At 48.4% G+C, this 571592-nt stretch overlaps 9 protein-coding genes, 1 long non-coding RNA gene, 5 other non-coding genes and 1 pseudogene across 41 annotated transcripts; 11 read left to right on the forward strand and 5 right to left on the reverse strand.

Moving 5' to 3' along the window:
* The first annotated feature begins 248 nt into the window (after positions 1-248).
* KNG1 (kininogen 1) lies at positions 249-20919 on the forward strand. Its single transcript, XM_077348265.1, has 10 exons — positions 249-620; positions 3489-3605; positions 5661-5745; positions 8617-8789; positions 9700-9807; positions 12952-13033; positions 14697-14866; positions 16152-16259; positions 17438-17536; positions 19294-20919. The coding sequence occupies exons 1-10, from the start codon at positions 264-266 to the stop codon at positions 19855-19857; spliced, it is 1863 nt and encodes a 620-aa protein (XP_077204380.1). The 5' UTR covers positions 249-263; the 3' UTR covers positions 19858-20919.
* Positions 20920-33330: 12411 nt separating this feature from the next.
* On the forward strand, positions 33331-43001 carry EIF4A2 (eukaryotic translation initiation factor 4A2). 5 transcript variants are annotated; one of them, XR_013233393.1, is made up of 12 exons: positions 33331-33475; positions 35840-35882; positions 35973-36105; positions 36352-36491; positions 37877-38045; positions 38653-38762; positions 39399-39542; positions 39943-40080; positions 40419-40508; positions 40742-40821; positions 41413-41515; positions 42185-43001. XR_013233393.1 is itself a non-coding variant. In XM_077348282.1 (11 exons), the coding sequence occupies exons 1-11, from the start codon at positions 33447-33449 to the stop codon at positions 41420-41422; spliced, it is 1086 nt and encodes a 361-aa protein (XP_077204397.1). In that variant the 5' UTR covers positions 33331-33446; the 3' UTR covers positions 41423-43001. The 5 variants fall into 5 exon arrangements, 2 of the variants coding, with proteins under 2 accessions (XP_077204397.1, XP_077204396.1); XR_013233394.1 differs by having other exon boundaries at positions 41413-41511; XR_013233395.1 differs by having other exon boundaries at positions 41413-41494.
* LOC143844125 (small nucleolar RNA SNORD2) lies at positions 36206-36276 on the forward strand. Its single transcript, XR_013233826.1, has one exon. It is a non-coding gene; the product is annotated as a small nucleolar RNA SNORD2 (small nucleolar RNA).
* On the forward strand, positions 38810-38940 carry LOC143844112 (small nucleolar RNA SNORA63). Its single transcript, XR_013233813.1, has one exon. It is a non-coding gene; the product is annotated as a small nucleolar RNA SNORA63 (small nucleolar RNA).
* Positions 39579-39757, forward strand: LOC143844123 (small nucleolar RNA SNORA81). Its single transcript, XR_013233824.1, has one exon. It is a non-coding gene; the product is annotated as a small nucleolar RNA SNORA81 (small nucleolar RNA).
* Positions 43002-45236: 2235 nt separating the features above from the next.
* Positions 45237-76601, reverse strand: RFC4 (replication factor C subunit 4). 3 transcript variants are annotated; one of them, XM_077348279.1, is made up of 11 exons: positions 76485-76601; positions 67900-68047; positions 65570-65648; positions 60489-60568; positions 55659-55778; positions 53034-53177; positions 52666-52786; positions 51508-51633; positions 49219-49299; positions 47302-47418; positions 45237-45576 (listed from the first exon to the last, which is right to left on the reverse strand). In XM_077348279.1, the coding sequence occupies exons 1-11, from the start codon at positions 76528-76530 to the stop codon at positions 45481-45483; spliced, it is 1158 nt and encodes a 385-aa protein (XP_077204394.1). In that variant the 5' UTR covers positions 76531-76601; the 3' UTR covers positions 45237-45480. The 3 variants fall into 3 exon arrangements, with proteins under 3 accessions (XP_077204394.1, XP_077204393.1, XP_077204395.1); XM_077348278.1 differs by lacking the exon at positions 76485-76601 and adding an exon at positions 70064-70221; XM_077348280.1 differs by lacking the exon at positions 76485-76601 and adding an exon at positions 69857-70037.
* Positions 70873-276542, forward strand: MCF2L2 (MCF.2 cell line derived transforming sequence-like 2). 11 transcript variants are annotated; one of them, XM_077348267.1, is made up of 35 exons: positions 70873-71052; positions 79411-79495; positions 130181-130264; positions 134918-135032; positions 139387-139477; positions 143319-143438; positions 146619-146735; positions 150849-150998; positions 152147-152271; positions 153538-153652; positions 154305-154424; positions 155759-155950; positions 157136-157327; positions 161974-162151; positions 170333-170436; positions 172100-172188; positions 223582-223648; positions 224342-224457; positions 225073-225142; positions 227160-227252; positions 228839-228931; positions 237276-237401; positions 240307-240528; positions 240628-240720; positions 241471-241549; positions 246538-246610; positions 254349-254461; positions 258404-258499; positions 260176-260265; positions 262122-262193; positions 265453-265539; positions 268410-268528; positions 270524-270636; positions 272816-272919; positions 273986-276542. In XM_077348267.1, the coding sequence occupies exons 2-35, from the start codon at positions 79417-79419 to the stop codon at positions 274084-274086; spliced, it is 3798 nt and encodes a 1265-aa protein (XP_077204382.1). In that variant the 5' UTR covers positions 70873-71052; positions 79411-79416; the 3' UTR covers positions 274087-276542. The 11 variants fall into 11 exon arrangements, with proteins under 11 accessions (XP_077204382.1, XP_077204381.1, XP_077204383.1 ...); XM_077348266.1 differs by lacking the exon at positions 70873-71052 and having other exon boundaries at positions 79124-79495; XM_077348268.1 differs by lacking the exon at positions 70873-71052 and having other exon boundaries at positions 79124-79495; positions 143319-143432.
* TRNAA-AGC (transfer RNA alanine (anticodon AGC)) lies at positions 147962-148033 on the forward strand. Its single transcript has one exon. It is a non-coding gene; the product is annotated as a tRNA-Ala (tRNA).
* B3GNT5 (UDP-GlcNAc:betaGal beta-1,3-N-acetylglucosaminyltransferase 5) lies at positions 174679-200240 on the reverse strand. 4 transcript variants are annotated; one of them, XM_077348283.1, is made up of 2 exons: positions 200065-200240; positions 174679-178515 (listed from the first exon to the last, which is right to left on the reverse strand). In XM_077348283.1, the coding sequence occupies exon 2, from the start codon at positions 178199-178201 to the stop codon at positions 177062-177064; it is 1140 nt and encodes a 379-aa protein (XP_077204398.1). In that variant the 5' UTR covers positions 178202-178515; positions 200065-200240; the 3' UTR covers positions 174679-177061. The 4 variants fall into 4 exon arrangements, with proteins under 4 accessions (XP_077204398.1, XP_077204400.1, XP_077204401.1 ...); XM_077348285.1 differs by lacking the exon at positions 200065-200240 and adding an exon at positions 181890-182049; XM_077348286.1 differs by lacking the exon at positions 200065-200240 and adding an exon at positions 181961-182040.
* Positions 276543-281943: 5401 nt separating the features above from the next.
* Positions 281944-293262, forward strand: LAMP3 (lysosomal associated membrane protein 3). Of its 2 annotated transcripts, none has more exons than XM_077348288.1 (6): positions 281944-282180; positions 283838-284184; positions 284459-284581; positions 290610-290667; positions 291572-291739; positions 292406-293262. In XM_077348288.1, the coding sequence occupies exons 1-6, from the start codon at positions 282102-282104 to the stop codon at positions 292543-292545; spliced, it is 915 nt and encodes a 304-aa protein (XP_077204403.1). In that variant the 5' UTR covers positions 281944-282101; the 3' UTR covers positions 292546-293262. The 2 variants fall into 2 exon arrangements, with proteins under 2 accessions (XP_077204403.1, XP_077204404.1); XM_077348289.1 differs by having other exon boundaries at positions 281946-282180; positions 284462-284581.
* Positions 293263-295021: 1759 nt separating this feature from the next.
* Positions 295022-327857, forward strand: MCCC1 (methylcrotonyl-CoA carboxylase subunit 1). The gene is made up of 19 exons (XM_077348290.1): positions 295022-295132; positions 297353-297399; positions 298728-298867; positions 300524-300619; positions 302219-302340; positions 304270-304417; positions 305197-305318; positions 307410-307521; positions 309100-309181; positions 310501-310628; positions 311749-311932; positions 312429-312538; positions 314537-314753; positions 316481-316567; positions 319722-319771; positions 321711-321848; positions 323383-323490; positions 324319-324390; positions 327601-327857. The coding sequence occupies exons 1-19, from the start codon at positions 295065-295067 to the stop codon at positions 327718-327720; spliced, it is 2151 nt and encodes a 716-aa protein (XP_077204405.1). The 5' UTR covers positions 295022-295064; the 3' UTR covers positions 327721-327857.
* Positions 325142-336336, reverse strand: LOC143842936 (uncharacterized). Its single transcript, XR_013233396.1, has 3 exons — positions 334290-336336; positions 332666-332754; positions 325142-325747 (listed from the first exon to the last, which is right to left on the reverse strand). It is a non-coding gene; the product is annotated as an uncharacterized LOC143842936 (long non-coding RNA).
* A 2280-nt stretch (positions 336337-338616) lies between these two features.
* DCUN1D1 (defective in cullin neddylation 1 domain containing 1) lies at positions 338617-357161 on the forward strand. Its single transcript, XM_077348291.1, has 7 exons — positions 338617-338959; positions 349211-349427; positions 350182-350350; positions 352781-352911; positions 354314-354396; positions 355767-355863; positions 356770-357161. Exons 1-7 carry the CDS (start codon positions 338957-338959, stop codon positions 356847-356849), a joined length of 780 nt encoding a protein of 259 aa, XP_077204406.1. The 5' UTR covers positions 338617-338956; the 3' UTR covers positions 356850-357161.
* A 13248-nt stretch (positions 357162-370409) lies between these two features.
* On the reverse strand, positions 370410-477562 carry ATP11B (ATPase phospholipid transporting 11B (putative)). Of its 7 annotated transcripts, none has more exons than XM_077348295.1 (31): positions 477229-477562; positions 455471-455587; positions 452176-452265; positions 446705-446785; positions 443159-443270; positions 442803-442927; positions 442119-442222; positions 440678-440725; positions 437092-437156; positions 435624-435705; positions 433272-433422; positions 431281-431478; positions 429215-429373; positions 423630-423805; positions 422470-422538; positions 420733-420806; positions 420505-420608; positions 415647-415828; positions 413846-414049; positions 412659-412812; positions 411438-411540; positions 410646-410791; positions 409840-409899; positions 408039-408166; positions 406533-406671; positions 402565-402630; positions 401651-401754; positions 400323-400488; positions 393732-393817; positions 380237-380370; positions 370410-371138 (listed from the first exon to the last, which is right to left on the reverse strand). In XM_077348295.1, exons 1-30 carry the CDS (start codon positions 477253-477255, stop codon positions 380268-380270), a joined length of 3423 nt encoding a protein of 1140 aa, XP_077204410.1. In that variant the 5' UTR covers positions 477256-477562; the 3' UTR covers positions 370410-371138; positions 380237-380267. The 7 variants fall into 7 exon arrangements, with proteins under 7 accessions (XP_077204410.1, XP_077204409.1, XP_077204411.1 ...); XM_077348294.1 differs by having other exon boundaries at positions 370410-375459; XM_077348298.1 differs by lacking the exon at positions 370410-371138 and adding an exon at positions 386738-386863.
* LOC143844117 (small Cajal body-specific RNA 16) lies at positions 414976-415157 on the reverse strand. Its single transcript, XR_013233818.1, has one exon.
* A 22742-nt stretch (positions 477563-500304) lies between the features above and the next one.
* LOC143844106 (U6 spliceosomal RNA) lies at positions 500305-500372 on the forward strand (annotated as a pseudogene).
* Positions 500373-571592: the final 71220 nt, after the last annotated feature.

A 571592-nucleotide genomic window follows, 5' to 3' on the forward strand; every position in this document is an offset into this window, starting at 1 on the left:
GTTTGACTACCCTGTAGAGCCTAACAAACATTTACTTTGGTGGGAGCTTTTAATAAAAAGCGGCAGGCTGTTACAATCTCTCCTTTCATCAAGAGGGGGTTTTGAAATCCTTATCTGAGCTGCCAGATCTATCCCCAACCTCCCAAGTTTATCATCCTTGCAGGTGGACCTTGGGCAACCTTGGTGGCCTGATTTTGTAGGTTTTTTTTTTTAAAAATCTGATGTTTGGATGAACCCAAAAGGTTGTTTACAGAGTCAACAGAATGCGGAACGAGTGTCCACTTTGCTTTAGTGCCCCTTATCTCCCCTTAGAACGGCAGCAGGGTGTTCTATCTCTGCCAGCAAAAAGAAAAAAAAATCTCCGGATTTTGAAGAGTCCCTTCTCCTCCTTTGCCCGCTTCAGATTTCACAAGGAGCCTCTCTGCCCGGCGATGGAGTTTGTCTTCCTGCTGGCGCTCAGCTTCTGCTTCTGCCAAGCCACTCCGCCGCTGACCCAAGAGGTGGACTGCGACGACCCCTCCGTCTTCAACGCTGTGGATCTAGCGCTGCAGAAGTTTAATGGGGAGAGGTCCTTCGGCCACCAGTTTGCTCTGGCCGTGATCACCCATGCCAAGAAGACAGTAAGTAAACTGCACCCACAGCAGCGACCGGCTAATCCCGGGATGCAAACCGCACTAAGGACTAGCAACTTGCTGGCCAAAAGAGAAAAAAGAAAAGCCCTAGAAGTTAACTGGATTGATTTTATATTTATTTATTTTTATGTATTCATTCGTGTAATTTATGTTCCACCCTTCGCTGTGACATCTCAAGGCGGTGCACATATAACCAGTGGAGGATGGAACATTGAACAGTATGAACAAGAAAGATATAAATGGTTAACAGCATGACATATAGGTAATCTTGAATGATTTTAGGGGTAAAAGCAGGCAGGGACAAATGGATGCTAGGTTGCCTGGTAGAGGGACTTGGTTGTGGCAGAGTTCCCGTCATTGGCCTCATCTGAAAGCCTGGTCCGTTTTTCATAAAAGAAGAAGAGTTGGTTCTTCTATGCCACTTTTCTGTACCTGAAGGAGTCTCAAAGCAGCTTACATTGTCTTTCCCTTTCCTCTCCCCACAACAGACACCTTGTGAGGGAGGGGAGGCTGAGAGAGCCCTGATATTACAGAAGAAGAAGAAGAAGAAGAGTTGGTTCTTATATGCCACTTTTCTCTTCCAGGAGTCTCAGAGCGGCTTACAGTCTCCTTCCCTTTCCTCTCCCCACAACAGACACCCTGCGAGGGAGGTGGTGCTGAAAAAGCCCTGATATTCCTGCTCGGTCAGAACAGCTTTATCAGTGATGTGGCAAGCCCAAGGTCACCCAGCTGGCTGCATGTGGGGGGCTGAGGAATCAAACCCGGCTGTCCAAATTAAAAGCCGCCTCTCTTAACCACTACATAAAGCCGAATAGTGTAGCATACAGCAGCACCTACAGGGAGTGAGATCAGTTAATTGTGATACGCAATCAGCACAATAAAAACTACCCCCATATCCTGATAAGACCAATTTATGGATAAAGGCTTCTATGTGCCTTTATAATCTGACATATCGCAATTCTCATACCCATTTCAACACAGACGGGGGCAATCGCTGACAGGTCCAATTGTCTGTTTTTGTATTTCGCGTGATATCCTTTTGTTACCTTACAAAAAAAAATTCTTTAGAGGAGTCTGAAAATAGCAAGGACGTTTAGGAATGTACATAGATGCCCCAGAGCTCAAGTTGATAGCCTTAATGGTGGGTTGCACCTTTCCCTGGCGCATAGGGGATTTTCTCTCCACTGCCACCCACAGATTGTTATGGGTATTGCAGTCGGACAACCCACCGACGGACTTTTGCGTTCCATATCCAAACCCCTCTCCACATATTCTACAATGGGCTTCAGAATTGGGAATGTCAGAAATTTCACACCTGAAATATGACCAAAACTAAGTAGCATCTTCTTGAGTTGTGTCAAGCCAAGATTAGGTCTGGTATGTAGATACAATAAGTTTGCAAAATCTGCAAAGGGAAACACTGGAAGATTTGGGGAATGGAGCTCCAGGATTGTGGGGGTCAGGGAGGGGAGAGGAGGGACAATGCCTTAGAGTCCACCCTCCAAAGCAGCCATCTTCTTCAGGGGAACTGATCTGGGTTGTTATGAGTTTACAAAAGAGTAGAATTTACAACATAGAATCAGAATCCTAGAGTTGGAAGGGACCTCCTGGGTCATCTAGTCTAACCCCCTGCAGAATGCAGGAAATTCACAACCCTATCGCTCATTGACTGTAACCTGCCACCACCTTGAACCTTCACAGAATCAGCTTTACACGCACACAAACACATACAAAAAAAACCCTATAGTTTTCAAGGAGGTTGGGTCCCCTGCTCTAATCAATTCAAGCCAAATGGTTATCTAGAATCCCTGGAAAAAGGAACAGGCAAAGCCCGACTGGGGCCAGGGTGGGGAGGGGTGCTACCAGTCAGCCTGGGTTGTGCATTTTCCTGTTCCAGCAGCTTTGTTGAAAAGCCTCAAGAGGGCAGCGTTCTATAATTAGAAAAGAGCTTCCAGCACAGAAAGACTTCAGAACCCTGCTTATTTTTCACAGTGTTGTAGATCTTCTCTGAAGTACTTTTGAAGCCCCAAGGGTTGCCAACAGTCTGGAGGACACATGTCCTGTCCTTTAGCTGAGAATCAGGTGATGTTGCAGCCCTTCACGCCATGAAAAGATTCAGCTGCCCATTTCAAAACTTTAAGGCTATATTAAAGGTACAGGATTTTTTCCCCCTGCAGGCTGTGAGCAATCCTAATTATACTACTTAGAAAAAAATCCTTTGAGATCCTTCTCCCTTGGGGCAATCTGTTGCTGCAGCAACAGGGCTGACAGTATTTGGGTAGCCAGCTGCTTAAAAGGTAAAGATATCCCCTGTGCAAAGCACCAGGTCATTTCTGACCCTTGGTTGACGCCCTCTAGCGTTTTCATGGCAGACTCAATACGGGGTGGTTTGCCAGTGCCTTCCCCAGTCATTACCGTTTACCCCCCAGCAAGCTGGGTACTCATTTTACCAACCTCGGAAGGATGGAAGGCTGAGTCAACCTTGAGCCGGCTGCTGGGATTGAACTCCCAGCCTCATGGGCAGAGCTTCAGACTGCATGTCTGCTGCCTTACCACTCTGCGCCACAAGAGGTTCTAGCCAGTTGCTTAGGGAGTTAAAAAAAAAGGTCCTGTCCCTTTAAGAGAGTGTGTGGAGATGGGCAGGAAGCTAAGTGACATCACCAGGTAAATACCGTCCCACTAAATCTCTCTTAAAGGGACAGTTTTTCCTCAAGGCAGCTGGTGATCCTGGTACTTCTTTGCCCCCCGGCAAGATGCATCTATCAGCAACTGATCCACACTCCTCTGGGGTCTGCAAACAGCTGGGGAATTGGCCCTGTTAAGAAAGGAGGGTCACTAACAGAATCTTTTCTCCAGGCAGGTCCCGGCACTGGTGTGTTTTTTGATGTGAAGTACCATCTACGAGAGACTGTTTGTTCCATTGGAGAAGGCATTCCCTGGCAAAAGTGCGATTTCAGAGAACCCTTAGAGGCAGTAAGTATCTAATCCTCCTCTTCAAAAGTAATGTACAGAGTTGACAGAGAGCTGTACTGATGACTCCCAGCCCTGTGCTGGAAACAAATATTGGGGGGTTTAAAGGGCTGTGCCTGTGAATTGTCGCATTTCAAGAGGATAAGATGTCACTTCCGAGCTCTGTTTTGCCCACCAAAACCCTCGGCAGCTCTGCACAGGTGCACAACTGGTCCCTATGTGTAAAGCAGGGATTCCCGTGGGTCCACGGCCTTTCCCTTCTTATCTTAATGGACTCAGCCACAAGCTAGGGGAACCAGTCCCTTCCATAGCTCCTCCTCCCAAACATGAGTGAGTTCTCTCATGGTTCCTCCCCCTGGGAGAGGGCGGAGCCTGAACCCCTACTCCCGCCTTAAAACCTCTCCTGACTCTTCCCCCCTCCAGTCCTCCTTGAGCCCGCCTGTTAATGCGAGTGGTGATGCCGCTACTGATGATGTCACTTCTGGGAGATGCGGCAGGGAGGCGTGGCCAGCCAACATCACTTCCAGGGCTCCTTGAAGCCTGAAAAATGATTTCCTCCAGGGTCCAGTGGTTTTAAAAGGTGTAAAGCTTTACATACCTGGCTGCTGTGCTGGAGTGCAAGAATATTTACCGTCGGCCAGTCCAGAGATTTCCAGTTCCATGGGGATCCCTTCTTTCCATCAATCAGGACGATCGTTGCTTGCACCTTAGCAAATCTGTCCGTGCTGTTTCCAACAGCTAAAGCAAGCCGCCAGTATTGCATTACATTGTACTGTTATGCATTTTATGCCCGTTTTAAAAAACGTTATGGTAAACCGCCCCGAATTGGCAGGGTCCAGGAGTGGTGGTTAATAAATATCAATATAAATAAATAAATAAATAAATAAATAAATAAATAAGAATGAATGAATGAATGAATGAATGAATGAATGAATGAATGAATGAGATCAGCGCTCCAGAAAAGCAACTGAGACCTACCATTTTCTGAATTACAATTTAAAGTCATAACCCATTTAACCTGAATACTTTTTTTAAAAAAAAACAAAGTCTCCGAAAATGGATTATTAGCAGCAACCGGTTATACATTCTCTTTGCTTTCAGTTTGACTGTTTTTCAGTGCTAGATTAATCCCTGGCTTCTACAGAGGGCCTTGTGTTTCCATAAGGGAGACCCAGCCGGAGCCCTTATAGATAAAAACAAGCAATAAAATGACAGCTTCAAAAGAAATCCTTGGCTTGCTCCACACTAGAGTAGATCAAATTCCAGTGGCTATTTACTGTATTTATTATGCATTCACTTAGCACTATTTATAAACTGAGCTCTCAGCTTGAGAGCTTACATCTTTGAGAGCCCAAAACACAGCCTGAAGCAATTATAGAATAAAGACCTCACTGAAGATTGCAGGACTCAGTTAAAAACCAATGACAACCACAGGCGTCTTTGATAAGATTCTCATGATCTGGGACTATCATACCTGAGGGACTATCTCTCCTACCTGATTACCCCTACTCTTCATCACACAATCTATCTAGCCTCTCCTCTACCAGGGCAAGGGTCTTCTCTGTGTTGGCCCCGTCCTGGTGGAATGCTTTATCTGAGGACAAGCATTTTTCCACATGCAGGTGGAATAAGGTCAGGGAAGTAGCCAGGTGGGTCTCACTTGGGAAGTAGTCAGGTGAGTCTCCCTGTGTTACGAAAAGGGCTCCTGTACTCACTTTTGAATAGAAGGCCCAGTCAAATTATTGTTGTTGTTGTTGTTGTTGTTCATACGGTCACAGACCTGGATATTAAAATTACACATGGTAAACACGGTCAAACACTAGAATGGCAAGCCAAGTATTTCTCATAGTGTTCATGGAGTGGGAAGGACATAAAAGGATAATGTTGACTCTTAAGCCCAGGTCAAGACAGCCTTAATGGCCAACACTGGGGCTAGATACATTGAGAATGCCTTTTGTAAACACTTATGACACTCGAGCATATCTGGACTCCTTATGCAGAACAGGCAATTGTGAAGTGCTGACTACATTTTATATTTTATTTTATTTTTCCTTGCAGGAGTCCGGCAAGTGCAAGGCTCAAATATATGTCGATGACCTATTACACTTTTCAAATGTTTCCCAGAAATGCCACCTTGTCCCAGGTATGTAAGCTAGCCTCCTGGTCATATATCAAACTCTCCCAAGATTGAAGCCCTGTGGAAGGGTGGAGTGATGCTTAGGATCAAACTGAAATACAAATCAAGTATAGAGGCACTGGGATACCAAGGTGGCAAACACAGTATCCAAAATAGCCTTCTGTAGAGTCTAGTCTTCTATTATTTCTTTATTCTTTAGTGTATAAAGCAGTCCCAATGCGTTTTGCCCAGTGGCTTTGTCAAGGGACGTTAAATTTATTGTTTTTCGACAAACTTCAGATTAGTAAATATATGTCTCTTAATCAGAGTATAAGGTCGTTATAACAACAGCTACTCATAGCTTATGGCAAGGGCAAGATGGGGACTGACATCAAGGCAATGGGGAGGTTCCATGCACAGGTTGCACCCACAAGGAAACACCATTTCAGCCTTGCTTAAGTGCAACCTCCCTTAATGAGCTGAATGGCCCCACCTGGGGCCTCAGGCATCGTCTGTTGAAGTGCCCTCACCTGGGCCCCATTGACTTTGACAGCACACCATGAGCTGGGTGCTCCTGCAGCGCTCCGTGAAATCTGCTCGCCATCACCGCCTACAGCGCTCTAGAGAGCTGTCTGGGCTGGAGTGGGGCACTGGTGCAGTTGAGGCCAAAACTAGTAAGGAGGACAGAGTGTCAAGTGGGCTGGGACCCAGTTGCTCCTCTGGTTTGGGACTCGGAACTTGCCGATCATGCTCCTGCGCCTAACCGCTCCGCCCTCCTCCCTTTTGCTTGCAGCTACATCAGCAGCTACATGGAAACTGCAGGCAGGAGGGCAGGCTCTGATAGCGGTGGAGGCGGCTTCTGCTCCAAGAGTGGCAGCAGTGGCTCTTGCTCCAAGAGTGGTGGTGATGCAGCAGCAGCGGGAAATGACACACATGTAGGTTTGCCAGTGGGAGAATTCCTGGCAAACCTCACCTATTTACCGTAGAGTTTATAATCCAGGGCCTGGGGACTAAGCCCTCTGGGGAAAGGCTGAGGGACTTGGGAATGTTCAGAAGAAGAGGTTGAGAGGGGACATGATTGCTGTCATTAAGTATTTGAAAGGTTGTCACTTAGAGGAGGGCAGAGAAAGGAGGCACGCAGTAGAGTAGCAATCCCCAACCTGTGGGCCGCGGACCACATGTGGTCCTTCGACTAATTGGAGGTGGGCCCCAAAGGACGCCTCCCCCCCCCCTCCGGCCCTTTACTTCATCCCCCCCAGCCCTTTACAACACACTTCATTGTTGTGGCGTGTCTGTATCTTATTTTGAAGGGATGTTTAAACATTACCATAGCGATCAGAGCGTTAGGTCAGTGGTTGAGAGTAGAGGAGTAAACTACCCCCCCCACCGGGCCTCAGTAAACGGCGTTGAGTGGTCCCCGGTGAGTGGTCCCCGACGTTGAGTGGTCCCCGATGATAAAAAGGTTGGGGACCACTGCAGTAGAGGACCCGCAGCAATGGCTTTAAATTATGTATAGAACGGCACCGGCTAGATATCAGGAAAAACATTTTCACAGTCAGAGTAGTTCAGCAGTAGAATCAGTTGCCTAAGAAGGTGGGGAGCTCCCCCTCACTGGCAGTCTTCAAACAGCAGCCGGACAGATACTTATCCAAGATGCTTTAGGCTGATCTTGCATTGGGCAGGGGGTGAGACTAGATGGCCTGTAGGATTCTAAGATGGAATCTAAAATTGCACATACCTGGCAGATTGACCACACATCACTGGAGAATGCAGTTCAGATTCTAGCAGTGGGGGAGGGGAGACTTCTGACTGTATTTGTGGGCAGTTATAACAAGAAGCAAGCTTTCTATACTCCTATCGCATTTGGCTGAGTACAGCGACTGGGCAAATTCCAATGGCCATTGTTTGCCAGCCATATTATTGAGCGGATCTCAAAAGGCACCAAATGATTCTTAGGAATGTCACAGCTGATGGCCAAGGAGTCCAAGTCCAGAGCTGCTGCATTTAAGAGGAGAGCGACAAGGATGATCTGGGGCCAAGGGACCAAACCCTATGAAGATAGGTTGAGGGACTTGGGAATGTTCAGCCTGGAGAAAAGGAGGTTGAGAGGGGACATGATAGCCCTCTTTAAGTATTTGAAAGGTTGTCACTTGGAGGAGGGCAGGATGCTGTTCCCATTGGCTGCAGAGGAAAGGACACGCAGTAATAGGTTTAAACTACAACGATATAGGCTTGATATCAGGAAAAAAAATTTCACAGTCAGAGTAGTTCAGCAGTGGAATAGGCTGCCTAAGGAGGTGGTGAGCTCCTCCTCACTGGCAGTCTTCAAGCAAAGGTTGGATACACACTTTTCTTGGATGCTTTAGAATGCTTTGGGCTGATCCTGCACTGAGCAGGGGGTTGGACTAGATGGCCTGTATGGCCCCTTCCAACTCAATGATTCTATGATTCTAAACGCTTTCGTTACACTTTGGTTTCACTTTCCACCTTGAGTAGTGTTGCCACACTCCAGGTGGCACCTGGAGATCATGCACTATTATAATTGATCTCCAGGCAACCAAGAGCCATTCAAGTAGATCCAGTTGACATTCAGTTTGCAATTGAAAGGAGTGAAGGAAGCCTCATCCAAAGAGTGCTTTCTCTATCACGGATGTATCTCCATGGAAGGCCATGTGAAAAAAGAGAGAGGAAGGACAAAGGGACAAAGGGAACGAACAGATCAGAGGGCAGCTCCCAGTTAAGACAAAGAGAGGTATCCCATTCAAGGAGATAACACCTATATATGCTTAGAGTGATGTAGCGCCCCCCGGTGTCCAGGCATGCCACGTTGCTCGCACCAGCACTAACCCTAATCGAATCAGCTAATGAAACCACCACTGTCATTTGGTTGTTTTCCAGCGGAAGGTCAGGTAACCGCATCGCGTGCTCCGTGTACCGGTTGCTGGGCCCCAATATCCACCAACAGCCTGCAACTCCTGCCCCTTGTGAGACACACCATACGGCGCTATAACAACGAAAATAACCACCCCTCCTTATTCGAAGTTTTGGAAATCAAAAGGGCCCAAAGTCAGGTTGGTATGGTGCAACGGAGCACAACCATCAGCCCAAATCGGGTTCTTTCGCTAGGTTGAACATCAAATCTGCCCGAGGGAGGGAGAAGAAAGAGCGGAAGGAAGCATCCTTTCCAACATAGGCTCCTTCCGCACCTGTTGGATAATGCAGTTTCGATGCACTTTAGAAGTAGTGCAGAAGCAGATTGAAAGGATGGTATTATTCAGTGTGTGTGGATTGAACCATAGTCATGGGGGGGGAGGAGAGAGAGAGAATCCCAGCTATTTGGGGGCAGTTGTTCGAGACCCACTGTGTTCCCATCCAATCACCTTGGCTTTAGAGCAGGGGTAGTCCACCTGTGGTCCTCCAGATGTTCATGGACTACAATTCCCATGAGCCCCTGGCAGGGGCTCATGGGAGTTGTAGTCCATGAACATCTGGAGGACCACAGGTTGACTATCCCAGCTTTAGAGCGTCCCAATGTATGCATGTTGCCAGTAGGTCACTGCTGACTAAGGCAAGCCTAGGAATTAATATCCTCTAAAAATGTTGTCCTATCACTGACAGCCCTGCTCAGGTCTTGCAAACTCTCTCCAAAAATTAGAACTGGAGGGCATCCAATGAAACTGATGGGCAGTAGGTTCAGGAAAGACTACTTTACACAGGGAGTAAAGACAACTGACCCGTGCAGCTGCATTTTGTACCAGCTGCAGTTTCCAGGTCCAGCCAAGGGCAGACCCCCGTAGAGGGAGCTACAGTGAACACCATGGGCCAAACTTCCGGGTGGTGACCTCTCCCAGCCGCCTCACATAGATATTAAATAAGATGGGGGGAGAAGATTGAATCCTGAGAGAATCTCCCCGGTCAACAGCCCTCAACCGTTGTCGTCCCCAGCTCCTTTATTCGATTTTATCTCAACTCTTCTTCCAGGTAGTAGCAGGATGGAATTATGCGTTTGAGTATTTGATAAAAGAGACAAACTGCTCGAGGGCCGGATTTCCAGAACTGACTCCGGCTTGCAAACGAATGCCTGGAGGTGTAAGTGACCCTCTTTGTACACCGTCCCTCAGACGTTTCTCCGCTTGTGCATGAATATTAGAACCATTCCTACGAATGGTGAACTTAAAGCGTTTCCTTCCATGCTGGTTAAGTCAGGCCTTCTGATTCTAGACTGGGGAATTCTTGGAGACTGGGAGAACTGAGTCGGGAAAGGGCAGGGTTTGGAGAATGGAGTGCTCTCAGCCATAGAAGGTACCCTCCAAAGCAGCCCTTTTCTCCCAGGAATTTGGCAACCCAACTGTAGTCTGGGGATGAGCTGTAATGCCAGGAGAGCTTCAGGAAGTTGACGAGCCTAGACAATAAGGTAGCCATATTGTTCTGTGCAGAACAGAAGAAGAAGAGTTGGTTCTTAGATGCCGCTTTTCTCTACCAGGGGTCTCAAAGTGGCTTACAATGCCCTTCTCTTTCCTCTCCCCCAACAGACAGGCTGTGAAGGAGGGGAGGCTGAGAGAGCCCTGATATTACTGCTCAGTCAGAACAGCTTGATAAGTGTTGTGGCGAGCCCAACTGGCTGCATGTGGGGGAGCGGGGAATCAAACCCAGCTCGCCAGATTAGAAGTCCGCACTCCTAACCACTACACCAAACTGGGTCTCTAACTTTGGCTCCAGTAGCACCTTAAAAGTCCAACATGATGATGGGGGGGGGGGCTAGGCTTCTGAGTCAAAATTCCTCCCATCAATGTTATGTATGCAGACAGAATAGTGCTAATGTAAACCATCATGCAAATGAGGGTGTAAAGGAACCAATCACAGACCCGGAATTCTGGACTCCGTGAACCAATCGAAGGGCTACGTTAAGGGCCAATCAGAGCTCTCGGTGGGCCCACTGAATTGTATAGAAGTTTGTGTTTTCTTCCTTGTTGTTTTGTATTTTGATTGGTATTTGGTGTTTTCAAAGAACGTGTAGTCTGTGCCTACAGAACCCACAGACTTATTCAGCAGATATCACATATCTGGCAAAGCAAACTCTGAATTTTGACAGCTTATACCCTGAAATTCTTGTTGTTCTGGAGGGGCTACTGGGCTGGAATCTAGCTTTCCTAGACGGACCCCCAAACCCCAGGTATACTACTGTGCACTATTCGCCTTGAAAGTCCAGTAGAAATAAAATCTTAATCACATTTGACAACTGGGCATGAGGCGAGTCGCTATTATTCCCATTTTACAGACCAGAATCAACGAAGACGGAGGAAGCTCCTTAGCCATAGCTACAGGCCAGTGTCAGGGTCGAGATTAGGCCAGACCTCGCAAATGACTGGACTCCCAGTTATCCCTCCAGGGAGCTTTTCGTGTGCAGCCCAAAACCATTTCAGGGAACGAGCACTCTAAGATGATCTGATTTTGCTTGCTCACCCCCACCCCCCCTGTCTTGGCAACACGAGCTAAACTGGCACAGCTGCCAGAAGAAATAAAAAGATTAAAACAGCAAACAATTTCAACTCCAGGCAGAGCGGTCCATAAAAAAAGGACGTTGTTAAGCTACCGTTATCTGCATTGCAGTCTGGAAGGAGGGAAGTTTCAAGCAATATCTGCAAAAGACAGACATGCTCTCCTGCCAGGCTGGGCTGGAAATGTAACAGCTCCTGCCTTGTTAGAAAATCCTCCGTGGAAAGAGACAGGCTGGCAGGCTCGCTTTTGCTTTCTCCGCCTTGGCTTCCGCCTTGTTGCCTCTGTCGTAGTGGTCACAGCCTGTGGGTCAGGGCCAAGGTAGAGGGTTGCCAACCTCCATGAGGGGTCTGGAGTTCTCCTGGAATTATAACTGATCTCCAGGCAACAGAGATCAGTTCCTGCAGGGATGGCCAAACTGTGGCTCTCAAGATGTCCATGGACTGCAATTCCCATGAGTCCCTGATAGCATGTTGCCAGGGGCTCATGGGAATTGTAGTCCATGGACATATGGAGAACCACAGTTTGGGCACCCCTGCAATGGCTTCATATATGGTCATATCACCCAAGGAAGGTTTAGCACATTTTAAAAATCTATTTAAAAAAATGAATTAACTCCCACTCATTCAGGAAACTTTTTCAGGGCCCTCAAGAAACCCCTGGCTGAGAAAGCCTGCCTTAAAGAATGACAAAATGGGTGGGTGGGGAGGAGCCTGCATGAGTCCCTGCTCTCTTCGGAAGAGATGGACATGCATTATGAAGCAAGCAGGGACTCACGATAGCTCTCCTCCTGCCACAAATCTTCTTAGTCTTCAGGTTGCATGGAATTGGGGTCTCTGTTGGTGGGCAGGTCACTGTGAGTTCCTTGCATTCAGCAAAGGCTTGGACTAGACGAGCCTGGAGGTCCCTTCCAACTCTATGATTTCATGATTCTGTGCTCCTGGACGCTTGCTCTTTCTGATCAATCAATTACACTTCTTTTCAGTCTTTTCCTGGGAACCCAAAGCTCTCTTGGAATCTTATTCATTTATTTATTTTATTATATTTGTATATTTATCTGCCACACGACTAACGGGCAAGAAGGAAAGTCACAGAGAAAATTGTGACTGAAATTGCAGGGGTAAGGTTTGGGTTATTTAAAAAGAGTCTGCTAGGTGCTGGACAAATTGGTGTGTCATCTCATTTTCCTCCACTGTAAAGAGATGTTTTCTTCGTATACCAGTCCAGGTTCTTGTGAAGGTAGCCAGGCACACGAGCCACTATATTAAGTATTTATTTATTTATTAAATTTGTATACCACCCTCCCCGAACGCTCAGGGCGGTTTACATAAAACAGAACAGAAACAATACCAATAACTTAGATTAATATTAATGAATGAAGGGAAACAACAAGCAACATGGAACAGTCGAAAAATGAAACATTGAAGTAACTCCTACTGAGGTGGGTGGAATTATGGTGGGTGCCGTAGGAGGGAGGCTCAGGGGGAGGGCCTTTGGGAAGCGGTGGTTCAGGTTTACCTCAACCAAATGCCTGGTGGAGGAGCTCCCTTTTGCAGGCCCTGCAGAACTGTTCAAGTTATTGGGAGTTTTATCTTACTGGGAGTTTTAAAAAAATTATTTACACGGTGGTCCCATCATTCTATCGGTTTGAAGTCTGAAGTGCATGAAACCAGTGGACACTATTCGCTTTGATACAGCTCCTTCCAACATCCCTTTTTCTTGCTTCCTTCCCTCCAGCGTGAAGGCAAATGTATCGCCTTCGCCCACATCAACATCACCAATGGCCTTTCCTTCGCGGTGCAAGAGTGCACCCTGCTTGGTGAGTGACAGCTCCTCGCCAATTTTTAAGTTCAGGACATTCGACAGTGGTGGATATTGTGGGCACCTCTGCTTGGGATGAGCTTTGTTTATTCCTGGGTGGAGCTAGAAGTAGAAGAGGAGCTGGTTGGACTAGGTGTGGGTTGGACTAGATGACCCAGGGGGTCCCTTCCAACTCTTATGATTCTATGATTCTTATATGCTGCTTCCTGATTCCTGGTTGCAAAACTTTCCTTCCAAGATTTCTTTTTGCCCTCCTTTTGGAATCTGTTTTAAAGTGACTGCGCTCCAGATTCCCACACTTCTCTCAGCAGAGATTTGCCTCATTCTCTGAGAGGCTGCCGCTGGCTCCACTCAGCTCCCTTCCTCCCTCCTCCCCTGCTTGTTAAGGAAAGAAAGAGATGAGCAGCCTCGTGCTGCACTTGACTTCTCCACCGGCAGTCAAAAGAGAATGCCAGCTGGATTTCACACACACCCTCCCCCCCTCTGAGCTTCCCCAATCAAGTGCAGAACACTTTCTGTTTCAAGTCAGGGAAAAGCAATGAGGAAGACCCGGGTTCAAATCGATCTGAATTCAGCAGGATCAACAATCGAAAAAACAAAGTCAGTGCAGAATCAGCCCTGGTTGCCACAGCCCAGAGAAAAGATAAACAGTGCTGAAAAGTACCCCTCAGCTCAATTTGGTCCTGGACACGAGTGACCCAGCAGGCAATTTCCCAGTGAGGTTTTTCTGGCCAACCATAACACTGGTCTGATCTCACAGGGTATTTTTATATTATGTCTCACTGTAATCTATATTAGGCATTTTGAGCTCCAGACATGGAGTATATGCCCATAAACATTGGCCTTGGGTTCAAATTTGATCCTAAATCAGCCATGCTTGGTCTCAAGGTTTATGGCAGCCAGCTCCAGATTGAGCAATACCTAGAGTTTTGGGGGGTGGAGCCTGAGGAGGGTGGGATTGAGAAGGGGAGGGACTTCAATTATACCCATAATGCTATAGAGTCCACCTTCCCAAGCGGGCAATTTCTGCAGGTGGACTGATCTCTCCTGAAGTTCAGCTGCAATCCCCAGGAGAGCTCCAGCCACCACCTGGAGGTTGTCAACTGCCCTCAGTCTGACCCATGAGGTCTCTCTTCCTGGGCAGGTTCTGTGATGTGCTGGCTCTTTTCCGTTCTTGGTGCAGAGCAGAAAATCTGCCTACAGTGGACTCCGATCCCTCACTACCACAAGGACTCAAAGGGACAGATCGATCGTATGGCTTCCTTCCACCAATCAAAGAGCTTTCCTCTAGCAAAAGTGACATCCACAACTCCAAAGTTGTGCTGTTACTGACACAGGGTCTGTAGGATTCAGACCTGTAGGATTCAGACCTTCAAACCACTGAAGGTTTCCCCTCTATTCCAGATAACTGTTCTCCAGTCTCTCTCTTTTCCTGCAGCTGTATCCTGTAAGAATGTCCCCAGGTGACACTAATTGTTCTCTAACTTTATGGTTTATGTAGCTTAATGTATATTAACCGCTGATGTCCACTGTCCCTAAACCCACCACAGTCACCACCCAAAGATGAACGCAGTCCTTGGTTCTTTTTTCAGCCACCGGATGCAACACTTTTGACCTCGTGGATCTTTTCATTCCTCAACCATCTTTTGTTTTCCTTGCAGCTAGAGAAGCGGCTTCCCGCGCTCATCGATGTCCAGGATGTCCCAGGCCTCTTCCGACTAACAGTACCCAACTGGAGGGGCCCCTGAGGGCAGCCCTGGAGAAGTATAACTTGGAGAGCAACAGCGATGCCTATTACAAAATCGACACAATATTAGACGCTTCGAGCCAGGTCAAAACCTTGCTTCTTGCTGTCCTCATATTACAATTTAGCATGCATTGGGTTCAGATTTAATATTATATGGGTTCAGATTTCATTCATTCATGCATCCATCCATCCATCCATCCATAAGACTGCTCCTCTAGGCCCAGCCATCTTGCGTTGGTGTACCACTGTTACATCAGTCCATGTGTGACATAACAGCCTGCAGTTTAAATCTTCAGGGAGATATGATGTTAGCCATTCAGTCAACTCAGACTCTTGGCAATCCTATGGCTCAGCTGCCTCCCCATCTTCCAGTCGGGCACTGCTTCTTTTAGTTGTTTAATGTTCTGGCCGGCGTCCATTTTGATCATATCTAATTACCTTATTCTTTATCGGCCTGGTTGCCTTTCCCCACTGACCAGTCCTTGCAGAATTGCCCTCTCCCTTGAGTTGGATGGCATGAGATGGCCAAAGTAAGTAAGCTGGAGTTTCGTGATTTTGCCTTCCAGGGATAGACCAGGCTTTATGTACTGTAATATTTCCTTGGTTGGGGTTTTTGCTGTCCAGGGAATCTGCAGAAGCCTTCTCCAGCACCAGAGTTCAAACAAATCAACTCTCCTCATGTCTGATTTGTTCATCATCGAGCTTTCAGAGCCATAAGTGGCTTTTTGGAACTAATCTACGTTATTGAACCAATCAGGCTTCAGGGAAGTCTGCTGGAAATCAACCCTTGTGATATTGAATTGACCACTAGGTGGAGCAAACCCCCATAGAAACAGGAATTTCCCAGTGAGTGAAAGGAGAATGCAGGGAAAGCCATATGCTGAAAACACAGGCTAGTTGCTTTTCTGACCAGTAGAGAGTCATGTGGTGTAGCAAGTAGAGTGTCAGTCCTGAAATATGCAGGTTTGAATCACCGCTTGGGCAAGGAAGCTCACTGGGTGTTTTTTGACCCCTCATACTCTCTCAGCCTAACCTACCTCATAGGGCTGTTTGTGACACTCAAGGAAGATTTCAAGATTTAAAAAAAAACTATATAAAAACTAGGCAGACAGTTTAAGATTGTTTATTATAAACTATATCCCCAGCATTTATAGAGCATCTCTGAATTTTCTGTAGGTGACCAAACTGTGGCTCTCCAGATATCCATGGACTACAATTCCCAACTGCTATGCACATGACAGCAAGGGCTCATGGGAACTGTAGTCCACGGACATCTGCAGAGCCACAGTTTGGCCAACCCTACGAGTAAAGCATTGTACAAAACCTGTCAGGACAAAACCTGCTTGTCCTCTTCCTGCTGCCATTTCAGGTTGTGGCAGGAACAAAATACCAAGTTGAATTCATCGTTGTGAAGACAAACTGTTCTAAGGCCGAGCACCAGGAGCTGAATGAAGACTGCAGTCCTAAAGAAAAAGGAGTAAGTTAGCGGGAGCAGTCCTGAAGGGGTGGTTATTTTTTCGTAAACATGCCAGGACGCCGAAAAGATTCTAAGCGAGCAATAAGTTCTGTATACCTGTATTTTTAGAGGCTTAATCTTTGATCTCCACTACCAATTCAAGCTCCTCATAGGAGTGTGCCTTCTCCTGAATCTGGCCCTTGCCCTTCAGAGGAAGTATCATCCTCTCACACCAGCTGCAGTTCTCCAGGGTCCCGGGCTGTCTTTCCCATCACCTGCTGCCTGGTCCTTATAACTGGAGATGCTGGGGATTGAACCTGGAACCTTCTGCATGCCAAGCGGATGCTCTTCCACTGAGCCATAGCCCTTCTCCTTGGCTCTCTAGGGTTTAAGGCAAGGGTCTTTCCCATCACCTGCTGCCTGGTCCTTATAACTGGAGATGCTGGGGATTGAACCTGGAACCTTCTGCATGCCAAGTGGATGCTCTTCCACTGAGCCATAGCCCTTCTCCTTGGCTCTCTAGGGTTTAAGGCATGGGTCTTTCCCATCACCTCCTGCCTGGTCCTTATAACTGGAGATGCTGGGGATTGAACCTGGGACCTTCTGCATGCCAAGCGGATGCTCTTCCACTGAGCCATAGCCCTTCTCCTTGGCTCTCTAGGGTTTAAGGCAAGGGTCTTTCCCATCACCTCCTGCCTGGTCCATATAACTGGAGATGCTGGGAATTGAACTAGGCATGTAGAAGGTCCCAAGTTCAATCTCTGGCATCTCCAGTTCAAAGGACCAGGCAGAAGGTGATGGGAAAGACTTCTGCCTGAGACCCTGGAGAGCCATGGAGAAGGGCTGTGGCTCAGTGGAGGAACATCCGCGTGATGAGCAGAAGGTCTCAGGTTCAATCCCCGGCATCTCCAGTTATAAGTGATGGGAAAGACCCCAGCCTGCGATCCTGGGGAGACTCTTATCAGCCTGAGGACATACTGACCTCGATGGATCAATGGCCTGAATATCTGTCAGGTTCCTGTGTGTGCATAAACAACAAATGGAGAAAACAAGGTGAGGGTTTGTCCGGGGTGTACACCCCTTGCGCCTACAGTGCAAGTATGAATTACATCCATGCTCAAGACAGAACTGTGGACACAACTTCTGCATGTATCCCTGACTCAGTACACACCCGTGTTCTGTTTTGTTTCTGATCACAGGAAAGACAGCACTGCATTGCTTCGATTTACGTGATTCCCTGGCAGTCGAAAATCTTCCCTAATGTGACCTGTGAGGCGTACGTCCGCAGAGCGCTCGGGGTATGACTTCTGTCTTCCTCTCCCCACTCCTATGACTGGCAACATGAAAGGGGGAGAAACATCAGGCTGCTTTCTGAGGAGCCGGTAGTCATTTAGTCAGGTGGTGGAATGGGGATGCCATCCTCCAGGTGGGGCCTGGGGATCCTCCGGAATCACAGCTCATCTCCAGGCTACAGGGATCAGTTTCCCTGGAGAAAAGGGCTGCTTGGGAGGGGGGACTCCAGAGCATTAGACTCCAACGAAGTCCCTCCCTTCCCTAAGCCCCGCCCTCTGCAGGCTCCACCCCCAAAGTCGCCAGGTTTTTCCCAACCCGGAACTGGCGACCCAAAGATGGAAAGTGGTATCAAGTCACTGCTGACTTGTGGCCACCCCATGGGGGCAGGGGTGGCCAAACTGTAGCTCTCCAGATGTCCACGGACCCCAATTCCCACCAGCTCCGAATCCACTGCTGAACTACCCTGTTAAAGAAAAAAAAAATCCTAATATCTAGCTGGTAACTTTCCACCCATATTGTCAGTCCTCTCCTCTGCTCCCTGTCTTCCTCTAGGCAAAAGCTTTTCAAGTCCTACAAGAGAGCAATCATATCCCTTCTCAGCCTTCTCTTCCTCAGATGAATCATAGAATCATAGAATCATAGAGTTGGAAGGGGCCACACAGGACATCTAGTCCAACCCCTTGCTCTACACAGGATCAGCCCTAAGCATCCTAAATCCTCCTCAGCTTTGGTGTCTTTGGTGTCGTGGCCTTTAATCTGGAGAGCCCAGTTTAATTCCCTGCTCCTCCACATACAGCTGGGTGACCTTGGGCTAGTCACAGTTCTCAGAGAGCAGTTCTCTCAGAGCTCTCTCCGTCCCTCCTACTTCGCCGGGTGTCTGTTGTGGGGAGAGGAAACGGAAGGCGATTGTAAGCCGCTTTGGGACTTCTTTGGGTAGTGAAAAGCGGAGTATAAAAACCAACTTCTCCCTCCTCATGGCCCTCAACATCTTCTCTTATTGCGTGTTCCCCACGTTCCGGGTCACCTCTGTTGCTCTCTCCTGCATCTCGGCCCCTCTGTCTCCATCCCGTTTGAAATTAGGCTCCCTGAAAGGGCGTGGGCGGAATGGAGCAGGAACTTCAAAGCCCTACGCATGTCTAGAAGTATAATTCAAGGGGCCAAGCCCTATGAAGATAGGTTGAGGGACTTGGGAATGTTCAGCCTGGAGAAAAGGAGGTTGAGAGGGGACATGATAGCCCTCTTTAAGTATTTGAAAGGTTGTCACTTGGAGGAGGGCAGGATGCTGTTCCCACTGGCTGCAGAGGAGAGGACATGCAGTAATGGGTTTAAACTTCAAGTACAACGATATAGGCTAAATATCAGGAAAAAGTTTTTCACAGTCAGAGTAGTTCAGCAGTGGAATAGGCTGCCTAAGGAGGTGGTGAGCTCCCCCTCACTGGCAGTCTTCAAGCAAAGGTTGGATACACACTTTTCTTGGATGCTTTAGGATGCTTAGGGCTGATCCTGGATTGAGCAGGGGGTTGGACTAGATGGCCTTTGTGGCCCCTTCCAACTCTATGATTCGATGATTCTAATATTTTGAGGAGATGTTTCCGGTGCCCAGACTAAGTTGGAGGGAGGAGGTCACGTCTCCATCGCTTTCTATTCCCCACAATCTTGATGAAGGTCAATCTTGATCTTTTGAATATTACGACCGAGGCTGCACTTCTCCAGGGGGCTGGGTGAGGGAGTCTACTAACCCAGTCTGACGCTGGTCTTTCAGTTCGTCGCCTGGCCTCCAGGAATGACTCCTTTCCGAAGCCTTCAGTTAGCCAAAATCTCATCCGCTGAGGAAAGCGAGGACACAGCCCAGAAGCAAGAGGGTCATCTCCACGGCTCAAGAATGGGTCTAGGATCGGCCCGGCCCCCGGGTTCGAGTCCCAAACCTGAAGAAGCACAAACCAAAGAGAAGTCTTCTGCGGAATCTCATGAAGGCGTGGGAAAGCCGGAAGGAAAGCCGGTTGCCAGGATCCTGAAAGTCCGACGCTTCCTCGAAAAGCCGTGTCAGGATGAGGCCAACACGGACGGCGCCGGGTGCCCCGCAATGGCCTCTCAACAAGACAACCCCGGTGGAACTTCAGAATTTTCTGTGTTTGATTTACTCCCAGGGCCCAATGTTCCCAATTGTCCAGGAAAGCCCTGGAAACCAATTACAGGTGACGCAGAATTAGGGCTTGGATTTGACAAGGAAGACAATCGAGCCACCTTACCTCCTGACACGCTAGATTTTGATTTGGCCCACGGCCTCCCCGAACATTCATCCTTTGGGGCCGAGGGTCAGCAGTAGCATCTCCATGGCAAGTGAGAGGTCCTAGGTTCATTCCCCCAGCATCTCCAGTGAGAAGATGGGGTTGGAGGGGAACGTAGAAGACCTCAGCCTGGGACCCTGGAGAGCCGTTGCCGGTCTGAGTAAACAGCACCGACCTTGTTAGATCAAGGGTTTGATTCATTGTAAGACGTCACTTTATGATTCCTTCAGAAACGTACCCCAAATCGAGCAGCAGGGGCCACCTTGCAACGATTGGGCTGCATGTGAACATAACCGGGAAACAGAAACGCTTATCCTTCCACTGTTAGGCCCGGCTTCCTCACGATTATTATCGTGTTTCTTCCCCCTTCCCAGTGCTACAAGGGAGTTGTAGTAAATATGCTCAAATTCAAAAGGGTCGCCGTGTTGGTCTGGGGTAGCACAACAAAATCAGAGTCCAGTGGCACCTTTAAGACTAACGAAGATTTATTCAAGGCGTGAGCTTTCGAGTGCAAGCACTCTTCCTCAGACTATGAACCAACTTGCACAGGATTAACTTTTGCTTTATATGCCCACTGTCATGATGGTAGTTCATAGTCTGAGGAAGGGTGCTTGCACTCAAAAGCTCCCGCCTTGAATAAATCTTCGTTGGTCTTAAAGGTGCCCCTGGACTCTGATTTTGTTGTAGTGAGTATACTTGTTAGACGTGTATTTACCATATTCTTCCTTTCAGAAAATAAAGAAAACCCAAACATTTTACAAATGAGTTTTATAAATCAGCTCCAGAGATGGGGCGGGGGTCATGACGGTACAGGCGCTGACCAATAGGCATTTGCTGCAAACCTGGCTCTCCTGGGGCTCAGCCTTAGACAGCAAATGGGCTGACCAGAAGACAGAAAAAGTGTGCTTCCAAGAATCCTAAATGTTATGCTGGTATGCAGCCTTGGTTTAGCCTGTCATTTTATGAGTGAACGTCAAGCATGTTTAGGCTTCCTCAACTAGATTTTTGTTTTCAGGAGACATTGGAGGTAATTTCAGTGAATAGTATTATACTGGCCTTGAAACAGTGAAAAAAGATTATATAATAATCCTTTCTTTAAAGTTGATCGTTCTTGTTGCTTTCTCCCCTTCCCAAAGCTTTCATAAATAGAAGCCACAACTCCAGGCATAACACTAGCGAGGACTCTTAAATAGAAATGCCAGCACGGCCCTTGAAAATTTCACCAAGACCATCATATAACTTGGGCTGCAATAGGGAAGGGCCATGGATCAATAGTAGAACATCTGTTTCACAAGCAAAAGGTCCCAGGCTATATCTCAAGAATCTTCTACTGACATGCAAAAGGTCCCTGGTTCTATCCCCAGCATCTCCAGTTCACACATAGAAGGTCCCTGGTTCTCTTCCTGGTGATATGAAGAATTTCCCAGGTTCTATCCCTGGCATCTCCACATGCTGAAGGCCTCAGGTTCTATCCCCGGCATCTCCAGTTGACAGGCAGAAGGTCCCAGGTTTAATCACCAGCATCTCCAGTTGACAGGCAGAAGGTCCCAGGTTCTATACCCGGCATCTCCAGTTCACAGGCAGAAGGTTCCTGGTTCTCTTCCTGGTGAAATGAAGAATTTCCCAGGTTCTATCCCCGGCATCTCCAGTCCACAGGCAGAAGGTTCCTGGTTCTCTTCCTGGTGATATGAAGAATTTCCCAGGTTCTATCCCTGGCATCTCCAGTCCACAGGCAGAAGGTTCCTGGTTCTCTTCCTGGTGATATGAAGAATTTCCCAGGTTCTATCCCCGGCATCTCCAGTTCACAGGCAGAAGGTTCCTGGTTCTCTTCCTGGTGAAATGAAGAATTTCCCAGGTTCTATCCCCGGCATCTCCAGTTCACAGGCAGAAGGTTCCTGGTTCTCTTCCTGGTGAAATGAAGAATTTCCCAGGTTCTATCCCCGGCATCTCCAGTTCACAGGCAGAAGGTTCCTGGTTCTCTTCCTGGTGAAATGAAGAATTTCCCAGGTTCTATCCCCGGCATCTCCAGTCCACAGGCAGAAGGTTCCTGGTTCTCTTCCTGGTGATATGAAGAATTTCCCAGGTTCTATCCCTGGCATCTCCAGTTCACATGCTGAAGGCCTCAGGTTCTATCCCCGGCATCTCCAGTTCACAGGCAAAAGGTCCCTGGTTCTATCCCCAGCATCTCCAGTTCACAGGCAGAAGGTTCCTGGTTCTCTTCCTGGTGATATGAAGAATGTCCCAGGTTTAATCACCAGCATCTCCATGGTATAGGTGACTGGGTAACAGGTGATGTGAAAGACCTCAGCCTCAACCCAGGATGCTGGAAACTGCTGCTTGTCTGAGGAGACTGTAGGGAACTTCAAGGGCCAATTGTCTGATCTGGTGTAAGGCAGCTTCACGTGTAATGTGTGAACTGGTGGGACGTGCTGACAAGTCACAGCTCACTTATGGTGACCTCATAGGTGCACACAATGACCCCTTGTTTCCCTTGGTCTCCTCCCATCCATTCATGTCCGGGCCCTTGGAAGAAAGATCAGATAGAAATGAAATGAACCACTCCACATGGAGCTTCCACTACTAGAGAGAAAACATTTCTAAAAGCCTCACATCCAAATAAAAGCTCTCTTCTGTAAGAAGGTGCTGCGGAAAGCCTGCATTGCAGAATCCACAGGGCGCACTGTTTTCCTGAAGCAGCTCTCTGGACAAGCACCATCGGAAGCAATTCCAGTGTGGGGGGAAATGAAAAAAAACATACAAAACCGATTGGCAATGCAGAAAACTGACGTGGCCAGCAGACAAGGCCATTCAAGGTTGAGAAGCAGACAGCAGGTTTTTGGCTCTCTCAACCCATAGGGGACACGAGGCGCATGCACCTCAGGTGACTAGACAAGAATTCCCAGAGCCACGGAAGGGCCTGTCTCACTGGCAGTCTTCAAGCAAAGGCTGGATACACACCTTTCTTGGATGCTTTAGGATGCTGAGGGCTGATCCCGCGTTGAGCAGGGGGTTGGACTAGATGGCCTGTATGGCCCAACTCTATGATTCTATGATTCTAAGCACCCAGCCCTTAGGGGTTTATGGAAAAAGACCTCTGCTTGAAAGAAAAATGGTGAAGACAAAGAGTAAAGCAGGCTTTCTCAACCAGAGTTTCATGACAGCCCTGAAAAGGTATCCCGAATGGTGGGAGTTAATTAAGTTTTATATCTTTTTACATTAGATAAACGTTTATCAGGTGGTATGACCATATGTGGTCATGTCAAGCCTCCCCCTCCCCTTCCTCCCAAAATGACCAATGGTGGGCCTGCAGGGAGTGGGAAGGGGAGGGGCCCCCGGTGGGCGTGTACCCTGCTCTGCTTCCCAACCATATTCTGCAAGATCATGTCACTTCAGCAGTTTCTCAAAGCCCAAAGAAGGATGTTTCAGTAAAACAGTTTAAAAAGTTGAGAAAGACTGGCGTAAAGGCTTAGCTATATAACGTGTGAGACAACTCAAGGGAAAGAGCTAGGTTGGATCCAGGAGCAACTTAGAAAGCAACAAGATTCTCAGGGTGTAAATCAAAACTCACTTAATCAGATACAAGTAGGAATTAAGAGCCCTTATACCACGGCTGTTCTGGTTGGGGCAGCTGCTCCATGGCAAGCAGCAGAAATTCCGTGTGAACCGCAAGTTCTGTGCGGCCACCCGGCTCAGCATGTCCTCAGCCAACACTGCTACCAAGTATGGCAGAGTCCTTTCGGTAGTAAAACACCCCACCTCCTCTTCTTCTTCTTCCAATTTATGGCAACCCTATGAAATAGTGATCTCCGAAACAGCCTCTCCTTAACAGCCTTGCTCAGGTCTAGCAAATAGAGGGCCACGCCTTCCTTGACAGAGTCGACATATCTCATGTCGGGTCTTCCTCTTTTCCTGCTGCTTTCGACTTTTCCCAGCATTATTGTCTTTTCCACTGAGTCTTCTCATCATTTGACCAAAGGACAATAACTTCAGTTTAGTCCTTTTCACTTCTAGAGAGAGTTCAAGTTTCATTTGATCTAGAACCCACTGATTTGTCTTTTTAGCAGACTGTCCCTCAACACTGGTCCCTTTTGCTGGAGATGCTGAGGATTGAACCTGGGACATTCCTGGTGCCAATGAGCCACAGCCCTTTCCCATGGCTTTCCAGGGCCCCAGACAGAGGTCTTTCACTTTCTACCTGGTGATGCTGGGGATTGAACCTGGGACCTTCTGTATGCCAGGCAGAAGCTCTTCCACTGAGCCATAGCCTCTCTCCTTGGCTGCCCTGGCCCTCAGGCATAGGTCTTTCCCATTACCTCCTGCCTGGTTCTTCTAAGTGGAGATGCCCGGGATGGAACCTGGGACCTGCCAAGAAGATGCTCTACCACTGGGCCACGCCCCCTTTCCCTCTCCTGGTAAGAGCCTGGGCCTCATTCTGCTGCAAAGAGCCTGCAATCTGTCTCTTAGACTGTCAAACTCTGCAGTGATGATTCTTACAAATTTGGGGGGGACGGGGGACGTCGCATGGACCGGCGTTGTGGCCCAGAACTAAAGCATCTCCTTGCTTTTTTGGAGACTCATACCAGTTGACATAAAAGGACATGTATTGGTGGACCTTAACAAGTTCCTCCTAAGATACGCACCAGCGCTAGGACTTGCCGGCTGGAGTCCGCCTCGGTCTATTTAGCCCTGTCTCCCGTCCCCGTTGCTGCCAGCCGGCTGCCCCGCACCACCCCGTGCAGAACGGCTTCCGAATTTCAGTGGCTTTGAAACAGCAGGGCTTCTGTGGCGACGGTGCCAACCAGACAGGGACCAGCGTCTGGGAAGCACGAAGTTCCTCGCCCCTGCTTCGCGGCGTTTCTCTTGGCAAAACAGAGTGGGGCAAACCTTGCAAGTCTCACGGTTGGCGCGTCTCATGCACAGATGCAGTTTTGGATCTTCCAGATAGCGGCTAGGAAGCCCGTTTCCTTTCTCCCTGCCTGCCGAGTTCTCACCGTGTCCTTTTAGAGCTTCCCGCAGCAGAGGGAAATCCAGGCGGTGTGTTTTGTGTCTCTTCCTTGGGCAGCGGCTCTATGGCAACAGTCGTTCGGAGACAGCATTTCCCTCGATTCCTTCACGTTCGTGCTCTCGCCTTTGGCGGGGTGAGAGACAGCCTGCTTGCCCTCTGCAATATTAAACAGGAACCGCTCCTGCCAGCTTTTTGGGTGCAAATCTTTCTTGCAGGATTGCAAAGGCGCCTTCTTCCGAGAATGCGCGCCCCAGTCTCCCAGAGAGGGGGGGAAAGAGGATTCTGCAAAAACAACATTCACAATTTATTTGGGAAACAGATTCCGTTCCTTAAGCATCATTTGCAATACAAAGCGATTTATAACCCAGGTGGGAAGGATCTGAGACGTGTGGGCATAACAGGCTTGCGTGTGGGCGTGACACACGCAAGGACGTGTTTAAAACCGAAAATGGCATTTCTGCTTTTTTTCAGGCCTGTCTTTATGCAGCTGCGTTGGCTTCCGGTTGAGTTCTGGATCAGGTTTAAGGTTCTGGTTTTAATCTTTAAGGCTGTAACATGGCCTGGGCCCCACCTGACCAACTATAACCTCCAAAGGGCTTTGCGCTCAGCCAATTTGAACAGGCTAGTGATCCCTGGCCCTTGAGAGGTACGTTTGACCTCAACCAGAACCAGGAGCTTTTCCGTCGTGGCCCCCACCTGGTGGAAGGAGCTCCCAGAAGAACCGCGGGCCCTCCAAGAGCTAACTCAATTCCGATGGGCCTGCAAGACGGAGCTCTTCCGCCAGGCATTTGGTTGGGGCCAAGAACTGACAAGCTCTCTAGTTGTCCCCCTCCTGTGACAGGCTCCTCCCCAGAAATGAAGAGATAATTGGTAAAAGCTTGATACTGCTGTGCGACAGAATTTAAAGGATGTTTTCACGGGTTGTAACTGATTTTAATTAATATTAACTGTATTACTGTTTGATTTTATGTAACCATTATTTTGTTGTTGTCCACCCCGAGCCAGCTTGCCAAGAAACAGGGAATCAAGTTGGAAGGGACCTCCTGGGCCATCTAGTCCAACCCCCTGCACTATGCAGGACATTCACATCCCTCTCGCTCATCCCCTGTCACCTGCCACCCCCTTGAGCCTTCACAGAATCAGGCTCTCCGTCAGATGGCTCTCCAGCCTCTGCTTAAAAATCTCCAAAGATGGGGAACCCACCACCTTCCGAGGAAGCCTGTTCCACTGAGAAACTGCTGAGAAGGGCAGCATATAGATAAATCGATAAATCGATAAATCGATAAATTTCCCCGTGGCCACTCAGGATCAGAGAAAGAAAAAGGTCATTGGGGTATTTCCTTCTACTCCAAATGTCTACTCAAGTTCCAAACAACATCAAACATTCATTTGGAACCCATGGGGGGGGGGGGAGAGAGAGAGAGAGAGAGAGAGAGGGGGGGGGGGTTGTAAAGCTGCTGGGTTGCCAACCTCCTGGGGGTGGCTGGAGATATCTTGGGACTACAGCTGACCTCCAGGAGACAGAGATCAGTCCCCCTGAAGCTAATGGGCTCTTTGGGAGGTGAACTGGATGGCCTGCCACCCCACTGAATTCCCTTTCCTCTCCAAACCCTGCCCTCCTCAGGCTCCACCCCTCCAAAAAAAAATCTCCTAGAATTTTCCCAACCAAGAGCTGGCAACACTGCAGGGGAGTGATGCGGAGAAGGGAACAGCAGGTGGAGAAAGGGATGTCAACGCTGTGGAATTTATTGGGTTAGCAGAGTGCTCACGGCACCTAACGCAGCAGCGCCCATCTGGTTTATGTGTGCTGACAAGAAACGAAATAGCAAACTGAGCCTCTTGATCTTTGCAAACGAATAAGAGTCCTTCTAGCAGCACAGAATAAAAGAGTTGGAAGGGACCTCCAGGGTCATCTAGTCCAACCCCCTGCAGAATGCAGGAAATACACAACTACCTTATTGTTGGGAACTCCATTCTAGACCTCACAGGGCGCCTGTTGTGGGGAGGGGAAGGGAAGGCAATCGGAAGCTGCTTTGAGACTCCTTCGGGCAGTGAAAAGTAGGGTATAAAACCCAACTCTTCTTCTTGTCCTTCCTTGCAAGAGAATAAAATCAGAGACGGGAGCGAGTTTGCTCTACGCACCAAGTCCTCTCATGACTTGATGGAATTACAATTTAGTGTTGCCAAGAACCTGCTTCCCCGAGATGTCCTATCTGCCCCGACTCCATCTTTACCAAACATGCACCATGGCAGCTGTTTTAGAAGGCAGCAGTGCCACGCTTGGAAGAAAGCGACCTCATGGTCTTTCTTAGTCAGGCTACGTGAACAACTGGCCAAAACCTTGAGCGGGAGACTAATCCAGAGAAGGGGCATCCACATGTCCACCTGTCATCACAGCAGCTCACAAAGCCGGGCCCTCATCTCAGTTTATCAACGTAATTCCATCAACAAATTCAAGTCCTCCTGATTGCAAAACTGAATCACTATCAAGCTGCCAGGCTGGCTTCATAATATTGACCTTTTTAATAAAGGAAGGAGCAGAGGAGAGCAGTAGCTCTCTGTAGTTTATCTCCAAAGGTGGTTGAAGCGTTCAGTGCACTTCCGCGGCAAGCGCATGGGAAGAGAAAAACACATTGGCCAGGGAATTAGTGCAATGAAAGGAAAGCAGACGTAAATGCTGCATTAATGGTAAGACCGAACGTGGGGGGGGGGGGCATGGACTTTTGGAGGCAGAAGGGGTCCGTTATTGCCAAGACCCCCAGATTTGTATTCCTGTTCCAGGAAATCACTGTTATGACCCAAACCAGAATAATCTTTGGCTTAGGGATTTCGTTATGCAAGCCCCTAGTGGTGGGTAGGGAAACTAGCCAACCGCAAGCTCTCTTTGGCTCTTCACACATGCATTCATCCATCACAAGTTCTGTTGTTGACCAAAATAAATAGAAAAACCCACAACATGTCTATGGAATCCAATTCAGTGAGGCCTTGTGGGCACCACCTCGGCCTCCTCCTCCACCAATTGCCTCCCTGCCTCTTTTGGAGCACTTCCTGAGGCGGGACTATGAACATCATGGAGTACCCATTTCCATCCCAGGGGTTGCGACAGAAGATGTGTTCCACATCAAAAGGCTGATCTAAAGGGTATCTCCAATAGAAAAAGAATAGGAATTGTCCAGGCTATTCCAAATCAATAATGGATCTTTTTATAATGATTCAAAACCTTGTTTCATTGATTCAAGACTCATTTTTCTGGGTCAGAAAAATAAAAAGCATACCTACTGGATGGGGGATACGCTTCTAGGTAACACTGTGTGTGAACGAGACCTTGGGGTACTTGTGGATTGTAACTAAACATGAGCAGGCAGTGTGATACAGCGGTAAAAAAGGCAAATGCCATTTTGGGCTGTATCAACAGGGGCATCACATCAAAATCACAAGATGTCATAGTCCCATTGTATACAGCACTGGTCAGACCACACCTGGAGTACTATGTGCAGTTCTGGAGGCCTCACTTCAAGAAGGACGTAGATAAAATTGAAAGGGTACAGAGGAGAGCGACAAAGATGATCTGGGGCCAAGGGACACCCAGTAATAGGTTTAAACTACAAGTACAACGATATAGACTAGATATCAGGAAAAAAATTTCACAGTAGTTCAGCAGTGGAATAGGCTGCCTAAGGAGGTGGTGAGCTCCCCCTCACTGGCAGTCTTCAAGCAAAGGTTGGATACACACTTTTCTTGGATGCTTTAGGATGCTTAGGGCTGATCCTGCGTTGAGCAGGGGGTTGGACTAGATGGCCTGTATGGCCCCTTCCAACTCTATGATTCTATGATTCTTGTAAATCATTCAAAATCGTAACATGAATCAATCACAACCAAGACGGGTTCCTAGCTAAATTATATTTGCCAAATTAGGACCCAAAAAGTATGATGACCAGAGAGTCAACAAGGTTAATTCTGGCTATAAACTTTTGTGTGCTGGCATGCTTCTTCAGATTCCAACCAACCAAGGAAAAGACAATGCAAAGAGTGTAGAGACGAGCATACTCCAATTCTTTTTTCTTGGAGTGAAGAAATTCCCTTGACACTTTGCCAACCATTGACTGTGAAGAAAAATACAGTGTGCAGGGGGTAGGGTGGGGGGTTGGCTTCCTCAGTGTAATTTTAATGCAACACTATTTCAGTCGTTTATCAGGAACTACCACCTGCTTAAGCTCCCCCAGTCCATCTCCGTGTCGCCTGAAGGGCAAACTCTGCCCTCAAACACGCGCCTACCTTATCAGCCTGAACACACTTCATCCATTAGAGCATTTTCCTATACAGGCTGAACAAGGTAACTCCCAGCCAATTTTTGTGTTTTTGTCAATGTTGGGAAAGGGTCTCCTCATCAGTAAAGAAAAGCACCGCCTTCTTCTGCCCTCCCAAGGGCTTGAGGACAAAGTGACCCACGGCTTCGTTTGCATAATCAGTCTTTATGAATTAACGTTTTGTTCCTCCTGCCTTGAGACGGCAGCTTCAAGCGGACTTTTGACAGTAGTTTGGCCTGGTCCCTCGAGAGGGGTAAGACTAGATTGATTCTGAGGCACAAATGGCGGGAAGGAAACAAACAACTGAATGCTCGACAACCAAAGATTTCACAATTTGGGGTATTGGTGGTGGTTGTGGTTTACAGAGATCTGCCTGCCTTTGCCAGTTTTCTTTAAGATGGCACGTGTTGGCAAACCCTACTTATCCTGCGGCTGGGCTAGGTGGCCCCTTAAAATCCATGGGACTAACTGGTTGAGGTAATTTTGCTTCATCTCCTCATGCAATTTGTGGCTTGGCTCAGTGTCCTGTTGTTCCTTGCTCTACTGACACTATTAGGGTTATGCTTACACTTATGCTTTGTCCTGAAGTACACGCTATCGGATTTTCACCCAAGGCTGGAATACAGATTTGGGACAGGTCCTGGGTGTAGGGATGCCAGCTCCAGATGGGACATGGGGATTTCCTGGAATTACAGTTCATCTCCCCCTGGAGATGATGGATGTTTTAAAAATTGGACTTTGTGGTATTGTGCTCCATTAGGTTCGTGTCGTCCCCAAGCTCCGTCCCCCAAATTTCCAGTTTACCAGACTGGATCCGGCACGCTTACCACCCCATTCCCTGCCAGTGGTCAAGGAGAGCCCGGCTACTTTATCTATGTAAGAACTCCCAGGGATTACGGAGAGAAGGAAGCAAGAGGGAGAGAACCGTGGCAGTACAGGTTGTGGGTTAACATGCAGTCCTTTGCCATCCCTATCTACTCAGGAATAAATCCCAGTGAATTCAAGTCAGTACAGCACAAAGGATTTCAGCCCCCACACCTAATATTTTATGCCCTATTGTTGGCCATCCATAGGAACTGGTTGGCCACTGCAGTCATGCTACGGTATTCTGGACATGGGGTCATTTATGGGTTGCCTTCAAGGGCTAGCTCCATATAGAGCATGTCACAGTAATCCAACCATGAGATCATAGAAGCACAGATCAGCAAGGCCAGACCAGCTGAGTCTAGGTACTGAGAAAACTGGCAAATCAGAGGCAGATGGTCAAAGGCACCGCTGGCCACCATGTCAACCTGCTTTACAAATAGGAAGGCAGGCTGTGGGTTTCTCAACTCCCCCCCACCCAACAGCCAATTCCACTGCTGAACTATTCTGTGAAAACCTTTTCCCAATATCTAGCTGGTACCATTCTACACATAGTTTAAACCCAATACTGCAGGTCCTATCCTCTGCTGCCAACAGGAACTGCTCCCCACCCTCCTCCAAGTGACAACTTTTCAAATACTTAAAGAGAGCAATCCTGTCTCTATCCACCTCCTCTTCTCCAGGCTGAATGTTCTCAAGTTCCTCAGCCTTTTCTCATAGGTCCCCAAGGCCCTGGATCATCCTGGTCTTTCTCCTCCGTACCCACTCAATTTTATCCACATCCTCTTTGAAGTGAAGCCTCCAGAACTGCACACAGGTGTCCAGGTGGGGTCTGACCAGTTCTAATAGTGAATCCTCATTTGTAAGAAACGCTAGACTATTTCTGCATGACAACGTTCCTCGTTCCAAAAGGCTACAGTTGTCTTCAAAGGCACATGTGTATTTACCATTGGATCGTCTTAGTTTTTCCTTGAATTGCTTGATTTGAACTGAGGTTTTTCTCCCCAAAATGTTTTCAATATATTCTACAAGCAATTTCAACTTGAAAAATAAATACTTCATTGACAGAGAAAAATACTCAGTCAACAATTACTTGCCTTACTTTTTACTGTACTCAACCCAATGGGAAACAACTGGGGCTGTCTTCATAATGTCTGGCAGGGAACCAATGTCATACCTCATTGCCTTTCCTGCTTAAGCCAGTGCCCTATGGGTGTGCTTCCAATTCAATCACCCTTACTAAGGGAATCCCCTACAGAGGAAAGTGAAACAGGCTCAAGGCATTGTGCAGGATCTTGTGAGAGCCGGTTAACAATCAAATTCATTCAAGTGCAAGAATAGAACAAAAAACAGAACTTCAGAGAAAATTATGACTTCCTCTTCCTAGAACTCGTTTTGAATGCCAGAAAAATCATTCATAAAAAGAAGAAACTGAAACATCATATAAGAAAATTAGGAGAGCTGTGATGGATCTCACTAATGGTCCACAATCCTGTCTTACTCAATGGCCAGCCAGTTCCTCTGGAGAGCCAGCAACAGGGCAGAGGCAGAGGACTTCATCAGAACATCAGAGGAGCCCTGCTGGATCAGACCACTGGTCCATCCAGTCCAGCATCCTGTCTCACACAGTGGCCAACCAGTTCCTCTGGAAGCCCAACAGTAGGTCACAGAGGCCAAGGACTTCATAAGAATAACAGAAGAGCCCTGCTGGAGTTCCTACTTTACTTTTCACCCTGCCTTTCTCCCCAATGGAGATCCTAAGCAGCTTATATTTGTCTCCTATCCATTTTATCCTCACAACAACCCTGTGAAGTTGATTAGGCTGAGAGTATGTGACTGGCCCAAGGTCATCCAGCAAGCATATATGACAATGGGGGGATTTGAAACTGACTCTTCCAGATTCTAATTACACCGAGCGCACTACACCACTCAGGCCCTTTTCTGAGCTGTCTTTTGAAATATTCAGGCTCTGTTTCAGTCCAGTAAAATCTTACAGAGACTGGATTCCTCAGCAGGGCACCCAGAGCTATCTGTAAATGGAAGGTTTGCTAAACCCAACCAAGGTGTTTACAAAGACTTGGCAGTTGAAATTCATTCAGCAAATGCTGGCAGGGGCTCATGGGAATTGTAGTCCATGGACATCTGGAGGACCACAGGTTGACTACCCCTCAAGGTTCCACGTGGATCTGATAAAAGGACTACTGACTCTCAAAAGCTTATAACAGAAACCCTTCTTGGGCTCCAAGCAGTGTGTTTATCTTAGGGTCCTGCGGTTCCAGGGCCCCTGTGGTGCTGTACAGTTAGGGTGCTTTCACATTGGGATTGTTAGGGGGTCTTCATCATTATACAGCTGGTGGGCTGCAAAACAAAAAATAAAGCCATCAGCTGCTTCCAAAGTTCTAACTAGCACTGAGAATGGTGGCCTGGTGTTACTAAACAAGCAGCAACATTAGTTGTGCTCTGTTAAGACCCCCCCCCACAAAAAAAATCCTTAAATTGGCCCTGGTGCTCCCCCCACCCACCCACCCAAAAACTTAACAGCCTCCAATTCTGAGGTGGGAAATTCCTGGAGATCTGAGTTTGCAACCTGGGGAGAGCAGGGCTCAGGAAGGAGGGACCTTGGCAGAATACCCCACCCTCCCAAGCAGCCATTTTTCTCCAGGGAAACTGATCCCTGCAGTCCAGAAATCCGTTGATATGGCAGATCTCCAGGCCCCACCTGTAAGTTGGTAACTGAGGCAACAGAGCTGCCCTCTTGCAGTTTGCACCAACTGAATAATAACATTTGTCTTTAGTATTATAATGTTCAGTATTATATAATTATTGTCATAATAATCAGGGAAGGTCCTCCCTGAATGGCCACCAGCCCCTTCCCCTCACGGCCCCCCATCTTTACACCCCCTTTATTTCCCCTGGCTTCTCCATCCCGCCCTCCAGGAATTCCCCTCAGGCCCCTGGCGCCATTTCCTCCCCTCATCCCCGCTCAAGCCCCGCCCCGTCCCCTGTCGCCCCGCCCCCGGCCAGTCCGCACCGAGGCAGGGGCAGCCCAGGAAACCCCGTTGACGAGCCAGGGGATGGGGAGGGAGGGGGGGAAGAAAGCGGGACGCAGCCCGGCGCCTCTCAACTGCTGCAATATCCCTCCGCCTCTCGCGGTGTGAAGTAGTTCCCCGCAAGACCGCGCGCCGTCCCCGGCGCGAGATAACCTCCGGTTATTCCCTCCCCCTCTTTTTGTCCCCCCCAGAGCTCTTTCATCTGAGCGGTGAAGGAGCCGCGCCGAGGCCCGAGGGTTGCATTTGTGGACGTCTCACAGGACTGTCGGGTTGAGAGTATCCCTCCGCAACGCAAGGAGGGGGGGGGAGTAAAAGTAGAGCCGGCCAACGGAGGGCATATATAAGGGCGGCGCCGCGGCGGCGCTGCCTTTTCAGTTGAGGAGAGCGGCGGCTATCGGAACATGTCAGGCGGGTCCGCGGATTACAGCCGGTAATCGGGATGGCGGGAAGGGGGGGTGCTTGAGGGAGGGCACAGGCAGAATGGCAGGGCGGGCGGCGCACTCCCTGCCCCCCTCGCCAGTCCGTTGGAATGCCCCACATTCAAAACCCAACGGCCCTGCCCGCTGTCAGATTGGGGCGGCTTTCTCCCCTTGCCTCCAATGGTACGATCCGATGGGGGGGGAAAGAAATAATCCGAGTCCGCCCTGTGGCTGATCTAATATCCCCCCCCTTGATTCCGTTTTAATTCTCAATCCGGGTCTCGAAACGCGCCTCGCTTTGGTTTCTCCCCCCTCCCCGCAGGGCTGCATGGTTTCGCCCAAGGGTTGGCCGGGAAAGACCCCCCTGCCCTGCGCGCCTCGGAAGAGTCCATTTTCGCCCGAAGGGGGGAGGGACGAGGGAGCGGCTGGCTCACTGGCCGTTCGTTCGTTCGCCGGCAGCCGCGTCCGTGTCCTCCGCCTTGCGCAATCGGGCCGGGGGGGGGGGGGTGGAGCTCTCGCGAGAGTTCGGCGGCCCCTCTCGAAGAGGCCGAGAATGCCCGTCGTCGAGCGCGCCCATCCACGCCCCGTGCGGCGCATCTGCAATGGCGGCTGTCATTGGGCTCCCTGCAGCAGGAGTGGTCAACCTGTGGTCCTCCAGATGTCCATGGACTACAATTCCCATGAGCCCCTGCCAGCGTTTGCTGTCAGGGGCTCATGGAATTGTAGTCCATGGACATCTGGAGGACCACAGGTTGACTACCTCTGCCCTGCAGCATCTCGCTCCCGTGGCTTTTGCCCCACGTGCATAGAGGTCTTCTGTCCCCGCCCCCGAAAGCAACAAAAAAAATGCTTTTTCTTCCACCCTTTTGAGTGAAAGTCTCGGAGAACATCTTGGGAGGGGGGTACTGAAATCCAGGGAATTAACCAGCCAGTATTTTATTTATTTGGATTTTTATACCGCCCATTCTTTACAGCTCTGGGCGGTTTACGTGGAACATTGCCTAACTTTACATAGAACATTATAATAATCTATAACGTTACACAAGTTTCGATAGAACATCACAACAATCCATCAAGTGACTCGGGTAGTCAAACTGCGACCCTCCAGATGTCCATGGACATCTGGAGGGCCACCGTTTGACTACCCCTGAAGTCACTATTCACAAAACAACATGGATAACAGCAACACTGGGGAGATCAAATTGCTCAGTCATGGAAGGGCGTTTGAGGGGGGCCCAGCAGATGTTCTGGTTGGCCAGGTGGAGGAGCTCCCTTTTGCAGGCCCTGCGGAACTGTGGAAGTTCTTTTTAATTTAATCTTGCTGCGAGTACCTCCACCCCTGCCCTTCCGTGGGAAGTGAGCCATGCTCGGAAATGTGGTTAGGTGGATGAGAGGAACAGGAAAAAGTGGGGAAGGGAACGTACTTTAATCAACATTGTCGTTTTCCTGCTGCTGTGTTGGAATGTGGACCTTGAAAGCTCTGCAGCCTTCAATAATAAACTGGATTTTAGTTTTTAAATTTAAAAACTCCAGCTCTGACATAATTTCCCTTTGTGAACTAACACTACCCCCTGGTAATCCAGCATGAGGGGTGGATACATGAAAATGCAGTGTGTGCTGGCATTGTTCCTGCCCTGAGTGCAGTCATCGTGCCATTCTAGCAGTTTCTTGCTCTGTTAAATGCTGTTGAGACTGGGACAGGAAGAGTAATGTGCAAAGGAGTGGCAGTATATGTAATGTATTGTTATTTTGCCTCTTAAAGTATAAATTGTTGGCATGCAATCTCAAATGCCACTAGGCATTTGCTTCGACTCAAACCATCTACCGGTCCCTTCATTGCCCCCCCCCCCCCCCCCCGAAAAATCGAACCTACCCAGGGATTGTCAATATTATTCTGTTAAAATACTGTTCTGATTGGCATGTCATGATTGTTAGCTGTTATATTGCTATATGTTTTATGTAAACCACCCAGAGCCGTATGGAAGGGCGGTATAAAAATCTAAATCAATGTTAGGGGGTCCAAAGAGTGGTGATTTGCCCAAGGCCATATATATTAAATATATATATTTATACAATTGCTTTCCTGAGCATCTTGGGACCCCAGGCACATTCTAGTTAAACTTGAGAACTAAATGGGGCTCTTCCATCCCGTTTCCACATGTTGTCCCCTGTGCCATATTGGCACATGCATTTCTTCAATAAAGCATGGATATGGCTGCTGATCCTGTGCTCTAAAAGAAGGACAAGTCGTGTGTTTTCACTGTTATTTATCATGCTTTCAATATGCTTACAAGCTTGCATACAATTCTGGCATGATTGTAATAGTTCAGGTTTTAAACAGTATTAAGCAAACAATTTTGCTTTATTATTCCCAGAGATCATGGCCCAGAGGGAATGGACCCCGATGGCGTCATTGAGGTTAGTATTTCAGTGAGAGATGCTTCAAAATTGTTGTGGAGGCAAGTTTAGGTGAGTGGAGTAACATCTGCTTTAATTTTCCTCCTGCAGAGCAATTGGAATGAAATTGTGGACAATTTTGATGATATGAACTTAAAAGAATCCCTCCTCAGGGGAATTTATGCTTATGGTTTTGAGAAGCCTTCAGCTATTCAGCAGCGGGCTATTATCCCATGCATCAAAGGTAGGCAAGAGCTTAATATCAACAGGCCTTAAATACTGGAAACGTATATTGTTCTCAGTCCCGAGTGTTGGGGGAAGGAAAAAACACATCTTTCCTTGAAAAGTGAGATGATGGTATACCATCTTTCGGGACTGACCTGAAATGGAGATAATTCTTAACTGCTGATCACTTGAAAAGGAATCTACAGTTAAACTGAATCCTTGATGTGTTGTGTGTGGGAGCAGTAAATATCTATCCTTTTTTTAGGGTATGATGTGATTGCTCAAGCTCAGTCAGGTACTGGCAAGACAGCCACATTTGCTATTTCCATCCTGCAACAGTTGGAGATTGATCTCAAGGAGACCCAAGCACTAGTATTGGCCCCTACCAGAGAACTGGCTCAACAGGTATTGATAGTGTAGTCAAAAAGCTGCTTACATGTTGCATAGGTTTCAGGTTTCACAACTGTAGGACAGTTAACAGATTTCTTGCAAGTCTGTCATGACGACTGGTTGTCTTTGGGCTGCAAACATGGAGCCTGGCCTCTGTTCCACTAGCTTTTCTCCTTCAAATACGTGGAGAGGGCAGATGGGACAATAGGCCAGGGATTGTGGGATGAAGCTTGTGTAGGATTGATGAGGGGGCATGTCCAGAACACTTAGTGATACTAACAGTATAATATGAGCTGAAATGTTAATGTCCTTTGAGAAAAGGCGCTCTTAAAATGCATGCAGTTGTGCAACATGGAAACTGCAGTGCACATGTGATCAGTTAATTTTTTTTCTCTGTATATGTGTAATTGTACTGTGTGTGCTTCAGTCTCTTAATTTTTGGTTTTGAACAGCATTTTGCAGCACTACACGTTTCCATTAAGTTTGATGCTCTTGATCATTATTGAATACTCTGATAAGCGCAGATCAGTCTGTGAGGAAAGATTTATACAGCTGGATTTATTATATGCTCATTTGGATCCCCTAATTAAACAATTTGGTTTTTGGAGAAAAGTGTCTACCTAACATTGGGGGAAGTGGGAAGATGTTTTCTTTACAATACTTCAAGTGTCTGGAAAAAACAGGTTTTCCCAGTTGATTTTTGAACATAGTTTCTATGTAGGTTTTTTTCATGCCTGCAATTTTCTCTGAAAAGCCCAAAAGTATCTGCTCAAGTACCTGAAGAAGTAAGCGGTGATTCATGAAAAGCGCCTTCCCTGCCACAGATTGTGTTACTCTACAGACTAACACGGTTACTCATCCTGATCAAGTTGCAATAGTTGTGTAAAATCTTATACTCTTAATAGCTTAATGGGCAAGGCATGTTTGCCAGAGTGATTTCCACCAGCACTGCCAAAGAAGCAAACAAAGGGTCACTTAGATCGGTCATTGTCAGTGACACATCTATGAAGAAGCTGTCAGGTTCCCGCAATTAACCCCAAAGGTTCAATTATACATTTGCTTGTCACCTGGCATGCAGTTCTTTTCTGCTTTCAGCTGTAGTGAAGACCAGTCTGTAGATACTGGTAGGGAAATACTTCAGTGTGTTCCTTAATAAGGCCAAGGGCATCTTAATGGGAAGGAAAAGACATTTAGTAAAAGGGCTCCTGATACAGGAAACAGGTGAGCTGCTGATGAGGTGGCCCTTCTAGGTAGCGAATGGGTTTGCATACTGCATGCAGGCTGTCAGATGAAAGCTGGATTTCTTTTTTGTGTTCATCTGATATGCACTCAATGGGATGCTGTAGCTCTGAGCATGGGGGTTCATTAATATGTATTCTAACAGAGGCTTCCTGTTTCAGATCCAAAAAGTTATTCTGGCTCTTGGCGATTATATGGGTGCAACTTGCCATGCCTGCATTGGTGGCACGAATGTCCGGAATGAGATGCAGAAGCTGCAGGCAGAGGCTCCCCATATTGTGGTGGGGACACCTGGACGTGTATTTGACATGTTAAACAGGCGCTATCTGTGTAAGTGAAGTACTGGCTTAACTGCCCTCAAAAGACCTCTATGGCAGCAGTCCGCAACCTTTCGGCTGCCGCGGACCGCTGCTCTGGAGAGGGCGGCCCGGGGGCTCGTGCATGCGTGGACTGGTGCGTTTGCACCCCTGCCGGGCGCAAACTAACGTGCACGGCAGTCTGCGCATGTGCGTTTGCGCCGCCGTCATGCTGGCGGCCACGGCTCCCCCTCCCAGCCCCTCCGGGACGCCAGCAAATCAGCCGCCAAGGCAGCTGATTAGCTTGTGGCTCGGCAAGCTTCTCTTCCCTCCCGAAACAAGAAGCTTGCCGGGTCGCGAGCTAATCGGCCGCTTCAGTGGCCGATTTGCTCGCGGCCTGGCGAGCTTCTCGCTTCAGGGGGGGGGAGGGAAGAAGGAGCCGCGGACCACTGCTCTATGGGATTGATGGTGCGGGGTATATACATGCATGTTTTAAAATGAATGTGCAAAACCTCTGGGAGAGGGGACAACTTAAAATAGGCAGGGTCCCAATGCAGAGGTAAATAGGTTAAAAGATTCTCTAATTCACTCTAGAAGCCCAGTTGATAAATCAAGCTTCTGTATGTTTTGTTTTCTTTAAGCGCCCAAATGGATCAAAATGTTTGTCTTGGATGAAGCTGATGAAATGCTGAGCCGGGGTTTCAAGGATCAAATCTACGAAATTTTTCAGAAGCTGAGCACAAACATTCAGGTACAGTACAACTTGCTACAACGGTAATGAGATTGGCCATTCTGGCGATGCAGGTAAAGTTACAGTGTAGCTGCTCAAGTGCTGCATTGTCGTTCCCCCTGCACAAAGCAAAAATGTTTCTTTTCTATCCATGTCTGCTTCGACTCCACAGCAGGCAAGGACGCTTGGTTTCATACATTACCTGGGAGAACCAGCTTGGTGTAGTGGTTAGGAGTGTGGACTTCTAGTCAGGCGAGCTGGGTTTGATTCCCCACTCCCTCACATGCAGCCAGCTGGGTGACCCTGGGTTCGCCCCTGCACTGATAAAGCTGTTCTGACTGAGCAGGAATATCCGGGCTCTCTCAGCCTCTCCTCCCTCACAGGGTGTCTGTTGTGGGAAGAGGAAAGGGAAGGCGACTGTAAGCCGCTTTGAGCCTCCTTCGGTAGGGAAAAGCGGCATATAAGAACCAACTCTTCTTCAGTAATATCAGGGCTCTCTCAGCCTCCCCCACCTCACAGGGTGTCTGTTGTGGGGAGAGGAAGGGAAGGCAATGTAAGCCGCTTTGAGATTCCTTCGGGTAGAGAAAAGCAGCATATAAGTACCAACTCTTGTCCAGTATGCCAGATGGGTCCAATTTAAAAAATTTCCTGTTCCAGGTTGTGTTGCTTTCTGCCACTATGCCAATGGATGTGTTGGAAGTGACCAAAAAGTTCATGAGAGATCCTATTCGTATCCTGGTGAAGAAAGAAGAATTGACCCTCGAGGGTATCAAACAATTCTACATTAATGTGGAGCGAGAGGTACGGGCAGAGTTTAAGAAATCCATCTCCATCCTGGCCTTCTTGTTCAAGCACCGTGCTAAAACTACAGGAGTTGGGTTGTGACTTGGCTCCTGGAGTAATGCTAGCAGGGTACACACAAGAAGAAGAACAAAACGCACTAGCTCAGCGAAAGACTTGGGTGGACCTCTTTCTTAATGTCCAGTGTCCTGGTCTGAAGACCTGGTGCAACAATTGTTTCGAAGACTTGCTTTAGGGAGCTACTGATCAGCAGACCGGTCCCAAGCGGAGCTACACCCTTCTAAGCTCCACTGAACTTGGTGTGCTCAGGGTTGCTGGGTGGCAGGCCTTTGCAGCATGGCACAAGAAGATCTTGTGCGCAACGTCATGCAACTCACGGTTGCTTCCTTTAATTTTGCAGGAATGGAAGCTGGATACCCTCTGTGATTTGTATGAGACTTTGACAATTACGCAGGCTGTTATTTTCCTTAATACACGAAGGAAAGTAGACTGGCTTACGGAGAAGATGCACGCAAGGGACTTCACTGTCTCTGCTCTGGTGAGATTTTAACATCCATGGTATTTGATTGACTTTGAGGCATCATGTTGCAAGCATAGCTGGAAGTGACCGTCTTCTGGCTCTTGCATGCTTTGCCATACGGTTGCCCTAACCAAGTGGAGAGATGGGCGGCCCACCGCATTAATGCAGTGTTGCTGGTGTTCTTGTTCTTGGCATTTTCTCTGTAGCAGAGTAGACCACTTGCACGAATCAAGAAACTTGGATAAAACGCAGATGGCTTAACAAAGCGGCCCCATGTCGTACCTTTCAGTGGAGGAAAAATGCTTGAGATGTTTGGTTAAGGTGTCTGCTAACAAGAGTTATTTTTATCTACGCAGCATGGTGACATGGACCAGAAGGAGCGAGACGTTATCATGAGAGAGTTTAGGTCAGGATCAAGCCGTGTCTTGATCACCACTGACTTGTTGGTAAGTAAAGTATCCACACTTGTTGCCTTGATAGATACTGGGTCCAAAGCTGTTTTGTTTGGGGCAGGTTCTTGTAACTTGCCCTGCTTAAGCTATTGGAAGAGTAAAGACCACGCTCCACTACGGGCTTGCAGAATTGTAGTTCGTCACTATAACGTGGTCAACAAAACCAGCACCTTGGGGTCCCCAAGCACAGGGGGGTGGCTTAGTGATTGTTTTGCCTTGACTTGCAGGCTCGCGGCATTGATGTGCAGCAAGTGTCGTTGGTTATAAATTACGACCTGCCGACCAATCGTGAAAACTACATTCACAGGTGAGTTGGCGCACGTTTCCACCGAGCACCCACTCTCGGCGTTCCGGTGGCTTCATTTCCTTCGGGCTCTTTACACCCCTCAAACTGGCCGTGCTTTTCCTTGCATCCTCTGCGTGGTGTGTAGATTTACAACGTGAAGACGGGGAGGGGCAGAGCTTCTTCGTTAGCAAATGAAACTAAACAGTGGGAAAACTTAACCAGACGCTGATGGCTGATCATTAATTGAGGTTCTAGTACAGCTTCTAACGGCCGCAGGAGTAACGCTCTGCGGCACGCGTTGTCTAGTCCGCAAAACTTCTCACGACTCGGTAGTTGATTAGGCTCGTCGGCGGTTCAGGCCGTGTTAAAAGTTGCTACGAGTTTTCTTAGCCCTCTCAACGTTTGCCTCTTTCAGCTTTAATGTTGCTTTATCGGAAGTTTCTTTGCCAACATCGTCACTATTGCTTCGGTTCCTCTCACGGTGGGATTTCTCTCTCTGGTGTATTCTAGTAGTACTTGCAGTTTATCTCCCTAGGCTTAGCTAACTTTCCTGGTAGCTTTGCACCTCAATGAAGTAAATTGTACCTTGTCACTTGATGTAAAAAAATACAGGAGTCGCTAGCCCAGTTGATGACGGCATGGTGCTCAGAAAGGACCGGCGTAATTTAGGACGTGGATTCGTAAGCGGCACACTGTATGAATAAAGAGCGAGTTGGTATTTATATACTTTCTTCTTGTCATGATTGTTGTGAGCTATGTCTGTCTTATGAGCTCTTAATAGCGTGGCCGGACGGAGGCAGGAGTTGTGGGTTTGTTATCCCGTACATAATGTGTGCCCTGTAAAACCTTGTTTTTCACAGAATCTCGTTGTTGTCCTGCCGAAAAAAATAAGTTTTCCCACTGAATAATCTTTTTGCCGTTGAAAAACGACGCTAGTTTTAACGTTTGGCTTTGAGGAATTTGACTGGGGGAAATCGCAGTGGGTGTTTTGTTTACAGAATTTTAAGGTTTGCAAGCTGACATCAAGCTCTGCCCACATTCAGAAAGAGACGGTGTGAAGGATGACTGATGGGAGCATTTCTCCCAAGAGTCTGGGGAGTAATGCCCCCCCCCTTGGAAGTCATGCTGTGAGTGCAAATGTGACCTACGTCGGCCACAAAATCAGATGGCATCTGATCTGCAGTTTACCAGTAAAGAGCTGGGAAGAGATTCCTTTGGCACCAGTCAGTATTAAACCTGTAAACCTGGATTTGTGGCAACCCAGAATCAACCGATTTGATTTTGACATAATTATATATGAATTATAATTCCGACCCTCTCCCCCCCACCCCCAGTAACTTTCAAAAGTTGTGTTTTTTTCACACCCTTTTCCCGTTTTGTGCAGGATTGGCCGAGGTGGTCGTTTTGGCAGGAAAGGCGTGGCTATAAACTTTGTTACAGAGGAGGACAAGCGGATCCTTCGGGATATTGAGACTTTCTACAATACCACAGTGGAGGAAATGCCCATGAATGTGGCAGACCTCATTTGATCCCTGGGAGGAGAGAGGTTTTTGGGATGCAGTGCTCTCTGTTGCTGACTTAGGCGACCCACAACGTGCATTGCGCTTCTTTCTTGGGGGATACATTGAATCTCGTCTCAATGCTCATAACGGATCAGAAATACAGATTTTTGATAAGCAAAGCGACGCTTTGTCGTGAGCTTTTGTGGGGAGAGCCCTCGGCTTTCTCCTCTTTAGGGTTTAGACTGTTTGGGTTGGGCGGAAAGTCATGGGGTCTGTACATTTTTTCTTTATTAGACATTTGTTTCCTAGTTCTGTAGAAGTGGTTGTGCTAGATGTTCTTTATCATTTAATAATTTACTTATGGACTAAAAGGTATAAGTGCTGTATAAAATCAGCCAATTATGTTAAGCTGGCATACCTTCCTTTATTGTATGTTAGAGTTCTATATTAGACCGAATTGGAAAGGCCTTTCAAAATGACTAAACTTTTATAAGAGCATTAAAATGCAATTTTTTTTTGTGTTTGGTATGTATTTATTGAATAAAGTATTTAATTAGTGTTATGTGTGATCTGGACCCTGTTGCTAAAACCCCAGCAAGCAATCATTACTATTGTCTTAGTTAGGGTTAAACCCATTAAAATTGCCATATTGCACATGTCTTAATGAAGTTTGAATGTTCAATAAAATACTTATATATATTCATTGGGTGGACTGGGTGCTTCTTGGGCAGCCACTGACTGCAGGTTGGTTTTGTGATCACGGTTGACAGATCTGCTTCCCCTCCCATGATCACACAGGGCCACAAGATGTTTACGTTGCCTCCTTAGCCCCTGAGAGCAGGAAAGCTTGCTTCCAAGACTTGGTTTGTGGCCAGCGCTGTAAAAACGGGGTCCCCCTGCACCCAGAGCTAAAGGATGCGGTGGCAGAAGTGTGCTCTCTGCTCTTGAACTCCCACTTTCGCAACAGAGCCGCTAGCATGATTTAGGTTTGGCATGGCCAGCATCATTAATCAAGGTTTCATGAACCTCTGGCATTTCTTGATGACCCTGGAAAGATTATCCTGGGTGATAGGGCCATCTATATGGCCACGCACACAGCCATGCTTCCTACCCGTATTCTGTATGATCACACCAGCTCGAGTTTCTCAGAAGCCTGACCTATGTTTTAAGTCAAGTTTCTTAACTGTAAAAGTTGAAAAAGTCTATATTAGATTAGCGATCCCCAACCTGTGGGTTGCGGACCACATGTGGTCCTTCGACTAATTGGAGGTGGGCCCCAAAGGATGCCTTCTCCCCCCCCCCCAGCCCTTTACAACACACTTAATTGTTGTGCCGTGTCTGTATCTTATTTTGAAGGGATGTTTAAACATTACCATAGCGATCAGGGAGCATTAGGGCAGTGGTTGAGAGTAGAGGAGTAAACTGCCCCCCCCACCGGGCCTCAGTAAAAGGCATTGAGTGGTCCCTGGTGATAAAAAAGGTTGGGGACCACTGTATTAGATGATGGAGGCAATACCCTTTGGTTTTAGAGCAGTTCGGAGCTTGGCGAGTTGTCCAAAAGCACAAGCTTGGAACAGCCTCAAATGTTTATATAGATGGCATCTGAAAATGAGCCCAAGGTCACCCCAGCTGGCTGCATATGGGGAGTGTAGAGTCAAACCTGGCATGCCACATTAGAAATCCGCACTCCTAACCACACTAAACTGACAGAATACACTTTAGGGGTGGGGGTGGCTGTGTTTGTAGTAGAAAGCTAGTCCTGGACTAGCACCTTAGAAACCAACTTTTAACTAGAAATTCTCAAGCAGCAAAGCTCCCTCCATCATCAAATCAAATAGTAGAAATGGAGATCGTAAAGCAACGAGGTGATGTGAGGGGCAATGCACAATTTGAGCTAATGTTCAGGGGCAAGAAATTAATGTCTAGTGAAACAAGAACTCTTTCTGTCCCTGTTCAGCAGTTTCATGTAATTTGAATATACAAGTTTCAAAATGTAAGGGAGAGGGAAACTAGATAATACTGGTCTTGTTCAGAAGTTTGGCAGCAGGAATTGCAGCCTTCCGGAATTGTCCTGAAGATTTCACGTTCACTTCAAACAATATTCCCACCCCAGGGCCGGGGTTGCAGGCCAAGCATGGCTCTAAGGACGCTGTGAAAAACACGACATTCATTTGGAATGTGGCAGAGCTAAAGCCAGAACATACCCTGCAGTGCCAGCATGCTGCAAGCTGTCCTGGCTGCCGGATAGAGGCAGCTTTCTTAGCTAATAAAATGCTGCTTTCTGCTTCTCCCCTGCCGCCCAAATTAAGGCCGTCAAAAGTGATGCGACAGCATTTACTCAAGTTGATCTCACCGTAGACCTACACAAATTCATGTTGAATGTAAATATAACGATGCAAGTGTAAGGAGGCCAGTTGGGTGGAATGGTAAAGGTAAAGGCATCCCCTGTGCAAGCACCAGGTCATGTCTGACCCTTGGGGTGACGCCCTCTAGCGTTTTCATGGCAGACTCAATACGGGGTGGTTTGCCAGTGCCTTCCCCAGTCATGACCGTTTACCCCCCAGCAAGCTGGGTACTCATTTTACCGACCTCAGAAGGATGGAAGGCTGAGTCGACCTTGAGCCGGCTGCTAGGATCGAACTCCCAGCCTCATGGGCAGAGCTTTCAGACTACATGTCTGCTGCCTTACAACTCTGCGCCACAAGAGGGTGGAATGGTACACCTGGCAAAAGGCTAGTCTTGCGTTTGAGTGAACACTGCAATTACCCCCCCCCCCCGAAGAGGAATTCAGGCAGGGAGCTGTGTTGGTCTGCAAAAGCATGGCTGCTTACAATATAAAATAATAAAAATCGCAATAAAACAAAGTTTCTTGAAAGCCATGGAAACGTAAACGTTTGTGGCCCAGTGCGTATCCTTTCTACAACCACGCCCATGACAAATGGAAGGAATGTTTAATGAAAGTACTACAGACCCCACTGCATTTCCAAATACGGTGATTTTCTTCTAGCCTAGAGGTGAAAGAGTAAGACGGAAAAACGTGGCAGGAGAAAGACCAGTTCCCTCCTTCCTTGACTCCAAGAATTGTAGCTGCAGCATCAGGACAGTTTGCATCCACTGCAAGCCGTGAAGGCACCGGGGTCCGATTCGGAGCCATCCGGGGATCTCTTTTGTGCTGTGGCTAGCTGTTTTGAGTGAGCTCCTGCATCACGACCGCACACAGGCTGATCAACTGCAAGAACTCGTCCGAGCCGTCTGCCAAGCATTTGTCCACCTCCTGCAGAAGGAAGAGACAGAGTTACGAGACCGATCAAAGGTCTCTTCCTGGCCCAGCAACAGTCGTGTTGAATGTCAGGAGGCCAGAAGGCTCTGCATAGATCTTGGGAGTCTTCACTCTGCCTTAGGGAGGAAACCTTCCAGAAATGCATTCTGAGAGATCATGACTGAAGCAATTTCAAATAGGGTGGTGCGCTCCGGCATGGTTCGGCCGGTTCGGCAATTGCCGAACCGGCCGAACCACGCTGGAGTGCACCACCCTAATTTCAAATAGCACATCCTTAGGATATTTAGGCTTCTTGGGAGCTGTGTTGGGCTGATGACAACTGTCTTGCGCACAAGCAGTCCTGCCCATGTTTGAATTGGTACCTCCAGTTTTCAAGCAGGAGAATTCCTGACTGTACAGAACAAGAATGAATGGCTTGTGGCAATCCCCCAACACACACCCCTCTCCTTCCAGTGCAGAAATATTAGTCTAGAAGCCAGTAGCCTCCTTTCTCTAACTGCAGATGTGGCCTTTATTTTTTTAAACCAAAGGTTCAAGGGGATGGCAGGTGACAGGGGATGAGCGATACAGTTGTGAGCGTCCTCCAGAGTGCGGGGGGTTGGACTAGATGACCCAGGAGGCCCCTTCCAAGTCTATGATTCTATGAAGCTCCCTATTAATTTAAATTGGGTCTCAGGCACTTGTCCTCAGAAGGATGAGACACTTATCAAGAAAGTCTAGGATTGCTATGGCTCTCCAGATGCCCATGGGCTACAATTATCATGAGCCCCTGCAGAGTTGCCAAACCATCGCTTGGCAGAAAGGGGGGCGGGATTAAGCAACCTAGCGTATCTCTTCTTGGGGAAGGGAAGAAGACAGAAAGAAAAGATGACCAAAGACTGGCTCTTCTTTCCTTTCTGCTCAGGCCTCTCCCAACTGCTGGGTGTTTGCAGTATCTAAGGCAGGGGTAGTCAAACTGCGGCCCTCCAGATGTCCATGGACTACAATTCCCAGAAGCCCCTGCCAGCATTTGCTGGCAGGGGCTCCTGGGAATTGTAGTCCATGGACATCTGGAGGGCCGCAGTTTGACTACCCCTGATCTAAGGGTTAGCAGGCTTCCTCTGCAGCCAATTTCAAATCCAGTTGCACCTTGGAGACTTGACAAGATTTGGGGGGAATAAGCCCCCTTTGTCAGACAAGACCCTCAGAAGCTCACATCTCAGACATTTTGTTGGTCTCGAATCTGGCGGAAAGACGGCCTGGCCTGCCTCATACGGGAGAGGACAGAAACTATTCTCTGTATTCACTTGGTCCTGGATTCACCACCATACTCCAGCGCAGGGGTCCTCAATCCCCGGTCCGCAGCCCGGTACCGGGCCGCCAGCGGCCGCGCCTTCCTCCCCCCCCCGCAGCGAGAGGGGGGGAAGAAGCAGGCACGGCCGCCGGCACGCCAGCGATGCAAACGCGCACGAGCGGAGCTGCCATGCATGCGTGTTTGCGCCCCCTGCTGGCGAAAACGCACACGCGCGGCAGCTCTACGCATGCGCGTTAGCACCACCTAGTGGCGAAAACGCGCATGCGCAACAACTGAGGCGGTCCCCAACTACTAGAAGGTTGGGGACCGCTGCTCCAGCGCACTAGCCGGCCCTCGACCCCTAAAAGCCAACTTGTAGGCAAAGCATGTGACACACACACACACACATTGTTGATACAGCCTAATTTTCGATGTCGAAGACTTACAGCAAGCTTCTCTGTGATGACGGACTTCTGCTTGTCACTGAGTTCCTCCTTCTCAACAATGATATCATGCAGCTGATTTATAAGCTGTGTAGCGGCATAACCCTCGTTGATCAGGTTCTGGGCACAAGGGAGGAAAAAGAGAGATGGACAGCTGATTCGTGGAGAGGTTCAATAAAAATGCTTCTTGCCTTAAAAGAGCAGAGAGCCAAGGAGATGCGGGTCTGCCCACTAAGCCCTATGAGGTCTGTTGTGGCATAAGGCAGGGGTGGTCAACCTGTGGTCCTCCGGATGTCCATGGACTACAATTCCCATGGGCTACCCCTGGCAGTAGGGATTATGCTGCAAGATACAAAGGACCATGCATCGCCAACTAACTCAACAAGTAACTTTGAATGGGATTTGTCTGCTACCTGGGGGGGTTCCTGATGGTTCCAATGAGAAGGGGCTATCTCATTTTCTTGTATATAAGCAGGATTGGCATTGGCATGCCCCAGGGTGGAGCAGCTGCCCACGGCCAGCAGGGCCACTGTACCCCTTGCCCATGAAGGTGCCATGCAGCCCCAAACCCCCACCCCCACCTGCACATACTACTCAACATGACTGGGGAAAGGACATGCAGGAGATGCACACGGCTGGGAGCACAGACGGAAGGAAGACTCATAGAGTCATAGAGTTGGAAGGGGCCATACAGGCCATAGAATCATAGAATCATAGAGTTGGAAGGGGCCATACAGGCCATAGAATCATAGAGTTGGAAGGGGCCATACAGGCCATAGAATCATAGAATCATAGAATCATAGAGTTGGAAGGGGCCATACAGGCCATCTAGTCCAAAACCCTGCTCAACGCAGGATCAGCCCTAAGCATACTAAAGCAGGGAGAGAGATACACAGTTGGGACAGTAGAGGAGAGCCACAACGGTGAGTGACAGGGACCATGAGCGCTCTCTGTCCAAGGCCCCGAAAATCTGGACCCAGCCCTGTATGCTAGTCCTAGGTCAGAGTTTAAGACAGCTGTTGAAACTCTAGGCTTAGTGAAGTCTAGAAATGAACCAGATGCCAAGGGTGCCACCGAATGTGTGGGAAGAGATGGACATGTGCACGATCCTTGTTGAGAATTCTGCACAGCCAAAGAACTAAGAAGGTCCAACCTTCCTTGGAGCAATAGTCCCCGATCTTTATGAGCCCATGTGCATCTTTGGAATTCTGATACAGCATGACGAGCGCGGCCACGAAATGGCTGCCACAGGAGGCAAAGCCGGGCACAAAACAGCTCTAGAAATGTCTCCTCAGGTGAAGATCCCTGTGCTCTGGTGACCGCTGCAGCCATAGCTGTGCCTTTATACTTCTGTGCAGCCGTTAGAATCTCCAACAGCTAATCAGAAGACTCGCTGGACCACAGGCCGGCCTGCCCCCTCCCCTTCCTGGTGCTTGCAGGAAGTATGCTTTAGAGCAGGGGTAGTCAAACTGTGGCCCTCCAGATGCCCATGGACTACAATTCCCATGAGACCCTGCCAGCATTTGCTGGCAGGGGCTCATGGAGATTGTAGTCCATGGACATATGGAGGGCCACAGTTTGCCTACCCCTGCCTTAGAGGGCACTGAGACTCAAAAGTTGTAGAGCTAAAAAGAACCCTGGAAAAAAACCGGGCCGAGGAAATCCTGACTGCACGGGGAATGCAGCCCTAGCAAGCAAACCCCTACCCTAAGGTCACACGCTTCATAAATGTCACGGAGTTCGTGTTACATTTATCACGACTGGCTTAAAGATGAGCAGTGTTTCGTTTCAATGTGCTTACATAACCACTATCATCTCCTCTCCCAGCATGGGAGACGCCGGAGCAAAGAGGAGACTTTCAGCCCAGAAGAAAAGAAAAAAACTCAATGGTCATTTGAGAATCCTAGATGTGCTACCTACCTGTGTAACAACTTCCAGTTTTTCAAACGAGCCGCTCTGGCAGGCAGCTAGTAATCCGTCCAGCATTTCCTTTGGCACGACCTAGAACAGATTTGCACTCAGAAAGCAAGAGTGTGTCACGTGTCCTCTGATAACATCAAAGTGTGCATTTAACATAATGCTGTAATGCAGTGGTCCCCAACCTTTTTCAAGGCTGGGGACCGGCAGCAGCAGAGAGGGCGATTGCCTGGCCGCGCACGCCGTGTGTGCCCATGCGCAGCCGAAAATGCACATGCGCTGCACTTTCGTGCATGCTCAAAAGTGCCACGCATGCGCGTTTTCAGCCGCGCATGGCGCATTGCGCATGCGCGGCCCTGCTCCCCCCCCACAGTAAGAAGCTTGCCAGGCCGCAGAGCCAGTTTGGTGTAGTGGTTAGGAGTGCAGACTTCTAATCTGGCATGCCGGGTTCGATTCTGTGCTCCTCCACATGCAACCAGCTGGGTGACCTTGGGCTCGCCACAGCACTGATAAAACTGTTCTGACCGAGCAGTGATATCAGGGCTCTCTCAGCCTCACCCACCCCACAGGGTGTCTGTTGTGGGGAGAGGAATGGGAAGGCGACTGTAAGCCGCTTTGAGCCTCCTTCGGGTAGGGAAAAGCGGCATATAAGAACCGACTCTTCTTCTTCTTACTGTGGGGGGGGGGGGCGGGGAGAGGGAGCCGTGGCCCAGTGCCAGGGCTGCTGCGGCCCGGCACCGAGCCACGGCCCGGTGGTTGGGGGCCACCGCTGTAATGTATTATTTTTTTGAGTGTATCTGTGAGCAAAATTCAGAGGATGACTCCTGAGGATTTATCTGACTCAAAAGCCAGCATTCTACACACATCCTCTTAAGCGAGAAAACCATCCCTAGCATTCTCCACTGCTGACACGACCTACCTCTATCTCAGACAAACAATCCCCTGTGCAAAAATGGAGTGGGGTACTGCCCCCTTTTTAAGAACTTTGTCTCAATAGCTGTACAGGAAAACAAATAGTACAAATCGTAACCCAATAACGCCAGGTAACAAAACTTTTACTGTGCCTTCCTCAGCCTTAGATGCTTCCAGCAGAAGTAAAACTAAGTTTCTAGGTCCTGCTTTGCCAGGGGTTTGTCTCGGATTTCAACAAACAGGGAACTATTTATAAATCAGCTGGCCTAACAGAATACAGTGTTTTTGTTAGATCTGCCTTTCTGTGGCTAAATTGGGACTTCGGTAAAGAGAGGAGGCAAAATGAAATTAGTTATGTCGGCCATAAATCTGTCCTTCGGTCAAGACCTCTCAGGACATATACGAGTTGAACATGTTCCTGTAAGCAGCAATCTGTAATGGACCAGTCCAGCACATAACCTCTGCTATGATCCAAAATTAGGGAGTTCACAGACCACTTGCAATTTCAGTGTACCCCATGGGTGCATACCTGCTTTCAATTAATTGAAGAGTTTCTGCCACATCAGATACAGTCTGCAAATTTATCAGGATTGTGCAGTGGTATCTATTCTAGTAAGCACCTTTTTTTGGGAGGGGGGGACCCGAGTAAATAAGGTCAGAGAAACTGGGAAATGTAGCCCTGCGGAAAGGAAGTGAGACAACAGTTCACCGATTTAATTCCACTTTCCCTCTTTGAACGGGAGTTGTTCATTAATTTACACCCCCCAAAGAGCCTTACGCTCTAGCAATTCCAACTTTCTGGTGATCCCTGGCCCCAGGGAAGCTCGCTTGGCCTCAACCAGGACCAGAGCTTTCTCCATCTTGGCCCCCACCTGGTGGAGAAAGCTCCCAGAGGAGATCAGGGCCCTGACGGAACTTGAACAGTTCTGCAGGTCCTGCAAAAGGGAAGTCCTCCACCAGGCATTTGGTCAAGGTCGACCTGTACCATCACTTCCCAAGGGCCCTCCTCCTGAGCCCCCTCCTATGGCACCCACTGCAGTTCCGCCCAACCCACTGGGCTATCAGCATGTTACTTTCATGTTTAATTTTTCTACGGTTCCATGTGGCTTGTTGTTTCACTTCATTCATCCTTGTTAATCTAAGTTATCTGTATTGGTTCTGTTCCATTTCAGGTGAACCGCCCTGAGCCTTCGGGGAGGGCGGTATACAAATATAATAAATAAATAAATACTAAATATAGTGGCTCGTGTGCCTGGCTAGCTTCACAAGAACCTGGACGGGTATATGAAGAAAACATCTCTTTACAGTGGAGGAAAATGAGATGATGCACCAATATGTCCAGCACCTAGCAGACTCTTTTTTAAATAACCCAAACCTTACCCCTGCAATTTCAGTCACAATGTTCTCTGTGACTTCCTTCTTGCCCGTTAGTCGTGTGGCGCTCTGGAGAAGGGTGATTGCTTTCCTCAAGTCTCCTTCGGACACGTGAACAAGGCAAGAGATTGCCTGCAAAGCGATGAGGGGGGAGAGAGAGAGAATAAAGATTTGAAAGCAAAAGGGATGCTAACCAGTAGCGGGTGGACACTGGGAGCACCCATCTCCTCTGAGACCTCCCCTAATCACTGCAGCCACGTCCCTGGCTCCTTCTGCAGGTAACTCCACAGGATCCAGCCCAGGGGTAGTCAAACTGCGGCCCTCCAGATGTCTATGGACTACAATTCCCATGAGCCCCTGCCAGCATTCGCTGGCAGGGGCTCATGGGAATTGTAGTCCATAGACATCTGGAGGGCCGCAGTTTGCCTACCCGATCCAGCCCCTAATGCTGGACCACTCACAGAGCCCCCAGAGTGACATCCAAAGGCCACACCCTCTGCTACAAAGCTTAGCAATAATCTGCAAGATGAAAAAGAGGCTGATCTGGGAAATTTGCTTATTGGGGGGGGGACTTCTGGCACGGGTACCTGTTGACACGCGATCCGTCAGGCGCGGAGATCTTTTTCGCCAGGCAGACATTACTTAGGAAAGGGCGTGAAAGCCTCGGCTACCCTGGACGCCTGCTCAGGAGAAATCTAAATGTGCAGCAGTTTCCAAGCAAGTGTTAAAAGAGTCTGCCCCCCCCCCCCCCCGTTCCCCTTCTTGTTGCAGCCCGATCGGTTCTCTGGCAAGAAGGCTGCAGTGTTCCTCCAAGTGGGGATGCAGAACAATGCGGACGAGAAGCCGCCAAGGCTGACATGAATGAGCAGTCGGGGGGGGGGGGGGCAGCTGTACTTGCTGCCTGGCTGCTTGCTCCAAGCACAGAGCTGCAGTCTGACCCTGTGGCACTCCAGCACGTGAGCAGGAAGGCCTGGAGACATTGTGCTTAAACACCATTGTTTTGTCTGGTTTCCTAGACGTTTTTTGACCTCCTGCGAAGTGGTTATATTTGGTTCAGCAGTAACTCAGAAAACTTTGGGTGAGCGTGATTTGCTAAGCCGTGCAAACTCTTGTCTTTTTTCACAGCGTTAAAACAATGGCCCTCTGATTTAGCAGAAAAGCTACCTCGCTGCTGACGGTCACATTCTCCTTTTCGGCAATGTCTAGAAGTCTCTGCTGCTGGATTTTGTCCGAGAGGGGCTTGAAACGGAATTTGGAGCATCGAGATGTTATGGGTTCAATTATCCTGTCGCAGAGAGAAAGGGAAACAGTCATGCTACTCTGTACAACTGTGCCCTTAAGATTCCATTCCCACTCTACACAGCTGGAAACAGTAGGGCTAAATAAATCTGGTGCACTCCAGTTTAACAAGAGGTCTCATTTTCCATGTGTGCAGTTCAAGCAGTTCCAAAAATACAATATTGGGATCTTGAAAGGGGGAGCCGGCAGGTAAGGAAGTTTGAGACTCAGGTGATCATAAAAGCCACACCTACCTGCTGATGTAATTACAGATCAGGCAAAAACGGGTCGTTTTGGATTCCCTCTCCATGGTGCGCCTCAAGGCTGCCTGGGCGGCTGAGGTCATAGAGTCTGCTTCATCCAAGATCACAATCTTAAAAGGAGGACACGGCTTGCCACTAGACACACACATACATACGTTAGAAACATCCAGCATCAGCACGTTATGCACAGGAATCATTCTGCAGAAGTGCGTACTTGTTGAAAAACAAGTGGTGGTACAACATTATTATTACTAGCAAGAAAGTCCATTGCAACCAGGAATGCAATGGGCACTAGGACCCAGAGGACACCTGGAGGAGCATTGCTGGCTGTACCCTGATTGGCCCGATTCCAACTTGGACAGCCAGACAACATCCAACCCCCAGGCTGTTTCACAAATATACAGAGAAACCATTTATTATTATTATTTATTATATTTCTTACCTGCCACTCTCTGGGTACCAGCTCGTGGCGGGTTACAATATAAAAAAGTCCAACAATAATAACCCCACTAACCCCCCGTTAAAACCACACAGAATAATACACACAAGAAAAACCCCCAACATGGTGGAAAAAGAACTCTACTCCCAAACAGAATGGACTGAATCCAACTGCTCTCTTGTGCTCAGTCTTCCGTTGGCAACAAAAGACATTTTGTCTGGAGAAGGAGATTTTTTTCCTCTGATGGAGGAGGAATTGGCAAACGCACGTTGCTGGGTTGGATGCTAGCCATGATTTTAGGTGGCAGAAGACACTTTCGACAGCAGAAAAGGAGCAATTTTCATCAGCCACCCCCTCTTCTGCTGGAAACCCCCACTTTGCCCCCCTCCCTGCTGTTCCCACCAGTCCATAAAGTTTGTCTGAAATGCGAGAGACAAAAGTTGGTTTCTGGAAATGCCCCATTTATGTTGAATAGGTCTGTATGATGCAGGGGTAGTCAAACTGCGGCCCTCCAGATGTCCATGGACTACAATTCCCAGAAGCCCCTGCCAGCATTCGCTGGCAGGGGCTTCTGGGAATTGTAGTCCATGGACATCTGGAGGGCCGCAGTTTGACTACCCCTGGCATAATGGATAGCCTCATGATATCTTTATGGCCCTGGGTTACGGAGCGCACAACCGTACTCTCCAGTGGCATAGACATCTTCTAGCTAACTAAATAATAAATATGAATAATCAGCCCCCTTGGATTCAACCTTATGTGTAGTGGTTAGGAGCGGCGGCTTCTAATCTGGCGAGCCAGGTTTGATTCTCTGCTCCTCTTCCACATGCAGCCAGCTGGGTGACCTTGGGCTCATCACAGCCCTGATAGTGCTCCTCTCACAGAGCAGTAACAGGGCTCTCTCAGCCCCACGTACCTCACAGACTGTCTGTTGTGGGGAGAGGAAGGGAAGGTGATTGTGAGCTCATAAATGGCACAAGTCCCATTCAGATGTAACAAACCAATCTGGTTTCATGACAGGCCCAAACACTCTCCCCTTCACATGGAAATAAAAGAAGGAAGCCCAAACTGCTTCCACTCAGTTGTACTATTCAAACATTTGGATTAACACAAGAGCCAGCATGGTGCTGTAGTTGAGAGCAGAAGCTGATAATCTGGAGAACTGGGTTCGATTCCCCACACGCAGACAGCTGGGTGACCTTGGGCCAGTCACAGTTCCCTCAGAGCACGCTCAGCCTCACCTACCTCAGAGGGAGTCTGTTGTAGGGAGAGGAAAGGTATGCAATTGTAATTCACTTTGAGACTCCTTCAGGTAGCAAATAGCTGGGTACAAAAAAACAGCTTTTCTCAATTGGAGCTAATTTCCTTTCTGGTCACTGGGATTTTTAAAAAATATACTTGACTCCTGTTAAGAGTTGGGAGCAATTCGTAAGACCTTTTACCCGGTTTTAACAGTGGGACATGAAGAAATATTAGCTAGCTCCTTTCCTATGGATTTTTAGTAGCAGAAACTAGAGCTCTTACTGGGTATAAATTAACGGTTTTATTGTGTTTTTATGGTTTTAAATTGTCAACCACCGGAAGCCGATCTAGGCCAAGAGCAGCGGGTAATAAATCGAATCAAAATAAATGAAATTGTGATCCTCCAGAACCAAGAACAAAAGAACTTAATAACTTTTCCTGTGTGTCAAAGGTTTTTTTTGAAAAGTAATGGAGAACTCCAGCTTTGAAAAATGTAACTGTCCCCCCATTTTGCCAAAGAATGTCTAACGAATTCTCACTTTCATTCCAGAAGCTTTCAGCTAATGCCAGCCAATAGACAGACAGGTTTCTAGGCTATAAGAATTCCCTACACAGATTGTGAAGTGGTAGCTCATTGGTCAGTGGCATAAAACAAGCGCATTCAGCGATACAAACAGCACCTCCTTCTCCTGACCCCATCTCTCTCTCTCTCACCGGGGACACTAATGCAACGATGGGAGCCGCTGGTGAAAAATAAATCCCCTTAGAACGCAGTTGTGCTGAGGTGACTCATTGTGGCCTGCATTTCGGACTGCAAAAGCCATCAGGCAGTGCTGACTCATGGCTTATTTTAGCATTACAAAGCCAGCCCGTGAAAAAACCGACAGAGGGAGGAAATACAATCCCACAAACAGAGCGCTAATCGTTGTACGTACTCGGAGCGGCTTCCCGAAACCGTCAGCTGAGCAAAAGTCTTCACTTTCTCTCGAATGACTTGGATTCCACGTTCGTCGGATGCATTGAGCTCCAGGACCCTCTGCCGGAACAGTTCGGGCCTACGCACCGAAAAAGACATTTGGCTTGTCAGTAAATTTGTGAAATGAATTGCTACACAGCAATGCTGGTTGGCAGTGTATCCTACGCTTAACAGATTGGGTTTTTTTTTTCTTTTCTTAAATTGAAGGGCCCTTGGAGCCTGAAATTCTTTAACTAGTGCCTTACCCAGTCATAGAATCATAGAATCATAGAGTTGGAAGGGGCCACACAGGCCATCTAGTCCAACCCCCTACTCAACGCAGGATCAGCCCAAAGCATCCTAAAGCATCCAAGAAAAGTGCGTATCCAACCTTTGCTTGAAGACTGCCAGTGAGGGGGAGCTCACCACCTCCTTAGGCAGCCTATTCCACTGCTGAACTACTCTGATTGTGAAATTTTTTCCCCTGATATCTAGCCTGTATCATTGTACTTGTAGTTTAAACCCATGACTGCGTGTCCTCTCCTCTGCGGCCAACGGGAACAGCATCCTGCCCTCCTCCAAGTGACAAACTTTCAAATACTTAAAGAGGGCTATCATGTCCCCTCTCAACCTCCTACATTCCTAAAGTGAGCCCATCTCAAAAATACTGGAATGATTTGGCTTCTGCAACCCATAAATAGATCTCAGCCTCTAATTCAGCCTTCTTCAACCATTGGACCATGGAGAAACCCCTGGAATATTTTTCAGGCTTCAAGGAACTCTGCAAGTGGTGACAAGCCCCTTCAGAGAAGCAGGCATGGAAGTAAGATGCGGGATGGGGAGAAAGAGACTAGGCCTGTAGCACAACCAAGGCAGTGGGCTCCAGTGACGTATAGTGATGCCAGCGGCCATCTGAACCTCTGGGAACGGTCGCATAACCCCTGGAGAGCTTTCGTGAAACTCCAGGGTTTCCTGGAACCCCAGTTGGGGACCCCTGCTCTAATTTACATACTTAAAACCATGGCCAGGTTTACAAAGTTATTTAGGACCCTGCCTTTTTAGCCGTTTGCACCCAAAGCAGTTTACAAGCTATACGCAGATAAAAAAACCAACCAACAGGGATCCGGAAACACACATACAAATGAGGGTGGTGATGAAACCAATGTTGCCAGCACAGCTGAAGGGCTGGGGAGGGACTGGACTGAAAGATGCCCCCCCCTCTCCAGCTCTCAGATTTTCTGCTGCTGCTGCTGCCCCTGTAGGGCAGGGGTAGTCAAACTGCAGCCCTCCAGATGTCCGTGGACTACAATTCCCAGGAGCCCCTGCCAGCATTCGCTGGCAGGGGCTCCTGGGAATTGTAGTCCGCGGACATCTGGAGGGCTGCAGTTTGACTACCCCTGCTGTAGGGATTTCAGCAGGGCGAACACAGCCCCTCCCCCTCCAAATGCTACCCAGCAGCCAAACAGTCACGTTAAAGTGGCCCCGACTGCACCACTTCCTTCTGCAATGTCACGGGAAGCAAAAAGCTGCCATGTTCACAGGCAGGCCCTCTGTCCTTTGGTGTTCTCTCCTCAGCTTGCAAGCAGCTGTCCAGGACCGTTTCCACACTGGGAACTTCGTTGCCTCGGCTCCTGTGCAGGAGCACAAATCCGGGGTGGACGAGGTTCACCACGCCAAATGCTCCTTCATGCGGGAGCAGGAAGAGGCTGCCCCGACTCAAACTCCAGCCTCCAGCCCGGTGTGAATTCTCCAGTATGGAAACGGTCCAGGTCTCAAGGTGGAGGCCTTTCACGTCTGCTATTGCCCAGTCCTCTCAGCTAGAGGTGCTGGGGTCTGGATTGGGGTCTTTCTGCATGCAAAGCGGAGGCTCTTCCACTGAGCCACAACCGCGATTGTGGAAACTGAGACAAAGAGCCCCGTTCCAGCCCTCCTCTGGTTTTCCTGGGGCCTACAAGTAACAGACCACTTTCCAAATACACGGGAGATGGGATCCAACCCTTGGCTTTCCACGATTCGGGAGAGACCTCCTACAATATGTCATCCACCAAACACCCACACACATAGGTCCCTCTTCATCTGTCACCGGATGCCAAAATGGTCCTCATGTGCCAGCTGCTATACGCCAGTGGTCCCCAACCTGCGGTCCGCGGCCCGGTGCCGGGCCACGGCTCCCTCTCCCCGCCCCCCCCGCAGTAAAAAACTTCCCAGGCCGCAAGCTTGCGGCCCGGGAAGCTTCTTACTGCGGGAGGGCGGGGAGAGGGAATCAGGGCTGGCCGCGCCCGTGCGGGCGCGGCCCGATGCGTGGGTGTGGCCCGCGGGCGCAGCCGATGCGTGGGCGTGGCCCGCGCGGGCTGCGGGCCGCGCCCCGATGCCCTGCCGGTCCCCAACCTCAGAAAGGTTGGGGACCACTGCTATAAGCAATACCAAGGTTTTCTACCTTTGCATTTAAGGGAAGTTCTGAAATTATGGAGGAGTGTTTCTTTTGCCTTTTTTGGATGCCTGCATGCAGCTTCCACCCAAAGAAAATCCCGATGAGAACAAGATTCCCATTTTCGCCACCTCCTTGGGGTTGCAAAAATGGGGAAAGCTGCCAAGAGCCACCCAGTCCCCAGTCTGAGGCTGATCAATAGCGTCTGGCTTGCTTAGTCATGAGCTGTCATGAGCCCAGCCTTGACCCCGTTTCTCACAAACTTAAGACCACCCTCTCAGTCGTGGACATGCAAGTTTGGTTTCCTTTCCGTTTGAACTTATTTCAGCCACCGGCAGCCACAAAGCTAAGCTGCTGTTTCCCACGATTCTCTGCAAACAACCGGTCCAGTGTACCAACTTCACATCCCTCCAAGATCTTCTCCCGAAAGCGTGGGATTAGCATATTTAGAGGGCTTATCGCAAAGCAGAACAGATTTACTGGCCGCTCCGGGGCCCTCTGACAAAGATATTCGTTTCTCTGCCTTCTCTACAACTGTGTCTTAGGCAAAACATTCACTTAGTCCAGAAGTATTTTGCCTTTGTTGAGGAAAGAAGGATCGGGAGACAGCTGTGGCTTAGTCATTAGAAACCAAGAGATGCATTCACAGATAAATGGCTTCCTGTATTGTTTTTTTTTTTAAAACTAGCACCTTTATTTGTGTTCCAGGAGTCCATCTCCAATTAAACCTTATGAAGCTGCCTTAGACTGAAGCTGACCCTTGGTCCATCAAGGTCAGTATTGCCTACTCAGGCTGGCAGCAGCTCTCCTGAGTCTCAGGGAAGGGTCTTTCCCATCACCTCCTGCCTGGTCCTTTTCACTGGAGATGCTGTCAGGGATTGAACCTGGGACCTTCTGCATGCCAAGCAGATGGTCTTCCACTGAGCCACAGCCTCTCTCCTTGGCTCTCCAGGGTCTCAGGCAGAGGTCTTTCCCATCACCTGCTGCCTGGTCCTTTGAACTGGAGATGCCAGGGATTGAACCTGGGACCTTCTGCATGCAAAGCAGGGGTTCTTCCACTGAGCCACAGCCCCACCCCCTTCTTGAGTTGTTGAACTCAAAGGTACTTAAGTTCCCTACTATTTACAGGCTTCCCGGTGTAAATATACAGCTTTCTGTTGTCTAGAAAACATTTCCCACAGAAGTTTAAGTCATCGCTGCCAGGGTGGTGGGGGGGGGGGGGAATTCTGCGGTCAACAATGAACAAAACAGGCTGAGTGGACCTTTTGAGGCAGAAAGCAATTTTCAGGACATACCGATCCAGTTATTGGTCCCACCTAAAATTCCCTGTGCTCTTTTAAAAATTAATTGTTATAATGAACGGCTTTTACTGTTATTTTCGCTTCTCCCCATCCACATTGTGAATAGAAAGTGTGTTATTTTGCACCCACACAAACACACAAAAAAAAGTCACAGTAGTAATGCAATAATAAGGTAAAAGGTAAAGGTATCCCCTGTGCAAGCACCGAGTCATGTCTGACCCTTAGTGTGATGCCCTCTAGCATTTTCATGGCAGACTCAATATGGGGTGGTTTGCCAGTGCCTTCCCCAGTCATGACCGTTTACCCCCCAGCAGCAAGCTGGGTCCTCATTTTACCGACCTCGGAAGGATGGAAGGCTGAGTCAACCTTGAGCCGGCTGCTGAGATCGAACTCCCAGCCTCATGGGCAGACAGCTTCAGACAGCATGTCGCTGCCTTACCACTCTGCGCCACAAGAGGCTCTTGTAATAATAATAATGACGTCTATAAAATGGAACGTGCCAAATGTAGAATACAGACTGTTGGGTGGAATAATGAAACGACACAATTTACATCTTTGGAGGAATGCAGGTAGGAAGTGACGGAAGGAAAAAATATTAGGTCAGATGTGGAGCAGGAGGGCAAATCGTTTTTCTTCCGCAAGGACTGAATTGCTGAAAGGCCTCAGCTGAAGATGTTTTTGCCTGCTGGGGGCCTTTCTTTTATGGAAATGGCTTCTTGAGGAGGAATTCACCCAATCTTTGAACTGAATCTTATTTCTTTTCCTAGAAGGAGGCCCTGAGAATTTCCCTTCCCACTGGAAGCCTGCTTTTAAGCGACTGTGGCTGGGCCAGCTTCAGTTTGGGGGACTGGGGAAAACTGGATTTTTCTTGCTGTCCAAAATAGAGGCTTTGCTTAAGCCAAGGTGAGTGCAGTGTATGTATGGGGGGGGGGCTTTAAGAAAGGAGGCCATAAGCCTTGAACTTGCCTTTACTTCCAATGCCCGGGTGACACGTTTATTTAGAGTCATGTAATCACATCACGAGAAGTATAAATAGACTGAAAACTGTTTTGTACTTCTAACGGTTTGACTTCAGATTTACCCGTAGAGTTCTCGAGCTGCTGCCAAAATAGTCGACGTCTTCCCAGTCCCAGGAGGGCCATAGAACAAGAGATTAGGAAGCTGCAAGGAGAAAAATGGTTGGGTAGCCAGTTTTCAGTATGTAAAAAATTTTCTTGGCATTTCTGCACTTTTACAGCAATAAATACAGATGACAAACAAAGAGGGGAAACTACAGGAATTCCGGAGTGTGTGCGTGATACCTTTGCTGTGTCCACACACATTAAATTCCATTTATTTGTCTTTTTCTACTATTCACACGAGCTTCTGTTCACCTGTCCAGATGACAACTTCTAAGAAGTACTGTAGTCTCTGGACTCCTCTTGCTGACAGCCCTATCAGACTCTGAGTCAGCTATTTTTTCTTTTAAATGGTCTTCTGAAATAGTTGTTCATAACCATCTTAACAATGAGGGGAAAAGTCATATTGTAGAACCAGGATTCTCCAAACCTACTTGCAGTACCAACTGCTTGTGTGCCAACATCTCCTTCAAAGGTCTCATAAAATTTGAGGGGGAAGGGTTGTAAAAGGGGGGGGGGAGATCTTTCATTATGCCAGAAAAGAGCCCCCCCCCCTAAATCTTCCGGTATAACCTTAGGATTTGGGTGGAAAACTCATTTTACTTTACATGGGGCTTCAGGAAAGGTAGTAGTTAAGTGGCTCCCCCTTACTGTTTCTGCTTTTCTGTGGCTCACGAAACAAGAGACTCTGTACACCCAAAAAAACCTGGAGAACAAGAAATGGGTCGCAACCACAAGTAGCCTACCACACCTTGCCAATTTTTGTTGTCGTCAAGTTGCAGCTGATGTACAGTGACCCTGTAGAGCAGGGGTAGTCAACTTGTGGTCCTCCAGATGTTCATGGACTACAAATTCCCATGAGCCCCTGCCAGCAAATGCAGAATTGTAGTCCATGAACATCTGGAGGACCACAGGTTGACTAGCCCTACTGTAGAGCAACCTTTCTCACTTTTTTTGCTTTGAGAAACCCCTGAAACATTCTTCAGGCTTTGAGAAAACCCAAAAGTGGCTTGGTTGTGCAGAATATGGTAGGGAAGCAAAGCTATGGACACGCCCACCCGGGGCCCCTCCCCTTCCCAACCCCTCCAGGCCCACCATTGGCCACTTTGGTAGGGAATGGGTGGGTCAACATAACCATATATGGCCACATCACCTGAGACAGGTATAACACATTTTAAAATATTAAAAATGTATTAACTCCCACCCATTTGGGAAACCCTTCCAGGGCCTTCATGAAACCTTGGTTGAGAAAACCTGTCCTAGCCTCTACAGAAGCATTAATTTTACTTAAAAACAGCATAAAACATGTAAAGAAAAATGGCCTCTACAATGCAAACTTGGTCTCCCCTCCACCAGGTCCAACCCTGCTTAGCTTCTGAGATCAGGCTGGTCTGGGCCATTCGTATCAAGCTAAAATTCGTAAGCCACTGGAACACCTCCAAAGCTACAGGAGGTATTGTTGAAATACAATACAACAAGGACTGTCAGTCCTTCGGGTAAAGAAAAGCAGCATATAAGAACCAACTCCTCCTCCTCCTCCTCCTCCTCCTCCTCCTCCTCCTCCTCCTCCTCTTCTTCTTCTTAACCTTTCAGGAGGTAACTCAGCAAAACGACTCTCCTTCTGCAGATCTAGCTTTATTGTGCTTCAATCATCTACTCTATTTCTCTTTCTCCAACCTTAAAAGGTCCTTAAATAGGATTCAAATATGTCTTTGACTTGAGATGTAAACACAAATAAGCAAAAATAAATAACCACAGTCTGAGGAATATATTTGTCAGCAGACTGCCATTATTTTATGCCTGAATAGCTTTCCTTTCTGTACAAAATCAGTTTACTGTGGACAATTCTGGCTTAATCTATAAAACTGTTGTGACCTCTGCTGTTACGGGAGGTAGATTATTTATTAGTCAGCAGATGGCCATGGTCAGGATCAGTTGCTCTTTTGCAACAGATAAATACTGCTTCGTTCTGAAACAATATCTTTAACTTGCTCTTCCCTTCAGAACTATTCAAAGTTAACACAGGTTTATTTTTTCATCCCATGGCTGATATGAATCCTGGCAATCCATGCCTGTATAGATATATGCCCACCAGCCTAAAACCAAAGAAAAGGCTGGCTGTGAATTTCTCTTTTAGTTCACTGGAATCAAAAATAACGACTAGAATCTTTCATCATTTTGCACATAAGCACAGTTTCAGCAGAAAGCTATACTTCCTTATGAGGAAGGAAGTCTTATTTCTCAAAGCCCATCATAATTTCCTAGGCTCAGAATTATGGTCAGGGCTAATTATATGCTGGGGTCTCATGGGAAAGTTACTTAGGAAGCTACAAACCGTCCGCGGTCCAGCTGGTGTGCAGCCAGAGTATTAAAAATAGGGTGTAATGCATGTCAGACCCAGAGGGTGTTGGATATGGTTACTCTGCATGCAAGAGGATCTGGGAGGGAAAGGGTTAAGAGAATTCTCAGTCCCAGCTTCTCATTGGCTAAACGTGGAGTCTCTTCAGCCACTGATTGCCTTCTGTGGCTCATCTTATAACCAGCTGGGCTAGTCAGCGTCCTGTTCTCACAGAGCAGTTCTGCCAGAGCTCTCATAGCCCCACCTACTTCACAGGGGGTATATTGTGGGGAGAGGAGAAGAAGTCAATTGTAAGCTGTCCTGAGACTCCTTCGGGAAGCAAAAAGTGGGATATTTATTTCTTTAATGTTTGGATTTATATAACCACCGCTCTCAAGAGAACCAACTCTTCTTCAAGACACAATGAGAGATCTTGATACAGATTACTCTCTTCTGACTAAATTTACTCTTCCTGAAATTATGAAACTTCTCACAACAGTGGTTGGGATCCAAGCAACTTGGACATGGCCAGGGGCATTACTGGCTCTTTCTCTGAAGAAGAAGAAGAGCTGGTTCTTATATGCCGCTTTTCCCTAACCGAAGGAGGCTCAAAGCGGCTTACAGTCGCCTTCCCATTCCTCTCCCCACAACAGACACCCTGTGAGGGAAGTGAGGCTGAGAGAGCCCTGATATCACTGCCCGGTCAGAACAGTTTTATCAGCGCCGTGGCGAGCCCAAGGTCACCCAGCTGGCTGCATGTGGGGGAGCGCAGAATCGAACCTGGCATGCAATATTAGAAGTCCGCACTCCTAAACACTACACCAAACTGGCACTACACCACTCTGAACACACACCCATAATGTAACACGTGTTGCTTTTGACATTCTCCTCGTTTTCCAAACCCCGCTCCTGTCTGGCGTTCTTCCAAATGAGGAAGGGACACCCAAGGCCCCCTGAGCATACAGAGCTCCTTTGGACTTCTGCCAATGATGTGTACTCTTCTCACCCGAGCCGTGAATGACATCAGGAACAATATTGCTTAACTGGGTCATGTTAACGACAGCAAAACATAAGCCTCAGGGCAACCTGAGTGCTCAATTTAATCCTTTCTATTTGAGAAGGAGCACGAAGAAAAGTTTAGCTTGGTGCATTGTCATATCCATAAACTGTTCCTGATGTGGCTCTGTAAGGTCTAAAATAAGTCGACTCAAAATAGAACAGCCCAGCCGGCTCTGGAAGTCATACATGGCACCAAATATCAGGCTTCTGGAGAAAAATAACAGGATTTCAGCTACGCGGGGAGTTACTGCTGCAGCTAGCTTCAGAAAAAGCAGGTAGGAAGCCTTGCCCAGCCTTATCTTGCTGGAAACTAAACAGCGTCAGTGATAGTATCCGTTTTGGAAACCACCAAAGAGGACCAGGGCTGCTATAAAGAGGAAAGAAATGGGAAAGTACCTCTTCTCACCTCATGCCTTGAAAACTCCATGTGGGGTAGCAGTAAGAAGCAAGCTGACAGCTCTTAAGCATTATTATTATTAAAGAATGAGCTCTCCCACAGAAAAGATTTCCCTTTCTGCCTGCAATCCCCTGGCGCCCTACAGCAGGGGTAGCCAAACTGTGGCTCTCCAGATGTCCATGAACTACAATTCCCATGAGGCCCAGCCAGCATAGTGCTCACAACATCCCGGACCTACTCCCAGGAGCAGCTTTTGAAAAGTTGCAGTAAAAACTGAATCAGCAACCATCTCTTCTGCAAATTCCTTCCATCAGCGTATTTCTTTTTTACTACGTACCAACCAAATGTCTTCTTTGATATCCCAGCATAAGTTTAAAAGGAGTTTTGTTGTGCATCTTGCAGTGCCAACACTTTGACAATTATATAAACTCTGCAGCTACTGAAATATGAGGTTGCCTTTGCTTACACAGTAAAATTCGTGGTTATTCCAGGGAAACAGATTATGTAACACAAAAAGATGAATTTCTAGTGGTATCTCGAGTGGGTGAACCTAGTTATCAACATGCAGGTCCAAACCGCCCCCCCCTCCAAAAAAAACCATCCTGTACAATGGAGCCAGGTACTGCCAAGGGAATTTTAAAACAAAACAAACTTTGTAGTGTGCAGAAAAATTGGAGGGGTGTGTGTGGAATTAATAAAGTCAAGGGAATTTAAAATCTCATGAAGTTAAACAGTGTAACAGTGGCACATTGCAAGATCTCAGCTACCATCTTGGGGGAGGCGTAGCAAATAATTGACATAACCATTGACATCTCCTCTCTTCCTTTTTATTCTGAAAACAAGCCAGTGACGTAGGGAAGGCTGCGGCTGGGGGGGGAGTGGGGGGAGAGAGACTGGCCTCAGATCACCCAGCAAGCATCTGTAGGAGAGAGGACTATTCTGACCACTAAGCCGCACTGATCTCAGACGGCACGCTCTGAACCCTGGCTGACACATTCATCGCTGTAAGTACCATTCAACGGCTAAGGAGTTTTAAGCCGACACCACCCAGCCCAGTTTCTACCACTGAGGGAGAAATGGCAGATGCTACAATTGTCCATGGGGAAGGCACTGGCAAACCACCCCGTATTGAGTCTGCCATGAAAACGCTAGAGGGCGTCACCCCAAGGGTCAGAGATGACCCGGTGCTTGCACAGGGGATACCTTTACCTTCACCTTTTACAATTGTCCAAAGACACCGGAATACTCACATCTGCTCCTTCTAAGGACTTCTTCAAGACAGCAACTACTTCCTCTTGAAACGCAACTTCGTCCACACACTTCGGACGGCTAGATTTTAAAAGAAAGAAAAATGGGGGGAAAAGTTCAAGCACACACACACAAACTGTCTCCACTGTGTTAATCATCCAGTTACGGCTTCCTGTTTTTTCTGTATGACAGGGCAGACAAGGGCTTTCTTAAACGTAGCACCCATCCTACTCAACTTCCATGTCTATCCCCTTTTGCCAGCTGGTTTTGTTGTTTTTTAACGACGAGCATGTTTTCATTCTATCACACTTTTATCAGCCCTTTCCATATATTCAAGGTGGCTAAACCAGGCTATTTAAAAATACTTAAATGAAAAACACGATGACTTAAAAGTGGATCTTTTTAAACAAAGGATGTCCTGATCTAGATAGTCCAGGCTAGCCTGATCTCAGAAGCTAAGGTTACTCCTGCCTAGCACCTGGATGGGACACCTCCAAGGCATGCCAAGGTCACAATCCAGTCGGGTATTAGCAAACCACCTCTGAATGTCTCCTGCCTTGGAAAACATACAGAGTTGCCATAAGACAGCTGTAATTGGTCACAAAAGCCTTACAAACAGTTTATCCACGAAAATGTGACGTCTGCCCAAGTATTTTCAGTCAAATCAGAAAAACTGGAGCAGACTTCAGTGATTTAGCAGCTGTACCATTTTGTATCGACAATTAGGGCGTGCCAGTTGATTTTATTTATTTATATTTTAATTTATATACCGCCACTCATGGCAACAGCCGTCACGTGGCTGCTTACAATATAAAATAATAAAATTCGCAATAAAACCCCATACTCCCCCAAGAAAATGATGCCAAACAGGTAACATAAAAACATCTATTGTGGCACATTATTAGAGTTACCCGTCATCCCCTTATTAAACAGTATGCTGTGATCTTACACTGTAGGCATAATAATGCTGCCATGTATTTAAAGATTCCGCACCCTCCAAACAGCATAAATACATCCAGACGTGACAAATGGAGCCTAAGAAAAGCAATTTTTAGAGTGCCTTCTCTCCTCCCCCACAATGGCCTCTTGTGCTCTCCCAAATGTCACTGTTGAAGTTCTGGGAATCCTGCCCACCACAATGCCACATAGTACAAGAGACTACAGTAAGAAGGGCAGGATCACTAGGTGTCATCCTTCCTTACTCTTCCACAAATGTAACCTGTTTGTGCAGCACGACAACATTCACACAAGAGGTGTGGCTATGTATTCATGGGGTCTTTGTACAGCACGTGCCCACGATAGCCAGTTGATTCTCAGATAGTCTGACTGCCAGGCAAGAGATGTTTGGAGGTGACTTGCCATTGCCCCTGCATCATGGCATTGGCATTCCTTACAGGTCGCTTTCCTTCCTGCTTAGCTTCTAAGATTTGATGGGATCAGGCTTGTCTGGGCTATCCAGGCCAGGTTTAGAGGCAGGGTGATTCATGTCAAAGCCTGCTGTACCCCACTGATGCTGGCAGGGGCTCATGGGAATTGAGGTCCATGAACATCTGGAGGACCACAGGTTGACTACCCCTGCCATAGAGTATTGTTCTAGAGAGTCCCTCAATAATATGGGTGTCCATTAAAATAAAAATGCCCCTGTGGAGTTGCTGTTGTCTCAGCTTTCGATATAATTCTGATCCATATGACAGCATCCTCGATTGCTACAACACTGAGTGAAACAACACATGTATGCAGATTTAATTTTTGTTGCAGCTGATAGTTATGTCACCATGGCTCAGAAAGATCAAGCAGGAGAGAGGAATAAGGCATTTTTTAAAGCACTGGCTAAGAGAGACAGAACTTTACTTGGGTATGTTACTGCTCATGCCAGCAGTTTTCTCCAGGGAAAGGGGCTATGGTGAGTGGTAGAACATCTGACAGGCATGCAAAATGTCCCAGGCAATATTGACTTTCCTGGACCAAAGGTCTGATAAGGCAGCTTCAATACTAATACTGATGGACCCAGAGTCTCATTCGGTATGAACAGCCTCATGTGTATTCATATGTGTAATTGCCAGAGCAGTATGTCAAAGGAATTGCTGCTACAACCTTCCCTGAGCAGCTACTCCAGGGTCATTCTGCTCACCCTTGTAGACATACAGATGACTTGCCCATTAAATGTAGGAACACTGACAGGAGGCAAGAATAAGTAGAGACATCTAGTGGTTATAATCATCACCTTCATTATTTTAAAAATGCTCTACTACAATTAACCTTCATCTAGCCTCTTTACCCCTTGCATTCATTAAAACCATCTGATTCCCCAAGCTACAGTTCAAACCCTTACTATTTTTCTACCCATGGAACCGGTCTGATTCTCTTGCTCTCCCCACTGCTTCCTGCAGTGACAGCCGCTCCCCGTTCCTTGGTAGGTGGAGGCTTTGTGCTGACTGACGAAGGACCTTTCAGAAAGGCCAGCATGGCGTCTCGCCAACCTGCAGAAGAAGAGGAAGGGTTAAATATGTATATATTAACATGCAGCATGATCATTATACTTAAATACATGTTTACAACCTGCAAGGGTGGGGAGAACATTTTATTTGCAATGATGTATTTTGACATATTTCATTGTTTTAATTCTCACCCTAGGATCTGGCCAGATTCTGGATGACCTGGGTTCAAATTCCCACTCAGCCACATGAGAACACTTTGTGCCAGGGCTGTTGTATGAAATGGAAGGAAGAAAACTAACCTCAGCTCTCTACTTGCCATGAAATCCACTGAGTGACCTTGGGTTAGTCACTTTTCCAGCCTCTAGGGATACAAGTGGGACCTGGGGAACCCCTGGAATTATACCTCATCTCCAGACCAAAGATATCATTTCCCCTGGAGAACATTACACTCCATTGAGGTCCCTCCCCAAATCTCACCTACTCCCAGCTCCACTCCCAAAGCATCCAGGTGTTTCCCAAGCCAGACTTGGCAAAGTTGGTATCACCTTTAAGGCCATACACGATCTAGGCCCTGTATACCTGAGGGATCGCCTCTCCGCCTACACCCCTCAAAGAGCCTTGTGCCCTACCTCCTCCAACCTCCTGGTGGTCCCTGGCCCAAGGAAGCCTGTTCGACCTCAACCTGGGCCAGAGCTTTCTCCATTCTGGCCCCCACCTAGTGGAACCAGCTCCCAGAGGAGATCAGGGCCCTGACAGAACTAAAGCAGTTCCACAGGGCCTGCAAAAGGGAGCTCCTCCACCAGGCATTTGGTTGAGGTAGACCTAATTCATCGCTCCCACTCAGCCCCCCCAAACCTCCCCCCCTCCTATCATGACTGTTACAAATCTGCCCAATCCCTGGGTCTCAGTACGAGCTGAGCTAAGGCTCGTTGCAGTCCCACCTTCCTTTAATGTTATTGTTAATACGTTAATGTTATTGTTGTTACCACCTTACTGTTCCCAGAATGATGTTACCTGTACCATTTTGTTGTTTCATGTAAACCGTCCTGAGCCTTCGCGGAGGGTGGTGTATAAATACAATCAATCAAGCTACCTACCTCGCAAGGCTATTGCATGAAATGGAAGGGGGGAGACCTTAGCTCAGGTCTGTGCTTCCTGTAAAATGTACTCAGCAGCCTTGGGGCAGTCACTTACCTACCCCTAGGGTTGCCAGCCTCCTGGTGGGACTTGGGGATCCCTTGGAATTAACAGGCGATTTCCTAACTAAAAAGATCTGTTCCCCTGGAGAAAATGGCTGCTTTGGAGGGTGGACTCCAGAGTACTATGCTCCAGCTTGGTGTCATGGTAAAGAGCAGCAGCCTCTAATCTGGAGAGCTGGGCTTGAGTCCCCTCCTCCACATGCAGCCAGCTGGTTGACCTTAGGGCTGTGCGAGACCAGTTCTGTCAGAGCTCTCTCAGTCCCACCTACCTCAACGAGTGTCTGTTGCGAGAAGAGGAAACGAATGTGATTGCAAGGTGCTTTGAGACTCCAGGCAGTGAAAAGCAGGGTATATTTTAATTAATTTATTTGATTTGTATACTACCCTTCCTTATAGCTCAAGGCAGTTTACATATAACATACCTACTAATAAAAACCAACTCTTCTTCACTGAGGTCCCTCCCCACCCCTAATCCCACCCACTCCTGGCTCTACTCTCAATGCCTCTGGGTATTTCTCAACCCACAACTGGTAACCCTACCCACCTTACAGGGGGTTGTACGAAGCGGGTAAAGAACTAAGCTCATTTCGCTGCTTGCCGTGGCATCCACTGAGTGGCCTCACGACAGCCACTTTCCTTCAACCTTGCCTACCTCGCAGGGCTGTTGTGCATACGAAATGGATGGAGAACACTGCTCAGAGAGGCCGGCGTGCCCTGAACCCCGTCTGGCAGCCGCTGCGCTTTAGCCTCCTCTACCTCTCTTGAGTCCGGTGGAGGAAAAGCGGCGTACAAATGTACAAAGGAGGAGGGAGGGATTTCAGACACCCGGGACCGACCACGAGCCGACCTGCAGCCTCACCTGAGAAGTGTCCCCGCACCTCTTCTAAGTCTTCTTCCAAACCGGGAGGCCGCGACTTCCACTTCCCGCCAAAACCACGCTTCCTGTTTTCTTTCCCACCCACTTCCTGTTCCGCGTTGGGCCGCTCTAGGAACGCCGATGGCCACTGAATTTCTACAGCTTCCGCACGAGCCGCGTGGAAAGAAAAGCAAGCAAAGGGGCGGAGCCTATCCATATTAGGAGACGGGGCGGATTGAGGGTTCTTCCCTCTGCTTGAAGCGGGGAATGAGAGCCCAGAGATTTCTACGCATGCGCCGAGCTGCTCGATCTCTTGTTTGGGGAGGTACTGTATTTAAAGGGCAAAAGTGCGCATGTGCACGGCCTCCACTAAATGGTAAAAGAAGCGGCGGCTGCGCAGGCGCCCTCAGGCAGACCATTAGCACGCGCTTTAGAGCAACGGGCCTTTTGTGTGCGCTCAGCGTTTCGTGGTTCTTTACCCCTCAAAGTGGGGGACTAAGATAAACATAATTATTAATAGACAGCAATGCAGAGGCCTGGGGCTTCATCGGGACCTCTGCCCAGTCCAACTTTAAGTCTTTGTGCGTGGAAAATGTGGCTTTTTAAATTTTTTAAAGTGAAACCTGCCTTGAAAAAGCCATAGAAGGATGCAATTAATTCCCTGATATTATTATTAGTAGTAGTAGTAGTATGCCTTTCTTGTATTGCATGTGGAGAAGGAGTTGGAGAAATGTACCCAATTGTGGAAAGGCTTGTAACTTTATGGGGGGGGGGGTAAAGGGACGGAATGTGCTGACAAGATGCACCTGATTTGCAGCCACGCTGGTTAAGGGCTTTCCAGGCAAGCCAGGGACAGAGGTGGTTTGCCCTTTTCGACCTCAGCATAGCGACCCTGGGCTCTGACCCTTAAGCTTGCCAATTCAAGGAGGCTGGAGAGGGGTTCCAAAGCTGCTTACAACCACCTTTCCTCTGCACAACAGACGCCTTTTGAGGTAGGTGTGGCTGCGAGAGCTCTGAGAGAACTGCTCTGTGAGGGCAGCTCTGCGAGAACTGGGACTGCCTCAAGGTCACCCTGCTGGCTGCATGTGGAGGAGCAGGGAATGCAACCCGGTTTCCCAGATTAGAGGCTGCCGCTCCTAGCCCCGAAACCACTCAAGCTTTCAAAGTGACAATTGGTATAAGCAGGGCAGGGTTCAAGGAGGGGAGGGACCTCAGCAGGGTACAATGCCATGGAGTCTGCTATTTTTCTCCAGAGGGAACGATCTCTGTCAACTGGAGACTTATTAAGATGTGTTAGCTTATTTCAGGGGTAGTCAAACTGCGGCCCTCCAGATGTCCATGGACTACAATTCCCAGGAGCCCCTGCCAGCAAACGCTGGCAGGGGCTCCTGGGAATTGTAGTCCATGGACATCTGGAGGGCCGCAGTTTGACTACCCCTGGCTTATTTGGTAGACAAATGCAAAATCCTGTTCCTGTGTAAAAGACACAACTGAATGGTTGATTTGCTGATGGTGTGTTGGGAAATACGTGGGCATTTCAGGGTATAGCCTGGAAAAGAAGGGATTTGGGTTGAAGAAGGACCTCAGCAGGGCATGCAGCCATAGAGTCTGCCTCCCAGGGGAGCAGAGCTCTCTTGTCCAGCGAGATGTACTTGGGCTTCTTAAGTAAAGGGTAAAATATAAAATATATAACGGGGTGATATGGCCACCTAGCCTCTGAGATATGAAGGACTTCTAAGAGAACACTCACTAGTCAGCTTAGGGTTGCCAGCTGCAAGTTGGGAAATACTTGGAAACTTTGGAGAAGGAGGGCAGGGATCTCAGCCAATCATAATGCTGTAAGAGCCGTCCTCCAAAGGGGCCATGTTCTCCAGGAGAACTGATCTTGGCCACCTGGAGGAGGTTCTCCAGAGACTAGGGTTGCCAGCTCTGGGTCAGGAAATACCTGGACATTTTGAGGGTGGGGCCTGAGGAGGACAAGATTTGGACTTCAATGCCAGAGAGTCCACCTTCCACAGTGGCCATTTTCTCCAGGTGGAGATCAAGTGTAATCCCCAGGAGAGCTCCAGCCACCACCTGCAGGTTGTCAACACTATTAAAGACATCTGTAGATGAATCCTTACACTCTTGATTTGGACTGAGCCTTCATTTTCAGTAACATTTTACAGTTTTGTAACTGTGTCTTGTAAATTCACCTTTGGCCTATTTCTCAGGTTAAAGCCATTCACTGTGTATATGTGTATGAATGTGTGTATATATATATATATACACACACACACACACACACACACACACACACACATACACATACACATACTAGGGGCCAAACCCATTGCATTCAGGAATACAATGGGTGCTAGCTTGGGGAGGGGGTGGAAGAACTCTATGGACGGCCTCCCCCTCCCCCCAGGACCTGGAAAGGCTGCAAGCAGCTGTTAGGGAACTCACAGCAGGGGCAGCTCTCCCGTAGCAGGGATTTGCAGCCTCTGAGCCTCAGAGGGAAGTGGAAGGAGGAGGGGGTGGTCAGGGGTGAGGGACGGAAGGCAATTGGCTGGCCACTGGACAGACAGGCAAGCCGGTTAGAGGAGGAGGCACTCAGGGGCGGGGCAGCTGCCCTAAGTGGGTGTTAAGCGCTGAGTGGCACTTAAGCCATGAGACATACTCCTCCTCCAAGGCCTTACCAGAAATACGTGGAACAGAAGATTCGAAAGAGAGAAGCCTCCCCAAAACAGATTCTGTTACTAATATTGATATTATAAATCTTTTTAAACATTTTAATTAGAAATTTTATACAAGGAGATAAAAGTTTACCGATAAAAAGTAAAAGAGAAAAAAACACCAGCTTAACGAATGAGTTTCTAAGAGACCAAAACAAGCATGGTTACAAATTAAGTTACCAACCAAGGTTATGGCAGATATACCCAATTACTCTAAATGTATTACTAAATTAATAACATTTTCTTCTATTCTCTCCTTCATCCTCATAACCACAAATCAGCCATTCCTTTCCCCCCTTTATTGACATGCAGAAAGTTAATAACGGGGTTTCCAGTTAATAATTGGAGATTGTAAATCTGACACTCCGCTCTGTATAGAAGTGACGGTTTTAGTGCCAACCTGAGCAAAACAAAGATGCAATTAAAACCTAGACAAAGGTAGGAATAATAGCTTGGGGAGGGAGCCAGGCCCTGGTGGAAAGCTGACCTGGGGACGGTCTCTATAGCAACCACGGTTTATTGAAAAGCGAAGTTGGAAGGAAGACATCCAAGTTGCAATGACATCACCCTACTGGGAAAGGAAAGTTGTAATTTGGTTTGGGGGAATGCGAAATAAATACCTTCCTGCTATCAGGCAGAACGGCAGCGTCTTCCAGCGCATCCGACCAAGTCTCAAGCAAAGGTCAGGGAAGGGTCCAGAAATATTTATAAAACCTGAAGATATATCCGAGTTATTTTCCATACAGCGTGAGAGAGAAAACATTATTTGCATCCAGATTTATCCATTCGGATAAACTTAAGATTCAGTTTCTTTTGACATCCCAGAACCCTGATATAACTGAACCAGTTGCAAATTTTTTATATCTTGCCATGAGAGATCGTGAATATAATTTGTCCTACTCTAAAGTATGATCTCTGCCTTTGTTTACTCTGTATAGCAGTGGATCCTTTTGAACTTCCCCTCCTTATCTTGTTACTTTCATATGCTATTAAAGGCTCGTTGTTGTTGTTGTTTGAAAGAAACTAGTTATGTATGTGGACTGAATCTTGCTACGGCAAACCACTATGCAAACCGAGCTCTCTCTCACTGGGTGCAAGGATCCTGGTCTAACACACATTAATAGATCCTCTGATGGTAACATCGAGACCCTGCCCTGGCCTCAACCATATGCCTGACGGAAGAGCTCCATTTTACAGGCCCTGCGGAAAGCTGAGAACTCCGACAGGGCCCTTAGCTCTTCCGAGAGCTCATTCAACCAGGTTGGGGCCAGGGCCGAAAAAGCCTTTGTCTTTTCCCACAGAGATTTGGAAAATTCCTCGAGAGCAGTGTGACGCTGATTTCTGCAGTCCCCATCTCCCTGATTTTCCTGGGGGGCATGCTTACCTTTAAAATATGTTAGGCTGAGGAAGAGCGATTGCCCCAAGATTATCCAGTGAGCTTCCATGGTAGAGTAAGGCAGATCCCAGAATCTCTGCACCAGCCTTTTCTAACTTTTTGACCGTGGAGGTAGTGCTGAAATATTTTTCAGGCTTTCAGGTACCAGGAAGCGATTCCATCTGGCCACATTTCCCGGCCACGGTCCCTCCCCTTCCCACCCCCTCCAGGCCCATCATTGGCCACTTGGAGAGGGCCAACCTGCCCAAATAAGGACAGAATTATTTTTTAATTAAAAAATTCCCCCACCTTTGCTCAGAGCAATAAATGGCAGGCCCTGGGTAGGAGGGCTCTCTCCAGCTGCCATTTTGAGCCCCCCCCCCACAAACACACACCATGGTATCATTGAAGGGCCTTTGTGGTACCATAGTTGAGAACCCCTTCTCTATACTACATTTGTGCCGATGAGGAGCATTTAGAATCATAGAATCCTAGAACCATAGAGTTGGAAGGGACCTCATGGGTCATCTAGTCCAACCCCCTGCATTGTGCAGGACACTCACATCCCAATCACTCATCCACTGTCACCTGCCACCCCCTTGAGCCTTCACAGAATCAGCCTCTCCGTCAGATGGCCATCCAGCCTCTGTTTAAAAATCTCCAGAGATGGAGAACCCACCACCTCCCGAGGAAGCCTGTGATGCTTGTCCTGGATGTAATAATCTAGGATGGATTTCTGTGACCTCTCTAGCTAGCTCTATCCTGCCCTTCCTCGATGGAGTTCAGGGCCTCCAACATCTATTCCCCCCCCACCTGACAAAACATCCTTCATGGAGACACCCAGCCTGGGAAGACCTACCAGCAGTGATTAACTTTGGTGTGGTAAGACAATAACCAGTGTTGGTAATTGAGGCTGCTAATCTGTTAATGGGTTTTTGAATTGCTGTAATGTTGCTGTTTGATGTTTTATCGCCATTTGAATCATTGTTGCTGATCTCCAGAAAACAAAGGTCAATTTCCTCGACAAAAATGGCTGCTTGGGAGGGTGAACTGTGTGGCGTTTTACCCGGCTGAGGTCCTGTCCCCTCCTCAAGCCCCGCCTTCCTCAGGCTTCACCCCAAAGTCTCCCATACTTGGCAGCCCTAGAGGTAAGTTGCATTGAGAGAAATGGTTCCAGGCCATCGAGAAGAAGAGTTGGTTCTTATATGCCGCTTTTTTCTACCTGAAGGAGTCTCCAAGCTGCTTCCATTCACCTTCCCTTCTTCTCCCCACAACAGATACTCTGTGAGGGAGGTGGGGCTGAGAGAGCCCTGAGATTACTGAAGAAGAAGAAAAGTTGGTTCTTATATGCTGCTTTTCTCTACCAGAGGAAGTCTCAAAGCGGCTTACAGTCGCCTTCCCTTCCTCTCCCCACAATAATCACCCTGGGAGGAGACCTTATTGGGGGCAATATGTTCCAAATCCTGCCCTCCTGAGCTTCCCTCTACAAAATCTCCAGGAATTCCCCGATACGGAGCTGGCAACCCCAACTACACTGCCTTTTCTGCTTTACAAAGTCACACGACCATTCAGCAGTTATCCAGCATGGCTTTCCAGGTGCTTCACTTTCTTTCAGCGGAAGTTGCCAAAATAGGTTTATTGAGCAGTTCTTAGACTAAAATGGAAGCACGATACCGATTTGCCTGTTTCTTGGAAGACTGTTTATTCACGGTATTGATAGGCGGCCGCAATCCGGACGCAGCGATGGATCTCTTGCAGTGACCTAGTGAGCTAATCGCCGGACTAATTTCTTCCCTTTCCTCTTCCCCTGCTCCATATCCAAATGCATCCCGTTAATGCATTTCTCCTTGCATTTGGTAGGACTCCAAACTGGCACCAGGCCCTCTGTCCATTATATCTCTCCTAAAAGACATCTGGTGCACGAAAGAACTCCCAGGAGATCCATCAGCATCCACCCGAAAGGCAGCTGCTCTGCTACAATATCCAGCACGCTGCTCATCTCCCCTTTCCCTTCTGATTTAATTTATTTGACACCGGGGGAGGGGGGGCTATGGTTTTACCCTGCACACAATCATTTTTTATCCTTCCTTTTCTAAAAACGGCACCATCCAGTCTCCTGAGGCTGTGCCTCATCTGCGGCTAAAGAAATCCTACGATCAACATTTTGACTCTTCCACAGTGGAAGAAGCATGCATTTTGCTGCTTGATGGGAAGGCATATTTACGGGGCACATCTGCCAGTGTTTGTCCCCTAAAAATAGACATTCATTTGGTGTCCAAAAAAATGGACTTTGAAAAGCAGACATGGACCGTTTCCGCATTAGGAGACATACCTTGTTGTAGCCTCGCTTGGGATTTCCTTTGAAGGGTGCGAGTCATTTGGGTTTCCCTCCCCTTATTTCCCAGGTTGAAATTCGTGACATGTTTTTTGCTCTGAGTCTGACGGAGGCAGCCTCCCATCATGCTTTGCTGCCTTCCCCTCCCCTCCCCCCAATTTTTTTTTTTGCAAAATGGTGCCTGCTTGTACCTTTGTTTTTTGTTATGCCCTTTAATCCCACCGTTCTGGGGTCCTCTCCGCCTCGCGTCCCAAATGTAATTAAAAAAACAAACAAACCCTGGGTTATAATGGTATAATATTTTAACACTGTTCTGCAAGACTGCTTTAAAAAAAAAACTTAGAAACAGGAACCTGATCACCCCCTTTTAAAAACAAAAAGGGGATGGAGGGAGGGAGAGGGGAGAGAGGATGGTGATGAGGAAAGGTGTGTGTCCAAACAACTCAAAATTGCAGCCATGGGAGGGGTGGGGAATCAATTGCACGCATTTCTGTATTCAGCAGCCCTAAATTAAACCCCGTTAGACCCCACCTGGGAAGATGAAATCTGGTTTTCTGGGGATCCCTTAGCTGGGCAAGCAAGGGGCCAATTCGAGACTACGCCCGAAGAAGCAAATTTTAATGCAGAAACGGATGAAAAAGTTAACCCTTTAAAAATACAAATCCGTGTGATTTTGCTAATGGGGAAATAGTCATGGTGGATGGTTGTTCGAATAACCAGTTGTAGGATTCTAGTCCTTATGGGTCTTTCTCTGTAGCTCACGGAGTATCATGGTAAGGACACATCACTTTCTGCTAAGGCAGGGGTAGTCAAACTGCGGCCCTCCAGATGTCCATGGACTACAATTCCCAGGAGCCCCCTGCCAGCATTCGTCAGCGAATGCTGGCAAGGGCTCCTGGGAATTGTAGTCCATGGACATCTGGAGGGCCGCAGTTTGACTACCCCTGTGCTAAGGGATAGCTGTCTGCCAACACCCACAATCTGGCCTGAGGCCGTGGTGGACTGGCTCAAGCGGAGCCAGCTGAAGTTGAATCCAGCCAAGACGGGAGGTCCTCTAGCAGGGTTGGCATGCAGAGTGGCAGCGGGTACACCTCCCAGCTCTTGATGGGGCCCAGCTTACCCCAGTGCCTCCCGTCCAGAGCTGGGGCGTGATTTGGATGCCTCCCTCTCAACGGAGGCCCGGATTGCAAACCTGGCTCACCTGGCATATCCCCACCTGCACCAGGCACCACAGATCGCGTGCTACCTCTCGGCACAGGACCTGGCCAGGTTGACCTATGCAACGGTCACCTCGAGAGTCGGCTTCTGCAACTCACTCTTGGAGCTCCCTCAGCCCCACCAACCTCACAGGGTGTCCCTTGTGGTGCAAGGAAGGGAAGGAGACTGTTAGCCCCTTCGGGTAGCGAAAAGCAAGGGATAAAAACTCTTTTTCCTATATGAATGTTTTAAGCTTTGAGTAAAAAAAATAATATTTTTAATGGCGTTTGCCTGCATCCTTTATAAAGTTTGTGTCTCCAGGACCTGATGTTACATGTTAGGGCACCCATGGTTCAGCCTGACAAAGTGACGTTTATGTCCGAGCCGGCCTTGTAACCGAAGGGTCTGACAGCTCTACTCTATGGCATGTTGCCCCAAGGTGGTCCCTCCCCTATTTAAACCCCTCCCTCCCCAGGCTCCACCCTCCCCAAGCACCAGGAATTCCCCAGCCCAGAATTGGCAACCCTAGGAGCCCAAGGCTTTGCCACAAGGGCTGAGCTTCAACCTGGCTGGGGAGACACCAGGTGTGTCATTCGCTTAAGGATGGAGATTCCTGGCTTTGTCCGTGGGCTGCCCTTCATTTCTTGCCACAGATGAATCTCAGATTCAAATGGGTCGCCGTGTTGGTCTGAAGTAGCACAGTAAAATCAGAGTCCAGTAGCACCTTTAAGACCAACAATAAATCTTTGTTGGTCTTCAAGGTGCTACTGGACTCTGATTTTATAGATGAATCTCAGTAACACACGAAGCAGCCCCTGTGAAGCAGCATACGAAGGGGTGGAGGCAGATGGAGAGCAAGGTTTATTCAGTGTCTCTCGGTGGAAAAAGCTCTCAGGTTTTCTTACATTCATTCCCGCCCTAATCCCGTTTCCATGCATCCAGTTGCATCTCCGCAGTGGTGTGTGCCTTCGGGTGTAGATTTTATGCATCGGAAGGAACGGATGTCGAAACGTGTTCCTTTTCTTCCTCGGCCAATAAGGGATTTCTAATTCGCCTCCCCAGGCAGTGTGTTTCCACGGACATACTTGTGGGTTCTGCAGTCTTTGGCCAGCCTAACCTACATAGTTTTCCTAATAGGAAAGGTGGAGCGCTTGGGGAGAAAAAGCAGCTTAATTGCCTGAAAGCGGGGGGGGGGGGGGAGAAGAGGGGGAGGGATGGAAGAGCTTTCAAAAAGACCCTCCGGCTAAAATAGTTGGATGTCCCCCCCCCTCCATACCGGTGCCACATATCTGGGGTTTGCTTTCCCTCCCTCCAAGCATTAGCATCTCAGAGAGGCTCCCTGGGAATTTGGTAGCTGGCTGCAGAACCGCCTCAACTGAACCATTGCCTCATTTAAAAAAAAAAAAAAAAAGACAGAAATGAGGTAGAGCCGAAGAGGCAGGATGAATGGCAGAAGAGATCTGTCTCCTGGCGGAAGAGATCTGTCTCCTTCTTCTCTTGGGCAGCAGCATCTTGCGTGGAGCACAGATAGCGTGCTGTAGATGCTACTGCTAGAACTGCCCAATGCAAAGGAAGGTGTCATAAGGCAGGCGGTTTGGAAGCAGCCCAGGACTGTGGGAGTGGCACATGCATTGTGTGTGTAGCGGAGCTGCCTCCCACTCCCAGCTATATCTTAGCCTTCTCTCTCGCTCTCTCCCTCTTTTATGGTGCTCTACGCTTGCTCCAGTGTGAAATGCTGTTTTGGCTGAAAGAAGAAGAGATGTCACATCGGGAGCTCAGCCAACGCCTGGCTACGGTCATCACCCATGTGGGTAAGTCAGGAAGGCCTCTTTTGGGGTTCGAGGGGGGGTCCCGATGTCGGGATCGGCTCCCCGTGGGCGGTGAGGGTGCCGAGAGCTGTTCTCCACAAGCTTTTGTGTGTCAGTGTTACACCTGGGGGAGGGAGGGGGTGAGCGGCATCCTGGCGCATCCGTGAATTGCAAAAGAGGGAAGGGGGAGACACGTCTCCTGGGTGTCAAATATGGAGCATCTGCAAAAAAAAAAAATTTTTTTTTTTGTAATGCTGTGTTGGATTAAATGTTCAGCTCGGTGCAGCTAAGCGAGCTGATGTGGTGCATTTTTTAAAAGGCATTCGGATTCTCTGCTTTGTCTGTCCTTCTCCTCCATTAGGACGATGTTGTCTTTTCATGCATAATTATTGCAGATGAACTCGGCACATTCCGGCATGTTGTTTTATGGAACCGAAAGCGTATCGCACTGAAATGTGGAAGCCAATGCAGGTGTTCCCTTCCCACCCGTGGCACAGCTTTCAGCGGATCTGGGATAAAGGGGCAATAGAGCGTCCTGAGTTCGGATTTCTGGTTGATCATTCCCATCCCTCCATTAACTGTATGAGACTCCCGATCATGGACCATCCTGTAGAGATTAGAATTTGCATCGTTCTATTAATACCACTGGCTTAATAAACATGAGACTGTGCCTCAATGGGCTGAATTTTCAGAGAATCATAGCAGTGTTAGGCGATGCTCTTTTACTACCAAGTAGAAGAGTCAACACAAGGTAGGAGATACCTTTGCGAGGGGTGGCGGAGTTGGCTGTAGGATCAGATCTCTGTCCACTGGTGATTTTTCTAGTGACACCCTGTCTTGATCATTTCTTTCGGGGAACAAAAACGTTTCAAGCAGATAGGCAGGAGTTCCGTGTGTGTCTGGTGCTCGTAAAGGAAATAGCAAGTCCATTAAAGAAATGTTAAACTGAAAGGCCTGTTTAGGAGGTCCACCGTGTGGTGCTGTGCTTTGGACCGCTTCCACCAAAGAGCACTCGTGTTCTTCCAGATCCGGGCTATGATGCAATAGAAATGGAGTGATTTTTTTTCATGTGTGAGATATCATGCACGGCACCAGACGGGGCTCATGGGAATTGTAGTCCATGGACCTCTGGAGAGCCACAGTTTTAAAAAACACCAATGCAAGAATATCATTTGAAAGGAGAGGAGGGAGGGGCCATTGAAGTCCGAACGTCGAGAGATCGAGATAAAAATAAAAGATTAATTCCACTGTGAAGTTACAAAACGCGCTCAAGAATAGGGCTTCTCTGAAGGCTAATTTCCCTCTAACGGCCTTCATAGGAAGGCCAAATGAACCTCTCTGGGTAGCAAGATCCAAAGATTGGTGCTACAGCAGAAAAGGCCATATCTCATGAGATCATCAAGTGTCCCTCAAATGGTTCAGGCCCAGATAACAGATATCCTAAAACTCAGGGTAGGCTCTCATGGGAGACCACAGTAGTAAGAACATAAGCAGAGCCCTGCTGGATCAGACCAATGGTCCATCTAGTCCTGTCTTGCACAGCGGCCAGCCAGTTCTTCTGAAGGGCCAACAACAGGGTGTAAAGAATGAGGCTTTCTTCTGATATTGCCTTCTGGTCCTGGGATTCAGAGGTTGACTGCCTTGGAAATTGGAGGTTCCTCTTACATTCCATGGCTAGTAGCCAAGCCTTTGATAGAACTATTCTCCGTGAATCCGACTAATCCTCTTTTAAAAGCCTGTGGCCGTCACTACATCCTCTAGCAGCAAATTGCACATTTTGATTACTCATTGTCTTAAGAGAGAACTGGAGAGCCAGTTTGGTGTAGTGGTTAGGAGTGCAGACTTCTAATCTGGCATGCCAGGTTCGATTCTGCACTCCCCCACATGCAGCCAGCTGGGTGACCTTGGGCTCGCCACGGCACTGATAGAGCTGTTCTGACCAAGCAGTAATATCAGGGCTCTCTCAGCCTCACCCACCCCACAGGGTGTTTGTTGTGGGTAGAGGAAAGGGAAGGTGATTGTAAGCCACTTTGAGACTCCTTTGGGTAGAGAAAAGCGGCATATAAGAACCAACTCTTCTTCTTCTTCTTCTTAAGAAGTATTATCTTTTGTCCATCCTGCTACTACTGCCCAACGACTTCATTGGACGGCCTCAAGTCCGAGGGGGACGGGAAAAACATTTTCTCTGTTCTCTCTCAGCTTACAGCAAGATGTATTTGGAGGTAGCTTGCCATTGCCTGCCTCTGTGTAGAGACCCTGAGTGTACTTGGCAGTCACCTGGAGGTTGGCATCCCAGAGCCTCAGTGGGCCACAATGCCGTAGAGTCCAGCCTCCAAGGCACCCATTTTCTCCAGAGGAAGTGATCTCTGTTCTCCGGAGATGGGTTGTAATTCCAGGGGATCCCCAGGTCCCACCTGGAGGCTGGCATCCCTATGCAGCACACTTGGATGACACTCTTATTGAATGATCCACTACGTCAAACTGCGGCCCTCCAGATGTCCATGGACTACAATGCCCAGGAGCCCCCTGCCAGCGAATGCTGGCAGGGGGCTCCTGGGAATTGTAGTCCATGGACATCTGGAGGGCCGCAGTTTGACTACCCCTGCACTACGACGATTCCAAGATCTGTTTCCCCAGACCAAGGCAGCACTTTAAAGGTGAGAAGCTGCACTTTGAAGCCCAGCCCAGAAACCAGCTAGAAGCCGGTGGGTAGATGTAAATCCACGTGGTGGCTACCTCCAGCGAATAATCTGGCAGCAGAATTTTGAAACAAGGAGAAACAACTCACCTAATCCCACCTTATATGGCGAACTGGGTTTGATTCCCTGTTCCTCTTCCACATGCAGCCAACTGGGATACCTTGGGCTAGTCACAGTCTTAATAGTACTGTTCTCACAGAGCAGTCCTGTCAGGGCTCTCTCAGCCTCACCTCCCTCACAGGGTGCCTCTTGTGGGGAGAGGAAAGGGAAAGCAATTGTAAGCCACTTTGAGACTCCTTCGGGTAGAGAAAACAGCATATAAGAACCAGCTTTTTTCCCAATGGCATCATGGGACTGGATGCTTTATATGTGTCTATGAACACCAATGTGCACAGGGGGGTGTCAAAGAATAAGGTGCTAGGAAGCTAGTCCGGTGCTCTCAACGTGAATGCCAGTTGGCTGGATCTTCCTTCCATGGGCTCGGGTTGCCAGCTTCAGGGGAGTCCCAAGAATAAATTGGCCACATGGTGCTGTTAGCTAAACACAAAGACCATGAGAGGCAATTTTATAACAAAAGTTCCAAGTTTATTTTTGTTGTAGTAAGAACTTCGGTAAATGCGCCCCTTTTTTTTTTTGTGTGATATATATTTTTATTTTCATAAAGATAAAAATAGAACAGGACAAATAGTATAAATTGTTATTACAAAGAAAGATAGATTATGCTCTTCATTTGTTACACTTAATTCCCCATTTCGTGTCCCCTTTTAGTTTATTTTCTTAAATAATTCAGATAAGGGCCCCTTAAATAATTCAGATAAGGGCCCCTATGCGTCCCTTTTTTTTGACTTGCCTATCTAGAATTCCCTTTTTTACAAGCTTATCTAGAATCCGACAGCTTCCGGTAACACTGCTTTCAGATTATAAATCTTCCTCAGAATTCCAATTATGTCTCGTCTCAGAGCTGTTAACAGGCAGATGCTCCCTTCAAACTCTCTCAAATGTTAAAAGCAAGTAAAAAAAGGACACCTTTACTTGAAGCTCTTACTACGACAAAATAAACTTGGCACTTTTGTTATACATTTGTCTCTCATAGTCTTCAGCTTAGCTAGCTTTTAAGTAGTGCCTGAACCTCTCTCTGTATTCCAATATATCTCCAGATGACAGACATCCGTTCCCCCAGAGGAAGTGGCAGCTTTAGCAGGTGGCCTCTATGGTAGTCTAGTTACTGAGTTCTCTCACCAAGCTTCACCCTCTCCAGGCTCCCTCTCCTCCCCATAGTTGGCAACCCTATTTCATGGAAGGACTCTTCTGTGAGCAAAGGGCTCCTTCCAAGAATGGAAGATCCCATTGTGAGTTGAAGGACACCTTTGGATGTAACCCACAATGCCTGGAGGGAAGACATGGGTCTGTAAACACATGGGGTATACCTGTCTGAGTGGTTTGACCCAACCATGGATGCAGTGGTGTTCACCACTGAGGTTACCTAACAGCTGACTTCAAGGGTGAGTTTGTGTATTTACCATGAGTTGACCAGAGCTGCAAAAGTTGATTTGACTACAGGAAGGCACTGTCATAGGTCATAGGTGGAGTTGCTGCTGACCCTCAGATTTACCTCAGATACCATTAGGGTCACCGATCTTCAAGTGACTGATTTATTATCTGTAATCTGGAGCAGATTTGTTCTCTCTTGTCCTGGAGGGACGGACCAGGACCAATGGGATGAAATTAATTCAAAAGAAATTCCGTCTAAACATCCGGAAGAAGTACCTGACAGTGAGAGTGGTTTCTCAGTGGAACAGGCTTCCTCGGGAGGTGGCGGGTTCTCCATCTTTGGAGATTTTTAAACAGAGGCTGGATAGAGAGGCTGATTCTGTGAAGATTCAAGGGGGTGGCAGGTGACAGTGGATGAGCGAGAGGGTTGTGAGTGTCCTGCATAGTGCAGGGGGTTGGACTAGATGACCTATGAGGTCCCTTCCAACTCTATGATTCTAATAGCAAAGAGCTCCTTGACTTAGTCACCAGATGTTGTTTCTTGATTATTTGCTTAAAATACAATGACCGTTCTTCACAAAATGCTTGGGGAAGTAACTTAACCTTAAAGATGGCACTTTTTTTTCCTTAAGAAAATAACAAAGTAACATTTTACCTTGCTGAAGTGCTTCCTCTCCTCTTTGGCCTCCCCCCCCCCCCCCAATCTCCAGATATTTCCCTTGATGGGAAGGGACAGTATAAAAATCTAATACTAAATAAATAAAAAAAAATTTAAGAACCCAACCTGGCAACCCTATGTGGGACACTTCTCTCAGGAGGTAGTTGGCATGTTTGCCCGAGTCCTGGAAACACATGAATTCATGAACTGGCCTTCACACTTCTTGTCACAGGGTCACATCAAATTGACTTCTGTGTCGGAAAATGGGTCTATCAACCTTGAGCTGGCAGAGGTCTTTCTTATCCCCTACTACCCGATCCTTTTAATATCAGATGTCTGCTATTGAACCTAGGATGTATACAAACAAGATGCTCAACCATTGAGTCATCATGAGTGCATTTACGTTACAGATGTGAATGGAGGAATGAAAATTTTTATTTATTTCGTTTCTATCCCACCCTCCCAGCAAGCCAGCTCAGAGCAGTAACAAGTCTCTCTCAGCCTCACCTCCCTCACAGGGTGTCTGTTGTGGGGAGAGGAAAGGGAAGGTGATTGTAAGCCACTTTGTGACTCCTTTGGGTAGAGAAAAGCAGCATATAAGAACCAACTCTTCTTCTTCAGAAATATCAGGGCTCTCTCAGCCTCACCTCCCTCACAGGGTGTCTGTTGTGGGGAGAGGAAGGGAAGACGAATGAAGGCAGATTTGAGACTCCTTCTGGTAGAGAAAAGCGGCATATAAGAACCAACTCTTCTTCTTCAGAAATATCAGGGCTCTCTCAGCCTCACCTCCCTCACAGGGTGTCTGTTGTGGGGAGAGGAAAGGGAAGGCGACTGTAAGCCGCTTTGAGACTCCTTCTGGTAGAGAAAAGCGGCATATAAGAACCAACTCTTCTTCTTCTTCAGTAATCTCAGGGCTTTCTCAGCCCCACCTCCCTCACAGGGTGTCTGTTGTGGGGAGAGGAAGGGAAGGTGAATGTAAGCCACTCTGAGACTCTTTTGGGTAGAGAAAAGTGGCATATAAGAACCAGCTCTTCTTCTTCTAGAGGTGTTTGAGAAATTACTTCCCTGTTGCCTTCCGACTGCAGGAAATGGGAGTCGAAGTCTAGTGTTGCTGTTAGGCAGGTCTATTAAATGCATCCCCTGCTGTTAAAACCTAGCCCAGTTCTGATAAATTAGGTTGTGAGGCCTTCATATCACCAGGGAAGACTTTTAAATAGGCTGCAGGTTCTTTAAGGGACTGCATGTTGCAGAGACAAAGGAACCGCGCATGCTTCTGAAGCATGCTAGGTTGGTCACGGCTGTGCACTATGCGCTGACGTTTTAAGGTGTTTGCTCCATATGGCTTACAAAGGGCGACTTATATACTGGCACACTTGAACAGCATTTTGCATCTCTTTGTACAGCATTCAAGCGCATGAAAGGAGCCTAAGAGCTGGAAGATTTTGTGTGCTGTGGCTTGTATGATAACATAAAAAAAAAAAACCCAAAATCCCAAGAGTGCCAATTGATTAAGGAATCTTCATCCGTTCATCCTTTGCTTTGAAACTAATTAATCGCTTAATGAACAAGTGCTTTTCAAACCTGTCATCTTCAAGGAAGCCTCTCCTTATTAACTTTTCTGCTGGTTCATGCCTGCATGTATCTATGGATCCTTCCTTCCTTCCTTCCTTCCTTCCTTCCTTCCTTCCTTCCTTCCTTCCTTCCTACCCCCTCCCTCCCTCCCTCCTTCCTTCCTTCCTTCCTTCCTTCCTTCCTTCCTTCCTTCCTTCCTTCCTTCCTTCCTTCCTTCCTTCCTACCAACCTACCAACCTACCAACCTACCAACCTACCAACCTACCAGCTTAAATAAGGAAGTTAAAAGAAATAAAATTTAAGCTTTAAGATGAATCGCTAAAAAGCCATTGGCACAAACTGGTTAAAAACAGCCGTGGCATCTCTTCCTGCAAAGCACTCAAGAGCCTGGCAGTGATTTGTAGCTTCTTCTACTCACAGTTGGTAGCTCTTGGGTGCCTGGGTGGTGTCATGAAATAGGTAGATCTTGCTTAGCTTTGTCCTCAACCAGAAGCCTGGCAGAAGAGCTCCATTTTACAAGCCCTGGGAAGGTGTGCCAGTGTTCCGGAGATGTTTTCCGGAAGCTCATTCCACCAGGTAGGGGTAAGAATGGGAAACATCCTGGCATTGCTTGAGGCCAAGCATACCTCTTTGGGGCCACAGACCACCATCTGGTGGGCATTCATCGAACAAAGCATATAGATAGAGAGGCGGTCTCTCAGATAGTGTTGCCAACCTCCAGGTGGCACCTGGATACCTTCCAGAATTACAACTGATCACCGAGGTCAGTTCCCCTGGAGAAAATGGCTACTTCGGAGGGTGGCTTGTAAGGAATTATACTCCACCAAGGGTCATCCCCCTTCTCAGACCCTGCCGTTCCCAGTCTCCACACACCCCTTCCCAAATCTCCAGGAATTACCCAACTGGAGCTGGCAACCCTAGCCACTGAGCCTATGTGTTTTGTGGAAGCTTATTGGGTGTATTTGAGGATGGTTAGCAGGGCCATCCTGGTAACCAGCAGGGAGGGATTTACTGTTTCCGGGGCCTTTCCCAGCATGGTACCTACGTTACCAGCAACACATTAATTTCAGAATTAAAGCCATCACTCATGGCTAGTGGAGCATCCACCGTTCAGGCTGCCTTTTGAAGGATGCTGACTCGCAGCCATCCTGATTGACACGAACGCCCCACCCCCAATTAAAATCCGTCTCTTTCTCCAACATTAATCAGCCAACGCCTCAGGTAAGCTATGCATTAACCTGATTAAACCCTGCAGCCCCTGGGCAAAATCACATGCGCATGGTCCAGAGCAGGAAGATGGAGATGCAGTTATAAATCAGACTCCCTGGCAGGGTCTGTCAATCGATTGAGAAGCCCAGTGCAAGCACACTGAAAATTGCCTTTCTGGTTTCCACATATGCACATCGGGCACGGGAGAAGGGAGAAGGCATGCGGTCCAATTTCAGCGAAAATATCCTGATTCTTGCATTTAGATTTCTGAGATTTATTTCATACACACACACACACACACACACACACACACACATTTTCTGTTAAAGCCAAAAATAGATTGCTGTTGTTAGGTTCTGTCAAGTTATGGACAAAGGCCCACCATACAACACTGTCCACTGTCATTTCTTTAGGTTTTTGTAAGGTTGATCCACTTCGGTGTAGTGGTTAGGAGTGCGGATTTCTAATCTGGCATGCCAGATTCGATTCTGCGCTCCCCCACATGCAGCCAGCTGGGTGACCTTGGGCTCGCCACGGCACTGATAAAACTGTTCTGACCGGGCAGGGATATCAGGGCTCTCTCAGCCTCACCCACCCCACAGGGTGTCTGTTGTGGGGAGAGGAATGGGAAGGCGACTGTAAGCCGCTTTGAGCCTCCTTCGGGTAGGGAAAAGTGGCATATAAGAACCAACTCTTCTTCTTCTTCTACATCTTTGATTCTCTCCATCCATCTTCTTCTTTGTCTACCTCATGTTCTGCTTCCTTCAGTCCTTATCCCCCATTTGCACACATTATATGACCCAAGTATGAGAATTTTTGTTTCCAGATCCTCCAAAGAGCAGTTTCCAGATCATTGCCTCAACACAGCAGTTGGGTTAGTGGTTAGTGGTTAGGACTGCAGACTTCTAATCTGGCGGGCCGGTTTCAATTCTGCAAGGCTGTGATGAGCCCAAGGTCACTCATCTGGCTGCGTGTGGAGGAACGGGGACTCAAACCCGGCTTGCCAGATTCGAAGCCGCCCCTATCAACCACGGCACTTTCGGAATTGCTTTTGTTTTGAATGGGAAAGAATCACAGCTCTGCCTTTGAAGCATAATAGCTGAAAGAAGCACTCCAGGAATTACTCCGGACCCTTTGAAATAACACATTAGTCTTTGGCCTCTTAGGATGACGGGCTCCAAGTGTTTATCAAACATTAATGCATCTTTATGGCAGGCCAGGCTGGATGGGAAACGCGTTCGTTATTTTGATGCAGCCGGGAGGTTGTTTCAAGGTCACGGAGTTCTTCGGTGTTAATGGCAGGGTAAAACCGAGGGAGGAAAGCTGGGGGTTGCCAGGGTTGCCAACTCTAGCATAAGGAACTCCTGGAGATTCCACGATGGTCGCTGAAGAAAATGAGGTTTTGCGTGGGAAGTGATGTCATTCTCGGAGTTCTGTTTCTCGTAGTCTCGAAGGCAGGGGTAGTCAAACTGCGGCCCTCCGGATGTCCATGGACTACAATTCCCATGAGCCCCTGCCAGCTGGCAGGGGCTCATGGCAATTGTAGTCCATGGACATCCGGAGGGCCGCAGTTTGACTATCCCTGCTCTAAGGTGTAGTATAGCTTTGAAGATTTGTTGCTATAGAGTCCATCCTGCAAACCTGCCCTTGCCCCAGGGAAACAAATCACTGTAGTATAACAAATCAGGAGAAACCCAGGCCCCATTTTGAGAATAGTGCCCAGCACATAGTGAAGCTAAAGGCATTCCCAGTGGTGGGAGGTTTATTAAAGACCTTCTTCCACCTAAGACGCTGGATAACGGCCGGGCAGAGTGGATAAAGCTTACTTCTAGGCAGAGCTATTCCCCCCCTGTTCTCCCCCCACCCCCACCCCCCATTTTGATTTTGGCTTTTATATGACATTGTGTGCTTTTACTGTTCTCCCTCGCCATTTCCCCCAATTCTGCCGTGACATTTTCAAAACATGTTTCTGTACAGTCTTTCCTGAAATGTCTACCCAAAACAGGTTTGGAGAAATGTGGAAGGTGTGTGTGGATTTCCCCACCTCCACTGGGTACCACACCTGGCGCCATTCCCTCTCTTGCCCAGCAGCCAGCCTGGGGTAGTGGTTAGGAGCGCGGACTTCTAATCTGGTGACCCGGGTTTCATTCCCTGCTCCCCCACATGCAGTCAGCTGGGTGACCTTGGGCTCGCCACAGCACTGAGAAAACTGCTCTGACCGAGCAGGAATCTCAGGGCTCTTTCGGCATCACCCACCTCACAGGGTGTCTGTTGTGGGGAGAGGAAAGAGAAGGTGATTGTAAGCCACTTTGAGACTTCGTCAGGTAAAGTGGCATATAAGAACCAACTCTTCTCCTCCTCCTTCTCCTTCTCCTCATCCTCCCTCTCTTTTCCCTCCGTCTTTTCCAGTGATTTCCTGCTCTGTTGTTGTTGTTATTTAATTTGTTACCCGCCACTCCCAAGCCGGCTCGTGGCAGGTTTCAGAGGTCCAATTGAAGGACTCATTAAAACACCATTAAAATGGACACAAAAATATAAGGTACAATAAACCAACAACATGGCGGAAACACCCCCTCCCTCCTATCCCCACCCCACCCTTATCTCTAGAGGGAAGAGGACGGAAAGCTGAGATAACCAGTGTTGCAGCTTGACACCAGGGGAGACCCCATCAATTTTCCCCACTGCCCCGGCCTCAACCGTAGACCTGGTGGAAGAGCTCCATTTTACAGGCCCTGCAGAAGGCTGAAAGGTCCTGCAGGGCCCGCAGCTCACCTGGGAGCTCATTCCACCAGGTCGGGGCCAGGACCGAAAAGGTCCTGTTACATCATGTGAATAAACCAGGCCTCTCCAGGTAGATGTTGGCATCCACCAACCTCTGTTCTCATACCTGTCAGTTGTTTTTAACAACTGGGTGGTACCAGAGGTGGACCTTTGGCCAGGAATTTTTCTGATGGACCATTGATTGGTTGGGTAGATATTTAAATGCACAGCTCCCACCCTGGCACAGGGATCTCCATTGTGTGGTAAAGAGGTTTTGGGGACTACTCTAACGCTTGCAATTTCCTCGCAGTCCTGGCTTTTCGGCACAATGGCGGTGCGTTCTCTTTATCTGAAGGACATGGTTTCCAGGAACAATATCACCTCGTCCAGAATACAGCGTGGAAAGTGACATATAGATTTTATGCAACATCAGCAGGGAATTCATCTTGCAAAGGCTTTTTCTCTCCCCCCCCCTCCCCCCAGTCGCTGGCATCGTAAATTCTCCTTTGGTGCGGTGTAAATTATTCCCCATCCCCGCATGGCATCCGCGGCCGCCGTGAATCACATTCTAGCTGACTCGGCACATGCTTATTAGAGGTCAGGGAGGGGAAAGGACCTTTTATGGCAGCCAGTGTGATAAATTTGGAAAGGCTATTTCATCGGAAAGCCCTGCTTTACACAGGCTCTTTTCAGAATGGGGATTACGCTCCCCGCTCCCAGGGGAGCAAAGAAAAGCCATGAGCTTCAAATGCGCATGGCGGGTTCCAACGAGCCATGAGCTTCAAATGCGCTCTGAGGGTCATTCTTGTTGGTTATTCCCAGCCCCAGAGAGGTACGCCTGGTCTCGACCAAGGCCCGGGCCTTTTCGGTCCTGGCCCCTACCTGGTGGAATGAGCTCCCACAGGAGCTGTGGGCCCTGGGAGAGCTTTCGGCTTTCCATAGGGCCTGCAAAACGGAGCTCTTCCACCAGGTCTATGGTTGAGAACAGTGCTACTGCTAGTAGAAGATCAGATGGGGCTGATATGCTCCATGCTGGTTCATTGGCGGCACTTTATCCACTCTGCCCGGTTGGTTGTCACAGCCCTCTCCTAGTCAGGAGTGGGGAGGGACCTCAATGGAGCCTAAGAAAGAAAGAATCCAACTATAAATAAGCAAGCAAACAAACAAACAAACAAATAAATAAACAAATCCTGTTTCATTGGGCTGGGGGGGCGATATAGGAAGAGCCAAGTTCAAATCAATCTGAATTCAGCAGGATCCACAGCAGAATAAACAAAGTAAGTGCAGAATCAGCCCTGGTTACCTGCGGAAATACACATGCACACAAAGGCTTCTACCCAGAATAAAACTTTGATGGCCTTCAAGGTGCCACCGGATTTAAACTTTGTTCCTCTGCTTCAGATCAACACAACTGCCCACTTGAACCGGTCCTTAAAATGTGATTTCCTGTTGGCAGTGTGTGCCTCCAGCCATGAGATTTCAGGCCGAGTTCACAGCCAGGCTCGTGGCCTATGTGCCCTCCCAGCTTTTGTGATATGCGGCTGTACTTTGCATAATGAACGTGGGCTTGATTATTGACTTAATCTTGCCGCATTTGCAAAGAGCAGGATGTTACATGTCTCGTTCTGTACCTCTGCAGTTTCCTCTCAGCCCCTTAGCCGAGACCCTGGTCAGCCACTTAAAAGCTGGTAACAAAGAGTAAACAATGATCTCAAATGAATTGGTCATCCCGGGTCAGTGACTCATCAGAGACTTGAATGCTGAGTCATCATCCAGCTGATCTGTGCTCCTGTCACTAGACAAGCAATGGCTTATGTTCAGCTGCTCGGCAAAAATGCTTGTGGGGCATCACTTTCTTTTGCAGGTCTGGTTAGCTGCTGGGCAGAATAATAGAGTGGGAAGGGGCCATGCAGGCTGTCTAGTCAAACCTCTACGCCAGGGGTAGTCAAACTGCAGCCCTCCAGATGTCCATGGACTACAATTCCCAGGAGCCCCCTGCCAGCGTTCGCTGGCAGGGGGCTCCTGGGAATTGTAGTCCATGGACATCTGGAAAGCTGCAGTTTGACTACCCCTGCTCTACGCAATGAGGGATCAGGGATGGCCAAACTGTGTTTCTCCTGACATCAGTAGACTCCAGCTACCATGAGCCCTTGCCAAATGGCCATGCTCGTAGGGGCTCATGGGTATTGTAGTCTATGGGCATCTGGAGAACCGCGGTTTGGCCACCCCAGGGCGAAAGCATCCGTGAAAATATCTCTCCAGCCACTGCTTAAAGATCAATTATGAGCGGGAGCTCATCACCTCCTTATTAAGTTTTATTAAGAAGAGAAGCAAACTTTGTGTTGACAGAAGAGAGGGAGAGGCCTAACTGTCTAACTGTTCTGTTCTCTTCATTCTGTCTGTTCTTGAGACAAGTAGGGAGGAGCTGTGCTCAAAGGAACGGGAAGTCTTCTGAGCCAGTCAGGGCATTGTAGATGATTTGAAAAAAAAAAATCAGGAAGTTCCTAATCTAACTATGCTAAATCCACATGTCCTCTGATGCCCCCTACAGGATATTCTTCTTATGCCTTTGAATCATGCACATTACAGACCTTGCATATTCTAACAATTTTGTCATGGCTAAAGATTGTCGCCCTCTTGAATAGCTGCAACAGGTGAATAGCACCCCACAGAGTGAACTGCACCCCCAAGGGTGGACTGGGCCTCTTTTGTACTGGACGTGTTAATATCTGTATGTGACTTCTACCCAGTGGTCCTGAATCTCATGGGACTGATCATAGGTCCTGCATCTAGGCCACAAGGACTATTCCTATGATTTATATACCCCATGGCCAAACTAATACACTTCAGGAAGAGATTTGGAGTAGGGAAGGGAATAGGGCTGGTATGTCCACCCTGACCACCAGTGCGGGATGGGAGGGTAGGGTTGTCAGATCTCTTCCTGGAGATTTGGGGACGGCGTCTGGGGAGGGCAGGAACCTCAGTGGGGTTCAATACCAGGGAGCCCAGCCCACCCTCCAAAGCAAGAGAGGCCCAACAGGAGCTCTCCAGATATCCATGGACTACAATTAACATGAGCCTCTCCAGATATCCATGGACTACAATTACCATGAGCGTCTCCAGATATCCATGGACTACAATTACCATGAGCGTCTCCAGATATCCATGGACTACAATTACTATGAGCCTCTCCAGATACACATGGACTACAATTACCATGAGCCTCTCCAGATACCCATGGACTACAATTACCATGAGCCTCTCCAGATATCCATGGACTACAATTACCATGAGCCTCTCCAGATATCCATGGACTACAATTAACATGAGCCTCTCCAGATATCCATGGACTACAATTATCACAAGCCTCGGTAATTGTCACTGTTGGAATACACAAGATCTGCAGTGTGCATGCCGGCAGGGGCTCATGGCAACTGTAGTCCAGGGACATCTGCAGAGCCACCGTCTCCCCACCACCCCTCCATTTCCTCCAGGGAAACAGATCTCTGTAGCCTGAAATGAGCTGCAATTCCAGGGGGTCCCCAGGCCCCACCTGGAGGCTGGCATCCCTAGGAAGGGAAGAGAGGATACTTGACCCTTAGTTTGTCTGCAGAACGTCTTTCAAAACTCAACCTCTGACCCCCATCTCCTCCCCCCCCCCCAACACCTCTCTTGAGGAGCCTCCAAGGTAAACGTGGGCTGAACAAGCTTTTAGAAAATCCTTTGGTTTTCCGGATTTGAGTACCACGCAGGCTTTTTGTTTGGGATTTGGAGCTGCTTGGGTCTCGGTCCCAGTTTCCTGCCGAACACCCTCCTCGCAATGCTGCAGCGTCTGAGGACTTCACAGTGGGTAGCGGAGGGCTATGCGGGTGTGGAGCACCATCTGCAGAAGCCCTCCTTGGCATGGGGGTAAAGTATGTAGCGCCAGCAGTTGCCAAGGGCGACGCAATGCCAGAAGCTGCTGTTACCTGCTCCACAGGGCTGCGTGATTTTTCTGTTTCCTGGGGGGGGGGGGGGGGACAACGACAATGAATCCTGCACAACTGGCCCCGTGTGCTGCCACTGCAACTGTTTTCCTGGCTGAGAGAGAGGACACACAAGACCTCTGGAGCTAACGTGCTGGAAGCCATAGAGACTCCTTCCAGCTGGGGTAAGATTTTGTTCCTGTTATTGCAGCTTTGGGCTTGGGGGAGCTAGGGCGATGCAGGGAAAATGAGAAGCAATAGGAAGAGATCTCGGGCCGAGAGAAGCATGGCTGTGTTGCGTCCTGCAGTTGTCCTGGGAAAATGCAAACAGAAAAAGCTGTTTTACTACTGGGTATGGTGCAGAGTGGTAAGGCAGCAGACATGCAGTCTGAAAGCTCTGCCCATGAGGCTGGGAGTTCAATCCCAGCAGCCGGCTCAAGGTTGACTCAGCCTTCCATCCTTCCGAGGTTGGTAAAAAGCTTGCTGGGGGGGTAAGCGGTAATGACTGGGGAAGGCACTGGCAAACCACCCCGTATTGAGTCTGCCATGAAAACACTAGAGGGCATCACCCCAAGGGTCAGACATGACCCGGTGCTTGCACAGGGGATACCTTTACCTTTATGGAACTGAACGTCATGAAAACCTAAAGTTTATTTTTTTCAAAGCGTTTTGGGATTTCCAGCCCTCAAGATTCCAGTGTGTGTGTAGATGGCAGAGTGTGGCAAAGGGGGCTTCCGTGTCAAGGGGGTAGAGCTCCAGTTTGGGATACGATTTTCTGCCTTCTCCCATGACTGACACAAAACGAACTATGTGAAATAAAGGTAAAGGTATCCCCTGTGCAAGCACCGAGTCATGTCTGACGCTTGGGGTGACGCTCTCTAGCGTTTTCACAGCAGACTCAATACGGGGTGGTTTGCCAGTGCCTTCCCCAGTCATTACCGTTTACCCCCCAGCAAGCTGGCTACTCATTTTACCGACCTCGGAAGGATGGAAGGCTGAGTCAACCTTGAGCCAGCTGCTGGGATCGAACTCCCAGCCTCATGGGCAGAGCTTCAGACAGCCTGTCTGCTGCCTTGCCACTCTGCGCCACAAGAGGCTCATATGTGAAATAAGTAGATTAAAATGTCCTTATAAAATGCATTATAAACATGCTCTATAAGCCTTTTTCCCCTTGGTACGAGATTTTACGCTTGAGGAGGTAAGACATTTGATGGACAGATGGAAGAGATGTGCTTGATTTTTAAACCTTTGCCAAAGAAGGTTGCCAGGTCAGTAGTTTTTGAAAGGGGGAGTCAAAAAGAGGAAGGGATCTTAACTGTTCCCTCCTATAGCAAAGGGTCAAGGGGCTGTGGGTTTAAAATGGAAATTTTAGAAGACTTGGTTCTTATACACTGCTTTTCTCTACCAGGAGGCGTCTCAAAGCAGCTTACAGTCACTGTCCCTTTCCTCTCCCCACAACAGGCACCCTGTGAGGGAGGAGAGGCTGAGAGAGCCCTGAGATTACTGAAGAAGATGAAGAGTTGGTACTTATATGCCGCTTTTCTCTACCCGAAGGAGTCTCAAAGCAGCTTACAATTGCCTTCCCTTCTTCTCCCGACAACGAGACACCTTGTGAAGTAGGTGGGGCTGGGAGAACTCTGACAGAACTGCTCTGTGAGAACAGCTCTAACAGGATTGTGATCAGCCCAAGATTGTCCAGCTGGCTGTATGTGGAGGAATGGGGAATCAAACCCAGATTAGAAGCCACTATTCTTAACCACTATACCAAGATGGCTAATTAAGCCATTCAGCAAAGTGGGGAGAGGAAACTACTGGGGGGGGATAAGCTTTTGAGAGTCAAAACTCCCTTTGTAAGATACTTTCTTTGCATCCTTTCTGCTGTTGTCAGAGAGATTTGACTTTTGAAAGCTTAACGCTCCAAAAATCTAATTGGCCTCATCTAATTGGCACTATGCAGGACACTCACAACCCTACCGCTCATCCACTGTCACCTGCCACCCCCTTGAACCTTCACAGAATCAGCCTCTCCGTCAGATGGCTCTCCAGCCTCTGCTTAAAAATCTCCAAAGATGGAGAATCCACCACTTCCCGAGGAAGCCTGTTCCACTGAGAAACAGGTATGACTGTCAGGAACTTCTTCTGGATGTTTAGACAGAATTTCTTTCGAATTGAATTGTTGCCGACCAACACAGCTGCCCTCTGAAATGCTAATCTATGCCAGGGATCGTGGGGGGAAAACTGTGAAATATTAATTCTGCGTGGTTCCTCCCATGACCCAGTAGATGTTGTCGACTTCATTCAGCACCATCATTGGCCACTGGGGGGGGGGTCCTGCATTGAGCAAGGGGTTGGACTAGATGGCCTGTATGGCCCCTTCCAACTCTATGATTCTGTGATTCTGTCCCACATGACCATATATGGTCATATCACCCGATAAACGAATTCTAAAAATATATAAAAAGTTAACTCCCACCCATTCGGGAAACCCTTCCAAGGCTACCAAGAAACCCCAGGGTTTCACAAATTCCTGGTTGAGAAGTCCTGGCCCAAAGTGTTCAGCATTTGCAATGTCTGACCAGGGAGAAATTTGAAGGGAAAAAACCCCACACCAGATATTTAAATGCCCGGTATTTTTTCAGTTTTTCCAAACGCTCAGTGAAAACTCTGGACCGCCCAGTTCAACTGGCAAACTTACCAAGCTCAAACAGCACCAAGCCCAAATACAGACCGTTGTGTCTGTAGTTCTGCTGAGGACCAAGTCCGAGGTCTGAGGCAGGATCAAGCCTGCAGTGTAACTGATACATTCGTGGCTAGATCCTGTCTGCTGGATCCAGTCAGTTCAAAGTGAGACTGACCAATAGCGTGCGCCAGTTGGGAGATCTCTTGCTGGAAGATCTCCTGCTTCACTCTGGAAGATCTCTCTTAGGTTCAGGGTTGACTCTTGTACCATCATGCAAAAATGAACTCCCAGCATCCTGGTCTTTGAACCCACCGCCCTAGTGATGTCGGTTTTCCTAGGAATCCATGATTCACTCAAATCTTGGTGCAGCATGACGGCCAGCTACCCTGCCTGCTCCCTGCCCTCCTGGTCTTCTGCTGGTTGCAACCATGTGGACTCGGTGGGCTTACAGCCATCAGGGGGACATGAGACAACATTGGCATCTCTCCTCCTGGGGCCATGATGTTGCTGATTGAATCCATCATGGTAGTAAGGGACCAAGAGGTCTGGGGATCAAAGTACCAGGAAGAAGAGCCATGCAAACAGACCCTGGTGGCACCTCTGTGCTTCTTTTGGGATCTAGTTGCGATCCAGTTCTACGTCGGTTTTAAAATCTGCTTTTTGGTAGTCTGATTGGAGGCCTCAGTGTAGCTTTGCAGAGAAACTGGCTGGCTCTGAAGTCAGTCCCTTAATGGGACTGTTACGTCTACACTGGCTACTGCCGGAGGCGTTCCGTCGCCGATGAAAACCCGCCCGCCCACGACAAGAACGCACAAGGAAAGGACAGTAAACATTGTCTCCCACGGAGGCTGCTGTTGAGACCTGCTTACTCTTGAGGCCTGTGAAGCATCGCGTTTCTGAAAAGGATCAATACTGGAGTCTGCTATGTAGGAGCCGATGACAAAACGCAGGGATCGTGGAGGACAGCTGTTGTATTGATTTCAGAAGGCGGGGAGAAAAGGGTGCATGGGTCCCAGAAAGAAAAGTGGTTTTAGTCACCGCCTGTTGTTCATTTCAAGAAGCTTAGGGCCCCAGCCATGCCTGGGTTCATCCCCCATCTTAAAATTTCTCCGTTGCTCCGAACTGTTTTATATTAAACTAGTAAAAAAGCCCATTGTATCCGAAATACAATGGGCGCTAGCAGGCTGGGGCAGAGTAAAAGGTGACTTACCGGTGAGCGGGCGGGCTCCCGGGCGGCGTCTTCTGCTGGCGGCCATTTTCTTGATGTAGGCGGTGTGAACTCCAATGCCGGGGGCTCCCTTGTGCTCGCCGCGTGAAACCTGGGCGGCTCGCACCCTACTCACAAGGAAGCAACTGCCTCTCGCCACATTAGGCCGCCAGCAAGGAAGCAACTGCAAGCCGTGCTTTGCGCGGCTCACAGTTGCTTCCTTGTGAGTAGGGTGGGAATCGGCCAAACCAATCGGCAGGCGAGCCAATCGGCAGGCTCATCCCGGACCGAGCCTGCCCTAACTCCTCCCACACAGCCCTTACAGCTTTATTTAGTCCGCGGCGCCCGCGGCGCCGTGGGCTGTGTTAAGATGTTATCAAGTGTTTACTTAGGACAGTAGAAAAGAGCAAGAATCCAGTAGCACAGTGTTCGTCACTGTGGGGTGGTAGGTGAATTTCCTCCAGGCCAGGTTGGATTCTGGAGATTTTTGGTGGAGGGGGTCACTTGGGCATGAAATTGAGGTCACCGTGGGTGGGCGGGTAGTTGTGAGTGTCCTGCATAGTGTAGCGGGTTGAACTAGATAACTCTGGAGGTCCCTTTCAACTCTACGATTCTGTGATTCTAGCACCTTAAAGCAGGGGTAGCCAAACTGTGGCTCTCCAGATGCCCATGGACTACAATTCCCATGAGCCCCTGCCAGCACTGGCAGGGCTCATGGGAACTGTAGTCCATGGACATCTGGAGAGCCACAGTTTGGCCATGCCTGATTAGCTAGGTTTTTTGCACCTTAATGAATAACGAAATTTGTGGAAGGGTGGTGGGCTTTTGTGAACCAATGCTCGCTTTTTCGAGTACAGATAGAATGTGAGTCCATCCGTCCCGTATTTTGGAAAGTGGAGCGCTGATGTCATTCGGCTTCTGTAATCGCTTTTCAAGCCCTTAAAAACGGGATATCCTCTCCTGCTGTGATGAGGTCAGGATAGAATGGCTAGGTAGAAGAGGCTGGCAGTGTGGGAGGACTTGAGGGGCGTAGTTGGGAGCTCCCCAATGTGCTGACGTCACACAGAAATGAGGTCAGCACTTCAGAAGTGGCGCTCTGGCTTTGGGGCAAAACTCTATGGTGGAACCCGCTCCCTCCCTCCTGAAACTTGCAGAGCCAGTGTTTGTGGCTCCACGCTTCACCTTTATGCATGCCGGCTCCCCCACCTACCCAAAACTGCCAGTTGCACATGTTTCGGGGCTGGGGGGGGGGAGTGGATGTGCCTGATGTCAACAAGCAGAGCCAGAAATGCTCTGCATGTTTCAGGTGTGGGGAGGGGCAGGAGTGCACAACGGAGATGCTTTGTGGTTCTGTGAATTTCCAGTGGAGGGGGGGGAGCTGACCTGCAACGGCAGTGGGTGGAGCTGCAAAGGCTGGCTCCACAAGTTTTGGGGGGGTGGATTAAGGGGGATCCCCCACTTTTTAAAATCACTATAGCACGGAGGAGGTGCCAAAGTAGGGGATCCCCAGCCCAAGCAGGGGCCTGGCATCCCTAAATCAGGATAACTGCAGAAACTGGCTCTGAAAAGGGGTTGGCATGATGATTGTTTTTAAAAGCCTGGACATTTGGGGCAAGTGTGATCCGATAATGGCACCTAGAATCCTCCACTGTATAAAAGGCAAGCCGTATTGGTGATGACTCGCCTCTTAAAGCAGTGGCTGTCAGGAGAGGGTGCCGGGAGGCATTAAGACACCAGGTACATGAGTGGACACTGGACCTTGTGCCCACTCCCTCTCCTGTACGGTCCCCAGCCAAGTGGTTCTCAGCCGTCCTCTCCAGCCACTCCAAACAAAGCTGAAGCAGCACACAAAGATGAAACGGTGGCGGCAGAAGGGGAGAAATGGCTGTGGTGGCTGATCAGCGTCTGTCTGTCTGTCTGTCTGTCTCTGTCTTTCTCTGTCTCTATCTCCCTCTGCCTCTGTCTATCTGTCTATCTGTGTCTCTCTTTCTGTGTCTCCCACTGTCTCTGTCTCCCACTGTCTCTCTCTCTCTCTCTGTCTCTCTCTGTGTGTCTCTCTGTCTCTATCTTTCTCTCTCTCTCTCTCTCTCTCTCCCCCTGTCTGTGTGTGTGTGTGTTTCTCTGTCTGACTTTCTATCTCTGTCTCTGTCTCTGTCTCTGTCTCTGTCTCTGTCTCTGTCTCCGTCCCCTCGGTCAGTCATAGAGGCCTCTCAGGGTTTGCAGAGGGAAAGGGAGGCAGGGAAGCCAGAGAATTCCTGGAGGTGGCTGAGGAAAGGATGCAGGGCAAGAGAGGTGGGACCCCCTCCACATGTCGGCCCATCATCTGCTCCCCCCACTCACTTTTCTATTGCTCGTTGTATTTCCCCCCTCAGTGGTTTTTATTACTAGCTGAATGATGATGAATGACCTATAACCAAGCATGGCCTGCTACCAACTCCCCCAAACTGACCCCATCTACTCAATTCAGGGTCACCGAATTTCCCCTGGCCACCGGCAGTCAATGGGGAAGGGGGGTAGGGTAATCAAATCCCAGGAATTTGGGGTACGAGGTCTTCGGAGTACAGGGACTCCAGTGGGGTACAACGCCGCAGGGCCCCACCCTCCAAAGCACCGTTTTCTTCAGGGAAACGGATTTCTGTAGTCTGGAGATGAGCCCAGGATTTATTTTGGAAGCTAAGCAGGGCAACCTGCAGTGCAACCTCCAAAGAATACCATGCTGCAGGCAATGGCAAGCCACCCTCAAACATCCCTTGCCCGTCAGCCAGACAATCTTAGGATCTCCTGGTTATATCACACACATGCCGTACGGCAAATAAATAAATAAACAAACAAATAAATAAATAATATGGTGATAAGCTGCAATTCCTGCAGGGTGTCATCCCTGTATTAGGTTCTTCTGGCACTAGACATGGGATACAGAGAAAAGGTCTTCCCCCAAGGAAGAGTTCTAAAACACCAGCACACATTTTATGTTATTCTGGTGGATCCAGATATAAAGGGCCAAACCCACGGGAATGTAGAGGTAGCTTTTGCGTACAAAGCTCGAGATACCAGCGGCAACTGTTAGGCACGGCTACGGCCTGTGAGCAAATCCCATTAGGAAAATCAGACCAATGCTATTTTGGAGTCTGACATAATGGGGTTAAATCAGAAGGTGTGTCCAGCAATGTCAACAGCAGCAGGACAAAGTTTGAGTCCAGGGCTGCCTTGAAGACCAACCAAGCTGGATTCTGGGTGCAAGCTTTCATGTGCATGGCACACTTTGTCAGATGTCCCCGTTCCATGCGGCTTAGTGGGGTCCTTTCCATGAAGACACATTCAGGTCGGTAGCTGCACAGGTCTGAAGCAACAGAACAAGGCCTGACTCCAGTGACACCCTGAAGTCTAACCAAGTTGAATTCAGGGTATTATTTTTATTATTTGAATTTATTTCCCACCCCTCTCAGCAGAGCCGTCTCGTGGCGGGTTACAAGATAAAAATAAAATACTAAGTCCCCTAAAAACCGCACTAAAATTACAACAATTACAGAAATACAGAGTCCAATAACAAGCATGGTGGCAAACCAACCCCCCCCCCCCTCTGCACCTGCTGGGACTAGGGGAGAACTGCAGGCCACCACTGTTAAAACATGGTGGAATACCTTCCTTTGGGGGGGCCCACAGATCTTCTCTCCGCACTGGCCTCAACCATAGACCTGGTGGAAGAGCTCTGTCTTACAGGCCCTGAGAAAAGCCAAAAGCTCCCACAGGGCCTGTAGCTCCTCCAGGAACTCATTCCACCAGGTAGGGGCCAGGACTGAAAAGGCCATGGCTCTAGTTGAGGCCAGGTGAGCCTCTTTGGGGCCGGGAATGACCAATGACCATGACTGAATAATTTGACCTACCTAAGTGTTCTGCTATAGTTACCGCTCCTGTTGACATATTGTTCTGGTTGATATGATTGTTATATTTATTACGATGTTCTATCTAATTACCCTACAACATTTTATGTAAACCGCCCAGAGTCGTATGGAAGGGAGGTATAATAATCTAAATCAAGCCATCAGTCATTTCCCCCTCATCTGTTTTATCCTCATCAACACAACAACCCTGTGTGGAAGGCTAGGCTGTGAGGATGTGTCTGGCCCAAGGTCCCTCATGATGACCTTTCGGGGCAGAGTGAGTATTTGAACCTGGCTCTCCCAGATCCTTGTCTGACGCTCTCCCCACTATCCTACACCAGCTCCCTCACCCGCCAGGTGACATCTGCACAGAGAGTATCTCCAAGGTATGCACGTCACTTGATACTTAATCTGAAAAGAGTTTGCCAAACACCCTCTCTGTGATATTTTTGGCTCAGTTCTGTACCTAAGGCCAGCATCAGGGATCAATATGAGAACAGGTGAATTCTTGGTTTTTCTTGTGTTGAAAGAAGGGCAGGATACATATAAATGGAACGCATGGCTGAATGTTTGGGCCACTGACTGCCCAAAGCCAAGGATGTCATTGTGTCCTCCTCTGAGTCAGTATCCAGGCCGTGATGACGGGCCCCCATTCCACGTTGATATCAATGACCTCATCATGCAGCCAATTTGGATGGATGGTGCCACACTCCCTGGGGCAACGAGGATGGCGGATGCCAGGGGGAGAGAAGGCACGCCAACATGGTCCATTTGCTCTACTTTCTCTACGCTTTTGGTTGTAGGGGGTGGGAGTGGGTTGTTGTTCGCCATGTTATGCGTTTTAGAGCAGTGGTCCCCAACCTTTTTTCAGCTGGGGACCGGCAGGGCAACTGCCCCGCCCGCGCAGCGCTCATGCGTGCTCACGCCCGCGCACCGTGCATGCGTGGCCAGGCCGCGCATGCGCACTGCGCGGCCGAAATCGAGCATGTGCGGCACTTTCGCGCATGCACACAAATGCCGCGCATGCGCGATTTCGGCCGTGCAGCGCGCATATGCGGCCCAGCCACGCATGCGCGATGCGCGGCACAGCCCTGATTCCCTCTCCCCACCCTCCCGCAGTAAGAAGCTTCCCGGGCCGCAAGCTTGCGGCCTGGGAAGTTTTTTTACTGCGGAGGGGCGGGGAGAGGGAACCGCGGCCCGGCGCCCTGGCCTTCGTGGCCCGCCACCGGGCCGCGGACCGCAGGTTGGGGACCACTGTTTTAGAGTCTTTTAATGGAGAGTTTTAATGGGATTTTTAAGACTACTGTGACCCGCCACGAGCCTGCTGGGAAGTGGCAGGATATAGATCAAAACAATGAATGAATGAATGAATGAATGAATGAATGAATGAATGAATGAATGGTGGAATGTTTAGAGCTAAATTTCTATCCCACCGAAATGGAAAATGGGTGATGCTTCAGCACAGCTTCCAGAACATGGCCAGGACTGAACTCCAGTGCACTAAGCAAGAGAGGGAAACCTCCCTTGGCTACATGTCCTTCTGGGTGTCTTGCCCTTCTGTAGCACAAACCAGACGGTGTGACTTAGCCATAGTGAAGATGGCTTAGCCTTAGCGCTTTAAGCCCCTGTTCTTTGATACTGAGATTTATCTGCATTTGCAAAGTTCAGCGGGTCATCCTTCTAAAGGCACAGCTTCAGAGTTATTACCCTGGCCAGCTCACATTGCTTAAACAAGCACATGGTTAATTTTTATCTGAAATTTTAAAATGTGTGTGTGTGTGTTGTGTGCAATCAAGTTGCTTCCGAATTACGTTGACCTTAATAATGAATGTCCTCCAAAACATCCTCTCATTAACAGCCTTGGTTAGATCTTCCAGGGGTGGCCAAACTGTGGTTCTCCAGGTGTTCATGGACTACAATTCCCATGAGTCCATGTCAGTCTGCCATGTTTGGCCTCCTCTGCTCCAGACCAAAGGCTTCTTTTATTGTCCACCAATCTCATGTTAGGTCTTCCTCTTTCTTGCTTTTTGAATGCCACCCCTAAGGAATCACGAGTCTTCAGATACTTTTAAACATTAATCTTGTTCCTGATTTTTTTTCGGGGGGGGGGACTTTAAAGGGACATGCTTTATGTCACAACTTTGGAAAAACATACTTTATTTCTGGAATTGCTTGTGCGCCTATTCGTTGCTCCAGGCTGTTCTCCATTTTAAAAAAGCATTTCCCATCCCCCAGAAGAAGGGAGAGGGAGGGAGGTGCAACATGGGACATTGGAGGCAGAGATAGCGCTTCTTCGCCTCCATACATTTATTTGCCATGTAGTCTGCTGGGGGATAGCGCTTTTTAGGTTGGTGAATCCACTTTTGGGATTAACCAACTTGCGCTTTAAAATGGCGGATGTAGCTAGCAATTTACTGGCCAGACACGGGAAGTTGACAACATCATGCGGAGCGCCCGGAATATAGTGGCTTCAGAGGGTAAGTATAACGCTACAATTATGGAGTGCAGAAAAGCCCAGAATTTTATTATTCCTCCATGGAGGAAGAAGCTTGTTTCATGCAGGAATTCTGCAATATTCAAGATCAGACCATCCCAACTGAGTTGCCCAGCCGTATTTACATAATGTTTATTCCCGAACAAAGATTGTTACTACGTGGAACCAACTCCCCCATGGCTTGCTCATTGCTGATGGGAATTCAGAGGCCTTTTACATCATTAAAAGAACATGTGCACGGCAGCTCCCCCCACTTGCTTTGCTTGTCTTAACCTCCCTCATGTCGGCTATTTATCCTGCACCACCAAAGGGCTTTTAAAGAAAATAGCTACTGAGAGTTGGCTGTGGCATTTACCTCCAGTCTATTACCAATTTCAAGTGAGAGCAATATGCCCATTACATTTGGTTACTGAACAACACTCAAATGGGACCTGGGGATCCCCCGGTTTTAAAGCTCATCTCCAGACTAAAGAGCTCAATTTCCCTGGAGAAAACAGCTGCTTTGGAGGGGGGACTCCAGTGCATCAGACTCCCCTGAGGTCCCTCCTCGCCCCAAATCCCATCCACTCCTGGGTCCACCCCCAAGGTCTCCAGGTATTTCCCAACCCACAGCTGGCCAACCTAGGTAGCCCCGTGAAGACCAATAAATTTTCCAGGGTATAAGCTTTTGTGAGCTAAAGTTGATTCCATCAGTTTCCCAAAGGGACTCACAAAATATCCTGGGAAAGAACCCACTCCAATCTGAATGCCAAAGGACAGCAGAAACTCCCCGTGGACGCACACTTTGTTTCCCATCCCGGTGTTTTTCCCGTAGCAATCCCTGAACGTTCAGCAGGATCCGTCCCGGTGGGACCTGCCCTCGGCTGAGCATCTCAAGAAAACAAAATGAAACCGATATTTAAAGGCGAACGAGAAGCAACCGGTGCAGCCAATAAGCCTCTGAAGGCCTCAGCCAATGGCCACGGGGAGCTTGCCGTACGTTACAGTGACCTTGAATGAACTTAAGCTGGATAAATCATCGGCAGGGATAGAAATCTAGCGGGAGTCAAAGAAGCGCAGTAAAGGGGTTAAGCCCGACGGCCGGATTTGTCTCGGCTCACCCAATGGCTTCTTGGTGCAAGAGATGCAGGAAGCAGGCGTGTGAGAGCCCCCCGTTCTCCATCGTCCGCATCACGGAAGGAGAGATGAAGTCCTACTACACTTTCCTAAAGGAGTGTGCCAGGTTGGAGAAGATGGCTAGGGCAGGTATGTGGAAGCCTCTTTCCAGCGAGGGCCCCAAACTGAGAAGTCCCCTTTCTTGGAGCGGGGTTTTCGGAGGAGTGCTTAGAACGGCTGCGGTTGTGTGACCCAGGCTGTAGCAATTCATGGCCAGGCTTTGTGTCAAGGTGGGGTCAGTGGATGCCCCACCCTACCCGGAAGACTGCTTTCTTCCATATAACTAGTTTTTTTTCAAGGCTTGGAATGTGCGGATTGGTTTCCATGTTGCACAAAATAATAATAAAGGAACTGGTCTTCTGATTATTTCCCCCCATGCCTTTCCCCTTTCTCTGCTGTAACTGCAAATGCAGCGGGGCTGCTGAAAAGGGAGGTGAGTGGGTGGGTGGGTGGGTGTTACGCAGGGCACACCCCACTTCCCTGAGTCATGAGGAGGAGTGGGGCAGTGCTTCATGGAGTTGGAAGAAAAGAACACCAGAGACTTCAGGCTTTGGGTGATGCTTGTTGTGTTTGCAGCAGGGTAACTAGAGGCCAAGATGCACTCTTATGGGGCATCAGATCTGGGGGTGGGTGGGGAGATTCTACGCCCCCAAAGAGCTTCAGCCCAATCAGCAGGCGTGATTCTGTGTGCTGCTCTCTCTGACCTTCCCCAAACAGCAGCACTTTCTGCAGAAGTCCTGTTCCCTCCCCCAGTTCTTGTGACCATCCGCTGTAAACAGGGATGCCAGCCTCCAGGTGGAACCTTGGAATCCCCTGGAGTGACAACTCATTTCCGGACGAAAGAGATCAGTTATCTCGGAGAAAAGAGATCAGTTATCTTGGACTCCACAGCATTAAATTCCACTGAGGCCCTTCCCCAATGCTGCCCCCTAATCTCACCCACTCCTGGCTCCACCCCTAAAGTCTCCAGATATTTCCCAATCAACCCAGAGCTGGCAACCCTGATTGCAAAACCTCGATATCCTATCATATGGATCTATCAATAACCAATTCTTAAAAAAAAAAAAAGATTCTGGCAGATAGCCTCAGCTGGTCTGACCTCATCAGACCTTGAAAGCTAAGCAGGGTCCACCCAGGTTAGTATTTGAGATGGGGTACCTAATTGGCCCTAATCAGAACCCCCCCAATTGGACAAACAGAACAACCAATAGCAGGCTGGACCCTGTGTGCCAGCCAGTGGCCATTACACGTCCCCGATGCTAGCGCTGAGATCCCCACCCCCAGTCTCCACTAAACCACATATTCTTATTCTTAATATTAATATTATTATTTGGTTCTTATATTCCGCTTTTCTCTTCCCCAAGGGAGTCTCAAAGCAGTGTGCAATCCCCTTTCCTTTCCTTTCCTCTCAGCAGACACCCTGTGAGGTGGGTGGGGCTGAGAGAGCCCTGAGATTACTGCTCTGGGAAAACAGCACTATCAGGGCTGTGACTAGCTAAAGGTCACCCAGCTGGCTGCAGCTGGCTGCATGTGGAGGAGCGGGGAATCAAACCCGGCTCGCCAGATTACAAGTTGTCACTCCTAAACACTCCGCCAAGCTGGCTACTAGTAGTATTAATTTATATACGTCCCTTCCCAGCCAGCAACAACAGTCCCTCTAGTCCAGCATCATGTCTCACACAGTTCCTCTGGACAGCCAACAATGGCACAGAAGCCGCGGCCTTCCCCTGATGTTGCCTCCTGGCTCTGGGATCCAGAAGCTTTAGTTGCCTCTGAATGGCCAATTATGCACGGCCGCTGAAACGGCGGCATGGAGAACGCAGAGGAGAAAGAAGCGAAGCAAACCGCTTATGCACGGGACGTAACACAACGGTGACAAAACCCATAGTATCCGAATATGCACGCGGCTACTCTGGAGCTCCACTTTCTTCCACATCTCGCTAACACGGCTTTTTCGGCAGCATACGTTGACTTGGCGCCCGGTTGCTGCCTGCAGTGTGCATAATTGGTGATTTTAGCCGCCACCATTCCACCCCCGAATGCGGACCTTCCATTCCGTGCATAATGGGCCAATGTGGAGTTTCCGCTCAGTCACCCTGACGAGTAGCTATTGATAGACTTCTCCTCCGTGGATCCAGCTAATCCCAGCAGGGTCACTGTAAGTCCAACAGCACTCTCCACCACCACCACCACCACTGAGCTATTCATGGGACGAAGGGGAGGCACTTATCATGCCTAATCGGGGTTTAAGTGAGCTCTGCATTTCCTTGGCGGGATTCTGAACGGCAGCCTTGAAAAGCAGAATTTGTTGTTGGAGAGAGTTTTGGCCAGCATCATCTCTTTCAGCAAATCAGACCACGAGGCCTATTTTGGGGGCGAGTTAAGGTCAACGAAAGCCCATTAGCGGACATTATCGGGTCCTTTAATATCTGGCAGCGCATCGAAAAGTTCTCTCCGTGTTTTTTACACAAAGGGAGAATGGAATGAAAGTGGATGTGAGGTTTTAGAAGGAGGGGGACAACTGCCTTGAAAGGGCCTTCATGGCATTTAATCGAAGTGCCCCTCGGCTACAGAGATAGATTCAAATGGGTCGCCGTGTTGGTCTGAAGTAGCACAATGATATCAGAGTCCAGTAGCACCTTTAAGACCAACAAAGATTTATTCAGGGCGTGAGTTTTCGAGTGCTTGCACTCGAAAGCTCACGCCTTGAATAAATCTTTGTTGGTCTTAAAGGAGCTACTGGACTCTGATTTTATTGACAACAGAGGGCAGCAAACCACCTCTGTTTGTCTATTGCCTCGAGAACCCTACAGAGTGGCCATAAATTGACCATGACCTGGCCACACTTTATACAGGCGTACTTTTACAGTCTGGAATCCATCTTCTGCAAATAACAGCTTCTTGGCTGCCGTTATTTTTCCACACAAGGGATAGAGAAGATGCTAGCTGCCATATTAGCTGGAGGACCGGACAGGAAGAGGGCATCGAATCCTAGAATCATCGAGTGGGAAGGGACCTCCAGGGTCATCTAGTCCAACCCCCTGGAGAATGCAGGGAATTCAGAACTACCTGCCCACCCACAGTGACCCCAATTCCATGCCCAGATGATGCCCCCCAGATGATGTATGAGGGGAGGGTTGATGGGGTTAGCTCTTACCAGGAATGGCACTGAAGGGTTGATAGGGTTAGAACAAAACAGAAAAGCCTTTAGAGAAATTAAGAGAAGGCCAGGCGGAACTTATGCCCAGCTAGGTTGTTGTTTAGACAGAGCAACGCACTCCAATCATTTCAACAGGCTGGTGATCCCTGGCCCCAAAGCACTTCTCCTGGCCTCAACCAGAGGCAGGGCCTTTTCGACCGTGGCCCCCAAATGGCAGAACAAGCTCCCCAACGAAATCAAGGCTCTGTCAGGGTTAGGATTGTAGAGCCAATAAGAAATCTGAAAACAGAACGCAAGCAAAGCATAACACTACACATTAAACCAGCCATTCTCAAGGGGGGGCATATGGTCGTCTGGGGTGCCCTAGCACAGTGGTCCCTAACCCGCGGGCCGTGGCCCGGTGCCGGTCCGCAAAGGCCATGGCGCCGGGCCGCAGCTCCCTCTCCCCGCCCCCCCCCACAGTAAAAAACTTCCCGGGCCGCAAGCTTGCGGCCCAGGAAGCTTCTTACTGCGGGAGGGGGGGAGAGGGAATCAGGGCCGTGCCCGCGCATTGTGCATGTGCTGCCAGGCCACGCATGCGCGCATGCGCCATGCACCATGTGCCATGCGTGACCGAAATCGCGCATGTGCGGCACCCTGCCGGTCCCCAGCCTCAAAAAGATTGGGGACCACTGCCCTAGCACACTTGAAGGGGACTACAGATTGAACAATATGAATAGGGGAGACCAAAGGTTTTATGGGGGCCCTGATAACTGAACCAATGAAATATTCTTTTTGTCACCTATCATGTCATGCATTGCTCGAAAGTTTGTCCTTTGTCAAGGGAAAGAAAAAGAAATCATGTAATCTGTTCCTTTTGTGTGATTGAATTAACGCATGCTTTTCATGGTTGAATGTTCTAGAAATCTGTCTTGTGTATATATAAGGCAAGGTACGTTGAGTAGTTAACTCACCCTGAGCTTAGGCCTTTTTTAGCCTTGCTCGTACGTAAGTGGTCTCCCTACCGCAGGGGGCCCTGGGACCTGAGAAGAGGTCCTAAAGGGGTTATAGTCCCCAAAAATAGGTTGAGAGTGGCTGCATTAAATGATACAAAATGACATAGTAGTTGTGAGTTGACATCCTAGTTGTCAGTAAGCTAAACCCTTGGTGCCAGTTTAGCTGTGCAAACTGGCTCTGAATTTTGTTTACGCTCAAGGAGTTTTGTTGGTAACCGGTTTGGTTGTGTGAACTGGCTCTGAGTTCTGGTTATGCTCAAGGAGTTGTGGTACCGAGGAGATAAAAAATAGTGCCAAGGCCGATGGTGGAAGATCAGGTAAAACTATATTTTGTTACTCTGATAAATTTCCAAAAATTCCTGATGTGTTTCACCAACAGGCTTCATCAGGGGGATCTCTTTATCTGGCAGCCATTCTTCAAAAAGAGGAAAACATCAGTAATACAGTCTGCCTCTGAAATGGTGTGCTTTTCACATGAAAGCTTATAGCTTGAGTAAAATTTTGGACTTATATGTTGGAGTGGAGTCAAAGCTCAGTGGAAGAGCATCTGCTTGGCATGCAGAAGGTCCCGGGTTCAATCCCTGGCCTCTTCAGTTAAAAGGATGAGGTGGTCGGTGATGTTGAATAGGGTTGCCAACTCTGGGTGGGGAAATGGAGACTTTGGGGGTGGGACTGGGCAGGATTTGGGGCAGGAGGTACCTCAGTGGAGGATGTGCTATGGAGTCCCCCCTCCAAAGCAGCCATTTCCTCCAGGGGAATGGAGCTTTTTAGCCTGGAGATGAGCTGCAATTCCAGGAGATCTCCAGGTCCTGCTTGTGAACTGGCATCCGTAGATGTGAAAGACCTCTGCCTAAGTCCCTGGAGAGCCACAGGCCGCCCAAGTAGCCAATGGCTGACCTTGATAAACCAGGCAACATAGTGGGTGTTTGTTGACTGTATATTATCTGCACGCAACATCCTTTTGAGCTTATCCTCTGAGACATATGAATCTTAATTTAAACGTTGACCCTAATTTTTTTTAATTAATCCTTCCAGAGTTTTCCATTATTTGATGGAACAATTTGCAAGCCGTCACGCCTCTGCACACTACTGTGTTTTAGTGTAGAAAATGCTGTTTAAAAGCCACTATCTGTAGTAGATCGTTTAATCTCCATTTAACAAATGGGAGTCTGAGAACAGATTAGTGAGAGGCCTTGAATAAATCACTAGAGCAGGGGTAGTCAAACTGCGGCCCTCCAGATGGCAGGGGCTCATGGGAATTGTAGTCCATGGACATCTGGAGGGATGCAGTTTGACTACCCCTGCACTAGAGCAGGGTAGTCAACCTGTGGTCGTCCAGATGTCCATGGACTACAATTCCCATGAGCCCCTGCCAGCATTTGCTGGCAGGGGCTCATGGGAAATGTAGTCCATGTACATCTGGAGGACCACAGGTTGACTACCCCTGCACTAGAGGATCTCCTCATGGCCTTTAATAAGCCTCAGTTTCAAAGGGAGCAAACAGAATCTGATTTTCTATTGCAGGATGGGGGTGGCTTGTGGTTAAACGCAGGACCGAGGCAGCAAAATCTCAAACTTGCACAGATTCGGTACTCTTTAACACATTTTAATTCTAAGTAGGACTCAGCCATGCAGTTAACTTGGTTACCTCCTGTGTGGCAAAAGAAAACAGGGATCCAGGAGCACAATAAGGATTCTCAAAATTTATTCCAGCATCAGCTTTTGTGAATCAGAGGGCACGCCATCAGATGCATCAAAGTTGACATCCATTAGATCAGGGGTAGTCAAACTGCGGCCCTCCAGTTGTCCATGGACTACAATTCCCAGGAGCCCCTGCCAGCGAATGCGAATGCTGGCAGGGGCTCGTGGGAATTGTAGTCCACGGACATCTGGAGGGCCGCAGGTTGACTACCCCTGCATTAGATCAAGCTTTCTCGACCAGCGTTTCGCGAAACCCTAGTTTGTTGACAGCCCTGGAAAGGTTTCCTGAATGGGTGGGAGTTAATTAGTTTAAAACGTATTTAAAATTTGTTAAACATTTATCATGATATGACCAGATACGGTCATGTCGAAACATGCACACCCAAGAAATGGCCGGTGGCGGGCCCGGAGGGGGTGGGAAGGGGAGAGGCCCCAGGTGGGCATGTACCAGTTTGGTGTAGTGGTTAGGAGTGCGGACTTCTAATCTGGCATAGTAAGGATGTTTCTGTCTGAGTACCACCAGAATTCAATCAAATCAGAGTCCAGTGGCACGTTCTAGATCAACAAAGATTTATTCAAGGCGTGAGCTTTCGAGTGCAAGCACTCTTCCTCAGACTATGAACTTCCATCATGACAATATGGGAATATAAAGCAAAAGTGAATTCTGTTTACAGAATTCCCACTGCCATGACAAAAGTTCATAGTCTGACAAAGAGCGCTTGCACTCGAAAGCTCACACCCTTGTTGGTCTTAAAGGTGCTACTGGACTCTGATTTTATTGTGCTACTTCAGACCAACACGGCGACCTATTTGAACCCACCGAAATTCAGTTTCCCTATTATTTAAAGCCAGAACAGAATTAGCTGCCAGAAGACTGGGCAACACTAGCTTCAGCGATACAGCAAATAAATAGAATAGCCAACTGGCCAGGGAAATAGTGCTCTGTCTCTTTAATGGGGATTTAATATGGAGAAGTGGGCGGCTGAAGCTTTCCAGGTCATGGAGCTAAAATAAAACCCTCCGGTAATTAAAGGTAAAGGTATCCCCTGTGCAAGCACCGAGTCATGTCTGACCCTTGGGGTGACGCCCTCTAGCGTTTTCATGGCAGACTCAATACGGGGTGGTTTGCCAGTGCCTTCCCCAGTCATTACCGTTTACCCCCCAGCAAGCTGGGTACTCATTTTACCGACCTCGGAAGGATGGAAGGCTGAGTCAACCTTGAGCCGGCTGTTGGGATCGAACTCCCAACCTCATGGGCAGACAGCTCCAGACAGCATATCGCTGCCTTACCACTCTGCGCCACAAGAGGCTCATTGCCACAAGAGGCTCCGGTAATTACTGCAGATCAAAGGGGTATTGAAGACCTAGCTGGAAAGGAACACCGGGGAAGCTGCCTTATATGCAGTCAATCCAGTGGCCTGTCTAGCCCAGTGTTGTCTGCTCTGACTGGCAGCCACTCCCTGGGGACACATGGTCTTTTTTCCAACAAGGGTTGCCAACCTCCAGGTGGGCCCTGGAGATCTCCCAGTGATACAGCTGCTATCTGCACTACACAGATGCGTCCCCCTGGTGAAAACGGCTAGTTTGGTGGGTGGACTTTATGACATGAATCCCTGCTGAGGTCCAGCCCCATCCCAGGCTTCACCCCCCAAATATTCATGAATTTCCCAACCCAGAGCTGGCAACCTTATCCTAACAATGCAGAGGAGGTTTAAGAACTTTTTAAGTCGGGACCGGGCAAAGGTTTAACCAGGGTTGCAAGCTCTGGGTTGGGAAATCCCTGGAGATTTGGGGGGGGAGGGGGTGTAAGAGTGGGCTTAAGGGGGTGGCAGGTGGCAGTGGATGAGCGAGAGGGTTGTGAGTGTCCTGCATAGTGCAGGGGGTTAGACTAGATGACCCAGGAGGTCCCTTCCAACTCTACGATTCTAAGATTCTAGGGATTTCAAGGGGTATAATGCCATACAGACCATCTTACAAAGCCACCATATCCACAAGGGGAACTGATCTCTGCTGCCTGCAGATGCCAGTCCCGGGTGCGACCTGGGGAATCCCCTGGAATTGCAGCTCATCTCCACTCCGTGTAGCATCATACTCCACCATGGTCCCTCCCCGCCCCGAATCCCGCCCACCCCCGGCTCCACCCCCAAAGCCTCCTGGGATTTCCCAACCCAGAGCTGGCAACCCGCTGGGCTGCCAGATCTCCCCTTCCACCGGGCAGCAGGTGCACCCGGCTGGATACTCCGCGATAGTTCCGCTACAGCGCCGATCGGCGTGTCCGCACGGGGGAAGCCCCCGGCCGCACGCACAGCCTCCTCCGGCTCTCCCTTCTCTGCTGCTCGGCCCCTGCGAAAGACCCGCTGGCGGCCCCTCGCCTCCGCCTCCTCCGTCTCCGCCTCGCTGGCCGCGCTGCAGCCTGAGACACCAAGCAAGCCCTCACTAGGGGGGCTCTCTTGGGGGCGGAGTGGAGATGGTGGCCGCCTGGAGGAGACCCCTCGCTGGGCAGCTGGACCTCTTCAGGTGTACAGGTGGGCTTCTTCGGAGCTGGGGCGGGAAGGGAAGGGACAGGAGCCGCTTGGAGGAGGGAAAGGGGCCGCCGGCTGTCGGGTCGCTGTCTCTTGGCCGCGTTCCCTGCAGCCGAGCCAGCGTCTGGGAACCGGCTCCTCTGCTGCTGCTGCTGATGCAAACGGGCTGTGCTGGTGTTTGTCGGGCTTGGCTGCTAAAGGACGCTTTGGGGAGAGACACCCACCACATTGGCCTAATCGTGTATCAGGCCCAGGGATGCCAGCCTCCTGGAGGGACCAGAGTTCCCCCGGAAGAGGGATGCCAGCCTCCAAGGGGCCAGGGGACCAAGCCCTATGAAGATAGGTTGAGGGACTTGGGAATGTTCAGCCTGGAGAAAAGGAGGTTGAGAGGGGACGTGATAGCCCTCTTTAAGTATTTGAAAGGTTGTCATTTGGAGGAGGGCAGGATGCTGTTTCTGCTGGCTGCAGAGGAGAGGACACGCAGTAATGGGTTTAAACTTCAAGTACAACGATATAGGCTAGATATCAGGAAAAAAATTTTCCCAGTCAGAGTAGTTCAGCAGTGGAATAGGCTGCCTAAGGAGGTGGTGAGCTCCCCCTCACTGGCAGTCTTCAAGCAAAGGTTGGATACACACTTTTCTTGGATGCTTTAGGATGCTTTGGGCTGATCCTGCATTGAGCAGGGGGTTGGACTAGATGGCCTGTGTGGCCCCTTCCAACTCTATGATTCTATGATTCTATGATTCTATGATTCAGATGGGACTTGGGGGTCCCCTGGAACAGAGATGCCAGCCTCCAGGTGGGTGCCAAGAATGAATGGACCCACCAGGTGTGTGAAGCCAATCCTATAAGGGAACTGGAGTAGGCTAAAGTCTTTTTCTTCTTTTATTCAGATTCAGCACAAGCCGTTTTCATCAGTGGCTCGCAAATCAATGGTATTTTCTTAGCCTGACTGGTCAATTTCCAAATATCGAAGCCTCTGGCAAACACCGTTTACCCCCATTGAGTGACTGTAAGAGACGGCAGTGATATTTGGAAATCGACCAATAAAGCTCAGAAAATACTGTTAGAGAATCTTTGAGAAAATAAGAACATGGGTTAAGAATTGATTTGTGAGCTACTGATGGAAATCTTGGTTTGAAAATGGCTGGGTTATCTGGATTCCCTTCTGACTCCGTTTGAATCAAAGAAGAAAAAGACTTTAACCTACACCAGTTTCTTTATAGGGATCTTTATAGGGACTGTAATAACTGAATCCTCCAATAATGTTTTTTGATCGTTGAACATAACTTAGTCTCTATAATGTCTTGGGTGTGTAATTCAATCCCAAACTGGTCTCATAAATTCAAATTTGTAGGGGGTCTACTGATATTAACTTCACTACACGTAATTCCTCCTGAGAAAACAGCTGCTTTAGAGGGGCCACTCTGTGACATTGTGCCCCACGGAGGTCCCTGCCCTCCCTCCAAGAATTTTCCAGCCTGGATCCAGCACACCTACCCTCCGATCCCCTGCCAGTGGCCAGAGAGGATTTGGCAATCCTAATCCGGCCTCTTGCCCATCCAGGTCGGTCTTGCCCGTTCACACTGGCTCAGCTCAGCAGGGTCTCGAAAAGTGGTCTTCTGTATCGCCTACAGCATGGTCCTTTTCAACTGAGATGCCGGGGATTGAACCTGCGGCTGGCTTGGCAAGCAGAATGCCGATGAAGTCACTGACTAAATAATGGGGAACTGGGCCAACCGAAGGCCCTGGTTCTCTTTATCATCATTTTATCCTCGTCACCATATTCCCACCATGGAAGTTGGGCTGAGAGTACAGAGCTGGCTCAAGGTTACCCACCAAGCTGCCGCTGGAGAGTGAATGTGGATCTGCTAGAATCTAGATCCTAGTTTGACACTGGAATAAGTTTGCCGCTGGATTCAGCTGTTCCCCTCCTGCAGCTTTTAAGAACCGAGTGACAGCACATTAAGATTTCATGTAAAAGCCACAGTGGTTTTTAGCTATAATTAAGAAACGCTGACTGTTGATAATACCATTCTACAATAAATAAAAATACCTGAAATGGAATTAGAAAAGGGCAATAGTCCAGAAGCATGTTAAAGACCAACGAAATTTGTGACATGTTAGGAGCACCGCTCTGTGGTGTGGTTAAGAGTGTTGTCTTCTAATCTGGCAAGGTGGCTTTGATTCTCCGCTCTTCCACATGCATCCATCTGGGTGACCTTGGACTAGTCACAGTCCTGATAGTGCTCTTCTCACAGAGCAGTCCTGTCGGGGCTCTCTCAGCCTCACCTACCTCCCAGGGTGTCTGTTGTGGGGAGGGGAAGGCAAATGTAAGCCACTTTGAGACTCCTTTGGGCAGTGAAAGTGGGGGATCAAAATCAACTCTTCTTCTTCTTCTTCTTCTGTTACAGTCAGATTAACCCATCAAGATAAAAATAGGTAGCATTATGAAGTCAGGGTCTCTTCTTAGTTGTTTGTAAGATATTGTCCATTTTAGTTCTCCAGGCAGGAAAGAGAAACTTGTTGAAGCAGTGGGTGCTGTTTGTTAATCCAAAAATCCCGTATACAGGTGGTGATCTTAAACATGTTTGCTAGAGATTAAATCCCATTAAACACATCGAATTTAGGCCTGAACAAGTGCAGTAGAATGGTCTGTTAGAGTTAGACTACTTGGATGGATGACATAAACAGTATTTTAAGAGCCAAAACCTCACAGTTGAGTCAGTAACAAAGATGAGTGATTTGGGGCCGGGGGGGGGGGGGGGGGATGAATCTTTTTGTAAAAGAGAAATGAATCTTTTTGTAAAACATCTATACAGATTCTGAGTTTTTGAGGTGGAGATCCTAATATCCCTTTTTACAATTACAAATGTTGGTTCTAAAGACTTTGAAGTTTCAAGGGATGAACGCATATAAAATGTACGCGGTGAGGTTACACATGAATGCTTTAGCAGAAGAGACCAAAAACCTGGCAACAAAATAGTATAATGCCCCATATTTGAGCAAGGGAGTTCTTAGAGGGCTGCTGGATTTGCGCGGCTATGTTTTCTCTGCAAGATGGTAAAATGATTTATTTTGTCTCTTCCCCCTCCCCATGTTAAAGAATTCAGCAAGGGATATTTCTGGCTTTCATGTCAGGGGGGCTGTGCTGTAATGCAGCTGTGGACACCAGTGTATTTTCTGTTTGGCTACTGTACATTCCTCACTTGTACAGCTCAACGAATTGTCCAAGGCAAAACTTAAAGCGTCCCTTCATCTCTTTTGCCAGGCTGACAGTATTTGGCTTTTGAAACAAGGTCTTGTTTTAATGCCAAGATGGACGGGGCAGGGAGTCACATGCCAGACCAATAGAAATATTCATCATGCTCACAATGCGCGTATTGCGTACGCATGGCTTAGTAATGCATGAATGGCTTGTTATAATGGAAGGCTTCTGAATTCTTCTTTAGATGACCAGGGGTGGGGAGTCGACAAGATAGAAGTTTATAAAATTATGCATGGGCTGGAGAGAATTGCCCAAGATAAATTTTCTTCTCTCTCCCCAAAGACTAGAATTTTAATGGGGTTAGTTGTTGTGACCCGCCTCGAGCCTGTCGGGAGAGGCGGGAAATAAATCTAAAAATAATAATAATAATAACTCGAGGGCACTCAATGAAGCCGATGGGAAGTAGGTTCAGAACGGGCAAAAGGAAATATTTTTTTTATTTATGTATGTGTTTATTTAATTTCTATGCTGCTCTCCCATAAGGCTCCGGGAGAGTGATTAAAATGTGGAATGTGCTGCCAGAGGATATCATGATGGCCACAGGAATAAATAGCTTTCAAAGGAGATTAAATAGATTCACATGGAGGATAAAAGTCTGTCATGGGCTACTTGGACCCGGCGTAACTCTGTCAACCCAAATCAAGCCTATTTGCCATGGTACTTCGCAGGCAAGTTCCATGCAGGCGGGCTACAAAATCCAAAAGTTTATCAGGTCCTTGGAGGGCTATTCATCCTGCTCCCATTTTGAATGTGAACACTCCTCCTCTTCCTAGATACTCCCTAGATTAGGGGCCCCTAACCTTTTGGAGCCCGTGGACGCCTTTAGAATTCTGACACCATGTGGTGGGTGCAATCACAAAATGGCTGCCTCGGGGGATGAGGCCAGTCACAAAATGGCTGCCTCAGGAGGCATAGCCAATCACTAAACAGCTGTACGGTCGCCAACTCTGGATTGGGAAATACCTGGAGACTTTGAGGATGGAGCTGGCAGGGGGCAGGGTGTTGGGTGGGGAGAGTTGTCTAACGCTACGGAGTCTACCCTTCCAAGCAGCCCTTTCTTCCTGGGGAACTGATCTCTTTAGTCAGGAGTTGACCTGTAACTCTGACAGGGCCTGTAGCTCCTCAATCCCTAGCATCTCCATTTCAAAGGACCAGGCAGGAGTGAGAGAATAAAATCAATATTGGGGTGCCAATCACTGAAACCTTTTAAAAGAATCTGCAGCGGCAATGAAATCTCCAGTGACCAGTCAGAAGCCCTGCTGGGCAGGACTCCTCATGGCCTCACCCACTTCCTAAAAACATCTGATGGGCGCCAGGGAAAGTGTTGGAAAGCGGCCATAGAGAAGACCCCTGCCTTATGAGAAGACCCCTGCCTTATGAGAAGACCCCTGCCTTCAGTCATGTCTGAATGACCCATGGTGAACGGGTTGGCAATTACACTTGACATATTGATCCTAGCAACGGACAGGGGATGGGGGTCTTCCCTAGAAGAAGAGAACGTCCAGGCCTTGTAGCTGGGATTGCTTGGACATGATGTCATCACACCGGGAACATCCAGGTGACACTCTGTTATTCTACCATAAAGTTTGTGCCCAAATGCCAGAGCGTCACCTGCACCGTGCTGGTGTGATGACATCACTTCCTGCATGACGCAGGTGACAAAGCCTGGACCTTTTTCTTTCTTCAGGTAAATCCCTTCACTGGCCAGGTGATCGGTGGCTGGGGGCCAAGGCCTGGGAGTGCCCCCCCCCCATTTGGGGCCTGGCAAACCTCCTTTCAGCGGTTGTGGTTTACCTATTACTTTGGGATTTTAGACTGGATTTGAATTGATTTTCTGAGTTTCTTTGGTTTTCTGAATGTTTAAACCGTTTCTGCTGAATTATACTCTGTCATTGCAGATTAGGATAGACTGTGCATAACAAAATAAAATAACTTAAAGAGAAAAAAAATTATAGGTGGTTCTTAAGAACTTTGCAAAGCTTTGAAGGAAAGTGTTGCTGTTAGTTTTTGTTTCTCTCCGGGTCTAATAGGAGAATGAATTTTCTAACTTGCAAATGCACACCCACCAAGTCGGCCCAGACGCCGGAAGTCTTTCGCTCTAAAGCGGTTAGATTCGGAAAAATTGACCCAAGCAGTTTCCTTCCCTCAAAAGCAGGAGCGAAGCCAAAACTGATTCAGCTACTGGCATGGAGAGGAAAGGCAAATCCCAAAGAGAGCGGAGGTACATTCAGCTGCAGAAGCCATTTAGGATCATGACTTCAAGACCTGGCAAGGGTGAAGATTTGCCGGGGAGCAGAGACAGGCAGCATGGATAGTGGTTAAGAGGGGCAGCTTCTAATCCGACAATCCGGGTTCGATTCCCTGCTCCTCCACGGGCAACCAGCTTATTGCGTGTAAAAGCCACAGTGGTTTTTAACTGTAATTAAGAAACACTGAGTGTCGATAATACCATTCTGTAATAAATAAAAATACCTGAAATGGAATTAGAGAAGAGCAAGAGTCCCGGAGCATTTTAAAGACCAACAAAATTTGTGGCTTGTTAGGAACGCCACTCTGTGCTGGGGTTAAGAGCAGCGGCTTCTAATCTGGCAAGCTGGGTTTGATCCCGTGTTCTTCCACATGCAGCCATCTGGGTGACCTTGGGCTAGTCACAGTCCTGATAGTGCTGTTCTCACAGAGCAGTCCCGTCAGAGCTCTCTCAGCCCCACCTGCCTCATGGGGTGTCTGAAACTGGGAGAGGAAGGGAAGGCGATTGTAAGTTTGATAAATGCAGAGAGTTGCGCGAAGGTTGGAATGGAGGATCGACTCCATCCCCTTGATTGATTAATTAATTAATTTTTGCAGATGTTAGCCTTATTGTGGGGGGGGGGCAGGCTCAGTGAGAAACGTAGCAGGAACGCTTCCCCTTGTCTTCTTATTCCGGAATAGCGAGGTGCAAAATAAACTGGAGGTGCGAAGAATTCCTTTGCTGGCTCTTCCCTTTCCCACCCCCACCCCTTCCCCACACAGATAGGAGAGGAGAGCTGACCCTCTTTGCTAAGAAGATGATCTGTGGGGACACTGATCCATATTCGGCATTACAGGCGGGGGATTTGCCTTGCGATGAAAAAAAATTAATAACAAATCCCGTCATTAGATCAGCGTTGGCCCTGCCCTTCTAATCCGGGTCATGGTTTCTCCCTGCACCAGCTGCGGAAAAGCCCTGCCACCAGCTCCCTGACTTCTTTGCTGGACCGGCTGTCCATGTGCTCCTGCAGGCAGCGCACGGATCTCTTTCCTTCTGCAGGTGAGCTAAGCAAAGTAGCCCTGTGGCCGGACTCTGCCTCCCTTTGCTTAACTCCTTCGCAATGCATCCTTGACCGCGACTCAGCTGTTGGAGCAGGAAGGAGGGATGGAGCTTTGTGAAGAGACAAAAGGCCCCTCTGGCTCCATGCTGTGATTTAGAGCTTGTGGCAGGAGAAGGAGAGGTGCCCTGGTAGCTTGTTGGCGATTGAGTTGGCCTTGGATCTGGGAGCGCCAGTTGAATCGCTGCCATGGGAACGCAAGGCAAGTTTCTACTTTGCTGGAATCACGTGGGAGCTGCTTCCGTGGCTGGACCCTGCACCAAAAGGGAGGAGCGATCAGGCACCCAGAGCCAATCCTCTAAGGCTGAAGAATAGGGTTGCCACGTTGGGTTGCCATCTCTGGGGTGAGAAATACCTGGAGGCTTTGAGGGTGGAGCTAGGAGTGGGTGGGATTTGAGGAGGGGAGTGACCTCAGGGGAGTCCCCCCTCCAAAGCAGCCATTTCCTCCCGGGGAACAGATCTCTTTAGTTTGGAGTTTAGCTTATAATTCCAGGGGATCCCATCCCTACCAGGGTCCATTCTGCACACATAGGATAATGCACTTTCAATGTGCTTTGGCAGCTGGATTTTCCTGTGCAGAACAGGAAAATTTACTTTTAAAGTGCATTGAAAGTGCATTATCCTATGCGTGCAGAATTGGTGCTGGTCACCAGTGCTGGGTGGAGGGTTAGGGTTGCTAGATCCATTTTGGGAAACTCCTGGAGATTTGGGGATGGGGTCTGGGGGGGATAGGTATCTAATTGATGTACTAGAGTCACCCCTCCAAAGCATCTGTTTTCTGAGAGGGGTATTCATTCGTGGAGAGGGTCCCCAGAATATATATATGGAAATTCCCAATGTTCTGCATCCAATTCCTGAAGCTAGAAATATCACCAATCAGAAGTTCTGGGGGAGACCCCCTCCTTCCTTTATACCTGCTGAAAAATTGATGGGATACCAGCTGTTGCTTTGGAACTTTTGCAGAACTCCAGTCCATTCAAGTGGTCCTCGTCTTGAGTCACCTGCCGATGAAGAAAAGAAAGAATGAGTGGAAAGGAAAGAGCGGTTTCTCAATGGAAGAGGCTTCCTCGGGAGGTGGTGGGTGCTCCATCTTTGGAAATGTTTAAACAGAGGCTGGTTGGCCATCTGACGGAGAGGCTGATTCTGTGAAGGCTCAAGGGGGTGGCAGGTGACAGTGGATGAGCGAGAGGGTTGTGAGTGACCTGCACAGTGCAGGGGGGTTGGACTAGATGACCCATGAGGTCCCTTCCAACTCTATTATTCTATGATTCTATGACCCCAGCCTGGAGCCCGGGAGAAATGTAGGAGGAAAACGAGGCATGAATTGGGATTCATGACACTATGGTGGGGGGGGGGGGAGATTCTCTGTCCTTGCCTTTTCCCACGATACGAAACAATGGATTTTGGATGGGGTTATTCCCTTTGAGTGCCCATAGAATTAGACCCAATTCTGTGAAGGCTCAAGGGGGTGGCAGGTGACAGTGGGTGAGCGGTAGGGATGTGAGTGTCCTGCATAGTGCAGGGGGGTGGACTAGATGACCCAGGAGGTCCCTTCCAACTCTATGCTTCTATGATTGGAATTTCAAGGGGCTTTACGCACCGGGATCTTTGTTGCAAATTGGTCACTGAATGAAAAATCGCCATTTAAAGTAGTGGAATTCGTCGTTATGCATACCTGCCTTTGTAGTGGAATCCAGTTGCGTTTTGTAGCGTTTCCCACAAGCTTCCGGTCTCGGCAGAAATCGCTAGAAAGGAAGCACTATTGCCAAGCTCGTCCCACCCCTGGCCGTCAAGCAGCCAATGGGCAGCCGTTAGCATGCTCCCAAACAGCCCCTTTCCCTTTAAGAAAGGTTTTTTTTTTTATAAAAAACACACCCATAGCAACGAATCTGGGTAGATTCGTTGCAACAGAGAGACCCATCCAGCTGCCTGGTGTGTTTGAGCTGTCGTTTGATCGTTTGATCGTTGCCACGCTTCCTCCAAGTGAAACCCCCCCCCCCTCTCGCGGGCCCGATTTTCGGCTGAATTAATGTGTAAAAAATAAAGGGACTTTATTTCAGCAAACGGGCTTTTCTGTGGTTTGTGCTTAGTGACTAAAGGGGAAGGACTGAAGCCAGGGAAGCCTCTAAACAGAAGAGGCTCGCTGGTGCGTTTATCCCCGCTCGCTCGGAGAAAAAAAAATGGCGATCGCTTCGCCGGAAGATCAGAGAAGACAGCCAGGGGGAGGGACTTTGTAGAAACCGCAACAATGTTAACGCACAGGTCTTTTTCGCTACTGTTGCAGATTGGTTGCAGGAGTGTATCGCTTTCCGGAGGGTGAATCCACTTTTGGGGATTTCCCTGAAAGCGCTACAAGGAAGCGCTTTTTGCAGATTGGTTTCAGGTGTGTGGCAGATTGTCGGCGACGTCGTGCGTTATGGCAAATCAATAGCGTTTTCAATTAGTAACCATTGTGCGATTTTGAAGGCGTGCAAAAAGCCCCCAGGTAATGGGCTGAAAGTGTGTGCATGTGTGAATGCTTACTGTGGCTGTAGAGTCTTATGCTTCTTGTCTGAAGAACTAGATCCAAAGAAGCTTGCATGCACACAGAAGGTTACACCTTGTCAGTCTTAAAGATGCCACTGGACTCAAATTTTGTTCTGCTTCTAAGCCCTGAGAGGGCTCAGCATTTGACTGCACATCAAGAGGGTCCTGGTTCTAGTCGAGGTGCCCCCTTATTAAGGGGAGAAGCTGTCGCTCAGTGGAAGAGCCTCAGCTTGGCTAGCAGAAAGTCCCAGGTTCTATCCCCGGAATCGCCAGTTAAAATGATCGGGTAGTGGGTAGTCTGAAAGACTTATCTCTGCCTGTGACCCTGGACAGCAGCTGCCAGCCTGAGTAGACAATACTGACCTTGATGGACCGTGGTCTGATTCAGTATCAGGCAGTTTCATGGGTGTTCCTAAGTACTTGATCCCTGCTTGCTTGTTCTCCGTGGCCAAGGTTAAAGCAGTTAACCTTGAGGATGTGCCTTCTCTGACGCTCCCCCCCCCCTCCGCTTGCATCTGCCAGAGAGCCCACCTGTCTAATTCCCTCCCAGCCCCTGCGTCAGCAGCCCTGAATTTTTGTGCAAAGCTGGAATTTTAATCAGAGCAGCGGCTCTGAAAGAGGTCATCCATTTCTCTATGCCAACGGCTGGACAAAGCCAAGTGGGAATTAGAAGCAGACATATTTTGTGTGCTCAACAAAGGATTTTCCTCCACCCACCCCCTGCCTCTATCCCTGGGCTCTCTCTGTCACCAGAAGTATAGACTCTCAGAATCCTAGAGTTGGAAGGGGCCATCCAGGCCATCTGGCAAATTTGCTCCGTGAGAACAGCTGTAACAGGACTGTGACTATCCCAGCGGGCTGCGTGTGGAGCAGTGGAGAATCAAACTCTATTAAAAGCTGCTGCTCTTAACCACTCCGCCAAGAAGTCGGCGAAAGACATAAATCAAATGATAACACGTTTGCGTTCATTCTGATTAGGGAATTGGGAAGCTCATTGGTACAGTTCTGTCCCCAAGGGAGTTGATCCTATCGCTAATGCTTTGGGGCTGAGGGAATCAGAGAGGGATATCAAATAGAGAGACGTGGTAATTGCCTTTTTGCTGCAGCAGTGGTGTTGCTAAATGAGCACAGATTAGTCATTTGCTTTGGACATTATGATGCAGAAAAAGTGGCTCCAGTCCTAAGAGTATTTCCCCGGAAGCAAGACCCACTGAATATAATGAGTGTCTGTTGTGGGGAGAGGAAAGGGAAGGCGACTGTAAGCCGCTTTGAGCCTCCTTTGGGTAGAGAAAAGCGGCATCTAAGAACCAACTCTTCTTCTTCAGTCATCTCAGGGCTCTCTCAGCCTCCCCTCCCTCACAGGGTGTCTGTTGTAGGGAGAGGAAAGGGAAGGCGACTGTAAGCCGCTTTGAGACTCCTTCGGGTAGAGAAAAGCAGCATATAAGACCCAACTCCTAGCTGTTCTATTTCAGACTAACGCGGATCCCCTCTAAAACTACTGATGTTGCCTCCTGGCTCTGTGGTTCAGAGGCTCACTGCCTCTGACTGTGGAGGTTCCCCTCAGTCTTCCTAGCCCTTGGTACACTTATCCTCCACAAATCTAACTTTTGAACCTGCTTATTCCTATGGCTATCACTACGTCCTCCGGCAGCGAATTCCACATTGTAATCACTCTCTGTGCATGTGCTTTAGGATGCTTAGGGCTGATCCTGCGTTGAGCAGGGGGTTGGACTAGGTGGCCTGTATGGCCCCTTCCAACTCTATGATTCTATGATTCTATGTCTCTTTGATCAATCACCTTTGGGTGGAAATAAACGTTCTCAAGCACAACAAACAAACAAACAAACAAATGCATAAATTTCCCCCTCTTGCAATTCAGGCCAAATTGGCAGTGTGCTTCCTCAGCAGCTTTGTCGGTTCCTTCGTTCTGCTGAGAAAAGTGCTGCGTTTAAGTAAAATACGCCGTCCTTGATGCAGGCTGTGATTACTTTGGGCCTTAGAGCATTATTCTTGATTGGCTGTAACACCTGGCCTCCCAAAATGCAACCCTCCCTGGGCTTTCCATGCATGCAGACATTATGATAATCTTGAGTATGCGGGATGGTTGCCCATCTTAATTAACCCAGATTTTCCGCTGCGGTCATGTGGAGAGTGGGATACTGGGACAAATCCAGACAGGAGTCTGTACAAGTTGATTGCACGCCCCAAGGAAGAGTGTGATGCCCCAAACTGGTCGGTCGCTTCTTCAAACCATTGGCTGGAACATCAGCAAGGAAATCCAGGTTTGCTAGGTAGAGGCAGAGCCTCTTGTGGCGCAGGGTGGTAAGGCAGCAGACATGCAGTCTGAAAGCTCTGCCCATGAGGCTGGGAGTTCGATCCCAGCAGCCGGCTCAAGGTTGACTCAGCCTTCCATCCTTCCGAGGTCGGTAAAATGAGTACCCAGCTTACTGGGGGTAAACGGTAATGACTGGGGAAGGCACTGGCAAACCACCCCATATTGAGTCTGCCATGAAAATGCTAGAGGAAAATGCTGACCCCAAGGGTCAGACATGTAGTGGAATCCAGTAGCGTTTCAATCGTTCCCCACAGGATTCTGGTCTTGCCAAAAATCGCTAGAAAGGAAGCGATTTTTTCTGTGCTTTGTCCTGCCCTTGGCCGTCAATCAAACAAACAGCCAATGGGCAGTCGTTATCATGCTCCCGAAAAGCCCCTTTCCCTTTAAGAACAGGGTTTTTAAAAAAAAGAAAAACACGTTGCCACGAATATGCCTTGATTCCTCCTAACGTAGAGACCCATCTAGCTGGCAGCTGGCGTGTGAGCTGGCGATTCATCGTTACCACGCTCCCCTGAGTGAAAAGAACACCCCCCCTTCACGATTTTCAGCTGAAAATAAAGGGAACTTACAAACGGGGCTGTGTTGTGCTTGGGGACTTAGGTGAGCTTTAAAGCAGTTCTGTGGAGGGACTGTAGCCGGAGAAGCCTCGCTGGGTGAATGAAGGCTCGCCGGTTCGTTGCTTTCTGCTCGTCCGAGAAAAAAAAATGGCGATCGCTTCACCGGACGTTCGGAGGAGAGAGCCAGGGGGAGGGACTTTGCTGGAACCGCAACAATGGGAACGCACAGGTCTTTTTCGCTACTGTTGCACATTGCTTGCAAGAGTGTAGCACTTTTCGGAGGGTGAATCCACTTTTCCGGATTTCCCTTTAAGCGCTACAACGAATCGCTTTTTGCGGGACTGTTTCAGGAGTGTGGCAGATTGTGTGCGACGTCGTGCATAACTGCAAATTAGTAGCGTTTACAATTTGGAAGCCTTTTGCAACATTGAAGTCGTGCGGAATGGCCCTGAGAGTTTGTCTAGGCCGGTCGATATCGATGGCATAGTCGGGTTTTTCCATTCCTTCGCCAAAGTAAGTCTAGCCGCCGTTGCGTGGAAAATTTAAAATTTTTAACAACTTAACAAACTTTCCCACCATTCCGGTAGTGAGGTTGGACACAAGTGATTATAATTTATTGCAAAACGACAGCAATAAACTGGCCCCTCATCGATAGGGTTGTCAGCCTCCAGGTAGAACCAAACATGAAAAAAGCCTTCCATAAGGATAGATTCAAATGGGTAGCCGTGTTGGTCTGAAGCAGCACAATAAAACCAGAGTCCAGGAGCACCTTTAAGTCCAACAAAGATTTATTCAAGGCGTGAGCTTTCGAGTGCAAGCACTCTTCCTCAGACTATGAACTATGCTTCCACTGGAGCCCAAATCGGATCCCTCAAAGGGAATTGTGGGGTATCATGAAGATAGCAAGTGGCTGAGTAATGCAAGACCTTTTCTACCAATTTTTACAGCGTCCGTTCCCTGCAAGAAACCCTTCTTAAATGAAGAAGACAATGAAGCTTACACTCAAGGGGATTTATTTGGTTTGGGGGCACCGTGGAGTTCTGTGCCCAAGCTAAAACACTGCCTCTGACATCGCTCCTGCCCCCCCAGTGTCCCTCCCTCCCATCCCAGGAGAAGCAGAGAACCAACCTGCTTCCCCCAGATGCGGGGCAGATAATCCCTGCAGAAATGGCCGTTACAGATGTTTGAAGGCCTCTCTTCTTTAAAAAGAGCAGACAAAGAATGCAGGCCCATCTTCTAAGTGGAAGAGGGGGGTGGGCAACCCGCTTTGAGCAGTCCCCTTAGCAAAATGCTACTTTGCAACCTCTTTATTAAATGGGTCGGGGGCGGGTGGGAGCTATAAAAGGCAAAAATCATTTGAATTATACATGTCGAAGGCTGAAAATACTTGCCTTACAGGAACTGAAACCAAGTCAATGATCTAGTGCCCATTACTGGAAGTTATTGTTATTTTTTTAAAGCTTGGTACCCAAAACTCTTCTCAGAAGCTCAGATTAATATGGGAGTGGCAGGCCGCGGGGATTACAGGGTTCCTGACCCTCCAGGTGTGGGAAAGTTGGAGTTCTCCTCGACTCTGTAGTCTGTAGTCTTCAGACTACAGAAATAAGTTCCCCTAGAGTAGGGGTAGTCCACCTGTGGTCCTCCAGATGTTCATGGACTACAATTCCAGCAAACGCTGGCAGGGGCTCATGGGAATTGTAGTCCATGGACATCTGGAGGACCACAGGTTGACTACCCCTGCCCTAGAGGAAATGGGCTTCCTCCCAAAACTCCAACCTCCCTCCAGAAATTTCCTGAGTTGGAACAAGAGAACTACAAGAGGGTGGGTGACCAAAGGTGAAACCAGCTCTGGATATGGCAAAGATGGTCTCAGCTGGTGCTGAGGCAGCTGCACTGGTTACCAGTTGCTGTCCATATCCGGTTTAAGGTTTTGGTGTTAACCTTTAAGGCCCTTTGTGGTCTGGTACCCACATACTTGAGGGACCGCCTATCGCCCTATGCCCCCCGCAGGCCCCTATGCTCTGCAGGTGACAACTTACTGATTGTTCCCGGCCCTAGGGAAGCACACCTAGCCTCAACCAGGATCAGGGCCTTCTCGGTCCTGGCCCTGACCTGGAGAATGAGCTCCTAGAAGAGCTGAGGGACTTTGCGGGAGCTTTCAGCATTCCACAGGGCCTGCAAAACAAAGCTCTTCCGCCAGGTCTACAGGTGAGACCGGGGTAACGAGGAAGATGGGTGTCCCCTGGTGTTAGGTAGCAGTTTGTGTCATCTTGACCCCACTTTCCATCCCTCCAGAGATAAGGATGGGGGGTTGGGGAATTTGGAGGTATTACTGCCATGTTGCTCTGTATTTATTGTGATTATGTTGTCCATTTTAATGAGGTTTTATTGGGGGCTTATTGGACATCTGTAACCTGCCACGAGCTGATCTCGGGAGTGGTGGGAAATAAATTGAAATAAATAAATGTAAGATCTACACTGCTCTGTGCCAGTGAAACTAACGCATTCTCCTGTAGCTTTCCGGTCACTAGAGGTTAACCTGTAGCTGGGTACCTTGAGCATGTAGAGCAGTGGTCCCCAACCTGCGGGCCGCGGCCCGGCGCCGGGCCGTGAAGACCATGGCGCCGGGCCGCAGCTCCCTCTCCCCGCCCCCCCCACAGTAAAAAACTTCCCAGGCCGCAAGCTTGCGGCCCGGGAAGCTACTTACTGCGGGAGGGCGGGGAGAGGGAATCAGGGCCGGGCTGCGCACGTGCAGGCCGCGCCCGCGCGGCCCGCAGGCGCGGCTCGCGGGCGCGGCCCGATCCGCGGGCGTGGCTTCCGGGCGCGGCCCGATCAGCGGGCGCGGCTCGCGGGCGCGGCCGGGTGCGGCTCGATGCGCGGGCGCGGCCTGCGGGCGCGGCCAGAAGCGTGGGCGTGGCTTCTGGGCGCGGTCCCCGCGGGCGCGGCCCGATGCCCTGCCGGTCCCCAGCCTAATAAAGGTTGGAGACCACTGATGTAGAGCGTACAGACCCCATCATTCTAACTTTGACATGAATCTGGGATGGAGTTCATTTCTCCGCAAATTCCAACAGGCTGGTGGTCCCTGGCCCCAAGGCAATAAATCTGGTTTCCACGAGGACCAGGTCGTTCTCAGTCCTGGATCCCACTTGGTGGAATGAGCCCCTGGGCCCTGTCGGAACTCACTCAGTTCCGCAGGGTCTGCTAGACGGAGCTTTTTCTACAAGCTTTTGGTTTAGGCCAGTGATGTTGTAACATCCATTTGGGGCCTGCCCCGGATAACCCCCCCCCCCCGGGGGGAATGGCTTTCTGACAGCTTTATATCCTAAAGAAATTGCATGTTTGTCGTTTCCATTTTATTATGCGTTTTTCTTAATGTTTATGTTTTATTGTGGTTAATAATGATCGACTGCTTTGGGTAACCACCCTGAGCCGCTACGGAGGGCGGAATATAAATTAAATAAACAAATAGTATGCTTTGACCCTTCTCACGATGGTGTGTGAAGGCAGATCCCATGCTGGAGATGGCAATTCTTGTAAAGGGAAAGAGCCTTCTCTGTTTGAGACGCCAGAGAGCTCCTCTCCTTCTGAGCACGCAATACAGAACAAGCCAGCTTGGTTGAGTGGTTAGGAGTGCGGCCTTCTAATCTGGTGAGCCTGGTTTGATTCCCCACTCCCCCACATGCAACCAGCTTGGTGACCTTAGGCTTGCCACTGCACTGATAAAGCTGTTCTGACCCAGCAGTGATATCAGGGCTCTCTCAGCCTCACCCACCTCACAGGGTGCCTGTTGTGAGGAAAGCGAACATAAGCTGCTTTGAGACTCCTTCGGGTAGAGAAAAGCGGCGTCTAAGAACCATCTCTTCTTCTTCTTCTTCTTCAGTAATCTCAGGGCTCTCTCAGCCTCACCCACCCCACAGGGTGTCTGTTGTGGGGAGAGGAATGGGAAGGCGACTGTAAGCCACTTTGAGACTCCTTCGGGTAGGGAAAAGCGGCATATAAGAACCAACTTCTTCTTCTTCCCTGCATGCATCACTTTCCTCAGCTGAAGGAGAAAAGGGAATATAACCCAGTTCTAGATTTGGGGAAGAATGGCCCATTTGCTAAGTGGACGGGAACAAGCCTACGGGCTTTTCACCCCACCCCTTACCATAGACAGCTAGCTTTCTTTCTCAGGGCTGAAAAGGCGCTTTATGCAGGCGCCCGGAGCCAGGGGCTTCCTCGAAGAACGTGGCTATTTGAAGCTGTGCTGTCCTCTTGATAAAGGATGGGTTTATGAAAAGCCCATTTCTGCAGAGCACAAAACAATGCATACAGCCAGCAGAGCGGAGAGGGGCTTTCCTTGTAAACAAGGCCCGTGTGCCCGTCTCTGCCCTGCAGAGAGTCATATGACGAAAACCAGAGCTGGCAGCCAAGTCGGAAGGACTCCACAAAATTCTGCATCACATCCCGCTTGGACCCAGGGGGGCTTTCTCTCATCCCTCTCCCCTTCTCTCTCCGTTTCTTGTGCAGATGAAATCATGCAACAGGAGATCAGACCCCTCGTTGCCGTGGATATCATAGAACAGCTCCACCGGCAGTTTGCAATCTTGTCAGGTAAGGAATGGGATTCTTCTGCCCTCGGTTGTTGTCGGTGTGGGTTCCTCCTGGCCACTGGCAGGGGGTGAGGGGGGGCAGGGTTGGGCTCCCAAATCCAGGTTGGGAAACTCTGGGAGATTTGGGCATACAGCCTGGCGGGGACAGGGACCTCACTGGGGCACAATATAGAGTTCACCCACCAAAGTATCCGTTCTCTCCAGAGAAGCTGATCTCTGCAGTCTGGAGGTGAGCTGTAATTCCCGGGGATCCCCAGGCCCCACCTGGAGGCTGGCATCCCTACCGCTTCCCCAGGGAGTGGGAGGTTCCAGAGTTCATGGGAGAGCATGCTGGAGACATGACACTTTGATTTATTTTAATTAATCATAGAATCACAGAATTATAGAGTTGGAAGGGGCCATACAGGCCATCTAGTCCAACCCCCTGCTCAACGCAGGATCAGCCCTAAGCATCCTAAAGCAGGATTTTATGTATTTATACTCTGCCCCCACCCCGGGACTCAAAACAGCTAACGTCCTTCTCCTTTCCTCCGTTTTATCCTCACAACAACCCTGTGAGGTAGGTTAGGTTTTAATAGTGTGACTGTCCCAAGGCCACCCAGCAATCTTTCGAAGTACGAATGCGGAATCACGCCTGGGTCTCGTTTGACAATCTTAACCTCTATGCTGCATCTTTCAAAATGGCTTTTAAAACTGAAATGCAGGTAGAATATTGGAAAGGGGACACACAGGTACTCCTAAGGCTCCCCGACCATGTCTGGCAACCAGGGGGAGAGTTGGGGACATGGTGTGGGAGGGTATTACCCTGCTACATCGCATAAGAGAAGTCATGCTGGATCAGGCCAGTGGTCCATCCAATCTAATACCCTGTGTCTCCCAAGGGCCAAAAAGCAGGGGCCATCAGGAGGTCTACCAGTGGGGCCAGAATTCAAAAAGCTTATCCCACTATGACCCCCCAAGCGCCAAGAATACAGAGCATAGCCGCCCCATACAGGTGTTCCATCTAAATCTTGTGACCATTGATGAACCTCTGTTCCATATATTCTTCCTGGAAACAATGTACGGTAGCTCTAGGAATAACTGGAAACTAGACTGTAGAGTTTCCGGCGATTCCTAGAGTTGCCCTATGTCACTTCCACATTCCCCCTGGAAACGACATAGCGGTACAGATGTCGCCATTTTGGAAACGAACATTCTTCTGCCTCCGGCTCCTGCTGTTGGGAGCCTGACATCACAGTTCAGAATGCATCAGATCTGCTACCCTACATCACATCCCTCTAGAGCCAGGGGGGGGGGGAAACTGTGGCTCTCCAGATGTTCATTGACTACAAGTCCCATGAGCCCCCAGCAAAAGAGCTTGAGACATTTCCCACAGCATAAACCGTCATGTTCTTCAAGATTGAATTGGGCCCGCATGTCCTTTTTAAAGAGCCTGGCTGTCAGTCTTCGAGCAAAACAGACCGTGCTCCCTGCATCTCCCTTAGGCTTGTGCGGGGTCCGCATTGAACAAAAGACCCCTTCCTGGAAGATATGGCTGAGTGCAGCTGGCTGTTCTGAAATCTGCAGCCATTTGCATAATCTGAACACAATAAACACTGCAGCAAATATTTTAACACGTTCTCCGCCCCCCTTTTAAAAAGGCATGGAAAAACAACCATGTTGCCAACTCCAGGCTGGGAAAATCCTGGAGACTTTGGGGGTGAAGCCTGCAGAGAACGGAGCTGGGGAAAGGAAGGGACCAATGGGCTATAATGTCATGCAGCTTACCTTCTAAGCAGCCCTTTTCTCCAGGGGAACTGATCTCTGTTGCTTGGAGATGAGCTGTAATCCCCAGGTCCCCCTGCAGGCTGGCATCCCTATGTGTACTCCCCACATGCGAGATCATTAATGGGAATCCCTTTCTAATCACATATAGATCTATGAAGTCCATTTCAACAGGGGTTCTTTGCCCTGGCGTTGATGAAATTTTCAGGCAGGTCGTTTTTTTGTGCTTCCACCGTGCAGGGTGTTTACACAGGCTGAATAATGCCATTCCAATCCACTTCAGTGATTGTTTGGATTTTGCCATTTTGCACCGTGAGCTCCTGTTGCAAAGTGCATCAGAAGCGGATTGAAAGCGCCTTGTTCGGCGTGCGCAAAAGGAAGCGCAGCGTCATGGGACATTTGCATACCTCCATGACTTTTCTCTGTTCTTTCTCAAATCTGCTTTGCTGTTGAGTTTTGGGGGAAATCGCAGCGAAGGTTGGATGGATGCTGTGTACGGTTGCCGTCTTTGGGTTGGGAAACTCCTGGAGATTTGGAAGAGGATCCTGAGGAGGGCAGGATTTGTGGAGAAGAGGGACCCCTCAGTGGGGTATAATTGGGAATGCTCCAGTTGGGGCCTGGGGAGCCTCCAGAATTACAACTCAACTCCAGACTGCAGAGATCAGTTCCCCTGGAGAAAAGGGCTGCTTGGGAGGGGGGACTCAGGGATGCCAACCTCCAGGCGGGGCCTGGGGATCCCCCAGAATCAAAGCTCATCTCCAGACTGCAGAGATCAGTTCCCCTGCAGAAAAGAGCTGCTTGGGAGGGGGGACTCTGTGGCCTTGTGCCCCACTGAGGTTCAGGGATGCCAACCTCCAGGCGGGGGCTGGGGATCCCCCAGAATCAAAGCTCCTCTCCAGGCTGCAGAGATCAGTTCCCCTGCAGAAAAGGGCTGCTTGGGAGGGGGACTCTGTGGCCTTGTGCCCCACTGAGGTTCAGGGATGCCAGCCTCCAGGTGGGGTCTGGGGATCCCCTGGAATTGCAGCTCCTCTCCAGACTGCAGAGATCGATTTCCCTGGAGATAAAGGCTGCTTTGGAGGGAGGACTGTATGCTGAATTAAGTCAGGGATCCTCCTCCGGACATTTCCCCTTGTACTACCAGTCTTGTCCACAGGGTGCCGCCAACTCCCTTCCATGCAAAGCATCAAAGGAATACCCTGCCCTATAAACTTTTATGGTGGCTCCCAAGGGTAAATTTGAGTCCAAGGGCACTAAATAAATAAACAAACAAACAAACAAACAAACAAACATATAAATAAATAAAATCCTTGTTGCGACATTACCAGCAACAGGACCCAGGGGCCAGGGGTGCCCTGCTTCCCCTTTGCTAAGGGTCTAATTTTTGTTTTTGCAATCCTGGTTCCGCGCCCATCCGTTCAGCGAAAGCTTCAGCTCGAAACTCATGCTGTATTACAAGATACATGCAACTGATGGGCACCCGAGGCTCAGTTCCCTTTCCGTAAAGTTGTGTTTGGAGTTGTGTTTAAAAGTTGCCTTATTGTTTTGCTGGTTTTATGGTGTCCCTGTCTTTTCTGGCCTCTCCGAGGGCTCCTTTTCTTTTTTTTCAGGCTGCTGCTCCGTGCTAGTTTTAGTCTACGCTTGGGTTGTTTTTATTGCGGCTTGGTATTGTGGCCTGCCTTGGGAACAATGGCAATCTCTTCATCGTTTAATTTACAAAGCAAACAGCCCTCTTCCCCTGTGGCAGGGAAACCTACGTTCACGCAGCTGTCCTTCTATCCAGTTAGGCCCTGCCTGTCTTCCACAGTGGAGTGCTGTGGAGGGTTCTTCCTTCCTCACAACAACCTCCCTGGCTTGAGAGAGTCACCAGCCCAAAGTTTTCCTGGGAGGGAGCTGTAGCTCAGCGGTAGAGCATCTGTTTTGCATGCAGAAGGTCCCAGGTTCGGTCCCCATTTCCCAGCATCTCCAGTAAGGATCAAGGTCAACGTTGATGTGAAAAACCTCTGCGTGAGACCCTGGAGAGCTGCAGCCAGTCTGAGTGGATGGTATCGACTTTGAGGGACCAGAGGTTTGAGCCAGCAGAAGGCAGATTCGTGCGTTCATGTGGCGAACTTTGTAGCAAAATAGGGTCTTGAACACGGACCTCTCTATTCCCAGTCTGCCAGCTTGGTACAGTGGCTTAGAGCGGCGGCTTCTAATCTGGCGAGCCGGGTTTGAGTCCCCGCTCCTCCACGCGCAGCCATCTGGGTGACCTTGGGCTAGTCACAGTCCTGTCAGAGCTGTTCTCACAGAGCCGTCCTGTCAGGGCTCTCTCAGCCCCGCTTACCTCACCAAGTGTCTGTTGTGGGGAAGGCTTTGAGTCTCCTTCGAGGAAGTGAAAAGTGGGATATAAAAACCAACTCTTCTTCCGCCATTCTAACCACTGCAGTGGTGGAAATGGCAGTCAGCTTATGGCACCCTCATAAGGCTCTCAAGTGAAGAGAGGGGTTTCAGAAGGGGTTCACCATGGCTGGCCCTACCTTTCCTTGGTGGTCTCCCATCCAAATTCTAACCAGAACCAATTCTGCTTAGCAGCCAAGATCTGACGAGGTCTGGCTAGACTGAGCCATCCAGGGCTTTAATGGTTGCACAGATCAGCCTTTAACTCTTACAGCCCCTGTCTTCTTGGGGTCAGGGAGAAACTGGATGGGGAATATGCTATTCTAACCACAGATTCCTAAATAACCCAGAGAGCCCTCCGTCACTTAAAGACACGGCTCTGCGTTGCCTCTGTTTTGGGTCCGGACACTGCGCAAAGAGGCTTCCCCCGAGGAAACGCATTTCTTCGGAGGCAGCCGGCATCTCTGCTCTGCCAGGTATTCTGAGCCTGCTGAAAGGCAGTTTTCTCTTGCAGGAGGGAGAGGCAAAGACGGCGCGCCCATCATCACCTTCCCCGAGTACGCCGGTTTCAGCGAGATCCCCGATGAGGATTTCTTGAACGTTGTGACGTATCTAACCAGCATCCCCAGGTAAGCAAGGGTTGTTTTTGAAGGACTCAATAAGTCAAAATGTAGAGTTGCCACCATGAGGCTGACAAACAGCACAAAATTCGTCCTGGGGGGCAAGGAGGAGTCTTGCTGGTGACATAACTTTGCTGTGCGGCCGGCACCACTGGAAGGGTCATTGAGGAATCATTGGGGATGCTGTCGCTTGCGGCCAAAAACTCGCTGGTTCAACCATAGAGTCCGGGCCGTATGCCAGAGCATTGCTGGCGACATCTGACATCACTTCCCGTCTTGCTAGAAGGAATGGGAATGCCTTTCTTGGGACCCTGTAGCAGGGCCCTTTTACAGGGGTTGCGGCAGGGCGAATAGCTTGGCCAGAGGGAGCGCCATCAACACAACAGCCTTGCGGGGTAGATTGAGAGAGCGTTTGTCTGTCTGGAGCGGCAGAAAAGAGCGAGATCGGCATGGTGGGACAAGAGGCAGAACTGAACTGAGAAACCCAGGAAAAAAACAATTTATGTACAATCCTGAACAATGGATCTTCACGCCACGGGTCAGTTTCGGTTTAATTTCTGTGAAAGGACACTTGCATAATGTTGTGGTTGGGGGGTCACCACAACATGAGGAAATGAATTAAAAGGTCGAGGCATTAGGAAGGTTGAGAACCACTGTCTTACTGCTCTAGCATCTGGTCCAAAGTCCCCATACGGTGGGCCTCCTGAAGGATAATGTTCTTTCCCAGAAGGGCTGAAAGGGACTACAAACTCAACTGTATTGAATTTCCTTTAAATGTTGATCTATATGCTACAGTCTTGTAGTGATTCAGATTTTATTCTTGATTAATGAGGGCTAGGAGCTGTATTGTTAGATTGTTTTATTTGTTTTACGATGTATTTGTTTTCATTTGTTATATTTACAAACTGCCACGAGCCAGCATTGCTGGGAGTGGCAGTATATAAATATATAAATATAAATAGATGGATGGAAGGATGGATGGATGGATGGATGGATAGATGATAGATGATAGACAGACAGACAGACAGACAGACAGACAGACAGACAGACAGACAGACAGACAGACAGATAGATAGATAACTTCCTGACAGTGAGAGTGGTTTTTCAGTGGAACAGGCTTCCTGGGGAGGTGGTGGGTTCTCCATCTTTGGAGATTTTTAAACAGAGGCTGGAGAGGCATCTGACGGAGAGGCTGATTCTGTGAAGGCTCAAGGGGGTGGCAGGTTACAGTGGCTGAGCGATTGGGATGTGAGTGTCCTGCATAGTGCAGGGGGTTGGACTAGATGACCCAGGAGGCCTCTTCTATGATTCTATGATTCAGTGAAATACATGGGATCCCTTTGCCTATGTTATAAAATCATTACATTTCCCACTCTTGCACCCTTCTTGAGGAATAATCAAGATAAGGCAGATGATCCCCCGCTTCAGCGTGGAGGAGAGGACGCGGGGATGCCATTTTTGGCGGCAGCTCCTTGTTGGGAGTAGTGTATTCTCTGTAGGTCAGTATCGATGTTGGCTGTTGTATGGACCCTTCGCTGCCTCTTGGGTCTCATCGACCAATGTTCATGCACTAGAAGTACATGTTTTATCTTTTTTGTGGCTTTTAGCAACAGGAAACTTGGTGGATACGATTGCTGAGTTGGCTTTCCTCCTCTTAGGGCACTGTTAGCAGGTGTGGAATGGGGAATGTTGGTTTTACTTTCTTGCTCACTCGTTGCCACCGGAAATATACCACTATTCTGACAACTATACTTAGTGGACTTCCCTGGGCCGTAATGCCTGCTAGAAAAATATTGCCTCTTCCTCTTCAGGATTTGCGGGATTTGCTGCAAATTTCTGAGCAGCACTGCTGGAGCATTTTCCCTGTGAAAGAAAGCTGAAGAGTCTAGGCCCTTTTAATTGAGAAGTGAAACAACTAAGAGGAGGACATGGTAGGAGGCTTGTCAAATTGTTCACGAGGTGGAGAGAGTTGACAAAGAGAACTTTTCTCCCCTCTCCCAAAATACTAGAACTTGAGGGCACCAAGTGATGGGCAGTAGGTTCAGGTCGAACAACAGGAAATACTACTTTACGCCAAGAGTGATTAAAATGTGTAATTTGCCGCCAGGGGCTGTAGCGATGGTCCCAGCATAGCCAACTTTAAAAGGGGGTTAGATAGTTGCACGGTGGATGGATCTATCAGTGACTATTAGCCACGGTGACAAAAGGCAATTAGCCTCTGAATCCCTGTGCCAGAAGACAACATAAATGGAAGGCTTTGCTCTCTTATATTTATTTTATTTATTAATTATATCTATGCTCTGCAGCAGGGCTCTTCTGATGTTTTCATGAAGGCCTCGGCCTCTCTGCACTGTTGTTGGCCCTCCAGAGGAACTGGTTGGCCCCTGTGTGAGTCAGAATGCTGTACTAGATGGACCAATGGTCTGATCCAGCAGGGCTCTCATGGTGTTCTTAGGAAGGCCTCGGACTCTTTGCCTTCTTGTTGGCCCTCCAGAGGAACTGGTTGCTTTAGGATGCTTTGGGCTGATCCTGCGTTGAGCAGGGGGTTGGACTAGATGGTCTGTATGGCCCCTTCCAACTCTATGATTCTGTGATTCTGAGATTCTGTGGTTGGCCCCTGTGTGAGACAGGATGCTGGACTAGAGGCACAATGGGTCTGATCCAGCAGGGCTCTTCTTATGTTCTGAGATTTTTTCTGAAGTTGTGAATTCCGGTTATTCGGCTGGAATACTGAATGTCAGTTCATGAGCTTCCATTTCAAAGGAAGGCATGTTAAACCTGGTAAACTTGCAACTGGTTTAGAGGTGTCAGAGACCTGATTTCTAAGAGTCACCTTGTCTTGGGTGCGTGAGATGCTAATAGGGATAAGAAATTCTAATACTGCTGGAAGCTAGAGTGATGGAGTTGTATACACGGCATCTACAAACATTGTATCTGAGAGCTCTGGAAATCCCTTTAGAACGCAGCGTAATCTAGGCACCCGCAGAAGTGGGTGTCCAAAACTCTGGGTGGCCTTCCCTTTTGAAGTTTTGATAAAACAAACAAAACTGGGGAATGTTCCTGTATTGGTTTGCAAAAGGAAAATGTCAAGAAAATGTCCTTTGTCTTCCTCCATCCATAGAAAACTGAGTCAAATGGAATCAACATGAGCTTGTTAGGTTTCAGTTGTGATTCTAAATATATTTTGAATGCGCTCTTCCTACAGATATGCAGCAGAGCCTTCTGGCTTTTGATTTTAAGTGTATAGCTGGAAGGAAGCAGGTGATTTTAATGCTATTGTGAGTTCCTGCATTGTGCAGGCAGGGGGTTGGACTAGATGACCCTGGAGACCCATCTCTAACTCTTTGATTCTACTAGGGGCCAAGCCCGTTGAATTTGGGAATATAACGGGCACTAGATTGGGGGTGGGGGGTGGAAGTACTCTTTGGATGGCCTCCCCCTCCACCCAGGACCTGAAAAGGCTGCAGGCAGCTGTTGGGTAACTCACCGGCAGTGGCAGCTCTCACGTGGCAGGGATCTGCAGCCTCCGAGCCTCGGAGGGAAGTGGAAAGAGGAGGGGGTTATCTCTGAAGCCTTGTAAAGCTGCTACCAGTCTGAGTAGACAATACTAACCTCGGTGGACCAAGTTCAGTCTAAGGCAGCTTCCTGCGTTCCTACTCTACCTGTCCCCGTGGGTATCCGTAGCAGGCAGAACGCTGGAAGAGGTGAATACATGGCACATCCTGTGCATCCAGGCCTGAACGATGCAGTCGGTATCTGGAAACCGACTGTGTCATTTGAGCTGACCTGTGTTGGGTTTTTTGCACGTACATCCTCCATTCAAGCATTTATACCTGGCCGTGGACCTCCAGCGGCCTCAGAGGTAGGACAGGCAGCCTCAAACGGGACAGGAAAACGCATTCCTAATTCCATGCCGGAGCGAGGGGCCAAGGTGGGGCGGAGGTCTTGCCGGGAAGGAGACGGTCTGCCAAGCAAACAGGCTCTTCCTGCCTCCGCACGAAAAGCACGTCCCTGATCCCAAAGCATCCCCGTTGCCAAGATTTTGGAGGGCAGCTGCAGCGAAAACAGCCACAGAGACGTAGCCGACCTGATGCTGGGGGGGGGGGGGGAAGGGAGGGGGAGGGAAGAGAGAGGAAGGAGGCAGGGGGGGGGAAGCAAAGGGGGAAAGCATTTGGCTTGGCTTTTCCCACACGCACCACTCCGGGCCTCCGGGTCTCTCGTATGCAGAGCATCAACCCCGGATGCCAGATGCCGGCCGTGAGCTCAGGGATTGATATGGAGGATGTGGCTTTACTGCAGCACGGGCTCTTGGAATGGGTCTGTTTCCTTGTGACCCCAAATACCTGCTTTGGATTTCTTGCAGTCTGGAGGCTGCCAGCATCGGATTCGTCATCATTATAGACAGACGGCGGGACAAATGGAGCGCGGTCAAGGCATCCCTTACGAGAATAGCAGTAAGTAGCTTCATCTCCCTCTCTCTGTCTCTCTCTCTCAGAATTGCTCTTAGCCTTCCCCAATGGCTCCTCCTGGGGTTTTGCTTTCTTATTTTGCTTCCGTCGCTCTCCGGGAACGCTCCCTTCCCTCCCCCATCAATTTCTGCCAGCGTTGCATGCTCAGGACCTGCTCAAGGAGATGTCAGGACAAGCAGGGTTTCGCTCCCGGAGGGAGGAGCAGGCCCTGTTTACACAGCGCGGGGACATCGGTGTGTGCAAATGGGTGGGCAGTTCTCTTTTGATAAGCAGCCCCAGGCCTGAGCCATCTGCTCTCACGGCCGTCCACGCGGTGGGCACCAAGAGTGGTGTCATCAGGCACTGTGTGGCCACCAGGACCGCGTTGGGGACCCCTGCTCTAACCGCTGCATCGAGGCCTCCGGTGTGGGTGACACACGGACGGTCTCCGGATTGACGTATTTTGTTTTCAGCTGGCCCTGCAAGCCTGGTATAGGCAAATGGATTGGTGGATTTTGCAAAACACTTTCACTGCCTTTTGGCCTTCCTTCCAGGTCTTATTACAGCCCACGGCTCAGGAGGGGGAAATGGTGACCTGTTCAGCTTGCCCATTTCTGTCGCTTTAAGCGGCTAAGGGTGCTGTGAGTTCTCCCTCCCCCCATTGAACCCTCACTGCAACCCTGCGAAGTAGGTGCGGCTGAGAGTGGGTCACTGCCCCCAGGTTACCTAGCATGCTTCAGAGCCAAGTGGAGGCTGGAACTCAGGTTTCCACAGTCTGATGCTCAGAGGAAGGGGGCCACGGTATCGCCCAGTGTTGTCAGATCTCGGAAACTTAGCAGGGTCAGTACTTGGATGGGAGACCACCAAGGAAGGCTCTGCAGAGGAAGGCCATGGCCAACCACCTCTGCCTCTCCCTTGCCTTGAAAGCCCCTTGCTGGGAGAAGCTGAGCAGGGTCTGTACTTGGAAGGGAGACCACCAAGGAAGGCTCTGCAGAGGAAGGCCATGGCCAACCACCTCTGCCTCTCCCTTGCCTTGAAAGCCCCTTGCTGGGGGAAGCTGAGCAGGGTCTGTACTTGGAATGGAGACCACCAAGGAAGCCTCTGCAGAGGAAGGCCATGGCCAACCACCTCTGCTTCTCACCTGACTTGAAAGCCCCTTGCTGGGGGAAGCTGAGCAGGGTCTGTACTTGGAAGGGAGACCACCAAGGAAGGCTCTGCAGAGAAAGGCCATGGCCAACCACCTCTGCCTCTCCCTTGCCTTGAAAGCCCCTTGCTGGGGGAAGCTGAGCAGGGTCTGTACTTGGAAGGGAGACCACCAAGGAAGGCTCTGCAGAGGAAGGCCGTGGCCAACCACCTCTGCCTCTAACTTGAAATCCCCTTGCTGGAGTCACCATAAACCAGCCATAACTTCACGGTGGTTTATACACACCAGCTTGTGACACTCCGGCCCAGGGGTCCTGGCGTTTTTGAGCCAGTGGTTACTTTGGAATTCTGACAAAGGGTGGGGGGCAGAATCACAAACATGGCTGCTGTAGGAGGTGAAACCACACACACACACACACACATATAAACTCTTCAACACTCCAGGCAGAAACTCTGTTTAACGGGATTCCTTTTCGTCTGCAGAAGTCCTGCCAGAGTGGCCACATTGGGCCCCCTGCTCTAACCACTGAATTGAAGTCCCTGGTGTGGATGACAAATGAACAGGCTCCAGATTGGCATACTTTGTTTTCAGTTGGCCCTGCTGCCGTGCCTTTAACTGCAAGCCTGACCTAGGAAAATCGATGGACTGAGTTTGCAAAACGTAGATCCTGCTTTTTGGCCTTCGGCAGCTAACAAACTAGAGCACACATCCGAAAACCACCTCAAAAACAGCTTTGGCCTAGCATGGCTTGCGATTGGCCATCTGTGATTTGATTGGCAGTGTAGATTTTTTTAAAATGTGGCTCAGGCACTCGGTAAGTGAATGTTAACTGTGGTGTCCCTTGTGCAGCTGTGCCATCATTCCCAAGGGGCTCGCAGGCTCAAAAAAGTTTCGGGGCCTCGGGTTTTGGCATAGGAGCACAGGCAGCAATGCAACTGAGGGTCTTTATGCCCACTCCTTGGGAAGGAGATTGAAAGGAATCCGAGGAAGCTGTCGGAAGAACTTCGGGTCATCTTCTAAAGCGACGAGGGCAAGGGAGGCTTACTGTAAACCTGCTGGGCAGATCACAGGATAAAAGGGAACGCCGGACGAAGGGATTTCCCCTTCCACGCTGACACAAACAGAAATAGCCACAAACAGAAATAGCCGTGCTGTTCCCAAGGGAGGCGTTGTGACTCCTTGCTCCTCATTGGGCTGCTTTCCGCACGGTGAGAAACGCATGCCTTTGCACCCTCGTGGCCTGCAAACGTGCATCCCCTGCAGCCTTTCCAGATCAGCCCCTGTGAAACCCAGTTTGGGAAATAGCGCAGCCAAGCAGAGGAAAACTCAGGAATAAGGGTGATGATGATGCGAGTTTTGATACCCTGGTGTTCACTACCAGAAGCAATACAATCATAGAGTCGGAAGGGATCTCCGGGGTCATCTAGTCCAACCCCCTGCAGAATGCAGGAAATTCACAAATACCTGCCCACCGAGAATGAACCCAATTCCATGCCCAAATGATGCACTCCCCCCAAAAAAACCCAGAATCCCTGGCCAGTCTGGGATTCTCAAAGCACTCTGTGAAGTAGGCGAGGCTGAGAGAACTCTAACAGAACTGCCCTGCGAGAACAGTACTATCAGGGCTGTGACAAGCCCAAGGTCACTCAGCTGGCTGCATGTGGAGGAGCAGGGAATCAAGCCTGGCTCGCCAGATTAGAAATCGCTGGCTATTGAGTAGATGATTACAGGATTTTAATTATTTCATTTGTATCCTGCTTTTCTACCTAGTGGGGTATGCCAAGCAGCCTACATCATTCTCCCACTATAACAGCTATACAACCCCGAGTAAAGAAGGCAAATGCAGTCTTGGGATGTATCAAGAGAGGCATCACATCAGAATCGCAAGACATCATCATCCCCCTGTACATTGCATTGGTCGGACCCCACCCGGAGTCCTGTGGGCAGTTCTGAAGGCCTCATTTCAAAAAGGACAAAGTTGAAAGGGTGCAGAGGAGAATGATGAGGATGATCCGGGGCCTGGAGACCAAGCCCTGGGTGGAAAGGTGGAGGGACTTGGGGATGCTCAGCCTGGAGAAGAGGAGGCTGTGAGGGGACAGGATGGCTCTCATCAAGTATCTGAAAAGTCACTTAGAGGAGTGCAGGGAAAGGTTTCTGTTGGCAGTGGAGGAGAGGACCCGTAGTAATGAGTTTAAACTATGTGTCGAACAATACCGCCTAGATATCAGGAAAACAATTTTCACAGTCAGAGTAGTTCAGCAGTGGAATGGGCTACCCTAGAAGGTGGTGAGCTCCCCCTCACTGGCGGTCTTCAAGCAGCGGCTGGATGCTGTAGGCTGATCCTGCATTGAGCAGAAGGTTAGACTAGATGGCTGGAATACCCCCTTCCAACTCTTTGACTCTAACCCTCATTCCTGTTTCATTGTTCGTTTATTGAATGTCCCATCTGACCATTGTTCTGCCTCCCTCTGCATGATACCCCTCAAGTTTAAGTGAGAAAGATGGACAATGAATAACTCGAATGAATGAATGCATGAATGAACGAATGAACAAATGAATGAATGAATGAATGAACAAATGAATGCATGAATGAACGAATGAATGAAAGAATGAATGAAAGAATGAATGAACGAATGAATGAATGAATGAATGAATGAATGCATGAATGAATAAAAATGAATGATATGTCTATGACTCTTCTAGGGAGCGTTTCCAGGGAACCTACAATTGGTCTTCGTCCTGCGGCCGTCCCGTTTCATCCAAAGGGCAATCGCTGACATCGGCATCAAACTGTATCGCGATGACTTTAAAATGAAGGTACCGGTAAGCACTTTTCTCTTTTCGGCCATCCCTCGGGGCTCTTATGTAGCTTCTGCCTCTTCTCTTTCGATCTGTCAGCAAGACTCTTCTTCTGTCCTTCTCTTTCCCTTTGGCTTAGCAGAGGCATTCAGCAAAGAAAGGCCTTTGAGGCTGTTATGAACCCGTGACGGAACCAACTTTATTTGTTTTCTACATTTTATTCCTCTGGATCAAGTACAAATAACAACATAACAACGAAACCAAAAACAACGTAAACACACACACACAGATAACACAAACATCACATCACAGCCTAAAATTCGACTTCCCCCCCCCCTAACTCACCTTCCTGGATAAATAAACCCACTTCCTGTGCCAAAAACTAATTAGAATTATCTGCTATGTGTTTTATAAAACTTTGCAGAGTCCTGAAAGTTTTTCTTCATGTAGTTCTAGAGAGGTGACCACTGTTCATAATATTTCAATCAGTTTTTGTCCTTTGTGCCCTGAGTCTGGCTGAATCTGCAAAACTCTCCTATAGCAAATCTTCTCTTGTGGTTTCTGAGCTTCTCCATTTGGCTGCATATACTAGCTTTGTGGCTGATACTGATTTCTCTTCAGATTGCATAAATCTTTCACCGTTTACGGAACCAAGGTTTTTCTCCCTTTCCTAGCCATGTGGGCTGAGGGTCCTCCAGCACTGAGAAGCATAATGGGATGACTGACCTCTGGATCATCCTGGACCCGAGATGTGTATCCGTGTCCTATTTCTGAATGCTCCCTGGATCTTGAAAAGTAGCACATGGGGGAAAGAGCTGCACTCAACTGCTGCCTGATATAATACATGCAAGGAGTGTTGAAAAATATCAGAGAAAAAAGTTTTGCTTAACTCTCCCTCTTGAGCTGCATTTCTACATGCAAGGAGTGTTCTTTAAGAAAAAAAAAATCCCTGTCCAGGGAGGGCCTCTAGGGCCATCTAGTCCAACCTCCTGCAAAATGCAGGACATTCAGAATTACCTTCCCACCCACAATGACCCCCATTCCATGCCCAGATTATGTTCCAGAATTCCTGGCCATTCTGGCCTGGAAGAAATTCACCTTCTGATCCCAAAGTGACGATTGCCCACAAACTCACAATCTGCCTAAGTTCACAGAACCGCAAGAAGAAAGTGGACAATCCCAAAACCACCATAAAGGAAAAAAGAATCTGTCCAATGGCTTAATCAAAGTTTAAGAGTCTCTGTTATCTCTTTATTTCCACTAGAGGCTCATGGGAATTGTAGTCTATGGACACCTGGAGAGTCACAGATTGGCCACCCCTGGTCTATTTCATAGGCCTATGGATCTGCTTAGAGGGGGTAATCTAATATTAATATCACAATATGTAATTACTCTTCAGCAGTGACCCCTACATATTTGCATATTATATGACCATTTTGTGGATTGAGCCACAGAAACCAATATATTACCAGTTATTTTCCATAATTTCATCACCCATAATTATACAAGTAGAGAAGACTGAGTTATTAACAATACTGAGAGTATCACTGATGATGATATCGAAAGCAGGTTATACCGAGGAATCCATTTCGAAATTGTTTTGAACGTTGGAATAAATCATTTCGCCGTCGCCAGCCCAGAAACCACAGCACAAATGATCTTACTTCTGGCAAAATGAGCAACGGTGGAATCTAAAAACCCAATTGTGCGAGCAGCACTGAGTCATAGCAACATCCTGGGAGGGGTTTGTCTTCCCGATTGACACCGTTGTTTTGATCCTTCATCTAGTCCTTTTATGGTGCAATTTGCGGGTTGACGTCTCTTAGCTTCATTTCACTCCCACACGTCGAAGCAATGCACATCGTGTAGCGTTACTCCACACGGTGTGAGAAATATGGGAAGCTGTCCCTCCTCTCTGCAGAAATCTAGTGTGGGTTTCAGGATCCCAGCCTCCAGTGGGACTTGGGAATCCCCCAGAATTACAGCTCCTCTCCAGACTACAAAGATCTGTTCCCCTGAAGAAAACAGATGGGACTGTATGGTCCCCTGCTGGTCCCTTCCCTCCTCGGTACAGATGCCAGTCCTCAGATGGGGCCTGGGCATCCCCTGGAATTATAGCTCATCTCCAGGTCACAGAAAATGGCTGCTTGGGAGGGTGGACCCCACTGAGGTCCTGCCTCACCCCAAATCCTACCAACTCCCAGCTCTACCCCTTTAGTCTCCAGGTATTTCCCAACCCAGAGCTGCCCCCCTTTTACCTCCTTGGTCCCTCCCCCTTCCTCAGACACACACCCAGACTCCTCCCTCCCACCTCCCCCTACCCAGACTCCCTCCTCCCTCCCCCCTCCCCCCTCCCCCCTCCTCACCTTCATGGCAGTGCTGGCTCAGATGGCCTCCATACGGCCCCATGACTGTCCAGGCCTCCTCAGGCAGTGTGGTGGTAGTCCAGCCTCCTCCCATGACGGCCCGTGCTCTCTCAGTTGGCTGCCTGCTACACCACCCTGCAGCTGCCGCGGCCTCTTCTGGCGTGCTCTCTAGGGCGGGACTTCAGACATCACGTCCGTAGTCATATCCGTTTCAGGGGGCACACCAGAATATGTGTTCCACATCAAAAAGCACTGGGGAGCCAGAGAACTGTGCCTCAGACCTGATCAGGACTGTGCCCTAATGGCATTTTAGAATTGTGACAGCCGTCCCGTGTAGTTTGACCCTAAACTAATCTTGCCAGGTTCCCCTTGGCTACTAGGGAGGATTGGGGGACAGGGTTGCCAGATCCAGTTTGGGAAACTCCTGGAGATTTGGGGATGGAGCCCAGGGAGGACAGGGATCTCAGTGGGGTATAATGATATATCTCCCCCCCCCAAGCATCTGTTTTCTCCAGGGGAACTGATCTCCGTAGACTGGAGAAGAGCTGTAATTCTGGGGGATCCCCAGGGCTCACCCAAGGGCTGGCATCCCTGCCTTAAATGGTAGAAAGCTGCAAAAACGGGAGCTTCCCATTTCATTATCGAAACAGCCTCATGAGGCAGAGAGAAGGAATGACTCTCCCAAGGTCCCAGCATGAGCTCTGTGGCTGAGCATGGGTTTGAACAGAGGCCTTCCCTGTAGTTTAGGCTCCCTTGCTCCCTTCTCTTGAGTCATTCATTGGAACGTTTGCTGAATTTGGCCCGTTGACTTACTTGCTTACGTATTTATTTGGTGCAGATCATCATGTTAAATTCTGTTTCTGATCTCCATGGGTACATCGACAAAAGCCAGCTGACTCGGGAGCTAGGAGGAACCTTGGAATACGGGCACAGCCAGTGGATACATCACCGAACCGTAAGTTCTTGGGACTTGCTTCTGGGTCAACATGCCTAAGATGGAACTGTTGCCTTGATGGGATTCGAGTTCATTGAAAAGCCCCAAAGACAGCCACAGTACCGCTCGTATATTTACACCGGGTCTTAAAGGGCCACACCACCAGATTTTCCCTGACACTTGAGTAGGGTTCGTCCTGTTTTTCAGATGTAGTTGTGTGTACAGTCCTTTTCAATTAGAATTGCCAACTCAAGGTTGGGAAATTCATTGAGATTTGAGAGGGAGGGGCAGGGTTTGGAGGACAGCTGGGGCACAACCAGGGGTGGCCAAAGTGTGGCTCTCCAGATGTCCATGGACTACAGTTCCCATGAGCCCCTCTCATGAACGGATGACTTCCATTCCATGACACTGTATTTGCAGAAGTGTCCATACACACAAAAGCTCATACCTTGGATGAAACTTTGCTGACCTTAAAGGTGCCCCCAGGACTCAAAACCTAGTTTACATGGATCATTGTAATTCTAGAAAGTATCCAGGCCCCACCTGGAGGTTGGCAACTGTATAATAAGGTGGGAATTATGGGCTGGGAGGACTCACATAATGGGCTGATTTTGCACTTACTTTTTTTTTCCCTTGTGGATCCTGCTGAGTTCAGATGGATTTGAACTCGGGGCTTCCTCGAATCCTCCCCCATTGAAACAGAAAGTGTTCAGCACATGGTTAGGGAAGCTTAGAATGGGGAAGGGTGCCAAGCGCAGCAGAAATCTCTTTCTTTCTTTACTTGAACTGGGTGGGGGAAGGATTGGAGACAGCGGAGGAAAGAGAAATAACAAGAGGTAAATCTGTGCTGAGAGAAATTAGGGCTTCTGTCACTTTAAGACAAGCCTTGCAACCGGGAACCAGGAAGACTTTGAATTGATGTCCTGACCAATCAGGCATTTCTACCAGGCATGGAGAAAGGAGTTAATTCGCAAAACCCAGGAAGCTTCAAATATCGAGGCTTATACCCACTTCTGGATATCGCGGGGAAAAGCTAGGGTCACTCCGGATCAATCATGCATGTTGCAGAGGGAAAATGTAAAGCGCCCGAAATCAAACTGGAAATCGAATTCAGTGTAGATAGCAGGGAATCATTTGGACTGGGAGTGGGTAAAAAGACTACACCCTGGTCCACTGGAGCTTTTCAACCAGTATTCAAGATGCCATGTGAAAAACATGGTGTAGAATTGGAGGGAGGCATTTGGAGAGGGGGCGTGGCTCAGTGGCAGAGCGTCCACTTAGCATGCGGAAGGTCCCAAGTTCAATTCCTGGCATCTCCAGTTAAAAGGCCCAGGCAACAGGCATTGTGCCAGACCTCTGCTTGAGCCCCAAGAGAGCCACTGCCAGCCTGAGTATGTATAGCCCAGGTTTGGAAGCTAAGCAGGGTCAACCCGTGGTCAGTGTTTGGGTGGGAGGCCACCAAGGACACTCAGGGTACCTCTTGATCAGGGGTAGTCAAACTGCGGCCCTCCAGATGTCCATGGACTACAATTCCCATGAGCCCCTGCCAGAGAATGCTGGCAGGGGCTCATGGGAATTGTAGTCCATGGACATCTGGAGGGCCGCAGTTTGACTACCCCTGCTCTTGATAGACAGGCAAGGACAGGACAGCTTCTCTTCCTTGAAAAACTCCACAGGTTGTCCCAAGTTCATTGCAAGTTCACAGCCTTTCCACCACTGCCAAGTTCCGGTGGGCCGTGCAATTTCTCCTTTTGTTTTTAAGCAAACTGGGACAACGCAAGGAGGTTAGAAAAGAAAGCCATCCGCCACCTCCTCGCCTGCATCTTTTCCAAAAGCGAAACCCTTTGTTGTGACGGCTGCGTTCGATCAAAGCTGTCTGTCCTCTGCAAATAGCATTGGAGCATCGTACTGAATGAAGCCTGGGGCTTATTTTTAACCCAAAGCATTCTTATTTCATTTTCAATGCCTTGATCCATCCTGCGCTGGGCGTGAGATGCTTCTCACGTGGGGGTTTTGGGAGACGCAGTTTTGGGGTTTGGGGTTACTGGTTTTTTGGGAAGCCAGTAAGACACAGGGTTGGTGCGGTACTGAGTTTTAAGGGTGCGACATCTAAATTCTCTGCTTTATGGAAATCCAGGTAAGAGATTCCGGGATGGGTGTCGTTTTCGCTTGCAATGATGAAGATGGGAAACAGGGTATTCAAAACCAGAGGCTAAGAGGTCATTTTTTGTTTTTTTGCGTGGGGGTTTCCGACTCCTGGATAGGAAATTCCTGGAAATTTTGGAGGCAGAACTTGGAGAAGAGGGGATTTGGGGAAGTACTTCAGCTAGGTAGAAAGCTATATAGTTCACTGTACAAAGCAACCCTTTTCTCTAGGGTAGTTTTTCTAAACCAGGGTTTTGCGAAACCCTGGGGTTTCTTGATGGCCCTAGAAGGGTTTCCTGGATGGGTGGGAGTTTGTTAATTTTTATATATTTTTAAAAATTTGTTAAACATTTATCAGGGGATATGATCATATATGGTCCTTCCAAAATGGCTGTTGATGGGCCTGGAGGGGGTGGGAAGGGGGTGGGCATGTATGCAGCGATGCTTCCCAACCATATTCTGCACAATCACGCCACTTCTGGGGGTTTCTCAGAGCTTGAGGACTGTTTCAGGGGTTTCTCAACAATAAAATGTTTTGGGGAAACCGATCCCTGTTGTCTGGAGAGCCATAGTCCTTCTGGGCGATATCTAGGCCCCTCCTTGTGGTTGGCCGCCCTGGTATACGCATGCATATGCTTTGGTACGTCATGCGTTTTATCTGGCTTTGGATGACTTTCCCTGTGCCCCTCTTCTCCTGTTCCTGCACCTCTAAAAACCTCCAGGATGCCAATGTTTGTCAGTAAGATTCAGGTGGGTAGCCATGTGGGTCTGAAGCAGCAGAACCAATCTAAAGTCCAGGGGCACCTTTAAGACTAACCAAATTTTATTCAAGGGATGCGCTTCCGTGTGCTGATGCCTTTAAAAATTTTTTAAAGCGTTTGCTGGCAGGGGCTCATGGGAATTGTAGTCCATGAATATCTGGAGGACCACAGGTTGACTACCCCTGGTGTAGACTGTGTCAGCCCCATTAATATTCTGCCCCCTTTTTTCACATTGGCAGTATCGGCTGCGTGTCTGTGTAGCCGGCTCAGTGATTTGTTATGGGGTAACGTTTTATGCTGCTACCTTTTAGCCATTTGAATTTTATTATTGATCAATTAGGGCTTGCTTGATTTGTTTTACGTCATATGAGATTTTTTAAATTCGATATATGTAAACTACCATGAGCCAGCATTGCTGGGAGTGGCGGTAAAAAAGGTAAAGGTATCCCCTGTGCAAGCACCGGGTCATGTCTGACCCTTGGGGTGACGCCCCCTAGCGTTTTCATGACAGACTCAATACGGGGTGGTTTGCCAGTGCCTTCTCCAGTCATTACCATTTACCCCCCCCAGCAAGCTGGGTACTCATTTTACCGACCTTGGAAGGATGGCTGAGTCAACCTTGAGCCGGCCGCTAGGATCGAATTCCCAGCCTCATGGGCAGAGCTTTCAGACTGCATGTCTGCTGCCTTACCACTCTGCGCCACAAGAGGCTCTTCGGGAGTGGCAGTAGATAAAGATAAATATAAATAAAATAGACCAGCTGAGTCTAATTCTGGGTACAAGCTTTCGTGTGCACGCAGAAGGTTGGGCACTGCCGATCCAGGGAAATATTCCTAAGCAGATCTACTCAAGCCATAAGCTCCGTGTTACTCATTTGGGCTCACTTCCAGAAAAAAAAAGACCCAGGTAGCTCCCAGGCAAGGCCGGTCCCCTCAGATCTCAGAAGGTAATCAGGGTCGACCCTGGATAGTGCTTGGATGGGAGACCTTCAAGGAACACCAGGGTCATGACATGAGGACAGGCACATCTCTTGCTCGGCAGCCAGACAATCGTAGGATCTCCTGGCTGCATCATGCACATGTCCTGTGATAAATAATTAAATCCAGGGGGGCTGGGAATCCTTACGACTATAGCTGGCTTCCAGTGAAATGACCCCCTGTTAGTAACTGAGGGAAACTGCCTTTGCCAAGGGCGGTTTCAGAGAGCTTGGCACTCCCGGTTCTTGCAGGCTATCGAGAATTTCGCCATGACCGTGAAAAGCACTGCTCAGATGCTGCAGACCTTCGGGACCGACTTGGCGGAGACCGAACTCCCCAACAATGTGCAGAGCACGGAGGAACTCCTTTCGTCCCACATGGAGCAACATAACAAGCTGAAGGTGGGTCTCGGCCCCTCCGTAGCTCTGATGGAGATGGGGAACCTCTAGGATTGGGGGCCTGGCAGGTACCCCCCAGTGCCCCCTCCCAATCTCCATTCCAATTCCTCTCTAGAAACCAGGTGCGAAATCTGAGAGTACACTCTGCAGTCTCTTGGGAGCCAGCTTGGTTTTGTGATTAAGAGCGGTGGCCTCTGATCTGGAGAACTGGGTTTGATTTCCCCGCTCTTCCACATGCAGCCAGCTGGGTGATGTTAGGCCAGTCACAGTTCTCTCAGAGCTCTCTTAGCCCCACTTACCATACAAGGTGTCTGTTGTGGGGAGAGAAAGGGAAGGTGATTATAAGATCTTTTGAGATTTCTTCTGGTAGTAAAAAGCAGGGTACAAAAGCCCATCTCTTCTTCCTCCTCTTCCTCCTCCTCTTTTTTATTATTTATTATTCCACCTTTTCTTCTTTTTCCTCCTCTTCTTCCTCCTCTTCTTCCTCCTCCTTCTCCTCTTCCTCTTCCTCTGTATTTTATTATTCTTCTCTTATTATAATTCTGACTTTTCTTCTTCCTCCTCCTCCTCCCTCCTTTTCTTTCTCCTTCCTCCTCTTCTTCCTCTTCCTCTGCTGGCTAGAGGTTCCATTCCAGGTTCTGGTGAGGGAGGTAGGTGGGACCCAATAAGGTTTCAAGGAGACGAACAATACTTGTAGGACCGATCTTGGGTCTATTCAAGATCCAGCGCCCTGAAGCAGTGGGTTTTAAGAACATTACTTGCAGCGATTTATTGTGGGTTTTTTTTTTAAAAATGCCTGCCAGTTACAATAGCACTGCAAGCCAAATAGCTGCTCTTCCTAAAGCAAAGAGGGAGGTTTTTTGCACGTGTGTCGTATATCATGGTGAAGGAACTGGAAACATTCAAAATTTTCTATTGCACCACCCACCGAAAGGGAGACTGCAACCAAGAAATCAGAAAGAGATTGAGGCTGAGAAGGGTAGCCATGAAGGAGCTAGAGGCGTGAGGATGTGTTGCTGGTCAAAAAAAATCAATTCACACCATCAACCTCCCAGCCTTCCATAAATTAGTCCATACGAGACAGTCTTGGAGGCAGCCCCAGACAGCTCCCCCCTTTGCCCTGATCTCTTTCTTCTTTCCTCCTTCCTCAGGACGAGCTGAAGCTGGCCGTTAAGCAGGGGGCCACGCTGCTGACTTGCATCCGAGAACCCGTGACCAGAAGTGCCACCAGCAAACTGAGTCCAGATGAGCTTGAAAACGTGGCGACCGTGGAGAGGTGGGGGCGGAGCTTGGGGCGGGGCCATGCAGCCGCATTCCCTAAGCCCTGAGAAGGGCAAACCTGCCTGCAATGTTTTGGTTTTTTTTTGTTGCTACCTGCACAGACGTGCTCTTTTGTTTGTTTGGAGGAATTAATGAATGAGTGAAAGAAAAGGTCATTGTTTCATAGTTAGCACATGTCTGAAAGGCAGCACCCAGCCGAACAGGTTCTTGAGCCCTGGGATGGATCGGTCAACAAGTAGGTCTGTTAACTCCTGGAAGGTCCCGTCTTTGTCACCTAGGCAACCTGAAGGTGTTAGTGTTCCCTGAGGTATCTTACCTGACCAGTTACAATAAGTGATGTTTCTGTGGACTCTTGTACGGAGGAAGTTAAAACTGCCAATTTAAGTTTTCCATTCAATGAAAGCTGACTAGTTAACTAAGGACATAAGAGGACTTTATAAGAACATCTGAAGAGTCCTGCTGGATCAGACCAAGGGTCCATCTAGTCCAGCATCTTGTCTCATGCACACAATGGCCAACCAGTTCCTCTGGATGACCAACAACAGGCCATAGAGACTGAAGCCTTCATAAGTATATGAGAAGAGCCCTGCTGGATCAGATCAGTGGTCCATCTAGTCTAACGTCCTGTCTCATATAGAGGCCAACCAGTTCCTCTGGAAGGTCAACAGAGAGGCTGAGACCTTCCCCTGATGTTGCCTCCTGGCTTTGAGAACGAGCACTTCTGAATGAAGAGGTTCCCCTCAATTACCAAGACTAATAGCCATTGATAGACTTATCTTCCTTGAATCTACCAAATCTCCTTTTCAAGTTGTCCTCTGACAGCAAGGTGTATATCTTTTTGTCCATCCTGAACCTACTGCCCATCAGCTTCACTGGATGCCCTCAAGGTCTTGTATTTTGGGAAAGGGAGAAAATTTCTCTTTGGGAACTCTTTCCACCCCTTGTGTGATTTTATAAACTTATATTTTCTAAACTGGGAAGACCCAGACGTCCCAGCCTTTCAACGAAGGGAAGGTGCTCCAACCTCCTCCTCATCTCAGTTGCCCTCCTCTGTACTTTTTCCAGCTCTGCAATGTCCTTTTTGATATACGGTGACCAGAACTGAACGTGCATCCGAATTTTGAGGCTGCACCATATATCTGTGCAGGGATATTACAGTATTTCAAGGCCACTGCAACGTGCTTTTGTATTGTCCTTTTCTCAGCTCCAATTCATAGAGAGGTACATCTATCTGTGTCAACTCTCTGATTGCCCCCAACAGGTTGCTGGCTCAGCTGGATGAGACAGAGAGAGCGTTTGACCAGTTCTGGTCCAAACACCACCTTAAGCTAGAACAGTGCCTACAACTCCGACATTTTGAGCAAGATTTCAGAGAGGTACTATCTTGCTTATTCCTTACTGGTCAGAATGTGTTTTGTTTTTTTTCCCCCCATCCCAAATGCTGACGGAATACCTGTTGACCGACTTGTCTGCACACCTGGTGTAAGCAGCACATACTGGTCTTTCTCTCTGGGTTTTTTGGGGAGTGTTATATTATGCGTCTGATCTGAATACCTGTGCTGGCTACTGCCAGTAGATACCTGGCCGAATGTCAGGAAGGACTGAATCTCCTGCTTATAAACAACCTGGTCCCTCAGATTCCGAGAAGTAGTACAGTGTAGTGGTTAGAGCAGCCTTTTTCAACCTTTTGACCGTGGAGGTGCCACTGAAATATTTTTCAGGCTCTGAAATACCAGGAAGTGATGTCAGCTGGCCACGCCTGTCACCCCCCCCCCACCGGCCCCTCCCTTTGCTGCTTTGGGGAAACATACAAAGCCAATTCTGCTTGTGATTGAAGGATATTCCTATTTATTGAACCAACTCCGCCTTATTGAACTAACTGTTCTTCTTCTTATCATTATTGAAAGGAGATTTGTTCTGCTTCCACGACTGTGTCCAAACGGACTCAGTTATAACCCAATAACAGGCAGGAAACGGCAGGCCCTTTTGCTGATTTCTCCCATTGTTTTCTGCACACGTTCCATGTAGGTTAAACTAGCGCTGGACAACTTGACGGAAACGCAAGCCGGGTTCACGGATATCGGAGACAGCGTCTCCCGCGTGGAGTGCCTTCTGAAGGAACGGAAGCAGTTTGAGGAGAAAGGACAGGTTTGCCTTGTTCTAGACTTCATAGGCAAGTCAGAGTAGTGACCGGTGGTAGAAAAGGGTATTATTACTAAGAACAATATTGTGCTAATCGCTGCATAGAGGGTCTTACCGGCTCCTGGAGGTTCTGATTCATATTCTGACAGAAGGGAAGAAAACTGGGGCACAGAAAGACACTGACTGGGATTAGGGCTGCCAGCCCCCTTCCCCATGATGGGAAGCTCCAAGTGACAGCAGAAGGGTCTTCTTTTCTTTTTCCTTTTTAAACCAGCATCCTGCACCTGTTATGTCACCTCTAGGAATCCCGGAAGTGACAGAGAGTAGCTCTAGGAATCGCCAGAAACTTTATGATAACCATAGAGTTTCTAGCAATTCCTAGAGCTACGCCTGTGGCATTTCTTCCCCCCCCCCCCAAGGTGACACAGGATGTCCCAGCGTGCCCCTTGTCCCCATCCCTGAATATGTCTGTTATTAGGCCTGGCCTGCAACCGTAGTAGTAAAGGGGAAAATGTGATCTCACACCATTAAATGGCTGTGGGCTTCATTAGCCCTGGCTGTGGATAGCCCAGGGTAGGCCAGTCTCGTCAGATCTTGGAAGCTAAGCCGGGACAGCCTTGGTTAATATTTGGATGGGAGACCTCCAAAGAACACCAGCTGGGTTGCTGCACAGAGGCAGGGAATAGCAAACCACCTCTAAACATCTCTTGCCTTGAATGCCCTAAGGCAGGGGTAGTCAACCTGTGGTCCTCCAGATGTCAATGGACTACAAATCCCATGAGCCCCTGCCAGCAAACGCTGGCAGGGGCTCATGGGAATTGTAGTCCATGGACATCTGGATGACCACAGGTTGACTACCCCTGTCCTAAGAAGTTGCCGGAAGTTGTCTATGACTCAACGGCAAAAGTTAAAAAAGGCTTTATTATGGTCGGAGGTGAGCATCATGCGCCAGGCATTGTGAGTCGGGTGGGGGAAAGATCCAACCAGGAATATGTCTAGGCCGGGTTGTGGCCTAGGGAGAGTGGAATGAGCTATTTGGGAGAGCAAGGTAATGTTAACTCTAGGGCTGCATCTACACATAGCTGGACGTGAAGGCAGCATTAATCGACACTATTGTGGAGGCAGCATTAATCAGTTGTGATGACGTCTTCCGGTGCAGGCCAGCTGGTTAAGTTGCAAACGGTCACGGTCATGCCGCAGCCCCCACAGTGCAATTCCCAGGGACGCATGGATGCAGACCAGGTTCGCATAGGGATTACGGTGATTGTGTTTTGTTCCTGTCCACTGGAAGGTTGGTCTTTTTTTCTTACCTGTATACACTTTTTTTTTTTTTGGGACAGGAACCTTTGGAAAAAGCCCAGTCCCTGGCTCTCCACGGAGACCAGCTGATCCAAAACAACCATTATGCAATTGATTCCATTAGACCAAAGTGTGTTGAACTCAGGCGCATCTGTGACGACTTTGCCAACGAGACCAAGAAGCAGTACGACATTTTAGGGAAGTCCCTAGAATTGCACAAGCAATTAGATAAGGTAAGTGGGGGTGGCCGCACCCTGATTGGCCCTGCACCTACAGCTCCCACCCTCCCTTCCTGGATGCTAGCTACTTTGCTCTCAGATGCTGCAGGAGCCAGCATGTGAGAGAGACACACAGAGAGCCCTGCCAAACCGCTAATGAGCCCTGATTACCTGCTATGGCTCCGGCTGTGAGGGGGGGGGGGAGAGAGAGAGAGAGAGAGAGAGAGAGAGAGAGAGAGAGAGAGAGATCAGTGCCTGCCGGTGTCTCCTGGGTCCTAGCACCCATTGTATTCCTGGTTGCAATGGGCTTTCTTGCTAGTACAGAAATAAGAGGCAATTAAAAAAAAATTGGTAACATCCTGTTTACAGTTAAAGAATCCAGAGAAGAATAGGATAAGGAAAACGATTTCCCCGTGGGTTATCTGGAAGAGATAGAATTCTGAAGCAACCTGTGGCACTCTGAATCACTCCGCACTGACCCACAGTTTTTGCCACCAAGAAACCCAATTCCTGCCACTGGGGTGAATATATTTTAAATCCTAACTATTATTAATTAGATTTATAAGTCGCCTTTAAGGTGCTGCTGGACTCTGGCTCTTTCCTGCTACAACAGAATCATAGAATCACAGAATCATAGAGTTGGAAGGGGCCATACAGGCCATCTAGTCCAACCCCCTGCTCAACGCAGGATCAGCCCAAAGCATCCTAGAGCAGCCAAGAAAAGTGTGCATCCAACCTCTGCTTGAAGACTGCCAGTGACAAACACGGCTACGCATCTTGATCTCTATCTAGAGCCATGTTTGAAGCCCATGACACCTTTAAGGACAATGAAGTTTTAGTCCTAATACAAGCTTTTGTTTACATGAACGTTTCTTTTGAAGAAATATGCACACACATGAAAGCTTATACCGAGAATGAAACATTTGTTGGTCTTTAAAAATGTCATGGGACTCAAACTTAGTTCTATTGCTTCTGAACATCATAGCTACTCACCGGAGTGTAACATATAGTTAGGTCTGCTGGGTACACTGCCAGAAAGGTACTCCACCAAACAATCATAAGTGCGGAGAGGAGCTGCTCCTGACTGCCCTCCCCAAACCGCTCCCATGACGGGAACAGGACCAGCCCTAACGTCGCACGTCTGCGGATTTATGTCATTCAAAGTTCTACCGACCCGGCTTTCTTCTCTCCCCTTTCAAGGCCAGCCAGTGGTGCGAAGCTGGAATCTACCTCTTGGCTTCCCAAGCTGTCGACAAATGCCAGACGCAGGAGGGAGCCGAAACGGCGCTCTGTGACATCGAGCGGTTCCTGGGGGCTGCCAAGGACCACCAGCTCTTGAACGCCAAGGAGTTCTACAATCAGTTTGAGATGATGCTCACCCCAGAGATACAGGTAGGCGGGTGCAGGATTTCGCCATCCTTAGAGACAGGCCACCTCTCTCCAACGTACCCATCTATGCAGTCTTCCTACCCAAGCCCACCAGGGTTTCATGAAACCCCGGGGTTTCTCAATGGTCCCGGAAGGGTTTCCCAAATGGGTGGGAGAATTATTTTTTAATATATTTTTTGGGTTTGTTAAACATTTATCAGAGCCTTTTGTAGCACAGAGCGGTAAGGCAGCAGACATGCAGTCTGAAGCTCTGCCCATGAGGCTGGGAGTTCGATCCCAGCAGCTGGCTCAAGATTGACTCAGCCTTCCATCCTTCCAAGGTCGGTAATGAGGACCCAGCTTGCTGGGGAGTAAACGGTAATGACTGGGGAAGGGAATGGCAAACCACTCTGTATTGAGTCTGCCATGAAAATGCTAGAGGGCGTCAACCCAAGGGTTAGACATGACCCGGTGCTTGCACAGGGGATACCTTTACCTTTACCTTTACCTTAAACATTTATCAAGTGATACAACCATAGATGGTCTTATTGATCCACCCATCCCTCCCAAAATAGCCAATGAGGTGCCTGGAGTCGGTGAGAAGGGGAGGGGCCACAGGTAGACATCTACACAGCTCTGCTTCCCGACCATATTCTGCATGATGGTGCCACTTCTAGGGTTTCTCAAAGGCTGAGGAATGTTTCAGGGTTTTCTCAATGGTAAAACAAAGTTGAGAAAGGCTGCCTTGGGGATATGTCGCCTCTCTCCAATGCACCCTCCCGCAGAAACACCTGGCCCAAGCGTCTGAGGATTCAGCCCCCCTATGAGCTCGTAGTTCGACAAAGGCAGTCAGAGGTCTGTGATGACAAAGGCATGGCCCATGCAGACCAGAGAATTAAGACATCCTTATGGCTTAGCTATGTATTTGTTGTTGTTGTTATGTGCGAAGTCGTGTCCGACCCATCGCGACCCCATGGACAATGATCCTCCAGGCCTTCCTGTCCTCTACCATTCCCCGGAGTCCATTTAAGTTTGCACCGACTGCTTCAGTGACTCCATCCAGCCACCTCATTCTCTGTCGTCCCCTTCTTCTTTTGCCCTCGATCTCTCCCAGCATTAGGCTCTTCTCCAGGGAGTCCTTCCTTCTCATGAGGTGGCCAAAGTATTTGAGCTTCATCTTCAGGATCTGGCCTTCTAAGGAGCAGTCCGGGCTGATCTCCTCTAGGACTGACTGGTTTGTTCGCCTTGCAGTCCAAGGGACTCGCAAGAGTCTTCTCCAGCACCAGAGTTCAAAAGCCTCAATTCTTTGACGCTCGGCCTTCCTTATGGTCCAACTTTCGCAGCCATACATTGCGACTGGGAAGACCATAGCCTTGACTAAACGCACTTTTGTTGGCAGGGCGATGTCTCTGCTTTTTAGGATGCTGTCTAGATTTGCCATAGCTTTCCTCCCCAGGAGCAAGCGTCTTTTAATTTCTTTGCTGCAGTCCCCATCTGCAGTGATCTTGGAGCCCAGGAAAATAAAATCTGTCACTATCTCCATTTCTTCCCCTTCTATTTGCCAGGAATTTAGAGGGCCGGATGCCATGATCTTTGTTTTCTTGATGTTTAAGCTATGTATTACGTTATCTTAACTTCCTCCAGGGGTCATTATCGGCCATGTGAGTCAACGTTTGGCAGATAGTTTGCCGTGGCTCCTGCATTCTGCTTATGCCAGCCTTTCCGTGAGGTCAACCTCCGTATGGAACGAGTGCGATCATAACGATGCCTCTTATCAATTAATAATTTACCGCTACTGATTGCTAATCGCATTAATGGCTATAAAGACATTCATTGTAGCCCACACGTCCCAGAATTCCTGCCTTCTTCCCCTCCCTGTTGATAAAAGGCATCTGGGCAATGACTGATAAAAAAATTTCATCTTGAACTGGTATGATTGATTGGTAGACAGTGAATTCCCGACTCAAGGCCAACGCCGCACCATTCCCACCCCTCATTTAATGACTTCCTTTAGTCTTTCTGCATCAGGTTTCCTCCATGTGTCCCAACTGCTGACACTGGATCTAAGCTGTTTTGAATTTGCCATATCTATCAGGCTTAAGGTCCTGTTCCTTAGCGCATCGACTCTGCTTAGTTAAGGGCAGCAGGTTCAGTTTGAGCACGCCATGTCCCAGAATTATAACAAGCCAGCATGACGTAGTGGTAGAGTTCCCAGCTTCCAGGAGGTGGCCAGAAAACTCCTGCAATTATACCTGATGTCCAGGGTGCAGAGATCAGTGCTCCTGGAGAAGACAGGTGCATTGAAAGATGGACTCTGCAGGCTTATAACATGCGGAGGCCCCTCCCCTCCCCAAATTAGGCTCCGCCCCTGAAACCTCCAGGAATTTTTCAGCCCAGAGCTGGCAATCTGTAATGTTTTTTTTACATTTTATTTTTATAAATGGTAAATGAAAATAGAAATACAGAAATACAGATTGATCGATTGATCTCCCCAACAGGGCCAGAGATCATAGATCACCCTTCTTGCTCTGTTTCCCAAGAAAATCTAAATAACAAAGCCATTGTTCTTTGGAATTCTTGTCTCTAGTAACCTGATTAGACAGTTTGGCCATTTTCGCAAGATCTGCCAGTTTATCTAACCAGGGCAGAGTCTGCACTTACTTTCTTTATTCCATTGTCAATTCTGTTGAATTTAGATTGCTTTGAACTCGGGTCTTCCTCTCCCCCCTCCTCCCTATTAAAACAGGAAAGTCTTCTGCACGTGGTTAGGGAGGCTCAGAAGGTGGAGGGGGGGGCTTAAAGCTCTTTTCTTGAAGCTTCTTTCTTTTCTTGAAGGGGGGGGGGAGAAGCCAAGCAGGGAGCCTCTTTCTTTTCTTGGAGGGGAGGGGGAGAGGATCGAAAAAGGCAGAGGAGGGAGGAAAAATCCAGGACCGACAGAAGTTGAGAGAAGTTAGGGGCTTCTCCTTTAAGACTAGCGTGTCACATGACCAGGTGTAGCCTATCAGAGGTTCTCTACCACGGAGCTTTCTTTATTCAGGATTAACAGCAGTCTCAGATATGGCACGATAAAGGTAGGGTCACTCCGGATCAATCCTTCTTGCTGCAGAAGGAAAATTAAAATCACCCCAAATCCAAACTGAAATCGAATTCTGTGTAGAGGGCAGGGACTGAATCGATCTGGGGTTGGAATAAAAGCTCCGTGCAGTTTACACCCAGGTTGATATCGATGGTGTAGTCGGCTTTTTCCATTCCTTTGCCAAGGTTAATCTAGCTGAAGTCGTGGCGTAGAAAAAGGGAGTCTGTGCTTAACGTGGCAGCTGTTCCAGACAAAAGCTCAACAACATATTTTCCAGTTTTAAAGGAAACTTAAAACTTAGCATTGACTGTAAAACCATATGCAATTTCACCCAAAATTTGGCTGTTTTGGTACAGCTCCACGGCATATGAAGAAAGGAACCAGTTTTATCATTACATTTCCAGCAAGTATCTTTATAACATTTTACGATTTTGCTTATAACCTTGGGGATAATGTACCAACGATAAAACATTCTGTACCAGCTCTCTTTTAGTGATTGACGTTTTGTCAATTTACACAGGTTACTCCACGATCTTTCCCATTGGTCCAGTGGAACATTTAGATGCAAATCCTGCATCCAAACCCTATGTAATGGATAGAGCAGCCTTTTTGAAACTTTAGACCAGGGGTAGTCAAACTGCGGCCCTCCAGATGTCCATGGACTACAATTCCCAGAAGCCCCTGCCAGCGAATGCAATTTGACTACCCCTGCTTTAGACCATGGAGGAGCCCCTGAATTTTTTTTCCAGACTTCGAAGTTTTATGGGCTGGTCACCCCCTGCCCCGCCTTTATGACTACTTTGGGGGCACCACTTAATGTAAGCTGGAAAGAACAGGAGTTGAGAAGAGCTGAGAAGACCAACCCCCATACCACTCCATAACTTTCGCAGATCCCCTCCAGAGCTCCCGTGGACCCCCACGGACCCCTGGTTGGGAATCCCTGGGTCACAGTGTCAGACTAGGATCTGGAAGATCCAGATTCATGTCCCCCACTCTGCTATGAAATTGTGTTGGGCGATATTGAGCCAGACCCATAGATCATAGAATCATAGAGTTGGAAGGGACCTCATGGTTCATCTAGTCCAACCCCCTGCACTGTGCAGGACACTCAGAACCCTATTGCTCATCCACTGTAACCTGCCACCCCCTTGAACCTTCACAGAATCAGCCTCTCCATCAGATGGCTATCCAGCCTCTGCTTAAAAACTTCCCAGAAAGGAGAACCCACCACCTCCTGAGGAAGCCTGTTCCACTGAGGAACCGCTTTGACTGTCAGGAACTTCTTCCGGATGGTTAGACAGAATTTCTTTAGATGGAATTTCTCCTCCTAACCTGCCCGACAGGGTTGTTGAGAAGATAAACTAGAGGAGAAGCGCGTAAGCTGCAAAGGCTGATGGAACACGTCTGCCCTCCACGGGAAGAACCGCTAAGGTTCAACTCCTCTGCAGAGCCCAAGGATTTTGAGCGAACGTATCCATGCAGGTACGCTCTACCCAGGAACAGCTGGGAGCATATCTCAGCAGAAGGCTCCTGTCCCCGGCTTCCTTGGCCCATCCCTGCTGCTCACACTCTGCATCCCTGTATCTCCTCGCAGAGCAACGCCCAAAGAGTTCTCCAAAAGCTAGAAGACGTGCAAGAAATGTTCGACAAGCGGCAAGTGAGCCTGAAGAAGCTGGCCGCCAAGCAAACCCGACCCGTGCAGCCCGTCGCCCCGCATCCCGAATCCTCACCCAAGCGTGTGTCGCCGAAGAACACCCGGCCTGCAACGTTAGGTAAGGTGCAGGGAGATATTACGCCCAGGGGGATTCGGCCCATACTTCTGAATCCGTGGGTTACGAAGGAGGTCTACTCTTGGGGGAGCCCCTCTGGACTTCCCCTTCTCCTTTTCCGCCAGCCCCCTCCAGCGCTGGTCACATGACGAGACACAGCAGAGGTACAGCTGGAGAGAGCCTCTGCTTGGCCTGCAGAAGGTCCCAGGTTCAGTCCTTGGCATCTCCAGTTAAAGGGCCAGGCAGGAGGGGATGGGAAAGACCTCCGCCTGAGTCCCTGAAGAGCCAAGGACAGAGGCTATGGCTCAGTGGAAGAGCCTCTGCTTGGCATGCAGAAGGTCCCTGGTTCAGTCCTATTTATGCTGAAGTTCCCAAGTTTCTGTCCCTAGCATCTTCAGTTAAAAACAGTGGTTCTCAACCTGGGGGTCAGGACCCCTTTGGGGGTTGAACGACCCTTTCACGGGGGTCGTGGCAGGGCAAGCAGCTTGAACAATGGATCTTCATGCCATTGGTCAGTTTCAGTTTAATCAGATGGACACAGCCAGGAACAGAAGGATTCGGAGGAACAGGGGTTATCTGACCGCCATCTTTTGGATGACTGTTTGTTTTACCTGGTTTTAGCTGTATTTATGAGGTTATGTTTTTAACATTGTAAGCCGCCACAAGCCAGCCTGTCTGGGAACGGCGGGATTGAAAAAATTAATAAATAAATCAATACAAATAAATTTTAAAAATATCTCAGCTACTGACCAATCAGAGCTGTGCGTGACAGGCTTCTGACGTCTAACCCATTCTCCCTACCCCAACCCCCCAAAGGCCTGCCAACAAATTCAGAACTTGCAATAAAATATATATTTATCTTGCAATAAAATATGCAAAGTGCTTCCAAAGTACACCGGTCTTTATTTTTAGATGGCTCCACATGTGCCTGGCATCGTCTCAAGGTTCTGCTTCAGGATAGCATCTCTGTTTAGACAAATTTAATTCCACTAAAGATACTGTTGCCGTTACAGGGTGTACATCGCGTAATTGCCTTATGGGCTGTTTTAAAAACCGCTTAATAAGATCAGACTTTGCCACCTCCGAGTCACGGAACAGAGCAGGATCTGTAAGAGTACAAACTGTCATTGTATCGACAGATATAGTTGGGAAAAGGGGTGGACTGTGACCCACCGGGGCGGTTCTGCCGGATGAAACAAGAAACTCTTCCCTTGCAGCCGGAGCGCGCCGAAGTGCTCAGCCCTAATAGCGACAGCTTGAGTTGAACCCCAAAACGACTCTAGGTGGGGCGAGATTAGAATGATACGGTACGTTTGAGCCACCTCAAGCAAACACCCCGGCTGCAAGATTCTATACCAAACTGTAGCTTCCAGATAGTCTTCAAGGATAGCCCCAAGTAAAGCATATTGCAGTAGTCTAATCTAGAGGTTGGAGGGTGTGTATCCCAGGGAAGTCCTTGTCTGTCCAGGGAAGGCCACAGCTGACTCACCAATCAGAGCTGCTGCTAAGCAATGTGCTGCAATGTGTTGTACGTGGGGCTGCCCTTGAAGATGGCCTGAAAACTGCAGGGGGTGCAGAATGCAGCAGCTGGACAGCTGGTGGGAGTCTCGAACTGGATGCACACACACTGAAAGATCTGCACGACTCAACCCAATTTAAGGTGTGAGTCCTAACGTATAAAGCCGTGAATAAGAGCAACAGGAGGGGGCCAGGCAGCGGTGAAGTAGGGTCACCTTGTCCTAGGGAAGTCACAACCAAGCCTCTGTGTTCAGCCCCATTTATGAGCAACCGTAAATTCAAGGTTGCTGAAATGCCGTTTGGGGCAACGGGGAAATGTACACCATTCAGGGACACCTCCAAAACAGCTGAATAAAGAGATTGTACTCTCCCCCTCCCCACGTCCCAGCTGGCAAGGCCTGAAAAAAGCGGCCCACTCTGCTGGCCAGTGAGACATTTGTTGCTCCTGGGCCCGCATTCGTTAAGCGAGGGGGACCACCACACCTGAATACCGTCTTTGTAAGAAGCAGACAGTGCATGGGGTGTTTTCTTCTGAGCTGCTCTCTGGACAGGCCGAGGCGAGTGTGGATTTTGGGCACAGGGTGGGAGGGGCACAGCAGATCCCCAATACTGACAGGGAATTGGAGGGGGGGTCAGGGCAGTCTCGGATTACTTAGCAGGAGGTCGTGAGTGTTGGGACAGAAAGCCCAGCTGTCTGGAAACCCGCAAACATCAGTGGCTCAGTGTATGGGGATGTCCTGGGATGTCAGCCACCGGGGAAGGGGGGGGAACAGGCTTGGGTAGGGTTGCCAGCCTCCAGGAGATCTGCTGCAGTTACAACTGACCTGCCGGTGAGGAAGATCCATTCTTGTTTTTTAAGGCTAGGCTCTATGGCAGTGGTAGTCAAACTGCGGCCCTCCAGATGTCCATGGACCACAATTCCCAGAAGCCCCTGCCAGCAAATGCTAGCAGGGGCTTCTGGGAATTGTGGTCCATGGACATCTGGAGGGCCACAGTTTGACTACCCCTGCTCTATGGCAATAGACGCAATTGAAGTCCTTCCCCTCTACAAACCCTGCCCTCCTCATGCTCCACTCCGAAAATCTCCAGGCGGAACTAGCAACCCTAAACCAGGGGATCTCCTGGAATGAAAGCTCATCTCCGGACCACAGACATAAACCCCCCTGGAAAAAAATTGATTTTTGGAGGGTGGACTCTGCAGCATTGTAACCCACTGAGGTCCCTGTCTTCCCCAGTCTCCGCCCTGGCGATCTCCCACTATGACAGTTGACCTCCAAATGACCAAGGTCATGGAGAAGATGGCTGCTTTGGAAGATGGAATCTACAGCATTCTAGCCTACTTAGGTCCTTCCCTTCCCCAACTCCCCCAAATCTTCACGTATTCTGCAACCCAGAGCCCCATCCACCATAGCCCTCCCGAAATATCCAGGAGTTTCCCAACTCGGAGCATGCAATCCTACGTCCTCCCTGCCCCAAAGGGGGAGGGGGTTGATTTCAGGGGCTTTAGAGCAAATGTTTGCCCTGACCTGGATGGCCCAAGCTAGTCTGAGCTCATCAAATCCTGGCTGCTAAGAACACGTGAAACTTCCTTTCACTGAATCTGACCCTTTGTCCACTCAGACTAGCAGTGGCTCTCCATGGCCTCTGGCAGAGGACTTTCACGTGACCTGCTGTCAGGGATGGAATCTGGGACTGAATCCGGGACCTTCTGCATTTTAAGCAGATGCTCTGCCACTGATCTCCAGGAATTTCTTAACCCAAGGTTGGCAACCCTTCCGCAAAGTCTCCATTCTTGGGCGGCTGGAAAAGCCTTCTCTTCTTGCTCCTTGGCCATGGCGTTTGCCGTTGCTTGCTTCTCTCTTTCTTTCCCCATCTATCTTTCCCCCCCAACGAGGACCCAAAATAGCTTTTACAAATGACTTTTACAAAGAACTTATATATTTTTTCCTGACTAAAATATGACCATTGCATAGTAACCAAAAAAAGAATAGTGTGTGTTTTGAATTTTGCAGTAGACCTAACAACAGGACCTAGTCTGCAATAGATAATGCACTTTCAATGCACTTTCGAAGTAGATTTTCCTGTTCCGCACAGGAAAATCCAGCTGGCAAAGCACATTGAAAGTGCATTATCCTGTGTGTACAGACTAGGCCTAGGAAAGATGTGTGGGTTCATGGGGGAAGAGGCACTAGGGATGTGGCCTGGAAGCCAAGGGAGCAGCAGCCGAAAAAAACGTTTGGGAACCACTGAGTTACAGAATGGTCAGAGTCCGGAAAGGGAGAGCCTTTCCTGGTGGAACCAGCTGTCAGATTGTATGCGAGCCCTATGAGATTCATCTAAGTTCTACAGAACCTGCAAAGCAGAGCTCTTCCATTAGCTGTCCATTCGTTGGGCTTGTTAATGTGAGCTGCCTTTTACTTTTCTTTGTATTAAAAGAAGAAGAGTTGTTTTTTATACCCCGCTTTTCACCGCCCGAAGAATTCTCTAAGAAGCTTGCAATCACCTTCCCTTCCTCTCCCCACAACAGACAACCTGTGAAGAAGGTGAGGCCGAAAGAACTCAGAGACAAAGTGCTCTGTGAGAACAGCACGAATGAATGAATGAATGAATGAATGAATGAATGAATGAATGAATGAATGAATGAATGAATGAATGAATGAATGAATGAATGAATGAATGAATGAATGGGTCCTGTGGCGTCCACTGACATTTATCCTGGTGCTCACCAGCTGTTTCTAAAAAGTTGATGGCTTTTTTCTCCTGCAATGCTGCTGACTCTGCACATTTTTAGAGAATGTCGCTTCTCTGCAGGACTAACGGTAGCCAATTACCCCTGCCATGACATGCATTTTGTGGATGCAGCCAACACACTGCATCAGAATCTCAAAGTTGCCTGCAGGCTCAAAAAGGTTGTGGGCTGTAGGTTGTAGACCACATGTGTCTCTAGGAAATTGCCACATCAATGTTATTTTGAAGGGAACAGCCTAGAAACTGTTCCAGCTCTTTAGGTAATAGACGGGTACAATCTCCGCTGGAATCTCTCACAGCACTCGGTGATGTATGTTTTTTTTTTTAAATCACTTCACGAATAACATCTGGTGTGAAGGCCGAAGCCAGAAAAGCCAGGGAGCAATTGGCTGACTCAGGAAAGGCTGCCGATTTGAATTCCTTCCACAGCTCTTGTGGCCTCGAATGTTTATAAAAATAGACTGAAGACAGACGTTCCAGCCGAGTTCAGGCAAGCTGAAACCTAAGTCCCGCCTAGGGTGAGAGATTGAATCCGGGATCATCAGGTCCTCCTGACCAATGGTTTGGGTTTTTGAGCATGATAGATTTAATTGGAGACTGATGACAAAACACAGGAGACAAACTTGTTGCTAGAAAAATCAGAAGGCTCCAGTTGTGTGTTTCTGAATGGGCCTACTCAGTACTTGGATAGGAAGCTGGTTTAGGAAATCCATGGATGCTACGCAGAGGCAGGCCGATCGCAAAATTAGCTCTGAACATCTCTTGCCTTGAAAATGCCCTGAATCTTAGCTGCTACGCGGGGTCAGCCCCGATTAAGAAGAAGAGTTGGTACTTATATCCCGCTTTTTCTCTACCCGAAGGAGTCTCAAAGCGGCTTACAATCCCCTTCCCTGTGAGGCGGGTGAAGCTGAGAGAGCCCTGAGATTGCTGAAGAAGAAGAATTGGTTCTTATATGCCACTTTTCTCTACCCGAAGGAGTCTCAAAGCAGCTTACAATCGCCTTCCCTTTCCTCTCCCCACAACAGACACCCTGTGAGGTGGGTGAGGCTGAGAGAGCCCTGATATCACTGCTTGGTCAGAACAGTTTTATCAGTGCCGTGGTGAACCCAAGGTCACCCAGCTGGCTTCATGTAGGGGAGTGCAGAAACAAATCCGGCTCACCAGATAAGTCCGCACTCCTAACCACTACACCAACCCCACACAAACACACACACACACATGCATTGTATCTGAGGAAGCATGCATGCATACGAAAGCTCATACCTTGAAGAAAACTTTGTTGGTCTTTAAGGTGCCCCTGGACTCTAAATTTGTTCTGCTGCTTCAGACCAACACGTCTACCCACTTGAATTCATAGAATCATAGAATCACAGAGTTGGAAGGGGCCATACAGGCCATCTAGTCCAACCCCCTGCTCAACGCAGGATCAGCCCAAAGCATCCTACCCGAAGAAGTCACGGCTTACAATCAGCCCAAAGAATCCTAACACTCACACAGTTTTCTCTTTGAAAAACAACTGGGGACAAAAATTCCGTTTGGTCTTTGTTGTTGTTAGGTGCGAAGTCATGTCTGACCCATCGCGACCCCATGGACAATGATCCTCCAGGCCTTCCTGTCCTCTACCATTCCCCGGAGTCCATTTAAGCTTGCACCGACTGTTTCAGTGACTCCATCCAGCCGCCTCATTCTCTGTCGTCCCCTTCTTCTTTTGCCCTCAATCGCTCCCAGCATTAGGCTCTTCTCCAGGGAGTCCTTCCTTCTCATGAGGTGGCCAAAGTATTAGAGTTTCATCTTCAGGATCTGTTTGGTCTACTTTGTCCGAAATAGTAGAGGTGGGCAAGAGAGTCCAATTTCTCAAATAAGCACTGGAGAAGGAAGACAGACAGGAAATCATACTTCTGTTTTTACCTTGATCCCCATTCCAACTCTTTCCATCCAATACTGACGTTAAAAAAGCTAAACTGGAGGCTAGCATGACTTGTATGGAGAGACCCCCTTCAAAATGATGAATAGACCAAGGTTTTGCCTTTCCACTCTCAAATGTCTGGCTGGCTCAGATTATGACCTTGGAGTGTTCCTCGGAGTCTTGAGAATTCAGGAAATGGGAGAGACTTGGAAAGGTGAGCTGAACAGCACACTGATGCATTGATCCTTACCTCCATGATTTTAACCAAGCAAACCTCTTTTTCAGTAGAAGTGAAAACTGAGAACACGAGGATTACCCAGACAGCAAAGGGCAAGGGTTATCACCTTCAGCTTCTGGTGTCCATGAACTGTAGTTAATGTTTACACCCACCGTTCTATCAGTCACAAAGCAATTTAACGAAAACACCAAAACAAACCCATTAAAATAACACAGAAGCATCAAAACCACAAGAGCAGAAAAGGACATTAAACATAGGAGAAGAAGAGCTGGGTTTTATATCCCGCTTTTCACCACCCAAAAGAGTCTCAAAGTGCCTTACAATCACCTTCCCTTTCTCTCCCCACAACAGACACCCTGTGAGGGAGGTGAGGCTGAGAGAGCTCTGAGAGAGATTTCTCTGTGAGAATAGCACTATCAGAGTTGTGATGAGCCCAAGGTCACCCAGCTGGCTGCATGTGGAGGAGCGGGGAATCAAACCCGGTTCTCCAGATTAAAGGCCACTGCCCTTAACCACTGCACCAAGGCATTTGAATTCTGGCAGCAGAGTAGGATTTCTCCACCTTCCCCATCCCAGATTAGAAGCCGCCACTCTTAACCTCTGGATTATGCTGGCATAACCAACAAGCCCTTGTCCACTTGTCCCTACGCCCTCTGAAATAAATTTCAGGTCAAATGCTTCTGGAATACCACCGACCATTCCTGTTCTCCCCAGCGGTTTATACTCTGAGATATTCTGTCCCTGCACATGGATGTTCCATGTTGCTGCCATGACCAAATCCCCTTTATGAATTTGTGGCAGGTGACAGTGGATGAGCAATAAAGTTGTGGGCGTCCTGCATGGTACAGGGGATTGGACTAGATGACCCAGGAGGTCCCTTACAATTCTATGATTCTGTGATTCTATGATCTTACCCTCTTACAAAAAGTAGGATCCCGTAGGGTAACGATCCCCAACCTGTGGGCCGCGGACCACATGTCTTCCGTCGACTAACTGGAGGTGGGCCGCGAAGGACGCCTTCTCCCCCCCTCCCCCGGCCCTTTACAACACACTTCGGGTGTCCTTGTCTCCCATCACTCCCAGATGGGACTATCTCGTTGCAGAGAAACAAGCTCAGGGTTCTCGTTGATTTGTCATTGTCATGAGTTAAAATTTCCATGAAAATAAAATGTTCCTTATGTTCATTGTTGTGGCGTGCCTGTATCTTTTTTCTTTTCTTTATTAGTAACTTTATTAATAATACATTTCCATAATAACATAAATCTTGTAGTTTTCCAATATAACATGATTAAACTGTCTGTATCTTATTTTGAAGGGATGTTTAGACATTACCATAGCGACCAGAGTCAGAGAGCATTAGAGCAGTGGGCCTCAGTAAAATTGCCAAGTGTTGAGTGGTCCCCGGTGATAAGAAGGTTGGGGACCACTGCTGTAGGGTTTCCGGGGCAAGAGATGTTCAGAGGCGGTTTGCCCTTGCCCACCTCCATGTCATGACCCTGGCATTCTTTGGTGGAATTCCTTCCAAATACTAACCAGGGCTGACCCTGCTTAGCTTCCTAGATTCAATGAGACCGAGCAAGCCAAATCAGGGTAAAGTCTCATTAAGTGTCAGCGAATCCGAATGGAGCCCCGTTTCTGTAATGGCTTGGCATTCGGCATAAATCTCTATCGCCCTTAAAAGTGACTCCATTCTCAGCTAGTTTGTACTTGGACTTTACTTCGAGGTCCAGCATTGGCTGATGTTTACGTGGGGCACCCTTTGTGTCTGTTTCAGCTACCAACAGGAGATCGCTAGAAATGTCCAGTCCCCCCAAATCTGTCTCCGACGCAGAGTTATCAAAGAAGAAGAACATCAAGAAGAGCAAGAGTGGGATTAAGGTAAGGAATCTCCATCGTTACTCCTCCTCTGGGCGACAGCCTTGGGAGGAGAAAGCCCCAAGCGGTCATGGTCGTCTGTCCCGCCATGCAGAGTTTTCTAGGGTTCTTAAAATTGCCTGCGAAGATTTCCTAATCCGGCCCCAAATCTGAGCCTCATGACATATTTTAAAGAGAGACTTCATAAAGTCACTGGAGAAATTATTTATTTATCCCATCTAATGTTGCCAGTCCGGTGAACAACGTGGAAGGTAGTAAGGGAGAGCGGGAGGGTAGGGGAAGGAGGAAATTTAATTTAACTGTGTTTTGTTTTAATCATGTTTTAAATTACTGTAAACTGGCCTGAGCCCACTCATAGGGAGGGTTAGTTTAAAAATCAAATTATAAATAAACCAGGGGTCAAGCCTTGTTGCTTTCAGGAATACAACAGGCACTAGATTGGGGGGGGGGAGGGTAGAAGGACTCTGCAGATGGCCTCTCCCTAAACCCCAGGACCTGGAATGGCTGCAGGCCGGAGGCCCCCAGGAAGGGAACTCACCAGGGGGGGCAGCTCTCACACAGCAGGGATCTGCAGCCTCAGAGGGAAATAGGAGGAGGGGTAGCCGTTTTCTTCGGGGGAACTGGTCTCTGTCGGCTGATGTCTAGTTGTAATTCCAAGAGCTCTCCAGTCACTACCTGGAGGTTGGCAACCCTATCAAAATCTCTCCCCCAATCCACTTTTGCTTGAGAGTCACAATGGAGGCCGTTGTTTTCTTCTTCTACTCCTCAATTTCTTGAAGGATGGAGATTAAAGCTAGGCACGGGGAACTCCCCACTGGGCCCAGGCAATGGGGGTGAGGACCTTTTTTTTGCTACCAGAACCCCAGTTGTGCCGATTTAGTTCCCACCCTTCGACCAGTAGAAAAGGAGGATGCCATCTGTTTAGCCAAGACTCCGTAGAGGAAGAGTTCGCCGAAAAACAAACCACCAGTGTGTAGAATCGCAGAGTTGGAAGAGGCTTCCAGGTTAATCTGGCCCAACCCGCTGCAGAACGAGTAATTGCATATTGTGATCTGTTTCACATTAATTCACACGTCAGAGCTATGAAAGTGGCTTCAAGAGATGGGCAAGTTGGAGACAGGAGGAAACGTTGGGGGAGCTTGGTCTGCTTAGCCTGGAGAGGAGATGATTGAAAGGAGATTTGATAACCATCTTCAAGTATTTAAAAGGCTGCCATATGGAGGATGGAGCAGAGTTGTTCTCTCTTGCCCTGGAGGGACAGACCAGAACCAAGGATGAGATTAATGCAAATGAAATTCTATTTAAACATCCGGAAGAAGCTCCTGACAGTTAGAGCAGTTCCTCAGTGGAACAGGCTTCCTCGGGAGGTTGTGGGTTCTCCATCTTTGGAGATTTTTAAGCAGAGGCTGGATAGCCATCTGATGGAGAGGCTGATTCTGTGAAAGCTCAAGGTGGTGGCAGGTTACAGTGGATGAGCGATAGGGTTGTGAGTGTCCTACATAGTGCAGGGGGTTGGACTAGATGACCCAGGAGGACCCTTCCAACTCTATCATTCTATGATTCTATGTGACACGATTGGGCTAGTCTGGGCTATCCCGGTCCATAGCCTTGCTTGACAGAAAATCTCATTTACGGCAGAACTCTCGTGTGCGTTTTCTTTCCCTAGATCGAAGTGATGCACGAAGCGAGTCAAGGAGGCTCCAGCAGGGTTTTGGTGTTGGGCGAGAGCGAAGAGAACCTTTCCACCAGGAGGAGGTAAGGAAGACGCCTCTGGCATTAAACCCTGGGTTGTTGAAGCAGAAACGACGACAATCCGGTGTTGCTCCAGGCAGAAGATTAATGCTGATCGTTTACAGACACCAGAAGACTTAGAGCTGGGATGCACAACGCTTTCCTAGGCGTTTTGTGAAATGTATTAGTACCTTCTACAACAGGGGTCTCGATTTCTAAACCCCGGTGTATCACTGGCTGTTCTTGAGCCATTAGGAGTCAAACGCCAAGTAAATTACTGCCTTCTTGTAAAAGGAGCTGCTGTAATGTCCTGGTCTATCGTGTTACGCGATAAATTTCAAAACAGTTTAGAATTGTAGTTGTTTCAGTGTCAAAGGGGAAAGTGTTTTACTTTATTACAGGTTTATCTGTACTAAAATAGTTCTCGTCAGTCTGTCTCCTGGAAAACCACTGGTCGCTATCCTCTAAAAACGGCGACGACCAAAGGACAGATATGCATTAGAGAATTTTCATCATGCTATCATTCCCAGGACTAGCCGATGAAAGACCTGGGAGTCGCACTGATAGGAAACAGCTGTAAAATCGTAATAGATCCTGAAAGTGTAAGCTTTAGGGAGAACATCCCCAGAGGGACGGACCAGAACCAATGGGATGAAATTAATTCAAAAGACATTCCGTCTGAACATCCGGAAGAAGTTCCTGACAGTGAGAGCAGTTTCTCAGTGGAACAGGCTTCCTCGGGAGGTGGTGGGTTCTCCAACTTTGGAGGTTTTTAAACAGAGGCTGGAGAGCCATCTGACGGAGAGGCTGATACTGTGAAGGTTCAAGGGGGTGGCAGGTGACAGTGGATGAGCGAGAGGGTTGTGAGTGTCCTGCATAGTGCAGGGGGTTGGACTAGATGACCCAGGAGGTCCCTTCCAACTCTATGATTCTATCTCCTACTGCTTGTCACTTTTGCTGGAGATTCTGGGGATTGAACCTGGGACATTCTGCCTGCCAAGGAGATGCTCTACCACTGAGCTGCTGTGGGTCACCAAACCTAGGCCTAAAGACGTCTCGGAACCAGGGATGGAAAAAGGTTGCATGTCACCACACTTGACCACACCCCTACATTTCGTTCATGGTCTTGGCGGGATGCACCGCCCTTGTTTCATCCCTTACTGGAAGTTGCTGGTCGCCCAGGCCAACGTGGCCAGTGGCCAACCCTGGAAACACTTCTGCTATGAACAACAGTGAACCCATTCTCCCAATCCTCAGTTCTTGGCTGCCTGCCCAGATGCTCTTTCACAAAAGGAAAGGAAAGCCTTCTTGGAAACCCGACACCTCACAATTTTGTATACTGGCAAGGCAGTAGAAAGAGTTTCCACATTGTGTTGACAATCAGAGCCACAGTGCAGGAATCCACACGGCGGTTAATCTGTAGGTTGCATCTCTTTGACCTGGCACCCTTGACGTGAGAACTTATAACACTGACTGGGCAGAAACAGCTTTTTTCTTCGAGTAAGAATTCTGCAGTTTAGCGGCTAAATGAATTAAACACAGTCCTTTCCCGGGAATGTAGACCTTACACAGTATTTTTCTCCCAGGAGTGAACCGTGAAATCTGGAGAAGTGTGCATGCACATGAAAACTTATATCTAGAATTTTTAAAATGGTTTTCAAGGTGTCCACTAGAGTCAACCTATGCTGGCAGGGGCTCATGGGAATTGTAGTCCATGGACATCTGGAGGACCACAGGTTGACTACCCCTGCAATAGATCCAAACTTTGTTCTGCTGCTTCAGACCAACAAAGCTACCCACCTGAATTTATCTTCGTGGGACCCCAAGAAACCTTTCCTGGGAGTAGTCCTCACTCTCACACCTTTGTTTCCTTACAGCTCAGCTCAAAAAAGTTTTCCGTTTACCACCATGTCCGAATATTCTGTGACCTTAAAGGGATTTCTATGTACAGTGGCTTGCAAAAGTATTGATCCCTTTTCAGTGTTTGTCCTGTTTTGTTGGGTTATGCTGGGTCATGCCGTCTGTTTTTTTCTTATCTTGAGTACTGTTTGTGTAACAGTAAACAATCTTTTGCACCTTCCAAGTGGTAGGCTTGTGGTGAGAATTAAAGGGCACTAGCTCCCACCCCAACTCCGCTTACTTCCAGGTTGTGATGCAACAAAACAGGACAAACACTGAGGTGTGTTCACACATTTGCAAGCCACTGTAGGAGTGAGATTCCCTCAAGTCACATAGCGATTATTGCAATTGTATAAAACTAGGCTGAAAGCCCATTGCATCCAGGAATGCAACGGGTGCTAATGGCTAATTAACTTGCCAGCAAATTTCAAATCTTTTAAGGTTTGCTAGCCCTTGAGGTCAAAACGTGGCATCTTTAATAAAGGTTGGCTTCCGGCTGACGCCTGGAAAACTCAGTAATTCCCGACTGTTAGAAGTAATTTCCCTAAAGTTACATAGGCAGTGTGCAAGAGTTCTAATTCTAAAAGCCCCCCCCAAAGTCAAATCCAGACATAATTACAAAATACACAAAACTGTTTATTGAAAATGGATCTTTTACAAAAAAAAAAAAAACCCTTGTGATTCAGAGCAAAGTGTCAATAAATAAATCCTCCTTTCTGTGTAAAAACAAAACAAAACAAAAGTCAAATAGCTGCAATCCAAACAGGTAAAACCTAGTTTCAGTAATACACACCTCTGTGCAACAAGGGTCAAAGCTGGAGTGGCCATTCAGGCTGACACAATTTTAGTTTCCAAAGAGACAAAACAAAATTGTCTGACAGCCTTGCTTTTGGAGCCCTGGCAAACCAGGGAATTTCCCATTTTAAAATACGCTTATTTGAGGAGCAGACAACATTCCAAGCCCCCAGAGTGTAAGAAATGGTCTGGCTACCCTTGCAAAAGACAAGGAGCCTTCATTATTTCTCTGCATCAAGATAACGTTTTCCTTAACTGAAAGCATTGCAGACAATTTCGCCATGTCCCTTTAAAGCGAATAAATATTTAAACGCAACAGACCGGCTGTAAAATAGAAAAGAAAGCACACACAGATACGAACAATCATATGGTCAGGTCGAATAATCAACACTGGTCAGAGGCACTAGCTCAGGGTGCCTTTTAACAATCTGGAACTGGGGGACATTGTAGATACTTCTCAGATCAGGGGTGGCCACACTGTGGCTGTCCAGATGTCCATGGACTCCAATTCCTATGAGTCTCTGATGCTGGCTGGGACTCCTGGGAATTGTAGTCCGTGGACATCTGGAGAGCCACAGTGTGGCCAACCCCTCCGTAGATATTCAAGAGCCAGCTTTGCAAGATCAGAAAAATCCCCAACACATTCTTCTGAAAACCTTTCCTAATTGTCATCAGTTGGAGTTTTTTTGGGTTATTTTAGTCTCAGATGTGTCATGGTGTTGATTTTAAATTGTCCAGAAGGCTACAGAAAGCATATAAAACCTACATTCAGTTTATCGTTTGCACTTCAGGGTTTTGAAAACTAGCATCTGCTAAACAGGGGGGAGGGTGGGGGAAGCAACCAAAGCCACCCCCCCACCCCAAATTATGATCGGGGGAGGGGGGAAGGGTTAGCACGAGGTGTACACTTGGACATTTTATGACCAAGGCCTAACCATGCTTCCATTCCCTTCTGGAAACTGAAAGTGTAGCTGTTTTGTTCATAGTGCGTAAAGAGGAGAGAGACAAGTTGGGAGAGGGGAAAATAAACTTATTTTTGATTCCACCCCCTCCCCATACACACCTTACACTTGAAGGGACATTACATTTCTATATAAAGTTGGCACCGATTTCAAAAGTTAAGAGAGATCTAAAGTGAACACTCCTCGTTCTATGTCCTCTTGTGCTTCCCAAAGTCATAGCTTCTTTTGACTTCTTCCTTCTAGAACCATTCTGTTATCTGTGTGAGGGGTATAAGCTACTTCTTCTCCTCTGACGTCTCGCTCAGCTCTTAAGTTGTATACTTCCTCCTCCTCCTGTCTCTTAATTTTTACAGCAACACACTGGGCAGGGAAGCTACCACACTGTGGAGGAAACCAACGGAGAGGGTGACGCCGGCTCTCTGCAGCCCAAAAATGTATTAGAATGCTCAGACAGACTCCTGCAAACACTCAAGATTTGAGGGTTCACCTTCTCACTTTACCAAACTCAAAGGCAGTGTGATCTTCGTGTGAGCTTATTTCTATTGCAAACAGCTTACCACAGGAGGCTACAGTAAATGGATCTCCGGGCTGGATTCACGGAGTATCCGAACCACGGCCTCCTTTTGGTCTGCCTTACAGCTGGATTAATTTGAACCGGTGCCTGAAACCCACATTAGCCACTCTTACATAGCATTTACTTCTCCCAATACCTAAGTGATCGGTATTCATTAGTATTAAAGCGCGTAGCCAACCAAGTCACCGTGGAGAGTCTGTCTAACTACTTGCAGTGAAAGGCCTTTGCAGCCAGGTATGTTGCTCGTCTCCTCTGAGTCATTTCCAAGTATTACTGCAACGGAAGAACACGATGCGTGGGCTTCATATAAGAAGTTATACGTTTTCCCGAGTTTTTGGTTCATTTCTCCCTCCAGATAAGCAGGTCAGCATTTAGAAATGTAAACTTTTTCCATGTTTGTTAATAGTTTTCCAAGCCCAATCTTAACCCGCTTGAAAAAAGACACACAAACCATCCCCTGTCGGGGAAGTAGCGGTTCAAATAGCTACAGGGACACTTTGGTGAAGTTGTAAAAGGAGTGAATTAGGTATAGAGGCAGGTATTCACATTTTACATACATTTCTTTCCTTTTCCTGTGTATATCCTAACCCCCCCCCAAAAAAAATCCAATTCAGTGACACCTCATTCCATTTTTGGCTCAGTTAAGTCCGTGTCAGTATTCAAGTATTTAGAACAGCGCAGCCGTGCATGGATAAGTGTCCTGGTAATATATTTTGCATAGCAGCACGATGTTAACTATTTTGCAATACATTCTACCCCAAAACCCCGAAGAAATGGTCTTCACTTTTGGGTCAGTAGCCTTCTTCCAAAGGTAGCGGAGGTCTTCCACGTGGCCGTGAGACGTCATCATTTTGTCATAAATACAAGGGTGATACGGAGCCTTCCCTTCCCCAGAAAAAAAATGGTGATATTGCGGGACAACCCCCATCTTGTTGGCACAGAGACCCATGAAGACATCGTCGATGTAAAGGCTTGTATTAAGCGTCTGTGAGGCCACAAATACTTTAGCTGCCACGTCGCTGGATATTACATAAGCAGCCCCGGCTGTGTAGTCCGGATAAGCAGGCCACGGGTACATTTCGTAAGGGACGTAGTATTTGCTGGTCTTGTCTCTTACGGGGGGTGAGCCACGGTGGACACGCCCGATCCAGAGGTCCTGAACGCCTATCTGTGCAAGATTTTGGAGGTACTCTATGAGATTTGGCATGTGAATGAAAATGTCGTCGTCCGCCGACATGATGAACTTGGCATGAGGGCAGTATTTATTTACCCAGCTGAACTGCAAGAGCAGCTTGATGGTCAGGTTGTGAAATGTATCCATGAAGTCCTGCTGAATCAGGTCGCCGTACTTCTCGTCTTCCGCCCGCAGCCCCTTTTGCATTTGCTCTCTGCGCGCAGAGTCTTTCAGCTGCCCCAAAGCAAACAGGGTCTTTATGTTGGCGTTGAAGTGGGAGTGGGCATACTCGTCGCTCCCCCACGTCTGCCGGATTGCGTCTCTGCGGTAGCGGTTTTCCGGCGAGCTCTTCACAAACAGCAGGAGGAGGATGTCTTTCTGCCGGCATTTCTCCGGGTGGTTGATCAAGTATCGGTAGCCCGCTGTCCTGTCCCCATCGTCCTTGCTGACAGATAGGCTTTCGTTCACAAAAGCATAGCTGTTGACGAGGTACCTATACGAGTAAGACTTCACATGGCTGACAATGTTACTGTCATCAAGCGGTCCCCAAAATATCATGAGACTCAATATGAAACAAGTGGCAAATATCTGCATAAATTGGCATTTCCTAACTCTTCGGGGATTGACGTACATCGTGGAGCCGGGTCTGATTCCTTGTTCTGCTTAAGGATTTGTGTTTTTGAACAGAGTTCTTGCCAGAGAGCTTACAGTCTCTCCTTCAGGAGAAGCGTTCATTGTAGAAGCATCTTTCTCTCGGATGGTTGCATCAACGGAAGCCAGTGCATTAAAAGCCCTCCTGCTCTAAACGCTGCTTTGCGGTGTGGGAGAGTCTACAGGAGAACACCGACCAAATATATTCCTTCCTCTGCTGCATCTTCAGCTGGCGGAAACATCATCTCAGGACTGATGCTCCCTTACATCTTCAGAAAAGGGATGGATGCAAAAGTCTGTTTTTAAAAAGGAGATAAAGGAAAGCAAAATGTTATTGCCATTCTCTAAACCCTCCTACAAAAGATCAGACCCAGAACTAGGGAATGATAATTAACCGAAGGCTTTCCCAGGCAGAATCAACTGGCTTTTGTGGTTTTTTCATGTCATGGGGCCATCTTCTGGTAGCTTTTGCTCCTGACGTTTTGCCTGCAAAGCGTCAGGAGCAAATACTACAAGAACATTAAAAATAATATTTATTATTTAATTTATATCCTGCCCTGCCTGACGAAGGTGGCATACAAAAGATAAAAGGTAAAATACAAGAATCCCCATAAAACATGGCCCCATAACCTGAGAAAAATACAAAGATAATTACTTCAAAACTTTTTCAAAAGCCCAATTTTAAGAGCTAATCAGCATGATAGCATCGTAACCCACCCTGAGCCTTTGAGGACGGGCAGGCTTAAAGATAATAAATAACAATAATGGTGATAAAAAGAGCAGCAATGTCTGCAGCTTCTTCACAGCTGCCTCCCCTGCCACTTGGAAACATGAGTCAGTTTCCTGAAACCCTGGGGTTTCTTGACAACTCCGGAAGGGCTTCCTCAATTGGTGGAAATTAATTATTTTTTTAAAAAAATTAAATTTGCTAAGCATTTATCGGGTAATATGACCATAGATGGTCGTATCAACCCACCCACCCATCTCAATGGTGGGCCTGGAGGGGGTAGGAAAGTTGGGAAGAAGAGTTGGTTCTTATCTGCCGCTTTTCTCTACCAGAGGAAGTCTCAAAGCGGCTTACAGTTGCCTTCCCTTTCCTCTCCCCACAACAGACAGGCTGCATGTGGGGGAGCGCAGAATCGAACCCGGCATGCCAGATTAGAAGTCCGCACTCCTAACCACTACCCCAAACTGGAACTGGAGGGGCCATGTGTGGGCCTGTGCACAGCTACACTTCCCACCCAATATCCTGCACGATCGTGCCACTTCTGGGGTTTCTCACAGTCTGAAGAATATTTCAGGGGTTTCTCAATGGTAAAAAAGTTGAGAAAGGTTGATCTAAGTGGAAACGGCATTGTTTGGGGGAGGTGCCCAATTCCATGCTAGCGTCACCAGCAGAAAAGGAAAGCTCGTGAACCCCATCAATCCACTACACCAGGGGTAGTCAGCCTGTGGTCCTCCAGATGTCCATGGACTACAATTCCCATGAGCCCCTGCCAGCGTTTGCTGGCAGGGGCTCATGGGAATTGTAGTCCATGGACATCTGGAGGACCACAGGTTGACGACCCCTGCACTACACAACACGTTCCTGGTTATCTCATTCCAGTAGGGAGCGACATTGGTCTGAATAAAATTTTCAGCCCAGCAGTACCTTTAAGTTCAATTCAGTTTTTATTCAAAGGATAAGCTTTCATGGGCACGCACGCTTCTGTACTTCTTACGCTGCTCAAATCAGACTTCTCATGAAGCGTGCATACACAGGAAAGCTCACACCTCAAATAAAACTTTGCTGATCTTAAAGGTGCCACTAGAGTTTGTTCTTCAGCTTCTGAGCTAGGAGATAAATGCTGCCCACAGCAAAAAAAAAACAGTTTGATTACTCAAAGAATTTTATTGTCTCGGGGGAAATTATTGCAGCCCTGTAAGATAAGTTAATATCCTTCCACTTTTGCCAGATAGGGGAAACAATAGGAACTGAACTGTGAACAAGGTTCATTGTTCAAGCCCCAGGATCCTGGCGTTCAGAAATTTCCTGCCTCTGAATGGGGAGGTTCCCCTCAGCCACCCCCGGCTGGTAGCCATTAATAAATTTATGAATTATCTAATCCCCTTTTCAAGCTGTTTATTCCTCAGACCATCACTGCATCCTCTGGCAGCAAATTCCACAATTTTAATCATTTTCTGTCAAGTGGCATTTCCTTTCGTCCACCCTGAACCTACTGCCCGTCAGTCTCATGCCCTGCCCAGTATTTTTGGAGACGGAAAAGTTCTTTGTCAAATCATCCCAGGCATAACTTTATAAACCTCTACCGTATCCCCCACTCCATAGTTTAGTCTTAGCCACTATGCTACCCGAGCTGTAAAAGTGCCAGTGAGAACTTTAGGTAATATTGTGGTGTAGCGTGTCAGATTAGGAGTTGGGAGACCCAGGTTTGAATCTCCTTTGCCGTTGGAACCTTGCTGGGCCTACTCCACAGGGTTGTTGTGTTAATAAACGGGAAGAGAGCTATAAGCTGCTTTGAGTCCCCCCGAGGAGAGAAAGCTGGGGTATAAATGGGGAGGAAGAGCCTGAATTAAAAGGGATCCCCGTACAAAACCACACCCAATCCCTGTGCCTTAGAGGTCCCCGTCCCAAAGCAGAGGGGACAAAAGATGAGAAGGACGGTTACACATTGAATTGCCATTTCTGAGGGAATATGGCCATGTGCCTTCACCCACACCTCCTCTCTGAGGAGAAAATGATACAGTTAAAAAAAAAAACACCTCAGAAAAACTTCAATTTCACCCCCTCGCTTCTTCCCCTTCACCCTCCACCTCAAGGGAAAGACTCATTTGTTGCGGAAACAGGAAATGCCGGACCCGTTTCCTGTTAGGGGAATGTCCAGGCCAACAAAGCAGCAATCCTCCATGGCACACCTATGGAGACCATATTCTTGACATCTTTCCTGGGCTACCAGGAGGGCCGTAAAAACCACGGCCAGGCAGCTTACGTTTTGGACGGAGCGCCAACCCCTGTTCCCCAACCCCCTTAAAAGTTGCAGAAATCACCTGTCTCCTGCGGGAGAACGGATTTCCCCATCTTTATGGGTTCTGGATCACGCTGCATTCTTTAAAAAAAAAAAAAACGCCCTTGTTACGTCCAAGATAATACTCGGCCTCGCTCGTATCAAACCGTCTGGACCGGAGCGGCCAACTAACTATACAAGAACGCAACCCCAATTAAAGAAATAGGAAAGCGGGGGGGGGGGATGGAGACCCTCTATGCGCCACTCATTAAACCCAAAATTTACCACCAGAACACACGGCCCCGGTCCAAAGCAGAGAGCCGGCACCAATCAAAAGCATGACTGAGATCAAACCAACTGTACAATCAGACTATACAATCAAAGCCAACCATACAAGAACGCAACCCCAAATAAAGCAATAGATAAGCCAGGGGTGGGTGGGGGAGAGACCCTCTATGTGCCACTCATTAAACCCAAAATTTGCTGCCGGAATGCACGGCCCCGGTCCAAAGCCGAGAACCGGCACCAATCAAAAGCACGCCTGAAATCAGACCGTTCTGAGTTCGTGCCTGCAAAACCACGTGTTACGGTGGCAGAATAAGGGGAAAGGCGCAGCCAAATTCTACAATTTCGGGTTTAAAAGGAAGAATTAGGAGAAACCGCACCCTTGCTGCTCACGCCAGCCACTGCTGCTATGGGAATCCACGCCGTTTACCCATCATGGTTTTCCTCGTACCTGATGCCGCACCTGTGGGCCGGGGAAGCAGCAACGCTCAGCTCAGTTCTTCCAAACACCTATTGCTCTCCCTCCCCCTCTCCCAGGCTACGGGTGTACCCTGCACCTTGGGACTTTGGACTGCACCCTTCGTTGTTCGCAGAACAAGGAAGTTCATTTTCCACGCCCTATGGCTGCCAGGGAAAGGGAGACCAGGGCCTTTCCCCAGCCGTGTGGCTACCTGCAATCCCTATAGGATTGAGACGTGCTGGTGGCACACAAAACTGCATTCAGTTTTTCGACTGAGAAGTAGGATATGTTTAAGTGCGTCTCCACAGTGCAGGCAAAACGTTCCCCAGGCCGAAGGAGATCAGGCAGGCCTCAATCAGAACCGGGGCCTTGCCGGTCCTGGCCTGAGGTCAGAAGTCCTGCGGGGCCTAGGATACTTCCGCAAGGCTTGTAAACCGGAGCTGCTCAAGCAGGCCTGGGGTTGAGGCCTAGAACATGGCTGAGTAGAGCTGGCCTCCCTATCAAAGTCCTGACTGCACAGCATTTGGGGCTGAAGACTTCTCAAGCCGCCCCCGCCCCCCCCCCCAGTGTTCCTTGCCATTGAAATCTAGAACAGGCTATTATGGATGGAATTGCTTCCTTAGCGGTTTTAGATTTTTCATTATTGGCTGCGTACGTATCGTATTATGAGGATTGTGGTTATGATGTACCTTGCCTCGAGCCCAAAGAGAAACGGCAGGTAATTTGTAACAAGAACAACAATAACAGTGGTAAAAGTGGCTGGCTGGCTGGCTGCAAACACAGGAAAGCAGTCCTTTTAAAATGCAAATTATACAGCGTAATTAAGGCAAGGAGCCAACGTATCACCCCATAATGTATCATCCAGACAGTTAGAGCGGTTTCTTAGTGGAACAGGTTTCCTCGGGAGGTGGCGGGTTCTCCAGCTTTGGAGATTTTTAAACAGAGGCTGGAGAGCCATCTGATGGAGAGGCTGATTCTGTGAAGGCTCAAGGGGGTGGCAGGTTACAGTGGATGAGCGATGTTGTGAATATCCTGCATAGTGCAGGGGGTTGGACTAGATGACCCATGAGGTCCCTTCCAACTCTATGATTCTGCAACTTTTACTGCATTTTTCCAATTTTTTTGCTAGGAAGAAACTAAGTCCTAGCTATCAGGGAGGGAGGAAATGGATTCATCCTTACATGAAAAAATGGTAGAGGCGATATTGGTAAGTCAGGGCCATAACCAAGAAGGATGAAAGGTACTGCCAGGACTTCTGCAGAAAGAGGTAATCAGAACCTTCATAGTAATTATGTCAGAGTCACATTGTTTGCTCTGGATTACTAAAGTGATTACGGATTTCACCATCATCTTGTCTTCCTGTACCTACTCACCGGTGATGCTAGATTGCATAGTCCCAAGCATATTGTGCTTTAATGCAATTTTTGAAAATGTATACTTTGCTGTAAATAAAACAGCTAGGCTAGGGTTACCAACCTCCAGGTGAGGCCTGGAGAACTCCCAGTATTGCAACTGTTTTGCATCCTAGAATTTATTCTCCTCAGAGAATATGGCTGCTTTGGTGAATGGACTCTATGGTATTATACCATATCGAAATCTAGTTCCTCCTCAAACCTCCACCTTCCTCTGGTAGCATACTCAGAACTCCAGGAATTTCCCAACTAGAGGTGGCAACCCTAAAAGCAGCATAAAATAATAGAAGCACACTACACTTACTACTTAAGTTTTCTGGCCCTGCTGGTGGACCTCCTGAGGACACCTGGGTTTTGGCGACTGTGTGACACAGTGTCCTTCCCTTTCCCCTCCCCACAACAGACACCCTGTGGGGTGGGTGAGGCTGAGAGAGCCCTGATATTCCTGCTCGGTCAGAACAGCTTTATCAGGGCTGTGACTTGACCAAGGTCACCCAGCTAGCTGCATGTGGGGGAGTGGGGAATCGAACCCAGCATGCCAGATTAGAAGTCCGCACTCCTAACCACTACACCAAATTGGTCATATCACCCAATAAATGTTAGCAATTAAAATATATATATTAAAGATTAACTCCCACCCATTTAAGTAACCCTCCCAGGGATGTCACAAAACCCTGGTTGAGAAAGGCTGACCTAGAAAGTTGATCAAGATAAGTAGCCATGTTTGTCTCTAGCAGGAGAAAAGAGCTCTAGCGCTTGCTCTTTTCTACACCTGGAGGTTGGCAACCCTAGTTGGAAGGCATTTCATTTATACCATGCCTTTCTCCCCAATGTGGGGCCCCAAAGCATCTTACACAGTTCTCGTCTCCTCCATTTTACCCTCACAACAGCCCTGTGAGGTAGATTAGCCTACCCAGCAAGCTTCAGCAGTAGACCCAAGTATGAGAATTCCAGCCTGACACTCTAACCACAACAGAAGGCAGGCTGTGATTTAAAGCAGGGGTAGTCAACCTGTGGTCCTCCAGATGTTCATAGACTACAATTCCCATGAGCCAGCATTTGCTGGCAGGGGATCATGGGAACTGTAGTCCATGAACATCTGGAGGACCACAGGTTGACTACCCCTGATTTAAATCACATCCCTTGAAAGGGTCTTGTCCCTGTGGAATTTGACCTCAATCTCATTTATTGATGCCCTGGATTTCTAAACTCCCTGGAAGATTGTTTGATCGTTTCCTGGAAGATCATTTGAATGTTTCCTGGAAAATCATTTGATCATTTGCGTGTTGTCAAGACGAGAAGATTAGACATAATCGCTGGTAAGATCCTATCTTTCAACATGAGAGCATGATTTTTAAAAGTGACAACTCTTTGTAAGATATATTTGCTCACATTCCAAACCATGTTTAATCTGTGGACTCTGTGTTGGAATGGAAAAAAAATGGAACAGGAAATGTTGACGCAGGGGCCGGGCCAATTTAACTGGAGACAGGATCTCACCAGCTAAGGCACCGTTCCAAGGAAGGCCTACCAATACAGATCTTAACCAACAAGCTGGTTTGCAGAAGAGCCAGCAAATCCTCACAACACCCCTACCCCAAGGAGATTAGACCACTAGCCAAGGGATTCAGACAGTAGCTGAAACAGATCAAAACTACAGCATTTATGCTTAAAGGTTACTAGCGTGAATAAGAGATTCAGGGTGGCCAGTATATTGATCTGAAGCAACTGAACAAAGTTGGGAATCCAGTGGCACCTTTAAGACCAGGGGTAGTCAAACTGCAGCCCTCCAGATGTCCATGGACCACAATTCCCAGAAGCCCCTGCCAGCGAATGCTGGCAGGGGGCTCCTGGGAATTGTAGTCCATGGACATCTGGAGGGCCGCAGTTTGACTACCCCTGTTTAAGACCAACAAAATTTAATTCCAGTTATGAGCTTGAGCACTTTTCTTTGGATGCACTTTAGTTTTCTGAAGACATGCGCGTGCCCACGAAATCCTGTACCCAGAATTAAACTTCGTTGATCTTAAAGGTGCCACAGGATTCAAACTTTGCTCTACAGCATGAGGAACACTGCCATAAACCTGCACCCGAATGCTCAACAAATCCAGGCTCCTGTTAAAGCCCAGCAAACACACTTCAGTTAAAAACCTAAGAACAGGCAGTCTATGGGATGCGGGTGGAGCGAACCAGAGGTCCAAAACCAACGGAAAAGAGTCAGGCTGGATTTGTAATCAAGTGAGCCCGTCCCTAATCGCAGCGCACTTCAGCACGATGGGCGGAGGGGAAAGCTGTGCAAGCACTTTGATAAGCACAAGATGAAATCAGCACTTCTCACACCACGAGTTTAAGCTCTTCTTTATTTGGGGCGATACAAACAATGCGGCGTGCGCACACGCCATCGTCCCCAGCGAATTAAGCCAGTCAGCAGCTGCCGAGGACAGAATGCCATGACAAGCTTAGCATCAGCTGGCCGTATTAAAATGAAAGCAGGAACAAGGAGTAGCACTGCATCACCACACCCATTTGCCGTTCTTATTGCAACCAGGAAAGTGAGACGTCGTTCTGTCCTGACATGTTTTGCCACCTTGGTTGCCAATGTAGAACGATAGCCTAGCCCAGGGACTTCCCAAAAGCTGCTACTTCCAGGGAACCCTTCTAGCCCTCCCCAAAACTCAGTGTTACAGCAGATGAAAGTGTCCTGCATTCTGCAGGGGGTTGGACTAGATGACCCAGGAGGTCTCTTCCAACTCTATGATTCAGGTCATGTTTTAGGCAGCACAGCTGGTATTAACCACGTCTCCTGGGCCTCACTGTTCGCCTGCAGGAGTGTACTTCTTGCAACATAGCTGTTTTATAGGACTTGTGTTCTAGCATGTAAAGATGTCGCATCTGTTTAGGAATGGCTCTTCTCAGGGGCACACGACAGTGATGATTCTACACTAGTGCACTTCAGAAGTGGAGTGCAATCGCATGAGCATGCGGAGCTGCCCAATACTAAATCAGAGCCTTGGTCCATCTAAGTATTGCCTACTCAAGGTCTCAGGCACAGGTCTTTCGTAGTACCTACTGCCAGATCTTTTAACTGGAGATATTGGGAACTGAACCTGTGCACTTCTGAATGTTAAGGAAATGTTGTCCCATTCAGCTACACCTCCCCCCCGCTAAGTGTAGTGGTTATCTGGCATGCCAGGCATGCCAGGTTTTCATCTGGCATGCCAGGTTCGATTCTGCACTCCCCCACATGCAGCCAGCTGGGTGACCTTGGGCTCGCCACAGCACTGATAAAGCTGTTCTGACTGAGCAGGAATATCAGGGCTCTCTCAGCCTCACCCACCTCACAGGGTGTCTGTTGTGGGGAGAGGAAATGGTAAGCTGCTTTGAGACTCCTTCAGGTAGAGAAAAGCGGCATATAAGAACCAACTCTTCTTCAGTAATCTCAGGACTCTCTCAGCCTCATCTTCCTCACAGGGTGTCTGTTGTGGGGAAAGGGAAGGGAAGGCAATTATAAGCCGCTTTGAAATTCCTTCGGGTAGAGAAAAGCAGTGTATAAAAACCTGCTCTTTTTCTTCAGTAATATCAGGGCTCTTTCAGCCCCACCTTCCTCTGTTGTGGGGAGAGGAAAGAAAATACGATTGTAAGCCACTTTGAGACTCCTCCGGGTAGAGAAAAGTAGCATATAAGAACCAAATCTTCTTCTTCTTCAGCAATACCAGGGCTCTCTGAGCCTCCCCTCCCTCACAGGGTGTCTGTTGTGGGGAGAGGAAAGGGAAGGCGAATGGAAGCCGCTTTGAGCCTCCTTCGGGTAGAAAAAAGCGGCATACAAGAACCAACTCTTCTTCCAAGTGGTACCTTAATCTGTAGGCCTCCTGTTGCGCATGTCCCGTATTACGAGAAGATCAAGTTATTCAGTAGGGAAAGAGCAATTGCAGGGTCAGGGATAACAAACCTTCTAAGGAGTTCCTGGTACATATATCTTTTCGATGATAAGCTTTGCATGGATGATCACAGATTGCAACACCAAGCACAATGGTATGGCTAACCCTGTGACTTATTTTGTAATCCCTGCCTTCAGGGACTCTTACCTCCTCGTGACCAACGTATCATAGTCCCGGTTTAGTCATTCAGCATTTCTAGAGAGAGTTCAGGCTGGATTTGATCTAGAACTCCCTGAGTAGTTGTCTTTTTGCATCCCTAGGCACCAGGATTTGTTTAAAGAGTCCCCTGTATAGGATTACAACTACTTCTACAGTTCCACCCTCAGCATTAGTACACGACATTTCAGAAACATGAGGGTATGCTGCAAAGACAAGGAATCATAGAATTACAGAGTTGGAAGGGACCTCCTGGGTCATCTAGTCCAACCCCCTACAGTGTGCAGGACACTCACATCCCAATCGCTCATCCACTGTCACCTGCCACCCCCTTGAACCTCCACAGAATCAGCCTCTCTGTCAGATGGCTATCCAGCCTCTGTTTAAAAATTTCCAAAGATGGAGAACCCACCACCTCCCGAGGAAGCCTGTTCCACTGAGGAACCTCTCTGTCACATTTTATTCAAGGCATGAACTTTGGTGTGCACACCCACTTCCTCAGATAGAATGTCACAACCTCTATTGGGTCACCCATGTCCACATATTTCTTCAGCTCTCCTCAAAGGATTCAACAAGATGTGTAAGACCAGATCTTCCCTTTCAGAATCCATGCTGGTTCTTCCCCAATAAGCTTTTGTTCATCAGCGTGCCTCCTAATTCTATCTTTAACAACAGGTTCTACCAACTTACTCAAAACTGACAGACCAACTGGCCTGTAATTTCCTAGATCCTTCTACATGGGGGGTGGGCGGGTAATATTAGCAAACCTCCAGAATGGAGGCAGATTTTATTGATAGCATATTTTTGTCAGGAGATCCTCAAAGTTCACATCGGAGGCCTTTCAGAACATGAGAGTTCTTTCCACGCGGGGCGCATTTTGTTGACAAAAGGATGCCTTGTCCAGAATAAGCCAAGCACAACACTTGGGACCGGCCTAGAAGGTGGCCATTGCCACCTTACGGAAAGATTTTTCTGTGGTAGATAGCTGATGGTCAGCCCGTATATGGTTTTCAAGGCAGGAGATGTTCTGGAAGTTTATTATTGTTTGCCGGACTCCGCATGGCAACCGTAAACGTCTTTGGTGGTCTCCCCAGGGCCCGATCTGCTTAGCTTCCAATCTGACTAGGCTGGGCCATCCAGGCCAGAATCAGCCACTCAGACTGACAGCTTGGTTTCAGGCAGAGATCCTACAAAACCACCCACTACCTGGTCTTTTCAAGGAGAAGATGCCAGGGATCGAACCTGGGACTTTCTAAATTCCAAGCTAATTCTTTCCCACTGAGCCTTAAATAGTTTGTCTGTGTGTGTGTTTTGGAGGGGGGGGAAAGAGGACCGTTAAAAAGACAAATTATGACAACGGCCTTTTAAGCATAAAATCATGCCGTGCTTCATGGCAACCGGTCCCTTAGTAGCAAACAGGAATCTTGTTATTCCAAAGTGCCATAAATTGTTGCTTAAGTCCTCGGCCGTGGGCTAGAGTTAGAGTCAACAGCAGTTAGTCTTTTGAAAGTCGCCATAAAGTATTTGCTAGTTCCTAGCTTATGAAGAGTCGGTGCACAGCCCCAAACACCTTCCCCTGTGTTCGGTTGCGTCACACAACTGGCTCAAATGTGTCGTTCTGTTTTGTCCAGTTTTGGTGGTTTGTTTGCATACCTCCCTTCAAAGGGAAGAACACGGCCTGTTACAAAATCTGGGGCCAGGGGGAGAGAGAAGATTTGATTGATAGAAAGGTCTCAGCTAATCTATTCTTGGCTAACAAGATAGAGTTCTGTTGTGGGACTCTGCATGCACGGGTGAGGCATGCTTTGCGTCAAGGGTCTCCAGCCTTTTTGAACTTGTGGTTACCTCTGGGATTCTGACAATAGCGTGGCAGGCACAGCCCCAAAATGGCTGCCGAAGAAGGCAGGACCAGCCACAAAATGGCTTACACCTCTTAACTTCAGCTTGGTTGATTATTTAATTTTATTACATTTATACACTTATATCCTTTGTGGCTCAGGGCCAGCTTGATGTGGTGGTTAGGAGTGTAGACTTCTAATCTGGTGAGCCGGGTTTGATTCCCTGCTCCTCCACATGCAGCCAGCTGGGTGACCTTGGGCTCTCCACAGCACTGAGAAAGCTGTTCTGACCAAGCAGGAATATCAGGGCTTTCTTAGCCTCACCCCCCTCACAGGGGGTCTGTTGTGGGGAGAGGAAAAGCTGCTTTGAGACTCATTCGGGTAGAGAAAAGCGGCATATAAGAACCAACTCTTCTTCACAGTGAAAGCTTTGTAGTACAATACAAAGGAAGTGTCATGAACCTTATATCAAGTGTCATCAAGTGTCATGAACCTTATATGATCCTGCGTTGAGCAGGGGGTTGGACTAGATGGCCTGTATGGCCCCTTCCAACTCTATGATTCTATGATTCTATTCTATGATTCCAAACAGTGGAACATATCACATTTTCATTATAACATTACACTATACCCTTTAAACTTTACAATTCTCCAACTACGGTAATTTTTTTAGCCTGCATATCCATAGATTCAAAGTTTAGCAGTTAAAGAGTGGCAGCCTCTTATCTGGAGAGCCGGGTTTAATACACTGTTCTTCCACATGCAGCCAGCTGGGTGACCTTGGGCTAGTCTCAGTCCTGTTATAGCTGTTCTCACAGAGCAGTCTGTTGTGGGGAGAGGGAAGGAAAGGTGTCTGTAAGCTGCGCTGAGACTCCTTTGGGTGGTGAAAAGTGGGGCAGAAACCAGCTCTTCTTCTACAATGAAGATTCTTGTGTTGTGGGGCCAGCTTCTGCCATAGCACTGTTTTTAAAAGTCTGCACAGCTGATCAGATCTCCAATGGCCAATCAAAAACCCACCTGAGCAAAACCCCCAAATAGGCCGCACCCACCTTCTAAAAAACAGTTTGTGGCTGCCAGGAAAGGTGTTGGTCGGTGCTGACCTCTGTATTGCATGATTATTCAGCAAGACCATAAATGACTGAGCTTGACAACACATTCATTTCTCCCAGGAAGAAACACAAACTCCCCACTACCTTTTATGCACTTCAAAATGCCTGCAATGCTCTGTTTGCGGGCATCTCTCAGCATGAAAACAAACAGCTCTGCCTGCTTCTGGCGGGCATTCACCTTACCTACCTATGCAGCTCAAGCTGAGAAATACCCATTTCTCTCTGGGCTTTCCCGCCACACCCGTTTCTGTTTCGTCTTGCGTAACACTCACTAATATATGCCTGGAATGACTTTAAATTTAAATGCAAACTGGGAAAGGGATTTATGCAACCACCAACAGCGGTTAACGAAGCAGGTTTCGATAACTTCGTCTTTTCTTGTGCAACGTATTAATTTAGCTAGAGTCTTTAAAAGAGTATGCGTGCAAACTAGATTCTAGTCCAGGGGTAGTCAAACTGCGGCCCTCCAGATGTCCATGGACTACAATTCCCAGAAGCCCCTGCCAGCATTTGCTGGCAGGGGCTTCTGGGAATTGTAGTCCATGGACATCTGGAGGGCCACAGTTTGACTACCCCTGTTCTAGTCTATTAAAAAGCCTTTCATCTCAAAACATTTTTAAGGCACAATTTCACATGTATGCATGTTTCCTTAGACATCCTTAGCAGTGTGCATGCACATGAACGCATGCACATGAACGCTTATACCCAGAATAAAATTTAGTTGGTCTTAAAAGCACCAATGGATTCAAAACCTCCTTCTCCTAGGACAGGGGTGGCCAAATTACGGCTCCCCAGATTTCAATGGACTACAATTCCCATGTTAGCAGAATCTCCAGAACACGACCCAGGAGGTCCCTTCCAACTATGTTATTCTACGGTTCTATGAGCACTTGGGCAATTCTCAAAACACAATCCTCAGGGACGGGCGGCATATAAACTGGGTCAATGAATAAATGGATAAATATACCCATTTCTACTTTCTTTTGAGGCACAGAAACTGGGCCATGAGAATCAAGCCAACACCAAGCCGCCATTTTGCCGAGCGTCACTCAACACCTCAGATAATAGCAAACAGGACATCATTATCGGAGCAGGAGACCAACATGTAAACATAGCTAGAAGCTTCAGTGCTGCTGCCATTTCCATCAATGGGATAGATTATTTACGTTTTGTGGACACCTACAGTTTTGGGTCCTAGATGCCATCTAGTCCAACCCCCTGCTCAAAGCAGGATCAGCCCAAAGCATCCTTAAGCATCCAAGAAAAGTGTGTATCCAACCTTTGCTTGAAGACTGCCAGTGAGGGGGAGCATCTAGGATCAAAAACGTTAGGTGTCCACAAAACATAAATAATCAAATTATATTAACATTTAATGAGCACAACTCATCCAGTTAAAAAATTAAAAACACAAAGTCCATCGGCTAATAGCCATTGAAATAACATAATGCACACCATGCACATGGGTCTTCCCCAAAGGTCTAAATCCCCAGCATCTGCCACTAAAAGGATCAAGTGGCTGGCAATACGAAAGACCTAAGCCTGAGATTTTGGAGAGCTGCTGACAAGACAGAATTTGGGTCTGATTCAGAAGCAGGTAACTTCAGGTGTATACATGACCCTTCGTAGCACAAAACGACCACATGCTCCTTCCGCTTTCTGCAAAGATCCAGACCGTGCACAGAACCGACCGCCAATCCCTACCCACCGCGGAAGACAGAAAGTCTGACAGAAGGGCTTTTTCCCAGTCCCACTTCCTGTTCATCTGGAAAGAACCAAACGTTGCAAGTTAACCCGCAGCTGTCAGGAGCAGGAAAAACGGTATTTACAACATTCTAGGCAAGAAGGTTTCTCTCTGTGAACTTCTCCATCAACCTTCTGGGTAATAATTAACCCTCCCGGCTTTCTCCGTTCATCTGGCCAGATCAGCAAAAGTGGTAGCAAGAAGCACAGTCAGGCATGAAATTGGGGTCACCATGGGTGTGCAGGTAGTTTTGAGTTCCTGCGTTGTGCAGGGGGTTGGACTAGATGACCCTGGAGTCAACTCCCAACTCTAGGATTCTATGAGGGAGCAAGAGAACACCCTTTAAGTAGGTTACCTACTACAGGAAGTACAGTGATTCCACGTAGTAGTAACAATTGCGTGCTGTCAAGTCGCAGCCGGGCTCCTGGCAACACTACGGATTTCAAGGCAACAAACAAAAAATGGCTCACCATTTCCTTCCGTAGGAGGATCCCTTTCAAGGGCTAACCGTGACCAACTCTGCTTAGCTTTCAAGCTCTGATGAGGTCAAGCCATTTAGGCTGCTGACTCGGCATATTCAACTCAATTCTTAGAGGGCCAAAGGCTACGCAACGCACACTGTTTCCGCGATGACTTCACTGCGCTGCTTGATAAACACAGCTACTTGGATGCATCAATGCATGTTTCTTCTCCTAATCTTTCGTCACACGGATGTTAACTGTAGACTGGAAGAATCAACCTCAATGTAGCCTGGTTTGCCTGTCTGTAGCAGTAGAAAAGAGCTGGAATCCAGGAGCGCCTTAAAGAAAAGCAAAATTTGTGGCAGGGGAAGAGCTCACAAAGGGTCCTACCCTGCTATAAATTTTGCTGGTCTTTAAGACACCCATGGACTGTTGCTCTTTTCTTCTAATTAGTTCAGACACTGGTCTACAAAAATGAATTATGGGAAGAGTTGGTTCTTACATGCCGCTTTTCTCTACCCAAAAGAGTCTCAACGTGGCTTCCATTCGCCTTCCCTTTCCTCTCCCCACAACAGACACCCTGTGAGGGAGGTGAGGCTGAGAGAGCCCTGATATTACTGAAGAACAGTTGGTTCTTATATGCCTCTTTTCTCTACCCGAAGGAGTCTCAAAGTGGCTTCCACTCGCCTTCCCTTTCCTCTCCCCACAACAGACACCCTGTGAGGGAGGTGAGGCTGAGAAAGAGCCCTGAGATTCCTGCTTGGTCAGAACAGTTTTATCAGTGCTACGGCGAACCCACAGTCACCCAGCTGGCTGCATGTGATAAAGAGTGTGGAATCAAACCCAGCTCACCAGATTAGAAGTCCGCACTCCTAACCACTACACCAAGCTGCCAGGAGGGGTTTTTGACAGAGACAATAGGGCTATACTCTTAACAAAATGCTTCAGAAAGGTGCTTTGGATAGGGACTGTACAACTGCGTACAGCGCATACTGTCTGCCATGGAAAGCTTGAACCTTCTGCTTGCGTTCTCCAGTGTTTAACATGCCAGGATAATACTTCTACTTCAATTCAACTATATTCAGATTTCCCCAGTTCAAATCCTACCTTAAGGTTCCTTGGAAATCTCATCCCATTGAATATATTCACTTACACAGCGTAATCAACCTGCCTCAAATTGCAGAGAAGGTGGCCCATAAATGCAATAATTGGCCATCTTCAAAACCAACCGCAGCCGAAAGAAAAGCAGATCAGTGAAACAATTGTTCCCGCTGACTCATTAGTCCTTTATTTAATAACTAGGGGCCAAGCCCGTTGCATTCAGGAATACAACAGGTCCTATATTGGGTGGGGTGGAAGAACTCTATGGACGGCCTCTCCCTCCCTGCAGGGCCTGGAAAGGCAGCAGGCAGCTTACGGAACTCACCGGCAGTGGCAGCTCTCACGCAGCAGGGATCTGCAGCCTCCGAGCCTCAGAGGGAAGTGGAAGGAGGAGGGGGTGATCCGGGACAAAAGGCGATTGGCTGGCCACTGGACAGAAAGGCATGCCGGTTGGAGGAGGAAGCACTCGGAGGCAGAACAGCCACCCTGAGTGGGTGTTAAGCACTGAGTGGCACTTAAGCCGTGAGACCAGCTCCTCCTCTGAGAAATATATTATGCACTTTCAAGGCACTTTAGATGTTCCTGTCTCGCCCAGGAAACCCCAGCTGCACTAGCACATCAAAAGCGCATTAACCAACATGTTCGGAATCAGAAAGATATTCACTTTACACCTGAAGCCCAGGATGGGAATGACAGTGATGAGGAACAAGCTCTATGACAAGAAGAGGATTCAATTCTTATTCAACTCAAAAGTTTTGCTTTCTGCCGAGTAGAATATGGGCCCTAGGCCAACCCTGGGGCCCCACATACCCACAAACCCTGTTCGCACCGGATTTCGTGCCTGCTCTGGCTGAACACCTTTAAAACATTAGCAGCCTTTAAATCCTTCCGCAACTCAAGGTGTCTTGAAAGGTAAATAGGCCATAAATCATCATAAAAATGATTTGAAACATAAACAGGCCATAAATCATCATAAAAACAAAATGCCATAAATTAAAAAGCAGTTTAAACCTGGCAGAAAACTTAACTGAAACTCATCCAGAACAAAACCACTGTCAGCTACCTCCTATAGCAGGGGTAGTCAAACTGCGGCCCTCCAGATGTCCATGGACTACAATTCCCAGGAGCCCCCTGCCAGCAAATGCTGGCAGGGGGCTCCTGGGAATTGTAGTCCATGGACATCTGGAGGGCCGCAGTTTGACTACCCCTGTCCTATAGCTTGAAGGAGGTATACCCGGGGGAGACTGTTCCATAGCTCTGGGGTCACCACCAAAAAGGCCGCCTCTCGTCTATCCACCAGATGAGCTTTCTCGGTTGCCAGGACAGTCAAGTGGGCTCTCCCTGTAGTGCGGTTCTCTGGGCGTCCGGCTACACAGCTGTATTTACATGCGCATCCCATGAGTTCCTGGAAGCATTTGCATGCAGGAGCACCTGCTGTATCCAAATTCCACGTCTACAATTCCCATGAGCCCCTGCCAGCAAATGCTCCTGGGAATTGTAGTCCACGGACACCTGGAGGGCCGCAGTTTGACTACCCCTGCTGTAGACAATCGTCAGAGGTTCAGCTTTTCTGCCATCTCCCCAGAAACACTGTCAGAAAGGAATGCAGAGACTCAGCTTAATTCCAAGAAATTGTAAACACCCATCTCGTACGTTAGGCAGAAGATCAGTGGAGAAACTTTAGTGGTTCTGCAAGATTTGGCCTGACCGCTTGTTATGTTGGGGCAACGGAAGGTATCTCCAGAAGGCTTTTCTCCCACCTCCAGTGAAGCGTAGCCCCTTGGAGGGTACAGCAAGGGGCAGACTGTAGTCTTATGCGCACTTCATCTGCTCACGCCCAAACTGCCTGGGTCCACGAGGGTGGCCAAACTGTGGCTCGCCAGGTGTCCGTAGACTACAATTCCCATGAGATAGCAGGGGTTCGAGGGAAATGCAGTCCGTGGATATCTGGAGAGCCACTGTTTTTGCATTTGCCTCGCTTTCACAACTTTGACAATGCCAAATGGATTTCACAGTCCTTAAGAGCGGCTCTACGTCCTTGAGGATACATTATCCCCATTTTAACTGGGGTCCGGGGGATCTCCGAAAAGTACGATTGATCTCCGGAGACCCATTCTCTCAGGGAGAACAGCAACTTCAGGGGGGGGGTCCCTACAGCATGACTTTTGAGTAAAGCCCTGCCTTCCCCTATGTCAGGGGTAGTCAACTTGTGGTCCTCCAGATGTCCATGGACTACAATTCCCATGAGCCCCTGCCAGCGTTTGCTGGCAGGGGCTCATGGGAAATGTAGTCCATGGACATCTGGAGGACCACAGGTTGACGACCCCTGCCCTATATCACCGGGAATTGCTCACGCTGAAGCAAAATCCCCTACCCTCCTGACCAGACACGCCTGATCCTGTCAGGGCTGGCCCTGGTTTGTAGTTGGATGGGAGACCTCTAAGGGACACTAGGGTCATGACACAGGGACCGGCAAAGGCAAACCGCCTCCGAGCGTCTTTTGCCCGGCTGCCAGACAATCCGAGGGTCTCCTGGCTACACAGGCGCCGTACGGTAAAATATACCCCTACCCCGTTTCCAGGACAGGCAGCTCTCTCACCAACTCAAAGAGAGCCGTCTCAAAAAACAACACTCTGCAAGCATCTGATTGGCAGCGAGGGCAAAAAGAGATGTTGGGCTAAATGGACAATTTGGGGGACACTCCCCCAAGGCCCTGCATTCCAGCTGCTCCCTCTTAGACTGCCGGAAAGGGAAATGCGAGGAAGAAAACTCAGCGACAAACCACCCCTCATTTTGGCACTATTAGTATTGATCGATCGCAACGTTTTCACCCCACCTTTTCCTCTCAATCCAAGGCGGCTTATGAGAATAGTTCTCTCATTCCCGGCTGAACCCAAAGACAGAACAGCAAGCTCCAAGCCCCTCCCTCCTGAAAGCACAGAATCAGAGAGGTGGAAGGGGATCTCCAAGGTCATCTAGTCCAACCTCCTGCAGAATGTGGGCATTCACAACTGCCTGCCCACCCACAATGACCCCAATTCCATGCCTGCCTGAGTCCCTCCAGGTTCTGCAGCATGTCCTGAAAGTCAGGAGCCCCCCCCCCTCCGTCTTCTGGGAGTCCTTTCCAAAAAGCTGGAGCCACCCTGCAAAAGACTTGGGTGCTGAACAATGCCCTAAGAGGCATAAAAGTCAACACTGCCCAGAGCCCATCATTGGCATGGGGAAGGAGACGGCCCTTCAGAACTGCACACCCGTATTACAGGAAGTGCATGTCCCTTCCTAGCTAAATCCTGTGTGTTTCCTGCAATTGTGAAATGCAGACTCCATGCGGCAGTTAGCAGGGAAACTAGAACAGCCGGAGAAGGCTGTTCCCAAGCTTCATATATGATCGGGAGTTCCGCTTTTGAGCAGGGTTGGAGCACCGTCCCTCTGAGAAAAGGCAGAAGAGTCGGGGGCGTGCAGTTCAGAACCTGGGGAAAGGGAGAAGGACAGGCTTATCAAATGACTCATGGAGTGAAAGGAGTTGAGAAAGAGAACTTTCTCTCCCTCTCCTCCAACACTGCAACACGAGGACAGCCAATGAAGCCGATGGGCAGTAGTTTCAGGACGGAGAAAAGGAAATACTACTTTACACGGTGAACGCGATTAAAACGCGGGATTCATTGCCAGAGGATGCAGTGACGGCCACGTGAATCAACAGCTCTAAAAGGTTCCTGGAGGATAAATCTATTCCCGGCAATGAGGGAAGCCTCCACATTCAGAGGCAGTCAACCTCCGAATCCTAGAGAAAGCGGAAAGCCTTAGCTCCTCTGCCCTGTTGTTGCCTGTCTAGAGGAACTAGCTGGCCGCTGTGTGAATAAGATGTATGCTGGTCTAGAGGGACCACAGGGCTACATCCAGCAGGGCTCTTGCTCTGTTCTTATGAGGGCCTCAGCCCCTATGCCCTGCTGTTGGCCCTGCAGAGGAACTGGCTGGCCACTGTGTGGGACAGGATGCTGGACTAGAGGGACCCCCGGTCTGATCCAGTAGGGCTCTTCTGAGGTTCTTATGAAGGCCTCAGCCTCTCTGCCCTGTTGTTGGCCCTCCAGAGGAACGGGTTGGCCACTGTGTAAGACAGGATGCTGGACTAGACGGACCACTGGTCTGATCCAACAGGGCTCTTCTTATGTTTCCAGGAGCCCTGTGTAACTCCAGAATTTGGCTGCCTAGGGAGTTTTGTTTTTTTTTAAACCATGCCACCTTGTTGGGATCCCACCTGCAGGGGGCAGCATAGCCTGGCAGAGCAGCTGGCAAACCTGCAAAACGCCCCAAGCACCCACGCTAGAACAGGGTGGCCAATTATGGTTATTATATCATTTATTAAATTTCTATACAGCCCTCCGAGGACGGCACAGGGCCCTGTACATAATGTGGTTAAGAATTAAACAAATTAAAACCGACATAATAAACAACAACCACAATATAAAACATGATCAAAAACAAAATTAATTAACAGTTAATGCAGTTAATGACAGCATCCAGATTATTGCTCAGGGTCCACCAACAAATTTTTATTCTAGGCATGAGTTTTGTTTAAGGCGCGAGCTTCCTTTCTGCCTGCACTTGAATAAATCTTTGTTGGTCTTATCAGTGTTATTGGGCTCGATTTTTGTTGTGTGACTTCAGACCGAGCGTCAAAGAATTGAGGCTTTTGAACTCTTGTGCTGGAGAAGACTCTTGCGAGTCCCTTGGACTGCAAGGCGAACAAACCGGTCAGTCCTAGAGGAGATCAGCCCGGACTGCTCCTTAGAAGGCCAGATCCTGAAGATGAAACTCAAATACTTTGGCCACCTCATGGGAAGGAAGGACTCCCTGGAGAAGAGCCTAATGCTGGGAGCAATCGAGGGCAAAAGAAGAAGGGGACGACAAAGAACGAGGTGGATGGATGGAGTCACTGAAGCACTCGGTGCAAACATAAATGGAAGGCCTGGAGGATCATTGTCCATGGGGTCACAATGGGTCAGACAACAACTTCAGACCAACAAGGCACCCTCTTGAATCTCATGATCTTCTCCTGCCATTGTGGCCCCAGGAAGAGAATTTCCCGTTTTTGCGGCTGTCCAAAGGTGGCCTACTTCCTTGTAGCTAAGCAATCTGCTGCAAATCAAGAAGCCAAGCGACAGCCGAACACATTAATCCAGGGGTAGTCAACCTGCGGCCCTCCAGATGCCCATGGACTGCAATTCCCAGGAGCCCCTGCCAGCCAACCGAGTGGGGGGCCGGAGAGAGAAGAGGCATCAATTTGGTTGACCTGAAACCAACCAGTTCCTCTGGCGGGGAACAGGGTGACCTCTCCCCCTACCCCCCCTCTCCCATTGCAATGTCGAGGGGAGGGGTCGAGGAACAAGGCAGGCAAAGTGCAGAGGCCGGAGACTGTTCAAAAGTTTGGGGAAATAACAGAAACGACCCGGCCACGGAAAGGGGGGGGGGGGAGACACCGCCTCTGCAATGGCTGGATGCCAAGCCGGGGGGGGGGCTGGGGGGGCTGGTGCAATACCCCCCAAGTAGCGAGCGGCCGAGCAAAACAAGAGCTGGGTCGGCTCGTTTTTCCGGATGGGAAAGGCGCAAGGAAGCCCGCAGGAGCAGCCGGGCGAACTGGGGGTGGGTGGGGGGGCGGCCATCCTGCCTCTCCCCCATTCTCAAACCTGTTGTTCCGGCGCCTTTGGCGACGAAGGGGCTCGCCTGGGCGAGAAGGAGCGGAGTAGAGGAAGAGAGGGGGGGGTCATTCATTTAGAGAAGATGCTGAAAGCAGCAAGGAGGAGCCGGCCGCCCCATTGCAAAAGACCGGCCCGGTTCTAGTCGGAGTTTCAGAGGAGCCCCAACGACGCTTTTCTTTAGATCAAGGGGGGAGGGGGTGTAAAAAAAAAAAAAAAGTTGGAAAGCCTTCTTTTGGGGGGGGGGCGGGAAACAGACACCCCCGTGCCGCTTTTGGCGCTTGAGAAGTTCAGCAAACTCATCAACTTGAAAAAAAAAGTTTTAAGAACTTAAGAGCAGCACGCTCAAGCGGGGTTTTCGGGGCCCGGAGGGAGCCCCGCCAGCTTGGCGCTCAAAGCCTCCCCGAGCCCACCGCCCTTCCTCCCTTCTTCCTTCCCTCCTTCCATTTTCCTTTAGTCTTCCTTGCTTTGTCCCCTTTCCTTCCTTCCTCCCTTGGAGCGCAAAGGACGACCGCTGCCCGCCCGGCAGGCGAGCGCCACACTTTCCCTTTCTTCCAGCCCCACGTGGGGAAGGGGCTTGGCGGAAAGTTCAGCCGCGCAGGGAAAGTGGCCACCCAGCTCCCGTCTCCTTCCCGGCGCGACTTACCCAGGCAGGAAAGGCGGCCGGGTGCGGGAGACGCCGCCTCGGCTGCCATGGCGCGGACGGAGAGGGACTCAACCGGTCGCTCTCCCGGGCTCCGACTGCGGCCGCGCCTCGCCAAATGCGCCCCCGCCAGCCCTTGGGGCGGATAAGAGCCTCGCCGAGCGCGCCGCCCAATCGGCTGGCTGCGGAGGGGGGGAAGGCTGGAAACTCCAGCCCAGCGCCTCTCTCCGGCCACGCAGCCGCCTCCCCTTCCCCCGCCAAAGGGCCGCCAAGTTCGGACCCGGACTCCAACTGGGTCGGCCTTCAAGGGGACGCCGGACTTGGGCGATTCAGACCTACAGGGCGACCCACCAGAATAGGTCTTCAGGGAAGGCCCTTGAAGCCACATGGCATGGGGCAGGGGTAGTCAAACTGCGACCCTCCAGATGTCCATGGACTACAATTGCCATGAGCCCCTGCCAGCAAATGCGGTTTCTCAGTGGAACAGGCTTCCTCGGGAGGTGGTGGGTTCTCCATCTTGGGACATTTTTAAACAGAGGCTAGATTAAGGTGACTGGATTTTAACATTTGGTAAAGCGGGTCTTGATTAAAAATTTGGTCTATATGGAGCAACAAAAATTTCATAGAACGCATAGAACGCAAAAAACAGTATTGTAATATATATTTTTAATTTCAACATACGAACAATTTGCCAGGTACCCCCAGATGTCCCTCCAAAAGTGGGACAATCTGGTCACCTTAGGCTTAGATAGCCATCTGACGGAGAGGCTGAAGGTGACAGTGGATGAGCTAGGGGTAGTCAAACTGCAGCCCTCCAGATGTCCATGGACTACAATTCCCATGAGCCCCTGCCATCTGGAGGGCTGCAGTTTGACTACCCCTGAGGGTTGTGAGTGTCCTGCATAGTGCAGGGGGCTGGACTAGATGACCCAGGAGGTCCCTTCTAACTCTATGATTCTATGAATTGTTGAGAACCCCTGATCTAGATAGACAAAAGAATCTCCCTTGAGCTCTTGATCGGTTTAAAGGCATTGGCTCCCCCAGCAGGGAACCCTGCAGTGCATTGGCTGGTTTTGCCTCTTGTTTGGATCCTGCCTCTGGACATCGGCATACGCAACACTGTGTTAGTCGGTTTATAGCAGAAAAAAAGAGCAAGAATCCAGAAGCACCTTAATGACTAACAAAATTGATGGCAGGGAGGAGCTTTTGGGAGTCACCGCTCCCTTCTTCAGATTGAGGAAGGGAGCAGTGACTCCCAAAAACTCCTCTCCTGCCACAAATGCTGTTAGTCATTAAGGTGCTGCTGTATTCTTGCTCTTTTCTACAGGTTGGCCACTGTGTGGAGCAGGGGTAGTCAAACTGCGGCCCTCCAGATGTCCATGGACTACAATTCCCAGGAGCCCCCTGCCAGCGTTCGCTGGCAGGGGGCTCCTGGGAATTGTAGTCCATGGACATCTGGAGGGCCGCAGTTTGACTACTCCTGGGTAGAGGCTGGACTAGATGGATCTTCCCTCATCTGATCCAGCAGGGCTCTTTTGATGATCTTATGAAGGCCTCTCTGCCCTGTCGCTGGCCCTCCAGAGGAACTGATTGGCCCCTGGGTGAGACAGGATGCTGGACTAGATGGACCTTCACTGGTCTGATCCAGGAGGGCTCTTCTGATGTTCTTATTAAGACCTTGGCCTCTCTGCCCTGTTGTTGGCCCTCCAGAGGAACTGGTTGGCCACTATAAGGCAGGATGCTGGACTAGAGGGACCCGTGGCAGGCATCCAGCAGGGCTCTTCTGATGTTTTTATCTTGTTTTGGCCGGCTTCAGTAGCACCTTAAAGACAGGCAACATTTGTTCCAGGGTATGAGCTTTCATGAAGAGCAACTCCAGTAGAGAACCAGCTTGATGTGTGATTAAGAGCAGCTGCTTCTAATCTGGAGAACTGCATTTGATTCCCCACTCCTCCTCCACATGCAGCCAGCCGGGTGGTATTGGGCTCGTCACAGTCCCGATAGTGCTGTTCTCACAAAGCAGTTCTGTCAGAGCTCTCTCAGCCCCATCTACCTCAATGGGTGTCTGTCGTGGGGAGAGAAAGAGAAGTGAATTGTAAGGGATTCCTGCTTTGAGACTCCTTCGGGCAATGAAAAGCTGGGTATAAAAACTAAGTCTTCTTTACCTTGAAGACTACAAAAACCATGTGCCAATTTGTGACGAGCAAGAGTCCAACAGCACCTTAGACTAACAAAATTTGGGGCAGGGTAGGATCTTTTGTGAGACACTGCTAGGGACTTCAAGACTCTGGCTCTCTTCTCTGTTGAATTAAGTTCTCCTTTGTTCTGTGGGGTTCACAGAATCACAGAATCATAGAGTTGGAAGGGGCCATACAGGCCATCTAGTCCAACCCCCTGCTCAACGCAGGATCAGCCCTAAGCATCCTAAAGCATCCAAGAAAAGTGTGTATCCAACCTTTGCTTGAAGATTGCCAGTGAGGGTTTGCTCCCAAACAGTTTGTGCAATCTGGCGGAGTTATTTTTGCACAAGAAATTCCCATAGGGTCCCATGGTGTGCAGAGGATGGCTGAATGCCACACACAGCCATGTCCCAAAGACCACCCCCTTGTCCCTCTCGAGGATTTTGGAATGTTCCTCTTGCAGATTTTTAGGCAAAGCAGGTTGCCCATTTGCATCCCAGGCGCAAAAGGGGGAACAAAACGAAAAAACGCAGGTCTGCATGTCTCTTAGATGTGATGTTTCGTCGTCTTGGTGTTCTCCTGGGGCCTAAATGCCATCCGAAACTTGAGCAGTGGGAGTTACCCGTTATGCTGAGCCTCTAAAGAAATCCCTTATTTGTTCTCGGCATTGAAAACCAGGCTTCTGAAGACAGAACCTTTTAGAAAAAGCACACACCCCTCAGAAGGCAAATACCTTGCCTGTCCCAGACACACCTCAATCCCACAATCCAGGGACACGCCCTGCCCAAGAGAATTCTTGTCTCAATCCTGGATGAGTACAGAATTTTACATCCTGGTAGATGTGCCTGCTCTACTTATTTTACGTATAGAAGATACCAGGGCCCCCAGTCACTTGTGTAAATACATCTCAGCTAGGTTGTCAGTGAGCAATGGAGAAAAGAGCAGCCTAGGCTGGCCTTCTCCCTTTATGAGCTGCAGCAGTCCACAGCTGCTGGAGTGTTTGGGAGTTCAATTTAAAGGTAAAGGTAAAGGTATCACCTGTGCAAGCACTGAGTCATGGCTGACCCTTGGGGTGATGCCCTCTAGCGTTTTCATGGCAGACTCAATACAGGGTGGTTTGCCAGTGCCTTCCCCAGTCATTACCGTTTACCCCCCAGCAAGCTGGGTACTCATTTTACCGACCTCGGAAGGATGGAAGGCTGAGTCAACCTTGAGCCGGCTGCTGGGATTGAACTCCCAGCCTCATGGGCAAAGCTGTCAGATGGCTGCCTTACCACTCTGCACCACAAGAGGCTCTAGTTCAGTTTACCGCCTGCTTATATCTGTGCTTCGTGACTTAAAGGCACAGGGGCTTCAAAGCAAACGTTGGGGGCCTGTGTCCTCCAAAAACCTTCCCTCTTTTCACCACTTGCTGTAAATTACTTGTCCAGTGGTTGCTGGTGGTGGTGCGGCAGCTGACACAGCAATCCCTCATGGGGGTTAGGGATGCCAACCTCCAGGTGGCATCTGGGGGTTTCCCCCCAGAATTACGCCTTATTGATCCGTTCCCCTGCAGAAAATGGGAGTGCTTTGGAGGTGTGTTGTTTATAAACCTGCCGAGGAGGTTTGAGGCAGGATCATAAGTCTGCGGTGCAAAGAGCCAATTCATGGGTAGATCCCGTCTGCAGGATCCAGTCAGTTTAAGTGAAACTGACCAATGGGGCACACTGGTGGAAAGATCCCGTTGTCTGTGCATGTATATAAGTTGGGGGTTTTCAGAGGGGTGGGTCAGTTCAGTTCTTCTTGTACTGTGCTGGGGTCCTAATAAAGAGCTCCAGTGACTTTCAGTGTTCATGTCACAGATTTAACAGGGTGGATTCTATGGCAGAGGTAGTCAACCTGTGGTCCTCCAGATGTTCATGAACTACAATTCCCATGAGCCCCTGCCAGCAAACGCTGGCAGGGGCTCGTGGGAATTGTAGTTCATGAACATCTGGAGGACCACAGGTTGACTACCCCTGTTCTATGGCACTGAACCCCACTGAGGTCCCTTCCTCACCATTCCCACTTCTCCAGGAGTTTTCCCAAACTGAATCTGACAACCCTACCTCCGTTTCTCACCATTTCTCACCAGTAGCTAAAGGGGACCTGGCACCCTACAGGAGTTTTCAAGGCCAGGGAAGTTCAAAGGTGGTATGCCGTTGTCTTGGTGTAGTGGTTGGGAGAGCAGACTTCTAATCTGGCGAGCCAGGTTCTGTTCCCCGGTCCCCCACATGCAGCCAGCTGGGTGACCTTGGGCTTGCAGTCATATCAGGGCTGTCTCAGCCTCACAGGGTGCCTGTTGTGGGGAGAGGAAAGGGAAGGCGATTGGAAGCCGCTTTGAGGCTCCTTCGGGTAGAGAAAAGGGGCATATAAGAACCAACTCTTCTTCTTCTTCAGTAATAGCAGGGCTCTCTCAGCCTCGCCCACCTCACAGGGTGTCTGTTGTGGGGAGAGGAAGGGAAGGAGATTGGAAGCCGCTTAGAGACTCCTTCAGGTAGAGAAAAGTGGCCTATAAGAACCAACTCTTCTTCTTCTTCAGTAATATCAGGGCTCTTTCAGCCTCACCCACCCCACAGGGTGTCTGTTGTGGGGAGAGGAAGGGAAGGAGATTGGAAGCCGCTTAGAGACTCCTTCAGGTAGAGAAAAGTGGCCTATAAGAACCAACCTTCTTCTTCAGTAATATCAGGGCTCTCTCGGCCTCACCCACCTCACAGGGTGTCTGTTGTGGGGAGAGGAAAGGGAAGGCGATTGGAAGCCACTTTGAGACTCCTTTGGGTAGAGAAAAGAGGCATATAAGAACCAACTCTTCTTCTTCTTCCTCTGCACAATTACCCTGGACTCCCATCCACCTTCTCACTAGGAGAGGCCCTGCTTAGCTTCTGATAATGAATGAATTCAGGTGATTCCAGTTGTGGAGGAGGTTAAAGAAGCAACCTGGAAGGGAATTGCTTAGGCTACACTTTGTGGTCCTAACCTCCCCCCCCCCCAAAAAAGAAAGAAATTATGGGGAGAAAAAGAGTACCTTTTATTATCAGGATGTGGGTGGAAGCAATGTATATTTATTGATCTAGAGAATCCTTGTAATACAATGGCAGAGAAGTAGCTGTGTCAGTCTGTTGGTTGAGAAAGCAACAAAATATTTGTAGCATCTTAAATTCCGATAGAGGCTTCCTTCAGGTTAAGGTGTTGCCAACTGGAGGCCATTTCTTCACATGAAAACACACTAGGCAGGCCTTTTATGCAGGTAGTCTGAACAAAACAAACATATCTTTGAAATGCAGGCTTGGTAGTCAATAACTCGAAGCAAATAGTATCCTGCCCCTTTAACAGAGTTTTAATGGGTTACTATTGGCCAGGTGATGTCATTTAACTCCATGCCATAAAATGCTTTAGCCACCCACTTGCAGATATTTAGCTCCTGTTAAGGGTTTAAGATGTTTGATTTTCCAGGTTGCTGGTAAGTCTCATCATGCAAACAGTTTAGGGTGAAGCAAAGTTTGAGTCCAGAGGCAAACAAAGTTTTATTCTGAGCATAAGCTTTTGTGTGCACGCACAGGAAAGTTTATACCCACAATAAAACTTTCTTGGTCTTAAAGGTGCCAATGGATTTCAGCTTTGCTCTGCTGCTTCTGACCCACATAGCTACTCAACTGCATTTAGTGCAAGGTGAAATGTAATTATGTAAAATGCAAATCTAATCAAGAAATGTACAAGAGGCTAAAGGAAGATGAGAAGTACAGAGTGGGAGGACTAATCTCAGTTTGGGTACTGGAGGAATGGTGGGCTGTCCTCCCAGGGACAGGGGCAGGAAGTGGCTGGAACAAAAACTCTGATAGAAACTTTGTTATTTATATATATATATTAATTTCTATCCCGCCACTCCTGATGGCCAGCTCGTGGCGGCTAACAAATTACAAAGTAAAACCCACATTAATTAAAACCCATCATAAAACCCTTTTTGAATTAACTTTGTCTTGAGGGGGTGAAGAAAGGAGGGAAATTGCTACAAAAGCACTCTTATAAACCCCGGAGAAACTGAACAGAATGCAGTCTAAACACTGAAGGATGGAAAATCAGTGCAGAAGGGGGGAAAAACTCTGATGTAGTCCTCTTGGAAAGAGGGGTGAAATGCAGAAGGGGGAAAAAACCTGACTGAAATGTACTGTGAATACAAAGGAAAACACCGCTGCAGAAAGGCCCTAGTTAACCCTTGCAATGGGTGGGGAGTCTCTGGTTTTGCTGAAGGAGCTAAGAACTGTGGTCTTTGCATGTTTCTTGATTAGATCTGAGGAGGAAAAACAATTGTATTCCAGTTCAGACTTAAAGCCCTTTTAATGGTTGAGGCCAGCAGGAGCATGTAACAACATCCCATCGGGCCTCCCTGCTCTCCTCTCTTCCTCCCCCCACCATCGGATTCCGGGCCCTTGGATCCATACTCAAGGTAGCAATTATATTTAGATGGAGAAGCGGAGCATTTATATTTGAAATAACAATGAAATTAGTTTTATTGCTTGTTGTTTTTGCCTTTTTAAATCCACATACTGTCTTAAAGAGAGAGTTGCCAGCTTTGGGTTGGGAAATACCTGGAGATTTTGGGGGTGGAGCTTAGAGAGGGGTGGGACCTGAGTAAGATATAATGCCGTAGAGCAGGGGTAGTCAACCTGTGGTCCTCCAAATTTCCATGGACTACAATTCCCATGAGCCCCTGCCAGCATTTGCTGGCAGGGGCTCATGGGAATTGTAGTCCATGAACATCTGGAGGACCACAGGTTGACTACCCCTGCCGTAGAGTTCTCCCTACAAAGTAGTTTTCTCCAGGAAATCTGATCTTGATCATCTGGATTAGATCATCTGCATTTGCTGGCTCATGGGAATTGTAGTCCATGGAGATCTGGAGGGCCTCAGTTTGACTACCCCTGAGTAGTGAGAGATCTCCAGGTACCACCTGGAGGTTGGCAATCCTACTTATGCTAGTGAAAAATTACAAAGAAGAAAGGGGAGAGGGTCTTCTTTGGATGCGATGGGCCGTTTGTTGTGTAAATGTATTCTTTCTCACATAGTGAATTCCAAGAAATGGAATCAGTTAATTTTGGGGTATAAAATTGAGCTGCATTAATTCCATGTCTGTCTGTCTGTGTTTGCATTTGAGGTGTTCCCTCTCTTTTTCTCTTTCGATTTTTTTTCCCAGCTTGTGTACTTCCTGAGACCAAAAATTACTTGCTTTCTGATTCTCCATTTGTGGGTTTTAGGGACAATGGGTTTCTGTGTGCCAGGTTTAAATGCTTGGCAAGGGTGATGTTTAGAGTCTTTTAAGTATGTGTCATGTTGCCAAGGTTTGTTAGAGGAAGAGGCTCCGTACAATAATCTGAAATGTGAGAGAGGCAGCCAGGTACCTTGTCTCTGAAAGCCCTCGGCATTTTCCTAGGGCTGCGATGGAAGACTGCCAGCTCCGAGTTGGCATATACTTGGAAGAGTTCAGGGTAGAACATGAGAAGGGTGTGGTTTAGGGAGGTTCTTCAATGGGATATGAGGACACAGAGGACACCCTGCAAGGCCACCTCTTTCTCTAGGCCCCAAGGAAGTACGTCTAGCCTCAACCGGAGCCAGGATGTTCTCTGCCCTGGCCTCCAGTTGGTGGAATGAGCTCCCAGAGGAGATCCAGGCTCTGTCGGAGCTAGAGAGAAAACAGAGCTCTTCCACCGAGCTTTTGACCAACAGGAACAGCTAAAATGGGCTGGAATTTAAGCACCGGCCAAATGTCAGTTATGGTTGACTGATTAATTACCATGGCAAATGCTGACAATTTTTAAGCATTGAATTTTAATAGAACGCTTATCTTGTATTGTATATGTATTACCTTTTGTATGTGGTTTTATAGCGTTCACCGCCCTGATCTGCTTGGGAAAGCAGAATATAATCATAGAATCATAGAGTTGGAAGGGGCCATACAGGCCATCTAGTCCAACCCACTGCTCTGCACAGGATCAGCCAAAAGCATCCTAAAACATCCAAGAAAAGTGTGTATCCAACCTTTGCTTGAAGACTGCCAATTAATAACAGTAACAATGACAATAATACAAAAAGGGAACCCTGATCTCTGCCCCCTGGATATCCGTTGCAATCTCATAAGGTCTCTTGCTACTACCTGGAGCAGGGATAGTCAAACTGCGGCCCTCCAGGTGTCCATGGACTACAATTCCCATGAGCCCCTGCCAGCATTCGCTGGCAGGGGCTCATGGGAATTGTAGTCCATGGACATCTGGAGGGCCGCAGTTTGACTTACCCCTGTTATAGACGAACAACGTTTGTGGCAGGGAAAGAGCTGGTTCCCAAGTGAGCAATGATTCACAAACGCTCCTCCCCTGTTAATCTTTAAGATGCTCTTTTCTCATGCTACATACGGTATACGAGTACCCATCTCCTTCTGTCAAGGAGTCAGATTTTACAAGACACTGGGCAGAGGCTGCATGCCGGAACAGGACTAGTTAGCAAACCATTAAAGAACAAACACATTCCTCCAGAGTCCTGGGAGAATTATGCCGACAAAAAGATTCATGCCAGCTGAAAATGTCTGTTAGTTTTTTTTTTTTTTTTAAAGATCAGCAGTGTGGGATAGTGGTTAGAGTGTCAGATGTGGGAAAGGGTGCCTGCACATGAAAGCTTATACCCAGAATGAAACTTTTGCCGGTCTTAAAGGCGCCACCGGACTCAAACTTTGTTCTGCTGTTTACAGTGAAGCGGATACTTCATTTCCTTATTGCATCCTGTTTCTTTAAAACAAGCCGGTATATGCACGCAGAAGCACAAAGGGAAGAGGAACAAAGGGTCCCCAGGAATAAATTAAGGTCAATATTTTCATCCAATTTGGAAAAGCAGAATTAGTGGGGGGATATAGTTTTGCTAGGGAAGTGCCAGCTGAGTTTACAGGTATGGAAGGTACATGAGGAAGAAGAGTTGGTTCTTATATGCCGCTTTTCTCTACCCGAAGGAGTCTCAAAGCGGCTTCCAATCACCTTCCCTTTCCTCTCCCCATACCAGACACCCTGTGAGGGAGGGGTCTCCTTTTTCTCTCCGTCTGGGAGCATTTTTCTAAGCGCAACTTTAGCTTCAGCAAATTGTTTGTTGGGTGGATCCTTTACAGGACTGCGGCCCGATTTTGGAGAGAAAGGTTTTTGTCTGCCAGCCCAACCAAGCTGTTTGTTTTTTGAGAATCGCACAAAGAGAGATTAGAGTCTCAACAAAAGAGCCGCGTCTGTTTGCCGTACACCAGCGGAACACTGTTTGCACACAAAACAGAAGGATCTAGACTCCGGGGTAATTGAGACTGTAATTAGCCCCAGAGATCTGCTTTGGGATGAACAGATCAATAGCATACTAATCAGGTTTCAGACCACTGCATCACGAGCGCAAATGGTTTCGCGTGATCCCCATAAACTCAAGATTCAAATGGATAGCCGTGTTGGTCTGAAGTAGCCCAATAAAATCAGAGTCCAGTCGCACCGTTAAGACCAACCAAGATTTATTCAGGGTGTGAGCTTTCGAGTGCTTTGTTGGTCTAAAGCAGGGGTAGTCAAACTGCGGCCCTCCAGATGTCCATGGACTACAATTCCCAGGAGCCCCTGCCAGCATCTGGAGGGCCACAGTTTGACTACCCCTGGTCTAAAGGCAGATTGTGAATAGGTGGGCAGGAGGGACTTTCTTGTGTTGGAATAGGCAATGCCTGGTGTACAAAGATAAGAAGAGTAGAAGGCCCTGAAGGGGGCAGCAAGAAGACTGTAAGATAGGTCAGAGAGTTCAGGACCTTTCTACCTATTAAGTGTGCTTTCTTGTCTGTCCTTAGATGGCTTCTCTTAGGGCAATTTCTTCCTTCTTCTTGGAAGCTTCTCCTCTCTCTCCTTAGATAGAAGAAGAAGAGTTGGTTCTTATATGCCGCTTTTCTCTCCCTGAAGGAGTCTCAAAGCGGTTTACAGTCGCCTTCCCTTTCCTCTCCCCACAACAGAAACCCTGTGGGGTGGGTGAGGCTGAGAGAGCCCTGATATCACTGCTCGGTCAGAACAGTTTTATCAGTGCTGTGGCGAGCCCAAGGTCACCCAGCTGGCCGCATGTGGGGGAGTGCAGAATGGAACCCGGCATGCCAGATTAGAAGTCCGCACTCCTAACCACTACACCAAACTAGCTCCTATGTAGCCAGTTTGGTGTAGTGGTTAGGGAGCCATGCAGAGCAGACGCGTGTCTCTATCTCTCCCTGCACTCACAGTATGTCGTTCCATAAATAAATCCTTTGATCTCCTTTATCCTAAAATATAGTGTGTGCATATCTACGACTTATTTACCCTGCTAACAACTTGCATGCCCAGGGAAATGCATGTCGCCACTTGGAATCAGAAGGTGAATTTCTTCCAGGCCAGGCTGGACTCTGGAGATTTTTGGTGGGGCCACCGTGGGTGGGCAGGTAGTTGTGCGTTCCTGCATTCTGCAAGGGGTTGGACTAGATGACCCCAGAGGTCCCTTCCAACTCTATGATTCTGTGATTTCTACTTATTCATTCCATTTGATTGACACCTGCTGTCTTTATGGTCCTTTGCTATTATCCATCAGCATCCTGTGCCTCTTGCTTTTCAATCAACACAACGTTCACTAGGCAGTGTGATGCAGCGGTAAAAAAGGCGAATGCCATTTTGAGCTGTATCAACAAACCAAAAAAATATATTAAAAATTAATTAAGTCCCACCCATTCGGGAAACCCTTCCCGGACCTGAACACGAGATCTGAACACAATGGAAAAATGGGCAAATGAGAACAAGATGCAATTTAATAAAGATAAGTGTAAAGTTCTACATCTGGGTCAGAAAAATGAAAAGCATGCCTACTGGATGGGGGATACGCTTCTAGGTAGCACTGTGTGTGAACGAGACCTTGGGGTACTTGTGGATTGTAAGCTAAACATGAGCATGCAGTGTGATGCAGCGGTAAAAAAGGCGAATGCCATTTTGGGCTGTATCAACAAGGGCATCACATCAAAATCCCAAGATGTCATAGTCCCATTGTATACGGCACTGGTCAGACCACACCTAGAGTACTGTGTGCAGTTCTGGAGGCCTCACTTCAAGAAGGACGTAGATAAAATTGAAAGGGTATAGAGGAGAGCGACGAAGATGATCTGGGGCCAAGGGACCAAGCCCTATGAAGATAGGTTGAGGGACTTGGGAATGTTCAGCCTGGAGAAAAGGAGGTTGAGAGGGGACATGATAGCCCTCTTTAAGTATTTGAAAGGTTGTCACTTGGAGGAGTGCAAAATCCAACGACTGTGGCCTCAGATAGCCTCTTGGCAAGAGGCCGGAGTTCTCTTGTTCTCTTGTCAACAGTGGTGCCAAAGCTTAGGGTTGCTACTTAGGTTACCTTGGCCTATACAAACAGCAACCAATGATACAGTCGACTGGCTCTGAGCTCTCCTGCGCATGCCTCTGGAGAGCTCTGCATTTGCAGCCTCGCATCGTACGGTCTCAGAGTCAACAGGCTTTCCAGAGTAAGGGCCAAATTGAGGAGGGAAGAGGCACTATGGTTCACATTTATTTAATTAATTTGTATACCACCCTCTCCGAAGGCTCAGTTACGTTCATGTCCCCCTGGCTCTTGCTTTGGGGATTAATATCTACACCATTCGCACATAAAACGGAGTAGGAAGCCGGTCCGATGGGAGGCCAGTATAGAAACTAAATTAATGATAATCAAATGAATTAAATAAACAACCTTACTGTTGGCAGAGTATACATGCGCAATGAGGTTGACAGCACCAGGCATCTTCTTAAAAGAATAAAACGGTTTTATTAAGAAGAGAAACAACCATGTACAGAAAGAGGAGAGAAGAGAGACCTAAATAGCTATCTGTCTGACCTCTTCATTCTGTTATGCAGATGGCCCCTGTGCTAAAGGGCCCCGTTCCAACTGGAGTATCTAAACTCCACTTATCAAACTGGAAATAAAGGGTCGCACACCAAGTCCCTGTATCATATTAAAGGCGTTTAATATGGGAGCAGGTCAGCAAAGACAGCTCAGAGTTAAAACAGGGATTTCCCTTTTCATACCTTCCCCTCCGCATTTTCTCGCCTTTCCTGCCATTGCTTGAGAGGCAAAGGTTTACCTTCTACAGGTGTCTCCCCTAGGGGTTAATGCCTTTAAAAAACAACAACAGAAGTCACAGGATAATAGTTTGACAAAAGCAAGAAGATACATTTCCGCACCTGTTTCTGGTGAGCGTTGAGCTTCCTGTCTACTTTTAGCTTGTCAAGTGTGAGATCAACTGTTTCTGCAAAACTGTTGATTTTCCTACCGAAAACACACCTAAACCTTTGACCTTCAGCTTCTAAAAAAAAAAAAAAAGAAGTCTGTATCCCCTGCCTGCAGTTTTGTCTTTGCTTGGTGGAGAGCGGGGAATGGAAATGATCAAGCCTTTAATATTTCCTTAATCGACAGACCTATGCTTGACAGCTGTTGCATGATGGGTACAGAAAGAGAAGGCTTCTCTTGTCTATTTGTAACAAAGACCCAGGAAAATAATCTCTTATTATCACAAGCCAAGTGGATTCTTTATCCTTATCAGTTCTGTCTGTTGTGGAAAGACGTTTCCCATTGAGCCAATCGGGACACTGGAGGAGATAATTTTAAAAACATCGGGAAGTTCTGATACAACCATTCATTCATTCATTCATTCATTCATTCATTCATTCATTCATTCATTCATTCATTCATTCATTCATTCATTCTTGTATTTATCAACCGCCACTCCCGGACTCAGCCGGCTCGTGGCGATTTACAATGAAATCCATAAAGCCACATAAAAACAACAACAAATACACAATCATCAACAATATGGGCGGCAAAACCTAATCTGTTCACCTCCCTCCCCTCATCCATCCACAGCCGATGAAACTGGACCGCAATAATTCACTGCTCTCGGGAGAGGTGCCCATGCACAGAAGACCAATATGTCTAGCTACGATGTGCTAACCATTTGCTGTTTAATATATTACCTTTTTATCTTTTGAGAGAAAGATTGTCCTCACCGCTTGGACATCTCAAGCCATCTGGGGCACCTTCACGTGACGCTCTGTTCCAGTGACCTGCTCTTTTAGCGTTCCATTTGCACTGTTATGAAATCCGCTGTTTGCAACGCAGAGAGGTTTTGTCACATTCTTTTCTGTTATCGCTCCTCGCTGGGAAGGCCCCTGAAGACGGCTTGTGACTCAAGAGCTATTTGTGTTGTAGGGGAGACCTGCGAAATCCGATTCTTTAAACATGAGTCAGCTGCTAACAGCAGCGGATCCACGCTGACTGAGATAGGGCTTAGGAATTTCAGTTCTGTGAAGCTCTGTGTGTTTTCTGATTTGCTCCTTCCCTCCCTAGAGTATTGCTTTTAAATAAGAGAATTACTCAAATACTTCTGCCTTCTCACTTTCTCCTCTTCAAGAGGAAACAGGCTCGCTTTACCTGTTAATGCACCAGAAGAAGAAGAAGAAGAAGAGTTGGTTCTTAGATGCCACTTTTATCTACCCAAAGGAGTCTCAAAGCGGCTTACAGTCACCTTCCCTTTCCTCTCCCCACAACAGACACCCTGTGAGGTGGGTGGGGCTGAGAGAGCCCTAATATTACAGAAGAAGAAGAGCTGTTTCTTATATGCCGCTTTTCTCTACCCAAAAGAGTCTCAAAGCAGCTCACAATTGCCTTAGGCTGCCATTCCTAATGGAATTATGACACAGTATGGTGGGCCCAGTCACAAAATGGCCACCTCAAAATGACTCCCGCAAGAGGCGGAGCCAATCACAAAATGGTCGCTGCGGCTTGTCTTCAGTCACGCAGAAAAAATCCTGATGTTGTAGCAGCCGCCGTTGCCAAAGCAACATTTTAAAATATCCGGGCAGCCAAACGAAACCCTCGTTAAGCAAAAGCGTCAGGTGGCCCACCCACTTTCTAAAAGCGCTCAGAGGGCAGCAGGAAAGGTGTTTGTGGTAGGGACAGCCACAAACTCATCTGCAACCAAAATTCGGCCTGAACTTGAGCTGGGCTCGTGGCTGGTTGGATTCGGCTCTTCAGAGCCAGCCATTGAAATTCGACAGCTGAGTGGCAGGTCCACCTGCCTTTAAGCCCCTCCCTTTCAGACGTTTGACCCACAGAACAGCCTGTGGGCAGCCACAACACAGAAGGCCATGCGCCTGGCCTTACTTCTTCTAACCGAGCTAAGGCCTATTTATCTGTCATAATTTCCTCACTCTCTCTCCCTTGAGGGCAACGTTCACACTCCTTTCATCTTCCATTTTGGCTGGCGGCGTGTCTGCGGAAGCTCTGCATGTTCCCAGTTTTCAAGTCAGGCTGTAGTGTTGCACCACGAGCTTTTTAGGAAAGGGGGAGGGCTAAGGGGGGGGAAGCATTATAAATAATGAATAAACGAGGCTGTCACCCTTTGTCATTGCCGGGCGCAGGGACAATGGCTATCAGTAGGTAAGTATTACACACCCGGGAGCAGCTGCCCGATCTCTATTTCCCTGTCAGGCCTTGATCGAGACAAAGGAAATCCCAGCCCCGGCTGAACGCCGCGGCTGGCAGGTTGGCTGCTTTCTGGACAGTCTATAGTTTTCTCTTTGTTTTGTGCTAAAACCTTTTGAGGTCCCAACCTGAATGGCTCAGGCTTGCCAAATGTCATCAGATCTTGAAAGCTAAGCTGAATCAGTTGGCCATGGTTGGGGTCATTGGGTCCCGTCCCCCCATATACCAGCAGGTGATTGGGGGGGGGGTAGAGTTACCAGATCGAGGTTTGGAAAGCCCTGGAGGTTGAGAGAGAGGATCCCTGGAGAGGACAGGGGGCTCAGACGCGTATGATGCCACAGGGTCCACCCTCCAAAACATCCAGGGGGACTGATCTCTGTTCTCTGGGGATGAGCGGTAATTCCGGGGGAATCCCCAGGTCTACCTGGAGGCTGGCTGTCCTAGCTGTGGTTAGTGCTTAGACAGGAGACCACCCCCCCCCCAGGAAGTCCTATTTATTTTTCCTTATTCACGATTGTTGTACACAATATGCAACGTTCTTGCAACACTCCTGCAAAAATCACTTCGTTGTAGCGCTTTTCGGGGAATCCACAAAAAAATCGCTAGACCAGGGGTAGTCAAACTGCGGCCCTCCAGATGTCCGTGGACTACAATTCCCAGGGAACTGTAGTCCACGGACATCTGGAGGGCTGCAGTTTGACTACCCCTGCGCTAGACTCTTGAGACCAACCTGCAACACATCTGAAAATGACATGTGCATTCTCAGTATAGCGGTGGCAAAATGTCCCTCCCTAATCTCTCGTACCCGAGCTTCCGGTGTCGCGATCGCCATTTCCCTCCCCCCTTAAACCGGCAAAAGCAACGAATAAGTGGTGCTTCTTTGGCTGAAATCCCTCCACAAACAATTGTCTGTAAAGTTTCCAAGCACAATACAGCCCCCTGGTCGACACTGCCCATAATTTCAGCCAGAAATTGCACTGGGGGGGGGGGGGATTTTTTTTTTTTTACTTTCAGAACGTGTAAACGATTAAGCGCCAGCTCCTAAGCCAGCGAAAAATGTCTTTCTGATACATAGAATGAACGAATATGCGTGCTAGTGATGTTTTCAGGTTTTAAAAAAACAGTTTTTAAAGGGGAGCACGAACACAACAGTTAATTGGCTATTCTGTTTGATTGACGGCCAGGGGTGGGAGGAAGCACAGAAAAATATCACCTCCGATTTCGGTGCGTTACAAGAACAGCGCTAGTGGGAGAGCCTTTCCTTCCGTAGAAACGGCTGTGTGCATTACCCAAACCTGCCGCTTTTGATTGCAGCGCTTTTCAATAGCGCTCAGAATTAGCCACATTGCCCGTTGTGCGGAATGTCCCCCAGAGTTGCTGTAAGCCAGCCACCTGAAACTTTCCTCCAACTTCTCCTTCAATTTCATTGGCTCTCAGAAGTCCATTACATGGAAGAGGGCGAAGGCAAGTCTGTCTTTGCTGCTGCAGGGGTTTCTTCACAAAGAGATATCCCTTTGCATGTGCAGTTTTGCTCAGGCATACAAGGGAAGAAGGAAGAGGAGTATGGGCTGAAGGGGAGAGTGGCTGCAGTGGAGAGCACAGGTGCAGGCACAGGGCTTCTTATATGCCGTTCCAATCCACTTTCACCCCTTTCCCGGCCGCTGCCATGACCTGCATTGCAGTGACCTCCAGCTGCATCGGGCCGTGCTTGTTCTGTTAGATCTGTCAGCTGCCTTTGATGTGGTCGACCATGAGCTGCTGGCCTACCGCTTCGCCGGGACGGGGATATGAGACACAGCTCTTAGCTGGTTACACTCCTTTCTCCATAACTGGACTCAGAGGGTGGCTGTGGGGGATGAGTTGATGTGCTCTTACTGAGTCCTTTGTGGAGTGCCTCAGGGCGTGGTGCTCTCCCCCACGCTTTTTAACATCTTAATGCACCCTCTGCCCTGGCTGGTGCGGAGTTTTAGGCTGGACTGTCATCAATATTCCGATGACACCCAGCTCTATCTCTTCATGGACAGCCGCCTGGACTCCCCACCCCTGGAACCATTTGCCAGATGTTTGGAAGCCGTGGCTGAATGGCTTGAGCAGGGTCATCTGAAACTTAACCCCTCCAAGACGCAGGTTCTGTGGCTGGGAACTAGGAGGGCAGGACAGGAAGTGTGCTTACCTGTCCTGGCTGGGATGCAACTTATGACCATGCCCCAGGCCAGGAATCTGGGCGTGACCATAGATGCCTCATTAATTTTGGAGGCACACATCAAGAGGGTAGCCTGACAGGAATTTTTCACCTTTGCTAGGCTTGGCTACTAGTGCCCTACCTGTCTTCTGAACACGTGGCCGTGGTGATCCATGTGACGGTCACCTCCAGAGTAGACCTTGACCCAGAAATTGCAGCTGGTGCAAAATGTGGCTTTGAGGGTCCGCATCCAGCCTGTGCTGAGGCAGCTGCATTGGCTACCTGGATCCAGTTCAAGGTTTGGGTTTTGACCATTCGCAGTCTGGGACTCACATACTGAAGGACCATCTTTCACCCTACACCCCCCGCAGGGCGTTGTGCTCTGCGGGGTACTATTTTGTTGGTTGTTCCCAGCCCCAGAAAAGCTGCTTGACCTCAACCATGTCTAAGGGCTTTTCAGTCCTGGCCTCCACTTGGTGGAATTAGTTCCTGGAAGAGCTAAGGGCCCTGCAGGAGCTTTCTGCATTCTGCAGGGCCTATAAGACGGAGCTCTTCCTCCAAGTTTATGGTTGAGTCTGAGTGGAAGATCTGATTGCCCCCCCCCCACTAGGTGCTAATGCAACAGTACGCCAGGGCCATCTTTTGGCACCGGGTTATGGCACCCTCTCACCACTTCCTCTATTGGCTGTTATTGGGGGGGGGGAGTAGTTGATTTAAACCGCCATGTACCTTATTCCTAATTAGCAATTCTTACGTGCTGCTTTTTGATATTCTTAATGGGGTTTAATTGGGGGGTTTTGGATGGACTGTTTGTGACCCGCCACGAGCCGGCTTTGGGAGTGGCGGGAAGTAAGAATCTGAATAATAATAAACTATGATTTATGTGGAGTCTCCCCATCTCCCAGAGTTGACATGCTGGTATATTTGTAGAACCACACCTGTTCTGTGCCTTCTGGCAACGCCCTTTCCTTTAATTGCCAACGCTTCCCTCTGCTTCTCCTGGAAAAGGTCCAATGGGAGGGCAGCTGCACCTCTTTCAGTCACATGACTAGGGTGCTCTCACGTGCAACCCGGATGGCCAGTCTGACTGAAGTCGAGCACGGCAGGGGGAGAGGGGTCCTAGTCTCTGCCGTGTTGTTGTGATACCCGAGTGGTTTAAGGATTTATTTTTATTTATTTTAGATTTATATACCGCCCTTCCATACGGCTCTGGGCCAGTTTACATATAACATCGTATACTTGTAACATGATTACATAGAACATTGCAGCAATATAACAAATATTTATACAGCGATATATAACAAATATATCAAATAACAAATATAACAATCATAACATGTCAAACAGAACAATATTTAACTGGAACACTGTCACAGCTTTGGGCAGGTTCAGTCATGGGAGGGGGTGTCTGGGGGGGGCAGTGGATGTTTTTGGAGCTGGTCGGCCTCAAGCAAATGCCTGGTGGAGGAGCTCCCTTTTGCAGGCCCTGAGAAATTGTGAAGGTTCAGACAGGGCTCTGATCTCCTCTGGGAGCTTGTTTTACCAGGTGGGGGTCAGGACCACAGCCAGTTGGAGGTGGCAGAACGTAAGGCTCTTTTGGGTGTATAGGTGGGAGGTGGTCTCTCAGGTACACTGGGCCCAGTCTACATGCTTCTGATGCTGTAGCACCAGAGCCAGTGTAAAGGTGGGAGCAGCCAGACTGGGGAGCAAGGAACCCCCCCTCCCACACACACAGTGAAAAAGAGTGTCATTCCATGTGTCCCTGAGATGGCTCTCTAAACTCTGCTTAAAATCTTCCAAAGAAGGAGAACCCACCACCTCCTGGGGAAGCCTGTTCCACCGAGGAACTGCTCTAACTTTCAGGAACTTCTTCCGGACGAATATCTGAAAATTATTTTGAATGAATTTCAACCCATGGGTGCCTGGCCCTCTGGAGCCACAGAAAACAACTCTGCTCCATCTTCTATATGACAACCCTTCAAGTATTTGAAGATGGTTATCATATCACCTCTTAGTCGTCTTCTCTCCAGGCTAAACAGACCAAGCTCATCAACCTTGGTGTAGTGGTTAGGAGCGTGGATTTTGAATCTGGTGAGCTGGATTTGATTCCCCGCTCCCCCACATGCAGCTAGCTGGGTGACCTTGGGCTCGCCACAGCACTGATAAAGCTGTTCTGACTGAGCAGGAATATCAGGGCTCTCTCAGCCTCACCCACCTCAATGGGTGTCTGTTGTGGGGAAAGGGAAGGTAAAGGTAAGCCGCTTTGAGACTCCTTTGGGCAGCACATAAGAACCAACTCTTCTTTGTCTTCGTTGTCTTCTTCTTTCCTCGTATGACTTGGTCCAACCCCCTCACCATCTATGTAGCCCATCCCTGAACATGCTCCAGTTGTGGTGCACAAAACTGAACACAGTAATCCAAATGAGGTCCAACCAGAATAAAGTGACATCACCCCCTAAAAAAGCCAATTTCTCCAGGGGAACGGATCTCTGTTGCCTGGAGATGTGCTATACAACCAGGGAACCCCAGGTTCTACCCAGGGACTTCCGTCCCTACCTGGAAATCAGAAGAAGAGTTTGTTTTTATACCCCACTTTTCACAACCTGGAGGCATGTCAAAGCTGCTTACAATCACCTTCTCTTCTGCTCTCCACAACAGACACCCTGTGAGGTAGGTGGGTCTAAGAGAGCTCTGACAGGTCTACTCTGTCAGAATTGCACTATCAGGACTGTGACTAGCCCAAGGTTATCCAGCTGGCTGCATATGGAGGAGCGGGGAATCATCCCTGGCTCATCAGATTAGAAGCCACCTCTCTAAACTATTATATGAAGCTGGCTCTTGGTGTGAGTCCAGGCCCCACCTGGGGGTTAGCAACCCTATATACCACCAAATGTGGCAGGCCCATCCGCTTAAAAAAAAAAATTCTCTTGACAGCCTGGCAAGCTTGGCTCAGTGAACAGATAATGCAAAATGTATATATTTCTCGGCTCTTGTCTCTAGATTGCAAAATATTTAAAAGCATGCAAAGCTATCTAAGGCGTGATTCAGAAAAGGACGGGTTTCGCAAGCAAAAACAAAACCAAGCCAGGGAGTGTCACTCCAGTATTTCTGATTCCTGCATCCAAACGTTCCCCCAAAACGCAAGGCTCCCTCTCGCCGGTGGGCAGCTAAATCAGTCGGTGCAGATGTGGGTGTCTGTTCCTAAGGAGTTGGGTGCCATGTGGGTTCTTAAGGCGCAATTCCCAAAAGAAGCCCAAAAATGCACTGCCACCAACTGGAAAAAAATCACAATGTCCAGTGGGAAAGTAGCGATCAGGGCCCTTTTATCACTAGGCTGGGGGCCCTGCCAAAGAAGCAGCATTTATTGAATTCCTGTAAGGCTCTTGTTAAAGGCATGCAAACAGGACTACTTGGGATGCCAACCTCTAGGTGGGACCTGGCGATCCCCTGGAATTATAGTTCATCTCCAGACTAAAGAGCTCAGTTCCCCTGGAGGAAAGAAGGCCGATTTTTCCACCCAACGTTCATGTGATGTGGGAGGGGTGAGCACTTCTCCCTCAGTTTTTCATCTATCACCATAGGAAAGTATCGATCAATGGCATTATACCCTAACAAACTCCCTCCCCTTTTCAAACCCTGCCCTCCCCAAACTCTAGCTCAGGGGTAGTCAAACTGCTGCCCTACAGATGTCCATGGACTACAATTCCCAGGAGTTAAGCTGTAAAACTGGGGTCCATTCCGCACGACTTCAAAGTAGCAGAAGGGTTGCAAATTGTAAATGCTACTAATTTGCAGTTCCGCAAAACATCGCACACAATCTGCCACACTCCTGAAACAGTCCCGCAAAAAGCGATTCTTTGTAGCGCTTAAAGGGAAATCGGGAAAAGTGGATTCACCCTCCGTAAAGCGCTACACTCTTGCAAACAATCTGCAGCACTAGCGAAAAAGACCTGTGCGTTCCCATTGTTGTGGTTCCAGCAAAGTCCCTCCCCCTGGCTCTCTCCTCCGAACTTCCGGCAAAGCGATCGCCTTTTTTTTTTCTTGGAGCGAGCAGAAAGCAACAAACCGGCGAGGCTTCATTCACCCAGCGAGGCTTCTCCGGCTACAGTCCCTCCACAGAAGTGCTTTAAAGCTCCCCTAAGTCCCCAAGCACAACACAGCCCCGTTTGCCAGTTCCCTTAATTTTCGGCCGAAAATCGCCCCTGTGCAGGGGGGGGGTTCTTTTCACTCGGAGGAGCGTGGCAACGATGAATCGCCAGCTCACACGCCAGCTGCCAGCTAAATGGGGGTCTCCATGCCAACTGCCAGCTAAATGGGGCTCTCCGTTGCAAATGAACGTTTATTGGTTGCAACATGTTTGTGTGGTTTTTTAAAACTTTTCTTAAAGGGAAAGGGGCTTTCCCGGAGCATGATACCAACCATTGGCTGTTTGTTTGACTGACGGCCAGGGGCGGGACAAAGCACAGGAAAAATCGCTTCCTGTCTAGCGATTTTTGCAAAACCAGGATTCCACTAAAAAAAACAGGTATGCGTAACGCCGAGATTGCACTTTTAAAAATAGCGTTTCCACTTTGTGGGACCAACTGGCAACATTGGTCCTTGTGCGGAAACACCCTGGGGGATTCCCCAGGTCGCACCTGGAGACTGGAATCCTTAGCCAAGGGCCTATGTATATATATAAAGGTAAAGGTAAAGGTATCCCCTGTGCAAGCACCGAGTCATGTCTGACCCTTGGGGTGACGCCCTCCAGCGTTTTCATGGCAGACTCAATACGGGGTGGTTTGCCAGTGCCTTCCCCAGTCATTACCGTTTACCCCCCAGCAAGCTGGGTACTCATTTTACCGACCTCAGAAGAGTGGAAGGCTGAGTCAACCTTGAGCCGGCTGCTGGGATTGAACCCCCAGCCTCATGGGCAAAGCTTTCAGACGGCTGCCTTACCACTCTGCGCCACAAGAGGCTCATATGTATATATATACACACACACATATATATATACACATATATATATGTATATATATGCACACACACACACACATATATATATACACACACACATACATAAATACATACATACATACACACACACACACATATATCTATATACATACATACATATATATATACATACATATATACACACACACATATACTGAATGTGTATTTTCTAACTTGTGCTGTAATAAATTTGTTTTTAATGGGTATTTTTGATGCTTTCTGGACAGTTTGGTTGGATTTTGGCCTGTCGCCAAAGGTTTTGCTCTGCCCTCTGCCAGGTTTGTTGCTCCTCCTCCTTTAGACTTAGCCCAGCCTCTTATCCCTCTCTGTGAAAAGTACACACTCCCTACACATGTGACATGATTCGAACAATAAAGGAGCTATATAAATGCTAAGATAAATCACTGTTGGTTTAGTCTAACCAAACTGTGGCAATAATAATTATGTCTCTGTTTTTTAATGTCAAACTTCAAGAACTTTTAGACACCTAGTGCCTACGCTCAAACTTTAGGTTAGAACCTTGCTCCCTGAAGAGCTTGTTTTCTTCATGTATAGTGCATTTCGCTTTAAATTTAGGGAAATCACACCTGCCTGCAATCTTAAACAGGAGGACTGCAAAGGATTGATTGGACTAGATCAGGGATAGTCAACTTGCAGTCCTCCAGATGTCCATGGACTACAATTTCCATGAGCCCCTGCCAGCAAACGCTGGCAGGGGCTCATGGGAATTGTAGTCCATGGACATCTGGAGGACCACAGGTTGACTACCCCTGGACTAGATGACCCAGGAAGTCCCTTCCAACTCTATGATTCTATGATTCTATGTCCTATGATTTTGCTGAACGTATAAGCAATTTCGACGGATTTGAAGCATTTCTACTGAATTGACCTCCAAAGTCAACATCCCTGCCCTCATCCCCATAACAAGACAAACATTTGCTGTACTTGTTCCACATTCCCCTTTGTGTTTTCTGGATTGCCTCTTTAAAGCCAGAGTCTCTTTGTTTGGCTGTTCCAGAGGGACTTTGGCCTTTTATGCCCTGGTGTTGTCCTTTGCTTTCACCATGCATTGCCATCAGGATTTTTCCCCTCCTGCTTTTCACCCCACTTTCATATTGTGAGGGGTTTTTTTGTATTCTGTGGTCAACTGTGCATCAGTGCTAAATCTAGAGCCAGCCTTAGCAAATAAGTGATGGTGAGGGGGGTCCGTGATTAGCAGTGATGCCATAAATGTCTTTTCTTGTATGATAATGCATTTCTTGTGCACCCGATATTCACTGTCTTCTGTTCCCGGCTCAGATAGTACGCCTGACTCCAGCCATGCAGTTAATGTACATAGAAGGCAATTTTTGTGTGTGTTTAGCCATACTCTGCAACACACCCATATATTTATTTAAAACGGAAAGCCCTGGCAACCAATCAATTTGGGTTTCCAAGCTATCTTCCCCACAATTTTCCCTTTCCAGGCCCAAACCTGGTAGAGGTGGAATTTGGATGCAACTAAGATTGCAGGCAGGTGTGATTTATCTAAATTTAAAACTACATCTCTCTCTCTCTCTCTCTCTCTCTCTCTCTCTCTCTCTCTCTCTCTCTCCCCTTTAGCCATATTATCAATGAACTGATAGAAACAGAACGGGTTTACGTGGAAGAGCTTCAGAGCATCCTTGAGGTAAGTTGAGCCTACACAGAAATGCAAGTTGTTGAGAGGCACAGTAAAAGAGAGAAACAAGGTCTTCAGGGACAGCGCTAGGCTGCCTTCTTCCAGCTCTGCCGTTGATCTGACACTTGGCGGCCCATCAAATCTGATCCTAATTTATGTGTTCCTCTCCTCCTCAGACCTCCACGCTTGTCCTCTCTTGATTTTGAAAACCGCCGTGTGGACATTCTGTTAATTAGTTGCCCAGTAAAACGCAGACTCAAAGCACACTTAAAGTGGGTCGACGGTACATTTTTCAATGTGCTTGAGAGTGCTTGTTGCTTTTGTTTCCGTTTCTGTGCTTCCGACGGGATATTTGCTTTTCCGAAGAGTCGGGCTGGGGGGAGCCGTAGAACTGCTGCTGGAGTCTTCGAAGGTCGCCCCAGTGCAATGTCATCACTTCTGGGTTTGCACCAGAAGTGATGATGTGGCGTTGGAGCGATTCCAATATCTCCCCCACCCCCCCCCCGTTAGGCTCCCACCGGGTGCCAGCACTGAGCTGACAATCCTACGGCAGAGTATGCCGGTCCGAGCCATTTTAGAGTCATTTTGGAGGTGGCTGGTATGCCCTTCTTACGCTTTTTCTATTTTTTGAAGCTAACAGAAGGTGTCTTTATCTTCCCCCTCTCTTTCACTCTCCCCACTCTTCTCCACTAACGAAATTAGGGCTACGCGTCAGAGATGGACAATCCAGATTTGATTCACCTGATCCCAACTGCTCTTTCCAATAAGAAGGACGTTCTGTTTGGGAACCTCTGGGAAATCTGTGAATTCCACAACAGGTATGCGCACTCTTTGGCCAAGTCGGCTTGGGAAAGGGGAGAGGCGTTGGGGGAAGGAAATGCCAGGTGACCTGGAGCCTGACAAGGGGCCCTTCGATGTGTGGTTATTCACTGGTTATTCTCCCAGTATACCCCCAAGTGACTGCTAAGATCTACAAATGCAATTATGCTGGTAGACCCTGGCCCTAAAGAAGTGCGGCTGGCCTCGGCCAGGGTTAGGGCCTTTTTGGGCTAGGCCTTAGCCTAGTAGAATATATTTCTGGTAAAGACACAGGCCCTGATGGAGCTATCAAACTTCTGCAGCACCTGCAAAACGGCACTATTCCACCAGGCATTCAGCTGAGGGCAGGACAGACAGACAAACTGTACGCACCCACCACCCACAGGCAGCCCCATGCCACCCTGGCATACTGAGACTGAGCATTCGGGTAGATTTTTTAGTATTATTTATTATTATTATTATTATTGTTTTTACATTCTGATTTTAACCCTATTGTAGACTGTTGTACACTGCCCCAAGCCTGGTGCAGAAAAGGGATACCGAACAAATCAAATAATAAAAACAAACAAAAAGACCTACTCCCTCCTGAAATATTTTGTATCCCTTTATTTCAGAATCTTCCTCAAAGAGCTGGAAAACTGCATTGAAAATCCAGAACTCCTTGGCCGGTGCTTTTTAAAAAGAGTAAGTGAACCCTGGTCATCTTCAGGCGGGTAGCCGCATTGGCTGTCCAGTAGAAGAGCTCACCACCTCCTTAGGTGGCCGATTCCGTGGCCGAACAACTCGGACCGCGAAAAGGTTTTGCAGAGAGAAAGCAAAATGATACCAGTGTTCGTGGCCTTGACCTGGAATAATTTGGAGCTCAGATTACTGCTGGAAGACATGGCTGCCCAACTTTGAACACAGGAAGTTTCCTTCTACCGAAATTAGCCCATCAAGGTCCGTACCGTCTGCTCATACCAGCAATGGCTCTCCAGGATCTCAAGGTGAGATCGCTCACGTCACGTCGCACCTTGCCGTTTCGACTGGAGAGCCCCAGGATTGAATCTGACCACTTCCTACATGCCAAGCAGACGCTCGACCCCTAAAGCAACAGTCCCTCCCTCTTCCCTCCCCTCACAACTTCCCTCTGCCTTGATTAGCTGCCCAATGGGCATACCAAGTTTCTGCTTGTGTCCATTTTCCCACGCCGGCTCAAAAAGCTGCACCTGTTGAGTTGTTGCATCAAGCCCTGTCCAGCCCAGCAGCCATACAAGGGGCCATGTATAAAAGGCCATTGTTCTAAGCCGCAAAAGCAAGCCCCGTTTTTTCCTGGTCGCTTGATGACCCGGATGGATGGTGGGGTTTTATTGTATTGTCCGTCCTCGTGCTTCCCTTTCCTGCTTGCTTCTCTCTGCTGCACGTCCTGGGAAAGAGATAGCCAAGCAAGGGGAAGGAAAAAGAACGCTGACGTTTCGAAGAGAGACGCTAGTAGCAACCAACAATGTTTCGTTGATCCCAGATGGCTTGAACGGGTTCATGCTACTTCAGCAAAATGTGAACACCCGTCCTAAATGGACAGTGCTGTGCTGGAAATGGGGTGGGGAAATTGGCAGAGATGTTCCCACAACAAGATAGCCCCTACTGGCCTACTCCAAGAGCAGCTGGCTTTAAGCTGGGCTGTATCTGCACTTACTTTGTTTATTCCATTGCGGATCCTGATGAATCCTGATCAATATGAACTTGGGTCTTCCTTTCCCCCCCCTCCCCCCATTGAAACAGAAAAGTATTCTGCACGTGGTTAGGGAAGCTCAGAAGGGGAGGGGGAGCCAAGCACAACCAGAGCATCTTTCTTTTCTTGAACGATGGTGGGCGGGGAGGATTGGAGACAGCAAAGGAGGGAGAACTAAACCAAGAGGCAAATCTCTACCAACAGAAGGTAGGGCTTCTGAGAGAAATTGGAGCTTCCCCTTTAAGGAAAGCTTGGCCAATCAGGGCTTCTCTACCATGGCAAATTTGAAGCAGGCACTGGCTCCGCATGCTTTCTCATGCTTTCTCAATCCGATTCTTCGAATATTGAGGGTTAAAAGCACTCCAAGATATTGTAAGATAAAGGTAGGGTCACTCCGGATCAAGCATGCATCTTGCAGAGGGAAAATTTAAATTGGACAATCTACTGGGATTACAAATGATCTCCAGGCATCAGAGATCAGTTCCTTCGGAGAAAAAGGCCACGTTGGAAGGTGGACTCTAGCATTGCACCCCATTGAAGCCAGTTTGGTGTAGTGGTTAGGAGTGCGGACTTCTAATCTGGCATGCCGGGTTCGATTCTGCACTCCCCCACATGCAGCCAGCTGGGTGACCTTGGGCTTGCCACGGCACTGATAAAACTGTTCTGACCGAGCAATGATATCAGGGCTCTCTCAGCCTCACCCACCCCACAGGGTGTCTGTTGTGGGGAGAGGAAAGGGAAGGCGACTGTAAGCCGCTTTGAGCCTCCTTCGGTTAGAGAAAAGCGGCATATAAATCCTCCCCAAACTCTACCCTCCTCCTGCTCCATCCCTCAAATCTCCAAGTCTTTCTGACCCCAGAGCTGGCAACCCTACTGATCAAGTCTTCAGAAAAGTGCTGTAACAACCCAACAAGACACCTGCCGATTCAGTTTCATTAACCAGTTGCTTTGTCTGACGGGACTTATCATTCTCCTTCCTCTCTCTTGCAGAAGGAAGATCTCCAAATATACGAAAAATACTGCCAGAACAAGCCCAGGTCGGAAGCTCTCTGGAGGCAGTGCGGAGACAGTCTCTTCTTCCAGGTAGGCCTCAGGCCCACTGAGCTGAGCTGTCCCAGACTTTCCCCAGCTTCCTTGTTTATTGCATCCTTTTTCAACCTTCTGACCATGGAGGAGCTCCTGAGAAAAAAAAAATGTCAGGCTTCGAGGAGCCCCAGGTGTAAACTGGCCACGCCTCCCTATCATGCCCCTGGAAGTGACATGATGCCAGAAGTGACATCACCACTTGTGTTAACAGGCAGGGTCAAGGAGGACTGGGAAGGGGTAGAGACAGGACATGGTTTATGATGCACCCCCTCTACAGGAATAATGGGAGAAGCCCATGAACCGTTGGTGGGGAATCCCTGGTTTATTGCCTTGAATCAGCTAGTATGACTCAAGGTACTTTGTCCCGTCCCCCCCCCAGCGAGGTGCATCCATGGCCAAGAAAGTGCTGGCTGGACCTGAGCTCAGGCTTGCAGGCCAGCATAGCGCAAGGTGCTAGCAGAGGAGGACAGGAAAACACACCCATTTACTCACCTGATCACCTAAAACTGTCGGTTGAGCAATTTGGCCAGGGATCCGGCCCGGTAAATCAACGTGCATGTGGGGGGGACGGACACCCTTACGGTAAATACCAAGATTAAGCCATCTTTCCCGGCTCGCAAGCAGATATGCCTTTTACTCTCCTCCTAGTCTGACCTATGCATTTGAACCTCTGCCATTTCCGTCTAATGGAGATGAATCAGGCCACAAACCACCCAAGCGTTCGAGCCAGAGTGCGTTGTGGTTAGAATGTGGGACGAGAATCAATTGGCCAGAACTGCACTTAGATGTATCAACAGGTTTCCCAGCACCCTTTCTGAGCTGCCAAGGGGAGCCAGGTTGGGTGTGGTGGTTAAGAGCGGCAGCCTCTAATCTGGAGAACCAGGTTTGCTTCCCCGCTTCTCCTCATGAAGTCAGCTGGGTGATCTTGGGCTAGTCACAGTCCTGTTAGAGGTGTCCACGCAGAGCAGTCTTGTCCGGGTTCTCTCAGTCCTACCGACCTCACAGGGTGCCTGTCGTGGGGAGAGGAAAGGGAAGGTAATCGTAAGCCACTTTGAGACTCCTTCTGGTAGAGAAAAGCGGGAAAATGCAGAGTTCTACATCTGGGCCACAAAAATGAGAAGCATGCATACTGGATGGCAGATATACTTCTGGGTAGCAGTGTGTGCTCTGAAGCCTAGTATAATAATAATAAAATAGTACTGGCTAGATATGAGTGAAAAATCATAGTCAAAGTAATTCAGCAATGGAATGGGCTACTTAAGGATGTGGTGATTTCCCCACTCACTGGCCGTTTTAAGCAGTGGCTGGGCAGATACCTATCAAGGATGCTTTAGGCTGATCCTGCACTGGTGGGACTAGATGTCCTGTCTGGTCCTTTCCAACTCTATGATTCTATGTCATTTGCCTTCCGATGCGAGTGTCCTACATTGTGTGGGGGGCTGGACTAGATGACCCATGAGGTCCCTTCTGACTTTATTATTGTAGGATTCTATGCATATTCAGTCTTTACTCACCCCTGTGGTGCTCACTTCAAAAGACTGAGCGGAATTTCAATCCCATTTCCCCCCCTATCTTTTTTCCAGGAATGTCAGCGGAAACTTGACCATAAGCTCTCGCTGGATGCTTATCTCTTAAAGCCGGTCCAGAGAATTACAAAGTACCAGCTGCTTTTAAAGGTAACCGTCTCCAGAAAGCTCTCTCCTTGGGCATAAAAAGGTTATTGACAGATCAACCCAATTTAAATACAGCTGGGTTCAGTATTATGGTATTTTGGTCATTTCCGCTCGTGGCAGAAATCATCACCAAGCGTCTATGGCAAAGGCAGCTACTGACCCCATGTCATTGCAGAAAAGATAGGGAATTCTACACGTTGACGGAATTCCCTTGGCAAACGGAAAACATTAGTTGTGTGTGGGGGGGAGGGAGGGACAGGTATGCTCACAACCATCGGAGCGCTGAGAACAGTGGAGAGGCTAAAGAAAAATGAAAGAAGAATCTCTACAAAATAATGACCACTTCCGGGACGAAAAATTTAGGCTCAGACAATCTTCGTTCTTCTTTTTATTTTTCCTTTACAAAAGCTCGTGTCGAGGGCTGACTTTCAATAGAGCGCAGCGAGGGAGCTGCTCTGCTACATACGAAACCCCGGCCCAGAATCAGGTCATCTACGAATGATTTAGCACCGGGTTCCCCGCAAAGTGCGGCGTGCGACAGGCGAGAGGCGGCCCCCTTCCAGCTGCGCTCTGCTCCCGAGGCGGAGGGCTGTCCACACCAGGCCGGGTGGCCTGGCTGTCCGAGGAGTCAATCTTCATTCTATCGGTGTGGGAGAGAGTTACCAAGTCCCCCCTGGAGAGGGAATGGGAGGGTAGGGTTGCCAGATCCAGCCTGGGAGAGTCCTGGAGATTTGGAGATGGTGTTTGGGAAGGACAGAGACCTCCGTGGATTACAGTGACCTCTAATCCAGCCTCCAAAGCAGCCCTTTTCTCCAGGGGAACTGATCTCTGCTGTCTGCAAATGAGCTCTAATTGGGGGGCTCCCCAGGCCCCACCTGGAGGCTATACAAACAAGCAAAAGAAAACCCTGTGAGAGAGGCAGTAATACAGCAGGTAGTTTCCTAAATATGAGTAGGACATTTACAAATATCCATGGAAGAGCTAAGTTCTTATTTAATACAAAACCACCAAGTATTGTAAATTTATTTTTATAGCTGGACAACTTAACTAAACATTATTGGGCTCCCTATAGCTACCCCCCCCAATAAAAACCCCAAATCAAGACACTCTTTGTTTTAGTCTGCCCATACAGAAGATTGACTGTTTTTAGATTATTTGAAATTTTAAATGCTGTAATTGTTTATAGATTTATTGTGTGTGTTTTTACGGCTATCTTGTAAGCCACCCCAAGCCGGCAATGCCGGAAGGGGTGGGATATCAATCAATCAATCAATCAATCAATCAATCAATCAATCAATCAATCAATCAATCAATCAATCAATCAAATTATATACAAAAAGTCTGCTATCAAACTGATACATATTTAACAAACATACATATTTAACATATTTAACTGATACATATCTAACATATTTAACAAACATATTTAACAAACTGATACATATTTAACTAAAAGATAGTTACCAAGTGGTATAAAATCCAACAAATTACTATATAGTAAAATGGCAACATAGTCACCAGACAAAACATGTTCAAAAGGGATCATTGCTGATAAAGCAGCACTGGGGCTACAGAAGAGTAACAGATCCGAAACAATGGGCCGTTCCGCATTCGTCCAAAATAGCACAATGGTTACTAATTGAAATCGCTACAGTTTTGCCATTATGCACAACGTCGTTGACAATCTGCAACAATCCTGAAACTGATCCACAAAAAGCGCTTCGTTGTAGTGCTTTCAGGGAAATCCCAAAAAGTGGATTCACCCTCCAGAAAGCGCTACACTCCTGCAACCAATCTGCAACACTAACGGAAAAGTTCTGTGCGTTACTATTGTTGCGGTTTCTGCAAAGTCCCTCCCCCTGGCTCTCCACTCTGATCTTCCGGCAAAGCGATCACCATTTTTTTTTCTCTGAGTGAGCGGAGATCAACGCACCGGCGAGCCTTCGTTTACCCAGCGAGGCTTCCCCTGCTGCAGTCCCTCTGTTTAAAGTCACCAAGCACAAGCAACACAGAGGCCCATTTGCTGGTTTATTTTCCCTTTATTTTTCACACTGTTTTCGGCCGAAAATCGCACCCATAAGAGTGGGATTTTTTTTTTCACTCGGGGGGAGCATGGCAACGATGAAACGGCAGCTCAAACACCACCTGCTAGCTGGATGGGTCTCTCCGTTGCAACGAATCAACGCAGAATCGTTGCAACGTGTGTGTGTGTTTTTTTTAAACCTTCCTTAAAGGGAAAGGGGCTGTTTGGGAGGATGATAACGGCCGCCCATTGGCTGCTTGATGGCCAGGGGCAGAACACAGCTCAGCAATATCGCTTCCTCACTAGCGATTTTTGCCGAGACCGGAAACCTGTGGGAAACAATAGAAACGCAACTGGATTCCACTACAAAGGCAGGTATGCATAAAGACGAATTCCACTATTTAAAATGGCGATTTTTCATTCCACAAACAATTTGCAACATGGATCCCGGTGCGGAATGGCCCAATGTTTTGACAACAAACAGAGTTTTCAGAATTTAACATGTAATAATAAACTCTCACATAGTCAAATACTGAAACACCATGGGCAAAAGTAATTTGGGAGGACTGGGGCGACAAGGGTGCTTTGTGCTTTCATTTCTTCCCAGCGTTCGTCTTTTGCTTCCTTGTGGAAGTACCCAGAGCTGCAGAGTTGCCTCCTGCCCAGCAGCCAAAAAAGGGAACAGACAGAGCAGGTGCTTGCTGGGGAGCCCAACGGTGAGATAAATGGTTGTCTCCCTTGCAGCCCCGAAACTTGCAAGAGCAGAAGGCCTGTTTGTGTTGCCCTCCCCTCCAGGGCTGCCCTTCTTTTATTGCCTGCCAAGAAATATATTAATTGAGTTTCCTGGCCAGGGGCTGCAGCTGAGCGACAGCGGAGTGTGCAGAATGTCCCAGGTTCGATCCCAGGCGTCTCCAGCTAAACGGGAGCACACAACATAAGCTAGGCAGCCGTCGGTAGCAGTGGGAAAGCGCTAGCAGCACCTTAAAGATGAACCAAATTTGTGGCAGGGTAGGTGCTTCCAGGAGCCACTGCTCAGTTCTTCAGATACAACCAGCAGGTGATGTGAAAGATCTCCCTGCCTGGGATCCTGGGCCCAGTCTGCACACATTGGATGATGCACTTTCAATGCACTTTAGAAGTAGATTTTCCTGTTCCGCACAGGAAAATCCAGCTGCCAAAGCACATTGAAAGTGCATTATCCTATGTGTGCGGAATGGGCCCAGGAAAACGACTGCCGGTCAGAGACAAGACCGGCCTGGGTAGATGAAAGGCATGACTCAACGTATTGCAGACTCCCATGTTAGTGTGTTCTTGTGTGTTTCTGCCAGCTGGCACAGGGGGGGTCTGGCAGGGGAACTGATGCTTGTACAAATTATTGTGAACTATCTTAGTATTTCTGTGGCACGTTTCAAGCTGCATCGGAGGCTTCTTGCCAGGAAGATGGGCGCCATATAAACGCAACACGTCTCTTATCAACTTGGTGTAGCAGTCAGAAGGAGTGGCGAGCCGGGTTTGGTTCCCCGCTCCTCCACACGCAGCCAGCTGGGCGACCTTGGGCTAGTCCCAGCCTTGCTAGTGCTGTTCTGACCGAGCAGTCCTGTCAGAGCTCTCTCAGCCCCCCCTGTCTCACGGGGTGACTGTTGTGGGGAGGAGAAGAGAAGGAGATTGGAAGCCACTTTGAGACTCCTTCGGACAGTGGAAAGTGAAGTATTAAAACCAACTCTTCTTTTTCTTAACAAATTTTACACCTAGTGGCATCTTTAAAACCAACAACACGGCTACCCACTATAATCTTTCTTCTTCTTCGTCTTCTTCTTCTTCTTCGTCTTCTTCTTCGTCCTCCTCTTCCTCTTCCTCTTCCTCCTCCTCCTCCTCCTCCTCCTCCTCTGTGTTGGGGATAGCTTTTATCCTACTTGTGTCTTCATGGCTTGTCTTGTGTACTGTGTTTTCAAACTGCAAGGCGCCTGAGGCAGTACTCTGAAGAGGCAGCCTAGAAACATCCCAAATAAATATGTAAATATATACAGCACTGAGGTCCTTCCCCGCCCCAAATCCCACCTGCTCTCAGTCACCCCCCCCCCCAAATCTCCAGGGATTTCCCAACCCAGAGCTGGCAGTCCTAAAGACTAACAATATTTGTAGCAGGCAGGAAGCTTGTCAGCTGCCGTATCTGAAGAAGCGAGTGGTGACCAGGAAAAGCTCACACACTGCGGCAAATGTTGTTAGTCTTTGAGGTGCTACTGGAGTCTTGCTCTTTTCTTCTGAAACATTTATCCATGAATAATTCAGTGTTTTTGTTAGTTAAGTGTTATATTCCTAAAGTTGGGACCCTAGAGGTCAGGAGAGAGAGAGAGAGACACAGAGACACAGAGACAGACAGAGAGAGGGGGAAGGACTGGCCAGGTGAGAAAGACTGCTGACTGGATGAAGGAAACAAGAAGTGGGCAGATTATTAAAGAGAAAGGCTGAGCGGGATTCTTTGAAAGGGTGGCGATTGGGCAAAAGAAAGGTTTTGAGCACATGCCTTGCAGACTGAGGGCCGCGGCTGCCTTGATAGGGAAGCTGGTTGTTTTATACCCCACTTTTCACTATTCACTAAGGCTACTTACAAACACCTTTCCTTTCCCCACAACAGACACCCTGGGAGGTAGGAGGGGCTGAGAGAGCTCTGAGTGAACTGCTCTGTAAGAACAGCCCTAAGAGAACAGTAACTAGCCCAAGGTTACCCAGCTGGTAACACGTGGAGGAATGGGGAAATCAATCCCTAGTCCTCCGGATTATAGTCTACCCCTCTTAACATCAAGCCGGCTCAGTCTATCTCATGATGGGCATCTTGGCCAACTTCCTACAAATTTTCCTTGCATTATCGTCTTTTCTAGTAAGTCGTCTTCTTGTCACGTGACCAAAGCACGGTAGCCTCAGTCTAGTACTTGCAGCCTCTAAAGAGAGTTCAGGCTTGGCTTGACCTCGATTCCCTCGCCGTAGCACTAAGTCATGCTTTGAAAACGTGGGCGTCTAGAACACACCTTCCATTTCTGTCTTCACGGAACTGAAACAATGGACGTTGCTAGTTTCCCCTGGGCTTGTTGCTTGGAAAATACTAGTAAACCAATGGGAGATTACATCTTGGGCAAGCGAGATTCTTCGAGTCGGGCCAGTTCCGCACACGTTTATCAGTGTGCAGGAATGGATTTGAAGCAGCTCAGAACTGGGAGAGCCCTGTGGGGAAACGGAGCAAATTGCATTGGGAGAACAGGCACACTGGGATGGGGCAATTTCGGTTTCTGAAACCCGACGATCTTTCGGGGCCGCCTCCCAACCTCCCTCTCTCTGTCTCACATGTTGCCGGCTAGGAGCCTGTCTTCAAGGCTCTAAGAAGCCTCCGTCTGCAGTTAAATAATCCCCCAGTGGTTCAAAACGCAAGTTTTGTGTGTTTTAAAAAATCTTCATGCATCATTCAAAGAACTCTTACAGGTTTCGTCATGATTTAGGAAAGATTTGTGATGGTGCTTTCAGTCATGCTATTTGCAAGATCGGTAATAATTCTTTTAGACGTAGGAATGCTTTTATTCTTTGAAAAAGAAGAGCTGGTTCTTATATGCTGCTTTTCTCTACCCGAAGGAGGCTCAAAGCGGCTTACATTCACCTTCCCTTCCTCTCCACACAACAGACACCCTGTGAGGGAGGTGGGGCTGAGGGAGCCCTGATATCACTGCTCGGTCAGAACAGTTTTATCAGTGCCATGGGGAGCCCAAGGTCACCCAGCTGGCTGCATGTGGGGGAGTGCAGAATCGAACCCGGCATGCCAGATTAGAAGTCCGCACTCCCAACCACTACACCAATCTGGCTCAATAGCATTCAGTAATATTCTAAGAGCCTCTTGTAGTACAGGGTGATAAGGCAGCTGACATGCAGTCTGAAAGCTCTGCCCATGAGGCTGGGAGTTCAATCCCAGCAGCCGGCTCAAGGTTGACTCAGCCTTCCATCCTTCCGAGGTGGGTAAAATGAGGACCCAGCTTGCTGGGGGGTAAACGGTAATGACTGGGGAAGGCACTGGCAAACCACCCCGTATTGAGTCTGCCATGAAAACGCTAGAGGGCATCACCCCAAGGGTCAGACATGACCCAGTGCTTGCACAGGGGATACCTTTACCTTTACCTTTAATATTCTATTTATTCTCTTTGATTCAATAATACTCCATGTATTCAGTCATGACTTGGAGCAGCATAGTACAGCATGCTTGAGGGCAAAAGCCACAATTCAGACACGCCTGAATAGCCTGACAAAGACAAAAATATCCATTTTGAAAGGCCTTGTGTTTACAGACCTTCCCCCCCCAAAAATCTAAGAGGGTGCCCTCTGACCTACTGGAGTGTTCCTCTAGGGGAAGTGTAGCCACCAAAACAAGAAACAGAACCTTGCAAAAAATGTCTGTAATGTCTGGGAACTAACCAAATATGCTGGGTCAATCCTTAAGGGTTGCATATGTTTATCCTGGGAGAGATATACAAGCCTGTGTATGTGTGTTCCTGAAGTGCTTTAAAGTTAAGAACCAACACCTTGAATTGAGCCCAGAAACAAACAGGTAGCAATTTTTTTTGCAGAATCAGTACTAGACAGTCACCGTACCTCAAACAGAGATACTAGGTCAAACGGAGCTAAAACAGTTCCGCAGGGCCTGCAAAAGGGAGCTCTTCCACCAGGCATTTGGTTGAGACCAGGCATAACCAAAACATCTGCAGGGCCTCTGCTCCCTCCCTCCCGGAAATCCACTCATGCGTTCTGCTCTGGACCTGTTTGCATTGTTATCCTCTGTTACTTCTGGTATAGTTTATCGTTAATGTTATTGTGAAAAGATGAGTTCCATGTACTGTTTTCTGCATTTTATGTAAACCACCCTGAGCCTCAGGGGAGGGCGGTAAATAAATAAACGAACAAATAAATAAGGACATTGCAGGGCTGGAAAAAGCACAGGGGAGGGCAACCAAGATGATGAGTTGGTTTGACCACCTTCCCTAATAGGAAAGGTTGGGGAGCCTGTGGCTTTTCAGTTGAGAAAAAGAGACAGCTAGGGGGGGACAAGATAGAGATTTATCCAGTTATGCACAATTTTTGGCTTTGCCTGCATGATTGAATGCCTATTCATTGCTCCAGGCAGTTTGCTCTTTAAAAAAGAACACACACACACACACATCCCCAGGAGAAGGGAGAGGGAGGCAGGTGCAAGGGTAGGACATTGAAGGCCGAGATAGTGCTTCTTCACCTTCATACATTTCTTTAGCATGTGGCTTGCTGGTTGCTCTCCTGTAGCATGCACTTTTTAGGTTGGGGGATCCCTTTTATGCGATTCCCCAACTAGTGCTTTAAAATGGCAGGTGTGGTGTTAGGTTTGCTGGCCCGACACAGGAGGTTGGTGACGTCATGTGAAACTCCAAAAATGTAGCGTCTTCATCTGAGTCCAGTCGCACCTTTAAGACCAACAAAGATACTAGGTCAAACGGAGTCCATTCGACCTGTGGTCCAGGGGTAGGAATATATAAGAAAAAGTTACTCATGAACCCTGACCTCCTCCTCCTGCACCCCTCGTTTCTTCACAGGAACCTTACTTCCGAGGCTTGCAACATTCAGAGGAATCTCTTCCTAGTAAAGAATTAGACAGCATGTTCGAGGTTGGGTTTTTGGTTCATGTTGGGAAACACCCATTGGGAAATGCCCTACACAAACTGATAGAGCAGTACTCCAACAGGTTAACAGGTTCAAGTTAATCTTGTTACATTAGTAAACTGTGTCTTAGTGGATGCTGTGACACAGTTTACTTAAAAGATTATATATTCCTACTGTTATGATGGCCAGTTCTTAGTCTGACGAAGAGTGCTTGCACTCGAAAGCTCACGCCTTGAATAAATCTTTGTTGGTCTTAAAGGTGCTACTGGACTCTGATTTTATTGTGCTACTTATTGTGCTACCAACACGGCTACTCATTTGAATCCGTCTTCATATGGTAAGTATAACGCTACATTAATGGGGTGCGGAATGGCCCTTTGATTCTATGATTCACTGCGGTAAGTTAACCAGCCTCACAGGTTTTTGAGAGGATAAAATGGAGGGTAATAGAATGATGTCAGACGCTTTTGGGGAGGGTGTAAATTAATTCTGTAATTAATTAATTAATTAATTACCACTTGGTCCACACTTGGCTGCAGGAACCCAAAGGAGGGTTTCTTCTGCTACTGACCAGCAGTGAAGGTGGACTTCAGGATGGAAAATGTCTGAGGAGTCTTCTCGTGCATAGCCTGTCATTTTTTTGTATCCATTCACCGACAGGAAATGTTAAAGTGCAGCAAGAACTCGGAAGGCACGGCGGAACTGGAAGAAGCCCTCGCGACAGTGCTGGACATTATCAAATCAGCAAACGACTCGATGCACCAGATAGCCATTACGGGCTACGAGGTAGGCTTGTGAGCAAGCCTCGTGCAAACCGGGGTTCTCTTCAAAGCTACTCTGGATTCCTCAATTACAAACTCATCCTCAGCAGGGAAAAAGTCTCCAGAAAGACAGGTTGATCGATAGTGCCACCCTTCGCCAAGAACCTGTTGGAGTACTGCTCTGTCAGTTTGTGTAGGGCTTTTCCCAACGGGTGTTTCCCAACATGAACCAAAAACCCAACCTTGAACATGCTGTCTAATTCTTTACTAGGAAGAGATTCCTCTGAATGTTGCAAGGTTCCTGTGAAGAAACGAGGGGTGCAGGAGGAGGAGGTCAGGGTTCATGAAATTTTTTTGAAATCCCTTTCCCCCCTCAGTGTCGCTTCCTCTTCCTCAGGGGTAGTCACCCTGTGGTCCTCCAGATGTTCATGGACTACAATTCCCAGGAACCCCTGCCAGCATTTGCTGGCAGGGGTTCATGGGAATTGTAGTCCATGAACATCTGGAGGACCACAGGTTGACTACCCCTGCTCTTCCTCCTTTCAAACCAAGGCAAATGTACTGAATCCTCCGCATCTCTTAGGGAAGAAAAAGAAGAGTTGGTTTTGATACCCTGCTTTTCTCTACTGGGAGTCTCAAAGCAGCTTACCATCTCTTTTCCCTTCCTCTCCTCCCAACAGGCACCCTGTGAGGTAGGTTGGGCTGAGAGAGTTCTGCTAGAACTACTCTGTGAGAGCGGCACTATCAGGGCTGTGACGAGCCCAAGGTCACCCAGCTGGCTGCATGTGGAGGAGCGGGGAATCAAACCTGGCTCGGCACATTAGAAGCCGCTCCTCTTAACCACTACACCATGCTGTGGCTCTGGTTTGTGAGGTACGCAAACATCCCCCTAAGTTGAGGGAAATGGCACAATTCATTAGATCGAACATGATAATTTTAGGTCAAAGGAAAACATCAATTTAATCCATAATGATGCCCACTTTTTTCTGTCAGTACACCCCTTCTACTTGGTATCCTTCTACTCTGGCAGTTAATCTTAAAAGCGTCACACACCGCCTCATCCCGAGACACTTTACATAAATCTCTCACAATCCCATGATTTATCCATCCACTCCCAGTATCTGGAATGTTTGTGGAGATTCCATGACATCACCTCAGCTCCACCACTGAGGTGGTGGTGAAAGGTCACAGACACCAACACCTTGCTTTTAAATTATTCCAGCAGTGTCCAATACTCAAGTTTTCAATCTATGTTCATGCTGACCGATTTCTCTCTTCTGCCAATAAGGCCACTGATACATATATATATATATATATATATATATATATATATATATATATATATATATATATATATATATATATATATATATATATATATATATATATTGGGGGGGGGAAACCCTGTTTCCCTGTGATTTCTTAATCCCATCTTGTGAACAACTGACCCAGGTTAGAACACATCTGAATGTTGCAATAAAAATCCTGTTCTTGAGGGCAGCAGTCCAAGTGCTTCAGGCACTCGAGCAGTGCCAGTTTCTCAGATTAGCTGAACCTGCCCCTGACGCCAGAAGAAACAACAACAACAAAAATAAGTGTGACCAAAGGTACAACTCTCCAGACAGCTAGAGAAGGGCTTAACAAAGATAAACACTGGGAACATAATCACACCTAAGATCAGTGACATGAAACAGAACTGGAGGCGGTGAGGGCTAGAACGTGCCTTATTTCGGCTCCTCCGGCAGATCCGAACCACCGCTTCCCACCGGCCCCCCAAGCCTCCCTCCGACAATCATTGAAGATAGAATCATAGAATCATAGAGTTGGAAGGGGCCATACAGGCCATAGAATCATAGAATCATAGAGTTGGAAGGCGCCATACAGGCCAAAGAATCATAGAATCATAGAATCATAGAGTTGGAAGGGGCCATACAGGCCATCTAGTCCAACCCCCTGCTCAACGCAGGATTGAGATCCGCCCAAACCACTGGGCCTCAGCACGAGTTAATCAATGTTTCCAGCATTCTAGTGTTCTACAGTGTTTATTACTATCATTATCTTGTTGTTATTGTTTGGGGTTGTGCGCTTCGGCTCGGTTTGGCCACCTCGGAGATCACCGAAGCCTGAAGTGGCACGTAGGAGGCCAATGGCATGGCGCAGAGAGGAGGGGTGGCGTCGGCGTGCCAGCCAGCGGCCATACACAAGCGCAGAGCTCTGTGCTTGCATGAGGCCGCTGTGTGGCATGCCACTTCCACCCCTCCTCTCCAGACCACGGCTCTGGCTGCCTCGGGTTTCAGTGATCGCTGAGGTGATCGCTGAGGTGTTTTAATGGGGATTTTAGGACACTGTAACCCGCCACGAGCTGTAAGGGAGTGGCGGGAAACAAATCTAATAATAATAATAATAATAATGATGATGATGATGATGATGATGATGATGATGATGATAATAATAATAATAATAAAGGTAAACGTAAAGGTATCCCCTGTGAAAGCACCGGGTCATGTCTGACCCTTGGGGTGACGCCCTCCAGCGTTTTCATGGCAGACTCAATACGGGGTGGTTTGCCAGTGCCTTCCCCAGTCATCACCGTTTACCCCCCAGCAAGCTGGGTCCTCATTTTACTGACCTCAGAAGGATGGAAGGCTGAGTCATCCTTGAGCCGGCTGCAGGGATCGAACTCCCAACCTCATGGGCAGACAGCTTCAGACAGCATGTCGCTGCCTTACCACTGTGCGCCACAAGAGGCTCTAATAATAATAATAATAATAAAAACCCTAGTTATTGCTACCACATCACTATATACTGAATTAATTGTATTGTTCCCATTTCATGTAAACCGCCCTGAGCCTTCGGGGAGGGCGGTCTATAAATGAAATAAATAAATTTATCTTCCCATCGATACTTTGCTTTCCTCTCCCTGTCTCTAGGGTGACGTACACGAACTCGGCAAGCTGCTCCTGCAGGGCTCGTTCAACGTTTGGACGGACCACAAAAAGGGCCACAACAAAGTCAAAGACTTGGCCAGGTTCAAGCCGATGCAGAGGCACCTCTTCCTGTACGCCAAAATCCTTCTCTTCTGCAAGAAGCGAGAGGAAAACACGGACGGGCACGAGAAGTCGCCCTCATACAGCTTTAAAAACTCTTTGAAGGTAAGCGGTTTGTTCTGGGGAGTTTTCTGGGGTAGTCAAACTGCGGCCCTCCAGATGTCCACGAAAACGTCTTGCTTCTTTTCTGTTTCCTTTGAACAGATGAGCACTGTTGGTATTACTGAAAACGTCAAAGGGGATAACAAGAAATTCGAGATCTGGTACAACGGCAGAGAAGAAGTCTATATCATTCAGGTGCTCAGCTTTCTCCTCGGTTTTCTGCTGCCTAAACTATGGTGTCAGTTCTAATTTTATGAGTTCTGTTGGTGCCACGGTTGTGTGTGTGTGTGTGTGGGGGGGATATAGGAGCAATGATGTTCCCCTAGGAAAGGTATCTGTTGGTAGAGGTGACTTTCTTCCATAAGTGGGGACTCATTCTGTCAGATGTATAGCAGGATGAAGGACAATGACTCGCCCAAAGTCACCCAGTGAGGACCCTGGTAGAGTGGTAGGATCACCAGCCTCCCAGTTGGGAAGGGACTGTGGCTCAGTGGCAGAACATCTGCTTGGCATGCAGAAGGCCACAGGTTCAATCCCTAGGATTTCTAGTTAAAAAGTCCAGTCAGAAGGTGATATGATGGACCTCTGCGTGAGACCGCGGCAGAGGGTACCTACCCTATTTTTATGCCCCGGGCAAGTGGGTGGGTGTGGCTTGGTGATGAAGGGGGCGCGGATGGGGCTTCCATAGAGAAACAGCCACCTGCAAATGGGCTTCTCCCCCTGGTCACCATGCTCTAAATTCCCCCTTTTGAACCTTGAAGAATACACACACCCCATGGGGAAGGGGGCTGAGAGGAAACGGTGAGGCAATCGGCATGGGGTTTTGTGGGGCAGCTGCTGCAAACTGGCACAGCTTAATCTGCATCAGGTCCAAGATATCTAGGGCGACTCCCTTTCCCTGGCTCTCTGCCTAATTTGCAATTTGCATGGGTTCTGTTCTTACAGGCCGCTTCTGTGGAGCTGAAAAATACCTGGGTCTCTGAAATTCGGAAAGTCCTGACCGGACAACTGGAAGCTTGCCGAGGTAGGATCAAGCACAGCATGAACTGCTGCGTATGCTGTATGACGTAGTCTTGTGAAGGTATGCCCTACAGCAGGGGTAGTCAACCTGTGGTCCTCCAGATGTTAACAGACTACAATTCCCATGAGCCCCTGCCAGCGTTTGCTGGCAGGGGCTCATGGGAATTGTAGTCCACTAACATCTGGAGGACCACAGGTTGACTACCCCTGCCCTACAGTATGTTAGGAGAGCCCTATTGTTGCATTGCAAGAAAGTCACAACTGACACCATTGCAATCTGAGGGGGGCTGACTGTTGTGTCTCTACAGGAGCCATAATTTTGATATTGTGTGGGTTATTTAACAACAACAACAACAACAACAATTTATTGATAACCCATCCCTCCCAGGAGGTTCAGGGAGGGTAACAATGTATGGAATAACAATAAATTAACAGAATACCCATCATAACCATAACAATAAAATATACATTAAAATATTCATTAAAATCACTCATTCCAAAGTCGTCCTCTCATCATCTGTCCTCAGTTGGGAGGGGCAATGTAAGCATAGTATGGTGATAATGTGGCTGATGTTTTGAGCAGAAAGGATTTCAACAGTGTTCCTGGCTTCAACCTTAGTACTGGAGAAACAGCAGTCTTTTACAGACCCCGCAGAACTGTCCCAGTTCTCACGGGGCCCTCATCAGAAGAGCGTTCCGCCAGATTGGTGCCAGGGCTAAGAGGCCAGTTTGAAATCACTGGGGCCAGGGATCTTGAGCAAGATCTCCTGTAGGCCAGGCCCATCCATCCATTTGATGCCATCCCTCCCTATGGATGCACTTGGGACAGTTACAGAATAAAACAACCATCAATAAAAGCATCACCACCAAACATCAATAAAACCATCCAAAAACTGTGACAATACTAATTGTAATCCAACCAGAGTCATTGGAGAGAGGATGGAAAATAAATATAAAAAGGGAGGGAGGGAGGGAGGGAGGGAGGGAGGGAGGGAGGAAGGAAGGAGTGAGGAAGGAAGGAAGGATTTCTATGCTCCTGCACTGAAGACAATAACTTTTCCCCTCCTTCCCCCACCTACTGCCCGTGAGGGAAGAGCAATGCTGCACCCACCCTTGGACAGTGTGGTTTCCCCTGCATATTGCCACTCTCTGTCCAAATCTCCAGCTTTAGCGCTGGCACCGAAATCAGCTTACGCACTTCCCACCAGCAGGAAAACCTGTCGGGGCACGGAACGGGAGGGCATCACAAACCGGCACAACCAGCCCCGCCTGCAGAAAGTGAACGTTCCCTTTGCTACTGCACATGCGCAGGCACCTCCAGCCCTGTGGGTGGGTGGGTGGGTGGGTGGGTGGCAGAGAGAGAGGAAACGCCTGTGCTCACCTTCACCCCGGGCTGATTGCGGCTTTTCTCATCAGGATCTGCAGGTTTGGGTGGCCTGCTGCATTCAGGAGGCTGCTCTCCTTATAAAGTGGCAGACAGCTGTCCAGATCTAGACTGATGCAAAGATGGGAATCTCTTCTAATTCCAGCTTGGAAAATCTCTGGAGGTTTGGCATGGGAGCCTGAGAGGACAGAGACCTCAGTGGCATATAAAGCTATGCAGTCCTCTGTCCAAAGCAGCCATTTTCTCCAGGGAGAATGATCTCTGTTGACTTTGGGCCTGTTTTTATTTACGTTCTCCTGGGCCCACCTGGAAGCTGGCAATGCTCCCCTAGCTGAGCAGTCCCTTCCTGGGTTTTTTTAAACAGCTCAGCCTGTCTCTGATCTTCATTTATTTAAAGCATTTATTAGCCTACTCTAGCATGCTACCCCATGCAGACGGGCATGACGACTGTTTCCGCCTGTTGATTACGTTCCAAACCTGGCCTTACTCACAGCTGCCTGGGCCGCCGTTTCAGCAAGAAATGGCTCTTTTCAGCTCTGAGCCAGAAGCGCAATTCACAGCAGGCAATTGCATTAACATAAATATGCAAATAGTTCAGCCACACATGGATTGCAGCACCAGAGACGGGCGGGTCTTGCACCGCTCCCAGGAGGAAGTTCCGTTATCTGTTTCGACAGAAAGAGGCTTCTCAGATGTTTCCAATGCAGGCATGGCTAAACTGTGGCTCTCCAGATGTCCATGGATGCCCATCTGGCAATTGGCAGGTGCTGATGGGAATTGTCATTGCTGGACATCTGGAGAGGATGCAGCCTCAGGCCTAGGGGCTTTTTACCCAGTTCGAATAAATCCCTCCCGTCTACACTGAATTCGAGTTCCATTTTGATTTGGGGTGCTTTAAATTTTCCCTCTGCAACATGCATGAATGATACAGAGTGATCCGACCTTTCCCCCGCAATTTCCAGAAGTGGCTATAACCCTCGATATTTGAAAAATTGCCATCAGTAAGTGGGCAGATTTCTCCTTTTTGCAAATTAACTTCCTTCTCCATGCCTCGTAGCAAAGCAGTCTTCCCTGATTGGCCAGGGTGTCAGTTCAAAGACTTCCTGTTTCCTGGTTGCAAGGCTTATCTTAAAGTGACTGCGCTCCAGAAGCCGTAACTTCTCTCAGCAGAGATTTGCGTCTTGGGTTTTTTTCTCCCTCCTCTGCTGTCTCCAATCCTCTCCCCCTTCAAGAAAGAGACTCCTGCTGCTCTTGGTCCCCTCTCCGCTCTGAGCTTCCTCAATCAAGTGCAGAACACTTTCTGTTTCAATTGGGGGAGGGGGAATTGAGGAAGACCCGGGTTCAAATCAATCTGAATTCAGCAGGATCCACAATGGAAAAAACAAAGTAAGTGCAGAATCAGCCCTGGTCTGCAGATGCAGAAGAAGATGGCATCAGAATGGGGAGACAGCTGGGAGATCTTCCTGGAAATACAGCTGCACTCCGGACAACAGAGATCAGTCCCCCCCCCCGGAGAAAATGGCTGCTCTGGAGGCTCTGCTGGCAATTCTATAGAACGAGCTGTACCATTCCACATGTAGATGGGGTAGATCAAGGTGGGTCACCATGTTAGTCTACTGTCTACAGACAGTACAAAAGAGCCAGAGTCTAGTAGCACCTTCAAGACCAAGAAGATTTGGGGCAGGGGAAGAGCTTCTGTGAGGCACTTGCTCACTTAGGTATCTGAAGGTATTCTGCCAAAAAAAATTGTAGAGGGGAGTTTGGCATGCCAGTCCCCAGGTGGGACCTGGAGATCCCCTGGAATTACAGCTCATCACCAGGCAACAGAGATCAGTTCCCCTAGAGAAAATGGCTGCTGTGGAGGGGGGACTCTGTAGCAGGGGGTTGGACTAGATGGCCTATATGGCCCCTTCCAACTCTATGATTCTATTGATTCTATGATTCTATGATTATACTCCACTGAGGTCCTGGGGAAGGCACTGCCAAATTTTACCCACTCCTGGCTCCACCCCCAAAGTCTCCAGGTATTTCCTAACCCAGAGCTGGCAATACTAAGGGGAGTTGTCTTTCTTTCGTAAACTGATGTAAACATAAAGAAACCCGCCTAGTCTCAACCAGGGCCAGAGCCTTCTCTATCCTGGCCCCCACCTGGTGGAATGAGCTCCCGGAGGAGATCAGGGCCCTAATGGAGATAGAACAGTTCCGCAGAGACTGCAAAGGGAAGCTCTTCCACCAGGCATTTGGTTGAGACCAAGTAAAACCAGCAACATCCACAAGCCCCCTGTTCCCTCCCTCCCAGAAACCCATTCATTCATTCTGCCTTGGACCTGTTTGCACCAGTTCCCCTATTCAAGTTATTAACGTTATTAATGTTAATATTATTGTTGCTGTTATGAAAACTAAGTCCCATGTACTGTATTCTATGGTCTTTGTAAACGGACCTGAGCCTCAGGGAAGGGCAGTATATAAATATAATAATAAAATAAAAAATAAAATAAAATAAAAACCAGTCCAATGGTCAAATTTTCCATTTCTAACAGTGGCCAGCTGGATGCTTGAGGGAATATTACACGGGGGGCATAAAAGGCACCCTTCTGTTTTCATAGAATCATAGAACCATAGAGTTGGAAGGGGCCATGCAGGCCATCTAGTCCAAGCCCCTAAGCTGATCCACAGCATCTGGTGTTCAGAGATTTACTGCTTCTTTCTGTCATGACTAATGGCTACCAATGGACCTGTTCTCTTTGAATGTATCTAATCCAGGCTTTCTCAACGAGGGTTTCATGAAACCCGGGGGTTTCTTGATGACCCTGGAAGGGTTTCCTGAATGGGTGGGAGTTCAATAATTTTAAATATATTTTTAAAATGTGTTGCACATTTATCGGGTGCATATATGTTGGACCATCATGTTGACCTGTCCTCCTTCCCAAAATGGCCAACGAGGGACCCGGAAGGGGTGGGAAGGGGAGGTGCCCGGGATGGGCGTGTCCACAGCTATGCTTCCCACCCATATTCTGCATGCGTGCGCCACTTGTGGAGTTTCTCAAAGTCCGAAGAATGTTTCAGGGGTTTCTCAATGGTAAAAAAAGTTGAGACAGGTTGATCTAATCTGTCTAGGCCTGTGTCAGTCAGTTAGTCAGTCAGTCAACAGTTTATTGTTGACAGTGAATCCATAGCAACCCAATGAACAAAAGGCATAACATACATATCATGCAGAGAGCCTCTTGTGGCGCAGAGTGGTAAGGCAGCCGTCTGAAAGCTCTGCCCATGAGGCTGGGAGTTCAATCCCAGCAGCCGGCTCAAGGTTGACTCAGCCTTCCATCCTTCCGAGGTCGGTAAAATGAGTACCCAGCTTGCTGGGGGGTAAACGGTAATGACTGGGGAAGGCACTGGCAAACCACCCCGTATTGAGTCTGCCATGAAAACACTGGAGGGCGGATGTCATCCCAAGGGTCAGACATGACTCGGTGCTTGCACAGGGGATACCTTTACCTTTACCTTTTACATATCATGCAAGGTAACAAATAATCAGACTCTCCCTTTGTGCATCATACATAGTGAAAATGAAAGTGACCGACCATCTTCCCATTTCCTGTTTTCTTCAACAGAGGCAAGCCAGCTGCACCAAAGAATCACCGAGAGTGTGTATCACGCGCCCATGAATTCAACCAGCTCCTCCAGGTAACTGTGCCTACAATGGTTCTCCTGCTGTGCTGTTGTTGAGGAAAGCACATGAGCGCTGCTGAGCCGACCAGAGGCAGGGCATGGGGTGGGATCGCTGGCCTCCTGGCTTTGCTTCCCAATCAAGGGCTGATCCAGTTCCAGATTTTGGGGTCTCTCTCCCCTGCGTACCTCTGTTTCGGGCTCTGGCCTGGAGCTCCAGGTGGGCAGAAATCTCAAGGAAACAATATGTAAGAGGCAGGTTTGCTTACAGGAAGGTTTTAATTGCTAAATAGAACTAGAAGGCCAAGCGCCTATCTGCGTACAGCAAAACTTGGCCAGACCTCAAGATGAGGTGCATAGCTAAAAATAAGCATCTCATACCCTCTGTCCCGGCTATGAGTCAAAAAGTCATTAAGCTACTTCAAATTCTAGGATGAGCCAGGCCATCTTGTACCTGGGCTGATTCTGCACTTACTTTTTTTTTCTGCTGTCGATCCTGCTGAATTGAGATCAATGTGAACCCGAGTCTTTCTCCTTCCTCCTCTCCCCCCCCCTGAATTGAAACAGAAAGCCTTCTGCACTTGACTGGGGAAGCTCAGAGGAGGGAGGTGAATGGTGGTCACAAAGCTGAACTACTTTTCCTGAACTGGCGGGGGGGAAGGGGTCTGGTGAAGGCCACCTGGCATTAGTGCTTTATTTCTTCTGTTTTGACTCCTGAGCCAGCAGCAGCCTCTCAGAGAACAAGGCAGATCTCTGCTGAGAGAAGTTAGGGCTTCTGGAGCGCAGTCACTTTAAAACAGGAAGTCTTTGAACTGACGCCCTGGCCAATCAGGGAACACTGCTTTGGAGCAGGAAGTTATTTTGCAAAAAGCAGAAATCTCCACACTCACTGATAGCGATTTTTCAAATATTGAGGGTTATATCCACTCCTAGATATCGCAGAGGAAAGGTAGGGTCACTGCGGATAGATCATGCACGTTGCAGAGGGAGGCTGTACTCTTCTGAATTTCTCTTTTATAAATGTAATCTTATTTTATATTTCTATCAGATTTACTAAAAATTAGAGTTATATGTATAGAGTTACACAGCAATTAGGCTGCTCAGAGCGGGGGAGTGAATGACCAAAAGAAACATGCTTGACTTGTTAAAAAGGGAGTGAACAAGGAGGGAGGGAGCGAGTGGGTGTGAAGAGATGGCAGTAAAGCTGCGACAAAAGTCTTTGAGTTCAAAAGATTAGTTAAGGTTTTGATAAAAAGCCTCTTTTATCCCTTTTTCCTTTCCCCTCTTTCTTCCCCTTAATTTAACTTCCCCTAACTTCCTTCTGCTTATTTGTAAGTCTGAAGTTTTAAGCTTTATCTTTACACTTTTATGCAAGTTTTATGTTTCCTGCTTACATTTCTATATGGTTTTTATGCTTGAAGATGGCCATTGAGGGGGAGCTCACCACTGCCTCCTTAGGTAGCCTGTTCCACAGCTGAACTACTATATTGCAGCCATACATTTTCAGAATTGTTAACTAGATGTCATTTTTCCTGAAACAGTTCTTTACTTCCTGGTCTATCTCAGACTGGCAGAAACAAGAACAAAACCCCGGGGGGGGGGGGGGAGGGAGTCCATTCATTGGATTTTGCACCCTTTTATTGTGTGGACAGTATAGTGGAAAAAAACTGACGCAATAACATAATAAGAACCGTTCTCATCCATTACATGATGACCTGAGCAGTATGAATGGTCCAGGTCCAGCATACTTACAGAACCACCTTTTCCCTTATAACCCAACAAGCGTACTAAGATCTTCAGATCCACATCTGCTCAGGGTTCCCTGCCCAAAGGAGGTGAAATTGGCCTCAACCAGGGACAGGGCCTATGTGCTCTCAGGAGAGATCAGGGCCCTGTGGGACTTAAACCAGTTCCTCAGGTCCTGCAAGATGGACTTCTTTCACCTGTCTTATGGTCGAGGCCTAAACCAGGGGTAGTCAAACTGCGGCCCTCCAGATGTCCATGGACTACAATACCCAGGAGCCCCCTGCCAGCATTCTGGAGGACCGCACTGACTACCCCTGGCCTAAACAAATAATATCCACCAATAGAGCTGACCTCACCAATAGGGGAGAAGGAGAATTAGAAATGCTGGATCAAGCCAGTGGCCCATCCAGACGAACATTATGTCATGCAAGAGAAAGGAGAGTTATCATTTGTACCTCCCCTTTCACTATCCAAAGGAATCTCAAAGCGGCGTCCCCTCCCCACAACCAACACCCATTGAGGTAGGTGGCTTGAGAGACCTCTAACAAACTGCTCTGTGAGAACGGCTATAACAGGACTGTGACCAGCCCAAGGTCACCCAGCTGGCGGCATTTGGAGGAGCGGGGAATCTAACATGGCTCGCCAGATTACAGGCTGCCACTCTTCACCACCACGCCAAGCTGGCTGTGGGCAGCATCCAAAATCCAGGTACCATCCGAAGGACCACCAGTAGGGTCAGAACCCCTTGAAAACCCCTATGAGGTAGAAGTTCACGGGGTCGTCATGAGTCAGCTGTGAATTAACAGCACGCTTTATATCTCAGCAAAAATCCTAGTTAGAGAGGCCTTTTGACCGTTGATCTTACAAAGCGGTGAAAGGATCATCGGAATGCAGGTGAATTCTAGATATGTAACAGGAATTTTGAAGAGGTCTAGTAAAGGTGCCGAGATCAAAATCACAAGGTTAATTGACGAATTAAAGGTTAACAAGTAACCGGCATCCAATCAAGAGGTCGTAAAGAGGTCTTAAAGAGTGGTTAGATTTGAAATTACTGAACCTCCTAACACAAGCACATCAGAATTGGCTTCCTTATTGGAAAGTTGACAATACATTGCTGTCTTCCAATCAACAAATCCAGGAGAGCCAATAAATGATTTACTGGTTAGTTTTTATGCGTTGGTTGGAGCCAGTGATCTGTCAGCTGAAGATGTAAACCACAAGGAGCCTGCTTATAAAACCCATAATAAAATGAAACAATAAAGAAAATGAAGGCCAGGGCCCGTCCACGTTTTTACCTTCTCCCAGGCAGCCAGTTCCTGGCCCAAGAAAATTGATACCAGGTATCATGGGACCCATATGGATCATAGCCCCACAGGTCACTGCGCTGCAGTGGGGAGATGGAGGGAAGAGAAGGGGACAAAAGTGACCTTTCCGTCTCTTCCACTAATGAGGTTCTGTTGGTGGAAGAGGAAGAAGGGAGGGATTTCACCTTGGTCCTCCGACTGGAATACTCTGTTGGAGCAGACAGCACTGCCGTTGATGAAGCAATGGTCTCATTCAGTTTAAGGGAGTTCTCTCTCTCTCTCTCTCTCTCTCTCTGTGTCTCTCTCTGTCTGTCTCTCTGTCTCTGTCTCCCTTTCAGTTTGTCTCTCTGTGTCTCTCTCTGTACCTCCCTCTGTCTGTCTCTGTCTCTGTCTCTGTCTCTCTGTCTCTCTCTCTGTCTCTCTGTCTCTCCCTCTGTCTCTGTCTCTCAGACTCTCTCTCTCTGTGGGTCTCTCTCTGTCCCTGTCTTTCTATCTGTCTCTGTCTCTGTCTCTGTCTCTGTCTCTTTCTGTATTACACAGCTGGAACAAGTGCAGAAAAAGGTGACTAAAATAGTCATATGTTGTTTATCTTCTCTTTGAGAAAAGGCTTTTGGGACACTTGGGACTTTTTATAATACAGAGAAAAAGGGAAATGATGGCTTTGTATAATTGTGCTTGAGTTAGAGAATGTGGCTAGAGAGACATTTTTCTCCTCTCCCCATAAAATCAGAGACCCTATGAAATTGATGGCATGCACAAGTTCCTCATGGAACCCTCTACCACAGGCCATCCTAGTTTAGATATTTTGGATTAGATACATTCAGGGATGAACGATTGTGGCCTCAATACTCCTCCATGTTCAGAGGCAGTGTACCTCGACCCGGTGTCCTATCTGGTCGGCTCTCATGGGAAACCAAGACGCAAAACTAGAAGGACCTTTGGGTTCATCCAGTAAGGCTCTTTTGATGTTCATGTCCCAAATGGAAGCAGGGGAGGAGAAGCTAATCTCTGCTACGAAAGACATACGTTGGTGAGTTGAAAGAACTTTCACCCTTGGCCGGGGCATGTTGTTCCCTCCCCAATTCCAGTCCTGGAAGTTACCAGGAAGGGAAGGAGGGGAGGTAATTCCGGACAGTGATGGAGCGACAAAGGGGTGGAGAAGGAGGGTTCAACTCTCCTCAAAGCTGAGAAGCTCTCAAAGGAGTTTGCAGCTGTCATCAGAGGTCACAGCTGTTAGGAGAAAGCAGAGGAGGTTGGATGGCTATTATGCCAACTGGCAGGGTGTGCCTCTGCAAATACGGTGTGCAAACACTGATACGCAAAGTAGCTTGACCACTGCCTGGGAAGGGTGAGAATGTTTTGCTCTGAAGCTGCGAGTGTAGAGTCAGGAGTGTTTTCAGGCTTCCAAGAGGAACTCGGGAATAAAGCTGGTATTCACATCCTGCACTTCATAAACCATTAAAAATTGACTTTCCCCCAAAAAGGCTAGCAACAGAGTGTAGCCGGTTTCTCATGGTCTTTCTCTCTTCCCAGGGGACTCCTGGGAAATGTAGTTCCTAAAGGAGGAGACTCTAGATGAGAGCATTGTTGAGAAAACAAAGGGGAAGGCGGGTGGCTTAAACTGTGTGGGTTTGTAACGCAGGTGCTTTGTTCACCTGTCGCAAAAAGGTGAAAATGTGCTATGCCTTGAGAGTCAAAGCCATGGATGCTTTAGGCCAGAGGTGGCCAAACTGTGTGTGCTGGCAGGGACTCATGGGAATTGTAGTTCGTGGACATCTGGAGAGCCACAGTTTGGCCACTATGACCTGCGTTGACTAGATGGCCTGTATGGCTCCTTCCAACTCTGGGATTCTATAATTCTAACTCATTGAAACCTTTTCCTGTTCTTCAGTTCCCAGCATATGTGAATTCTTCAGGTTCCCGTTTTTCCTCCATCAGCCTACTTTATTTGGGTTGCTACTTACTCAGAAGCAGCGGGAAATCTGTTGCCAAGGAGCGGCAGGAGAAAATTTGTTTAGGGGTTATCGGGGAAAGTGACATCAGTCCTCTCTAGGAATTGCTGGAAACTGTATGGTTTTACCAGATATTTCAATGATTCCTAGAGAGCTATGACATCACTTCTGGGTTTATCCCGGAAGTGACATCATGCTGTTGTCATCAGCCACTCTCCCATGATCCTCTGGGTCTCCTACTGGTTGCTAGGCTGGGCCTGACACCACAATTTATCTCACCCTGCCTCTTGTTCAGCCTCTGTTAGACCCCTTTCATATCTCTTTAACAGAAAATATGAACTTTGGTGGCATGGATTTGTGTGAGTTCAATATAGTAATAAACACTATAGCTCTTCGGTGGCACAGATTAGTCGTTTTAGCTTTTAGAGCAACTTTTCTCAAATTTTTACTATTGAGAAACCTCTGAAACATTCTTCATAACCCCCAGAAATTGTGCAATCAGGCTGAATACGGTTGGGAAGCAGAGTTGTGTCCATGCCCACTGGGGGCCCTGCCCTTTCCTAGACCCATCATTGGCTAGTTTGGGAGGAGTGGGTGGGTCAATATGTCTATATATGGCAGTGGTTCTCAACCTGGGAGTTGGGACCCCATTGGGAGTCGAATGACCCTTTCACAGGGGGTCGTGGCAGGGCAAGAAGCTTGGCCGAGGGGGGGGGGCACCATCCACACAACAGCCTTTGAAGGTAGATCAAAATAGAGCGTTTGTCTGTCTGGAGCAGCGGAAAAGAGTGAGATTGGCATGGTGGGATAAGAGGCAGAACTGAACTAATAAACCCCAGGAAAAAACCCAATTTTTATACAATCCTGAACAATGGATCTTCTTGCCATTGGTCAGTTTCGGTTTAATTTATGTGAAAGAACCCTTGCATAGTTTTATGGTTGGGGGTCACCACAACATGAGGAACGGTATTTAAAGGCTGTGCCATTAGGAAGGTTGAGAACCCCTGATATATGGTCATACCACCTGAGTAATACTTAACAAATTTTTAAAATATATTAAAAATTAACTCCCATCCATTAGGGAAACCCTTCCAGGTCTCCTCTGCTTGAGAAAGCCTGTTTTAGGGAGAGTTTAGCCTTGATTTGCACCACAACTGCTGCCTGATAAACCAGGTTTGGGATGGGTCAGTTTGATATAGGCGAACTGAGGGGTACACAGGATGGCTTGGGGTTTGGGGGGTTCCTTCTCAGGTCTGGGAGACGAGCCCTTTTATTTTTTTTTAGTTTTCTTTTTCTGTGAGAAAAGATGGACTTCATATACTCCGGTGACTTTATTTCCTGAAAAGATGGAATGTTTGCAAATATATATATATTTTGCTGCTATATCAGCTGAATGATACCCTCCGTTCAATCAATCAATCAATCAATCAAAAAATCAATCAATCAATCAATCTTTATTATTATGGTCCTGGACCAGCATAAATCTTACCGTCCATTAAAATATTATATACATTGGCCCCATGCATAAGATAAAATTCAACATACATGTTGAAAAGGGAATACATCTGAACGATAAATAAAAAATTAAAATATGACCATGTCTAAGAAGGCTTGATATTAGTCACTGGCAAATTCTAAAAACAGCCATGCAAATCTTTGTAGGAAGTGCCAATACTTGCAGATTTCCATCTAGGAGTAGCAATTTTGCATATACCGGGTCTGATACCTACTGACAGAGGGAAGAGTAAACTTGGACCAAGGTTCTTGGTTGAAGGGGAGAAGAACACGTTGATAGCCCACAAAATGATCTTGGGGCGCACAATGAATGAGCCAATGAACAATCTCTTTGCTACTATTATAGATAAGGCTTTCTTAGTTCACATTTGCCTTAGGCAACACGCTAGGAAGCGAGAGCACATCCCACCGTGAACCAATGCAGCAAATAGGCTTCCTCGGGAGGTGGTGGGTTCTCCATCTTTGGAGTTTTTTACACGGAGGCTGGAGAGCCATCAGACAGAGAGGCCGATTCCGTGAAGGCTCAAGGGGGTGGCAGGTTACACTGGATGAGGGATAAGGTTGTGAGTGTCCTGCGTAGTGCAGGGGGGTTGGACTAGATGACCCAGGAGGTCCCTTCCAACTCTATGATTCTAAGAAATGTAGAGATTGCCAGCATACGATTACTCAGTGGGAGCTGAGCGCAGACCCCCAATTGTAGGTTCCTCCCAACCAAGCGACCCTTTTGCCAAGATCCAGATCCACCAATGGAAGGAGGGGGAAATCCTGCTATGAGCAGAGCAGTCATGTGATGGACTTACTCTCGCACTGTGGGCATAGCTGATAGGTGTTGATACAGGAGGACCAAATGCCTCTCTTGCTGTTTCCCATGTCTGCTTCAGAACACCATTCTTCTTAGGAGCTGGCGTGTGTGAATCAGTTGTGACTTAGGAATAAGTTTTGCTCACTCCCACCACTGCCACCACTGGACAAGTGCACAGACGGAGGGAGAAGTGACAGGTGGCCCACAAGACTCTTGGATTCCACTCACCTATCCCTCCCGGACGAGGAGTTGCAATGCTTAAAAATTTCTGAGGGAGTTTTCTTATATGTCCAGCAAACAGTTGTTCTGTGGTTTATCTTGGCGGTCAAAAGTTAGTTCTTACAGGAAGGGTTTATTGTATTTATTTCCCGCAAGGGAACATCTCTTGTCCATTAGCATCTACCTAACACTTATTGTGTTCCTTCTTGCCTCTGCAGGTACGGCAGAAAGTCAGTAAGCTTGTGCGAAAACAGATCCGAGCTCTCAAGCCTAGTGGAGATGTCGAACAACAGAGACAGGAACACCAGCCCCCACGCCAGACAGAAAAGAGGTAAGCGTTATTGTGGCACAGGGCAATACATTCATAGGCCAACCCAAGGGGAAAATGGAGGAGACAATGCAAAACTAGGCCTGTTGTTTTTCTCTCCCCTGATAAGCCGTTGGGGGCTTTCGTTTTCCCGTTTCGGTAGTTTGACAAGAGGAGGGCAACCTTCATGGGATACGACTACTGCAAAAGGGTCCCAAAGGGTAATGTTGAGGCGCACAAAATCAGCCACCTGCTCTCTGTCCCTAGAGGGGTCAAGATTGCTAAAATGGCTCCTTCCTGGCAACTCGTCTTCAGTCTAGCTGGGGCACAAAATGCCGCTCCCCGTGGCCCCTGCGACTGCCCGTCACATGCCTGAACATCACTTTGAAGCGCCATCCTAAGCTGAGTTGCCATCTTTCTCGGGACAGTGATGTCAAAGGGCTTTGAAGGTGCGGCTACACATAGGACTGCATTTTCAGTATGTATTTGCTTGACTATTCGGTGTTCGGGGATGATTTGCCCCCATACGTCATCACATGACAACTTCAATATCCAGGAATGACTTGTCTGCAGGGACGGGCTATCCAAGATGTCACACGGCAGGCCAAACATCTGCCTTCCGGCATATGTAGCTCTGTTGTCTGAGATCTCGTCTGCCTGAAATGTTCATGATGGTTGAATATTTCCTCTGCCACTGAGCTGCGGAGATCTCCCCCGTCAGGGAGAAGTTTAGCTGTAGGAATTGACTTTGGCCTACACGGTGGACAGTGCATATGAGGAGCTGCTGAATTCCTAGTCAGTAATCCCCCCAGCTCTGTACTTGTCCCTACTGGCTGGCTTTGGCTGTCCCCGGTTCTGCTGTGGGAGAGTCTTTTGATCAGGAGATGCCCGTTGGTAAACAGTACAGTGAACTCAATAGAGTGCCCATTCACAGGGTAGCCTGCTTTCCCCCCTGGGCAGAGACTGATGCTGAAAAGAGTATTTATGTGCAGAGCCAACGCAGAAGAGACCGGCTGTCGTACAAATCCTCCAGTAATTCCTCAGCGATGGACATGCCAATACTTTCCTTTAGTTTAAAAGCCAGAATAGTCTTTTGATGGGAAGTTTTGCTGAATAAGAGTGCTGTTGCGATAGGAATTTTTTTTTTTTTCATGTGCGGGCCACACAGCATGCAACTGGAAAACTAGCTGTTTCACGTCAAACAGTACACTCCGGAAATTCAGAAGGGTGAGAGAGGAGCCGTTTGCCACCATCCTTGTAGCGTTCCAGTCATTTCACACCTTTGACAGCTTGTGCAGCAGTGCCTCTTGTGCGCCATCCGGTGGCTGCCTGAAGATTATACCTCAGGTTAACCCTCTGGGATTGTCGAGCAGGTTCCATGGGGACATTTTCACTCCAAGCACTTCCCCAAAGGAAGGGGGATTAGGCCAGCACACTACTCAAGGCACATAGTGCAGCAGAGTCTATCTGAACATGAGTCAGCAGTGTGACTCGGGGCCCAAAAGGCAAACTGGATTTGGAGTTGTATCAAAAGGAGTATTGTGTCTAGATCACAGGAGGTGATGGTACCGCTTTACTCTGCCGCGGTTAGACCTCACTTTAAAGTACTGCGTTTGGTTCTGAGTGCTACAATTGAAGAGAGATATAGACAAACTGGAGCGTGTCCAGAGGAGGGCAACGAAAATGGTGAGGGGTTTGGAGACCAATGAGAGCCTCTTGTGGCGCAGAGTGGTGAGGCAGCAGACATGCAGTCTGAAAGCTCTGCCCATGAGGCTGGGAGTTCAGTCCCAGCAGCCGGCTCAAGGTTGACTCAGCCTTCCGTCCTTCTGAGGTCGGTAAAATGAGTACCCAGCTTGCTGGGGGGTAAACTCTAATGACTGGGGAAGGCACTGGCAAACCACCCCGTACTTGAGTCTGCCATGAAAACGCTGGAGGGCGTCACCCCAAGGGTCAGACATGACTCGGTGCTTGCACAGGGGACACCTTTACCTTGGAGACCAAGATGTATGAGGAAAGGTAGAGGGAGCTTGGTTTGTTTAGCGTGGAGAGAAGAGGACTAAGGGGTGATATAATAGCCATCTTTGAGTAACTGAAGGGCTGTCACATAGAGGATGGAGCATTGTTATTTTCTGTTGCCCCCAGAGGGCGGACCAGAACCAGTGGGACGAAATGAATTCAAAAGAATTTTCGGCTAAACATCCAGAACAGGTTTCTGACAGCTACAGCGGTTTCTCAGCGGAACAGGCTTCCTCGGGAGGTGCTGGGTTCTCTTTCTTTGCAGAGGCTAGATAGCTATCTGACAGAAATGTTAATTCTGTGAGTTTTGGCAGATTGTAAATACTGATTTTAGCTGGCAGAAGATTTAGTTGTTTTGAATAGTTAATTCTTTAAAAAAAAAAATCCAAGCGTGCTGTTCTTTCTTTTTTGCACATCACATTGGGAAGGTTTTATTTTTTTTTTAGTTGAGAAACAAGAAACATATTGATAAAATCAGCGGATTGGGGCAGGGACATCTGCTGCTGACAGCAATGCTGCGGAATAGGTGGGAGGATGACGGAGGCACATTGGCGGTGTAACATTGCACAGGAAAGAAAGGCATGTGCAGGCACAGGGAATCTGCAGCTGTAAAACATTTCACAGCCACCATGGGCAGGGGTCTCCAACAGGTGGCCGGTGAGCAGGGCCAGATTTACATGAAAAGAGGCCCTAGGCCAGGGGTAGTCAACCTGTGGTCCTCCAGATGTCCATGGACTACAATTCCCATGAGCCCCTGCCAGCAAATGCTGGCAGGGGCTCATGGGAATTGTAGTCCATGGACATCTGGAGGACCACAGGTTGACTACCCCTGCCCTAGGCTATTCCACTTATGTGGCCCTTTCACCTCCCATTTTTAATTTTGTAAATTACATGAGAGATAATAAAATACATCATTACTGTGATATGTATCAATATGTTAAATGAAACATGTTGTGATTGGTACTAACCTTTATTTAAAAATGTGGAATATAGGCCCCTCTTGATCTTGAGGCCCTAGGCTGAAGCCTAGTCAGCCTATAGGAAAATCTGGCCCTGCCTGTGAGGTCGTTCCCAACACCTTACGCAGCCCTATGAAGAAGGATTACCTGCCCCCAGGTAGGACATGGAGATCTCCCAGAATCAGGGATGTCAGACCTCCCGGAATTACAGCTCATCTCCAGACTAAAGAGATCGGTTCCTCTGAAGAAATGCTGGCAGGGGCTCATGGGAATTGTAGTCCATGGACATCTGGAGGGCCACAGTTTGCCTACCCCTGCTTTAGGACTATCTTAACCTGGCACTGACAACCCTACCGTGTAGATTCAGGACAAGATTGCAAGAGAATATGCTTCCAGGAGAATCAAAGACCCGGGAACTGACGGGGCGCATCTCTCTATCAGTGCATGAGAGATGTCAATAGCTTGGGATGCTTTTCAATACTCAGAAGTAGCTCTCGGTACAGAACAGGTTGGAGACCCCTGCCTCAGGCCCTATTTAGGAAATCTCCCGCCTCCAAACTAACGCTTCATCATTTTCCCTTCCAGTGAACTCCACTGAGCTCTATTTTCTGTCTGTGGAATATTGCGGGGTTTTGCGGAGAAAGAGCTCTGCTTGATCTTTGATTTGTTTGGGAGTCTCTTGCCACTGACCCGTGCGCCTTGCAAAAACGATCCCTCCCGCCCCATTCCATTCCTGCCTCCGAATGAAACTCAGTCGGTCAAAAGCCTCCTCTTTGCGTAAAAGGGACTGGTTTGGCCCGGCTAGTTTGATTTCCTGTTTCACCTCCCTAGCCAGCCACCTGCTGTATCTCCACCCTCCCAGCTTGCCCCGGTTCCTCTCCCTGCTGTGTCCTCGCCCTCCGAGAGCTCCCTAACCGTCGCTCCCTCCATCGGTTGCCGAGCCCGACCCCTCCCACCTTACATCTCTCTCCCCTCTGCCTCTCTTTCCTAGCTGATTCTTCCAGCAGCCTTAACCTTGAGCGCTCAGCTCTTGCTAGAAAACGGTTTACGTTGCAAGGGCTGTCGAACCGCAGAGCTCCACCCAAAGGTAAACCCGATCACCACTTGCTCGCCAGCCATGCGCCTCCTGCATGCTGTCCTCCATCCCACGGTGCCACTCTCGTCTCTCCTCCGCAAGCAGGGCCACATCCCGTCACAGAGTCTTTGTCTGGTGTCCGCATCTAGGCTCGGCCAGTCTGCTTTTTCAGTAGCTCATTCCTGCTGTACTTGCAAAGAGGCACTTTCAAGAGATGGGCCACCAGTTTTATTGGCTTGTAACAGCAGCCTCTTGTGGCGCAGAGTGGTAAGGCAGCGACATGCTGTCTGAAGCTGTCTGTCCATGAGGCTGGGAGTTCGATCCCAGCAGCCGGCTCCAGGTTGACTCAGCCTTCCATCCTTCCGAGGTCGGTAAAATGAGGACCCAGCTTGCTGGGGGGTAAACGGTAATGACTGGGGAAGGCACTGGCAAACCACCCTGTATTGAGTCTGCCATGAAAACGCTAGAGAGCGTCACCCCAAGGGTCAGACATGACCCTGTGCTTGCACAGGGGATACCTTTACCTTTTTTTTAACAGCAGCCTAAGATACAAAAGTGTACATGGTGGGAAAATCTTTACAAGCAGAATATATTGTGGTCCCATGTGCAGTTAAAGTCACAAACTGCTTAGGAAACTTTTACAGCAATTTATTCATTTGTTGAATTTATAGACTGCCCCTCTCTGCAGGCAAGCTCAGGATGGTTTACAACATATTCAAATTCTGTTTAAAATGCAATAAAAACAGTAAAAGCAATAAATGCTCCATTATCCTGCTTTGCGACCGTTTGTTCAGTGATGGGATATTCTGCTTCTGTTTGTACAATGAGTACTCTAGGAATCTCTGGAAACTATGGTTTTGCTATAGAGTTTCCAACGATTCCTAGAGTTACCCACTGTCACTTCCAGTTTCCACACAGAAGTGACATACCAGCAAAGAGGCTATTGGTGTTTTTTTCAGTCTCTGTGGTGGGTGACAGTGGTGATCCATGGGAATATCCCCACCACATTTCCCCACATAGAAATCTGATTCCATTAACACTCAAGGGCATTACTTGAATATACACAGAATGACTTGAGATCTAATTTCGAGGGCCTGCCAATGTGAGGGGCTGTTATCTGAATTTAGAATAGTCTCCTGCCCACACCAGCATTCCAGAATCAAATTTCAGTATATTGTATATTTTGCTCAATATCTCTAAAATGTTTTTCATCTAGCTGGAGAAAAGCACAGAGTTGTTCAACTGTTTGCTAAAACAAACCCACAAACTGGCTTTGAAGCCTCTAGGATTTTATTTTGGGTTATGTTTGACCCCAGTAGACAAGCCAACTAACACATCTGTGATGAGACTCTGAAAGACTGTGTGCGTATGACTAGGCAACAAAATGCTTCATAGTACCCGTCATCCTCATTTTCGTTTTTTGTATAGGGTTCTATGCATGTCAGTGCAGTGTGTCGGCCGTTTTGTTTCTGTTGTTAGCTATCCTTGTCCCTAAGTCCAGACCAGCTCTGACTCTCCTAAGAAGTACTATTTTATCTCAATAACTTTACTGCAGTTTTAAACAGGAACTAGTTTCCTCCCCCCCCCCCCTCGAAGCACTTCCTTAATTGCCGTTTTCCTTCCTGTGTGCCTTTCTTTGCTTGCTTGCCTCTAACCCTTCCCTGACCTGCGCCTGTTTGTCCTCCCAGATCCGGAATCTAAAGAAAGGGATGTTACCCACCGCTTTTCCCTAGGCTCCTCCATCAGCGCCACAACTAACATCTCCGCTCTAACCAAAGGTACAGTCACACTAACGCCACCCCTCCGCTGCTTTTCTTTCTCTACTGACACCCAGACAGTCGGTGGCGGGACTTGAAAACTTTATGCCTGTTGCCTTGGGGCAGGGGTGGCCAAAATCCGGCTCCCCGGATGTCCATGGGTTGCAAATTCCCATGAGCACCTGCTGGCAGAGTGTGGGGAGAGCAGTCGGATCACCCGAAAGAGTAATGTTTGGCATGAGCTGAGAAAGAGGGTTGCCAACCTCCGGGTGGGGCCTGGAGGTCCCATAAAATCACAGCAGATCTCTAGATGGCAGAGATCAGTTCCCCTGGACAAAACAATTGCTTTGGAGCAGGGGTAGTCAACCTGTGGTCCTCCAGATGTTCGTGGCCTACAATTCCCATGAGCCCCTGCCAGCAAATGCTGGCAGGGGCTCATGGGAATTGTAGGCCACGAACATCTGGAGGACCACAGGTTGACTACCCCTGCTTTGGAGGATGGACTCCCAAGAGTCACCAGCACTGGCAGGGGCTCATGGGAATTGTAGTTCATAGGCATCTGGAGAGCCCCAGTTTGGCCAGCCCTGCTCTATGGCATTGTTCCCTGCTGGTGTCCCTCCCCAAACCATGCCCTCTTTTGGCTGCACTGTCAAATCTCCCGTAATTCCCCTTCCCCTAAGCTGGCAACCTTACCAAGAAAACATAGAGATTTGGCTAGCTTGTGCAATCTATATAAATCGCACATTTGGGTTACCTTGGTGCATAACTAAATTTTGGTCCAATGGCACCTTTAGGATCAACTAAGTTTTATTCAAGGTATAAGTTTTCGTGTGTGTGCAAATTTTGTTCTGCTGCTTCTGACCAACCCAGCGATCCACTTGAATCTCTCTTGGTGCATAATGTTTATACTGGGGTGTGCGCTGCGTTTCTTTATGGTGCAAAAGACGAAGGATCCTAAAGGAAGGATCCTAAAGGAATGGCACGGGTGCTCTATGGTAGCAGAGAAGGTTAGTTACCTAGAGACTGGAGGGCAAGAGGCCAAGATGGACCCAATTTGACCCAATCAATTAGTTAAATTGTCAAGCGTTGACCGGTCCCGGTGATAAAAAGGTTGGGGACCACTGGTTTAGATGGCTTGTGGGTCAGTTTCCAGTTTCCAAAAAAGGCGAAATAAGTAAGACATAATCCTCTGCGAGCCTCTTGTGGTGCAGAGTGGTAAGGCAGCTGACATGCAGTCTGAAGCTCTGCCCATGAGTCTGGGAGTTCAATCCCAGCAGCCGGCTCAAGGTTGACTCAGCCTTCCATCCTTCCGAGGTCGGTAAAATGAGGACCCAGCTTGCTGGGGGGGAAATGGTAATGACTGGGGAAGGCACTGGCAAACCACCCCGTATTGAGTCTGCCATGAAAACGCTGGAGGGCGTCACCCCAAGGGTCAGACATGACCCGGTGCTTGCACAGGGGATACCTTTACCTTAATCCTCAGCGAGCAATCCTCAGCGTGACAGAAAGATGTAACATTTGTCAAACCGATCCTCGTCTCAAACATGGGAAGATATATGACGCTCACGTCAGGTTGCTGCTTGGCTTCCATCGTTAAGGACCTAGCTAAGGTCTGGTACTAATAGCCAGAAGTACATCCAGGGGCTTTTATTCCACTTCCTCTCAGAACAGCAGCGAATCTAACAAAAGCAAAGCACAAATGGTTTCTAGGTGTTAAAGCATCTTTGCCAACTGATTGTTTCGCCGATGGTTTTACATGCTGGATAAACTGTGTCTTTTTTCGCATACCGCAAACCTATTCCTTTCCGCTCCAAAAGAGCCCGTGGGTGACCTCTAACAGTATTACCACTCTTCGTTCTCTGCAAACTCCCGCACAGGTCCCCTTGTTCCTGCCGTTAAGGTCAAGAGGCACGAAATAAAAAGCGACCCAACCCCTCTGGGGTTCGAAGGTACCCGTACTGACTCAGTGCATGGAGTTCTCTTGCGACGGCCCGTTGGTGTCATTCATGGGAATGCAATTCTGTACATCCTCCCACCTTTCTACATATTTGAGCCCCCCTGTTTATGGAATTCTGTGTATGAGTTAGCATACCCGACCATTTTCTTATTTTCCCTAGAAAACCATCATGTCATCATTCCCTCGTCTCTTCCACATACTTCTCTGTCTGCCAAGTTCCATTCCAGAATGAGCTGTGGGCAAAACAGTATAGATCAGGGGTAGTCAAACGGCGGCCCTCCAGATGTCCATGGACTACAATTCCCAGAAGCCCCTGCCAGCATTCGCTGGCAGGGGCTCCTGGGAATTGTAGTCCATGGACATCTGGAGGGCCGCCGTTTGACTACCCCTGGTATAGATCGTAAAGGGGAGGGAATTTCCTAGATAGAATCATAGAGTTGGAAAGGACCTCCAAGGTCATCTACTCCAGCCCCCTGCGGAATGCTCCAACAGGCCCCTCAGCTCTTCCGGGAGCCCATTCCAGCAGGTGGAGGCCAGGACCGAAAAGTCCCTGGCCCTGGTTGAGGCCAGGCAGAAAATCTTGGGGCTAGGGACCTCCAGCAGATTGGCACCCGCAGTGTGGAGAGCCCTCTGTTGGGCATAAGGAGAATTTTTAAAATATATATTATTCATGTGTTAAACGCTTATCAGGTGACATGATCATATATGGTCATGTTAACCCACCCACCCCCTCTCAAAATAGCCAATGATGGGCCTGGAGGGGATGGGAAGGGGAGGGGCCCCAGGTGGGCTTGGACACAGCTCTGCTTCCCAAGGATATTCTGCACAATTGTGCTGCTTCTGGGGTTTCTCAACAGTAAAAAATTTGAGAAAGCCTGCACTACCCAAAAGAGTCTCAAAGCAGCTTATAATTGCCTTCCCTTCCTCTACCCACAACAGTCACCTTGTGAGGTAGGTAGGGCTGAGAGAGCGCTGAGCACTGTGACTAGCCCAAGGTCACCCAGATGGCTGCATGTGGAGGAGGAATGGAAAATCCAACCCAGTTCTCCAGATTAGAGGCTGCCGCTCTTAACCACCCCTCCCAGAAGGAACCAGAGATACATAAGTAGTAAATCCTAACCGGAAACTTTTTTTCAAAAACCATGTGCCTTTTAAAATAATGAGGAAACTGCCAATGAGTGGCCAGAGAGGGGGAGATGGCTATGAAAATGTGTTGCATTTGCATGAGAAAACAGTGTAATCATATGGATCCAAGACACATGAATTAGTTCGGGTGCATCTGAACAGGTGGCCAAGCAATTGGCCAGCAACCCTTTCTCAAAGGTGATTGGATGCTGGAGCAGTGCTCCCATCTCACCAAAAGGCATTCATAGAATCATTTTGGGGAAAAACCTAAGATATAGGGGCAGGGAGGGAACTTGGCACCATCCCCTTGTTTGTCTGTGGACCTTTTCCTGGTTCCTGTCTCCCTTCCGCTCCCTTCCCATCTGTTGCTCATATCCCTTTTGGGGCTTCTTGCATGTTCCTCTTTGCTTGCTCTTGTGATCTTTCACGGCATGCTGATGTAGCTGTACCCCAACCGGTGCCCATTTGATCTTTCCTTCTCGCAGTCACTCTAAAGTGAGGCCTTGTTCAGTTAAGGATCTGATCCTATCATATGTAAGGATTTCAGTCTCCGTTTGGGACCTGGGCATCCCCCAGAATTACAGATCATCTCCAGAGTAAAGAGATTCTCCAGTTCCCCTGGAGAAAATGGCTGCTCTGGAGGGTGGATCTCCATTGCATTCTACTTCTCTGAGGTCCCTCCCCAAAGCCCGCCCACTCCTGGCTCCACCCCTAAAGTCCCTAGGTATCTCCCAACCTTAGTCATATGACACAGATTAATTACTTTCCTCACACACTTTAACTACCTCTTTTATGAGTGAAATTGGATATGTGTGTAAGGTTAAGGACAACTATATATCCAATTCAACTTACAAGTTCTGCTTTTAAAATATTAACCTAATGGATGACCAGCCTTGATGGTGGACCAACACTGGAGGGTGAAATATGGTCTTGTCATGGAAAGCCTTTTATTTATTTGAGCTTGTTGGTGTGCATGTTTGAAATTTAATGTTGGGTTTAACTGTTCACCACAGTTGAAGATCACGCTATACTTATTTTGCCTTCCCTCAAGTCCAAAACACCCAACACAGGTGATATGAGTCAGGTCATGGGTGGCAGACATGGCTTGTAGTTCCACCTAAGATCAGAGGGTCTCACCTTCAGAGCATTCCGTTCCTAGGTGGGACTCCAAGTTGAGTTGGCCACCTGTGACCCAACTCATGTCATGAATATTGTCTGTTTTGGTTCTCAGTCCGCCTCTTTGGAAGAGCCTCCCCTGATTTTAAATTCATTCATTTGGGATATAAATGTGACAGTGAAAATCTCCTGACCTGTTTAGTGAGGAAGACCACTAGGAATGGGTTGCATGTTCTCCCTGTCATCTCTAAGTTGGGTTCCGGAAAAGGGTTGCATGTTCTCTCCGTTGTCTCTAAGTTGGGTTCTGGAAAAGGGTTGCATGTTCTCTCTGTTGTCTCTAAGTTGGGTTCTGGAAAAGGGTTGCATGTTCTCTCCGTTGTCTCTAAGTTGGGTTCTGGAAAAGGGTTGCATGTTCTCTCTGCTGTCTCTAAGTTGGGTTCCGGAAAAGGGTTGCATGTTCTCTCCGTTGTCTCTAAGTTGGGTTCTGGAAAAGGGTTGCATGTTCTCTCTGTTGTCTCTAAGTTGGGTTCTGGAAAAGGGTTGCATGTTCTCTCTGTTGTCTCTAAGTTGGGTTCTGGAAAAGGGTTGCATGTTCTCTCCGTTGTCTCTAAGTTGGGTTCTGGAAAAGGGTTGCATGTTCTCTCTGTTGTCTCTAAGTTGGGTTCTGGAAAAGGGTTGCATGTTCTCTCTGTTGTCTCTAAGTTGGGTTCTGGGTTGCATGCTCTCCCTGTCGTCTCTAAGTGGGGTTCTGGAAAAGGGTTGCATGTTCTCCCTGTCATCTCTAAGTTGGGTTCCGGAAAAGGGTTGCATGTTCTCCCTGTCGTCTCTAAGTGGGGTTCTGGAAAAGGGTTGCATGTTCTCTCTGTTGTCTCTAAGTTGGGTTCTGGGTTGCATGTTCTCTCTGTTGTCTCTGTTGGGTTCCGAAAAAGGGTTGCATGTTCTCTCTGTCATCTCTAAGTTGGATCCCGAGCTAGCCCTTGTGCCTAAATCACCCCTGCTTCCTATCGCAGATGCTTTCGAAAGAACCCTCTTGGCTCAAGCCAAATGCACCGTCGCTCCCACCACAAGATCGGTACCTAGATCAGTTTCGCAGACAGGTAAAAGCCGTAAGAATATGGTTTCGGAGATGCAGCCCTCGTGCTGGGGGTGGGGGGAGAATATATCCAGGAACATAGAGTACAGTCCACCAAGAAATCCTTCGGCACTAATGCAAGAAAAATCCATGGGAATTCCAAGCTCTTATGTAGCACCTTCTCCTTTCCCTGGGGCTCGCACCAGAGAACGTCTCCATGGACCATGCCCAAAGTGTTTCAATCACGTCAGAACCCCTTTTTACTCCTTCAACAGGACTCACATTCAATCCTCTCGACTCATGCCCCCTTCTCTATCTCCTCTCTGTATTCTAAATGAGGGGCTGAGACCTTTCGTTCATCCAAGTTACTCTGCAAAGCCCTGGGTTCTTTTACACGCAGGGGTAGTCAACCTGTGGTCCTCCAGATGTCCATGGACTACAATTCCCATGAGCCCCTGCCAGCATTTGCTGGCAGGGGCTCATGGGAATTGTAGTCCATGGACATCTGGAGGACCACAGGTCGACTACCCCTACTTTACAGTACAATGCCACTTATCCTGTTGGTGGGCTGCTCTGTGTAAAAAAATTGAAGAGATTCTCAAGCTAAGGCCCTGCGGAGCTTGGAAGCAGAATTATTTCACTGCTCCCGAGAACATTAACGAGATATAAAGATTTGGAAGGAAAAGATGTTTGGGGTGGGGGGTGGCTTTTGAAAAACTGAAATGGTTTACATTTCTGCACTACCGTAAAACTTTTTCAAAACTAAAAATGGGGGCCAGCAATGTGTCCTTGGAGTTCTGGGTTTTCCAAAATGCTGCAACAGAGGCCAAAGGCTTATAAATGCAGCAAACAGTCATGATAAAGGCAAAATTCTTAACCTTCTTTCATTTTTATTGAGAAACAATTGCACTCTTAAACTTTAGGGGTTTTTTGGGGGGAGGGGTTACTTTTCACAGGAAAGAACGCAGGTAACTGCATCTTCTCCCTTGCAGAGAAAGAAGCAGTTCAAAGGAGAGTGTAGCTTTGTTTAAATAGAGAAATCATGTAACGGGGAAGGGTTAAGAGCCATCTTGGAGTCATGGTTTAGAGCGGCACCCTCTTATCTGGAGAACTGGGATGGATTCCTCACTCCTTCACAGGCAGCCAACTGGGTGACCTTGGCCCATTCCCAGTTCTCTCAGAGCTCTCTCAGCCTCTCCAACCTCACAGGATGTCTGTTGTGGGGAGAGGAAGGGTTGGTGATTATAAGCCGCTTTGAGACTTCTTCAAGTAGTAAAAAGTGAGGTACAAAAAGCCAGCTCTTCTCTCTTCTTTCCCATTTCTGTTGGCAACAACTTTTGAGGCTGCAGTTTAGAAAACAAATGCCAAGGAGAAACAGCAGGGCATCCTGGGTAATTTGGCCCTGTGTGTAGCCGTAACAGGTATATGTGGAATGTTAGGTATGTGTTGTCTTGCCAGTAGCCGGTTGCCTGATCACCTCTGGCGAAGAAGCACTGAGTCCAAGCGACCAGGCAGGGAATTTTCCGTAAACTGAAGAGAGCTGCCATTTCCCTCCCTTGTGTATTCCTGTGACTTCAGGAATGGGGGTTTTCCCTTGTTCTGCATGTGTTTTGCTTTCTGTAGCAGTCCACTGGATATCATGTTGGTTTATGTCTCACATTAAAAATGTGCCATTTAAATCTTCTGGGAGATATCCTGATATAAAGAGAGGAATCATGTAACGGGGAAAGGTTAAGCGCTCTGCTTCTGTTTCTGAGACCTGTCTTGAGTCATGGTTTAGATGAGCGTCAGCCTCTAATCTGGAGGGGTAGTCAAACTGCGGCCCTCCAGATGTCCATGGACTACAATTTCCATGAGCCCCTGCCAGCATTCAGCATTCGCTGGCAGAGGCTCATGGGAATTCTAGTCCACGGACATCTGGAGGGCCGCAATTTGACTACCCCTGGGCTGGACAGATCATATTTGTAACCAGGATTCAAATCCAAATCCTTTATTGGCATATAAAAACAGCCTTACAGTTGGAAGTGGAATAAATAGACATAAAAGCAAACTTAAGTAAAAGACAGAGTAAACACATCATGCTGACTCACCCACCCCTCCCAAAATGGCCAATGATGGGCCTGGAGGGGGTGGGGTGTGGAGGGGAGGGGCCTCAGGTGGGCGTGTCCACAGCTGTGCTTCCCAACCATGTTCTGCCCAATTGCGCCACTTCTGGGGTTTCTTGAAGCCTGAAGAAGGTTTCAGGGTTTTCAGGACTGGGAAAAGGATGCCTTAGACTGAGGAAGTGGACCTATTAGAGAGGGGAGGGGCTGTGGCTTAGTGGAAAAGCCCTTTTCTTGCCAGCTGAAGGCCCCCATCTCAATCTCCAACATCTCCAGTTAAAAGGATTAAGCAATAGGTGCTGTGAAAGACTTCTCCCTGAGGCCCCGGAGAGGCGGCTGGATTGTCTGTAGCCCTTTGGGAAGCTAAGTTTATGTCGCGTTTGATCATTCCCTCATTATATTCTTTGTAGCCAATGTTAACCATAGACGCTTTCTGACAAAAACAAAGGTTGAACGGACTTTGACGAAACTGGCGAACATATTTTTACCAATGAAGGCTTGTAGCAGAAACACTGACCTTGTGAAACACCATGAGTTCTACTTTTTCATACGTTAAGCAATAAACCGACAACGCAAATCCAAATTGCTTCTGTATTCATAAGGATAAGTTGATTTATAGCTATTCATGGTACTTTTTATTGTCTTCCGATTCAGTATAAGGTAGACACATGTGTTTGGGCGTTCGCCAGTGTCTTGTAGGCAGTTCAAGGGGCGAAACTCTTGCCCTGCGGTAAAAGGACAGGCCAAATGGGATCCAGGAACTAACACTGATCATGTTGTGTCCTTTGTAAAGGTTGGCCCAGCAGGCAAATGCCTTCGCTCGACACATTTGAGGATTTTGAAGCCATCCCGTCCAGCGCAGAAGAGCTATCAAACTCTTCGGATATGGAGGAAGAGAACCAGCCAAACAACGTACGTCATGGCCTTGGGGAGTCCTTGCTGCCGTTTCCCACACCGCCGTGGACCTGCTCCATGCTGGGCCTCAACCCTGCAGGATATTTGGCTTTGTGTTTTACCAAAGAGCAGGAAACGTTTCAAAAACATAACCTAGTGACGAAATTCAGACAACTCACATATCTTGATTATTTTCCCTGAACCAGAATAGTTTAAACCAGGGGTAGTCAAACTGCGGCCCTCCAGATGTCCATGGACTACAATTCCCATGAGCCCCTGCCAGCGAATGCTGTTCTGCAGGGTGCTGTTCTGTCATTCCAGCATGCAAGGATACAAAGCAGCACTGAATGCAGAATTAAGATCCTCGGATAAGATAAGGATGACAATGAAGATTGAGGGCCATTTCGCACGGCTTCAAAGTAGCACAATGGTTGCTATTTGGAAACGCTACTAATTTGCCATAACCCACGACGTCGTAGACAATCTGCAACAATCCTGAAACCAATCAGCAAAAAGCGCTTCATTGTGGCGCTTTCAGGGGAATCCAGAAAAGTGGATTCACCCTCCGGATAGCGATACACTCCTGCAACCAATCTGCAACAGTAGCGCTAAAGACCTGTGCGTTACCATTGTTGCTGGTTCTTCAAAGTCCCTCCCCCTGGCTCTCTCCTCCAAACTTCCGGCGAAGCGATCGCCATTTTTTTTTCTCCGAGCGAGCGGGGATAAACGCCCCGGCGAGCCTCTTTCTGTTTAGAGGCTTCCCTGGCTTCAGTCCTTCACCTTTAGTCACTAAGCACAAACCACTGAAAAGCCCGTTTGCTGAAATAAAGTCCCTTTATTTTTTACAAATAAATTCAGCTGAAAATCGGGCCCGTGAGAGGGGGGGGGGATTTTTTTTTTATCACTCGAGGCAGCGTGCAAACGATCATACAATCAAACGACAGCTCACATTAGGCAGCTGGATGGGTCTCTCCGTAGCAACGAATCTACCTAGATTCGTTGCTATGGGTCGTTTTTTTTTTTTAAACCTTTCTTAAAGGGAAAGGGGCTGTTTGGGAGCATGCTAACGGCTGCCCATTGGCTGCTTGACGGCCAGGGGCGGGACGAGCTTGGCAATAGCGCTTCCTTTCTAGCGATTTCTGCCGAGACCGGAAGCCTGTGGGAAACGCTAAAAAACGCAACTGATTCCACTACAAAGGCAGGTATGCATAACGACGAATTCCACTATTTTAAATGGCGATTTTTCATTCCGCAAACAATTTGCAACAAAGATCCCTGTGCGAAAAGGCCCTGAGTCTTGCAGACTTCTTAACATTTCAGGAGAGGCTTGGCTTTGCATCTTGCTCTTTTGTCGTTAAATTTAAGATGTTGCCAAGAATTCAGGGCTATCTGTGATAGAACCGACCCTACTGAATGACTCACCTCAGCATATCAGGCTGGTCTCCTTCCTGCTGAAAGTCCTCTGCTGGATTAGAATCTGGCTCTCTCTGAAATGCATTCCTTGGGCCTCCTAGAGCTGCCTTTCTCAACTCTTTGCCGCTAAGAAACCCCCGAAACATTCTTCAGGCTTCAAGAAACCCTAGAAGTGGCATGATCGTGCAGAATATGGTTGGGAAGCAGAGCTGTGGACACGCCCACTTGGGGGCCCCTCCCCTTCCCACCCCCTCCAGGCCCATCACTGGCCATTTTGGGAGGTGGGTCGACATGACCATATACGGTCATTTATTTAAAAAATAATTCCCACCCATTTGGGACACCCTTCCAGGGCCTTCAAGAAACCCCATGGCTTCAGAAAATGCTGGTTGAGAAAGCCAGTTCTAGAGGAATACCCTCTCTTTCTTCCCCTACCCCTACCCCTACCCCTACCCCTACCCCTACCCCTACCCCTACCCCTACCCCTACCCCTACCCCTACCCCTACCCCTACCCCTACCCCTACCCCTACCCCTACCCCTACCCCTACCCTCCCTCCGCAGTAACTGCATATGCTCTCTCTCTCTCTCGTTCATTTTAGGGGTCCAATCTTTACCGGGTAGAAGGCGGTTATGACACCTGTTTCCCCGATTCCCTAATGCTCGAGGATGGAGATTTAGTGCAGTTCATCCAGGAGGGTGAAGATGGACAATGGTACGTACGGCTGCTAGCAGGAGAGGGGGAGCCCCGCAGAGAAGAGGGGGTCAGCCACACTGAGAAGGTGGCCGGGGTATTGAAAACATGGCTGTGGCTCCAGCACACCCGGAGAAATGAAAGCCAGAGGAACTGAGACTCCCAAGACGAAGGGAAACAGCTTGTGTGACCATCCATCATCTTCATTGTCTACGCCAGGGGTAGTCAAACTGCGGCCCTTCAGATGTCCATGGACTACAATTCCCAGGAGCCCCCTGCCAGCATTTGCTGGCAGGGGGCTCCTGGGAATTGTAGTCCATGGACATCTGGAGGGCTGCAGTTTGACTACCCCTGGTCTACGCTGTCATGATTTTTTGTTGTTCTCGCTGTCATTTGCTGTTTGCTCCTCCAGCTGCTTTAAGGCCTTGGATGGGTGAGCAAGGGGGGGGGGAATAGGGCCCACCTCTGCCCCCCTGACTACCTTCATGAGCTGCTGGCACACAGAAGCCAGGTTGGCAAATGGATGGGGCCCGACGGCACTTCTCAAGGGGCTGGATTTGACCCAAACATCTCCCATAGCTGCTCCCTACCCTAAGTTGGAAGCTGCAAGAAAGAAAATTACTCTATGCACAGCCCCTGTGATGATATTTATGGGGAATTGGAAATTCGGCGCACGGAACAAAACTATGGAAGATGTCAGAATTCTCCCAATGCAACATTCATGCTGTTCGCGCTTTGAGATGCCTTTTTGCCTCATCTACTAATTAAGGGCACAGTCTATGTTGTGCTGCAAGACCTGGGGTGGATCTCCAGCTGTTTTGTACTAAATGCATCTGGGCATGGGGTGGAGAGTGGGCGGCTAATTTGTTTGGAAGCAATGAGGAATGGGAGCATTTTCCTATTATTTCAATACAAATTGTTCCTTTCAAGCCATTATTTTGGATGGGGGGGAATCTATCTGCATGTTTTGATTGGGAAATTTGGTTGATGTAGCAGAGTATGCCCGTTCGTAGAAGCATGATACTGAGTGCAGGAAATAAATCTCCCAAGAAGCCTATTTCAAAGACAGTAATCTTACATTTATTCAAGTAGATCCAGTTTGCATTCAGGTTGCAGTTGAAAGGGGAGAGAAGTGGCTGGACTAGATGGACCTTCACTGGTCTGATCCAGCAGGGCTCTTCTGAGGTCCTTATGAAGGCCCTGGCCTCTCTGCCCTCTCGTTGGCCCTCCAGAGGAACTGGTTGGCCACTGTGTGAGACAAGAGGCTGAACTAGAGGGACCACTGGTCTGATCCAACAGGGCTGTTCTAAGGTTCTTATAGCCTCGGCCTCTCTGCCCTGTTGCTGGCCTTCCAGAAGAACTGGTTGGCCCCTGTGTGAGACAGGAGGCTGGACTAGAGGGACCACTGGTCTGATCTAGCAGGGCTGTTCTAAGGTTCTTATAGCCTCGGCCTCTCTGCCCTGTTGCTGGCCTTCCAGAGGAACTGGTTGGCCCCTGTGTGAGACAGGAGGCTGGACTAGAGGGACCACTGGTCTGATCCAACAGGGCTCTTCTGATGTTCTCATGAAGGCCTCGGCCTCTCTGCCCTGTTGCTGGCCTTCCAGAGGAACTGGTTGGCCCCTGTGTGAGACAGGAGGCTGGACTAGAGGGACCTCTGGTCTGATCCAACAGGGCAATTCTGATGTCCTTATGAAGGCCTCAGCCTCTCTGCCCTGTTGCTGGTTCTCCAGAGGAACTGGTTGGTCCCTGTGTGAGACAGGAGGCTGGACTAGAGGGACCACTGGTCTGATCCAACAGGGCAATTCTGATGTCCTTATGAAGGCCTCAGCCTCTCTGCCCTGTTGCTGGTTCTCCAGAGGAACTGGTTGGCCCCTGTGTGAGACAGGAGGCTGGACTAGAGGGACCTTCACTGGTCTGATCCAGCAGGGCTCTTCTCATGTCCGTATGAAGGCCTCGGCCTCTCAGCCCTGCCCCTTCTGTTCAAAACATGCCGTCCACCTCCCCCTCGGTGGCTTTGAATAAAAATTAAAGATACCAGCTGCTCTGGTGAGATTTTCTTTCATTAAGTAGTCAGACTCCCCTAGACCTTCATGCGGATAAAGGCACTGTCCTCATTGCACGAGGGTTTTCTTGTTTTAAGATCTCAGTTGTGGACTCAGAAAGGGAGGAGAAACTGTGATCATTTCCTTTGCATGTTCAGGTTAGTGAAGAAGCTGGTTTCTGAGAAAACAGACTGGGTCCCCTCCAGTCTGCTCCACCCGGCAGAGGGAGACGCCAACAACATCCGCCGACACAGCAACGCAGGTAATTCTGACATCATCACCACCCTCAGCTTTAAAGCAGGGAGCTGCTAGAAACTCCTGGAGGAAGGGAAATCCTGTATATCCACTGGCTCCTGCTTTCTCCTTTCATTCATCTGTTGCCACCTGTGCCTCTACCTAACCACCCCTTCTCTGATTCTCCCCAAATCTCCTGTAGGCCTGATCCCTCCATCAGCTGGGCAGCAGGGAGGGGGAAGGCTCAAAGCAGAATTTGCATCTTGCTCAATTCTTCTCCACGCCTCTTTCCACTGTATCCCCCTTGCTGATGGGAGGGATAGAGGGACAAGCATGTTCCACACCAACCGCATACCAAACAACAGGCAAGCCACGGCGATGGTGAGAGGCTTGGGGCAGAAATTGTGCTAGACGCAGGTCTTGCTTCTATTCTCCTTCCCTGCCTTCCAGCTGATTGGCGTTGATGATGCTGTTGTTGCTATGGCTGCCTTGGTGTTCTCTTCTTCACTGCCTCTTCCTTCCACTGTCATTGCTCTATCATTATCCTATTGCTGATGCTGTTTCCACTTAGTTTTGTACTGTATTGTTATGTCCTGTATTTTAATGGGGTTTTATCCGGGGTTTTTAACAAAGGACTACTGTAACCTATCATGAGCCAGCCTCAGGAGTGGCAGGAAATAAATTTAATAATAATAATAATAATAATAATAATAATAATAATAATAATAATAAGTAGTAGTAGTAGTAGTAGTGGTAGTAGTAGTAGTAGTAGTGGTAGTAGTAGTAGTAGTAGTTCTTTAATTTCCATTGTATTGCTGACTGTGATCTTTCAGTATCCTCCCCCCCCCCCAATTTAAGTTGCTCTCTGCTCACTTCTCTAGTTTTGGGGGTTATAAGAAACTTCAGCTGACAAATGTTTTGCAGATGTTTTGGCTTCCCACCACCTACAGCAGCTTGTTGGGGCCCACAGCAGCCGCATCTCTCTGGCATCGAGCGCATGTGCCACAGCTGCCATACCCGTGATGCACCGTTGTCTCAGCGTGTCCCTACTAGCGAGACCCTAATACCCACAAGTCTGTGTTTTCCTCTTTCAGATGCCTACAGTGGTACCCGCAGCACCACACCCACAAACTCAGAGATGAAGGGGAGCGAGCTAGCGAGAAAGTTAACAGCACAACAGAAAGCCGGGAGCTGAAAACCCCTGGATACATTTCCTCAGGACTCCACACCCTCTCCTCTGCTTACCGGCAGATGCTGGATCAACACGCCTTCCCCTCAGGTTCTGAACGGCAGAGCTCTGCAAAATCTCATCAGCACGGAGATGCATTTTGGAAGAAAAACAAAAGGCCGGATGAACCGAACCACCTGGAAGACAATGCAAGGGCGTCAGAGCGATCGTAGCATTTGGCAAACACACCCGGAGTATATGCTTTTTAACAAACAAAAACGACTTTCCGGAACCATCGGAAAGGGTGTTGCCTAAATTAGGCTGTCAGCAGAGCGACAGGTCCCTATGCTTGTGGTAGTTTTGGTTGAATGCTCGGTTATTTAAGGAGAGATCTATGAATGTCCCCCTACCCCCCTACCCCTTGAACCCCGGATGATGTTTGGTTGCAGAGAAACTCTCTTTGTTCTTTCATTGCTGCTGCACACTCCCCCCTTGAGTTCCCTTGGGTCAATGGCTGTTGTGCTTGGTCATCTCAAGACAATCTTTAAGTACAACAATCCTTAGGTCAGGGGGAGGTCCGGAAGACGTAATTGCTGGACCCGAGGCAACCACAAGGCCTTTGCAGAACATCCGAGGTCCTGCTTTCGGATGTAGCCTTCTGCTTAGAGTTTTGGGCGCTAACTGGTAATACAGAGGTATCTTGGGGGTAAACATTGGGATGAGTTAGCCAAGGGCAAAGATCAGCCAGCCAAAGGCAGTTCCGGGATATGCTTCTGACATCAAGAGACTGCCTGTGTTTCCCCCAGTGTGCGATCCCGTCCAGCCGCACGCAGTGCTGCAATTCTGTTCGATGCTGCTGTTTGGCATTCTTACACTTGAGTAGAGTGCTGTGGGTCATGACTGTCTCCTGGGCTCTGGAACAGGAGTCTATGCCCTAACCAAATTTATAAGCGCACCCCTCTGTATCACACCCCCCAAATGTTTCAGTGCTTTCAGATGGACTCCCCACCCTGTTGCGATGATTCTGTGGTTGTGTTGAAGCTTTGTTGCCATGGTATTTTGAGAAAGGCTGTGCCGATTCTCTGCTGCAACAGAGAATGCCCTGGGGGCATTCAGGTTCGTGGGATTGCAAGAGTTCCAAGGGGAGGGGTGGGTGGGAAAGAGATGTATGTTTTGCATGAAGGCATTTTTAACAGCAGTGGGGGAAATTAGTTCCCGCAAAGCTGCTCGTAGTGTATTGTTCAACGCCAACTCTAATCTAGGGATAGGGATAGTCAATGAGTCACGTTGTAGGTATGGCTGGGAATCCAAGAGAAAGCCAAAGTATTATGCCCCATGACCCTTAAGTGGGTGGCCTTGGCCAGTAACAGTTTTCTCGGTGATCTCACAGCCCACCTACCTTGCAGAGTGTCTGTTTTGGGGAGAGGAAGGGAAGACAGTTGTAAGTCACTTTGGGATTCCTTTGGGTAGTAAAAAGTGGGGTACAAAAACCCAGCTCCTCCTTCTCCTCCTCCTCCTTCTCCTCCTCCTTCTTCCTGAGAAGTACATCCCAGGATGGCCTAGGAATGGTGTGTTTTGGAATGCACTGTCACAGTCCCCCACTGGTTAATTGTTCCTGAAAGCTTTACCCCCCCCCCCCAAAAAAAAAAAGCTGCATGGGGTGTTTGTGCAATTGATGCAGTCCTCACTGTGCCAAGGACAAAAGCCAGAACGGGTGCCATTTTGTTTCTTTGCATTGCAACGGCCGAAATCATCAGCCATCTTTCCTGACTATTTGTCGATATGAAGATTGATTATTCGGTTGCGAATTATTTGTTCCTGATATTTAGTTCTGGTGGCTGAGCTCCTACGTCACACTTTCTGTCACTTTCACAGATGGGGAATCTCCGTCTAAGGCAGTGGTTCTCAACCTGGGGGTAGGAACCACTTAGGGGTTCGAATGACCCTTTTACAGGGGTCGTGGCAGGGCAAGCAGCATGGCTGGGGGGGCACTATCCACACAACAGCCTTGTGGGGTAGATCGAGAGAGAGAGTTCGTCTGTCTGGAGCAGCGGAAAAGAGCAGAACTTGAACTAAGAAACCCCAGAAAACAACCTATTTATATACAGTCCTGAACAATGGATCTTCACGCCATTGGTCAATTTCGGTTTAATTTCTGTGAAAGAACCCTTGCATAATTTTATGGTTGGGGGTCACCACAACATGAGGAACTGGATTAAAGGGACACGACATTAGGAAGGTTGAGAACCACTGGGCTAAGTGCTGAGCTGCTTAGTCAGCAGATCCACACCACTTTAAATGGCAGGTGTGGGGATTGGATGCTTGGTTGCTGCCCGATATTTAGGATAAAGGACTTCCTGTAAACAAAATCAGAACAACAGGACAACAGTTAGGCTGACCCTCGATGTGCAACTTTTAATGAGTAGAGGGCTTTTCTATGCACAAGAATATCTAGAGCAGGGGTAGTCAAACTGCGGCCCTCCAGATGTCCATGGACTACAATTCCCAGGAGCCCCTGCCAGCTTTTGCTGGCAGGGGCTCCTGGGAATTGTAATCCATGGACATCTGGAGGGCCGCAGATTGACTACCCCTGATCTAGAGAGTCAACCACTAACCTGCAGTCATAAGTCCTGTGAACCTGCTGAATGCCTGGATGAGACATGGGCTTGTCCTCAGCTAACCCCTGTGCAATTGGGAAGCTGTTTGAAGCCACGTCCTTTGAAGCAGGACTTTCTTAGTCTGGCTGTCCTTCCCTTCATGTTTGCTCTTGGCCAGATTGTAAACTTTGCAATAGGTTGTAGAGATGGTTGCTACCTGCATTGAGAGCACCCAGTCTCTTATGCCAAAACGAATCTGATTCATCCTCGTATGTGGACACAGTCATCCACGGACCAGCAATTCATATCTACAGGGTTGCCGAAATCACAACATTTGATGTTTCGGTAGCCACGGTAATCAGGCTTTGCAGAAATGACTCTATAATGAGTACCCACTCATTTCTAATTCTCGTGTGACCCCCATCATTCACACATGAGCCTCCCTAGCCAAAAGGGGATTGTTATAGCCAAATTCAGCGAGGCAGCCAAATGTAATGGATTAACCCTTACCCAAAATAGTGTATTTGGTTGCATCAAGTGATATGGAACTCAGTATATTGCCCTTCCTGAGACTCTGTCCTGTTCCACATTTTGTGGAGAATGCACTTTTAAGGGGCTTGAGAAGTCGGCTTTCGTGTTCCGCACAGGGAAATCCAGCTGCAAAATGTGTGGGATGAGCCTCAGATGTCTTCTAACTTGTAGCCCTTAGACACTGGAAGCAATCCTAAGCAGGTTTATTTAGAAATGGGGAATTACTTGTCTTCTGGATTGCATCCTATATAATCTTTTCTTAGCCCAAGGCGTCTAGCACGACGACCTTTTATTTGAGCGGATACTGATTTTCAAAGTATCCTTGGTAATTCCTAGCGATATTACCTCACGTTGGACGTCTTAATTCACTCCACGGAACAGCAACTACACCTATCCCTAGTCCCTCTTGCTACAAGAGATGAACATGCAAACACTGGCTGCCCTGATTACTTCTTTTTAAATCCTCTCCTATATATCTGTGCTGCTTGCCTTTCCTGAAGTCATGGGGAAGAATACTTTGAGGGTGAGAGAAATATTTGATTTTCCTAATATTTGTGCCCGTTAGGGGTTCTGAAACACAGATATGGATGCAGAACAGATCTCTGAAGGGTTCTATGCTGGAATTTCTCCTCGTTTCTCATTTTCACCCCTTCCATTTGCTACTGAGATTCTTCCAGCACTGCCCCCCTGGGTGTGGACAATCTTTTAAAAAAAAATATATAAACCTCATAATTTATTATCGTAAATTATTTCATCACCCCTCTTCATCTACTGTTGAAAGAGTGAATACTAGGTCATTGTTATGGACAATAATGGTGAGATATCTTTTAAAAGGCCCTAAACAGGTCAACGACAGTGATGGAGTTACTGGCATGGAAGCAAGATCCGTGCACCCAGCTGACGACTGTCACAGCACTGCTGATGATATTGTGGCCCTTGTCCAAGGACTGAAGGGATGCTCCATTAGTACGGCATGGTGCAGGTTGTGCATGGTTACAGCTGGCTTCTACTGAGAGCTCCTACCTTCTTTTCTTAAAACGTTCTTTTTGGAACAAATTTGTGAAAGATAATGCATTGAGAACCTCCATCCACCAGTCCATTTTATGACACACGTCCCATCACCAGCAACAATGGCCAGCATCCTATGGAAGGGAATAATAGATAAGGTTTAAGATTAGATTTACTACGGACCTGAATATGGGTTTTGTGTTTACCCCTTTGAAGCAGGTCTTCTGTAGGGGGTGGAAATGGATCCTAAGGTAAAGCTAGCTTGGAGAACTGAGATGATTAAAGACTCTTGGCTTGGTGTCCAACCATCAATGTCTGCCGATGAATATGTCCTCTTCCTTGCTTCCTCCCTGTCAATTCAGCTAACAGTGCCCCTCAAAATGCTGCTCCCAGGGGACCCCAGAAAACAGGAAGGAGGATCAGAGGCCTGCAGCAGGAAGGGATGGTAATCAGCAACTCTCCCCCTTCCATCAGAGGAAATCCTCTGCAGGATCCAGGCTGTTATCCTCAAGCTACCATTTTACATTTAAAATTAAAATGCATGCATATTCCCCTTTGCCCTGGATGGCCCAAGCTATCCTGATATTGTCAGATCTCCAAAGCTAAGCAGGGTCAACTTTGGCTCATGCTTGGATGGGAGACCAACAAGCCAATGACAAACCACCTCTGAACATCTCTGGCCTTGGAAAATATCCCGAGTTGCCCAAAGTCGCCGTGCCTTGCCAGATATTTCCGCTATTATATTTATTTTGAGTTTTAGATTTTTACCTTGCCATTCCCAGAAGGCTCAAGGTTTATACTCCCCAGCAGAGGCACATAGAAAAATCCAAATCTCAAATGTTATTTCAGTGCAATTGTGGAAGTTGTGTATGCATTTGGTTTTGGGTTTTCAAGCGGCTTGTATCCTTGCTCTCCTTTGGAAAACCACAGAACCTGGATTGGGCCATCTTGCTGAATTTTCTTCCGGAGATCTTCGTCAAACGGATGTTTAAGCCTCGCCTTGCTGTATTTTGACTACAGAGCCATTGGACCCACAGCACCTGGTATCCCAGCGAACTCTGGAAAGTGTGTGAGGCTAGAAAGGTCTCTTACCAAAGGGATCCCTACCATCTCTCCTGGCCAACTATCGCCCGATCCTCAATGTGCCGTTTTTACCTTTTCAATCCCACGTTGAGGGCAGCAGTGCTCTTTGTGGTTTGTGGCTGATGACAGACAGTCAGAGGACAGGCGGTACTCTCTCGTGCAAGGACCAGATGTATGAATGTATTTCGGAATGCGTGCGCGTCCGTGAAGCTGGACTTTCTGTAAATACACCCTTACGAACTGTAAAACCAACCCTTTGTTCAGACTTTATAAAAATTATAAATACTGTATTACAAAGCAGCCTTGGGGAAGTGACTCGTTCAGCACCGTGTTTCGTCTTTTTAAAAGGTTGCCCCTCCTCACCCCTCTGCCCTGGGATCAGGTGTGTGGGGTCACAGCCACACACCGCCCTGATTGGCGCTTCCATGCTCATGCCATAAAAAATCATCTTGGCTGCTGGTGTGCTGCTGGACTCAAATCTAGTGGTTCTACTGATGGCAGACATAGCTACCCTCTGAAACGCCCAATTCTATTTCCACAAACGCATCTTCTTGCTGCCCTCCTTTTCTTATGTAGCAGTCCTGCAGTGAATCAGCTCTTGCTCCCCAATACAAAAACAACACTGAAGGTACCAATTCAGGTGTGGCAAAAGTTCAATATATTATCAGAAATAATTGTCCTGACAGTCTGACTCTCAGAGGGTATGTGGGACACATCTCTCCGACGATTTACTCAGGGCCCGCTCCCTCCTTTGCAAACACAGAGAGAGAGAGACTCCCTTCCCTCCCTCCCATTTCCCCCCTTATCTCTTGGCTTCACAACCTCCTCCTTGCTTCCTCTCTCCTTCACTCATGAACACACATACAGAAACTCCTCCCACCATCCCTCTACAGCTTTATTTATGGTACATAAGATTTGTAATATGTCCTAACCTGGATAGCCCAGCCAAGCTAGCTCAATCTCATCAGATCTCTGGACCTGAGAAGGGTCAGCCCTAGTCAATATTTGGATGGCATAACCGGGATACTGCACAGAGGCAGGCAATGGTAAACCACCTCGTCTCTGGCCTCGAAAACCCCTTGGAGCTCCCCATATATCAGACCAGTCTGACTTGACAGCAAAGCAAAGCAGTTTAGAACTTTGTTCACTAGAGGGCGACAGAGCTCTTGAGAAAGACACCTTTTCTTAATTCCAGTTGGAAAGATGTTGAAGCACAGAAAGGCATTCAATATCCTTTCAGGCTCGGGAGGGGGTGGGTTTCTCCCTCTTTGGAAATTTGGAACAGAGGCTGGAGAGCCATCTGACGGAGAGGCTGATTCTGTGAAGGCTCAAGGGGGTGGCAGGTGACAGTGGATGAGCGAGAGGGTTGTGAGTGTCTTGCACAGTGCAGGGGGTTGGACTAGATGACCCAGGAGGTCCCTTCCAACTCTATTATTCTATGATTCTAGGTCTATGGGGACAAGAAAGTGGGCCCCAGGAAACCCCATTGGTGGCTGGGATAGCACCCACACACTCTACAGTACGGATCAGTTAGGTTAGCTATTACTAGGGGAAGGGCCTTTTCAATGTGGCCCCTACTCTGTGGGATGCACTCTCTGATGATGCCCGTGTCCCACTGGACTTGTTTAGTTCCTTCCGGGCATGCACGGCCAAGTTTTTTAGGTTGGCCTTTGGCGTGCAGTTCGAGTGGTTTTTGGATAGTGGTTTGGTGCTAACCACGTCTTTCAAGAGTTTAACATTTTAATGCTAATATTTTATATTAGTAATGATCTTTTTTTTTGTAGTTTTAACTTATTGACATGGGTAGGTCACCATGAAACTCTTTGGATGTGCAGGAACTAAAAAAGAAATCTAATCAATAAGCCGGTGTATAGTTTTAATGCAAGGGCTGAATGAAAGAGCGAAATGTACTGACCCAGGGCTTTTGGGGCAGAGAGTCTGTGTAAGTCCTTTTGTCCCAAGGCTTTTGGCACCTGTAATGTGGAGGGGGGGGCCTTGGGGAGTTATCTCCAATGGCAAATACAGGTATTAAATGCACACATGAAGATGACATATTTACTTAGAGAACTAGCATGTTGTATTAGTTAAGAGCAACAGAGGTAATCTGGACAACTGTGTCTGATTCCCCACTCCTCCATGTGCAGCCAGCTGGGTGACCTTAGGCCAGTCACAGTTCTCTCAGAGCTGTTCTAACAGAGCAGTTCTCTCAGAGCTCTCTCACCCACCTACCTTACATGGTGTCTGTTCTGGATAGACAAAGGAAAAGGCGGTTGTGGGCTGCTTTGAGACTCTTTCAGGTCATGAAAAGCGGGATATAAATAAACAGCTCTTCTTTTTCTTCTTTGAGGAATGCTGCTCTTGTGTCCTCAGTTTGGTGTAAAATTCTTGGGCCAGTCACAGTTCTCTCGCAGCTCCCTCAGCCCCTCCTACCTCAAAGGGTGTCTGTTGTAGGGAGAGGAATGGAAAGGCAATTGGTAGCTGCTCTGAGACTCCTTCATGAAAAGCGGGGTATGAAAACCAACTCTCTTCTTCTTCTTCTTCTTCTTCTTCTTCTTCTTCTTCTTCTTCTTCTTCTTCTTCTTCTTCTTCTTCTTCTGGACCTGAGTTTTAAGAGAGAATCACATGCTGCCCCGAGGAGACCGTCAGTGAGACTTGCTTCCATTTTCAGTTCCGCCAGCATTTTGGACAGGGCTGTGGGTCACAGCTTATGAACAGCTTCCCCCACCCATCTCTCCTCACATGTGATGTGCAGGCAGCGGCACCAAAACCTACACGCTCCGTGGGCTGCACTTCCCCTCCGCTGAGAGCTCTCTGCACTAAGGCATGGCGAACTCTGCGTCTCCCGGCCCCACGGACGGACGGAGGCTGCTGCTGGTGGGGTGGCTTCTCATCCTGGCCGAGGGTGAGTAGAGAAACCTGCTTGTTTCTCTTGCGCCTTTTCCAGCTGTGTAAAAGAGGCAGATCTCCACCAGCCACCTCAGGAAAGGAAAGTCAAGGCTGCTGAAAAATCTCTCTTATAGGTAGCACGGACTTCTCATCCACTCCTCTGGGTTGTTTGCCCAGGTTCTCAGCTTATACCCATTGGAGACGCTGCAATTAGCATCTCTGAGTTTTCACAGCCGCGAATGATTTTATTAACAAATCTTCTATTTATTGTAGTTATTCTTGCTTTTTGGAGTCCTCAATCAAGCCTTTCTTCCCGCCTTTACATGTTTCTTTTGGTTTCCGTGGGAAACTTCTTTCTGTTGATAATACGTTTTGCTTCCTGTCCATCTAAAGCAGGGGTAGTCAACCTGTGGTCCTCCAGATGTCCATGGACTACAATTCCCATGAGCCCCTGCCAGCGTTTGCTGGCAGGGGCTCATGGGAATTGTAGTCCATGGACATCTGGAGGACCACAGGTTGACTACCCCTGATCTAAGGGATTCTTCTAGCTGGATTTCCGACAGAGAGCAGCCCAGCAGGTCTCTCTTTAGAGGCAATTATAAAATGGCCTTGTAGGTATTTATTTGACTTCTTTCCAGATAGCTCTTCTGCCCCTTTACCCAGGGGGGGGGGGAGTTCATGATTTGCAGTGAATGCCCACAATCCAATTCATGCAACGCAAGAGGAAAAGAGGGCAGGAAGGGGAGAAAATGCGTGAGATTCGGGCACTGACCCACAAGGTGTTTCTGTATGGAGTTCTTGTTCTTAATATCTTTGACCTGACAAAATTCTTTGAGTGGCAATTGTCTGTCCTGCTCTTATTGCTGCTGTAAATACAGACATTCAAAGCGGCCGTGAAGTTTCTGCATGTGAATAGTCCTTGCTGTTTTTTAAAATGGTTATAGCACTATAATGACACTATAGCGATAGACCCACTACTAATTTTTTTTAAGAGCCAGGAAACCCTCACACCAATGGTGGGAAGAAGAAGGGGGAATGAGAGAATTTGTCCCGGATTGTGATGAGGATGTAGGCAGAGAAGAGCGGATGTCAGCAGTGTTAGCTATTTTTTACTTATTTAAGAAAAAGAAGAAGAGTTGGTTCTTATATGCCGCTTTTCTCTACCCAAAGGAGGCTCAAAGCAGCTTGCATTCACCTTCCCTTTCCTCTCCCCACAACAGACACCCTGTGAGGGAGGTGAGGCTGAGAGAGCTCTGATATCACTGAAGAAGAAGAAGAGTTGGTTCTTATATGCCGCTTTTCTCTACCTGAATGAAGCTCAAAGCGGCTTACAGTTGCTTTCCCTTTCCTCTCCCCACAACAGACACCCTGTGAGGTGGGTGAGTCTGAGAGAGCCCTGAGATCACTGCTCGGTCAGAAGAGCTTTATCAGTGCTGTGGCAAGTCTAAGGTCACCCAGCTGGCTGCATGTGGGGGAGCGGGGAATCGAACCTGGCTCACCAAATTAGAACTCCGCGCTCCTAACCACGACACCACACTGGCACTCTCTTTAAGGCCTCAAGGCACACTATGCCAGAATTAAAATGACATATCTAAGCATCACAGGTAGGAATTTGAAATTAAGTCGAACTGGGTTTTAAAACCTTCCCGTCCACCCTTTCCCCAAACCCGCAGCATCAGTACCCGGGGCTCCCCAACGTCTGGACACTACATTTCACCCAAAGCTGCCATCAGCGGGAAAGGCCAACGCAATGAATGAGACCACCCCTGAGCCTGTCGCCGTAGAGCGGGCGAACCGAACCACAAGCCGACATACGGAAAGCACGGGGGCTTCAAGGAACGCGACGTCTGCTCCGGCCTGGAATAAAACCACGACCCCCTTTCCAGCAACTTCAGCGCGGCCCACCCTGTCCCCTAAGCCTGCCCCGGCCGCAACGGGGGTTTACAGCGTTAAGAACGGAACGGCCGTTTGCGTTAAAGCCTCCTTGGGACTGACATTCAGGGTTCAAAACAGCAACATGGTAAGCTGCAGCTTTACCTTCCCACTTCTTTCAGGGGCGGCCAAACTGGAGCTCTCCAGATATCCATGGACTACAAAAACCATGAGCCCCTGCCAGCGTGCTGGCAGGGGCTCATGATATTTGTAGTCCATGGATATCTGGAGAGCCACAGTGGATGCCAAATGCAGCAACTAAGCTGGGGGTGGGCAGCTGGAACTGCTGAAAAAGGGTGGGGGCTTCTAAGTTAAAACCCCAGAGGGTGCCAGCTCTGTATTGCTTGGATTTCTTTCCGCAGCAGATCGACGAGTATCTTAACATCGACCCAAACGCCACGCGGACATCGGGGAGCTGCGGGATTCGGCAGGCGACCCTGAATATTACTTTCCACGGCGGTTTCGTCCGCTTGACCTTCGCCAAGGTAAGAATTTCATTCTCACGGGTTGGATTCATGGGGGTCACCGTGCCGGTCTGAAGCAAGAGAACAAAGGTTGCGTCCAGGGGCACCCTTAACACCAACCAAGTTTTATTCCAGGCATAAGCTTTGGTGTGCAGGCACATGAATGAGAACTCCCTCAATCATTACATATAGAGGGTGTGTGTGTGTGTGTGGGAGGGGGGTGATTAATACCTAAAGAGCAAATTTTCTTGATTATAAATGGGCCACTGGGCCCATATTTCATTTCCAGATCCTCAACAGATCTGTCGGCTGATTGACTGCCATTCGTATGCTAATTCCCAGGTCTTATCTGCCTTAATCCAGTCTCAGCTATCATCACCCTGTTTCTTATGCATGCAATTCGCCCTTCCTGACAAGTAGCACCCCCTTCCTCTACCTGTATTATGTATTATGGCATTCTATGTAAACTGCCCAGAGCCATATGGAAAGGCGGTATAAAAAAGAGATAGATAGATAGATAGATAGATAGATAGATAGATAGATAGATAGATAGATAGATAGATAGATAGATAGATAGATAGATAGATAGATAGATAGATAGATAGATAGATAGATAGATAGATAGATAGATAGATAGATAGATAGATAGATAGATAGATAGATGCTGGCTGGCTTGCTGGCTGGCTGGCTGGATGGATGGATGGATGGCTGGCTGGATGGCTGGATGGCTGGATGGATGGATGGATGGATGGATGGATGGATGGATGGATGGATGGATGGATGGATGGATGGATGGAATGACTGAGGAAATTTTATTTCATTGTATCTGAAGAAGTGTGCCTGCACACAAAAGCTAATACCTGGAATCAAACTTTGCTAGGCTTAAAGGTGCTCAGACTTTCTTAGGTCTGACTGTTTTGGATCCAGGGCTGAAATCTTTCAAGGCTGACAAGTTTGTTTTCTACAAGTTTTCTGGTTTGTTTTCTACAAGGAAAGGAAGTCCCCTACCTGGGGCCCCTCAACCAGGTGCGCTACCTGAGGTTGCCCTTCTTTGATGTGGCACCCCCAGCCCACCTTACCCGCCTCACTGTCCCTCACCACCTCTCCCATCCCAAGGGCCAAAGGGAGAATCAGGACTCGCAGACGCTTTGCTACCTAAGGACACAGCACACAATTTGAATCTCTCCCCCACCGTCTCCTCTCGCACTCGCTACCAAGGGGCCGACACTCACAGTAGTTGATCACTCCAGGGGAGTTGGGTTTAACCACTTGCCCCTCCCCTTCTGCTCTTGGTATATGTGGACAGAACAGGGGCTTACTGTGGGTGGGAGAGATTACACTGAGAGCGTTAAAAAAGGAAAGAAGTTTAATAAGAAAATAAAAAGCACAGACCAATTTTGCGAACACAACGAACTGAGCAAGGATTTAAAAGGTGATAACACACAGGCCTGTAACTCCTGACTCTGTACATACCACTGCAGATAGCATTGGTACAGGTGATATAATTCTTCCAAGTGCAATCTTTTAGAAATTATCAATCGCATTGATTTTGGTAATTAAGAGTCCCGCCTGGTATTGTCAGGACCACAGGTTCAAAAGCTACTTTCTAGAAGAAAGATGGATTTCCTTTCTTCTCCTTGTGTGTAAAAATAGAGCTGCTTCTTCATCGTGCTCACGAGTTTTATTATCTCCCCTTTACCCTACAAGTGTCAGATCCTCTTTCTCTTCCCCTCTGGCATTTAAAATTAAAATGTATGCATTAAAACTACTGCCCACCAGCTTCATAGGATGCCCTCGAATTCTCGTATTTGGGGAGAGGGAGAAAAGGTTCGCTTTGTCCAAGAGACCTTAAGCTCTGCTTGAAGTTTTGGGTTGCATGCAAACAGAGGAAGTCTAACTTGGATACTAGTCTGGGTTGTTTGTGATAATGATTATTAAAGATTCAGAAGACAAGAAACCTTTCTTCCTGCTTAATGCTGACCTCCAGTTGTATATGAATTCTTCCAAAACTTGCAGGATTTATTGAGCCACATGGTTTTCTTCTTGCTTACACATATCCTCCTGTGGGTAGTTCTACTTTGTTATTTTGATCTATTACAGAATCATAGAATCACAGAATCATAGAGTTGGAAGGGGCCATAGAAGCCATCTAATCCAACCCCCTGCTCAAGGCAGGATCAGCCCAAAGCATCCAAAAATCCTAAAGATCAGTGGTTCTCAACCTTCCTAATGCCGCGACCCTTTAATACAACCATAAAATTAGGCAAGTGTCCTTTCACAGAAATTAAACTGAAACTGACCAATGGTATGAAGATCCATTGTTCATGATTGTATATAAATTGGGTTTTTTTCTAGGGTTTCTCAGTTCAGCTCTGCCTCTTGTCCCACCATGCCAATCTCGTGTTTTTCCACTGCTCCAGACAGATGAATGCTCTATCTCGATCTACCCCGCAAGGCTGTTGTGTGGATGGCGCCCCCCCCTGGCCAAGCTGCTTGCCCTGGCGCGACCCCTGTGAAAGTGTTGTTCGACCACCAAAGGGGTCCCGACCCCCAGGTTGAGAACCACACTATTAGATGAAGCCGTCTCTGTTCTAAACTGAAAAGTCCCAGACAAAGACTGTTTCCTCTCTGCTGTTATGAGGCTAAAACAGAGGGGTACTGGCAAGTTGGGCCATAGCCAATCAAATGAATAGCCAACCAAATGAATTTCCATGGGGAAAAGTTTAAAGTATTATATTTGGGTAATAAAAAAGTGATACATAAATATGAGATGGGGGATACCTGGCTTGATAGTAGTACATACAAAAGGGACTTGGGAGTCCTGGTGGACAGGACAGTAAGTTGAATATAAGCCATCAGTGTGATACGGCAGCGAAGAAGGCGAATACGATATCAGGATGCATTGCTGGAGCATGGAATCCAGTAGAGCAAGGGGGAGTCATATTACCGCTCTATTCCACATTGGTTAGACCTCATCTGGAATCTTGCGTCCAGTTCTGGGTGCTGCAGTTCAAGAAGGACATTGAGAAGTTGGAACATGTCCAGAGAAGGGCGACCGGGATGGTCAAGGGGCCAGAATCTGTGCCTTAAGAAGAGAGGTTGAGAGAGTTGAGTGTGTGTAGCTCAGAGAAGAGGGGGGCAAGGGGGTGATGGGATAGCTGTGTTGAAATACATCAGAGGTAGACATGTTGAAGAGGGGGACCACTCCTTTATGGCAGCTTTAGAGACAAGAACGGGAAGTGATAGGTTCAAATGACAGGCAAGGACATTCCGCTTAAGTATTAGAAAGCATTTTCTAATGGTGAGGGCTGTTCATCGAGGGAATTATGCTGCCTGAGGGTTTGGTGGAGTCTTCTTCGTTTCGTTGGAAGTTTTTAGGAGAAAATTCAATCAGCACCTGTCAGGAGCGTAATAAAATCAGAGTTCAGTAGCACCTTTAAGACCAACAAAGATTTATTCAAGGCGTGAGCTCACACACTCAACTCTCTCAACCTCTCTTCTTAAGGCACAGATTCTGGCCCCTCAACCATCCCGGTCGCCCTTCTCTGGCCATGTTCCAACTTCTCAATGTTGGACTAGATGGCCTGTATGGCCCCTTCCAACTCTGTGATTCTATGATTCTATGATTCTATGATTCTATGAAATCTTTGTTGGTCTTAAAGGTGCTGCTGGACTCTGATTTTATTGTGCCACTTCAGACCGACACGGCGACCCATTTGAATCTGTCAGGGGTGTGTGATTTTTAATTCCGCAAGAAATTGGGGGGGCTGGACTGGATGGCCCTTGGTTGTCTCTTCCATCTGTGTGTGATTCTGTCATTCCGTCACGTACCTTACCCTGAGGAACCTGGTTGAAGGGTGGGAGAAAAAACACACAAAGCCAATAAATGTTGCCTTTTGCTTGGAAACGGCAATAACGAAAGAATCCAAGTGGCGCTCGGAGGGCAAGGGGTGCCCGGGGAATTTTGTGGCGTTTCCCAATCAGTACGTGAATGTATTTCGTAAAATCCTCATTGTTTGGATCCCCCTCTCGATTCTCCTTCCAAGCGAGCCGTACGAGCGCAAACACTCCATCTTGCAAATAAAGGCTTGGCTTCAAGGATTTGCTCTTAGCCTGAAGAGAGAGTTATTGTTCGCTGAAGTGGGGTCCTGAGAACACGTTGTGCAAATGAAGGGTCTAAGTGGCACCTGGAACGGCTTCAAAGGAGATGCCGAAGGAGACTTTGGAAAATCTCCTAACCTCTCTGAGAGTGGGTCTCATGGGGCAGCCATGCACAGACCAGCCCTTCCCTGGGAAAGGAGGTTTAGAATCATAGAATCATAGAGTTGGAAGGGGCCATAGAGGCCATCTAGTCCAACCCCCTGCTCAACGCAGGATCAGCCCAAAGCATCCTAAAGCATCCAAGAAAAGTGTGTATCCAACCTTTGCTTGAAGACTGCCAGTGAGGGGGAGCTCACCACCTCCTTAGGCAGCCTATTCCACTGCTGAACTACTCTGACTGTGAAAATTCTTTTCCTGATATCTAGCCTCTATCGTTGTACGATATAGGTTGCTTTGAAATATGAGCAGATGTTTTGCCTTTCAGCATAGACTCAGAGCCTTGGTTTTTAAATAAAGTACACTTAGATGCAATTACATTTTTTTAAAAAAATACATCATGTTATACACATATAAACAAAACAACACACCAGAAAAACACAATGGAACAAAAAGGTCTGATAATAAACCATCATAAAACAGTATTTTTTTGACCAGGAAAGAAGGACACAGAAGATGTAAAAATACATAAGACAGAAACAGAAGCCAAACTTAAAACAAAAGCCCCAAGTTTGGTTGCTTCCATCCAAGTTGGTATTCTTTCTACATAAAATCACTGGATTCAATTCTATACAATACTAGGAACGTCACCTGGATGCAATATCAATCAAACAAAGGCCTCCATCGGATTGAAGAACATTCTTAAATGAAATATATTCCAGAAAAATCATAGAAACATAGAGTTGGAAGGGACTGCCAGGGTCATCTAGTCCAGCCCCCTGCAGAATGTGGGAAACTCACAGTGGAAACCTGCCCACCCACAATGACTTCAATTCCATGCCCCCCACTGCCCAAAAAAACCCACAGAATCCCTGACAAGTCTGTCCTGGAAGAAATTTGCCTTCCAATTCCAAAGCAGCAACTGGCATTTCCCTGGGCAAGCATGAAAGGGCCACAAGAGCCAAGCCCCAACACAATCCCTTCTGCCCACCCACTCACCATCTGCCTGAGCTCACAGAATCAGCATCCGATTCCATCAGAGACTTTATAAAACCATTCCAAATTATCCTAAAGTCATCTTTCTTCCCCCCCCCAAAAAAAATTATTTGTAAGTTTCTCAAGTGCTGCTAAATTCCTTATTTTTTTGCCCACCATTTAGATGCAATTAAATTTATGCATGTAAAACCTGGGAGCAGAAACATGGCATTGTGGATGCCCCAAAAGTGGAATATAAAGACACCCCCCCCCCCAACATTTCCCAGATGAAAAGAGGAATATGCTTGTAATCCTTCAGGATCTGGCGTCGGAATAGCCCCTGCTGGTTCAGGCCAGTGGTCCTTCTAGTTGAGCACCCTCTTCCAAACTGGACAACCCGATGCAGCAAAAGGGTGGCGTGAAAGAGGTAGGGAGCCCCAAGTTTCATCTATCTAGGGTTGCCAACTGCCAGGTGGGGCCTGGAGATCTCCGGGAATTAAAACTTGACCCGACCAGAGATCAGTGCCCCCTGGAGATTATGGCTGCTTTGGAAGGTAGAGTCTATGGCACTGTACACAGAAGTCTCTCCTGTCACTCCCCAAACTTTCTCTCCTAAGGTCGTACCCCCAAATATCCAGGACTTTTGCAATCTGGAGTTGGCAGTCAAAAAGTTCCTGCTGGTCTCTGTTTAAATGTTTGTCTATACTGCTGGCCACGACCATGTGCTGTGTTGTGTTTGTTCATTCATTCATTCATTCATTCATTCATTCATTCATTCATTCATTCATTATGTGCATGATGTGTTTTTTCTCCTTAGACGGCAGATGTGTATTATGTCTATGTGCTCGAAGCCAGTTTATGGGCACCCTCTGAGGGTAAGTACTGTCGTGATCCCTCTGCAGTTACTCATATGTGCAGTACCACGTTGTCTGAAAGAAGAAGAGTTGGTTTCTATACACCACTTTTCTCTACCAGGAGGCGTCTCAAAGCAGCTTACAATCGCCTTCCCTTCCTCTCCCCAAAACAGGCACTGTGTGAGGGAGGTGGGGCTGAGAGAGCTCTGACAGAACTGTTTTGCAAGGAACAGCTCTAACAGGGTTGTGGCTAGCCCAAAGTCACCCAACTGGCTGCATGTGAAGGAGGGGAGAATCAAACCTGGCTCACCAGATTAGAAGCTGCCGCTGTTAACCACGACACTATGCTGGATTTCGTTCTGAAAATTAAAATCTACATCTTTCCCTTTTCAAAAGATATTACCATGAGGGGGTCATGTGAGAGGGCAGCTGACCACAGATAGCCAATCAGGAATTGCCCCCCTGACTATCTTTCAAATGCATAAACCTTGCAGAAAAACACAACAGCTTTAAAAAATGACAACTTGCTGGTTTTATGTGCATAATAACTCCATGTTAATTTCCAGTTAATTGGGAGCACATGGTGTATCCAGAAAATGGGGGGGGGGATCCACTCAAATCAGGAGACCTGGCAACGCTGCCCAGGATGCTCCTCTCCCACACAAACCTCTCACTGGCTGATGAGCACTGCCTGGCAACCCAGCATGTAAGAAGAATACCTCTGGGGTCTCCTAATGCTAACAACCGGGAGGACTGCCGGTCTGACCTATCTGCAGCCCACATCCCTGGTGGTCCACGGGTCAAGGAACTGGCACGTGAACCGGAGGCCTCCCGGATCAAGCTCTCTGCAATGCCAGTTACTCCTCAGCCAAAGCATAATTCCACTTCCAACCATCCCACTTGGGTGTTTATTCGTGTGCTTCAGGTTCACCGTACTATGGAATCGAAACCGTCCGGCTCTTTTCGACTCCGATCGGTAGCTCTTTTAAGTGCTTCAGCAAGCAAACCATAGACGTCGACGTCAACTTTCAGCTGCTGGCTATCAATACCCAGCTGCAGGCCTTTGACATTGTGGGGAACCAGTTTGGGGAAGGTAAGTAAAGGGCCCCATGTTCAAGATTGAAAGGATCAGATGCAAACCCCCCACCCCACCCCTGGGAGGAGGTGCAGCACAAGGATTTTTTTTTTTTTTAAGGAATTGTGGAATTGTGCAATAGCTTTGTTAAATCCCTGAAAAGGGCCCAGCTCTGGTCGAGACCAGGTTGATGAATTGGGGCCAGGAACTACACATAGATTTGCACCAGATGAGCAAAGCGCTCTCCAGGGAACAGATTAGGAGAGGCGGTCTTAAGTGTGAGTCTAGGACACCTCTCAGAAGAAGAAGAAGAGTTGTTTCTTGTGATGTCACCATGTCATGTGACGCTGTAGGGGTTTCCCTGATTTCTATGGGTACTCTCCTGGAACTGATGTTGCAATGTGGCACAATCTATGTTTTGAATGTCTTCGCCCCTCTCAGAAAGCACCCCTCCCACTGGTTTTCAGCAAACCTTAAAAAGGAAACATCGAGCAGAAATATACAACCAGGTTCTCACAACCAGATGCTCAAACTTGCTTGGAGCATCAATGGCCTGAATATCTAATGAAAACTAGCCAGAACGCCTGTTCTAGAGCACTTCCTTCCAGGTTTTGGGTAACTCTCAAAAGGGGAAGCGCATGACTGATGTGTAATGCATGCTTTAAGATCTCGTTCCCATTGCAGTGCAAGAATGTGCTCTGGACAGAAACAAGCGAATCATCCCAGCCATGGTGGGCCTCAGTTTGGCAGGACTGCTGCTCATTGTCATCGTCACCTGCGCGGTTTACAGCCGAAAGCCCAGCAGAGGATACCAACGCATCTGATTCACCACACCCCTGAAGAATGTGCCCAGCAAGTAGGGCTGCCAACCTCCAGGTGGGGCCTGGAGCTCTCCTGGAATTACAGTTGATCTTCAGACTGCTGAGGTCGATTTCATGACTTTGTAAGGTTGGGTTTCACGGCACTTTACCCTGTTGAGGTCACTCCCCTCCCCAAATTGCTTCCTCCCCAGGGTCCACTTCCAAATCTCCAGGTGTTTCCCACCCTGGAGCTGGCAACCCCAACCAGGGGATGGCATTAGGGTTGCCAGGTCTTTGGGGCCACCCAGCAGAGGATGGGGGGACTTCACTGGGAGCAGGGAGGGAAGAAGCCTGGGGGAAAAAAATGATGTTTCTACATCACCTAGAAGGGATGTAGGGGCACTGGTGATCTCAGTGGTGACACTCTGGTTTTAGGGCAAAACTCTATGGTAGAATTAGCTTCATACCATAGTTTTGCCCACCAGCCAGAGGTTTCCCCTCCATCACTAAGGTCCCTGCGTCATTTCTGGGTGACATAAAAACATCACCGTTTTTTTAAGCCTCTTGCAAGTCTTTTTTTTTTGGGGGGGGGGGAATCCGCCAGAATCTTAAACTTCTAAAGTGGGGGGAAAGGGACCCAAATTGGAGCATTCCGAGGCCCCAACTGGGGACTGCAAACAGAAATATATTGTGCCATGGACAATATTAGTTGATATCCTTACAATAAAAAATTATTTACAGACAAAACTGTCTTGCCTTTTTTTCCAAAAAGAAAATGTATTGCTTGTAGAGTTGTAAAGTTCACCAAGAAAGACAATTCACAATGGTCTACAATAATAAGAAAATGAAATGCAACGTTTGGAACACACATTTTGAGTCAAAGCAAAAGTCTTAGCTAGGGTTCAGTGGAACCCTAGAGATGCTCACACCTTCAAATATGGTGTGATAAGTTTCTACAAAAATGAAAATAAGAATTTCTAAGCAACATATGCCGAGTATGAACTCCCCCAAATTATTTTAAGGTACGATAAACCTGTTTAAAAATGGAGTCAAAGAGGTCACACCTTCAGTTCTGGTGTCTTTAATATCTGTAAAAGAGAATAGCTTATAAGTAGTGAAAAAGAACAAGAAAATAGAGACAAAATGCTTACCAACACTATGGTGGGGGGGGGGTTATTAATTTAATTTAAAAGCACCGGGGCTAAGGGTTCAGTCTAGAGACACCTTTAAGATCAGGGGTAGTCAAACTGCGGCCCTCCAGATGTCCATGGACTACAATTCCCAGGAGCCCCCTGCCAGCGAACGCTGGCAGGGGGCTCCTGGGAATTGTAGTCCATGGACATCTGGAGGGCCGCAGTTTGACTACCCCTGTTTAAGATCATTATTTTTTTAAAAAAAATCTGGGTATAAGCTTTAATGTGCACATACATCTCCAGTTCAGGTGTGTGGCTGTGTTGGGTTGGATCAACAGAACAAAGCGTGAGTCCAGTGCCATGCTGTCTATTATTATTAATTATTATTATTATTGGAAATAATATTATTATTTAATTTTTAGACCGCCCTTCTCCAATAGGTCTCACGGCGGTTTACAACATAAACAGTTAAAACACAATAAAATCCCCATAAAAACCCCAATTAACATCTATTGTGTAGTTTTGTGTAATGTTTTAATGGGGTTTTATTGGGATTTCGTTGTTGTAGGGTTTTACGTTTTAACTTGCCACGAGCTGGCGCGTCAATAGTGGTGGGTAAGAAATTATATTATGATTATTATGATTATTATGAAATAATCATAATAATAGCTGTGTTGAACCGAGGCAGCTGGCCAAAGCAGGACCTTGACCAACCGAGTTTCATTCTGGGTACAAACCTCTGTGTGTGGGCACACTTCCATCCAAGGGGGTCGCGTGCATGGTCCACTGCCAGGGGCAGTCAACCTGTGGTCCTCCAGATGCCCATGGACTACAATTCCCATGCGCCCCTACCAGCAAATGCTGCTGGGAATTGTAGTCCATGGACATCTGGAGGACCACAGGTTGACTACCCCTGATGTACTCCGAAGCAACCCAACAAGAGTTCTGCGTCCGGGGGCACCCTGGAGACCCACCCCTTCTGGGCACCCGCTCTGGCGTGCGGGCAACCGATGCCCCCTCCACCGTGGCCTCCCCTGGAGACCGACGGGGCGGCCGGGCGGGTCTGGAGCGACGCAGCGGCGTCTGCGCCCCGGTGGGTGGCCGCACGGGCCGGAGGGCGCAGAGCCACCCAGTTCTCCGCAGGCTTCCTGTGCCCAGGTTGGCCCTGGGGGCGCCGTGGCCGTGAGCCCGTCTCCAGGCTGGGAAAAGCCGGCTCGGGCCACAAGAGCGAGCGGCGGCGCGCCCGGGTTTAGGCGAGGAGGCGGAGAAGGGGGCGGCGTGGCCGTCTCTCCTTCCTCCCTTCTCCGCCCTGGCCGGCCTCGCCTCCCGGCCGCCGCGCCTGATAGGCTCCCCCAGCCCAGCCCAGCCCCGCTCCGCCCGGATCCAGCAGCGGCAGCAGCAGCAGCAGCCATGGCGGCGCGGGGCTTGTGGCGAGCGGCCGAGTGGCGGGGCCGGGCCGTGCGAGGCCTGCCGTGCCCGTGAGTGGGGCGCAGGGCGCAGGGGAGGCACCGGCAGGGCTGGGCGCGGGCAGGAGGGCGGGTTATAGCCTCCGGAGCGCACAGGTCAGCCCCCCTGGAGGAAGTGGGGGCCTTTGCCCGGCCCAGGTCTCTGCATTCCCCAGGAGCCACCCCCAAATCTCCAGGACTTTCCCCGCCTGGAGTTGGCAACCTTACCCCTTCTGGCAGCCCGTTCTCCCGGAGATTCCTGCCTGGGGCGGGGAGTGGATGGAGGGATCAGCCTCATAATAATGATTTTTTATTTTTGTAGCCCGCCCTTCCCGGCTGGCTCGGGCTGGGCAGCAAGAAGAAATAGACAAGCAAATGCCTTCCATGAACGAACAGGGTTTTGAAACGTGCATGAAATTAACACAGATGGGTGCTGGTTGAAGCCAGCACTCTGGGGCTATGCTTGCGAGCTAGGGGTGCTAGCCTCCAGGTGGGACCTGGGGATCGCCTGGGGTGACAGAGAACAGACATAGATTCCCCTGGAGAAAATTGCCCCTAAAAAGGTAGACTGTATACGCAGGGGTAGTCAAACTGCGGCCCTCCAGATGTCCATGGACTACAATCCCCATGAGCCCCTGCCAGCGAATGCTGGCAGGGGCTCATGGGAATTGTAGTCCATGGACATCTGGAGGGCCGCAGTTTGACTGCCCTATAGTATTAGACCCCATTGAAGTCCCTCCCAAACCCTGCTGAGAGCGGCGCATACACCTGGGAGCGTTACTGCCGTGGTCCCCAGGACTATGTGCCACTCACGTGCCAGCCTGACCTACGTTCACAGTGATGTTGGGAGGACAAAACGGAAGAGGGGAGAGCGATGTGTGCCATTTTGGTTCCCCAGTGGGGTGAAAGGCGGGACATAATGAGCATGGGTGGGAGTGCGCATCAAGCACACTGTAGGCGGTCCTGGGCCCGAAGGAAAGGTTGGGTAACAATATTCTTAATAAGTAAAGACAACAGTAAACAGGGAAGGGCATGCAACAGATTGCACAACAGAGGCACAGGTGACCTGGCGGCTGTTCCGCCACAGGTAGGCTGATGCTAGCCCTAGGTGCCCTAACCACTACACCGTGCTTCAGTCTGGCCATGATAGCTTTCGTTTCGGCTGTGCAGTCCCGTGCATGCTTATGTTGGAACGAACAGTGCAGTTTGCTTCCCACTAGCAGCTGTACGGAGAGGGGGTGGACGGTCTCAGCCATGGCACCAAGGCCCTGCCACATTTGAAGGCTTTGGCTCAGAGCTGAAGCATCTGTTTTGCATGGCGAAAGTCCCAGATCCAATCCCTGGCAGCTCTCAGTGTTTGGGGGGTGGGGAGGGCAACAATAGGAGAACTTCTGAAGTTCTGGTCCTGGTGGTGGATGTCCTGAGGGCACCTGGATTTTTGGGCACTGTGTGACTCAGAGTGTTGGATTGGATGGGCCATTGGCCTGATCCAACATGGCTTCTCTTCTGTTCTTATGTCTGAAGCAACAATGTTCTGGATTCTTGCTGCTTGAGGGCAAGAGTGGGAGGGCTTCTGGGATTCTGGTGGACCTTCTGAGGGCACCTGGGTTTTGGCTGTTGTGTGACACAGTGTTGGACTGGGTGGGCCATTGGCCTGATCTAACATGGCTTCTTTTATGTTCTTAAATGTGGGGAAAAGATACAGCACAGGATTGGTTTGTTGTATGGGGCAGGTGAGAATGGACTCTAGCCCCTGTTGCTGAACATAGAATCATAGAGTTGGAAGGTACCTCCTGGGTCATCTAGTCCAACCCCCTGCACTATGCAGGATACTCACAACCCTCTCGTTCATCCACTGTAACCTGCCACCCCCTTGAGCCTTCCCAGAATCAGCCTCTCCCTCAGATGGCTCTCCAGCCTCTGTTTAAAAATCCCCAAAGATGGAGAACCCACCACCTCCTGAGGAAGCCCATTCCACTGAGGAACTGCTCTAATTGTCAGGAGAAGATGTTTGATTTCACTTCATTGTGGAGTGGGTGGTGGGGAGGTGATGTTTCCCAGATGTGGCACCAAATGATTCTTGAATTTTTTTCCTATCTTTGCCTTTTGAATACCACTTCCCTTCTAATGTGACTGAATAATTAAGCTAATGTTATGAAACAATTACCCACTGCCCATTTAGGAACAAGAAATTACTTGTTGGAAATAGACTTTCATGCAACTGTGTCTTTTGCCTCTTTGTCCCCAACACAGAAAATGGATTTGGATCCCAAGAGCTGCAAAATACTCCTGTGCAACAGGTAACTTGTCCAGGAAGCTTGGTTCAGGCACTTCCAATATTTTTACAATACCAGCTTGGGGTAGTGGCTAGAACAGGGATTCCCAACCAGCAAGAGGAGGGCGTCAGAAGGAACGTCTTTGCTACTAAGACTGTATCAGGCACATCTTTACTACCAGGACTTAGCCCAGGGAATCTATATATGGAATGGTGTATGTGCACATGGGAGAGCTAATTCCTCCTTGCCTAGAAACAGTTCCCTGGAAACATTTTAAGGGTCAAGTATAGAGCTGTTCTTCATGGGTTGGGAAATTCCTGTAAGTGTGGAGGTGGAGCCTGGGGAGGGCAGTTTTGGAAAAGGGAGCCTACATGGAGTATATTCATAGAATCATAGGATCATAAAATTGGAAGGGGTCATCCAGGCCATCTAGTCCCACCCTCTGCTCAATGCAGGATCAGCCTAAAGCAGGGGTAGTCAAACTGCGGCCCTCCAGATGTCCATGGACTACAATTCCCATGAGCCCCTGCCAGCCTTCGACTACAATGGGAATTGTAGTCCATGGACATCTGGAGGGCCGCAGTTTGACTACTCCTGGCCTAAAGGGTCCATATGCCAAAGTACCACTTTCTCCGACGGAACTGATCTCGGTAGTCTGGAAATCCATCGTAATGCGGGAGACGTCCAGGCCCCATGTAGAGATGGGCAAGTTTCGCCAATCAATATGCCTGGAATTGTAACTGGAGAACTCAAATGCCGCAAGTCGATCCAGCCTGCTTGTTGTTTGGAACAGTGGTCCCCAACCTTTTTATCACCGGGGACCACTCAACGCCTTTTACTGAGGCCCGGTGGGGGGGGCGGTAGTTTACTCCTCTACTCTCAACCACTGCCCTGACGCTCTCTGATCGCTTTGGTAATGTTTAAACATCCCTTCAAAATAAGATACAGACACGCCACAACAATGAACATAAGGAACATTTTATTTCCATGGAAATTTTAACTCATGACAATGACAAATCGATGGGAACCCTGAGCTTGTTTCTCTGCAACGAGATAGTCCCATCTGGGAGTGATGGGAGACAAGGACACCCGAAGTGTGTTGTAAAGGGCCGGGGGGGGGGGTGAAGTAAAGGGCCGGGGGGGGGGAAGGCATCCTTCGGGGCCCACCTCCAATTAGTCGAAGGACCACATGTGGTCTGCGGCCCACAGGTTGGGGATTGCTAGTTTGGAAGACAGAATAAATAATCGAATGATGCCAACATTCTAATCTAGGAGGTATTTGCAGGAAAATAATTGGCCGGTTTCTTTGCAAGGGCGTGCTTCCTAACTTTTAAAAAATCTTTCACATCCAGGACAAAGCACCATCGAGAAGATCCTGGTTGCCAATCGCGGCGAAATTGCCTGCAGGGTTATGCGGACCGCCAGGAAGCTGGGCGTGAAATCGGTGGCAGTGTACAGTGAGGCCGACAGGGACTCAATGCATGTTGCCCTGGTACAACCCCTTTGTCAAAACTTTGCCGGGCTCCTCTTGAGAAACCTTGTTTGTTTGGTTTTTAATTTATATTTTTAGGTATTTTTTAACATGCAGACAAAAACAGACGGTAGAAGATAACACGGCCGACAACAGAAACATCAGAACAGAAACAAGGAACTAAATTCTACTAAACACATAAATTACATAATATTTTTCCAAACGTTGCTATCTGAAAATTTCTTCTTTTCTATTATTCAATTTCCCCCAAATTAAATTCAAGTAGTTCCTTTTACTAGTTCCTTGGACCACTTTAATGTTATTAGTTATAATAATATTTTTGGCCGTGGAGCGAGCTCCCCAATGAAATCAAGGCCCTATCAAAACTCAAGCAGTTCCGTAGATTAGGGGTAGTCAACCTGTGGTCTTCCAGATGTTCATTGACTACAATTCCCATGAGCCCCTGCCAGCATTTTCATGGGAATTGTAGTCCATGAACATCTGGAGGACCACAGGTTGACTACCCCTGCCAGAGCTCTCCCACCAGGCTGTTGGTCGAGGCCAGTGTTGGGACCTTCCTACAACCTAGCAGGCAACTCACTGATCTTCCATAGGTTGTGAAATTTTGCTGCTTTGACTGCTACTGTTACAAATGCCTTCAATGTACTTTCATCTTTTACTGTTCTATGCACACTGCCCCGAGATATGGTGGGGGGCAGTGTATAAATTAAGAAGAAGAAGATGAAGAGTTGGTTCTTATATGCTGGTTTTCTCTACCTGAAGGAGTCTCAAAGTAGCTTATAATCGCCTTCCCTTTCCTCTCCCCACCACAGACACCCTGTGAGGGAGGTGAGGCTGAGAGAGCCCTGAGATTACTGAGGAAGAAGAAGAGTTGGTTCTTATATGCCGCTTTTCTCTACCTGAAGGAGTCTCAGAGTGGCTTACATAAGCCTTCCCTTTCCTCTCCCCCCAACAGACACCCTGTGAGGGAGGGGAGGCTGAGAGATCCCTGAGATTACTGAAGAAAAAGAAGAAGAATTGGTTCTTTTATGCTGCTTTTCTCTACCCGAAGGAGTCTCAGAGTGGCTTATTGAGAAGATAAAATGGAGAACAATGTAAGGTATTTCAGATCCCCTGTGGGAAGAAGAAGAGTTGGCTTTTATACCCCACTTTTCTCTTCCCAAAGGAGTCTCAAAGCAGTTTACAATCTTCTTCCCTTTTCCTCTCCCCACAACAGACACCCTGTGAGGGAGGTGAGGCTGAGAGAGCCCTGATATTTCTGCTCGGTCAGAACAGCTTTATCAGGACTGTGACTGGCCCAAGGTCACCCAGCTGGCTGCACATGGGAAAGCACGAAATATAACCCGTCTCGCCAGCTTAGAAGTCCGCACTCCTAACCACTACACAAAATGAATCAATAAAAATACAATGTCCTTCTGTGCAAGATGAGTCATTTTCAAGGTGTGCAAACGGAAAGCGCTAAAGGCAGGTGCCCCACAGCAGAGGCTCGTGACTTGTTCGTCGGATCCTATGACTGCTTAGGATATGACTGCAACCAGTTCAGCCACTTTAGTGATTTCTGGGATGGCAGCAAATGGCTTTGTTATGAAAAGATTGTGCCTTCCCCAGATGTGCCGTTTCCCGCAGAGCTTAGGCATGCCTTCCGTTTCCCTGCAGGCGGATGAAGCGTACGCCATTGGCCCTGCGCCTTCCCAGCAGAGCTACTTGTCCATGGAGAAGATCATGCAGGTGGCCAAGGAGTCGGCTGCACAGGTACAGATGCTAATTTCATTTCCCACCTACCCATAGCATGCTTGCATATTTTAAAAATCAACATCAGTTGGGCAGAAAGTCTTTCAACCTCAGATTTCTGCTGGCCTGCCTGGTTCTTGGAGGTCATGCCAGCTGCTGCAAGGAAGAGTTTCCTACCATTGCAGCTGAGGAGGCATCCTGAAGATGGGAAATGCGTATTGTTGCCAGCTCAAGCAATGGGAGGACTGGAAGCAAGTGACATTACTTCCAGTTAAAGCCTGGAAGAGACAATAGGTAACTCTAGGAATTGCCTTAAACTCCATGATTTACCATAGAATTTTCTGGGATTCCTAGAGCTACCTGTTGTCGCTTCCAAGTTGTACCTTGAAATGATGTGTTAGTGTGGAAACTGCAGCGGTTTGTTGCTTTATTTCCTACCACCAGTACCTGGAGCAGCTGCAGGCGGTAGAGATTGGCAGGAACCCCCACCCCCCCGCCATAGCAGGGAGGCCTGCGACCTTGGAAACGATGCAGAGTATGGCATCCAGGCCTTGCAGGGCACGTCAGGTTGCTACAAAGACTAGCGTTTTCCTTTATCTTGGAAGATTCCAGGGAGATTTCCCACGAGGCAGGATTGCTTGCTTTCCCCCCAAGCAAGCCTCTTAAAAAAGAGCTTGCCCAATTTCATCCGTATAAATCAGTAGGGGAGGTGCTGTGTCACATCCTATGTTTTGCAGGTGTTCCCTCTCCAGTGACACACATGTCCCTTAATTCAGGGGTAGTCAACCTGTGGCCCTCCAGATGTTCATGGACTACAATTCCCATGAGCCCCTGCCAGCGCTTGCTGGCAGGGGCTCAAGGGAATTGAAGTCCATGAACATCTGGAGGACCACAGGTTTGACTACCCCCGCTGACTCCTTCCCTGTTCTGCTTCCGTCAGCTGCTGGAAGCTTTTTTTGGCTTTGGCTTTTAAACAGTCTACGAGGCTGGGTTTCCTTTTGGCTCAAGCATGCGGGTAGCTCTCGGCCTGCTCTGCCGCGTGATGGCCCTGGATGGTTCTGAACTCTTCTTTTTGTCTTAAATTAAACCTGCCTTGTCATTTTTAATTGCTTTTGTTTTGTGTACTGTTTTGAGGGTCAGTGCAGCTCAGCATGCGAGTGTTTTAAAGAAATATGTAATAGGGAAGGGATGAGACCCCTTGTGGCTGTTGAGCCATCTGCACACTGAGAAAAGACTCCCTGATGACAGGAGCCTCGATGCTCAAAAGCCCATACCCTGGAAGTCTTGTTGGTCTCTAAGGTGTTACTGCACTCAAAGCTAGCTGGCCAGCCCCCTTTGTGCAGCTAAAGGACCCCAGGAATCAGTGCCCTGTGGCAGGCAGTCTGGTCAGTCTGACCCTCCTGTCGTCCCTTACTACATGCCATGGGTTCAGTTGAAAAGCGAGCCGACATCCTAGGAGCCATCGGGCTAAACTCTTGTTTCTTGTTTACCTCTCCCCCCCTTCTCTTCCTATGGCTCTCGCTATATTGGGGCTTGTGAACAGTCTCTGAGGGCAGCCCCACGTGGGGCACATTACAGTAGTCTAGTCTCATACTGTGCTGTTGGTGCTTCCTGTCCTAGGCTATTCATCCGGGCTATGGCTTCCTGTCTGAGAACACGGAATTTGCAGAACTCTGCAGTAGGGAAGGCATCATCTTTATAGGGCCGCCTTCAGCTGCCATTCGAGACATGGGCATTAAGAGGTATTTGATTCCGCTTTATGGATAAACCAGTTTTATGAGACTGTTGACATGCGTTTGTATCTGGCTGTGGCTTTTCAGACGAATAGGATTCATTTATTTAATGTATATTTCAGCCCGGTTTTGTCAGATCTCGGAAGCTAAGCAGGAACAGCGCTGGCTAATATTTGGATGGGAGACCTCCAAGAATACCAGGGTCATGGCTCGGAGGCAGGCCATGGCAAGCCACCTCTGAACATTTCTTGCCTTGTAAACCCCACAGGGTCGCCCACATAAGTCAGCTTTGACTTGGCAGCACTTCCTACCACCGTATTTACGCTTTTTCTCAACAGAAAATTCCCGACATGGGTTAAAAGGAGAGCACAGACATGATTAAAAGAGAGAGCCAGCTTGGTGCAGTGGTTGAGTGGCAGCTTCTAAATCTGGTGAGCTGTGTTTGATTCCCCGCTCCTCCACATGCGGCCAGCTGGGTGACCTTGGGCTAGTCACAGTCCTATTAGAGCTGTTCTCACAGAGCAGTCTCTCTCAGAGCTCTCTCAGCCCCATCTGCCTCACAGGGTGTCTGTTGTGGGGAGAGGAAGGGATGGCGATTGTAAGCTGTTTTAAGACTCCTTCGGGCAGTGATAAGCGGGGTATAAAACCCAATTCTTGTTGCGGAAGTTCAGCCGTGGCAGCCATTTTGTGGCTGGCCCCATCTTCTGCAGCAGCCATTTTGTAGAGGCCATTTTGTTACTGCACCCAGCGCGCCATGTCAGAATTTCAAATGGAATTGCAGGCTCAAAAAGTCCCTGGGTCAGAGTGACTTAGTCACGTAACTTTCTTGCATTCAGCAGTTGGGATCAGAAGAATCAGGACAAGGAGGGGCAAGAAACTCTGCATTGCTTTCAAGTCTAGTAGAACTTTCGGGCTATAAATATCTGAGAGACTCTCAAAAGCTTATACCCTGAAAATGTTTTTTTCTCTAAGGTGCTCCTGGCCTCTAATCTAGTTGTTCTACCACAGGCCAATAGAGTTGCCCCTGGAAATTGTGCATTGCTTTATTAAAGTATCAGAACATAAGCCATGTTAAAGAATAGAACAGCCATGGTGGTGAAAATTAAACAGAAGAAACTACAAAACCCAGCAAGCTTTGTTTTACGATCTCTTTTGCCACCTGTTACACCTGCTAGGGAGCTTCGGTGGGCCAGTTGTCATTTCCTAGCTTTTGTGTGTGTGTGTGTGTGTGTGTGTGGCACAGGGAATAGCTTTCTGTGGAAGGGAATCATGTCATTGATGGTGGCTTGTAGATTCTTTGGGTAAAACAAAACACAGCTTTTTGTGGGATTTATTATTTAGAGCCTCTTGTGGCGCAGAGTGGTAAGGCAGCAGACATGCAGTCTGAAAGCTCTGCCCATGAGGCTGGGAGTTCGATCCCAGCAGCCGGCTCAAGGTTGACTCAGCCTTCCATCCTTCCGAGGTCGGTAAAATGAGGACCCAGCTTGCTGGGGGGTAAACGGTAATGACTGGGGAAGGCACTGGCAAACCACCCCGTATTGAGTCTGCCATGAAAACGCTAGAGGGCGTCACCCCAAGGGTCAGACATGACCCGGTGCTTGCACAGGGGATACCTTTACCTTTACCTTTTTATTATTTATTTACTTATTTATTGTATGGCTTGTAGTGTAGCCAGGGGATTTGAGGCTTGCCTGGCAGCCAGGCAAGGGATTTTGGAGGTGGTTTGCCATTGCCTACCTCTGCTTCATGACCCCTAGTGTTCCTCCGAGGAACTACCACCCAAATCCTTAGAGGTCTCCCATCCAAATGCTAATCAGGGTCATCCCTGCTTAGCTTCTGAGATGTGATGGGATCGGGCTTGCCTTTTTCTGGGATGGGATCAAAGCACACGAGACGCTCCCCTTTCAGTGCCGCTGAGTCTCCTTTCACTTCTTGAAGCACCTCCAAGGCCATCATGGCCGCTGCAGGGGTCCCGGTGGTGGAAGGTTATCACGGAGAAGACCAGTCCGATGGATGCTTGAAGGAACATGCCAGAAGAATAGGCTATCCTGTGATGATCAAAGCGGTTCGTGGGGGTGGAGGAAAGGTAAGGAACCCGGGAAGGTACTCCTCCATTGATGTGCAGAAATGGTGCCCTCAAAAGGTCTGGTCCTCCAGTCAAGAGATGCTCAGAACATCGCGTGACGATTGCTGCGCCAGTGCGACACTTTGGGCCATTGCTGCTTTTTGTCGTTCTCCTCAGTAATATTTAAGTTTCTTGTAACTTGTTCGTCGAGTGGTCTTCTGTTCAGGTGCACAGCCCTCCCTCTGGAGTTGTAGGACAGGGCAGCAAACGTGAAGCATGTCTTTTTGTCAAGCCTCCAATCAGCATGGGGGGGCCCCTCCAACCTGCATAGCTGATTAAATATTCAGTGGCCAATAAGAAATCCCCCTGGACAGGACCCCCTTCTTGCCACACCCACTTCCTAAGAACATTTGGAGGGCATCAGGAAGGGTGTCAGTGTGCATCAAGTTGCCCCCTATGTCCCATGTTTGGGACCACTGGCAAACGCAGTGGAATAGTCCATGTCTCTGTTACCTTTATGCAGCACTTACCTGAACCATACTGCTGCTATTATAGCTGTATTACCTTTATAAAACGACCCCTTTTTCTCTTGTTGAGAGCTGCCTTCTGTACTTCCTCTGTTTGGTGAGTTTGCTCAGTAGCAACTGATTTGAAGTTAGGAAATTGTACAGACGATCCTTCGAATTAGCTTAGTGATAAACAGAGTGGGTTTAGGAGACCCTGCTGCTCCCCCCCTCCCTCCCCCGAGTAACTCTCCCTTTTCTTGTTTTATGTAACAAAATCGCTGTGTTCCTTCCTAGGGCATGAGAATCGCTTTCTCGGAAAAAGAGTTCCAGGAGCAGTTGGAATCGGCCCGGAGAGAAGCAAAGAAGTCTTTTAACAACGATGACATGTTGATAGAGAAATTTGTCGATAACCCAAGGTGACCAAATAACCGTACTTGCGTGTAAACCTTTAAGGCGGGGATTCCCAACCAGGGCTCTGCGGACCCATGGGCTTCCACTGGAGCTCAGGAGGGGGTTCGCGCCCTTTCTCCTCCTGCCTTACCGGAGTTTGTTTTATTTATTTATCTATCTATTTATTTTTATGCTGCCGCTCTTCCAGTGGTCTCATGGCAGTTCACACAAAATAAAACAATAAAATACAATAAAACCCTATAAAATGCCACACAACGATGGATGGATGGATGGATGGATGGATGGATGGATGGATGGATGGATGGATGGATGGATGGATGGATGGATGGATAGATGGATAGATGGATAGATGGATAGATAGATAGATAGATAGATAGATAGATAGATAGATAGATAGATAGATAGATAGATAGATAGATAGATAGATAGATGCCAACCTCTTACTCATCTCCAAACCCCTCCCTCCCTCCCTCCCTCCTGAAGCTAATTCTGTGGAGATTCAAGGGGGTGGCAGGTGACAGTGGGTGAGCGATAGGGTTGTGGGTGTCCTGCATGGTGCAGGGGGTTGGACTAGATGACCCACAAGGTCCCTTCCAACTCTATGATTCTATGATTCCTCCCCCTGTTCCACGGCAGGGTCAAGTTTTCTTCTGCTGGGAGCGAGGAGCCAGATCTAATAGACATCGGGGGGGGGGGGTTGGAGTTGGCCGCCAGCTGCTTCCGTTGCTCCCCCTCTCCCTGCCCAAGCGTGAGTGAGTTCTCTTGTGGTTTCTGCACCTGGGACTCCCGGCTTAACCGCCTCTTGTCTCTCCTCCCCTCAGCGCTCCTTGAGCCTGCCTGTCAGCACAGGTGGTGAGGTCTCTTCCAGAGACATGGCACTTTGGGGGACGTAATAAACACAATGCTTGAGATAGAACCATCGATTCCCCCAAAAGTCACCGTCAATAGAATCAGAATCCACCAGCTGCACCGTAGAGTTCTGTTATGAAATCCAATCGTTCTTTTCTCAGTGATTTTAGAAGAGGAAGAAGAGTTGGTTCTTATATGCCGCTTTTCCCTACCCGAAGGAGGCTCAAAGCGCCTTACAGTCGCCTTCCCATTCCTCTCCCCACAACAGACACCCTGTGGGGTGGGTGAGGCTGAGAGAGCCCTGAGATCACTGCTCGGTCAGAACAGTTTTATCAGTGCCGTGGCGAGTCCAAGGCCACCCAGCTGGCTGCATGTGGGGGAGCGCAGAATCGAACCTGGCATGCCAGATTAGAAGTCCGCACTCCTAACCACTACACCAAACTGGCTTTTATTAGATGCACATAAACAAGCATAACCACGAAGTAACCAAAACAAGTTCCCAGGCACAGTCCTCATTTTCAGAGGGACACCTCCTTCAGTGGTGATTCAGTCTGTGATTCTGTTTATTCATATTTAATAATTAATCCTATAACATTCTATGAGTATCACATTGGCGCATAGTGCTTCACATACCTGGGTCCTTTCAAACAGCAACCAGCTGACCTCACTTCCGGGGCTCATCCAAGCCTGAAAATAACTCCACAGTCAAAAGTTTGAAAAGGACTGCTTTGAGGGAATGTGGGCCTCTTGTGGTGCAGGGTGGTAAGGCAGCAGACATGCAGTCTGAAGCTCTGCCCATGAGGCTGGGAGTTCGATCCCAGCAGTCGGCTCAAGGTTGACTCAGCCTTCCATCCTTCCGAGGTCGGTAAAATGAGTACACAGCTTGCTGGGGGATAAACGGTAATGACTGGGGAAGGCACTGGCAAACCACCCCGTATTGTCTGCCATGAAAACGCTGGAGGGCGTCACCCCAAGGGTCAGACATGACCCGGTGCTTGCACAGGGGATACCTTTACCTTTAAGAGAATGTACGGAGACGGAGGGTGGGGGTTTTAGGTCAGGGAGAGGAGGGAAGGCATAATTTCCAAACCTAAAATATGGAATATGCTAACGCACATCAGTTTCTCAAGCAGAAGCTGTTGGTGCGGGTTGTTCTCTTTGCAACTTACTCGGTTGTGGTTTTGCATTTGTGAACACAATTGCGATTGTCGTACTTCATTTATGCTCTTTCTAAAAAACTGCAACAGGCACGTAGAAGTTCAAGTGTTTGGCGATCAGCACGGCAACGTGGTCTACCTGTTTGAAAGAGACTGTAGCGTACAGAGAAGGCATCAGAAGATCATAGAGGAAGCGCCGGGGGTAAGTGGCCATTTCCCTAAGATTGAAGAACTTGGGACCCACCCCTTTTGTTCCTTTTATTGACGTAATTTTGGTTGCTTTCTCCATATGCCCCGTGATTTAGAGACCCCTGAAACATGGGAAAGCATCTTAGTGCGGGATTTCTTGTTTTAGCTGTCCTTAAAATTCTGCCCTAACCCATTAAGGTTGTCACTTGGAGGAGGGCAGGATGCTGTTTCTGCTGGCTGCAGAGGAGAGGACACGCAGTAATGGGTTTGAACTACAAGTACAACGATATAGGCTAGATATCAGGAAAAAATTTTCACAGTCAGAGTAGTTCAGCAGTGGAATAGGCTGCCTAAGGAGGTGGTGAGCTCCCCCTCACTGGCAGTCTTCAAGCAAAGGTTGGATACACACTTTTCTTGGATGTTTTAGGATGCTTAGGGCTGATCCTGCGTTGAGCAGGGGGTTGGACTAGATGGCCTCTATGGCCCCTTCCAACTCTATGATTCTATGATTCTATTCTATGATTATTCTGTTTCCAGGTAGTTTTGTAATATGTCTCCCTAGAAACACCGAGCAAATTGCCTTTTCCAACCCTTTGACCATGGAGGAGCCCCTGAAATAATTTTTCAGATTTTGAGGAGCCCCGGACGTGATGTCAGCTAGTCATGCCCACCCTGCCACGCCCCCGGAAGTGACATCACTCCCTACATCCTTTTGCTCCCTCCCCCTGCTCTACTTCATGCTGGCTGGAAAGAAGACCAGGAGCTGAGAAGACAGCCTGGACCCCCCCCCCCGCCCCCATATCACGCCACTTCAGAACTCTTGTGGACCCCCTTCAGAGCTCCCGCAGACCCCAACGGTCCACGGACCCCTGGATGGGAATCCCTGGTCTAGCCTGCCCATTTATCAGCAGGATGCTTGATTCTTCTGAGGGGCCAACAGAATTTGTGTCCGTCTTGGGGAAATGCCTAACATATCGCACAATCCTAGTCAGAGTTACTCTAAGCCCTTTGCCACCAGTGGGTTAACACTGCCTAGGATTGCACTGTTAGTTGTCCAAGGCACAGATTTTCAAATGGGATGTTACTTATAGGAATCGCATCCCCTCCTGTCCTGAGGTAATTTCAGCCAACCTGACTGGCTTGTATCGGCCCTTTATGTAGTACGTGGCTTAGGGCAGGGGTAGTCAACCTGTGGTCCTCCAGATGTCCATGGACGACAATTCCCATGAGCCCCTGCCAGCATTTGCTGGCAGGGGCTCATGGAAATTGTAGTCCATGGACATCTGGAGGACCACAGGTTGACTACCCCTGGCTTAGGGCTTTCCCACATTCTCATTTTCTGTTTCTTTGAGGCTTCTCAGACCTTTATTGTATTAATGGCTTTATTTTGTTTTATTTGGACAGGGTCGAGATTCACCATGTCCAGTTAGGCCTAGTTTATGTGGATGCTCGCATGTTGAAAGGTAGCCTGTAGAACAACGTCCGAAGACTAGGCAGCCTCTTAGCATTCACTTTTGCCCCTAGGTGGGTAAACGCGGCAAGCACCGAATGCTGCTCTGTGTAATCGGAGAACTCTCTCTTTTGCTCCTAGCCGGGGATTAAACTTGACGTGAGAAGAAAACTCGGAGAGGCGGCTGTCAAGGCAGCCAAAGCGGTCAACTACGTTGGGGCAGGTATTGTAAGCTTCCCTAGATTCTGGTGTGGTGCTCGGATCACCCGCTGGTGGGAGTTCGTCTGTCTACTCTAGGTGACAGGAGAGCCCTGCTGGATCAGACCAATAGTCTATGTCAGGGGTAGTCAAACTGCAGCCCTCCAGATGTCCATGGACTACAATTCCCAGGAGCTCCTGCCAGCATTCGCTGGCAGGGGCTCCTGGGAATTGTAGTCCATGGACATCTGGAGGACCGCAGTTTGACTACCCCTGGTCTATGTAGTCCAGCATCCTGTCTCACACAATGGCCAGCTGGTTCCTTTGGAGGGCCAGCAGCAGGGCAGAGAGGCCGAGGCCTTCATAAGGACATCAGAAGAGCCCTGCTGGGTCAGACCAGGGGACCATTCGGTCCAGCATCCTGTCTCACACAGTGGCCAAGAAAAATAATTAACAAATCGTGTGGCCGACTACATATTTGTTGTTGTTAGGTGCAAAGTCATCTCTGACCCATAGCGACCCCATGGACAGTGATCCTCCAGGCCTTCCTGTCCTCTACCATTCCCCGGAGTCCATTTAAGTTTGCACCGACTGCTTCAGTGACTCCATCCAGCCACCTCATTCTCTGTCGTCCCCTTCTTCTTTTGCCCTCAATCGCTCCCAGCATTAGGCTCTTCTCCAGGGAGTCCTTCCTTCTCATGAGGTAAGGTGATCCACTGGAGAAGGAAATGGCAAACCACTCCGGTATCTTTGCCATGAAAACTCTATGGACTACATCTTAGGAGCGCAAGGAAGCAAGGGTGAAAATAAAGTCTCTTTATTGGGTTTCCTTTGAACATTTAAGTGAGTTGATGCTGAAAGCTGAGCTGAACAAGGTTACAGTATATCCTTGTTTCAATTGAATTTCCTCAGCAGCAAAAACATGTCTCAAGTAACAATTTCCAAGAAGGACAAGGAATAAATGAGACTTACCCTGTACAGCATAGAAAACAGCTCTAAGAAGGAACCAAGCTCAAAATGGCTGTTGTATCAGTTTCTGGGGAGCACGTGTGTGTGCGCTGTTGTGGTTGTCCTCTCCATGGGCTTTGCAGAGGCAACTTGTTGGCCGCTACAACTGATAGGCCCTTGGTACGATCCAGCATGGCTCTTCTCCTGTCCCCTGGCCTTTGGGGTTGTGCACCTCCTGAAGGATTCCGAAGCTCATTTGAGATTATCGTGTTTCACCGGAGATGAATTCTGGGCCAGGGTCAAAGAAATTAAGCCGGGGGTTCAGGCTACTCTCCGACTATCCTGGAGAAAGTGTTTCTCCCCTCCATGAAATATTCCCTCCCTTAAATATTCCAGGCACGGTCGAATTCATCATGGACGGAGCACACAACTTCTACTTCATGGAGATGAACACCCGGCTGCAGGTGGAGCACCCGGTGACGGAGATGGTCACGGGGACTGACCTGGTGGAGTGGCAGCTGCGAGTAAGCATCTCCAGCTAGGGCTGGTAGCTTCAGTACGATGGCCACGTCCCAGCAGGGCCCTCTTTGCCTGTCCTCCTTGGAATATCGCTGCATTTTTTTAACTTACTACAAATAACCATGACATTCCAATGCAGGGGTAGTCAACCTGTGGTCCTCCAGATGTCCATGGACTACAATTCCCATGAGCCCCTGCCAGCGTTTGCTGGCAGGGGCTCATGGGAATTGTAGTCCATGGACATCTAGAGGACCACAGGTTGACTATCCCTGTTCCAATGCGTTCATCCAATTTAACGTGAGTCTCTTATTCCTTTCCCTTCCGCACTGTGATGCTGTGCAGAATGCTGACTCCAGCTGTCCTGTGTACCTGTGTTCATATGTTACTAGTAGTTGTAGTTGATTCCTAACTGGTGTTCTCTGCTTGAGAAGGGAGGAACAGCACTGCTTGCACATGTGGCAGCAGCCAGCCGCAATCATGCGTGTGCCTGTTGGATGCGCGGTTTATTATAGCAGTGTAGCAGTGAACCTAAAATGTGTCTTTTCCAGGACAGTGGCTGTAATTCCTCAAATCATGGTGCAAATGTTAATTTGTTGTACCTATTAAGGGATTTTTTTCTATTTAATTTCTAAGAAAATTTCAAACAGATCCATACATAGTAATAAAAAAAATCCTATGAAATATGTTATAAATTTGTTCCCCACCCCACAGTTAAGGTGAACCCATCCCCAAAAACTAATCAGTTCATGAATCCAGTTTTTGTATCGCACTTGACTGTTTTTTGTGGCTTTTTGGTAAGCAGTTAATTTCATCCACCCACCCACCCACCCACTCACTCACTCACTCACTCACTCACTCACTCACTCACTCATTCATTCATTCATTCATTCATTCATTCATTCATTCATTCATTCATTTTTCAGGCCGGCTAATTTCACTCGAATATAAATCTCTTTGATTTTCGACAGCCACTCCTGTATCTTAGGGATATTTTTTTATTTTGCACAAACCAGCATAATATAAATGCTCTTCGGGGATTCTTTTTAAAACCGGTACGTCTGTTTTTATTGTATGATTAATCCATGATTCTTTGACCTCGGGGTTTCCTCTCGCTTCCCTTTACAGGTGGCTGCGGGAGAGACGCTCCCTTTAGCTCAGGAAGAGATCTCCCTCGAGGGCCACGCGTTCGAAGCCCGGATCTACGCCGAAGATCCCAACAACAATTTCATGCCGGGCGCCGGCCCCTTGTTGCACGTCTCCACGCCGCCGGCCGACAGCTGCACCCGCATAGAAACTGGGGTAAGACAAGGTAAAACTGGAAAGCCCTCACTGGGACCACGTGCAAGGGAGCCTTTCTATGCTTAAATGCAGCACTCCACTGGTGGTGCTGGTGGTGGTGGTGGTGAAGGAAGGTGCCACCCAGTCGTGGCCAACCTGTAGGGTTTTCAGCATGATGCAGCGGTTGATTCCCTCACTCCTCTTCCACATGCAGCCAGCTGGGCGACCTTGGGCTAGTCACAGCCCTGATAGGGCTGTTCTCTTAGAGCTCTCTCAGCCTCACCTACCTCGCAAGGTGTCTGTTGCGGGGAGAGGAAAGGAAGGCAATTGCAGGCGTCTTTGAGACTCTTTCAGGCGGTGCAAAGTGGGGTATAGACACCAACTCTTCTTCTTTGCCTGCCGCTTCGGCAAGCCGGACGTGAGGCTTCACGCCAGGCCACTGGGCCACTTGCTACTGAGGCAGGGCATATCCCCTGGACAGGCTGGTGTCTAAACATCCCTCCCTCTGTTCAAATTCACTTTTGCAGGAGACGAGGTGTCCATACACTACGACCCGATGATCGCTAAATTAGTGGTTTGGGCCGAGGATCGTCGAGCTGCTTTGAGGAAGTTAAGATACTGCCTTCGGCAGTATAACGTGAGTATGAGTCGCAGCAGGATTTAAGAAAGACTTAGAGAGCCACATTGGGGTAGTAGTCAAGAGTGGCCACCTCTAATCTGGTGAGTCAGGTTTGATTCCCTGCTCCTCCACATGCAGCCAGCTGGGTGACCTTGGGTTAGTCATGGTCCTGTTAGAGCTGTTCTCACAGAGCAGTTCTGTCAGAGCTCTCTCAGCCCCACCTCCCTCACAGGGTGTCTGTTGTGGGGAGAGGGAAGGGAAGGCGACTGTAAGCTGCTTTGAGACTCCTTCAGGCAGCGAAAAGCAGGGTATAAAAACAGCTCTTCTTCTAGATTAAAAGGCTATTCTGCATGACAAGAGGCTGTTGTGTTTTGCACATGTGTCAAGTAATATCAAGTCACTTCCGACTCATGAATTTATATGAATTAATACCCTCCAAACCAGTCTATTAGTAACAGTCTTGCCAGTGAGCTGGGTTTGATTCCCCGCTCCTCTACATGCAGCCAGCGGGGTGAACTTGGGCTAGTCACAGTTCTCTTACGGCTGTTTTTACAGAGCAGTTCTGTCAAGGCTCTTTCAGCCTCACCTTCCTCACAGGGTGCCGTGGGGAGAGGAAAGGAAGGTGATTGTAAGCTTCTTTGAGACTCCTGGTGGAGAAAAGCAGGGTATAAAAACCACCTCTTCTTCTTGTTCTTCTTGCAAACTTGGGAGCCATAGCTAACAGCTGTGTATGCAGATAAATAAGCAACAATATAAACACAGAAAAATGGAAAGTGATGTTAAGATTCCTGGAACCGAAACAACATAAATTACAGCCTATTAAACGTCAAGCAAAAATTTTGTGCAAATTGTCTTAACGTACTCAGAGACGTCTTCTAAGTAACTTGGCTGTCAGAAAGATGAGGATTTTTATCTACCACCAAGCGCAAATCGATCCTCAGTGGGAGATAGAAATAATCTTCTTTCTCCTAACCTCCTTGTTGTTTCTGCATCATCTCAGCTGAAAAGATTGCAAAAGATTTGGAACTGGGAGGGGGGCGGGCACTGATTTTGCCAGCTCCTAAATTTGGAACTGTTCCGAGGAGCTTAGCATGGGCCCCTTCTGGAAAGGAACCAGACCCATGTTGTTAGAACAAATAAACCTTGCTGAAAAATTGTGTCCAAGTAGTTTACGTAAGTTGTGCTAGCATGGTGTAGTGGTTAACAGCAACGGCTTCTAATCTGGCTAGCCAGCTTTGATTCTCCACTCCTCCACGTACAGTCAGCTGGGTGACCTTGAGCCAGTCACAGTCCTGTCAGAGCTGTCCTGAAAGAGCAGTTCACTCAGAGCTCTCTCAGCCCCACCTCCCTCGCAGGGTGTCTGTTGGGGGGAGAGGAAAGGGAAGGCGATGGTAAGCCGCTTAGAGATTCCTTTGGGTGGAGAAAAGTGGCATATAAAACCCAACTCTTCTTTTTATATTTTGAGACCCATTTAAATCCACGTCTTAAATTAAGGTGGCAAGTTTGGATAGGACTCGGATTTCAAAAAATCCCTCTGCAGAAGGGCTTCTTGGGGTTATCGTGCCTTTAAATCCTTACCGGTGCCAGAAATTTAAGGAATGCTTCTTTCATGAGGCCTTCAGATGTGAGTGCCATAGAATCAGAGTTTTGGAAGGTACCTCCAGGGTCATCTAGTCCAACCCCCTGCAGAATGCAGGAAATGGCCACAAGAACTAAGCACCAACACAATCCCTTCTGCCCTCCCACTCACAATCTATCTAAGTCCCCCAAATCAGCATTTCTGCTGGGTGGCTATCCAGCCTTTGCTTAAAAACTTGCAAAGGAGAACCCGCCATTTTCCGAGGAAGCCTGTTCCACTGAGGAACCGCTCTAACTGTCAGGAACTTCTTCCGGATGTTTATCATCCCATTCAGAACTGCTGCATTGTCAAAAGGCACGTCTGCCTGCTGAACGTACGCGTGCAAAGTCCTCGCCTGAATCTTTGTCCCCCATCTTGTGTTCCTTCCCCCACAACAGATTGTAGGGCTGAGCACCAACATCGACTTCCTGCTGAGTCTCTCAGGCCACCCGGCTTTTGAGGCCGGCCACGTCCACACCAATTTCATCCCTCAACACCACGCCGAGCTCTTTCCCCCCAAGGAGGCGGTCTCTTCAGTGGCCCTGTGCCAGGCAGCTTTCGGGCTCTTGCTGAGGGAGAAGAGGGCCACCGAAGCTTTCAGAAGGGACTCTGGAGGTAAGGCTGGACTCGCTGTTTCCCTTGTGGGACAGATCGTGCCTCTCAGAATCAGGAAGAAGGGGGTGTGCTTAGGGGTGTGCACCGTCTGGTCACAGTTGACTAATGGCGACTCCAGTTGGGGCTTTCAAGGCAGGAGGTGTTCAGAGCTGGCTTCTGACTCACTGCCCTGGTATTCCTTGGGGGTCTCCCAGCCAAATTCTAGCCAGGGCTGACCCTGAGAGAGCCAGTTTGGTGTCGTGGTTAGGAGTGCGGACTTCTAATCTGGCAAGCCAGATTTGATTCCCTGTTCCTCCACATGCAGCCAGCTGGGTGACCTTGGGCTAGTCACAGGACTGAGAAAGCTGTTCTGACCAAGCAGGAATAATCCCTTCGGGTAGAGAAAAGCGGCATATAAGAACCAGCTCTTCTTCTTCAGGGCTCTCTCAGCCTCCCCTTCCTCACAGGGTGTCTGTTGTGGGGAGAGGAAAGGGAAAGCGATTGGAAGCCACTTTGAGACTCCTTTGGGTAGAGAAAAGCGGCATATAAGAACCAACTCTTCTTCTTGAGTAATATCAGGGCTCTCTCAGCCTCACCTCCCTCTCAGGGAGTCTGTTGTGGGGAGAGGAAAGGGAAAGCCATTGGAAGCCGCTTTGAGACTCCTTTGGGTAGAGAAAAGCGGCAGATAAGAACCAACTCTTCTTCTTCTTAGCTTCTGAGATCTGATATTTGTGGGTGGGGCGGAGTGGACAGATGGAGAAATCATGTTCTTCTTAAGTCAATAATTATTGCAGGGGTGGCCAAACTGTGCCTCTCCAGATGTCCATGGACCACAGTTCCCATAAGCCCATGGGAATTGGAATCATGGGAATTGTAGTGCATGGACCTCTAGAGCAGCCAGACCTGAATCTCGTAGCACCTTGGAGACAAACAAGATTCTGGGAGGAGTTGGGGAGCTTTCATGAAATGAAGCTCCTTTTGTCCAGTTCGGTCTCATGGCCTGCCAAATTTTGTTGGTCTCTAAGTGACGTGGGACTCAAACCTTGCTGCTCCACTGCAGAGCAGGATGGCGGCTCTCTGATTGGAACTGGCATTTTGAAGCTCATGTGTCCCCAAATCCTTGGCTAGCAAGTCCTGTCTTGTTCTTCTCAGTAACAGAACTCCCATCTGGATGATCACACAAGGAAGGGGGTGGGGGTGGGTGGACTGGGCAAGCCCTGCTTGCAACAGTCCCATGTACGCCTCACAACATGCACAGGGCCATTAGCAAGTAAGAGAGTGGTAAATAATCCGACTGTCGGACCAAGATCTCCTGAAAAGAGAACAAAGAGATATCAGCGGGACAACTCTGTTCAGGCCTGATTCAGAGAGAGAGGGATGCTCTTAAGAAGAAGTTGGGTTTTATACCCCGCTTTTCACTGCCTGAAGGAGTCCCAAAGCGGCTTACAAACACTTTTCTGTTCCTCTCCCCACAACAGACAGACACTCTGTGAGATAGGTGTGGCTGAGAGAGCTCCTAGCGAGCTGTGACGAGCCCAAGGTCACCCAGCTGGCTGCCTGTGGAGGAGTAGGGAATCAAATCTCGATCTCTAGATTACAGTCTGCTGCTCTTTAACTACTATACCATGCTGGCTTTCCAAATTTGCACGTTTTGGACAGATGTTTCTAGGGGCACGCGTGTGGGTGTGGGTGTGTTAATCTATTGTCTGCAATGTGTAAACTTTGCATTTTTTAACAACATATTCTAGATAAGTTCTCACCATTTGCATCCAGCAGTGGCAGAAGACTGAATATACTCTACGCTAGAAATCTGGTTCTTCGAGACGGTGAAAACGGTAAGGGGTGAACAGCGAGCAGAGGGAATTTGATTTTTGTTCTGGTTTGTGTGTAGGAGAGGAAGACAAAGAGAGGGGGACATCCACACAGTGTTGTTGGCAGTGTCCTTTGGAGCACCTTGCAAAGATCGTTCGGTGCTTGGTACCCTGGTTGGGAAACCTTGGCCAGTTTGGTGCAGTGGTTAGGACTGCTGCTAGGAAAATCAGCCTAGATCTGACCTCGTAAGTTCAGATCCAGCCAGTTCTTTCATTCAGTTGTGCCAAGTTTGCTTCTGTACTGTATCCTCTTGTGAGTACTGTGCATACAGGCTGGTTGGTCCCAAAGCACAGATTTTTGGGGATGTCAGAGGAGACGCCTCCTTCCTTCTTTATCACCAGCGGAAAAACTGGGTTGGATCCAAAGTTCACCTTGCGTTAGCAGGTGGTGGCGTGTGTGGGTGTGGTTGTTTGTTTTGGCTTCCCATTGTATATTACATTGCGCCTTGGGGTTTCCCTACCACCATCACCCCGGAGCATTATGGGGGGGGGGTGCTGCAGGACGGTTCCGTTGGACACACAGAGAATGCTGTTGATGGTCCTTTAGAACCAGCCCAATTCACTGAAGGAATCCGGGAGGCCGAATGGCTACTCATGTAGCCACATTCCTTTCTCTTTTGTTTCTGGTAAACAGGTTTTGTGGGCTTGTTGTTTTGCTTTGTCATCTTCTCCCATGGCCACCTTTGTGCCTTCTGCTACGCTGTGCTTTTTGCCAAAAACAGCTCCTCTTTCACTCTGTTCTTCCTTCTTCCCCCTCTGAAGAGAAACTGTGTTTTTCCAGAGCACCTCCTGCACAGCTTTTTAATCTGGAATTTATCTGCACTGGGCTTTTTAAGCTGGCTGGGTTCAGATAAATAAAAACCTTCTACACTTGAGACGGATTTCCAGTTGGGATTTCCCTCCTCACCTGCACAGGTGTGCATTGACCCTGGAGTCAAACTACTTAGGCATATCCAAGAGTGGATTTCCCCCGCTTCATCAGAGAGATAGGAGACCATGGTACTCTATTCTGGATGCAGATTGGCTGCTTCATTCAGCTTTTCCCCTCTCCACTCACGACAGCCATGCCTCCAGAATTGACATGGTGCTGAGTTTTCTCCTGATTGGTTGGTATATGGTAGGATCAGCCCCTTTGTTCTGTTCCTCCATTTCTGCTTCGGCTGTGGAAGTGCTTTTCGGCTTTTCCTGGCCCCTTAAGTAATGCATTAATCATTCTTATCAGAAGGAGTTGAAGATGAACCTGTGGTTGGGTTTGAGGGAGGGAAGGCTTCCAAAAACTCAGTGGATATTCTGAATAGACAGACAGCACCAAGTTAGCTCAGTTAGTAAAACACTTGCCTTGAAACTACAGCTTTTTGGCTGTGGGCTGTTTTTCCCCATGCAGATTGTACTTATTTTGCTTTTGAACAGCTCATGTTTTAAAAATACACCATTTTAATACATGATTTTCAAAAGCAAAAAAAAAATAAAATCAATAAATCTCCTGCAGGGGGAAAAAAGACACACACCCAGCTATGAACTAGTTAAGTTGTGGTTACAAGGCGAATAGCTTACTAAGTTAACTATCGGTTGTAAAACATCCCCTTCACTTTTTGGAAAAATACCAGAAAGAGGGCGGCCCTGGGGAGCGTTTCCCTCCCCCCGCACCCCAGTGAAGGAACAAACAGCTCGCCTTTACTTTTGATATTAATGCTGATCAGTTCACTTAAGGGGGAAGCCCTGCAATGAAATCACCAGAAATTAAAGGGGCTGCACCTGCTGGAAACCAGCCAATCAGCAGAGTCCAATCAACAGACCAATCAAACAAAGGGGGGGGGGAAGGAAAAAGTCTCAACAACCAGGTTTTTCCAGTTTCCAGGGAGAAGAGTCTATTTGGGGGCAGACTGCAGCAGGTGGGTTAATGCTCTTTTCGGTGGGGAAAAATTATTTTTGGAAATCACTGGCAAGATCGGAGTCTGATTCGAACTGAAATCAGCAGGACCGAATTTGCAAAAAACATGTGGGTGCAGACTCAGCCCTACTATATCACCCTTAATTATATCCGGGCTACTGGGGCAGGAATCCTTCCTTCCTTCCTTCCTCTGTTGATTGATTGATAGATTCAATTGATATCCCACCACTCTCCATGGACTCATGGTGGATCACATATTGGGGGAAAGCAGGCATTTTCCCTTGGAGGCAAGTGCCATCAAGTTCCCATGAGTTACAGCAACCCTGTAGGGTTCTCCAGGCAGGAGACCTGGAGAGGAGGTTGGGCATTGCCTGTTTCCTACTGGTGAACGTGGAGTTTCCTGGGGGTCTCCCCTCCAAGTATCAACCAGGGCCGACCCTGCTTAGCTCCCAAGATTGGACAAGATGGGGCTAGCCTGAGCTATCCAGGCCAGGGTATATTCCCTAGGCCTCACTTCAAGAAGGACGTAGATAAAATTGAAAGGCTACAGAGGAGAGCGACGAAGATGATCTTGGGCCAAGGGACCAAGCCCTATGAAGATAGGTTGAGGGACTTGGGAATGTTCAGCCTGAAGAAAAGGAGGTTGAGAGGGGACATGATAGCCCTCTTTAAGTATTTGAAAGGTTGTCATTTGGAGGAGGGCAGGATGCTGTTTCTGTTGGCTGCAGAGGAGAGGACACGCAGTAATGGGTTTAAACTTCAAGTACAACGATATAGGCTAGATATCAGGGAAAAAATTTTCACAGTCAGAGTAGTTCAGCAGTGGAATAGGCTGCCTAAGGAGGTGGTGAGCTCCCCCTCACTGGCAGTCTTCAAGCAAAGGTTGGATACACACTTTTCTTGGATGCTTTAGGATGCTTAGGGCTGATCCTGCGTAGAGCAGGGGGTTGGACTAGATGGCCTTTGTGGCCCCTTCCAACTCTATGATTCTAGTTGGGCAAACAGAAGTTGGAGTGAAGCTCTTAAACGGAGTGGATGGGGGTGTCCCATGCTAAGCCTGCATTTCTTCTAGTGGACTAGGGAGAGGAAGGAAGGGATTTTTGAATGTCAAAAGTCTACCGATTAGATTGTTACATGCTCTGTAGGTGAGGTGCACTGTTGAGTCGATCCAGTTATTTTAGTCATTTTTTTCTGATTGTATGACTCAACTTTTTTTGTTTTAAACAGATGTGAATGTAACGGTAACCTACAATCACGATGGGTCATACCACATGCAGGTAAAATCTTCAGAATATAATGAGAAGTTATTGGGGGGGGGGGGGTCCCGGGAGTGCTTTCTTTCCTCTCTGTGTTGTATCAACAAAGGTGAAGTCATTGACTTAACTCAGGGGATTTTGGCCGAGAAACCTGTATGTGTGTCTGGAGGGGTGTCAGCCACAGAAGCACAGAGGTGGATCCTGCTCCACAGAGAAGTGCCAGTGCATCTCTTGCAGCGCCACCTTCTGAATGGAGAACTGGCACAATCGAGCATGCACATTCCTGTAGAATCATAGAGTTGGAAGGGACCTCCTGGGTCATCTAGTCCAACCCCCTGCACAATGCATGACACATGTGCCTGTAAAATGGATCAGCCAAGCCTAGGGATGTCTCCTTGCATTTCTCAGAGTTCTTTGTGGGAGCAGGAAAGAGAGGAATTCTAGCTAGAACAGTTTCCCCATGCTATATTATGTAGTAGTGTCAAAAGACTGTCTTTTCCTGTACATTCCCATCCAGGAGGGGGAGGTCCTCCTGACTGTCCTGTCAGTCAAAGAAGCTCAGTTGGTGGGGACATGAGACAGGGCCTTTTCAGTGGTAGCCCCCAATTATGGAATAAGGTCCCCCAGGGGGAGTGCCTGTCCCCCTCACTGTTGAGTTTTACGAGGCAGTTGAAGATGGCTTTCATTAGGACTACAAGTGATTGAGTGTCAGTCCTGAGTAGCGATTTTAAATTTTGGTTTTATGCTTCTAATGTATTTGGTTCAGTGTATTTTATATATGTTTGTAAACCGCTTTGAGCAAATTTATTTATTGTACAACAGTTACACACAGGAAGCGTCTAATAAATATAAAATTTGGAGCCAAGTTAGTACAACAGGTATGCAGACCGACTGGGCAATCCCCCTAAATACTAATCTCTAAATGTTCAGCCCCCTCTGTCGCAGCTGGGGAGAATTCAGAGAGCTCCATCACATCTCCCTGGAAAACACGATGCTCATACTGTGGCAGATGGAAAATAGCTCTGTAGGGAAAGACAGGTTTCTAATAAATGGTTTAAATAAATAATAAATCTCACCAGAGTTTTAAAAAAGGTTTCGCTGGGCTGGAAGGGAAGAGCAGGAGCTAATGTTTGGAGCATGGATTCCCAACCAAAGTCTGTAGACTCCTGGGGGTTCACAAGAATTATGAAGGGGGTCTGCAGGAGCTCTGAAGAGGCGTGGTATGGGGGGAGGGTTGTCTTCTCAGCTCCTACTCTTCTTTCTGGCCTACCTGAGGCAGAGCTGCCATAGTAGTAGTAAAGGCGGGGGAAGGGAGCAAAAGGAGGGCTAAGGGTATAGGTAGTGATGTCACTTCTGGGGGTGTGGCCAGCTGACATCACTTCCAGGGCTCTTAGAATCCTGAAAATTATTTCACGGGCTCCTCCACGGTTAAAAGGTTGAAACAGGCTGGTTTGAAAAGATCGAAGGCCTAAGTTTGTCATTCTATGAATCCTGTTGGGGACAGGTGACTCCCATGGCCCTCCTAACCAGAATTACACCCTTCTAAGTTCATTGAAGTTGACAGGCGTCCGATGGTGTATATTTGCTTTGGATTGCACAGAAAGGACATAGGCTCCTGTGTGTCACCCGTTGGGGTTGGTACAGGCATATGTGTAAAGTCAGATCAGGTTACAGCAGCCCTCCTGGGGTTTTCAAGGCCAGAGATAAACAGAGGGGTTTAAGCCCTTGCCTGCCTCGATACAGCAGGTCTCCCATCCAAGTAGCAACCAGGACCAGCCAGCTGGGCTCCTGAGGTGTGACGAGAGTAGTCTAGCCTGGGCCATTCAGGTCAGGGGCTGGGGGCTGGAGGGAGGCACCTTTTGGTCAGATTACTCTTGGCGGAAGAAATGTGTCTCCTGCCGCACATCCACCCTCTGTGCTCAGGAAAAGTAAAGAGCTCTGGACGTATCATGTCTTTCAGATCCAGGACCAGTCGTTCCACGTCTGCGGGGGCCTTTCGAGCAAGGGCGACTCAGATCACGTAACCTGCTCCGTCAACGGAGTCGTCCATAAATCTGAGATAGTCATCGCAGACGATGCCGTTTACCTCTTCACGCCGGTAATGTTTTCTGCTTCATCCAGCAAAGGACTGAAACCCCCCAAGCTTTGGAAAGGCAGCTAGATCAATGAAAACTGCAAGCAGTGATGGGCTTAAAATGCTTGCATTTCCCCCCCCCCCCCCAGCCCCGTCAGTTTTCTGTAATCCACAAGAATTTATGACTTCAGCTACAGAATGCTGTTTAGCCAGTTGTGAACCTTTCAGGGAATAAATTGGCCAGAAGACACTGAGTTTTGCTCAATCTTGTTCATGCGCTTTTCAGTTCTGCAAAGGGGAGAAGGGAGTATTCTAAATTCTGCAGAGGGGAGAGGGGACTGGGAAGAGTATTCTGAATCAGGGGTCTCCAATCTTTCTGAGTCTGTAGACCAGGGGTAGTCAAACTGCGGCCCTCCGGATGTCCATGGATCACAATTCCCAGAAGCCCCTGCCAGCATTCGCTGGCAGGGGCTTCTGGGAATTGTGGTCCATGGACATCCGGAGGGCCGCAGTTTGACTACCCCTGCTGTAGACACTTTGGGAATTTTGGAGACGGGATGCTGAGCACCACCCCAGAGCGGCCACAGCAGGCAGAAGGCAGCCAATAGCAAACCCCGTCTTATGAAAGCCCCGCCCACTTTCTGTAACGCTTGACGGGCACCAGGGTGCCCCTGGGCTCCAAGCTGGAGGACCGTGTTCTCAACGGTGACATATCTACACGAGCTATCCAGGACTGGGGAATTGCCAAATCAGAGATTTTATTCACAGAAGACAGACTTCTAATTCAGGGGTCCTCAACCCCCGGTCCGCGGCCTGGTACCGGGCCGCAAAGGCCATGGTACCGGGGCGCCAGTGGACGCGCCTGCCTCCCCCCCCGTAGCGAGAGGGGGGGAAGAGGCAGGCACGGCCGCTGGCACGCCAGCGACACAAACGCGCACGCACGGAGCTGCTGCGCGTGCATGTTTGCGCCCCCTGCTGGCGAAAATGTGCACGCGCTGCAGCTCCGCACGTGCGCATTAGCGCCACCTAGTGGCGAAAACGCGCATGCGCAGCAACTGCGCGTGCGCGTTTACATGCAGCTGCGGCGGCTGGGCCACCGGCTCTCTCCCACCCTCGGAGGCGGTTCCTGACTACAAGAAGGTTGGGGACAGCTGTTTTAATTCATCCTTTTGCAGAAAGCAATGTAATACGTGATCAGATTGTAGCCAGTGGAACAGAAATCTGTTGCTCAGCTCACACCATTCGCTTTTTTCGTGCATGGCCTTTCGCCGTCGCTGTTCCCGTTATCATTCAGCACAGCATGGGTAAGGGCTGGGGAGTGAGTTCAAATTGATGTCAGAACGAGGTTGGTGATTTCCTGGCTGTTGTTCCGGTAAATGTGGGTTAAAGGGACTTAAAACGATTGTACGATGAATGTAAAAGCGGCATTACAAATTCATGTATTTGATACCCGTCCCGTTAGCGTCGATCCTTGCAGAATGTGGGCTGTTTGCATTTTGTGACCGTTGCAAAAGTGTCCTGACGTTAACCTACTCTGGCCTGATTTTGTCTTCTGCAGGAAGGCAGAGAGCAGCTTGGTCTCCCGGTACCCAAATACTTATCGGGAGCGAGTTCAGCCGGAGAAACGGGCGGGGCTGTCGCCCCCATGACGGGGACCATAGAGAAGGTAATTCTGGAAGCCAAGATGGGGGAGGCACAAGAAACACTGGTTCCCCTTGTGGGTCACTGTTTCTCTGTGTCTTTTTGCCCCATAAGCGCTTTGTATGGACCCTGGGCTGTAGCTGGCACTTTTACGATGGTCATTTACCATCTGTGTCTACTTACGTTTGGACTGAAATTTCCTTGAGGTTAGTCATGAGTAGATTTAAGCTTTGTCTGTCACTAGCCTTTGCTTTCAAACTCTTTCTCCCGGAAACTTGGGCTGCCATCTCTGGGTTGGAAATTCCTGGGGATTTGGGGACGGAACTGTGAAAAATTTCCCCTGATATCTAGTTGGTACCATTCTGCGCATAGTTTAAGGACATTACTGTGGGCTTTGTTCAGCTTTAAGAACATAGCAGTTGCTGTTTTATCTTGTATTTGGTATTGAGAGGTAAACACATCAGATACTTCTTGAAACAGAGACGAAGGGAACAGGTTCAACACCCGTGCTCCTCCGCACATTGCTGTTGCGTTTATGTGTGGGCAGGACCCACACCCGTTCCTGTCTCCCTGGTACCTGCATGAAAGACACAGTGGGAACACTTGGGGTTTTTTGCATGCTCTTGTTACGTTTTTAGGAGTACGGTTCTGCGGCTGCACCTAAAATTGTGTCCTGGTGGAGGAACCCTTTTTAGGACTCAAACTCAGAATCTGTCTCTGTTTTTCAGCGTCGCACAAGGAATCTCTTGTCTGCCTCCTCTTCTTCTGCAGAGAAGCCCTACCCTGGTGATGTTTGTCTCGTAGGAATGTAACTCCCTGCTTCAGCTGTTCTCACTCTCTTCTCAATTCGTAGGTGTTTGTGAAAGCCGGCGATAAAGTCCAAGTTGGAGACCCACTTGTGGTTATGATAGCTATGAAAATGGAGGTGAGCACCTTCCTTCCTTCCTTCCTTCCTTCCTTCCTTCCTTCCTTCCTTCCTTCCTTCCTTCCTTCCTTCCTTCCTTCCTTCCTTCCTTCCTTCCTTCCCTCCTTCCTCCCTCCCTCCCTTCCCTCCTTCCTTCCTTTCCTTTCCTTCCTCCCTCCCTTCCTTCCCTCCTTCCTCCCTCCCTCCCTTCCCTCCTTCCTTCCTTCTTTCCCTTCCTCCTTCCTCCTTCCTTCCTTCCTTCCTTCCTTCCTTCCTCCCTCCCTTCCCTCCTTCCTCCCTCCCTCCCTTCCCTCCTTCCTTCCTTTCCTTTCCTTCCTCCCTCCCTTCCTTCCCTCCCTCCTTCCTCCCTCCCTCCCTTCCCTCCTTCCTTCCTTCTTTCCCTTCCTCCCTTCCTCCTTCCTCCTTCCTTCCTTCCTTCCTTCCTTCCTTTCCTCCCTCCCTTCCCTCCTTCCTCCCTCCCTCCCTCCCTCCCTTCCCTCCTTCCTTCCTTCTTTCCCTTCCTCCCTTCCTCCTTCCCTCCCTCCCTCCTTCCTTCCTCCCCTCCCTTCCTTCCTTCCTTCCTCCCCCTTCCTTCCTTCCTTCCTCCCTCCCTCCCTCCCTCACTCCTTCCTTCCCTCCCTCCTTCCCTCCCTCCTTCCTCCCCTCCCTCCTTCCTCCCCCTTCCTTCCCTCCCTCCCTCAGACTTTTATACCACCCGTCCCAGTGAACTGGCTCCATGCAGTGTACGAGATAACAGAAAAACACGCGAGAATAAAATTTAAACTTAAATTAAAACTCCCAGAATAACAGCAAACGGCTTATAGTTAAAATGCATCACAATGAGACTTTTGTTGTGGAAGATAATTTTCCCGGCTCGTTCCTGGAGAGCCCGAGGCACAGCTGCTTTTCGCATCCCAACGATGCCCCTGAAAGCACGCTTGCGTTTTCGTGTCAGTGACGCTTGTAATCGGCATGGACCCTCCGCGAATCGCTTCTGCTGGGTCCCGTGAGCGGTGGCAAGAACCTCAAACACCACTCGGACCTACAGATCATTGCCGAATTGCCTCTTGCACGTTGAACTGCTGCCAGGGCCTGTATAAATAGCAGTCGCTTTGTGCCAGGCTGTGTAGTGAGCCATCTTGAGGCTAATTGAATCTTTTCTTCCGAGTAAAGTATATGTTGTGCACTCTTTTGATCCAACCGGTCGATAATTGCCTTGGCGTGACTCATAGCTCAGTCACAGGAACGAGCCTCGGAGCACCGGCCCAGCCTCCGAGGGGAAGAGAAGCCGTCCCCCAGCAGAGGCCGCCGCTGAGAAGCAGGCCGACGGACGCCTCTGCGTTCCTGCAGGACAGTTTGGCTGTAGCGTCAGCCACACCTGTTGAAGAAACGAAATCCTGATGCGCTTTACAGAATGCAGCCCACCTATTGCGAGAGTAAAGCTGTGGAAATCGGTGGGCCTGGCCTCTACGCTCCGCTGGCCCTGCCCCAAGGGAGCTTGATCTTGGCCGTGGTCCCCTGCGGGGGGGGGACGGACGAGGAGGAAGAGGAGGAGACACATTGCGTATCAGTACCACATCCTGCCCAGCAGGTGGCGCAATCCCCAGCTGCAGAGCGGAAAGAACCACTTGTTGGCTCCTGTGGAAGAGAATCGGCGTTCTGGTCCTCTTCCTCCAGTCCTTGGGATTTGGGAATATTCCGCCTGGAGAGGAGGAGGTTGAGAGGGGACAGGATCGTTCTCTTTAGCTCTTTGAAAGGTTATTTATTTAATTTATAATTTAATTTATAGCCCGCCACTTCCGTAGCTGGCTCATGGCGGGTAACAATTCCACAAACCCCACAATAAAAGTCTCTCCCATGATATAATAAAACATGTTTTAAAAACCCAATTCAGTATATCATGGCAGCAGAATAAAAACCCAACCCCATCCCCGCTCAACAGGAGGCGTATGAACCCCTCAGGGGGGTTAATAGGGAGCAACATGATGGTCTGTTTCTTCTGTTGTTCAACAGCTGTTCTGGAGGCAAGCAGGGAGGAAGTGTGCTCAAAAAGCAACCAGAGAGAGACCCAAGAAATGGCGAGGGCCACCACAGGCAATGTGCTGCTGTCATGTCCTGGCACACAGGAAGTGATGTCAGCATATCAGGCGGCTTTCTGTCGCCTTTCCCATTTCCACCCTTATTGTATTCCTGCCTCCCCAGCTGACCAGAAGCAGGAAGGGCCTGCTGGGGACGGGGGATCCCCTGACCCCAGTGGGAACCTGGTGGTCCTAACAAGATGTGACCACCTGTTATTCTACACATGTGGGGAATGTTGGGGGGTCCCTCTTTGCAGCCTGGTTATATTAATCTATACTGAGGCCGATGCCTGGAGTCTGGGGTAAGATCTTTTTAGGACGTTTAGTATACCGCAATTTTGTATTTGTATGTGTTAGAGTTCATTCGTTCATTCATTCGTTCATTCATTCGTTCGTTCATTCGTTCATTCATTCGTTCATTCATTCATTCATTCATTCATTCATTCATTCATTCATTCATTATATTTGTATACCACACTCCCCTGAGCCTCAGGGCAGTTCACATGGAACATAACAATACATAGAATGTCTATGAGTTGTTTTAATTGGATATTTTTAACTGATATTGCTGTATTTTTCTCGTTTTGTGAACCGCCACAAGCCAGTTTCTGGGAGCGGCAGTATAGGAATGAATGAATGAATGAATGAATGAATGAATGAATGAATGAATGAATGAGCCTGCATAACAGTTTTCCAGCATGCTTCAGGCTGGTAATCGAGCTAGCTCATCCCCCCCTCCCCCAACACACCAGTATTTAGAATGGATTTTTAAGGCTAAGTTTTGTTGTTCTTTTAGAACGTTAGCCCCCGTGTCCGATGTGTCTAGACCAGGGTAGTCAAACTGCGGCCTTCCAGATGCCCATGGACTACAATTCCCAGGAGCACCTGCCAGCAAATGCTGGCAGGGGCTCCTGGGAATTGTAGTCCATGGGCATCTGGAGGGCCGCAGTTTGACTACCCCTGGTCTAGACGCTTTCCTTTGAGTTTTACAATGCTGATAAGCACTCTACCCGCCGTTGTGTTTGCCACTCAGGAATTCCCAACTCAGCATATCAATATTCTACAAATTTGAGCCCTGATTTCACGTGATACTTATTTACACGCCATACCGCACCAGGCTGGGCTTACGATAAATCTGCTTCTTCCTTCGCAGCACACTATACGGGCTTCGAAAGCTGGGACAATAAAGAAGGTCCATTACCAGCTGGGGTCGCAGGTCAACAGACACGCCCCGCTGGTAGAGTTCGAGGACGAAGACCCCACATCAGAATAACTCGCGGAGAATCAAGTTGACGGAACGTGTCGATCCGTAAAATCATCTCCTCGTAAAATCATCTTCAGATTTCTTTTGTGTGTATATATATATATATATATAGGAACTGATGAATACTAATAAAAAAGATTTTCCTATGCTCTCTTAGTTAGTTTTCCTTCAGGGCTTTGGTCCTCACAGTAACCAAATGTTTGGTGCCCTCGAATGAAAGATGGGAACGCTAAGGAAGAGGTCAGTTGCTCAACTTGTGTACTTTGCTAATTCTCAGCTGAGAGTATAAACTGCTTTTTTTGTTTGGCCATCAAGTCAGAGCTAACTTATGGTGACCCCTTAGAGCAGGCAGTTCTCCAGATGTCCATGGACTACAATTACCATGAGCCCCTGCCAGCATGGCAGAGCTAACTTACGGTGACCCCTTAGAGCAGGCGGCTCTCCAGATGTCCATGGACTACAATTACCATGAGCCCCTGCCAGCATGGCAGAGCTAACTTACGGTGACCCCTTAGAGCAGGCGGCTCTCCAGATGTCCATGGACTACAATTACCATGAGCCTCTGCCAGCATGGCAGGGGCTCATGGTAATTGTAGTCCATGGACATCTGGAGCGCCGCTGCTCAGCCTCCTCTGCGGAGCTTTCAAGAAAAGAATCTTCCAGGGATGATTTTCCATTGGCTGCCTCTGTGTCGTGACCCTGGTGGCCTTCCATCCAAATATTAAAGAGGGCATATCTTGCTTTCACTACCCGAAGGAGTCCTAAAACAGCTGACAAACGCCTTTCCCTTCCTCTCCCCACAACAGCCACCTTGTGAGGTAGGTGGGGCTGAGAGAGCTCTGTGAGAACTGCTCTGTAATAACAGCTCTAAAAGAACTGTGACTACCTCAAGGTCCCCCTACTGGCTGCACATGGAGATGCGGGGAATCAAACCCCGTTCCCCAGATTAGAGTCTGCTGCTGTTAACCACTCCACCATGTTGAATTTTAGCGAAAGTCCTTTTCTCAACCTCAGTGTGTGGAAATGGCAATTTAAGCTAGAAGGCTGTGCTCAGAGTCACAGAAGCTGGTGCTTGTTGGAACCCGTGCCAGCAGATGAAGAAGGAAGGACCAATGTCTTAGAGCAGGGGTAGTCAACCTGTGGTCCTCCAGATGTTCATCATTTGCTGGCAGGGGCTCATGGGAATTGTAGTCCACGAACATCTGGAGGACCACAGGTTGACTACCCCTGTCTTAGAGGCAGTCTGTGCATGCTGCAAATCGTGTGGTGTGACTTTTTTATGGGCTGCAGCTTTTCCCATTGCTGTTGGGCAACTCCTGGTTTTGAATGCTCTCCTCTAAAGAAAGGTTATTTCTATAAAAAGGCAGCATTAGTGGGAAAAGATTCTAGGCTGGCTTTTTTTCCGGACACGGCAGCAGCTTCTATAAAAAGAGAGGATATTTATGTTTTAGTATGAGTATAAGTTTTCTGGACTAGGTTCTGGAAATTTAGGCAAAGCAGGAGAGGGGGACTAGGAAGAGATGAGAAAAGGGCCATGCGGATTGTAATTTTAGGATCAGGGAGGAATTTTCCTCCCTGCCAGATTGGCCCAGGGATCCTGGAGGGTTTGTTTGGTTTTTTTTGGAGAGGGGGGGGGGTTGCCTTCCTTTGAGAACACAACACGGGGTCATTAGGGGAGAGGTAACGGAATTTCCTTTACTGTGCTAGGGTTTGGACTAGATCACCGGTGGATAAACAGTTGCTCTGCAGGGGCTCATGGGAAATGTAGTCCACAAACATCTGGAGAGCCGCCGTTTGGCCACCCTGGAATAAATGATCCTCGAGGTCCCTTCCAGCTCTGTTTCTGTGCCTTTAAAAGTGGCATAATGAAGAACCAGAATCATTAGGTGGATAGCCTGTCAGATGAGGATCTGGAAGGCCTGGGTTCAAATCCTGACTGCCATGAAGCATGCTGCGTGATAGTGGGTCAATCTCTCCTTCTTGGCCGAACCTACCTCACCGGCTTATTGAGAAGATAAAATGGAGAACAATGTAAGGAATTTCAGATCCCCTGTGGGAAGAAGAAGAGTTGTCTTTTATATCCCACTTTTCTCTTCCCAAAGGAGTCTCAAAGCAGTTTACAATCTTCTTCCCTTTTCCTCTCCCCACAACAGACACCCTGTGAGGGAGGTGGGGCTGAGAGAGCCCTGGGATTACTGCTTGGTGAGAACAGTACTATCAGGACTGTGACTGGCCCAAGGTCACCCAGCTGGTTGTATGTGGAGGAGCGGGGAATCAAACCCTCTGCTCTTAACTACATTGGGTCCAAAAAGGCAGGCTAGAAATGAAGCAAATAAAGGTGGAGCACGGCGTGATTCTGTTGTCTGTGTAAATTGATGCGGGGATGCCTTTTAGAAAGATAACACACGCTTGTGGAATAAAAAGGCTTACAGGGCGTATTTGCCACCACATACCAGGAATGTAAGGAGGCTGGTGGCAGGATGCCGAGATCAGGAGGGGCTTCCCGTTATCTCCCATCAGGCCCTGCTCGGAAACTTCCCTGGAGGCCTGCCTGAGGAGAGACGCAAGTGCTGGTCTAGCTAGATTTTTGCCCTGATCACCAACAGGCAGATCTTTGCATGCTGGATGAGGGTTAGAAAACTTGCCACAAAAGCCACATAGACGGGAGGGATTGCGGTGGGCCAGGCGTGGGTGGGTGGAGAGGTTTGTTCGGATGACAGGGAACTGAGGGCAGGACTGGGGCACGAAAGCCAAAGGATGCGGGAGGGAAAGTGGAGATTAAGTGGTGATCTGAGAAGCAGAGGATCCAGTTAACCGTTTTGGATCCCTTCTTGCCACTTCTGGGTTGGGAAATTCACAGAGATTTTGGAGGTGGACACTGGAGACCTGCCACCCTGTGAGGCATTTACCCGGCAAGAGCAATTTCTGCATTCGTTCCAACAGCTATGTTCATGTTTAAGCTTCGTCTCCGCTCAGTTTTCAGACTCCTGAACCGATTAAATACCCTTTTGGCCATGTGCGACGTCATTAATTGGTAGAAAGTTCGAGCCTCGTCAAGGAAATCATGTCATCCATGCCTTTGTGTGCGGTTGAATGAATGAATTCGAGAGAAAAAAAAGCACATGCTTCTCTTGGTCGAACTTTCTAGAAATCTGTCTTGTGTATATAATAATAATAATAATAATAATAATAATAATAATAATAATAATAATAATTTATAACCTATGCTTCCAACGCTCACAGTGGGTAACAACATAAAAATAAATACAAAAGTGTAAATTAAATACATCATAATTTATGCCCCCGACTAAAATCCCAACGGGGGAGGTTGTGGCTGGAGCTGATCTGCAGCATGTTTTCTCCCACCCTCTCCTAACGGTGAGGCCAGCCATATACGGTAGATGTTATTTCTGGCTTTGACCATAAGCCTGGTGGAATAGCTTCGTTCTGCAGGCCCTGTAGAACTGGTTGAGGTCCCACGGGGCCCTGATCTCTTCTGGGAGCTCATTCCACCTAGCTAAAGAAGCCCTGGCTCTGGTTGAGGCCGATGTCACCTCTTTTGGGCTGGAGATCCTGAGCAGATGCTGTTCTGAGGATCCCACTGCTTTTGGGGGAATATAAGGGGAAAGGCAGTCCTGCAGGTAAAAAGGTAAAGGTATCCCCTGTGCAAGCACTGGGTCATGTCTGACCCTTGGGGTGATGCCCTCCAGCGTTTTCATGGCAGACTCAATACGGGGCGGTTTGCCAGTGCCTTCCCCAGTCATTACCGTTTGCCCCCCAGCAAGCTGGGTGCTCATTTGACCGACCTCGGAAGGATGGAAGGCTGAGTCAACCATGAGCCAGCTGCTGGGATCGAACTCCCAGCCTCATGGGCAGAGCTTTCAGACTGCATGTTTGCTGCCTTACCACTCTCTGCCACAAGAGGCTCTTAATCCTGCAGGTACATAGGTCCAAATTAGAGATGTGTGCTTCGGCTCGGACGTGTCAGCAATCACCAAAGCCCGAGGCAGCGTGTAGGAGGCCAGCGGCACGGTGTAGAGTGGAGGACCGGCAGCTGGCATACCACCGCCACTACTGCTCTCCACGCCATGGCACTGGCCTCTTATGCGCCATCTCGGGCTTCGGTGATCCCCGAGGCGGCCGAGCCATGCCGAAGCGCACAGCCTGAGTCCAGATATATGATGAAGTTCATTCAGTATTGTTAATACCCTCTTAGCTTCGGTTTCTTAGCCTAGTTCACTGTGAAGGTGGCCAGCCTTTTGCGGGAGGCCCTGGGACCTGAGAAAGCTCCTTAAAGGACTGTTTGAATAGCGGATCTAGACCCTGTGACCTGCCTTGATTCTCAGTCATGAAGGCGGGCTATGGACCCTGGAAATGAATCAATGTCCTTCACACCATTTGTAGAGGGAAATCTTTTTGTGCATCGTCAATACAGTCTGCTCCCACACGTTCAGGCTCCGAGGCACGTCTCCACGGTGGAAAGCATCCTCTTTCCCTTGTTTTGACAGAATCATTAACAAGTATACAACATCTAATGTTCTTTTTTGCGCAAATATGCCTATTTGGTCTTGCTAATGACTGGAGATTTTGTTTTTAAGATGACATTCTTAACATTCAAGGATTTCTGCCGCTGAAGGCTCAGCATAAAAGATGTTTTCAGAGAGAAGGCTGCTAGGCAGCCAAAGAACGAACGAACTTTGGAAACAGCAGCCCCCCATGACTAGGGGGATCTTAATAATGGTGCCCCTCCTGGTGACCTCCCCTTTTGCATGCCTAGTGGTTTGCCCTAACCAGACGGTTTCACAAAACACCTAGGAAAGCGTTGTGCATCCCAGCTCTAAGTCTTCTGGTGCCCGTAAACGATCAGCATTAATCTTCCGCCTGGAGCAACACCGGATTGTCGTCGTTTCTGCTTCAACAACCCAGGGTTTAATGCCAGAGGCGTCTTCCTTACCTCCTCCTGGTGGAAAGGTTCTCTTCGCTCTCGCCCAACACCAAAATCCTGCTGGAGCCTCCTTGACTCGCTTCGTGCATCACTTCGATCTAGGGAAAGAAACAGCAAACGAGAGTTCTGCCGTAAATGAAACATCCAGCTAAACTTCAGAATTGGTTTTAGATAGGAGTGCATTGTATAATAATATTGACCACTGAGGAAGACCCATGAGGGTCGAAACGCGTTTGGTCTGTGGTTAGATCTGTATAGTTTTTACTTTGCTTTGAGCATTATATTGGTGCAATTTAATAAGTATTTGGTATAAATTTTATATTCTTTTATAGCTCAACATTTCTGTCCTCGACCAGAAATTAGGATTTATTTTATTATTTTTATTTATTTATTTATTTTATTTATCATACTTTTATACCGCCCTCCCCGGAGGCTCAGGGCGGTTTACATTATAACAGAGAACCATACATAAAACAGTCTGTAGAACATGTACACCAATAACCAACAATTACAACCAAACACAACACACTATAACAATAAACAATCATAACACAAACAGGTCCAGGGCTTGTTGATGGGATTCTGAGGGGGGTGGCTTTTATTGGGGTTTTATTATTTTATAATTTTATGTGTAAACCACCGCAAGGCTATGGCAAGCAGCGACAAAGAAAGCGAATAAATGAATAAACAAACAAATAAATAAATAACTTTTGAGTCCTGACTTTGTTAAGATTTATTCAAGGCGCGAGCTTTCGAGTGCAAGCACTCTTCCTGAATATGAAAGCACTCGAAAGCTCACCCCCTGAATAAATCTTTGTTGATCTTAAAGGTGCTACTGGACTCTGAATTTATGGTGTTCCTTCAGACCAACACGGCTACTCATTTGAATCTGACTTTGTGAAGGTTAGGTTTCCGTTCCCTTTTTGATTTTCCATTGCTCTACAGGCCTAGTCTCTTTCTCCACCACGGAAACCATAAAGCAGTGGTCCCCAACCTTTTTTTGGTTGGGGACCGGCAGGGCAACTGCCCCGCCCGCGCACATGGGCATCCGGGCCGTGCATGCGCACATGCGCGCTGTGCGGCCAAAATCGTGCATGCACGACACTTTTGCGCATGCATGCATGCGCAAAAGTGTCGCGCATGCACGATTTCGGCCGCACAGTGCGCATGTGCGCATGCACGGCCCGGACGCGCATGCGCGCGGCGCGGCCCTGATTCCCTCTCCCCCCCTTGCGGCCTGGGAAGTTTTTTACTGTGGGGGGGCGGGGAGAGGGAACTGCGGCCCGGCGCCCTGGCCTTCGCGGCCCGGACCGCAGGTTGGGGACCACTGCCATAAAGGATCAATTGATCGGCCCACTGGTGGCCTCCCACATCTTCCTCCCACGTCCACACCTCCGAAGGGGTGTGGCACCACTTCCGGTTTTCCTTGAAGCCTAATAAAAATTTCAGAGGTCCCTCCGCCATTAAAAGGTTGAAAGCCCACCCCTTTTGTTCTTTTCGCGTGCATTCGCTATTTTAATTGTGTGAACTTTGATCTGAATGAGGGTAAATAAAATTTGACCTTGACCGCCTAAAGACAAACTGAGTAAAGGTTGGGAAAGGCTGATTCGGAGAGCGCCATCCCACAGCAGACCTTGAGACCAGGAGAAGTTTGACACACTTGTTTGTGTGTCGTGTTCATTGCTGAGTTGCCTTGGCTGTCTGCTTTCATTCCACAGATAACAGCGCAGCAGCCGCCCCCACCAGCTTTAAGGCTGACTCCCAGCCTGCCGCTCCTAATTTGCAATCGATTAGCACCTTTATAAATCTCCACCGTTCTGATCAATCCACCTGGCTCCTTGGAGGGAGGGAGGGCAAGCGGCAGCTGTAATGAATGAACAGGCCTTATTTCAAAGGAGAAGGGGAAAGCCCGATGTTAATCAGTGACTCTGCCTCATGGAATCTGCCCGGAGCCACACGGCGATTAGGGAACAATGCAACTGGGAAGAACCGTGTCAGGAAGTCCTGGTGAAATGAAACCAAGCGTGAACACCCTTTGCTGTGACCTACAACCTCAGAAACCTGGAATGAGTCCTAAGCTAGAGGACTCATACTCTTAGGAGGAAGCAGGAAGGAACAGCTTGTGCTACTCCTTTTGTTTTTGTTGGAAGAGTTTGAATATGCAGAGAGAGAGAGAGAGAGAGAAAGAAAGAACTTTCTAATAAGCTGTTGTCTGTAGTCCATCTTCTGTTGTTCAACATTGTTTTGGAGGCAAGCAGGAAGGAAGTGTGCTCAAAAAGCAGGAAATCTTTTGTTGAACCAATCAGAACATGGGAGGAGATAATTTGAAAATCATCAGGCAGTTCCTATGCAACTATGCTCAATATATCTCTCCTCCGATGCCCCCTGCAGGATATATATCCTTTATATTTTGCTTAGAATGATGATTATTATTCTATGCACACTGCAGATCTTGCACATGACAAGTCCGAAGGGTTCAGTGCTAGGGCATCTGTTTGCCCAGGTTCAATGCCAGAAATTGAGGCTTTCCAGATACCCACGGACTACAATTACCATGACACCTTGCCAGCACCATGGTAATTGTAGTCTATGGACATCTGGAGGGCCACAGTTCAGCCCCTCCTGCCCTAAAGAGCTAGCAACTGGGCATAGAGACTGAGGCCTTCCCAATGCACTGGTGTTCAGAGGTTGACTGTTCAAAGGGCTTAAGAGTGGAATAGCTCTGTGTAGGTTTGCTACCAGGCAAGAAACGGTCATAGGTGGCTGCCCTTGCCTTGTGATCCTGCTACTGGGCGCCCTTCCAAGTGTTAGCTAAGGCCGATCCTGCTTATCCAGGCCGGGTTTTAACAGCCGTCTTGCTCTGCTAGTGGACCGACCCTATCATGGGCCTAACTTGGCCCTGACCTGAACGGCTGAGGCTAGTCCTCATCAGGTTACGGGAACTAAGCAAGATTGACCTTGGTTAGCATTTGCATGGGAGACCACCAAAGACCAGGGTTGCTGCCCAGAGGCAGGCCCTGACAAACCACCTCTGAAGGCCTCTGGCTTTGAACACCTTACATGGTCACCATCTCTTGGCCGCTGCTTGACGTCACTTCCTGCTTGGTTACTTCCAGACTACATAGTCTCCTCCAAGGCAACTTGGAAGGGGAAGAACACAGGCAAGAATGTGAGGCCTCTTTCCTCTTGCTTTGGAGAATGTGTGTCCCAAGCCCTCCAGGTCTTGGCAGCAGGTTCAGCCCCACCTCCTATTGGGCAGTGCCTCTCCCACCCCCTAACTAATTCAGTTTTATTCACCATACAAGCTTTTGGAAGAAGTATGCTTGCACATGAAAGCTTGTATCTTGAACGCAACTTTCTGGTCTTAAAGCTACCACCAGACTCCAATTTTGTCCTCTGTGTGTAAAAAGCTAAACCAGTCTTCATTCTTTGTCTTCAGGTGGACACTCACCAGCCCTCGCCCAACACCCTCCGCCTCAAATTCTTTCCTTTTACCCAGGTAAAGCCTCTCTCTGCTGTCTCCTTCAACTGTGTGGGGCACCCAGTGAACGAGATGCCCTTCTATTTTTCATTGTTTATTTTATTATTCAACTTATACCCCGCCCTTCCAGACAAGTCGGCTCGGGGCGGCTTACAAATAAAACAATAAATGCAATAAAAACACTGAAATCAACATTCTTCCCCCCCCCCAATTAAAACATAACAATCAAACCCCAAGAATGACAAAGCAAGGCAGATGGTGGATTAAAAACCCACCCCCCCCCAAAAAAAAACTCCCCCATCCTGCCACTTGTATCATGCCATTAGTGGCATATGATGGGAGAACAGGCAGCCAGATGCCATAGGGTGGGACCCACAGATCGATCAATCAACCCCGGGATTCTCTCCCACCCTTTGGTTTCTGGATCAAACCAGGGGACCCTTAGTCCACCATTTTGTTTCACCCTGTGGTCAATCCGATGCCCTGGAAGGAGGGCCAACGAACAAGGCAGAGACCAACTTTTCCCTGTGTTGCCTCGTAACACAGTTTGCTGCCTCTGGATGGGGAAGTTTACTTTAATCACCATGGCTCATACCTACTAAGAAGAAGAGCTGGGCTTCTTATGCCCTGCTTTTCACTATCCGAAGGAGACCCAAAACAGTTTGCAAGCACCTCTCCCTTCCTCTCCCCACAACAGGCAGCCTGCAAGGTAGGTGAGGCTGAGAGAGCTCTGAGAGAACTATGAAGGGCTCAAGGTCACCCAGCTGGCTGCATGTGGAGGAGTGGGGAAGCAAACCCAGTTCTCCAGATTAGAGTCCACTGCTCTTAGCCACTCCCCCCACGCTGTTAAGTCACAGCAAGAGACTTTCAAGGTGAGATGCAGAAGTCGGTGGCCATTGCTTTCCTGCCCAGAACTGTCTTTGGTGGTCTCCCAGCCAAGATCGGGTTACAACAGGCTGCTTTCCCTCATGAATCTAATCCCCCTGTACATTTGGCTATGACGGCCATGTCTGTAGCCATTGGACCTGAATTCCAGAGTTTAATTATTTGATGATTCAAGGTGCCTTCTCCTATGCCCACCCCAAATTTGGCCTGAGGTTCACGGGAAAACCTTGCAATCTGAATTAGGGTTACCATGTCTGAGTTGGGAAATGCATGGAGGTTCGGGGTGAGGGTGTTATGGAAAAGGGAGAGCAGAGTATAATGCTCCCCCCCCCCCAAAGCGGCCATTTTCTCCTGAGCTGATATTTGCATTCTGAATTAGGGCTGCCAATTCTGGGTTGGGAAATGCCTAGAGAAGGGGGGGATGGGACACGACCCATGGAGGGTGGAGTTTGCAAAAGCGAGGGACCTCAGCGGGGTATAATGCCGCAGAGCTCCCCCCGCTCCCCGCAGCTATTATCTTAAGGGAAACATGGGCTGGGGAGACCTCAAGATGGAGGGGGAGGGAGAGCCTATGGGGGTTGGGCTTTAGAAAGGGGAGGGACCTCAGCGGGGTATAATGCCCACCCCCAGCAGCTATTATCTCCAGGGAATGCATGGAGGTTCGGGGTGAGGGTGTTATGGAAAAGGGAGAGCAGAGTATAATGCTCCCCCCCCCCCAAAGCGGCCATTTTCTCCTGAGCTGATATTTGCATTCTGAATTAGGGATGCCAACTCTGGGCTGGGGAATGCCTCAAGATGGCGGGAGAGGGGGAGGGCTTTGGAAAGGGGATGGTCCTCAGTGGGGTATAATGCCATAGAGCTCCCCCCCTCCCACACCAGCAGCTATTATCTCCAGGGAAACGGATCCCTGTGTTCTGAATCAGGGATGCCAACAGGGCTGGAGAATGCCTTAAGATGGCGGGAGAGGGGGAGGGAGAGCGTATGGGGGGTGGGCTTTGGAAAGGAGAGGGACCTCAGCGGGGTATAATGCCATAGGGCTCCCCTCCCCCAGCAGCTATTATCTCCAGGGAAACGGATCCCTGTGTTCTGAATTAGGGATGCCAACTCTGGGCTGGGGAATGCCTCAAGATGGCGGGAGAGGGGGAGGGCTTTGGAAAGGGGATGGTCCTCAGTGGGGTATAATGCCATAGAGCTCCCCCCCTCCCACACCAGCAGCAATTATCTCCAGGGAAACGGATCCCTGTGTTCTGAATCAGGGATGCCAACAGGGCTGGAGAATGCCTTAAGATGGCGGGAGAGGGGGAGGGAGAGCGTATGGGGGGTGGGCTTTGGAAAGGAGAGGGACCTCAGCGGGGTATAATGCCATAGGGCTCCCCTCCCCCAGCAGCTATTATCTCCAGGGAAACGGATCCCTGTGTTCTGAATTAGGGATGCCAACTCGGGACTGGAGAATGCCTTAAGATGGCGGGAGAGGGGGAGGGAGAGCGTATGGGGGGTGGGCTTTGGAGAGGGGAGGGACCTCAGCGGGGTACAATGCCACAGAGCCCCCTCCCCCCTGCCCAGAGCAGCTGATTTCCTCCCTGGCACTCCCGGGCGATCTCCCGGCCGTCCTGGGGGTTGCCAGGGCTACGGCTCCGGGAGACCCAGCCCCCCGCCGGGGTGGGCAGACGCCGCTCGCCCGGGGCGTGCGGCGGCGCGAGGCGGCGGGTGGCCGGCGGGGGCTCGGCGGGCGGCGTCGCTGGGCCTCAGGCGGGCGGGCAGGCGGCGGTCGGGGCCCGGGGCGGCCTGGGCGCAGTGCGCATGAGCGGGTCGGCGGCGGAAGGCAGGGCCCGCGAGGAGGAGCCCCGGGAGCCGCCGCCGCCTCCCTCCCGCCCGCCTCAGTGTCCGCCCGAGCCGGCCCGGGAGGGGAGCGAGGCCCGCGCGCAGCCCCCACCATGGTGAGCGCCCCGCCAGGACCAGGCCCAGGCCCGGGAGGGAGGAGGGAGGCGAGCGGGCGCCGCCATCGCCTGGCAACCACGGCCTAGCGGGGGAGGGCGGGAGGGCGGAGGGGCCCGCTGAGGCACCCGGGAGGAGGGAGGGGGCACCCGGGGGCAGCCAGCACGGCCTCCTCCTCCTCCGCCGCTTCCTCCTCCTCCTCCTCCTCGGGCTTTGGGGGCAGGGCGCCGCGCTCCTGAAATGCTCGGCAGGCTGGACGTCTGCGAGGGAGGGGTGCAGGGTCGGCTTTCCTCACTGCGGGGGCGGCCCTTGATGCTGGTCGCGGTGGGGGTGGGGGTGGGGGTGGGGGTCCCGTCCTTGGCCTGGGGCGCTTGGGCCTCTCTCGGCGGGGCTGTGGAGGGGGACCCTCTTCCTGGACCTCGCTGTGGGGCCTGCAAGGCACCTCTGCTGGGCATGAATTGAGGCTTCTCTTGCTATTTGTCCGTCTGCCTTCTTCATCATCATCATCATCATCATCTACCTATATCATTTATCTATCCGTCTCGCAGTCTCTATCGTTATTTGCCTCTCATCGATCTGCAGCATTAATATATCATCTTATCGTTTACCTATTGTTTATCAATATATTTTATCTGTATATAATTTTATCTAGTAGTCTAGCAATTTATAATGATCAATATCTATCATTTACTTATCTATATCATCTATCAGTCATCTATCAATCGATCTATAGCTTGTCTTATCGGTCTGTATCCTCTATCAATCTATAGCTGCCGTTTAGCTATCATTTGTCTGTCATGTGTCTATCTGTAACTGTCGTCTATTTATCTATTTATCGTCTATCGATCGTCTGTTTGGGCTGCAGCCAGAATGACCTCTCTGGTGGAGTTTTGTGGCACCTTTAAAAGATCTTTAAGGACATTGTTGTGGGGGAAGCTCTTGTGGCGTGGGTCCTGTGCTTGTCAGTGGGGTTTGCAGGGATTAAAATGGCATTTATTCTCCCACTCTTGTGTCAGTGGGCCCTATGGTACAACAAGAGAAAAGAGCAGGAGTCCAGTAGCACCTTAAAGGCTCACCAAATTTGGGTCAGGGTGGGAATTTTCATGAGTCACTACTTCAAATGAGCAATGACTCGCAAAAGATCCTTGGAGCCATTTTGGTGTAGTGGTTAAGAGTGGTGGTTTCTAATATGAGGAACCAGGTTTGATTCCTCACTCCTCCACATGCAGCCAGCTGGGTGACCTTGGGCTAGTTACAGTCCTAGAATCATAGAATCACAGAATCATAGAGTTGGAAGGGGCCATACAGGCCATCTAGTCCAACCCCCTGCTCAACGCAGGATCAGCCCAAAGCATCCTAAAAGCATCCAGGAAAAGTGTGTATCCAACCTTTGCTTGAAGACTGCCAGTGAGGGGGAGCTCACCACCTCCTCAGGCAGCCTATTCCACTGCTGAACTACTCTGACTGTGAATTTTTCCCCCCTGATATCTAGCCTATATCGTTGTAAGTCTTGTTAGAGCTGTTCTTAAAGCAGTTCTGTCAGGGCTCTCTCAGCCCCACCTACCTCACAGGGTGTCTGCTGTGAGGAGAGGAAGGGAAGGTGATTGATTTTAAGCCACTTTGTAAGTCGGGTAGTGAAAAGCAGGATATAAAAACCAACTCTTCTTCTACACTGTTATTATCTGTTAGCCTCTTTTCTATTTATTGTACTGCTACAGACAAGCTGACATGGCTATCCATCTTGATCTAGAGTAGAACACTATTATTCCAGTCCAGTGTAGAGAGACCAACTAGAGCAGGGGTGGCCAAACTGGCTCTCCAGATGTCTATGGACTACAATTCCCATGAGCATGTCATGGACCCATGGAAATTCAGGCCACCCCTGAACTAGAGTTTCCGGGTAGAAGCTGTTGAGAATCAGAGCTCCCTTTGTCAGACTCTAGTAGGGTAGAAATGGAGTTCTCTGACTCCTTTTAATCCTAGATTCTAGTGTCGGTCTGAAGTAGCACAACAAAACTTGAGTCCAATGGCACCATTAAGACCAAGAAAGATTTATTCAGGGCGTGAGCTTTCGTGTTTCTGAGGAAGTGTGCATGCGCAGGAAAGCTCACGCCTTGAATAAATCTTTCTTGGGCTTAAAGGTTCCATTGGACTCAAATTTTGCTCTCCTTTTCTCCTAGTTAGGAGGTGGGAGGGTGCCTTTTTATATCCTCATGTGTCATTTAGGTACCCTCAAAACTGCAGGGCAGGTGACAAAGCACACTGGTGCTGGAGAGGTGCCTATTACTGGGCAGACCAAGGAGATAAAGTCAAAGAACACCCCTTGTTGGTGCTCCAAGCTGGAAGCATTGCATTTAAGGATCTGGTTTCAGGAGGATTCCATGTGGGCTAGCAGTAGAACAGCTAGAATCGAGTCCAGCGACCAATTAGATTTTCAGGGCACGATCTTTTGAGAGTCAAAGCTCTGGCAGGGAGTGCTTTGTCATTCAAAAGCTCACATCCTGAAAATCTTACTTATCTTATTTATTTACTTCTTACATTTCTATAACGCCCACCCCTGAGGCTCAGGGCGGTTTACGAGCTGCATGCCCTGTCTGGACTCTCAGAGTTCCGCAGGGCCTGCAAAACGGAGCTCTTCCGCCAGGCGTTGGGTTGAGGCCGGGTAGGGGCCCTGGGATATGTGATCGGGTCCCCCCTCCCCCTTAGCCCCCCCCTTGCACGGTACTAGACTTTGCTAGGAGCCTATACCATTCTTATCTGCTAGCCACTTTTTCAGTAATCTACACCTCCGATATTCCGGGGCATGGGGAGGGACCTATTCTTGGACATCTTCTGTGGTTCTGGGGGGGGGGGTTAAGGGGTTATTAATTATATGCTTTATTGGATATTATGTTATTTTTTCTCATAAACTGCCAGGAGCCGGCTTCCTGGGAGCAGCAGTATAGAAGTTCAAACATAAATAAAATAAATAAATAAAGCATAGGGATAATACAGTGTAATTCATAACACAGCAACCGTAACGATGGGAATCATAACTGAAGGCGACAAGTATTATAACTATAATATTTCACAATGCAACAATAATTTTCTCGTACCTGCATTGTGCAGGGGGCTGGACTAGATGGTCCTGGAGGTTCCTTCCAACTCTGTGATTTCATAGGAGGTCGGATTGAGTTCAGAGTGTGGGGAGGATGTCTGGAGGTCCAGCGGAATGATGTTAAGTTGGTCAGCCAAAAACCGAATGCCTGGTGGAAGAGCTCCCTTTTGCAGGCCCTGTGGAATTGTGGGCGTTCAGGTGGACCTCATTCTACCAGGTGGGGGCCAGAAGCCCTAGTTGAGGTCCGACATGGTTCTTTAGGGCCAGGGATCACCAGCCAGTAGGAGGTGGCAGAGCGTAGCGCTCTGCGAAGATTAGAGAGGCAGTCCCTCAGGTACGCTGGTCTCAGACCACATATGGCCTTGTACGTGATTACCAAGTCTGATCCAGAATTCAACTGGGAGCCAGGGCAGTTGTTGGAGAGCAGGCGTGAGGTGAGACCTCCACAGTGTACCTGTGAGGACTCTGACAGCATAATTCTGTACCAGTTGCAGTTTTCGGATCAAGGTTAAGGGTCGGCCTGCGTAGAGCGAGTTGCAGAAGTCTAATCTAGAGATGACTGTCACATGGATCACTGTGGTTAGATGTTCCAGGGCCAAGTAGGGCGCTAGTAACTGGGCTTGGTGTAGATGTCAAAAAGCCTGCCGTGGTACTCCCGTGACCTGTGCCTCCATTGAGAGGGAGGCATTGAGGATCGCACCCAGGTTTCTGGCGGAGTGAGCCACTTACGGGTTTCTAAGGGGCTACTGGACTCCAGGTCTGGACTGAATGATCTGGTCAGGTTTTGGAAGCTAAGCAGGACTAGGCCCTGGTTAGGATGCGGATGGGAGACTAGCATGGAAGAGCTGGGTTGCTACTGAGAGACAATGTGCTGGCAGGGGCTCATGGGAGTTGTAGTCCATGGACACCTGAAGAGCCACAGTTTGGCTACCCCTGCCCTATGGTGCTACCATAACTCATCTGCTACTTGATAAGAAAAGGCATTGAATCCAGCTGTTTAGTGGTCCAGGGCTGGCAGACCTGCCTTCTTTACCAACCATCTTTGCATGGGATGTGGTGGAACATTTCAACTGACAGTAGGGATTTCCGCCAGCGGAGTGGAACTTCTTCACATACCCCCACCTGCTGCAGCTCTAAATGCCCCCTGAAATGCTGCTCCTGGGAGTACAGGGAAACCCCTAGGAATACCATAAGAGGAAAGTTAGAGGTCTGCAGTGGAAAGGGGAAATGGGCAGAAATCAGTGAACCCGGAAGCCAGCTTCTCGGGCAGCTCTGTATTGCAGGTGCTGACAAAATCTGTCACAGCGTCAGGAAAGGCCCAACTGCCAGCTCTATCCTCCAGTGCCATAATGGACATCATCTGTTGATGGCTTTTGGACACCATCCATTGATGCCTGCGTGCAAGAGAATAGGTGGACCCAAATCTGACTTTTAAAATAAAAATGTTCCGAAGTGAATGGGAGAACATTTGAGTATCTGTGGATATTCCGTGGCATACCTCCATGTCACACTGCCAAGAGAAAGATTTCAAGGAAATTGCTGCTTTAGGGTTTATTAGCAAATTTGATTCGGCCATTGTGGGCTTAATCTGGTGGGGTGGGCAGTGTGCTGGCATGACATAACAGTATTCTCGCGGCTGTCGTGAATGGGTCGTTCTGTTTGCCTGTTTGTACGCATGTGGATTTGGCATAGAACTCTCACAGACCCACAACAATAGTTGTGTTGTAGTTCATGGCCCTTTGGCTCTGTTGTTTACAAGGTTTTTTCCCCTCTGGCCTCAGATGCACCTGAGTGTCAGAAAGACAAGCCAGTGGGCATGAAATTCTGCCGAGGATAACCCTTCATCTGCACAGGTTGTGTGCCACAATATATCCCTTACTCCAGTGGTCCCCAACCTTTTTGCTTGACAATTTTACTGAGGCCCGGGGGGGGGTAGTCTTTTGCCGAGGGACGTCACCACCGCTGCCTGAGCCCCTGCTCCGCTTGCTTTCCTGCTGGCACCCCTGACTTCCCATCGCCCGCACAGTGCCACGCTGAGGGGGAGCCCCAGCCATGGCGGCCACCGGAGAGCACCGAAGGTGAACCGGCAGCAGAGTGGCAGGGCAGCCCCTGAGGCAGCAGCCGGGGAGGAGGACAAGGAGGAGCCGTGGCCCAGTACCGTTCTCCAGACTGGGGGTTGGGGACCACTGCCTTACTCGTCAAACGCCAAAAGATCCCTCATTTTTCTGTTTTGTCCGCGTGATTGTATATCTTTATGATTTTGTCGGAACTTCCTTTCAAACTACATATAGAATGGAACCGGCTAGATATCGGGAAAAGATTTCTCACAGAGTAGCAGCGGAATTGGCTGTTTAGGAAAGTAGTGAGCTCTCCTTCCCAGGCAGTCTTCAATCAGGCTGGACAAATATTTCTCATGGATGCACTGGGCTGATCATGCATTGAGTAGGGCAATGGTAGTCAAACTGCGTCCCTCCAAATGTCCATGGACTACAATTCCCCTGAATGCTGGCAGGGGCTCCTGGGAACACACATTGCTAATAGGAGTCACATCCTAAACAGATCCACATCACACCTCTGCTCCCCCTACAGCAGGGATGGCCAAACTGTGGCTCTCCAGATGTCCAGTGGCTGCAGTTACTAGATGCTGGCAGGGGCTCATGGGAAATGTAGTTCATGGACATCCGGAGGGCCGCAGTTTGACTACCCCTGGACTTGACGGTCCAACTCTGACTCTGTGCCCTAAATATCTTGTAGGCCGTGATGGTGCTCCTAGCTCTTACTTTCAAACACGTGTATTAATGGACTTTTGAGATCCCTTTGTGTAATGTTGCTCGATTACGTGATCTCCCTACTTGTTGCCTCAGCCGCGTTGCATCGGCCTCAAAACATCACGCCCGGCATTTCAGGAAGTGCAGGGAGTGTTATCTTGTTCCACTTAAGGTGCATGAATGCATTTAACTTTGGCCTCGGCGAACACGCCCAGGATGTTTTATCCTCGACACTAATTTGTTGTCAACATATATATTAAACGTCCAGCTTCCTGGGAAGAGGCCGACAGAATGGAGCGTTTCCCCAGTGCGCACTGAAATGCCGTCAGGGCACGTTTCTGCCATCGTAGGCGTCTCGAGTGGAGCAGGACGTCTTCCTCTCACCCTCTAAAAGCGGGGAACAATTCAATGTCCAACTTGTTTTGCCATCCAATAAGGTTGTAACGGTTTGTTCCTGCAGTCAGAACTTGAAGTTACAGTAGAGGGAAAGTCAATATGATTCGTTTTTCCCTTACACACATGCTGCCTTGGAGACTTGTGCCTCTGGTTGCACAGCAAATGTGTTCTAACTCTGTTTATCCCTTCCCCTTCCCCTTCCCCTTCCCCTTCCCCTTCCCCTTCCCCTTCCCCTTCCCCTTCCCCTTCCCCTTCCCCTTCCCCCTCTTGTCGTGTTCCTTTGTAGCAGGATCCCAACAGCAAGTAACTCAGAGGAGGGGGCTGTCACCCTGTTTTCTACATCAGGGGTGCTCAACCTGTGGTCCTCCAGATGTTCATAGACTACAATTCCCATGAGCCCCTGTCAGCAAATGCTGTCAGGGGCTCATGGGAAGTGTAGTCCATGAACATCTGGAGGACCACAGGTTGACTACCCCTGTTCTACAGGACCTGTGGGTGTTGATTGAGCTAATGCAAGGGTGGCCAACTGTGGCTCTCCAAATATCCATGGACCACAATTCCCTTCAGCCCCTGCCAGCATCTGGTAACTCTAGCCGCTGGACATCTGGAGAGCCACAGTTTGGCCATCCCTGCTGTAGGGGGAGCTGAGGTGTGATGTGGATCTGTTTAGGATGTGACTCCTATTAGCAGTGTGTGTATGTGTAGATTCTTCTATCACCACTTACAGGTTTCCTCAAAAATCTGAAAAACAGAGCCCCTTCAGATACGAAATTGAATTGTTTTCCAACTTCATGGGCTATGAGGCTCCCGCCTCAAACCACCACGTTGTGAGATCGTCACACTGCTCCTTCCTCCGCCAGCTAGCAGTGCAACGTCAGGGGAGAGAAATGTGCAATGTGGTGATGTCACAGCATGACTGATTTATGAGGGGGAGGGGAGAGCTTGGCACAGGGCTGCCATTTTCAGTGTCACCTCTAACATGTCCTTCCACCCCAAGAGATTTGCGGTACACCTCCGTAGAATTCAGGGTGGCACTGCCATCCCAGGCGGTTTGGAGGCGGCTGGGAAGGAAGGCTTTGGCCACCAGGCATTCATGTGCCAGTCTATGCCCCACACCAAACAGCCTTCATCGAGAAGGATACAGTAGATATTTTCGTTTCCCCCCCCCCCTGCCAATATGTATTGGCCGACAGAGCAGGGGTAGTCAACCTGTGGTCCTCCAGATGTCCATGGACTACAATTCCCATGAATCACAGGTTGACTACCCCTGCTCTAGGCTATTCCTGCTCTAGGCTATTCCCTTTCACCTCCCATTTTTAAGTTTATAAATTACATGATGAGAGATAATAAAATACATCATTACTGTGATATATATCAATATGTTAAATGAAACATGTTGTGATTGGTACTAACTTTTATTAAAAAATGTAGAATACAGACCCCTCTTGATCTTGAGGCCCTAGGCTGAAGCCTAGTCAGCCTATAGGAAAATCTGGCCCTGCCTGTGAGGTAGTTCCCAACACCTTGCGCAGCCCTATGAAGAAGGATTACCTGCCCCCAGGTAGGACATGGAGATCTCCCAGAATCAGGGATGTCAGACCTCCCGGAATTACAGCTCATCTCCAGACTAAAGAGATCAGTTCCTCTGAAGAAATGCTGGCAAGGGCTCATGGGAATTGTAGTCCATGGACATCTGGAGGACCCCTGACTTAGAGCATTCTAGCATCATACGAGCCTGTTACTGCAGCTGGGAATCTCAGGAACGACAGGTGTGTTCAAAGCAGGTTTGGCCTACCAGCAGGCCATACTTAAATGTGAAGGACAGTTGACAAGTGATTTGTGACATGGCATAGTGGCAGGGGGGGCTCTGTCCTGCAAAGAAAAAAAGTTCTGAGCTCTCCTCGGCCTCTGGGCCTGCCCAGAGTCGCTCTTTGGATTCCGGCTTGATAGGGCAGTACCCCACGATAAGCGTCTTATCACTCCTTGCCATGCGTGCGTTGATGTCGTAGCACATGCTTTAAAAATGCAGTAACCCTGCTTTTTGGATCCTCTCCAGCAGATGCCCGTTTTCAGACTGTTTGGGTGATGTTTGCTGTTTTCCGGCTTTTGGCACTTTATTTGTAAACTGTTTTCAATTCAGATAAACAAAGCAATCTAAAAGTTTTTTTTTAAAGGGATGCAAGCATGTCCAGATTACTGCCCAGGGTCAGTTAAAAGGATCAGCCTTCACTAAGCTTTTCCGTTAAAGGACCTGAAAAGGAACGTATTCAATGGAGGCTCAACAGGGACTCATGGGAATTGTAGTCCATGGATGTCTGGAGAGCCCCAGTTTGGCCACCCCCAGATAGGGGAAAGGCTAAATGGCTTTTCACTTTTATAATACATTATATATATATATATGACATCACTTGTTTTATCCCATGAAGAGTTGGCACAGTAAAGTTGCTTTGACATGGTGATGCTGGTGTCCTTGTTTTCTGGTTGCTGTGTCCCTCCCTTCCCCATCTCCAGTTAGCCATGACGCTGTTTATATTTATTTTTCATAACTGTACACTCCCCTGGGGCCAGAGATGGCTTCCACCATCAATCCAATCCAATAGAATGATTAAACACCTTGAAACATTAAACTCTTTGTTCTTACAACCCATTTATTTTAAAAATCAGAGGCTCACCACCTTCCCTCTGAAGGAAGGGACATAAAGGGCTGAGATGAAATTAGCTGCTATTACTACTACTACTACTACTACTACTACTACTACTACTACTACTACTATTATTATTATTATTATTATTATTATTATTATTATTATTATTATTTGGATTTATTACCTGCCACTCCCAGCAAGCTATATGGTGGTTGGGATGTTATTATGTGGTATTTCTGTGAGTCTGAGCCATAGGCCTGGTGGGCCAGCTGTGTCTTGGAGGCCTCGCGGAACTGTTTTAAGTCGTGCAGGGCCCTGGTCTCATTCAGGAAAGTGTTCCACCAGGCCAGAGAAGGCCCTGGCTCTGGTTGAGGCCAGGTTCACTTTTCTGGGACCAGGGATCTTGAGCAGATTTTCTGAGCTCAAGCATAAGCTTCTCTGAGGGCCTGAAAAATATTTCAGTGAGGAGCCAGGCCATTGCATTCTGGACCAGTTGAAGTTTCTGGATCACATACCAGGGTAGCCCTGCGTACAGCGGATTGCAGTAGTCTAATTTGGAGGTGACCTTGGCATGGATCACAGTTGGTCTATTTCCCCCACGCCCCAGAGTTTGCAGTACAGGATTCTCAGAGACTCGGGCATATTTCCTCCATCCTTTGGCGTTTTGGTTTTGTTACCATACTTCATTCTGGATGTTGCCATCCAATATAGCCTCCCCCCCTCCCCGAAAGAACTGTGCTTTGAACTCTGCCTGGTTCTTTTTGAGGCTATACATTAGATCGTTTTAAAAGGAAACTCACTGCCTCAGGAACCTGGGTGGGAAGGTGGCGCAGAAATGTTTAAACTGCTTTCAAGCTGTACTTTAGGGGTTTTGGCTTTTTAAAAAGGACTGTTATGTTTCCCTTTAAATGGCTGAATTCCCAAACCACCTTTTGAAATGGAGGGCGGCCGAATTCAAAAAGGGCTTTGTAGTTCCCACGTCCCTTTGTGTCACCGTTGTGCTGTCCTTGTCCAGTTACCTGATGTGCTTCCTGGTCAAGCTTTTAAAGATGTGTGTATGTGGCTGTGTTATTCCTGTCACGAGCAAGGAGGCTATAATTTAAGGTTGTGGGGGAGAGGCAATATCGCAGGCGCACAAGCCCAATTTTATGTGTTTTCTCTTTTCTTCCGCTCCGTGAAGTTGTGTGCAGGATTCAGCGAGGCGGTTTGGAATCCGAAGCAGTTTGGACAGGATGAGGGACCTTGTATAGGCATTTGCCTGAGGGGCTTTTGGGGAAAGTTACGTGTCTCCCTCCAAACAACCGCCCAGGGCCGTTTTTACCGCTGTGTCTTCTGATACGTTTCCAGAACAAGTTGAAGTCCTCGCAGAAAGACAAAGTCCGCCAGTTCATGATCTTCACACAGTCCAGCGAGAAGACCGCCGTGAATTGTCTGTCCCAAAACGACTGGAAGCTAGATGTGGCGACAGATAATTTTTTCCAGAATCCTGAGCTGTACGTACGAGAAAACATAAAAGGGTCGTTGGACAGAAAGAAGTTAGAACAATTATATAATCGATATAAAGGTAAGTGCTTGGAATTTCATTAAAAAAAAATTAATTTGCAGCTCCTGGCCATAGATGTTGTATCAAGGGCAGTGTGTCTTCCAGAGCAGGCTAAGGGGGATGCTAGAACCAGCTTGGTGTAGTGGTTAAGACCAGCAACTTCTAAACTGGCAAGCTGGGTTTGATTCTGCCCTCCTCCACATTCAGCCAGCTGGGTGACCTTGGGCTCATCACAGTTCTGATAGTGCTGTTCTGATTGAGCAGTGATATCAGGGCTCTCTCAGCCTCACCTCCCTCACAGGGAGTCTGTTGTGGGGAGAGGAAAGGGAAGGCAATTGGAAGCCACTTTAAGATTCCTGGTAGAGAAAGTGGCATATAAGAACCAACTCTTCTTTGGTGTGGTATAGTGTTTATGAGCAGCAGACTCTAATCTGGAGGACCATGCAGTAGATAGGCAGTGGTGCCAGAGGACAGAGGTGCACTCAGTGCTCTGGCATCGCCGCTGCCAGTCTTCCAAGGTTGCTCCTGCCCTCCGGAGGACGGGGGCAGCCTCAGGAGACTGGTGGAGGCGGGGCCAGCACCGCATAGCAGAGGCAGCCCCAGCCCAGCAACGCACAGTGCTGCGTCGCACTGGGCTAGCTCCGCCCCCGCCAGCAGACATACTAGGAGGGGGAGTGGAGGAGGGGGCAGGGAGCAAGGATTTTCGCCGCCTTATCTGGATGCTCCACATAATGGGCGCGAATCCTTGGTTGATTTTTTCCCCTTTCGCTTCCAGATCCCCAGGATGAGAATAAAATCGGCATAGATGGCATTCAGCAGTTTTGTGACGACCTAGCACTGGACCCCGCCAGTATTAGTGTATTGATCATTGCCTGGAAGTTCAGAGCTGCAACGCAATGCGAGTTCTTGAAGATGGAATTCATGGACGGGATGACGGAACTGGGGTAAGGGCCCGGCCGGAGCGTGCAGAACGTTCCCAGTCTTGAGCTGTGGCTGCACGAGTGGAAGCAGAATCTTCGGCTAGCAGATGTGGGGAAGGCTGTCAAGATCCAGCGTGCCTGGCTCACAGTCTTGCCATGTAATGCTTTCTTGACCTGTTTTTAACCTCTGTTTTAATTGTGCAGTGGTTTTTCACCGCTCTTTTGCTTGCAGATGTTTTATCTTTCCAGCCTTTTCAGACTGATCTATGCTCTTAGGCAGGAGTAGTCAAACTGCAGCCCTCCAGATATCCATGGACTACAATTCCCATGAGACCCTGCCAGCATTCGCAGTTTGACTACCACTGCTCTTAGGAATGCCTGTAATGTTTATAAGTTGATGAGCGTTCTTAACCTGGGAAAATTGGCTTGGGAAGCATGCCAAGATTTGAACAGGGGTGGGCTGCGGTAACATAAAAGTAGGATTGTAGTTTTGCTTGTTAGTTTTAGCAAGGGAAAGCCTTGCGTCTGTTCACCATTTTCTTCAATAAAGAGATTGCTTGTTTACAACAGACCTGCTTATTGGGAACTTGACAGGGGCCTGACAGAGGTCGGCCTACCTGTGGGCACCCACATGCAACAAATGCACATGCCACAGGTTTCCTAAGGCTGATTGGTATAGTGAGAGCCAGCTTGATGTAGTGGTTAGGAGTGCTACATCAAGGACTTCTGTCAGGACTTCTAATCTGACATGCCGGGTTCGATTCAGCACTCCCCCACATGCAGCCAGCTGGGTGACCTTGGCCTCAACACAGCACTGATGAAGCTGTTCTGACCGAGCAGTGATATCAGGGCTCTCTCAGCCTCAACTCCCTCACAGGGTGTCTGTTGTGGGGAGAGGAAAGGGAAGGCAAATGTAAGTCGCTTTGAGACTCCCTTGGGTAGAGAAAAGCGGCATATAAGAACCAACTTCTTCTGATTCCAGGCGGACTTCTGCATTGGCTGCCACAACCCTGTACTCTCTTGGATGTCATGCAGGGGGCTTTCAGGACAATAGAGCCACAGTAGTTACAGATAACAATGAAATACAAGCAAAATGCACCTACTGAAATACACTTTCTAACCTGATGTTACAAACTTTATATTTGCTTCAGTTTTTTTTTGTATATAGCCGTGTTTTTCAAATGCAGAGTATTGATTGTAATATACACACCACTGTTTTGAAATTCATGTTTATGTCCAAAAAATTGAAGCAAATACAGGATTTGTAACATCGGGTTAGAAATGCACCGTAGCTGCATTTTGCTTGTACTCCAATGGAAGGGACTTTGGCAGTTCCCCCTGCTCTGCTAAAACCCATTCTTCCAAATGCTCTTGTGTCCAAGCTCAGGAGAGCACAGATCTACAAAGCTGCCCTGAGGTGCCTTCAGAAAGTACCTCTTAATAGCATCGGAATTGTTGGTAAAAGGCACTTGAGCTTGAAGTTGCAGAGAAGAGCATACATCACCATGGCTCTCCTTATTCTCCTGTTGGTATCCTTAAGCCCATGTCTGTTCATAAGGACGGGGGAAACGAACTACCCGCTAGATCTTATTCATTCAGTAGTTAGATTCAAGTCCAGTGGCTCATTTTCTGTCCCCGAACATTTCCCCTCTGCTCTGCTCAAGCGGATTACAAGGTGCCCAGTGCCTCTCCGTCCCGAATGCTTTCTTTGCAACAATGATGGTGCTTTCTAGGGGGAAAGGGGTCCACAGATTTCAATTTAGGGAGGCCACAGGATCCAACTTAGAGAGCCAGCATGGTGTAGTAGAGCAGGGGTAGTCAAACTGCGGCCCTCCAGATGTCCATGTACTACAATTCCCATGAGCCCCTGCCAGCGAATGCTGGCAGGGGCTCATGGGAATTGTAGTACATGGACATCTGGAGGGCCACAGTTTGACTACCCCTGGTGTAGAGGTTAAGCGCAGCAGACTCTAACCTGGAGAGCTGGTTTTGGTTCCCCACTCCTCCACATGCATCCAACTGGGTGAACTTAGGCTCATGGGAATTGTAGTCCATGGACATCTGGAGGGCCACAGTTTGACTACCCCTGTTGTAGAGGTTAAGCGCAGCAGACTCTAACCCGGAGAGCTGGGTTTGGTTCCCCACTCCTCCACATGCATCCAGCTGTGTGACCTTAGGCTAGTCACAGTTCTCTTAGAGCTCTCTCAGCCCAACCTACCTCACAAGGTGTCTGTTGTGTAGGGAGGGAAGAAAGAAAGGTGCCTGTAGACTGTTTGGGGACTCTTTTGGGTAGAGCAAAGCGGGATATAAAAAAACAGCTCTTCTTCTTAGCCTCTCCCCGCCCCTTATAAGCGCAGCTATTTGATCATGAATGCAGTATTTAAAAAGCACTTTGAAAATACGGCATGCCGTAACGTCTAACGTACAGCCTTTTGTCCCCCTAACCAAATACAGATGTGACAGCATAGAGAAACTGAAGGCCCAGCTTCCTAAAATGGAGCAAGAATTAAAAGAGCCGGGGAGATTTAAGGATTTTTATCAGTTTACTTTCAACTTCGCAAAGAACCCAGGACAGAAGGGTTTAGGTATGTATACTTCGTTGCTGTCCTTTCTTGGTCGTGACACAAGCCGACCAAACTATGCCAAGTATCCCTGAAGGGAGCCTGCTGCTGAAGCCACTGAGAGAGACCTCCCGAGTCCTGCCTCTGGGGACTTCCTTGGTCCATTGGGTCCAGCACTGTCTCCTCAGAATGGCAGCTGCTCTCTAGGGTTGCAGGCTGGGGCCTTCGCCCCACTAACCTCCTGATGCCCTTAACTGGAGATGCCAGGGATAGAACAGGGGACTTTCTGCATGCCAAGCAGAGGTTCCTCCACTAAGCCACCTCTGAGCTCTCTGACCTGACGTCTCCTTGGCCTACCTGGAAACGTCCTCCCCACCTGGTCGCCTGCTCTGGCCTCAGAGCTCTGTGTGTCCAGGGGCACTTTCAGATTTTCTTTTGCCAACTTTGTCAATAGAAAACTCATTGCACAGAACGACTGACTTGCTTATTTACTGATTTATTTGATTTCTATACCACCCTTCCATATGGCTCAGGGCGGTTTACATACAACACCAGGGGGGATACATGGAACAAATTAATATGTCACATAAACAAATACCACAACAACAATAATCTAAATCAGTGGTCCCCAACCTTTCTGAGGCTGGGGACCGGCAGGGCATCGTGCCACGCCCGCGGGCCGCGCCCGCGCATCGTGCCGCGCCCACACATTGTGCATGCGTGAATGCGCCATGCGCATGCGCAATGTGCGGGTGCGGCCCGCACGGGCACGGCCTGGCCCTGATTCCCTCTCCCCGCCCTCCCGCAGTAAGAAGCTTACCGGGCCGCAAGCTTGCGACCTGGGAAGTTTTTTACTGCGGGGGGGGGCGGGGAGAGGGAGCCGCGGCCCGACACTGGGCCGCGGCCCACAGATTCGGGACCACTGATCTAAATGACACAATTTAAGTGGTCTTAAACAACAACAGTATAACATAAATAGGAACTTAGCTAAGGCCCTTAGAGAGGTCAGACTGGTTCAGGCCATGGAGGCCATCGAATAATAATAATAATAATAATAATAATAATAATAATAATAATAATAATAATAATAATAATAATAATAATGTCTGAGGGGGACCTGTGGTTGGTTTCAGGCAAATGTCTGAACTTAACTCCGGTTCAGAAATTTTCTTTACTGCTGTGGGAGGAGATACTGAGGGTGTGCGATGGTGCTTGCAGCGCACCATGTACAGACGACCCACGTTAGCTACAGTCTGTAGTTGGAGCCGTGGCATAGGAGCAGCTTAATGGATCGTGGGGCCTTGAGCATTCCTGTACTGAGCTTTCTTTAATCCGCTCCAGTTTATTGTGCTTTCAGAACCGGTGGTTTCAAAATGCAGGCGTCGTTTTGTGTGGTTCTGTCATTAATGCCCATTTTCTGCTGCAGATTTAGAAATGGCCATCGCCTACTGGAATTTAGTACTGCATGGAAGATTTAAATTCCTAGACTTGTGGAACAAATTTTTATTGGTAAGCAAAAGTGTTGTAAGTAGCTTTCTGACCTTGCCTGCTCCTGTCGCCTAGCTCGGCCTTTCCTAACTTGTTTACCGTTGAGAAACCCCTGAAACATTCTTCGGGCCTTGGGAAACCCCAGAAGTGGCGCAATCGGGCAGAATCATCGGCCCTAATCAGTGGCTATTGGGGGGGGGGAGGTCAACATGACCATATATGATCATATCACGTGATAAATGTTTAACACATGTTAAACATATATTAAAAAGTAACTCCACCTGTTTGGGAAACCCTTCCAGGGCTGCCAAGAAACCCCAGGGTTTCCTGAAACTCTGGCTGAGAAAGCCTGGCCTGGTGTTCCAGGGAGAAAAAAGAACGTTTGCCCTGAAGCAGCTGTCCGTGGCTGGTGTCTGTAAGGCAGATTGTGGCCCTTGCTGCGAAACCTTTTCTTGATTTTACACGAGTCTTCCTTATTCTGAATCAGGCCCTTGGTCCATCATGGCCAGAGTTGTCCGCTCAGATTGGCATTGGCTCTTTAGGGCCATCCGCATCGCCTACTGCTTGGTCCTTCTCACTCTGGTTCTCAACCTTGGGGGTCCCGACCCCAAGTGGGGTCGCCTGGCCCCTTCCGCAGGGTCGCCAGGACAGGTTGGTGGCGGTGGTGGGTAGTGGCAGGTGGTGGCAGTGAAATGCGGGGAGCTGTTTGCTAATGGAATTGGTTATGGGGAAGGGGCCCGTGGGGGTCACAGGGTGTCGGTCTTCCTGCAGCAACTGAACAGTCCTCTATGGCAGTGGTCCCCAACCTTTTTATCGCCGGGGACCACTCAACGCCTTTTACTGAGGCCCGGTGTGGGGGGGTAGTTTACTCCTCTACTCTCAGCCACTGCCCTAACGCTCTCTGATCGCTATGGTAATGTTTAAACATCCCTTCAAAATAAGATACAGACACGCCACAACAATGAACATAAGGAACATTTTATTTTCATGGAAATTTTAACTCATGACAAGGACAAATCAATGGGAACCCTGAGCTTGTTTCTCTGCAACGAGATAGTCCCATCTGGGAGTGATGGGAGACAATGACACCCAAAGTGTGTTGTAAAGGGCCGGGGGGGGGGATGAAGTGAAGGGCCGGGGGGGGAGAAGGCGTCCTTCGCGGCCCACCTCCAATTAGTCGAAGGACCACATGTGGTCCGCGGCCCACAGGTTGGGGATCGCTACTCTATGGCTCAGGGTGTCTTTCACGGAGCAGGCCTTTTACAGCCCCAACCCCCATTCTAGGATGCCGCGATTCTGTTTTTGAACAGGAGCCCCTCTTCTGGCCCACGGAAGACTTTCTGCCTCCACCTTCCTTCTGATAACAACAGCATGGTTTTCCCCTCCTGCAGGAACATCATAAAAGATCTATACCGAAGGACACCTGGAACCTTCTTCTAGACTTCAGTACGATGATAGCGGATGATATGTCCAATTATGATGAGGAAGGTAATGTTTACTCCCCAGACTGTTTACTATCTAGAATGAATCACAGAATCATAGAGTTGGAAGGGACCTCCTGGGTCATCAACCCCCTGCACTATGCAGGACACTCACAATCCTATCGCTCCTCCACTGTCACCTGCCACCCCTTTGAGCCTTCGCAGAATCAGCCTCTCCATCAGATGGCTACCCAGCCTCTGTTTAGAAATCTCCAAAGATGGAGAACCCACCACCTCCCGAGGAAGCCTGTTCCACTGAGAAACCGCTCTGACTGTCAGGAACTTCTTCCGGATGTTGAGACGGAATTTCTTTTGAATTAATTTCATCCCACTGGTTCTGGTCCATCCGTCCGGGGCAAGAGAGAACATCTCTGCCCCATCCTCTACATGGCAGCCTTTTAAATACTTGAAGATGGTTATCAGATCCCCTCTCAGTCGTCTCCTTTCCAGGCTAAACAGACCAAGCTCCCCCAGCCACATATTTCTGAACACAGATGCTTTTGTGCATCTTCCCCACCCCATCCCAGTCCTTCAGCCCATAAATATTCCTTCTTTGGGACTTCTGCACAGGTCCATCTGTGGCTTTTAGCCACCTGGTATGGAGGGAAGATGCCGTCTGGGGCAGAAATGTGCTGCATTCCTTGCACTTACAAGGGAAAGAGGGGGGGAGTGCTGGAGATCTGGCCCCTCTGGCCGACCTCCCGAAGGCACCTGGATTTTGTTAGAGCATGTTTTAAACTTGTATATTGTTTGCCTCGGCCTCCCTTGCAGGCCTGTTTTGAGGATTTATCGCACGCTGTGTAATTTCTCTCTGTGGACATCTGCTTTCCTGTCGCGAAGGTTTCCCATTCTCCATTTTGCGAAACGTTCACTGGGGGCATATTCAACCCGTCTGCCTTTCTCCTCCTTTCAGGGGCCTGGCCGGTTCTCATCGACGACTTTGTGGAATTTGCACGCCCTCAAATTGCCGGGATAAAAAGTACGACCGTGTAGCGCTCAAACGGACCTTCCGGGATGTACATAGCCTTGTACAAATAAAAAGAACGAGGACAAATTGCACAGTCGATTTCCGCCGGCTGGACTGAACGGGACTGAAGACCAATCCTCACGGAGCGAAGGCGGAGGGTCGAGACCAACCTTTTAAGGATCTACCTTGGACCATATCAGACTGCGGGCCCCTCGGGCTCCTCTCCTCGCCCAGGACCCGCCTGGCTTATTTAAAGAAAAACTCCAGCAGTGTGGACTTCTTCTTCTTTTTTTTTTTAAATGGAGGACCCTCATCTTTCCCATAAACCTTAAAACGTGTCGGGTGGTCATTACTTTCGAGGTTTCTGGTTTTGCGTCGAGCACCTCTGTCTTCACGGAGCAAACTCTGGGGCGTTAAGCATCCCACAGATGAGTATCTCATCCCATTTGTTTTTTTTTAGAAACATTTTTTGTTGTTGGCTTTCTTTCTTTAAAAACAAACAAACAGCTCTTTTGAAAGAACGTGCTTCTGGGCTAGCTGCAGAGACTCTGCCGATGGAGAACCCCCTCCCAGGGTGCCGAGGGTGAGGATCTTGGTTTCCTAGGGCCGGTGCTGTCAAAGGGAGCGGCCGAGCGGGCGTTCTGTTCTTAAAAAAAAAAAAAAAAAGCAAATGTACAAAATCTTCAACAAAGGCCCAGATTCTTCCCTTCATCCCCATATCAGGCTAAATAGGTGCTGGAGCGAAGTCTTAATTGTATCCATGATGAACACTTTGTTGAAAACACGGTGTAGATAACACTGGGCACGTAACAGGACCGCCCCCCTGTTTTAATAGCATAGTCGGAAACACTGGGTGCCTCATGTCCAACGCTGAATCGGCCTCTTGGAGCCCTGGCCTCGGGTTGCTGGATCTCACAAGACTTGTTGTTCCTGCCTCTTAGGACTGGTGTGCTCCCCCCCCCTCTGTCTTTTTAGCGGCTCCCCGTGGCTGCCGGCATCCCATCCGCCATGGGCAGTACTGAATGGAGCTTGGCTGGAACTGGGGTGCCTGTAGCCCCAATGATTTGGTGCACAGGATTTGTACCCCCTCCCCAGCCTCCACGGGGATACCTTGGTCTGCTGTGCAATGTACTTGGGTAGCGTTCTTCCAAGGCAGGGGAGGACAACTTTTTCAAGGAACTAGGAACTCCCCCCCCCCCCAATAAGTCCTTGAATTCTTGGGGCTCTTTGCCTTCATTTACCTCACTCTGCTGTGTCTGCCCTCCCCCCCCCCCAAATACATTCAGTGATTTTGCCTCAAAAGAGGCAGAGCTTCTAGTGGTTGCCAGGCGGAGAAGGCCAGCCCCGGATCGTTCCTACCCGGCTCCTACGAGTTGCCCCATAAAATTTTGTAGTGTTGCAAAGCTCCTCTTTGTCCAGAGCACCTCCTTCTGTCTCCCACCCGTCCCTTGTTAAGCTCCACCGAAACATTAAAACTTGAATACAGGACTGAATGTGTAATCCTCATTACACAACGTGAACCTCTCCGCTCTAGCCGGTGGAGGGCTGGGGGAGCCGGAATGGAATAAGGAGGAGCAGAGACAAATTTCTTCGGCAGTCGCTGGGCTGAGACCCAGAACGGAAATCTTGATGATGCCCTCCGGACTGCTGTAGTGCACGAGGCAAATTTTTCTGCGACATGCTGTTGTTTTGATCAAACAAAAGGTCGATTCCCGAGGCTGCCAGAAGGGAGGCATCAGCACCCCCCCACCCTGACGCAGAACTTCAGGGGAGCTCTAGTGCACACCGGGTAGGGGGGGGAGTGGGGTGGGGTGGGGCACCTTTCTGGCAGCAGCAGGGCATCCCAGCAGTGGAGGGACACGTAAAGTTGTCGCTGATGCTGGATCCCCTTCTTGACCGGAGATCCCACCAAGTGTGGGGGGAGGGGGGGGATCCATTTCACCCAAGCTAGTATCGACTCTATTGAGCACAGTATAGTCCAGTCCAATTCAGTGGGAGAGAGTTTAGAACATCCCCGACTTATTAGCTTTACTGTTAGGAACTTTAAAAACCTGCTTCGCTTTGGCTTGAACGTTCCCTGGCCCCTAACCGTAAGAAACGGGGACCGCCCTTGTGGCCCCGGCATGGATTCCACCGTCCCTTTGCAGCAGCATCGCAGGGACTGTTCTGTCTATGCCGAGATGAACGTTGAATCGTCTCCCAGCAAAAGTTGGACGTAGGAGCTAATCAGTAGACCCTTCTCAAAGCTGTCCGTAGCGTTAACCCTGAAAAGGGAGAGGCGAGGGGAGCCCCGGGGTTCTCTACGGCAGGGGTAGTCAACCTGTGGTCCTCCAGATGTCCATGGACTACAATTCCTATGAGCCCCTGCCAGCATTTGCTGGCAGGGGCTCGTGGGAATTGTAGTCCATGAACATTTGGAGGACCACAGGTTGACTACCCCTGCTCTACGGTTCAGAGGTCAGGAACTGTTAGGTCTGTCCTGGGTCTCTGTATCCTTAAGCTGCCTGCTCTGGCATTGGTACCGTACAGAATGTGGGTCGCTCACTACAAAGCACGGTCTCATTTTGCATCTGTTGTGTGTGTTTGTACGAAAGCAGCACTTGGAATGCCTTCGGGCTACAATGTGGTGGAACTCCACAAGCAGAGACTGATGCCCCCCCTCCCCTCCTTTGAGGCATTTAAAAATCCATTTGAATCATTACAAAGGAGATGTTCAGGCTCCATCGTCTCCACGGTGCCTCCATGTCTGATTCCCATTTGTCCTTCACATCAGAAATGCACTTTTAGACATGCGGTAGGATAATTTTAGGGAAGGGGAAAAAAATCCCTTTCGTATTAAACTGCTTAATACTTTGAAAAAACGAACCTCCCTTCTTCCCATCAGGGCCCTTTGGATAACGCTTGAGTTTGCATTCATTCAAGGTCACCCGTGGATAACACGGAGTCTCTTCTCCAGCTGCTGGGGGAGCAGTGGCCGGTCACAGATTTTGCTTCTCTGCTTTTAGCGTCCCCTCCCTCCTTTTTTTCTCTGTTGTGTAAATACTGGGAGGCCCGAATTACGAATATTTTGCAAAGCGTGCGTGCACCAGTTTTTCTCTTATGGAAATTTTGAGTACAGCATTTCCAGGATGATTCGTTGATGTATGCTGTGCGGGTTTTTCTTTTTTCCGTGTGCGTGTGTTAAGTGTTCATGGTATTCTCCCTCCACCCCTCCTCTTTAAATGAAACGTCAGTCTCTGTGCAGAAGTCTTAGGTTTGGGAGGGGAGGGGGGGCATCAACACCGTGCTTTTCTTTCTCCCCCCCCCCCCCACCGATCCTTCCTTTCGTAATGTTGAGGCCTTTTCGACAACAACGGACTTTGTCATCAGTTTGGTACTACACGATTTATAATTACTGTGTAATTATAAAATTGCATTACATAAAGCATTGCTGTCTTAAGTAGCAAAGAAACAAAGGCTGTTTTTGTGTGGTTGCATCTTTGGATTTTGAGGGAGGGGAGGGGAGGGGAGGGGTTCAGCCTACGGAGCAAAGGGAGCCCCGGCCCCCTTCTCTTTGGGGAGCTGAGCACACGTGGCCAGTTTGGGCCCAGGGACAAAAATGCTTAGTTTCACAGTGGTTTGCTTCTGAATATAAACGCCTGGCTCCAGGAGGTGCCGATAAACGCTTGTTTGTGTTTATGTGTGTCTGTGTGTGAGAGAGGAGGAGTGTGCGGATTTTTTTGGGGGGTTGTTTAAAAGTAACGGTGACCTATTTAACGTCACTATTCAAAGAACCAACTGGAATTTCGATCTGGCGGTCACGTCCCCTACAAGAATTGTTTTCCTTTTTGCCAAATGTTAGAGGGTGTATGTTTTAAAGAAATTTTTTTTAAAAATTAGGGTTTTTTAAAAAGACTAAAATGTAGAACTAGGAATCTCCGGGGCGTCTGGGAATCACGGTTTAATTTCCATTACACGACCAGCATCGTTTTGTAGGTTGAAATGTAACTTTTTAGAAAAATCCCTCTGAATGAACCACAGGCAACAAAGTTCAAGCCCGGTTGTCCTGTTTGAGAAATGTATCTAATAATTTTCATTTAAAAATGTAATTAAAAATAAATAAAATTAATTCACGGCAAGGAGGCTGATAAATGGCTTACAGCATCCTGCTCACCGTAAAATGTGAAGATTGCAGCGGGACGCTGTAGATCAGGGGCGGCCAAGCCGTAGCTCTCCAGATATCCTTGGACTACAATTCCCATGAGCCCCTGCCAGCATCATGCTGGCAGGGGCTCATGGGATTTGTAGTCCACCGACATCTGGAGAGCCACATTCTGGCCGCCCCCGCTGTAGATATTCTTCTCTCTTTTCCATGGCACATCAGTCTAAAATACCTAATATTGGCGGCTGGGGAAAGGAATGGGACATCTCCATGTCGAATGCGGCTGGGCCAAAGCTTGGAGCTTCATGATGCTTTTGAACCTGTTAAATAAAAGTAACTTATTTCTTCAAAACCTGTTTGGCTGTCCTTCTGCAGAATGTTTTTAAACTAAATGTAACTTAGATTTTATTTTATAAAACCCCTCACACATGCACAACTTTTGCTGTTCATTTTTTTGCTTTTCAAAGGTTGAGAGTTTGACATTTCTGCAGACTCCCGTTCTCAAAAGATGCGCAGGTTAGTTTAGAATCCCTTGACGCATTACACAGAGGCGCATCAGCTCTGTACCCCCTCCCCACTATGTAGTGAGCGCTCTTGAGAAAAGCGTTTTCAACTCTTTTCCAGTGTACTTTACAGACGGATTTTTTGCGTGAAATGGGAACACCCACTTGCAAACGGCGGCTGAAATGGATGGAAAGTGTGTTATTTAGCATGTGCAAATGTGCCACTGCATCACAAGCATGTTCGCCGCATACCTGTGTTTCATTTTGAGGCGCATGCTTAAAATGCACACACCTAAGGATAATGTGGAAATGTTAGAGGCTCCAACATGGGAAGAGTAGCCCTACTTCAACTGGGAAAAAGGCTTTAGAACTGGGGGGAAATAACTGACAAAGCTGTACATGTTTGAGTCTTGAATACCAAAAGCTTAACCTGTCCGTTTATTTAGGTATTTACCTGCATCTGGAACAGCTCACACTTCTTTCTCCCATCAACCCCCTTGTGAGGGAGATCAGGCCAAAGCGTGCATGACGGGTTCCAGGTCATTCAGTGAAACTTCCGTGGCGGAGTGAAGAAGAGTTGGGTTTTATACTTCGCTTTTCATTGCCTGAAGGAGTCTCAGGGCGGCTTACGAGCACCTTTCCCTTCCTTTCCCCACAACAGACACCTTGTGAGGTTGGTGGGGCTGAGAGCTCTGACAGGACCACTCTGTGAGAACAGCACTATCAGGACTGTGACTAGCCCAAGGTCCCCCAGCTGACTGCATGTGGAGGAGTGGGGAATCCAGCTTGCTAGAGCAGCTGCTGCTCGTAACCGGCACACCTAGCTGACTCTCCTTGATCCTGGGCTGTTGCTTTGGCTGTAGGATTGCCCCTGGGTCTGGTTTTTGTTCCCTAAATTACGGCTGCTGTCCCTAAACAGTTGTAGCTTACTGGGAACCTAATCCTCGGCACTAGCCAGAGGTGAGAACGTCCCAAGGAATAATGGCAGCTGCTCCTTGGAGATAGCCTGTGAGCAGTTCCCCAAGATAGCACAGCTAATAATGCAAGAATGACATTTACCTGGGCTCCTAAATCGGCCGTTCCCATTGTGCTGGGTGCTGTGCCCTCCTCTTTTACTCCAAGGGTGCCAGCTAGGTGGGTTTTGCCACAGCGCGATAAACAAGCGTCCCAAGTGTTTTCAATGGGTGGTCCCTGCATTAGGCCACTGCCTGCCCCATCTACACACGCATCAGGTGATTGCGCTGCCCAATGCGTCCCGGCATGTGTGAGACCCATGCTGCACAATCTGAAAACAAGCTACCTTTTCCATGCTCCAAGGTTTGGGTTTGTTTCTCTTGTTCGTGCCATCAAGTGTTCCCCTCAAGAGCATTGAGGCTTCTGTCACCCCATAACGCACCGGCCAGTCCTCCAGAACTAGCGGCTGCCTTCCTTTGGATGGATGGTTTCACACGAGGAGCACATTTAGTCACTAGAGGTTGCTGTTGTTTGCATGCCGGGAGAGCAGTGCATCATACCAGGCAGGCAGCTTTTAGCACGTTGCATGAGAACACGCAGCACTCAGGTTTTCCAGCCTTCAGAGGACGCCCTATTTAACCTGAAGCCTGCAATCTATTCTAGACAGTTATGCATGCAGAGGGGCTGGGTGGGACTCATCTCTTGGCTGTTGTGACGTGTCCTAAAATTGCAGGCATTTAATGAGCAAGCCTGTGTGTGTGTGTGTGTGTGTGTGTGTGGGAGGGAGAGATCACAGTGAAGGTATCTCCAAAAAGTGACCAAACCGTAGAAGGAGCATGGCTTGGTGGTAGAGGATCAGCTTGCTGTGTATTTCCCAAATTCAGAAGATGAACTGGGTTTCATACCCCGCTTTTCACTACCCGAAGGAGTCTCAAAGCAGGTGACGATCGTCTTCCCTTCCACCAAGGGCCATCTAGTCCAGCCCCCCACCTTCTTGGGGATTTAAAAATCATACCCTCCTGACAGATGCCCATCCAATCTCCAAAAAACTTCCAATGAAGGAGATTCCACCACCCTCTGAGGCAGCATATTCCATCTGCGAGCAGCCTTCGCCGTCAGAAATGCTTTCTAAGATTTAAGTGGGACCACCTTTCCTGTAATCTGAACCCATTGCTCCTAGTCCTGGAAGGGACATCTGGAGAGCCACACTTTGGCCACCCCTGCTCAAAGCTGTGTGTCCCCTAGAGAGAGGGGGGGGGCATGATTTGGTGCACAGGATTTGTACCCCCTCCCCAGCCTCCACGGGGATACCTTGGTCTGCTGTGCAATGTACGTTGGTAGCGTTCTTCCAAGGCAGGGGAGGACAACTTTTTCAAGGAACTAGGAACTCCCCCCCCCCCCCAATAAGTCCTTGAATTCTTGGGGCTGGTTGGTCTCTTTGCCTTCATTTACCTCACTCTGCTGTGTCTGCCCCCCCCCCCAAATACATTCAGTGATTTTGCCTCAAAAGAGGCAGAGCTTTTAGTGGTTGCCAGGCGGAGAAGGCCGGCCCCGGATCGTTCATACCCGGCTCCTAATTGTTGCCCCATAAAATTTTGTAGTGTTGCAACGCTCCTCTTTGTCCAGAGCACCTCCTTCTGTCTCCCACCCGTCCCTTGTTAAGTTCCACCAAAACATTAAAACTTGAATACAGGACTGAATGTGTAATCCTCATTACACAACGTGAACCTCTCCGCTCTAGCCGGAGGAGGGCTGGGGTAGCCGGAATGGAATAAGGAGGAGCAGAGACAAATTTCTTCAGCAATTGCTGGGCTGAGACCCAGAACGGAAATCTTGATGATGCCCTCCGGACTGCTGTAGTGGACGAGGCAAATTTTTCTGCGACATGCCGTTGTTTTGATCAAACAAAATGTCGATTCCCAAGACTGCCATAAGGGAGGCATCAGCACGCCCCCAGGGGAGCTCTAGTGCACACCGGGTAGGGGGGGGGAGTGGGGGGGGAAACCTTTCTGGCAGCAGCAGGGCATCCCAGCAGTGGAGGGACACGTTGAGTTGTCGCTGATGCTGGATCCTCTTCTTGACCGGAGATCCCCCAAGTGTGGGGGGAGGGGGGGGAATCCATTTCACCCAAGCTAGTATCGACTCTATTGAGCACAGTGTAGTCCAGCCAAATTCAGTGGGAGAGAGTTTAGAACATCCCCGACTTATTAGCTTTACTCTTAGGAACTTTAAAAACCTGCTTCGCTTTGGCTTGAACGTTCCCTGGCCCTTAACCGTAAGAAACGGGGACCGCCCTTGTGGCCCCGGCATGGATTCCACCGTCCCTTTGCAGCAGCATTGCAGGGACTGTTCTGTCTATGCCGAGATGAACGTTGAATCGTCTCCCAGCAAAGGTTGGACGTAGGAGCTAATCAACAGACCCTTCTCAAAGCTGTCCGTAGCGTTAACGCTGAAAGGGGAGGGTCGAGGGGAGCCCCGGGGTTCTCTACGGTTCAGAGGTCAGGAGCTGTTAGGTCTGTCCTGGGTCTCTATATCCTTAAGCTGCCTGCTCTGGCATTGGTACCGTACAGAATGTGGGTCGCTCACAACAAAGCACGGTCTCATTTTGCCTCTGTTGTGTGTGTTTGTACGAAAGCAGCACTTGGAATGCCTTTGGGCTACAATGTGGTGGAACTCCACAAGCAGAGACTGATGCCCCCCCCTCCCCTCCTTTGAGGCATTTAAAAATCCATTTGAATCATTACAAAGGAGATGTTCAGGCTCCATCTTCTCCACGGTGCCTCCATGTCTGATTCCCATTTGTCCTTCACATCAGAAATGCACTTTTAGACATGCGGTAGGATAATTTTAGGGAAGGGGAAAAAAATCCCTTTCGTATTAAACTGCTTAATACTTTGAAAAAACGAACCTCCCTTCTTCCCATCAGGGCCCTTTGGATAACGCTTGAGTTTGCATTCATTCAAGGTCACCCGTGGATAACACGGAGTCTCTTCTCCAGCTGCTGGGGGAGCAGTGGCCGGTCACAGATTTTGCTTCTCTGCTTTTAGCGTCCCCTCCCTCCTTTTTTTCTCTGTTGTGTAAATACTGGGAGGCCCGAATTACGAATATTTTGCAAAGCGTGCGTGCACCAGTTTCTCTCTTATGGAAATTTTGAGTACAGCATTTCCAGGATGATTCGTTGATGTATGCTGTGCGGGTTTTTCTTTTTTCCGTGTGCGTGTGTTAAGTGTTCATGGTATTCTCCCTCCACCCCTCCTCTTTAAATGAAACGTCAGTCTCTGTGCAGAAGTCTTAGGTTTGGGAGGGGAGGGGGGGCATCAACACCGTGCTTTTCTTTCTTTTCTCCCCCCACCGATCCTTCCTTTCGTAATGTTGAGGCCTTTTCGACAACAACGGACTTTGTCATCAGTTTGGTACTACACGATTTATAATTACTGTGTAATTATAAAATTGCATTACATAAAGCATTGCTGTCTTAAGTAGCAAAGAAACAAAGGCTGTTTTTGTGTGGTTGCATCTTTGGATTTTGAGGGAGGGGAGGGGAGGGGTTCAGCCTACGGAGCAAAGGGAGCCCCGGCCCCCTTCTCTTTGGGGAGCTGAGCACACGTGGCCAGTTCGGGCCCAGGGACAAAAATGCTTGGTTTCACAGTGGTTTGCTTCTTAATATAAACGCCTGGCTCCAGGAGGTGCCGAAAAACGCTTGTTTGTGTTTATGTGTGTCTGTGTGAGAGAGAGGAGGAGTGTGAGAATTTTTTGGGGGGTTTGTTTAAAAGTAACGGTGACCTATTTAACGTCACTATTCAAAGAACCAACTGGAATTTCGATCCGGCGGTCACGTCCCCTACAAGAATTGTTTTCCTTTTTGCCAAATGTTAGAGGGTGTATGTTTTAAAGAATTTTTTTTTTAAATTAGGGTTTTTTAAAAAGACTAAAATGTAGAACTAGGAATCTCCGGGACGTCTGGGAATCACGGTTTAATTTCCATTACACGACCAGCATCGTTTTGTAGGTTGAAATGTAACTTTTTAGAAAAATCCCTCTGAATGAACCACAGGCAACGAAGTTCAAGCCCGGTTGTCCTGTTTGAGAAATGTATCTAATAATTTTCATTTAAAAATGTAATTAAAAATAAATAAAATTAATTCACGGCAAGGAGGCTGATAAATGGCTTACAGCATCCTGCTCACCGTAAAATGTGAAGATTGCAGCGGGACGCTGTAGATCAGGGGCGGCCAAGCCGTAGCTCTACAGATATCCTTGGACTACAATTCCCATGAGCCCCTGCCAGCATGATGCTGGCAGGGGCTCATGGGATTTGTAGTCCACGGACATCTGGAGAGCCACATTCTGGCTGCCCCCGCTGTAGATATTCTTCTCTCTTTTCCATGGCACATCAGTCTAAAATACCTAATATTGGCGGCTGGGGAAAGGAATGGGACATCTCCATGTCGAATGCGGCTGGGCCAAAGCTTGGAGCTTCATGATGCTTTTGAACCTGTTAAATAAAAGTAACTTATTTCTTCAAAACCTGTTTGGCTGTCCTTCTGCAGAATGTTTTTAAACTAAATGTAACTTAGATTTTATTTTATAAAACCCCTCACACATGCACAACTTTTGCTGTTCATTTTTTTGCTTTTCAAAGGTTGAGAGTTTGACATTTCTGCAGACTCCCGTTCTCAAAAGATGCACAGGTTAGTTTAGAATCCCTTCACGCATTACACAGAGGCGCATCAGCTCCGTATCCAGTCCCCACTTTGTAGTGAGCGCTCTTGAGAAAAGCGTTTTCAACTCTTCCAGTGTACTTTACGGACGGATTTTTTGTGTGAAATGGGAACACCCACTTGCAAACGGTGGCTGAAATGAATGGAAAGTGTGTTATTTAGCATGTGCAAATGTGCCACCGCATCACAAGCATGTTCGCCGCATACCTGTGTTTCATTGTGAGGCGCATGCTTAAAATGCGCACACCTAGGGATAATGTGGAAATGTTAGAGGCTCAGACATGGGAAGAGTAGCCCGACTTCAACTGGCTTTAGAACTGGGGGAAATAACTGACAAAGCTGTACATGTTTGAGTCTTGAATACCAAAAGCTTAACCTGTCCATTTATTTAGGTATTTACCTGCACCTGGAACAGCTCACACTTCTTTCCCCCATCAACCCCCTTGTGAGGGAGATCAGGCCAAAGTGTGCATGACGGGTTCCAGGTCATTCAGTGAAACTTCCGTGGCGGAGTGAAGAAGAGTTGGGTTTTATACTTCGCTTTTCACTGCCTGAAGGAGTCTCAGGGCGGCTTACGAGCACCTTTCCCTTCCTTTCCCCACAACAGACACCTTGTGAGGTTGGTGGGGCTGAGAGCTCTGACAGGACCGCTCTGTGAGAACAGCACTATCAGGACTGTGATTAGCCCAAGGTCCCCCAGCTGGCTGCATGTGGAGTGGGGAATCTGGCTTGCTAGAGCAGCTGCTGCTCGTAACCGGGACACCTAGCTGACTGTCTTGTGGGGATTTGAACCTGGCTTTCCTTGATCCTGGGCTGTTGCTTTGGCTGCAGGATTGCCCCTGGGTCTGGTTTTTGTTCCCTAAATCAGGGGTAGTCAACCTGTGGTCCTCCGGATGTTCTTGGACTACAATTTCCATGAGCCCCTGCCCGCAAATGCGGGCAGGGGCTCCTGGGAATTGTAGTCCATGGACATCTGGAGGACCACAGGTTGACTACCCCTGCCCTAAATTACAGCTGCTGTCCCTAAACAGTTGTAGCTTACTGGGAACCTAATCCTCAGCACTAGCCAGAGGCGAGAACGTCCCAAGGAAGAATGGCAGCTGCCCCTTGGAGATAACCTGTGAGCAGTTCCCCAAGATAGCACAGCTAATAATGCAAGAATGACATTTACATGGGCTCCTAAATCGGCCGTTCCCATTGTGCTGGGTGCTGTGCCCTCCTCTTTTACTCCAAAGGTTCCAGCTAGGTTGGTTTTGCCACAGCGTGATAAACAAGCGTCCCAAGTGTTTTCGATTGGCGGTCCCTGCATTAGGCCATTGCCTGCCCCATCTACATACACATCAGGTGATTGCGCTGCCCAATGCGTCCCGGCATGTGTGAGACTATGAATGCACCCATGCTGCACAATCCGAAACCACCTGTGAAAGCAAGCTACCTTTTCCATGCTCCAAGGTTTGGGTTTGTTTCTCTTGTGCGTGCTGTCAAGTGTTCCCCTCAAGAGCATTGAGGCTTCTGTCACCCCATAACGCACCGGCCAGTCCTCCAGAATTAGGGGCTGCCTTCCTTGGATGGATGGTTTCACAAGAGGAGCGCATTTAGTCACTAGAGGTTGCTGTTGTTTGCATGCCGGGAGAGCAATGCATCATACCAGGCAGGCAGCTTTTAGCACGCTGCACGAGAACACGCAGCACTCAGGCATTCCGGCCTTCGGACGCCCTGTTTAACCTGAAGCCTGCAATCTATTCTAGGCAGTTATGCATGCAGAGGGGCTCATCTCCTCTTGGCTGTTGTGACGTGTCCTAAAATTGCAGGCATTTAATGAGCAGGCCTCTGTGTGTGGGGGGGGGGGGAAGAGATCACAGTGAAGGATCTCCAAAAAGTGACCAATCCGTAGAAGGGGCCATGGCTCGGTGTTAGAGGATCAGCTTGCTGTGTATTTCCCAAATTCATAAGATGAACTGGGTTTCATACCCCGCTTTTCACTACCCGAAGGAGTCTCAAAGCAGGTGACGATCGCCTTCCCTTCCACCAAGGGCCATCCAGTCCAGCCCCCCACCTTCTTGGGGATTTAAAAATCACACCCTCCTGACAGATGCCCATCCAATCTCCCAAAAACTTCCAATGAAGGAGATTCCACCACCCTCCGAGGCAGCATATTCCATCTACGAACAGCCTTCGCCGTCAGAAATGCTTTCTAAGATTGAAGTGGGACCACCTTTCCTGTAATCTGAACCCACTGCTCCTAGTCCTGGAAGACAAGTTGGCCCTCTCTTCAACATGTCTACTGTTGACGTAGTTCAAAACAGCTATCCTATCACTCCTTGCCCTCCTTTTCTTCAAGCTACACCCCCAACTCTTTCAAGGCACAGATTCCAACCTCTCAACCATCCAAGTCACCCAATACTGACCTTGGCAGACCAAATAACCACCCTTGACAGACCAATGTGACAGGCTCAGCTTAAGGCAGGTTTCTCTGTGAAACCGAACACTCAAGTTGCAAAGGTAGAAGTTTGAAAGCTGAAAAACCTTTGCTAAGCCCAGAGGTATCTCATCGGCAACCTAAGAAGTGTTCATCTTTATGGTTTCTGTGTAAGCATTTTTGGAAACTTCTAGAAACTTCTTTTAAGCTTGGTAGATCTTAAAATCATCGAATTCTCACACAGGTTGACTTTTCTGCCCAACCTCACGTGATGTGGGAGGGCTTAGCACTCTCCCCTTAGTGCTCCTTCCTGCTGCTGAAACAGGTAGCAATCTATCATCAGCGGCCCACAGTGGAGGAAGGAGGGAGGGTTGTGTAACTGCACAGAAGACCAGAAATGACAGGTAACCCTGTTTTCTGCTTACTGACAGCTGCTGCTTCATGCACCTGTTTTATCTATTTAACACAGACATGGTGAATGGCTTCCTTCTCAGACTAGTCATAAACCTGGTAACTAGGCAGAAACGAGCCGTAAGGGAGTGGCGGGCTATAAATATTATAATAATAATAATAATAATAATAATAATAATAATAATAAACCAGTTTGCCCCAGTTGAAGTGATCTGCAAACATCTCACTTGCAAACTCAAGAATGGAGGACACAAACCATATTTTGCCCCCTGGATGGAAAACCATCTGGAACACTGCGTTGCCCTCAGTGGGATGTGTGTTCAACGAACATCCCAGCCATCGGGCCAGGCTCCTTTTGCCAGCTGGCGTGGAAGCTAGCGTGCGATGCCCATATGAAGTACCCGTTCCTGACCAAGAAGAAAGCAAACACGAGCCAATTAAAAGTTCAACGTTTTACTCAATAAATATAATTTTCATAACTGTTTGTAAGACACCTTTATCGACAAAGCAGTGTGACAAACGCGCTTCCTTCAACTTCCGCAGCAGAGCTAAAAAGGATGCCTGAGGGGAATGGCCACAGTGCCGGCGGTCAACGAGTTCTCGGTTCTCGATTATTGCTAAGGTTTCTGCTTGGCAATGCTCCTGCGTCGCTTCGCTTGCACAGTAAAGGATTCGAACCGCTTGCGCCGGTTGCGTGCCGCCCCTCCTGCGATTGGGTCATTCGGAGGTCTTTTCGAGGGTGACCGCGGCACTGCAGCCCTGCTTGGCTCTGGAACAGAGGAGCTCGACGTTGGCTCATGGTTTCTTTAAGCTGATAAGGGCAGATACGGTCAACAGCAATGTCAATGAAGCACGGTTTACAATGTACACTCTTTGGTGCCGCACAGACAATGTCTCCGGGACATCTGAATCAATCCTCATTTGGAAGGTTAAAAAAAGGGTTTTTCCTGGCTGCTTGAACAGGGGAAGGATCTTTTATTCCACTGCGTTAAGATCCCCTCTACGGTGAAAAGGGTGGCTGTAAGCCTCACATCGTGGAATTGAGACTGGGTACGTCTGAGAGTTCGTCGGGATTCACGGAAAGGCATGGGTCTCCCGGCGTGACAGACCTCTCCCACTGATTTCAGTCGTTTATGTATGCCAGATTAAGGTTCTTGAGATCAGAACTATAAGGAATTTCAAAAGCAGTCACATTTTCACATTCTGGGTCACCACCGCACGCTCCTGTGTGGCTTCCCCCACCACCACCAGAAACAGCTTTCTGCTCTATTATCTGTTGAAGGTTATGCAATTTCAAAGCATTTGTAACACAAGTAGTCAGGACAGTGGTTGTCAATGCTTCCGCCGCCACAGCGGTGATGACCCAAAGGGGATCGTAGGGTTGCATGGCGATCATGGAAGGCCAAGGCAGCAAGCAGTGTAGAGGGGAGGGATGCCACCAGCATCAGCACTGCCCCTCCCCTCCGCTAGCCGCCTCGGCCTTCCGGGATCGCCAGGCAACCCTACGACCCCCCCCCCTTTGGGTCATCGCAACCCCCAGGTGGAGAACCACTGGGTCAGAATAAGATAAAGAATATGGCCGGGGTGGGGTGTGTGTGAGAGAGAAATCCACAGTGCTGGTAGCATTCCAACTGCTGCTGAAGTTCTGCCGAACCCATCTGTAGGAGCACTGATGGGAAAACCCTGTCCATAAAGGCTTCCCCATTGACGTAAATGGAGCGGGTGGGGTACGTCCTTGCCCATCATCATTCAGCCAAGAGGGAAGCCCATTGCCACAGGGACTGGGGAGTTAATGCGAACTGTTGCTCTTCTCCTTGAAGGACACTTGCATGGACATGTCCTCACCTGTTAGGGCCACCTGGCCTAGGAGAACTGCACGGGGCCTCTAGCTTCCATTGCAATAAGGACAATGGTTATAACTCATCAGACCAATCAGTTGTCTACATACAGACCTCCCTAGCCCCAAAAAATCTCTAGGGAAATAGCTTCCCATATCCTGGGTCAGGCCCGGTGGCCAAGATCACATCCCTTCACTTGGCACGGCTGATATCTGAACAGGCCCTTGGTCCTGCTGGGGATTTCAAGTCCTTCCTTGGCCCTGGGATTTAGTGCTCTCCACGTGCAACCAGATTCTGCTGGAGGAGGAGGAAGAATGCCCCTTGCCTTCCACCCTGGGCCTCCTACGGAAAGGCAAACCCCTTGTGGAGCCTGCATTCTGGTTGCAGAGACAGCCGAATGCGACGTTCAGAGCAGCAGCAGGAAGCTCAAGCTGGTTAGCCATAGCAGCAGGAGCAGAGGTCGCAAAAGCCAGACTCCGCAGGGGACCCTTGGAGCTGCTGGTCCGACATGAGCGGGCAGACAGAAGAGCCTGTTTTACAGCCCAGAGAGGGGGAAAAGCCCACAACCTATAACATATTGGACACTAGAACCACCTGGAGAACAAGCCACAACAGACTGCTTTTGGTAGAGAAGATGGAGCTCTTTCTCACATTACGTTTTTCAGAGGGGAGGAGTTCCTACGTCGCTTCGTCTCCCTGCCACCCAATTGAGCCGTTTTGCAGGCTGAGCCACAGCAGGCGAGCCAGTGCATGGAGTGTCTGTGTGTTTGTGTGTGTGAGAGAGAGGCAGTGAGAGTGTGTGTCAGTCTGGAGGCTGGGACATCTAAGTCTGCTCTGTGGTGAATCTCACTGGAGGACCTTTCCCTGCAGAAACAACCAAACGGAGTCGTCATGTGGGTACAGTGAAGAGACCAGGCTGAGCTGCTTGGGAGGAAAAGGGGATAAAAACATGCCCCCCCCTCTCTCTCTAGGGGACACACAGCTTTGAGCAGGGGTGGCCAAAATGTGGTTCTCCAGATGTCCCTGGACTACAATTACCATGAGCCCCTGCCTAATCAGTGAGGCAGCCACAGCAGTTTGTGGAGCCCAAGCCGTCTCTGGGAGCGAGGAACAGCAATGCAGGAAAATCTTTTGGCTGAGCACAACTGTTACCCTTACTGAGTTCCCTATGTGGTCGTTCATTAACTCCGCACGGAGTTCAAGGATTCCTTTGGCTCGGGCCAGAATTCTGCCTACGACTGAACCTAAAACAAAACAAATCCGGTTACCAGCATACACAACACACACTTTAGAAAAGAAACAGAAAGTCCAGTGGTGAAAGCATTAGTCGTTGGATACAAAATATATTTGCTCAGCTTCCATTTCATCGTAGCCAAGGCCAAGGAGGCAATGAGATACGCCCTTGACCGTGTTTGGGGTCTCTCGGGTACAAAACGATACCTGCCTCGGACAGACGGGTTCTTACGCTCCTCCTGATTGGGTTTAAGTGCATGGCTCTTCAGTCCCCTTACATACGCTGAGGAGGGGAGGAGGGGAGGGGAGGAGATACGGGAAGTTTCAAAACAGAACAGAAAGGTCAATCGCCTCCCTGAAACAACGGTGAGTCTCGAGCACATGAAGATTCCCACTGCTGACGCTTTAAGACAAAACGAGAAGGCCACGCACATCCCAGTGGCACGGCCTGGATCGGAAGGGATGCTTGGAGCGGGGCTATTTCCCAAGCCTCAGGGGTCTTCTTGAGGTTGCTTGAGAAAAACAAAACACACAAACAAACATGGCGACCAGACGGATGGACGGGGGATTGGTGGCGAAATGAGCCGCTTGTGAAATACGTGATGTCGGGCGGGGAGGAAAGGACACCAAGGAAGCGATCCGTGCAGCAGATACCAGATCCCCAGAGACACAACTGCCCCATGGGAGCTGCTCTGCTTGGCCTAGAAGCTGAGCAAGAGAATTGGCCTATGCACAGGAGGGTCAGCATATTCTGCAGGGCTCGAGATGAATTATTCCTTTACCTTAAGGCAGGGGTAGTCAACCTGTGGTCCTCCAGATGTTCGTGGACTACAATTCCCATGAGCCCCTGCCAGCGTTTGCTGGGAGGGGCTCATGGGAAATGTAGTCCATGAACATCTGGAGGGCCACAGGTTGACTATCCCTGCCTTAAGGGACAAAAGGCCATGTGAAAAACTAATTCCGAGGACTTCCATACACTGCACGCATATGGCTCCACTGGGAAGGGGCTGTGGCTCAATGGCAGAGCCTTTGCTTGGCATGCGGAAGGTCTCAGGTTCGATCCCCGGGATCTCTGGTTAAAGGGCCAGGGAAGTAGGTGAGTCAAAAGACCTGCACCTGAGGCCCTGGAGAGCCTAGGCCAGTCTGAGAAGATGATACTGACCTTGAGGGACCAAGAGTCTGATTTAGTATAAGGCAGCTTCATATATTCAGACCAGAAGAAAAATTGGTTTTTATATCCCGCTTTTCACTACCTGAAGGAGTCCCAAAGCGGCTTACAATCGTCTTCCCTTCCTCTCCCCACAGCAGGCAGGTAGGAAAGTGGAAGTGGCAGCAAGGAAAGGAAGTGGCAGCAAGGAAAATGGGTGCTGATCGTCCCACACATCGTCTTTTCAAGAGACATCCCCTGAGAGATGCAGAAAATTTAGCACTAGGGGCAAAAATTGGGGGACCTACGGGGCCCGTATACAGGCCTGCCCGGAGACACACTCTTTTTGCTTGCTTGGCTGTATTTTATCATACAAGCTCTGGGGGATGATTCATCATGCAATCCTAGCCAAATTTTAATTTTTTTTAAAAAAAGGCGTGTCATCTGGGAACTCTCACCAAGAGTCCTGTGCAGTCAAATAAATATATTCAGTGAAATAAGAGATATACAAAGATCTTTCCCCGACAAAAAGAGAGATGCAATTTTTTTTTAAAGCATGGGAAATAAGACTAGAATTAATTCCAATTAGGCTTTTCTGAGTTTTGCCCTGTTAGAAATCTCTCCATGAGGAATATTCATGTCCCACTGAGTGGCGAAGAGGACCTTTTAGGAAGTATTAACATATTGTGATCTTGATTATCTTCACATCGGCTACGGATATTTAGGCAGCTGTTCATCTCTCTTCCTCTCTTTTTAGGGCATCCGAGATACTATTTGTGGTTGACTCGATCCTGAAAAGCCAAGCGTGTCCTCGGGTCTACCAACCTATGTCAATAAAGGGCGTTTCCCAACAGCCAGCAAGATGAACTGTTGCTTGGGACGTTCCAACCAGCAGTTTTTGAGTGGGATGTCTTGGACATCACCTTACGGTGACGCTTCAAGCAAAATGTGTCTCCTTCCACTCAAGCAGTTGGCACGGGAGCCCTGAGATCACAGGCACCTGCAAATCTTCTCCCTAACTGTTCTGGGGAGAGTGGGGCGGTTTCCATTTCCACTCAGATGGTGCCCTTCTTGAGTCTGTTATGTTTGCCCAAAGTGGTGGGGGGACGCGGCGGCCCTGAGCCCACTGGTAGCCCGGGGCAGAGGTACAAGCCGCGAGTGTTTCCCGCAAGTCAGTGAGAAAAGCCTCAGCATGGGACTGAGTCCATGGTGGATAGTGTCAAGATGCTGCGGTCGGTGGCATAGAACGGTTCCGAAGTGCTCCACGATCTAAACGACAAGAAAGAAGCATGGCTGACTAAAAACCTGCATTTTGGAGGGGAAGGGAGAGAAATCTGCAAGAAGATTAAAAGGGGCAGGGGGGGACAGCAAGGGCCTGACCAAGAGCCCTCTGCTGATTCTGAGGTCCCTGGTCTTCAACACCTTGGACACGATTCGGGTGCCCGTGGGGGAAATCTGTGCATGCAAAGTGCAACTCCCCTGTAGTTTTGGGTGAGCACTGGTAGCATTCCAATGGGGGACCACAGCTATGTAGAAGCAAGACTCCTTTCAAAAGGAGAGATCTTTCAGACAGTGGCCATGATCCAGGGATCAGTATGTGCAAGTCTATGGCGTGTGGAAACCTTCCATCCCATAGAACAGGGGTAGTCAAACTGCGGCCCTCCAGATGTCCATGGACTACAATTCCCAGAAGCCCCTGCCAGCATTCGCTGGCAGGGGCTTCTGGGAATTGTGGTCCATGGACATCTGGAGGGCTGCAGTTTGACTACCCCTGCCATAGAAGAATGTGCAACAACCCCCCCCCCAAGAAAACCCTTTTCTTAATGGGTTAAACATGCACACTGGATCGAACCAAGTATGTTTCGGGAAAAGGCCGCAAGCAAGCACAACTGTTGAAAATCTGCGGAAGTTGGGGGTGAACTTTTAAGGCCAAAGTGAAAAATGATCCTGGAAGAAAAGTTTCTCTCTTTCCTTGGTGCCCCCCTGTCTGAAATCTGCTGAGCACGCAATGATGGAACATGGATGGTTAAAGGGGTGGGGGGGGGAGAGGAGGGGAATGACCTGACATTAACACTCTAGCGACTGATGTCATGACCAACAGTTTGATGGAAGACAATTGAGCAACATATTTTGGCGAGTTAGCAAAGCCATGCAAATAGATTTCGAGGGCCAAATCGAGTGCCCTCGGCTCCCAAGCGTTTGCGCACCTTTCGATGTGATCAGAGTTCCCAGTCAGAACGTCAGCGAGCATTGATGGTGGAGACCAGTCTGCATATTTGACAGAACGTTAAGGGCGGGAAATGCACCGGTGGTCTTCTAGCTTCATAAGAGCAACGAGGAAGAGGGTGAATCTGCAGGACCAGACATTACGTTCTGGCCAATCTCTTCCTACCTGAATCTGAACTTCGTTTTTCAACTGGTTTTTGTTTTTAAAATCTTTTTTACTGTTGTAAACTGCCCTGAGCCCATTAGTGGGGTGGGCTGGGATAGAAATCAAATTACAAATAAATAAATGGGGCTAGGTAACTCCAAGCCTTGCCTCGTCTGCGGACAAGACTGAACTGGGCCCCAAATCTTCAGGATTCCATCTGCACAACTGAACCAAAGGTCTTTTACTGCAGCTGAAATGTGCTTGCAGGATCAGACCTCATTTGATTGGGGAAAAGGATCGCAAGGGAACCTTTGCTAGGTTCTTTGTGCAGTTTCCCGTTTTGGCTGGAATGTGACAATGAGATGGCTTATGAGTCCGGAAAGATGTTGTGTCAAATATGCGACTTTAATGACATCGAGCAGGTCGCCTGCTCAAGAAAGGTCCCACAAAGAAAAGCAAATCAGAACTTTCATCCAAAATCGACTGTAAAGCAGATCGTTGTACCTACCTTGGGCCCAGCACAGTGGTCTAATTGCTCGTGGTGGGAGGGAGGGTGGCAGCAGAGGGAGGGGGAGAGGAAGGGGGCCTGACCAAGCCTCTTACAGCACAGCGGAAGGGAAGAACGGAAGGGGATGGGGTGGGATTCCCAAAACCTTGATGCTCATCCTCTTTGCAGGGCTCCAAGCTGTACACACCAAAGTGGCTTCTCAACGTTTTGCCACATTCTGTCATGACTGGGGAAACGGAACCCCAGGGAGGGGTTATGTAGATGTAGATGGGGGGTAAATCTCCTTTATTGGGGTCATCAGGGGCAGGAATGAAGGGCAGCCTGCCGTGCCCCCCCTCCAGCTTCACCCAAATCTGCCTCTCTGCTTTCTCGCACACAAATGACCTTCTGACATCCCCTGCTAAGTGGAAAACAACAGCAGTGCATTTGGAGGCTGGGGGGCGAGGTGGGCACCAAATGAGACAACTGTTACCGTCCAGGGCCTGTGTGGGTGTGTTGTGATGTGTCTCTACACTGTATCCCCCCCCCCACTCCCCACCCCCAAAAAAACAACCCTGCTAGGGTTTTCAGCTCACAATTGGAAAATACCTGGAGATTTTTTAGGTGGGCCTTGGCAAAGGCAGGACTGGAACGGGAGTCTGCCCAGCAAATCGGCCACTTTCTCCAAGGGAACCGGGCCGTCTAGAGCAGGGGTAGTCAACCTGTGGTCCTCCAGATGTCCATGGACTACAATTCCCATGAGCCCCTGCCAGCGTTTGCTGGCAGGGGCTCATGGGAATTGTAGTCCATGGACATCTGGAGGACCACAGGTTGACTACCCCTGCTCTAGAGGTCTGTTGTAATAGCGGGAGGACCTCCAGGTGCCCCCTTGGAGGCGGGCACTCTCCTACACCTTGCCGTGTACAGGCCCTACATACCCACATTCTTCCCTCATCACAAAATAGGAGGTGCTTTGTTAGCCGGAAATAACCGAGAGGCAAAAATACAATTGAAAGGCAGCTGCTACAGTAGTGGTGCCCAAACTTTAGCTCTCCAGATGTCAGTGGACTACAATTACCATGAGCCCCCGCCAGCACGTGCTAAGCGGGAAGGCTGGTGTCAGACCATTAAAAAAAAATTCCCTTAAAAAAAACTAAAAGGTGACTGAAAGCTTTATTTTACAACGGCCGTGCCTGCTTGCTATACCATGTGAGTTTTAAAAAATATATATTTTATATATTATTACATCATATAAAATGACTCGTGATAACAAGGTCAGAGAGGGAGCCACAGACATTGGGGTTAATGCAAGAATCATTATTATTATTTTTTTAAGAAAAGACAAAACAAGGAAATGGACGACAGAGGACAAAAGTTAACAGTAGAGAGTCAAGACAGGACAGACAGAATTGGCAGAACGGATCTACTGTCTTCAGTCACACAGAGCTGGTCACAGCTTTTGCCCACACAACGGCCACCGTTTGCCTACCAGGGATTCTCCAGGCTTCCGCTGGCATCCAAAACCGGAAGCCCACCTGACAGGCATCCCAGAACGACCCGTTCATGCAGGTACCATGCCTGTTTTTGCGTTCGCCCACACCTGAGCATGAGCAAGCTGAAGGGATTCTCTTTACTGACCCTCGCATCAGCCCAAAAATGCTGCCCTGCTGATTGGGTGTCCAACTGGAAGGGCCAAAGCTAGGTGCTCCCCCCCACCCCAATTTTTATATATATACTCTCAATAGACACTCAAGAGTGCTCTTTGATCCTCTAATGCAGGGGTAGTTCACCTGTGGCCCTCCAGATGTTCATGGACTACAATTTCCGTGAGCCCCTGCCAGCGAACGCTGGCAGGGGCTCATGGGAATTGTAGTCCATGAACATCTGGAGGGCCACAGGTGGACTACCCCTGCTCTAATGGGAAAGAGAGACGCATATCTCTCAGCTTGGCATTAAGCATCGGCACGCTGGGAGGTCAATTTTAAGCATTTCCAGGCATTGAGCACCAAAGATGTTTTCGGAACGGCTCTATTTCTGGCCCTTTAGCTATCGGTCACTCCTGCCCCTGCCCTGGAAGTGCGAGGATCCGACCACACGAGCTGCAAAACTGCCGGAGGCGATCTGCCTTTCTGGAGGGAGGTGCCAGAAGCTTTTTTGGGGACGCGAGGGCTGGTTGTGTATTTTCAGGCCGTCTACGCGCAACTCTAATTTCTGAATGGCACTCAAAGAGCAGCAGAAAAGACCCGACTTGCTCTCGAGTCAAACGTTTGGGAGGCTTTGGCTGTCTAAGGTTTCTTCTTTTTTTTCCGTTTCGTTTTTTAAGAAAGAGTACAAAAGTGCCATTCCGTATTCTAACGAAAAAAAGCAAACCAAAACTCTAAAAGCTTTCCTTTTGCTAAGGAAGTTCCTAGTTCAGGGGAGAAAATACAACCCTTTAATGGCAGAAGCGGCAACATGATCAGTTATTGCAGAGACTGGGATCAATCACAGGCAGGCCCGCGGATGCTTTACTCAGTTGTGAAGCCTAGAAAAGGTTAAACCAAGAGCATAAAACAGGCAGCAATCAAACATCAAGGAAAAGGAGGAGGTACAAAAGACGGGGAGGGGTTGTGTTTGTGCACGCACGTACGCACGAAGCAGTGTGACGTGAAGCTCTGTGCGGCGGCTTTTGTGTACGCAGACACAAAAGGATGTGACGTGAAGCTCCACACGGGCGCGTTCGTGTATGCACACACAAAAGGATGTGATGTGAGGCTCCCTGGGGCTGTGGCACAGATGTGAAGCTGCGCACAAGTGGGAGCTCTCCCTTCTGATCACTGGCATGTATGTGGGTCCCTGGCGGATGCCGGAGAGAACGGAAGAGCCTCTGCTCGTGTGAAGCTTCACAGGTATGTCAAAACCAGCACAGGCAATCGCTGGATGAGCGAGAAGGGAAATAATTCGACAAGACTTCCTGAAAAAGGGCCGGGGGGGGGGGGGAAGACACCTCCCTTCCCCTCCCATCAGAAGCGCTTCCCCAAAGCAAATATCCTGATTTTTAACCCCCCCGACGAGGGCCTGGGAGTGGCACACCACGCACTGAACGAGACCTGCTGCCAGGCTGCTAGACATCTATAGCCGCGGGCTCGTCGTGTTCCAGTTTATAGGAGATTCGCCTGCAGCACAAGCAATTGAGAGAAATTCCACACCTGTTGACTCGGGCTGGGCTGCACCTTCCCATCACTCGTTCCAGCATTCTTCTAAGAGATGTGCACGCTGTTTCCCCGTCTGAGACGCAGCACATGGAGTCCAAGCAGCTGAGACCTGGGCCTGCCTCAGTAAGCTGGGGGGGGGGGGAGAGGGAGGGGGCAGGGAAGGAAAACAGCACATTAGCAGGACGGCTCGGGAGGTTCCCCTTTCCCCTCCTCCCCTGAGCCCAGCTCATTGTCAGGTTGAAAAAGCCACACTGCTCCCTGATGCACAGATGCGGGATCTCCTAGCTGACATGCATCTTCCTCATTGGCCAGGCATAACCCTGCGGCGTTGGCCGTCTCTATTTTAGAAAGCTTGCCGAAGTCGCCGCAGCCATGGGGAGGGGGGAGGCAAAATCCAGCCACCTTCCCGTCTGCTCAAGCACCCTCCCTGGCAAAGAAGCTGAGATGCAACAAGGCAACCGAGGCATTAAGAGACGCTGCCCCGGGGCATCTTGGGGGAACGGCAGCATAGAAATGCGTTGGTTCGGGATCTGGGCACGAGTCTGTCAACTGCGTATCCCTGTGCAAACAGGCCCCATCAGCTAGACGCACAATCCGACCCTCGGTGACGTCACTTCGGTCTTCCAGGGGCTTCAGTTGGAGTAACTCAAGGCCCATCAACTAGATGCACTGTGCAATTCTCGTAAACTTCCTAAGTGAAGTTGCATGTACCCACTGCTTCCAATGGACATCGGTCAGAACAACTCAGGACCCATCAAGTAGACGCACAATGCCATTCTGTGCAAGGTCATGCCCGTCTTAACCCTTTGGCTGGAGTAGCTCTACTAACTCACACCTTATTTCTTGCTCCAGGAACTCATTTGTCTAGGCCGCCATCTTTCTTCCCTGTCCCATAACTGTTCTCAGCCTCAACGGTGTATGGCAGGGGTAGTCGAACTGCGGCCCTCCAGATGTCCATGGACTACAATTCCCATGAGCCTCTGCCAGCGTTCGCTGGCAGGGGCTCATGGGAATTGTAGTCCATGGACATCTGGAGGGCCACAGTTTGACTACCCCTGGTGTATGGATTCGACAAGGCCTCACGGATCTTATGAAGGTTCCGACTCACTTCTGTGACCGCATCAAAGAGGAAGAAAGCACAGGAGGATCTACCTGGTGCATGGCCCATGTGGCTCCCACCTGACCTTGAGGCTACCTGCCCTTTTGCTGACTAAACGCTGTGGGCAAATCGGAAAGGGCAGAACCGGGAGACCGCTCTTGCGCACGCGTTCGGTCACACCGCAAGATGGCCGCTCGCTGCAGAATAGTTTCTGTGGACGAGCCGAGAGCTGCCATCCGGGCAGGTGCCCAACCAGATGGGCTACACGCCCCCAATCTGTGCAGAACATGGTCTGTATCCAGTATATCACTCAAAGACATGAACACATATATATTTTGCGTAAAACTGGCTTTTTGCGATGCATCCCCCTGAAGAAACAGGTGAACGCGGGATTGCCAACCTGCCTGCCAATTTCCAAACTTTCCTCGACCGTGGGCAACTGGCACCATGGGCCAATTTTACAGGGGGCGCATTGGTCATTGCAGTAAAGAGGAGCCAGGTTTCGAATCTGTTCCTAATGACCGCAAGTCTGTTATTCCCTCTCAGCCCAGCCCCCTCCATACTGGGTTGATGCGTGTCCTTGCATGTCACATTTTGAGCTCTCTGCAGTAACACAGAGAAAAAAAAGCCATGTACAGATAGGTATAATTTTGTTTTGTGCACCATGGCCCTCCTTCCAATAGGTAAAGGCATCCCCTGTGCAAGCACCGGGTCATGTCTGACCCTTGGGGCGACACCCTCTAGCGTTTTCATGGCAGACTCAATATGGGGTGGTTTGCCAGTGCCTTTCCCTGGGGAAGGCACTGGGTTCCAATAGGGTGCTTAAATAAACAAAGGCAGGAGTGAGCAAGGAAGAAGCATGTCTCTCTCTCTCTGGAAACAAAACAGTTAACATTGACAGAATAGCCAGTGACAACCCAAGGGAGATGAACAGTCTTGACAGCCGCCATGGAGGGAAGGGCACGTGGCTTATCGGTTAGTACGAAACTGGACTAGTACAAAGGAAAAAAAAAAGAGGACTGTTTCTTTAACGTTAGTAAGGGACCAAGCAATGATTACTCACATGCTTGTGTTAATACCTGAACTGCAATGCTGATCCAGGATGTTTGCAAACGTCAAATACTTGTTAGGACAGCGACAAATGTCCTAACTGTCATATACGAGCACCCCTTATTCAACTATCGTGACCATGGGAAGAGCCTTTTGTGCGCTCTTTTATATAACGTCGCTACCTGCCCTGGGCAACCCTACAAGGCCAGGGAAAAGTAAATTATTATTTTTCCTCCACGGCATTATTCCGTGATAGCAACGCATTCCTTGGTTAGATTTTGGGATGGAAGGCCCGGCCACAGTCCCAGGTGTTAGAAGATATGCAGAGAAACCACATGGATGGTTCTTGCATTTAAATAACTACCGTGGGAGTCTCCTGGGGAGGGTGAAATCTGCCCCCCCCCCCCAAGCTGGGGAGATCACTGTAATTGGGCTGGTAGACAGAAAGGGTTCTCGTTGAGAAAAGACGTCCAAGAGTATCCCCCTTGGCTTCCCCTTCCGAATGGGTGCTGCCCAACCACAGGGACTTAGCGTCTTTAATGGCTGGACATAGCAGTAGAAACAGATGGTGAGGCTAGTCCTGTGGCTTGTAGAACTATGAGACGTCAGCCTGCATAAGGAGGGGAGTGGGAAGAATGATCAAGACAGACGTGTGGAGGGGACGGTGGACGAAGGCGCCATCAAGCCACAACCCTGGTATCCTTTATAGTAGTAGTTCTATTACGGTTTACACCAGGCCTATAACAAGGGAAATTATACAATGCCTCCCAGATAAAACATAATGTTAAAATACAAATATATATCTACTATTAAAAGTCACTTTAAAACCTGGTAGTAAAAGGTATAGTGAATTTTTAAAACTAGAGCAGAAGTAGCATTGAGCCTGGAACAAAATCCTCCTGTTTCATTTTTCATAGCAGACCCTACCAGCTCCACGAAATCTACATACTATTGAACAGAATTCAGCTACAGGTTTGGTGATTTGGGGGGATTCGTCAGACAGTAATTTATCAATAATGTCTGTGTGATGTTTTACAGTTTGGCCTAACTTTTGCTTTACGTAAGGGTGGATGAACTTGGCTCGGGCCTCGGCGTAGAAAGAACAGCTCAGAAAAACGTGTTGAGGCTCTTCTACCTGGCCAGAATTACAGGGGCATGATCTCGCTGGGAAGGGGATCCTTTTATCGGCATCCCTTGCGAACCTCCCATCCATTTACCATCCAGGGCCAACCCTGCTTAGCTTCCAAGAGGTGACGAGATCAGGTACGCTCTCTCTCCTAGCAAAGCTTTGCATTGCTTCCCGCTTGACTGGCTCTCTGGGATCTCAGCCAGAGGAGTTTCTCCAACAGCTACTATCTGAGACTCTCTACCTGGAGGTGCCACAGACTGAACTTGGGCCCTTCCACAAGAAAAACAGGTGTGCAATGAAAAAAGGCTTCTACAGATGTGGCAAAGGACCCAGGAGGAAGCCCCTTCCTTCCTCTCCGTCACCTCTTTTCCTTCCTTCCTTCCTTCCTTCCTTCCTTCCTTCCTTCCTTGCCTCCCTCCCTTCCTTCCTCTCCTTCCTTCCTTCCTCTCCCTGTCACCTCTTTTCCTTCCTTCCTTCCTTCCTTGCCTCCCTCCCTCCCTTCCTCTCCTTCCTTCCTTCCTCTCCCTGTCACTTTTCCTTCCTTCCTTCCTTCCTTCCTTCCTTCCTTCCTTCCTTCCTTCCTTCCTTCCTTCCTTCCTTCCTTCCTTCCTTCCTTCCTTCCTTCCTTCCTTCCTTCCTTCCTTCCTTCCTGTCACTTTATGTTAATAAGAAAGATGGGTTGAGCTGAGTGAAGATTCCAGCTCTCTACAGCAGGGGTAGTCAACCTGTAGTCCTTCAGATGTCTACAATTCCCATGAGAATTGTAGTCCCATGGACATCTGGAGGACCACAGGTTGACTACCCCTGATCTAAGAGATGTACAATCCGGCACTAGCAAACGTCCTCTTCCAAGGGGCTCAAAGATACTTTCAAAAGGGGTTGTAGTCAGCGCTTCAGATGCCGTGCACAGACGAGGCCCGGTTGTTGATTCTCCAATTTAGTTACATGGCAGTTTTTCCCAGCGAGAGAAAAAGGCATTTTCAATCTATGTGCAAGGCACTTTGCGAGGGGATTTTACTCTGGGGAACGGCAAAATCCACTGGCGGATGACTGCTAAGTGCATGGAGAGTGGACAGAGTCTGAATTACCCAGCGCGTGTGAAAGTAGAGACGGCCCACTGGGGAACTGGCTTTTGGGGAGCCTCCCACTGGAGACAATGGACTGCAGGATGCAATGGCCTGGTGACTGTTATCATCCAAACTGTTATTATCCTAGAAGTTGGTTACTGTTATCATCCAAACATCGATAGGGACAGTCAGACGATGCCCACAGAAAATGAGGTCTGATCCAGGAAAACTGGAGAAGCAAATATGCTGTTTGCAGAAATCTAGGGCTACCAGGAAAGGGCAAAGCTGTATGCACCAGTGTAAACTGGCCTAGGTCAGAGGCCCCGAACCTTTCTGAGCTAGGGGGCACACTTGGAATTTTGACTGCAAAATGTTTGCTGCAGGAGGTGGCACGCACACACAGAGGAAGACCGTGAGTAGGGAGTGAGATTAGGGGGAAAAAAACACACTGGGAAACAGAGGTGTTAAAACCAATTTGATGGCGCATCTGCCACGGAAACAATAAGCCTCGGTAAAACCAAAATATAAGCACACCCAATAAGGCCTTCGCTAAGCGGCCGCCCTTGAAAAAAGTTGGGAGACTCAGTGAAGCCGTGTGAACTTTTTAACCTCCGAAGACCCTGTACAAGTTTTTCATTGTGACTGATCTGCAGGGAAACGTTTCAGATTACGATGCCTTGTAGAGCAGAAAGCACAGCACTGCCTTGCTTGCATGCAGGGTCATGGAAACAGCTCATATTATATATTTTGATATATATATATATATATATACTAGTAGCAAAGTCTGCTTGAAAAATGGGAGTGGGCTCGGTGTCCCCCACCCCGCTTCCCTGGTGGCCAGGATGCCGGGGAGGCAGCACAGAACACATCTCCCCTCCCTTCCCAGCAGCAGGAGATGGAGAGAGTGGCAGGTCTGGTGTGGAGTACTCTCCCCCTGCTCTTGGGGGCAGGAGGGCAGAAAGAGTGGTGGGGACAGTGTGGAGCATACCCGGTTAGCTCTGTTCCTGTTGTTGGTGGCCAGGAGGCCAGGGAGTGTGGCCTGGCTGGGCCAGAGCAGGGCGGAGGATAGTTGGACGCCTGCCCACATCTCCCTAGCTTCTCTGGGGCTGGCTCTTCTTCCTCCTGGCAAGTGCCAGAAAACAGCACGATGGAGGGTGGGGGTAGGGAACAGCTCCAGACTAGCCCTAAGTGGGTGAGTGCCCTCACCCTATCGGGGGCACGTTGCCCAGCAAGGGCCAATTAGAGGTCCGGGGATGTTGTTGGAAGCACCCAACGCTTTTTACGTGGTACTAGCTTCAAAGCCCGTTCCTAAGAACAGGCCTTGAAAGGGTCACCTCCCCTGGCCAGGCAGCTGAAGGTGGCTTTGGGCCGCAGCTCGCAGCCAAATCAAGTGGGGTGGGCAGGGGCTGGGCAGCTCATTAGCAGGCCCGGGACAGAGCTCTTTAGCCGGCAGTCAGCAAGCCAGGAGGCCCTCGTTAGTTGGCCCCGCTTAGCAGGCCAAGAGGCCCTCGTTAGTGCTTCTCCCACTTTCACCTTGTTCTCTACCACCCAGGTCCCTGCCTTAATGTACTACATTATAGCTCAAGCACTGTAGCCATCATTATACTAGATTTAAGACACTTAAAGCCTCACTGGAAGAAGCACCAGGCACGACAATTCAAAATGCTGTATGTGACTTTTTGAGCCTGCATGCCCCACCTTCAGCATTGTACTGCCACCACCCAACTGCCCACAGTGGTTTCGGACAAGGAGAAGGGATCCCTCTTTAAAGGTAGAAATCTTGGTATACGTGGCCCTTGCTAGGCCTTCATCAGGGGATCTCACTTCCCCCTTCCCAGTCTTTGGGTGCTTTATGGTAGAAGAGAGCTTTGTTAGTAAGGTATCGCCTGAAATCTAGCATGCCTGCTTTGAGAAAACATTTGGTTATATGAGACTTGATATGAAGCCCTCAAGTGTAATGGAACTGGGGAGGTGGGGGAAGAGACAAATTAAACCCAATACAAGAAAGTTAGTGGCCCAGCTCGTTAGCAAAACACAAGACGGAGGAAGCATGCCAACATGTCCAAGTATACCAAGGGAAAGTGCAGGACTGAGGAGGGCCAGAGATGGATCCATGATGGTGGAGACAATTAATAGAGCCAGAGTACTACCTAGGGCACAAGGGCACTCCCCAGCCGCCGAGGAGCAGCCGTCAGCGGCGGCCTACTGCCCTCCCCTCCGGGCCTGCTTTCAGCAAAGTCCTACGCTGAGCAGATGGAGCCCTTGTCCTCTTCCTTCTATAGGAGCACAGGAAGAAAAAACAGACTTTTATAAAGCACCACAAATCCTCTGCTCGGACAAAGATGATGCCAGTGCATCCATGTTGCACCCGTGCACATTTGCTTACCTCGAACGGGAAGGAACAATCCCTGAGAAATGATTTTAGCAGAGAGATTGAAGTGGCTGTTCTGAGAATGTTGCTAGATTACTATGCATCAGATGCAGCTGGAGGGAGGAGTAGGATAAAAGCCAAGAACTCCTGTATAGTATCTTTGAAGAAGAAGAGGAAGGATTGGTTCTTAGATGCCGCTTTTCTCCACCTGAAGGAGGCTCAAAGCAGCTTACAGTCGCCTTCCCTTTCTTCTCCCCACAACAGACACCCTGTGGGGTGGGTGAGGCTGAGAGAGCCCTGATATCACTGCCCGGTCAGAACAGTTTTATCAGTGCCGTGGCGAGCCCAAGGTCACCCAGCTGGCTGCATGTGGGGGAGCGCAGAATCGAACCCGGCATACCAGATTAGAAGTCCGCACTCCTAACCACGACACCAAACTGGCCTGAGCAATAGCAGCTAATCAAGTCTGGAAGGGAAAACTGCATGTTACATTTCTTTAAACTCTGCTTTGGGTAGTCTTGCGGAATCCTTCCTCGTTGGCTGAATTAATGCTGGGTGTGAGTGGAAGCTTGCCCTTTCCAGTCTCTGCCTACCTCCACCTGGAGTCTTTTGAAGAAGTTTGGTGTTTTCGGCAGTCCTCATGGAAGCTCAGCCCTTGGTGTCTGAGGCTGAGAACTGCACAGTGGAACTTCCCAGAGCTGGAGCCTGGGAACTGGCCACACCGTTTCCCCTCGAGGGTTGGGGCAAGCAGTTTCGCTTTCGATTCTGCGCTAAAGAGAACTTGTTTTATTTACAGTACTAGTAAAAAAGCCCATTGTATGAAGAAGACAATGGGCGCTAGCAGGTGGGGACCAGAGCGAGCGGCAGGCGAGGGACAGAGCGAGGGACAGGCTACCTGAAAGAGGAGGCGGGCGGCGGCTCCTCGGCGTCTCGTAGTTTTTGCCGGGGAGTCCCAGGTGTGGTGCGCTGGGCTGTGGCGGCTCCTCTGCATTTTTTTGTTCTTCTGCGGCTTTCCCGGCGGCTCCATTGTGTTCTGGGGCCATGAGGGCAGGGAGCACCCAGCAGCTGCGCTGTGGGCGGCTGCCGGGGCTCCCAGGGCGCCGGCTTGAAGCGGCGAAAGGCTCCTCCAGGGTTTTTTTTTTTCTGCTGCCTCTCGGCTTGGAGCTGCGAAAGGCTCCTACAGGGTTAATGCTTTTCTGCTGGCTCTCGTGGGCGTGCCGGCTTGGAGCTGCGAAAGGCTCCTACAGGGTTAATGTTTGTCTGCTGGCTCTCGTGGGCATGCCGGCTTGGAGGTGCGAAAGGCTCCTACAGGGTTTTTCTTTCTGCTGGCTCTCGGCTAGGAGGTGCGAAAGGCTCCTACAGGGTTTTTTTTCTGCTGGCTCTCGGCTTGGACCTGCGAAAGGCTCCTACAGGGTTTTTTTTTCTGCTGGCTCTCGGCTTGGAGCTGCGAAAGACTCCTACAGGGTTTTTTTTTCTGCTGGCTCTCGGCTTGGAGGTGCGAAAGGCTCCTACAGGGTTTTTTTTTCTGCTGGCTCTCGGCTTGGAGCTGCGAAAGGCTCCTACAGGGTTTTTTTTTCTGCTGGCTCTCGGCTTGGAGCTGCGAAAGGCTCCTACAGGGTTTTTTTTTCTGCTGGCTCTCGGCTTGGAGCTGCGAAAGGCTCCTACAGGGTTTTTCTTTCTGCTGGCTCTCGGCTTGGAGCTGCGAAAGGCTCCTACAGGGTTTTTCTTTCTGCTGGCTCTCGGCTTGGAGCTGCGAAAGACTCCTACAGGGTTTTTTTTTCTGCTGGCTCTCGGCTTGGAGCTGCGAAAGGCTCCTACAGGGTTTTTTTTTCTGCTGGCTCTCGGCTTGGAGCTGCGAAAGGCTCCTACAGGGTTAATGTTTGTCTGCTGGCTCTCGTGGGCGTGCCGGCTTGGAGCTGCGAAAGGCTCCTACAGGGTTTTTCTTTCTGCTGGCTCTCGGCTTGGAGCTGCGAAAGGCTCCTACAGGGTTTTTCTTTCTGCTGGCTCTCGGCTTGGAGCTGCGAAAGGCTCCTACAGGGTTTTTTTTTCTGCTGGCTCTCGGCTTGGAGCTGCGAAAGGCTCCTACAGGGTTAATGTTTTTCTGATGGCTCTCGTGGGCGTGCCGGCTTGGAGCTGCGAAAGGCTCCTACAGGGTTTTTTTTTCTGCTGGCTCTCGGCTTGGAGCTGCGAAAGACTCCTACAGGGTTTTTTTTTCTGCTGGCTCTCGGCTTGGAGCTGCGAAAGGCTCCTACAGGGTTTTTTTTTCTGCTGGCTCTCGGCTTGGAGCTGCGAAAGGCTCCTACAGGGTTTTTTTTCTGCTGGCTCTCGGCTTGGAGCTGCGAAAGGCTGCGGCGGCCATTTTCGGCGGCTGCTGGCTGTCGGGGGCGGCGGCTATTTTGAGAGGTCCGTCGGAAGAACGGACAGGAGTCCCCGGCAGCCGCGACAGTCCGCCAGGCAGGGAGCACCCGCCAGCCGCGCTATGCGCGGCTGGCGGGTGCTCCCTTGCCAGTGAAGCAGGGAATGCCTGCTTGGGCCGGGATGGACATTTGGAGGGGCCAATCAGGAGCCGCTTCGCGGCTCCTGATTGGACCCCTCCGAGTTTTTATCCCGGACCGGTCCCGCCCTAACTCCTCCCCACCACCCCTTACTCCTTTATACAGTCCGTGGCGCCCGTGGCGCCACGGGCTGTGTACAGATTTGCTGGAGTATAAGACTACTTTCCCCCCCTGAAAAACATGCCTCCAAGTGGGGGGGGGGTTCGTCCTGTACGCCGGGTGCACTTCAGTTGGGATAGACATGGCTGCCCATAGTGCTGTAATGTAATGTAACAAACTCTATCTTTTGAGTGGAAATGTTGGGGGGTCGTCTTATACACCCGGTCGTCTTATACGCCGGCAAATACGGTATTTATTTTGTTTGCCTTGAGCCCGGAGGGAGGGAGCCTTCTTTCCCATGCAGTTTCTTTGTGACTCCATATCTGTAGGAAGTTGCACTACTTTTGTCGCTGGTCCGGAGACGGAACAGAAGGCTATGTTTTCATAGCTGCAACCTTCCCAATCAGGGCCACAGCAATAATCCCTAGACATCTTGAGGCATCGTCTTAGACTCTTCTCCTTTGCTCCTGCAAGCCTAGCGCACTCAAGAGATCCAAGCACACTGCGGTTTTTAAGGTTACCGGCGTCAAATAGGGCAAGAACCGAGACACGGCACCAGAGAGACCCGGGTTCAAATCCCTACTCTTTATGAGTGGCTTTATGGCATTTCACTGCGCAACTCTATCAGCTCTATCTACCCGACAGGGAGGTGGCCAGGATAAATGAGGGAGGGGAGGAAAGTCCCTTGGAGGAAGGGCAGAGTGAGAATACCAAACAAGGTGGCTTTGCAAGGGCTCCACCTAGGAAACAAGGCGATTCGACCTCGTTTTGTAGGTTGACCGGCACACAGCTTAAAGGGGCTGCGATTTCGTAAGAACTTGGGTCTTGGGCGGGTGGAGTTTAGAGTTGGTGGGTTACCACGGGTTGTAGATTTTACACCTTGATGTAAACCCTCACAAGCGGTTTATTTTATTTTATTATTTATAATATTTAAAAGAAACACGAAAGAACCCATGACTGGTCCTACCTAGCATTTATTTAAAAAATGATGGGAACAGAAGTGTTCTTGGAAGCAGAGCTGGGTGAAGCTAGTGTACCACCAACAGCTGGAGGCAGCTGTGCAATACGCCTTAAGGCCGTTCAATTAAAAACATTTCCATGAATTTCACAGCCTTTTTAGGTTGCAAAAAAAAAAAATAACTTTTCGCCGTAAATTGTGCTGAACGCGTTTGTGGAGATCAGTGAGGAATTCCCAGCATTGATTAATAATTCCGAAGCGCCACCACCAAGCATCTTTAGCTTATGGCTTAAGGCAGGGGTAGTCAAACTGCGGCCCTCCAGATGTCCATGGACTACAATTCCCAGGAGCCCCCTGCCAGCATTCGCTGGCAGGGGGCTCCTGGGAATTGTAGTCCATGGACATCTGGAGGGCCGCAGTTTGACTACCCCTGCCTTAAGGCAATGACACCGTTGCCATTCAGAAATCTATTCCTCGTGAGTAGATCAAAAAATATGCAACATAAGATTACCTAGGGGTGGGAGAGAGACGTCGAATTTCTTTAAAAAAATGAAGGACAACAACAAAAGAAGTCTTTCAGAGAGAAGATCCTACAAGACTCCCTTAAAAGACCTCAGTGGTTTCATTTTGGAAACTCAGAGGGGTGGAGGTGAAGTGGACCCGAGAACTGGGTGTGCGTGAAAAAACGGGAAGTCTAGCAGAGGCAGGAAAAATGTCGAGAAACGGGGGTGGAACGTCGGGGAGGAAGAGAATCCTCCCCTGAGACTTTTACTAATTTACAACGGGCCAAGCTGTGAAAAGTTCAAAAATATAATGCAAGCGATCACTCCTCAGACTTCAAAAAAAACATTCATTCAAAACTACTAAAGTACAGTTGCCTTCAAAAGGTCTTTGACTCAAGTGTATAATACTTTAATGAAGTATCTCCATAAGTGTGGCCTTCTCTGGATTAAGTCAGAGTAGATAATACTGAGCTGGATGGACCAATGAGCTGAAACAATATTCTTTGTTCAATGTGGTCATCTCACGGCTGTGGGCAAGAACTGCATATCAACATCTGGATGACATCTACTCCCATGTCTTCCTGCTTAGCCCTGCCTGCAGTCCTTTGTTAACACACTGCTGACGTATCACTAAGGGGATGGTAGCAAAGGGGGCGGGTTCCTAACGTCAAAGAATACGCAGGATGCCAGCCAACAGTCCAGAAATGGTCGTCCTATGGCACCAGGCTCATGATATGGGCATTTATAAGCATGCCTGGGTAAAGAAACAATTTACTGGGAAATAACAGAAATGGAACAAGAGACAGCTATTTGACAAAGGCACGTTCTTGAGTTTTACTTGTCTATGCCAGTTGCTTGACTTTTTCCCTACAAGGCTAAGAGCAAGTGGTAACTCTCAATACTAGCCATGGTGACTAAAAAAAATCACCACTTTCAGAGGTACGAAACCTCTGAATACCAGAGCCAGGAAGGGACATCACGGGAAGGCATTGGCCTCTCTGCCCTGTTGCTGGCCATCTGGAGGAACTGGTTGGCTCCTGTGTGAGACAGGAGGCTTGACCGGAGAGACTACTGGCCTCATCCAACAAATCTCTTCTGATGTTCTTATGAAGGCCTTGGCCTATATGCCCTGTTGTTGGCCTTCCAAAGGAGCTGCTTGGCCACTGTGTGAGTTGGGATGCTGGACTAAATGGACCACTGGTCTGATCAGCTGAGCTTTCCTTTTGTTATTAAGATAACCCTAGCCTTTATGTCTTTTCTTGGCCATCCAGAGGAGCTGGCTGGCTACCGTGTGAGATGGGATGCTGGACTAGATGGACCACTGATATGATCTGACTGAGCTCTCCATATGTTATTAAGATGACCTTGACCTCTATGTCCTTTTCTTGGACCTCCAGAAGACATCGTAGGCTACTTTGAGACATGATGGGGGGCTAGATGGACCACTGGTTTGATCCAGCAGAGCTCACGTTCTTAACATTCATGGTAACAGCTTACTGTCTTAGGGCTTGAGAGGTTAAAAAAATGATTTTGTGCTTTCAAGATCCTCAAAAGCTTAAAAAGGGGCGATGCGTTCAGCAAGAGCTCCTTGGCACCAAAATGCTCAAACTCTTTCTAAGCATCATTGTAATGCTCCAAGATACTAAGACCACCGGCAAATACACAGTTCTTACTGGATGGTAATCCAGAGAGACCAAGGCATCTGAAAATCCAAATTTCTCAGACTGGGAACAGTACGTTTACACAGAGCAAAGGCTATGGTTTATACAGATCCTCTGTGTTGCACACCATTCTGGATTCCTCTCCTGTCGTGAAACCTGCCTCGAGAGCAATGATTGGCTGAAAGGGATACACATTTGTGAACGGTTTTGGACTGCAGTCTTCTTTGGACCTGCGATAAGGAGGTTCCAGTTGGGTGCCCAGGCCCTTAACCTGAATCCTGTAAAGGTCACCCACACATCTTCTCCCATCACGTCCCTCGGGATTGTCATCTGTTGACTTCAAGCACATCGCGCCACAGGTAGGCGTTCGGACAACCCAACGACTCCGTTCCCATCCACTCCGATCGTAATAACCGGTGTTGCAAATATAAAACCGTACGAAACAAATGCAGAACAGGAGCAAACGTGAGAAGGTTCGCTCTCCCCTCCCTCACCCCGTGCACAAGCCACAATCGAATTCGGAAAAGGCAAAAGTAATCGACCCAGAGCGGCCTTCCTTTGCTGCAGCTGCTGCCGCCCAACATGCAGGAAGCGCTGTCAACGACGGGGATGGTTAAGGTAAGCGGAAGCGCTAGAACATGCCTGCGCCGGTTTAGTAGTCTTTTAACCTAACGGGAGCAGGGAGTAAAACATGGATTCTGGACTTGGATCCCCCATGCTGGGAATCTCTCTCCCTGACCCCCCCCCCAAATTAACAGACATGCAATGCTTGGCCTGCAATCAGAGAGCTAACCTGGAAGGGTAGGGGGAGGGTGGTTGCAGGAGGGGGGAGAGGGGGATATATCAGGAAAGTAACAGGTTGCATTGCTGTGACTGCCCTTACGTCCACGCTAACACACGTGCCTTCTCTTCCTCTTTTCTCTCTCGGAGCTGGGTGAGCTGACCTCGCGCATGCACAGAAAAGGTTGACATGAGGATCTGCCCCCTCCTACTCTACCTAATTCTGCTCAGCTGGCTCGTTGCCCTGGACAATGGCTGCAGTGCGATGCATTCGTCACTTAAAGCCACTCGGCTGGCGTACATCTACAGATGGACAAAAGGGGATGGAACACACACAGGTCAGTGAGAAGTCATTTCTTTTTTTTTTAAAGGCAAGACACAGGATCTTTGATACAGACAAACATTGCTCAAAACAGCTGAGATGGTTGCACACATACGCAGAGAGCCACTGGTTTGTGAACACGCTGAAGGGTGGGGGGGGGGGCTGGACTGCGGCATGTGTATTTGACTCTCCAGAAACCCTGCTCTGAAGAGAGAGTAAAGTTACTAGCTCACCTGATGGGGGAGTTTTTGGTAAAACAATAATGGGAAGAATCCAAGTTGCCACTTCACCTGGCCTCTTTTCCCTAGGATATGTGAACTCTTGAACTCTTTTCTTTGTCTAGACCACGGGTAGTCAAACTGCGTCCCTCCAGATGCCCATGGACTACAATTCCCATGAGCCCCTGCCAGCGTTTGCTGGCAGGGGCTCATGGGAATTGTAGTCCATGAACATCTGGAGGACCACAGGTTGACTACCCCTGTTCTAAGCCACATTCATTGTTTTTTTTTTTAAAGCTGTGTTGAAAAACCAGTGTCCCTGCTGATAGGAGACTAATACAAGCAGGTCCGTTCTGAATGTCATCTCTTGGGAATCTGTCTCCAGCATCACGGTTTGGACCATATGTGGCTATTTACGGGGGAGGGGGAGAGAACCAAATACCACAATCTCAATATGCTTCCCTTCTAGAACACGACTATTTTTTTGCATGGCCTTGACTGAAATCTTCACCAGAACTAACATATTTTATCATGTGATTATCGGTTATTTCTTCCCACTAGCCAACAGCAAGATACCCCTTGGTGAGAGCGAGGTCCAATTAGAAAGGAGGCTTTGCAGCCCGTTGGAAAAAGGAATGAGCATGTTTATGGATATGCACAAACGTGATGAGAGGGCAGGGAAATGGGACTTCTGGGAAACATCTGGAGCACGCTTAACAGCCGACTCGCCAACCCTGGAAAATGAAAGGGGGTCGGGGTCCCCGTTCTGCAAATGGAGGCGCTTCCCTCTTCCATCTAGGGGATTCCGACCCACCAAAGGGGGTTAATGTCTACAACGATCCATGTTTATATGGCAAACTGAGGTAAGTGAAATGACTTGCCTCTGGGCAATAACCTTCAATGAGAATTATAATTGTGAGAATTATAATTAATAAAGCACTATTGTAACGACTCCCTTCACAATTCCCTCTGGCAAAACCTCAAAGACTTTATATAGTGCAAAACAGCAGCATCATGGAAGTTATGGAGGGTTTTTGTTCACCCAATTCACTCCAGGACAGGCAGCTCTGGTGTTTTTCACCTGGAACATGAGCCCTGGGCTGAGGAAAGTTTATGCCACCACAAACACTGGTTTAGACTGTAAAAGGTGGCATGGCGGGATCCGCCTCTATGGTATAAAGGTAAAGGTATCCCCTGTGCAAGCACCGAGTCATGTCTGACCCTTGGGGTGACGCCCTCTAGTGTTTTCATGGGAGACTCAATACGGGGTGGTTTGCCAGTGCCTTCCCCAGTCATTACCGTTTACCCCCCAGCAAGCTGGGTCCTCATTTTATCGACCTCGGAAGGATGGAAGGCTGAGTCCACCTTGAGCCGGCTGCTGGGATCCAACTCCCAGCCTCATGGTCAGAGCTTCAGACAGCATGTTGGCTGCTTTCCCACAAGAGGCTTTCTCTATGGTATATAAACCCCTAAATAAATAAGTAAACTCTTCTTTTTCTTAACCAAAGGTTTCTCCATTCAAAATATTTTCCTGCTTGTAGAAAACGGGCATAGTTTGGGGAAGGCTAGCCTTGGGACATTCCTCTCTGCCATCTCTGTCTCTATGTGGAGGGAGTTTTTGGTATAAGAAATATTCCATCACGTGACCCCCCCCCCCAAATAATAATAATAATCTGAAGCAATGTAGCCTGAATGTAGGTTTGGGTTACCTTAGTAAGCTTGTATTTAAGAGAGCAGACAGATTTTCTTGTGGCACGTATGATCAAATGAGCCTCTTGTGGCGCAGAGTGGTAAGGCAGCCGTCTGAAAGCTTTGCCCATGAGGCTGGGAGTTCGATCCCAGCAGCCGGCTCAAGGTCGACTCAGCCTTCCATCCTTCCGAGGTCGGTAAAATGAGTACCCAGCTTGCTGGGGGGTAAACGGTGATGACTGGGGAAGGCACTGGCAAACCACCCCGTATTGAGTCTGCCATGAAAACGCTGGAGGGCGTCACCCCAAGGGTCAGACATGACTCGGTGCTTGCACAGGGGATACCTTTACCTTTACCTTACGTATGATCAAAACGCTTGCTTGGACTTCCACGATGATGGGGAAGAAGTGCTCTCAACTCGCATCTGACTAACGACAACCCTTTAGGGAGTTTTCAAGGTAAGAGATATTCAGAGGTGGTTCTCCCTCGCCTGCACCTGTGTAGCAACCCTCAACATTCACGGTGGTCTCCCATCCAGATACTAACCAGGGCAGACCCTGCTTAGCTTCAGAGATCAGTTGAGGAGTGGCTATCCTGGGCCACTCAGGCCAAGGCATCATGGATAGTGTCAAAAGCATGGTGGTCAGGGTGCTTCTGTTGGAGACAACAAGAAGCATTCCTAGACATATGAACCTGCCTTAAACTGAGTAAGATCCCTGGTCCAGAGAATCATAGAGTTGGAAGGGGCCATGCAGGCCATCTAGTCCAACCTCCTGCTCAACGCAGGATCAGCCCAAAGCATCCTAAAGCATCCAAGAAAAGTGTGTATCCAACCTTTGCTTGAAGACTGCCAGTGAGGGGGAGCTCACCACCTCCTTAGGCAGCCTATTCCACTGCTGAACTACTCTGACTGTGAAAAACGTTTTCCTGATATCTAGCCTATATTGTTGTTCTTGAAGTTTGAACCCATTACTGCGTGTCCTCTCCTCTGCAGCCAACGGGAACAGCATCCTGCCCTCCTCCAAATGACAACCTTTCAAATACTTAAAGAGGGCTATCATGTCCCCTCTCAACCTCCTTTTCTCCAGGCTGAACATTCCCAAGTCCCTCAACCTATCTTCATAGGGCTTGGTCCCTTGGCCCCAGATCATCCTCGTCGCTCTCCTCTGTACCCTTTCAATTTCATCTACGTCCTTCTAGAAGGACCTTTTCACTCAGACTTGGCAGTGCCTCTCCAGGATCTCAGGAAGTGGTCTTATCAGGTCAGCCCTCTCTGATTCTTTTAACTAACGCTGCCTGGGATTGAACCTGGGACCTTCCACACGCCAAGCAGAAGATCTGCCACTGAGCCATGTCCCCCCTCAAAGGGCAGCCATTTTCTTCCCTCTCCTGAGAAAGCAGTTTTATGGGAGGGTTCCCTGCAACGATGGAGCAGTAACATAATCAAGACTCCATCTGTATTTTGACACCCCTTGGACCAAAAAACAAATACCCCAAGTAGTTGTTTGATGAGACCCAGAAGGGGAAAAAAAACTTGATTTTCATTGGACTCATATCCCTCCCAAAAAGACACGACTGAAAACCGCACGAGCCGTTTAAACGAGCGACTTGCTACTCATTATCTGTAATGGAAAGCCAAAAATTACTAGACGACCACGAAGAAAGTCCCGAAAGAGCCCTACAAGTCTTCATAATGTTGTTGGGTGTTTCAGCAGCCTTATTGTGAACGGAGTCCGGAAGCGGACGCTTACAGAACGAGCCGGAATGGCAAGGTGTGAAGTGGGCAAGGGCTGGTTAGGCAGCTTGCCACAGATAAAGGGTGAGAAAACACAGACGTCTACACACCTCTGAACGCCAAAAGCACAAGAACGGCAAGTGCCGGTCTCTCCTGTATAAACCACCCATACGGACGCTCATTCTTCAAAACAAGCAAAGCGTGATCGGCTCGTGGCAAAACGCTAGGCGCGGCCCCCCTTGCTGCAACTCAACAGGAGCACGCGTGTTATCCCACCTAGAGCCAGAGCGCTTTTCTCTGCCTTTCAAGCTCCTTCACAAAGAAAGCAGTACGTGCAGTGGGTGTGTCCTACAACGGCAGAGGGTGAATGTAGTTCCTGAACAGCCCCTGGAATGCCTAAAGGTACTGCTGCGGTTCTGCATGCAGAAGACAAACTGCATTAAGGAAGGACAGCTCTTCAAGAGCAGGGCTGCAAACTGTCTTTTCCATTTCCATGGGGCAGCTAGCACAGCGAAGCAGCTTCCCTACATTCGTGTCTATCAGCGGTAGAGCCTCTAAAACGCAAAGTGGACGGCCAAGAAGAGGGGGCTGAAATGAGGGAAGAACTAGCGTGAATCAAGGGCTGACGGTTTATTCCAGTGGCAGAAGAATGGGAAGCTCATCAAGAGCTTTCTTATGTTGTTCATTCCACGGGAGAATGACTACCAGGAGGGAAAGAAAAAACGGCTTGAGTTGTTTCCTTGTTTGGGGAAAGGCCTCTACTGCCCTTGTCATACCACAGAGTTGGAGGGGGCCACGGAGGCCATCTAATCCAACCCCCTGCTCAAGTCAGGATCAGCTTAAAACATCTGGAAGTCTCTGTCCAGCCGCTGCTTGAAGACCGCCACTCCTTTCCACTGCTGGCTGGGGAATTATGACCCAACATATATTACTGCCTGGAGGAAACTGTTTGCATGTGCACCCAAAGCATCAGAGCATGGGTGTACGTAGCAGAGACACACCCGTATGCCGATTTTAAAAGTGCCGACTCGGATCATTTTAAAAGTGCCGACTCCCTGACCTTGAACTGAAATGCAGAAGAAATGCCTTGGGGGCCGTGTTTCCAGAAATGTGCTGCGATGTTCAATGCCCTGACTCACTGCCCCAGCTGGTCCCCCTCTGCTGCTGGAGCGTCACAATTCGCAGCACGGGCTGGTCAAAGGAGCCAAGCTCTGACTAGCTCCGCCGGCTACCAGCATGACTTCAACAAAGCGGGGCCTGCTGCCTCCCTGAGATACAGAGGCTAGAAAACGTTACGCAGTCACTGTTTGTAGCTGATAAGGATCGAAAAGGAAGCTTCTAGATTCAGTAAGAAATTACTCAGGACATCCAGAAATGCCAGTTCGGTGTCCTCTCCCCCTTAATCAATTGGAGAGAGATTCCAAATGGCTTGGGGGGGGTGTGGGGGGGAGGGTATGTGGCCTGATCCTCGCTTCCCATCTCTGTTCCCGGAAACTCTCCCCGCCCCCACCCGAAGAGGCAAAGATGGTGAAAGAGGGAAGTTGTGTCATGCCAGGAACTGAAACCCCGTGGGCATCTGGGAAGAGAGGGAAGCCGTCAGAGAAGAACTTGGGTCGGTTTCAATATTGCTGGGTGCTGTGGGGATTATGGGCTGCATTGAGGCCTCCCTTCTACCCACCTGGGAAGGGGCATCACCAGCCCCCGGCCCCCAGCCCCGATCTCCTGCTACTGAGGAACCAGGGTGGAGCAGGGGGGGATGGCCTCCTGTAACTGATCCCTCTAGTTAAAAAGCTGAAAAGGAACTCCATCAGGGGCCACTCCTGACGGAGCAAGGGCAAGTGGCCTGGGAGGGTGCTAAAAGGAGGGAACCCTGCAGGGCTGTCAGCCAGTGTGTAACAGTTAGAGGGAGAGAGAGAGAGAGAGAGAGATGAAGAGGAGACTGAGGTGGAGGTTGGGAGACGGAGGATATAAGAGATCCTCTGGGCCAAACCAGGTCGCGTAACTTGAGAAGACAGGGGAACACGGCTGCCTCAAGACTCAAAAATACAAGCTACTCTGGAAGCTGAAGGAGAGCCCTGGTTCATGCCAGCACTGACTGTTGAGCATAAAGGCTCATACTTTGTGCGAAGTGACACAAGCAGAGGAAGAGCTAAGGAATGTTAAAACTGATTTAAGAGAGCCTGTTTATTAAGAATTCACAGCGGAGAGTGGCAAAGGTCCCTTCTTCAAAGAAACAATAATTCCAAGTGACGGAAATGGTAAAGCTCCCACAATCGTATTGGGGAAATATCTTTACTGTCACACCTCCGCAGACGAGGGGAGAGTAGGGGAGCCAGTTGAGAGCATCTCGCACTCCCCAGGCAGGACCTCCCCCCCCCCACAACTCCTCTGGGAGCCCTCACTGCAGCATCAAGGCCTTACCTAGCAGATCTACCCCTTGGGAGACGCTGGTCTGGTCTCCATATACAGGCACACTAACCACAAGCTGCTAACAACTCTGCATATTCCTATTACCATAATAATTCACAAGGTATATGTATAAAAAAGGTTTATTTTCGGCTCTGAAGCTTTCATCTTTAGCAACACGAACATCTTTCCATACATACCGACACAATGAAGAGGCAGAGAAAATGCCGTTTTCATTTTGTTTAAAAAGCCTGCCATGTCAAAAAGAGATTCACATTCAGCATTTCTGCTCTTACACACTTAACACCATTATGGTAGGAATTTAAACAACATGATTTCAAGCCAAGCCTCGGCACAGACAGGCGATTGGACCAATCTGGGGGCCCTCTCTGCTGGAGCCGGGGCGCGTTAAAGGTATCGTGTGTAAGAGCGCATTACCTGGGCCTTCTCTGTACACGTGGGCTGCAGGTGTCTGTACAGCACTTTTTTCACAACGTCGAGGAACAGACAAGCCACCACGATAACGAGGATGGCAAACCAAGCAGAGCCGCTGGACAGCAGCTGGACAAAGACGAAGTACATGTCCTGGGTGTGCAGAAATGGCCTGCAAAAGAGAATGAGTCGGGGTCAACGAATGACAGTGACTTCTTATAAAGCCCCCAGATCCAATGTTGATGGAGACAGCTGTTGGCATGCACCAGCCTACTTGTCTGCTTCCTTTGGAACGAAACCTGAGTGGAGTGGAGTGGGTGGATGTGTGCTGACTTGAGTCCATGGGATGGATTGTTAGGCTTGCCAGCCTTTAGGTGGGAGGGAAAGAGACAAGAACTGATGGTCCTGGCGTGTCAATAAGATTTTAATATGCTTGTTTATTCTCTTTCAACATCAAAAGGGTACAGCTTTCGGACCCCGTTTTGGCTGGACCCCTACGATGTCAGCAACACGGTAAAGAGAATAAAACAAGCGTGTTAAAATCTCTTGTCTGACAAACCACCATGTCGATTCTTTGCTGCTTTGTGGAATTGGCTGGCCTCCTTTTTCCATTTCTAGCCTCCAGGAGGGACCTGGACATCTCCTGTTCTTACAATTCCCAGACAACAGAGATAAGTTATCCTGACAGTCAGAGCAGTTTGTCAGTGGAGCAGGCTTCATCAGGAGGTGATGTGTTCTCCATCGTTGGAGATTTCTAAACAGAGGCTGGATGGCCATCTGACGGAGAGGCTGATTCTGTGAAGGCTCAAGGGGGCGGCAGGTGACAGTGGATGAGCGAGAGGGTTGTAAGTGTCCTGCACAGTGCAGGGGGTTGGACTAGATGACCCAGGAGGTCCCTTCCAACTCTAAGATTCTATTCCATGAAATGGCTGCTTTGGAGGCTGGACTGTATGGCGCTCCATCTCCAACGTAATTAAGCCAAAATGAGAGAACTTACCTCTCTAGACTCCAATCGCTACCACATGTAATGAGCCTCAGCCAGCCAGGATTTTTGCGACTGGGGTCCCTCCCCTTCCCCACCTCCTCAGGCCTATCATTGGCCATTTGGGGGGGGGGGCGGAGGAACAAGTCGAGATAACCATATATGGTCATATCACCTCATATTTTTTTTAAATTAAAAATATATTAAAAATTAATTAACTCCTGCCTAATAGGCAAAACCCTTCTGGAGCTGTTGTGAAATCCCAGGGTTTCGTGAAACCCCTGTTGAGTAAGCCTCCTCTATGGTAACCATATATAATTATACACCATGTTCCCATAAAGAATATGCTTACCATATAATTCCCCCGTAGAACAAGGAGAATACAAAGTAAAACACAATAGAGCCCCAGGTAACAAAATGATTGATCCAGGTCCAGAAATGAGTCTCTAAGGCCATCTAGAGACAGATATAAGAAAGAGAAATGATGTTTAATTAGCACCAAGGATTTTTCAGTACTGGAGCCCACGATGGAAAGACAGGACATCCTAAAAGTACTTGAAGGGCATTGACAGGAGCCCTGGCACCCACAGATGCTATGTTACAACCCCCCCTGCACTGAGTCTCCATTTTCTTGGTTACTGTAGTTATTTATTTATACTTGGATTTATATCCCGTCTCGTGACTTTTGTCCCCTCGAGGCAGCTAACAATAAAAACCCTAACAACATTCCATAAAAACCCATTAGAACAGCAATACAATGCATCTAATAACCCACAAGATGGCGGAAAACAATCTACCCCAGCCAACTCTGCTAAGTCCAGCCAAAACGTAATTCAGATCTAGTTATTAACATATTTTCAGGATGCTCAGCTTGGGTGGGACCCCTGATCGAAACTCTGGTCAACCCCCACACCAATTGCCCAGCGGAAGAGCTCTGTCTGGCAGGCCCTGTGGAACCTAGACAGCTCTGTCAGGGCCCTCAGCTCTTCTGGGAGCTCATTCCACAGGCAGGGGCCAAGGGCAAAAAGACCCTGGCCTTGGTTGAGGCCAGGTGGATATCCTGGGGGCCCAGGACAGCCAAAAGATCCCTGCCCACAGAGAGGAGAGCCCCACAAGGGACATAAACAGACAAGCGGCCCCTCAGATAGGTAGGACCCAAGCCGCGGAGAGCCTTGAAGGTTAAAACCAACACCTTGAGCCTGATCCGGAAGCAGACTATAATAACTATACACACAGCTCAGGAGGGTAACAGCAGGTCAACTATACCTTCATCGTAACCGTTATCACCATAACTGTGAATACCAGAGTACCGAATGTCCAATTTCCGAACATCTAAGGGAGAACAGGAAAAGAAAATGATGTAGTTAAACTGGCAGAGCTGGAGTGCTTTATAGCTAAGGCATCTAAGCTACAGCAACTATTCTAAGGAAGCTAGTTCTACTGGAAGATCAGCAACACAGCTGCCCCCGCGTCAGTTCAGTAAACATTATGGAAGCAAGAGAGGGGAAAGCAGCAGGCAAAACGGGGAGAAACAAACGCCATCCGGTGGAAGTCACAAAACCTGATGCTCCAAACGGACGGAGCGATCTTCCGCCATGGCGGAAGATGGAAAAACCGCAGATTCCTAAGAGTGCGTTTGAACCTCCCAATGGAAACAAGATCCTCGGGAAATGTTATTTGACAGCAATTTATGTATAAATAGGCAGCTAATGAAGACGGCCAGAGATACTCTACTGCAGCGAGAAAGCAATTAGCCTCTAATTACAGGTTGCTGTAGGTTTCTCTCAATGCAGCATCCTGCGTGGGTTTGGATTTCACAAGGCCCAGACTCCAAACTCAAACATAAATGGTAGATTTATTGTTTTAGAACTTTTAAAGGAGCATTTTTCCAAGGCTTGCTGAGCCCAGGGGTGGCACGGGTAAAACGGCATATCTTCTCCCCAGAACAATCATGGAGCGCGTGAAGGAAGAAACCTGAACCCAATCTAAAGCGTGCATACCCAGAATTAACACCTTTTTTTGGTCGCAAGGGTTGCAAACTTTGTTCTATTGCCTCTGACCAACATAGCGAACCAGACCTGCTCAATTTCCGCAGAACACATGGGAATCTACTCCAGGGTCACTGACGACAGCAACTGACAGCTGGAGATATGGGGTGCCGAGCGATGGATGTCAAGAACCCTTGGCCAGCATGCTAAGGCTCCTGATCCACGGAGCAGCAAGGAGAATGGGATCAAAGGCTGAGTCCCCACATTGTTTGACAAAAAGAGCCCTAATAGGGCTTGGATGGGCTGCCCTGATCCTGGTTTGTGTGCATGGCAAGCCTTCTTTCTGGGAGTTACCCTTGGGCGGCCTACCCTCATCTCCCAGCTGACTGTTCATGGGGCAACTGAGGATCCCAAGGGGGAGAAACTCAGAGTGCTTCTTTACCCACTGACAGCCTGGTATCTGTGTCCCACTCATACCACTGATGGCTTGTCTGAGGTTTGAACACAGGAGGTCTTTCCTTAGTAAACTAGCAGGCACTGTTTATCACTGCTGGTTGCTATAGTGATGTTATTAGGGGAAGGAACAGAATTCCAGCTTGGTGTAGTGGTTAAGAGTGCAGACTTCTAATCTTGTGAGCCGGGTTTGATTCCCCGCTCCCCCACATGCAGCCAGCTGGGTGACCTTGGGCTCGCCACAGCACTGATAGAGCTGCAGGGCTCTCTCAGCCTTACCTGCCTCACAGAGTGTCTGTTGTGGGGAGAGGAAAGGGAAGGAGATTGTAAGTCACTTTGAGACTCCTTCAGGTAGAGAAAAGCGACATATAAGAACCAGCTCTTCTTCTTCTTCAGTAATATCAGGGCTCTGTCAGCCTCACCCCCCTCACAGGGTGTCTGTTGTGAGGAGAGGAAGGGAAGGCGATTGGAAGCCGCTTTGAGACTCCTTCGGGTAGAGAAAAGCGACATATAAGAACCAACTCTTCTTCTTCTTCAGTAGTCTCAGGGCTCTCTCAGCCTCACCTCCCTCACAGGGTGTCTGTTGTGGGGAGAGGAAAGGAAAGGCAACTGTAAGCTGCTTTGAGACTCATGGTAGAGAAAAGCGGCATAAAAAACCCAACTCTTCTTCTTCCTCTTCCTACAATCATCCAGAATGAGCTGCTTCCCTTGAACAGTAACCCTCATCGCTCCCTGTACTGCATTACTTATAAAGCGAGACATGCTGAGCTTTTGACCCTTAAGAGTCCTTGAAGAATAGGCTGGCCTCAGCCTAAGAGGAAAGCAGAGGCCTGTTCCAGAAAAATGAGTATTAAAAGGCTGAGACATTATCACCTATTGTTGAACACCCCCGCTCCGGGTCATTACAACAAACATCAGAAATTAGGCCACCATTTATTTTTTTTGGAGCCAAAATGGATGCTGCATTCACCGACAGATACAAAACATTGCATCTGGCACCTTCCGTGGCTGTTTTGCCCTACAACAGAGACGCTTACCATTTGCCTGTTAGGTTTCAATATCTGACGACATGCACAGCGTGAAAAGAGGGGAGGGGGCAGAGAAATAAGACTAGAAGGTAACATTCGTGTAAAGTTTTACGACGGCGAATGCCGCAAAGACAGATATAACATGTAAAGCTTCTTGCTTGGAATCCTCCAGTGGGGCAAAATAAACGGTTAAAGCTGCGAGGCTCAGACCAGACACTTTTTGAGAATGGATGTCCATTTTCAAGAGACAGCCTCTTATTTCAAAGTGGGTGAGTGGTCGACAGCTGTTTAAGAGAGCAGTCCTATTTTAACTCTGCATTATATAGAGCCTCTTGTGGTGCAGAGTGGTAAGGCAGCGATATACTGTCTGAATCTGTCTGCCCATGAGGTTGGGAGTTCGATCCCAGCAGCCGGCTCAAGGTTGACTCAGCCTTCCATCCTTCCGAGGTCGGTAAAATGAGTACCCAGCTTGCTGCTGGGGGGTAAACGGTCATGACTGGGGAAGGCACTGGCAAACCACCCCGTATTGAGTCTGCCAAGAAAACGCTAGAGGGCGTCACCCCAAGGGTCAGACATGACTCGGTGCTTGCACAGGGGATACCTTTACCTTTTTTAAAACAATCACAGCCAACCTAAATTCTCCCTAGAACACGAGTGGCCAAACTGTGGCTCTCCAGATGTCCATGGACTACAATACCAATGTGCCCCTGTTACCATGTTTTGGCAGGGGATCATGGGAACTGTAATCCCTGGACATCTGGAGAGCTACAGCTTGGCCACCCCTGCGTTAGCTCGTAGAGTTGCTGTAAGTGATGTAATGGCATTCTACACACACACGGCAGAGCCCTGTACGTTTACTGAATAGACTAACCCCATCCCCCACCTGTGTCCTGAGAAAGGCAACAAAGATGGGGAGGGGTTTGGAGACCAAGACGTATGAGGAAAGGTTGGGGGAGCTTGGTCTGTTTAGCCTGGAGAGGAGATGACTGAGAGGGGATCTGATAACCATCATCTAGTATTTAAAAAGCTGCCATATTGAGGGTGGAGCACAGTTGTTCTCTCTTGTGCCAGAGGGACAGATCAGAACCAATGGGATGAAATTAATTCAAATTAATTCCATCGAAACATCTGGAAGAAGTTCCTGACAGAGCGGTTTCTTGGTGGAACGGGCTTCCTCGGGAGGTGGGTTCTCCATCTTTGGAGATTTTTAAGCAGAGGCTGGATAGCCATCTGACGGAGAGGCTGATTCCGTGAAGGCTCAAGGGGGTGGCAAGTTACAGTGGAACAGAGTTACAGAGCGATAGGGTTGTGAGTGTCCTGCATAGTGAAGGGGGTTGGACTAGATGACCTAGGAGATACCTTCCAACTCTATGATTCTAAATTCTGTCTAAGCATCTGGAAGAAGTTCCTGACAGTTAGAGCAGTTTCTCAGTGGAACAGGCTTCCTTGGGAGGTGGCGGGTTCTCCATCTTTGGAGATTTTTAAACAGAGACTGGAGAGCCATCTGATGGAGAGGCTGATTCCGTGAAGGCTCAAGGGGGTGGCAGGTTACACTGGATGAGGGATAGGGTTGTGAGTGTCCTGCATGGTGCAGGGGGCTGGACTAGATGGCCCAGGAGGTCCCTTCCAACTCTATTATTCTATGATTCAAGGCATCTCAAGCTTTGCCTATCTCTGCCGGCCATTTCACTGACCACGGTGTGCTGATGAGCCCTCTGCTACAACCTGGCTTCTTGTGCTGTCGAGGTTTGCAATATACCTTTACCTGGCCATTCCCCAGCAAGGATGTGTCTTCCCCCATCAGAAGGTAGGAACCGTAGAAGAAAACAAATGCATGAGCAAATCCCAGGAAGGTCCAGTAAAGGAAAGGCTTGTAGCCCAAGTGGGCGTTTCTGCTAATGTCTCTGTAAGGGTGGGGGGAAAAGAGGGTATGAGGTCTTGAACGTTCCAACATCAGAACCAACTTTCCAACACGACTTCTTCCTTTGCTACTTGCGATCACAGAGGCAGCTCAGAGCACCTTTTTGATAACTCTGTTGCCCAACCAAGCAACTGCTTGTTCATCTGGCCACTTGTGTCCAGCAAATTTCTCCCCCGGGGTTAAAGGAAGCTTTTGCCGTCTGGCACCCCTCCCAGGAACTGTGTCACAAGGTGCTACCACCATAACATTTGGGCAGACAAGCCAGCCTGCCAAGGGCTTCCCTCCATTTGTTCATATGGAAATACATGCATGGGGAGCAGTATTTGCTTGGTCTGCAGAAGGTCTCGGGTTCAATCCGCGGCATCTCCAGTTACAAGGAACAGACAGTAGGTGATGAGAAGGGTAACCTACTGTAGGATACTATGGAAGAAAATATGGGGCCTTCAAGCAATCTGTTCAAAGGTCTTTGAGAACAAGCTTGGTATGATCTTCTCCAGCGGTCCCCCCAATGTGGTGCCCACGGGCGCCATGGCGACTTCCGGTATCTTTCCTGGCAGCCACCAAATATTTCTAGAAATGGGTGGGGCTGGGGGAAGCCTTGTCCAGGAAGCCTTTTGACTGGGAACTGGAAAACCTATTGGCTGTGCAGATCAATCAATATAATGTTTTGGCAGACCTTGTCACCAATGTTGGTTTTATTCTCTCTCTCTTATTTCTTCTGGTGTATTTGTTTAGATTGCCCCTCTTCCTCCTTATACTGGTGTACTCTGGAGAATCGGATGATTCCCTGTTCCTCCATGTGCAGCCAACTAGGTGACCTTGGGCCAGTCACAGTTCTCTTAAGAGTTCTCTCAGCCCCACCTACCTCACAAGGTGTCTGCTGTGAGAGGAGGAAGAGAAGGCAATTGTAATCCGCTTTCAAACTCCTTCAGGTAGTAAAAAGTGGGGTAAACCCCCCCCCATCTCTTCTTCTATCTGGTTGGCTCCATCACCTGCAGACGCCACCCTGTATTAAAACCCCACAGGTGCCCACAACCTCAAAAAGGTTGGGGATCCCTGACAAAGCCTCTCTAAAAAGTCTGGTGGAAGACTTTCCTAGTCCTGCCTGTGATCTTTTCTGGAGATGCCTGGGTCCTTTCTGCATGCAACTCATGAAGCTCTACCACTTGGCCCATCCATCACTCTGATGATTCTCAAACTTTAAAAGAAACACAATGGATTGTGCAAAAGCAGCTGTGGACAAATAATAACCTTAAGGAAAGTCAAGGGCAACATATGTTGGCAGCTTCGCATTGACTATTCTTTGAGCCCAAGAGAAAAATTTTTAAAATAAAATGAAAGCACACTTACCGGTAGAGTGCAGGCTTGCTCTGCAGTACATGAGGGTGCACATGCTGTTCAAAAAGGCTGTACATGAGGACCGGCAAGGAAGTGAAACAAATGTTGTACAAAGTCAGGTATACACTGTCATATAGAGTCTGAAAATTGAGGGAGGAGGAGAAGGACAGTTTTTAGAGGCAGGAATTTAAAGAAAGGACTTCCAGGCAAACTAGTTAGTTATCACATAGGTGAGATTTTATCTTACAGCCAAAAGGCAAACCCAACAAGACTAATACAGACTAATACAGAATGTCTATATATATATACATTCAGAGCACAACCAATCTAACCCTCCCATTTTAGGTTATGGCAGCATTTTAGTATGGAATCAGTCAAGTCTGAAGTTAATTTCAGTTTACTAAAGCCAGCACTAAAAAAACACACATGTAATGTGAGGGTACATTTTCTCATCCCCCCCCCCCTCAAGTATTCTGCTACCATCAGTTTTATCAATAAAACAGCAAGTTAACACATCTAGCTTAAGGTCTCGAGAATTCAGCTAGTTGGAAAAGGCAAGGGTCCCATTTAAGAATCTTCTACCCGTTTACAGAAAACCATTTTCATAATCACGTGTAACTTGAAGGAGCTGGGGGTGTATATCAAAGAAAAAGGCTGAGGTCTCACTTAGCCATCCACTCCTATGGGCAAGTTTGGCCAAGGTGCTCTCAATATGCAGCCAGAATTACAAAGAGCCTATATATAGACATTCAGAGATTCTTTCATGCTCAGCCAGGAAAAACCACACACGGGTTTGTGCATGGCAAACCCCAGTGGCTGGAGAGCTGCCATAGCAGAATCAAGCACACAGGCTGCAAATGGAAGGAAGGATGGAATGCAAATATCCATGGCCGTAAATTAAGCTGTGTTTGGCCCCAGCGCAGTTCTGGAGCTCACTTAAAAGTGTGCTGATTAAGATGCCATCTTGGTCCGCCCCCCCCCCATGGCCACAAATGAAGGAACTACAACCAGCCAGTGCTGGGAAGTGCCTTAAGGCAAGTCACTGCTGGGGAGTGGCTGAGGGTAGTAAAGTTCACATGGTGAAACTCAAAGAATTCAAGAGTTGTTAAGGTGATCTGAAACACTATTCCCTCCTAACATTATTGGCAGGAAAAAATATTTTTTACAGTTAAGAGTTCAGCTGTGGAATCGGCTGCCTAAGGAGTTGGTGGGTTCCCTGCTGCTGGAAGTCTTCAAGCAGTGGCTGGACGAAGACTTATCAGGGATGCCTTTGGTTGACTCTGCATTGATCAGAGGGTTGGACTAGAAGAGGGGTAGTCAACCTGCGGCAAACGCTGGGAGGGGCTCATGGGAATTGGAGTCCATGGACATCTGGAGGACCATAGGTTGACTACCCCTGGACTAGAGGACCCCTTCCAGCTCTATGATTCTACAACCACCAAAATCCTTTAGATAAAAAGTTCTATATGTCTCCCTAGGAAATCTACCCCTTATCTCATTTCTAGCTTTCCTTTCCCCTGTTAAGCAGGGCCAAGTCCTTAAATGACCCTCAGAGGGTTTTTTTCACCTCCCATCTCGTGCAAATAAAACACCTCTCAACCAAAGCAGAATAGGTCTGTCGTCCCATCGACAACTTTCTTTAATTAGCTACAATTAAATTTTGGCTGCTATATATTGTAACACCACCTCTTGGGAATGTTTTTTTGCAAGCTACAAGTTCTCTAGAATTGATTAAAGAAAAGAAAGAAAGAAAACCCTCTCCTAACCTACGCATGACAGAGAAACGGGAAAGGTAAGGCCGATACATACGTACTTGTTGTGAAAACAAACAATAGAACTGATATAAAAATTGTGGTGTAATAAAGCACACGTTCTGGAAAACAAAAAAGGAAGAATCGCTGGTTAGTGACACAAGACACCACACCCAGGAAGGAAAAAAGGAAACAATGTCTGAATATCAGAATGGCAAAGATGTCTACATTTATACCAGGGGTAGTCAAACTGCGGCCCTCCAGATGTCCATGGACTACAATTCCCAGGAGCCCCCTGCCAGCGAATGCTGGCAGGGGGCTCCTGGGAATTGTAGTCCATGGACATCTGGAGGGCCGCAGTTCGACTACCCAATTTATACTATTGCAACCCAGCCCATAACTCTAAAAACAACTTCGCAAGGGGGGGGGGGGAAGTAATCATACACAAATGTTTACCGTCATCACATCCAGAATTAGAGCAGTTAGGATATATTTATTTGTTAAAGCTTTTGAGAATCAAAGCTCTTTTTATTAGATGCCTGACCAAAGGAGCTTTGACTCTTGAAAACTTATACCCAAAATGTGGTAGGGTCTCCAAGGAGCTACTGGACTTGAATCTAACTGGTCTACTGCAGACCAGCACGACTTATCTTAAAACAAACAAAGGTAGCTAAAGGATGGAGTGAGAGTTTCAAATGAATCCCAGAGTGAGGAGGCAACATCAGGGGAAGGCCTTGGCTTCTTTGCCCCGCTGTTGGCTATCCAGAGGAACTGGCTGGCCACGGCATGACACAGGATGCCTGACTAGAAGGACCCCTAGTCTGATCCAGCAGGGCTCTTTGCATGTTTCTAATCTGAAGAAACTTACCTTGTAAAAAAAGTACTGTACAAGGGTTGCTATTCTAATATAATAAAGGTGGCCATGGGCAAAAAGCAGCTTGGAAAGGAATTTAAATCTTGCGATTGCATAGTCACTGTTTCTGACAGCTTGTCGTCCTTCTTTGCCCATGATACCTGTAATAACAAGGGAGATAACAGACAGATATAGAAAAGGAGAACATTTCAGCAGAATAGGGCTCCTGAGCAGATAAGTGATCAACCTGGAGCCAAATTCAACTCAGGCATATCATTACTTGCGGGGAATTCAAAGGTGTCATTAGAAGGTTTGGCTCATGAATTAAAGGACCCCGTGCGCTGTCTTATTAGCCCTTCATCCCTGAGAACAGAAAGAAGCACTCAGTCCAGCATTCAATTTAAAGCCAATTTTGTTTTGCTCAAGACAAGCAATTTATATGTCACTATATGTAATGTGCCTGATCTCATCGCCTCTTGGAAGCTAAACAGGGTCAGACCAGGTTAGATGGGAAGACCACCAAAGAAGGTGCTACGCACAGGCAGGCATTTCTCTTGACTTGAAAATCCCATGAGGTCTTGTCACACAGTACTTCACACACACAACTAGGTAAATGAAGGTTTCCACTGAATTGTCCCAGTCAACCAGAGGTAAGTATTACATTCTGGTGACGAGGAAGAGGAGGTCTGCAACCTGGCTTAAACCCCCCCCCCTTAAGATCACACGTGATTATTAAATAGGCCAACTCCATCACTGGGGGTTGCTTTCATGGACATCATGGCTATACAATGTTGATGCGAACCTCACCTATGCCAACGTGGGCTTCTTGGATCATGCTAACGTCGTTAGCTCCATCACCAATGGCTAACGTGATCGGTTTCTCCGGAGATGTTTTTATCAGCCGCACAACCTGAAAGAGGGGGGAAAACATGAACCAATGTGGGAATCCAGTTACTCACCCCTGAGCTACTAATGGAGGACAGGCCACCAACACAGCGGATGCATAAGAAACTGCCGTCCCTCCCCCAAATTAGGTGGTCAAAACATTCAGTGACATAAGTCCCCAACCTTGTTGAGCCTGTGGGCACTTTTGGAATTCTGACACAGCATGGTGGGCACAACCGGAAAATGGATAGTACAAAATGGCTGCCGAGTAAGGTGAAACTGACCACAAAATGGCCGACACAATTCCCCTTTAGTCACATGGCGACGATCTTTGTGTTGTGGTGGCAGCTGCTGCCAAAGCCAGTTTTTGAGAAGCCTTGCCGGAGAAAAGCCCAACTTGGCCCCATCCATCTTTCTAAAAATGCTTTGTGGGCACTGGGAAAGGTGTGGGTGGGTGGTATGGTGCTCGTGGACACCGTGTCGGAGACCTACAGGCAAACACACCAGGAATGCGGCAAAGCTTAAGTCAGTGCTTACAGCCAAAGTCCCGGTTGACAGTCACTAACAGAGAACAGATAAACAAGCCTGGCTTTTGTCGCCTGTTGACTTCATGTTGGCTAAGACACAACCCAACTGGCCAGACCTCTCTCTCCTTTTCATACCCAAATGCAGCAGAGAAAAATTAAGTCAGTGTCTCACGTGCCCTATGATGAAAATGCATCAGAAGTTCAGCAAACCTAGCTCCTGCTGCTGCCGTTTAAAAACAAACGCTGCTCCACAGAAGGGGTGCGGTTAACCACGTCAATCAGACAGTGGCTGCCCCATGAAGGTCCGCATTGCCTTCTCAGACTGGCAGCAGCTTCCCAGGGACTCCGACTGGGCTCTTTCCAATAACCTCATGCTGAATCATAGAATCACAGAATCATAGAGTTGGAAGGGGCCATACAGGCCATAGAATCATAGAATCATAGAGTTGGAAGGGGCCACACAGGCCATCTAGTCCAACCCCCTGCTCAACGCAGGATCAGCTCTAATCATCCTAAAGCATCCAAGAAAAGTGTGTATCCAACCTTTGCTTGAAGGCTGCCAGTGAGGGGGAGCTCACCACCTCCTTAGGCAGCCTATGAGGCAGCCTAAAGTTACCTTTGCCTTCTGCAGAGGCGCCATGCGGCAACACAGCACCGCCGAGCAATTCCGACAGACCTCCATGAAGAGCTTCTCGTGCTGCCGGAGCGCCAGGGACAGGCTGGTCCCGTCCACCACCAGCCCGTGCTGGATGACGTGGTCCTCCTTGATCCTAGAGAGGGGAGGGGAAGGGGGGGGGAAATGCTAGCAATGAATTGTCATCATCATCATTATTCATCCCATTTTTACGCCGCCCTTCCTCAAAGGCTCAGGGCGGCTGACAGATTAAAACCATAAAATACATCAACATTCATAAAGTTATGACAAACATTAAAAGTATCAATCATTAAAAAAACACCCTTGATTGCTGCATGCTTCGCCCACCCATCCAAGGGCAGAGGAGGGGGCTTACATCATTCCAGTGATGTTCTGATTGGGTGGGTCCCTGGTTTACGGAAGCCAGCGGTTTAGGAAAGAGCACAAAATGCTTAGAACAAAGAGCAGGCCAGTATTTCCTTACGTCTAATCAGAGGTCCGCAGACTACAATTCCCATAAGCCCCTGCCAGCATACTGCTGGAAGGGGCTCATGGGAATTGTAGTCCATGGCTTCGATCCAACCTTTCTCAGCTTTGTTAACATCCGAGATAACCCTGAAACATTCTTCAGGTTTCGAGAAACCCGGAATTGGCACCATCGTGTAGAATGTGGTTGGGAAGCAGAGCTATGGACATGCCCACTCAGGGCCTATCCCCCTCTCACCCCTTCCAGGCTCATCATTGGCTATTTGGGGAGGGGAGGCGGGTCAACATCCCCATATATGGTCATACCACCTGATAAACGTTTAACAGTTAAAAAAAATTAACTCCCACCCATTCGGGAAACCCTTCCTGGGCTGTCAAGAATCGCCAGGGTTGCACAAAACCCTGGTTGAGAAAGCCTGAGGTAGCACATTCTCCTCTCCTCCATTTTATCCTCACAACGACTCTGAGAGGAGGGTTAGGGGAAGCATGTAGCACTGGCAAAGCGCCAACTCCCACGGCAGAGGGGGGATTCGAACTTGGGTCTCCCAGATCCTAGTCCGCCGCCCTAACGGACACACCGACTGGCTCCTCAAACAGTACCTCAGGCCAGAGACATTCGATTCCCTCTCCTTGCAAAGCAACGAGCGTGGCAAAGAAAGGAAAGGCTTCGTGGGCCACGTTACCTCCTGGCCAGCTGCCTCAGCTGCTCGGCGCAGGTGCTGTCGGACTTGTGCTGGACGAGCTCCAGGATGTTCATGGTCCGGTGGAAGTGCCCGCAGGACAAGCTGACGCTGACCGCCGTCTCGTGCTTGTCGCCGGTGAGCACCCACACTTTGATGCCCGCCAGCCTCAGGGCTTCGATGGTCTCCTGCACCTTGTCTTGGAGCCTGTGGATGAGCCAGCCGCCCACAAACGTTACGGGAAACGCTTTATCGGTTTTGCTCTTTTCTCTCTCGACATTTCCACCAGGTTCTAACATCGCTCGGACGCCTGGTGAAGAGGCGATGCTCAACGTGCCCTTTGCATGGGTTTGAAATGCCTTCAAGAGATGCTTAGAGGTGGCCTGTCATTGCGTACCTCTGCACAGCAACCGTAGACTCCCTTGGAGGTCTCCCATCCACCAGGGCCAACCCTCCTTAGCTCCTGAGATAAGATGAGATCAGCCTAGCCTGGGCCACTGTGGTTGTTACTCATATCTCCTTTGTACTGAAATGTCCGTGAATCTTTTAAGGATACTTATGCGCTTCTAAAATGCTTGCCGGTCTCCTGGAGGCTAACTGATGGTCAACCATTATGGCCCTTAAAGGTGAAGGTATCCCCTGTGCAAGCACCGGGTCATGCCTGACCCTTGGGGTGACGCCCTCTAGCGTTTTCATGGCAGACCCAACATTTGAACATATGCATATAGACGACAGGCGTGGTGGTGGGGGGGTAATGCCTTTTAAATATCTAGAAGCCTTTTAGTATTTTGGGGTCCCCCCCCCGTTTTCTCTTTGAAATTCATAATATAAGTAAAAGTTGACTCCTTTTCTTTTTAAATCCTAAATCCTACTTTCTCAGCACACGCAGCCCTGCATTTTCTCATTCATTCATTCATTCATTCATTCATTCATTCATTCATTCATTCATTCATTCATATTTATATACCTCCCTCCCAGAAGGCTCAGGGCGGTTTACATAGAACTGAAAACTATACATGGAACTGTACATTTTACAGCAGTGTCACGGGAGACTTCTGCACCCAACCCCCTCTCTGCAATCAGATCCATTTCAGAAAGGAACACGGTTCTTCCGGACGTTTAAAGACAAAGAGACTTGTGTGCAGTATCATACATGACCATCAAAATCCTTCCAGAATGCTCACACCTGCTACTGCACAGGACATATCCCCGTGGAGGAGTCTGCCCGGTCATTTATCTAGGGCAGGGTCAGGCTGGCTGTCACTGGGCTGAGCCCTTCAGGACCCAGCCCCACAGCAACCATTTCCCAGCCCCACCACCACCACCACACATTTTGAGGCAGGGCACCACCTCGTGCGTGCCGCAGCCTGCCCACTCCCATCCTGTGGACATTCCCAACAAGACAGAAGGGCGATCGAACCCAGGAAGTTCAGTGAGTGAAGCTGCAAGAGCTCTGCCCCTGAGCCACTGCCTTATTCCTTCCTGCTAGAAGGGGGGTGGGTCCGTTCTCCCCCACCCCCAAGGCTCTGGAAACATATGGCAGACACAGCCCAGCTGTAGAGGCCTGACTTCTGTATCAAAGGATGAAGCCTCACTCAGCTTGGGCTGTGTGCAAAGCCACGTTTGAGGCATGGGGTGGGCAGAGAGGGACTTACGGCTCCCTCCTTCTCAGTAAGGGAGTCACCAGTCTGCTGTTAGGAAAAAAAACCTGTGGATTTTTCTCTGGATGACTCTCTACGGTCAAGTGCTTCCCAGGCGGTGAAAGGAGCTCTATTTCTCGCAGGCTAGTGGAAAGAGCACCTACTTGTCTTCCACGCCGGTCGCTCCCAGCAATTCCAGGTCTTTCTCGATGAAGTTAAACGCTTCCGTCAACCGCTCTTCCCGCTGCTGCAGGGCCGTCTTGGCCTCGTAAAGGCGCTGCTCTACCTCCTCGTACTCTTCGGGCGTGAATTTTCGGTAGGCCACGCACAGCGTCCTTAGCCCTTTCTGAGGAGAGAACCGAAAATGGCTCGTCCGTTAGAGGGGATGTGGGCAAGAAAGGGAGATTGCTGAAGGGGGCCACTGCGGAGCTCACGGAAAACTGTTGCGGTGTATTTGAAGGACTGTCTGACTTCCGTATGCCTCTGCACACCGATCTCAGCCATTAAACAGTTGCCTGTTGGCCTATCAGGCATCAACCGGAGCTTGGGCCTTTGCCAGCATTGCCCTGGGTCTGTGGAATGGGCTTCCCGGAGAGGTTTACTAGGAGGGGGATTCCTCCCTGGCAATCTTCAGAAGTTACTGAAAATGTTGCTTCTTTTGCCAGGGCTGTTAAGGCAGCTTGAAGAGCCAAAGCATTATTGGTGGTGTGTACGTGCATGTGTGTGTGTGTGAGAGAGAGAGTGAGATTTGGGGCTTGTTATTTTAACCAAAGAGGTTTTTAATATTATTGCAAGCTGTCCTGAGTAACGAGGAACGGCGGGATATGGTTTAATAAATAAATACTAAATGCCTCCTCCTTAGGTCAGGCTTTCTCAGCCAGGGTTTTGTGAAACTCGGGGGTTTCTTGACAGTCCTGGAAGGACCCAAATAGACGGGGCTTATTTTTTAATCTATTTTAAAAATTTGTTCAACATTTAATGGGTGATAGGCCCATACATGGTCATGTCGGCCTGCTCTCTCTCTCTCTCTCTCTCTCTCTCTCTCCCCCCCCCCCGCCCCCAAATGGCCAATGATGGGCCTGGAGGGGAAGAGGAGGGGCATTGTGTGGGCGTGTCCACAGCTCTGCTTCCCAACCATATTCTGCATGATTGTGCCACTTCTGGGGTTTCTTGAAGCCTGAAGAATATTTCAGGGGTTTCTCAATGGTTAAAAAATTGAGAAAGGTAATACCCCAGCTTCAGTGACTAGCATTTCTAGGTCCAGGATGGAAACCAGCCAGAAATTTTGGAAGTGGAGCCTGGGGAGCGACTTTAGTGGGGTTATAACGCTATAGAGTCCACCTCCCAAAGTGGCTATTTTCTCCAGGGGAACTGATCTTTTCCCTGGAGAGCAGCTGTAACAAGCGGGGGACCTTCGGCTACCACATGGAGATTTAGCAGAAGAAAGATCTGCCAGATCAGGGGTAGTCAAACTGCGGCCCTCCAGATGTCCATGGACTACAATTCCCATGAGCCCCTGCCAGCGTTTGCTGGCAGGGGCTCCTGGGATTTGTAGTCCATGGACATCTGGAGGGCCGCAGTTTGACTACCCCTGTGCCAGATGCATGTAGCAAGAGAGAAAAACCAGCTGCCGTGAGAGGCTACTTCAACTCAAAGAATCTTCTTTATTTTTAGTGTCACGATTCTCCGAGTTGAAGTCACTTCAGACGTCAGCTTGTTTTCTCTGGTGCCACCTGGAGGCTGGCAACCCAATCGGTAACCTTGGGTAATGGGCAGGAAGAGAGGAGGACAAATGTCATCTGCCGGGCATAATTGCCCTGGCTCAGATGTAATTCCAAGTCATGAATAAGCCAAAGAACTTCCTGCTGTGAACGTTGCTTCCTCTCTCCTTTTCCGCACTGCATAAGTTACCTCTGGCTTTGGTTTGCTGCAAATCATCCCAGTTTGGGGGCAGGAGGCCAAACAGGGTTTTTGCACTTTCCAGACCGAGCAGGACTTTAAGCGGTGGGAACGTCATGGCTTTGAATCCCGTCCTCCCACAAAACCTGAAACACAACTGTCTGCCAGTCTGTATGCAGCGGTGAGTTATGGTCTGTCGTGAAAGCCAAGCAACCAGTTATACTAGAGAAGAGAGAGGATGCAAGAAGCTGCAAGAAGCAACCACAGCATCAGTCCGTCAAGTCAGTATTTGTCTATTCAAGGCTGGCTGAAGCTCTCCAGGGTCTAAGGAGGAGGGGTCATTCACACCACCCACTACCTGAACCTTTCAACTGGAGATGCGAGGTGCTGAATCTGGGACTTCCTGCATGTTGAGCAGATGGTCTGAGCCACAGCTCCTCCCCAAGAGGAGAGCAGGGTCCACCCAAGGACGTCTCACCCTTTCAAGACTCTTTTGAGCAAGCAGATGAATTACAGAATCCTAGAGTTGGAAGTGGCCATCGAGGCCATCTAGTCCCACCCCCTTCTCAATGCAGGATCAGCCTCAAGCCTCCATTAGAAGGATCTGCCCAGCGGCTGCTTGAAGGCCAACAGTGAAGGGGCGCTCCCCACTTCCTTAGGCAGCCCATTCCACTGCTGAACTACTCTGTGACAATTTTCCCCTAATATCTAGCCGGTATTGATCTGCACATAGTTTAAACTCATTTCTGTGAGTCCTATCCCCTGCTGCCAACAGGAACTGCTTCCTACCATTCTCAACGTGACAACCTTTCAAATCCTTCAAGAGAGCAATCATGTCCCCTCTCAACCGCCTCCAGACTGAAAATTCCTCATATGTTTTGGTCCTCAGGGCCTGGATCTTTCTCATTTGCTCTCCTCTGAACCCTCTCAATTTTGCACACAGGACTCCAAGTGGGGTCTGACCAATGCAGTCTACAGTGAGACTATGACGTCTTGAGATTCTGATGTGATGCTTCTGTTGATACAAGACTGCATTTGCCTTATTTACTACTACATCATACTGTCTACTCATATTTAGCTCATGTTCACAGACATGCCTGATGTGGTCTACGCATAGAAAACTGAATTTCTTGTTCAAGGTCCTAAAGAGAGGAACACAGAGCTGTTTTTTTATAACCCACTTTTTACTACCAGGAGTGGCTTACAAATGCCTTTCCCTTCCTCTCTCCACAACAGACATCCTGTAAGGGAGGTGGGGCTGAGAGAGCTCAAACTGAACTGCTTTGCAAAAACAGCTCTAAGAGAATTGTGACTGGCCCAAGGTCACCCAGCTGGCTGCATGTGGAGGAGTGGGAAATCAAACCCGATTCTCCGGCTTAGTGGCCACCCGCCACTCTTAACCACTACTACTCTTAACCACTACTACTCTTAACCATTACATCACGCTGGCTCTCTTTTTGAATTTACAGCTTTGAATCGTAATCAGATTGGGAAGAGAATCATATTGTACTACATAAACCTCTCTCCGCCTGCTTAAAAAACAACAGCCTTGCAAGAACCTAGCCAGGAGGGCACTGGCAGGATGACAAGGTCACCGTCTTAAGAGGGGGACAAATGAACTCGCGCCAACAAACTGTCCTGCAGGCAATTCTAGGAGGTGACCTTGGTTTGTTCTTGGCAGTGCCAGAGAATTCAGGACTCTTTCAGCACAGAAGGTTTGTATCTTACGCTTCTTTCAAAAACGCCTTGTAATGAACCCTGGGGTGCTTCAGGAAGGTTCTAATCACATTTCAATTAGCAACAGATTACATTTACATATAAACAGGAAAGATTTCAAAGCAAGCCTGAGCATGCAATTAAAAAAAATAACTAACCAAAAAAAGGAACTCTATTTGGCCCTCTGCAGGATCAGGCAAAACAAGGGTTTCAGAGCCCAGGACACAAGCTAAACTGGAGGGTGACAAGGAGGGGCTCCCTGTACAGCAGGGGTCCCCCACAGGGTGCTCAAGGACACCCACTGAGATCTTTCTTGGTTCCTGACAAGTGATTTTAGAAAGTGGGTGAAGCCAAAAGGACTTCTGATTGGCCACTGGAGGTCTGACAGATGAGCGTTTCTTAGCTCAGTGCAAGAAAATATTTTAAATACATTTGTTCTATTAAACAGAGCTTCTCCCAGAACTGAAGCACAGCGTTGCTCAAACTTATGCATAACCTCACTTCCTGGCATTTTGCGGTTGTCTCTCCCTTTATGGAAGCTGAGAGGGTTGAGGGAACTCCAGGCACCCAGAAGATGCTTACTTGCTCAGCTATAAAACTCCAGCCAGAGCGAAATCTATATGCCTCCAGAGGAGCTTGTACGGGGATCAACTGCATGTATGAACGAGCCCTTAAACCCAGCCTTTCTCCACTTTTTTTTACTGTTGAGAAATCCCTGAAACATCGTTCAGGCTTTGAGAAGTGTCCCGATCATGCAGAATACGGTTGGGAAGCAGACCTGTGGACACACCCACCTGGGGTCTCTCTCCTTCCCACCCACTCTAGACTCACCTGGGGCTCCCCCCTTTCCCACCCCCTCTAGGTTCATCATTGGCCTTTTTTTGGGGGGGGGGGAGGGGGGACACAACATGTCCATATATTGTCATAAAAAGGTAAAGGTATCCCCTGTGCAAGAACCGGGTCATGTCTGACCCTTGGGGTGACGCCCTCTAGTGTTTTCACGGCAGACTCAATACGGGGTGGTTTGCCAGTGCCTTCCCCAGTCATTACCGTTTACTGCCCAGCAAGCTGGGTACTCATTTTACCGACCTCGGAAGGATGGAAGGCTGAGTCAACCTTGAGCCGGCTGCTGGGATCGAACTCCCAGCCTCATGGGCAGAGCTTCAGACAGCATGTCTGCTGCCTTACCACTCTGCACCACAAGAGGCTCTATATATTGTCATATCACCTAACAAATGTTTAACAAATTTTATATTAAAAATGTATTAAGTCCCACCCATTCAGGAACCCTTCCAGGGCCATCATGAAACCCAAGTCGAGAAAGCCTACCCAACATTCGACAAACCTGACTCCTCCCCCTTCCCCCCATGTTGGTTCTCAAGTTTAAAAGCAGCAATAGCCACGTACCAAAGCAAATTCATCGACGTGAATTCTTGTTTTTTCTATTTCTCCTCTTGTGCTGTAAGGAAGAACAGCGGACTCTGCCCCCTTGGTGAATAGCAGCTTGTCGCCTGGGAAGAGTCGGTTTTAAGCGGAGAAGGTTAAGACGGACACTTGATGACAATTCTACTTGCCGCTTCAAGCGTCCTTTTGAGGGACAAAGCTCAAAAGCCCCCGCAATCATTGGCGACTTACCTGATGGATTCGCTACGATGACGCTCATTCTTCGGCGGCAGGGATCGAACTCCAAGACGTGTAATAATTTGTACCTTTTTTGGGGGGGGGAAAAAAGAAACGCAGGTAATGTTTTCTGCTTCTTCCCTCATCTGTACAGGAAAGATGCTGAATCACAGGTGGAGAGCAGGCAGGCTTCGGAGGTTACCTTCACTCATCCCTGGGGTGCAAGAGAGAAGCCCCTCCCAGCTCCGAGGCTGGAAACCGGGAGGGCAGAGGAGGCAACACATAGTGTCCAGCTCTCATGGATGGGAGGAGGACGTCTAAGGGGTGGGGGCCCAAAAGCAAGCCTGCTTCTTGATTCAGGCCCTGCCTCACCACTCCCCCCTGGTGCAGTGGTTAAAGAGCGGTGGCTACCAATCTGGTTTTGATGCCCACTTCTCCTCTGCATGCAGCCAGCTGGATGACCTTGGGCTAGTCGCAGTCCTCCTAGAGCTGTTCTTACAGAGCAATAATATCAGGGCTCTCTGAGCCCCACCTACCTCACAGGGTGTCTGTTGTGGGGAGAGGAAGGAAAGGCGATTGTCAGCCGCTTTGAGCCTCCTTTGGGCAGTGAAAAGCAGAGTATGAAACCCAACTCTTCTTCTTCTTCTTCTTCTTCTTCTTCTTCTTCTAGTCTCTGCCTTTCTTTTTTTTAGAAGTGTCAAACATCCAGGCTGGGAAGTGTACTGGTTTCTTCCACCTCATCCAAACAACATCTATTTTGCCATCAGGCTGCAGCTGACTTGCAACAACCCCTTAGGCGTTTCAAGGAAGGGGATGTTTGGAGGCAGTTTGCCATGGCCTGTCTGTGAGTAGTGACCCTGGACCTCCTTGGAGGGATCTCCTGTTCAAAGACTATCCAGAACCGACCCGGCTTCGCTTCCAAGATCCACAGGATTTTCAAGGCAAGGTGGCTTCCCACTGCCTACCTCTGTAGAGCAATGCTGGACTAGGTGGTCTCCCACCCAAATACTAACCAGGGTTGACTCAGCTTAGCTAACAAGATCTGATGCGAATGGGCTTACTTGGGCCAACCCAGGTCAGGCATCCCAACTATTCACTCCTGAGAACCAGAAGCATCCTCCTCCTTGGCATGCATTTATTTATTCCATTTATATACCACCCTCCCTTGTGGCTCAGGATGGTTTACAGAGAACATGAATTGCGTAGCACAGTACAATCTAAGTTTGGCAACTGTATCATCAATAATGAAGCATTAGCGTTGACAACAATAACCATAATGGAAGCAACAGGAGAACATTTGTTCACAGGTAACATCACAACCACAATCCCGCAGAGTGGGCATATCCAAATGGGAGGGGGCTTTGGGGGCCCGACAGATGTTGTTACGGACCTCAACCAAATGCCTGGCAAAAGAGTGCTATTTGCAGGCCCTGTGGAACTGGGATAGCTTGGACAGGGCCCTGATCTCCTGTGGGAGCTCGCTCCACCAGGTGGGGGCTGGGACAGAGAACGCCTAGGCCCTGGCTGAAGCCAATCTTGTTTCCTTGGGATATGTGCCCTTTTCCAAATTTCAGCCCTTCGCTAAAACTCACCCTCAATGGTCCAAAATTGCCAAAGTAAAGCACTTCCATTTAAACTGGTACGGACAAAAATTTCACCTTAGAATGCAAATCTGTTCGGAAATGAGAATCTGCATGGGAAAAGCAAACTATTTCATGAAATGCAGCACTGTAGCGGTAGAAGGATTCTTACCTTTCTGGACGCCCACGGCTCTTTACCTCCATACTTTCCCCGTCGGTTCCAGTGAACACCACCCCGATCCTGAGGAGTTGAAAGAAAGGACTTCAGCACTGAAAAATAAATGACGCTTTGACCCTTCTATTGTGGTTACCTTGACAGCAGCCATGATAGAAGTAAGCAGAAATTCAGAAAAACTCAAAAGCCCCCCCCCCCCCCCATTTCAGCTCAGCCAGGGTTTACAGGCAGTAAGATGTGTGCTGCAATTCCACAGATAACCTGTGGAGGGAAGCCTTGTCAGAGTTAATACAGGCTATTAGGCACAACTGCTACCCAACCCATCTGAGGAATCTCACTGCCAATTGCTCCTCCAGCTCAGAGATTGCCTGCCTCTGTGCAGCAACCCTGCACTTCCTTCAAGGTCTCTATCTCAGCACTAGCCAGGGCCGACCCTGCTTAGCTTCCACCATCTGATGAGATGGGGCCAGCCGGGGCCGTCCAGGTCAGGACCCAACAACCATATCGCAAGATTAAATTGTCATCACGGGAGAAATGAAACCCCCAGGAATTTTTCTCGCACAACTAGCTGCTTTCTGCCCCCCACCTCGGGGTTTTCGGGACAAATGTCACGCAGAGGTGTTTTTGCCAATCCTTCCTTCTGCGTAGCAACCGTGCACTTCCTTCAGGGTCTCCATGGCAAGCACTAGCCAGGGCTAATCCCGCTTAGTTGAGGTCAGGCTATCCTGGTCCAATGACTGTACAGTAAAATTAAGTTGCAATCTGAGGAAGGGGGGGGGGAAGGGAGGGAGAAGAACTTCCCTGGGTTTTCTTGCATGGCCATCTACTTCCTCCCACCGCCCTGGAACCCCTCTTTCTCCAACCTCCCCAGCACACTTTTAAGACTAAGATACAAAGTGCTTCCCTTCTCTTCCCCTTCCTTTTCCTTCCCTTCCCTTCCCCTTTCTCCCACCTCCCCAGCACACTCTGAAGACTAAGATACAAAGCCCTTCCCCCTTCCCCTTCCCTTCCCCTCCCTTCCTTTCCCTTTCCCTTTCCATTTCCCTCCCTTCCCTTTCCCTTTCCCTTTCCCTTCCCTTCCCTTTCCCTTCCCTTTCCCTTGCATTGCCATTTCTGGCTGTGGATCAACATTGGGGCTCTGCGTCCCTCGCCCTCACCTGCAGGCCGCCTCAACTAAAGCTTTCTCATCCGGCGAAGAGGCATAGTACTCCAACTGAGAGGCTATGCTGTTGGTATGCCAAGGATTGTCGCAAATGCCGTCGGCTTGGTCATTATTAATCTGCACTGTATGACAGAGAGAAACAGCTTTCAGGAAGAGTTCCTCCTCTTGTGCCTGTTTTTTAAAGAAAAAGTTAAAAGGGAACTATTACAAAGATTAACCCAAAAAAAAAAAAAAAAAAAAAAAGGTCAAGAAATCTGTTTGCTTCTTTCTCGTTAAAAGAAACGGGCCCCTTCCAAAATGTGGCTACGTCTCTCTTTGGACGGCAGGACAAAATAAAAAAGGGGGGGGGTATAGGGAAGGAATCTCCTAGCAACCACAAGGATAAGGACATTGTAGAGCTGGGAAAAGTGCAGAGGAGAGCAATCAAGATGATGAAGGGGTTGGAGCACCTTCCCTAGGAAGAAAGGCTGAAGGATTTGGGATTTTGCCGTTTAGAAAAATCAGCTAAAGGGGGGGAGGGCATGAGAGCCGTTTATCAAATTACACATGGAGTGGGGAAGAGGTGACAAAGAGAAATTTTCCTCCCACTCCCAAATACTAGAACTTGAAGAAAAGTTGATTCTTATATGCCACTTTTCTGTACCAGAGGAGTCTTAAAGTGGCTTACATTCGCCTTCCCTTTCCTCTCCCCACAACAGGCACCCTGTGAGGGAGGTGAGGCTGAGAGAGCCCTGATATTACTGAAGAAGAAGAAGAGTTGGTTCTTATATGCTGCCTTTCTCTACCCGATGGAGTCTCAAAGTGGCTTACAGTCACCTTCCCTTTCCTCTCCCCACAACAGGCACCCTGTGAGGTGGGTGAGACTGAGAGAGCCCTGAGATTACTGCTGGGCCAGAACACCTTTCTCAGTGCTGTGGTGAGCCCAAGGTCACCCAGCTGGCTGCATGTGGAGGAGGAGCAATCAGTGCTCATAACGACTACACCAAACTGCCCATCCAATGAAGCTGATGGTCAGCAAGTTCAGGATGGGGAAAGGGACATACTACTTTACACAGAAAAATGATTAAAATGTGGAATTTGCTGCCAGAGGATGCAGTGATGGCCACAGGAATAAACAGCATGAAAAGGGGAATCTACAGATTCACAGAGGATAAGTCTTATCAAGCCTTGGTGACTGAGGGGAACCTCCACATTTAGTGGTACTAAGTCTTTGAATCTCAGAGCCAGGAGACAACATCAGGGTAAGGTCTCGGCCTCTGTGCTCTGTTGTTCACCAGGGTATGAAACCGGATGCTGGACTAGACGGGCCATTGGTCTGATCCTGCAGGAATCTTCTTATGCTCTCATGACTCAAATTCTTATTTTCTATCTTGGTTTTTTTGCTACCGAATTTTCCAAAACTCAGCCGGATCTACATAGTGCATTATCCTCTTCCTGAAACAGTAGATTTTGTTGCAGAAAATTGGTGTCGCTACCAGACTCCATCAAAATGCACACACTGGATATTCATCAAGTCTGGTGGTCAGCAAGACACATGACTCATCAATGCTCTCATTTACAGTCTGCTTTTCAGGTGAAGGTGGACTTTCCCCAATATTTTTTGTTGCGGTCAAGTAGCAGCCGATTTCTGGCCACCTCATAGAGCTTTCAAGGCAAGAGCTGTTCAGAGGTGGTTCACTGTTACCTGCCTCTGCACAGAGGCCCCAATATTTCTAGGTGGTCTCCCACCCAAGGACTAACCAGGGCCAACCCTGCTTAGCTTCTGAGATCCAAGGAGATCGGGCGCTGCCCATGTTAGGGCAAAGATGGGTTACGCGGTGTCAAACCAACACAGTCCAAAAGCAAGAGAGGTCTAATAAGCAACGCAATAGAATGAGGGTTACAAAAATTGCTCAAAAGTATCACATGATTACATCAAGCAATGGTGCAGAAAACGGAATGATAGAAGTGGAAGACGACACAGCAAAATCAGGGTAATGCTTGCAAAAGTTTTTAAAAGCCATGCTGGAATCGGGTAAAAACTCACTTGTAGACTTTAGCCCTATACTTTCAACTCAACAAACACCTATCTGGGAAGAAGCACCAATGTAGCTCCTTGCTTACTCGAGCTGGTTAGTTGTTGGTCTACTGCCCACACAATTTTCTCAAAAATTAATTCATTGCCTTCTCTGTTATACCCCATAAAGACTTCTCTTAACACAATCTAACACATAAAGCGAAGCCTTGCAGGATCAGGCCAGTGGCTCATCCTGGTTCTAACACTCTGTGCCACACTGTGGCCAAAAGCCAGGTGTCCTCAAGAGGGCCACCAGTGGGGCCAGAGGCCCTCCCAAACACCATTGCCCCCGACAGTGAATCATGGAGTTGGAACCCCCTGCTCAATGCAGAAGCAGCCTCAAGCATCCGGGATATCTGTGCAGTTGTGGCTTAAAGACCGCCAGGGAGGAGGGAGCTCACCACCTACTTAAGCAGCACATTCCACTGCTGAACTACTCTTGATTGTGAATTTCCCTCCCTGATATCCAGCCTGTACCATTCTACATGTAGTTTAAAGCCACTACTGCAGATCCTGTCTTTTGCTGCCAACAGGAACTGCTCCCCGCCCTCCTCCAAGTGACAACCTTTTAAAAACTTTATATTGTTTAAGATCACTGAAATTGTGTTTCAGAACCACTGTTAGATTATTGTTGTTGTATCTATGTTATCTGTTAGGTCGTTCCATGTATCCTCCCGTGATGTTATATGTAAACCGCCTTGAGCCGTATGGAAGGGCGGTATAAACATCTAATAAATAACAACAGGCAACAGGCAAGAGTTGGTGGATGAGGTGAAGGAGGTGGGGACCCTAGGGGGAAGTGACCATGTCCTCATAGAATTCCTTTTGAGATGGGGAGCCAAGGAAGCTTGTAGCCAGACGCGGATGTTGGATTTTCGTAGGGCAAACTTTAATAAACTCAGAGACATGATGAGTGTCATACCATGGACGAGAATGCTGGAAGGGAAGGGAGCATGTGAAGGGTGGGCGCTACTCAAACAAGAGCTATTGCATGCTCAATCAATGACTATTCCAGAAATACGAAAACACTGCAGGAGTTCTAAGAAGCCTATTTGGATGAACAGAGAACTTCAAGAGGAACTAAGAAAGAAAAGGAAAATGTTCAGGAAATGGAGGGAAGGACAGAGCTCTAAAGAAGAGTACCTACAGGTTACTAGGCACTGTAGATCAATCATCAGAAAGGCCAAAGCTGAGAGTGAGCTAAGATTGGCCAGGGAAGCCCACTGTAATAAGAAAAGATTTTTCAGTTACGTGAGGAGCAAACGTAAAGTAAAGGAGGCAATAGGCCCGCTGTTGGGTGCGGATGGACAAACTCTAACGAAAGATGCAGAGAAAGCAGAAAGGCTTAGTGCCTATTTTACATCTGTTTTTTCCCACAGGTCAAAGTGTTTAGGCACGTCTAGAGATGGCTGTAGCCAAAGGACAGTGTCTGGGTGGCAGGTTAACATGGATAGAGAGGTTGTCGAGAGGCATTTAGCTGCACTGGATGAGTTCAAATCCCCTGGTCCAGATGAAATGCACCCGAGAGTACTCAAAGAACTTTCCAGAGAACTTGCACAGCCCTTGTCCATCATCTTCGGAACCTCTTTAAGGACTGGAGATGTCCCGGAGGACTGGAAAAGAGCAAACGTTATTCCGATCTTCAAAAAAGGGAGGAAGGATGACCCGGGAAACTACAGACCAGTGAGTCTGACCTCTGTTGTGGGGAAGATAATGGAGCAGATATTAAAGGGAGCGATCTGCAAACATCTGGAGGACAATTTGGTGATCCAAGGAAGTCAGCATGGATTTGTCTCCAACAGGTCCTGCCAGACCAACCTAGTTTCCTTTTTTGACCAAGTAACAGGTTTGCTGGATCGGGGAAATTTGGTTGATGTCATTTACTTGGATTTTAGTAAAGCTTTTGACAAGGTTCCCCATGATGTTCTGATGGATAAGTTGAAGGACTGCAATCTGGATTTTCAGATCGTTAGGTGGATAGGGAATTGGTTAGAGAACCGCACTCAAAGAGTTGTTGTCAATGGTGTTTCATCAGACTGGAGAGAGGTGAGTAGCGGGGTACCTCAGGGTTCCGTGCTCGGCCCGGTACTTTTTAACATATTTATTAATGATCTAGATGAGGGGGTGGAGGGACTACTCATCAAGTTTGCAGATGACACCAAATTGGGAGGACTGGCAAATACTCCGGAAGATAGAGACAGAGTTCAACGAGATCTGAACACAATGGAAAAATGGGCAAATGAGAACAAGATGCAATTTAATAAAGATAAGTGTAAAGTTCTGCATCTGGGTCAGAAAAATGAAAAGCATGCCTACTGGATGGGGGATACGCTTCTAGGTAGCACTGTGTGTGAACGAGACCTTGGGGTACTTGTGGATTGTAAACTAAACATGAGCAGGCAGTGTGATGCAGCGGTAAAAAAGGCAAATGCCATTTTGGGCTGTATCAACAGAGGCATCACATCAAAATCACAAGATGTCATAGTCCCATTGTATACGGCACTGGTCAGACCACACCTGGAGTACTGTGTGCAGTTCTGGAGGCCTCACTTCAAGAAGGACGTAGATAAAATTGAAAGGGTACAGAGGAGAGCGACGAAGATGATCTGGGGCCAAGGGACCAAGCCCTATGAAGATAGGTTGAGGGACTTGGGAATGTTCAGCCTGGAGAAAAGGAGGTTGAGAGGGGACATGATAGCCCTCTTTAAGTATTTGAAAGGTTGTCACTTGGAGGAGGGCAGGATGCTGTTTCTGCTGGCTGCAGAGGAAAGGACACGCAGTAATGGGTTTAAACTTCAAGTACAACGATATAGGCTAGATATCAGGAAAAAGTTTTTCACAGTCAGAGTAGTTCAGCAGTGGAATAGGCTGCCTAAGGAGGTGGTGAGCTCCCCCTCACTGGAAGTCTTCAAGCAAAGGTTGGATACACACTTTTCTTGGATGCTTTAGGATGCTTAGGGCTAATCCTGCGTTGAGCAGGGGGTTGGACTAGATGGCCTGTATGGCCCCTTCCAACTCTATGATTCTATGATTCTATGATTCTATGATTGAAATCCTGTCCCCTCTCCACCTTCTCTTCTCCAGGCTCCCCAAGTCCTTCAGCCTTTCCCCATAAGGCAGGGGTAGTCAAATGCTGGCAGAGGCTCATGGGAATTGTAGGCCATGGACATCCGGAGGGCCGCAGTTTGACTACCCCTGCCCTAGGGCTTGGTCCCCAGGCCCCGGATCCTCCTCGTCGCTCTCCTCTGCACCCTCTCCATTCTGTCCACGTCCTTCTTGCATTCCACCCATACCTGGGGGCTGAGAGCCACTCATGGACCCCTGCTTGAAGTACATATCAAGTCATTCAACCAAAAGGCTCCAAAAGCCTCCCTAATCCTGCGTTGAGCAGAGGGTTGGACTAGATGGCCTGTATGGCCCCTTCCAACTCTATGATTCTAAGGCCTGTATGGCCCCTTCCAACTCTATGGTTCTATGATTCTATGATTCTATGATTAGAGCAGGAAAGGGAGGGACAGACTTACCAGGCCGGGTCTTATTCCATCGGGGAAGTCCTCAATCAGCCCTTCTGGGACCAGCTTGCCATTGATCTCGTGGTACTTGACGCCGTTAATGGAGCACTGCTGAAACTGCATCTCGTTCTCGGTTAACGTGCCGGTCTTGTCTGTAAACACGTACTCCACCTAAGTGGCGAGAAGCCGGAGAACGGTGGGAGAGCCACGGTGATTTTTAAACAGATTTCAAAAGGATGACTAAAAATGGCTCCCCTCTCCTCCCCTGCAGAACGGTGCAGTGGACTGCCAACTGCAGAGCTATCCTTCAACCTCAGGACGGGGCAGGCATCTTACTAAGAATCCCTCGAGCCAAGCCACTCTCTGAAAATTCTGCGGCAGAACAGGGGTAGTCAAACTGCGGCCCTCCAGATGTCCATGGACCACAATTCCCAGAAGCCCCTGCCAGCGAATGCTGGCAGGGGCTTCTGGGAATTGTGGTCCATGGACATCTGGAGTTTGACTACCCCTGATTTAAACAGTAATAATATGCTAAACGCAGCGAGCCCTGCTGTGCTGGCGCATGGGGGAAATGGGGCTCTCTCTGGAATGAGGCAATGGTGCACCAATCGTTTGAGAGGGTCGCCATGTTGCTCTGCAGCAGAAGAGCCAAACTGGAGTCCAGAAGCTTCTTTAAAGACCAACAAGAACTCCTGGGGATGAGATTCGGAGAGTCAAAGCTCCCTTCTTGCATCTGAAGGGAACTCGAGACTCTTAGAAGCTGATACCACCCAAAATCTTGTTGGGTCTCTAAAGTGTTCCTGGACTCAATGCAGAATCCACAATTAACCCATTCCCCTGTGCATTTCCCCCGGTTTCAAACTCTTCCACCACCCCGTTTGTTCATTGCCTTGCTGAGTGAATGCTCCAGGTGCTTACATGTAGCGGAATGCCTTCATTTACACCCGACCTTTCTACCCAACGGGGGCCCAAAGTGACTCGTCCGTTTTATCCTCACAGCAACCCTGTGAAGCGGGCTCAGCTGATCGGGGGGGTGTCTGACTATGCCAACAGCAACCCTCCAGGGCAGAGTAGGGATTCGATCCCAGCTCTCCCGGATGAGAGTCCAATGTTCTATGCTTCCTTCTAGGAAACCAAAGGCATCGTACTAGTTTATTAATACAGTCAGAGACCAGCGCAGAGTGTACGATTAATCATCCAGTGAAAAAGGTCAGCATTGATGATAACATGAAACAGTATAGCAAACTAGTAAAATTAGCTAATTTGTGTAGACAAATGTTCCTTTTTCTAGACACTAAAAAGCAATATTCTGCTATGTCGTCTGAGACTGTTTTAATCCTGTCACCAAATAAATATATGAGATGTTCCTCTGCGTATTTCAAATAACTCTCCAAAGGCTGAAAGCGGGGATTATTAAGCTTGTTCCTTTCACCCTCATATAGTGTTCAATGGAACAGAATATGGGAAGTTGTGTCCGGAGCATTACCAGAACATAAAAGTTCCGCAGGGCCTGCAAAAGGGAGCTCTTCCTCCAGGCATTTGGTTGAGACCAGGCATAACCAACAACATCTGCAGGGCCCCTGCCCCCTCCCTCCCAGAAACCCCTCAATGCGTTCTGCCCGTGGACCTGTTTGCACTGTTACAATGATCAGTTAATAGCATTAATGTTATGGTTATCTATATGCCATGGGCTGTTTCTTGTATTCTTTTCCAAGTTTTATGCAAACCACCCTTGAGCCTCCTTTCTTGTGAACGAGTCTGGAAGGGGTGGCAAGGTGGTTGGTGGATTAGGATCTGGGGGAACCCAGGCTCGAATCCCCTCTCTGCCATGGAAGCTTGCTGGGCAACCCTAGGGCCAACCCCGTGTGCTCAGCCTAACCTGCTTCACAGCACTGCTGGGAGGACAAAATGAGAGGAGGAGAGAAAAGCGGGGTGCAACTGAAGTGAATAAAACTTCTTGCAGATGTTGGAAAGCCTTCAAATCTGTGTTTCCCTCCAGTAGACATTAAAGGACTGGTGTTTCTGGCAATCATTAGGAGAATTGAAAAAGCTACCCCGTTAAAAGTCATACTTTATACCTGCCCCAGCTCTTCGTTTAAGTCCGAAGTGTTCACTTGGGCCTTCTGGGTCGTTTCTTCGTGATAGAGGTCCAGATCCCAACCGATAAAGAAAGAGCCCAGGAACTTCTGCATCTCAACCGTCACGTAAAGCGAAATAGGGATGATGAAGTTATACAGGACCATGAAGGCAAGGAAGTCCGAAATGAAGGTCAAGATCTGAGAGAGAGAGAGAGAGGAAGGGAAAGCAGCTGGATTAGCAAATAAAACGGAGTAGCCTTTTCGGGTCCTCTTTGGGTAGGAAGGCAGGGTGCAAATAAAGCAAATTAAAACTTATCAATAGACAACCGTCTCCACTGGGAAGCTTCACTGACCCACAGTAGAAAAGCAGGATTCGAACCCCACACGGCTTTCAAAGCTCCCTTTGCTCTTCCCCTTCCGCCTGACCTGACGAAGGGACCACTGACTCTCAACAGCTTATACCTGAGAAATCCAGTTGGTCTCTAAGGCACTACTGGACTCAAACTTTGCTCATCGATATAATATATGCTTGTTCACGAATGCAAAGGATAAATGCGGACCACAAACTTTGTGCAGAGTTATACAAAACAAGCTGCAGTGGTTCTCAACCTTCCCTTTAATACAGTTCCTCATGTTGTGGTGACCCCCAACCATAGCATGCAAGTGTTCTTTCACAGAAATTAAACCGAAACTGACCAATGGCATGAAAATCCATTGTTCATGATTATATATAAATGGTTATTTTGGGGGGTTTCTCAGTTCAGCTCTGCCTCTTGTCCCACCATGCCGATCTCGCTCTTTTCCGCTGCTCCAGACAGATGAACGCTCTATCTTGATCTACCCTGCAAGGCTGTTGTGCAGATGGGCACCCCCCCCCCCGGCCAAGCTGCTTGCTCTGTCATGATCCTTGTGAAAGGGTTGTTTGACCCCCAAGGGGGTCCGACCCCCAGGTTGAGGACCACTGAGTTAACAGCTTCTTCCCATCACTCGAAAAACAGCTTTGTAACAGAAGGAACCGTCAACCAACAACAAAAGTGGGGCAAGACCTTCTATTGTATGGGCCAAGTTGTGCAGGATTAAAATGACAAAGGGCTGTTTGCAGACCTCAGCCTAACGCACTGGGCTTCGTTGGACAATGGATCAGACAGCTGGTAGGCCAAGAGGAAACTTGTCACCTCTACTAAGGTACAGGTGTCCTAGGCGGAGCTTCATGGAACGCCATGGCTTCCCTGACCTATTCCGAAACTACTAGCGCTTATCCCTTGTTGCTGAAAGCAGCACCGACTTCACAGGGTGTGCCTGTTCTGGGGTAGAGGAAGGGAAGGCGATTGTGGAAGCCGCTTTGAGAGTCCTACGGGTAGTAAAAAGCGGGGTACAAAAGCCAGCTCTCTTCTTTTTTCAACAGAGGCATGTCAGGCTCCTGCCAATTCACAGCCGACGCCAGCCTGGCTACAGTATTTGGCAACCGCTGAAGGTTCCGGCCAACTTAAAGCCAATGCCAGCTTGGCTACAGGACTTGGCACCTGCTGCGGCTTGTGAGACATCTTCAAAGGCTGGCACCCTCACAATATAATCCAGAGGCGATGAGGGAAGGCATGGTTGGGGGCAAGTCCCCCCCCCCCGAGAGAAGACTGTCGCTAATTAAAAAACAAACAAACAGTGCACTACCAGATTAAAGACTCTCTCTAAGCTGCAAACCAGATCATTCAGAAAAGGACTCAACGGATCAAACCCCCACCCCCAGTGTGCTCCTGCCTTCAGAGAAGAGGGTGGACCATTGCAAGAACTAGAGAGCCTTTTTCAGAGGTATAAAGAGGAGGAAAGCGGGGGAGTGTGGCTCCATAACACATCGAGATCTGCAGCTCTGAACGACGCCCAAGAACACTGGGAAACCCAACAAAGGGTATTGCATGTGGAGGAGTGACAATTAAGCCAAAGACTTTCTTTCGAAATGAGAATCTCCAACTTGAAGATAGAAAACAAGATACTACCTTGCTGCTATTTCTTTCATGTTCAGTTTTCTGGTTGTACCAAGGCTCGTCCCATTTCTCTTCAGACTGCCAGGCGTATTTCAGGATCGTGCTTAAGATGGCTTCGAAGAGGAGGATGATTAGATAGATGATCAAAAAGGAATTCATAGACCTGGAAGAGACAGGACATGGGGATGCTCATGTTAAAGGAGAAGAGTAGGTTCTTACATGGCGCTTTTCTCTACCCGAAGGAGGCTCAAAGCGGCTCACAGTCGCCTTCCCTTTCCTCTCCCCCACAACAGACAAGCTGTGAGCGAGGTAAGGCTGGGAGAGCCCTGATATTCCTGCTTGGTCAGAACAGCTCTCTCAGTCCTGTGACTAGCCCAAGGTCACCCAGCTGGCTGCAGGTGGGGGAGCACAGAATCAAACCCAGCTTGCCAGATGAGAAGTCTGCATTTCTAACCACTGCACCAAGCTGGCTCTTTCTCGGTTAAACATGCATGGTGGAAAGATTCTGTGGGTAAACAAGGGGATCTCTAAAGATTACTTGGAGCTCAGCGTGAACTTTCATGCTGAACAACTGAGGCCTGTAACCAAATCTCCCATCCACCCCCCCCCCCCCTTCTCGCTTCTAGTCTTCCCCAGGCTGCAGAAGAGCAGAACTGCTCTTCCCAGGGACAGAATTAAGATGCAGAGTCAGGAAGAGGAAGGAACTTGGGCTTCTACAGCTGGTGGGGAAGGAAGAGCTGAATCAATAGGAAAGGAAGGGAAGAGAATGGTGGCGACAAAGGGACTGAGGATGCTGACAGCTTCATTTCAACTACAAGATACTACAAGGTTTTTAATACAGATGTATTTGGATCCTGCCCTTCTGCCCTTACAAGGCAGAGAACGATAGAAAACATACAGAATCAAATCACAAAGGGAGTCCAATGGGACCTTTCAGACCAACCAAGGTTAATTCAGGGTGTCAACTTTCATGGGCAAGCACACTCCGTTAGATGCATCGAAAGAGACCTCCCCAAGCCTTACACATCGGTAGAGCGAGGGTCAAGAAAGTTACTGGCCAGGAAGGGCTAGTTACTATAATTACTGATGGTCAAACAAATTCTTTGTGTATTTAAGTATTTATTTATTACTACATTGTTATACCGCTGCTCCAGCAAGCTGGCTCGCGGCGGTTCACAGAAACAAAAAAATTGAACCAAATCTGATAAAATATCCCCTTAAAACTAATCCCCTAACAACAGATCTCCATCTGAGACCAGTGAAGATGAGCTAGGATCCTCGCTCCCAGTTCCTTGACCTACATGCTGAACGGAGGGGGAAGGTTGATATTTTATGGTTCGCCATCTTGTTCTAGTGATGTTACATTGTTATTCTTTAAGGGTATTGTTGGGGATTTTACAGCGTTTTATCGATTTTTGTGAGCGGCGGTATATAAATATATAATAATGAATGAATGAATGAATGAATGAATGAATGAATGAATGAATGAATGAATGAATGAAGGAAGGAAGGAAGGAAGGAAGGAAGGAAGGAAGGAAGGAAGGAAGGAAGGAAGGAAGGAAGGAAGGAAGGAAGGAAGGAAGGAAGGAAGGAAGATGGCGGTATACAACATTATCTAAAAAAAATATTTTCCCATGTTCTGGGCATTGGTCTCAGCATAGATAGAAAATAGATGACTCGGATAGAATCGGGCTCCTGATTCAGTCTAACACCCCAATAGGAGCCAGGGGTCCTACTGTTCTTCTTCAGACCAACACGGCTTCCCACTTGAATCTCCTGAATGATCAGAAAAGGGAAAGCTGTGGCCACTGAGTTCCATTGTCCAAAAGTTTAAAAGAAAAAAATACATACATACATACATGTATAGGTGTGTATGTGTATGTATGTATGTGTATGTATATATACACACACACACACACATATACATACCTACACATACATATATATACACGTAAATATATACATATAAATATATATTTGATGGAGTAGGGGGTGAAATATTACTTTCTTAATTATTGAAATATTATTATCTTAATTATTGCTTTAGGATGCTCTGGGCTGATCCTGCGTTGAGCAGGGGGCTGGACTAGATGGCCTGTAGGGCCCCTTCCAACTCTATGATTCTATGTTCTGTAAAGAGAAGCTTGGTGTACCAGACTGTTTCGTAACAGATGGCCCAGAAACTTGTTTTTGACTCTGTTTGTGTGTGTATATGTGTATATATATATATTCTTCCGTTTCCAGAAAATGGGCATCCTTCTTACTCCAAGAGCCTCAAGTTTGAAAGGGTTCCACACAGACCTGCTCAGTATCTAACACATGACAGCGGTCGAGAATGAACACGAAATGCTGGCCGGCACGTACTTTTCCACTGCGGAGCGTTTCTGTGATTTGCTCTTGTAATTTAATGCCATCTTGGTCTCCATTCCTGTGTACACCGCGACACCTACGGGAAAAAAAAAAAGATCCCGCACAAAAGCAAGGTTTCAGCACTTGGGTATTCGGAACGGGAGCCGAGAGACGACCGCTGCAGTGAGAAAGCCTCTGGCTTTTAGCAATATCCCGTTGTGACAATCTAGGGCTGAAATACTATCTCCCCTGCTATTTGAGTAGATTCCTAGTGCCCAGTCAGCACTATAGTCCAATAGACAACAGAAGGGGGCCGGGGAAATCTCTTTCAGATCACCCTAAATTCCCTCTAACAATCTTTTGCTGCATTATTCCATAGCAGGCTTTCTCAACCAGGATTATATGAAACCCGGGGGGGTCTTCTGAGTGGGTGGGAGTGAATTAAATTTTTATATCTTTGAAAAATGTGTTAAACATTAATCAGGTGATATGACTATATAACGTTCATGTTGACCTTCCCCCCCCCCTCCCAAATGACCATTGGTGGGCCAGGAGAGGGTGAGAGAGGGAGGGTTCCCCAGGAATGAGAGGGGCCCTGGGTGGGTGTGGACACAACCAACCATATTGTGCACGATCGCACCATTTCTGGGGTTTCTCAAAGCCTGAAGAATAGGAAGGCTGTTCTATAGCCATTCTGAATAATAGATATTCCTATCAATCCACTACAAAAGCATCAATCGCTTCAGCCAATTTACATTAAAGTAGTGGCCTCCACGACCACTCACCAATGCAAAAAGCAGTCAAAGGTAACTGGCTGCATTCCATGGGTGACAGAACTCTAAGGAAGGTGACCCATTTTTTTACCCAGAATCCCCAGCCTTTCCCACCACCACCACTATATTTATTTACTTCATTTGTACCTTGTCTCTCTCTCCCCAACTGGGGACCCCAAACAGCTTACTTTGTTCTCCCCGCCTCTATTTTATTCTCACACCAGCCTGTTGAAGGTAGGGTAGGCTGAAAGTGTGATGGTCCCAGTGATCTTCCACAGCATGGGCAGGGATGAACTTGGGCCTACCAGGTACTAGTCCGACATTCTTAACCACTCTTAACTACTCTGAGCTGGCTCTCCTGAGCATCACCAGGAACCACTTCCCCTTTAGCAGGAAGGTACAACGTCATGACCCCTGATGCAGGGCCGAAGCGGAGCTACAATGCCGCTGACCAAGGCTGCAGGAGTTCACGGGGCCAAATAGCCATGGTGATTCTCCACTGCCCGAGACACCTTCCTGGGGCCGACCCAAGCTGTGATGGCCAAGGGCGTCTCCACAGGCCAGGCCAAGGAATGCCCCAAAACTGCTGCATCTAGCCCTACCCCCATCACTATGGAAATACTCCCCCCCCTTCCAATGACTGAATTCCAAGAAGGATCCAGGCTTGCAAACACAAGAACCTTCAAGCAGATATTTATTTAGCTACAAACCAAAGATTTCTTTCGTGTTTTTTAATCTTGCTCCTCGGAGTAAGAGGCTTTCAGGTCCGAGAGGTCTGGAAAGAAAGGAAGAAAAAGATCACGGTCACAATTATGGCGGAAGACGTAACAGAAGACGTCCTCCTGAGATGTCTGGGTTGCCGGATGCTCCCTGTTCTAAACTGATGGCTTCAAGGGATTTGAACCAGCTGAAGGTAAGCGCCACAGCAATAAAGCTGGGCTCTTTTGAGGCCAAGAAATACACACCCTGTTTGCAGCTGCCCTTTTCATCTTTGGGAACTGTCAAAATATGGTCAAGCAAGGAAGTGAACGGTTCCTTTTTTGCCTGGAAGAATCTGAAACAGGGAGTGGGATCCGTGTACCGATCAAAGAAAGAGGCACACAAAAGAACCAACATTCAGGTAAGACACAGGCGGATGCAAAGATGCCTGAATCAAACCACGGGTCCAGCATGATCGGTATTGCCTACTCAGACCGGCAGCAGCCTGATCCTTTCAATGGGAGACGCTGGGGATTCAACCTAGGACCTTCTGCAGGCAAAGCAAGAGGTCACGAGCCTTCCCAAATCAAATTATTTCCTGATTCTTTGCTTTCCCAGGCGCAAATTCTCAAAAATTCTAGTATTCAGTTAATTCTTCCACTTGGGGATATGCAATTGAACTATGGCTGTCTTAATGACCTGCTGCTTTGCATTAAGCATGAAAACACTTCTGCAACTCATTCTACGCAGGCCTACCCTTATCCTTGATCTGGAAACTACAACTGGTGCAGAACACTGCAGCCAGGATTCTCACGAAGACATCACGGAGATCTCACATCCGGCCAGCACTCGAACAACTTGGCTGGCTCCCAGTTGAATTCCAGATTAATCTTAAGGTTTTGGTAATCACCTTTAAGGCCATATGCTGTTTGGGCCCAGTGTATCTGAGAGACTGCCTCCCTGCCTATACCCCCAGAAGAGCTTTACGCTCTGCCACCTCCAATTGGCTGTGGATCCCTAGCTCCAGAGAAGCATGTCAGACCTCAACATGGGCCAGAGCCTTCTTGGTCCTGGCTCCCACCTGGTGGAACGAGCTCCCTGAAGAGATCAGGGCCCTGTCCGAACTCTCACAATTTCGCAGGGCCTGCAAAAGGGAGCTCCTTCACCAGGCATTTGCTAGAGGCTGACTGACTCCGAAAGGTCATGCCCCCCTCCCCCACACACAGACTGAGTGGTCAAACCGACCTAGGGGCTGTCAATGTTATTGGTTTGTTGAAATGCTGTTCTAGCTGGCATGTTAAATTACGACTGTTATCCATTATATTGTTATATATAAATGTTCTACAATTTTTTATGTAAACCGCCCAGAGCTGTAGGGAAGGGCGGTATGTATATATATAAACAAACATACAAACAGACAAATCAGGATGTTTCCCCAGTTCCCTCTGCCCCTTCCAACGTGGATGTTTGCATGAGTTAAGATGACTTCTCTTTTACAAAGTCAGAAATAAACTACCCAAACTGGTCCTTTAATACAGATACTCCTGGGACACTCAGAACTACCACGCCTCCAGCGCTAATTAAACACACATCTTGGGAGTCTAGAGCAAAGGCGACTGAGGGCCGGCTACGGTCCATTAAGGCCACTGCCCAAAGAAGCGCAGACAACCCTCCTCCCACTTAAGGCTTCTTGTTTTTCTGCTAGCTCTTCTTGCGGGTTAATCCGCCGGCTTTTGTATTTGCTGCAGAACTGGAAGTGTGGGACTGGGTTGTTTTCACTGCCGCAACGGCTCCGGAACTAGGGCCGCGGCTGGTTCAGCATGCCACTTTGCTGGGAGTTTCGGAAAGGAGCTTCTCTTGCAAAGGGTGGACACGATTCTCAAATAATGGCAAAACCCACAAAAAGGCCCAATTTGGCCAGTCAGCGCAGTTCAAAGCCAGCAGCTGGTTTTGAGCAGCTTAGAGGGAGTGGTTATGACCAGTATTTTTGGGGCTTGGGTAGACTGAGGCCAAAAAATACTGGTACTTCCTGATGTATCTGAATCCAAGCACTGGTATATAGTAAAGCAGGGCTAGTCAACCTGTGGTCCTCCAGATGTTCATGGACTACAATTCCCATGAGCCCTTGCCAGCAAATACTGACAGGGGCTCATGGGAATTATAGTCCATGGACATCTGAAGGACCACAAGTTGACTACCCCTGCGGTAAAGGACTCAGTAAATTCAGGAAAGCTGCAGTTTTCAGCTTCAGGTCTGCTGGGCTACACAGTTTACACCTGGCAGCCCAGCAGACCTCACTAAACAGTGAATCCTGCAGAGAGAGAGAGAGAGTTCTCTACAGGATCCTGCCCAGTGCAGCCAGAAGAACCCTGCCAAACAGCTTGGGGTTGGGGGGCTCATTTGAACCGGGCCTTGTCCGGCTGGCAGCCATTTTAAGGATCCCTTTGGGTCGTCGTCCCCCCTTCTAGAGGGGGGGAAGCGAAAAGGAACACTGGAATGCCTTGAAGTCATTTCTGCTTTACAACAGGGCAGGGGGAAGCAAAAGGGAGAGTGGTCATTCTACATTTTAGTCACTTTCCGTGCAAAGCAGAATTTCCTTTTGTCCATCCTGAACCTCCTGCCCGTCATGCATGGGGAGAACATACAAAATAGCTCCTGCTTCCTTCAATTAGAAGGGGGCTCTGCCTCTGGGCCAGGCCTAGAAACAGCAGAACTGACTGCCTGGAGAGATCTCTTCTCAGTTTTAAAACCTTTTGACTGCTTTGTCATCAAATGAAACTCGGGGACCGACAGCAGAACCTTTCTAGTAAGGACTGGTGTTTTAAGATGCTAAAGCAAAATGAAGAGTATTTTGGTCACCAGCATGTGGCAAGAAAGATGTGACCCTCATTTTTATTTTTGTCTCACCAATGGCCGATTATCAAAGTCTCTTGGAGAGGCTCACTGCACAAATGCAAAGCAATTAAAATAGCTACAGACAAAGCTCTCCAGCGAGCACGGCAAACCAAACCACACCACACACCTGAAATGCCAGATGCTATCACTAAACCCGCAACCTATACACTTTCCTAAGAAGTAAGGGCCACCTCCTGCAACTGGTCAGGGAGGGAGGGAGGGAGTCAGCTGGACAGGTTTCTGGGAAGGGAGGCCGTTGGCCCAGAAAAAGCCCAATTTCTACCCACTCACACAGTCAGGGCAAGTTTCTGGGAAGGGTTATGCTCACCAGAGGCCGCTGGCCCAGAAGCAGCTCAATTTGTACCCACTCAAACAGTTAGGGGAATCTGAGCAGGATTCCTTCTAATTAGCAAGCAAAGGTGGGAACACTGAAAGGGGAAGGTAGTTAAGAGTTAGAAATTTAACCGTGTAGCTACTATTGTGAAGGCCCAAGGGAGGACGTGGCGTACTAAGAAACTCCTATGAATTTTTTTTCTTTTTGGGAAATGCTTTCTATCCAAGTAATCTTTGGCTACACATTCCACCAGACCGCAGTAGAAGGCGGGCTGGGCCCAATTTGCCGGTTCACACATCGTAACAGCCTACTCCGAGTACTGTTGTGAAATGCAAGCCCCGCCTCAGCGCACCGAATGGTGAACTTACCGCACTACTTCCTCAATCTGTTGATTTATGGTGATCCTTCCGACAAATCTGTGGGAGAAAGTCATAGATCACGAGGGTGCGCTTCAGAAAACAAGGTTCATCACTCCGGCTAAACAGGTTGCGACACAGGAACAGAGTGTGACAGAAGGAAGAACCCGTCTGCAGACTGTCATCGATCCTCACTAATGACACAATGGCGCACGATCTCTCAAATGCGCATCCAAAAGTGACAAATCATTTGCCACCCAAGAGCATTGAGCTGATGAGGGGATTTAAGATGACCTTGATAAAACCCACAAGGAGCATACAAAAGAAACAGGAAATGCTAATCGAAGCTACGTGTTTTAAGTGGACATTTAATTCTTTGAAAACTTCTCTGGCTTGAAATGCTTGTTGAGCTACCACCGCATCTGACCAATAACAGAGACAAAGTGGTTCAATCCCACCTTTAGTCTTGGGCAGGGGTAGTCAAACTGCGGCCCTCCAGATGTCCATGGACTACAATTCCCAATGAGCCCCTGCCAGCATTTGCTCATGGGAATTGTAGTCCATGGACATCTGGAGGGCCGCAGTTTGACTACCCCTGGTCTGGCTGTGGCTCACTGGCAGAACTTCTTGGCATGGTGAAGGTCCCAGGTTCAATCCCCAACATCTCCAGTTGAAAGAATCAGGTAGGAGGTGATGGGGAAGACCTCTGCCTGAGACCCTGGAGAGCCACTCTCAATCTGAGTAGACAATACTGACTTTGAAGCACCAAAGGTCTGATTCAGCATCATGTGTATTAAATCAGACAAGTCATCTATGAAAGTTAACAGGACCTGCTTTGAGAGGCAGTGAAACCTTGTGGCTTCTTGACAGCCTTGGAAAGGTTTCCTGAATGTGTGGGAGTTAATTAATTATATATATATATACATTAAACATTTATTGGGTGACATAACCATATGTAGTCATGTCGACCTCCCCTTCCCCCCACCCCCCGCCAAAAAGAATTCCTCAGATGAAAATTAGCCTATAAACTAGATATTTGGTCCCAGTGAAATCTCAATATAAGACAGTATAAAAGCTATTGAGTGGTAAGGACGACATCAATCTAATCCATACGTTTGCTTGGAGGAGGGGAGTTAAGTCCGACTCTGCAAGGCCGTAGAACACTAAATTCCATTCTAAATGTGGCAAAAAACATTCTTTGAATTTTTTTGGGGTTTGCCAAGCTCAATTTCTTTGTAATAATAGTAAATAATGACTTAATCACTGATTTCTTTTTTTTTAAAGAAAAATTCTTTGATCAAGTCTGAGCTTTAAGGAGCAAATGCATAAAACCTCCTTTAAGCAAGCTCTTAATTTCAGGAGTGATTTCTCTCGAAAGTGGCTCAGATCTGCAATGGCCGTAAACAGTGGCTTTCCGTATCCTCTGATAAAGTCAAGAATAAAGCAACAACACCTGTAAAGATCTGCTTCTGGCTGCTGGCACTCAATAACAGCATCAAGTTTGTCCAGGTTGGCAACTGACTGCAATACTGCCGTTTGGGAGACTGCAATGTGGGTCTGAAAAAGAACATAAGAAGAGCCCTGCTGGATCTGCCCGATAAGCCATCTAGTCCAGCATCCTGTCTCCCTCACACAGTTGGCCAACCAGTTCCTCTGGAGGGCCAACCACAGGGCATAGAAACCAAGACCTTCCCCTGGCTGTTACCCCCTGGTACTCGGATTCAGAGGTTGATTGCCTCTGGACACAGAGGTCCCGCTCAGTCATCTGGAGAAATTACTCGCCAAGGCACCCCTCCGCCCTTCCCAAGCACCCTTAGAGGAATTAAATAATTAGGGGTGTGCCAAAACCAACAACCACCAAAACGAAAACCAACAACAGCCACGGTATTTGGGGGGTTCAGGTACACAGATCCTGCAAAATATCACTATTTCCCCAATAATCATGAGCCCCAATACTGGTAAGGGTATTCAGATTCCGTAAATAGTTTTGGGATTTTTCAGATAGTGAAACGATAGCAAAAATAAATCTGAAAATAAATAGATCTGTCTGAATTAATTCTGCCAAAATACCAAATGGCCCTTAAGCCTCATCCCTCAATTTCAAACGCAGTAATAAGCTCAGGTTGAATAGACAGACCTTAAGATTCGTTTCTCCATCCAAACTTGCAGTCGTGACATGACAAGAACCGTTGGCTCTATCGGAGGACAGGAGCACGAGATCAGCTGGGAAAGTTTCATCTTTGGCTACTCTGACAATATCCCCTACCTGCGGAGACATGCAAAACAATCTCATGAAAACACCGTTAAAAAAAACCCCATTGGACCAAAACATCCAACTTAATACTGTCGCCGGTTCGAATCCAACTGACGACCGGGTTTCTTGGGAGAACTTCTGGGCGGAAGGGTTTTAAATAATACACGTAAGCAACAAACATTTTACGCCGAAAGTTAACCTGACGGGATGAGTGGAACCATTCCTCCCGATTCGGACACCTACCCGAATGTTTTTTGATCTGGTTTTCACAAGGCCACCACTGCGCACGACGTAAACTGGAGCTCCGTTCACTTCATTGTCCGATTTATGCCGTAACCAGTCTTCATAACCCTGGATTTGTGGGGGGGAGGGGGAGAATCAGAAAAACCTGCAAAACCTGCAAAAAACACCTCCCCACACCCCAAAAAAATGATAAAAGGAAATATAAGAAGTTGGTTTTTATACCCCACTTTTCACTACCTGAAGCAGTCTCAAAGTGGCTTACAATCGCCTTCCCTTCCTCTCCCCACAACAGACACCCTATAGGGTGCGGGTGGTCAAACTGCGGCCCTCCAGATGTCCATGGACTACAATTCCCATGAGCCCCTGCCAGCGAATGCTGGCAGGGGCTCATGGGAATTGTAGTCCATGGACATCTGGAGGGCCGCAGTTTGACTACCCCTGCCCTATAGGGTAGGAGGGGCTGAGAAAGCTTCTGGCAGGACTGCTCTGTGAGAACAGCATTATCAGGGCTGTGGCAAGCCCAAGGTCACCCAGCTGACAGCAAGTGAAAGAGCGGGGAATCAAAGTCGGTTGGGCACATTAGAAGCCACCACTCTTAACAATTGCAACACACAGGTGCATACAAAGATACATAAAATACATTCTCGTCCCTTTCCTTTTTACAACCACGGACATAGACATCCTTTTTCCATCCTAGAGCAATTATTGTATTAATTCAGTCACTGTATTGCTGGCTGTGACCTGGGTGGCCCAGGCCACCCTCATTCTCATCTGATCCCGGAACCTAATCACGGTCAGCACTGTCAAGTATTTGAATTGGAGACCACCAAGGAAGTCCTGGGTCACTCCACAGAGGCAGGACGAACAAAAGGAAATACTACTTTACACGGAGAGTGGTTAAGATGGGTAATTCGCTGCCAGAGGGTATAGTGATGGCCACAGGACTGAACAGCTTGAAAGGGGGGATTAGACAGATTCATGGAGGATAAGTCTATCAGTGGTTAGAAGCCATGATGGCTGAGGGGAACCTCCACATGCAAAGGCACTATGCCTCAGAATGCCAGAGCCAGGAGGCAACATCAGGGGCAGGCCTCAGCTATCCAGAGGAACTGGTTGGCCACAGTGTGAGACAGGTTGCTGGACTAGGTGGACCACTGGTCTGATCCAGCAGGGCTCCTCTGGGGTTCTTAGGAAGGCCTCAGCCTCTCTGCCCTGTTGTTGGCCCTCCAGAGGAACTGGTTGGCCACTGTGTGAGATGGGCTGCTGTACTAGATCGACCATTGATCTGATCCAGCAGTGCTCTTCCGGTGTACTTATGAAGGCGTTGGCCTCTCTGCCTTGTTGGCCATCCAGGAGAACTGGTTGGCCACGGTGTGAAACAGGAGACTGGCCTAGATGGACCCTCAATGGTCTTATCCAGCAGGGTTCTTCTCATGTTCTAACCCAACTCTGAATGTCTCTTGCCTTGAAAATCCTATGACTTGCTGTGACTTGGTGGCACTTTCTACCACCACCCAAGCTTTTGCCTCCAGAGTTAAAGGGAAAGGAATGTAGCATGCAGCCATGTTTAGAGTCAGCACATGCATTATGAAGTGGTTCCTTCAGTTTTTAGAAATATTTTAATATTAGTTTTGCAACTTCCAAAAAAGCTACATGTGAAATAATCAAACAATAGTACTGTAATTTTTTTTTTTAATTTCACTTATATCCCACTTTTCTACTCAGTGGAAATCCAAAATGGCCCATGCCATTCTTCTCCCCTCAGTTTTACCCTCACAACAATCCTGTGAGGGAGGCCAGGGAGAGTGTGGGACTGGACCAAGTTCCCCCAGCAAGCTTCCAAAGATCAGTGAGGATTCAAAACTTGGATCTCCCAGATCGTAACCCAACACTCTATCCGCTACACCAGCTCTCCAGAAATTAAAAAGTAGGCAAACAGAACTGAAAACAGTGGATTAAAAACCACAAGCACCCATCTATAGCAGTAATAACCAGTTCTGCAGGGCATGGGACCAGAGAGAGAACATGATGGAGGCATGAGTAACCATGCGAAGCTGGCACCGAGAAGAGCTAGAGAAAGCTGGAAGAAACGTCTACTGCCTAATCTTTCTTCGGCATGAATTTGGCTGAACCAAGTAGAGACCCAGATTGCAACCGAACAGGGGCAGCCAAATTGTGGCTCTCCAAATGGCCACAATAATCATGAGCCCCTGCTACCACAATGGCAGGGGCTCATGGTAATTGTAGTCCATGTAAACACTAAGAGGTACAGTTCGGCCACCCCTGCAATAGAGACCAAAGGAAGCTGATTAAACAAGAACGGGTAGAAAGCCAGGTAGCCAATGTCTATCCCCCCCCCCCAATACACAAACACACACACTTTGGGGAGGGGGGACTGAACTTCACGGAAAGCTCTCAGCCTCCAGCCAAGAAAAAAAAGATTTGGCAGAAATAGCTTCAAAGCAGCGTTGACATATGTTGGTACAGATTTGACATATGATGTTGCTTTCTCCGGGCCATAAACCATTCCATCAAAACCTCTCTCCCCTACTGAACGAGATCACTGCATGCGACAACCAGGGAGGTGGGGAGGCGTTGATAATAAAAATAGAAATACAGAGCCTTGGTGAAAACATTTGCGTGGCCGTCCATCACCGTCCACTTAAAAATGTCACTTTGCGTCAGTGAGACGGCAGCTGGACAGACAGCATGTCCCAGCTCTAAACCCCGCAATGTTAAATGCTTGTCTCCAGTTAGCTGCTCAAGTCCAGGGGAAAAAAATGTCATCACATTTGGTGAAAAAAACGAGAAAGCAGCAGTGGACAAGACCAGGACTCATTTCTCCATGCTTCTATTCACGATTAGTGCATTCTGCTACGTCACAGAATGAACAGACGTCCCAAACAGGAAGTTGGACTAGGTGATTTCTTGGTCCGATCAGAAGTACCCCTACTGAACTGGAAGTTCATGAACTGCAAGTCCGTGCCTCGAACACAGACCCTCAGCAGTGCATTTCTTTCTTTCCCAGCTTCCCCTCTCACTGTTTTTTGAGCAGAGAGAGAAAACCTAAAGAAGCATTCTGTGCAAAAACACATTGGGGCTGCTGCTGAAAAGGGTCTCTTTGTGGCATGATTTTGCACTCTTCCCTTGAGGTGAGACAGGGACCACGCCTTGCATGGAGCCAGCGTGTTACTAATTTGCATGCCTGTATGCCATAGAGGTAAGAATTGGGTAAAAGATCTATATGGGAGGCTATAATGCGGAGTAAGAGTTCCTGTGCAACAACGAGAATTTGAAAAAAGGATGCCATTTTCAGTGGTAGCTCTTCCACCACGGGTATAAACTTGGACCTTATGGAAACTTCCATTGACGGCAAGGATTTCCATCATTTCCTTCCATCTCTGCCCCCTGCTCTTTGGGACCCCCAGAACAGCACGAGGGAGGGATCGGCCTTCCATTGGTAGAAACGTTCCGCTCGATCCAACCCACTGAGCAGATCCAACCCGTAGAAATATTTCTGCGATCCAACTGCACCTCCTTACCTGCTTTATGGCTGTCACAGTGATTACAAAAAACAATGGCAATCCACTCGTCACAGGACTTGTGGGAGTATCTATCATAAGCTAGACGAGAAAGAAATGTAAAGAGAATATTCAGCATGAGCCCACCAGGGGTGGGGGGAGGCATCCTTAAAAACATTTGCACCAAATGACAACAGCTTCACAGACACTGGGCATGGCACGACATTCCCACGTTGTAGGCATGAAGGAAGTGCACACCACATCTTAAGGAAGGTGGTCATGACCCCTGCTGTGGATGCAGAAGGTCCCAGGTTCAATCCCCAACATCTCTAGTTGAAAGGATCGGGTATGAAAGCCCTCTAACTAAAAACTTGGGAGAGCTGCTGGCAGTCTGAGTTGACAATACTGACCTTGATGGGCCAAGGAGCTGAGTAACTATAAGGAAGCTTCATGTGTTTTCTCTACACCAGCCTCTCTAAATTATTTTGCCATTTGAGAAACCCCTGAAACATCCCTCAGGCTTTGAGAAACCCCAGAAATCATGATTTTGTGCAGAATGTGGTTGGGAAGCAGAGCTGTGGACACGCCCACCTGGGGTCCCTCTCCTGCCCACCCCGGGCCATTAACTCTCCCCCATTCGGGAAACCATTCCAGGGCCATCAAGAAACCCCAGGGTTTCATGATTGTCCGAAAGGTAAAAGTAAAGGTATCCCCTGTGCAAGCACCGGGTCATGTCTGACCCTTGGGGTGATGCCCTCTAGGGTTTTCAAGGCAGACTCAATACAGGGAGGTTTGCCAGTGCCTTCCCCAAAGACTGTCCTACAATGATCCAAATGTGTGTTGTTTTTTTTTGGGGGGGGGGGGGAGGTAGATCATTCAGCTGAAGATCCAAAGATTTTTATCTGTTGTGGGTTTTCCAGGCTGTGGTCTGGCAATTTTTGTTGTTGTTGTTAGGTGTGAAGTCGTGTCCGACTCATCACGACCCCATGGACAATGATCCTCCCGGCCTTCCTGTCCTCTACCATTCCCCGGAGTCCATTTAGGTTTGCACCGACTGCTTCAGTGACTCCATCCAGCCACCTCATTCTCTGTCGTCCCCTTCTTCTTTTGCCCTCGATCGCTCCCAGCATTGGGCTCTTCTCCAGGGAGTCCTTCCTTCTCACGAGGTGGCCAAAGTATTTGAGTTTCAAACTGGCAATTTTAGTCCCTGACTAAAACAGGAACTGTGGCTGGCATCTTCGGAGGTAGGACATGTTTTTGAGCCGCCTCACGACGCATGGTGTCAACACAATCCTGACCTTATTTACCTCTTCTAAGAATGGACTGTGGAGTTCACAGGGTGGCAGGGAACAGCGAGTGCAATTTAAACCACCAATCCGATCTTATCAGTTCTACCCCCAAGATTTTCCAGGATTTGGAGCGGAAATTAAGTGAGAACTGAGAAATATGAGAATGAGCAACACATGAGCTTGTGATGCGATAACTGCTGAAGCCAGACATCTTTGACCCTGTCCGCTGGCTAGATGGGAGGAGGCCATTCTGAAGATCACGCGAGGAACAGTGGGGCGAGCCAAACACAACCTAATGCAAAAATGAACTCCACTTCCATCCTACCAGTACCAATCCCAACCTTATGGACAAGTGGAAAATAGACAGAATGCGACAATGCCTTTGTGAATTTCATTTCTGGAAATGAATTTCATTTCATTTTTATCTTGTGAACCGCCCTGAGCCTAAGGGAATGGCGGTATAAAAGTTTAATAATAATAATAATAAAATAATAATTATTTCCTAGCCAAACAAAGGGCTCTGATGTCTTCCAGCAAAGGACACTGGACAAATTAAAGCAAGGAAACAAGTAAAGCTCGCCTATATCGGTAGCGCTGTTAAAACACTGCTCAAATACTGACATCTGCACAGGGCTTTTCAGCGGGGCTCTGCCGTGCAGGAGGGATCCCTTCCTATCAAGCTCTATTTATAGAGTGGGCAAGGCTTCAAAAGAACCCAGGAAGCTCAAAGAGACAAGTGGAGAGGAAAGCCAGGCAGAATGACTCATCTGGTTCTCAATGGCATTACTGTACGCTAACCTGCACAGACAGGCAGGGTGGCTTTGCCTCAAAGAGAAGGGGCGGTGAAGGACCTTTAAGCACAATGATGGAGAACCTGATTTTCCAGGTGCAGCCGAAGATGTCATCGTTACGGACGAAAGAGAAATGGAGAAGAGGGTTTCCTCCTTTCTCAAAAGGCCGGGGAATATATTTTTTTTAAGGCACTCGCCTACGCAGATATTCCAGCACGTCGGTCAATTGAAGGCACTTGAGATGGGTGCAGCCGGCGATTGAAAGGGATGTAAACATGCTGCTAGAAGAAAGCCTCTCAAGACACTAGCTTGAAAAGGAAGGTTCAGGCAGACCGCCGTGGACTCCAATGCCAGTCACGGTCAGCACCAGCAAGGGATCTGAAAAGCCGTGGGGAGAAGAAAGAAAAATCCCGAAAAGTGACTAAACACTAAAAAGCCCTGGGAAAATTCCAGGCAAATGTTTACTCAGTGTGCTTTCTAAGAACTTTGCAGCATGGAGACTTTTTTTTTTTTTTTTTGGTAGTCCGATAATCTATGGCAGGGGTAGTCCACCTGTGGTCCTCCAGATGTCCGTGGACTTCAATTCCCATGAGCCCCTGCCAGCAAAAGCTGGCAGGGGCTCATGGGAATTGTAGTCCACGGACATCTGGAGGACCACAGGTTGACTACCCCTGATCTATGGCAGTCGATAATCCCTGTGCCTACGGCTGACGTACAAAACACTCAGATTCAAAGTGCGTTTCTGCGTGATGTATTCAGAGGAGTTTGGCTGAGATGCATGAACTCTGGCCTGCCGCAATTTGGATCGGCGTCCTATGTTCAAGCTTTCCACTGTTCCTCAAAAGGACTGCAGAACTAGACACCCTGGTACAGGGAAGCGGGTTACTGCCATTTCCTCGGGAGGTGGTGGGTTCTCCATCTTGGGAGAATTTTAAACAGAGGCTGGATAGCCGTCTGACGGAGAGGCTGATTCTGTGAAGGTTCAAGGGGGTGGCAGGTGGCAGTGGGTGAGCGAGAGGGTGTTGAGTGTCCTGCACAGTGCAGGGGGTTGGACTAGATGACCCAGGAGGTCCCTTCAACTCTATAATTCCACCCTGCTGGAGTATGAAAGAATCAGGAGGTGAAAGATCAGCTACACTTTTGGAGGGGCGGGGGGGACAAAGTCACTGAAGAGGAAGCCGAATACAGAAAAAACTAAGATCTATGTTGCATACGGTGGCCTAGTTAAATTCTACCAACCTGCCTTTGGAAGCTGTACAATAGCAAGAGCTGGCCTCTTGGCTACCCCCCAGCAAGGAATTCCAACCCCCCTCCTGCCTCAGGCTACTTTTGCATGGAGTACCAAGGGAATATAGCTGAAGCCAGGGGTAAGTAGCGTTTGCAGAACTCAGGGTGGCAGGGAACAGTGTCACGAGTCCAAAAACAACGCTCAGTGCAGCAAAAACAAACACAACATCCCTGCCCAGGAATGAGAGGCTGAGCTGTTTTCCAAACAGCGCAAAAACAAAAGACCACTTCAGCTGGCATCCAGTTCGTAAATGTTAACAACGGAGAGCTTCAGCTGTTAAATCAAAGCATTGTGGAAGTGTTTTGAACGGTTCCCAGTTTCCAGACGGCAGCGATAAGGCGTGTGAGAGTTGAACCAGGTTGTCAGGGAAAGAAAAACCAGGGCGTGACGAAAAGCCCTCTGACTGAGAGCTGCCTAGATTCACACGGGTCTCCTTGACGCCCCAGTAATGATGGCTCCTGTTGACAGGGACTCCCCCCATCACAATACCAAAGGCAGCTAAGAAGATAGAATCATAGAATCATAGAGTTGGAAGGGGCCAGACAGGCCATCTAGTCCAACCCCCTGCTCAACGCAGGATCAGCCCAAAGCATCCTAAAGCATCCAAGAAAAGTGTGTCTCCAACCTTTGCTTGAAGACTGCCAGTGAGGGGGAGCTCACCACCTCCTTAGGCAGCCTATTCCACTGCTGAACTACTCTGACTGTGAAAAACTTTTTCCTGATATCTAGCCTACATGGTTATACTTGAAGTTTAAACCCATTACTGCGTGTCCTCTCCTCTGCAGCCAAGCTGCCCTTCCCCTTCATGCCATTTCCCATTTATGTTCTGAAGCCAAACCCTGACATCCTTAGCTTCTGCATTTGCATCGTTTTCATATTCTCATTCACTAGCAGCCATATAGAGAGGGGCGGATTTTACAAAATGGAAAAAGTTGGGTGTTGTTGGGGTCTTTTCTTGCTCTGAGTAGAAAACATTGTCCATGCTGGGCCAAAGCAATACTTTTCACATAACTATAGTGCTTTTGTTGTTGTTAGGTGCGAAATCGTGTCCAACTCATCGCAACCCCATGGACAATGATCCTCCAGGCCTTCCTGTCCTCTACCATTCCCCGGAGTCTATTTAAGTTTGCACTGACTGCTTCAGTGACTCCATCCAGCCACCTCATTCTCTGTTGTCCCCTTCTTCTTTTGCCCTCAATCGCTCCCAGCATTAGGCTCTTCTCCAGGAAGTCCTTCCCTTTACAGTTCTTAAAAGATCATTTTGAGAATTAGATTTATCTAAATGGGGTGGGGGTGGTATTATGTTAGACCAACCTTTCTCAACTTTTTTACCACTGAGAAACCCCTGAGACATTCTTCAGGCTTCAAAAAACCGTAGAAGTGCCATGATGGTGCAGTCTATGGTTGGGAAACACAGCTGGGTACACGACCACCCAGGGACACCTGCCCCTTCCCACCCCCTCCAGGCCCATCATTGGGAGGAGGGTCAATATGACCATATATGGCGATATCACCCAATAAATGGTTAACACATTTTAAAAATATATTAAAAGTCTATTAACTCCTGCTCGTTCGGGAAACCTTCAAGGGCTATCAAGAATCCTCAGGGTTTCATGAAACCGTGGTTGAGACATTCACTGATGGAACCTGGAACCTTCTGCATGCCCAACATATGATTTGCCACTGACCCATGTAGCTTAGCAATAATCAAGGGTGAATTTATCTCCCCCCTCCATCAAGCCATCATGGTGGCTAAACAGCATCCCAGCTTTCTATTTGGAACAAGACCACCAAGCCACAGTCTCCTAATGTAATTACCGTAAGGAACCCTGTAGCCACATGAAGCGGACCAGTCACCGTCGTGCCCCTCCCCTTCGTTCCCCTGCTGGCTGAAAAGGATGCTCTCTATCCAGTGGAGCACCTTTCCCCACATTTTCCCAGTCAGAGATGCCAATGTCCTCAACCAGAAGCATCACAGCATCTCTTGACCCCCGCCTCTCAACCACAACAATTACATTTAAATAAAAGATGGTCCGAACACATTAGGTTATACCCCCCCCCAATGCTCCAGTCCCCATATTTGAATGTATAAAGTCTTCAATTACCGGAATTTGTCCAACTTACCTGAACCAAAAATATAATAAGAAAATAAAAATTGGCTATCCTTCTGAACTGTTCAAATAGATTTTTGGGAACAAAATTCCACACAGTATACTGCAAGAGGTGTAAAAAAACAGAGAGAGAGAGAAGTTAGTTACACGGTGAATTCCACAGTACAAGTTGCATTAGTTGGAAGGGACCTTCAAGGTGATCGAGTCCAACCCCGTGCTGGATGCAAGAAATTCACAACTTCCTGCCTACCCACAGTGACCCCAATCCCGTGCCCAGATGATGCCTTCCCTCCAAAAAAACTGAATCCTTGGCTAGTCTGGCCTAAAGGAATTTCGCCTCCTGACCCAAAGTGGTGATTGGCATTTCCCTGGGCATGCATGAAAGGGCCACAGGAGCCAAGCACCAACATAATCCCTTCTGGCCAGCAATTTACAGTCTGCCTAAATGCACGGAACCAGCATTTCTGTCAGATGGCTATCTAGCCTCTGCTTAAAAACTTCCCAAAACAAACTTCCTGTCTCTATACTGCTTGCGTATTATGAGCCCCACTGGGTTCAGACACCGTGATCTCTCAAGACCCTATTCCCCCCCACCCCTTTCCGTTCTTAATTAGCCAGATGACACAGGAGATAAGGGTTTTGATCATTAGCCAGGTCTTGGGGGAAGGCAATCCTAACATTCATATTCTGCCTATTCCCAGTAACCACTAACTCAGGCATCTCAGATTAGAAGTATATTTAATGATTATTTTTTTATTTATTCATTAATTCTCAAGTTTATATGCTGCCCTTCCCTGAAGGCTCAGGTTAGCTCGCAATAATTTACAGTAGGCTAAAACAATTCCAGCATTAAAAAACAAATAATTTACATTTAAAACGATCCAAAAGTTCACTGCTATCTATCAGAGACAGGAATAAAGGGCTTTACTAATTCATTCGAGTGTACATTCAGTTGTTTCTTCATTTAAGTAGGGAGGTCAGCTCGTTGACGGTGTATATTTAGGCCTCAACCCAAAGCCTAGAGCAGGGGTAGTCAAAACTGTAGCCCTCCAGATGTCCATGGACTACATGAGCCCGAGGGCTCATGGGAATTGTAGTCCATGGACATTTGGAGGGCCGGAGTTTGATTACCCCTGGCCTAGAGGAACAGCTCTGTTCTACCCACCCTGCGGAACTGCTATAAGCCCCACAGGGCCTTGATCTTACTCGGAAGAGCCTTCCACCTGTCTTGTGCCAGGACTGAAAAGGTCCTGGCTCTGGCTGAGGTCAGTTTTATTTCTCTGCAGCCAGGAAAGAGCAGATTCTGTGTACTCAATCGCAGTTGTCTTTGAGGGGTGTAGGGGAGAAGGCAGTCCCACAGGTACAAAGGTCTCAGGCTGTTGAGGGCTTTAAAGGTTAAAACCAAGACCTTGGACAATGCAGCTGGGAGATCATTGGTCGAATGTTAGCTCTCCCCCTGGTTCCTGTGAGGAGCCTGGCTGCTGCATATTGGACCAGTTGAAGTCTCCAAGGGTAGCCCTGTGTGGAGCAAACTGCAGTAGTCTAATCTGGAGGTGACCACTGAGTGGATCACAGTGGCCAGTTTTGGTGTTCAAGTAGGATGCTGGCTGCCGCTCCCGGTGCAGATGGTAAAAAGCCTGGTGGGTCGCATCTGTGCCCTGGCCTCTATCAAAGAGTGGAGTCTAGGATCACACCCAGGCTCCAGTATGCAAATGCACACCCATGACCTGCATAGCCCAGGCTAGTTTGATCTTGTCAGATCTCTGAAGCTAAGCAAGGGTCAGCACTGGTTAGTACTTGGATAGGGGACCACCAAGGAACACCAGCTGGACTGCTACAAAAGAGGTGTGCCATGGCAAATCACCCCTGAACATCTCCTGCCTTAAAACCCCTGCAGGGTTGCTGTAAGTCAGCTGTGTGACCCTACAGTTTTTAAAAAGCATCATACCAAACAGCTTCTCTCTCAAACAAGACGCAGTGGGGTACTCAATATGGCAACCTGGGGAAATCTGCCATCAGTTTAATGGACGAACTTCAAGCAGGACTCACAGAAAGTCTGTAGTTAAGTCACTTGATTTTTAATTTACATTTTAAAGCAGCGTTAATTGCTATGTGGGCCATGGATTAACTAAATACATATATATATCACCACACCTTATGCTTGTTGGCACATGTTGAGCCCGGCCCCAAGCCTCAGATTTAGGATCCGCCGCAAAACATGGTGCAAAGCTAATTCACACAAGCCATTGTATCAAAGCAAGATGAACGGCATCCTATCACTGCATCAAGAAGCTCAGAACCAGAAGTCTTTTTTCGGGTGTTACTGCCATGAGTCCACCCTTGTGGGAACGTGCACAACCACCTGCGACCCTCCTGACACGAATGGTTGCCATACTGTATGAACAATGTGCATATTTTCCATGCATGCAAAATTTCCAGTCTAATTGGAAGGGCCACAAATGAAAAGTACACAGCTGGTGCATGGACCTGAAGATTTGCTCGTGCCGAGATGTAAACTCATTTGTAGGTGATTTCGCCAAGAAACAAGACTCACAAAAATTGACAGTTAAGGAACAGGCTTCCTCAGGAGGTGGTGGGTTCTTCATCTTTGGACATTTTTAAACAGAGGCTGGATGGCCATCTGATGGAGAGGCCGATTCTGTGAAGGCTCAAGGAGGTGGCAGGTGACAGTGGATGAGCGAGAGGGTTGTGAGTGTCCTGCATAGTGCAGGGGGTTGGACTAGATGACCCAGGAGGACCCTTCCAAAAGTATGATTCTATGATGCAGTTGCAATTTTTATGGCTTTGTGAAAAAGTCTACGTAAGACAAGTATGGCAGTTGAAGTGCCCCTAATTCTGAGTTTTTGGAAAGTATTAGGCTACTTAGCTTTGGCACTGGCCAAACCTCAAGTCACAGTGTAGGGGTGGGGGTGGGGCTCAGGAGTTGAACTTCTGCTTGCCTTGCAGAAGGTCCCCGGATCAATCCCTGGCCTTGACAGTTAAAGCAGGGGTAGTCAACCTGTGGTCCTCCAGATGTTCATGGACGACAATTCCCATGAGCCCCTGCCAGCACATTGTAGTCCATGAACATCTGGAGGACCACAGGTTGACCACCCCTGAGTTAAAGGACCAGGCAGCAGGTGATATGTGAAAGGCTTCTGCTAGAGACCCTGGAGAGCCGTTGGAGAGCAGAGAATACCATCTTTGATGGACAGCTGGTCTGACTCAGTCAACAGCAGCTTCACCCGTGCAGTTTTCTCAGGAAGGCTCCACAAAGCATTCATGCAGTTAAGTTAGGGCTCCCTTACCTTCGAGGAGATGATTCTGTTATCAGCAAACTTCTGAGGAACATAATGGCCATGCTGGGGGAACCGATTTGCTATATAAATAGTCCGGGTATCACTTTGATGTGGTGGGTCAAAACCCTGCAAGGAAGAGACACAAGATGTAATGAGGCCTCTCCTATTGCACAGCAAACATCATAATTGGAAATAATTTCTACCCCATTTAGCAGGCACGCTGCTTTCTGGAACTTGCGTGGAGCTCATGGGAAATTAAGACTGGAAAATCCTGATTAATGCCTGAGGGCAGCCGATGACTCTCACTGCTGAGCGGAAATCTGAACCCAGGCTTTACATCTAACCCCGGAGCTCTTTTCGCTACTCTGCAAAGATCGCTTGCATTTTTAATAATTAATTTCCAAATCCTAATCTCAAGTTAATTGCCAAATGGGTATACAAAGCGGCAAGACTAGAAAGCGGAAATAGCCACCGCTCCGTGCCTCAATTGCTCTCTGCGTTAATTCAAACACGCTGGCGAGTTATCTGCCTTCAACCTCGTGGGTTCTAAGAATGCTGGACTCCAGCCGTGGAGCTGCATCTGTGCGTGCGTCAGAAGATACCAAAGTTGGAGACGAACGGTAACACCTGGAGATGATGCAAACGGAGGGAGGGATTACTGCACAGATGAAGCCGGAACTGGGGTTGTTGGGGCAGGAAGGATGTGGTGAATAATAGGGGAAAGAACGCAGAAGTTTGAGTTCTGTAATTGAAAGAAACGGTTGTGATCGTTAGTGTTTTAAGCACAGAATAGTAAAGGGGAATCGGAAACTGTGGATATTGAATTCTTGTCTAGATTCCCAACTATCAAGCACTGTTTTATCCCAGCCTTCCTTCACAGGGCTCAGAGAAGCACACGCCGTTTTTCCTTCTTCGGGCCACCCAATCTGCAATTGCCAAGTCCCCTCTTTCTATCTTCCCGACCTGGACAGATCCCCTCACCAAGCCTGATCTCAGAAACTAACCAGTCTACCCTGGCTAATACTTGGATGGGGGACCTCCGAGGAATACTGGAGACAGGTAATAACCAATGACCTCTGAACATCTCTTGCCCGGCTGCCAGACACTCCTAGGATCATCTGGCTACGTTAAATACATGCCATACAACAAATAAACAAACCCTCCTACACTTACCCAAACCCACGATGTCTAATACTGCAAAAGAGGGAGAAAGGAAGCAGGCCAGGTAAGGACCCCACCCCCAAGTCTCAGATGTCAATGTCCAGATGCAGCAGTCCGCCTGAGCAGAGAGGAACAAACCGCAGATGCCTGGCTTGCTACCTTCTGATGACGACACAAAGCGACTCTATGGCAAAAGTTAGTTACTGACCAAAGATACCAAGACATGGACATGCCTGAAAACACCAGAAAACACGTAGCTTCGGTCAGACAACCGGCCAGTTGAAGGAAGCCTGCTCACCTAAGTGACTCAATCATTGGGAAAGGTGTTGTAAAACAGGTCCGATACTTCTGCCGTTCACGAAAACATTTCATGTGCACAATTGAACTTCCATACGCAAACAGCTCTTTATGAGACCAGGGTCTCGGACGGTCTTCTCTCACATGAAAATTAAGATCAGGTATCGTACAAATCCAATTTCAGCTACCTGATGGTGCGGGAATGTAGAATAAAGTCATGTCGTTTCTTTTTTTTTACAGGCTAAGGCAAAGGAGGCAAGAGGGCTCTAACAAGGCCCTCCTGTTTTCTGAGAGCTCGTTCTGCCAGGCAGGAGCCAAAGATTAGAAGAATCTGGCTCTGGCTAAAGCCAGCTGAATTTCTTTGGCGATAGGGACCACTAGACTGTATTGGCTGAGTGCAAGTCCCTTCAGGAGACATGTTCAAAGCTTTGGACAAGGGTAGCGTCTTAAGAGACCAACAAGGATTCTAGGATATAAATGTTCTACAGTCCAAGCTCCTTTCTAACAGCAGGGCAGAGCTTTGACCCTCGGGAGCTTCTACCCTGAAACTCTCATTAGCTGCTAAAGCAGGGGTGTTGGCAGGGATGCTGGCAGGGACTCATGGGGATTGTAGTCCATGGACATCTGGAGGGCCGCAGTTTGACTACCCCTACTTTAAGGTGCTACTGGGTTCAAAGCTACCGTGGATCAAGTCAGAAACTGCGCTACTAAAACCGCCATTTCAGACTTTCGTTGTTCAACATGCTTTCTTCAGCTGCAGCCTCCCCTCTGCAAGGTGTGTTCTTGTTTATTGAAAGACGTGCAATCAAAACAGCAAAAGCTCGTATTTCACGTTTCGCAATCTCGCCAAAGCTGGTTGCTAACTGGATTAGAATACAAATCTAACCCATTCACAACGCTTTGATGCGCTGAGAATTGAGCAGACATGCATATATACGTATGTATCAGAAGCAATTCTCGACCCAGAGTGTAAAATGTGACCATGCAAGAGCCAGCATTTAGCCCAAACAAGTTACTTTGTAGGCAAAAGTTACTCAAGGGATGACTTTTAATGCTCTAGGACACTCTTTCTCAACTTTTGTACTGTTCAGAAACCCCTGAAACGTTCTTCAGGCTTTGAGAAATCCCAGAAGTGGGGCAATCATGCAGAATAGGGTTGGGAAGCAGGGCTGTGGACACGCCCACCAGGGGCACCTCCCTTTCCCTCCAGGCCCATCATTGGCCATTTTGGGAGGGGGGGTGGTCAACATGACCATATATGGTCATATCACCTGATAAGCGTTTAACTAGTTTAAAAAGTGCATTAAAATTAACTCCCACCCATTTGGAAAACCCTTCCAGGGCTGTCAAGAAACCCCAGGGTTTCATGAGAACCCACCTGAGATACCTGCTCTAGGAAACTATGCACAGTGTGAGCTACAGCCCTACAGAGAATAGTTGTAAAAATTCCCAACCTTTGGGAGCAAAGGAGAAATCCAGACAAGTGCTAGAGCAGAAAGCTCAACACGCTCCTGTTACACGTATGCTAAAGCTGGACTCCCGCCTTTTCGAATCTGTGAACCCCTTTGGAACTCTGACACAGCGTGGTGGGAACAGTCACAAAATGGCTGCCATAGAAGGTGGAGCCAACCTGACTGCTGTGGTGTACCTTCAGCTACACAGTGAAGATCCTTGTGCTGCAGTGGCAGCAGCAGCTAAAGCCATGGTTGTAAAAATCTGCACAACCAACCAAACCCCCAACAGGTAATCGGAAGCCTTGTTAAGGTGAAAATCCCATACCTGGCTCCTGCCACTTTCTAAAAAATCTTGGAGGCACCACAAACTGTGTCACAGTTTGGCCATCTGTGGCCAAAGCTCCTCCATCAGTAATGGTAGCCAACAGCTGAGAATGAAGCTAGGCCGAAATCCTTGCAGACACAGATTGACATCTTACAGCAGTGGTTCTCAACCTGGGGGTCGGGACACCTTTGGGGGTCAAACAGCCCTTTCACAAGGGTCACAGCAGGGCAAGCAATGTGGTGGGGGGGCCCATCTACACAACAGCCTTGCTGGGTAGATCGAGATAGAGCGTTTCTGGAGCAGCGGAAAAGAGCGAGATTGGTATGGTGGGGCAAGAGGCAGAGCTGAACTGAGAAACCCCAGGGGAAAAACCAATTTATATGCAATCATGAACAATGGATCTTCACACCACTGGTCAGTTTTGGTTTAATTCCTGTGAAAGGACACTTGCATCATTTTATGGTTGGGGGTCACCACAACAGGAGGAACTGTATTAAAGGGTCACGGCATTAGGAAGGTTGAGGAACACTGGCTTACAGAGAAAACACAAAGAAATCTGGCTAAGCTTCAACCCACTCCAGCTGGGCAGCCTCCTTAAGCTTGGTTATAGCCAGTGTGGTATAAAGTGGATAAAAATTGTCAGACCCTAAACTGGAGAACTGGGTTTGATTCCCCGCTCCTTCACATTCAGCCAGCTGGGTGACCTTGAGTTCTCTTACAGCTGAACAATTCTCACAGACCTCTCTCAGCCCCATCTACCTCTCGTAAGGAGAGGAAGGGAAAGGCGCTTTAGGTCTCCTACAGGTAGTGAAAAGGGGAGTATAAAAAACAGATCTTCTCCAGATTAGACTGGGTTGACCACTAGGAGGACATGGCTTGACATCCTGTCTATACCAGTCTATTAGAACCACTGCAGTGTAGTGGTGTCATACCAGGATCTGGGAGATTCCAGGGTTAAATCCCTGCTTTGCTGTGGCAGCTTGCTTGGTGACTTGAGGCCCATGCCACACTCCCAGTCTTGCCTGCCTCACAAGGGTGTTGTAAGGGAAAATGGAGGAAACGAGAACATAAGCTGCTTCTGAGACTCCACCGGAGAGAAAAGTCAAGTAGAAAGAACGCAAGGAACTAAAATAAACATGTAGCATTGAGAGCTCAGTCATTGAAAGCTTTATTCACAGGCTGTGTGGATTCCATGGTGGATATATTGCATCTAATCAAGGGAGAAAAACAGTATCTAGATCGCACTTAATACAAACTTTTTTTTTTAAGTGATCAGATTGAAAATGAAGGTTTCCATGCTGCTAACGGCATACTAAAGATACCCTCTCTGGGCACGGTTCTGCATAAGAACTGCAGCGTTTAATATTCCTGCTTCCGAGCCATAAAGGAAATTAGACCCTTTTCAGCTCCCTTAGCAAAGTAGCTTCAGCATGCAAATGCTGCCCACTGAAGGCACATAAATCCTCTTCTAAGTCCCCGGTTCTATTACTGTATCCATAAAGAAAACGCTAAGAGCTAAGCAAACAAGGCACTAGCCTAAAATCCAAGCCAGCTCTTACGGAATAGCTGCATTTCAAAAGCCTCAAAGTTTGGAGATCTGATGAGAGGGGGAACGTGACAATCCCTTTTCCAGCAAAAACAAAGATGTCCTTTGCTTCCCAAGTATCACCACCCCCTGGCCTCCAATTTTTTTTATTTGTTAGTGGAAGAGAATTTTTTTTTTATATAAAATGCTCAGAAGCAATTGTGTCACCTGCCACTTTGCCGGGCAAAGATGACCTTGGGTTTCCAGAAGTGCTTTGTCAGATCAATTCCGCTGCTGTTATCGGTTGGCTCTCAAAACCTTTGTGCAAGCAATTAGAAGGCGGTGATATCTTTTTTTTTTTAAAGGTATCACTAAAGTAGCTCGGCTTGGAGTAGTTTTCAATGCAGGATCAAGACTATTTGGGGACAATGGCTCGTTGCAGAAATCAAGTCAGTGAGAAGATTCCCAATGAACAGTATTTATTTGTTCCATTTCTATACCGCCTTCCCAGTATACCGGCTCAGGACAGTGTACAGCACCAATAAAACAATACACAATTAAAACGTACATTAAACCAGGGGTAGTCAACCTGTGGTCCTCCAGATGTTCATGGACTACAATTCCCATGAGCCCCTGCCAGCGTTTGCTGGCAGGGGCTCATGGGAATTGTAATTCGTGAACATCTGGAGGACCACAGGTTGACTACCCCTGCATTAAACCATTTCAAGTCACTAACAGCAACAGTAAAAGTTCTGATCGGGACCCCCCAGTACTAAGCAGCGGTACACTAGGGTTACCTATGGTGAGAGTTATAGCTCCCCTCTTGCTACTTCCCTATTGGATGGATGTTTATGGGGGCGGGGGGGTTTAGTGGATTGATACCGCCATGTTCGTTGAACTATGTATTGCAATTTTTATGTCCCTTTTTAATTTTATTGGGGTTTTTAATTGTGGACGATTGTAACCTGCCACAAGCTGGTCTCGGGAATGGCGGGAAATAAAAATTGAAATAACAACAAGAACAATAGGGGGGGGGGGCTCTGCAGCAAAGAGTCATGCAGAACTCACTGGCCTTGACATTGGGGGGAAGGCCTGGTGGGCCCAGCAGCTGGGAACTGCTGTTGGAGGTGGGTTGGGGAGAGAAGGCTCATGGGCCTTACCGCTGCACAGGACATGCTGTCATTGTTGTCCTTGCTAATGAGAGGGGAAGAAGCCTTGGAGGGCTGTTGCTCATGGGGAGGGGGTGAGAGCCCCAGGAAAGCAGCAGCAATGGTAATTAAGACAGGGAGAGAGATTCTCTCCCCCCATGAGTATCACAGGTCCCCACTTGCACAGTTCTATTCTGGCTGGGAGGTAAAATGGTAATGACTGGGGAAGGGAATGGCAAACCACCCTGTATTGAGTCTGCCATGAAAGCGCTGGAGGGTGTCACCCCAACGGTCTGACATGACCCGGTTCTTGCACAGGGGATACCTTTACCTTATTCTGTCAGCCATTAGGTGCTGCACAAGCTACAAAATGATGTGTCCTGCAGCAGAGAAGGATTACTGACAGCGGAGGTGCATCTTTTTAGCACCCCTCACCTGCACTACCTACAGTGCACCCCGCAAAGAAGAAGAAGAGTTGGTTCTTATATGCCGCTTTTCCCTACCCGATGAGGCTCAAAGTGGCTTAGTCGCCTTCCCATTCCTCTCCCCACAACAGACACCCTGTGAGGTGGGTGAAGCTGAGAGAGCCCTGATATTACTGCTTGGTCAGAACAGTTTTATCAGTGCCGTGGGGAGCCCAGGTCATCCAAATGGCTGCATGTGGGGGAGCACAGAATCGAACCCGGCATGCCAGATTAGAAGTCCGCACTCCTAACCACTACACCAACTGGCTCTCAAAGAGGATTGTCATCGCTTCCTTTGAGCCAACCCAGCCTACAATTCAGATATGAAGTCTGGCAGAGAAAGGAAAGTTTGGAAGCTCAAAAGGCAGACTTAAAAATGCGCTTAGGAGTTTCTCGGCTGCCTCCAGACAACCTGCAAAAGCACCTGAAGCGATTTTTTATTGACGGCTTAATACGTTTTCCAAGGCGATGCCCCCAAGGAGGAGGGGGAAATCCCTCCCACTGTTTGTTTTGCTCTTCGCGCGGTGTGTGTTCACACAAAGCAGACAGCTGAAGACAAAGCGGATGCTTCTGGAACAGACAGTTCGGGGGAGAAAATGATGACATCAGACGGCAAAAGCACAACAACAAAAGGGCAAGCGTGAACGAACGAGGAGTCTGTGAATTGAGCATTTATAACGCGACACAGAGGCAATGCTCCCATGCACAAAACACATCCCCACTGCCCTGCCCCTCTGCACCCACACCCACTTCCTCACTAGCACCCCCCCCCAAAAAAAACACCATCAGTATAGAACAAATTGAGCAAGAAAAGTGAAGTAAAGCAGATCTTTCGGCAGCTGTTCGGAGCCAATCTCATCCTCAAATGTCTCCTGCTTGTGATAATGTTACTGGGCAGCTCAGGAGACTGCTGGGAACTGTCGGAGCCAAGCCAGGGATATCCTGTGTTCAGCAGCTGTAGCCAAAACCCTCGCCATCTGTCCCCCATAAATGATGCAACAAATACCAGGATCCCTGGCTGAACAGTAAGCAGCAAGCCCGCAAGCCCCCCCTCCCTCCCCCCATGAAGGCTTTCGGCACATTAGCAAGCTTTATTGCGCTGTGCCGTTTCTTTCTTCTGGTTTACCAGGAGTGGCCGAAATCTGAACTCGAAGCTGTCGGCGAGGATCCTTTGAAGAACTTCAGCGACAGCTTCGGAGTTCAAAATTTCAGCGGGTATCGATAACGCAGAATTCAAAATGGTGCAGTGCAATAAATGGAGGCTACTGATATTGCGAGAGATCATGGGTGTATGCGTCGGCTGCCAAATAGGTAGGGAGATAAACGTTTTATGGAGCACTGAGAGCACACTGCACCGAACCACACAGGGAATTTTAAAAGCCAGCAATGACATTGTAAACAAACTATCATGACATCAGTAACTGCTGGAAATAGCTCCGTGCGATGTCTCCTGACCTGAGGCTCTTCACCAGGGGTAGTCAAATTGCGGCCCTCCAGATGTCCATGGACTACAATTCCCAGGAGCCCCTGCCAGTGAATGCTGGCAGGGGCTCCTGGGAATTGTAGTCCATGGACATCTGGAGGGCCGCAGTTTGACTACCCCTGCTCTTCACCATAGAGCTAGTGAGACAGATAGGAACACTGACCACTCCCCCTTCTGTCCCTAGAGGGAAATTTCCTGCTTCCTGAGTCTTCTTGCATCTTCTCCTCTATTCCTCGAGCCTGCAACATCCAGCTGTTTAGATTAGAATAGGAATCTACTCTTTACCTCCAAGCGTGTAGAATTAAGTTCACAAATAAATCGTTACTATATTAGTGAAGTACAACCTTGGAGAATGTGCGCTTCTTTGTTTGTTGTTGTCTGGCCATGTGCACTCAAGCACACTGTGCTGATCAGCCATACTACATACCCTGCTAACTTTCAGGATAATAACTCGTTATCAGAATTTAACATCCTTCACTAACAACCTCGGGCCAGTCATGTACTGACGGCCTAACCTACCTCACAAGGCTGTTGTGAGGATGGAATGGAGGAGACAAGAATGCCGGAAGCCGCTTTTGGGTCCCCAATGGGGAGAAAGGTAAGGGAGAAGTAAATAAAACAAAACTGACGCTGGGGAAGTCATGGTGGGGAAGCAGTCAACGGGGCTGTGGTGGACAGTGTTTGCTATTTTGGAGTTGTGTTTGAGTCACCTGCTAAGGGCTCTTTACATAAGCATTAGCAAAGTGTGCTGTTTGTTCACATATTGCAGGGATGGCCACACATCCACCTTCACAGCAATGTTTCTTTTGAAGGAACAGTGTGTGCGCACATCCACACACCACCAGCACTCAAGCCAAACTATCTGTTCCACTTTTGGCAAGACACAAAACCACAGCATTAGGGCTGGAGTCCAGTCTCCCTAATGACTCGTCGTTTAATAAGTTTGAAAGCATGGACGGGGTTTTTAGGGTTGCCGGCAGTTCCTTAATACGTGCCACCTTGTTGGGATCAGGCTTGGATGATGATGATGATTATGATCATTATTATTATTATTAAATTTATTTCCCGCCACTCCCTTGCAGCTTGTGGCGGATCACAGTGTCTTAAAACCCCAGCATCCTGTCTCACATAGAAGCCAACCCGTTCCTCTGGAGAGTCAACAACATGGCAGAGAGGCCGAGGCCTTCATAAGAACATAAAACCCCTGCTGGATTCAACCAGTCGTCCATCCAGTCCAGCACCCTGTCTCACACACTGGCCAACCAGGTCTTCTGGAGGGCCAACAACAAGGCATACAGGCTCCCTGATGTTGCCTCCTGGTACTGGGTTCCAAAAGCTGTCTCTGAACATGGTAGCTCCCTTGTCACCATAGCTCACAGCCACGGCAACCTAATCCTGATGCGATCTGGGTGTGAAATCTGCAAGCATGTTCTGCTTCCTCAGGAAGTGTTCACAACTGGCAAAAGGTAGCAAGTCCTACGTGAAACCGAAGAGCTGGTGAACCAATCAACTGAAAACTAGCTCCTTTAACAGAGGGCAAGGCATTCCAGAGAAGGGAGAGCCAGCTTGCCCTGGATACTGACCAGCAACGCTTCTAACCTTATCTGAAGAGAGCTTTAGTTTGCTGGCTCCTTTCCATTGGGAGCATGCACTGTGCTCACGTGAAGCCCAATGACTGATGAAATTTATCCCAGCACAAATGCTTGTGAATCGGAACGAACGACAACCCAAATGACAGATTTTGTTATTCTAGCAAGGAACTATTCAATCTTCACCATCAGGTTGCATATTTCTTGTGACGCTGCTTACTAATTTACTACTAAGGTACTCTCTCCTTATATCTGCACTCTAAGGAGTCTCATTCTCCTCTGCTCCATTTTATCTTCCCAACAACCCTGTGAGCTTACGCAGCTGGCCAAAGGTGATCCAACAAACCTCTATGCCAGAGTGGGGATTTGAATCTGGGACGCCTGGATCACTGGAAGATCATTTCCCCCCCCCCCTTCCTGGGCTGGTGTTAACACCTGGGCATTGTCAGCTAGGCCCCCTCTCCTCCCCGATAGTGGGTATTAGTCTTGGGTGCAGGGCTTGTTTTATTTCGCCTGTTTGCGGTGTATTTTTTAATATTGTAATGGTATTGTGTGCAGTTCTGGAGGCCTCACTTCAAGAAGGACGTAGATAAAATTGAAAGGGTACAGAGGAGAGCGACGAAGATGATCGGGGGCCAAGGGACCAAGCCCTATGAAGATAGGTTGAGGGACTTGGGAATGTTCAGCCTGGAGAAAAGGAGGTTGAGAGGGGACAGGATAGCCCTCTTTAAGTTTTTGAAAGGTTGTCACTTGGAGGAGGGCAGGATGCTGTTTCTGTTGGCTGCAGAAGAGTTTAAACTTCAAGTACAACGATATAGGCTAGATATCAGGAAAAAAAATTTCACAGTCAGAGTAGTCCAGCAGTGGAACAGGCTGCCTAAGGAGGTGGTGAGCTAACCCTCACTGGCAGTCTTCAAGCAAAGGTTGGATACACACTTTTTTGGGATGCTTAGGGCTAATCCTGTGTTGAGCAGGGGGTTGGACTAGATGGCCTGTATGGCCCCTTCCAACTCTATGATTCTATGTAATGGTATGTCCTTTTAATGGGGTTTTAATGAGGATTTTGTGACCTGCCACGAGCCATTGTATGGGAGTGGTGGGATATATATCATATAAATACACAAGTCTGATGCTCTAACCGCCACGCCACACTGGCTCCTATATCCACGGACTGAGCAGAACCACGTTCTGGCCAGCAGTTTTGGAACAGAACCTCTAACAAAACACTCATCTCTTCCAGCCAACACAGAGGGATGTCGCAGATGACGGTGCCGCTAGCCACCGAAACGCCCAAGACCATCGACGAGATCGTACTCTCTGTCACGCTCCCAGCAAAGATCGATCACGGCAACAAAAGGCAGTTTCAGGCCCAAAATGAGATTTGAAGCCAGGCTGGACAAAATAAAAGGTCTAGATAATCCTTTTCCTCCATGAAAACTTGGAACTGGCCAACCCTGACCCTGTTAATGTTATGCCAAGTGGAGCGCTCTCAGAAAGGAGCTCACTTGATTGAAGTCGGAGAGAGGTTTTACACGGAGCGGCCAAACTGATCCATCAGGGGAAGTGGGTAGCCTAGAAGGCATTTTTAGCATGCTGAGCTCCGGTGGAGTTGCGACCAGACAACAAAATCTTTCAAAAGCCAGTGCTCCCTTCTCAGATTTGGCACAAGGCGAAGAGGTAAGTCACCCTTTAGGATCAAAATATACGTTCAGGTCAAGCAACGGAACAAAGTTGGGAGCCCGGTGTCAGCTTTTAAGATCAACCGAGTTTTAATTTATATTTTTTTATAATTACATTTTCAGACTGCTGCTCCCGGCCTGCTGGCTTGCGGCGGCTAACAAGAGTAAAAACAATAAAAGCATTTAAAAAACCACAAATCCATAACTAATAATCACAGCCAGATCTCCCCCCACCCCCAATCCCCAGCCTACAGAGATGATGTCATAGGGAGCCCTTGAAGGAGGGGCAAGATTGCCTGTCAGCCTGGCAACAACCAAAATCCTGGTGGAAGAGGCCCTTTTCTGGGAGCTCATTCCACCAGACAGGGGCCAAAGCTGAAAAGGCGCTGGCCCTGGTCAAGGCCAGATGAACTTCCTGTAGGCCTAGAATAAGCAGTTTATTCTGACCCGCAGAGCAAAGAACTCTACAGGAGGCATAGGGAAAAATACAGTCCTTCAGGACTCAGACCACGAATGGGCCAGAGTGCGAATTCTGGATATGAACTCTCGTGTGCCTTCCCCTTAGTCTGATGTGTGCACATAAAACCTTATACTTTGAATGAAACTTTGATGGTACTGCTGAACCTTTGAAGGTGCCGCTGAGCTTGCATTTTGTTCTGCTGCTTCAGACCAACATGGCTCCCCACCTGTAGCTATCTCTGGACCATGAAAGCCTCGAGGGCCTTCAGACATCTGCTGTTAAGGAGCACCTTATTTGCACCGGATGAGATCATTTCCTCTGGTTCAAACACACCATATAAAGTTGCCTAACAGTCTCTTCCGTGTGCTACTGAGCCAGTACAATAAAATCAGAGTCCAGTAGCACCCTTAAGTCCAACAAAGATTTATTCAAGCTGCGAGCTTTCGAGTGCAAGCACTCCCTCGAAAGCTCATGCCTTGAATAAATCTTTGTTGGACTTAAAGTTGTTACTGGACTCTGATTTTATTGAGCTACTTCAGACCAACTTGGCTACCCATTTGAATCTACTGAGCCAGGAGTACTCTCTGTCTCTGTCTCTCTCTGTCTCTCACACACACACACTTTGCTGGATTTTTCTGCACACAAACAGCTGCACCTAGCCTGTTATGCAACACTTGAAACACTCAAGAGCTAGATAGCAGTGCCCGGTCTCATTCCCTTGTGATAAGCAACCTTCAGATTCATTTGCACGGCACTCCTTATCTCAGTCATCCACGCAAACAGCCCAGCAGGGGCACTGCTCCGCCTCAGGAGGGAAGGTGGACCACGGCCAAGAGAGAGATTTAATCTAAGGCCATGGCGGTGTTTGCACCAAATAAAACTGTTCCTGGCTCACGTGGAAAGCCCTCAGGTGCCGCTGAGGAAGACTTTCCTCAGCAGCTGTGATTCTCAAACAGCTTTACCACAAGAATGTTTGCGCTTAGGACACCCCAGCCGGCAACTTGACAGGTGTTCCAACGATGCTTCAAGATCTTGGAGGAGGGAGAGCTATTTAATCACCCAGCTGCAGTTCTAGATTGAACCTCTGGGACTCACTGCTTATTTGTTTCATCCTTTGCTGACTGGCGCGCCAGTTCTAGCTCTCTACTACAGCAAGTCATAAAAAAACCCCTTAAAGCCGAAGCAAGCCTCTGCTTATTGCATTAGAACTATTAAAAGAGCCATTCCAAAATGGACACCTGAGAATCTGAATAGTGGCAAACGCACTGATGTTCTGTTATTTCCATTTCTCCACTAGTTACCGTGCATGCACAGAAGACATACTCAAAGCCCAACTATATTACAGGATTTGTGCCATTTCGACCGCTATGGAACAAATACCAAATGTGTTTGGAACTGTTGGAATTTATTACCCACTAGCACAGTCTTTCTCAACTGCTTTGCCATTGAGAAACCCTTGAAACATTCAATAAACCCCAGAACTGGCACAATTGTGCAGAATATGGCTGGGAGGCCTAGCTGTGTACACACTGGACCCTCCCCTTCCCACCCCCCTCCAGGCCTATATCGGCCATGGGTGGGAGGGGGGAGGTCAACATGACCATATATGGTTATATCACCTGATAAATGTTTAAAAGTTTAAAAATATATATAAAAATATAAATTAACTCCCACCCATTTGGGAAACCTATCAAGAACCTCCCAGGTTCCATGAAAACCTGGTTGATTAAGGCTGTTCTAGCAGTCCCTGAACTCTTACCATAATCTAAGATGAAGGTATCATACCTCCAGGCATATCATGCGAAGGCAAGAGTCACTGGAAAAGACAATAATGCTAGGAGTTGAAGGCAGCAGGAAGAGAGGAAAGCCCAATGTCAGATGGACTGGCTCTATCAAGGAAGTCACAGGTTCTTCAAGCATTTAAAAGGGTGCCATATAGAGCAGGGGTAGTCAACCTGTGGTCCTCCAGATGTTCATGGACTACAATTCCCATGAGACGTGAGCAGTCAAGTCACCAAGTGCCCCTGTAGAGCAGGATTTCCCAACCAGGGTTTCCCACCACTAAGACAATTCATGGGAATTGTAGTCCATGAACATCTGGAGGACCACAGGTTGACTACCCCTGATATAGAGGATGGAGTAGAGGTGTTCTCTCTTACCCCGGAGGGACAGACGAGAACCAATGGGATGAAATTAATTCAAAAGACATTCCTGACAGTGAGAGCGGTTTCTCAGTGGAACAGGCTTCCTCGGGAGGTGGTGGGTTCTCCATCTTTGGAGATTTTTTAAACAGAGGCTGGAGAACCATCTGATGGAGAGGCTGATTCTGTGAAGATTCAAGGGGGTGGCAGGTGACAGTGGAGGAGCGATAGGGCTGTGAGTGTCCTGCATGGGGTTGAACAGGGGGTTGGACTAGATGACCCAGGAGGTCCCTTCCAACTCTAGGATTCTATGAGCTCTCTGTTTGCAAGACCTGAGCAAGGCTTTTAGCAAGAGGACGTTTTGGAGGACACTCAGTCATAGAACTGCCGTAAGTCAGAAGCGACTTGACAGCACTTCACACACAGACATCCAGTGCCTAGATTTCAGAAAACAAAAGCCATCACTGTAATAACATTTGGTTCCTGATGGCATTTCACATTCTTCCGGCAAACAGTTCTGTGTCCTTGGTGCCTGTTCGGTTTGCAAATCTGTTTGGACCTGCTGAGAGCAAGCTTCGGAATCGAAAAAAGCAAGGACTTCTCCCTTTCATTCTTCCAAAGAGCAGCACAGCACTTGGAACCGGGTCCTTATCAAGTCACAGAATACTAATAAGTGAGCGGTAAGTCTTTATAGGGCTTGTATGGCAAAGTCGGCCTCCTCCAAAGTAAAATAACGTTGGCCCTACGAGATATCCAGAAAGCTACAAACTGGGTGACACAACAAAAATAGAGCCCAAAAGCACCTTTAAGACCAACAAAAATTCATTCAAGGCGTAAGGTAAAGGTAAAGGTATCCCCTGTGCAAGCACCGAGTCATGTCTGACCCTTGGGGTGACGCCCTCCAGCGTTTTCATGGCAGACTCAATACGGGGTGGTTTGCCAGTGCCTTCCCCAGTCATTACCGTTTACCCCCCCCCCCCAGCAAGCTGGGTACTCATTTTACCGACCTCGGAAGGATGGAAGGCTGAGTCAACCTTGAGCCGGCTGCTGGGATTGAACTCCCAGCCTCATGGGCAAAGCTTTCAGACGGCTGCCTTACCACTCTGCGCCACAAGAGGCTCTTCAAGGCGTACATGCACTCAAAAGCTCACATCTTGAATGAATCTTTGTTGGTCTTAAAGGTGCTCTTGGGCTCTATTTTTGTTTTGTTACTTCAGACCAACACGGCGACCCACTGGAATCTATCCTCATGTGTAGCACAAGGTGGACATGGGCCAAGCATTTTTTGGCAGATGGGCACAGATGCGTGTGCATCATAATCAAGGAAGGAAAGAATCTTCACAGTGACGATCTTGAGATTCTTCCAACGGCATCTGCATGCTGTCACTCCCTAGTGAAGGGCCATTCATGTCAAACTGCCATTATGCGGCAAGCAATGCTACATTCCAATTTTCAGATGGGTGTGGAAGTGCTACCTCAATGGTGCCTTGGCCAGGCTCACCTGCTCTCATCAGATCTTGGAAGGTTCTGACAGGGAAGCAGGTAATGTCAAACCCCCTCTGAATGACTCGTGCCTTGAAAACTGTACAGCAGCCTTTCTCAACTTTTTTTTTTTTACCATTGAGAAACCCCTGAAACATTCTTTAGGCTTTGAGAAACCCCAGAAGTGGCGCCATCGTGCAGAATATAATTGGGAAACATAGCTGAGTACACGCCCACCTGGGGCCCCTCCCCTTCCTGCCTTCTCCAGGCTTATGATAGGCTATTTTTGGGAGGGGTGGGTGGACCAACATGGTCATATATGATCCTATCGCCTGATAAATGTGTAACAATATTTCCAAAAATACATTAAAAATAATTTATTCCCACCCTATCAGGAAACCTTCCCAGGACCATCATGAAACCCTGGTTGGGAAAGGCTGCTCTACAGGGGCACTTGGTGACTTGACTGCAACGACAACAAGTCCAAACCGTACAATAATTAAGTTATTCAAAACAATTATCAATTCTGCCTGGTGCTGCTTGAAATGATCCGTGTCCCCCCAATCTGACCTTATTTACATACTTTGGTTTAGCTAGAAAGACAGACAGACAGACTCTGGGCACGATCCGGAAAGAACCATGCAATGTGGACTCTTCCACATCGCTGGTAGACAGCACAGGATCACTCATATGGAGGCTCTGAGACAAGGTCCCAAAGCCACAGAGGGTCTACCAAGACCACCACTAAGATGGTCAGAGCTGTTGGAACAGCCTCCAACTTAAAGAAGGTGCTATGGACTGCTAGCTCTGGGGCCTATGGTGTGGTGGATCTATCTTGCTACTCACAGCAGTCTGTAGATCAGGGGTAGTCAAACGGCAGCCCTCCCGATGTCCATGGACTACAATTCCCATGAGCCCCTGCCAGCGTTTGCTGGCAGGGGCCCAAGGGAATTGTAGTCCATGGACATCGGGAGGGCTGCAGTTTGACTACCCCTGCTGTAGATCACCTGGTACCTAGACCCATCTTTCGGGTTTTATCAAGACTGCTTCAATTACTCACTGACTGTTTCCCAACCTGTATCGGTTGTATCTTTTTCAAATCTGAGTCAGCCACGATAAAACAGGATGAATGTCTCAACCAGGCCTAGCTGGTCATCTACACCTAGTCTCAGCTGGCATCAGCCTCTTCCCTATTCAGGAAAGGTTCACTACGACATCCTTCAAAAAGTACAACGATCCTTTGCTTAAGCGACTTTTATTACTTCCAACAAACTTCTTCGCATATGAACATCTTTTGTGCATTCAAACTCAGACCACCGCCCAAGCAGAAAGCAGCGGTTTGTTCTTCACGAAAAACATTTAAAAAACTTGTGCTCTTCATGACAAACATTTAACCCACTCCTTTCTACTCCCTGTGAACAGCCACGAGGAGCAGAAAGCAGGGGTTTAAACTTTACATGGCTCACAAATCAGTCCGTTTCACGAACTGGCATACTGGTTTGCGGCTCCATCATGAAACTCAAACAGAACTGCAAAATTGACGTTCATGCCCACCCCTACCGCTTTATACTACACCGACACTAGCTTTAACTGAAGCCATACACCACAATATTCTAAGTGTACCTTGCTGGCTTGGGAGGAGGTAGCGATGACTTCCCTCTACTTAAAAAAAAATTAGGGAGATGTGCTCTCCGGAGCTGGAGGGAGGTAAATAAGCCACGGTAGGAGGTCCACAGTGTGGGTGGGAACTGCTGTGAAGTAAATGGTAGCCTTGCATTAAAAAGGCAAGTAGGTGGCTGGAGTGATACAGGGGAGCACTCCGCCTCTGAAGAGGTTTAAGATAGTAAAGCTTGGTTTCTGGGACATCAACCCACATCCCCACACACCATGGGTGTAATAGCCGAGGACAGAAAAAAGACATTTAGGGCAAACAAACTAAATTGTTTAGTGGGTTACAGCACTTTCCCTATGGAAAAGTCTTCAGAATCGAAGTCTACTCAGTTTAAAAGAGGCAAGGGAGTGAGAATGACAAGGCAGAGGTTTATAAAATTATGCATGGGGGGAACAGAGTTGATAAGAAGTTTTTTCTCCCACTCTCAAAATACTAGAATTTGAGGGCGCCCAAGGAAGCACTGGGTTCAAGAACAAAAGGAAAGACTTCTTTATGCCAGATAATGTAGTCATGGCCACTGGAGTAAACTAGCCATGGGGAACCTCTACATTCAGAGGCTGTCAGCCTCCACATCCCCGAGCCAGGCAGCAACATCAGGGAAAGGCCTCAGGCTCTATGTCCCACTGTTGGCTCTCCAGAGGAACCGGCTGGCCACCATTTGAGACAGGATGCTGGACTAGATGAATGGACTAGACTAAAGGTTCTGGTAATTACCTTCAAGGCCATACGCGGTCAGGGCCCAATGTACCTGAGGGACCGCCTCCCCGCCTATGCCCCCAAAAGAGCTCTGCGCTCTACTGCCTCCAATCAGCTAAGGATCCCTGGCCCCAAAGAAGTCCGCCTGGTCTCGACCAGGGCCAGAGCATTCTCTGTTCTGGCCCCTACCTGGTGGAATGAGCTCCCAGAGATCAGGGCCCTGACGGAGCTTAAACAGTTCCACAGAGCCTGCAAAAAGGAGCTCCTCCACCAGGCATTTGGCCGAGACCAGACGTAATCAATCAGCGACCAAGGGCCCTGCTCCGCCCCCCCCCTCAGAATCCCATCAATAAGCCCTGGACCTGTTTGAATTACTATATTGTTTACTGTTATACTGTGTTGTTATTTGGTTACAATTATTAGTTATCAGGTATACATGTTTTACAGACTGTTTTATGTATTGTTCTCTGTTATAATGTAAACCGCCCTGAGCCTCCGGGGAGGGCGGTATAGAAGTATGATAGATAGATAAATAAATAAATAGATGGACCACTGGCTTAATCTAGCAGGGTTCTTATTTCCATATAAGACCGGGCTTTTAGGCCGAGCTTCACAGTGGCACCATACCTGATTATATCTGAACTAACTTAATTTTATTTATTTACACACCACCTTTCTCCCTAATGGGAGCCCCAAACAGCCCAGGCTACAGCAAGAGATTGTACAAAGATGAAGCAAGAAATCCTCCTCTGAGAATGTTGGTTTAGGCTCACATGAATCATTATTTCTCACCTCGATACTGAGCTTGGGGATTATTGCATTAAAGAGCTACCAGCTGCTTGACTCAGACCGTGGAGGAAGCTGGTAAATGTGTATGCGTACTCTGATGATTCCTGATGGAGTAATAATAAAGCAGTCACGGCTAATAACTTAAATCTCTTTAACAGCCAGCAGACACAATCCATCTTGCTAGACAAAGCAAGGGGGAGGGGGAGATGGCAAAGAGAGTAGATCCCCTATGACATAAAAGTCATTTCCTTCCGGTACATTATAACTCTAGCCTGAAACCCAAACAGTAATCAGCATGATTGACTATCAAAACAAGCTCTAGCTCAGTGCCTCAAATAGTTTAACTAGGCTCGCCTTTTTGTTTCCAAGTCAAAAGGTGTGCCTCCTTTTTAGCCAGCTTGAAAAAATATATAAGCATCCTAGGAGTGTCGCAGAAAATCATCCCATGTTACTTTAACTTTTCCTTTAAAGCTGGAAACCTGAACATATAAATAAAACAGTAAGCGGGTGCTGGGAGGGGTTGGCACTCATTGCCAACCAATCAGGTACACTGTCCCGTCCCTGATTGGCCATCCGTCCAACTAACAGCCAATCAGGAAGGGTGTCCCGCCCGTGGCTGAATCCCGCTCCAGCTCCACATGGAAGAAGTGCCAGCTGGTGAGTGGGAGCTGGAGGAAGGTTGTGGGGCCTGGGACTTTGAGACCTGTTGGGGTGAGGATGGAGAAGGAGGGAGAAAGCCCCCGGTTAGTCCTTGCCCCCGCTCCGAGGCCACAGCAAGCCTTTTCAGGGTGGCAGGGAGAGGCACGGAGTCACCGCTGGCACTTTCTGCCGCTGCCCCAAAAAACCCAAGGAGGCCTGTGGAGGCCATGGCAAACCTTTTTGGGGTGGCAGGAGGAGGTGCGGAGTCCTCGCTAGCGCTTCCTCTCCCCCACCCCAAAAACGCCCCTGGCTGGCATGCCTGGGGTGGGGGTGGGGCCTAGCGTCCGTTGTACTCTGAGATATAACAGGCTTTTTTTACTAGTCCAGATATAATCAATCACAAAACAAGCTAATTGTAAAACATAATGGATGCATCTCTATGAAATGCTTGAAGCATTTTCTCTTCACTCAGCGTGTAGCGTTTCCATAAATCACAGGAGTGCCATTAAGTGCTACCGCAGTTTGTATTATGGACAATTCATAAAAAGGCAATCAATACCTGGACGTTCACTTTTGTGAATGAGTTGTAGACTTTTTCATCTCGGTTACTGCATTTCATTACACTTATTATTGTCTAAATGCACCATTCATGTGAGGGGGAAAGCTCCCCCTCCAGCTGTACTTTCTAAGCAAGCCATTTGCTATGAAGCACAGGAAGGCTGGGGCTCAGCTTAAAAGTCACATGCTACTCATGTAAATGTTTAAGAGCTGGAGGTCTGAGAATTGAAATGGGAACTAGAACAAGGGTTTTTTTTTTCTCCTAAGGGAGAACAGCAGGCGAAAGGAAGCCAGCCGGATGCACCACTCAGATGAAAGAGCTTACCAAACCAAACCACAAGACCGATTCAAAAAGTAACAGTCAAAGAAGTCTAATCCAGCGCTTCACACATTTCCCATTGGAGACCAGTCCAACTTCAAAACTGGACTGCAGATCTGCCCATTAAAAAAAAACCCTTACTCCCAGTTACATAATCCGAGAATGCTGCAATTGAGGAGACTCACTGGAATAATAAAATATATAATTATTGACAACAGTGAAATGTCTGGACGATATTAAACTCTGAAGTCTTGTTTCAAAAGCCCAAGCGTGTTCTCAAGGGTAAACTGACTGCACCAGTCCGAAATCTGCCAAATTCAACTGAAGAAACCATGGTAATTGTCCAACTTCTAGAAGGAGGAGCAGATCTATGCTGTAAGATAGTAGTTCTCTTTTGCAACCACCTTTAAGTTGAAAGGTCTCCACTTGTAATCAGCCAGGAACTTCCTTTTCAGCTGCTGGCAAGCCCATTTCCTGACAAGGGTTAGCTCATTTTGCCCACCTACCAAGCTAACTCTTGAGTGGGAAGGGCCTGGGCCTGTGGGCACACAGGAACAAACCTGCACTGCACAGATCAAACTCTCCCCCAGGGAGCTGCAGCCTTCCTTGCTCTCCAGCATGGGTGCATGTGCTTGCAGACACAGATTTGTCACATGCATACATGACATTTTCAGGTGTGGGCTTTTAACACCTTCAACTCAACACTCAAGAAACACAGAGAAGCTTTCCAAGAAGAGAATAGACAGTGTGAGTCAAGGGGGAGTGGAGTAACACCTTGACAGAACAAAATAATTTGGGAAGGGGGAGGGGGGGTCCGTGATAGGCATCAAGCCCAAAGGCAGGGATTTGTGTGTTAACACACTCTTGGTATCCTTAGGAGCCCAAGACTCAATAACAGAGAGGGTGGCATTCATTGGTAAGGCATGTGCTTTGCATGCAAGAGGGCCCTCACACTTAATCCACGGCATCTTTATGTGAAAGGATCAGATATAAGAAGGCTGAATGAAACCTCTCAGCCCCTGCAGAGCTGCTTCCACCCAGCATCCGCCCTGCTCCTCAGCATATGGCGGCAGGAAAAAGTCAGCTCTCCACTTCCACAGAATCACATAGAGCTGGAAGAGACCACAAAGGACCATGCAATCCAGCCCCTCCAACTTCTTGGGGAATTAAAAATCACACACACACACACCCCTACCAGGTGCTTATCCAACCACTTCCTAAAAAGATCCGACAAAGGAGACCCCATTAACCTCCTAGGCAGGGAAACTTGAGAGAAAAACATCAAATCCGCCCCCACCCCTGGCAAAAACACGAATATCCATCCATCCAGGATGTAAAATAAACTCCTAAGGGGAAGAAGGAGTACAGCAGCGCTGGCCAAACTGCGGCTCTCCAAGCATCCGTGGAGGACAATGACCACAAGCCCCTGCCAGCACATGGCCTCAGAGCCTAAGCATGCTGGCACGGGCGCATGGTCATTGCCGTCCATGCATGCTTGGAGAGCCAGTTTGGCCACCCCTGCAATAGACCAGGGGAGAGGAGGAGCAGAGAAGGCGAAGGAGCAAAGGGAAGGGATATAGATATATTTCTACGGGCAAGCTGCTTTGAAACGTGCCTTAAATTTTGGGGGTGGGGAAAAGAGAGAGAGAGAAACCATCTGAAATCGGGCAACTTGCCTAACTTAACATTTTACTCCTGGGGCACCTTTAAGACCAACCAAGGTTTATTCAAGGCGTGAGCTAAAGCTCACGCCTTGAATAAACCTTGGTTGGTCTTAAAGGCGCCCCAGGACTCTAATGTTATCGCGCTGCTTCCGTGCAACACGGCGACCCCCCCCCCTCCTGAGTTGGCCTAACTTAGGCGAGGCCTTGGGGACCCCCACTCACCAGCTGCTGACGGATCCACCGCCACATCCCCCTTTGCGCGTGCGCGAGCCAGCCGGCCGGCCTGGCGGTGGGTCCCAGCCCCCTGCAAAGCGAGCCCCGACCGGGCTGGGCTTCCCTCGCCACGCGGTCAAAAGCTCCAATGCTGCTGCTGCTGCTGCCGCCGCCAACTACCCGCGCCGCCCCCCATCGGCGCAAAGCCCGGGCGCTTCCCTCAGGAGCAACGCGGAAGTCCCGCCGCCCGCCGCCACGCAGGGCCCCGGAGACGTCGCGGCTGCAGTCCCGCCGCCATCATGGAGCCGCTCGCTCCGCCCCGCCTTCGTCACCAGGGGGCTCCCCCGCGGTCCGCCTCCGCCTCCAGGAAGTGACGGGGGGCCGAGGGGGCGGGGATTGGAAGGGTGGGGAAGGGCGCGGCGGGGATTGGAGGGGCGGGGCGGAAGGGCGGGGACGGAGGCGTGGGCGTTGCCTAGGCAACTGGGGAAAGGCGGTTCAGAGCGGAGCGGGGTGGGGGGGGAGTTGCTGCAGAGTGGAATTCTGGGTGGGCAAGTCTTTACAACTGGGGTGGATATGGGGCTGCCAACTCCAGGTCGGGGGATTCCTGGAGGTTTGGGGGTGGAGCGTGGGTGGGGTTTAGGAAAGCTAGGCAGGGTGTCAGGCCATTGCAGCAACCTTCTTAAAGTCCCGTTTTCTTCGTGGGAACTGATTCCTGAGGATGCCAACTCCAGGTGCAGTCCGGGGTTTCTCCCGGTTTTGCAGTTCATCTCCAGACTACAGAGATCAGTTCCCCCGGAGAACATGGCTGCTTTGCAGGAGGGACTCCAGAGCATTAGACTCCACTGAGGTCCTGCCCCAAATCCCACCCGCTCCTTGCTCCACCCTCAAAATCTCCATCCCAGAGGTGGCAACCCTATGTAGTATGAAGATTAGTTGTAATTCCAGGAGGTGATGGTGCCACTTCATGCTACTTTTTAAAACTGTTACCCTGTATCTAAAAAGGGGCTTCACCAACAACTGTTAAACACAGTCCCGGGAAGGAAGGTGTTATTTTGGGTAGGGGAGCATTGAGCAATGAACAGAGGAAGCTGCCTGATACTTACTGAATCAGACCCTTGATCCTTCAAAATCAGTATTGTCTACACAGACTGGCAGCAGCTCTCCAGGGTCTCAGGCGGAGGGGACTGTTGAGGAATGAACCTCACCCCATGTCCACAGTAGTTAACAATAGGTTAAAACCATTCTTAAAAGTACACTATTAGATCATGGTTATCTCACCCACTCCCTCCTTATTTATAGCTGCTGGAATGTGGGGTTCATTTTATAAAAGTTTTACAAGGCTTCGGAATGATGTTTGGGTTTTGACAGGTCTCCAGGGGAAGAATATTCCAAAATTGTCTCTCTGCATGCTCTGGAGCAGGTGTAGTCAACCTGTGGTCCTCCAGATGTTCATGGACTACAATTCCCATGAGCCCCTGCCACCGTTTGCTGGCAGGGGCTCATGGGGATTGTAGTCCATGAACATCTGGAGGACCGCAGGTTGACTACCCCTGCTCTGGAGGTCTTGCTATGTGGTGCTTCCCGGTGTCTTTGCAATACAGTTGCCAGCAATACAGTTGTTGGAAAATTCTTTGAGATGGGGCGGGGGGGGGAATCCGGAAAGCCAGGATTTGGAGAGGGGAGGGATTTCAATGGAGCCTACTGAAAGAAGAAGAGTTGATTTCTCAGGGGAGGGCGGTATATAAATATAAATAAACATACCATGCTTTTTGCTACTCAAAGGAGTCTCAAAGCAGCTTACAATCACCTTCCCTTCCTCTCCCTGCAAAAGATGCCGTGTGAATTGGTGAGGCTCAGGGAGTTTTAAGAAAAACTGCTCTGTGAGAACAGCCCTAAGAGAACTGTGACTAGTCCAGAGTCACCCAGCTGGTTGCATGTGGTGGAGTAGGGATTCATTCACCAGATTAGAAAGCCGCCACTCTCAACTACGACACCATAAAGTCCACCCTCCCAAGCAGCCCATTCCACAAGGGGACTGATCTCTGTTGCCTGGAAACAAGTTGGGATTATGGAAGATCTCCAGTCACCCACTGGAGGTTGGCAACCCTACTTTGCAGTGACTCCATATTATACACTTCAGGCATAAAGTTGTGGGCTTATCCAGCAAGGATACTTAGACATATGTTTTTGCTTAATTACTCATCACTTTTGTACTGCTTTTACACATCCACCATGTTACCTGCTTAATTTAATCTTTCACTTTGGCTATTGATTTTAATTTCATGCTGCTCTATAAATAAAAATACAAATTATAAAAATGATCACATCATATGGAGCGGGCTTTATCTCTGGCAGTTCATCAGCTATTCATTCATTGGTCTCAATGTGGCTTACGATCACCTTCCCTTCCTCTCCCCACAACAGACCCCCCCATTGAGGTAGGTGGGGTTGAGAGAGCTCTGAAAGAACTGTGAAGAGCCCAAGGTCACCCAGTAGACCACATGCGTGTCAAAGCAGCTTACAGTTGCAATTGCCTTTGCTTCCTCACTCCACAGGAGACTCCCTGTGAAATAGGTGGATCTGAGAGAGCTCTGAGCTGGCTGCACATGGAAGAGGAGTGGGGAATCCAACCCAGTTCTCCAGATTAGAGTATGCCGCTGTTAGTTTCTACACCAAGCGGGCTCTGGAAGTCTCACAAACATAGCAAGCATGCCAATTCAGTCGGTTCTTGGGTTGCCATTGCTTTCAGAGGGGCTATGGCTTAGTGGTAGAGTATCAGATGGTTTAAGAAGAAGAAGAAGAAGAGTTGGTTCTTATATGCCGCTTTTCCCTACCCGAAGGAGACTCAAAGCGGCTTACAGTCGCCTTCCCATTCCTCTCCCCACAACAGACACCCTGTGGGGTGGGTGAGGCTGAGAGAGTCCTGATATCACTGCCCGGTCAGAACAGCTTTATCAGTGCTGTGACTAGCCCAAGGTCACCCAGCTGGTTGCATGTGGGGGAGCGCAGAATCGAACCTGGCATGCCAGATTAGAAGTCCACACTCCTAACCACTACACCAAACTGGCTCTTAATCCCTGGCATCTCCAGTTGAAAGGACTTGGCAAAAGGTGATGGGAAAGACCTCTGCCAGAGACCCTGCAGAGCCAAGGTGAGAGGCTGTGGCTTTGTGGGAGAACCACTGTTTTGCATGCAGAAGGTCCCAAGTTCAATCCTCAGCATCCCCAGTTGAAAGGACCAGGCAGGAGGTGATGGGAAAGACCTCTGCCTGAGACCCTGGAGAGCCAGGCTACTACTAGTCTAAGTAGGCAGTGGTGACCCTGAGGGACCCGGGGTCTGATTCAATACAGTGGCCTCATGTGCTATTGACTAGCATGGCTACTGGCAGTTTTCGTCTAGATTTGCGAAGGCTGACAACAGCCAGGAGGAAAAAATGTCCTGTCCCTTTAACAGAGGTTTAATAGGATTGCAGGTTCCAGGTGATGTTATTGACTTGCATGCTATGAAAAGCTTCAGCTGGTGCTTTCCACTCTATTAAAGGGACAGGAGATGTTTTGCCTCCAAGCCTTTTGGCAGCCCTGGTATTCTCGAGAGCAAGCCTGGGCAGAATGCAATAAGATTTGCATCTGAATAAACATGTGTAAGAAGAAGAAAAGGAAGAGTTTGTTCTTAGATGCTGCTTTTCTCTACCCAAAGACTTACATTCGCTTTCCTTTTCCTTTCCCCCCCCTGTGAGCTAGATGAGGCTGAGAGAGCCCTGAGATTACTGAAGAACAGTTGGTTCTTCTATACCACTTTTCTCTACCTGAATGAGTCTCAATGAGGCTTAGAATCACCTTCCCTTTCCTCTCCCCACAGCAGACACCCTGTGAGGGAGGTGAGGCTGAGAGAGCCCTGAGATTACTGAAGAATCATAGAATCATAGAGTTGGAAGGGACCCTACAGGCCATCTAGTCCAACCCCCTGCTCAACGCAGGATCAGCCCAAAGCATCCAAGAAAAGTGTGTATCCAACCTTTGCTTTAAGACTGCCAGTGAGGGGGAGCTCACCACCTCCTTAGGCAGCCTATTCCACTGCTGAACTACTCTGACTGTGATAAATGTTTTCCTGATATCTAGCCTATATCATTGTACTTGTAGTTTAAACCCATTACTACGTGTCTTCTCTGCCGCCAACAGAAACAGCATCCTGCCCTCCTCCAAATGACAACCTTTCAAATACTTAAAGAGGGCTATCATGTCCCCTCTCAACCTCCTTTTCTCCAGGCTGAACATTCCCAAGTCCCTCAACCTATCTTCATACGGCTTGGTCCCTTGGCCCCAGATCATCCTCGTCGCTCTCCTCTGTACCCTTTCAATTTTATCTACGTCCTTCTTGAAGTGAGGCCTCCAGAACTGCACACAGTACTCCAGGTGTGGTCTGACCAGTGCCGTATACAATGGGACTATGACATCTTGTGAATTTGATGTGATGCCCCTGTTGATACAGCCCAAAATGGCATTTGTCTTTTTAACCACTGCATCACACTGCCTGCTCATGTTTAGCTTACAATCCACAAGTACCCCAACAGCGTTACCTAGAAGCGTATCCCTCATCCAGTAGGTATGCTTTTCATCTTTCTGACCCAGAGGCAGAACTTTACACTTATCTTTATTAAATTGCATCATGTTCTCATTTGCCCATTGTGTTCAGATCTCGTTGAACTTTGTTTCTATCTTCTGGAGTATTTGCCAGTCCTCCCAATTTGGTGTCATCTGCTAACTTGATGAGTAGTCCCTCCACTCCCTCATCTAAGAAGAAGAAGAGTTGGTTCTTATATGCTGCTTTTCTCTTCCCTAAGGAGTCTCAAAGCAGCTTACAGTCGCCTTCCCTTTCCTCTCCCCACAACAAACGCCCTGTGAGGGAGGTGAGGCTGAGAGAGCCCTGAGATTACTGAAGAAGAAGATTTGGTTCTTATAATGCCGCTTTTCTCTACCCAAAGGAGTCTCAAAGTGGCTTACAGTCACCTTCCCTTTCCTCTCCCCACAACAGACACCCCATGAGGGAGGTGAGGCTGAGAGAGCCCTGATATCACTGCTGGATCAGAACAGCTTAATGAGTGCTGTGGGGAGCTCAAGGTCACCCAGCTGGCTGCATGTGGCTCGCCAGATTAGATGTCCCCACTTCTAACCACTTCACCAAGCTGGGATAAACATGTAGGTTCTACTGCAGCTGATAACAATTCCTGAGTAAGTCTCATTGAACTCCAGGGAAGCCTGGCTAGGTGTAGCAATAGCTTGATTATATCACACATTTTCTTGCTGATCATGCAAGTTTCCCTATGGTTGTGAGTTCATACCATCTATTGGTCAATTCTGATTGCATAAGGTTTTTTTTTTTTAAAGACTCCAACAGTTAATTAAAAGAGTTACTGTAGTATTAGATTTACTTCCCTTCAGCAGTGATGAAAAGTTAATTTTGGCCTTCTAATCAAAAAGATAATGATGTACCTGTTTACCTCCAAAATGTTAGGAACCAACCAATCATGTATAGGACGATCACATGTTTAATTTAATAAAGCTATCAGCTCTCTGAAGGTCCTCTGCTTAGCTGGCTGGTAATAATTCAAAGTACAGAACTCACAATTAAGTCCTTTGTAATGAAGGTTGCAAAACAACTTCAAACAGACAGATCGTGGAGCTACCTGGTGCTAAGTGGTTTCAGAGATGGGTTCTGAGAGAGCTAATTAGTACAGATTCTCTATTTGGATGTGAGAGCATAATGTCTTGTTACACAGGGTTGCCCCATTACTCCTTAGTAAATTGCTTAGAAGTGCAGTCTAAAATCCAAATTCATTTGTTTTCTGGATTGCTTCCAGTTGATTGTAGTACAAGACCACCATCTTGTGACAACTTATAGAAGAAGACGAAGAAGAGTTGGTTCTTATCTGCTGAAAATGGCTTACAATCGCCTTCCCTTTCCTCTCCCCACAACAGACATCCTATGAAGTAGGTAGGACTGAGAGAGCCCTGATATTACTGAAGAAGAAGAGTTGGTTCTTAGATGCCGCTTTTCTCTACCCAAAGGAGTCTCAAAGCGGCTTACATTCGCCTTCCCTTTCCTGTCCCCACAACAGGCACCCTGTGAGGGAGGTGAGGCTTAGAGAGTCCTGAGAGAACTGCTCAGTCGGAACAGCTCTATCAGAGATATTTTCCTCCATACACCAACATCCTGAAATGGTTTGAACAGCAATTCATGGGGTTGCCATAGATCATAGATGACCAAACTGTGGCTCTCCAGATGTCCACGCCCCCTCCAGGGGCTCATGGGAATTGGGGCTCATGCTTGGGAGGGAAGAGGGCTAATCCTGCGTTGAGCAGGGGGTTGGACTAGATGGCCTGTATGGCCCCTTCCAACTCTATGATTCTGTGATTCTAAGAGGGGGAGCAAAAGAAATGTCCAATTCCCTAGCTTGTGACTGAGTCCATTAAAGCAGAAGGGAGAAAGGCCACAGGCCCCCTCTGGAGCTCCTGTGGACCCCTAGGAGTCCACAGACTCCCGGTTGGGAATCTCTGGTTAAAGCGCCGTGTCAAGCAATCTGGGGCAAGAATACAGGTTCAAAAAGATTCTTTGGTAGGGTGACATTATTTCCCTGAAAAGTGGAAGTAATGTATTAAAAGAGGCACACATGAGGTAGGCATTGTTAAGGTTGCCAGGTGCCTCCTGGCCACCGGTGGGGCTTGGGAGGGTAGGGTTGTCAGATACAGGTTGGGAAACTCTTCGGGATTTGGGGATGGAGCCTAGGGAGAACAGGGACCTCAGTGGGGTACGAGTGCCATAGGGCAGGGGTAGTCAACCTGTGGTCCTCCAGATGTCCATGGACTACAATTCCCATGAGCCCCTGCCAGCTGGCAGGGGCTCATGGGAATTGTAGTCCATGGGCATCTGGAGGACCACAGGTTGACTACCCCTGCCATAGGGTCCCTCCTCCAAAGCATGAATCCACCCCCTCCCCAGGGGAACTGACCTCTGTTTTCTAGAGATGAGATGTAATCCCAGGGGATCCCCAGGTCCTACCTGGAGGCTGGCATCCCTAGACAATTGGACCTTTCCAAAAATCAGGCCAGAAATTGGAAAAGGGAGAAGGAAGCTGAAGAATGAGCCAATTCTCACTATGTTTCTTTTGCTGATTGCAGCAGAGCAAACATCCTTATTCCTATGCTGCTGCTTGGAAATAGGCCAGCGGCTGTAAAGGCTGAATCGTAAAAAAATATTTGGATGTTGAACCTGGAAGTTAAAAATCCATCAATAAAATGCACACTATTTCAGCTACGCCAAGGGAGGATTTTCTTCCTTTTTTCATTTCCTCAACAAAGTTGGCCTATGAGAAAGCTCTTAGCAATGTCAGTGAGAATGCTCATGCACAAAATATTTGCAACATGTTTTAAGAGACATTTTGAGTGCTCAGTTTAAAAACAATACTTTCCTAGTGTCAAAGGTTTCTGCTTACAATTTACCATGAAATATTTATTCAAGCCATGCAGGAGTGTTTTAAAACATAGTCTTGTTGGGAAATACCTGAAGATTTCTTTTTTTGGGGGGGGGACCCTAGAGAGAGTAGAGACCACAGCGGAGTATAATGTCATAGAATCCCCTTCCCAAACTGGTCATTTTTTCTCGGTGGACACATCTCGGTCTCACGAAGATCAGTTTTAATCCCAGGAGATCTAGCAGCCCTACAAGCTACAGGAAGTTTAAAACGTTTTATTTGAAACAGATTCTTATCTTATCCGTAGAACTTGCAATCTTTATCTGACTAGCTGTTGAAGGCAAAAATCACCTTTTGTTCCCCAGATGTAGCACAGCTGGATTTCAAAGAGCGTTAGAAACAGAGCAATCGATCGGGGAATCAATCTAGAATGCCAGTGACCTCATAGGGGTGGCGTTTTGCCGTTTTTTGAGAAAGTCACTAGCCAAAACTCATATTGGTATGATCAACATTCCCATGCTTTCCTCTCAGAAATTATGGAAATCATGACATTCTTCCCCCCCAAAACGGTTAGGAACCCTGACCAAAACCTACACCCTGCCAGTGTGGCTAAAGAGCATTTTAGTCGTGATATTTGCTCTAGTTCTTGGTGAATCGAAGTGCCTTATAGCTATTCACTGGTAGATTTGCTCTGTTCTTTTGCCAGTGGGAGGGCTAAGAGATTTGGCAGATGCTACAAGGAAATCAATGGAACTGCCACCAGATTTGGGGCATACAGCAAATAGGGGGCTTACAAAACATTTTGCCAGCAGCGAAAGAGGTAAAGTTCAGTCTTGATTACAGTAGTTCAGACTGTGGGACAGGGTTGCTAGTTCCAGGCTATGGAGTTCCTGGAGATTTTGTGAGTGGATCTTGGGGGAGTGTGTACCTCATCTGCCCGGGACTTGTGCACCCAACCCGCATCTCTGTTATCTGGAGCAGAGGTAGTCAGCCTGTGGTCCTCCAGATGTCCATGGACTACATTTCCCATGAGCCCCTGCCAGCGTTTGCTGGCAGGGGCTCATGGGAATTGTAGTCCACGGCAATGAAGTTCCCAGTGTGGAAACAGTCTAGGTTCCCCTTGGTGGAGAATGGAGTGGCTGAACAGAAATATTCTCTATACATGGAAAACTAAATTTCAGGGGAAAGTCGAGGGTAGAACTAGGACTGCCGACTCCAGGTTTGGAAATTCTTGGAGATCTGTGGGTAAAGCCTTTGGAAGTAGGTATCTGAAGGGGAGAAGAAGGGGTCATAGCCTATAGAGTCCACTCTCCAAAATTGTCCGTTATTTTAGTGGGAACTGATCTCTGTATTCTGGGGATCAGTTGCAAAACGGCCATTTTCTCCAGAGGACAAAAGAAAAGTCCTGTGAGATTAGACCAGTAGTTCATCTACTTGAGTATCTTCTCCTACACAATGGACAACCAGTTACTATGGAGGTCCAACAACATGGCATAGACGCCTTTCCCTGATGTTGCCTCCTGGCATTGACATTAATCTCTGTCATCTGAGATAAACTGCAACTCCTGGAAATCTCCAGGCCCCTTATGAAGATGGGGAACCCTTCCTGGAATCATTTCTGTGATTCCCTCATTTCTGAGGGAATTTCTGCTCATTTCTGTAATTCCCTCACTTGCAGGGTAAAGGGATGCCTCCCAGAAACCCTAGTTGCCTTGCTCGTTACCCTCCGTGTTTGGATTTTTGGCCTTTCTCCTCAGACTCTTCAAACCAAGCTCCTAGAAGTCAGATGGTCTCAGGAAACGAGATTTATTGCTTTAATAATAGTGTCCTAGATGATGTTCACCAGACCAGGGGGATTAATATAAAATGTAGCTAGCCCATGGAAATGTAATTGAATCTAGAGTTTTTCTTTTAAAAATCTGCTTCCAAGGACTGCACGAATGCTGACACAAAGCACCACGGATTCGGCCATCCGCAGGATCATGCCGCTAACGGAAGAATGAAGATGATTTCACTCAAAATGGCTTCCGGCCGACCAGTCCCACTGAGCAACCTTTTAGAATACAACCTTTTGCTTTCTCTTTTTTTATACCCTTGGTAGATCCCTGGTAATTGAAGCCCATTTAATCCACTTTTATTTATTGCAGGGAGCATTTGACACAACAGACTCTTTTTAAAATGCTCCACTCATTAGCCTATCATTTAATTTCCCTTTTGCCCCAACCCTGAAGATTGATTGCTTTGGGTCACCATCCAAGGATATATTTAGACACCGGGGTTTGTGATGGGAAGCCGGCTGCTGATGTCACTGGCGTTCATTCCCAGTAATTGAAGTCTGGGGAATATACAGTGTCTTAAAGGAGCTCTGGATGTCTAAGCAAAACATTTGCACGGGTTTGGCAATCCAGCCACTATTTTTCCATGGATGGAAAGAAATGATTGGTCTGTTTCGTTGACTCCTCCTTATCTGCAAGGGATACAGAAGGCAAGTTCCCAACTTTCCTGGAGATTCAAGGGCAAAGCCCAGGAAGTGCAGAGTTGAGAGGGAGGAGGAAGCTCAACAGAGAGGCATCTCTGTTATCTGGAGCAGGGGTAGTCAACCTATGGTCCTCCAGATGTCCATGGACTACAATTCCCACGAGCCCCTGCCAGAGGTTGCTGGCAATTCCTTTTAAAAAAAAATTAAGGGCATGGGGGAGAAATATGTGTTTTAAATTATCAGGCTGTCATATGGATGCCAGCCTCCAGGTAGGATCTGGGGATCCCCTGGAACTATAGCTCATCTCCAGACTAGAGTCTTAGCATCCTACAGCTGGGAGGGGCCATGTAGGCTATCTAGTCCATCCTCCTACTCGATACAGGTTCAGCCTAAAGTATTCATTGGATGTATCTGTCCTGCCACTGCTTAAAGACCGCCAGTGAAAGAGGTCAGTTCCCCTGGAGAAAAATGGCTGCTTGGGAGGGGGGACTCCATAGCATTAGACTCCGCTTAGGACCCTCCCCACCCCTGCTCACTCCCAGGTCCATCCTCAAAGTCTCCAGGTATTTCTCAGCTAGCAACCCTAATAGGTCAATATAAAGAAATATTGCAAAAGGGAGCTCTTCCACCAGGCAGGCGGTTGAGGTCGATCGGAATCAATAACATCTGCAGGGCCCCTGAACCTCCCTCCCAAGAACCCATACACCTGAACCATGGACCTGTTTGAACTGTTATGAATTAGACTGTTACCTTCAGTTATGGTTGCTCTTGTATTGTTATATTGTTACAGTCCATTTATATGTCCAGTTATGTAGAAACAAAGTTTTATCGATTCTTTATGTTCCATGTGAACCGCCCTGAGCCTCAGGAAAGGACAGTATACAAATTGAATGAATGAATGAATGAATGAATGAATGAATGAGACAGACAGACAGACAGACAGAGCCTCAGGAAAGGACAGTATACAAATTGAATGAATGAATGAATAAATGAGACAGACAGACAGACAGACAGAAAGACAGAAAGACAGAAAGACAGAAAGACAGAAAGAAAGAAAGAAAGAAAGAAAGAAAGAAAGAAAGAAAGAAAGAAAGAAAGAAAGAAAGAAAGAAAGAAAGAAAGAAAGAAAGAAAGAAAAAGCTGGCAAAAATTCCAAGTTTCCATTTCCCAAAAAAGCATTCTCAGTATCACCCTGGGGAAGCATTTGGCCTCTGTTCCAAATCCTGTCCTATATTTGTCACCACATTTTTGTCCTACCCTTCCGCCAACAAAAGGGGCAAGTTTCTCTCCCACTCTCCCATTTTTGGGAAGAGGGAGGGAAGGTTTGGCAGCCCAGAAACAGTGTTTCCCCTTTGAGACAGAGAACATAAAATAATATGTTCAGTGGTAGAAACCATTCCCAGAAATGACCATCATTAAGGCTTCCTGGACTCATTACTCGGGTGATAGCTTTGTGCGTTGGTTGATTAAGAGACGAGGCGTTTGCAGCTTCTGTGATTGATTTCCTTTACCGCGAGTCCAACTGCATTGTACCGTAGACCGAGAGAGGTTTGTCTGAAATGAATCATCCAGTGCAAATGTATTTCTGCAAATGTGTTGGGCTGTTTTATCCAGTGTCATCAAGAATGGTTGTTTTGTCCTGTCCGGTGTCACGAATTTACTTGATTAGTTTGAAAGAACCACAGATTTAAGGTAGGGCTTTTAAGAGAAATTCTCTTCCTTCCAATTTTGCCCTGTAATCCAATAATTCTGCACGATTGCATCACTTCTGGGGTTTCTCAAAGCCTGAAGAATGTTCCCGGGGTTTCTCAGTGGTAAAAAAGTTGAGAAAGGCTGGGTTTAGGGGGCCTCGACTCTGTGATTGTTAGGGCATCTTCATACTTATGGGGCTTGCCGACCACAAGAATGAGAAAAGGGCAATACACATGCTGTTTTAGTAATGGAGCATGCACTTCACTCATTGTGCATGCGTGCAGGCCTCAAGCCACTTAGGTGTGAAGATCCCCTTAGATACTGGAGCATTGTTCTTGCACATCCCGCCAACGTTCAAGAAACGTTGTCAGCAAAGTGAAGCTGTCGGTTTCTTCCCGACTAGCTCCAACTATCCCTGGAAAGGCTGTCCTGCTGTGGTTGCCCCTCTGGTCTCCTTGTTGGTGATGCCCTAGGCCAGGGGTAGTCAAACTGTGGCCCTCCAGATGTCCATGGACTACAATTCCCAGAAGCCCCTGCCAGCATTTGCTGGCAGGGGCTCCTGGGAATTGTAGTCCATGGACATCTGGAGGGCCGCAGTTTGACTACCCCTGCCCTAGGCCAGTGGTTCTCAATCTGGGGATTGCTATCCCTTTGGGGGTCAAACAACCCTTTCACAGGGGCAACCAGCTTAGCTGGGTGGGGGGCGCCATCCACATTAGAGCATTGAGGGGTAGATCAAGATAGAGCGTTCATCTGTCTGGAGTAGCGGAAAAGAGCGAGATCGGCATGGTGGGACAAAAGGCAGAACTGAACTGAGAAACCCCGAAAAAAAACAAACAATTTATATACAATCATGAACAATGGATCTTCACACCATTGGTCAATTTTGGTTTGATTTCGGTGAAAGAACACTTGCATAATTTTATGGTTGGGGGTCACCACCACATGAGGAGCTGAATTAAAGGGTCGCGGCATTAGGAAGGTTGAGAACCACTGCCCTAGGCACTCTTCAGTAGCTGCCTGGCGCAGTAACGTAGCCATGTAGGCACACTGCAGTCTCACTAGACACAGAGAATCATAGAATCATAGAGTTGGAAGGGACCTCCTGGGTCATCTAGTCCAACCCCCTGCACTATGCAGGACATTCACAACCCTGGCGTTCATCCACTGTCACCTGCCACCCCCTTGAACCTCCACAGAATTAGAGGAGTTAGCAAAGGGATGGGGCAGCATGGCAAGACCTGCCAAGATGTATCCCCAGTGCTAGCCTGAGCTGAAAAGTCCGACAACGGTGTTGGGTGCAGCGGAGCTATTCCAGAGTGCAGAGCTGGACCACCCGGAAAGATAGGCACGCAAGAGATCAATAAGAACAGGACGCATCAGTTGTTGTCACGGAGTCTTGGCCCCAGATGGGCACCCTAATAATACTTTGCCAGCACAACTTTGAAAGAAGAGTGCAGGCGTGTGTCACTGTGAATGCTGACCGGGTCCCATGGTTTGCCATCGCTGCCGTGGCCCTGCCAGGTGAGTAACCAATCAAGAGTGTTCTGCAGTCCAATTCAGGCCAAGCATTACATAAGCGCATCAGCACGCCGCACCCGTCTTAATCCCTCTCCGGGCCTCTCCCCGCCCCCTCCTGTTACAGCCCTTAAGCCCCAAAGCCTTTGAATTTGTTCATTTGCATTTGCAGAACTGTATTTGTAATGGGGGGAGGGGGCGGGGCTGAAGCCACCAGTATGTTATGGAAGCGATAAAAGTGACGTCCGTTGAATGCTAGAGCAATACTTGCAGATGGCAAACAGGAACGACCTGTCAGGAGAGCTTGGAAGCTGAGAAGATGCTGACAGAGAAATGACCTGTAGAATCACCAAATCAAATGCCCTTTCGTTCGGGTTGTTTGTAGAATCGCTCGAATCAAATAGGTGCAAAGAGGACAGAATGCGAACTGGTTATGATCGTGTTTTTGACATTTCTTTTTCCTCAGTGGCTTAGAATTTTAAAAAAACCTTTCACGTAAACTTGCCCACTTAAAATCTTTAAATTCTTCTATAATTTTTTCAACAGTTCTTGTGTGTGTGTGTGGGGGGGGGGGGGGGACAGAGTATTGTGTGTATTTTCCAGTCTCTATAGTGATGGTCGCCTGTTTTCTTGGGGCCAAACTAGGCAAGGCCCTGGCAGACCATAAATAGACCGACCCCACCCCTCCCGACCCCCCATCAAACACTTCTTAAAGGTAAATATCAGCTGTATTGTCAGCTCCAGGTTAGAAAATAAAGAATGTTTTCAAACAATGTCCTTTCTTGAGTTTACTTTTTAGTTTATTCCGTTCCAGGGACATCAGCCAGAACGGTTTTCCAGATAAACTCCGTTTTCTACTATCTTTTCCTCAGTGGCAAGTCCTAAGTTGTAAACAGTCACAATGAATAAATCATTTTAAGTTTTGTTACAAGTAAAACAATTCATCCATGCTCATGCCATACCTCTCTTCTTTGAATCACAATAAATCTCAGCATGTTTGTTTCACAACCTATAAACACAAATACCAATCAAACAAAAATCTTGTAATATAACTGAGGGCTGAGAGAGCCCTGAGATTACTGAAGAAGAGTTGATTCTTTCATGCCGCTTTTCTCTATGCAAAGGAGCTTCAAAGTGGCTTACAATTGCCTTCCCTTTCCTCTCCCCACAACAGGCTCCCTGCGAGGGAGGTGAGGCTGAGAAAGCCCTGATATTACTGAAGAAGAAGAAGAGTTGGTTCTTATATGCCACTTTTCTCTACCTGAAGGAGTCTCAAAGCAGCTTACAGTCGCATTCCCTTTCCTCTCCCCACAACAGACACCCTGTGAGGGAGGTGAGGCTGAGAGAGCCCTGATATTCCTGCTCGGTCAGAACAGCTTTATCAGTGCCATGATGAGACCAAGGTCACCCAGCTGGCTGCATGTGGAGGAGGAGCAGGGAATCAAACCATGTCCACCAGATTAGAAGTCTGCACTCCTAACCACCACACCAAGCTGGCTCTTAACATTTTAAGCATTTTCAGGTTGACTGAATTGGACCCACACCGATGCTGCTTCGGATGGCGCTGTTTAAACTTAACTCCAGTAACATCTGCTCTCCTGACTCCCACTGCTTCAATTATCAGGACTGTCTCTCTGTAAATAACATTAAAATGGAATAACGAGGCACGTAAACAGGGCCTTTAGTTGCGATGCTGTGTCAGCCCTTCGGAGGAAGCCTGGAAAGGTTCCACGGGCAAAAGCTGGAACTTGAAACTGCTGCAGTCAAATGCATCCTTTAACCTGCATATATTTTTAATGAGGCCTTTTCAGTTTTCAGCTTTACGGGGCCAGTGAAGGCACTCTGTCCCCGAGCTCCACCCACCCACCCTCTGCACAGAATGCCCCGGGTTCTTGCTCACGTTCGACAGAAGTTAATGGAAAGGCGTAGATTGTCTTTACTGAGGAGTCCCCCCTTTTTACAGGGAGGGGCCCGGGGTCCTCACACTGAGGCTCCCCCAAAATCTTCAAGTATTTCCCAGCCCGCAGCCATCAGTCCTAAGGGGGGGGGACCATGCTTGCAGTTAGAATAAGGTGACCAGATTTGAACATTGGTAAAGCAGGACACCATTGACCAGGGGGGGTTCTTGATTACAAATTTGGTCTATATGGAGCAACAAAAAGTTTCATAGAACGCGTAGAATGCAAAAACAGTATTGTAATATATATTTCTTAATTTCAACGTAAGTACAATTTGCCAGGTGCCCCTAGATGTCCCTCCAAAAGTGGGACAATCTGGTCACCTTAAGTTTGAAACATGGTGCAAAATGGGAAGGGTTTTTTTTTTTTAAGGGTCAGGTTAAGGAGAGATCAGGGAAACAGTAAAGGAAGAAAGCCTCAAATTCTACCTCTCCTTAAACCATGGTCCTGATTGTAGCTGGGCTGCAGCATTCCTAATTTCTATAGGGGGAAATTTTTTTGGGGAACTTTCTTTGCCAAACTCCAAGTGTAGTTAAATCTTTTAATATAAGAAGACCCCTAAGTCAATAAAATCAGAGTCTAGTAGCACCTTTGAGATCAACAAAGATTTATTCAGGGCCCTGAATCAATCTTTGTTGGTCTTAAAGGTGCTACTGGACTCTGATTTTATTGTGCTACTTCAGACCAACACGGTGACCCATTTGAATCTACTCCTAAGTCAAGCTGATGAAGCTCTATTGGAGGTGACACTACGTAATTTGCCCCTTATATAGCAAAACGTTTAAAAGAAGAGTTGGTATTTATATACCCCGCTTTTCACGACTAGGAGACTTAAAGCGGCTTACAATTGCTTTCCTTTCCTCTCCCCACAACAGACAGCCTGTGAGGTAGGTGGGCCTGAGAGAGCTCTGACAGGACTGCTCTGCAAGAATTGCTCTAGCAGAACTGTGCCCAGCTCAAGGTCACCCAACCGGCTGCATGTGGAGGAGCGGGGAATCCAACCCAGCTCACCAGATTAGAAGCCACCACTCTTAAGCCTTAATTACTACACCAAGTTATTGGAGGTAAGGAGATCTTTTAAAGGTCTTTTACATTATACCTTCCTCACATACCCAAGAAGAAAGGTGCTTTTAAATAAATTATTGCTGAGATGGGGAAAAAGGGGATGCTTTGGGATTTGGCTCTTAGGCTCCCTGTCCCGAACTGCCAGAATGCATTACATTTCAGAGCCAGAGTGTTGACTCTCAGCCCTATTTAAATATTCACCAAGAGCCCCTTGCCAAAACCGATTAATTCACGGCGTCTTGTCCTAGGCCGGCTGTCAAATTGTCAGAATTATTTGAACTGCCGGTGCCCTTCCTGACAATGTTGCACTGAAAGAAGCCATCCCTCTCCAGAAATACTTTACCTGTGAGGTTCTCACCCACCCACCCACACACCCACCAAGAAAGATGCTAGATAAAGCCAAGAAAAAAAAAGGAAAAAAAAGCAGCAGATACTTAACCAACCAATTTAGAAATACAAGAAGAAGCTTTTAATTACCCGAAGGAGTCTCAAAGTGGCTTACAATTGCCTTTACTTCCTCTCCTCACAACAGGCACCCTGTGGGGTAGGTGGGGTTAAGAGAGCTCAGAAAGAACAGCTGTGCAAGAACAGACCTAACCCTTCCAAGCAAAGAGAAAAAGAGTTCTTCTCCACCCTAGTTCAAATAGGAAGTCACTGCTACGGTCATGCTCAGGGTGATCCCTATGTTACATGGACATTTCTCTTTGTTTCCTTGTGGGGGGGGGGACTAATTTTTAGATGGGAGCAGTAGGATGAAAATTAAATATGCAGGGCCATGGTGAGGGACTAGGACTGCCACCCTCCAGGTGGGACCTGGAAACCTCCTGTTCTCACAATTGATTCCCAGACAACCAGGATCGGTCCCTGGGGTTGCCAGTTCTGGGTTGGGAAATACCTGGAGATATTGGGGTGGAGCTGCATGGGGAGGCATCTCAGTGAACTACAATGCTATGGAGTCTACCCTCCAAGTAGCCAGTTTCTCCAGGAGAACTGATATCAATAGTCTGGAACTGAGCTGTAATTCCACGGTACAGTTGCCAGCTGTGGGTTAGGAAATACCTAGAGACTTTGGGGATGGAGCTGGGAGTGAGCGGGATTTGGGGTGGGGAGGGACCTCAGTGGAGTATAATGCTATTTAGTCCACCCTTCCAAGCAGCCCTTTTCTCCAAGGGAACTGATCTCTGCAGTCTGGAGAGGAGCTGTAATTTCGGGGGATCACCAGGCCCCACCTGGAGGCTGGCATCCCTGAAGCTCAGTGGGGCACAAGGCCACAGAGTCCACCCTCCGAAGTAGCCATTTACAGAGGAGAGTAACGAATACAGAGGAGAACGACGAGGATGATCTGGGGCCAAGGGACCAAGCCCTATGAAGATAGGTTGAGGGACTTGGGAATGTTCAGCCTGGAGAAAAGGAGGTTGAGAGGGGACATGATAGCCCTCTTTAAGTATTTGAAAGGTTGTCACTTGGAGGAGGGCAGGATGCTGTTTCTGTTGGCTGCAGAGGAGAGGACACGCAGTAATGGGTTTAAACTACAAGTACAACGATATAGGCTAGATATCAGGAAAAAAAATTTCACAGTGAGAGTAGTTCAGCAGTGGAATAGGCTGCCTAAGGAGGTGGTGAGCTCCCCCTCACTGGCAGTCTTCAAGCAAAGGCTGGATACACACTTTTCTTGGATGCTTTAGGATGCTTAGGGCTGATCCTGCGTTGAGCAGGGGGTTGGACTAGATGGCCTGCATGGCCCCTTCCAACTCTATGATTCTATGATTCTCCTGGGGAACTGATCACTTTAGTCTGGAGATGAGCTAAAATTCTAAGGGATCCCCAGGTGGGCATCTCTGTGCTGCTAGGGAGGGTGGACTCTATCCCATCATACTCTATGGCCGCCATTTTGTAGTTGCACTGGCTTTCCTGTGTCACAATTCCACAGCCTTGGGGCACCTCAGGTGTCGGCCTTCAAGCCATTCCTCTGTCCATTTAACAGCAACCAAAAAGAACCCAAGGTCTGCATGCTTTCCGCTCGCCCTTTATCCTGCAGTCTGTAAGGTAACATGCTGAGCTTTCCTGAAGAGTTTGTTTAAATGAATTATAAACAGGCCAGCCGAACGACTGTGGAAACATTAGAACGCTGTTTGAAGCACAGATGATGTTTCAGCACACGCTTACGCTTTCCAGTAAACAAAAACAACAGAATTTTTGCCTTTCATCGCTTATCTTACAAAGGAGTTCCACTGAGGCGCCCTGCGTACACGCTCACTGCCAGTCATGAGATAGGTTCACCGTTCTCTTAATTTTCATTAGCAACTCTTATCACTTCCCAGGGGGAAAAAGACACAAAGATGAGGCTGCCTCTTTAGCCCCTCCCCCCTTCAGCATCAGTTGAGCAAATTGCTTCACATCTTCATCCTGTTTAGTAACCTGTATTGCACCTGGAAAAGAGAAAATGCACACACCTCAGCTAAGTCAGCTAGAGTTGCCAGCTCAGGTTGGGAAATACTTGGAGAATTGGAGGGCGAGGCAGAATTTAGGTTGCTGAGAACGTGTCTTAAGGATGCGTCTTTGCATGGTTCATTTTTTAAAAATGGCGTTTGTATTTAAAGTTCTTGGAAACCACTTTTTGAGCCACAAGGACACAGGCGGGAGAGATGTGCCTTTTGGAAAGAAAGAACATCCAAGCTACTGTTTGATTGTCTTCCCTGCTTCAACGATGAAGGGGAAGAAGGGAGGCAGGGAGGATGAAATCCATCAAACGCAGAGAGAGTGCCCCCGGCCACCTAATGCGTCGTTGTCCTGTTTATGTCAGGGCTTGTACCAAATTAGGAGCACCATCCTTCATTCCTGTTGTATTGTCCCAGTTTTATCTGCAGACATTTTCTTCCTACTTGTTTCTCTCAAAGGAGAATTGTGAGGCTTTCGAACAACTGTTTTCTCCTCTCCCCCCTCCCCGCACACTTTGGTATCGTAACCCCATTTTACATTCAAGCCCTGCCTTAGCTTGATAACTTTTGGGGAAAATTCCTCATTTTACAGTGTTACTCTCCTCTTGCAGTGTACACCCCCCTCTCCTCTCCTCTCCTCTCCTCTCCTCTCCTCTCCTCTCCTCTCCTCTCCTCTCCTCTCCTCTCCTCTCCTCTCCTCTCCTCTCCTCTCCTCTCCTCTCCTCTCCTCTCCTCTCCTCTCCTCCTCATCTCCCCTCTCACCTGTGCCTGCCTCCTAAGGCTCCCAAGTCCTTCCTGGGCATAGTCTGCACACAATAGATAATGCACTTCCAATGCACTTTAGAAGTAGATTTTCCTGTTCTGCACAGGAAAATCCAGCTGCCAAAGCACATTGAAAGTGCATTATCTATTGTGTGCAGACTAGGCCCTGGTCACTTGCAGGAGATGGAGGAAGGGTTGCCAGATCCAGGTTGGGAAACTCCTGGAGATCTGGGCAATGGAGCCTAGGAACGACAGGGACCTCCATGGCATACAATGTCAGCAAAGCATCCATTTTCCACAGGAGAACTGTAGTTAGGAGATGAGCTGGAATTCCGGGGACACCCAGTTGGTGAAACCCTATTGCCAAAACCACAGAGTTTCGTAAAAACCCCGGTTGAGAAAGCCTGATCTAGCCCAATGAAGAATTCTGTGGAACTCAAAAGAATACTCATTGGGGCTTTCCGCACCGGGATCCTTATAGCAAATTGTTTGCTGAACTCAAAAGAATACTCATTGTGTTGGGTAACAGCTTCTTTTTGTGGCTCAGGGCCCCCACACTTTGCCAGAATACCAAAGGGGCCTGCTAAGGAAGCCAATCCCCAGGTGGGCCCTGGGGATCCCCTGGTTGTACAGCTTATCTCCAGATGGCAGAGATCAGTTCCCCTGGAGAAAATGGATGCTTTTTTTGGGGGGGGGGGGACTCCTTAGTATAATACTCCACAAAGACCCCTTCCTGTCCCAAATCTTGCCCACTCCCGGCTCCAACCCCAAAATATCTGGATCTTTCCCAACCCCGAGCTTTCAACCCTGGTGCCTGCAGGCTTGAACTGGTTGAAGACCCCTGCCCTCTGAGATGAAATCCAGGCTGAATTTTTGATCATCTACCGTGCGATTCTGTTATCCGTGGGATGCCGAGAAAAATTTCCACGGCCAAGGCTGAAGCCAAGGCAGCCTGCATCTCTTCCTCCCAGAGCCCGGCTGGTTCTGCAATGCCCAAAATAGCAAACTTGCTTTTGTCAGCAATGGCAAGCCGATAGGACACTTGGAGATCAGATCTGTTAACTAAGGAAGAACTATTTTTCGCACAGGCACCGTTCTCCCCTGGCAGACGCTTCCCCCCTTCGTCTTGGTCCCGGTCCCCGCATTTCCATAATGCGGAAAACAGCCCCGACGGACCAGAAGGACCAACTTTCTCGACGATCTCTCTCCCAGTGCAAGGAATATATTCTAAATTGCCGGCAGTATTTTGAACAAGGCCCCTGCTTCCAAAGAGCCAAGCTGTCCCAACAAGCTGCTCTTCTGTTCTTTCATACGATGCCGCCGTTGTATAGATCTCAGGGTGTAGCTGTGCTTCTGGCTGAATTACTCCCCCCTTCCCCCAAACTGACCTGCACCAGACAGCAAAACAGCTGGGCCTGGAAGAGGCTAAAAATAAACAGGGACAGCGCAGAGTTAATTAGATCTGATGGGAAGAAGAGAGCTAATCCTGCCGTCTTTGCATCTCTGAAAACTCTGTGCATCTCCCTTTGGATATCTGGGGTGCCGATTGTTCCTTCCCGTCTCTGTAAACGTGCCAGGCCTGTAGCAGTTCTTTTTAATGTACTGAGGAACTGTGACTCAGTGGTCGCGCATCAGCAGCTCCAGTCGATGCAAGGCCTCCACCCGAAACCCTGGAGAAATGTTACCAATCTTAACAGACAAGCCTTTTTTTTAACCTTTTGACCACGGAAGAGTCCCTGAAATAATTTTTCAGGCTTCAGGGAGCCCCGGACATGATATCAGCTGGCCACGCCTCCCTGCCATGTGACCCGGAAGTGACATCACCACCCTTACTAACAGACAGGCTTGAGGAAAACTGGGGGGGGGGGGCGGGAGAGAGACAGATGGTTTAAGGCAGGAGTAGGTGGCAGGCACGGAATTCACAAGAGAACTCACTCGTGCTCAGGAGAGGAAGAGGGGAAGCAAGGGAAGTGGTCTGTTCCCTAGCTTGTGGTCCAGCTCATTCATTCATTCATTCATTCATTCATTCATTCATTCATTCATTCATTCATTCATTCATTCATTCATTCATTCATTCATTCATTCATTCATTCATTCATTCATTCATATACCACCACTCTCCATTCACAATGAAACAATAAAACAATTAAAACCTTTCTAACCCCCTAAAAACATTGAACATTAGAAGATGGCGATACAGAGTCTAACCCCCCATGCTCTCCCTCTGTCCAACGGGGGGCCAAGAGCTCTCTCTCATTGGGAGCGAGGGTCCTGATTTGACCAATGCTAAGGGATCTGCCAATGGTAACTCCGGAACCCAGCATGACCTCAAGCATATGGCTGGTGGAAGAGCTCCATCTTACAGGTCCTGCAGAAAGCTGACAGATCCAACAGGGCCCATAGCTCTTCAGGTTGGGGTCAGGGCCGAAAAAGCACTGATAAAGCTGTTCTGACTGAGTAGTGATATCAGGGCTCTCTCAGCCTCACCTACCTCACAGGGAGTCTGTTGTGGGGAGAGGAAAGGGAAGGCTGTTGTAAGCCACTTTGAGACTCCTTCAGGTAGTGAAAAGTGGCTTCTTCTTCTTCTTCTTCTTCTTCTTCTTCTTCTTCTTCTTCATGGAGAACTGCAGGCCATTGAGTTAGGTAGAAAGCCTGTTATCATGAGCTGGGAAGAACTGATATGAGGAACAATAAAAGTGTACATTTACTCAAGGGGTGCTCTAGGTGCCTGTCAACTCAGAGCCCACTTCAGGGATTTTGGGCCCAGAAGAACATAGCAAACAGACCTTAAATATTATGAGGTAATTCACCACTTGCTTGGTTTACATCCTCTAGAAGTAGCTTCTCTTCTCAAGTTTAACTAACACTCAGGTTGTGAGCCAAAGCCATGGGGGAAATAAAGTTCAGGGCTAAGGTTGACCTCACTCATGAACTCTGTTGGGACGGTGCCATAAGCAGATCAAATTGGCTCCCGAGGGACTCCTTGTGCCTTAGATTATTGATGATGACTACCGATTCGTTGTTCTTCAGCCTTCCATTTTCTAGTTCTACCAATAACAAGTACATTTATCTGTGAGGAGGACTGTCATGTGCCCAAAGGGGCAGGAGATATCCTGCCCCAAGTGAGTTTTGACTGACGAGAGAAGGGGGGGAAAAAATTAAATGGCCATTGGCGACAGCATGACATCACTTCCAGGAGAACCTGAACGTGATTCCTGGCCTCTCTAGGAATTGCTGGAAGCTCTATGATTTATTAAAGGGTTCCTGGCGATTCCAAAGAAGGTGTGATAACATCTCTGGGCTTTTCCCGAAAGTCATGTCACACTGTCATGGACAGCCGCCCACCATGTCGCTGCTCCACAGCCTCCTTCTGGTTGCCTGCCTATATTACATTTAAAAGGCAACATGAATAACCTTTTAATTAAAACATGACAAAAACAGAATTTCATAAAGAATTCACAGATCCTGCTACTGAGGGGTCATCTGCTTGTCAACCTTCAGGTGGCAGCTGGAGGTCTCCCGGAATTAAAACAGAAGTCAGTTCCCCTGGACAAAATGTCTGCTTCGGAAGGTGGCCTCCATGGTGTCCCTCCTCACCCAAATCCTCGGATTCCACCCTCAAAATCTCCCGGTATCTTCCAATCTGGAGTTGGCAACCCCTCCCCCTCCCCCCTGATCCTTAGCATTGCAATATATAGTTATTCTGTGCTCATTTTGGCAGCACACATACTAAAATTGGAATGATACAGAGATTAACATGCCCCCTGCGCAAGAAAACGGAGCTCTTTCGGCATGGTGAGGAAGATCTGATGGGGCACCGCTCTCCCTGGTGCTAAGGGGGCATCTTTAGCTATGTCATCTATGCTCCCTCTTCTTACTCCTCTCCTCTATACAGATTTTGGGGGGTGGGGTAAGTGGGGTTGAAGACCACCCTGATCTTTTTTTTTTGGGAGTCTGTTTTTACTGTATTTTTATGTGTGTCTGCATTTGTTCTAATGGGGTTTTGCTGGGTTTCTGTATGGACAGATTGTTAATAACCACCACAAGCCGGTCCAAGAGTGGTTGATAATAAGTTTAGATAGATAGATGGATGGATGGATGGATGGATGGATGGATGGATGGATGGATGGATGGATGGATGGATGGATGGATGGATAGACGGATAGACAGACAGACAGACAGACAGACAGACAGAAAACCAACAACTCTCTCTCTCTCTCTGTCTCTCTCTCTCTCTGTCTCTCTCTCTCTATATATATGTATGTATGTGTGTGTGTGTTGTTGTTGTTGGTTTTCTATTTATTTATAATATAAATATAAATATAAATATAAATATAAATATAAATATAAATATAAATATAAATATAAATATAAATATAAATATAAATATAAATATAAATATAAATATAAATATAAATATAAATATAAATATAAATATAAATATAAATATAAATATAAACATATTAAGGCTAGTTTGTAAGACATCTCGCCCACTCTTGTGTCTTGGCCACCTCAGCAACACTTTTTAAAAATCCTTACACAAAATTTCCACCTGAGAAAATGCTGCTCCTTCAGTGTTTTATATCCGTATCTTTAAACTGGGGATTCAGCAGCTTCCGTTTCTGATGCCTTCCATTGATCTGTTTGCCTTTCAGGTGACCCCCGACAAGCCTCCTTTCCCCTTTTTTCGTTAGAACGAAGGAAGAAAAAGATCTGCTGGATCAGGCCAAGGGACCATCTCCTTTGGGATTTCAAATATGGCCAGCATAAGACTTTCGGGAAGCTTCTAAGTTGGGCAGAGATGTCTGGAGTGAAAGACAATCGATGGCTGTGTTAGTTACCCCAACTCAGTCGAGAGAGATACAAACTGAAAGAGGAGGAAATGACAGGAAAACAAATATAATTGAGGGCTACAGCCAGGGGTGCTGGGGTTGCCAGCCCCCAGGAAGGTTTCCTGGAATTATAGCTGATCTCCAGATCTCCTCTATCCTGAATTGGAATAACAGAATCACAGAGCTGGAAGGGGCCATACGGATCATCTAGTCCAGGGGTAGTCAACCTGTGGTCCTCCAGATGTCCATGGACTACAATTCCCATGAGCCCCTGCCAGCATTTGCAATGGGAATTGTAGTCCATGGACATCTGGAGGACCACAGGTTGACTACCCCTGATATAGTCCAAATCCTGCTCAATGCAGGATCAGCCTCAAGCATCGAGGATAAGTACCTGACCAGCTGCTGCCTGAAGACCACCAGTGAGGGGGAGGCAGCCCACTCCACTGCTGTACTACTCTGACTGTGAAATCCCACCCCTCTAGATATCTACTTGATATTGTTCTCCATGCAGTTTAAACCCCTCTCACCGTTTAAAAACCCATAAATTCTGTGGGGATCTAGCCTGTTTTCAGGAAAATTACCCTCCTCCCGTCTCCACCAGCTCTGAATTTAGAAATACCTGGACATTTGGGTGTTGGAGTCTGGAGACGGTGGATTTTGGGGAGGGGAAGGAGCTTAGTGTGGGACAAGCCATTGTCCACCCTCCAAAGTGGCCATTTCCTTCTGAGGAACTGATCCCTGGAGTTTAAAAGCAGGAGACCTGGAGCCTGGCAACTCTGTCCACCTCAGATGTCCAGAGAGGGAACATAACTGCTGTCTTTAAGTATTTGAGAGGTTGTCCCTTGGAGGAGCGCAGGGAACAGTTCCTGTTGGCAGCAGAGGGGAGGACCTGCAGTATTGGCTTTAAACTATGCATAGAATGGGACCAGCTAGATATTAGGATTTTGATTTTCAGAGTCAGAGTAGTTCAGCAGTGGAATGGGCTGCCTAAGGAGGTGGGGAGCTCCCCCTCACTGGCCCTCTTCAAGCAGCAGTTGGACAGATACTTCGCCTGGTTGCTGTAGGCTGATCCTGCATTGAGCAGGGGGTGGGACTAGATGGCCCCCTTCCCACTCTAGGATTCGATGAATTTCCCAAGGTGGAGTTGGCCGCCCTCTTAAAAAGACTCCCCTCTGTTTGGTACTGCATGGACTACCTGGACAGCGATGCCTCTAGGCTGCTGGAGAACAGTTTCTGGGGAACGTCCTGAGAGGGGACATTCACAAGGTCACCCCAAAGAGAACAAGGTAGGAGACATTTCTTTAATATGGAGCAGGGGTAATCAAACTGCAGCCCTCCAGATGTCCATGGACTACAATTCCCAGGAGCCCCCTGCCAGCATTCGCTGGCAGGGGGCTCCTGGGAATTGTAGTCCATGGACATCTGGAGGGCCGCAGTTTGACTACCCCTGATATGGAGACTTTTGCACACCTTGACAGAGCCACATTTCCCACTCTGAGTAACCTCTGCCGGCTTGGTCATCAGGCTCCGTAGTCAATGTGTGATTTTTAGTGACACCTTTCCCAGGACTGAGATTCCAGCTCCACCTTGTGGAATTCAGCTCAATGCTCATGCAACATCTTAAGACTTTGCAAGGAAACTTTAAAGCTAGAATAAGCATGGGTGCCTGCCTGCTTTCGAAGCTCAGCTCGCACCCAAGACACAACATATGAGGAAAGGTTGAGGGAGCTTGGTCTGTTTAGCCTGGAGAGAAGATGACAGAGGTGATATGATAACCATCTTCAAATACTTGAGGGGCTGTCCTAGAGAAGATGGAGCAGAGTTCTTTTCTGTTGTTCTGAAGCAAGGACCAGAACCAATGTGAATTTCCTGCATTCTTCAGGGGGTTGGACTAGATGACTTTGGAGGTCCCTTCCAACTCTATGATTCTATGATTCCAGAGTAACCAATCACTGTTGCCTGCAGATGAGCTGTGATTCTGGGGGATCCGCCAGAGGGACTGGCATCCTTCCCAAGCTCCATACCCAAATCTCTAAGGTTTTCCCCAACCAAAGCTGGCAGCCCCTTTCAGAGACGTCAGAATGCTGGCAGGGGCTCATGGGAACTGTAGTCCGTGGACATCTGGAGGGCTGCAGTTTGACTACCCCTGCAGTTTGGCAGCATGAAGACTTTTCTTGCCAATCCTGCAGAACTCATAAATTAGAGAAACATGAGTACAACTCCTGGCAGAGGAGAAACAAAGGAACCTGAGTTACTGAGGGAATGCCAGGCAAACAAAGGGGTTGTAATGACAATTAATACACCTCAGTGCCATCAGCCTATTTCAAGGCGACTTCTTTTCCCTCCCCAAATGAACCTCATAGGATTCCTTCCTTTCTTAGGGGATTTCCGCACCATTTAAATGTAGCTAAATGCTTACTTTATGCAGTGCCACTGCACAACAACCCAAAAAGAAGTGTAGGCAATATGTGTTTTGGATTTATGTATTTATTATTTAAATTTGTATACCGCCGTTCCCGATTGGGCTCACGGTGGTTCACACAATAAAATAATAATAACACAATAAAACCCATAAATACCCGTAATTACAATTACGAAAGGTGACAAGACGGCAAGCGAAAAAACTAACTAAACTCATCCTCTCGACCAGCCAGGGCCAGCCTTCTGACTGTCTTACTGGTGACAGTGGGGAGACAGATCTATTTATTAGCAGATGGACAGAAGGATCTCAGATTGAATAGCGGGCCCCGCCCTGGCCTCAACCGTATGCCTGGCGGAAGAGCTCCGTCTTGCAGGCCCTGTGGAAAGTTGATAACTCCGACAGGGCCCTTAGCTCTTCCGGGAGTTCATTCCACCAGGTTGTGGCCAGTACCGAAAAGGCCCTGGCCTGGGTCAAGGCCAGGCGAGCGTCCCAAGGGCCCAGGACTACCAGTAAGTTCATGTCCGCAGAGCGAAGAGCCCTGAGGGGGGCATAAGCAACCAAGTGGTCCTGCAATTAGTAGAACCCAGACCACGTATAGCCTTAAAGGTCAAAACCAAGACCTTGAACTTGATCTGGAAACAAACTGGTAACCAGTGCAGATGCTGAAGCACTGGCTGAATATGGGCCCTCCATATTTGCAGGAGACCTGACACCAGGAAAGAGGTCTGTGTTCATATGTGTTTATAAGGGTGCAGTAGGGATGTCATCTGGGAGCCAAGGGGGCAGCCGCCCGTAAAAAGGTTTGGGACCCACTGGTTTAACTCCACTATCATGATTTCGTGATAGCGTGATTTTCCATTGGAAGTGAAGTTGTATGCCAGTCCTATGCCTCTGTCCTTTTAGAAATGACGTCTCTACATCACAGGGCACTCTATGGTTCACCCTAGGTTTTTAGATGTTTAAAATTATTTTAAAAAACATAATTTAAAATTTAAAAAAAAACTAAATTAAAAAAAATATTTAAAAAAACAAACTCCTGTCCCCAGGAGAAGGGAGGGGGGAGGTGGATGCGAGGGCGGAACACCAGAGGTGGAGATAGCGCTTCTTCACCTCCAATTTCTTTGGCTGGTGGACTGCTGGTTGCTCTCCTGTAGCTTGCGCTACCTAGGTTGGGGAATCATGCAGAGCATCTGGAATATTATGACTACCTAGGGTAAGCATTAAAGGTATCCCCTGTGCAAGCACCAGTCATTACCGTTTACCCCCCAGCAAGATGGGTCCTCATTTTACCAACCTCAGAAGGATGGAAGGCTGAGTCAACTCCCAGCCTCGTGGGCAAAGCTTTCAGACAGCTGCCTTACCACTCTGCGCCACAAGAGGCTAGGGTAAGCATTACACTATATTTATCAGGTGCGGAATTGCCCCAGTTCTCTCCTGGGGGGTTGGCATCCCAATATAGCAAAGAGTTATGAATGAACCATGTCTCAAATGGGTCTGTTTCCAGTTTATTTTGGGTTCCGGACTTCCATTCCCCTTTCTCCGTGGCAATCTCCGCCAAGGAGGGCAGGATGTAAATGGAGAAAGTAAATAAATAGATAGATCCTAGACAAACAGGCAAAGCCGTCTCCCGCAGAAAATGTAAAGCAGGCCGGGGCCTCCGGCATGCCACTGATGTTCGCGGCTCATCGACGCCGCCCCCGCTAACAACAGAATCGTGATTGAGCCCCTTCAAACTGCTTTCCCAGCACTTTCGTTTGTTATGCCATAATGCGGCCGGTCCAGCAGCTAAATATGTAGATTTGGAAATAATTTTTTTCCCCAAAGCGTCGGCCGCGCTCGGGAGGTACGCCAGCTAATCCCATTATCTGATAACCGGATTCATGCGCATCCCTCCCACGCCCACATTAATCACACTCGCACACCCCTTTGCATTGCGGTGACAAAATGCAATTTAAATGCTAGCAAAGAGCCGATAAAACATGTGCTCAGATGGGCGGAATTAAATAAAACAAGTTTATCGAAACCCGCAACGTTGCTGAGATGGGATCTTTTCCTCCCCGCACATCATCTTCTCCCCCCCTCCAACTTTAAATATCACTCCATAGTCACTCTGTGGCTGCTGTCGCTCTTTTCTTCTGCTTGTCAAACAGACCGTTTGCGTGTCTCTGGCATATGCAGAACCAGGTTCCAAGCCAGACCCCTTGGGCTTCTTGGACTTTGAAAAGCTGTAGCGGTATTGAGTCGCTAAAAACGCCTTGTTTTGATTTGCCTTAAGAGCCTAAAACAGGGGTAGTCAAGCTACGGCCTTCCAGATGTCCATGGACTACAATTCCCATGAGCCCCTGCCAGCAAATGGGAATTGTAGTCCATGGACATCTGGAGGGCCGCAGTTTGAATACCCCTGCCCTAAAATATCACCCCTTCCTCCCCTTTAACATTCCCCCGATGACGAACATTTGCAGTTTTCATTCATTCGTTCGTTCATTCGTTTGTTCATTCTTTCGTTCATTTCCTTTATTTATATCCCAATGTTCTCCCCAGTGGGGACCCGAAGGAGCTTACATTCTTTAAACAAAGGCCATTATCACCCCATATTGCAAAGTCAGGTTCTGCTGCTGTTTGAGGCACATTAATTGGCTCCTCTAGTCACATGTCTCTGCTGAGTTGGTCCCGGCTGCAGTTCCTAGAGTGGCCACTTGGAGGGTGGTGCTGTGGCTTACTTCAGAGGTGTGAAGGTCCACTTGTTTGGGGCTATGGTAGAGAGACCCCTAGTGCCTTACAGGTGCTATAACAGACCTGTACAGTTGGTAAGAAGAGCTCTGAGGAATGGGGCCAAAGATCCTTCACCTTGTTTCTCAAGAGGGCCAATCGGATGCTTCTGAGAAATCCACAAAGAGGGCATAGAAGGGAACAGGACCAGAGTGTCATTCCCTGGTTTATTCATAACCCTGTTCTCAGCTCCACCCCCTGCAGTAGCTGTTTCTTGGTTGCCTCAACCACCCTGTGTCCGAATTCTATAGCTGCTTGTAGCAGTGCACCATATATATATTATATTGTAATTGTTGCTGAGGGTTTTTAATGGATTTTATTGGGGGTTTTAAAATGTTGTAACCCGCCACGAGCCGTAAGGGAGTGGCGGGCAATAAATCTTAAGATAATAATAAAGATAATAATAATACCAGCAGTGGTGCAGGCCTGTTCTAGATAGCTCTATAACTCGTATGAAGCTCCACTATGGTCAATATCTGTTTAGCAAAACCAAAACCAACCTACAGAGTAAACTGCATGTGGGAAGAACTCTTGAGCAGGATCAGGATGCTTTGGGCTGATCCTGTGTTGAGCAGAATGGACTAGATGGCCTCTATGGCCCCTTCCAACTCTATGATTCTGTGATTCTGTGATCTCTTCTAATGAGCATTGCCTTGGCACCCCCAAACACTTTTTCTGGCCCCCGCCAAGTATTTTTTAAATAAGTGGGCGGGATCAGATGGGGCTTTTGTGCTGCAAAGCATCCGACTACTCTGTGGCAGCAGTCCAATTGTGCCCACAGGCTCAAGACGTTTGGGGACTCCTTTTGAACACAGGAAAATACATTGTACTGAATCAGACCCTTGGTTCATCAAAGTCGGTGTCGCCTACTCAGACTGGCAGTGGTTTTCCAGAGATTCAGGCAGAGACATTCCACATCACCTGCTGCCTGGTCCTTTTAACTGGAGATGCCAGGGATTGAACCTGGGACCTTCTGCATGCCTAGCAGATGCTCTTCCACTGAGCCCCAGCCTCTCTCCTTGGCTCTCCAGGGTCTCCAGCAGAGGTCTTTCCCATCACCTCCTGCCTGGTCCTTTTAACTGGAGATGCTGGGGATTGAACCTGGGACTTTCTGCGAGCCAAGCAGATACTGAGCCACCGCCCGTCCTTTCTGCCCCTCTTCTGAGATTTCTGAGCTAGATTTCCTGCACGAAATGTGGACTGCATGGCTACTACCACTAGGAGGAGCTCCTGCTCCAGAAGTCAAGAGAGGTCTGTTGCCTTCAAGCAATGTTGCTGGAGGAAAATCTTCCTCTTGTTTTGTGTGTGTATCTGCCATATAAATAGAATTAATGAGTTGTTTGCAAGATCAGGTAATTTTTGCATGCTGTCTGCTGGTGGGGACTCACCGCATGCCCACAAAGAGTACCTGGAGGTTTCGAGGAGGGAGGCAGCAAAGCAAGCATCCCACCAAGTTGTTGCCAGCTTTGGCAGGAAGCAAAGTTTCCTCTTCGGAAGGGCTCTTCTCAGGGCTCCGCTAAGAACTGACCACAACCCAAAAAGAAAGAGAAGAAGGGGAAAACGAATTTCACCTTTCACTGCATATCCAGAATAGGGGCACCTCCGTTTTATGAAAGGATGCTCTGAGTACAATCTTAACAACAGAGTACAAGAATGCAGGGGAAACATAATAGACTCACGGAATCTGGCGAGCCGCCTGCTGTTAGTCAGATGCAAATGACCCCCAAGCACAGCCGCCTGAACCGTTCTGCAGTTGAGACGACAGGTGTGTTAAGAGCCAGGTTGGTGTAGTGGTTAGGAGTGCGGACTTCTAATCTGGCATGCCAGGTTCGATTCTGCGCTCCCCCACATGCAACTAGCTGGGTGACCTTGGGCTCGCCACGGCACTGATAAAACTGTTCTGACCAGGCAGTGATATCAGGGCTCTCTCAGCCTCACCCACCCCAGAGGGTGTCTGTTGTGGGGAGAGGAATGGGAAGGCGACTGTAAGCCGCTTTGAGCCTCCTCCGGCTAGGGAAAAGCGGCATATAAGAACCAACTCCTCTTCTTCTTCTTCTTCTTCTTCTTCTTCTTCTTCAACATCATTGACCGCCCACTGGCTTATGGCAGCCCTCTGAATGAATGTCCTCTCGTTGACACCCTTGCTCCGGTCTTGCAAACTGAGGGCCTTGCAAACTGAGGGCCGTGGCCTCCTTGAGTGGGTCAATCTCTCTCCGCTTGGGCCTTCCTATTTTCCTTCACCTTCGGCTTCTTCCTAGCATGGTCTTGTCCAGGGAGTCTTGTCTTCTCATCCTGTGATCAAAGCACAGTAGCCTCTGGGCGGTGATTTGGGCATCTAGGGAGGGTTCAGCCGTGATTTGATTTAGAACCTTTTCATTTGTCTTTTTTGGCGGTCCGCGTTCTCAGCATGCCATGTTTCAAATGAATGTACTCTCTTTCTGTTAGCTTTCTTCATTGTCCAACCTTCACACAGATATGTGGTACTGGGGAATACTTCACACTGATTCCACTGGGGAATATGGCATGCCTCACAGAATCATAGAGTTGGAAGAGACCTCCAGGGTCATCTAGTCCAGCCCTCTGCAGGATGCAGGAAATCCACAACTATCTGCAGGGCAGGACATCGCGGGACCGCTCTCCTCCACAGCCAGGGAGCGCCTGGCCACGAGTCTGGGAACATGCCTCACAGCTGGCTTCTGGGGGCGGGCGCTCCAGGGGCTGGCCCAAAGCTGGGCTTACCTGGATTGGCCCATGCAGGCTGAAGCAGTGTCCGGACACCTGGACATATCCTGGAAACCGCCCCTCCCATAGAGGCTCTGCCGAAATATTAGAGCCACTAATGGTTAATGATAACATTTGGGGAGAGATTGGGGGCGAACAGCAGGTACTTGGAGATCTTGACAAACGAGGAATAGAACCTTGGTTTAAAAAACAACAAACATGGTAGATTCCATGTGATACATAGAATCATAGAGTTGGAAGGGGCCATACAGGCCATCTAGTCCAACTCCCTGCTCAACGCAGGATCAGCCCAGAGCATCCTAAAGCATCCAAGAAAAGTGTGTATCCAACCTTGGCTTGAAGATTGCCAGTGAGGGGGAGCTCACCACCTCCTTAGGCAGCCTATTCCACTGCTGAACTACTCTGACTGTGAAAATTTTTTTCCTGATATCTAGCCTATATCGTTGTACTTGAAGTTTAAACCCATTACTGCGTGTCCTCTCCTCTGCAGCCAACGGGAACAGCATCCTGCCCTCCTCCAAATGACAAACTTTCAAATACTTCTAGAAAGTTCTAGAAGTGTGTCACTATAATGTTCGATCACACAAAACTTCAGGCGTCAAGGGAACCGAACTAGCTCAAGGCTGCAGTTCTGCACAAGAGCCACTCGATGGCAGGATTTCATTGCGATGGACAAAGCAAGAACGTTGAGTGTGTATTTCTAAAACTCTAGTAGATTTGCAACAGATGACATCCCCAAGAATGTCTGTGGTACAAACAGGGCTGCCAACCCTGGGGTTGGAAATACCTGGAGATTTTGGGAGTGGAGCCTGGGGAGGGTGGGGTTTAGGCAGGGGAGAGACCTCTAGGAGGGTGCAGTCCCATGGAATCCCTCCTCCCGAGCAGCCTTTATCTCCAGGGGGATTGCTCTCTGTTATCTAGAGAGAGGTTGCAATGGCGGGAGGTCCCCAGCGATGACGTGGAGACTGTGGATGACAGTGTTGCCAACCTTTAGGTGGGGACTGGAGATTTCCTGGAATTACATCTGATCTTTGGCCAGTGAGGTGGAGCCAGTTACGGCTGTCAGATCCCCCATGGTTTCGGACAGGGGATGGGGGCATAAGAGACCCTCGACGATTTGGAGTGGAGCCTGGCGGGGACAGGGACCTCCGTGGAGTACAGACCCATGGAGTCCCCCCTCCCAAGCAGCCATTTGCTCCAGGGGAACTGATCTCTGTCGCCTGAAGACGAGTTGTAAAACCAGGGGGATCCTCAGGTCCCACCTGGAGACCGGCATCCCTAGTGTGGGAGTATGAGGGTCTTGTCTCTACAGCCTGTGGATATGTTTGTGCCTCTGTGGAAGGTCATGTGAAGAAAGGGGAAGAGGACACTGAGAGACATTATTGGGGGGAGAGTGCATTAAGAGAAACAGAACCATGCAACCTTCAAACGTACAATATGTCAGACTCCATCTTGCTGTTTATTTTTGCATTTGGAGAAACTGAAATTATCCAAGATTTTCTCTTCCCAGGATCCATCTTCACTAGGGCTGACAGCTCTGGGTGGGGAAATACCTGGAAGCTTTGCAGGTGGAGCTGGGAGTGGGCAAGATTTGGGGCAGGGAAGGACCTCAGTGGAGTATAATGCTACCGAGTCCACCCTCCTTTTCTCCAGGGGAGCTGATTTCTGTTTTCAGGAGATGAGCTGCCACTCCTGGAATTCCCCAGGCCCTTCCTGGGGGCCAGTATCCAAATTTTAAGAGGTTTGAATCCCAGGTTTGAATTCTGACTTGTCCCATGGAACCTTGCTGGGAAACCTTGGCCCAGTCACACTTAACCTACCTTAACTAACCTCACAGGGTTGTTGTGAAAATAAAATGGAGGTGAGGAGAAGAGTGTAAGTCACTTTAGGTTCCCACTGGGGAACATGGCGGGCTATACATGAATTAAATAAATAAAAACAGTGTATTTATTAATGTGGAGAGCCTCTTGTGGCGGAGAGTGGTAAGGCAGCAGACATGCAGTCTGAAGCTCTGCCCATGAGGCTGGGAGTTCGATCCCAGCAGCCGGCTCAAGGTTGACTCAGCCTTCCATCCTTCCGAGGTCGGTAAAATGAGTACCCAGCTTGCTGGGGGGTAAAAGGTAATGACTGGGGAAGGTACTGGCAAACCACCCCGTATTGAGTCTGCCATGAAAACGCTAGAGGGCGTCACCCCAAGGGTCAGACATGACCCAGTGCTTGCACAGGGGATACCTTTACTTTTATTTATTAATGTAAAGTGTTTAGTCCACCTCTCCTGGAGAAAATGGCTCCTTTGGATGGTGGATCCAATGGCATTCTATCCTACCGACTTACCCCTCCTCCCTAAACCCCACTGCCCCAGTCTCCACTCTCAAATCTCCAGATATTTCTGACGTTCTTAATCTTGTTCCCCAAGGAGCAATTGAGAGGTGCCCCAAAACCAATGAATTTTCTGCTAACATTCCCATGGTCAGTCGCAACTGCATGAGACCTCCCGGTCCCACTTGGAGGCTGGCCATCCTACCGCATTTTGAATCCCTTCCTGATTCGTATTTACATTTTGGTTTACATTGCCTCATCTTGCCGTTTCTCCTAAAATCTGGGTCAGGGGGTTGGGTTTCTCCTCTCCTCCATTTTATGCTCACATAGGGACAGTGACCGACAAGCTTCATGGCTCAGTGTGGCTGTGAATCTGTGAATCGGTGGGTCTCCAGATGCTCGTGGACTACAAATACCCTGCTGGCAGGGCCTCATGGTCATTGTAGTCCATGAACATCTGGGGAACCACAGTTTGGCCACCCCTGTTATAAGCTTTCCTCTGTGTGCGTGGGAGTGGGTTAGGGTTACTAGCTCTGGGCTGGGGAATAACTGGAAATTTTGGGGGTGGAGCCAAGGGTTTGATGGGGAGGGGCCTTAGCAGGGTAAGAATGTCATAAGAGTCCACCTTCCAAAGCAGCCATTTTCTCCATGGGAAAGTGAAGGGAAGGACGGTACAATAACTCCATCTGACCCTGTATATTGATGCCAGCCTCCAGATGGGACCATGGGGACACCCATCTCTAGACCACAGAGATAAGTTTCCCTGGAGGAAATGGAGGCTTCAGAGGGTGGAATCTGTGGCATTGAACCGCACTGGAGTCCCTGGCCTCTCTTGCCTCTGTCCCCAAATCTGGCAACCCTACCCCCATCCCTTGTCAGTGGCCAGAGGGGCCCTGGTGACCGTAAAGCACAGGCCTGCGGCCCTCCAGCCTAATCTCATACCTGCTAGCTCAGAAGTGGAGTCCGATGTACAAATATCGCCACCCTTAATCTCCTTCCCCTCTCCCTCTCTCCGAGTATCCTCTAGAATGTCCTTCAGGTAGTTCACCTGATACCTCTGTTTGCTCAGCAAGGCACAGAAGGGGGAAGTTTAAAAAAAAAAACACAAGCTTTTGTTGACTAAATCTTCCAGTGCTGGGGTGAGAAATATAATTCAGGCAGGCCCAGGTGAACGGATTGCCCACAGAGCAGCACAGCTGCCTGAGATTTCCTGCAAAGAGGGCACCCAGCCCTCTTCAGGATTGACGGGCTGTGTACATTCCCACCTTTCTCTCTCTGAAAAAGGACACCTTTGTAGCAAACAGGATAGCGCCGAATGGTATAGCCTTCGCTCTTTTGTCACAGGGAGTGGGTGCCCCCGGCCACCGGCAGGAGATTTATCCATTCGTGTATTTTGACTTTATTCCGCTTTTAGGCCGTCCTTCCGCTCAGGGCGGCTTGTAGACTAGAGTCATAAAATACAAAATTTGAGTCCAATGGCATCTTTAGGACCAACAAGGATTTATTCAATGCGCGAGCTTTCATGTGCAGGCACACGTCCTCAGACAATGGAACCGGGATCATGAGAGTACAGATATAAGGAGAAAGTCAATTAGTAGTAAATTAGTAAACAGCATCACAACATTCAAGATATGCAGTATGAGCATTCCTTGCTAGAAAAGCAAATCAGTCCTTTGGGTTCAATTGTCCTTCACAAAAACATAGAGGCAATAAAAATGTTAAGGTTAGTGATTAATGGCAAACCCTTTCCCAGTAGTGAAAAGATTACTTCTTGAATGTTGTGATACTGTTTACTCATTTGCTGCTAATTTACTTTCTATGTATATCTGTACCGTTATGATCCCTGTTCCATTGTCTGAGGAAGTGTGCCTGCACTCAAAAGCTCACGCCTTGAATAAATCTTTGTTCATCTTAAAGGTGCCATTGGACTCAAATTTTGTTGTGCTACTTCAGACCAACACGGCTACTCACTTGAATCTACCATTGGTTGTAAATTATTAAAAACATTAAAATTATATTCAAATGATAAATCCTGAAACACTGGTCCCAGCATGCGTTATCTCTATTCCAAGGGCAGGAAGGGGGGGGGGGGCTTATATGCCCTCCCAGCAATGTTCCAATTGGGTGAGCTTTTGGTTAGGGAGGCCAGCCATTTAATCATCCCTGCTTGCCTCAACCCTGGGCCTGGCAGAACAGCTCTGTCTTTCAAGCCCTGAAGAACAACTTAAGATCGCCCCTGCTTGCCTCAACCCTGGGCCTGGTTTAACAGCTCTGTCTTGCAAGCCCTGCAGAATAACATTAGATCATCCCTGCTTGCCTCAACCCTGGGCCTGGCTTAACAGCTCTGTCTGGCAAGCCCTGCAGAATAACATCAGATCATCCCTGCTTGCCTCAACCCTGGGCCTGGCTTAACAGCTCTGTCTGGCAAGCCCTGCAGAATAACATCAGATCATCCCTGCTTGCCTCAACCCTGGGCCTGGCTTAACAGCTCTGTCTGGCAAGCCCTGCAGAATAACATCAGATCATCCCTGCTTGCCTCAACCCTGGGCCTGGCTTAACAGCTCTGTCTGGCAAGCCCTGCAGAATAACATCAGATCATCCCTGCTTGCCTCAACCCTGGGCCTGGCTTAACAGCTCTGTCTGACAAGCCCTGCAGAATAACATCAGATCATCCCTGCTTGCCTCAACCCTGGGCCTGGCTTAACAGCTCTGTCTGACAAGCCCTGCAGAATAACATCAGATCATCCCTGCTTGCCTCAACCCTGGGCCTGGCTTAACAGCTCTGTCTGGCAAGCCCTGCAGAATAACATCAGATCATCCCTGCTTGCCTCAACCCTGGGCCTGGCTTAACAGCTCTGTTTTGCAAGCCCTGCAGTATAACATCAGATCATCCCTGCTTGCCTCAACCCTGGGCCTGGCTTAACAGCTCTGTCTGGCAAGCCCTGCAGAATAACATCAGATCATCCCTGCTTGCCTCAACCCTGGGTCTGGCTTAACAGCTCTGTCTGGCAAGCCCTGCAGAATAACATCAGATCATCCCTGCTTGCCTCAACCCTGGGTCTGGCTTAACAGCTCTGTCTGGCAAGCCCTGCAGAATAACATCAGATCATCCCTGCTTGCCTCAACCCTGGGCCTGGCTTAACAGCTCTGTCTGGCAAGCCCTGCAGAATAACATCAGATCATCCCTGCTTGCCTCAACCCTGGGCCTGGCTTAACAGCTCTGTCTGGCAAGCCCTGCAGAATAACATCAGATCATCCCTGCTTGCCTCAACCCTGGGCCTGGCTTAACAGCTCTGTCTGACAAGCCCTGCAGAATAACATCAGATCATCCCTGCTTGCCTCAACCCTGGGCCTGGCTTAATAGCTCTGTTTTGCAAGCCCTGCAGAATAACATCAGATCATCCCTGCTTGCCTCAACCCTGGGCCTGGCTTAACAGCTCTGTCTTGCAAGCCCTGCAGAATAACATCAGATCATCCCTGCTTGCCTCAACCCTGGGTCTGGCTTAACAGCTCTGTCTGGCAAACCCTGCAGAATAACATCAGATCATCCCTGCTTGCCTCAACCCTGGGTCTGGCTTAACAGCTCTGTCTGGCAAGCCCTGCAGAATAACATCAGATCATCCCTGCTTGCCTCAACCCTGGGCCTGGCTTAACAGCTCTGTCTGGCAAGCCCTGCAGAATAACATCAGATCATCCCTGCTTGCCTCAACCCTGGGCCTGGCTTAACAGCTCTGTCTGGCAAGCCCTGCAGAATAACATCAGATCATCCCTGCTTGCCTCAACCCTGGGCCTGGCTTAACAGCTCTGTCTGGCAAGCCCTGCAGAATAACATCAGATCATCCCTGCTTGCCTCAACCCTGGGCCTGGCTTAACAGCTCTGTCTGACAAGCCCTGCAGAATAACATCAGATCATCCCTGCTTGCCTCAACCCTGGGCCTGGCTTAACAGCTCTGTCTGGCAAGCCCTGCAGAATAACATCAGATCATCCCTGCTTGCCTCAACCCTGGGCCTGGCTTAACAGCTCTGTCTGGCAAGCCCTGCAGAATAACATCAGATCATCCCTGCTTGCCTCAACCCTGGGCCTGGCTTAACAGCTCTGTCTTGCAAGCCCTGCAGAATAACATCAGATCATCCCTGCTTGCCTCAACCCTGGGCCTGGCTTAACAGCTCTGTCTTGCAAGCCCTGCAGAATAACATCAGATCATCCCTGCTTGCCTCAACCCTGGGCCTGGCTTAACAGCTCTGTCTGGCAAGCCCTGCAGAATAACATCAGATCATCCCTGCTTGCCTCAACCCTGGGCCTGGCTTAACAGCTCTGTCTTGCAAGCCCTGCAGAATAACATCAGATCATCCCTGCTTGCCTCAACCCTGGGCCTGGCTTAACAGCTCTGTCTTGCAAGCCCTGCAGAATAACATCAGATCATCCCTGCTTGCCTCAACCCTGGGCCTGGCTTAACAGCTCTGTTTTGCAAGTCCTGCAGAATAATTTAAGGTCCTGCAGGGCTCTGATGTCATTCAGCAGAGCATTCTAGCAGGAGCTGAAAAGGCTGTGGCCCTGGTTGAAACAACTGTTATGGCTTTAGGGACGAGAACCCTAAGCAGTTTTTGTTTGCTAGACCATAAGACTCTCAGGGGAATATAGTGGGTTAGGTGGTCCTGTAGATAGGAAGGCCCCCAGGCCTTTTAGGGCTTTCAAGGTTATATGATCAGAACCTTGAATTTGATCTGGTCTCCAATCTGGAGCCAATGGAGCTGGGAGAGCACTGGTTGGCTATGCGCTCTTCATGAGATGTGGAGACCACGGCGAGAAAAATAAAGTGCCCCTCCACAGAATGAATCATTTAGGAAGCTCACAGCTGCCAGAGTTTGGAATGACCACTGGTTTCTGCTGGGATCACATGGCAAACTTTTCGTGCCGCTGTGTCAGTTCTTTCTCACACCGAGCTGCAAAAGGAATTGGTTTCCATAAAGAATTTAATAATCTCCTGTCCTTCAAATTAAAATGCACCCTCTGCAAGAATCTTACCACATGTTTACTTGGAAGTAGGAAGCAGGAATATTCTCCTTCTCCTTGCAACTTCTATTTTGTTCCATTGTTTTAATGGCTGATTATTTATTTGGGTCAAGATGGGTAGCCGTGTTAGTCTGTCTGTAGAAGTACAAGTACCGAGAGTCCAGACAATGGCCCCTTCAGACAGCCTTTGTAATCCATTTTAGTAGCTAGTTGCTAACGGATTTATTTGTGACATTTCAGATACAACCATTTTAGCAACCAACTGCTAAAGGATTTTATTTAGCTTTTCATATAAAGCTGCTTGCGCCCAGTTAGCAGAGTGTGGTTGAGCTGTTCTTGAAGTAAACTGCTTTCTTCTGTTTTCATCTCTTCTTTTCACTTCTAAACCTCTGTAGCGTGCTGTGCAAAATTTTCTGCAGCACCTCCAATAGTACTGCACTTTCCCCCTGGCCCTTTTTGCCATGAGATCCTTCTTGAACCCTTTTTGAATCAGGCTAAATTGAGAGCTATAGCGTTAGACCAATACTGCAGTGCTATAGTGCTACAGCGGCACCACTGCGATACATTGAGTAGTGCTATATTGATCTCACGCTCAGATTAGAATGTTTTTGTTTTTTTTAAGTTTGAAGAAGATCACAAGGTGAAAACGGTGAAATGACCAGATTGCTTCAGAGACAGCTCATTAATGGGATGAAATTTGCTGCATGAAACCCCCATCCCTGTATTGATTTAGTTAGAAATGGGTCAGCACCAGATAACATCCGGTTTAGAAATTAATGTGAAAGAGGCCTAACAAATTTTGTGGTGGGGTATGAGCTATCTTAAGAAGTGAGCAGGCACTCATGAAAGCTCATCCCCTGCCACAAATTTTGTTAGTCTTTAAGGTGCTGCTAGGACGCTTGCTCTTTTCCCCCTCGGTTTTGTTCCTGTGCTTAGGAAATAGTTGATTGTTAGAAGCTGAAGTGTCTGTGTCTTTGCTGAACCCACGGATTTAATAGAGTCCACCTTCCAAAGCATCCATTTTCCCCAGGGGAACTGATCTCTGTAGCCTGGAAGACAGGTCTGGATACCCAGGTCCCACCTGGAGGCTGGCATCCCTCCTTCCAAAACTGTCCCTCATACGTTTGCATCCTATTAACTTGGTTCCGGTTTTCCTTCGGCACCAAATTCTGCTCCAGGCCTCCCCCCACCCTCCCCTCCCCTCCCCTTATGTTCCCAGTTGCATCAAAAGTGCCAATTTGGACCAGCCATGTCAGGGGTGCCTTTCAAGAAGAGAGTGAAGGTTAATGAACCAGGCCTTTGGGATCAGCCAGAGTGACATTTCCTGAAGACTTAAATGAGCTGTCTTGGATTTTCTAAAACCCTTGATAAATTTTTGCTGTTCGTGTAGGCCGAAAAGGGAGGGGGGGGGGAGAGAAATCTCCTCCCCCCCCTCCCTTTTGTAATGCTGACATCTGTGTTGAGTGCCACATAATCTTTGGATTCATGTGTCGGACAATTACTGTCTAATTAATTAATCATCTGATAATTAAAATGACCTCCTTTTGGCTGATACCCGATCCGCACGAGGTTCAAAGGAAACTTGACACATCGTGTTATGTGCCCTGTTCTACCATGACCTACAGGCATGTTACCGTGTTATGTCAAATCTGGTTTTCCACAAGGAAAGTGAGCCAAGGTACAAATTAAAGGGGAGGTGGGGAGGAGGGGCCCAGCTGCACGGGATTAGGAACGGTGGAACTGGTCCCTCTGCCTGGTGCGAATGCAAACACAAGGACGCTCCCCATAAACTGAGTGCCACAGAGGATGTTTTTTTGATAAGGGTGCTGTTGGAGCTGACACAGTTCTGCAGGGCCTGCAAGACGGAGCTCTTCCACCAAGCTTTTGGATCGGGGCCAATGACTTGATAACATCTATGGTCCCTCCTATAAAAACAACCCCACTGAACAACACCTAGCCTGGAGATTTGGGGTCAGTGAATATCTGGGGGCTCCTATTGCTTGATGCTGCCAATATGCTACTTATGTTTTCATTCTGTTTTATGTTCTTAACTAGCTTCAAAGCCCGTTCCTTAGAACTGGCCGTGAAAGGGTCCTCTCCTCTGGCCGCTGGCCAGGCAACTTAAGGTGGCTTTGGGCTGCAACTCGCAGCCAAATGGAGCAGGCGGGGGGCTAGGCAACTCGTTAGCAGGGCCGGGACAGAGCTCCTTAGCAGGCAATCAGCAGGCCAGACAGCCAGCAGGCCAGGAGGCCTTCGTTAGCAAGGCCTCCACCATGACCCTTTGCCCAGGGCCTCTCCCCTTACCTGCTGCTGGCTCCAAGCACTGAGGCATGTGAGAGCAAAGAGGCTAGAGTCCAGGGCCAGAGGGTGGGAGCCGCAGGGACAGGGCCAATCAGGGCAAAGTTGGCTACACCCTGATTGGTCCTATTCCAACTTGGACAGCCGGACACGTCCCACCCCCTAGGCTGTTTCAGAAATATGTAGAGGAACAGCAATGGATAAGGATTGTCAATGTAGCATGCTGTTTTTTAATTATTGTCAATTTGAACTTCTCTTGTATACTGCCCTGAGCTGTATTGGGAGGGCGGCATAGAAATTAAATAAATAAATAATAATGGGTGGAGTCAATTTGGCAGGCCAATTAAATGACCTCATCCACCAGCACGGACCACAGCCCCCAGGGGAGGGGTGTCAATGAGGAAGGCAGCTGCTGTTCGAAGGTTCAACAGGCATGGCATAGACCACATGACCTGCTTTTAGCCTCGACAATCCTGCAAGCTTGTGAACCTTCTGCAGAGGCCTGGTCCACCTTGGGGAACTGGTGGAGATCTGGGAGTGGGTGGAATTGGGGGAGAGCAGGGTTTGGGGAAAAGGGGAACCTTAGCAGGGTATGCTAGCCCCAAGTGGGGCTTGGGATGCCAGCCTCCAGGTGGTTCTCAACAGTAAAAACATTGAGAAAGGCTGTTCTAGGGGGAGTTCAGGCTTGATTGGATCAAGAACTCACCGATTTGTCTTTTTGGTGGCCTCGGTATTTGTAAAAGCTTCCTCTAATGCCATACTTGAAAGGAACCAACTTTCTTCCTGCTTTTTTAAGGGAGGGAGGTTAATCAGGGAGGCCAGCCTCCATGTAGGACCTGGGATTACCTAAGGTGACCAGATTTTAACATTGGTAAAGCGGGACACCATTGACCGGGGGGGGGGGGGGGTTCTTGATTTAAAATTTGGTCTATATGGAGCAACAAAAAGTTTCATAGAACGCAAAAATAGTATTGTAATATATATTTTTAAATTTCAACATAAGTACAATTTGCCAGGTACCCCCAGATGTCCCTCCAAAAGTGGGACAATCTGGTCACCTTAGTACCCTGGAATTATACCTCTTTTTCGGACTGCAGAGATTAGTTCTCCTGGAGAAAGTGCTGCGTCGGAGGGGGGACTCTATGGCACTGTACTCCACTGGGGTCCCTGTCCTCCCCAGGCCCCACTCCCAAATTTCCAGGAGTTTCTCAACATCTCCCCATCCCCTGCCAGTGGCCAGAGGGCGGGGCTATTGATCAGGTGATGTGATTGGCTTCAATGCCCATTCCCTTAAACTTGTATTAATAGGGCCTTTCCTCCCAGGCTATTTGACAAACTTACCGGCAGGGCTGGACACAGTCACAACAGGTTTTCCACTGTCCCTTTACTCCTGAGTAGGAGCAGGGCTCAAAGTGCGCTGCTCCAAAGGGAGACCCCAGTCTTCCATTTGCAAGAATTCCAGCCAAGAATAATGTTTTGGGTTTTTTTTAATTGAAAAGAGAAGGAACGACACCAACAAACCCAACTTTCTGGCTCCTAAATCCTTTGCATGCCAAGTCTTGGGACTGAGAACTTCAATAGATTCTATTTCTTTCTCTCCCTGTGCAAGTTTATAAACCTTTGAAATTTATACGTTCATCATCAAAACTGCTGACAGACCTTTCAGTGAACGGTCAACCCACTAATAAAAATATATTGCACATCATCAATAATCCTCTTTCTGGCCAAATCCCTGGTATTTCGGGAGAGTGGGCAAGATTATTTATAAACGCCTTCCTTGCCCAAGGGAGAGAAATGATGCTGTCAATGTCATGTAGATCTGAGAAGCCTTCCTGGCAGTCCGATAACAGGAGGCCAAGTGTCAAAGGAGGCGCTTTCTGTTTTATCTCGCCTTCCCCCCCTCCCCTCTCGAGGAGTTATAAATATCATGACTTTGAACAGAAAAAGGTCAGGATGATGGCGGAAACTCTGCCCCGGCAGCCTGAAGAGAGAGCTTTTGGATGCAGACAGGGCAGGTGACCCAGTGGGCATCTCCTGCCTTCTGTCTTCTCCTCACAGGCTGGCAACTTGACAGCCTTTCACTTCTGTCCCTCCTCCCCATGGCCAATCTACCAAACTGCAAGCCTTGATAAGTGCATTGTCTTGTAGCAGCATCGATCTGGAAGGGATTCCAAGGGTCATCTAGTCCATCCCCTCACAGAAGGGAGGTATGGAGGGAAGCAGGAAGGGAGGAAGGTGGGAGGAAGAGAGGGTAGAAGGGAGGGAGAGAGGGAAGGGGGAGTGGGAGGAAGGGAGGAAGAGTGAGGAAGAGAAGGAAGAAGGGACGAAGGGAGGGGGGAGGAAGAGAGGATAGAAGGGAGGGAGGGAGGGAAGGGGGAGAGGGAAGAAGGGAGGGATGGAGGAAGAGAGGGAAAAGGGACAAAGAGAGGGGGAGAGGGAGGAAGAGAGGGTAGAAGGGAGGGAAGGAAGGGAGGAAAGTGGGAGAGGGAGGAAGGGAGGGTGGGAGGAAGAGAGGGTAGAAGGGAGGGAGGGAGGGAAGGGGGAGTGAGAGGAAGGGAGGAAGAGAGGGAGGAAGAGAGGATAGAAGGGAGGGGGGAAGGGAGAGAGGGAGGGGGAAAAGAAGAAGAGAGGGAAGAAGGAAGGGAGGGAGGAAAGGAGGGAGGCAAGGGAGAGAGAGGGAGGGAGGGAGAAAATTCATAACTAACTTGCATACTCCTGATCTATGCCCAGAGAAATTCTGAGTCTGTACGGCCTGGAGTAAAATCCCTCCCTGACCTCAAAGTGGCGACTGGCATTACCCTGGGCAGGTAAGAAAGGGCCACAGGAGGCTCATCTCTTCCTCCCCTTTCTCTAACAATCTGCCCAGTTCACAGAATTATCACTGCTGTCAGATGACCAGCTTGTTGTTGTTGTTAGGTGCGAAGTCGTGTCCCATCGCGACCCCATGGACAATGATCCTCCAGGCCTTCCTGTCCTCTACCGTTCCCCGGAGTCCATTTAAGTTTGCAGATGACCAGCTAGCCTCTCTTTAAAAATCTGCAAAGAAGGAGAGCCCACCACTCCCAAGGAAAGCCAAAGAACTGCTCTTACGGCCTAGAGATTTCCCCTCCTGTTTAGCTGAACAATCCTTAGATGTTCATTTCTAACTGTTGGTTCTAGTCTGTCCTCCTGGGGCAATAAAAAGCAACGTGTAGAGATGGGTGATTTTTGGAGAACTCGCAGAGGGGAAAAAGTGGAAGAGAGCATGGGGGAATCGCTAGAATTTTAGACTGAGATATCCAGTCCCCACCAATCCATGTAACCAATTGAGGGACCTCAAACCATTCACCTGCTCACTTGACCTAGCCCACCTCAAAGGGGTGTTGTGAGGATACAATAGGGAAGGGAGACTAGCGCTCCTTGGAAAAGGGGGGGGCATAAAATATGTTTTGTATTTACAAGATATCCCTGGTATTTTTCTACCCAGGGTTACTGAGGCATTGTCATAGAAAAGCATAACAAAACTACATCTGAAAAACAACCACAAAAATAAACTTAGTGTGTCAAAACACATGCAACAATAGTCAAAACATAGGTGGATTGGAGAGATCATTGAGGGAACGCCAGGGGAAACAAAGACGTTTTCATGCACCAGTCTCCCTGGGAAGAGCTTTGGTGCCATGACCGAGAAGGCCCTGTTGCCACCTGCCTAATCTCATAAGGTGGGGGCACCCAAAACTGGCCCTCCATGGATAACCTTAGCAGTCAGGTAGGTTTCTATAGGAATAGGCAGCCCTTCAGGTATTAGACAGAAGAAAACGGTTGCTTTCTTGTTTCTAGAGTACATACAGTCACTTCCAGGATGCAAACAAAATTTCTTTGGCATCGCAAGCAGCAGAGAAAACACAAAAGCAGCCCCAGACCCTGCATGCAGCTTGGGGATCAGAATAAGACCCGAGTGCAAAAGGGGAGGCAGGAGAGAGACAGCGTGGCAGGACGGTTTGGTGCCAGCAGGAATAACATGGAATGAGAACAGAGAATGGGGGAATGGTGGCTGCAGAGGCCTGCAGAGAGTGGAAAGAAAAGTGGAGAGCAAGAGAGAAACAGAAGACTGGACAGATATGTAAGATAGCCAAAGCTGAATAGGAATATGAGAAGAAAGAGGGAGCCGGGGCAGAGAGGAGAAAAGAGGAGTAACTTGATCAGAGCTACGAGCGGAACAGATGAGGCAGTCTGGAGAACTCAAGACCAAGGGCGGAAGTTGGAGAGAAGAGGCCGGCGAACCGAGCAAGGTCTGGGAGGGCCAGCCTGAGAGCAGAAACAAGAGTTTGAGGGGCATCGGTCCCGACGGCAAAAAATGGAAGTGATCAGATTGAACAGCCGAGTAGATGTGCGGGGAGGATTAGAGAAAAATCACCAAGGACAGAGGTGGCCTGGCGGGGGGGGGGGGGGTTGCACATGATGTCATGGCCTAGCATCTGCCACACACTTCCTAGGCAGCCATCAGGCTAGCTGCGGTTGCCTCAGTTGTTTTGGGTAAGATGATGCAGACCTACCTTGCAGGGCTGTTGTAAGAATAAATGGAATCCTGTATGTACAATGCTTCAAGTGCTTGATGAGGACGATGGTTGGATCTTGAATATGGTTGGATCTTGAATATGCATTCCATTAGTGGTGGTGCTTTCTTCCAGTATGAAGAGCCTTCTCCAAAGGGAAGAGGCTGAAATGAATGCAGGAACCTGCCCGGCATCATCATATACAGTGTCTTTTCTTCACAATATGGCTGAAATAATAATAATCAAAATCACAAGATGTCATAGTCCCATTGCATACGGCACTGGTCAGACCACACCTGGAGTACTGTGTGCAGTTCTGGAGGCCTCACTTCAAGAAGGACGTCGATAAAATTGAAAGGGTACAGAGGAGAGCGACGAGGATGATCTGGGGCCAAGGGACCAAGCCCTATGAAGATAGGTTGAGGGACTTGGGAATGTTCAGCCTGGAGAAAAGGAGGTTGAGAGGGGACATGATAGCCCTCTTTAAGTATTTGAAAGGTTGCCACTTGGAGGAGGGCAGGATGCTGTTTCTGCTGGCTGCAGAGGAGAGGACACGCAGTAATGGGTTTAAACTTCAAGTACAACGATATAGGCTAGATATCAGGAAAAAGTTCTTCACAGTCAGAGTAGTTCAGCAGTGGAATAGGCTGCCTAAGGAGGTGGTGAGCTCCCCCTCACTGGAAGTCTTCAAGCAAAGGTTGGATGCACACTTTTCTTGGATGCTTTAGGATACTTAGGGCTAATCCTGCGTTGAGCAGGGGGTTGGACTAGATGGCCTGTATGGCCCCTTCCAACTCTATGATTCTATGATTCTATGATAATAATAATAACAAACAAACAAACAAACAAACAACAACAACAACAACAAGAGTTGGTTCTTATAAGGAGAGAATTGGGGATTCTCTGCCCAATTCTCTTGCCACAAATCTGCTTGCAAGCCCCTCCCACCCAAATTTTCTCTTATTTAAATTATTTTCTCATAACCTCAGTTTGGCTTGATTTGGGTGAGGGGTTAAGGTATAAAAGCATTAGATTTGGCAAGCTGGTCTCTAAGGTGATATCAATCTAAATTTTTGTGTGCATTCAGATATTCCTGAAATTTGCATTTTCAGAATATTCAGGTATTTCCAGAATTCACATTTCCATAATATTCAGGTATTCCATTGGCATTTTCAGAATATTCCGAAAACCAAAGCCCTCAAAGTAGCCTGGTGAAATTTTGCCTGATTTCAAACATGTTGCAGGTGTTTTGTTTGCAGTTCCTGTTTGAGTCTCGTGGAGTAGCTGTGGTGGTCAACTGTGGAATGACTAACCCTAACCCACTACCACCTTAGAGACCAGCAAGATTTCCAGGCTGTGAGCTTCGTAGAGCCAAAGCTCCCTTCATCAGATACAAGTAGAATTGAGATCCTGGAGTTCTTTTCCCAATCAGAAAATGGGAAGGGTGTTGTCAAGAAGGGAGTCAAGATGCAAGGGTTGTTGTCAGCCATTCAGCTGTGTCCGACTCATGGTGATCCCTGATCCACACAGCCATGCAATGTTTTGGCCAGCATCCATTCCAATTGTGTCCAAACCACCGCATTCTTTGTCGGCCTGGTTTCCACCAGGGTCTCCCCTACAAGAGAAGAAGAGTTGGTTCTTCTATGCCGCTTTTCTCCACCCAAAGGAGTCTCAGAGTGACTTCCAGTCACCTTCCCTTTCCTCTCCCCACAACAGACCTCCTTGTGAGAGAGGTGAGGCTGAGAGAGCCCTGCTATTACTGAAGAAGAAGAGTTGGATCTTATATGCCACTTTTCTATACCCGAAGGAGTCTCAAAGTCGCTTCCAATTGCCTTTCCTTTCCTCTCCCCACAACAAACACCCTGTGAAGGAGGTGAGGCTGAGAAAGCTCTGATATTACTGAAGAAGAAGAGCTGGTTCTTATATGCTCCTTTTTCTACCCAAAGGAGTCTCAAAGCAGCTTACATTCGCCTTCCCGTTCCTCTCCCCACAACAGACACCCTGTGAGGGAGGTGGAGGGGCAGGGAATCAAACCTGGCTCTCCAGATTAAAAGCCACCACTCTTAACCTCTACGCCATCAACTCTTCTTCTTCTGCTGCTCCTGAAGTACAGTTAGTATAGATAACCATTGGTAGGATCCCATTATGTAATTTCTGCACTACTCAATGGGTTATTCTGATTCTTCTTCCATGTTTCCATTCTGTTCTTTTAGATTCCTGGCTGGTTCCCAACTGTTGCAATGCTAGCACATTGTTTGTAGAATGTCCCATTTGTTGGACCATTTGCGTCCTCATGAGCAAGGCAGATGATAAACCACATAAATGAATTAAATAAAACATGTAAACCTTGGAATTGGGTAGAAAGGACCTCTGAATAGTACATAATGGGACGATCAACGGATGCTGATTCTGCAGATCCCTATTGCAGAAAAGAGAGATGTCGGGAAAACGAATCCATCACCAGGAGCTCAGCCTTCAATGCTGGCTTCTTGCCCCTTTGGAGATCCCCTCTTCCTCCCCCTCCCCCTCCCCCCTCCTCCTCTTCCTCCTCCTCCTCCGCGTCCTTCTCCAAGGGTTAAAAGGCTGAGGGAGTGATGAAATATTCATCAATGACAGTTTTAAGAAGGTGGAGACCTGTCCCAGGGGGGCATCTCGTGGTGCTCAGAACCTCACCTCCTGTCCGACCGGGTCCCCTACCTCTCACTTCCTCCCTCATTAGGTTGGCATCGGGATGAAAGAGCAGAATGGGTCAGAAGGTCCCATTCCAAGTAATTAGAGAGTCGCCTTCTTTTATCTAAGTGTACCTTGTTAAAGTATATCAGTATCAGCCAGGTTAATTGGAACTTTAATACATAATTGATGTTAATTTATGGCCCTTTTTGTTCCAGGATGCTCATGCAGGCCCTCAAGTCAGGATACAGTTTTCTTGTTATTAATTATATACAGAAAGCCAATATCCCCTGGAGAAGACGCCGGCGTCTCCCACAACTTATACATGTGTCGGCACGTCTGGTCTAGCCGGGCAAATTGGCTGAACTCAGAACGGCTTGGCTTCTCGGGAACCTGGGGGGGGGGGGGGGGTTGAGCAAACCAGAATATCGGGGGCTAAATACATTCACCCCAGAATGAGAGCCAGTTTGGTGTAGTGGTAAGGAGTGCGGACTTCTAATCTGGCATGCCGGGTTCGATTCTGCACTCCCCCACATGCAGCCAGCTGGGTGACTTTGGGCTCACCAAGGCACTGATAAAGCTGTTCTCACTGAGCAGGAATATCAGGGCCCTCTCAGCCTCACCCACCTCACATGGTGTCTGTTGTGGGGAGAGGAAAGGCGCCGTGAATGTAAGCTGCTTTGAGACCACTTCTGGTAGAGAAAAGCGGCATATAAGAACCAACTCTTCTTCTTCTTCAGTAATCTCAGGGCTCTCTCAGCCTCACCCTCACAGGGGGTCTGTTGTGGGGAGAGGAATGGGAAGGCGACTTGTAAGCCATTTTGATCCTCCTTTGGGTAGAGAAAAGCGGCATATAAGAGCCAGCTCTTCTTCTTCAACATAGGAACTGTCTTTCTTAAATATAAATCTTGTGCCCAAAGCATTGGTATAATCCAGGAAAAGAGCTGTACCTGTGTACCAGGGATCTTTGGTTAGCCCAACATTGACCAGAGCTTGGGATTTTGCCATTGTGAAAGCTCTGTGAGGGCCCAGTTCTCAGCCAGCAATTCATTCCACCAGACTGGAACAAAGGCAATAATAATAATAATAATAATAATAATAATAATAATAATAATAATAATAATAATAATAATAAGTTACCTGCCACGCCCAAGCAGGCTTGTGGCAGGTTACAGGTGTCCACTTAAAACCCCCATTAAAACAGACAAGAAATATTGGTACAATAACCAACAACTCAGGAACATGGTGGAGAAACCGGCCCTCTCCCCAACTCATACTACTACCTCCAAAGGAAGGAGGCAGGAGAGACAAGATACTCAAAGTTGTAGCTAGACACTAGAGGGGGCCCATTGATCTCCCCCCCCCCAGTGCCCCAGTTTCAACCTCACCCAACTGGCGGAAGAGCTCCATTTTGCAGGCCCTGGAAGTTCCCGCGGGGCCCGCAGTTCATCCGGGACCTCATTCCACCAGGTTGGGGCCAGGACCAAAAAGGCCCTGGCTCTGGTTGAGGCCAGATGTGCTTCTCTGGGGCCGGGAACATATGCTGTATGCTGTTTGGGTGCCTTTTGCTTGTGGCTGTTGTACTACTAGGGTTACACATGTGTCCAGGTGATGATTCAGTGTCCCTCCCCCCCCCCCACCTTCTGTTTTCCTCTTGAAGGCTTGAGGCAAAACCTTTATCATGTTAACCAAACATATAGATTCTCCCCTCCCCTCCCCCCCCCCGGCCCATGTGCTTTAAGCTCAGTTAAGTTATTTAAAGCCCTTTTCTCACACTGCACCATTTATTCTTCTCCTCATGTCTCCTGGCATTTCCTATTTGTGGTCAGCGGAATTGTGTCTTCCCTGTTCCTAATCGTACACAAAGGATAATACTGTTGTGTTTTGTCCACTGACAAGATCTTCAAATCCTCATGCCTCACCGATGCATAATTGAAATTTTTAAAAAGAATGTGTCTATTTCCCCCCCCAAAAAATATATATATGCAGGGATTTAGCTAAGTCTTTGACACCATGGAAACTAGGCCTGGTTCCATCAAAATATTATCCTCCGACTTTCGATTTTTTCCCTTGATTTATCCCGTCCCCCCTTCGGAAACTGTTCTTTCACTTTGGCCTGTAAAATCCACTTGTATTTTTCTCTAGCTTCAGTCTTGGTGGCATGGATGCAGTTTTTTGATGATTCCAGTGCAACATTTAAGTCAGCGGTTCTTAACCTGGGGGTCGGGACCCCTATGGGGGTCGAACGACCCTTTCACAGAGGTTGCAGCAGGGCAAGCATCTTGGCCAGGTTGGGCGCCATCCACACAACAGCCTTGCGGTGTGGATCGAGATAGAGCGCTCATCTGTCTGGAGCAACAGAAAATTGCAAGATCGGCATGGTGGGACAAGAAGCAGAACTGAACTGAAAACCCCCGGAAAAAAAACCCAATTTATATACAATCATGAACAATGGATCTTCACACCATTGGTCAGTTTCGGTTTGATTTCTGTGAAAGAACCCTTGCGTAATTTTATGGTTGGGGGTCACCACAACATGAGGAACTGGATTAGAGGGTCGCGGCATCAGGAAGGTTGAGGACCACCGATTTAAGGCAACACTCATGAAGTTGCCTGATACTGAATCAGGCCCTTGGTCCATTGTATTATTTTCTCAGACTACACCACGAAAAGAAAGGGACGGTTCAAAATTATTGTAACAGAAAACAGAACCTATCCCGGGCTATATTAAACAATTCCACAATAAATACAAATAAACGTTTCTTATCTCTTCTTTTATATATATATGTATATAAGAACAACCAGAACGGCCTCTAGATTAAACCGTTTTCAATTTTGTTTTCCTCAGTGGTTGTCCTTCTTTAAATTATATTATATATATGTGGTCTTTGGCTCTCAGGTTTGGGGAGGTCTGTTCAAAAGACTCATCCCCTTTGAGTCTCCCCAAACCTGAGAGCCAAAGGCCACATATATTGTTGTTGTTATGTGCGAAGTCGTGTCCGACCCATCGCGACCCCATGGACAATGATCCTCCAGGCCTTCCTGTCCTCTACCATTCCCCGGAGTCCATTTAAGTTTGCACCTACTGCTTCAGTGACTCCATCCATCCACCTCATTCTCTGTCGTCCCCTTCTTCTTTTGCCCTCGATCTCTCCCAGCATTAGGCTCTTCTCCAGGGAGTCCTTCCTTCTCATGAGGTGGCCAAAATATTTGAGTTTCATCTTCAGGATCTGGCCTTCTAAAGAGCAGTCAGGGCTGATCTCCTCTAGGACTGACTGGTTTGTTCGCCTTGCAGTCCAAGGGACTCGCAAGAGTCTTCTCCAGCACCAGAGTTCAAAAGCCTCAATTCTTTGACGCTCGGCCTTCCTTATGGTCCAACTTTCGCAGCCATACATTGCAACTGGGAAGACCATAGCCTTGACTAAACGCACTTTTGTTGACAGGGTGATGTCTCTGCTTTTTAGGATGCTGTCTAGATTTGCCATAGCTTTCCTCCCCAGGAGCAAGCGTCTTTTAATTTCTTTGCTGCAGTCCCCATCTGCAGCAATCTTGGAGCCCAGGAAAATAAAATCTGTCACTATCTCCATTTCTTCCCCTTCTATTTGCCAGGAATTGAGAGGGCCGGATGCCATGATCTTTGTTTTCTTGATGTTGAGTTTCAAGCCAACTTTGGCACTCTCCTCCTTCACCCGCATCAACAGGCTCTTTAGTTCCTCTTCACTTTCTGCCATTAGAGTGGTATCATCTGCATATCTGAGGTTGTTGATATTTCTCCCTGCAATCTTGATCCCAATTTGTGACTCCTCTAATCCCGCATTTCTCATGATGTGCTCTGCATACAAGTTAAATAGGCAAGGCGACAGTATACAGCCTTGCCGAACTCCTTTCTCAATTTTGAACCAGTCAGTGATTCCATGTTCAGTTCTCACTGTTGCTTCTTGACCTGCATATAAATTTCTCAAGAGACAAATAAGATGCTCTGGTATTCCCATCTCTTTAAGAACTTGCCACAATTTGTTGTGCTCCACACAATCAAAGGCTTTAGCATAGTCAATGAAGCAGAAGTAGACGTTCTTCTGGTACTCCCTAGCTTTCTCCATGATCCAGCGTATGTTGGCAATTTGATCTCTAGTTCCTCTGCCTCTTCGAAATCCTGCCTGTACTTCTGGAAGTTCTCGGTCCACATATTGCTGGAGCCTAGCTTGTAGGATTTTGAGCATAACTTTGCTAGCATGAGAAATTAGTGCGATGGTGCGGTAGTTTGAACATTCTTTGGCATTGCCCTTCTTTGGGATTGGAATGTAAACTGACCTTTTCCAATCCTGTGGCCATTGTTGAGTTTTCCAAATTTGCTGGCATATTGAGTGTAGCACTTTTACTGCATCGTCCTTTAAGATTTTGAATAGTTCAACTGGAATGCTGTCACTACCACTAGCTTTATTGTTGCTCAGACTTCCTAAGGCCCATTTGACTTCACATTCCAGGATGTCTGGCTCCAGGTCAGTAACTACCCCATTGTGGTCATCAGGGATGTTAAGCTCGCTCTTGTATAGTTCTTCTGTATAATTTTGCCACCTTTGTTTGATCTCTTCTGCTTCTGTGAGGTCCCTACCATTTTGGTCCCTTATCATACCCATCTTTGCATGAAACGTTCTCTTCATATCTCCAATTTTCTTGAAAAGATCTCTGGTCCTCCCCATTCTATTGTTTTCTTCTATTTGTTTGCACTGTTCATTTAAGAAGGCATTCTTATCTCTTCTAGCTTTTCTCTGGAATTCTGCATTCAATTGGGTGTATCTTTCTCTTTCTCCCTTGCCTTTCACTTCCCTTCTCTCCTTAGCTATTTGTAAAGCTTCCTCAGACAGCCATTTTGATTTCTTGCATTTCTTTTTCTTTGGGATGGTTTTAGTTGCTACCTCTTGTACAATGTTGCGAACCTCCGTCCATAGTTCTTCAGGCACTCTGTCTATCAGATCTAATTCCTTAAATCTATTTGTCACCTCCACTGTGTATTCGTCGGGGATATGATTTAGTTCATACCTGAGTGGCCTAGTGCTTTTCCCTACTTTCTTCAATTTAAGCCTAAATTTTGCAACAAGAAGCTCATGATCTGAACCACAATCAGCTCCTGGTCTTGTTTTTATTGACTGGATAGAACTTTTCCATCTTTGGCTGCAGAGCACATAGTCAATCTGATTTCTGTGTTGACCGTCTGGTGATGTCCATGTGTAGAGTCGTCTCTTGGGTTGCTGGAAAAGAGTGTTTGCTATGACCATTGTATTCTCTTGACAAAATTCTACCAGCCTGTGCCCTGCTTCATTTTGTACTCCAAGGCCAAACTTGCCTGTTATCCCGGTTATCTTTTGGCTTCCTACTTTAGCATTCCAATCCCCCATGATGATAAGCACATCATTTTTGGGCGTTGCTTCTAGAAGGTGTTGTAGGGCTTCATAGAACTGATCAACTTCATCCTCTTCAGCAGCAGTGGTTGGGGCGTAGACCTGGATCACTGTGATGTTGAATGGTTTGCCTTGGATTCGAACTGAGATCATTCTGTCATTTTGGGGATTGTATCCCAAGACTGCTTTTCCTACTCTCTTATTGATTATGAATGCTACTCCATTTCTTCTGCGAGATTCTTGTCCACAGTAGTATACCTGATGGTCATCTGAATTAAATTCACCCATTCCTGTCCATTTTAGTTCACTGATTCCTAAAATGTCGATGTTCAGTCTTCTCATTTCTTGTTTAACCACGTCCAGCTTGCCTTGATTCATGGATCTGACGTTCCAGGTTCCTATGGAATAAAAATCTTTACAGCATCGGACTGTCTTTTCGCCACCAGTTACTTCCACAACTGAGCGTCCTTTCGGCTTTGGCCCAGCCGCTTCATTCATTCTGGCGCTACTCGTACTAGCCGTCTGCTCATCCCCAGTAGCATATTGGACACCTTCCGACCTGAGGGACTCATCTTCCAGCGTCATATCGTTATGCCTATTGGAACTGTCCATAGAGTTTTCATGGCAAAGATACTGGAGTGGTTTGCCATTGCCTTCTCCAGTGGATCACCTTTTGTCAGAGCTCTCAGCTATGACCTGTCCGTCTTGGGTGGCCCTGCACGGCATAGCTCATAGCTTCACTGAACTACGCAAGCCCCCTTGCCACAACAAGGCAGCGATCCTTGAAGGGGGGCCACATATATATAATATAATTTAAAGAAGGACAACCACTGAGGAAAACAAAATTGAAAATGGTTTATTTTCTCAGACTGGCAGTGCCTCATTCCCAATGCCTACTACCTAGTCCTTTCAACTGGAGATGCCAGGGATTGAACTAGGGACCTCAGGAATGCCAAGTGGATGCCCTACCGCTGAACCACAGCCCCTCCCCAAGAAAACTGGCATATTTTTAATGCACAACCCCAAAATCCATTATTTTGGTAAGGGTTGTGGAGAGAGAAGGTTGCCACGAGTCAGGGTGGTCTGCAAGGACCACAGGCTGGGTGGGATGTTTTGGAGTTGAAAATGTACGCATGAGCACATAGAGCACAGGCCAAGGAGGAAAAATAGGCATGCTTCACTGGGGAGTCTTGAGTGGGGTGGGGTTTGGTGGTTGCATCTACTTGGGCTGCCGTCCCATCAGGAATAAAATAGTAATTTTCTTTCATGAGTTTCTCAGCCAGGATTTCCTGAAACCCTGGGGTTTCTTGATGGCCCTGGAAGGGTTTCCCAAATGGGTGGGACTTAATGTTTTACATTTTTAAAAAACCTATAAAACATTTATTGGATTATATGACCATATATATGGTCATGTTGACCCACCATCCTCCCCTCCCAAAGTGGCCAATGATGGGCCGGGAGGGAATAGGAAAGGGAGGGGCCCCAGGTGGGCATGTCGACAGCTGTGCTTCCCAAACCTGTTCTGCGCAATCATGCAACTTCTGGACTTTCTCGAAGCCTGAAGAACATGGTAATAAAGTTGAGAAAGGTGGCTCTGGAGATTGCGTGCAATGGTTTGGGAGGAGGGTGTGGTATACCTCTGCATTGGTCCTAGAGAAATGTTGCAAACTATGCATGGGCTAGTCTCCTGTTTGTAACTGTTTGTTCAGTGCCGTGAAGCCACATCCGACTTCTAGAGACCCTGTGACTGGATGTCCTCTCAAATGTTATATCATTAACAGCCTTCCCCAGGTCTTGCAAACTGAGGGCTTCCTTGACTGAGTCCATGCATCTTGTGTCGGGTCTTCCTCTTTTCTTATGTCTTGGGCAGTGACGCCCTATATTTTTGGTGCTTGGGGGGCAACAGTGGAAGGAAACCTAGAGTTTTGGCCCCATTGGTGGACCTGATGGCACCTGGGTTTTGGCCATTGTGTAATACAGAGTGTTAGACTGGATGGGCCATTGGCCTGATCCAACATGGCTCCTCTTATGTTCTTATGGCCCTGCTGGTGGACCTCCTGAGGGCAGCCTGGTTTGGGCCACTGAATGGTCCAGAGTGTTGGACTGGATGGGCCGTTGGCCAGATCCAACATGGCTCCTCTTATGTTCTTAGGCTCATTTCATCCTGTCAGCCCCCTGCTTATGGTCTTTTGTGTCTTCCACTTTTCCTAGCACAATTGCTTTCCCCAGTGTTTCATGTATTCTCACCATGTGACTAAACTACGAAGGCCTCACTTTTGTCATTCTAGCTTCTAGGGAGAGTTCAGGCTTGATTTCATCTAGAAATTTTTAAGTGGTACATTTTTATTGACGAGTGCCAGTCAACACGTGTCATTTCCTGCCTCGTTGAAGATGACAGAGCTTCGTGCTTTAGTGAGGGAGGGGAAAGGCACAGAGGAGGGTCCAGAGCTAATGTCTGTTTTATCAGTGACCCATAGACAGACTAGCTGCATCAGCTTATCAGTTCCCCTGCCGTCGCTGACAGACAAATACCACCGAGCGAAGTCTGACGAAACTGCCACCGAGATGCCAGCGGTGTCAGCACCTGCACAAATCCCTTTCTTGCTGAAAGCTCTCAGAACTCAGGTAGAAACGAACCACACCTGTAATCATACGTATTTACAAAAGCCTTGGAATTTATCCCTTAACAGATTTCGACCGGGGGAGGGGATACTTAGGGCTTTGTGTTATTATTTTTTATGGCAATGTGGATTCTAACAACACTGAACTCAGAAAGGGAGGATATACGGTTTCAAGGACCTGGTAGCGGTAGCCTTTCCTTTCATTGCATTAATGAAGACGGTGGATCGTTCTTTGCCTTCCCAAATCTCCATATGCTTTGGCATAGTTCTTCATGAAGTGCTTGACGTTTGTCTGGGTTGTCCTACACTGGAGACCATAAGCAGGGGGTTGAGAGGATGGAATGATCCTAAGAACATAAGAGAATCCATGTTGGATGAGGACAATGGCCCATCCAGTCCAACACTCTCTGCCATGCTGCCTTTCCTGTCCTTTGTCTGCCATCTTTTTTATGTGAAAAAAGCAAGGTTCACACCAGAATATCAACAGAAAAACAAGGAACCTTTCCAAGGCAATATTCTTGTTCTAACAATATATATCTTCAATTCTAATACAATCTTTTTATACATGAAGAATCAACCATAACGGTTTCTTCTTCAGTGGTTGAGTCCTCCAGTACAAGATTGTGGTAACAATAGTGAGAGATTAATGTGGAAAAATCCTACAGCATTTCCTTATATTAATTTTTCAATATCAATAGGCCATTGGCTCAAACGTACTGGAGAATGTTAATCAAAGACCATTAGTCTTTGACATTAGACCATTAGACATTAATCTTTCACTATTGTTACAACAGAGCCTCTTGTGGTGCAGAGTGGTAAGGCAGTGACATGCTGTCTGAAGCTCTGACCATGAGGCTGGGAGTTCGATCCCAGCAGCCAGCTCAAAGTTGACTTCCATCCTTCCAAGGTCGGTAAAATGAGTACCCAGCTTGCTGGGGGGTAAATGGTAATGACTGGGGAAGGCACTGGCAAACCACCCTGTATTGAGTCTGCCATGAAAACGCTGGAGGGCGTCACCCCAAGGGTCAGACATGACTCGGTGCTTGCACAGGGGATACCTTTACCTTTACCTTTACTGTTACAACAATCTTATATTAGAAGACTCAACCACTGAAGAAGATATTGAAAACGGAATTTATCTAGAAACCGTTATGGTTGATTCTTCATCTATAAAAATTGTAGTAGAATTGAATATATATATATATATATAGATAGATAGATAGATAGATAGATAGATAGATAGATAGATAGATAGATAGATAGATAGATAGATAGATAGATAGATAGATAGATAGATATATTGTTAGAACAAGAATATTGCCTTGGAACAGTTCCTCATTTTTCTGTTGATCTTTGTTATGTGTTCAAAAATCAATACAAGCAAGCATTTTTGACGGTCCGAGGAGCTGCTTGTGAGTTATGAACAAAGTGTGATCTCAGCTGAGGTGTGACCGAATAGACCTAAGATTACCACTTTGGGTATGCTCATTCTCACACTGGTTTACTGGTAGCTACCACCTCTTTCTGCAGAGCTGTTTGGGAACTTTCATTGCAAATGATATTCACCAAAGACTGTATTTTTTTTTTAAGCACCTGTGAATTGGGTCTCTGCCTGTAGCCTTGTTTCTCCCTCTTTCTCTGGCTGTACAATTATTTCTGGTCTTAAGAGGAAATGAAAGGATCCTGCAAACACACACACACGCGCGCGCACACACTCGCACACGCACACACAGAAGTGTGCCCAGAGAAAGCTGATCTCAGAGTTGGAAACGCCAGCAGTCTCCTAGTCCTGAAAGCCAAATGCTTGTTGATTTTGGCTGAATGCAGCTGTTGACTACCAGGTGACATTTACCTGTGCAGGCAGCATCTTGGATTTCAACACAAACTAATCTCGCCCTCCATTTGGCATCCATCATTTCCAGTGACCCAAACGAAAGAACAGCACGCAACCCCTCTCGCATTCAGGCAGGGGAGGCAACCAGCAATTATGGCGAGCGAGTGGTCCAGGCTCCTTTGAAGGAAAGTGTGTTTGTGTGTGTGTATGTGTGTGTGTGACCCATGGGCTTTGCGCATCTCGACGAACAAAGAGGGACTTGGATCACGACAAGAATGTCTTTGCGAGCTCCTACCCAGCCAATAATCAAGTTCTGCCTTGGGAAAAAATAACAGGGAGGGCAGAAAGCACAACATCTCCTCCCATTCCCCATCCGCCCCTCCATTTCGGCGTGGCTTAAGAAAACACATTTGGAAGGGGGGACGAGTGTCTTGTGGTGTCAAGGTGGCTTGTTTTTGTGTTGGTGGCTGCCAGATAATAGCGAGATGCATGCAGTCCCCGCGACAGGAAAGAGGCAGAGAGGAGAGGGGAGGCAACGGAAGTCCATCTCCTGTCCGGGTCCTTTGTTGCGTTGCTGTTCCTCGGTTCTCCGAGCAAGGAGAAATTAATATCCCTGCAAAAATATTCCATGACACGGACCTTTCGAAGGGGAGGGTGCAAAGTTAGCGTGCCCCGACACAGAAAGCAAGAAAGAGGCGCATACGGACGCTCACAAAAGATGAGTTTGAAAAAGAAGCAGGAAATGGAGAGATCCTTTTTCTTTTTCTTGAAATGGAAATGTCATAAGAAGTCCAACAAATCGTCTCCTGGGGAAAAGAATTATTTTTTAGAATGGGCTTTCTCAACCAGGGTTTCATGAATGCCAGCGATGGGCCTGGAGGGGGTGGGAAGGGGAGGGGCCACAGGTGGGCGTGTCCACAGCTCTGCTACCCAATCATATTCTGCACGGTCGTGATGCTTCTGGGGTTTCATGAAGCCTGAAGAATGTTTCAGGGGTTTCTCGGCCATCAAAATGGTTGAGAAAGGCTGTTCTAGGAGGATTGTAAATAGACAGAAAACTCCTTCTCGCACAAGCTGGTTTTAGAGCAAAAGAATGGTGCAGATTATGTCCGGCCTTTTCTTAAACATTAAAGACCAAAATAATGACCTCTGCAAAAACCAAAACTGTCACATTAACAATTGATGGCGAAGAGATCTTGTGCATTCAAGAATGTCTTTTTCGTGGACCACAAATTGACCGTGGTATGGAAAATAAAATGTCAAATTGCTCTGGGTCGCTCAGCAATGACACGCTTGAACCGAGCATGGAAAAGCAAGGGCATAAGCCAGACCACCAAATGTAGATGAGTTTGATCTATCCTATTTCCAGTAGCCACTTACGGCTGTGAAAGTTGGATGATTAAAAGAAATCAGACAAGAAGAGAATCGATTCATTTGAACTGTGCCAGACAAGGCTCCTGCAGATTCCATGGACCTCGAAAGTCACAAACAAGGAAATACTACAGCGCATAAAGCCTTATCTATGTATTTGACCATATCAGACAGACAGACAGTATGTTTATTCAGTCATAGAATCATAGAATCATAGAGTTGGAAGGGGCCATACAGGCCATCTAGTCCAACCCCCTGCTCAACGCAGGATCAGCCCTAAGCATCCTAAAGCATCCAAGAAAAGTGTGTATCCAACCTTTGCTTGAAGACTGCCAGTGAGGGGGAGCTCACCACCTCCTTAGGCAGCCTATTCCAGTCAACTGACCCATTTAAATAATACATCTATAGAAACTGCAATCAATTATAAAAGTTAATCAATATGTGCCGTGAAAAAATACAAGAGTATTGCTACATTAAAATATCAAGATAATACAACAATGTTAAAAACAATGCATTGTTGGAAACAAATAATATGTTATTGTAGGTAGGGGGGAAAGGGTTTTGAGCATATCCATATATGGTCCAATCACCTAATAAATGTCCAATTAATTTTAAAAATAAATGAAAAATTAATCAATTGTCACCCATTCAGGAAACCCTTCCAGGACCACCGAGAAACCCCAGAATTTTACAAAATCCTGATTAGGAAAACCTGCCTAAGATCAAAAGTTATCCTGAGGTGAATAACAGTCCGGCAGCACAGGCCGCATAAAACCACACACCAAACAGGATCGGATCATAAAGGAAACAAATCCAAAACATAACCTACGCTATGAATAGAGTCTATTTTACATATAGTTTGAACAACGTAGGCCAGAGAGAAACAAGGGAGCCTGAAAACACAGGCGCACATTGGTATGCTCCCTCACGCACACAAACATGGCACTCAGGACGAGACACTTCTATAAATACCGGCGTCCCACCCACCCTTCAGAGAAATCTTGGGGACGTTTATAGTGCGTGCGTGTGTTTCTGTAAGATATTTCCATTCAATTAGGCCACATCGTACAGCAGGTTGGGTATGAAAGGCGGCCGAGAGAGGGAGCAAACAGGAGCAGGAGTGCTGTGTGGACGTGTGACTACGCCGTAACGATAACAACCCCGGCTCCGGTTGGAAGTGTCACGACTCCTTCTTCTTAATCAAAAGGTTTCCAATGCCTTCTCGAGGCACGTCCCCTGGAAATGAAGGGCCTGCCGGAGGAGTCATTTGAATGCGGCAGCCCTTGATAATGATGAAATGAAGGAAAAGGTTCACTTTTATTATTTTTATTTTATTTTATTTCCCCCCCCCCCCCCGTTGTTTGGGGCGAGGAGAGATTCAGCACGCGGCTCATGAAAAGGCTGCAGTTTAATAGCGCGGAAGGAGAACCGCGAGGGCTTCTAGTTATCCTCCACGCGGCCTCCTTTGCGGAGATAATGGCTGCCAGGAGGGCTTCCCCCTCTCTGGCAGCTGTCAAGACCCGAGAGAGCAGCGGGCGTTGCCTGGGGTTCTGGGCAGAAGCCGAGAAGAGCCGTGAGCCAGCTTGCAAGGGCTCCTTTGGAGCTCGTTTGGACGTGGGACGTGGGAGTGTCGTTTTCAGGCTCCAAATGAGATGCGTTATGAAAGGCCGTTTGTGGCGGTGGTGTATTCAGAGATGAACTGGTGTGCTGTTTGTGGCTTTTCCGGTTCCATGTTATATCCATGGCAGACGGACTTCTGTTACATGCAGAAGGTCCCAGGTTGGAGTCCCAACAGGTGAAGGAACTAGGGTTGCCAGCTTTGGTTTGGGAATCACCTGGAGATTTTGGGGGTGGAGCTTGGAGAGGGCAGGGTTTTGGGGAAGGACTTCACCAGGGTACAAAGCCATAGAGTCAAGCAGCCAATTTCGCCAGGGGAACTGATCTCTGTAATCTGGAAAATCAATTGCAATGCTGGAAGATTTCCAGAACCTGCCTCTAGGACAGTCCGTATAGAATAAATGGACACAACTCTGACATTGAAAACGGCAACTTTTAAAAACCAGTGGGAAAACATTTTGATCTTATTTATAATTCGATTTATTGACCGCACCCTCCCCGCCAATGGCCGTGGGATGATTGACAACAAAAGTTACCATTTATATTCAATTCTCCATAAACTATAATAAAATACAGTATAATTTTTTAAAAAATTAATAGATTCTAAATTGCTCTGCCCTTCCACCATTCCATTTGGGTCACCATTATCTTGCCAGTGATCATTGGGTCTTCTGGTGGTAATGGGGGGGGGGCCTCTAGCTGGGCTGTGAGATGGACAAGGGAAAGGAGGGACGCTCTTAGTATATGTAGGTCGGCCTGGCCTCAACTATAGCCCTGGTGGAAGAGTGCCATTTTACAGACCCAGAGGAATCCTGAAAACTCCAGCAGGGCTTGGATGCCCATTGGCAGATCACCCCACCAGGCAGGAGCCAGGGTTGAAAAGGTCCTGGCTCTAATTGAGGACAGCCAGGTCTCTCTGGGGCCAGGGATTGACAGCAAGTTAGTATTTGCTGAGCATGATGTTTTTCCAAGTCATTCCATTGACCTAAGAGGGTTAGTCCTTCCAAGGGGTAAATGACAATTCAAGATGGCTGAGCTTGAGTTTGTCCACAGATTCAGGACAATGGAGACTCACCTTCCTGGACTGAATAGGGACACAGAATCCTTCCCTCATTCCAAGTCCTAATTTTCTGCCCCCAAGTATTTGTACTGTACTTCAGCAGATTACACTGCATACTCTACGTCAGCATCCTGAACGTCTTCTTTGCAATACCCTTCCCACTTTCTGGCAAGAAAATAAGCACTCAGAGACCTCCATTCTGACTCTTGTAAGCTTATACCCTCTGAGTTCTTCTTTTATTATTATTATTATTATTATTATTATTATTATTATTATTATTATTATTATTATTATTATTATTTCAATTTATTACCTGCCACTCCCAAGCGGCTCGTGGCAGCTTGCATAAAATCCCAAATAAAACTCCCCTTAAAACCCCAGACATAAAACACAGAGATCCATAATCACAAATCAAGAAAAGATACGGCAGAAAAAAAGCAATTCCAACAATCAACCCACTCCCCCCACTAGCAATCTCATAAAGGGAGGAGGGAAGAAGGGGGCAAATGTAACCCATAGCTGCCATACACAATGCTCTATCCTGAAAGGGGGGCCATACAGATCTAGGTGCAACTGGATTGCACTCCAGCCTGCATTCCATACTGCAGACCCATCCAATGCAGACCCATCCTCTGAAACGGCCTTCCTAAAACCCTCGCTTCCCATCTTGTTGGGATCTCCAGCACAGGAAGAGGGCTGGGAGTTCGATCCGGCTGCCATAGGTTTCCTGTGTGAGTTCCCACCCGGCGTGACCTTGTTTGGTACCTGCCCCAGCCACTTCCTGTCATGCCAGCTGGAGGTTTTAACAGAGTTCTCTTATACTTCTCAGCTGCACGCTCTTGGTGTCCTGCGCCGTGGGCTCACAGAAGCAAGGGCTTGCGGTTTATAAGAAGAGGATGCATCTGCCAGATCCCAGGATGTTTCCTTGCATGTTAGGGAGGATGGGAATGAAAGTGCCCTCTGACTATTCCTTGGCTCACGGACAAGTGAGTCCATCGGCAGAGCCAAGTTTTTTTAGAGCAGGGGTAGTCAACCTGTGGTCCTCCAGATGTCCATGGACTACAATCCCCATGAGCCGGTGAAAATAAGCAGGTGAAAATAACACACACACCTTCCTTTGCAAGCAACTTTGAGTTAGAACAGGGGTAGTCAAACGCTGGCAGGGGCTCATGGGGATTGTAGTCCATGGACATCTGGAGGACCACAGGTTGACTACCCCTGTTTTGGAGTCTTCGACTCTTGCTCAGTTCACAGCATGGCCCCTGTTGAAAATTACTTGCCTGACAGGGTAGTATAGCATTTAAATAGTCTAATTTTTAAAAAAATTCTGCTTAAGTATAAAAACAGAAGCCTACATTACTGTTGGCTGAGTACAACAACATGGATAGCAGCTGAACCTTACTCAAGCACGGCTTCCTTGTGGGAAGTCAGTGCAATCACTGATTTTTGGAAGAAGCCTAGACGGAAGCATGCTGTGATTCCAAAGGCTGCCCTGTAGTTTCTCCAGGCTTATATGAGAAAGGGAAGGAAGAAGGCATGGTATAGGCCAGGCGTGGCCAGACTGTGGCTCTCCAGATGTTCATGGACTACATGACTCATGGGAATTGTAGTCCATGGGCATCTGAAGAGACACCGTCTGGCCACTTCTGATAGAGGCTGATTTAAACAGATAGAATTATAGAATCATAGAATCATAGAGTTGGAAGGGACCTCATAGGTCATCTAGTCCAACCCCCTGCACTATGCAGGACACTCACAACCCTCTCGCTCATCCACTGTCACCTGCCACCCCCTTGAACCTACACAGAATCAGCCTCCCCGTCAGATGTCTATCCTGCCTCTCTGATCTCAGAAGCAGAATAAAGTTGGCACTTGGATGTGAGGTCACCAAGGAAGGGAATGGCCAAACACCTCTGCATGTCATTTGTCTCGAAAGCCCCTGGCTAGGGACTTTCAATACAATGGTTGCAATTTGATGGCACCGTGCATGAGAAAAACCTTGCAAGAATTGCAAACGATATTAAGAAACTCCAAGTGGGTGCTGTACCCTCAAAGCTTCTTTAATACTGCTACCGTCCTGGAGAAAAGACAAAGCCTTGATCTCAAGCAAAGGTAAAGAAAATTTTCCTAAGTCAATCTCACAATAGGAACTTTGACTCTTGAAAGCTCAGACCTCCCACCCCCAGTCTTGCTGTTGGCGTCTGGACGAAGTTCTACTGCAGATCAACATGGGTATCCTGTGAAGGGGTAGTCAACCTGCGGTCCTCCAGATGTCCATGGACTACAATTCCCAGGAGCCCCTGCCAGCATTTGACTACCCCTGTTCTAACTCAAAAGTTGCTTGCAAAGGAAGGAGTGTGTGTTATTTCCACCTGCTTTCCCCCTCTCAGCATTCCAACCTACAGGTACTGCATATATGAGGTTTTAGCGAACAAAAACTAAGCTGTCAAAAGGAAATCAATGTAGACAGAATGTAAACGGATGGTCAGAAGGGACTGTGTCAGTGCTTGGCTCTTGTGGCCCTTTCTTGCATGTCCTGGGACCACTTTGGGGTCACTGAGGAGAATTTTCCCCAGGCCAGACTGGCCAGGGATTCTGTTTTTTTGGGAGGGGGTCATCTGGGCATGGAATTGGGGTCACTATGGTGGGCAGCTAGTTGTGAATTTCCTGCATTCTGCTGAGGGTTGGACTAGATGACCCTGGAGGGCCCTTCCAGTTCTGATTTCATGAAACAGAGCAAATTGTTTTAAACGTTACCGACAGACCAGAATATACATTTGGACCAAATTTTAAAGGTAAAGAAAAATGTGAAACTGTTTCGAATAACGTGATTTCCCCCAGATTTCAACATTTCCCAGGATTTAATTTGCATTATAAACCAGTCACTGAGGTCTGCCAAAGTGCTTTACAGACCAAGGGCTAACCTTGATTAACTTTCAAGATTGGATGAGATCAGGCTAGCTGGAGCTTTCTGAGTCAGGGCAAAGAAATCCAATGACCAACCCTGAAAATGGGTAAAATGTCTGAAACCTATGGGACGTGTCTCTATTTTATCACTTTTTGAGGGGAGGGGGAAATAGAATCCTTCACTTTGGGGGAATGGCAGGGCCTCACAGCCTGAAAACCTGTACCCCTCCCTCCAAAGATGAGGAACCCTGTTCTCACGCAGATTTCAAATCCTTGCTATGCAGCGAGAGATGGAAGAAGGGGTAAATTTAGCCGAGGATAGAGATTTTGTCACGCTTATGCGCAGCGCAATTTGCTTAAGATGAGAGGCTATTTATAAAAGAATGCCTCAGCCCTCGCTTCTCTCCATGCGCTTTCCGTTCACACGGCAGAAAGGGGGTACCTGCCCAGAGGGTCTGGTTTGGCTTGCCCGAGAGATAGAGCAAGGTCCCACCTGGACTGTAATTCTCTGGGATGTCTTAATTTGTCACACCAAACCGGAGATCATGGCAACGGGAGAGTCTCAAATGGTTTCCCGAGGCTGACAGGCGGCGAACCAACTTGCCACTTGCCCAGCAAATTCTCTGAGGAAATTTTTTTTTTCCAAAATGGCATCCTAGGATGAGAGCTTTTCAACAAATGTTTGTATTTCGTTACCCGTTTTTGATGGGGTGGGTTTGCAAGGAGGAACGTAAGTTCCGTAACCATCAGGGATAGTTCGATTTGGAGTCTAGGAGCAGTTTTTGAGAATAAGCAAGAATTGGGGTCTGTGAGGGCTTTCCATCATCAAAGCTCCTTCTGTCAGAAGAAGAGTTGGTTTTTCCACCCTGTTTTTCACTATCCGAAGGAGTCTCAAAGCAGCTTCCAATCACCTTCCCTTTCCTCACAACGGATACCCTGTGAGGGAGGTGGGGCTGAGAGAGCCCTGATATTACTGAAGAAGAAGAAGAAGAAGAAGAAGGAGGAGGAGGAGGAGGAGGAGGAGGAGGAGGAGGAGGAGGAGGAGGAGGAGTCGGTTCTTATATGCTGCTTTTCTCTACCCGAAGGAGTCTCAAAGCAGCTTACAATCACCTTCCCTTTCCTCTCCCTACAGCAGACACCCTGTGAGGGAGGTGGGACTGAGAGAGCCCTGAGATTACTGAAGAAGAAGAAGAAGGAAGAGGAGGAGGAGGAGGAGTCGGTTCTTATATGCTGCTTTTCTCTACCCGAAGGAGTCTCAAAGCAGCTTACAATCACCTTCCCTTTCCTCTCCCTACAGCAGACACCCTGTGAGGGAGGTGGGACTGAGAGAGCCCTGAGATTACTGAAGAAGAAGAAGAAGAAGAGTTGGTTCTTATATCCTGCTTTTCTGTACCTGAAGGAGTCTCAAAGCAGCTTACATTCGCCTTCCTTTTCCTCTCCCCACAACAGATACCCTGTGAGGGAGGTGGGGCTGAGAGAGCTCTGTGAGAACAACACTATCAGGGCTATGAAGAGCCCAAGGTCACCCAGCTGGCTGCATGTAGAGGGGCGGGGAATCAAACCTGGCTCTCCAGATTAAAAGCCCCTTAACCCCTGCACCACCAACTCTTCTTCTTCTGCTCCTGAAGTACAGTTAGTATAGATCAGTGGTCCCCAACCTGCGGGCCGCGGCCCGGTGCCGGGCCGCGAAGGCCATGGTGCCGGGCTGCGGCTCCCTCTCCCCGCCCCCCCCCCGCAGTAAAAAACTTCCCAGGCCGCAAGCTTGTGGCCTGGGAAGCTTCTTACTGCGGGAGGGTGGGGAGAGGGAATCAGGGCCGGGCCGTGCCCGTGCGGGCTACGGCCCGTGGGTGCGGCCCGATGCGCGGGCACGGCCCGCGGGCACAGCCCGATGCGTGGCCGTGGCCCGCGCAGGTGCGGCCCGATGCCCTGTCGGTCTCCAGCCTCAGAAAGGTTGGGGACCACTGGTATAGATAACCATTAGTTGAATCCCATGATGTAATTTCTGCACTACTCAATGGTTTATTCTGATTCTTCTTCCATGTTTCCATTCTGTTCTTTTAGATTCCTGGTTAGTTCCCAACTGTTCTGGGAGAACAGCATTATTAGTGCTGTGACTAGCCCCAAGTCACCCAGCTGGCTGCATGCAGAGGAGCGGGGAATCCAACCCACCTTGCTAGATTAGAAGCCACCCTTCTTAACCACCACACCAAGCTGGACCAGGAGCCTCACTTGTTTCTGACCAAGGGGACAGACTCTCAAATGCTCATCCCTTGAAATTTTTGTTGGTCTCTAATGTGCTACGGGACTTGAATTCTTGCTGTCCTATTGCAGACCAGGCTACCCCCCAGAAACGAAAGCCAGTGTTTTGTCGGCAAGCTCTCCTTTCCATGGAAATCAAAGTCCCTCACTTCTGTGAGAAGTTTCAGAAGGTGAGATTTCTGGCGAAATCTGCTGGAGCTTTCACAGTCCTGCTGGGCCGGTGAAGCAGAGCTCTTCCGCCAGGCGCTGGGTCGAGGCCGGGTGGAAGAACATCGACTGGGTCAATCCACTGAACACCCCGCCGTGAGGTGGTCGGGGGTTGGTGCAATTCATGATTGTGATTATGTCCTTAGCGCATGACTCAGTAATGTACATTATGTCCTTGGTGCATGACTCAATAAGATACATTAGCAACACAGATAACCCCGTCTGCTGTTTCACTATTCATGCTCATCACTTTAATGGATGAAAGAATGAGGTTGAGACGATTCACCCTATTAGACTTGTTAACCCGATTTAGCCTGCTATTTTTTTGTGGCTGGTACATATCCTGGGTCTCCCGCTTCCCTTTTCTATATATTTATGCACACTGATGTCAGAGCAGGTCAGCCAATCAGCCATTAAACCTCTTTGCCAGCAATGAAATGTAGGATGCTTTGGGCTGATCCTGCGTTGAGCAGGGGGTTGGACTAGATGGCCTGTATGGCCCCTTCCAACTCTGTGATTCTAGGATTCTATGAGATGGAGGGAGGTAAGTGTTAAATCCGTGGGTTGGGAGTTCATTTCAGCTCTTTATTGCGCCAAGGTAAACACACTGAACTGAGTCCAATAGCACCTTTGAGACTAACCAAGATTCATTCAAGGCGTGAGCTTTCGAGTGCATGCACTCAAAAGCTCACGCCTTGAATAAACCTTGGTTGGTCTCAAAGTTCCTATTCGACTTTATTTTTGTTGTGCTGCTTCAGACCAACACGGCAACCCACTGGAATCTACACTGAACTAACCTTGCCCAATATATACTGATCCTGAACAAAAGGATACATCTGCTGGGTAACTCCATAGAATCCTAGAATCCTAGAGTTGGAAGGGACCTCCTGGGTCATCTAGTCCAACCCCCTACACTATGCAGGACACTCACAACCCTATCGCTCATCCACTGTCCCCTGCCACCCCCTTGAACCTTCAAGAATCAGCCTCATTGGTTCTAAGCAGAGATCTCACATTGGATATTAACTCTGCCATCTCGTTGGTTACAAAACAGCCGTGATCCTTGTTTCCCATTGGCTGTTTTTACGATCCTAGCTGGGATCTCAAGCCCCTGATTGGCCACTTTACGATCCCACTTCGGAGCTGAGACTCTGGTCCTCTGAGGAACTGCAGACATAAAGATCCCGCCAGGCCGCTCACCCCTTGACTGGTGTTCTCCTGACCAGCCATAGCGATGGCCGCTCCGTGAAATACGTGCCTTAAAACGTCCTTCCGTTAAGCCGCCAATCCCTCCTCTGGATTGCCAAACCGGCCAGCATTCTCCGGCAGCGCAAAAGCCGCCAGCCAATCGCTCGCCACCACCTCCGTTCCTTCCCTCCTGCGCCTGCTTCAGAGGGCCTTAGAATCTTTCCCCGCGGCTGCTGTGTTCATTCCGGCTCCAGACCTTGATCGTATCTGTTCATGCCCACGAGGCCGCGCCATGTTCCCTCTGGTGTGCCTTTGGTGGCATTAGCATCCACAAGGGGTGTGTGGGGGAGTCTGTGGGGAGGGGGGGGCCTCAAATCCGCCCTGTGGGAGTTGTTTAGTGCGAGGGAATGATTAGCAATTGCGAGTGATTAGTAATTTTCTCCCGCAGATGGATTTCCCGCATTCCTGTCGTGCACACGTACGCAGGGGCGCTGCCAGTGCATAAAACACCCTGTGGCAGGAGAGGCAGAAATATCTGGCAGGCTCTCCACCTCCCCCCGCCCCCCTCCAAATCTCCTTTCGTGTTATTGTTATAAACAAGCCGTCTAATCGCGCTGACGAATAAACAACAGGCAGGCAGGCACCGTTGCGCTTGGATTCGGAACGATTTCGTACAGTCGTGGGGAGGCGCATTCCCTCTACATCAAAGTTCAGAGGGAGAGCGGGGGATTGCATGAAAAGGACAGGGTGGAGGGGGAGGACGGGCCTTCTGGCCAGCATGCCGACAGAGTCGCCCGTCCTTCCGATGAATCTGTAACGCCTAGCTGTGTTCAAAAGGTCTCACATATATTATCTAGCAATACCTACAAGCCCCTGGAAGGTAGAACAGGACGATTATCCGTCCCTCCACTGAAGACGGGGGCTCAAACCAACCCCCACCCCGCTTGGCTGAGGTCAGATTCATGGCTGAGGAATCCATACAGGAATTTCCTGAGCTGCAGCTCATGGTGTGGACCTAAGCAGAGTGACACCTGTCTAAGTAAATTGAAGTCGCTAAGCCTAGAAGGATGTAGCTCTGCTTCGGATCGCACCGTAAGGCTACAGTTCTAAACAGACTGGATGAATCAGGGGTCCCTAACGTAGCACCCGAGGGCACCTTGGCATCATTAGGGGGTGGTATTGCAGGTAGAAAGGAATGGTGGGTGAAGCAGAGGTACGGGAAACGGCTCCTCTTGATTGTTTATGCTCCCCTAGTGGTCTTGCTAAAAACATCAGTGTTCTTCCCATTATTAGGGAGCTGCAAGCCCCATTATAGAGGTTGCCAACCTCCAGTTTACGGCTGGAGATCTGCTGGGATTACAGCTGATCTCCAGGGGACAGAGGTCATTTCCCTTGGAGAAAACGGCCGCTTTGGATTTTGGCCTCTCTGGCGTTATACCACATGGAAGTCCCTTCCCTCTCCTTCCCAACCCTGCCCTCCCTTCCCAGACTCTACCCTTAAAATCTGCAGATTGTTTGTATTACAGGTGTAGGTGGTGGAGAGAGCTGTCGAGTTGCAATCGACTTATGGAAAGAAGAAGAAGAAAGTTGGTTCTTAGATGGTGCTTTTCTCTCCCCGAAAGAGTCTCAGAGTGGCTTACAATCTCCTTTCCTTTCCTCTCCCCATAACAGACACCCTGTGAGGGAGGTGAGGCTGAGAGAGCCCTGATATTCCTGCTCGGTCAGAACAGCTTTACCAGTGCTGTGGGGAGCCCAAGGTCACCCAGCTGGTTGCATGTGGGGGACTGTGAAATCAAACCCAGCTCGCCAGATTAGATGTCTGCACTCCTAACCACTACACCAAGCTGGAGGAAAAGCAGAGCTGGTTTTTATTCCTCACTTTTTACTACCTGAAGGAGTCCCTAAGTGTCTTACAGTCGCCTTCCTTTCCTCTCCCCACAACAGGCACCTTTTGAAGCAGGTGGGACTGGGAGAACGCTGAGAATACCATGACTGGGCCAAGGTCACCCAGCAGGCCTTGTATGTCTCAAAAGGGCTAACAATCCCCCTTCCTTTCCTGTCCCCAACACAGACTCCCCGTGAGGCGTAGGTGAGGCTGAGAGAGCTCTGAGAGAACTATGACTAGCCCAAGGTCACCCCTGTGGAGAAGGAGTGGGGAATCAAACCCGCTTCTCCAGATTAGCGGTCTCCGCTCTTAACCCCTACACCAGGGGTAGTCAAACTGCGGCCCTCCAGATGTCCATAGACTACAATTCCCATGAGCCCCTGCCAGCATTTGCTGGCAGGGGCTCATGGGAATTGTAGTCCAAGGACATCTGGAGGGCCGCAGTTTGACTACCCCTGCCCTACACCAAGCTAGCATTCAGGGACATTCAGAGGTTGCCTGACATTACCTGCCTCTGCGTAACATCCCAGGGCTTCCTTGGAGGTCTCCCATCCGTGCCTTAAACAGGGCCGACCAAGATCGGGTGGGATCGAGCTGGCCTTATTCCCCCACCCCCAGGAAACACATACCTTGGTGGACATATCCGCTGACCATTTAGTTTAATTAAGAGAGACCGATCTCTCGGGGGAAATGCTCTGGTTCCTGCACTGTGATTCTCTCCTAACCACGCTCTCTTACCCGCCCCCCGCCCGCCCCGTCATTCCTGCTGCTTCGACTGTCAGCCTGTGTGGCCTTGCCGTCTTCTGAATTGCTCACTGTCTCCCCGCAGTGAGATCCAGGAGCATTCGAGCATGACGGCTTGGGCTTGGGTGGCCATCAGATGCTTTTGCCCGTATCAGCACTCTGTAACCGTCCCTTTTAGGCCGCCCCCCTGAAATGTTTCACTTCAGAAGGCCTCTCTTCTTGCAAAGGAGGCACAACGAAAGCAAGGAGTCAGATAGCGAGCAGTGATCTGGACTGACAGAAGGAAGCCATTCTTCACAAAGCAGGAAAAAGCCAGAATCCGGCAGCACCTGGAAGACTAGAATTTGTGGCCAGGGGAGGAGCTTTCCCGGATCACTACTCATTTCTTCAGATAGAGCTAGAATGCCCTCTATATTGGAGAATGGAGTGATTTCAGATGCCAGATTACATTAACAGGTGATTGGATTAGGTGTTATATGCAGAGGGGTTGAAATCTATATTGTTTAATGAGAAAGAAAACCTAGGTCTTGATTCAGTCCAGGAGGATGCATTGTCGTGAGCTTCATTATCAGCTGCAATTTGGCAGTCTCTCTTTTTAATCTCCCATTGAAATTCCTTTCTAAGCAAACTGCTACTTTCAGGTCAGCACAGCCACTGAAAGTCCTGGAAGGTTATGATTTCCCCCTGCTGTTTTTTGTATGTTGTGTTTTCTAATGTCAGACTTTTGCCCATTCACTCTTTGCCACAGGAAATGGCCTGTTTGTCCAGTGTAGAGGTTGGAAGGGCACTGCTGATACATGATGGCATAATTCACATTAAAGCAGGGGTAGCCAAACTGTGGCTCTCCAGATGTCCATGTACTATACTTCCCATAAGCCCCTGCCAGCACATGACAAGGGCTCTCAGGAATTGTAGTCCATGTGCATCTGGAGAGCCATGATTTGAGCACCCCTGCATTAGAGAATGAGCAGGAATATGGACCTGATGTAGTCTGGTGGATGGTGCTGCTGGGTCCACCGGAAATACAGCTTGGTGTAGTGGTTAAGAGTTGAAGCTTTAAATCTGGAGGGCTGGGTTTGATTCCCCACTCTTCCCCATGCAGTCAAGTGAGTGACCTTGGGCTAGTCACAGTCCTGTTACAGCTGTTTTCACTGAGCAGTCCTCCCAGAGTTCTCTCAGCCCCACCTAGTTCACAGAGTATCTGCTGTAGGGAAGGCAATTGTAAGCCGCTTTGAGATTCCTTTGGGTAGTCAAAAGCAGGGGAAAGAAACCAACTCTTCTCCTTCACTGGTGTTGGTACTAGGATCTGTATGAGACTGTTTGGTATAGTGGTTAGGTATGCGGACTTCTAATCTGGCATGACGGGTTCAATTCTGCACTCCTCCACATGCATCTAGCTGGGTGACCTTGGGCTCGACACAGCACTGATAAAGCTGTTCTGACCAAGCAGTGATATCAGGGCTCTCTCAGCCTCACCCACCTCACAGGGTGTCTGTTGTGGGGAAAGGAAAGGGAAGGTGAATGTAAGCCACTTTGAGCCTCCGTTGGGTAGGGAAAAGCAGCATATAAGAACCAACTCTTCTTCTTCTACTGGCTGATTGTTCTTCACACAACCTATGGAACTATCTGCCACCAGAAATACTAATCGCCACCTGCTTAGGCCTGGTTTAAATCTGAGTGGCAGAAAGCGTCAACACCTGCTACAGGTGGGCAGGACCTCTCCGGCTTTCCCTTTTCTGTGCCGCACCCTGTACAACAGGGGTAGTCAAACTGCGGCCCTCCAGATGTCCATGGACTACAATTCCCTGGGAGGGCCGCAGTTTGACTACCCTGCTGTACAACATGGCTGCCCTGCCCATGGCTGCCCTGCATTTCCCTTTGCAAAAAGGTTTTACATGCTTGCTTGGACCAGTGATTAGGGACTGCCGTTTTTAACGCTGGGCATAGCTTATTAGAAGCAGTCTCTTATTTCGGTAATTTTTGCCATGCTTAATGTGTCACATTAATACACGTGCTATGCTTTGGTTCTTGCTGAAGTGTGCATGGAAGTGTATACCCAGGATTAAACTCGATTTGGCGTAAAGGGGGTCGCTGGACTCCAACTTTGTTCTCTTTTTCAGGGGAATGAGTTTTCACGAATCAGATGCTAGAGAGCTGGTGAAGGAAGCTTTGACGCTCCAAAACCTGCACCCTGAATATCCCGTTGGCCTTTAAGGGGCTCCCAGATTCGAATCGAGCCGTTCTCGCCTCAACGGCCTGAACGGTGCCCGGAAAGAGAGCCTTCTTCAGCCGGGGCTTTCTTGAAGGGGAAAAGACTTTTCAGAGCTTGAACCGCCTGTTTTCTCCTGTCAGGCATTTCTGGTTTGAGAGGCCGACCGTTCACGTCAACAGAGCTGCATCTGGCCCAGAGGCCGACGCCAAACCCAGCTGTGTTTGTTCTCCTTAATCCTCCCTACAACTACAATCAGGGGCCAGGTGACTCGCCCGCCTCCCCGCCTTTTGCCTGGGCTTATTTCCCTGGGCTTATTTCCGTCTGCGTTGGGAGATTTGCCTCACACTGAAAAAAGGGAGGACCGAGCTGTCAAAATTTCCATTGCCAACTCCAGGTTGGGAAATTCCTGGAGGCGAGGGGGGAAGCCTGGGGAAAGTGGGGTTTGGGGAGGGGATATTGTTGGTTTATGATGCTTAGAGTGGCCAACCTCCAGGGTGGGGGGGAATGTACAACAGACAAAAACTGAGATACACAATAAATGGAAAATAGCAGAAGAAAAGAGAGCTGTGTAACCACGACTCAGAAACTATAGTCAAGAATGCTTCCAAAAGGGCAAAATAGTCATTTATAAAGTCTCATCAAGATAATCATAAGGAAGAGCCTAACAATACTGCAAGTCTGTGTACAGGAATGCAACAATTTAACAAGTGTGATCTGCAAAAATTGATACAGGTAACAGTTCAACCGGTTAGTTCCAAAAAAGGATCTGGTAGCCACCCCCCCCATTTTGCAAGGTGGTTATTACAGTGGTCCGAAACAACTGAGGTGAAACAATGTAATGATACAAGGTCTGAAGAACTTGCAATTTGTCATTTTAAAACACATAAAAACTATTCTTATCTAACAGAAGTAATAATATCAGGGGAGGGGGTATATAAATATATATAAATATAATAAATATATAAGTTCCTCAAGGGAATAAATAAATTGACTAAGATCAGTTCACCTGCAGAAAAAGGCTGCTTTGGAAGATGCATTTTCTGGTGTTCTCACATTCACAGCCCTCTCCTCTCCCAACTTCACTCTTCTAAGCCCCCCTCCCCCCGAAAATCTCAGGTATTTTCCAACCTGGAGCTGGCAACCCTAATTGTGCTTATTTTAAAAATTGGTATCCCGCTTTCCCCTCTGATCAGACTCAAAGCAGCTTTTTGCATTGTCCCCACCCTCCGCCTAATCCGCACAACAACCACCTTGTAAGGTAGGCCAGGCTGAGACACTGTGACAGGCCTAGGTTTCAGGACTGTTGTGACGGTACTGTGGCAATGTTGATGAGACATGCCAATGACTGTGACTAGCCCAAGGTCAACCAGCTGGCTGCATGTGGAGGAGCAGGGAATCAAACCTGGCTTGCCAGATTAGACGCTGCTGCTCTTAACCATTACCCCACAAGGCACATTTGGCCTTTGGCATCCCCGTGAAGTCGTCAAGGCAGTGCAAATACTGGAACTCAGCAGGAGCACAGAATAAAGAAAAATAAAAGCAGGGTGTGCTGCCAGGTTCAGATTTCAGCTTCTGGAGCAAGGTTCTAGCATTTAAGACTTGGAGTGCCAACTGTGGGTTGGGAAATTCCTGGAAATTTGGGGATGGAGCATGGGAAGAGTGGAGTTATGAGAAGGGAGGAGGCTATCAGGGATACAGTGTCATTCTAGGATTTCTGCTTCTCCTAGACTCCATAGTATACCATAGAGTCTGCCCTCCAAAGCAGAGGTCCCCAACCTGCGGTCCGCAGTCCGGTGCTGGGCCGCGAAGGCCATGGCGCCGGGCCACGGCTCCCTCTCCCCGCCCCCCCCCCGCAGTAAAAAACTTCCCAGGCCGCAAGCTTGCGGCCCGGGAAGCTTCTTACTGCGGGAGGGCAGGGAGAGGGAATCAGGGCCGGGCCGCGCCCGTGCATTGTGCGGGCACGGCACGTGGGCGCGGCCCGATGCCCTGCCGGTCCCCAGCCTAAGAAAGGTTGGGGACCACTGCTCCAAAGTGACCGTTTCCCCAAGGCAGGGATGGCCAAGCTGTAGCTCTCCAGATGCCCATGGACTACAGTTCCCATGAGCTCCTGCCAGCTTGGACACCTGGAGAGCCACAGTTTGGCCATAGCTGCCCCAAAGGAACTGACTTCTGTTTTGCAGCAATTACTTCTAACTCCAGGGGATCTCCAGGTCTCACCAGGTCATTGGCAATCTAAGACCTCCAGCGGTATGGAAACTAGCAGTTGAAATCCGATGAGCCAGAGATGGGGCAAAGTGGAGTGGCATTTCATGACCCTGCAAACCCCGAACAGTCCCCTATTCCCAGAACAAATTAGGCCATAGTCAATCATGTGGAATATATGACACAGCATAAGAAAAAACAGACACATACCCTTCCATTGGCCTTAGGTAGGTTGCTGAATTCTGTCTTTCTTGGGGCACGATTTGGATTGCCTAGAAAGAGACGTTCCATTTATCATATGGGCATGGCGGGGAGGGAAATCAGAGCTGCCAGATCCCAAGCATCTCAAATTCTCAGGTTCCAGGGAAAGGTGATGTCATGAGATGGCCCCTGACGTCATAGATGCAGTAGCAGGATTAGTTATTGTAATCCATAGTAGACCTGAATTGACGTGGTCATGAGTATGTGCCTGGGAATTAAGTCTACGAGGAGAGGCGCTTCTGGATGACCAACCCATTAAAGAAGTTCATCAGGTGGTCACATGGGAAAGGGCCTTTTTGGTGGCAGCCCCATTATTTTGGAATGACTCTCAAGGAGCTATGTCTGTCACCCTCACTTCTGATCTTCAGGAGATATCTGGTTTTCTTCAGGACTACATTTGACTAATCTTTGAGAGCGGTGGTACATAAGTCAAAATATAAATAAATAAATAAACATCTGGAGCAAAGGATCCGTCTAGGGCAGTGATGCTGTGTATTTTTCATGCTTGAGGAGCAACAGTGGGAGGGCTGCAGGAGTTCTGGCCTCTTCAGGAGGCTGGTGGACCTCCGGATGGCACTGTGTGACACAGTTTTGGCCACTGTGTGACAGTGTTGGACTGGATGGGCCATTGGCTTGATCCAACATGGCTTCTCTTACATTCCTATATCTAGGGCAATGAGGCATTGTCTCCTTGGTCCTCCTTGGAGGACAACAGAGGGAGGTCTTCTGGAGTTCTCCCCCTGCTGGCAGCCCTCCAGATGGCACCTGTGTTTTGGCCACTGTGTGACACATAGCGTTGGACTGGAGGGGCCTTTGGCCTGAGCCAACATGGCTTCTCTTATGTTCTGCTGTCTATAATGCATCGTTTTCAAAAGGTGACGATCCTAGCGCCTGAATACATCAGAGCACCCTGGCTGTCCAGTATTTGGCAACCCTGACCTTCATCCCGGCTCGAGTCTACGTGGGTTGGGTGTGCAGCGTCCTTCCAGGTGCCCTCGTTTCCATGAAGATCAGGTACTGCCCTGCAGGACGTCTCTCCGGCCTTTCTCAAAGACTTCTCATCTTCGGCTCCCCTTTGAAAGCTGGCCGGTGGCCACGGCCATTCAGAGAACACTCCCCGCTATTCAGGGCGGCCGTCGTTAATCAGGGACGGTGGCTATCTAAGGAACCACATAAAACGCTTCCCCAAAGCCTCCTCCTCCCCGTCCTCCCGTTTGAACTTGTTTTTCTAGGGCACGGGGTAAAAAAAGTGCAAGATGTGGACAAGGCCCTCAGTGTCCTCGCGCTTCCAGCTAAATCGGTGAAAACGGGGCCCACCAGGTGTCACTGTTGACTTACGTATGGGCTGCATGGGGGGGGGGACACTTCCTTGCAAATTTTGAGACATTCTATTTGGTTCTTCTAGCCGGAAAGAGAGAGCTGAGGAGCATTGTTCCTTGGCAAAGTCCTGCAATTCTGTTCAGGACAAATTTGGCACTTGGGGCCTTTGGGGCGATCCTGATTTGAGGCGAGACTCTAATCCCAGGCTGGTGGATGCTGGGAGAGCCATGGTTATGGGCATGGTGCTTCATTGTTTGGTTTCTGGGCTGTGCTTGGTTTCTGGGAACAAGTGGTTCTCCCCTTGGCAGTGCATCCACTCTGCTGCGGACTGGCGAGGTCGCCAGTGGGTACATGCAACACTGGAACGTAGTGGCTAGTGCCCGTAATGTCCTTGGTGAGGAGGAATATATTTCTCCAATGGGGTTGCCAATTGATGTGTGGAGATTTGGGGGTCCATGCTCAGGAGGGACCTCTCTGTGGCATGATGCCACCCTTCAAGCCAAGATAATAGAAGCGTCTGCTGGCAGGGGCTCATGGGAATTGTAGTCCATGGACATCTGGAGGACCACAGGTTGACTACCCGTAATCTAATCCAACCTCCTGCACAATGCAGGAACTCACAACTACCTGCCCACCCACAGCGACCCCAATTTCATGCCCACCGAAAATCTCCAGAATCCAGCCTGGCCTGGAGGGAGTGCACCTACCATCCCACAGCAGCAATTGGCAGTTCTCTGGATAAGCAAGGAAGGGCCACAAGAGACAAACGCTGGCACATCCCGTCCTGCCCAGCCTCTCACAATCTGCCTAAATTCATAATCTGCCTAAGTACGGTGCAATCCAAATGAAATCAAATAATCCTGTGCCAAGATCATCTTCAAACACTTTCTAAAATATAACAGAGACAAGTCGGGTGGCGTTTCATTGAACACTCAAACCAACATTGAACCAAGTTAAACAAAACAGTTTCTTATTTTCTTAACGCTCGCCTACTTCTGGAATCTCCAAACAGGGACTTAAATTGTTCTCTCTAGGTCAGCCTTTCTCAGCTTTTTTACCATTGAGTAACCCCTGAAACATTCTTCAGGCTTATATATAAATTAATTCCCACCCATTCAGGAACCCCTTCCAGAGCTGTCAAGAAACCCCAGAGTTTCACAAAGAAACCCTTCAAACCAGCCTCTTTCTCTAAGGGAACTAATCTCCGTAATTGTAATTCTGGGTCTCCAGGACCCACCTTGAGGTTGGCAAGCCTGTTTCCTATTCCTGTCTCCCTGCCATTTTTAAAAACCTCCAGACAGAGATATAATGTATTTAAAATAGTATTATGACTGACTTTCTCCTGAACCTCTCAGGACTTAAGGTAGGTAACTATTATAAATATGATCTGCTAGTTTTATGTTGGGGTTTGATGAAGAAATGTATTGTTTTTATTTTGCAAGCTACTTGGGCAGGTTTCTTGGGGACGCAGTGAAAAAATGAGACGCTCTAAGCAGATAATAAATGAAATAAATAAAACACGAAAACAACAGAACCAAATTTGAGTCCAGTGGCACCTTTAAGACCCCGAAAGTCTTATTCTTTTAGGTACATGCACTCTTATTCTCATTTTGCCGACTTTGGAAGGATGGACGGCTGAGTCAACCTTGAGCCAGCTGCTGGGATCGAACTCCCAGCCTCATGGGCAAAGCTTTCAGACTGCATGTCTGCTGCCTTACCACTCTGCGTCACAAGAGTACCCAGCTTGCTGGGGGGTAAACACTAATGACTGGGGAAGGCACTGGCAAACCACCCCGTATTGAGTCTGCCATGAAAATGCTAGAGGGTGTCACCCCAAGGGTCAGACATGACCCGGTGCTTGCACAGGGGATACCTTTACCTTTACCTTACTCTTATTCTAATATGCAGATTTTGTTATCCTGCTTTAGACCAACATGGCTACCCACCAGAATCTTTTAAAACAACAGACATAAAACCATTAAAAAGGACCCTAAAAACACCTGCTGCCCCCTAGTGGCAGGGCATCCCTCTTTAGTCTGGGTTCAGGCTGTACCCAACTGTCCAGAATAACCATTTGGGTAATCTGGGACTGACTTCGTAGCAAGGAGGCCTAAAAACGCAGCTTTAATCAACGGGTTTCAAAATGCGCATTTCCTACGGTCACGTCTAGCCTGCAGAGAGGTCTAGCAAGCAATGGGTAAAGTTCTCGGTTTTTTGTGGCCTCCTATCAGCGAGGGCACGTTTCGGTGAGCTGCCAAAGAAATCCTGCACAGGAAGCAGATGGAGGAGAATTCCTTTTCAGGTAGAACATCTGAAGAACCTGGAGGCAAGCCCAAAGAGTTTTGAGAAGTGTAGTGAAATTCCTCCGACGCCGCGTGGTGTCCGTACATCTGTAGGCGGTCGCCAAGTTTCTATCCGGTTAGCATCCCCAAAGGAAATCTGAAGCTCATTGGGAGGTTCTTTCTGAAGCCTAAAGCAGAGATGCTTCGAAGAGTTTCCGAGGTTTTCTGATAAGAGCAGAGAAATGTCTGGGGGAGAAATGTCTGGGGGACATTCATTCCTAATGAGGGGCTCCAAGCTGAAGCCCTGCGCCATGGTAGCTGGTGCCTATGTGCAATCTGGTATAATCCTGCAAAAAACGTGTACAAGCTCTTTCTTTCTGACTAGGAGCAGGCTGTTTTCAAGTTTTCGGTGATCCTCTGCTTTCTAAGGCAGGCATTTTGTGAAACCCTGCGGTTTCTCTAAGGCCCTGGAAGGATTTTCCTGTGTGAGTAATTGATTTTTAATATATTTCTTTAATTTTTAAGAAATGCACCTGTGTTATGGCCATATAGGGTCATGTTGATCCACTCACCCCCTCCCAAAATGGCCAATGATGGGCCTGGAGGGGGTGGGAAAGGAAGGGGCCTGGTCATAAAAATCTTTGCTGGCAGAGACTCATCATACATGGAGCTGGGAGAGGTAAATATTCTCATTTTAACTTAACTTTGTTGATGGGCGGTGGCAGTGGCAACAGAGCAGCAAATGCCTGCCCCAGCTGGCCCAGCAGAGTAGGCTGCCGGGGCATTTCAGGCACCGGGGAGCAGGACGGTGAAGCATGATGTCACTTCCGGTGGGAGTGGCAGAGAGGCTTGGCCTGCTGACATCACTTCCAGGGTTTCTCAAAGCCTGAAGAACGTTTCAAGGGTTTCTCAGTGGTAAAATGGCTGCCCTAAGGTGTCTCAAAAAGCAAAAATACTGATGTTTCTTGTAATTAACAGGCAGATTTCTTTTGAATATCGTTAGTTGGTTAAAAGACGGATGGAAGGATCAAGAGAGAAAGCTTGAGCTCTTGGCCAGGATCCGTTTAATGTAATATGTGGCATGGGTGATTCAGCATCTCTCTACACTTTCAGTGGAACAGAAAAAGATCACAGCCCTTCAGTGGCTTAGATCGCCTCCTCCTGTACTACTCAAACACCGGGCTGGTAGCCCATAAAAAGGATGATGGGTCCTTCCCTTGGGGTTGCCAGCTTTGGGTCTGGGGAGTTCCTTGAGATTCGAAGGCGAAGCCCGAGGAATGCAGGGTTTATTATTTATTTATTTTTAAATTTGTATACCGCCGCTCTCAAATGTCTCCCGGCGGTTTACAGAGATCAATAAAAACACAACGAAATCCCTTAAAATGCCCTTTCATACAAAAAATATAAACAAGATGGCGAACGATAGCATGTGGGTCAATGATTCTCTCTCACTATCTCACTGGAAGCGAGGGTCCCGGTTAACCTCAATTTCGAAATCCTCAGATGGCAACACTGGGGTGCCACCCTGGCCTCAGCCGTACGCCTGGCGGAAGAGCTCTGTCTTGCAGGCCCTGCGGAAAGCTGACATCTCTGACAGGGAGGGAGCTGAACAGGGTATAATGCCATGCAGTGAGGGACGCCACTCACCCAGTAGGGCTTGGAGATCTGGAATTCCCGCTCAGCTCCAGACTACAGAGATCAGGAGAAAATTGCTGCTTTGGAGGAGGGTGGCCTCTATAGCCCTGTTCCCTACTGTGGTCCCTGTCCTCCCTAGGTGTCACCCCCCCCCCCAATTGCCAAGAATTTCCCAGCCTGGAGTTGAGAACCCTAACCCCCCATCCCGGTGGGGAACTTGGCCACCCTATATACAGACCACCTTCCAAAGCAGCCATTATCTCCAGAGGAATTAATATATGTAGTTTGGAATTCTTGGAGATCTCCAGGGCCCCCCTGGGGGTAGGCAAGCCCAATACTAGCCATTTGGGGCCTGTGTTGCTCTTTTTACCACCCCCACCCCCACCCCCATCACCAGCACCACACATCCCTTTAAAAACGCTTCTTCCAGGACATTCTCTCCCTCTTGCCCAAGTGCTTTGACTCTCTCATAATACGGCCTTTAAAAAGTCATCAAACCCTTCTTCCTGGCACAACAAATCCCAGAAGGCATCTGGGGGCAGGTGCCAGAACCGTGCGCAAATTGCGGGGTTTAGTTTTCATTGTCGCAAGCTGCCTTTGCGGTTCCCCCAACCCGACACTCCACCACTTTCCCTGGAAGACAGAAAGAATCCCCAAAGCACCTTAAAGGCTATCTCTTTCTTGCCGCTTGAGCTTTTGTAGCTCAGAAGCCTGCTTTGACAGACGCACAAAGTCGCGGAGAAAGTTTCTCCGTAGCCCGATTTCTAAAAAAAATAATAAAATGCAAACACAAGTATGCAGCAGAATCTGGAGACAAAGAAAAACCCCGAAGAGCATCAGGTTTGGACAGAACTAGACACAATGAGGGAGACCTATGAGTGAATCTTTCTCCCAGGAAAACCCCCGCAAATGCAGCTGCAAAAGGTTGCAAATCCAATGGCAAATCCAATGGGAGCTGCCGTAGACAGGTGGATGTCCCTTTCCCAATAGGCTTTTCCCAGTCAAAATTGCTCCCCCTCATTATCCCACCATTAGGGGTATGAAAGACACAGGGTCCCTGGATCTCTCCCCCTTCCCTTCATCACATAAGAGAGGGCTATGATCGCACCAAAAGCAAACACCACTTCAGTCCTCCTGGTTTCAGTGGGAACCTGGAGTAGATGCTTAAACTGGATCCTCAGCCAGGCTGGTCATGTCTTTAAATTTCTCACACTTACCAGTACATGAATCTCGACAGCTGCTTGGTGAGAATGTGTAAATTCGCTAAGGTCTGCTGAAAAGTTTCCGTGATTCCTGTTGGCTTTAACATAGTGAGTTCCCTTACTTAAAATCCTATAAACCCCCCTTAATTTTACCTTTTTGATTGGCTTTTTCCTAGTGCTCCTGTTGTATAACTATCCCTCCACCAGCCTACTGGGACTCCCAAGTGATTCTGGTCTATCAGAGGGTTGCTAACTTCCTGGAGGGAGAAAAAAATGTTTTGTTTTGTTTTTAGACTTAATGAGATGCTATTTACTTGGCAATATTATTTCCCAGGTCCCTGAAAAGTATCAGCCATTTCCATACCTTAAGCCTCTATTAAAGAGACACAGCCTTTTTCGCCAGGCCAACTGGCAATCCTAGTAGATGACATGATAGAATATAGCCAATTGGCTCAAGTTGACCATGATCTTGTATAGCCAATCATGATATAGCCAATTAGCCAGAGTGGTTTCCTGACATCACTAAAGGGGACAGGAAGTCCATTCAGGATTGAGGACACTGTTTCCTAAATGGGTCACAGGCCTAGGCAATCAGGGATCACAAAAAACATGCATTTTCGTTGTCCTTCCACCAGAAAATCTGGGAAAAATTATCAAAAAGGAGAGGCTTTTCCTCTCCCCCCCCCCCCCCAGTTCTGGCAAAGAATGAAATGGGCCCCAATCCTAAAATTCAGTACGAATGAGGAAAGTTTCCCCATCAGCACTCAGATCTAAAACATTTGTGTTGCACAGTGTAGACTGCTCAGCTGAACAGTGAAATTGCTTCATTCAAAACAACTCAACAACTGGCAACAGGTGTCACAGAAGACCTTCTCCTCTCCATCCTGGGCACAAGCAGAACAGGGCAGAGTCTGCACTTACTTTTTTTATTCCATTGTCAATCCTGTTGAATTCAGATTGCTTTGAACTCGGGTCTTCCTCTTCCCCCCCCTCCCTCCCCATTGAAACAGGAAAGTCTTCTGCACGTGGTGAGGGAGGCTCAGAAGAGGGGGGGGGCAAATGGAGACTCTTTCTTTGTTTTCTTGAAGGGGGGGGGAGAGGATCCAAGAAGTCAGATCAGAGGAGGGAGGGAAAAAATCTTTTCTTTTCTTGAGGGAGGGGGGGGGGTGCGAAGAAGGCACACAAAAAAATCCAAGGCCAACAGAAGTTGAGAGAACTTAAGGGCTTCTCCTTTGAGGCAGGCTTGTCACATGACCACCTGTAGCCAATCACGGGTCCTCTACCACGGAGGACAGCCCAGATTCAAAACAATGCGATTTTCTGAATATATTCAGCACCCCAAGATAAAGCACAATAAAGGTAGGGTCACTCCGGATCAACCCTTCTTGCTGCAGAAGGAAAATTTAAATAGCCCCAAATCCAAACGGAAATCGCAGTCTGTGTAGAGGGCAGGGACTGACTTGATTTGGGGTTGGAATAAAAGCCCCGTGCAGTTTACACCCAGGAGTCTGTTGTAGGGAGAGGAAGGGAAGGCGATTGTAAACCGCTTCGAGATTCCTTTGGAGAAAAGCGGCATATAAGAACCAACTCTTCTTCTTCAGTAATCTCAGGGCTCTCTCAGCCCCACCAACCTCACAGGGTGTCTGTCACAGGGAGAGGAAGGGAAGGCGATTGTAAGCCACTTTTAGACTCCTTCGGGCAGTGAAAGTGGGATATAAAGCCTAACTCTTCTTCTCAGTGGGATACAAGTCTAATAGAGTTGACCTTTCATAGCAGCCATTTTCTCCGGGGGAACAGATTTCTGTCTCCTAGAGACCAGTTGTAATTCTTGGAGATCTCCAGCACCCACTTGAGGCTGGAAACCAATGAGGTCTTCCCAGCCAGCCCCCAACTTTCCTACCTGGTTTCTCTGCTTGCCCAGCAGAAAGCCAGCTTGGTGTAGTGGTTAATAGTGGTGGCGTCTAGTTTGGAGAACCCAGAGGTTGGCACCTCCACTTCCCACTGATCTCTGGAGAGAAGATATATTTCCAGGGGATCTCCAGGGCCCACCTAGAGGCTGGCAACCTTATTCCTCCCCCCAAATTCCCAGGAATTTCCCAACCCAGAGCTGGCATCCCAACTCATCTAGGTCATCTAACTATAAGGACAAGCTCTGTCTGAACCTCCTCCTTAAACCTCTCTAGCGTTTCCATCCCATTTCCCTTAATGCCCAGTTTTGTTTTAGTAATAAAGGAACGAATGCCTACCAACAGACGCGTGATTCAATATTGAGTATACTTCTCTGAAACGTGCCCTCCGTCTTCCACACTCGGCTGTATTCTTTTCTCTCTTTTTTTTTTAACATCCACACGGCATAATTGATAATTGCATGAAGAGCTTTAGAAGGTTGGACAAGATAATAGCAGTTTTGCAAGAACCTAGGAGACACTGCAAACTTTTGCCGGATTTTCTTTTTAAATGTATAATTATTATTTTCCCCCCAATGTTTCATACTTAACAGTTGTTCCTGGCGGAGTTTCAAATGGCTGGGTGGACAGTATGGTTAATGTATAGCACGTTTTTAATTTAATTTTTTTTGTTGTTGTTGCAAGGTGGAATTCGGGATCTGCCAACGAAGCAAAACCTACAATGGGGCTGCCCTGAAAGAAGGACCTGATGGTCTGTACCAGGGGTAGTCAAACTGCAGCCCTCCAGATGTCCATGGACTACAATTCCCAGGAGCCCCTGCCAGCATTCGCTGGCAGGGGCTCCTGGGAATTGTAGTCCATGGACATCTGGAGGGCTGCAGTTTGACTACCTCTGGTCTGTACTCATAGTACAGTTCGTGTTGAATGGGTACTTCAGCTAGAGCCAACTCGGCGCACCAGCTAAGAACAGCAGCCTCTAACTGAGAGAGCCGGGTTTGATTCCCCACTCCTCCTCCATGTGCAGCCAGCTGGGTGATCTTGGGCCGGTCTCAGTCCTCTCAGAGCTCTCTCAGCCTCACCTACCTTATAGGGGATCTGTGGTGGGGAGAGGTGATCGTAAACTTTGGGTAGTGAAAAGTGAAAATAGAATCAAAGAACCGTAGAGTTGGAAGGGGCTATGTGGGCCTTCTAGTCCAACCCCCTGTTCAATGCTGGATCAGCCTAAAGTGTTCCACCTACGTAAGGAATCCCTATTGTGTTTCTAAATACCAAGTCTTTTCTACTTAAGCTAGAACTCTCTGTCAGCTGATGCCATCTTCAAAAAGTTCCCTGGCACCCATAGGTAAAGGTAAAGGTAAAGGTAAAGGTATCCCCTGTGCAAGCACCGAGTCATGTCTGACCCTTGGGGTGACGCCCTCCAGCGTTTTCATGGCAGACTCAATACGGGGTGGTTTGCCAGTGCCTTCCCCAGTCATTACCGTTTACCCCCCAGCAAGCTCGGTACTCATTTTACCAACCTCGGAAGGATGGAAGGCTGAGTCAACCTTAAGCCGGCTGCTGGGATTGAACTCCCAGCCTCATGGGCAGAGCTTTCAGGCGGCTGCCTTACCACTCTGCGCCACAAGAGGCACCCATAACTAATATGCTAATTCCAGTATTACCAAAATGCACCCGCATGAATCAAGAGGCACCACCCTAAGAACTGGTTCGGGCTATTTCTTCCACAAATATGTTTTGTCCTGCCTTTGCTTTCAAACCAGAACACTTTTTTAAAAAAAGAAACTATCCACATTCCACTTGTTTCCTTCTAACTGTCCACCTTCCATGTTTCTCTCTGTTTTCTAATCTTTCCCAAATCTGCTTTGCTTTTTGGGAAGATCACAGCCTAAGTGCACTTGCACGCTATCTAGAGAAAATAAACATTTTAAAGGTCTAACCCAGGGATAGTCAGACTGCGGCCCTCCAGATGTCCATGGACCACAATTCCCAGAATTGTGGTCCATGGACATCTGGAGGGCCGCAGTTTGACTACCCCTGGTCTAACCCATGGGTAGTCAACCTGTGGTCCTCCAGATGTCCATGGACTACAATTCCCAGGAGCCCCTGCCAGCAAACACTGGCAAGGGCTCATGGGAATTGTAGTCCATGGACATCTGGAGGACCATAGGTTGACTACCCCTGGCCACATCAGCACCTTGCTCACCATGCCACCTTATGGCTTAAAAAATAATCGTTGTTACTGCACTACAGTTAAATAGCATTTTACAAAATGGCAACAGATCTCCTTCCTTCTGTGCTTGGCCAGGCAGTTCCAGCGTGCTACTGCCTCACAGCCTGAATTGGAATCGTATTTCCTGCAGCCACAGGCTGCACTGAAAGGAGTGTCCCAAGTAGCACAGTCATAAACAGGCTAAGAGGTCAACACCAGGGGATTACAGAGTTGGGAGCGTCCAAAAGCAAGCTGAGAAGTCAGAAGAATCAAATAATCAAGGTGCCAGTCAAGGAGCTTCCAGAGACAAGGTCAGGGTTCTAGTCCAGGGTCATCAGGAGATTCAAGGTCTCCCAGCAAAGTCAGACTGTCATCCCAACAAACATTCGCTTCCTTACCAATGTTCTTCTTGGACATGCCTTAAATCCAGTGTGCCATTTGCCTGGGGATTGCTTCTGCAACTACTCAAAAACTTGCTTCCTGCAGGCACTACCAGCTTTGCAGATGAGCAGATTTCCATCTGTTCTATAGTTTTGCCCTAAGTTTCCATCTGCACCTATCAGTTGGAGGTGGGGAGTCAGAACTGTCAGTGACTAAAGCCTGACTACTTGCCTTCGGCTGAGCATTCAAACACCTTTCTGCTTGTTTCTGACTGTGCTGGGAGCTGATTAATTTCAAGTGCCTCCACTGTCTCTGCAGACACCTACAGCTCTTCCCCAGACAGCAAAACGTCCTTCCTTCCTTAAAAAAGTCTGTAGTCCTTTATGTTGGAGAGATATAAAGGTTAGGGCAGTTTTTCTCCGGATTGCCTGGAAAGGAATGGAGATGGGAAGCTGCAAGACAGCTGACTTGAGAAAGGGAAATTCCCTCCTCAAACTTTTACATGCATGCCCTGTGGCCACTGTTAATGCCTCTGCATTGATACTGGTTTTGAAAGCAAAATGGAGCAATGCTGTGTGACCATTTTCGGATTAAGCGCAGTTTAGCCTTTACTCCAGCAGTGAGTTGCTCAGAATTTGTAGGTTTTCTTTGCAAAATTTCCCTCGCCAGGTATAATAATTTTGTCATTTTTTTTTTACTTCAAGTCACACCTGGCTTGGGGCCCTGTGGGGTTTTCAAGACAAGAGACGTTCGGAGGTGGTTTGCCATGGCCTGCCTCTGTGTCATGCCCCTGGTAGGGTTGTGTGCGGGGGCGTCCGAATCGGCCTCATAAGGCCTCATACAACCCTATCCCCTGGTATTCCTTGGTGCTCACCCTTCCAAATAACGACCAGGGCTGACCCTGCTTAGTTTCTGAGATCTGGCAGGATTGAGCTAGCCTAGGCTATACAGGTCAGCACGTTGACCTGTTTATAATGTATGTATTTATTTATTTATACTTATATTTATTAACTGCCCTATCTTGTGAGACTCAGGGCAGTTCACAATTGAGGTAGAAAATATAAAGCTCAAACCCAAATAACATCCACATGCCTTCCATGGCCTGAACTAGTCTGACCTCTCTGGGGGCCTTAGCTAAGATAACGTTCCTGTTATATTGTTGTTGTTTAAGACCACTGAAATTGTGTTATTCAGAACTACTGTTAGATTATTGTTGATGTATTTGACTGTGTTATATGTTAGGCCGTTCCATGTATCCCCTCCCATGATGTTATATGTAAAGCGCCCTGAGCCATATGGAAGGGTGGTATAAAAATCTAACAAACAAATAAATAAATAAAATTGACAGCTTACATTAAAAATAAATAAATACTGGACTTTAAGACAAAATGGAATCTATGGATACAGTATATTAGAAAAATGTATAATTGTGGATTTCTGACTATTGGTTATGATTTATAGGGGAAAATGAGAATGGATAAATATTTTGAATAGGAGACAGTGATGTTTTTTTTGGTATATTCTTCAACAAATACAGTTGGAAGTTAGCATTTGTAAATGTAACATAATCTATTAACATGTTACTTTATGAGATGGTCAAATGTATGTTTATGAAATTTGAAAGTATAAAATTTGAAACTATAAAACAAATTCAAATACTTTGGCCACCTCATGAGAAGGAAGGACTCCCTGGAGAAGAGCCTAATGCTGGGAGCGATTGAGGGCAAAAGAAGAAGGGGACGACAGAGAATGAGGCGGCTGGATGGAATCCCCGAAGCAGTCGGTGCAAACTTAAATGGACTCCGGGGAATGGTAGAGGACAGGAAGGCCTGGAGGATCATTGTCCATGGGGTTGCGATGGGTCGGACACGACTTCGCACCTAACAACAACAACAACATAAAACAAATAAATAAAATCAGAATCTGTATACAAATATAAATTGAAGTAGCTCCATTGAACTATATCATTAAAACAGATTAAACAACTGCCCGCTCTCCTATTGTGGGAGAGAAAGAGGGGGGCACATAAAGACGGTCCACTGAGCTTGGTTGTGGGTCCTGATTGGGGGGGGGGGCAGGCAATAGATCAGATTGTTTTAGGTGTCTACCACAGGCCTGGCAGAATAGCTCTGTCTTACAAGCCCTGTGAGCAGTCTGATACACCAGAGAGTAGTGCTCACCGCTGAGGAGTAATTTCCCACATACACAACAATCATACGCAACAATCTGATTCCCAGAACGGTTTTTTTTTTTAAAGAAACAGATCTTCACGAGGATAGGACAGCTCACTGTTCTTCTGTTCCCCCTTGTCTCAACTCTTTAGCTTCATTCTCTCAGTGTCCAGCTTGGCTGAATCCCCTAGTCAAAGGGCTCCTTTCTCTTCGGGATACACGGGTGTCACGGCCATTAGCATCAACCGGCGCTAAGTACGCATGCACCCTCCCCCTCAACGGAGACAGAAATACTTCCAGGTTATGCAATAGCGATAGAAAAACAACACAGAAGGCGAAAGACCCTCGACAGACACCACTCCTGTGGTGTATCGGCTCTCCCGGTTTGCCATTCTCCGAAGTCCTGGAATTCTGCTTTTGAGTGAGACGGATTTGCAGTTTATCCGGCTCTCGCCAAGGGCCAGTTTAGTGGAGGGTTTTAATGTATCCTGGATTATATACCTTGGCTTGGATCACAGTTAGGTTTACATGTGTGCAGCGGGAAGAGAATTTTTGAAATCCCCACCCCCCAGATATTCCTAGGTCTTCCCTGCTCCCCAGGAACTGCATTTTGGGGTTGCTGAGAAAGGAAGAAGTTGGCCAAATCGGTTGGAAAATTCCTGGAGATTTGGGGGTGGGTTAGGGCTACAAGCCCCAGTCATGGGTGAGGGATGCCATGACCCAAGCGCCGGTTCCCACTGCTGGTGTGGTCAAGTTGGTGTAGTGGTTAGGCACAGTGGCTCTAATCTAGGGAACTGGGCTGGATTCCCCACTCCTCCACCTGCAGCCAGTTGGCTGACCTGGGGCGAGGCACAGTTCTGTCAGAGCTCTCTCAGCCTCACCTACCTCACAGGGTGTTTGTTGTGGGAGAGGAAGGGAAAGCGATTGAAAGGCGATTTGAGACTCCTTTGGGTAGAGAGAAGCGGGGTACAAAAACAGCTCTTCTCTTCTCACTGGGAGAAAGATAATCGTTAAAAAATCACTATCAGAAACATTACTTGCAAGGAAAACTCAGAATCGACATTAGTTCTCTTTAGGAATTGCTGGAAACTCTATAGTTTTACCACAGAGTTTCTGGCAATTCCTAGAGAGGCGTGGTATTGTTCTGTCCCTCGTCCCCCCTCCCCCCCCCCGCTACAGCAGGAGTCCTGTCAGCCTTACATTACCCCAATTTAGGCTAAAGTACAATACAGGCTTCGCCTTGAATAACTTCCAGGCTTACATAAGAACGGCTGCAACTCAAATGTTAAGAGATGTTTACAGAAGTTGGCTTCAGCATCCTATTAAAAAAAAAACCCAACAAACATGGCGGTGTCTAAAACAATCCCAAGGATAAGTCTCGCAAACAACACACAGCGTTTCTCTCCCTCCCACTTTAGTTCCTGTTCACTTAGAACGTTTAACAAGGAGATCAAGATATTAATGATAAAAATAATCAGTCTCAGTGTGATGCGTATTAGAAGCTGTGGAGACAGTGTCACGGGGCCTGACTGACGTATTTATCGGATTGTCGTGGATCATTTAACAAGGGCCCTAAAAAATCCAAGACAGGAGATCCGGCATATTTTACCTGCCCTTCAGCATTCCTTATTTACAGGTGCTCCACTTAGTTCTAGATGAAGGCAGCCCACTACCTCTCATACATGTGCCCCGTCACACACGCAGCCCCCCCCCCCACAGCTCCCCCTCATGCGTCGTAGCTTTATATGCGGCTAATGGAGCAAAGCAATGCTCAAACGTCAAATTAAACTGCTCAGCTCTGTAATCACTCAGCCTGACATGCCATAAAAGGATAATTAGCAGTTCATTACATGGGACATTGTTTGTTCAGCTAAATTGATTTCTCTCAGCTGCCCATGTTTTCTGTTTATTTAGCGAGCCGCTTGGGTGCACATTTTTTATTTGTGAGCTAGGAAATCCCTTCCACGAGAGGTCCCCCTCCAATTCTTCCCCCCCTCATTTGGCCAGGCGTGGTCTTAAAAAATATCAATTGCTCGAGGTAGGTGATCCACCAAAACAGGTGTATGAGGAACAATGGCCTGTGTGGAGTGATGGGTGCTAACTGAAGGGTGGTCATGGAGGTCCTTCGGTCGGGCCCACGCAGGGCCTAGAACACCCATCTGGTTTTGTATGTGGAAATTTTTTGTCCCCCCCCCCGCCTCTTTTTTCTTTTCTTTTTCTGTTTGAAGGAACTTCCCTGCCTTGTTCAGTCTCACGAAGGAGCACGGGAACAAAAGCTGAACCCGCATAATCCCTCGGAAATTTTGACAAAGTCTTCTGACAGGACTCTTGCTTGCAGCCTGAGGTCTACAAAGAGGAAGAATCTGGGCTGTTGTCTTAAGCTGCCTTCTCATTCCAGGTTTCGACACAAAACACCTCACTTCAAAGCTTTCCAAGTTGGCTACTTCGCGAAAATCCAGAACGAACGCCCCCTTTGCCAGGGGTTCAAAGCGATGACGGTCGCCCGCTAAAACGGGAGAGACAATGGAAAAAGGGTCGGAGCTTTCCTAAACTTGGCAGAGTGTGAGTCCAGGTAAATAAGATCACCGGAGGGTCTGATTTTGCTGTGCAAAGGTGAGCCAGGAAAGACGAAAGAAAACATCTTCCTCTCTAGAGCATTTTTGGGGACAGGCCAGCACTAGCTAAACTGGTAGTGGAAAGATGAGAACAAGAGGTGAGAAGTTAGAAGAACCGGAGAGTTGGAAGGGGTCCTATAGGCCATCTAGTCCAACTCCCTGCTCAGTGCAGGATCAACCTGATGCCAACAGAGTCCACCTTCCAACCTGCCATTTTCTCCAGGGGGATTGATTTCTGTCACCTGGAGATCTTCAGTTCCCACCTGGAGGTTGGTAACCCAAATATTCCCATATTCCTTTCCGCGCTCCAAATCTGTGCCCTCCCATGTGCTGTGAACCTTCTTCTAACTTCCCTGTGCCAAGCCAGCACCTCGTCTGGAAAACTCTGATCTAAATAGGATGCAAAATGGGGGATATTAATATCTTTGGCCTTCCCTTCCCTTATCAGGCTCGTATCTGGAAACAGCCCAAGACTTAACTCATTGTGCTCCCGTCTGACTTCACAGGGCATCACCCCAAGAGCGGTTCCTCATCAATCACTGACAATATAATAACAGGCCTCAGACGGAGCCTCAGGGTTTTCCCAGGACTTCCTGCTGTTTGGCAGGTGAAAAAGCTGCAGCCAAGAGCTTCTGGAATAGGGGAGGGCCTGTGGCTCAGCGGCAGAACATCTGCTTGTCAGGCAGAAGGTCCTGGTGAAATCGGCAGCACCTCCAGCTCAAAGGACCAGGCAATAGCATACAAGAAAGACCCCTTCCTGAGACCCAGGGGAGCTGCTGTCAGTCTGGGTAGTCAGTACTGATACAGATGGACCAAGAACTGGAAAAGTTTAAACAGGCAAAAAGAAGGGTGAAGCCCCAGGCTGCTGAAAAGAATCAAATAATTTTATTAAGAAGAGAAACAATGGCATATAGAAAGAGGAGAGAAGAGAGATTCCTAACTGTCTGACTGTTGTCTGCAGTCCTTCTGCCTGTTGGTTCTGGAGGCAAGCAGGGAGGAAGTATGCTGAAAGCTAGCACAGTGCTGCAGGGCTTTCGGGTGGGGCCAATGAACTGATAACACCTATTGGGCCCCCAGAACCCCTCCTCATCAGATACGTCCACTAAATACATCATAAGACATCATCAGCCCTGGCAAAAGTTACATTATGGTTATATGGTTAACCATTTGAATATGAAGTTCTGATGCAACTATGCTAAATACACATCCCCTGCATTGCCCCCTGCAGGACACTCTTGGTATTCAATTCAGTCATGCATACAACAGATCTTGCATATTCTAACAGTCTTTGTGTGAAATAGCAGCTTCAAGCTCAAGATAAACTGAAGAACAAGTTTTTTATATGTGTCGAGAGGAATGGGAAGGCGACTGTAAGCCACTTTGAGCCTCATTCGGGTAGGGAAAAGCGGCATATAAGAACCAACACTTCTTCTTCTTCTTCTTCTTCATGGACTGGGTGTCTCTGCCCAGCCGTCAGCTGCAGCCAGGTTCACTGAAGATCTATGCGGACATTTGCAGTGTATTCCATTATGCCAGCTTACCTGGCTTACTGACGAGGGACTGCTTGGAAGAATGCTTTCTTCATTATGTGCCTCCAGGTGAACTGATTTCTGACACCTGAAGATCATCTCCAGCTGCCAGCTAGAGGTGAAAGCAAAACCAGAAGACCTGTCAGGTGCTCAAAGCACTGCAGGAGAAAAAAGCCGATGTGGATGGCTATACGTTCAATAATTTCTCCTTTATTTGAAGATGATAAGAGCCAGAATGAGGTCCAGATTGTCTCTCCAGAGAAATGTGGTGACCCTGAAAATGAGAGACAATCTAGAATCTTAAATAAGACAATTAATCTTATTTATTGATTTTATTTCTTGGATTTATAGCCCACCATTCTCAGAAACCA

This window comes from Paroedura picta, chromosome 8 (genome assembly GCF_049243985.1).
Source record: "Paroedura picta isolate Pp20150507F chromosome 8, Ppicta_v3.0, whole genome shotgun sequence".
Taxonomy (NCBI): Eukaryota; Metazoa; Chordata; class Lepidosauria; order Squamata; family Gekkonidae; genus Paroedura; species Paroedura picta.

Coding starts and splice junctions, on each gene's coding strand:
- KNG1 (XM_077348265.1), top strand. CDS start 264: ATGCGGAACGAGTGTCCACTTTGCTTTAGTGCCCCTTATCTCCCCTTA. Junction 13,034..14,696: donor GCAAGAGTGCACCCTGCTTG/GTGAGTGACAGC, acceptor TTTTCCTTGCAG/CTAGAGAAGCGGCTTCCCGC. Junction 14,867..16,151: donor TATTAGACGCTTCGAGCCAG/GTCAAAACCTTG, acceptor CTGCCATTTCAG/GTTGTGGCAGGAACAAAATA.
- EIF4A2 (XM_077348281.1), top strand. CDS start 33,447: ATGTCAGGCGGGTCCGCGGATTACAGCCG. Junction 36,492..37,876: donor CCAGAGAACTGGCTCAACAG/GTATTGATAGTG, acceptor TTCCTGTTTCAG/ATCCAAAAAGTTATTCTGGC. Junction 40,822..42,184: donor CGTGAAAACTACATTCACAG/GTGAGTTGGCGC, acceptor CGTTTTGTGCAG/GATTGGCCGAGGTGGTCGTT.
- RFC4 (XM_077348279.1), bottom strand. CDS start 76,530: ATGACTCGCACCCTTCAAAGGAAATCCCAAGCGAGGCTACAACAAG. Junction 52,787..53,033: donor ATCTGTAATTACATCAGCAG/GTAGGTGTGGCT, acceptor TCTCTGCGACAG/GATAATTGAACCCATAACAT. Junction 47,419..49,218: donor AACTGGAAGTTGTTACACAG/GTAGGTAGCACA, acceptor CCTTGTGCCCAG/AACCTGATCAACGAGGGTTA.
- MCF2L2 (XM_077348267.1), top strand. CDS start 79,417: ATGCTGTTTTGGCTGAAAGAAGAAGAGATGTCACATCGGGAGCTCAGC. Junction 143,439..146,618: donor ACTTTAAAATGAAGGTACCG/GTAAGCACTTTT, acceptor TATTTGGTGCAG/ATCATCATGTTAAATTCTGT. Junction 237,402..240,306: donor TAGCCATTACGGGCTACGAG/GTAGGCTTGTGA, acceptor CCCTGTCTCTAG/GGTGACGTACACGAACTCGG.
- B3GNT5 (XM_077348283.1), bottom strand. CDS start 178,201: ATGTACGTCAATCCCCGAAGAGTTAGGAAATGCCAATTTATGCAGATA.
- LAMP3 (XM_077348288.1), top strand. CDS start 282,102: ATGGCGAACTCTGCGTCTCCCGGCCCCACGGACGGACGGAGGCTGCTG. Junction 282,181..283,837: donor GCTTCTCATCCTGGCCGAGG/GTGAGTAGAGAA, acceptor CCAAACCCGCAG/CATCAGTACCCGGGGCTCCC. Junction 284,185..284,458: donor GGGTTCAAAACAGCAACATG/GTAAGCTGCAGC, acceptor TTCTTTCCGCAG/CAGATCGACGAGTATCTTAA.
- MCCC1 (XM_077348290.1), top strand. CDS start 295,065: ATGGCGGCGCGGGGCTTGTGGCGAGCGGCCGAGTGGCGGGGCCGGGCC. Junction 300,620..302,218: donor CCAAGGAGTCGGCTGCACAG/GTACAGATGCTA, acceptor TTCCTGTCCTAG/GCTATTCATCCGGGCTATGG. Junction 310,629..311,748: donor TGGTGGAGTGGCAGCTGCGA/GTAAGCATCTCC, acceptor TTCCCTTTACAG/GTGGCTGCGGGAGAGACGCT.
- DCUN1D1 (XM_077348291.1), top strand. Junction 349,428..350,181: donor ATTATATAATCGATATAAAG/GTAAGTGCTTGG, acceptor TTTCGCTTCCAG/ATCCCCAGGATGAGAATAAA. Junction 355,864..356,769: donor GTCCAATTATGATGAGGAAG/GTAATGTTTACT, acceptor TCCTCCTTTCAG/GGGCCTGGCCGGTTCTCATC.
- ATP11B (XM_077348292.1), bottom strand. CDS start 477,255: ATGTGGCGGTGGATCCGTCAGCAGCTG. Junction 446,786..452,175: donor TTATTATATTTTTGGTTCAG/GTAAGTTGGACA, acceptor TTTCTCGTCTAG/CTTATGATAGATACTCCCAC. Junction 442,928..443,158: donor ATCAAAAAACATTCGGGTAG/GTGTCCGAATCG, acceptor CTCCGCAGGTAG/GGGATATTGTCAGAGTAGCC.